The sequence below is a fragment of the Mercenaria mercenaria genome, chromosome 7 (assembly GCF_021730395.1).
Source record: "Mercenaria mercenaria strain notata chromosome 7, MADL_Memer_1, whole genome shotgun sequence".
NCBI classification, from domain to species: Eukaryota; Metazoa; Mollusca; class Bivalvia; order Venerida; family Veneridae; genus Mercenaria; species Mercenaria mercenaria.
Genome location: NC_069367.1, coordinates 17714591 through 18219926, shown reverse-complemented (window position 1 = coordinate 18219926; position 505336 = coordinate 17714591). Strand labels below are relative to the sequence as shown.

At 37.1% G+C, this 505336-nt stretch overlaps 1 protein-coding gene across 1 annotated transcript; it reads left to right on the top strand.

The window, feature by feature from the left end:
• The first annotated feature begins 25851 nt into the window (after positions 1–25851).
• LOC123554817 (histone demethylase UTY-like) lies at positions 25852–499138 on the top strand. Its single transcript, XM_045345168.2, has 28 exons — positions 25852–26026; positions 74031–74097; positions 83459–83600; positions 87324–87373; positions 130832–130890; positions 192098–192218; positions 198245–198299; positions 224521–224555; positions 240222–240318; positions 254794–254920; positions 257849–257947; positions 290835–291010; positions 295717–295804; positions 296061–296274; positions 307016–307120; positions 325651–325749; positions 329034–329775; positions 332503–332618; positions 357915–358014; positions 369416–369618; positions 388173–388246; positions 416567–416775; positions 423289–423403; positions 426072–426216; positions 449219–449403; positions 452738–452864; positions 475815–475985; positions 485500–499138. The coding sequence occupies exons 1-28, from the start codon at positions 25959–25961 to the stop codon at positions 485515–485517; spliced, it is 3807 nt and encodes a 1268-aa protein (XP_045201103.2). The 5' UTR covers positions 25852–25958; the 3' UTR covers positions 485518–499138.
• The last annotated feature ends 6198 nt before the right edge of the window (positions 499139–505336 follow it).

The following is a 505336-nucleotide window of genomic DNA, read 5'->3' as shown; positions in this document are numbered from 1 at the left end:
ATTGACCGGTTTTAAAAACATGGAATCCGTAATTCACGCTATGCTACGGGAGGGTGTAAGCGTAGATGAATTTTACAGTTTCGTCACAGAGTACGGAATCCAAGAAGACCCCTTTATTCAGGAGATACTCCATCAGTTGTTGATTGAACAAGTAACCTTAAATCCCGGATCTCCTAGACAACGGACTACGGACGACGCCGATAATTTATTGGAATTATCAGAATTCTCGGAAAAGTCTTCCAATCGTCCAAATGAACGCGCTTTGTAAGTTCATTCATTCATTCATTCATTCATTTTTTCAGCATAAATCTGAATTGTTTTCCCTCAAGTTTACAACACAATTTAAATCAGCACATGAAAGGCGAGCATGATAAAAAGTTACTTTCGTGACGCAAATGCGGAAAAACCTGTACCAGAAACGCCAAGCGTCTAGAGCACGAGTCGAAATGTCGAGGGTCTGTGGCCTTCCCTCGCGACAAGTGTCCATTTAAACAAGTACGAAGGGACCCATATCCTCCACCAAAGGAATCACGGCAAGGAGGTCCGCTTCGGAAAATACCCCGTAGATGGTTATGACTCTCAGACTAAGACCATCTACGAATTTCAGGTAAATATCCTTTATTATTATCGAGATCTCTATTATAATAATTATTTATATTACCATGCATAGTATTATCACTTTTCATTAACATAATTATCTCCCCTCTTATCTCCCCTTAGGGTTGTTATCACCACGGACACCAATGTGTCCTCACCAAAAACGTCACCAACGAAAGGTGGCATCAAATAAAAGACGCCTTGATGGAGAGGACGGAAAAAAAGGTTTCTCAACTGCGCAGTATGGACTTCAAAGTCGTGGAGATGTGGGAGTGCGAGTTCCGGGACTATTGTAAAACCCATCCTAAAATCTACTGGATTCTGGATCAGTGTCGCCCTATATTTTGTCAAAAATACCGCGGCAAAGCTGGGGAGATAAAGATATGTGAGACTTTTCGTAACCCCATTCTTCCGGGACCTCGATGTCGCACTCTACCATGCCAAAAAGCTCACCAGTTCGAGTCTTCAGGAGGTCGTAAAGTCCGAAAAAATGGCGGAATACCGGCATGGACTCACGGGACTGTGTGACGATAAGTACAATCCCATTGGAGACCGCTGGTTTCCCCGCGAATGCTGCGACAAGCACGCCAAATATGACAAAAGAGTGCCCGGACTCTTCAAAACGGAATATGAAGGCGAGGAGATGATAGGTCTCTGCTCTAAGTCCTACATCGTAAAAAGCACAGAAAAGGATTATAAATTCAGTTCTAAGGGTGTGTCTAAGCGCCTGGTTGAAGAACCTCTAAATATCTTTAAAGAGGTGCTGCGTACCGCAAAGCCCGCATCCGGTAAAAACAAGGGGTTCCGCGTAAGGAATAACGGGGTGTATTCTTATCAACAGACCAGGTGCGGATTCTCGTACTTTTATTGTAAGCGGAGAGTCCTGGACGATGGTATTCCCACAGTACCTTTAGACATTGTTCTGTGCCCTAGAAAAGAGAAAAAAGTCTAACGGTCCAGAACCCATGGAGGTAGAGGATTTGATAGACGAACTTTCGGAACAGGATTAAGGGGACATGTTATCATAAAATGTATAGTGAAATTTTTATTTCAGTTTTGATATGAGTATTTCATTCAAAATGTTGTATAAAGTTTAAAACTTATTTTGGAAAGGTTTTGAATTCATTTTGAAAATTTATAGTGATATGACTTTGTAAATTTGACAATTATCTGATTCGAACCACAGTTTTGAAAAAAATGTTTATTTTGAACTTTGTGCTTTTACGTAATTTAAGTCTGTTTAACTTTCAGAAAGCTTCTGAGATTCAACTTTATCAAAAAATGCACTGCTTAAGTACAAATTTGCCGTAATCTATATTTTATAACAAAAACAACGCGTATGAAAATGAGCATGCTTGCTTTGATCACATGACCAAAACAATTCTTCATCACGTGACCAAAATAAACTATAAATAACCTACGAAAATATAGTATAGTAGGCTACTTCAGCACCATCCGCGTACATCTATAATCGGTATTAAAACCAAGTTGCGTCTTTAGTGACCGTTTTAAATTAAAACTTAGTTCCTGCTAGAAAAGTTAATCGAAATTTTATTATCAAAACAACACCAAAGAGCTTGTTTTGGTCACATGATCAGAAAACATCTAACTAGCACGGCGTGCGTTCTATTTTCGGATAAAATTGCACCCAAGCATCCGTTGAACTTTGTAGCATAGAAATGAATTTATGGAAAGATATATTGCATGAAATCAACAGAAGAGGTGTTAGCCTAATTATTACGTAGATAATTTTTATTTGCACGACTTAGGAAAATAATTGCAGTCGTAACGGAGGAGTGGTATATTGTAAATATTAATGTTTGATGATGGATGTTGGTCGGTCTGTAGACAAATCAGTTTCCGGGTGATAACTGGAGAACTCTTCGGCCTAGGATCATGAAATCGGGAGATTTGGCATGACCAGCAAATGACCCCTATTGGTTTTGTTTGTTTTGTTTTTTTGGGTTTAACGCCGTTTTTCAACAGTATTTCAGTCATGTAACGGCGGGCAGTTAACCTAACCAGTGTTCCTGGATTCTGTACCAGTACAAACCTGTTCTCCGCAAGTAACTGCCAACTTCCCCACATGAATCAGAGGTGGAGGACTAATGATTTCAGACACAATGTCGTTTATCAAATAGTCACGGAAAACATACGCCCCGCCCGAGGATCGAACTCACGACCCCGCGATCCGTAGACCAACGCTCTTACCTACTGAGCTAAGCGGGCGGGGTCCTATTGGTTTTGAGTTCAGTAGGTCAAAGGTCAATATCACATAGACAATAGAACTTTTTTGCCAGAAAACTAGATTATGCTTTGGTCTAAGATTACATTTGATACGGAGGTCATTTAAGACTGGTAAATGACCCATGATTATTGATTTAAGATCAATACGTTAATTGTCCAGTACGCAGTGACCAAATAATTTCTGTTCCTTGTCAGTTAAGTCATGAAAGTGCTCTACAAGCTCATGTTATAACTAAAATCTCCAAATAACACATAATTAGTCGATGACCTTTGCTCACATTTACTGTTATTCCCCTTGTTCCGGTAAAAGCAGGGTGTTTCCCATTCATTTGTTTAACAAGAGCTGTCTCCATAGGATGACACATGCCCCCGATGGCACTTTGAATGAATATATAGTTATGGCCGATGTTAGAGTTTAGGACCTTTGACCTACGGAACTGGGTCTTGCGCGCGACACGTCGTCTTACTGTGTCACACATTCATGCGTAGTTATTTTAAAATCCATGCATGAATGACAAAGATATGGACCGGACACGCCTATCAATGCACTATCCTTTAACGTCTAAGTGTGACCTTGACCTTTGAGCTACGGACCTGGGTCTTGCGTGCGACACGTCGTCTTACTGTGGTACACATTCATGCCAAGTTATTTGAAAATCCATCCATCGATGACAAAGATATGGACCGGACACGAAAATTGCGGACAGACTGACAGACTGACAGGCATCAAGACGGAAAGGGACGCTTGCAATGTACGGGGGATGCTTACCCGTCAGACGGGAATCGGCGCCGGTAAAATACAAGCGTTGCTTATACGGTTTCTGGCGGCTGTCGGTAGCGAAAGTTATTGATTATTTTAAACATTTATGCATGACAGTAATTGTATAGAACCACAACTAACACTTTATAAACAACTTTTGATAAATTATTTAAACATTTTAGCCGACATTATCTTAAATACTAAATTCCTCTTGTCAGACAATATATTTAGCTTTCAAATCTCGAGCCAGAACCGTGTCTCTTTTATTTCCGTAAAAATCTATGAAACTGACTGTCAACAACTTTATTTATGCATCACAGTAATTGCATATAACAACAAATAACACAAAGTTTAAATCTTTTGGAATATTTGAGAAAGATATCTTAAAAATACCACATTCCTCCTGACGGACAGAATAGACATTCAACCCTCGTGCCTGGTCCACGAGTCTTTAATTTCCGATGATTATCTATGAAAATTAACTGCCAACAATTTTAGTGAAAATAAAATTGGTTCTAAATAAAATATCAAATACTTGTTCGATAATGATGCCATGTTCGAAATTCAAAAAAAAAAAAAAAAAAAAAAAAAAATTAATAGATAAAATAAAATAAAAAAAAAATAAACATGAACAAAAAATCATCGTACCGTAGTATTTTTAAAGTGCATTCACGGCTCAGTGTTCGAAATCGAATTATAAAATCTTTGAACACTTTGCCGATTATTTCATTTACCTTATTTGGACGTAAAAAGTAAGAAAATTACTGCTATTCCACTCCTAACGACTGTTCTATAAAGATCCATATTCGCTCTCACATGCACCTATCTCCACAAATAATGGCGGGTGCGTAAATGAATTTGAGATATAAATTTGCACACTATGATAAAAAAATCTGTCATGTGTATTATGCATTATTATCCATGTTTCACGCGTAGGTGGCGTGGTGTTTTACTGCACCTCTACTGAAGACCGGAAACGCGGTAAAGATCATAAAGCACCGCCTGCTTGATAGTGGTCTTCAAAGAGGTCGTATGTTGTTCAACTTGCCCTCCGGGTCAGTTAAAAGGGGACATAGAATAGCGCTTTGGAAGGTTCTAGAGGGGAAGTCAACACAAGGCTTTGCTTTTTGTCAGTCCTGAAATTAAATTTATATTTTTCCACACATTTAAGTTATAGTGATAGCTTCAGTGTAAGATCGAAATATATTTCACCGAGTGAACACTATACTGATGCAATATTTTCACGAGTGTCGCAGCCACGAGTGAAAATGTAAATCAGAGTGTTCACGAGTGAAATATATTTCGATCTTACACTGAAACAAACCAATTTTCTATTTATTTTATGCATTTTAAATGGTTTTTTTATCAAATTATATCCAGTTTGTCCGTGCATCGACACGTGCATCGCGTCATAATGTCGTGACGTTAGGATGTCTTTGCAGAAAAACTATAAATAGTTCTATTACGTTTCCTAATTTCTTTTATATTTTATTATGATACAGTATAAATATTTATGATCCTTTTATAATTCCTATACATCATTACCTTTACTGAAGAATATTTTGCAAGAAATTTCCTATCATTATATTTCATATCATTTCGCATTCAAATGAAGTTCCGTACTAGCGAAAAATAAAAATGATATTTTCACTGTTTCAAACAGTGAAAATATCTATTTTATTTCACTGCTAAATTTCAGTATTTCACAGAGGAGCATAAAAAAAGCTTATATTTAGACACATTTATCCGAGCTCGTTACTTACCGTTTTTCATATTCTTTATTTTAACGATATCACTTGATGATTACGTTTGAAATTTATTTAGATATTGTTTTTAATTTTTGTGAGACTATTTTTGTTTCTGTTGCATTGTCGTCTTTTCATCAGATTTTCTTTCTTTATTATCTCGTACTATCGTAGCCGCGCCTTGACCAATCCAAAAAATGCTGAATGCGGATTAATTCCCGCCTATCCAAAAAAAAAAAAAAAAATATTTTCGCGGGTAACTCCGCCTTCTAAGCCATATGCAGCCAATCCAAGACGTTCATTTCGTGCCTACTGTTAATTTCAAGTGAGACATATTGACAGAGATGTACGGCTCTCGTTTTGATAATAATAAATAAATACCTTAAAAACAGCAACAAAATAATAAGAATATATCACACGTAACATATGCTACAACACTAAAGGCTGGTTTCCTCCTGGTGCGGCTCAATTATTTCAGTCATAAGTTACGGACTAACTGGGTCCGGGCAAAGTGCTATAAAAATAAATTTTTGGTCCGGCATGGCAGAATTACAATCAAATGCCTTACTTCAGAATTATTAGGCAGCATATATACCTATACCATGATCGCAATATAAAAAGTAAACTTCTTACACGAGTCATAAAGTAACTGTAAGTCTGTCACCATATATATCATGCATGGAACTGAACATTAATTACCGACATAACTTTGGTAACGTCTAAAATAGCAAAATTCTCATATATCATTCGTGTTTAATAGTTTGTCAATTTTTCTTAGAATACGAATATAAAGTTATACACTCTTTTAGTGTGTTCAACTTAATAATAAATTTTAAGTGTCTATTACAGGTCGATTTAGCAAAGCTGTTTCTCGCTAAGAATAAATTAAAGACCTGCCAGTTGTTAATGACTATTTCAATGCATCACGCTATGACATATTCACATATGAGAAAACCAACGTAGTGGGTTCGCGACCAGCATGGATCCAAACCAGCCTGCGCATCCGCTAACAGTTTCTATAACTGCAACAGACCGACAGACTGACAGACGGTTCAAAAACTATATGCCTCCCTTCGGGGGCATAAAAAATCGAGTTTTTGTTGCATTCTGGTAAGTTTTTGTCAATGTCAATCGATTTTTTGTATTAATCGAGTCAGTTTTTGTAAACTCTCAGGAAGTTTTTGTTAAAGGTAATGGCATATTTTGATGCATCCGGGTAAGTTTTTGTAAACGCTAATCAACTTTTTGTATAACCTAAGTAAGTTTTTGTAAAGACTAATGATATTAATGATACTAATGATATAGCCACAAAAAGAAGTTTTTTGTTAAAGGTAATGGCATATTTTGTTGCACTCAGCTAAGTTTTTTTTTCTTTTTTGCTAAACGCCTTCCAGATTTTGAAAGATAGCCACGGCGCCAATAATAATCTATTCAAGCGAAAACGAAAGTGGTAGAGGGTTTTCAGCTATAGCAATACTAATATCCAAATAAAAATGTATAAAGACATGGGGATAGAAAATGAAGTGTTGGCTTATTTAAGGCATTTAAATATTTCTTTTAGCGTCGAATGTTTCTCAACAGCTCATTGTTTTATACACTCATGTTTTTGTTTCATGAAAAGACGAGACAAACTTAAATCAAACATCGTACAACTTGTCATAGAATTCGGGGACCAGACTAGCAAGTACGGATTCTCATGAAAATACGCACGAAAAAACTAGGGATCACCAGTGAATGTTTTATTGTTTGTCTTTCTACTTATTTTTCTATCTCGTATGCGGTAATGCTATGCCATACGTGATCACCCGTTTGTTTAATTCGCGGAAATCGGAAATTGTAAAGAACTATTTATCTCTGACATGTTAAATGTAACTATGAAAAACACTGATATATTCAAATATTCATGTATTTTTTAAAGATGATTACGCTCATCTGGATTCGTGTTTCAAGCTGGAACAACTGATACGTATTAGACCTTCCTGTTTCAAGTGACCACACAGTCATTGCACAGCAATCCTCAGACTGGAAAGGACCAGATTAACCGCGTTTTGATAATAGAAATAAGCTAACAATAAGATATCTAACATTATTAAAGTTATAAATTTGAATTTTGTACTTAACTTACTTCTTAGAAATATTGGAAAACATGTCCACGTTGCCCGTTAAGCTAACAATACAGTCCTTCCGATGCTATGTACGATTTTATTAATGTATTTATTAACTGATTATTCGAAGCGCACTGTGCAATGTAAATGCATTGAGCCATTCACTACCTACTATCGTGTTATTCTAGTTTTCGTTTAAAGGAAGTATCTTAATTTCATTTAAACAAAATAGCTTTTTGCTGATTTGTGTTCATCAAATACACGCAATTTGTATGAAAACAGGCCGAAGAGGCAGTTTTAAATAATATAAATGATGGATGTGTTAGCATTGGATCTATGTGGAAAAATATTTTCTGACTGTGTTGAAAGACCATACATACCGTTATATTACGGGTTGGACTATGAGCCGTATAAACTGGCTCTTGTCAAAATAACGCCACAAACATTTTCCCACGGAAGCATAAAACAGTGGCTTAAGAAAAAGAGCACTTTTATATCTTTTAAAGACACTTTGATCGATATGATTCGTTTTCATAACATGAATTTGAATATTGAGGCAATCAGTGAAAGTGACTGGATGACTTATATTCCTGAGAATGAGGAAATAGAGCTTTATGTCAAAGATACGAGGTGGTGGCCAAGAACTTCAATATAATTGGTTTCCGGTCTTAGAGATTGATAATAAACAAAATCTTATTCTGCTTACGAAAACCGTAGATATCGTTGATGCAATTCTTCATTTAGAACTGTTAGAGACGCTTATTGAAGAGCATGATATCAATTTGTAAAACGATGTTGAAGAAATAAAATACGATAAAGGAATACGATTATTTTATTTGTGTACACCAATACGTCAACCAAAGATTCATCGTTTCTGTCAAAACAAATTCAAATTTATGGGTTTTATAACACAAAGGTATATAAATGTTCCTCACATAGCAAGAAAGATCTTCTCCGACTGAAATAAATAAAAAATAATTTCAACGCTTTGGTTAAAACCACTTAAACGTACTTTTTACGATTACCCGTTTTGTCAACCATGAATGTCCAGTTAAAGAACTACGGTCCATTGAAATATTACAGAAAGCTGTTTAGCGATCCTAAATTCAAACAATTTACATGTTTCTAATATAAATTTTGCACGAAAAGAAAATTAGTTGAAAATACTTTTAACATTCGCGTCCCAAAATATATCGCTACATTAGAATTAACAGGTTCTATATATCTGATATTTAGAACCACAGTGAGACTTTTCTTCCGCCCTTGAACTCTGGTGGTAGAGATGTTAGATCAGGTTATCAAACGTGCATTGCATGTTTGATTTTGACATGTCCAGTAAGTTTTACCACTTTTTGGATCACTTTTGTCCTTCCCACAAAATATCTTATAACACTGATGTCCATTAATATCCAATACTAGCCAGAAAGAGATCTGAATCCTCACGAATATCCTCTTCAATTAAATCCAACAAATTATCCTTCAAATAACAACGTATAGGTAAGTTAAACTTCTGCATAAGCCAACAACACTCATCCTGAATATATTTCCACTGTTTTAAGTACACTCTAGTCCAAATTCTTTGCTCAATATCTACAATTGGTATCAATCTGATAAATTTGACATTGCAAACAACGTGGCCGACACAATTCCCGCGCAAAACTGTTACAATCTTGTCAGGGATTTATTCTAGTCATTAATCCTTTATAACGTATTGCATAAAATGCGTTCAAATCCTACTTTGATTATGATACTTTAATACTGTCTTCTGAGTTATTTTCTTTGGTATCGGTTATAGGTCCTGAAATGTAAAGTCAAATGTTGAAAAGTTATATTGACCACGGTAATATTGTTACGGATGCGTAGCACGTCTTGTTTTCATTATTTCAAATTCAACAGTCATTATCTTTCAAACGGAATAACAATATCTGAGCTGAGATCCTTTTGTATTTACTTAAAATAATGGATAGAACCAAAACTAAGAAATAATACACTTACCCGACTTCCTTACACTATTCGTTTTATTATACTAAATTATACCGTTTTTGAATGACTAGTTAAATTAATCCGTTTCATCTTTAAATTGGTTCAGTATGTTTAGCGTTTTTTATTTTTTAACGTGTAACATTTTCCGTCTTTTAGTGACTATCTCAAACCACGCTTTTACCGTATTCTTTACCTACATTATTAAATTTGAATAGATAGACAGCGGAGTATTTTACATACCCTTTTTACAGCCTATATTTGACTAGTCTTTCTTCAGACCCAATGTTTTTGTTCCTTTTTTATAGATCACTCCTGTGGCTATTTATATTTTTGTATACTTATGACCCTTTTCAAAACATAATAAAACCTGTAAGAAAACAATTGAAATACGTACATATATGTAAATAATTTTCAATATCGTTGTAATTACTTGTGATGAATATTAACTAATCGGATAATAACTGCTCCCCTGACTCATCCAAAAATACCGGATTAACACTATTAAAATTAGTACTTCAGTGTTAGAAAACAATTGAAAGATATTGGTCTCGATATGTATTCTGATAATGGCAGGTCTATGTCTAAAGTGTTACTTGTTAAGTCAGTTGAACAGTGTTTGTTAGACCAATTTAAAAATGAATGGTTGTTGAAAATCATTTCTGTTACTGGTCTCTCGCGTAGGGGAGGTAATAAGCTTAGAACATATTGTACCTTTAAAGAAGAGTATGGTGTAGAGAAATATTGTACTATGCTTTTGCCATAAAAACATCGTTCAGCCTTTTGTAAATTTAGATGTGGTGCGGCATCAATCAGACTTGAGACCGGAAGATATGAAGGTCTACCTGTAGATAAGCGCTTGTGTCCATTTTGTCAGATTTTAGATGATGAAAGACATATTATTCTAGAATGTTCACTATATGAAGACTTAAGATTGATTATGTTTGAAAAAGCAAATGAAGTAGTCCCAGGTTTTCAAGCTATGCAGTTTGAAGAAAAACTAGTTGCTTTCAACGCTTTGATTACAACCAGTCAACGTTTTAGTTTTACAATTTTAAGAACATTAATTTTAACGTACCTTTAAATTAGTTCAGTACGTTTAGCGCTTTGATTTTTAACGTATAACACTTTCAGTTAATTTAGTACCCTTCAACGCTTTTATTATTAAAACTTTTCGTTTTGTTTTATTATAATACTAATACATAATTTCGTTCTACAGTAACAACTTTATAATGTTTTTTACTTATCTTTACACCTTTCTCCCATATATATCGGTTTAACGTTACAATAGAGGTAGTGTATTATCCTATATATATATATATATATAGAATGCCACTTACTGTTTTTCTACAATAGAGATTAGTTTTACGTTACTCCGGTGGCACTTTTTACTTTAAACCCGATTGACAACGATTGCGCATTGAAGTGGATTAAGTATCTTAGAATAAAAGCAAATAAAAAAAAAATCCGTGTATAAGTTAACAAAACATTAATTGTTTGACCCTCTTGATGTTTCCGTATTATTGTACGAATCTGAATCCGGAATCGGGTTTCAAGGGACCAAACAGTCATTTCACTGTAATCCCCGGACTGGAATGGAACAGCTTAACCACGTTTGAATGCTGTTATTCATGAGTATAATTTTCTTAATACATATGCAAAAGTGATCAATTTAAGGTTCTGTTCATAAATGCTTATTTGATAAGGTTAAACGTTCTACCAGAGGGTTTTATAGCCCATGCTTTAACATGAATCGGTACATAAGTTGTTAATTATTAGTATCCCAGATAGCAGACATGCGTTGGCCCAACGTTGGGCCAACTGCAGACTCTTCGTTGGCCCAACGAAGATTTCCAACGTTGGCCCAACGCCATTTTGCTACTTGGCGCAACGTTGGTCCAACGGTTGGTATATCGTTGGCCTAACGACTGGTATCCTACACTTATCGTTGGCCCTCCATTGGGCCAACTACTGGTATCCTACACTTATCGTTGGCCCTCAATTGGGCCAACAACATTTTTTCGTCTATCATGGTTGGTCCTACGTTGGGCCAACTCTATTTCTTTGTTGGCCGAAAGAAGGATGCCAACGCTATCCCAACGATTACGAAGTTGAAAAAATAGACCAAAACTAAAATTATTTAGTACATATTTTATTTTCAAATAATTGTGATTTCACAAGAAGAAATCTAACATTTATTTAAAGTTTGTTTGCAAGTTTCCTGAAGAAATATATAACCGAATATTTCATCACTACAACATGTCAAATATTGATTCCAGCCATTTATAAATCTATTTTTCTTTTTTTCAGTCACTGATTAAATCCTATTAAAATGAATTAATGTCTGTATTTTAACTCATTATATATCCAAGTTTTGTCTGATTGTTTTCTTTTCTTACTGAAGTTGCAGCTTTCTATCTTTTCTTTTTTCCCCTGTGCCCCACAGTGTTAGGCGCTCAATTATTACTTTCTTGAACAGCATCCTGTAAAAAACGAAAGTCATAATGTTGATTAAACCGTCTACGTCATATTGATAACAATAACTACACAGATGCACATAAACCTCTGGACATAAAGAGTATGAAATTTATTTTTGTCTGTATTTACCCGAGAAAAGTATGTTAAAATTAACGAGAATATGAGTTATTTTATTTACAGAATTAAATACTCAACACTAGGGCCATCCGCCAGTTTTAGATAAAAGTATTCAACATATGTTCAAGTCACATAGATACTACATGCATACAGGCTATAAAAAGAACATCTCTATGAGATTCAACAACTTTATCAAAAAATATTCAAAAACTTCTACTTACAGTTTATAGCTAGTAGACCGGGATTTTGTTAACATGTATAATAGTTTCCTTTACTTCACATGCCTATGCAGCTAGAAATCTCGCCTAGAGAGTAAAATAAACCACATTTTCTGGGATTTCTTACATAACGCGGGTTAACGAGAGTTCATGTTCTGGAATATTCAACAGATTTATTATAAACATTTTATGATTGTATAAAATTAGATATTTTTATAGCAGTTTTTTTCTTCAATACTTTTTTCACAAATTAGATTCTTCTGGTAGAAGATTTGAAATAGTTCAAAATATCATTACGGCTGCAGATAAGTATTAAGTTTAATTAGTCCAAACTATCAGATTACGAATTGGTGCAGAAAAGTATTTACTTATTAATTAAATACTGCATGTTACACCTACACAACGTGTTTACTTGTAGGGGCTTGTGATAAAACAGTGACCTGTAAAATATATAATTATTATATTATTACTAGTACTTCTAATGGGCCAACGTTGGGCCAACGATGTTTTCTCTGTGTAAGTCTATCCCTGAAAATCAGTATTGGGCCAATGCAGAGATATCTTTGACTGAAATTTAAAGTTGGTTCAATGTTGGCCCAACCGCTGTATTTACAATAATTATTAATCATTGTTGGGCCAACAGTGGCCCAACAACGATTATCCTTTGACGGTTTTCTGTCGTTGGCCCGATGACTTCATGTTTACAGAGATGTGAATAAAACTTCTGTTAGGTGGCTTAATGTCCGTCCTCCAGAACCTCCGACTAATTGTTTCAATAAGTGTACAAAAAGTGGATAAGGCGATACCTTCAATTTGTTTGATTTAACTTTCAATATATTATGAAATATAAAACATCAAGTGATTATACACGCCATTTTGTTTCTGCCTAGTAATGCGAATGTAAGAAACTATATCCTGAAATGACTTAAACAGTATAATGGTAGGTCATTGTAACTTGCTATTCTGATAAGCGATACGTAATTTAATTTGTGATTTTTTTGTGCCTTGTCAAAAAGTGGATAATGCAATACCTTCAATTTGTTTGATTTAACTTTCAATATATTATTAAATATAAAAACATCAAGTGATTATACACGCCATTTTGTTTCTGCCTAGTAATTCGAATGTAAGAAACTATATCCTGAAATGACTTAAACAGTATAATGGTAGGTCATTGTAACTTGCTATTCTGATAAGCGGTACGTCATTTAATTTGTGAAATTTTTGCGCCTTGTCATGAAAAAACTTTAATAAAACAGCTCTTGCAATTAATTGGAAAGCAATAGAGGCAGATCAATTAGGAACCTTTGCTTACAGATGGGTACACACTTAAGACATTTGACCATTCCTGTGGGAAAATTATGAAATTTTGATAAAGGATCATGCGATGATTTTAAAAATATTTTTGTTGTATATAGACAGAGAATATTGAGAAGATAGTGAATATGAGGATCTTAAATATCAGCCTGTGTAACACAAGTTGTTTGGGCTTTTTTTCCTATCCGACGGACAGTGTGGAATGAAAAAACCAAGGATTCCAACAATATTCGTTCCATCATTATAACCCTGTAAATCTTTTATACTTATATTGCACTTATTCGCCCATATATGTCGGTGTTATTCTTTACGATTAATGTTACAATAGAGGTAGTGTATCATCCTATAATAGAATGCCACTTATTGTTTTTCTACAATAGAAATTAGTTTTCGGTACTAATTCGGTGGCGTTTTTTACTTTAATTCCGATTGTCAACGATTGCGCATTGAAGGGGATTAAGTATCTTGAAATAAATGCAAATAAAACAAAAAACCCTTGTATTTATAAAACTGAATATGAAAACAAAACTTTTATCGTTTGTCTATCTGGATGTTTCCTTATTATTGTACGGATCTGAGATATTGGGTATCCATAGTCATAAAGATTCTGTTAAATTAAATCAACACAATTCAAAGCCCGCCCGCTTAGCTCAGTAGGGAGAGCGTTGGTCTACGGATCGCAGGGTCGCTGGTTCGATCCCCGGGCGGGGCGTATGTTCTCCGTGACGATTTGATAAAAGACATTGTGTCTGACATCATTCGTCCTCCACCTCTGATAATTCATGTGGGGAAGTTGGCAGTTACTTGCGGAGAACAGGTTTGTACTGGTACAGAATCCAGGAACACTGGTTAGGTTAACTGCCCGCCGTTACATGACTGAAATACTGTTGAAAAACGGCGTTAAACCCAAAACAAACAAAAACACAATTCAGCAACAAGCTATTTCTGTTTAAATAAAATTAAGATATTAAAAAATGTGATATTTTATTAACCTGTCAAATGTGCATATATTATACGTTCTGTGCGTTCGATATTATAATATTCGGCCAAAGTTCGGTGTTATTCCTTTGTTTTCCTGAGATAAATTTAGGTCGAGTGTCTAAATATCATTATAAGTATTGGAAGAGAAATGAAAAATATGTACATGGAAAGTCAAACGTTTACTTTTCTGATGAAGCAGCCAAAGATTTGAATGTTGTTTACATAGTGGAAAATATTAGTGAATTTATTGTTTGTGATTACCTCCCTTTATCGCTATAACTAAAACGTTCATGTGTGATATTGAAGGTAGAGATTTTCTGTTCGTGTAATTATGTATTTCATCTAAAAAGACATTTGCTTTATCTGATTTTTTAACATTTAACTTTCAAAATATATTTTTGAATATGCTCCGGTTGATGGGATATTGTTGAAGAATAAGCGCATATGTTAGTGCTCTGTATCATAGTCGTAAAATGAAAAGAAAAAGATATGAATATCATCTTGCATTTGTAAAAAAGGCTGAATTTGTTATGTTCTAGATAACCTTTCTAAACGCTAAAAATATCGTACATTATTACCTTGAACAACGCGATATAAAATGTTTCGTCCTCTAAGGTTACAGATTGTTATTTATTATTTCATTACATAAATTTATGGGGAATAAATAAGATAATGATAAACTTGTAAATAATAATAAGTAAAATGCGCTTACTTCTATATCGCGTTTTTATAATACATCTAATATTCCGTTTTGTATTTTTTCAAGACCGCGTTGTCTTCACTGTTTAAGTCCTCAATAAATCACGACATAAACTAATAAGAAAAAGGTTTGCCTTTTCGTCTCGGAAACGTTTTGCAGAATGCTCCTTGCTGTCAATGCGGTTTGCTAAAAAATACAGACATAGATAGGGTCGCCGGCTTAGGGATTAAGTCGGATTAGAGCCAAAACGCAATTCCTGAATCACTCTTATGTCCTACTTACGTAAATCCCGCTGCACCACAGCCGCTGCTGTCCCATTGCACCGATTACGAGGGGATTAAGCTGGATAAGGGATTATGTAGGCTTAGGGATTAAGTCGGATTAAAATGCTCCGCAATGCCCCAATGCCCAAATGCCCCATCTCTGCCCAACCGTCCGATATCTACTACTATTGACACAAAGAAAAAGTCTAAACAATCTACTTTTTGTGCTTTCATAGATTTTAAAAAGGCTTACGATTTTATTGATAGAGGTATTCTGTCGTCAAAATTATCCGACCCAGATATAGGTATAAGTGGAAAGATTCTAACTGCTCTGAAATCTTTATATAGCAATGTTACCTCATGTGTGAGAATTAATGGTCTTTGTACCGACTGGTTTAATGTTCAATGTGGTCTTAGGCAAGGGTGCTCATTGTCACCTATGTTGTTTAATTTATATGTTAATGACCTTGCTGTAAGACTTAAGCAAGCAGATAGAGGTATAAGTATAGATAATAGTAAACTCTGTATTCTTTTATATGCGGATGATATAGTCCTTCTAACAGAAAATGAAGAAGATTTGCAATATACATGTATGTTAAACATTTTAAATGAATGGTGTAACCAAAATAATATGGTTGTTAACCCATTAAAAAGTAATACAGTGAAACACCGCTCGCTCGAGCATCGATGACTCGAGCACCCGGGCTCGCTCGAGCAATTCATGTGGTCCCGGCCGATTTCCTTCTATTTTCTATGTGAAATTACCATGGCTGGGTCGAGCATCGATAGCTCGATCGCTCGAGTATGACACCTGGTCCCTGTGTATTAACTTACTCTTTGTTGCTTATGGCAAACTCGAGCAGAGGTGTCAAAATTTTTCACACCATCGGCGGTCAGAATGTATCGGTTAATTTAAAATTTTCTCACATCGTAAAAATTGCATGGTCTATTCCCCGACTATCTTAAATGTTTGTTTGTCGGTATATTTGATCTGATAATGAGATTAATTATTGATGAAAGGTGGAAGAATAATTTTATTGATCAAAATTGTTATTAATTATTACTTTTTTTCTGCGGAATCGAGAAGATAACTATGAGATCTTAACATTTTAATCAACAGTTGTTTGCATGCAAATAAAGGAAATAAGATAGCATTTTCATAAAATTGAGACGATAATTATGAGATCTTAATTTGGAGAAGAAAATTGCGAATTCGATTACAGTATTTCAAATAAAAAAATGTCTTAGCTGTTTCTTCACATGTGCCATTTACGATCTCTCATAAATAACGTTTGTAATACGTTTTTTTTTTTGAAAATGTCACGAGTGTGTTATTATAACGCATCATCGTTTCCTCTGCAAATGGTCTCGATGACAGTTGGTAAAACAAACTTCAATTTTCTTCGTATTTTGGTCAATGTTTGGGTCGCTCGAAACCATGGATAACTCGAGCATTTTGCTCATCCCCTTGCGACTTCGAGCGAGCGGTGTTTCACTGTATTGTACACTTTAGGCCACAGTCTGTTCACAGAACTGCATATACTTTCACATGTGGAACCAATGATATAAAGGTGATTGAGAAATACACTTACCTGGGACTGCTGTTGGATGAGTATTTAGATTTTGGAATAACTGCTAAAAGTGTTTCTCAGAGTGCGGGTAGAGCCCTTGCTCTGCTGATTGCGAAATGTAAGTACGTAGGGAGTGTGCCTTATAATGTTTTCAAAAAGCTATATTACAGTACAGTATGGCCAGTAATAGCATACGGGGCTTCAGTCTGGGGTACTAAATCATAGTCTTGTATTAATTCGGTGCAGAGTCGAGCGATGCGGTTCTTTTTGGGTATGGGCAAGTACACACCAAATAGTGCTCTCTATGGTGAGCTTTCATGGAAACCCCCACATGTGAAACAATGGAGATCTGTGGCACAGCAATTTTATAGAATAAAGACTATGGATAATAATAGAATCAGTTATAGAATCTTTGCTCTATGCTGTAATAAGAGTAATAGAAATTGTAAAAATTAGCAATTTCAAGTTGTTACATTTGTCTGATATTGGTTTGCTAGATTACTATGAAAATTGTGATAGGAACTCTTCTAGATATTTTTATGACTTAGTTTAAAATGCATCTATGGATAAATATATTGAAATTTGGAAAGAAAGTTTAGAAAATGAAGTTGGTCCATCTGGTAGAGGTAAAAATAAATTGAGGACCTATCGCTTGTTCAAGCATGACTATGTAACTGAGAACTATGTAAAATCCTTAATACCTTTGAAACATAAGTCAGCATTAGCAAAATTCAGATGTGACGTTGCCCCTATTAGACTTGAGACTGGTAGATATGAAAACTTACCAGAGGAGCAAGTGGCAGTTGGCTAGAGAACCGGAATCGGTTCCCTAGACTGCGAAATTATTCGTCCGGAACGGGTTCTCTAAGCAAAATACCGTGCATAGGCTAGGGAACCGGAATTTTATTTCTATGCATAATGCTGCCGAAATCCACTTTGTTACTTGGTAAGTGTCATGCATATTATTATCTTAATTAATTTTATCATGCCCTTGCATTTATCTGCGTTTACTGTCTCCAAAAGTGTATTCGCCGCATATATACCGTGTCTGCCGTATTGGAATGATATAAACTAGTACGAATGAATGCGTGAAAACTACTTTGCAGTTTTTAAATGTTATTAAATTTTGCTTTAAACTTGTACTATGTTTAAATTATTTAAATATAAAATAATATTGGTTTGTATTTGCGTCATTACATGTTTGTAGATGAACAAATTAATTTAATTGCCCTTAAAACTTCATACAGATTCTTTGATCACTTTAAATACTTGTTTGTAACACATCGGCATTTCACGTTCAAAGATATGTAATCAATACTAATTAACAGAAATTACTTAATTTGTTTAAAGCGTTTCTTTTATTGTCTTATACCTTTTAAGTTTAAATTTCAGGTTTATTTCGGCTCCAGTGCCGCCGATTTCGCATTCATTCGTACTAGTTTATTTTATCATTCCAATATGGCGGACAGTATGCGGCGAGTATACTTCTGAAGACACAGTAAACACAAATAAATAAAAGGGCGTAGCTTGCTGAAATGGTAAAAATAATTAATTTATTAAGATAAGAATATGCACATGATACTTACCAAAAGAAACAAAGTGAATTTCGACAGTTTTATGCATAGAAATAAAATTCCGGTTCCCTAGCCTATGCACGGTACTTTGGCTAGAGAACCGGTTCCGGACGAATAAGTTCGCTGTCTAGGGAACCGATTCCGGTTCTCTAGCCACTGCCATAAAAGTATCCCACAGCTAAAGGAAAGTAATTTTTGCTACTGGTTATCAAACTTGAGCGATATATTATGCCCATAAATAGTCTGACCAAGTTTGGTAAACATTGTTATTCGATGGGGCATAGTTCCAGAGCTACTGATAGTCTGCCAATATCTGAGGAAAATGTGACTTATGATGGCATTTTTTGTTAATGCTCGGATATTATTATAAAAGTGTTACTTAGGATCAAACATTAAATTTAAAAGGGGCTGTCGCCTTATGGGGTTCCTCATTACAGTATAATGGGGTCAAAGGTCAACTGAGTGCATTTACAGATAAACTATACCGCTGTTCACTCGTTTTATGTCCATAAAACATCTAAATTTGTTTAAATATTGTTTTTCAACGCCCTTTAGTATTTTGTAAATAAAACTGATGATAATATTAAAAATATATATATATAATATATAGAATAATATATATCTAGGAAAAGTGGCATACGATGGCAAAGTGTGTTATACTTGACATGTTTGCCAATCTATATATGTAGATCAACTGCAAAAATATTTTTTGTACTGTCTTATCAAAGGGTTATTTTAATGTAATTTCAAGGTCACAGACATGTCAAGGTCAAAAATGAACTTTTGAAAATGACTTCTAAGGTATTAAAGGAAGCAAAATAGTGCATTTATTAATAATAAACTCAACAACTTTTCTAACTCCGCACCTGTTTTTTTTCTTTTGTCGCCAAATTTTGACAGATTTGAATGATGTTCTACACAATGTATAATGATTATTTTATCATTTGTAACTGGCGATGAACATGTATATGTTTTTGCCGAATAAACTTTGACTTGACTTGACTTGACATAATAAAACATAAAAACGATCATAGCCAGAATTATATTCATTTAACCGTAAGGGTAACAATAAGGTAACCCTTAAATTAAAAGTCACATAATTAGTAAATTCGTCACATCAGAAATTCAAATTATCATATTCTGAATGTTCAATAATGTTTAGTTGAAATAGAACATCCGTCAATATTTTCAATATGAACATGTTAATTTTATATCAGGTTTGTGATGTCATTTATGACACCAGTTAATGACAAAATTGTTTAATACTGCAGATGGCAGTATTTTCCACATAAAGACCAGCACCAAGTTGCATCCATTCTGTGACGTTTTATTTTTAGGTTACCTTATTTGAACTGTCATATGGCTCAATGAATGTACGCACAGTTGATATCGCTGTTATGTTTATTTAACTGAACTGGTCATTAAACAATGTGTCCAATTTTCATTCAAATCTGTCATAATTTGGCAAAGATAAAAACAAAAGTCAGGTAGCAATAAAATTTGAATTTAAGCTTTGAACTGACTATCAAAAGATTATTTACATACTGTAAACCTTTTGATAAATGTGTGCGAAAGGAAAAATGTGGTTGGTTTTGAGGAGGAAGACTACAACGAAAATGAATTACATATAAATATATATAAAAAAATTCTCACATAAACAGTTAAAATCACTTTACTGTCATGAATACAACCATTGGCAAGTATTTTAGCTCAATAAGGAGAGCGCAGATCTAAGGATCGCGGGGTCGTAAGTTTGATCCCAAGGAGAGGTGTATGTTCTCCATGATAATTTGATAATAAACATTGTAAGGAGTAATTTCGTTTTCCACTTCTGAATCATATGGAAAAGTTGGCAGATACTTGCGGGGAAAAGGCTAATACTTGTACAGACTCCAGAAACACTATTTAGGTTAATTGACCGCCGTTACATGACTGAGATACTGTTGAAAGTAACATTTACATATATGGAATGCTTCTCCAGCTTCTAAAGTAATCATTTCAATACTGGTGATAATTCATTATATGATATATATTTATGTTAATTTGTCCACGCGGTGATTGTTAAATAGGACCATTTTAGAGGAATAACTGAAATATAGGTCACAATATAGGTGTACACAGGACATGTACGGTAATAAACAAAACAGAACAAATCTGTAGGAATTCAGTTAGTTACTCTATACACCATGTCTTTGATTTGCTGTAATTTGTTTCCTTTTTTACTTAACAGTCAGACGTTTATCATCATATCTTATGTATTTGTAATTTAATAAAGTAGAACATTTCAAGAACTATCAACGAAGCTCTTAATGCGATATTTGCATTTTTCATTCTAAAAATTCAGCACGCTGTTTCTTTTTCGAATCTTATAATGTTTGGCTTTGCTTCCACACTCTCACTTCCTGTTCAAAACAACAGTTGAAAACGAATCAGATCATAACAATTTACACTTCTGACACTTGGTTTCAGACAGGATGTCTTTGATTACATTGTGAAAAGAAAGCTAGTATCTTGACACTGAAACATTAGTCATGCATATGTTTTACAAATTAAAATGTAAAAATAAAGATATAAAAACATTAGAAAGGTTGCTTAAGATTTATTATAATAGTAACATTACGGCAGATTCAGTGAAATATTGAAAATATGCATTTCGATATCTTCATGATTACTGACAGATGATGGTTCAGCTAATCAAAATGATGAATTATGGCGGTTCGATACTAACTTAGAGATATACAACGTGTAAAAATAACTTTCTTCATGATGAGAAGACTGAGCATGAAGAAGAGATTTGAAATTCAAAACGATGGATTTATAATAAACAAATACTGTCGATTGAATATGTCAGGCTAAGACGTCTATAGCTTGTGCTCACATTTGGTTCATTTTATAACAGATTCAGATTCCTTTGTGATACATTGGTAAGTTTGCTCTACCCGGTTCTATCACCAACCAAATACTCGGAAATCTAAAGGCGTTGTAACAGGCAAACAAACATGCTTACCCCTATATTTACAGTCATAAAGATAATACTAATAATATTCGATATACTTTCAAATTCACTGACAATTATTAAGCCTTTTTGAGTGTGACATTGATAGAACCAACATAAACAAACACTGGTAGTTACAAAATTGTAGATATTAAAAACACTCGAAGAGCGGTTACCAGTCCTTATAATAGCCTAATGTTAATGTACAAAGAAATATTTTTTAGCTGATTCAAAAATATGATGAGTACCATTTTCATGCTAATGAAATGAAAATAAAAACAACATAACATTTGCGGTTATCTAATATCTATATTCAAACTTTGATATCGCTTACTTTTTGTACATAGATAGTATTTCTAAACGCCCACGCATTCCTGAAATTACTACAGCACATGCGTAAACCACTGGAATAGATTTTTAATTGACAGCATAGACCATTTTAGGTAATGCTTGAGAGAATTTGCACATTTCATACTATCTCACAAACAGACTTAATCAAACTGAGTTTGCTATTTTACGTCCTTGAGTTCTATGCTTCCGAAAGAATCGTTAGATCTGTCAATAGTTATTACAGTCAAACTATGTTCGTTAGTGCTCAACGGGACAAGCAAAATGTGTTCGAGACATCAGTAGTACAAACCAACGTGAAGTACACATTATATAGACCTGACAATGAGTTCGAGCTAAGAGTAGTACGCGAATAATCCTAATTCGAGCAAACGAAGTTTAACTGTACCAGTCTTATAATACGCGCCATAGAATTTTTCTACCTGTACTGTTCATACAGACAATCATACAGGCAATCAAATAGCCTTTTTAAAAAGCCTGAAAAATGGAAGTTTTAGAATATCAAACATGAAAAAGATAGCTTTTATAAATGAACAAAATATTAGAGCGTACGAAAAATTAAGCTCATTCTATAGAAATAACTCTGGTCGTTTTGAATTTTGCCAGTCTCAAATGCAATAAATCTACACGAAGTAATGTATTTACTTCTAAAATTCATAATTATCACCGAAAAATTACAAGTTTATATTAAAAGGTAGCAAAAAAGGCGAAAATCTGACGTTTATAACAAAAATGCACTTATTGACCTTTGACCTTGTGCTGTGACCTTACTATGACCCTTAGAAGGCGACAGCCCCCTTGAAACTTTTCCAATTTTTATAAAGTTAACAATGAACATGGCTGTCGGGCATTAACAAAAAATGCCATCAAAGGCAATTTCTAGGTCACTTTTCTGGATATATAGGCAGAATATAAGATGATCTGACTGCTTATCGATCTTGGCCGAGATGATACTGACAAAGTTTGGTGGATATTGAATAAAAACTGCTCAAGTTAAAGAGCGGACGCTGTCAAAACATGCAATTTCGAGCAATTAAAGGGGCATAACTCCAGCACTATTGGGACGATCCGGCTGATTATCGTCGTATACAAATGAAGAAAAAAGCCAAAATCTGCGATAAATATTTAGAGAAAATCATTCGCATCTATATATGTAGATGAATAATAAGATACAGTACATTGTATACCTTATTAAGGATGAAGCTTCATTTCTGAGTAAATGATATATTTCTTACTCATCTAAACAAACAGAACCCACCATTTTCATGCGTTGTCCGGGAAGGACCCCAAAATACCACTCGCATGTATACACCAAAGTAAAAATCTAAATCTAACGACGGAGAATTTAGTTTTTGGAACATTATTCGAGTAAGCCCACGCCCACATTTTTACATTCTTTTACGTTGTGTTTCAAAGATATCAGTGGTGGACTCTCGAAACCCCTCACCCTAAAAGAGAGAAAATCTATCTTTTTTGCCGGAAATATTTATTTAAGACCCCTAAAACACTAACATAATTCACCATTTATTTTTGTGTGGGAAGTTTAAAAAATATCTAGGTGGAGGACCCACGTGTCATCCTCACATTTATACTTCGTTTTACAGAAATCAACATGTTCGTGCTTTAAAGATCTCGGTGGACTATCCCTCCGACAACCCGACAACGCTAACCCATTAAAACAACAAAACAATGCAATGTTTTTACATAATAAGCTTCGTTTAAGGCCCCTTTCACACGCTAAGGAATCTACATTTTGGTTGTTTTTATACGAAAGCTATATTTCTGGAGGGGAACTCCGAACCCCCTCCACCACCATTTTTATAGGAGACATTCTCTCCTTTTATCTTTCTATTTTGTGCGTAATGTAGAAATGAGCACATCCCAAGATGTAGAAAAAACTACCAAAATAAGTTCCATTCCATGATCCGAAACACATCATATATACCCTTGCAACGCATTTTGTCGCTACCAAAACTCGGCCGAATGTTGGTAGTGACTACCAAAATGCATTACTATTATTTTGAGGTGTAACAGAGCATCATTTTATTATCAAAAGAAAAACTGTTCATGAGCCAGTCATCCCCATAAGGAAGATGTCTATGTTTCCAATCTTGTTCATTCTAAATGATGTTAAAAACTAGATACTATTTTTTGACCAGTTTTACGAAGATAAGCTACAGTGCACATGACTGAAAAAATATATGTATGCATAACATTTTACTGTTATTTAAAATGCTATACATCAATAGTATAGAGTTAAAGCAACGTTACGAATAAATACCCGGTGCGTTTAATATGCTAATAACGTAATACAGGCCTTAGCTTTTTATGTTCAGGCTCTAATTACTTTTTTAAGACGGATAAGACTTCGCAAGTAAGACACAGAACGGTATCCACTTGATTGCGTTGTGTAGCGCCCCACTCGAAACTGCGTTGCTTTAGGTTTTCGGCCGATTTTTCAGAAACAAACCCGAATAATTCTGTGAAAATATACATGCTTTGTTTTAGGAGGTAGCCCTATACATAAAAAGTATTTTAATAACTACTGGTTCCCGATAAACACTATATTTGATGCGATATTGTCAAAAACTGTCAAAAATCTCCTTCCCCCGCCGAACTGTACAGAAGTGTTTGAATAAACGGCACAAATTTCAGCTAAATGGACATATATGTGCTAAAAAATGGACACATTTGCGCTTCAGGTGCACTCATTGTTTTCATTTGATTCGTTATTTAACGGGTAGAAATTCCTTTAAATCATACTTACAAGACCGGAAATATATAGTATCTGCCATATTTCGTCATCTGATCTGCGTAAAATTCACCGCTCAAACAACGTTGGAACCACTTGATCTGATAAAGCTATGGCCAGTGTGCTTTCTCTAGTTTTCCTCCTGTGACACTTTCTGCGCCAGACGTTGATGTAGTTAGGGCCCTGATACATGCACTATCCATAAGGATCAAAGGTAAAGGTAAGCTTTATTTAACATCACATATGATAAACAGACAACATGGTATCCAGTAAGAGATACTTACCTGGGCTTATTTTGCCATCTGCAACCCTTTAAATACTGAATGGGAAGCAAGGGAGCTGCCAGTACCATTTTTCACGTCTTTGGTATGACGCGGCTAAGAATCGTACCCCGACCTCACACACTCAAAGAGGACACTCTACCATTAAGCTATTGAGGCAGTTCGCACATCATAATAGGAAAATGACACCTGGTACAAGTATATAGTCTTAATATACAGCTGATTAAATTAATGCACCGTTCTGTAAAGTTCAAATTTGATTTAATTAATTTAAGTGTTGCTAAAATTTATTTTGAGTAATTCGTCATCTGAAGGTATTAATTAAAAAGATTTTAAAAATTAGTGGGAATAAAGTAAGTGTATACCTTGGAAGGTAATGTTTGTCCGTTCTGGTTGGTCAGTCATGTAAACAAACCAAAGAAGTATTTTTTTCATTGGAATTTTTCATTGCATTTACAGTATTTAATTACACATTTTGACAAAATTTGCTACATTTTTTGTGTATTGAAATAAGGTTTATCAAACGAATATTTCCCACCATGCCAACTATGAAAATAACAGCTGTCATCTCATTGACAGGATAATTACTTAATGTAAATGAAGTATCACTAATATTCATATTTTTAGTCCGATATTTTGGTGGAACTAAGATTATTCTTGGAAAAAATGTGATTCGATATACATGTTTTGATTTATGGAATGCTGCAAAGGCCATTTTATGACGGAAATCTATGGGTAAAACAATTGGTATTCTCTAACCTGCAGTTAGACGATGACGATATAAAAACCAGTCGTTCGAGGTTTAGTCCAAAGCGGCTTGTATTATCCGAAAGTATATTATTACGATAGGAATTCATTTTACACACACACAATTTTCCTTAAAAATCTCAAAAGTTGCAGATATTTTTTTTAAATCCAGCACGATAAGCATGTCATTAGAGAGTGAAATTGTTGATCTTTCTCCAGCCGAACATCAAGAATTAGTGAAATATGACAGGTAAACTTTAAACGGCCTTTATCCCCGCACAACCAGGTTCCGACCACCACCTATTCTAAACCGCCTAAGACTTTGTATGGGGATAGTAGATATGATCCCCCCATGCTTATTTCTGAAACGGACATTTGCCCAGATTATTTTTAGGAACTTGGTAGTCCAAATAATAGGACGTTTCGCTATAGCGTGGTAAATTTTTGACGCGCTGTCCCCTAGAGTAGAGGGATAATAACTAGAGTCAGTGTACCCGGTTTCGCACTGTACGCGGTTTCGCACTGTACGCGGTTTCGCACTCCCAGTAAATTCATGTACTTTGTGAGAATAAAGCAGAAAATTCAGCAATTCTTTGTTATTATTTCACGAAAGTGGGTTATTCCCTACATAATTTGACACAAAGGGTCCTTCCCCACTGAAGCCTCGTTCTGGCCGTAACGGTAAGTGCAGACCAAAACAATAACAATATCAATGGAGACCAGTAGGTCAGCTGAAAAATATTAAGTTTCATGAAAATAATGACTATGCAAACAATAACAAGGTGCAAAATAAATGGAAAAATCACTATTCCATCATACGGGTAAGTATTTACCTACTACTTTACCTAAATGAAAACTATTTCAACAGTTATTGAAGTTCTCCCAACCTGCAAAATGGCTTCAACTTGATTGTTTGCTTTACGTTTTTATTAAAACAGAGAACTTAATCGAATAATTAGACTTGTGGGGGTCTTTTGTGATTCAACAGCTTTTATTGTTTTATTTTTGTTTCATGTATTCAGTTGTTTTAGCCGTTTCTTCTTTAAGAAGTAAAAACAGTGTTTGGTACCTAGCTTTCACTTTCATAACTGCTTTTAAATGTCACTTTCAGATGTTTTATTGGAAAATACATGTTTAAATTGAATTAGATAAATTGTTAAAAAGTTAATTAATATTTCTCTGTTGGGTAACTGCATTGTTATCACTGAATTCTATAAATAGAAGGGTGTGCGAAACCGGGTACACTAATATATAACAACTGGTCAAAATATGTTATCCGAATCAAGTACACTAAGAGGTATGACGTCATTGTATTGGGAAGTGAAAGTAGCGTGTTTCAAACCGAAATAAGTGTGTTTATTAAAACATATAGAGGTAAATTCAAATTTAATCATTTTTAGCTAAATAGGAAGGTATTCTTAGGAAATGTGTGCGAAACCGGGTACACTGACTCTACTGAATTATACACAAAAATCCCAACACCATCAATTTATCCAATTTGTGTTATCTGTTCACACATAATTTACATGTATATAAACAGGTGATATTATAGGATTATGTATAGGTTTACCTGGCTACCTGTGGTCAGTAATGCATGTACAAACAACATTTTAAATTAAATTTACATGGGGTTGTCTTTTTGTGTCTAATGCAATAACCAGGAACAATTTCGACAAAAATCCGTAGGAGTTTGCAGTATACATATTGTACTATGAAATTAACTAAATTTTGTCTTTGTAATATTTTTTATATTGGAGTTCTACTGCACATAAAATTTCAATATTTTGGGGTAAATTTTCGGTCTAAACGACACTCAAATATTTTACAAGCGGTATATGTACTATAAATCATCATATGCTTCTTATGTTGATGATAATTTGACCAGCTGTTAAGGCTTTAGTGCAATTTTCAAGAGAAAAATACTCGGCCTGAAAATATGAACTGATACTGAGTTGTGACTGTGGCGATGCCTTAATGTAAATAGTTAATGTTCCAATTCCAAAGTTAATAGAAATTAGAATTTACGAAACCCTGGAAATAACTATTGAAATTCTTTTAAATGTCATTTACTGAACTTAAGTTAACAACCTATGGCTTTCTTATGGTTAATCTTTTAGCACTATAGAATAGGGATGGTAGTAAGAACCTTTTTGATGTTTATTGATCATTCATCGCCAATAGTTTTAGTTTTTTTTGATAAACTTTGGTCAGTGATTTTAAAGCTAACGAATGAAATACATGTATATGTGAACGGGAGAAGAGCATTATTTGCTTTTCACAGTTCAATGCCTGTATATTTTGATCCTAAAGTTTTTTTTTTTTAAAGTTATGTCTACTGAATTTTCAGAAACGCTTTTCAGTGTTTCCCACCCAACTAGAGGTGTACTGGTCAGGAACCCAGGCAATCCTTGCGTGTATCAGTGCTATACACTGGGCACGTTAAAGAACCAGGCTGTTTATTCGCAACAAGCTAGGCTAAGTTAGCCGGACAAGCCTGTATCTGATTTCTGATCTCTCTGTCGTGGGGGCTTTGTCTCAGTCTGTCCCTCTGGTCAGATTGCTCTGTGCCTGTACTAGTAGAGGATGAATTATGTGCCCTGTGTGACTGCATTGGAACTATGTAAAGCGCCTTTGAACGTGAAATTGATCATGAAAAGGGCGCTATATAAATCTGGTATAATAATAATAATAATGGTAAAAGAACGACATGTAAAGTATTAACTTCGTAAAACAGACATTGGTGGATGAATTGATTTGAATATGTATTTCGAGGTTTGACACAGTTTACTTTCAGTTTTATTCGAATAAGAGACTACACACAAGTGGTGACTTGGTATTAATAATAAACCCCTTTTCATCCTGCATTCATATATTACACAATATAGCACCAAAAAATTGGCGGGTTAGATACAGCACCGTCTTGAACAGAAAACAACTTTTTTTCAGAATTTTGTAATGAAACAATAATCACTGTATGGGAAACGATGTAACTAAGAAAATGAATGGTCATCGAATCACTTCACAGCGTTGAAGTAGAAATATAAAAAATCAAGGAGTCTTCCCACTTCTCCCTAAAGTCTCCCCACTTCTCCCTAAAGTCTCCCCACTTCTCCCTAAAGTCTTCCCACTTCTCCCTAAAGTCTCCCCACTTCTCCCTAAAGTCTACCCACTTCTCCCTAAAGTCTTCCCACTTCTCCCTAAAGTCTCCCCACTTCTCCCTAAAGTCTTCCCACTTCTCCCTAAAGTCTCCCCACTTCTCCCTAAAGTCTACCCACTTCTCCCTAAAGTCTCCCCACTTCTCCCTAAAGTCTCCCCACTTCTCCCTAAATCAGCTTGAGGGAGAAGTGACTTCTCCCAAAAAATTGGGCCTAGCGAGACCCCAGTTGACAGTCTACTGTATAGAAAAAATCAAAGCCATTATATATTTTTGCCAGGCTATTTCTATTCAATAATTTAGTATAAAGCTGTTTTGATCTCTTTTCATGACTCTATGTCTTTCACTAAATTCTGCACAATTTTGTGAACAGTTTCAGATTTCGAAATCAATTCTGAAAAACTCGAACAATATGCCAAATAATCTGAAATTTATTAATATTGACCAACCTACGACAGTATATTAAAAGAAATTAAATAAAACATTATTCGAATGAAAGTCTTTCATTCTTTTGTGAAAATTTGCGGGGCTATGAAAAATTCTGTCAGGCTACAAAAAATTGGAAGTCCATAGCCCCATTGGCTACGGTGTTAAAAAGTTAATGTTGCACACTGTAAGTACATATCTTTGCAGTCTGATCCTACTTTCATTTCAACTAGAAAATCCACAAATTTTAATAAATTTCGAAAGCAAAAATAAGTTTAGAATATCAGTTCACTATTCTAATTACACCCCATGTCGTAAGCAAATTTTCCATAATTCCTTCAAAAAAGCTGACTGTCCGTGTTATTTTTCATGATAAGTATCATCATAATTTGAGGAACTATCTCTGGTTTACCTTAGTGAGTCAAGTAAACTCAGCAAAACCCACTTTCACGTGACATTCCGAAAGTGTACCAGTATCTGGATAGTACATTTTGATACATTTTTGTACCCCCCGACAACAAAGTTGTAAGGGGTGTATACTGGTTTCAGGTTGTCTGTCTCAGGGCTTTTTTCCACTATAAATCTACCTCCTGTAAAAGGAGGTAATCCCAATGCAAAAAAGTATATTTTTTTCCCAAAGTTGAATTTAAAATTCCCAAATGATTATACCTTTTAAGGTTTTTGCTGTTTTAAGATAGTTTTCTTGATTTGTATGTATATTTAGGTAAATTATAATACTGTTGAACAATTACTGAAATACAATTCATTAATATTTCACACAAAAACACATTTATGTAGATTCTGGTAATTTTCAAATTGTCCCAATTAAGACAATTTCCGAGAGCATTTTCCCAATTCCACCGATTCGGTGGCATTCCCAAATTGATGAAAAAAAGGCCTGTGTCTGTCTGTCCGTAGACACAATTTTGTGCGCACCATCTCTCCTCATCCCCTTGACACAGTTTAATGAAACTTCACACAAGTGATCAGTAACAACAGTAGTTGTGCATGGGGCATGTTAGGTTCTTTCAGAAAAAAAAATTGCAGAGTTATGGGACTTTGTTTTTTGTTACTATACTATATACATAGACACAATCTTGTGCACACCATCTCTCCTGATCCCCTTGACACAGTTTAATGAAACTTCACACAAGTGATCAGTAACAATAGTAGTTGTGCATGGGGCATGTTTGGTTCTTTCAACAACAAAAATTGCAGAGTTTTGGGACTTTGTTTCTTGTTAACATACTATGTACATACAGTCTGCATATGCAATCTTGTGCGCGCCTAATCTTCCAAACTCTTGCACACAACTTAATGAAACTTCACACAAGTGATCAGTACCAACCCTAGTTGTGCATGGTGCATGTTACGTTCTTTTAGATAAATATTCTGCATAGTTATGGGATTTTTTTTTTTTTACTATACTGTATACATAGACACCATGTGCACACCATCTCTCCTCATCCCCTTGACACAATTAAATGAAACTTCTCACAAGTGATCAATAACAATAGTAGTTGTGCATGGGGCATGTTAGGTTCTTTCAGAAAAAAAAAATTGCAGAGTTACGGGACTTTGTTTTTTGTTACTATACTATATACATAGACACAATCTTGTGCGCACCATCTCTCCTGAACCCCCTGACACAATTTAATGAAACTTCACACAAGTGATCAGTAACAACAGTAGTTGTGCATGTGGCATGTTTGGTTCTTTCAGAATTTTTTTTGCAGAGTTACGGGACTTTGTTTTTTTGTTACTATACTATATACATAGACACAATTTTGTGCGCACCATCTCTCCTCATCCCCTTGACACAATTTAATGAAACTTCACACAAGTGATCAGTAACAATAGTAGTTGTGCATGGGGCATGTTAGGTTCTTTCAACAACAAAAATTGCAGAGTTTTGGGACTTTGTTTCTTGTTAACATACTATGTACATACAGTCTGCATATGCAATATTGTGCGCGCCTAATCTTCCAAACCCTTGCACACAACTTAATGAAACTTCACACAAGTGATCAGTACCAACCCTAGTTGTGTATGGTGCATGTTACGTTCTTTTAGATAAATATTCTGCATAGTTATGGGATTTTTTTTTTGTTACTATACTGTATACATACAGTCTATATACATAAAGTCCACATAATTATGCAATCTTGTGTGCGTCAAATTGCAATGTACTGTGTCAGTGCATGCGGGGGATACTTTCATCACCTTTAGTGATAGCTCTAGTTTTACAAACTTTTATAAATAGCACTTTTCTGTTAATGAAATATTGATGAAAGACCTGATTAATATGGCATGAATTTTGATACATATTAGTTTACAATGTGACATGAAACTGACTTCTTTATTATGTTGTAACATGATCTTGGCTCAGGGGTTCCACTAGACCTGAAAACCGAAGAATCCCAGGACCCTTGGGTCCATATTTTGAAGGGTCCTTTTCCAAAATACAGGAGTCCTGTCCCAACACGGCGATACAATTGACTATATTTTCTTATATAGTAATACTACGTAATAAATAGCTAATAAAACAATAAAAGTTCCAAGAACATGTTACAGCATAAAAACAATGTCTGTTTCAGGTCATATAATCTCATATTGTAAATTAATATTTATCAAAATTCATGTTAATTTGATGAGGTTTTTCTTCAGAAGTGCTAAAACATTTTGTAAATATATATCCAAAACGTACTATCCGGATACTGGTACACTTTCCGAATGTTGTCTGAATGTTGTTTTTGTTCACTTAACTTGGTCCACTATGGTAAACCTGAGATAGTTTCTCAAATAATGATGCTACTTTTCATTAAAAATTGCATTGAAAGTCAGTTTTTTCAGTGAATTTTGGAAAAATTGCATATGTCATCCGGCCTTGAACTTGATTTCGAAGCCTTCCGGCCGCAATAACTCATCGTTGTCGTCTCGATCTCCGGTAAATATGTCTTAAAATGTAAATGTCTCTCAGGTAGTGTTTTGAAATTAAACTTTTACATTTAAGCATTTATATGGAGTCCGGTTGTGTTATCGGCCAGAACTGATTTAACAAACCTCTTTGACCTATCAGTATATTGGGTAAGTTCGTCTAATGTAACGGGTCTTATTTCTTTCCATGGGTCGTTTTCTCCTGAACTAAGTAACAATTTGAGATCAAGATTACGTATACCAGTTCTGAAATGCAAATTTGTTTTTTGTGTCTATGCTCTTTTAAATTGCAGTGGCCATTCTGTAGTTGTATAAGAATTCTTTGATTTGTACTTGTGCTGTAATCCATTTGCTTCAGTTTTACTTTTGGCTTCAAGTCATACAATGGCTTTCCCTTTCCTGATGTATCCCATCGTCTTTGCCACAACATTGCAATTGTTTCCTTGGCTGCCTTCTTTACATCCCCTTGAGTGATGGGTTCTTGTGACTCTCCTTTCATTTCTTCAGCCTGTAGTGCAGCTTCCTTAGCTAGTCTGTCTGCTATTTCATTTCCAGCAATTGCGGCATGCCCTGGTGACCAATCAAGTTTTATAGTGGTTCCACCCTTTTCAGCTGCTTTCCAGATACTTTTAACTTCTTGAACAGCCTTAATATGTAACTTGTTTTCCCATCCTAATGTCAAAATCCCAATTACTGTCTGACTGTCTGAAAATATGTGTAATGAAAGTATTCTGTATTTTGTTTGCTCCTTTACAATGAATTCTAATGTGATCTTGATAGCTATAAGCTCACCAAGGAGAATTGAAGCCATTTTAGAAACTGGCTGCTTTAATTCCATCCGTTCACCACTTGGTAAAAAAACACAAGATCCTGCACCACATGGACCAGGATTTCCTCTGCATGATCCGTCAGTAAAAGCTATAACAGCATCTGGGTTTATGTCTTGTAATTGTTGGTTGATAGCTTGTCTAGCTTGTATTTGTTGTTCAGCTGTTCTGTTCTTTGATGAACCTAGGTTGTTCCAGTATGTTGGACGGCGTCTACTTGGTTGGAGGAATTCTAAGTAGGACAGCTCAGGCTCTATGCATCTGGTATTAGTTTCAGTGAGTGTTTCCATTTCAGATACTTGCATTAACATTTTCCCTATGGGTGGTTCCAAAAAAAATGAAGCAAAAGTGTGACATAGGGGGTCAAATTTCAATATAAATTTAGTCAATTTATTTTTTTCAAATATGATAAAAGATAAACTGAAGTTTTCAAAATAACATGTGTCAGTGTTGTCAATGAAAAGGAACATTTTAATATTTCAGTTCATTTGAAATTTATTTTGTTGTTTTTGATAAAATACATAAACAATTCAAAAGTCATTTACAACATTGTTTACATTCAAACCTTAAATTATTTACTCAGAAATTGAAAGTAAACCATTGAAGTTAAGAAATTTTACAAAAAAGATCACATTCAAACCAAAATTTTACCCAAAATTTCATATTTTGTGACTTTTTAAAGCAAAATGTTTTAAGGATACCACTGAGAGTTTCTGTTACAAGAAATTTCTTTAAGTTACTTCTGTATTTCCTTCAAAATCATAAACTTTAGGCCTTTGTAAATGCATTTTTTAAGTATCAAAGATTTGAAACTCTTACTTTGAATTTAAGAAGTGTTTAAAAAACATGTCAAAATTGGCATTGTTGGTTACACTTGGGACAAAATAGAGTCTTCTCTCTATGATGATTTTAAAGTGAAATTGAATTGAAAATTAAGTTCAAAAACAGGTAAATCCAACAAGTATAAAGTCACTGTTCTTTAACAATCAAGTCTAGTTAGAAAATATTAAAATAGAATGAAAACTTCCTTTCGTTTTATAAACGAGCAAATGATAAATGATAATAACTTGTTAAAAAATAAGAAAACACAACAATTAAAGGTTAGAAACTTTGGAGCTATTTTACTCATGTTATCTAACTAGAACACATTTATGGCTATTTAACCCACATGTATGAACGTTTTGATATTTTTGGTAACTAAAAAACAAACATGGTTAAACGTTACACTTGGGACACATTGCATAAACTTTGTATCAGGCTTTAAAATGTCCAGAAATATTTAATAAGGGTGTTTTAAACTTACATTTCAGTATCTAGATAAATATATTATCACTCTAGTATCTGAATTTTACATTGAATAGTTTATATTATAGTACTTATGTCATACTTGTTACTGGTCTGATATTTTCATGATTAAAATCAATCAAAAATGTGATTAAATCAGATGTATGAATTTGAACATAACTGTTTACTCTTAAAAACAGTGATCTTAAACATATTAAATCTATATTTACATATTGAAATGGAAAGCATTAATGAAATCTTTTCTGACAACAGATTGTACAATGTGGTTACACTTGGGACACATATTTAAGTTATATAATTTTGACAGATTTTTTTCCACTCAATAAAAATCTACAAGTCTTAGTCTGTAATCACTAGTTCAAATGTTTTTCCTGACACAATCTGATTTCATTCAAGTTAAATTTCAACTTAAGACCCCTTCCAGGAACTAATTGTGGTGGTTGCAACTTTTGTATGACATCAGTCCAAGGTTGCCATGAAATGTCATCTCTAGCTGGCCATTTGTAAATTCCTTCAGGTCGACTTGACTGTAAATATCTCACTTTAACTTCTTCATTGTCTAACTGAAGAACCTGCAAGTAGCAATATGCATAGTGTACTTATAAGTGGTTTGAACTGAGCAAGAAATTTTGGAATGCAAAATAGAATCTTGCTTCAGTAATCAACAAATATATATCGCTAGAAATCCCTGTATATATGAATACTTATTGATAATAAAATGTTATTCTGAAATAGTATTTCTGTTAATTAAGTGTAGATTTATCCCATATCACATACCTTTCCTATATAAATCTTTTTTTTCTTCCGTTGCTTCAGTAAGACAGCTACAAAGTCATCTACTCCAATTCTGAAAAATACATAAGACATAGAGTTTTAAATGATTAAAATATTGACCAAGATTTAAGAAGTACTGTTTGCACTTTTTTCCGCTCGTTTTCTTGTACTTGCAGATCTGTCATTACTTGGTGTATGCTTCGTTTGGTTTGGTTTTAGGTTGTCAACATTGTCTTTTGTCGATCTTAATTCTTCCCTTTTTTTAGCTTGCATCTTTTGCTTTCTCCTTTCCTTCTTTCTTGTTTCTTCATCATATTTTGGATCTTGTTTTCTTTGTTTTTAGCTCACCTGAGCACAAAGTGCTCAGGGTGAGGTATTGTGATCACTCACCGTCCGGCGTCCGTCCGTCCGTTGTACGTCCGTCCACACTTTCCTTTAAACAACATCTCCTCCTAAACCAACAGGCCAATTTTGATGAAACTTCACAGGGATGTTCCTTGGATGGCCCCCTTTCAAAATTGTTCAAAGAATTGAATTCCATGCAGAACACTGGTTGCCATGGCAACCGAAAGGAAAAACTTTAAAAATCTTCTTCTCAAAAACCAGAAGCCCTAGAGCTTAGATATTTGGTGTGAAGCATTGCCTAGTGGACCTCTACCAAGTTTGTTCAAATCATGACCCCGGGGTCAAAATTGACCCCGCCCCAGGGGTCACTTGATTTTACATAAGAAAATCTTAAAAAATCTTCTTCTCAAAAACCAGAAGCCTTAGAGCTTAGATATTTGACATGTAGCATTGCCTAGTGGACCTCTACTAAAATTGTTCAAATCATGACCCCGGGGTCACTTGATTTTACATATGAAAATCTTCAAAAAATTTCTAAAAATAAACCAGAAGGCCTAGAGCTTAGATATTTCCCATGTAGCATTGCCTAATGGACCTCTACAAAATTTGTTCAAATCATGGCCCCCGGGGTCAAAATTGACCCCGCCGCAGGGGTCACTTGATTTTACATAGGAAAATATTTAAAAAATCTTCTTCTCAAAAACCAGAAGCCCTAGAGCTTAGATATTTGACATGTAGCATTGCCTAGTGGACCTCTACTTAAGTTGTTCAAATTATGACCCGGGGTCAAAATTGACCCCGCCCTAGGGGTCACTTGACTTTACATAGGAAAATCTTCAAAAGTTTTCTAAAAATAAACCGGAAGGCCTAAAGCTTAGATATTTCACATGTAGCATTACCTAGTGGACCTCTACAAAATTTGTTCATATCATGACCCCCTGGGTCAAAATTGACCCCGCCCCAGGGGTCACTTGATTTTACATAGGAAAATCTTCAAAAATTTTCTAAAAATAAACTAGAAGGCCTAGAGACTAGAGACTAGATATTTGACATGTGGCATTGCCTAGTGGACCTCTACAAAATTTGTTCAAACCTTGTCCCCCGGGGTCAAAATTGACTCCGCCCTAGGGGTCACTTGATTTTACATAGGAAAATCTTAGAAAAAAATTCTAAAAATAAACCAGAAGGCCTAGATCTTAGATATTTGACATGTAGCATTGCCTATTAGACTTTTACAAAATTTATTCAAATCATGACCCCTGGGGTCAAATTGACCCTGCCCCATGGGGTTACTTGATTGTACATAGAAAAATCTTCAAAATTTTCTAAAAATAAACAAGAAGAGCTTAGATATTTGACATGTAGCATTGCCTAGTGGACCTCTACAAAAAATTTTCAAATCCTGGTTTTAAAGTTACTTAAAGAAAATTTCAACTATATTTTCTCATAATTATTTTCATTGATTTCTGTTATGATCTTTTGACCTTGAAGACTTGTCCTTAAGTGCAATGATAACAGGTGAGCGATATAGGACCATCATGGCCCTCTTGTTTTACTTTCATCCTGTATGCAGCATTTTCTGATTTTTTCTTGGCTTTGTTTTCCTCTAATTTCTTCTTCAAAGTTGGATCTGTCTTCAGTTTTTGTCTGTACTTTCGGACCTTATCTTTTGAGGATCTTTTTTTCTGTTCATTGCTCTCTGTGGTTGTGTTAGACCTGGATCTTAACAGTCTAGTTTGTATACCTTTTAACTTTACTATTAATCTTTCCATTTTGCTGTATCTCTGTGCAAATATAAATGTTTACCTTGAAAACATATTTTCATAGCAAAGGATTTAGGTTTTTGCTTATAAAAGGGCAAATTACCTAACTAAAGGTAAGTAGTAAAATTCTGTGTCCCAAGTGTAACCTCTGTGGGTACATAAAACAAATGCTAATTTAAGAAGTGCAACTGTTTTAAAAGAGATAAAAACAATGCATTAAACTTCTGGCATGCTTTTAGACACTTTTATGCAGGTTTTGTGTAGTACTTTATACACTTTAGCCACAAACAAACTGATATAATGAAAAATATAATTTAAATTTCTGAAACACTCACCCTCAGTTGCAAGGAAACACCTTACGTGCACTGATTAAACTCAATAAACACTAAGCTATGCAGCAAATCTTAAAGTGTCAAGAATTGAGTATTTCTGGAACTGTTGACACCTGTCAATTAAAAGTGCCAAATTGGGGTTACACTCGGGACATCACTTATGACAAGTTTTAGCTCAAACAAATAACACAAATTCATTTTCTTTTTCAAGGTTAAAAACAATGTGACATAGGTTATTGGAAAATGCACAAAAGTCATTTATTCAGCAAGATTTGTAGGAGTGACACAACATACAACCCATATGGTTACACTCGGGACAACTGTGGGTTAATGTGTGTATGAGGACGTCAAGTTTGGCATGGGGACTAAACTGGCATAATAATACCATTTTTGGAATGCTAAAACAATGTTCTTGAAAAAGACATAGTGCATACCACTTCAAGATAATTAACATACAAATACAAGCTCTTTAATTTCAAAAGGGTGATTTTTTAATGATTTTTTTTCTTGATGGTCTGTTGCCTAAAGGGCGCCCTGTGACTAGAAAAACAGCATGATATTTTATAAAAAAAACTCAAATCGACAGCAGATGAATTGTTTTAAAACATGAAATGTTTATCTTACCTGTAGTATTTCTTGGTGCAGAGTTATTCAAAATGAAAAATTACGATCAACTTGAAATGTCACGCAAAAATGGTTACACTCGGGACATTTTTAGCATCTTTATTTCGGATTATTTCAAAACCTCCGCACAAAAGAAAGTGAAACTTTCTACACATTTAATAGATGTAAGAACACACTTAAAAGAAGCTAAATGACAGCTTAAAATACTATACCTAAAAAATTACAACAAATCTAAGAAATGTCTTCATTTTTTTTGGAACCACCCCTATGGGTGTTGATGAAATGTCATTGACCTTTTCCTCTTCTCTACATTTATCTAGACATTGTTTCAAAGGGTGGTTTAAGCCTTTTGCCATTAATTTTGTGCACTCTCTTATTGCTAATTCTGTCCTTTGCAAATCTAATGGTGGTACTCCGGATTGTATTTCTAAGCTTTCGCAGCTGCTTGTGCCCATTGCTCCCAAACAAATCATCAGACCTTTTCCCTGGACTTTTTCTAATAATTGTACTGAAGTACTTGTTTGCCAAACAGATGACGCGTACTCTAGATAATCGGGTGTAATTAGAATCGTGAACGGACATTTTAAACTTATTTTTGCTTTCCAAATTCATTAAAATTTGTGGATTTTCTTGTTGAAATTAAGGTTTGATCACTAAACAATGGTCTAATTTAATGTTTGCATGAAGAAATCTTGCAGGGCACTTTTCACATGCTCGGTAATCAGCTGGTCGCTTTAATACAGATAATTTAATAACTGGCGCCTTTTTGACAGTACACAATCAATACGCTTTATTAATTAATCTTAACATTTCATTGTTTCTCATTACCTATGTGCACTCGCCATGACGTAACTTGCTGATAAAGAAAAATCGGCCAGGCATGTCCACAGGATAATGGGCGGGATTTAGCAGAAGATAAAAGGCAGGAGGGCATGACCGCGAGTGTTTACTTTGAATACACGTGTTTATCGTGGACATAGTTTTACTGTAGGAAATGAATGGTAAGAGGAAGGATTATCAAAGGAAAATGCCTCCGGGTCCCGAGTTACGCACAGGCAATTATCATGCCGGGTCCTTTGAGCGTCTTTTGAAAATCTCCTGGGTCTGGACCCTGGGTCCCGGGTCAAATGGAACCACTGTTGGCTTCAAGCTTATTATATACATATAACATATAAAAGCCCTCCATTTTTCATATGAATAAGTTGACATCCTTGGCAGCACCCTGCCGTTTTTGAGCTCTAGAAATAACACTATCAATTGACCCATAATAAGACATGTATACATAGGCCTAATGAACCATAAATCATGAGATGGTTTTTTGGTTTTAGAAGAGGACTAACAATCATCGTGTGGATATTCGCATCATGGTATGGACATTTTATGGTTTACTGAAATAGTGATAGATAGTTTGTTTAATTGTCTCGAGAATTTATTTCACAATGGACCGGGAAGTGAACCCATTGTTCGCAGGCTCGAATCTCGAAATTCTGGCCTTTAATAGACATATGTATCTTTTGAAGGGGGCTCATATTTTACTGTATATTTTTAATTTTCGACACATTTAGGATGAAAACAAGGATTTTTATCAATCTGGTCATATTTTTGTCCCAGGTCCGATACTCGTGCCTGTGGTAAGTTCGATGCAAATAACTCCTGCTTTACTGACAGGTCTGTATATGTTCTATATTCTCTATGTTCTGTGGCAAAAATCTGGTCAAGGCTGCTTATATAGCTTGTCTGAGCATGAAGTGCGTGCTCAGAAGTAACACACCAAAACAAGATTGTGAATGTGTTTCTGAGCGCATATTTTTAGAAGTTTTTCACCACAATTTAATATTTATGACAATTATGGTTCATTAGGCCCATGTGTACATGTCTTGTTATGGGTCAATTGGACCAGCCTGGTGCCTTCTCTCTGACCTGTATATTCTGTTACAGATCTCTGAGCTTGATGGATCTTCATCAAACTTGGCATGTAGAATCACTAGAAGGTCTTCTTGCAATTTTATTCATGGGGGCAGTTGGCCCCTTTAAGGGGCCGCTAGGGCTCAGAATAAAAATACCAATTAAGGACTATGCTATTTTGACAATGTAAAATTCCTATGTAAAACTGAGATTGTCGTAACAACACGAGAAATGCACGGGGATCAAAAAGAAACTTATGTTGAAATGATGACTCTCCGAGTAAATTATAAAGTATCAACAGGGGTCTTAGCTAGGTCCAATTTTTTGGGAGAAGTCACTTCTCCCTCAAGCTGATTTAGGGAGAAGTGGGGAGACTTTAGGGAGAAGTGGGAACACTTTTTCTACCGCAATGATGTTGAGTGATTCGAAAGGTGTCTGTAATTTTCTTGTTTCTTGATAAAAAACATTGATGTGACCATTCATTTTCTTAGTTAAATCATTTCCCATACAGTGGTTATTGTTTCGTTACAAAATTCTGAAAAAAGTCGTTTCCAAAATTGAAGCCGATGCTGTAAATGTAACTCGCCGAATTTTGGTTATATCTTGTATGAAGTGTTTATTATTAACACCGAGTCATTCACTGAGGAATGTCAGTATCTCACTCGAATAAAACTGAAAGTAAAATGTGTAAACTAGAAATACATATTCAAATAAATTCATCGATGGAAGTCAATTTAACCTAGTTAATACATTACATGTCGTTCTTTTATCATAGATAACAAATAATAGTGTACCATATTCCAATTAATCGCATGGTTAATCAGCAGTTTCTTTAATAAATCATTGTTTTTTTGCACTCGAACATGTTGACAATTAACGCGAAGTGTCAAAGACGTAAACGCGGCGCTAATTGGCTTAGACACACAATAGACTCTGGTGTATTGGATAATTTGATTTGCTTTCACACTTCTCGGGAAAATCTCGCAAGAACCTGAAGTAGGTGGAGCTTAAATTATGCTAACGGCGTGTGTTTGTGTATTCGACACTCATTATGACACCGTGCAAATTGTCACCAGTGCGGGTAGCAGTAATTAGCGAGTACGGAAATCAAAGAAAATCGGGCGACTTGCATTTCGCTTTGAGGTTAGATTTGAGCAAAGTTTGAAGTTCTGGAACGCCTATTTCGCTCAAGTCGCCCACTCGCTAGAGCCCTGATCAATGACACTCAAAAAGTGTGTCCCAACAGTGTACTAGAAGAAAATAAATAGAAATTTTCGGGACAAATATTTTTGTACCATACGTCGCTCAGATTTATACAAAACACATATTCATTAATGAAGGAGATGTCAGTGTAAATGAGCTGAGCGTTAGATTTCTAAGAAAACGTCGTTAAACTGTGTAACACAAATCACAATTTTTAGCTCGACTATTCATATAATAGTGAGCTATTGCACTCGCCCATGCGTCGGCGTCCGCGTCCCGATTTTGGTTAAGGTTTTGTATGTAAGCTGGTATCTCAGTAACCAGTTGTGGGAATGGATTGAAACTTCACACACTTATTCACTGTGACAAACTGACTTACATTGCACAGGTTCCATAACTCTATTTTGCTTTTTTACAAAATTATGCCCCTCTTTCGACTTAGAAATTCTTGGTTAAGGTTTTGTATGTAAGCTGGTAACTCAGTAACCACTTGTGGGAATGGATTGAAACTTCACACACTTATTCACTGTGATGAACTGATCTACATTGCACAGGTTCCATAACTCTATTTTGCTTTTTTACAAAATTATGCCCCTTTTTCGACTTAGAAATTTTTGGTTAAGGTTTTGTATGTAAGCTGGTATCTCAGTACTTACTAATGGGAATGGATTGAAACTTCACATACTTGTTCACTATCATGATCTAACATGCACTAAGCAAGTCCCATAACTCTACTCTCTTATTTTTCAAAATTATGCCCCTTTTTCGACTTAGCAGTTTTTGGTTAAATTTTTGTATGTAATCTGATATCTCAGTATCCACTAAATGGAATGGACTGAAACTTCACACACTTGTTCACTGTCATGATCTAACATGCACTTTGAAGGTCCCATAACTCTACTTGGCATTTTTACAAAATTATGCCCCTTTGACTTAGCAGTTTTTTGTTAAGTTTTTGTATGTAAGCTGGTATCTCAGTATCCACAGATTGGAAAGGATTGAAACTTCACACACTTGTTCACTGTCATGATATGACATGCAGTACAGAGGTTCAATACCTCTACTTTGCATTTTACAAAATTATGCCCCTTTTTCAACTTTTGTATTCATTCAATTGACAAGGCTGTTGAATAGTCGAGCGTTGCTGTCCTCCGACAGCTATTGTTACAAAAATGTCTGCCATGTTTTCTTCGAACGAAATAGAGTATTTTCCCTAAGATCCTTATTGTATAATACGATTCACTTTCTAATCTAAATAAAGCATTACTTTTTTATACGCCCGAATTATTATGTAGTATTATGTTATACCCCCGGTGTCCGTCTGTATGTCCGTTAGCAATTTCATGCCCGCTCTGTAACTCCTTGAAGGATTTCAAAGAAACTTGATACAAATGTTCACCACACTGAGACAACATGCAGAGTACATGTTTTTGATGTCTCGCTTCAAGGTAAAGGTCACACTTTGGGGTCAAAGGTCATATCAGTTTGTTTCATGTCCGCTCTGTAACTCTCAACTGAAGGATTTCAAAGAAATTTGGCACAAATGTTCACCACACCGAGACACCGTGCAGAGCGCATATTTCGGATGACTCGCTTCAAGGTCAAGGTCACACTTAGGGGTCAAAGGTCATAATCATATATGACTTTGCTTTGTGTATATTGCTCTGCAGTGCAATGCTCTTGTTTTTATTTGGCAGATCCCTTTCTTGTTCATTTACAATAAAACAATTTTTTAAGTACTTCCTTTTATGTTACTATAAATAGCTTATTTTGAAACTTTCTTATTATTGGCCATAGGGAAAAACCGAGACCACTTTTCTGTGGTACAATATGGATGGTACCTCCAATTTTTAGGTGTATTTTGACATACCTGTACCTGGTAAGGATTTTTTTTGTGGACTTAGAATTTTTTTTGGAATTTCTTCCCTTTGTTGACAACTTGTTCCTGTCCTTCGGGCTTCAACGGTCAAGTTCTTTAAATTTTGCTCCCGTCCTCTGATGTAACCCTTTGGGCGTATATTGCCCCGCTTGGCGGAGCTCTTGTTTATAACATCCCACTGCCAATCTTTCTGATCAATTAATGATCTCTCACAATTACAAAATAAACCAAAGTGTCATCAAAATTATCACTTTACACGGCTTCATGGACATCTTGGCCTACTAACATCTGTTTGCGGAGTCGATACGGCTGACATGTATTTCTGTGTAAGTGTCAATGTAAATTTACTATATAAAACATATATAAGCATCTTAGGTGTCAGAAACATAAATTAGCCATACAATATGTTATTTTAAAACAAATTAATTTACGCGAAGGGAGCAACTTGATTATATTTCTTTTGGACAAAGATTAGCAGACTCGTTATATCTATTTAAGAATGCTTGAATTTCCGCAAGAAAAAAAATCACCTTTAAGAACAATAAAGAAACTTGCTTTTCATTCAGTTTATAGATATGATTTTCAACGTTTTCTTTTAAAGTACACCACCGAAGAATGTCAGATGCGGAAGCAGTGCTTTGGTTACTTATAAAATATAACTGATTTGAAAGAACTATTTTCAAGGAAAACTGCTAACAAACTTCAGAGCTTTGAAGTTTTACCATGTAGTGGATAACTTACAGTCTCCTCTTAGTTAAAAAATAACTTTGATACGTTTTGATAGTGTTACGAATTAACAAGCAGACTTTTATGTGTGAAATGTCCAAGTTTACTTGCATTTCGATCTATATTTCTGCAGAAGTGTTGAAATCGTCCACGTTAGCTCTCTTGGTAAAATACAACATTTCAAATTACAGGTCACAGGTTGATTCCCGGATGAGGAACTGTTTTTCCGTGACATCTTACTAAACATGTGATTCATAGTTGGTAGTTGTTGTTTAGTTTTGGAGTAAAGTCAGCTGATAAAAGTTTAAAACAAGGAAAACAAATAGAGCAAGTTTTATCAGTGTTATCACAACCGTCATCATTTCATCCCAGACTCACCGAATAACCATATCACATTTTCCTGCAGATGATCGTGTTTGTTCGATTTGTGTCTGAGGGATTGGAGCATGAGGTGGCAGCGCGGATTTTCTTATCAAGTTTTCTCAGAATTTTCAGCGAGGGTATCAGTCTTCACGAAAAACTTTTCAAAGTACTAGCCAGCCGGACTACCAACATAGCAGAATTTACTAGCCCGAAAGGAATTTTGGTAGTCCGAACAGTAAATTATTAAAGGTGTATTTTTTATTGGTTTGGTGTCATTTTTAAACTCTGTGTGATATTGTTTGATATTGCTTATTGCATTTTTATCATACATATGCAAATATATGAATATAACTGCAAAACAAGGTTCTTTTCTTTTTATTTTGGTTCATTATACATTTTATTCACGAGAGAACATTTCAAGCATCGAGTTGACATAATCCTCATTCATGTCACACTCTGACTCATCTGATGGTAAGTTTTATTATGAAATGTTATTACTTACCCATGATATTTGATTAAACATACATTTGTAAGTTTTTTTTATCTGACCCCTTTTATATATAGTTAGATAGATGTGTATATTTTAGTTGAAACATTTGTTTACTTTACTTTTCTATTTTCGTAAAGGTCACGCTAGGTTAAACAGACTGGTTTTCCTTTTGCTTCTCGCTATGGATAATTCAGCTTAAGGAACGCTTAACCAGTCTATTTCCGCCGGTGCGCGTAATATCTACACTCGTCAAATACGGTGCGCTAGTAGAAAACTCACGCTATGGATTTTTTTGGTAATTTTATACGTATTCTCTCGATTTTTTTTACTAGCCTCTCGGACTAGTCACCTAGAGACAAATACTAGTCCGATCTAGGTTTTTACTAGCCTCGGGCTTCGGACTAGTGGCCAAATTCGAAGACTGGGGTATTGGACTTACGTGAACTCATATGTCAAACCATGATCAAGTTTGAAAAAAAGGGTTAATAACTGTGATTGTGTGATGTTGCAAAATATGAAAAATGATCTTTCTCGTAGCTCAGTATAGTATCATGGGAAAATCCAAACAATAGAATGTTGCATTTTCACATAGAAAAGAAAGTCATAGGGATTTTTTGATCAAGTATGTTCACCTTAGATTCATAAATAATAATTTATATTTTTCATACGTGACCTTACACTACCAGTGTTCATTCCAGAAATTTTTTAAGTGGGGTCAAAGGGCCCCACTGAGGCAAAAAGTTGGGGACATTTGAAAAAAACAGGGGCCATGAAAGAAAAACTTGATTTACTTGAAATGAAAGGCTGTATTTTTAACACTTTTCTTACATCAGTGTTCAAAGTATTACTTTTGCGGTTCTTAAAACATAATTACAAGTCATATTTTTATCTTTATTTAAACCTAACCACAGACGTCCGACACTGGCGACAGCTATTTACTATGGAATGAATGTTTGTCGTCTGATTCTTGCGTAGTGGTTACACTATTGAGCAATCTAACGGTCTGGCTTTGGAAATTTGTTCTCCATCGTCCGCTACATGGACGTTTAGAGAAAATGTAAAATTGTCGTCTAACTTTTCGCAACTCCATATTTCTATAGCATTTTGCATATAAAGATGATGTCTTTTATAAATTTTAGTCTGAACGGTTGACATAAACGGTTTGTTTTCGTTGAAAATGGAATTTTACCGCTACTTGGAACACACGTTCTATTTTCCCGCCAAAATATCACATATCATTAGATAAGCAGCTGATTTATCTCAGATTTTTTTTGTGTTCCTTTAGATGTATATTCATATAAGATTCTAATATTAAAGTTGATAATAAGATAACAATAAAGAAAATAAATTCTGTTCATGTTTCGATGAACGTATATAAAGAATATAAAGATGATGTACAATAATGATGTCCTCCAAACCCCCACCCCCATCCCCAACACATACGGTATACACTTTATTCATGTTGTGCGAAGTTCCATACTTGCGGTAAAAGTTTCTTTTTGCTTACGATGTTTCTCATTACAGAGCTGGTGCAGCCGTTCTGCGCATGCCCGGAATGATTATTAATAGGCGTGCACGGCAAAATTACGCAATTTTTTGCATGTCCGCACGCATTTAGTGTATAATATGCATAATATACTGACTAAAGGTTAGGGTTAGTATCACCATGGTTACAAAGTATATACTTTTAAGATATTTTTCGTTCAAATTTAGTTATTCCGGTATATACCAAAGTCTGTAATATATCACAGACGCATCAGCTCTGTTTTTAGTCATAGCCTTTTGCTTAAGCCAGGAATACTAACTAGGTCAATATACTGACTTCAAGTAATAGATGTTTTACAACAAACAAAATTTTGAGCTGGTACTCCGGCATTGTATTTTCAGCATTGTAAGTAAAATCTTTTTATGGTTTGATGCAGAGTAAAAGAAATAACGAGTTTCGGTTACCTTTTAAGATAAAATCATAGCTTTCAAAAATATTTGCTTTTCCCATCACATAATCTTTAATGTCTAGATTAATTTTAAGTTAGGAATACACTGCATAAATACCTTGTTCCTCTGTATATCATTTATTATTAAGGTATCTGTTTGCCATGCTTAGATAATTAAAGAGTACCGTTACCTAAAGTTATACTATACCATACCTGCGTTTACGTGTCGGCATATTTAATTTAGTGTGCAGACTTGTTTCAGAAAGCGTATTTCAAAATAAAAAAGAGTAACAGTAACATGCAACTAAATGTAAAGTTTTTTTTTTGTTTTTTTGACAATTTTAAAGTTAACAAAACGATTACTCATAGTGTTACATGTGTTTCTCATATTACTTTAAACATTACATTTCGTAAAAATCAAATAGCAAGAACTCAGTTGAATGGTTCTCAACATTATGTACATTTATATGGAAAGAATAAGCAGAATCAAGGAAAGATTGATGAAAAATATCAATATAAAATAATTTAAAGTTGTTGATTCTTTATAAATAGTATACCTAGAATTTTCAAAATTGTGACTTGCGTAGGCATTCTCTGAAGATGGACTACTACCATGTTAAACGTTATCTACTAGGTGCCACAAGAAAGACTTGCCCGGTAGTCACGTTTGAGAGGCCCTTTATAATAAAATAAACGAGGTCAAAGGTCATTCGGTGCATATTTTCATGTGTGTCACATAAAATAGCTTGTATCTTGGTCATTTATTGGTGTAGAATAACAACAATGGTATCAAAATAAAGCTAGGGCTTTGTACATTTATTTACAAACACTTAACTAAAAATTTTCTCATTTACATACTTATGAATATTCATGAAAACTAAAAAAATGGGCAGATAATTCATTAAAAATGTTATTTTCAAATAATACAAAGATCAAATCTTCACTATTTGTGTTTATAAATGGACAAAAATAAGCAATATTACATTTGAAACATTACTTTATATAAATATATATCTGTTTGTAGCATTATTGATTGTTTGCAAGAGTAAATACTGTCAAAAGTGGGTGGGGTATATTAATCATTAAAAAAAAACAAATACTAAAAACTGACAATATTTACATTTCTCAAATATAAATCATATTTGAGATAGTAAGATATTTTGATTTTGGAAAAATGTTCTTCATAAATATTATTTAAGAGTTTTTCTGCTCATTTGCATACTCATGAATATTAATTGAAATGTATCAAATATGCATTTAAAACATTCATTTAGTACACATATATCTGTTCTTAACCATTGATAAGAATCTTATCAATTTTATAAATGTCCAAGAAAAGCTTGTAAATATTCCATGCATTAAGAATATGTATAATTAGTATTTAACACTTGTACAAATACTGCACAACGTAGTTTACACAGTTCAGTCTTGCTCATAGTCTTTTCTCTATATACAATACCATAGGATGTTGTTATAAAAATGTCACAACTTTATTGTACTTGTTGCCTTGTACATCTCTACAGTTGGTATATAAATAGCCTCGCATGCACATTCAAACATGCAAACCTAGTTGGATCGGTAGCATCTGCACATTGAACTGCCACATTTCGTCTCGCAATCGACATTAGTATATGACACGTTACTTCGGGTATTATAGGAATATAGTCATACATGTCACTTGTGGTATCCTTTGTATTCATGCAAACTTAGATCCATTATTTTACACGATCGATGCAAAGTTGTTAAGCGTAATAATTAGTATATGTATAACTGTCATATATGTAAAGCTATGATGGTATGTCTGTATACACAGGATACACATGTTGTCAGTCTGTATAACCCAGATACCCAAAATGTCCTGCATCTATACCTAAGGTACAGATAGTTGCCTCTTTTTATGCCACGGCCACTCAAAGTGTATCTGTATGTATCGCTAACCTGACCTGTATGCATATCTATCCATATTGGCATACATATATAGCCCTGATAGCCTGTATGTATACAGTGGATGCCACGAGAGATCTGTTTGTACACCTAGGATACCCATAGTTTTCTGTATATATAACCAGAAAGACCTATATACCCTGTATACCCAGAGCGGTCTTTATGTATAGCAAGTTTACAAATAGCAGTACCCAGGATCCAATGGTGGCCTGTATTTATAGCCAAGAAGACCTGACAGTATACCAAGGATACCCAGATAGAACTGCCTTTATACCTAGGGTAGATTGGTGACATGTATTTATACCCAGGATATTCATACTTCATAGTGGTGAACGGTCAGGATTTTTGCATACCCAGGATACTCAAGGTGGCCTACCTAGGATGCACTCAGGTGACCTGTCTATATACCAAGCATACTCAACGCATATACTGACCTAGTGTATAGCAACGATGGTCTGCCTGTATACCCAGTTTTTTACCCAGAAAGGCTTATTATGTAAAACGGAGATATCCATATTGGCCAGTATATATGGCCATGATGACATGTTTGTATATCCTGGCTACACAGAGTGGCATGGCTTTATACCGTGGATACATAGGAAACCTGTCTGTATACCAATGCCATCCAAAGTGACCTGAATGTATAGTCTGGCCACCGACTAGATAATCTTTCTTTTTTTTAGAAAAGAAAATAATTCTTTCATATATTCTGACTTCATCAGTCTTGGCTCTGATTATAAAAGGGACATATTTACACAAAATTTGAATAGCCTCAAGAGTTCTCTCCTATGAACAAAATATATGGTCTGAACACAGACTACTGAATGTATAGCCATGATGGCATTTCTATATACCCAAGATACCCAGAATGTAAATCGAAGATACCCTTAGTAGCCTTTATATACAACTGTAAAGCCAGGATGCCATGCCTGTATACCCAGAATATCCAGAGTTGCAAGGAAACTTGGTTGGCCCTTCTGTATGTCCAAAATACCCAGAAGCTGTCTGTGTATTCAGTATACCAGTATTTGTCAGTATGTATACATGTGTAGCCAATATGACCTGTCTATATGCACAGGATACCGAGATAGGCATTTCTGTATACACATGACCTGTATTTGTAGCAAAGGTACCCAAAGTGGACCCTGGTTATACATGTATGCACAAAACACACAGAGTGAATGATTGTATAAATAAGATACCCATAGTGGAATGTACATTTATGTATACCCAGGATAATTTTCCTGTATAACTAGGATACCCATTTTATCTGTCTCTGTATCAAGGCTACCTATTGTTGTCTATATGTATAGCCAGGTTTTCCCTAGATGTCTGTATGTTTGGCAAGTAGGGCCAATCTGTTTACACAGGATACCAAGAGTGGCATGTCTGTATACCCTCGATACCGATAGTGGCATCAATATTAGGCTCGGATGGCGTGTCTGTAAACAAATGATACCAAAAAATGGCCTGACTATATATCACTTATACATAGTTTGCCTGTCTGTATCCTAAGAATATCCATAGTGGCATGTATGAAAAGCCAAGTTTGCCTGCCGATATGCCAAAGATACATATTTGCCTTCTCTATACCACTTGGCACATTTAGTGCCCAGTCGTTATACCAAGTATACTATTGATACCAATTTAGGCTATCCTGTCTGTAAACCCAATGTATGTTTTAAATAGTATATTGTTTAATTATCTGTCAAAATACTGCAAAACTTTACATAAAACCTTCTGTACATTCTCCAGTATATTAGAAAAACTGAACATACTGACTTCTTGACGGCCATTGTGAAAAGTGGCTGTCTTACTGGTTGTCTGAGATGGTGTCAACCTGATTTAATAAAATAGTAATGTTTTTCAATCACATAACTGTGCTAAACTACATAAAACAACTATGTAAACTCTATAATGTATGCAAAGAAACCATAACACATTGACATTTGGCAGCCATTTTGAAACAAAAAATGAGCGCCATTTTGGTTATCTGAGGTTGCCTAAATGGCGTATGGTCTTATTAGCAATTGTTTTTATCAATCTTAATATTGCAATAAATCACATTAAAACTTATGTAAACGCTCATATATATGCATACTTTTGAACATACCTACCTTTGGTAGTTGTTTTTGTCGCCATTTTGGCTGTGTGACATAGGTTTACAGTTTGAAATAGCTGGCAGATATGTACCTAATACAAAAGTATTGCCTTGCTTTTGTGAAAACAATTACACAATTGTTCTAAAGATAACTGTTAGTCAGAAGTCAACACAGCCCACCCCCTTCTAGCAGTATCTACACATAAAACACATAAAATTATGATAGTGATAAAAACAGTTGCGTTTATCAAGAAATGAGTATCCCATATATCATTTGTTACCTTTCTGTTTTTCAAATCATGAAAATTATATATTATAATATAAAACAATAAATATTTTACAGCTGTACATACATGCCAATTTTTATCATAATTTTGTACGATTTTGTCGCTTTCATTAACATTAGTTAATATGCAAATGAGCTAATTTGCATATAGTAACTTTATTTAATAGCTGAATACATTGGCTTCAATCAAATACCATTTTTGCTCACTTATTTCATCAAAGTGGCGAAGATATGATGCCATATAAGTGAAATTAGTAAAAACTGCACTTAATGACCTTTGACCTAATTTCTTGACCTTAATTTGACCTAAGAATTGTGACTACCGGCATCAATGAACTACTTATATCATATACTTCACATATAACACATAAAACTTTCATCTTCACGAAATGCCTATGTGGGTGTTTTCCAGGCACATATATGAAAATAATTGGTAAACTAAAAACTACAAGTTAGCTCTTAGCGGTATATTATTTTAAGAAGTACGTGTTTCAGTACCTTGAAAATATCTGTTTTATGAAATTAATTTGGTACGTTGCTGAAGTTATTTTCTTACCTGCCAGACATGATTTTCCCGTGTTTTTGCCAGTTATGGAATAATTCGTCTTACAGCCCAGAGTGTAAGGTTACTCATTTGCTGTAGTTTATGAATGAATGCGTAATTCATACACTACCATAATAATAAAGTGCTTAAAAGAAAAATATTTGTTTTATCTTATTTTTTTCTATTGATTGAAGAATACGGTATGCAAGAAAACAAATCTATCGTTTTAGCTGAAGATGCAGATGAAAATATCTGGCTCTCGGGGTAACTACTCCGCAGTAACTCGGTCGAGAATCGTTACCACCTAAACAGTTAACCTCAAACCAGGTATTCCGTCAGCACCTTCGACCAGTGAAAGATTCTTACAGTCTACCTATGGGACATCACAAATACATGTATTCAGATCAAGCAACACAAAAAAGTATAGTGCACTAGCTCTAAAAACGTATTTAAATTATGTTTTCCTTGTTGAATTTAATTTTACTCATCGGAAACTAATATGATTCCCGGCACCTAATCGAAGTTTGATAAAAAACAACTGTTTTGTATTATTTGAGAAATGCATTGTCAAGAGTTTGAAATATTTTTTCTATTTAGAGTGTTTTTCTTAAAGAGCAAATGAAAATTTCTTTAACGCCTCAGTCACAATCAAATGCATTTTTTTGTTTCACTTGGGGTCAAAAATAAAAGTTTGTAAAACTCTTTCATTTTGCAACGTTCATTTACCACATACCTTGGTACTACGAAAACGACAGTAGTTGTTGCTATCTGATAGTTCAACTATTTTTTTTTTCGATATTAAGATGAATCTTCCAGGGAAAAAATAAAACAGACATGACCATTTTTAAAGGACTGTTTTATACCAATACCTCTTTTGAGACCAAACAAAATTGTTACCACATGATAAGGTACATAAAAGTAATGTAGAAAACCCAAAAAACTAATAAATTACACAAAGATTTGTAGTTATTATCTTCTTTTGAAGTTCAAAATTCCAGAAATTTTTGTTTTCTACTTGCTTTCAGTTTTTGCATACCTTTTGAAATGCATCAGTTTAACTCAAATATGTTATTTTCTAAAAATTCAGTCATTTCTCTTTAAATAATGGTCTCATTTTTGTGATAACGACTATGTTTGGCAGAGATATCACAATTTAGAAATTGAAACCAAAATTTACCTAAAAAGTCTACGGACAAGACATCATAGCTGACGTGCTTTCTGCATAGGTTTCAGAAGACAAGTTTTTTAGTTCTGTTGAACTTTTTAAGAATTAAAATGATCAAGAACAAGTAAATAACAAACTAATTTAAGAAAAGAAGTATAATTGAAGATCTTTGGATTCTGTGTCATCGAAATATTGAACATTTTAATAACTGTGAAATCAAAATGCCGTTATGTGACTTAAGTTCTGTGGTACTGCTTACATAAATTTGGACTATTTGTTTTCATATTTCACTATAAACTAAAAATAATGATACTTGAAAGTATCGTCATTGAAATAGGCTGTTAAAAATCTCCTTCAGCATGGTGTCTACGGACAAGACATTTGACCATAATTTCTGTCAAAAAGACAAATAGACAGACAATGTTTCTGATCAATGCTCATGCATTTAATGTGCTTAAGAACTGACCTTGCAACCTATAATGTACACCATTTAGACTATGTTTACTTATCTGTAATAAGTTTGAACGTCAAGTGAACAAAACAAACCACAATTTTCCCGAAAGTGGATGGTGGAAGAAACCACCTGACTACAATTTGTTGAGGCAACTAATTTACATGTGGTTATCAACCACATCAGTCACAGAAATAACAAAAAAAGTATAAACTCAAAGTTTAACATGAAGAAGTCTGTTAAAACTCAACATGAGCAAGTGTATAGGGACAAGACAGACACATTGCCCTCGGCCAACATAAGACTGTATGAGTGCATCTTAAAATGTTCATAAAGATAGAAACATTAAAAAAGTACTGTAGAAAGAACTTGTTAAACTTATAGCTGAGAACAATACCTTGAAAAAGATTAAAACTGTGTCTTAACAGGAGAACTAATGAAACAAACTCTCTAGCTAACTGCTTAAATAGCTGCATGTTGGGAAATATTCACATGACTTTTATTCTGTGAGATCCATGACTCATATTAGTCTACCGATCTGAATAAACAGTTTAAAATGAGCAAAAAATATTTTAAGTACTCTTGCGAAATAATACTCCCTTGAATGCTAACCTGTTTACAGAATAATTTGATCATGTCATAAATGCTCACTGTGATGAGCTTTTATCACTTAGTTTTGAGTCAGCTAATGACTTACAAATTATGCTTTTTTCTTCTCAACATACATTCTCTTTTTCTAGCTAGTAGTTGTTGTGTCTGTTGGTAGATCATTTAGTTTCTGGTTAGTGTCTATTGTAGAGAATGCTTTGGCCTTCAAGAGCCAAACTTAAAAAGGTGACTGCATATGGTTAACAGATGTCCATATTTTGGGAGTGGGTTAATAAAAGGTCAAGGTTACAGCAACCTTCAAACATGTAATGGTTTCCATGCAATAACTGGAGAAGGTTTTAGTCTACAGTTGTCAAATATCATATGATGTCTGATTATTCCTATTGTTGTAGGTCAAAGGTGACATTAGGTACCAAAATACCTCTGACATTCATTTATTGTAAGAATTTATCAGTTTTTGTTCAAAGCAGGTTGGTAAGGCCATAGAGACCTGACACTTCATGAAATGGTAAACCGCAAGTGACCTTATGCAGCTTTCGTTATCATTGTTCATTAATAAATTTAGCACTTGAATAAGTAGCTTAATTATGTCTCCAATACCACTGTGGTGGGAGACATATTGATTTACTCCTGTCTTTGTGTCTGTCCATCAGTCTGAATGGATTATATGCCTGACTTCTTTCAGGCTTAAGTTTTTGTGTCTATCTTCTCATTCTTCCTGTTTTACCACTAACTTGTTTTATTTAAGATTGTTTGTTTTGCATTTTAGGGTCTCTTGATCTATTTCAAAGGTCTCTTGATTTATTTCTAAGGTCCAGTGTCAATATTTTACTGAAAACAGAAAATATATTGAATAGTATTTGCGTAATGTCTTGTCCGTAGACACTTTCACTGCATGCTTTGTTTTAGCCATAACAAAGGGAGGGTTAATAAGAAATGTATTATTCCTTTTTGATAGCTTTTAACAATTATGTAAGTGATGTATAAGATTAAAACTTATTCTATACCCATTGTACTTATCAGATTCAGATTGAATATGCAAGATTAAATTGGTAACATTTTGCATTTGGAAGAAGTAAGTTTCATTAGAAATATTTTTATCCTATATATTTTGTATTAACATTAAGTGTGAAGCATCATTGAAACTGGATAAATAGCTCCAGTATGGTTTTATAAATGATATTTGTCAAAAAACCTTCATATCTTTAGTGTCTACGGACAAGACATTTTGCAATTCAACAACTAGTTATATCGCTATAACCCAGCTTAATTCTGTCTAATGTTTATCAACTTAGACATTATCCTAGCAGCTTTCATTACCACAGTGATCAAACTCTAATATTATATCCTTCACAAAGAAAATAGGTGTCTACCGACAGGACAAAAAATTTGGCCCGTTTATCATTGTCCGTTCAGAGTCAAATTTGAGGAGATAAGAAATTTCCACCTGAAAGAATGCTATTATTTTCAGAAGAAGGTAGACTGAAGTTCACAGAGAGACAAATAAGACAGTAAAAAAAGAATTATTTTATAATGAAATCACATTATCTGATATGAGGAAGAGCAAAAAGGCAAAATATATAACAAAATGGTTATGTCAGTCTTCAGTACATAACTTCTGTTGTGGGTGACATAGACAGTTGAAATAACTTGCAGCTGAAAGAAGACAAATTTTCTTGTAAATCAAATAGCACAAAAAGGTCTTGCTGGTTCAGGTTTTAATTCAAACGAAAAGAAAAAATGGACATTTTTTTAGGTGAAACAACATAACACTGAATTTTGACCTTTTTCCGTTACTGGACAGCATGGCGTGCATTTTATATGTACATCAGACACCTGAAAGTAGTTTTACCTGCAACTAAATAGTGATATGTAACTCCTGGAGTGCTGAAGACAGAGTATATAAACATGCACTTATATGGGTGTATAACATGGAGCACATAAAAATATGCATTTGATTGTGACTGAGGCGTAAGATAAATAAAATTTTAAAGCCTGAAGAAAAGATATATAGCTTGTTAAAAAGTTCAGAGAACGCTTATATGAGGTCAGATCTTCGCAAAATACTCGTCATCCGCAAACAGTAAACTTTACAAAATTTGTTACATGATAAAGGATATTCATTGATCTACATGACCATGTAAATTAAAAGTTTATTCTTTGCAGATATCATTTATTTCTTAATTATGTACCAAATATCACTGTTTTTCTTGCGTTATGTAGCTTTTCCTGCACAAATGACGTCATCAGTGATGTAACAACTGGCAATGTTAGTAACGTTCTTTTCACCACGGTGTTCAATATATGACTGTATATGTACTAGCCATACTTGTTTATCAAAATATTGAATTTTATTTTTTCCCATTATTTTAGGCCAACTTGTATAGGGAAGCCTACCAAGCCCTTTTGGACCTATCTTTTTCCAGCCCAACAACATGTGTCACAAACCCGGCTTGTCCTTAAAATCAGTGTCAAAGGTTACTAGAACATTAATACAATAAATAAACAATCGCTCACTATGTTCCTTTAAGTCCCGTAAGAAGAAACGGCTTGTGTTTATACATTTATATATTCCGTACAGGAACATTGACAATCACAGTTTGATCTTTTCCACGAACATGAGAACAGTTACTTTGATTCCTTTGTTTACATTTCGAACATGTGGATTCACATGTGCATACAAGAACGTAAATTCCGTGCTTTCCGACCCTCGTGGTGTGTAAACTTTTGTAATTTAAAGTATGGTGTATTTGACAAACCATTTGTAATTTCTGACAGTAAATATCATTGAGAGTATCATTTATATTAACGAAATTTAATTTAATACTTGCAAAAGAAAAAACGGAAAACAGAATCAATCAATTTACATGATATGAAAATCAGCGTGAGATTTTCACAATGGTAAATATTTCAAACGCTATTTCTATAGATGCCTCCATGACCGGATGGTTAAGGTCGCTGACTTCGAATTTCTTTGTCATCACCGACGTGGGATCAAAACCTCACTTGAGGTGTAAAATTCTTCATGTAAGGAAGCCATCCATCTGATGTATCGAGGGTTAGTGCTTGCCTGAAAAAAATGCCTGGAGGGGCACCTGGAGTGTTGTGTTGTTTCGATGTTACTCTAAGCCCAACAAAATAAAGTAAACACTGTTCCCATTTTTAGCTGAGTTTTTCTGATCATTCGATGTCCGACGCCCATCGTCTGTCTGTCGTCTGTCTGTCTGTCTGTCAACATTTAGCTTGTGTATGCCATAGAGGCTGTATTTTTCAACTAATCTTCATGAAATTTGGTCAGAATGATTGCCTTGATGAAATCTAGGCCAGTTTCAAAAATGGGTCATCTGGGGTCAAAATCTAGGTCACTAGATCAAATCAAAGAAAAACCTTGTGTATGCGATAGAGGCTGTATTTTTCAATTAATCTTCATGACTTTCGGTCAGAATGATTACCTTGATGAAATCTAGATCAATTCAAAAATGGGTTATCTGGGTTCAAAAACTAGGTCACTAGATGAAATCAAAGAAAAACCTTGTGTATGCGATAGAGGCTGTATTTTTCAACTAATCTTCATGAATTTCGGTCAGAATGATTACCTTGATGAAATCTAGGTCGAGTTCGAAAATGGGTTATCTGGGTTCAAAAACTAGATCACTTGGTCAAATCAAAGAAAAACCTTGTGTATGCGATAGAGGCTGTATTTTTAGCTCACCTGAGCAATGCTCAGGTGAGTTTTTCTGATCGCTCGATGTCCGGCGTCCGTCGTCCGTCGTCCGTCGTCTGTCGTCTGTCGTCTGTCAACATTTAGCTTGTGTATGCGATAGAGGCTGTATTTTTCAATTAATCTTCATGAATATTGGTCAGAATGATAACCTTGATGAAATCTAGGCCGAGTTCGAAAATGGGTCATCTCGGGTCAAAAACTAGGTCACTAGGTCAAATCAAAGAAAAACCTTGTGTATGCGATAGAGGCTGTATTTTTCATTTAATCTTCATGAATATTGGTCAGAATGATAACTTTGATGAAATCTAGGCCGAGTTCGAAAATGGGTCATCTCGGGTCAAAAACTAGGTCACTAGGTCAAATCAAAGAAAAACCTTGTGTATGCGATAGAAGTGGTTTTTTTCAATTAATCTTCATGAATATTGGTCAGAATGATAACCTTGATGAAATCTAAGCCGAGTTCGAAAATGGGTCATCTCGGGTCAAAAACTAGGTCACTAGGTCAAATCAAAGAAAAACCTTGTGTATGCGATAGAGGCTGTATTTTTCAATTCTTCTTCATGAATATTGGTCAGAATGATAACCTTGATGAAATCTAGGCCAAGTTCGAAAATGGGTCATCTCGGGTCAAAAACTAGGTCACTAGGTCAAATCAAAGAAAAACCTTGTGTATGCGATAGAGGCTGTATTTTTCAATTGATCAGTTTACAAAACAAGTGTCACCTTCGCACTTCTCCGTAACCTGAAGTAGGCGGAGCTTAAATTATACTATTGTGTATTCCAGTCAAGTGTCAACAGGCTGATAGCGGATAACTGGAGGAGTGTGGATAAAAAATTTCACTTTGATGTTAGGTTAGCCTGTTGACACTTGACTGGAATACACGATAGTATAATTTAAGCTCCGCCTACTTCAGGTTACGGAGAAGTGCGAAGGTGACACTTGTTTTGTAAACTGACTGTTGATAAACAAAGCAGTAGGGATTTATATTACATAAGCTTAGACATTCTTTTTTGACCATTAGAAAGTATCTTACCGTGTTTGGCTCCAGTAATTTCCTTAAATTTCCTTAAATCCACTTAATTTTACTCGTATTTTTCAAAACCCAAACTTTAGAAACATAATATTATCACTGACACTTTCTGTGACTAAAATAACATAACTGAAATTTACACAAATTTTTGACACCTGCCATCAGAAACTGGGTGAAACCTGTTTGACAACTGTTTCTTTTAATGTGTGCCAACACCAGCCTATCAAAGAGACACCAGCAGATCAAAGAAGATGTGTATTCGTGTGATGTCATAGTGATGTCACTGCTATTGACATGTATTTAATTCACATACTTGTTATTTAAAGTGACTGACTGAGTGCATTAGCACCGGGAGCTTGATTTATTTATTTATTTTTATTTTTTTTACTGATATGGAATTAACATTTTTTTAATTGTATTCATATTTAAAGGGTTTTCTTGGTTTGGACAGTCATTGCAAGAGTGAAAAAAGAACAACTTTAATTTGCAGTTTAATCGCATTAGATTCATAAGGTTAAAATGATAAGAAAACAGAATCACTGACATTTTCAGTGAATTTGTTATTTACTTTAAATTAATAGACTTTGTAAACAAAGACAGGGAATAATCAAAATAGTAACGTTATATAAAGCATATTTAGTTCCTTTTTCAGCTTGCATGTCATGGTGCTAAAATCTTTACACGTTTTCCCTAAAATCTCGCCACTTCTCCCTAAAATCTCTCCACTTCTCCCTAATCTTACCTGAGGGAGAAGTGACTTCTACCGAAAATCTAAGCCTAGCTTAAGCCCTGCTCATATCTTTATTGATTATAGGGATAATTTAGTTGTATCCGACCTCGTCGCACATAGTAACGAACGTTCCCGGTTCCATCGGCATGAAACAACATGGCGAAAAGCCTGTTTGTTGATAGACCCGAGGTTCCGGGTTTTCACCCACTAAAATTGAGAAGTTTTCTTTGATGCGTATCGAGTTCAAAAGTTCTGCCCCTTGTCAATCAAAATCTCGGTGAATTTCAATACTGTTCGCCGCCACAAGCGGAAGTATGGCAGAAGGCGGAGCGTCGTATACTAATTAGCTACTGACAGATGTCAATCACGCCACGCGCCAACTGACACGTGGTCATCTCGCGGTTTGTATTTTGTACAATAATGTCCGTCATTATTAAAGGTGTTTTTTGATCAATGTGTAAAAATTAATTGATAAACAATGCGTAGAAGAGCAGCCTACTATCGTGTTTATACCACTTGTTCAGTGGTCACGCTGTCGGTATGAACAACATCAGTTGTTGAAAGGCAGGAGCAAATTTTCAACAGTTTTATTTGATTAGGCAGTTAATTGGCGATAATAAGGTTACTAGATCTAAATAACAAATTTGATAATTATAATCGAACGTTACGATGTATAGCAAATTTTCTAGTATTGTCGAAGCTTAGTTTTGGCAGAAACAAATAAAAAAATATTTTGATTAGCAGAAATTGTAAGAAGGGAATAGCTATGATTCTGGAAAATAAATTAAACAGATGCATTTTTTTTAAATAATTGAACTCTTAACTTTCGTTTTCCATATTTGTCACCGGTTTTCGCGACCGTGATTTTCGGACATTTCTGTCATTTCCAACGAGATTTTCTAGTGCAAATCATAATATTAAGCCAGTAAAAAGTCTGCTTTTAAGAAAAATATGACAACTTTTACTGGTAATTTTGTGCTTTTATGAACTGTTTTTGAGTATTTTATGACACTATGGCTTAAAGGAAACTATTTGATTTAGGATTTATATATAGGTGGTCAGGAACATTCCAATGACAGTGATAATGACAGTGTATGTGGTACGTTAACCAAACATTCTATTAAAGAATGATGATGTTAGTGATGCTGAAACACCAAAGTCTAAAATTAAACAAAAGATCAGAACTGGATGGATTTGTTTTCTTGTAGACTTGCATGGAGACTAATGTATTTGTCTTAGATAACGTTTAAAACAGAATAGCTTCACCCCTGAATAGCTGATCTTCACTCTTGAAAATCTGATTTTGACCACTGAAAATTTAGGCAGAAGAGTTTATATATGACTTGGGTTTCAGAACGTACCAAGCGCCCTGTATAATGATTAAATAGTAGATAAATAATCACCTGTCCATAGATGGACAACAGAGCCCGCCCGCTTAGCTCAATAGGTAAGAGCGTTGGTCTACGGATCTCGGGGTCGCGAGTTCGATCCTCGGGCGGGGCGTATGTTCTCCGTGACTATTTGATAAACGACATTGTGTCTGATATCATTAGTCCTCCACCTCTGATTCATGTGGGGAAGTTGGCAGTTACTTGCGGAGAACAGGTTTGTACTGGTACAGAATCCAGGAACACTGGTTAGGTTAACTACCCGCCGTTACATGACTGAAATACTGTTGAAAAACGGCGTTAAACCCAAAACAAACAAACAAAATAGATGGACAACAAATAAAAGAAGGTGGTTGTGCCAGTCGATCACAATCAAACTGCATGATGTGTTTCAGTTCTAGTCATATGCCATTTTAGATATTTTTTGTGGTTCTGTCACAATTGTTGTCATGTTCAGTAATTAAAAATAAAATGTTATCTGATTCACATTTTCACGCAGTTACCAGTATTTGTTAACTATTGCCAGGACTTCAACCCCTATTACCTTGTATATTAAAAAAGCAGAAAAAAACTGAAATGTTCTGACCCCACCTACCGACCCCACTTTTTTTCAGCGTGTTACAGGAAACAGACATATTTTTTTTTTTAGGCCTTAAAGGTTTTGACTTGAAAGTTAGAACAGTTATTTACTATCAAAGTCTACACCAGGAGAAACAATCAACATAACTCTGAATTTTGACAGAATTGTGCCCCTTTTTACCTTAGAATAGTTTTGTTTAAGTTTTATATAATGTCCAATAGCTCTGTTACTTTCAAAGCGCTTGACTATTATGCCCCTTTTACTGGCAAAGCTCTAATTCAGAGTCAAGCACTTAGAAAAGTTGAGGTGCTGTCTTACGGACAGCTCTTGTTCTAACTTTAAACTTTCTTAACAGATTTATCATTAAATTTGTTGAAACAAAGTCTCAGTTAAAGTCTGAAATGGATATTAACGTGGATTAACATTATTCTACTCGAGGATTGGAAAATTTGAAAATCTAAACTGGTCTGAACACAACTCATAATGTAAATTCCTTACACCACCCACTTTTGTATACAAATTCTGATCATTTGGACAGGAAAAAGCAGAAAACAGAAAAGTGGCATGCAACAATACATATTTACCCTTACCAAAATAATGTAGATTGATTTTTTCAAATAAATTAGTATGTTTTTTTCCGATTTTCAATGAAATAAATACGATTTTTTGTAGCAACACAATTGGGTAAACATTTGAAGAAAATGGCATAACTGAATCAAGGGGAAATAACTTTAATGCAACTAAATATAAACCTTATGATATATTATAGACGATGTGTGCGTAGTATGTATTTATTGTGATTAAAGTCCATTTTAGAACAATCTGGGACTGGAATTATAAGCATTTCTACACTGTTACGTCCGTAAAATGTAGCACACCAAAAAATTTTGGCTTGATTTTTTACAAATAATTATAGTAAATAATTATATTTTTTGTGCGGCAAATCCGATGAACAACTTTTTAATTTGGTGAGGCCTAAATGAATATGCAAAAACAATTTGTTTGTTTCAGTTTAACGTCAAAATATAATATTATTAGTATACATCAACAGTCAGTGAACGCCACATGCATTATATTTTCACGAGGGGGTTAATGCTTTGATCTTACATGTAAAACAAACATATTCCTAGTGTAGTGAGTATGTACTTGTGGAATTAAATGTAAAAAGTATGTATTCACAGTGCAAAATGCTAAACAATACGTACGTTATGTTTGCTTTCTCACTGTCTAACATGTCTGAAACGATCTACTCGGTTTTTAGGTTGAAACCTATTATAACCCATATTCTGGATACTGCAAGAATTCAATAATGACAGTTTTCACTGAAGCAGATTAATCCGCCATTCTATTCCCGCACTAGTTTTATTAGCTCATCTGATTTTTTGAAAAAAAATGATGAGTTATTGTCATCACTTGAGCGGTTGTCGGCGTCGGCGTCGGCGTCGGCGTTGCCTGGTTAAGTTTTATGTTTAGGTCAGCTTTTCTCCTAAACTATCAAAGCTATTGCTTTGAAACTTGGAATACTTGTTCACCATCATAAGCTGACCCTGTATAGCAAGAAACATAACTCCATCTTGCTTTTTGCAAGATTTATGGCCCCTTTTGTACTTAGAAAATATCAGATTTCTTGGTTAAGTTTTATGTTAGGTCAACATTTTCTCCTAAACTAATCAAAGCTATTGCTTTGAAACTTGGAATACTTGTTCACATCATAAGCAGACCTGTACATCAAGAAACATAACTCCATCCTGCTTTTTGCAAGATTTATTGCCCCTTTGGACTTAGAAAACAGTTTTCCTTGGTTAAGTTTTATGTTTAGGTCAGCTTTTATCCTAAACTATCAAAGCTATTGCTTTAAAACTTGCAACACTTGTTCACCATCATAAGTTGACCCTGTATAGCAAGAACATACTCCGTCCTGCTTTTTGCAAGATTTGGCCCCTTTTGACTTAGAAAATATCAGATTTCTTGGTTAAGTTTTATGTTTAGGTCAACTTTTTCTCTTAAACTATCAAAGCTATTGCTTTGAAACTTGCAACACTTGTTCACCATCATAAGCTGACCCTGTACAGCAAGCAACATAACTCCATCCTGTTTTTAGCTCACCTGAGCAATGCTCAGGTGAGTTTTTCTGATCACTCAATGTTCCGGCGTCCGTCGTCTATTCTGTCCTGTGTCTGTGTCTGTCGTCTGTCGTCTGTCAACATTTAGCTTGTGTCTGCGATAGAGGCTGTATTTTTCAATAATCTTCATGAATATTGGTCAGAATGATAACCTTGATGAAATCTAGGCCGAGTTCGAAAATGGGTCATCTCGGGTCAAAAACTAGGTCACTAGGTCAAATCAAAGAAAAGCCTTGTGTATGCGATAGAGGCTGTAATTTTCAATTGATCTTCATGATATTGGTCAGAATGATAACCTTGATGAAATCTAGCCCGAGTTCGAAAATGGGTCATCTGGTCAAAAATAGGTCACTAGGTCAAACAAAGAAAAACCTTGTGTATGCGATAAGGGCTGTATTTTTCAGTTGATCTTCATGAATATTGGTCAGAATGAAAAACCTTGATGAAATCTAGGCTGAGTTTCGAAAATGGGTCATCTCGGGTCAGAAACTAGGTCACTAGGTCAATCAAAGAAAAACCTTGTGTATGCGATAGAGGCTGTATTTTTAATTGATCTTCATGAATATTGGTCAGAATGATTGCCTTGATGAAATCTAGGCCGGGTTCGAAAATGGTCATCTGCAGTCAAAAACTAGGTCACTAGTCAATCAAAGAAAACCTTTGTATGCGATAGAGGCTGTATTTTTCATTGATCTTCATGAAATGTTGGTCAAATGATTGCCTTGATGAAATCTAGGCCGAGTTCGAAAATGGGTCATCTTGGGTCAAAAACTAGGTCACTGGGTCAAATCAAAGAAAACCTGTGTATGCGATAGAGGCGGTATTTTTCAATTGATCTTCATGATTTGGTCAGAATGATGACCTTGATGAAATCTAGGCCGAGTTCGAAAATGGGTCATCTCGGGTCAAAAACTAGGTCACTGGGTCAAATCAAGGAAAAACCTTGTGTATGCGATGAGGCTGTATTTTTCAACTGATCTTCATGAAATTTAGCCAGAATGATTCATTTGATAAAATCTAGTTCGAATTCGAAATGGGTCATCTGGGGTCAGAAACTAGGTCACTAGGTCTATTCGAAAAAAACATTGTGTATGCAATAGAGGATGTAGTTTCATTGATCTTCATGAAATTTGGTCAGAGTGATTGCTTGATGAAATCTAGGTCGAGTTTGAATATGGTTATCTGAGGTCAAAAACTAGGTCACTGGGTTTCAAAATAAAGAAAAATCTTGTTATGCGATAGAGATGTTTTTTTCAATTGTTTTTATGAAATTTGGTCAGGATGATTGCCTTAATGAAATCTAGGTAGAATTTTAATATGGTCATCTTGAGGTCAAAAACTAGGTCATTGGTCAAATCAAAGAAAAAACTTGTGTATGTGATAGAGGCTGTATTTTTCAATTGATCTTCATGAATTTTGGTCAGAATGATTGCCTGATAAAATCTAGGTCGAATTTGAACATAGGTCGTCTAGGTCAAAAACTAGTTTCATATCTAAGAAAATGCTTGTTTTATCGCAAGAGACCAATTTTTTGGTCCAATCTTAATGAAATTGGTCAGACTATTTGTTTCCATGAAATCACTAGGTCAGACATGTTTTACACTGTTATGGTGTGTTTCTTAGGTGAGCGACCTAGGGCCATCTTGGCCCTCTTGTTTGGAATAATTATTGCCCCTTTTGGACTTAGAAAATCATTTTCTTGGTTGAGTACTATGTTTAAGTCAACTTTTCTCATAAACTATCAAAGCTATTGCTTTAAAACTTGCAACAGTTTTTCACCATCATAAGTGGACACTGTACATCAAGAAACATAACTCTATCCTGCTTTTTGCAAGAATGATGGCCCTTTTTAGACTTAGAAAATCATGGGTAAGACAATATTTCTATTACACAAAAAAAATCAGATGAGCGTCAGCACCCGCAAGGCGGTGCTCTTGTTGATTATTGACTCTACATAATTTCTATGTAAAAGTTCCTGGTCATTTCAATGCACATGATAAAAGAAAATATATCAAATTATACATCTTTAAAAAGCTCAGATCGCAAGCTTTCTAAAGGTGTATAACTTTACAAAATCGAAAGAGAAAGAATGACACACTGGCAGTTTAAAAACATCATGTTCTAGATTTTTAGCGTAACGTATATATCTTTCAAACTGTTAACTATTAAATGTTAATTTGAATAAAAAAAGACATGGATCTAATTTTTCTATTATCTATATTCTCTTTGTGAATATTTATGTTTTTCATGAAACGGGTAAATTGGTATCATTATAGTAAATTTTAATTAAGCCGATATAGGGTTGCCTTGCCCAGCTCGTCAGTGTGTTTCAAGACACTTGATGGTTTTAGTAAGAGCAAATTTTCTAGTATATAATGTAACATGGATGCAAATGGTTTGAATGTTATACTGTTTCATGGAAGTGACTTGAACTGTTACAGTGGACATTAAATGCAGGTTTCAACCATTCTGTGCTGTCAGCGCTTTGATTATCATAGGGTTCTAGTTTCTTTTACACTTTAAACACTAAAGTGTTCAATATATTATTAAACGCAAACTTTGAAGTTTAGTAGGTTGTAGCACCCTCTAGGACAAGCATATTTTTAGCCCACCATCATCAGATGGTGGGCTATTCAAATCACTCTGCGTCCGTGGTCCGACGTCCTTCCGTCCGTCCGTCCGTCCTTCCCTTAACAATTTCTCGTTATCGCATCTCCTCAGAAACTACCAGGGGGATTTTGACCAAACTTTGTCAGAATGATGTATTGGTACTCTAGTTGTGTCCCCCTGAAAATCAGACTGGTTCAACAATTTTTTAGTGAGTTATGGCCCTTTGTTTATTTCTATAATTTACATAGATTTATATAGGGAAAAACTTTGAAAATCTTCTTGTCCAAAACCACAGAGCCTAGGGCTTTGATATTTGGTATGAAGCATCATCTAGTGGTCCTCTACCAAGATGATTCAAATTATTTCCCTGGGGTCAAATATGGCCCCACCCCGGGGGTCACATGGTTTATATAGACTTATATAGGGAAAAACTTTGAAAAACCTCTTGTTCAAAACCATAGGGCCTAGGGCTTTGATATTTTGTATGTGACACCATCTAGCGGTCTTCTACTAAGATTTTTCAAATTATCCCCCTAGGGTCAAATATGTCCCTGCCCCGGGGGTCACATGGTTTACATAGACTTATATAGGGAAAAACTTTGAATATCTTCTTGCCCAAACCACAAAGCCTAGGGCTTTGATATTTGTTATGTAGCATTATCTAGTGGTTCTCTACCAAGTTTGTTCAAATTATCCCCCTAGGGTCAAATATGGCCCCGCCCTGGGGGTCACATGATTCATAAAGACTTATATAGGGAAAAGCTTTTAAAATCTTCTTGTCAGTAACCTACAACATTCAAATTTGGACCACATGTATGGTTTTGAGTAGCAAGATTAACCTTGACATGAGTTGACCTTGGTATTGACCTAGTGACCTACTTTCACATTTCTGTAGCTACAGCCTTCAGATTTGGACCACATGCATAGTTTTGAGCACTGAAAAAAACTTTGACCTTGACATTGACCTAGTGACCTACTTTCACATTTTTGAAGGTACAGGCTTCAAATTTGGACCACATGCATAGTTTTGTGTTCCGAAATGAAATTTGACCTTGATTTTGACCTAGTGACCTACTTTCACATTTCTCAAGCTACAGCCTTCAAATTTGGACCACATGCACAGTTTTGTGTACCGAAACAAACTTTGACCTTTACATTGACCTAGTGACCTACTTTCACATGTTTGAAGGTACAGGCTTCAAATTTGGACCATATGCATAGTTCTGTGTTCCGAAAAAAATCTGACCTTGATTTTGACCTAGTGACCTACTTTCACATTTCTCAAGCTACAGCCTTCAAATTTGGACCACTTGCATAGTTTTGTGTACCGAACAAACTTTGACCTTTACATTGACCTAATGACCTACTTTCACATTTTTGAAGGTAGAGGCTTCAAATTTGGACCACATGCGTAGTTCTGTGTTCCAAATAAAATTTGACCTTGATTTTGACCTAGTGACCTACTTTCACATTTCTCGAGCTACAGCCTTCAAATTTGGACCACTTGCATAGTTTTGTGTACCGAATTGAACTTTGACCTTAAGATGGACCTAGTGACCTACTTTCACATTTCTCGAGCTACAGGCTTTAAATTTAGACCACATGCATAGGATTGTGTACCGAAACAAACTTTGACATTGACCTAGTGACCTACTTTCACATTTCTCAAGCTACAGCCTTCAAATTGGGACCACTTGCATAGTTTTTTGTACCAAAATAAACTGTGACCTTAAGATTGACCTAGTGACCTTCTTTCAAATTTCTCAAACTACAGCCTTCAAACTTGATGCACATACATAGTTTTGTGTACAAAGAACTTTGTTCTTGAAATTGATCTAGTGACCTACCTTGACATTTCTCAAGCTACAACTTTCGAATTTGGACCACATGCACAGTGTTGTGTACGGAAATGAAATTTGACCTTGAGCTTGTCAGTAAGTTTTGAAATTTGGAACACTAAAAAATGGCACATTGGTGGGCGCCAAGATCACTCTGTGATCTCTTGTTTATTACTGTGATATTCCTTCGGTAGTCAGTCATTATTTATTGGAAAAAATGCTTTTTAACCAAAGTGGAAAATATCAGGTACTTGAAACTGCAGCTTTCTCAATGGTCAGTTAGAATTCCCGATGTCATTTGTCAGGCATACGTCTGTAAATAAATAATGTTGTTACAAAATTAATACTGCTATTTCCTTTGTTGCACTTCGCGGACTTCTGGTAAAGTTATAATGTATATTTACCTGAGCAGTACAATCCCTGTAAATGCGCTCTATGCAAGCGCTCAGGCCCTTCTCGCACACCATACCTATAGTTTGGACATCTTTATTGTGTAAAGGCATGTGCACAAAAATGACAAATTTTGCCGACACCTGGTTAATTATGTCTCCCACCACACAGTGGTGTTGGAGACATATTGATTTACTCCAGTCTGTGTGTGTGTGTGTGTGTGTGTGTGTGTGTGTGTGTGTCTGTCACAAAGCTTGTCCGAACACTTCTCATCCGATCTTCACCCAACTTAAACAAAATGTGTCTGCCAATAAGTGCTCGGCCAAGTTCGATAACTAGCCAAATCGGCCTAGGCACTTTGGAATTATGGCCCTTGAATTACCGAAAAATGCTCAGATTTTAGGCGCATTCCTGGAGCCAAAAGGACCCCTATACTACTCATGAGTAGTATAGGGGTCCTTTTGGCATGAGTAGTATAGGGGTCCTTTTGGCTCCAGGAATGCGCATGCAGTCTGAGTAGTATAGGAGTCCTTTTGACTTGATGAATGTACATGCGCTCTAGTAGGGCAAGTTCGATAATGAGCCAAATCGGTCCAGGCACTTTGGAGTTATGGCCCTTTAATTACCAAATATCGGCCTTTTTACTCTTGTCCGTGCTCTAAGTCGAATATTTCTCATCCGATCATCACCAAACTTTAACAAAATGTGTTTGACCATAGGTGCTCGGCCAAGTTTGATAACTAGCCAAATCGGCCCAGGCACTTTGGAATTATGGCCCTTGAATTACCGAAAATCGGCCTTCTTATTCTCGTCCGCGCTATAACTCCAACATTTCTCACCCGATCTTCACCAAACTTAAACCAAATGTTTTTTACCATAACTCCTCGACCAGGTTCATTAACTAGCCAAATCGCCTAAGGCACTCCAGAATTATGGCCCTTGAATTACCCAAAATCGGCCTTTTTACTCTTCAAAGGTATATTTGTAGTGAGTAAACAGTATATAAAGACTGACTTGCTATTTAGATGATTAGGCAGTTGTGGGAGACATGCGCTTTTCTCAAAAGCAACTCTAGTTGTAATGTGTTTTTTAGAAAAGTAATAAATGGAAATAGAAAAATAGCGCTCTGCTCATTTACACGGATAGTTCAGCTTTATTAGCTCACTTGAGTCAAAGGCTCAGAGTGAGCTATTGTGATCGCTCAACATCTGGCGTCCGTCGTCCATCCGAGTATACGATTCCGACTCTAGTGGTTAAGTGATGTGTAAGTATTAGGATTAGGTGGTTATGAATTTAATTTTCCTTCGTTCCATATATGAAAAATGGTGGTTACCACTTAATGAAAATACCACTTATGCTGGCTGGGAAATACCACTTAAGAATACAAAATGTGCAGGTGTGTGTCCGGCTGGCGTCCGTCCACACTTTCCTTTCAACAACATCTCCTCCTAAACCACCACGCCAATTTTGATGAAACTTCACAGGGATGATCCTTGGATGGTCTTCTTTAAAAATCATTCAAAGAATTGAATTCCGTGGAGAACTCTGGTTGGAAAAACTTTAAAAATCTTCTTGTGCAAAACCACAAGGCCTAGGGCTTTGATATTTGGTATGTAGCATCATCTAGTGGGCCTCTACCAAGATTATTCAAATTATCCCTCTAGGGTCAAATATGGCCCAGCCCCAGGTGTCAAATGGTTTATATAGACTTATATAGGGAAAAACTTTGAAAATCTTCTTGTCCAAAACCATAAGGCCTAGGGCTTTGATATTTAGTATGTAGCATCATCTAGTGGGCCTCTAAAAGATTGTTCAAATTATCCACCTAGGATATATGGCCCCGCCCCAAGGGGGGAGGGGTGTGTCACATTGTTTCTATAGACTTATATAGGGAAACACTTTGAAAATGTTCTTGTCAAAAACAAAAGGGCCTAGGGCTTTGATATTTTATGTAGCATCATATAGTGGGCCTCTACCAAGATTGTTCAAATGATCCCCCTAGAATGAAATATGGCCCCACCCAGGGGGTCACATGGTTTATATAGACTTGTATAGGAAAAAAAATTAAAAATCTTCTTGTCTGAAACCACAAGACCTAGGCTTTTGATACTTGGTATGTGGCATTACCTTGTGGTCCTCTACTAAGATTGTTCAAATTATTCCCCTGGGGTGAAAAGAGGCCTTGCAATGGGGTTCCCTAGTTTTACATAGACTTATATAGGAAAAAACTTTAAAAATCTTCTTCTCTGAAAGTTCAAGGCCTATGCCTTTGATATTTTGTATGTATCATTGCTTAGTTGATCTCTAACAAGATTGTTCGAATTATGTCCCTGGGGCGAAAAGAGGCCCCACCCCAGGGGTCACTTGATATATGAGTTATATAGGAAAAAATACTTCAGAAATTATCAGATCATATTTCCTAGACTGTTTAATTATATTTACCTGATGACCCCAAGTGATAAGGGTCACCCGACTGTGACCTTGACCTACTTTCTTGTTTTTTTTTAGCTTACCTGTCACGTAGTGATACGTGACAGGGTGAGCTTTTGGGATCACCCGTCTTCTGTCCACAATTTCCTTGTGAACACAATAGAGACCGCATTTTTATTTGATTTTAATCAAACTTGCACTCAACTTGTATGGGCATAATATCTCAGTTCCTTTCGAAAACTGGCCAGATCCCATCATGGGTTCCAGAGTTATGGCTCTTTAAAGGGCCCAAATTTGCTATTTTTGGCTTGTGAACATGATAGAGACAACATTTTGCAATAAACTTTAATCAAACTTGCACTCAACTTGTATGGGCATAAATCTCGGTTCCTTTCGAAAACTGGCCAGATCCTATCATGGGTTCCAGAGTTATTGCCCCTTAAAGGGCCAAAATTTGCTATTTTTGGCTTGTGAACACGATAGAGACCACATTTTGCAATCAACTTTAATCGAACTTGCACACAAGTTGTATTGGCATAATATCTCGACTCCTTTCGAAAACTGGCCGGATCCCATTATGGGTTTCAGAGTTATGACCCCTTAAAGGGCCAAAATTTGCTATTTTATGCTTGTGAACACGATAGAGACAACATTTTGCAATCAACTTTAATCAAACTTGCACACAACTTGTATTAGCATAATATCTCAGTTCCTTTCGAAAACTGGCCAGATCCCATCATGGGTTCCAAAGTTTTGGCCCCTTAAAGTGCCAAAATTTGCTATTTTTGGCTTATGCAGTCATATAGAGACTTCATTTATGATTTGATTTGATACAAACTTGCAAAATATCTTCAACAACAATAAATTGTGGATTCCATGATGAATCTGTCAGATCCAATCATAGGTTCTGGAGTTATTTTATATCTGATTACCTTCCCTGATTTTAACAAAATGAATTTGTATCAGTAAGTACTTATAGGACTCATTTGAAATTTCATTACTGTCATTAGTTGGACTGAGACAATCAGAGTTGATAACTATGGACTGATTTTATGTCAAATTATCTCCCTTTATTTCAAATTAAAATGGGTATATCTCCGTAACTAATGAAGATACTGATCTGAAATTTCATTTACGCCATCAGATGGACAGTCAGTGAAGATACATATTGACTGAATTTATGACAAATTATCTCCCTTTATTTTTATGCCCCCGAAGGGAGGCATATAGTTTTTGAACTGTCTGTCGGTCTGTCAGTCTGTCTGTCGGTCTGTCAGTCTGTCCGCAATTTTCGTGTCCGGTCCATATCTTTGTCATCGATGGATGGATTTTCAAATAACTTGGCATGAATGTGAACCACAGTAAGACGACGTGTCGCGCGCAAGACCCAGGTCCGTAGCTCAAAGGTCAAGGTCACACTTAGACATTAAAGGATAGTGCATTGATGGGCGTGTCCGGTCCATATCTTTGTAATCGATGGATGGATTTTCAAATAACTTGGCATGAATGTGTACCACAGTAAGACGACGTGTCGCGCGCAAGACCCAGGTCCGTAGCTCAAAGGTCAAGGTCACACTTAGACATTAAAGGATAGTGCATTGATGGGCGTGTCCGGTCCATATCTTTGTAATCGATGGATGGATTTTCAAATAACTTGGCATGAATGTGTACCACAGTAAGACGACGTGTCATGCGCAAGACCCAGGTCCGTAGCTCAAAGGTCAAGGTCACACTTAGACGTTAAAGGATAGCGCATTGATGGGCGTGTCCGGTCCATATCTTTGTCATCGATGGATGGATTTTCAAATAACTTGGCATGAATGTGTACCACAGTAAGACGACGTGTCACGCGCAAGACCCAGGTCCGTAGCTCAAAGGTCAAGGTCACACTTAGACGTTAAAGGATAGTGCATTGATGGGCGTGTCTGGTCCATATCTTTGTCATCGATGGATGGATTTTCAAATAACTTGGCATGAATGTGTACCACAGTAAGACGACGTGTCGCGCGCAAGACTCAGGTCCGTAGCTCAAAGGTCAAGGTCACACTTAGACGTTAAAGGTCATTTTTCATGATAGTGCATTGATAGGCGTGTCCGGTCCATATCTTTTTCATTCATGCATGGATTTTAAAATATCTACGCATGAATGTCTGACACATTAAGACGACGTGTCGCGCGCAAGACCCAGTTCCGTAGGTCAAAGGTCCTAAACTCTAACATCGGCCATAACTATATATTCATTCAAAGTGCCATCGGGGGCATGTGTCATCCTATGGAGACAGCTCTTGTTTATGTAAATGAATATACCTAGCAGCTTCTAACGAGATTGGTTTGAAACGTTATTTATGTCTTCCATGGTAAGAAATAGTCATGTTAGATAACTCTGATTAAATGTTTATCGATACGAATACTTTTCTAATATGTTGTTGTAAAGGCCTGTACTCTGTATCTTCTACATGCATATACCAATGCATGATTACCTCCCCTGATTTTATTAAAAATGGACTTATCTCAGTAAATATATATAGGACTCATTTGAAATTTCATTTTTGTCATTAGTTGGACTGAGACAATCAGGATAGATAAATGTGAACTGATTTTATGTCAGATTACCTCCCTTTGTTTCAAATTAAAATGTGTGTATCTCAGTAACCAATGAAGATACTGATTTGAAATGTCATTTATGCCATCAGATGGACTTGGACAATCAGGGTAGATAACTTTTGACTGAATTTATGACAAATTACCTCCCTTTATTTTATGTAAATGAATGTTACTCAGCAGCATCTAATGAGATTGGTTTTAAATGTTATTTAAGTCTTCCAGGGTAAGGAATAGTCATGCTAGTACAAAAATGCAGCATTTGGACCCTCAAACTTGGTATTGAAATTGGCCCTGACTAGTATGTGATCCATAGGTCAAAAGGGACTGTTACAAGAAAATATTTTTCCTGATGATATTTAATGTGCATGCCTATGTGACCTATGTCAAAACTTGATCTTATCATTAACAGTAATGGTACTCAGGTGAGCGATATAGGGCCATCATGGCCCTCATATTTAAAAAAAACTGAAAAGAAAACGAACGACTAAAGCGGTTAACATGAATTATTTCCCTTCAAGACTGAAAATAGCATAATCTTAGACAATACTCAACATGAGGGACGAAGTTATGAGGGAGAAGAAGTAGAGAGGGCGATACCATGTGTTATGCTGTTGCCCTATGGGACGAGTTGAAGTCTGATCGATTCCCAATTGAGGCAGTGCCTTATTTCATATTATACTGAAGCAAACAAATATCGGCTATTTCTTTCCACTTTTCAGTTGCTCTTTTGGATTTCTGAAGTTAGATAAACTAGAGGAGGCTGCCACGAAAAGTCTTTTAGAAAAGGTGAGTAAATTTAATTGATCTTCCCTCTGGTGGAGACATAATTGGTTTTGCCCTGTCCGTCTGTCACACTTTTGTCCGGTATATAACAAGAAAAGTATTAATGAAACTTCACATAATCATAGAGGCCATTGAGACAAAGGGCCAAAATTTGCTATTTTGGCTTGTGAACACGATAGAGACCACATTAATTTTCTTGGAATTGATTATTAGCTCCTCTATCACGTAGCTTTTATGATCACCCTTAGTCCGTCGTCCGTTTACAATTTCTTGTGAACACGATAGAGATCACATTTTGCAACTGATTTTAATCAAACTTGCATACAACTTTTATTGGCATAGTATCTCAGTTCGTTTCGAAAACTGACCAGATCCCATCATGGGTTCCACAGGTATGGCCCATTAAAGGGCCTAAATTTGCTATTTTTGGCTTGTGAATATGATAGAGACCACAGTTTGCAATTGATTCAAATAAAACTTGCTCACAACTTGAATTTGCATAATATCTCGGTTGCCAGATCCCATCATGGGTTCCAGAGTTATGGCCCCTTAAAGGGCCAAAATTTGCTATTTTTGGCTTGTGAACAAGATAGAGACCACATTTTGTAATTGATTTAATAAAACTTGTAGACAACTTGTACTGGCATAATATCTTGGTTCCTTTTGAAATCTGGCCAGATCCAAATTCCAATCATGGGTTTTAGAGTAATGGCCCCTTAAAGGGCCAAAAATTGCTATTTTGGCTTTTGCAACCATATAGAGACTTCATTTATGGTTTGATTTGACACAAACTTGCAAAATATCTTTAACAACAATAGATCTTGGATTCCATGATAGAAGTGGCATTTTACATTCAGTTTTAACTACACTCACACACAACTTAAGTCACAATAATATCTCGGTTCCTTTCGAAAACCAGCTAGATTCCATCATGGGTTCTAGAGTTACTACTAAAATTTTCTATATTGGCACTTTCAGCCATATAGAGGTTTCATTTATGCCTTGATTTGATACAAACTTGCACAGAATGTTTATCTTGATGATTTCTAGTCCAAGTTCCAAACTGGGTTATGTGGGGTCAAAAACTAGGTCAAATCAAAGGAAAAGCTTGTTGACACCTAGAGGCCACATTTATGATCCTATCTTCTTATGAAACTTGGTCAGAATGTTTGTCTTATGATTCCCATGCCAAGTTCAAAACAGGGTCATATGGTGTCAAAAACTAGGTCACCAGCTCAAATTAAAGGAAAAGTTTGTTAACACTCCAGAGACCATATTTATGACCCTACCTTCATGAAACTTGGTAACATGTTTATCTTGATGTTTCCTAGGCGAAATTCCAAACTGGGTCATGTAGGGCCAAAAACTAGGTCACCACTTGAATGAAAGGAAAAGCTTGTTAACACTGTAGAGGCCACATTTACGATCCTGTCCGCATGAAACTGCATGAAACTTTCATCAGAATGTTTATCTTGATGATTCCTATGCAAGGTTTGTGGGGTCAAAAACTAGGTCACGCACTCAAAGGAAAAGTTTGTTATCACTCAAGATGCCATATTTATGACCCTGTCTTCATGAAACTTGGAAAGAATGTTTTTCTTGATGATTCCAAGGCCAAGTTTAACAGGTGAGTGATATAGGCAGAGCTAAAGATAGGCTTTGTATTTGCGTATTTATGCTATTAAATTTGCAGAAAACCCAATTGAATTCATACAGTGTGCATACTGACACAATGAAAATTCCTAATACGCAATTCATTAAAAATCGCTTGCCTATCGCATTTTCCTTAGTACTATTATAGAATGTGTACGACACCTTAATGCTGGACGCATCCCGGTTTCTTTCGTTGATTCCTGCGTACATTTCTTGAATAAGCAAAAAATATCTACTGTTTCGACACGGGGCATCGCTTAATTCGCATACATGTACGGGTCCGATGACCGATGAAGGAAAAGCTTGTTAACACTGTAGAGGCCACATTTACGATCCTGTCCGCATGAAACTGCATGAAACTTTCATCAGAATGTTTATCTTGATGATTCCTATGCAAGGTTTGTGGGGTCAAAAACTAGGTCACGCACTCAAAGGAAAAGTTTGTTATCACTCAAGATGCCATATTTATGACCCTGTCTTCATGAAACTTGGAAAGAATGTTTTTCTTGATGATTCCAAGGCCAAGTTTAACAGGTGAGTGATATAGGCAGAGCTAAAGATAGGCTTTGTATTTGCGTATTTATGCTATTAAATTTGCAGAAAACCCAATTGAATTCATACAGTGTGCATACTGACACAATGAAAATTCCTAATACGCAATTCATTAAAAATCGCTTGCCTATCGCATTTTCCTTAGTACTATTATAGAATGTGTACGACACCTTAATGCTGGATGCATCCCGGTTTCTTTCGTTGATTCCTGCGTACATTTCTTGAATAAGCAAAAAATATCTACTGTTTCGACACGGGGCATCGCTTAATTCGCATACATGTACGGGTCTGATGACAGTTGGCTTGGTGAAAAAAATGTACATAATTATTGTTCGTACATGATAATTGCAGCATTTTAATGAGATCGGGTGTATTATCGTTGTGCAATTTTAACAGTGCAAATAATAAAGGGTGATCTAATTGAATTTCAAAAACTTGTGATTTTATTAGCTCACCTGTCACGTAGTGACAAGGTGAACTTTTGTGAACGCCCTTCGTCCGTCCGTCCGTTGCCCATTCACAATTTCTTGTGAACACGATAGAGCCCACAGTTATCAATTTTAATCAAACTTGCACACAACTTGTATTGGCGTAATATCTCGGTTCCTTTCGAAAACTGGCCAGATCCCATCATGGGTTCCAGAGTTTTGGCCCCTTAAAGGGCCAGAATTTACTATTTTTGGCTTGTGAACACGATAGAGACCACATTTTGTAACCAACTTTAATCAAACTTGCACACAACTTGTATTGGCATAATATTTAGGTTCCTTTTGAAAACTGGCCAGATCCCATCATGGGTTCTAGAGTTATTGCCCCTTAAAGGGCCAAAATTGCTATTTTTGGTTTGTGAACACGATAGAGACCACATTTTGCAATAAACTTTAATCAAACTTGTACACAACTTGTACTAGCATAATATCTCGGTTTCTTTCAAAAACTGGCCAGATCCCATCATGGGTTAGAGAGTTATGGACCCATAAAGGGCCAAAATTTGCTATTTTTTGCTTGTGAACATGATAGAGATCACATTTTGCAATCAACCTTTATCAGACTTGCACACAACCACAACTTGTATTTGCATAATATCTTTGTTCCTTTTGAAAACTGGCCAGATCGCATCATGGGTTCCAGAGTTATAGTCCCTTTAAGGGCCAAATTTGCTATTTTTGGCTTTTGAACACAATGGAGACCACGTCTTGCAATTAGCTTTTATCAAACTTGCACACAGCTTGTATTGGCATAATATCTTGGTTCCTTTTGAAAACTGGCCAGATCCCATTATGGGTTCCAGAGTTATGTCCCCTTAAAGGGTCAGATTTAGCTATTTCGGCTTTTGCAGCCATATAGAGACTTCATTTATGGTTTGACTTGATACAAACTTGCAAATTAACTCTAACTGTAACCCTAACCTGTCAGATCCAATTATAGGTTCTAGTTATGGCCCCGGAATGAACATTGAAAGTGCCAAAATATGTTAATATTTACCTTGTGAACATGATAGATGCTGCATTTTGCATTCAACTTTAGAAAATCATGCACACAACTTTAATCACAATAAGATATCAGTTCCCGTTGCTTAAAGGTCAAGGTCACACATTGAGTTCAAGGTCAGCACTTATCCATAAAATGGTTATATCTCTGCAACTATTAATGGTATTGGTTTTGAAACTTAAAGTATGTCATCAGGTTGACATAGACACTATGCACTTATTTTATATCTGATTACCTCCCCTCATTTTAATCAAAATGGATTTATGTCAGTAAGTGCTTATAGGACTCATTTGAAATTTCATTATTGTTATTAGTTGGACTGAGACAATCAGGATAGATAAATGTGAACTGATTTTATGTCAGATTGCTTCCCTTTATTTCAATTTAAAATGGGTATATCTCCGTAACTAATGAAGATACTGATCTGAAATTTCATTTATGCCATCACATGGACTTGGACAGTCAGTGTAGATACATATTGACTGAATTTATTTTTTATATAAATGAATATACCTTAGCAGCTTCTAATGAGATTGGTTTGAAACGTTATTTATGTCTTCCATGGTAAGAAATAGTCATGTTAGATAACTCTTGATTGAATGTTTATCAATATGAATACTTTTCTAATATATTGTTGTAAAGGCTTGTACTCTTCTACATGCATATACCAATACATGATTACCTCCCCTGATTTTAATAAGTATTTATAGGACTCATTTGAAATTTCATTATTGTCATAAGTTTGACTGAGACAATCAGGGTAGATAACTATGGACCAATTTTATGTCAAATTACCTCCCTTTGTTTCAAATTAAAATGGGTGTATCTTAGTATCCAATGAAGATAGTGATTTGAAATTTCATTTATGCCATCAGATGGACTCGGACAATCAGGGTAGATAACTTTTGACTGAATTTATGACAAATTACCTCCCTTTATTTGATGTAAATGAATATAACTCAGCAATGTCTAATGAGATTGGTTATAAAAATTTTATTTATGTCTTCCAGGGTAAGGAATAGTCATGCTAGTATAAAAATGCAGCATTTGAGCCTAGGACCCTCAAACATGGTTTGGAGATTGGCCCTGACTAGTGACCCATAGGTCAAAAGGGACTGTTACAAGAAAATATTTATCCTGATGATATTTAATGTGTATGCCTATGTGATCTATGTCAAAACTTGATCTTATCATTTAGAGCAATGGTACTCAGGTGAGCGATATAGGGCCATCATGGCCCTCTTGTTGATGTATTTCGATGTAATAACTGATATATAGAAATTTCGGTAAATAAACAAGACGTGCTGTCTGTGGTCAGTTGTTATGAGAGTCCAAATAATATTTAATCATTTAATAATTTATTATGCCCCCCTTCGAAGAAGGAGGGGTATATTGTTTTGCAGATGTCGGTCGGTCGGTCGGTCGGTCGGAATGTAGACCAATCCGTTTCCGGATGATAACTCAAGAACGCTTGGGCCTAGGATCATGAAAGTTGATAGGGAGGTTGGTCATCACCAGCAAATGACCCCTATCGATTTTGAGGTCAGTATGTTAAAGGTCAAGGTCACAGTGACCCTGAACAATTAAACGGTTTCCGGATGATAACTCAAGAACGCTTGGGCCTAGGATCATGAAAGTTGATAGGGAGGTTGGTCATGACCAGCAGATGACCCGTATTGATTTTGAGGTCAGTATGTCAAAGGTCAAGGTCACAGTGAACAGGAACAGTTAAATGGTTTCCGAGCAATAACTCAAGAACGCTTGGGCCTAGTTTCAGGAAAATTGATAGTTAGGTTGGCCATGACCAGCAGATGACCCCTATTGATTTTGAGGTCATTAGGTCAAAGGTCAAGGTCGCATTGGCCAGGAACAGTTAAACAGTTTCTGATCTTCTTGTCCAAAACCATAGGGCCTAGGGCTTTGATATTTTGTATATGACATCATCTAGTGGTCCTCTGCTAAGATTGTTCAAATTTTTCCCCAAGGGTCAAATATGGCCCCGCCCTGGGGGTCACATGGTTTACATAGACTTATATGGGGTCAAAATCTTCTTGCCTGAAACTGCAAGGCCTAGGCTTTTGATATTTGGTGTTTTGCATTGCCTAGTGGTCCTCTACCAAAACTGTTCAAATTACGCCCCTGGGTTAAAAGAGGCCCTGCCCTGGGGGTCCCAAGTTTTACATAGACTTATATAGGAAAAAACTTTAAAAATCTTCTTGTCTGAAAGTTAAAGACCTAGGCCTTTGATATTTGGTATGTTGCATTGCCTAGTGGTTCTCTAACAAGATTGTCCAAATTATGCCTCAGGGGTGAAAAGAGGCCCCGCCACGGGGGTCACTTTTATGTGAGTTATATAGGAAAAGATACTTAAAAAATTATCTGATCATATTTCCTAGACTGTTTAATTATAATTACCTGATGACCCCAAGTAATTAGGGGTCACTTGACTGTGACCTTGACCTGCTGACCTACTTTCTTGTTTTTAGCTCACCTGAGCACTGCTCAGGTGAGTTTTTCTGATCGCTCAATGTCTGGCGTCCGTCGCCTGTCGTCTGTCAACATTTAGCTTGTGTATGCGATAGAGGCTGTATTTTTCAACTGATCTTCATGAAATTTTGTCAGAATAATTACCTTTATATAATCTAGGACTAGTTCGAAAATGGGTCATCTGGGGTCAAAAACTAGGTCACTAGGTCAAATCAAAGAAAAACCTTGTGTATGCGATAGAGGCTGTATTTTTGAATTAATCTTCATGAAGTTTGGTCAGAATGATTACCTCGGTGAAATCTAGGCCGAGTTCGAAAATGGATCATCTGGGTTCAAAAACTAGGTCATAGGTCAAATAAAAGAAAAATCTTGTGTATGTGATAGAGGCTGTATTTTTCAATTAATCTTCATGACTTTTGGTCAGTTTGATAACCTTGTTGAAATCTAGGCCAAGTTCGAAAACGGGTCATATTGGGTCAGAAACTAGTTCACTAGGTCAAATCAAAGAAAAACCTTGCGTATGCGATAGAGGCTGTATTTTTCAATTAATCTTAATGAATTTTGGTCAGAATGATTACCTCGATGAAATCTAGGCCGAGTTTGAAAATGGGTCATCTGGTATCAAAAACTAGGTCACTAGATCAAATAAAAGAAAAACCTTGTGTATGCGATAGAGGCTGTATTTTTTAATTAATTTTCATGATTTTGGTCAGAAAGATTGCAGGTCAGTTTCGAATATGGGTTATCTTGGGTCCAAAACTAGGTCACTAGGTCAAATCAAAGAAAAAGCTTGTATATGCAATAGAGGCTGTATTTTTCATTTGATCTGCCTGAAATTAAGTCAAAATGATAACCTTAATGAAATCTAGGCCGAATTTGAAAATGGGTCATCTTGGGTCAAAAAGTAGGTCACTAGGTCAAATCAAAGAAAAACCTTGTGTATGCGATAGAGGCTGTGTTTTTCAACTGATCTTCATGAAATGTGGTCAGGATGATAACCTCGATGAAATCTAGGATGAGTTTGAAAATGGGTCATCTGGGGTCAAAAACTAGGTCACTAGGTCAAATGAAAGAAAAACCTTGTGTATGCGATAGAGGCTGTATTTTTCAGTTAATCTTCATGAATTTTTGTAAGAATGATTACCTCGATGAAATCTAGGCAGAGTTCGAAAAGGCGTCATCTGGGGTCAAAAACTAGGTCACTAGGTCAAATCAAAGAAAAACCTTGTGCATGCGATAGAGGATGTATTTTTCAACTGATCTTCATGAAATTTTGTCAGAATGATAACCTTAATGAAATCTAAGCCGAATTTGAATGTGGGTCATCTGGGGTCAATATGTAGGTCACTATGTCAAATGAAAGGGAAAGCTTGTATATGCGATAGAGGTTGTATTTTTCAATTGATCTTCCTGAAATTTTGTCAGAATGATAGCCTTAATGAAATCTAGGCTGAGTTTGAAAATGGATCACCTTGGGTCAAAAAGTAGGTCACTAGGTCAAATCAAGGAAAAACCTTGTGTATGCGATAGAGGCTGTATCTTTCAACTGATCTTCATGAAATTTAGTCAGAATGATTGCATTGATGAAATCTAGGTCAAATTTGAATATGGGTCATCTGGGGTCAAAAACTAGGTCACTAGGTCAAATCAAAGAAAAACCTTGTGTATGCGATAGAGGCTGTATTTTTCAATTAATTTTCATGAATTTTGGTCAGAATGATTGCCTTGATGAAATCTAAGTAAAGTTCGAATATGGGTCATCTGGGGTCAATAAGTAGGTCACTAGGTCAAATCAAAGGGAAAGCTTGTATATGCGATAGAGGTTGTATTTTTCAATTGATCTTACTGAAATTTTGTCAGAATGATAACCTTAATGAATTCTAGGCAAAGTTTGAAAATGGGTCACCTGGGGTCAAAAAGTAGGTCACTAGGTCAAATCAAAGAAAAACCTTGTGTATGTGATAGAGGCTATATTTTTCAATTGATATTGCTGAAGTGTAGTCAGAATGATTGCCTTGATGAAATCTAGGTCAAATTTGAATATGTTTCATCTGGGTTTAAAAACTAGGTCACTAGGTCAAATCAAGGAAAAAACCTTCAGTATGCAATAGGGGCTGCATTTTATACTGGATTTTCATAAAATCTGGTCAGAATGGTTGCCTTGATGAAATCTAGGTCAAGTTTGAATATGGGTAGTCTGGGGTCAAAAACTACGTCACTAGGTTAAATCTAAAGAAAAACCTTGTGTTTGCGATAGAGGCTGAATTTTTCAATTGATCTTTATTAAATTTGGCCAGAATGATAACCTTGATGAAATCTAGATCAAATTCGAATATGGGTCATCTTGGTCAAATGAAAGAAAATACTTATTTATACTCAAGATTTTTGCACCAATTTTCATGATAATTGGTCAGAATATTTTCTTCCATGAAATCACTAGGTCAAACATGTTAACACTGTTATGGTGTGTTTCTCAGGTGAGCGACCTAGGGCCATCTTGGCCTTCTTGTTAAAGATACAGCCTTGACATTTGGAAGACATAATTATACAGTTTTGCACACGATCTTAACAGCATAGAAATCTGGACCACGTTTATAACTTTCGATAAAGATTTCAATACTCGTCTTTAATGTTCTTAGCCCTGACCGACCGACCTACTTCCTTGTTTTTGAAGCTAAAGCAAAGGGATTTGAACCACATGTATAATGTTTGATACAGATTTCAATACTCATCTTGAATAGTCTTAATCATGACCTATTGACCTACTTTTTCGTTTTTGAAGTTACAGTATAGAAATTTGGACCACCTGTATAATTTTTGATACAGATTTCAATACTCATCTTGAATAGTCTTAATCTTGACTTACTGACCTACTTTCTTGTTTCTGAAGATACAGAATGGAAATTTGGACCACATGTGTAACTTTTGATACAGATTTCAGTACTCATCTTTAATATTCTTAACCCTGACCTACTTTCTTGTTTTTGAAGCCACAGCAAAGAGATTTGGACCACTTGTATAATTTTTTAACAGATTTCAGTAGTTATCTTGAATAATCTTTACCATGACCTTCTCACCTAGTTGTTTGTTTTTTAAGCTTTAGCAAAGAAATTTGTTCAAGCAAGCAATTAAACTCAGAGGAGCGATATAGGGCCATCATTGCCCTCTTGTTTTTTTCTAGGGTGTGCAGTTTTATGAATCTGTGATCAAAGCTGCTGTAAAAAAATCAAAGAAGGACAACAATATTGAAAAACCAAAAGTTGAAGCGGCCATCTTCTGCAGACTAGGTCATCTTCTTCTCTTGCTGGAGCAATATGAAAAAGGTATGAAAATAATAGAATGTCTTTGCTCTTGCTTTGCTTTGTTTTTAGCTCAGGGTGAGCTATTGCGATTGCTCACCGTCTGGCGTCCGGCCACACTTTAAACAACATCTCCTCCTAAACCACCTGGCCAATTTTGATGAAACTTCACAGGGATGTTCCTTGGATGGTCTTCTTTAAAAAGTGTTCAAAGGATTGAATTCCATACAGAACACTGGTTGCCATGGCAACTGAAAGGAAAAACTTTGAAAATCTTTTTGTCCAAATCACAGGGCTTTGATATTTGGTATGTAGCATCATCTAGTGGTCCTGTACCAAGATTGTTCAGATTATCCCCCTAGGGTCAAATATGACCCGTCCTGGGGGTCACATGGTTTTTAAAGACTTATATAGGGAAAATATTTGAAAATCTTCGAAAATCTTCTTGTCCAAAACCATAGGGCCTAGGGCTTTGATATTTGTTATGTAGCATCATCTAGTGGTTCTCTACCAAGATTGTTCAGATTATCCCCTTAGGGTCAAATATGGTTGGCCAGGGGGGTCACATGGTTTATAAAGACTTATATAGGGAAAATCTTTGAAAATCTTCTTGTCCAAAACCACAGGGCCTAGGGCTTTGATATTTGGTGGTCCTCTAATAATAACACTAGGGTCAAATATGGCCCACCTGGGTGTCACATGGTTTAAATAGACTTGTTTAGGGAAAACTTTGAAAGTCTTCCTATACAAAATCACATGGCTTAGGGCTTTGATATTTGGTATGTAGCATCTTGTAGTAGTCCTTTTCAAAGATTGTTCAAATTATCCCCATACTGCCCTGTGGGCACATGGTTTAGATAGACTTGTACACGGAAAAACCTTTTTAAAAATATTGTCTTAAACCATATGGCCCAGGGCTTATTTAGTATATGGCATGCTTTAGTGGTTCTCTACACAGATTATTCAAATCATGATTCTGGGAGGATAGTTTTACATTGACTTGTATAGGAAAATCTTTAAAAATCTTCTTTGTCCGTAACCATTATGCCCAGACCTTAGATATTTGGTATTTAGTATTGTCTAGTGGTCAGCTATCAAGTTTGTTGAAATCATGGACTCTGGTCAAAATTTACTGCATCCCAGGATTTTTACATTGGCTTATTAGCTCACCTGAGCACAAAGTGCTCGGGGTGAGCAATTGTGATCGCTCACCGTCCGGCGTCCGTCCGTCTGTCCATCCACACTTTCCTTTAAACAATATCTCCTCCTAAACCACCAGGCCAATTTTGATGAAACTTCACAGGGATGTTCCATGGATGGTCCTCTTTAAAAATTGTTCAAAGAATTGAATTCCATACTGAAGTCTGGTTGCCATGGCAACTGAAAGGAAAAACTTAAAAAATCTTCTTGTCCAAAACTGCAAGGCGTAGAGCCTTGATATTTGGCATGTGGCATCATCTAATGGTCCTCTTTGAAGATTATTCAAATTGTGCCCCTGGGGTGAAAAGAGGCCCCGCCCCGTGGGGTCCCAAGTTTTACACAGACTTATATAGGAAAAAACTTTAAAAATCTTCTTGTCTGAAACCACAAGACCTAGGCCTTTGATATTTGGTATGTAGCATTGCCTTGTGGTCCTCTACCAAGATTATTCAAATTATTACCCTGGGGGGGAAAGAGGCCTCGCCCTGGAGGTCCTAAGTTTTACATAGACTTATATAGGAAAAAACGTTAAAAATCTTCTTGCCTGAAACTGCAAGGCCTAGGCTTTTGATATTTGGTAGGTTGCATTGCCTAGTGGTCCTCTACCAAAATTGTTCAAATTATGCCCGTGGGATGAAAACAGGCCCTGCCCTGGTTGTCGCAAGTTTTATATAGACATATACATAGGAAAATCTTCAAAATTTTTCTAAAAATAAACCAGAAGGCCTAGAGCTTAGATATTTCACATGTAGCATTGCCTAGTGGACCTCTATAACATTTGTTTAAATCCTGACCCCCGGGGACAAAATTGACCCCGCCCCAGGGGTCACTTGATTTTACATAGGAAAATCTTCAATTTAAAAAAAAAAAAAAATAAACCAGAAGGCCTAGAGCTTAGATATTTGATATGTAGCATTGCCTAATTGACCTCTACAAAATTTGTTCAAATCATGTCCCCAGGGTCACTTGATTTTACATAGGAAAATCTTCAAAAAATTTCTAAAGAAAAATCAGAAGGCCTAGATCTTAGATATTTGACCTGTAGCATTGCCTAGTAGACTTCTACAAAATTTATTCAGATCATGACCCCCGGGGTCAAATTGACCCCACCCCATGGGGTTACTTGATTGTACATAGAAAAATCTTCAAAATTTTCTAAAAATAAACCAGAAGGCCTAGAGCTTAGATATTTGATATGTAGAATTGCCTAGTGGACCTCTACAAAATTTGTTCAATCTTTACCCCGCAGGGTCAAATTGACCCAGCCCCAGGGGTTACTTGATTGTACATAGGGAAATCTTCATAAATTTGCTAAAAATAAACCAGAAGGCCTAGATCTTAGATATTGATATGTAACATTGCCTAGTAGACTTCTACAAACTTTGTTCAAATCATGACCCCCGGGGTAAAATTGGCCCGCCCCAGGGGTTACTTGATTGTACATCGGAAAATCTTCCAAAAAAATTCTAAAAATCATCAGTTTGACATTTGAAACATGTAGCTCATATTACGCAGGTGAGTGATCCAGGGTCATCATGACCCTCTTATATTGGGAAAAACCTTATAAAAAAAAACCTTTTCTGAAACCATAAGGTCCAGAGCTTAGATATATTTCTAGATCTCTACCACGATTGTTCAGATCATGACCCTAGGGTCAGTATAGATCACACGCAAGTGGTCCTTTGTTTTACAAAGACTTATTTGTTTTTGAAGCAATGGCAAAGAAATGTGGACCACAAGTACAATGTTTGATACAGATTTCAATACTCATCTTGAATAGTCTTAATCATGACCTACTGACCTACTTTCCTGTTTTTGAAGGTCACCTATTGAAATTTGGATGACATGTACAGTTTTACACACCGATCTTAAACTGACATTCAGTGACCATCAAGGCAATCATTCTGACCATTGATATGACCTACTGACCTATTTTCTTAATATTTTAGCATCAGTTTGACATTTGAAACATGTAGCTAATATTACTCAGGTGAGTGATCCAGGGTCATCATGACCCTTGGCCAAGTCTGATATTCTGTCAAATCGCCCAAGGCACTCTTTGATTATGGCCCTTGAATTACTCGAAAAACTGCAAATTTAGCCTTGATTAAGTGAAACAGTTTTTATCTGATCTTCACCAAACTTGCTGATAATGTTTGTGGGCATAATATCTCGGCCAAGTTCGATAAACAGCCAAATCGTCCCAGACACTCTTGGATTATGGCCATTGAATTACTCGAAAATCTGCTAATTTGGCCTTGTCAACTCTCTAAGTCGCATAGTTTTCATACGAACTTCACCAACTTACTGACAATGTTTGTGGGGATAATGTCTTGGCCAAGTTCGATAACCACCCAGGTTGCCCCAAGCACTCTTGGATTATTTAGACAGTCTGGCACTCAAAAATGAAATTTTCTCAAAAACATGTACTGCTTTGAAACCTTGTAGGATGGTGCAAAAAAGTATTCATTTCATTGCAAACACTTTACCACTATTTCATCAGTATGTATAATATTATTAAATATTGTTCACTGTTTCTGTTTACAGCTCTGTCAGCTTACCAGAAGTATTACCAGCTAGAAGAAAATCATTGGAAGGTACACAATTTTTAATCATCCAAAATACTGTAAATCCGGTATTATTTGCGGTGTTTTAATTTTCGTGAATCATGTGCATCGCAAATTCATAACTCCGTGTAAGTTTCCTTCCATAACATACAGACATATCAAAAAAAAATGTCTGAAATACGGTCAAAGTTCAGCAATGAATACTAGCTGCCTGTACATGATGTTTATTAAATGAATTCCAATTTATTTCAGTATATCATGAATAAGTATAATTAAAATCCTCGAAAGTACATTTCATGTTGAATAATTACCAAAATAACATATATGCCACTTATATGCCATTTTTATATGGGACTTATAGTTCACATAGTCAATCTACCTATAAGTCACTAATATGGGACTTATTCATATTTTTACATGCAGCAAATTAGATGGATGTGAAATATATGTAACATATATGTATATGGAAAGTATATAAGTGACTTATATGTCACATATAAGTGACTAATATTTCACATATAAGTGACTTATATGTTGCACTATATATGACATATATAATCATTTACAAGTGAGATATAAGTCCAATATAAGTGACTTATAAGTCCCATATAAGTGGCTTATAAATCACATATAAGTCGCTTTGGATGCCAAAAATACTGAAACTTAAAAAGACAAGGTACAATATGAAGGTTAAATTCACTGTCAGCAAGTACAGTTTTCAGTAAATTTCTGTCATTTGATGATTATGCACAATTATAATCAAGCTAAGTTACAGGTATGGCCAACACAAATCGTACATATTAACCATGTGTCTACAGCAGAATAATGGTATAAAAGCAGCACATATTCTTAATATCACTTTATTAAAGTTGCAAAATCAAGACAAATGAATAGACATAAATCTTAAAAAAAGACTACACATTTTGAAATATAGTACTAAACATTACGATAGCCGTGCAATATTCCCTTGAAATCAACACATGTACAGAGAAACAAATGATTGTTTCTGTATTTTCTTAGACTGACATGGGGGTCATTTTGTCCTACTTTTGTGTTTATCGCTTTTCCGTAATCGGTCGGAAATTATTCGGGATCACGTGATTTTAAAATTGTTTCAAACGAATATCCATTTAAGACGCGCAACAAAATAACTGTATTTCCATGATGGTAATTATGCACGACTTGCATGAAAAATATGAGATGTACAAAATTTAAATTTAAAATTGACAGTGACATATATTAGGCCAAGACAATGTGTTTAATGTCTAAAGTCTTATTAGATTAATGTAGCCATGTGTACTTAAATAAGTGTATTTAGGTAAATTTCAATCATACTTTGTTTCTGCAGTGTAAGACAGTTACTCATTTATATTCTTAAAATTATACTGAAAAGAGATTATTTGAAAAGTTTACAGACGAAGTTGTAAAAACACTTTTTAGCCCACCATCATCAGATGGTGGGCTATTAAAATCACTCTGCGTCCGTGGTCCGTCCGTCCGTCATTCCGTCCGTCCGTCCGTCCGTTAACAATTTCTCGTTATCGCATCTCCTCAGAAACTACTGGGGGGATTTTGACCAAACTTTGTCAGAATGATGTATTGGTACCCTAGTTGTGTCCCCCTGAAAATCAGACTGGTTCAACAATTTAAGAGTGAGTTATGGCCCTTTGTTTATTTCTATAATTTACATAGATTTATATAGGGAAAAAACTTTGAAAACCTTCTTATCCAAAACCACAGAGCCTAGGGCTTTGATATTTGGTTTGAAGCATCATCTAGTGGTCCTCTACCAAGATGATTCAAATTATTTCTCTGGGGTCAAATATGGCCCCGCCCTGGGGGTCACATAGTTTATAATGACTTATATAGGGAAAAACTTTGAATAACCCCTTGTCCAAAACAACAGGGCCTAGGGCTTTGATATTTTGTATGTGACATCATCTAGTGGTCTTCAACTAAGATTGTTCATATTATACTCCTAGGGTCAAATATGGCCCCGCCCTGGGGGTCATATGGTTTACATAGACTTACATAAGGAAAAACTTTGAAAATCTTCTTGTCCAAACCACAAAGCCTAAGGCTTTGATACTTGTAATGTAGCATCATCTAGTGGTTCTCTACCAAGTTTGTTCAAATTATCGCCCTAGGGTCAAAAATGGCCCCGTCCCGGGGGTCACATGGTTCATATAGACTTATATAGGGAAAAGCTTTTAAAATGTTCTTGTCAATAACTACAACATTCAAATTTGGACCACATGTATATTTTTGAGTGGCAAGATGAACCTTGACATGAGTTGACCTTGATTTTGACCTAGTGACCTACTTTCACATTTCTGTAGCTACAGGCTTCAAATTTGGACCACATGTATATTTTTGAGTGGCTAGATGAACCTTGACATGAGTTGACCTTGATTTTGACCTAGTGACCTACTTCCACATTTCTGTAGCTACAGCCTTCAAATTTGGACCACATGCATAGTTTTGTGCACTGGAAAAAACTTTGACCTTGATTTTGACCTAGTGACCTACTTTCACATTTTTGAAGGTACAGGCGTCACATTTGGACCAAATGCATAGTTCCGTGTTTCAAAATGAAATTTGACATTGATTTTGACCTAGTGACCTACTTTCACATTTCTCAAGCTACAGCCTTCAAATTTGGACCACATGCATAGTTTTGTGTACCGAAAAAAACTTTGACCTTCACATTGACCTGGTGACCTACTTTCACATTTTTAAGGTACAGGCTTCAAATTTGGACCACATGCATAGTTTTGTATTCCGAAATAGAATTTGACCTTGATTTTGACCTAGTGACCTACTTTTACCTTTCTCTAGCTACAGCCTTCAAATTTGGACCACTTGCATAGTTTTTTGTACCGAAATGAACTTTGACCTTTACATTGACCTAGTGACCTACTTTCACATTTTTAAGGTACAGGCTTCAAATTTGGACCACATGCATAGTTTTGTATTCCGAAATAGAATTTGACCTTGATTTTGACCTAGTGACCTACTTCTACATTTATCAAGCTACAGCCTTCAAATTTGGACCACTTGCATAGTTTTGTGTACCAAAATGAACTTTGACCTTAAGATTGACCTAGTGACCTACTTTCACATTTCTGTAGCTACAGGCTTAAAATTTAGACCACATGCATAGGATTGTGTAACGAAACAAACTTTGACCTTGACATTGACCTAGTGACCTACTTTCACATTTCTCAAGCTACAGCTTTCGAATTTGGACCACATGCACAGTGTTGTGTAAGGAAATGAAATTTGACCTTGAGGTAGTCAGTAAGTCTTGAAATTTGGAACACTCAAAAATGGCACATTGGTGGGCGCCAAGATCACTCTGTGATCTCTTGTATTCGGGAAGCGCCTGAATTGCCCTTACGAAAACTTGTAGTATAGCTGTATATTACCTGTATTATAAGAATGATTTTCATGAAGTTTTTGTGAGTTACAAAATTGTTGAATTCCATGTGCTGAGTTTGTAAAAGTCACGTTGTCGTTTGGGCATATGATATATTTTGCATCTATTTATAAATTATAGCCTCGTTTCGGAGGATTCTTCCGAAAAAGTCCAAAGATGCTCGACGGGTTCGTAAGCAGTCGGAAAGCATACTTTCGGTTTGACATAGGCAACAGTTTTTGTTTATTTGTTAGTTATTCTTGAACATATTCATGACTGTTTGGTCAGAACCGATGCAGTGGGCCATATTTTCAGTAAGTAGGAAGTCTCAGCTACAAACTATGGTTTTCATATAATACTCTTTCGGGTTTTAGTAATGGACCTTTAATTTGAGTTTTAACTTTATGTACATTGAGCATTTCAGGCAAAAAAACAACAACAAAAAACAAAAAAAAAACAAAGTTAATATTTACAATGTTCAGGGGTTTCTTCTAACTAACTAAATATGTAACAATTTGAGTTTATATACATAAAATAGCATTTTAGAAAGAAAAAATGAAGTTAATTAAATATCAACCATGTCACTCACTAAAAAATTTAACGCTAAGTAAAAACTATATACACAGCCAATTTTCAGTGCATTATCATAAATGTTTGTTTTTTTGCACGATGCTGCCAACGTTGACCTGGTATCAGCACATTTCTTGTTCATCGCCTGAACAACATCTTTCTCTGCAACATACATAATCTGGAAAAGAATTCAAAATAATTCTCAATTACTTTTTTATTAACTGAGAAAAGATCAAAATCTTCTAATAAATTATACCAAAAAATAACATAATTGCAACTCTCATCAGAACATAGCATTCTTGTCAATATCAATTCTATAGTCTTTTTGTTTAAAATGTTCTCACTTCTAAAGGTTCTAGTCATACTGTCAGATGCTTATTGAGCTGGAATGATTAAATAAATTTTGTTTGGTTTCTGTTATATATGGCAGTTAAACCATTGGTCCTTACCAGTATTTACCTGCTCTTTGCAAGTAACTTATGATTTCCCTACATGAATCAAAGGTGGAGGATAACAAACCTCAAGAGGTAATAGTTTTATATGCAATCATAGAGAATACATACCTTGCCGGTGATTCGAATTTATGACTTACTGATTGGAAGTTCTGTTTTGTACCTATTTGACTAACCCACTGGGACCATTCCCTGCCGAAAAGCATGATTTCAAACCAATGATAAATAATAAAAAAAGACACACAAATTTGTTACTTACTGATGATGGCACTGGTGATAGTAGTATCAAGAGCAGGTTTGCTCTTTTTGCCCATCACAGAGCTTTCAGCCAATGTCTGCTCGTCAAAATATACATTGACAAGCAACCTAGCCAAGGCAGCTCCACTCTCCTACAGGCATCTAATTGTGGAACTGTTATTTTCACACCATATCCTGGCAGAATTTCGAAACTCATCCATCTTTCTGAAAAACACGTCTGATTGAAATAGACTTTACCAGAAAAATCATTACAATTTTTAAGCTTTATAATTTATTCATAAAATCCAATGTCTACTGGATGTCTATCTGTTGCTTTTTTATTTGATCCTTTTTTTTGTACAAAGTATTTATACTGTATTCATTCATAAATATTATTATCACCTCACCTAACATTGGGGTGGGGGTTATATAGGAATCATTTAGTTCATCTATCCCATTTATATTGACAAAATTATCCCCCCTTTTTCGACTTAGAAAATGTCCCAAAATTGCGACTGCTTTAATAAATACATAATGCAAGATGTACATGTATCTGTTTGAAACTAAATTCCATAAACATTTCTGCTAGTAAAGCAAGTTGACTGACTATATTGGTATATAACTCTGACAACTATTTTGACAGATTTATCTTTTTGGACTTAGAAAATGTCCTAAAATGTGTTTTCCTTTCATATCACTGTAGCGTTTCCATGTATTGCATTGAAACTTACCACAAACCTTAAAATACCATGTTCCATATATTTCTTGGTGCCATATCTATCTTTGTGTTTGGGGATAAGCTGGTAGTCCTTTAACCTTAACCCCAAAATGGTAAAAACAAATTTAGCAAGGGATAAATTTTTTCTTTACACCTATGAATTTCATACCTTTAACTTTTTTCCAAACTTTCTGTTCATTTTCCTCCAAAACCATTAATAACTATATAACTCCCAGTCTGATCACACATATTTTAGAAGAAATATGTTGCTGGAACACACTCTTCTATCTGAAAAGTAAAATTATAACATTGAAAATGTTATATAAGGCTCTCTTGTAAGTCAGGGGTACAGTGTGATTTTAGTACTAATTACAAGAAATATATAATTGAAAATTGTCACAAAGTATTAAATAACTTGTTGCTACAGAAGCATAATTATCTATCATTAACATACACATCAAGAACGGTGAAAGTTCCAGCCAGGCAGCCACTGAGATGAATAAAGTTCCTGCTTCAGTCTATTCTTTTTAGTCTTATGACATTATTATAGGTTTAATTTTCATTTGAAATAGAAAGTTTCATGTTCTTACCTGATGTCCCTCTGAAAGTATTTTAGAATTTCCAGCTTCACAATTATTTATCTCCACTCCATTAATGCCTCCAACAACATGAACAAAGCACTTCCTGTTTACATTCAAATTTTTGGTATTCATGAGTAATTTTCTTCAGTACAATATAGTTACTGAAGGGAATATCTAGAATGTTGCTAATATATATTTATAGTTAAAGGGGGAATTTGTCAGTTTATTTGCTCAAAGAATTTGCAAAGATCACAGAAAAACAAACAGAAATATTGGGATTATTTTTTCGGTTACAGGTGTAAAACGGCTTCAGAAGCCTCCATTTTCATTGGTTCATATCTTGGTCAGAATGTCCAGCTGATAGCAGCTATCTCTGTGTGTTTATTATTCCCCCCCCCCCCCCCCCTGACGAAAGTCTGAGGGATATAGTTTTGGCGTTGTCCTTCCGTCCATCTTTCCGTCCGTCCGGAGCCATATCTAGGAAATGGTTAGGAATTCACCACTATGAGTTCTTGCGGCCCGTCAAGTTTCAGTCAGATTGCCCTATTAACACCAGAGTTATGGCCCTTAGAAGTTTCTAGTGTTAACTATATAGGGTACTATAAATATGGCAATTTCTGCATAATAACTTTTGATATATTTGACCTTGAACTTTGAAACTTGAACAGAATTTAGAGCACTATAGTGTGGTTTGTAACTTCAGAGTTATTGCCCTTTAATTGTCTAAAAATCCACATATTTGTACATAACAAACTTTTCATTTGGCAGAATTTCATTAAATTTCTTTCATTCTTTTCTATGAACATTTATTATAAACATGTGAAGTTGCGCACCCACACCTGGTCACCCACTTGCCTTGATCACACCCCCTTCCCCTCTTCCCCGCCCCCACCCAAAAAAAAAAGAAAAAATTCATTCCTTATTTTAGATTTTTTTCAAACGTTCCATGAATATTTATGTATATAATTATATAGATATATGTATATATTTACTTTTTAGGGGGTGGGGTGGGGCTGTGGGGGAACGGGTGAGGAAACAAAATTTCACATGTTGATTATAAATATTGATGGAAAATTAAAAATGAAAAAAAAAAAAAAAAATTGGTGAAGTGGGGTGGGGGCAGAGGATGCATGATCAGTGGTGGGCATGACTGGGTGGAGGAGCGAGGTAGGGGAATGGTACAACTTGCATATTATATTTCCATTCCTTTTCTTTTTTTAAAAAATGTTCAATCCTTCAACATGTTAAGTTGTGACTGCACAAACCTTGCCCTCAGCCATGTTCGAGATATCTTACTTGATTGTGTTCTCTTAAGGACATCTGTTCTTTTAAGTTCAAATGTACATGTTAAACAGCAACACCTGGTGCCAAACCTCTAAAGACAATATTTCATTCCAGTTAAACTTCAAGCTCACATTTCAATTAACTGCATTTAATTTTAAAAGCTAAGCCTATTACAGTAAGCATATCCCATTCAAAATAAATTCTTTAGTCAGGATCAAAGTATCATACATTTATTATGTACTCTTAAATTAAACATTTGTTTTCTTTTAAATTGATTTTGACTAAAGAAATTATTTGCTTCTTATTAACATCCTTAACTTTTTGCCGGATGTATTTTATTGCCATTCCTCACCACAAACCCTTTCGGCGGGGGATACCAATTCATCGAATTTGCTTGTTTATTATACATCAGTATACATTGAACAGCAGTGTATTAACTGACTGTAAAAGCTAAATAATTAATCATTGCCAATTATCAAAGGAATAGGCTAATTCAGTTATGATGATGTAACATATATAGCATTATTTAATTGACAATTTGTTGCATTTATATATGACTTTTAATCCTTATAAACTACTACATTTGTTTTGGTACTATTATTTGAGATGTTCAAAAACAAAGAAATGAATAGCTTATATAGTGTGACCACCTCTAAGAAAACCATTCATATTCCGGGTAGTTTTTTGTTTGTTTTTGTTTTTTAGCTCACCTGTCACATAGTGACAAGGTGAGCTTTTGTGATCACCCTTCGTCCGTCGTGTGTCCGTGTGTCCATCCGTCAACAATTTCTTGTCTGCACGATAGTGGTTTCATTTATGATTTTATTTTAACCAAACTTGCACACAACTTGTATCACCATAAGATCTCGGTTCCCTTCTTGAACTGGCCAGATCCCATTATGGGTTCCAGAGTTATGGCCCCTGAAAGGGCCAAAATCAGCTATTTTGACCTTGTTTGCACAATAGCAGCTTATTATCTCAGTGTACGAAATTTCAGATGTTGAATCCATAGCCTGTCTGTTTTTTAACCAGACTTTAAAAAATTACCGGCCGACAACAATTTCACTACCGTAACTTCAACCACTTCAATAACCATAATTTTTGCACCTATACATATATGATTATTACAGAATCCAATTCTTTATCGAAAGTATATAAAAGAACAATAACATGATTCATAAATTGTTTTGCCATGTTTTGTTATAACATTTTAACTTGGAATATCCAGTCCCAGATCGCATCGTCAGAGTCCAAAGCATCGACATGACACTTCTTGCCTAAACGAAACTAACACAGTTATAGCCGTTATTTAGATCCACTCGCCAATTACTGGCAATCGGAGATGTTAACAATTTAGATATTGTAATTCCCGAAGTTATACTAACTGACTTAGCTATTTAAGCTCGACTACTTGCAGTTTGTGTGATTTTCGCGAGAAGTGGAAAGCTAATCAAAATTGATCGTTACTAGTAGTGTACTATTCAGCCAATTTCGCGGGTTACGTCTTTGACTGTGTTTGTTTGTCAACACGTCAAAGTGCAAGAACATTAATTCCATAAGCGTTTCCAGTCTGGAAAATTCTGATGCAGTACTGTTTATTACATGATTTTTTTAACAAATGAGAACAATTGGGTAGCCCAGTCGGCTTCTTGACTGTGCAAATCGGTGCCGAGAGACTAAATTTGTTAGCACGCTGTCGGACTACCGAATACGAACACTGTTATCTACTCTGCTGTTATAGTTTCATAATGATGCACTCTTTAATAATAATTAGAAATATCAAAAAATATATTTGAAAAAAAATGTACTAGAGTATTATAGATCATTAAATTCTTGACATTTTGATACCGATTGTGTTGTGTTAAATAATAACAGAACAATTTACACATATTTTGACAATTTTTTCTCACAATTTGGACTTAGAAATTTTCAGCCAACAAAAGATAACAAACCAGTACGAAAAAGTTCTCACTTCTATGTGGTTGTGAAAGAAAACTGAAGAGATCCATATAACTGACAGATACATACTAAGAAACATATATGTGGCATATAAGTGGCTTATATGTTAAAATTGGGATGACATATAATAAACTTATACATATAACTGACTTAGACTAGATTTTATGTGATTTATATGTGGCTTATATCTAGCATATACTTCACTGGTAAGTCAGGAATAAGTTGCATATAAGTGACATATGTCAGTGTATGTCAGTTTGGTAAGGGATATACTGCTTAAAGAATTAAAGCTAAGGTCTAGAGGTTGGATTTACATGCAGCTGGCAGGGATGTATATAACATGATAACTTTGTTTTTAACAGGTTACGGAGAGCATCCCATTAATGCACTTGGTATGTGTCAAACAAGCCGGAGGGGATGATCTATATCATCATTGTACCCCCCGACAACAAAATTGTAAGGGGGGTATACTGGTTTTAGGTTTTCTGTCTGTCTGTCCGTCCATGCGTCCGTCCGTCCGTCTGTCCGTAGACTCAATTTTGTGCGCACCATCTCTCCTTATCCCCTTGACACAATTGAATGAAACTTCACACAAGTGATCAGTAACAACAGTAGTTGTGCATGGAGCATGTTAGGTTCTTTCAGAAAAAAAATTGCAGAGTTACGTGACTTTGTTTTTTGTTACTATACTATATACATAGACACAATCTTGTGCGCACCATATCTCCTCATCCCCTTGACAGAATTTAATGAACCTTCACACAAGTGATCAGTAACAACAGTAGTTGTGCATGGGGCATGTTAGGTTCTTTCAGAAAAAACATTTGCAGAGTTACTGGACTTTGTTTTTGTTACTATACTATTATACATAGACACAATCTTGTGCGCACCATCTCTCCTCATCCCCTTGACACAATTTAATGAAACTTCACACAAATGATCAGTAACAACAGTAGTTGTGCATGGGGCATGTTAGGTTCTTTCAACAGCAAAAATTCCGAACCCTTGCACACAATTTAATGAAACTTCACACTAGTGATCAGTACCAACCCTAGTTGTGCATGGTGCATGTTACGTTCTTTTAGATGAATATTCTGCATAGTTATGGGACATTGATTTTAGCTCACCTGAGCACAAAGTGCTCAAGGTGCTCAAGGTGAGCTTTTGCGATCACCCTGTGTCCGTCGTCCGTCCGTCGTCAACAGTTTGACTGTTAACACTCTAGAGGTCACAATTTTGGCCCAATCCAAATGAAACTTGGTCAGAATGTTACCCTCAATAAAATCTTGGACGAGTTCGATATTATGTCATCTGGGGTCAAAAACTAGGTCACCAGGTCAAATCAAAGGAAAAGCTTGTTAACACTGTAGAGGCCACATTTATGACTATATCTTCATGAAACTTGGCCAGGATGTTAATCTTGATGATCTTTAGGTCAGTTTGAATCTGGGTCATGTAGGGTCAAAAACTAGGTCACCAGGTCATATCAAAGGAAAAGCTAATTAACACTCTAGAGGTCACATTTATGAAAATATCTTAATGAAACTTAGTCAGAATGTTAATCTTGATGATATTTAGGTCAAGTTCAAATCTTGGTCAAATGGGGTCAAAAACTAGGTCACTTGGTCAAATCAAAGGAAAAGCTTGTTAACACTCTAGGGGCCACATTTATGACTTTATTTTCATGAAACTTGGTCAGAATGTTAATCTTGATGATCTTTAGGTCAAGTTCGAATCTGGGTCATGTGGGGTCAAAAACTAGGTCACCGGGTCAAATCAAAGGAAAAGTTAGTTAGCACTTTAGAGGCCACATTTATGACCATATCTTAATGAAACTTGTTTGGAATGTTAATCTTGATGATCTTTAGGTCAAGTTTAAATCTGGGTCAGATGGGGCCAAAAACTAGGTCATCAGGTCAAATCAAAGGAAAAGCTAGTTAACAATGTATAAGCTACATTTATGACCGTATCTTAATGAATCTTGGTCAGAATGTTAATGTTGATGATCTTTAGGTCAAGTTTAAATCTTGGTCAGGTTGGGTCAAAAACTAGGTCACCAGGTCAAATCAATGTAAAAGCTTGTTAATACTCTAGAGGCCACATGTATGACTGTATCTTCATGAAACTTTGTCAGAATGTTAACCTTGATAATCTTTAGGTCCAGTTTGAATGTGGGTCATGTGGTCAAAAACTAGGTCACTGGGTCAAATCAAAGGAAAAGCTAGTTAACTCTCTAGAGGCTACATTTATGACCATATCTTAATGAAACTTGGTCAGAATGTTAATCTTGATGATCTTTAGGTCAATAGGTCAGGTGAGCGATACAGGGCCTTCATGGCCCTCTTGTTTGTTACTAAACTGTATACATACAGTCTATATACATACAGTCCACATAATTATGCAATCTTGTGTGCGTCAAATTGCAATGTACTGTGTCAGTGCATGCGGGGGGTACATTCATCACCTTTAGCTCTAGTTTATCTTCTGGACAAACCTGATTTCTTTTTACACATTTTGTTTAGATAACAATAGGGATTAGCGGACAATTTATCACACCATTGTATTATTAATCCCCTGCCACGAGTGGTGGTGGGTTATAGGAATGGTCTCAGTCGTCTCGTCGTCCTTCGTCGCGTAACCTTTGTGTCGCTCCATATCTCTAACCCTTGAGGATTTTCATAACTGTACAATACAGCTTAGTCTTGATACATGTACCCAGATTGCTTATGTTTCCTGCGATATGTCATTTCTAACATTTGTTTACAGACCGCTTAACTCTGATAATGGAGTCTTATTCAAGGATTGAATTTAGTAAACGTCTTTAAGACATGATATCTGAAAAATGAATAATAACATCACTATTTCACGCCGTTTGCTAACGTCAACGATATCGGTGAGTTCCACCGAGTCCTCACATCCCCAGATGGGGGGTTGATGTCCGACCGTCAGTCGTCGAGCTCACTTGATACTAGGTGCTTAGGAACATAGGTAACTGTACTTTTCTTATGTCATCTCCTAGCTTATGTGGATTTCTTTACTGCAAAGACATGAGAGAACAAGAGTATCACATAGTTCATATGTGACTCGTCTGTCATCGTAACACTTCATGCCTCAATACCAAACCCCTTGAAGGATTTTCATGAAACTTTGGTCAAATGATCACCTCATCAAGACAATGTGCAGAACTCATGAGTCACCCATGTCGGCTCAAGGTCAAGGTAACAACTCAAGGTCAAAGGTTTGAGCCTTCCATTTTGTGTCCGCTCTGTATCTCCTAAACCCCTTAAAGGAATTTTATAAAACTTTGGTCGAATGATCATCTCATCAAGACGATGAACAGAACTCATGAGCAGCCTGTGACAGCAGGTCCACTTAGGATCGAAGGTTGAGGCCTTCCATTTTGTGTCCGCTCTGTATGCCTTAACCTTGAAGGATTTCATGAAACTTAGTCAATGTCACCTCATCAAGAAGATGTGCAGAATCATGAGTCAGCCATGCCCGATCAAGTCAAGTCACTACTTAGGTCAAATTTGAGCTTTCATTTATGTCCCTTGTATCTCCTAAACCTCTTGAAGGATTTCATGAACTTGGGTCAACCATGCAGGGTTAAGGTCAAGGTCACACCTTAGGGTCTAAGGTTTTAGCCTTCAATTTTGTGTCCACTCTGTATCTCCTAAAACCCTTCAAGGATTTTCATCAAACTTGGGTCTCATGATCACCTCATCAAGAACTCATGAGTCAGCCATGTCAACTCAAGGCCAAGATCACAACTCAAGGTCAAAGGTTTGAGCTCTGTATCTTCTAAACCCCTTGAAGGATTTTCATGAAACTTGTGTCAAATAATCACCTGATCAGGATGATGTGCATATTTCATAAGTCAGCCATGTCAGTTCAAGGTCAAGGTAGCAGCTCAGGGTCAAAGGTTTACCCTTTCACCATCCATGACAGTGGTAGGGGATTTAGCTGTCTTTCAGACTGCCTTGTATACTTTACGTTACAATTATTTATGAAATGACTGTAACAGACTTGGACCATTTTATCAGCTATTAAATGTAATAAGAATAATCGCCCGTAAATTGAAAAAAGGATTCTTTTCATTCAATTTCAATCGAACAAAAACAATTTGTGTGAATAAAGTAAACAATTACTAATACGAAATAACCGTTACGGACCAGGTATAAGTCTTTGGCCGGCATAACTTCTGTACAGTACGGAAGAATAGGCATTAATATAATCACGACTTCCGGAATTGGAATTTTCCCTAAAATAAAATTAGAACCTTAGCGAATTTAAATTTCTGACCCTCCCGTCGCAAATTCATAAATCTGCGAAATAATTCAGGGTGCGGGAATTCGCGAAATAAAGATCACGCGAATATAACGTGATTTACAGTATAGCTTCAGTGTGAATTGTTTGTGTGGGTGAATTGTCTAGCAACAGTTGTCCATCATAAGTGGTCCACAATTTTACTAGAACATTAAAAAAAATAAAGCTGCTAAACAACTTCTTTGTATAAACAGGTCTGTGGATTTTCACCTAACTTGATATTGAGGGCTCATTGCAAAACAATTCTAAATACATAGTTTTCAGAAAATGACATTTAAATGTTGTTTTACGTCCCAGAGGTCCCAAGCTTTACTTAGACTTATATAGGAAAAAAAATTGAAAATATTCTTGCCTGAAACTGCAAGGCCTAGGCTTTTGATATTTGGTATGTTGCATTGCCTAGTGGTTCTCTAACAAGCTTGTTCAAATTATGCCCCTGGGGTGAAAAGAGGCCCTGCCCCGGGGGTCGCTTGTTCTATGAGGTATATAGGAAAAGATACTTAAAAAATTATCTGATCATATTTCTTAGACTGTTTAATTATAATTACCTGATGACCCCAAGTGATTGGGGTCACTTGACTGTGACCTTGACCGACTGACCTACTTTTTAGCTCACCTGTCACGTTGTCTGCACAATAGCAGCTTCATTTATGATTTGAATTTAAACAAACTTGCACAAAAACTTGCGTCACCATAAGATCTTGGTTCCTTTCTTGAACTGGCCAGATCCCTTAATGGGTTGCAGAGTTATGGCCCCTGAAAGAGCCAAAATCAGCTATTTTGACTTTGTCTGCACAATAGCAGACTCATTTTTTATTTGATTTTAACCAAACTTGCACACAACTTGTATCACCATAAGATCTCGATTCCTTTTTATACACCCTAAGAGACGTATTATGTTATCGCCTCGGTGTCCGTCTGTCTGTCTGTTGGTTAGCAATTTCCCTTCTGCTCTGTAACTCTTGAACCCCTTGAAGGATTTCAAAGAAACCTGACACAAATGTTCACCTCATCAAAATGATGTGCAGAGCACATGTTTTGGATGGCTCACTTCAAATTCAAGGTCACACTTAGTGGTCAAAGGTCAAATGACTTTGTTTTGTGTGTATATTGCTCTGCATTTGCATTGCATTGCAGTGCTCTTGTTTTTATTTGGCAGATCCTTTTGTACACTTACAATAATTTTTTTTTATTATTTCTCTTTTATGTTACTATAAATAGCTTATTTAGTAACTTTTTTTGTTATTGGCCGTAGGGAAAAACCGAGACCACTTTCCTGTGGTACAACATGGATGGTACCTCCAATTTATAAGTGTATTTTGACATATCTGTACCTTTAAGAAAATTTCAACTATATTTTCTCATGATTCTTTTGATTGATCTTGATTATGATTTTTTGACCTTCTTGTCCTTAAATGCAATGATGACAGGTGAGCGATATAGGGCCATTATGGCCCTCTTCTTAGCTCACCTGCTCAGGTGAGTTTTTCTGATCGCTCAATGTCCTGCGTCCGTCGTCTGTCGTCTGTCAACATTTAGCTTGTGTATGCGATAGAGGCTGTATTTTTCAACTGATCTTAATGAAATTTGGTCAGAATGATTACCTTGATGAAATCTAGGAAGAGTTCTAAAATGGGTCATCTGGGGTCAAAAACTAGGTCACTATGTCAGATCAAAGAAAAACCTTGTGTATGCGATAGAGGCTGTATTTTTAGCTCACCTGTCACATAGTGACAAGGTGAGCTTTTGTGATCACGCAGCGTCTGTCGTCCGTGCGTCCGTCCGTGCGTTAGTCCGTCCGTAAACTTTTCCTTGTGACCACTCTAGAGGTCACATTTTTCGTGGGATCTTTATGAAAATTGGTCAGAATGTTCATCTTGATGATATCTAGGTCAAGTTCAAAACTGGGTCAAGTGCCCTCAAAAACAAGGTCAGTAGGTCTAAAAATAGAAAAACCTTGTGACCTCTCTATAGGCCATATATTTCAAAAGATCTTCATGAAAATTGGTCAGAATGTTCACCTTGATGATATCTAGGTCGGGTTCGAAACTGGGTCATGTGCCATCAAAAACTAGGTCAGGTCTAAAAAAAGAAAAACCTTGTGACCTCTCTAGAGGCCATATATTTCACAAGATCTTCATGAAAATTAGTCAGAACGTTCATCTTGATGATATCTAGGTCAAGTTCGAAACTGGGTCATGTGCCTTCAAAAACTAGGTCAGTAGGTCAAATAATAGAAAAACCTTGTGACCTCTCTAAAGGCCATATTTTTCATGGGATCTGTATGAAAGTTGGTCTGAATGTTCATCTTGATGATATCTAGGTCAAGTACAAAACTGGGTCACGTGCAGTCAAAAACTAGGTCAGTAGGTCTAAAAATAGAAAAACCTTGTGACCTCTCTAGAGGCCATATATTTCATGAGATCTTCATGAAAATTGGTCAGAATGTTCATCAGGATGATATCTAGGTCAAGTTTGAAAGTGGGTCAGGTGCCATCAAAAACTAGGTCAGTAGGTCAAATAATAGAAAAACCTTGTGACCTCTTTAGAGGCCATATTTTTCATGGGATCTGTATGAAAGTTAATCTGAATGTTCATCTTGATGATATCTAGGTCAAGTTTGAAACTGGGTCAACTGCGATCAAAAACTAGGTCAGTAGGTCTTGAAATAGAAAAACCTTGTGAACTCTCTAGAGGCCACATTTTTCAATGGATCTTCATGAAAATTGGTCAGAATGTTCATCTTGATGATATCTAGGTCAAGTTTGAAACTGGGTCACGTGCCTTAAAAAACTAGGTCAGTAGGTCAAATAATAAAAAAACCTTGTGACCTCTCTAGCGGCCATATTTTTCATGGGATCTGTATGAAAGTTGGTCTGAATATTCATCTTGATGATATCTAGGTCAAGTTTGAAACTGGGTCAACTGCGGTCAAATACTAGGTCAGTTGGGTCTAAAATTAGAAAAATCTTTTGACCTCTCTAGAGGCCATATTTTTCAATGGATCTTCATGAAAATTGATCTGAATGTTCACCTTGATGATATCTAGGTCAATTTTCAAACTGGGTCATGTGCGGTCAAAAACTAGGCCAGTAGGTATAAAAATAGAAAAACCTTGTGACCTCTCTAGAGGCCATATTTTTCATGAGATCTTCATGAAAATTAGTGAGAATGTTCACCTTGATGACATCTAGGTAAAATTAAAAACAGGGTCACGTACCTTCGAAAACTAGGTCAATAGGTCAAATAATAGAAAAACCTTATGACCTCTCTAGAGACCATATTTTTCAATGGATTTTAATGAAAATTGGTCAGAATTTTTATCTCGATAATATCTAGATCAAGTTCAGAACTGGGTCCCATGAGCTCAAAAACTAGGTCACTATGTCAAATAATAGAAAAAACGACGTCATACTCAAAACTGGGTCATGTGGGAAGAGGTGAGCGATTCAGGACCATTATGGTCCTCTTGTTCAATTAGTCTTCATGAATTTTGGTCAGAATGATTACCATGATGAAATCTAGGTCGAGTTTGAAAATGGGTCATCTGGGGTCAAAAACTAGGTCACTAGGTCAAATCAAAGAAAAACATTGTGTATGAGATAGAGGCTGCGTTTTTAGCTCACCTGTCACGAAGTGACAAGGTGAGCTATTGTGACCGCTTGATGTCCGTCGTCTGTCGTGCGTCGTCCGTCGTCCGTCTTGCGTCGTCCGTCAACAATTTGTAAAAAAATCTTCTCCTTGAAAACCACTGGGCAGAATTTCACCAACCTTCACAGGAATGATCCTTGGGTGGCCCCCTTTCAAAATTGTTCAAAGAATTGAATTCCATGCAGAACTCTGGTTGCCATGGCAACCGAAAAGGAAAACTTTAAAAATCTTCTTCTCAAAAACCAGAAGCCCTAGAGCTTAGATATTTGGTGTGAAGCATTGCCTAGTGGACCTCTACCAAATTTGTTCAAATCATGACCCCGGGGTCAAAATTGACCCGTCCCCAGGGGTCACTTGATTTTACATAAAATCTTAAAAAATCTTCTTCTAAAAAACCAGAAGCCCTAGAGCTTAGATATTTGACTTGAGCATTGCCTAGTGGACCTCCACTAAAATTTTTCAAATCATGACCCCAGGGTCAAAATTGACCCCGCCCCAGGGGTCACTTGATTTTACATATGAAAATCTTCAAAAAATTTCTAAAAATAAACCAGAAGGCCTAGAGCTTAGATATTTCACTTTTAGCATTGCCTAGTGGACCTCTACAAAATTTGTTCAAATCATGACCCCCGGGGTCAAAATGACCCCGCCCCAGGGGTCACTTGATTTTACATAGGGAAATATTAAAAAATCTTCTTCTCAAAAACCAGAAGCCCTAGAGCTTAGATATTTGACATGTAGCATTGCCTGGTGGACCTCTACTAAAGTTGTTCAGATTATGACCCGGGGGTCAAAATTGACCCTGTCCTAGGGGTCACTTGATTTTACATAGGAAAATCTTCAAAAAATTTCTAAAAATAAACCAGAAGGCCTAGAGCTTAGATATTTGACATGTAGCATTACGTAGTGGACCTCTACACAATTTTTTCAAATCATGTCCCCTAGGGTCAAAATTGACTCCGCCTTAGGGGTCACTTGATTTTACTTAGGAAATTCTTCAAAAATTTTCTAAAAATAAACCAGAAGGCCTAGAGCTTAGATATTTGACATGTAGCATTACCTAGTGGACCTCTACAAAATTTGTTCAGATCATGTCCCTCGGGGTCAAAATTGACCCTGTCCTAGGGGTCACTTGATTTTACATAGGAAAATCTTCAAAAAATTTCTAAAAATAAACCAGAAGGCCTAGAGCTTAGATATTTGACATGTAGCATTACCTAGTGGACCTCTACAAAATTTGTTCAGATCATGTCCCTCGGGGTCAAAATTGACCCTGTCCTAGGGGTCACTTGATTTTACATAGGAAAATCTTCAAAAAATTTCTAAAAATAAACCAGAAGGCCTAGAGCTTAGATATTTGACATGTAGCATTACGTAGTGGACCTCTACACAGTTTTTTCAAATCATGTCCCCTAGGGTCAAAATTGACTCCGCCCTAGGGGTCACTTGATTTTACCTAGGAAAATCTAAAAAAAAAATTCTAAAAAATAAACTAGAAGGCCTAGATCTTAGATATTTGACATGTAGCATTGCCTAGTAGACTTTTACAAAATTTATTCAAATCATGACCCCCACCCCACGGGGTTACTTGATTGTACATAGAAAAGTCTTCAAAATTTTTTAAAAATAAAACAGAAGGCCTAGAGCTTAGATATTTGACATGTAGTAATGCCTAGTGGACCTCTACAAAATTTGTTCAAATCTTGTTTTTAAAGTTACTTTAAGAGAATTTCAACTATATTTTCTCATAATTCTTTTGATTGATTTTTATTATGATCTTTTGACCTTGAAGACTTGCCCTTAAGTGCAATGATAACAGGTGAGCGATATAGGGCCATCATGGCCCTCTTGTTCAGTTAGTCTTCATGAATTTTGGTCAGAATGATTACCTTCATCACATCTAGGCCGAGTTTGAAAATGGGTCATCTGGGGTCAAAAACTAGGTCACTAGGTCAGATCAAAGAAAAACCTTGTTTATGTGGTAGAGGGTGTATTTTTCAATTAATCTTCATGAATTTTGGTCAGAATGAATGCCTTGATGAAATCTAGGTCAAGTTTGAATATTGGTTATCTTGGGTCAGAAACTAGGTCACTAGATCAAATCAAAGGAAAACCTTGTGTGTGCGATAGAGGCTGTATTTTTCATTTGATCTTCCTGAAATTAAGACAGAATGATTGCCTTGATGAAATCTAGGTAGAATTGGAATACGAGAAATCTAGGGTCAAAAAGTAGGTCCCTAGGTTAAATCAAAGAAAAACCTTGTGTATGCGATAGAGGTTGTATTTTTCAACTGATCTTCATGAAATTTGGTCAGATTGGTTGCCTTGATGAAATCTAGGTCAAGTTTGAATATGTATCATCTGGGGTCAAAAACTAGGTCACTAGGTCAAATCAAAGAAAACACTTGTTTATACTCAAGATTTTTCCTCCAGTTTTAATGATAATTGGTCAGTATATTTTTTTCCATGAAATCACTAGGTCAAACATGTTTACACTGTTATGGTGTGTTATGGTGTGTTTCTCAGGTGAGCGATCTAGGGCCATCTTGGCCCTCTTGTTTGTTTTTAGGTGAGTTATTGTGACTGGTCATTGTCTGGCGGCGGCCGTCAACATTTGCCTTGTTAAGACTCTATAGGTCGCATTTGTGACCCAATCTTTATGAAAGTCTTGATGATCTCTAGGTCCAGTTCGAAATTGGGTCATGTTGGGTCAAAAACTAGGTCACTAGGCCAGATCAAAGGCAAATCTTGTTATCACTGTAGAGTCCACATTTTAAGTTTGAAACTCATGAGAATTGGTCAGAATGTTTGTCTTGAAGACTTCTGGGTCATGTCGGGTCAAAAACTAGGTCCCCTTGTCAAATCAAAGGAAAAGCTTGTTAACCCTCTTGAGGCCACATTTATGACCCTATCTTTATGAAACTTTATCAAAATGTTTGTCTTGATGATCTTTAGGTCATGTTTGAAACTTGGTCATTTGGGGTCAAAAACTAGGTCACTAGGCCAGATCAAAGGAAAATCTTGTTAACTCTCTAGGAACCACATCTTAAGTTTAAAACACATGAAAATTGGTCAGAATATTTGCCTTGATGACCCTTAATCTTTGTCATATGGGGTCAAAAACTAGGTCATTCAATCAAATCAAAGGAAAAGCTTGTTAACACTCTAGAGGTCAACATTTGTAACCCTATCTTCATGAGACTTGGTCAGAATGTTTGTCTTGATGACCTTTATGTCAGGTTCGACTTTGGGTCATATGGGATCAAAAACTAGTTCACCTGATCAGATCAAAGGAAAAGCTTGTTAACACTCTGGAGGCCACATTTATGACCCTATCATCATGAGACTTGGTCAGAATGTTTATCTTGATGATTCCAAGGCCAAGATTGAAACTAGGTCATGTGGGGTCAAGAACTAGGTCACCCTTCTCAAATTAAAGGAAAAGCTTGTTAACATTCTCAGGTCAGAATTATGGCCCTATCTTCATGAAACTTGGTCTGAATGTTTATCTTGATAATCCCTAGGTCATGTTTGAATCTGGGTCATGTGGGATCAAAAACTACGTCACTTGCTCAAATCAAAAGAAAAGTTTGTTAACACACTTGAGGCCAGATTTATGATCCTATCTACATGAAACTTCATCAGAATGTTTGTCTTGATGATCTCTAGGTCAGCTTTGGAACTGTGTCATGTGGGGTCAAAAACTAGGTCAGTAGGTCAGATCAACTCTTGTGAGTGATATAGGGCCATCATGGCCCTCTTGTTTAAGATACAGCCTTGAAATTTGGATGACATATACAGTTTTGCACACGGATCTTAACACTGGCTTTCAGTGACCATGAATATGACCTACTGACCTACTTTCTTAATAATTTAGCATCCTTTGACATTTGAAACATGTAGCTCATATTACACAGGTGAGCGATCCAGGGTCATCATGACCCTCTTGTTTAAGTTACATAATAGAAATTTGGATCATATGTAAAATTTTTATGCCCCTCCTTCGAAGAACGTTGGGTATATTGTTTTGCAATGTTGGTCGGTCGGTATGTTGGTCTATCCTAGACCAATTGGTTTCCGAATGATAATTCAAGAACGCTTGGGGTTAGGATCATGAAAGTTGATAGGGAGGTTGGTGATGACCAGCAGATGACCCCTATTGATTTTGAGGTCAGTTGCTCAAAGGTCAAGGTCACAGTGACCCGGAACAGTTAAACGGTTTCCAGATGATAACTCCGGAACGCTTGGGCTTAGGATCATGGAAGTAGGGAGGTTGATTATGACCAGCAGATGACACCTATTGATTTTGAGGTCAGTTGCTCAAAGGTCAAGGTCACAGTGACCCGGAACAGTTAAACGGTTTCCAGATGATAACTCAAGAACGCTTGGCCCTAGGATCATGAAAGTTGATAGGGAGGTTGATCATGACAAGCAGATGACCGCTATTGATTTTGAGGTCAGTAGGTCAAAGGTCAAGGTCACAGTGACCTGGAACAATTACACAGTTTCCAGACTATAATTTGAGAATGCTTGGGCCTAGGATCACGAAACTTAATAGGGATGTTGATCATGACCAGCAGATGACCCCTGTCGGTTTTGAGGTCAGCAGGTCAAAGTTCAAGATCACCTAGAACTTTTTTTGCCAGATAACTGGAGAATGCTTCGGTCTAAGATCACATTTGATACAGAGTTAACTTATGATTGGTAAATGATCCATAATTATTGATTTAAGGTCAGTACGTCAAACATCCAGTGCAAAGTGACCAAATAATTTCTGTTCTTTGTGCAATTACTGAATGTGGGGGGGGGGGGGGAGCTCATGTTGATAAAGATTTCAAGACTCATCTTGAACAGTCTTAATCATGACTTACTGACCTAATTTCTTGTTTATGAAGGTAAAGCTTAGAAATTTTGACAATGTGTATAACATCTGATACAGATTTCAATACTCATCTTAAATATTCTCCCTGACTTACTGACCTATTTTATTGTTCTTGAAGCTACAGCAAAGAGATTTGGACCACCTGTATAATTTTTATGCCCCCCTTGGAAGAAAGAGGGGTATGTTGTTTTGTAGATGTTGATCGGTCTGTATTTTGTTTGGTATGTAGACCAATCCATTTCTGGATGATAACTCAAGAACGCTTGGGCCTAGGATCATGAAAGTTGATAGGGAGGTTGGTCATGACCAGCAGATTACCCCTATTGATTTTGAGATCAGTAAGTCAAAGGTCGAAGTGACCCAGAACAGTTAAACATTTTTCTGATGATAACTCGAGAATGCTTCGGCCTAGGATCATGAAAATTGGTAGGGAGGTTGGTCGTGACCAGCAGATAATAATGATAATAATAAAAATAATAATAAAGACTTTATTTAACGAGGCTATATATTCGCCAAAACGATCTTCCATATGTGCCTCAACATTTTTACAACATATTTACATCAAATAATAGTAGCAATAATATTAAATACAGAATTAAATAATTACAAAATGAAATAAACACAAAATGTTAATCAGTATTAAGAAAAATCACAGAAACAAAATGACAAACATATATATAAGCATGGAATAATAATTTTGATTGAAGCAAAGCTAGCCAGAGTACTTCCCACTTTAAATAAGCTTTTTTGAAATTTTCAGTATTTTCAGATTGGCGTACAAAGAGACGTATATTATTCCAAATTTTAGTTCCAGTATAAGAAAGTGATTTTTGATAAAACTCAAGATTAGGCTTAGGAATATGTAGATTAAGATTATTTGTTGATCTGAGATTTCGGTTATGTAAAGTTGAAGCAAATTGAAATTTTTGGGGCGGTGCGTAAGCTCCGCCTCCAATGGAATTAAGACTGGAAAACGAAAGCCCGTCACTTCTTAGTGCAAAACGGCAAAGTGCATCCACTTTCTACATCCTCTCATAAAGAAGAGCACCTAAAACAAAGCGAATGAATATGACCTATATTGCGGCTTTTTTAGACTTGTCTGGTTCCCGTTGTACTATGTATTTTAGTATGACAGTGAAGGAAAACCAGACTATTTTTACACTCTGACGTCATGAGGGAAAACCCCACTTGGTTTTAATCTGAATTGTCTAAAAATATATACAAGTCAGTGACTTGTAGCCTGGCGGACTACTTTTTTTTTTCCTTAAAACGACTCCATCTTGTTCTTTCGTTTAACGCAAAAAACATATCTACGCGATTATTTTTATAAACTGGACTTTTATTAGGTTCGTGAGACCATGGTACAAATGTATAGTGTACGCATACCGTATTTTCAATTACTACATAAAAGTTTTTATAACGGAAACGCTTGAGGAAACGGAAAGTGACTCATGTTAGCATTTGTTCAGGATTTTAGCTTTCTGCAATTCAATATAGGAAGATATTGAATAAAATCATCGAGGATACGGGTTGCCTATTTGTTCTGTCAAGCGGCGTTATGGCGTGTGTATAAGTCACGTCATTTGTTTGCTTGGTGAAGATGGGTAATTTGGTAAACAACTGAACTTCGGACAAAATTTTGCATGGCAGCAAATCAAAATTATTCAAGAATGAAGCAGAACAGAGAGGTCTGGCAAAAAGCTAAACAAGGTTAGCGTTTGTTTATCAGCTCATATTTTTAGTCCTATCAATAAGACCTGACATAACATATTTTAACATTTTGACGTCTACTGGTTTCCCAGTAGTTTCCAGACTGAAATCGCTATTTTTTGCCGGTAACTTTCAAACAACTTAACAGAAACATAAAAAATTCACAGAAAAAAGCTAGGTTCTTCGTTACCACCATGCATAATTCGTATTACAGTTGCGTTCATTACACAAATGTAGATGAGGCCTCAAACTGGGCAATTAATTCCATTAATATCTCAGTTAGTATGAGTAGTTTTCTGGACCTTCCATTGTAACAGTTGTAACCTGAATGTTAAAGCAAACATTTCCAATTTCGTTACATATATCAAAAATTAAAATATTATTACAATTCTAAGGTGTGATGATGATTTGAAAAGTATATTTCAAGAATTAAACAAATACTAGATTTATAATACACTCATTTCAGGAACGTCTAATTACGTTTGAATGGCGTTTGCAACGTCCCGCTAAAATGACGGGACGTATTTAGCGGACTGGTAATATTACAAAAAAGAAATTAAGAACTTTTAATATAATTAACAACATTTTTTATATATTAAAAAAGAAAAAGACCGGTCTCAAAATTGCTAGTCTAAAGCCCTGACCACTCGGGCATGGACACTGCTGCTAAACATTTGATTGATTGACGGTATCGTAGGTAAATCCCTATCTATTTTGGTTCTTATTTTCAGTCGAGGATTTAATGCCGTAGTATAGTGAATAGATCGATTTTTTCTGACTTTCGTTGTTTTTTTTTATTACTATCGAAATATTTTTACTGTATCGTCTGTAAATGGGAGCATCAATTGACTGCATGATGTTTACCTTAAAGGGGCCTCAATTTCTGCGCATGCGCACTGTAACTGGAATTCCCCTGCATTTGACAATCTCTTGTGTAAACATTACATCGAAGTAAGTTAAAACAACTGGGATATTCAAATAATAAATAAGTTCGGTAATGTTAGGTTTTTGCTGCTATGTAAAGGTAACAAATGTCTGGATGATATGATATCATTACCCAGATGCTTTACGACGGCGTAAAGTCTATACAGCACAAAATGTAAAAGGTCCGGAAAACTACTTGGTCTGGAAACTACTGGGAAACCAGTATCGGTTATGTCAGGTCGAATACAGGCTGACTCGGACCATGGCTGATTCGGCCCAAATTGTTTAAGTTTTCCTGACACTAAGGTCATGAGTAAAAATAAAATTTATGAATATTAAGCTTAATGTCTGATGCAAAGAATAATTAAAGTCCTTACTTAAATGCATTTATAATTATATAAATGATGCATTTTAATTTGTCAAAACTTCTTACCTGCTTGCACGGTCCTTACTTCAAGTTAAACCTCTATATAAGCTATAATCAACATTATTTTCTGAAAATTGCTGAAATATCCAAAATTTATGGTCATTATTGACTGTTAAATAAAAGTTTGTGGTCTGAATCAACCAAAATATATGGTCATTATCTACTTTTATTAACATGATTAAAAGTATCTGGTCCGAATCAGCCAAAATATTTGGTCCGAATCAGCCACGGTCCGAATCAGCCTGTTTCCTGTCAGGTCTTATCGGATCGCCATTTATAACATGTAGTCAGAACACACATCATGTCGCCTTTATTCTTCAAATTACGAACAACATAACCCAATCCGAAGTGAAAGAACACATCTTACACCGAAAATAATCCTTTTTTCAACTGCATATGTGAATAATTACAAAATAAAAGTTACTTTTCATGTATAAATATCGAGTTGTTTCTTTCCACTGTATGTATATCTGTGTTATGGTGTGCAACATTGCCAGTCTATTCCGAATGTTGTGTAAATACAATTTATTTTGAGAATCAATTTTAGAGGAAATATTTTCGCTCTAAATCACTTGGCAAATAGTTCACGTTGTTTTTCGTCTAAGTCGCATCTAAATATATTATAACCTGCTGCATATGCTTGAAAAATGGCAGAATGTGTATTGAAAACTGTACACAATTGGCATATATTGGATATAAGGGTTTTTAAAGGTAAATTTAAACGATATATTACTAGAATGTGATAAATAACGGTAAGGCCAGAGTTTTTTAATAACTTGGGTTACGGGAGCGCCGGTCCTAATTCTCCAAAAATCCAAATAAAAATAAAATTCAAAATTGCGATTTTATTTTTATTTTCCCCGACGCTTGCATCTATGTTCCGTGGTGGAAAATAAAACAGTGTCTATATTAACCTACAATAAATATCACAGCGCGTACAAAGGACTTCCGATATTCCCAAAGGACTACAAAATCAATACACCGTGACGTAACTTTACTAGAATGACGTGACTAGCTCCGCCCCATAACTAATCAAAGCGGTTTAACACTTGATGATTGACAGCCTCGTAAAAACTGCCGGCAGTGTTTGAAGTGTGTGAAAGTATCGTGTCTGATAGAGAACGTCTGTAAATATAAACCGTTATCCAGATCAGCTGACATGTTTAGAAGGCGTTAATTGCAGACAACAAAAGGCTTGGATTAAATTGGTGAAACAAGCTCCTAAGTTGGAAGACAAAGTAACTTAATTGTGGAAAATATATCGATAATTTCAGCACAAAAACCTCAGCAAGTAACTATATTTTAGCAAATGACATTTCACATCCAGTTTAAATTAATACATTTTTTCCGACCGGTAATAAATTTGCTACTTACTTTGGATTTTCATCAATGATAAATCCTTTTACAGTATTTTTAGAAGAAAAAAAAACATTCAATTTGTCTCCTGACCTCTTAAAAACTGATATCTTTGACACATTTTGACCAGCACATGGCGGCTGACATCAAAAGGAGTGTCAGCAAAATTTTTCTTTATTGATTTTCTTTGATGTGGGATAAAAGTTAACTGGTTGGGTATTGCAAGGTGAATGACGTAATTTGACATAATTCTACTCCAAGTAAAATGTACTTCAGATTTTTTAAAGTGGATTTTCGTTTTGTAGCTGAACAACAGTAAGTCTGGTGATTTTAATAAAATGCTGTCTGTTGCTATAAATTTAAAAAACAATAAAATATTTTTTGTTAAATAAGATGTTTTCTAATCAATCTAGTGGTCCTTTTCTCTAAATGCTATTACTTTATGCACTGTTCTGAACCAATTAGTATGATGATGAAAGTAATGATTCACGCTGTCGATCGCCACTTGAGCCATTTGCGACAAAAAATTAAATGTGGCTCTGAAATTTTCTAAATGGCGAAAATGGCCCGAAGCTATGTCTGTCTGCAAAACTACGAATATTGCCAGTTTTACGAACCAAAAAATCGATAATCTGTGTAGACACAACATCCGTTATTGAAAGGGAGGGAGCCAATTTGCAATTTTTTTATTTGATCAGGCAGTTAATTGGCGATAATTAGATTATTGAATAACAAACTGGATAATTATAATCAACATTTTGTGCACTTGATACGATTTTATGAGCAGTCGGCCGTTAGACAAATTTTCTATGATTGCCGAGGGTTAGTTTGGGCAAAAACAAATATAAATGCTTTACACAAGCAGAAATTGTAAGTATTGAATAGCTATGATGATAGAAAAGCAATAAAACATAGGTATTTTATCAAATATTTAATTCTAACTTACGTTTTCTGAATTTGTCACCCGTTTTCGCGACCATGATTTTCGGATATTTCTGTCATTTCTGACGAGATTTTTTAGTGCAGTCTTAATAAAAAGCCAATAAAAAGTCTACATTTAAGAAAAATATGACAACTGTTGCAAAAGGAGCTCTTATTTTGAAGTATTTTTCGAGAATACAACATGCGAAGGCATCGAACCCCACCCACTTATAGGCAATGTGCAAAATAAATCACTGTTTTCTTTTTTTTAATTTTCTATTTTGACATCTTTATTTTCAATGTGATTTTCAGAATTTTTTTATTAAATGGCAGAATGATGTTTATAAAAATGATAATTTTAGAAATTAACACAAATTTATTTTCTAAATAGCTTTTTAAAGGGTTACTAAGAAATATGTAATAACTACATTAATTTCTTGAGTAGTATGAGTACTTTGGCACATATTATGTAGTCCTACAAGAACGTCAATGCTATGCTTTCGCCGTTGTTGGCCTCATAATTTTATCTTCGGAAAAAGCAGTGGCTCAGAGAAAAAAATTCCCAGTGTGACATCATAATTTATGATGATGATGGTGATGATGATGGTATTGAAAGTAACTGTACAAAGTGAAAATATGTAGGACTCCAAGAAAATTTAAGAGGGACTCCAAAATCTGAATGTTAGGCAGTCCTGACTCCATGAAATTGAATCATAATGGAAGCCCTGCAAGGGTACTGAACTCCATGTATGGACCAATTACTTTTAATATTTTAAAACATTTGAAACTGAGTAATATTACAAAATCTTGAACTATTAAAGAAAACGTATGTGTAAGTTTGAATGTAGTACCTTTGCTGATTGTTTTTAAAATTCGCAATTTAAATTTTAAAGTCTACCTCAAATTACTTTCAAAGTTGTAGCCAGATATGGAGTTCAGTAACTTTTAAGAGACCCCTCACACTTAACAGGCTTGGGACTGTCTGGCATGTATTGTGTAAAACGGCCCATGTCGGAGCATAAATACATCAGTGCAGACTGATGATTGTCTGCACTGTTCGCTATTCAGTCAGTACTTTTTGAGTGAACACCCCTTCGAATGATAAATGGTATTGCCCAAATTGAATGATGAACCTGTCCATTTTAGAAACTTAGAGTGCTAAGGGTTAAAAGGTCAGAAACACAATATGCATAGGATGTGACAACAATACTACACTACACTATATATAATCACACCAACACCAGAAGCAGAATACAATGCCAGGCATGTTTAGTCTCTATTTATTAGCAAGCTATATATATGTTTAAAGCAGGCAAGCAACATGCAAAAAAAATTCAAGTATTTAATAGTTTCTACAACATAATATTATAACATACAACATGGAGGCTTTAATAAAGAAAGTGGGAATAAAATGCTTCAGATTGGGAAAATAACTTGTCTGATTTATCTAGACTGTGTTGTGAATCTACATTTGCCTGAAACAACAGTTTTTTTTTTAACCCAGTGGCACTTTTTACAAAATAAAATTTTTTGTGTTTTTTTTTCATTTTATTTTTTTTTCCGATGCTAACATTTTCCTACTTTATTTTTATTTTTATTCCCTCCTCCTTATGCTCATTTTTGGAAAATCTCCCGTAACCCAAGTTATTAAAAAACTCTGGCCTAGGCTAAACTGCTCAAATCTGCGTACATCTGAGAAAATGCTACATTCTACATATTAGGGCCCTTTTAGACATTACAATGCAGATTAAAAATGAAATATAAAATAATGAATGTTGAAGGTAAAATGAGCATGTACACATCTAATATTTTGGACTATACTCTTATTTTATAATATTTTTGATTTATTTCAAAGGCTCTATTCAATGATTTAGCCGTTTGTGTATTCTAGTATTCTACTGTCAATTCTACTTTTAAATTTCTTGTACAGGCACGCAGCTGCACATAATACTCGTAAAGAGGGGTAATGCAGTATAAATAGAACGATAACGGCAGTGTTCGAAATTCGCGGTAGTCCAACAGCCCATGGCTACCAAATTTCAGCTCGGGCTACCGATTTTCGCAGGTCAAGCGGAAGGTAATTTCTCATTTTTTTCGCTATTACAAATTCCAGCTGAGTAAAGCCGGACCAGCTACTGAATTTTCCTCATTTGTTAAAGAATCATGCAATTAACGAGAACTGCATCCAGGCTGAGAAACCTTAATGGAATTATTGTTTGGTTTTTGCACCCTCACGTGTTACAATCAACACAGTGTCAAAGACGTAACCGAGTGCCTATTATTGGCTGAATACAATCACCTCTAACTAACGATCAATTTATGTTCTCCACCAGGAGACATATTGTTTTTGCCCATGCCGTCCGTCCATCCTTCCGTCCGTCCGTACCGTCCGTAGTCACTTCATTTCCGACAATAACTGAGAACCATTTGACCAGAAATTAGACTTCATAAGGTTGTGGTCTGAGTAGACGACCCCTATTGTTTTTGGGGTCGCTCCATCAAAGGTCAAGGTCACAGGGGCCTGAACATTGAAAACTTTTTCCGATCAATAACTAGAGAACCACTTGACCCAGAATGTTGAAACTTCAAAGGATGATTGGTCATGAAGAGTAGATGACCCCTTTTGATTTTGGGGTCACTCCGTCAAAGGTCAAGGTCACAGGGGCCTGAAAATTGAAAACCATTTCCGATCAATAACTAGAGAACCACTTGACCCAGAATGTTGAAACTTCATAGGATGATTGGTCATGAAGAGTAGATGACCCCTATTGATTTTGGGGTCACTCTGTCAAAGGTCAAGGTCACAGGGGCCTGAAAATTGAAAACCATTTCCGATCAATAACTTGAGAACCACTTGACCCAGAGTGTTGAAAATTCATAGGATGATTGGTCATGAAGAGTAGATGACACCTATTGATTTTGGGGTCACTCCATCAAAGGTCAAGGTCACAGGGACCTGAACATTGAAAACCATTTCTGATCAATAACTAGAGAACCACTTGACCCAGAGTGTTGAAACTTCATAGGATGATTGTACATGCAAAGTAGATGACCCCTATCGATTTTGGGGTCACTCCATTAAAGGTCAAGGTCACAGGGGCCTGAACATTGAAAACCATTTTCCGGTCAGAAACTTGAGAACCACTTGACCCAGAATGTTGAATTTTAATAGGATGATTGGTCATAAAGAGTAGATGACCCCTAACGATTTTGGGGTCACTCTGTGAAAGGTCAAGGTCACAGGGGCCCGAACATTGAAAACCATTTCCGGTCAGTAACTTGAGAACCACTTGACCCAGAATGATGAAACTTCGTAGGATGATTGGTCATGCAGAGTAGATGAACCCTAACGATTTTAGGGTCACTCTGTGAAAGGTCAAGGCCACAAGGGCCTGAACATGGAAAACCATTTCCAATCAATAACTTGAGAACCTCTCGACCCAGAATGTTGAAACTTCATAGGATGATTGTTCATGCAGAGTAAATGACCCTTATTGTTTTTGGGGTCACTCCGTTAAAGGTCAAGGTCACAAGGGCCTGAACATTGATAACCAGTTCCGATCAATAACTTGAGAACCACTTGACCCAGAATGTTGAAACTTCATAGGATGATTGAACATGCAGAGTATATGACCCCTATTGATTTTGGGGTCAGTCTATTAAAGTTCAAGGTCACAGTGGCCTGTTCATGTAAAATCATTTTTTGGAAATAACTTGAGAACCACTTGACCTACAATGTTGAAACTTAATAGGATGATTGAACATGCAGAGTAGATGACCCCTATTTATTTTGAGGTCACTTGATCAAAGGTCAAGGTCACAGGAGCCTGAAGAGCCTTGAGAACCACTAGGCCACGAGTGTTGAAATTTAGCGGGATGACTGGACATGCCAAGTAGATGATCCCTATTGCAGCCAACCATCAGTGTCTCTTTTACTTTTGCTCCTGACCCCTATTGACTTCTTGCCTATAGGACTTTGCATTGGGGGAGACATGCGCTTTTTTACAAAAGCATTTTCTAGTTTGATTAGCTTTCATACTTCTCGCGAAAATCTCACAAGTACCTGCAGTAGGCGGAGCTTAAATTATGCTATCAGCGTGTTTGTAAATGTGTATTCAGCACTTGTTATTACATCTTGCAAATTGTCAGCAGTCCGAGTTGCAGTAATTGGCGAGTGCGGATCCTAAAAAATCGGGCGTAACAGTTCAGATTTTGTTTTGGCAAGGAGTGTCATGTCCGATGCTTTTGGACTCTGACGACGCTAATCTGGACTGGAGTATTTAGAGTTAAATTTTTTCAAAAACATGGCAAACATGTACTGTATGTCTTTTTTAATACTTCAAACATGCATAGTGATGTCTGTAAAACAAAATGTTATATGGTGCAAAAAATATGTATTTTAAGGTATTAAAGATCGGGCTAGTGAAATTGGTGTCGGGCTTGGAAAATTTCCAATCTGGTAGCCCGAACGGGCTAGTGGATTCAAATCTGAATTTCGTACACTGTAACAGTTTGACGTATTAATCTTCAGATTTCTATGCAAGGTAGCAGGGATGGCAAAATCTGATTTTGACTTGTTTGTCCTTTTTGTCAGTTGCTATTTTGTACTTGTCGGTATAGTAGTTATATAGTAAATTCTAGTCAAATTTAGACTCGTCTGTACATGCTTTGGGACAACCTGGGCAATACGGACAATTTAATTTGCCAACCCTGGGTAGTCGAATGTATTTGATGATGATCATGAACGAGCATTAAATTACATCGTCAAAGGTAGTTGTTCTTTGAAAGTCAACAGGTGTACAGCTCCAGTCGCATTCGGTTTAATAATATTACAAAACACACATTTTCAGCTCACCTGTCACAAAGTGACAAGGTGAGCTTTTGTGATCGCGCTGTGTCCGTCGTCCGTCCGTGCGTCCGTAAGCTTTTGCTTGTGACCTCTCTAGAGGTCACATATTTCATGGGATCTTTATGAAAGTTGGTCAGAATGTTCATCTTGATGATATCTAGGTCAAGTTCGAAACTGGGTCACGTGCCTTCAAAAACTAGGTCAGTTGGTCTAAAAATAGAAAAACCTTGTGACCTCTCTAGAGGCCATATATTTCACAAGATCTTCATGAAAATTGGTCAGATTGTTCACCTTGATGATATCTAGGTCAAGTTCGAAACTGGGTCCTTGGCCTTCAAAAACTAGGTCAGTAGGTCTAAAAATAGAAAAACCTTGTGACCTCTCTAGAGGCCATATATTTCACAAGATCTTCATGAAAATTGGTCAGATTGTTCACCTTGATGATATCTAGGTCAAGTTCAAAACTGGGTCCTTGGCCTTCAAAAACTAGGTCAGTAGGTCTAAAAATAGAAAAACCTTGTGACCTCTCTAGAGGCCATATATTTCATGAGATCTTCATGAAAATTGTTCAGAGCGTTTACCTTGATGATATCTAGGTCAAGTTCGAAACTGGGTCACGTGCCCTCAAAAACTAGGTCAGTAGGTCAAATAATAGAAAAACCTTGTGACCTCTCTAAAGGCCATATTTTTGATGGGATCTGTATGAAAGTTGGTCTGAATGTTCGTCTTGATGATATCTAGGTCAAGTTCGAAACTGGGTCAAGTGCGGTCAAAAACTAGGTCAGTAGGTCTAAAAATAGAAAAACCTTGTGACCTCTCTAGAGGCCATATATTTCATGAGATCTTCATGAAAATTGGTCAGAATGTTCACCTTGATGATATCTAGGTCAAGTTCCAAAGTGGGTCACATGCCATCATAAACTAGGTCAGTAGGTCAAATAATTGAAAAACCTTGTGACCTCTCTAGAGGCCATACTTTTTACGGGATCTGTATGAAAGTTGGTCTGAATGTTCATCTTGATGATATCTAGGTCAAGTTCGAAAGTGGGTCACGTGCCTTCAAAAACTAGGTCAGTAGGTCAAATAATAGAGAAACCTTGTGACCTCTCTAAAGGCCATATTTTTCATGGGATCTGTATGAAAATTGGTCTGAATGTTCATCTTGATGATATCTAGGTCAAGTTCGAAACAGGGTCATGTGCGGTCAAAAACTAGGTCAGTAGGTCTAAAAATAGAAAAACCTTGTGACCTCTCTAGAGGCCATACTTGTGAATGGATCTCCATAAAAATTGGTCAGAATGTTCACCTTGATGATATCTAGGTCAAATTTGAAACTGGGTCACGTGCCTTAAAAAACTAGGTCAGTAGGTCAAATAATAAAAAAACCTTGTGACCTCTCTAGAGGCCATACTTTTTATGGGATCTGTATGAAAGTTGGTCTGAATGTTCATCTTGATGATATCTAGGTCAAGTACGAAACTGGGTCAACTGCGGTCAAAAACTAGGTCAGTAGGTCTAAAATTATTAAAATCTTTTGACTTCTCTAGAGACCATATTTTTCAATGGATCTTCATGAAAATTGATCTGAATGTTCACCTTGATGATATCTAGGTCAGTTTTGAAACTGGGTCACTTGCGGTCAAAAACTAGGGCAGTAGGTATAAAAATAGAAAAACCTTGTGACCTCTCTAGAGGCCATATTTTTCATGAGATCTTCATTAAAATTAGTGAGAATGTTCACCTTGATGATATCTAGGTAAAATTCAAAACAGTTTCACGTACCTTCGAAAACTAGGTCAATAGGTCAAATAATAGAAAAACCTTGTGACCTCTCTAGAGACCATATTTTTCAATGGATCTTGATGAAAATTGGTCAGAATTTTTATCTTGATAATATCTAGATCAAGTTCAAAACTGAGTCACATGAGCTCGAAAACAAGGTCACTATGTCAAATAATAGAAAAAACGACGTGTCATACTCAAAACTGGGTCATGTGGGAAGAGGTGAGTGATTCAGGACCATCATGGTCCTCTTGTTACAAATTGGTATCCAATCAATTGGACCTCATTCTATTAGTGTACACTGAAAAAACAAATTGTTGTGCAACAAATACCACTCCAATTAACTGTATCCTGTCGATTTGCCATTTTCGGAATCGATAATAACTTAGGTATTCCGTAAACCACTTGACCGCTTTTTGGTTTCACAACCTTTTCCATGTCGAATTAAATCTTAATTAAGAAAGAAATCAACTGTTGTTTGTAGCCACAGTTTTCCCTTATCAAAAAGGATAGATCACCCTGATGTCACGCATCAACACCAGTTTATCTGGTGGTGGGCAAAAAAATAATTTTACATTGTTTTTGTATTAGATTAGAATTTTTAATTCTTAATAATTTCATTCATTTTTAGATATTAAAAAATCAAAAAAGTTTCGAAATGCTAACGATATTCATGTTTCGTTATTTAAATATCTTTTGAAAATGAATAACCGTTTCTAATGTCATATCATTTAAATCGCACTGTAGATGCCCTCAACTTTTAGGAAAACAGCATAAGTTATTTTACACTAACAACATCTTTCCATAAATGGCATTTTTTCCCAATCTGAACAGTTATCACGCAGAAATTTTCACACTTTTGAGCAAGTCTCAGTGAAACTTAGTCAGAATGTTACCCTTAATAAAACTTTTGATGAGTTCTTGATTGGGTCATCTTAGCTCTAAAACTAGGTCACCAGGTCAGATCAAAGGGAAAGCTTGTAAAGACTCTAGAAGTCAAATGTTTGGCCCAGTCTTAATAAAACTTGGTCAGAATGGAACCCTCAATAATATCTTGGAAGAGTTTGACATCGGGTCATCTGGGGTCAAAATCTAGGTCACCAGTTTAAATTAAAGGAAAAGCTTGTTTACACTCCAGAGGTCACAATTTGGGCCCAATCTTAATGAAACTTGGCCAGTATGTTACCCTCAATAAAGTCTTTGACGAGTTTGATATCAGGTTATCTTGGGTCAAAACTAGGTCACCAGTTCAAATTAAAGGAAAAGCTTGTTAACACTGTAGAGGCCACATCTATGACTATATCTTCAAGAAACTTGGCCAGAATGTTGATCTTTAAGATCGTAAGGTCCAATTTGTATCTAGGTCATCTAGAATAAAAAAAAACTAGATCACCAGGTCAAATCAAAGGAAAAGCAAATTTACACTAAAGAGGCCGAATTTATGAAGGTATCTTAATGAAACTTGGTCAGAATATTAATTTTGATGATTTTTATGTCAAGTGCAAATTTGGGTCAGGTGGGATAAAAAACTCGGTCACTAGGTCAAATCAAAGGAAAAGCTTGTTGAGGCCACATTTATGACTGTATCTTCATGGAACTTGGTCGGAATGTTAATCTTGGTGATCTTTAGGTCAAGCTCGAACTTGGGTCATGTCGGGTCAAAAACTGGGTCACCGGGTCAAATCAAAGGAGAAGCTAGTTTACACTTTAGAGACCACATTTATGACCATATCTTAATGAAACTTGGTCAGAATGTTAATTTTGATAATCTTTAGGCCAATAGCTCAGGTGAGCGATACAGGGCCTTCATGGCCCCCTTGTTTATATTTTCTCTGACTCGCTTAATAAATTTAAATTTATATGACAATTACCTGATATTCTCTATTTATTACATATTTGACGTTGCAGGAGTGTAATACAGCCATTGAATAAAAACGATTCTACACTGTTGTAATAAAGCTTTTGACATTGACGTCATTTATAGTACAGACGACGTCGGTCAAATTGACTTGTTTATATAGCAGAAGAAAGTCGAATATTTGGTGTTTCGACAAGAAAGGCTAACATGTGATAAAAAGAATTCATCTTACATTTGTGACTATCCACGTTGAATTGATTAAACTCTTTGAATATAATTGATAAAATGTGGTGTTTCACATTTTATCATGCAATCTATCTTATATTTGGCATGAGTGTCATCGTCAGTCAGACGAAGTCTCTTGCGCAAACCACATGTTCCTATCTCAATATTTGACTTTCATCTAAGAATGTTACAAAAACAGATGAAATGCACCGCCCCATCAGTACTCTCAGTGCTTTGATTCTTTCATGTAGCATGGCGAGTTTTCTTCATTTAATGATTTGTAAATTAAAATAGCTTTTTTGTACTCAACTCTGTCATTAAATTTTATCCATTTTAATTCTTTGAAAAGAGGGTCAGATGGTGCATCTGCCTCTTTATCAAGAATAATGCAAGCTGCATGTTTTTGAAATTTTATCATTCTCTCAAGAAGTTCTTTTGAGCAATTTCTCCATATTGAACAGCAATAGTCTATATGGGGTAAGATGTAAGCATTGTAAAGTTTCCTGGCATGTATATTAAGAAATTGTTTTATCCGTAAAAGAAGATAGAGATTAATGTTGCATTTCTTTATTGTTTGTTCCACTTGTACTTTCCAATTTAGGCAATTGTCAACTTGAACTCCAAGAATTTTTTAAGATTTAGTGAACTCTATATCAGTGTTAAGTAACCGAAGAGGTGCATTTGTTGGTGCTTGAATGTCATTTTGGGTCTTTTTGAAGGCTGATATGTACATAGCTTTAGTTTTGTCTGTATTAGGTATCATTGCACTATGATTGCACCATTCTTGAATAGAGTCTAGGTCTCTTTGAAGTTTTAAGTTTAATGTATCAGTTGAATGCCCCATAGCACTTACGGTAACATTATCTGCAAACATATCCATTACCGATTGTTCAAGATATAGGGGTAAATCATTTATATAGGTTAGGAATAAGATGGGCCGTAAGACAGATCCTTGAGGGACTCCAGAAGATACATCCAGAGGCTCAGAAAAGGTGCCTGACACAGATACTTTCTGAGATCCAGATGACCCCTATTGATTTTGAGGTCAGTAGGTCAAAGGTCAAGGTCACAGTAACCCGGAACAGTTAAAGGGTTTCCAGATGATAACTCAAGAACGCTTGGGCCAAGGATCATGGAAGTTGATAGGGAGGTTAATCATGACCAGCAGATGACCCCAATTGATTTTGAGGTTAGTAGGTCAAAGGTCAAGGTCGCAGTGATCCAGAAAAGTTAAACCGTTTCCAGAGGATAACTTGAGAACGTTTTAGCCTAGAAGCATGAAACTTGATAGGGAAGTTGATGATGATCAACAGATGACTCCTATTGATTTTGAGGTCAGTAGGTCAAAGATCAAGGTCACAGTGACCCGGAACTGTTGAACAGTTTCAGGAGGATATCTCAAGAACGCTTTGACCTAGGATCATGAAATTTGATAGGGAGGTTGGTCATAACTAGGAAATGTCCCCTATTGATTTTGAGCTCAGTAGGCCTTAGGTCAAGGTCACACTGACCCAGAACAGTTAAACGATTTCCAGATGTTAACTGGAGATTGCTTGGGCCTAGGATCACGAAACTTATTAGGGAGGTTGATCTTGACCAGCAGATGACCTCTATCGATTTTGAGGTAAAAGGTCAAGCTCTCTTTGACCCAGAACAGTAGAACTTTTGTGTACAGTGACCAAATAATTTCTTTTCCTTGTGCAATTACTGAATGCATGTAGGGGGGCATTTCGCGCTCTACGAGCTCTAGTTCATACAGATTTCAGTAGTTATCTTGAATTATCTTTACTTTGACCTAATCCAGTTTTTATACCCCACAAAACGAAGTTTGTGGATGGTGGTGGTATATAGGAATGAGCTTGTCAGTCGGTCGGTCTGTTGGTTTTCTTGGTTTCTGGACAATAATTCATTAAAGCCTCGACAGATTTAAATACTATTTGGTACACAGGTGTAACATCATGAATTATCTTGAAATATCTTTACTTTGACCTACTCGCCTACTTTTTATACCCCTCAAAACGATGTTTGGGGGTGGGGATGGTATATAGGAGTGAGCTTGTCAGTCGGTCTGTTGGTTTTCTTGGTTTCTGGACATTAACTCATTAAAGGCTTGACAGATTTAGATAATATTTGGTACACAAGTGTAACTTCATAAAATACAGGTCAATTTCGACTTTGAGGTTAGCATGTTAAGGGTCAAGGTCACAATGACCCAGAACAGTTAAATGGTTTCTGGATGGTAACTTGAGAACCCCTGGGCCTAGGATCACGAAAGTTGACGGGGGTTGGTCATGACCAGCAGATGAGACCTATTGATTTTGAGGTCAGTAGGTCAAAGGTCATGGTCACAGTAACCTGGAACAGTTAAGCCATTTCTGGATGATAACTGAGAAAGCTTGGACCTAGGATCACGAAACTTAATAGGGAGGTTGATCATGACCAGCAAGTTACCCCTATTGATTTTGAGGTTTGACTTTGACATTGGCTTACTTCTGTGACATTTAGGCTGTATTGTGGGGGTATAACACTCCTGTGACAGCCCTAGTTTGTTTCTGAAGCTTTAGCAAAGAAAATTGTTCAAGCAAGCAACTAAACTCAGCTGAGCGATATAGGGCCATCATGTTTTCATTCTTTAGCTGGCATTAGCACAAAGTGCTCACGGCCAAAACACTATTTGTGCACAAAACTTTTACTCCTGGGTGAAAAAATGCACTTTTGTACAGGGCCTTTAAATTCTGAGCATCAAAAGTGCAATACTTTAGTCATTCAAATGAATACTTGTTTTGCTTGAAAATCTTTTACAGATACATTTTCATGGAGCTTTTAAAGTACAGGTCACCTTATCGTTATTGACACTACAATAGGCATATAACAACTAAAACTTTGTTGGAAAGAAGACTCAAGTACTAATAAACTTTGATAATGTGGCTGTTGAGTCCAATAAGTCCAGGGATGTTCAAAGATAATCCGTCACAGATCTTATGCGAAACAATTATTGGATTTACCTGTATTGGGAAATAAACAGTGTCGATTGTATTGAGGTCAGCTGCCGCATTATCAAAGTTTATTAGTATTCATGTTTACACAGAAATGTCAAAATTGGAATATTAACAAGATAATGAAAATGTACTCTACTTGTGATAAAATTCCAAACAAAATATTTGTTGACTTTCCTAACAGACATAAAACTTTAAACAGAAATGAATACAGAACCTTGAGTATAAAATTTTCCTTCCACATAACTCAATGTTCAAAACACATTTTTGTCTAGTATAAACACTATTCTTAAAATTACAGTCATTTTTAACTGTTCAAAAGTGCTTGTGGTCAGCTATTGTGATCACTCACCGTCTGGCGTCCATCACTTTCCTTTAAACAACATCTCCTCCTAAACCACCAGGCCAATTTTTATGAAACTTCACAGGGATGTCCCTTGGATGGTCATCTTTGAAATTGTTCAAAGAATTGAATTCTATACAGAGATCTGGTTGCTATGGCAACCGAAATGAAAAACTTTAAAAATCTTCTTGTCCAAAACCACAGGTCGTAGGGCTTTGATGTTTGGAGTGTATTAACATCTAGTGGACTCCTTTACCAAGATTGTTCAAATTATTTCCCTAGAGTCAAATATGGCCCCACCCTATGTGTCACATGGTTTACATCTATAGACTTATATAGGGAAAACTTTGAAAATCTTCTTGTCCAAAACCACAGGTCTTAGGGCTTTGATATTTGGTATGTAGCATCATCTATTGGTCCTCTATCAAGATTGTTCAAATTATCCCCCTAGGGTCAAATATGGCCCCGCACTGGGGGTCACATGGTTTATATAGACTTATGTAGGGAAAACTTTGAAAATTGTTTTCTACAAAACCGCATGGCTTAGGGCTTTGATATCTGGTGTGTAGCATCATCGAGTGGCCCTCCACCAAGATAATTCAAATTATCCCCCTTGGATCAAACATGGTTCCACCCTAGAGTGTCACTTGGTTTATATAGACTTTATAGGGAAGAACTTTGAAAATCTTCTTGTCAAAAACAACAGGGCCTAGTGCTCTGATATTTGGTTTTTAGCATCATCTAGTGGTCCTCTACCAAGATTGTTTTAATTATCCCACTAGGGCCAAATATTGCCCTGCCCTGGGGTCACATTTTTAATCCCCCGTAGTGATGGGCCGATTAGCGGATATAATCAATTGACGGCTAGAAAAGTCCAACGAAAAGATAATCGATTATGTTTTCTCAGAGTCGATAGCGGGTACGTATCTACACGGGTATGGACAAAGGTTTCCGAAGAGAAATACGGTGCGTGAGAATTTATGTTTACCTGGAAATATCCGAAATATGGACTACCTGCATACATAACGGATAAAACAGAAGTATGCCGACAATCAAACGTTAGTATTTCGTTTCAGTTATCCAATGAAAATGGATTTAACATCTTACAGTTAGGCACAGCTGTTAACATGGCGGCGTCCATAGCGTCAATAAAAGTGGGGCAAAATAAATTAGAGAAACTTTGATAAATTTTCGTATTTTACAACAGTATGCCTGAGGGAATTTATCTGTTGAAACTGGACACTAATGCCGTTAGATTTCCGTGTCCATAATGTAATTTCAATGGAAAGAACTTGTGTGTTTTTATGCAGTTGCAGTTGTCATCGAGTTGTCATGATTTTTTTCTGCCGAAATTCCGTTTACCCAGTACCGCTGACCAGTGTACATATGGAAACAGATTAAACTCTGATTTTTATCTGATCATTTTTTACCAAGCTTCATGACATTGTTATATGCCATAGCAACAAGCAGTTGGAACATGGTGCTACTCAGTAGTGTCAGGCTGTGGTAACCATTGTATGAAAATATTTATATTACCGAAAAATAACTGAATTCATTTAATGATTTTCTACAATCACTATTTTTGTCAGCCAGAGAAAGACTGAAATATCTGTACTTCCTTTCTGTATGCTAGATATGTTACAGGTACAGGTATACCAGTCAACTGTCACAAATGACAGCTATGAGTCTATGATACATGTACACCAGATTGCAATTTATTGTTGTTTCCCTGTCTGCAACTAATTAGTCATTACTAAACAAGTTTCTGTTTACCAGGAACCAGCTTTAAAACATCTGATTAATGGTAGTTCTTTATTTTTCAAAAGAGCATATGAATTTTAAGTAAAACAGTCATTTTAAAGACATGACTATCTGAATAAACAAGTATGAAAATAAATAACATTCAACCGTTATTTTTCCGATACATCGCATCGGTTTGCTAACCGATTCCAACCGATAATCGGTTGGAGTTTTCCAACCGATGTCCCATCACTAATCCCCCGCCATGAGTGGTGGGGGGTTATAGGAATGGTCTCCGACCGTCAGTCCGTCCGAGCTCACATTTGCATACTTAGGTAGCTATAGGAACAATAGGTAACTGTACTTTTTCTTTGATGTCATTCATTCCATAAGGCTTTTATGTGGCTATTTTTCTCTTACGTGGCTAAAAGAACAATAGAGAGAACAAAAGAGTAGCCACATAAGTATCCATATGTAGGAACTTCCGTCTGTCCATCTGTAACACTTTCATGTCCGCTCCATATCTTCTAAACCCCTTGAAGGATTTTCATGAAACTTTGGTCAAATGATCACCTCATCAAGACGATGTGCAGAACTCATGAGTCGGCCATGTCGGCTCAAGGTCAAGGTCACAACTCGAGGTCAAAGGTTTTAGCCTTCCATTACGTGTCCGCTCTGTATCTCCTAAACCCCTTGAAGGGATTTAATAAAACTTGGGTCAAATGATCACCTCATCAAGAGGATGTGCAGAACTTACGAGTCAACAGTGCAGGTTCAAGGTCAAGGTCACAACTTAGGGTTACAGGTTTGAGCCTTCAATTTTGTGCCCGCTCTGTATCTCCTAAACCCCCTTGAAGGATTTTCATGAAACTTTGGTCAAATGATCACCTCATCAAGACGATGTGCAGAACTCATGAGTCAGCCATGTTGGCTCAAGGTCAAGGTCACAACTCGGGGACAAAGATTTGAGCCTTCCATTTTGTGTCCGCTCTGTATCTCCTAATCCCCTTGAAGGATTCATATGAAACCTGGGTCAAATGATCACCTCATCAAGACGATGTGCAGAACTCATGAGTCAGCCATGCTGGCTCAAGGTCAAGGTCACAAAGATTTGAGCCTTCCATTTTGTGTCCACTCTGTATCTCCAAAATCCCTAGAAGGATTTTCATTAAACTTGGGTCAAATGATTACCACATCATGAACTCATGAGTCAGCCATGTCAACTCAAGGTCAAGGTCACAACTCAAGGTCAAAGGTTTTAGCTGTGTATCTCCTAAACCCCTTGAAGGATTTTCATGAAACTTGTGTCAAATGATCACCTCATCAAGATGATGTGTAGAATTCATGAGTCAGTCATGTCAGTTCAAGGTCAAGGTCACAGCTCAAGGTCAAAGGTTTACCCTTTCACTATCCATAACAGTAGCAGGGGATTTAGACTGCCTTGTTTATATAGACTTGTATAGGGAAAACTTTGAAAATGTTCTTGACAATGGTACAGCATAGAAATTTTGGCAACATTTATAACTTTTGATACAGATTTAAATCCTCATCTTGAATAGTCTTTTTCTTGGCCAACTGGACCCAGTTGTTCGAAACTTTAACAGGGGATTAAGCTAATGGTTGATTAACTTTTAGGGTTAGTTTTGGACATTTTAGAAGACTTAGAAAAACAAATGTATGAGTTAAGAATTATGAAATTTGAAAATTCTTTAATAATAAAATCAAAACATCATACATGTACTAGTGTTTCCCACCAATACTAGTGTTTTGAATAAAAAATTAACCAGCGGTTAGTTTAACAGCCGGTTAAAGTTTTGAACAACTGGCCCCTGACCTACTTTCTTGTTTTTGAATTTACAGCAAAGAGATTTGGATCACATGTATAATTTTTGATACAGATTTCAATACTCATCTTGAATAGTCTTAATCTTGACCTACTGACCTACTTCCTTGTTTTTGAAGGTACAGCATTGAAATTTGGACCACATACAGATTTCTATACTTGTCTTTTATATTCTTAATCCTGACCTACTGACCTACTTGTTTTTGAAGCTACAGCAAAGAGATTTGGACCACATGTATAATTTTTTAAGTGATTTTAATTGTTATTTTGAGCGACTTAAAGACCATCTTGGCCCTCTTGTTCAGTACTTGTTGAAAAATATCTAACAATTAATTGCACTGTGAAATTACAGATATATTTCTCTGGTATATTGTAATAATTTATCAGAATACATGTGATAATAAACGATTACAGGTGTTTTTCTGGTCTTTTTCAGAATGGCCCTTTCCTATATGGTCTTGGATTTGTATACTTTCATTTCAATGCATACCAGCTGTAAGTAACAGTTATTTCTCCATTTTTAGCTTACCTGAGCATGAAGTCCTCAGGGTAGCTATTGTGATCACTTACTGTCTGTTGTCCATTTGTCGGTCAGTCCAGACTTTTCTGCAGACAATATCTCCTCTAAAATGGTGTGGTGGAAGCCGATGAAACTTGGCCTGGGTGTTCCGTAGGGTTGGGTTCTTCTTCCAAAGTTGTTCAAATGGTTCCGCTTCGTAACACATAAGGGCAGCCAGAGCTTAAAACAGTTAAATCTTCAAATGACATCTTCCTCTAAATGGTAATTCACATTTTGAAATAATTTCACACAAATAGGCCTATTGTGTTCTTCTACCAAGATTGTTCAAGTTCTTCAGACTTGTGAAAAAAACATGGCCATCAGGGGGGGTGGTCACTTCCCTGTATTTATTTGTCAAAAAACATGGCAGCCAAAGGACATGGTCACTTTTCCGTATATGTATATAGTGGAAACTTTAAAAATCTTCTCGTGTGAAACTGCTTGCCCGATTTTAAAATAATTTTACACAAATGGTTCTTGTGTGATCTTCTACAAATAGTGTTCAAATTTTTCTGATTTGTCAAAAAAACATGGCTGCCATGGGGGCGTGGTCACTTTTCCCTGTATTATTATTATACCACACTTTTTTAAGCACTCTTTTCAAACAAAATATGTATGTTCAAAAGTGCTTTACAGAAACATAAGAACACACACATACATATACATACATGTAAATATATTGGTAAAAGATCAAAAGGAATAGTAATTAAAACATGATCATCCATAAATTATGTTCAACGTTAAATTACATTACGAGAGCAACCTTTCTCAACACAAAACATGTTTGTTTTGGGTTTAACGCCATTTGTCACCATACTTTACTGTTCGACTCCTCGGCACATCCAAAGACACTGGACCATTTGCTGACCTTAAGTCTCTTCGAGGTTTGTACATGTCCAGCATATCGACAATATACTTCGGAGATTCATTGTGCATGGCTTTGTATGTAAGTGTCAAGATTTTGAACTCAATGCGGTGCTGAACCAGAAGCCAATGCAACTCCTTCAAGACTGGCGTGATGTGATCGTATCATGGAGTCTTGATTATGATTCGGACCGCTGTGTTTTGTACACATTGAAGTTTTTGCAGTTTGTCTTTTGCAGCGAGTTATAGTAGTCTACTTTCGATGTAACCAGAGAGTTCACAAGAGACTTGGTAGCATCAGCTGTGATGTACTGCCTAATGTGGCCTATTTGCCGAAGTTGTGCATAACTAGCTCTACAAAGAGAGTTAACATGCTGTGTCATGACCATGTTTGAATCCATTCTAGCACCGAGATTCTTCACACATATTGATGGTTTAATCTGAGAGGGTCCTACTTTCACACAGATATCTTCGGGTATTTTTGTGTGATTTGTGTGAAACAAAATGACCTCAGTTTTGTCAGTATTGAGCTTCAGCATGTTCTGATGCATCCAAGAGACTATGTCGTTGAGACAGATTTCAATTCGAGATAGGGCTCATCATGTTGGTAGGAAATAGCTTTTGGCTTAAACGACAAGTATAGTGGCGAGTCATCGGCATAAAAGTGATGATTCAGTCCATGGCATCTGCAGATTGAACCAACGGGTTTTGTGTACATGATGTAGTTTTTCGGTCCTAGGACAGATCCTTGTGGTACACTGTATTTCATGTGGACTGGAGTAGACAGTTCGCCATTTACTGAGACTGTTTTGTAGCGGTCATTCAGATAAGAAGTCATCCACTGTAGAGGTTTGCCAATGATCCCGAAGTCATTTTCCAAGCGTTTTAGCAACGTTTCATGATCGATAGTATAGTATCAAACGCAGCTGATAAGTCAAGCATTACCAAAATTGTGATTTCGTTTTGATCCATCCAGGGATTGAAGAATGTCATTTTGAACTTAGAGAAGTGCAGTTTCTGTAGAGTGATGCTTTCTGTATGCAGACTGGTGCTGTTCATGTAGGTTCTTAGAGGTCAAGTGGCACTCAATGCGTTTATCTACTACTTTTTCCAGTGCTTTTGAGACAAAAGGTAGGTTTGAAACAGGCCTGTAGTTCTTTAGTTCATTGAAATCAAGGTCTGTTTTTTTCAAAAGAAGTCTAACATGAGACTTTTTGAATTCTTTTGGAACATACGCGGTTTCCAGTGATGTGTTTATAATTTTTGTCAAAGCTGGAAGAAGCTCATCAAGGCATGTCTTTAAAAGCCAGAATATTACTCTCAATAAAATCTTGGACGAATTTAATATTGGGTCATCTGGGGTCAAAAACTAGGTCACCAGGTCAAATCAAAGGAAAAGCTTGTTAACACTCTAGAGGTCATAATTTCGGCCCAATCTTAATAAATCTTGGTCAGAATGTTACTCTCAATAAAATTTTGGATGAGTTCGATATTGGGTCATCTGGGGTCAAAAACTAGGTCACCAGGTCTGATCAAAGGAAAAGCTTGTTAACACTCTAGAGGTCACAGTTTGGCCCAATCTTAATGAAACTTGGTCAGAATATTACCCTCAATAAAATCTTGGACGAGTTCAATATGGGTCATCTGGGGTCAAAAACTAGGTCACCAGGTCAAATCAAAGGAAAAGCTTGTTAACACTCTAGAGGTCATAATTTCGGCCCAATCTTAATGAAACTTGGTCAGAATATTACTCTCAATAAAATCTTGGACAAGTTCGATATTGGGTCATCTAGGGTCAAAAAGTAGGTCACCAGGTCAAATCAAAGGAAAAGCTTGTTAACACTAGAGGTCATAATTTTGGCCCAATCTTAATGAAACTTGGTCAGAATATTACTCTCAATAAAATCTTGGACGAATTCGATATTGGGTCATCTGGGGTCAAAAACTAGGTCACCTAGTCAAATCAAAGGAAAAGCTTTTTAACACTGTAGAGGCCACATTTATGACTGTATCTTCATGAATTTTGGTCAGAATGTTAATCTTGATGGCCTCAAGGTTCAGGTTGAATATGGGTCAGGTGGGATCAAAAACTAGGTCACCAGGTGAAATCAAAGGAAAAGGCAGTTAACACTGTAGAGGTCACATTTATGACCATATCTTAATGGAACTTAGTCAGAATGTTGATCATGATGATCTATAGGTCAGGTTCAAATCTGGGTCAGGTGGGGTCAAAAACTAGGTTACAGAATGTTAATTTTGATTCTCTTTAGATCAAGTTCGAATCTGGGTCATGTGGGGTCAAAAACTAGGGCACCGGGTCAAATCAAAGGAAAAGCTAGTTAACACTTTAGAGATCACATTTATGACCTTATCTTTATGAAACTTGGTCAGAATGTTAATCTTGATCATCTTTAGGTCAATAGGTCCGGTGATCGATACAGGGCCTTCATGGCCCTCTTGTTTAGTAACCTATTTACTGTTGCACACTGTATGTATATAGTGGGAATTGAAAAAATCTTCTCGTGTAAAACTGCTAGCCCGATTTTAGAATAATTTCACACAAATGGTCCTTGTGTGACTCTCTACCAAGATTATTCAAATTCTTTTGATTTGTCAAAAAACATGGCTGCCAGAGGACATGGTCACTTTTCCCTATATGTGGAAACTTTAAAAATCTTCTTTTGTGAAACTGCTAGCCCTATTTTAAAATAATTTTACACAAATGGTTCTTGTGTGATCTTCTACAAATAGTGTTCAAATTTTTCTGATTCATCAAAAAACATGGCCGCCAGAGGGCTGGTCACTTTTCATCAACAATTTCTTTAAACAATATTTCCTCCAAAACAACGCAATGGATTTTGATGAAACTTTACACAAATGATCTCTGAGTAGCCCTCTTTCAAAGTTGTTCTAATGGTTCCGGTTCATTAAACATATGTGTCTTTCTTGTTAAAAAAAGATTTTTAGCTCACCTGAGCACGAAGTGCTCAAGGTGAGCTTTTGTGATCGCCCTGTGTCCGTCGTCTGTCATCGTCCGTCTGTTCGTCCGTCGTCAACAATTTGACTGTTAACACTCTAGAGGTCACAATTTTTACCTAATCTTAACCCTTTCCCACATCGATATGTATCACTGTATCTAATGATTACCAAACAGAAACGTATTGACCCGTGTCTATCGGTTACCCGAAAGAAACGTATAATACCGATTAACGGCCATTTGAACAGAATCGTTTTATCCCGTGTCTCATAATCAATCGCTTTATTTTCGTTCTTTTCCTAAAGAAACAAATTCCGGATGTTTACTAACTCAAAATATGGGATTTCGTCATCATTATTTATGTACAAGATCATGTGGTTACTATTTAAATTTATCGAGTACTTTGCAAAGAAAGACACCGGGGTTTTTTCCTACATGTGCTTAGTAACGTCATGGAAAATTACTGAGAAAACTGCTTGCAACTGGCCGATTCGTGGGACTTTCCTCGTTCTAAAAATAACAACCATATAACAACATAAATAACCTATAAATCAAACTTTCAAACATCAAAATAAAATTGTATATGAATTTCAATGTGAAAGTAATCCAAAACAGAATTTTATGCCTAAAAATATAATTCCCTTACTTTAACACTTTATATCTTCGAAACTCAAAGAGAAGCTACAATAAATTTTGTATCATCGGAAAGAGAATTTAAATTGCTATAAACTTTATATTGACAACAATAATGTCAAACTTACAGAAAATATGAAAATAATGACATTTTTAACATAAGCGTGTATAATCACAAAATAATGCCAACACCTCTGTTCAGATAAGACAGTCACGCTTATCAGCCATGTACCGATTATTGATTATCACTTATCAGTGTTATGTAAAAGAGGTTACTTTGGCTTCTGTTCTGAGTGGTAAAGGGTTAATGAAACTTGGTCAGAATGCTACCCTCAATAAAATGTTGGACGAATTGTATATTGGGTCATCTGGGGTCAAAAACTAGGTCACCAGGTCAAATCAAAGGAAAGGCTTGTTAACACTCTAGAGGTCACAATTTTGGCCCAATCTTAATGAAACATGGTCAGAATGTTACCCTCAATAAAATCTTGGACAAGTTCGATATTGGGTCATCTGGGGTCAAAAACTAGGTCACCAGGTCAGATCAAAGGAAAAGGTTGTTAACACTCTAGAGGTCACAATTTTGGCCCAATCTTAATGAAACTTGGTCAGAATGTTACCCTCAATAAAATCTTGGAAGAATTTGATATTGGGTCATCTGGGGTCAAAAACTAGGTCACCAGGTCAAATCTAAGGAAAAGCTTGTTAACACTGTAGAGGTCACATTTAAGACTATATCTTCATGAAACTTGGTCAGAATGTTAATCTTGATGATCTCAAGGTCCAGTTTGAATCTGGGTCATGTAGGATCAAAAACTAGGTCACTAGGTCAAATCAAAGGAAAAGCTGGTTAACACTCTAGAGGCCACATTTATGACCATATCTTAATGAAAGTTGGTCAGAATGTTAATCTTGATGATCTATAGGTCAAGATTAAATCTGGGTCAGGCGGGGTCAAAAACTAGGTCATTAGGTCAAATCAAAGGAAAAGCTTGTTAACACTCTAGAGGCCACATTTATGACTGTATCTTCATGAACTTAATCAGAATGTTAATCTTGATAATCTTTAGGTCAGGTTAGAATCTGGTCATCCGGGTCAAAAACTAGGCCACCAGGTCTAATCAAGGAAAAGTAGTTTACACTTAGAGGCTACATTTATGACCATATCTTAATGAAACTTGGTCAGAATGTTGATCTTTATGATCTTTAGATCAATAGGTCAGGTGAGTGATACAGGGCCTTCATGGCCCTCTTGTTATATATCAGACTTCAAAAATCCTTTTTTTGTAGAGCTTTGATTTTGGCATTTGTTATAAGGATTTGACTCTCTGCCATACATGTCCAAATTATTACCTAAGTAAAAAAAATGGCACCGCTCCAGTGTCTGACATGTACTTACTATAGGCTTTTATAGATAAGAAAATCTTCTCTGAATCAATCATGGCTAGTGCCTTGATATTTGGCATGTGATATCAGATATGTAATTTTTCAATTATTGCCCTAGGTTAAAAAGTGTGTGAAATGTATATAATATAAGCTAACATAGAAGAAACCTAACTCTGTACTAATACAACACAAATTGAAGCCTTTGTACACATGTGAGCACTTTAGGGTTGATGACCCTCTTGTTTGGTATTTAGTATGTTGTATTGCCTTGTGGTCCTCTATAAAGATTATTCAATTATGCCCTGAGTGAAAAGAGGCACCACCCAGAGGGTCTCAAGTTTAATAGACTTATATAGGGAAAAACTTGAAAAATCTTCCTGCCTGAAACTGCAAGGCCTAGGCTTTTGATATTTGGTATGTAGCATTGTGTAGTGGTTCTAAGAAGATTGTTCAAATTATGCCCCTGGCCCATCCGGGGGGGTGGGGGGTCACTTGTATATCAGTTATATAGGAAAAAATACTTCAAAAATTGTCTGATCATATTTCTTAGACTGTTTAATTATAATTACCTGATGACCCCAAGTGATAAGGGTCACTTGACTGTAACCTTGACCTACTGACCTGCTTTCTTGTTTTTAGCTCACCTGAGCCAAAGGTTCAGGGTGAGCTATTGTGATTGCTCACTGTCCGGCGTCCAGCATCCGTCCATCTGTCGTCCATGGCAACCGAAAGGAAAAACTTTAAAAATCTTTTTGTGCAAAACCACAGGTCATAGGGCTTTTATATTTGGTATTTAGCATCGTCTAGTGGTCCTCTACCAAGTGTATACAAATTATTCCCCTTGGGTTAAATATGGTCCCGCCCTGGGGGTCACATGGTTTACATAGACTTAAATAAGGAAAATTTTGAAAATCTAAGGGGAATAATTTGTATACACTTGGTAGAGGACCACTAGACGATGCTAAATACCAAATATAAAAGCCCTATGACCTGTGGTTTTGGACACGAAGATTTTTAAAGTTTTTCCTTTCGGTTGCCATGGACGACGGATGGACGGATGCTGGACGCCGGACAGTGAGCAATCACAATAGCTCACCCTGAACCTTTGGCTCAGGTGAGCTAAAAACAAGAAAGCAGGTCAGTAGGTCAAGGTTACAGTCAAGTGACCCTTATCACTTGGGGTCATCAGGTAATTATAATTAAACAGTCTAAGAAATATGATCAGACAATTTTTGAAGTATTTTTTCCTATATAACTGATATACAAGTGACCCCCCCCCCCCCCCCGGATGGGCCAGGGGCATAATTTGAACAATCTTCTTAGAACCACTACGCAATGCTACATACCAAATATCAAAAGCCTAGGCCTTGCAGTTTCAGGCAGGAAGATTTTTCAAGTTTTTCCCTATATAAGTCTATGTAAAACTTGAGACCCTCTGGGTGGTGCCTCTTTTCACCTCAGGGGCATAATTTGAATAATCTTTATAGAGGACCACTAGGCAATACAACATACTAAATACCAAACAAGAGGGTCATCAACCCTAAAGTGCTCACATGTGTACAAGGCTTCAAGTGTGTTTGTATTAGTACAGAGTTAGGTTTCTTCTATGTTAGCTTATATTATATACATTTCACACACATTTTTTAACCTAGGGCAATAATTTGAAAAATTACATATCTGATATCACATGCCAAATATCAAGGCACTAGCCATGATTGATTCAGAGAAGATTTTCTTATCTATAAAAGCCTATAGTAAGTACATGTCAGACACTGGAGCGTGGCCATTTTTTTTACCTTAGGGTAATAATTTGGACATGTATGGCAGAGAGTCAAATCCTTATAACAAATGCCAAATATCAAAGCTCTACAAAAAAAGGATTTTTGAAGTCTGATATATAACAAGAGGGCCATGAAGGCCCTGTATCACTCACCTGACCTATTGACCTAAAGATCATCAAGATCAACATTCTGACCAAGTTTCATTAAGATATGGTCATAAATGTAGCCTCTAAAGTGTAAACTACTTTTCCTTTGATTAGACCTGGTGGCCTAGTTTTTGACCCCGGATGACCCAGATTCTAACCTGACCTAAAGATTATCAAGATTAACATTCTGATTAAGTTTCATGAAGATACAGTCATAAATGTGGCCTCTAGAGTGTTAACAAGCTTTTCCTTTGATTTGACCTAATGACCTAGTTTTTGACCCCGCCTGACCCAGATTTAATCTTGACCTATAGATCATCAAGATTAACATTCTGACCAACTTTCATTAAGATATGGTCATAAATGTGGCCTCTAGAGTGTTAACCAGCTTTTCCTTTGATTTGACCTAGTGACCTAGTTTTTGATCCTACATGACCCAGATTCAAACTGGACCTTGAGATCATCAAGATTAACATTCTGACCAAGTTTCATGAAGATATAGTCTTAAATGTGACCTCTACAGTGTTAACAAGCTTTTCCTTAGATTTGACCTGGTGACCTAGTTTTTGACCCCAGATGACCCAATATCAAATTCTTCCAAGATTTTATTGAGGGTAACATTCTGACCAAGTTTCATTAAGATTGGGCCAAAATTGTGACCTCTAGAGTGTTAACAACCTTTTCCTTTGATCTGACCTGGTGACCTAGTTTTTGACCCCAGATGACCCAATATCGAACTTGTCCAAGATTTTATTGAGGGTTACATTCTGACCATGTTTCATTAAGATTGGGCCAAAATTGTGACCTCTAGAGTGTTAACAAGCCTTTCCTTTGATTTGACCTGGTGACCTAGTTTTTGACCCCAGATGACCCAATATACAATTCGTCCAACATTTTATTGAGGGTAGCATTCTGACCAAGTTTCATTAACCCTTTACCACTCAGAACAGAAGCCAAAGTAACCTCTTTTACATAACACTGATAAGTGATAATCAATAATCGGTACATGGCTGATAAGCGTGACTGTCTTATCTGAACAGAGGTGTTGGCATTATTTTGTGATTATACACGCTTATGTTAAAAATGTCATTATTTTCATATTTTCTGTAAGTTTGACATTATTGTTGTCAATATAAAGTTTATAGCAATTTAAATTCTCTTTCCGATGATACAAAATTTATTGTAGCTTCTCTTTGAGTTTCGAAGATATAAAGTGTTAAAGTAAGGGAATTATATTTTTAGGCATAAAATTCTGTTTTGGATTACTTTCACATTGAAATTCATATACAATTTTATTTTGATGTTTGAAAGTTTGATTTATAGTTAATAGACTCATCTTCCGAATCCGAATCGGTAAGTATTTATATAAAAAAAACCCCATCAAACTGAATAACACTACAAAATTAACGGATCTTAAAATTTCTGAAAGTGCAAAAAGATCGCTGAGATCGAGACTCGTAACCGACTACAGTATTCTTGTGCTAAAAATTTAAATATTTTTAGATAATATTACGTAATATTTTGATGATCAAACGTCGGTACATCACGGGTGACTTCCGCTGCAATTAACTTTTGGGGTGTCATAAAATATTTGGAAGCCACAGTCCATCTGTTTTGATCAACACTTCCCGTTATGTAAGGCCATAAATTCCAAGCCATCGTATACACAAATTGTTGTTTAGGGGAAATCTGCATGTATCACCCGTGACCTTCATGACCTAACACATTTAAAAATACTTAGATGTTAAATGGTTGTTATTTTTAGAACGAGGAAAGTCCCGCGAACCGGCCAGTTGCAAGCAGTTTTCTCAGTAATTTTCCATGACGTTACTAAGCGTCGTGCACATGTAGGAAAAAACCCCGGTGTCTTTCTTTGCAAAGTACTCGATAAATTTAAATAGTAACCACATGATCTTGTACATAAATAATGATGACGAAATCCCATATTTTGAGTTAGTAAACATCCGGAATTTGTTTCTTTAGGAAAAGAAGAAAATAAAGCGATTGATTATGAGACACGGGATAAAACGATTCTGTTCAAATGGCCGTTAATCGGTATTATACGTTTCTTTCGGGTAACCGATAGACATGGGTCAATACGTTTCTGTTTGGTAATCATTAGATACAGTGATACATATCGATGTGGGAAAGGGTTAAGATTAGGTAAAAATTGTGACCTCTAGAGTGTTAACAGTCAAATTGTTGACGACGGACGAACAGACGGACGATGACAGACGACAGACACAGGGCGATCACAAAAGCTCACCTTGAGCACTTCGTGCTCAGGTGAGCTAAAAATCTTTTTTTAACAAAAAAGACACATATGTTTAATGAACCGGATACTTATCTTGATTAGTCTTAATCATGACCTACTGACCTACTTTCTTGTTTTAGCTGAGAGTGAGTGATCACAATAGCCCATCCTGAGCTTGTGCAGTGGACGGACACCGGACATGAGCGATCACAATAGCCCATCCTGAGCACAAGCTCAGGATGGGCTATTGTGATCGCTCATGTCCGGTGTCCGTCCACTGTCTGTCCATCCACACTTTCACCATCCGTCCGGTGTCTGTCCATCCACACTTTCCTTTAAACAACATCTCTTCCTAAACCACTAGGCCAATTTCGATGAAACTTCACAGGAATGTTCTTAAGATGGTCTTTCATAAAAATGGTTCAAAGAATCGAATTCCTTACAAAACTCTGGTTGCCATGGCAACTGAATAGAAACACTTTAAAAATCTTCTTGTCCAAAACCACAGGTCCTAGGTCTTTGATATTTGGTATGTAGCATCATCTAGTGGTCCTCTACCAAGAATATTCAAATTATCCCTCTAGGGTCAGATATGTCCTTGGGGGTCAAATGGTTTATTTAGACTTATATAGGGAAAATCTTCTCGTAAAAAAACACAGGGCTAAGGGCTTTGATATTTGGTATGTAGCATCATCTAATGGTCCTCTACCAAAGATTGTTCAAATTATTCCCCTAGGGTCATATATGGCCCCGCCCGGTGGGGGTTGGGGGGCACATGGTTTAAATAGACTTATACAGGGAGAAATCTTTAAAATTTAGACCACCTGTATAATTTTTGATACAGATTTCAATACTCATCTTGAATTGTCTTAATCTTGGCTTGTTGTTCGAAACTTTGACCAGTTGTTAAACTGACTGCTGGTTAAATTTTGTTTCAAAATTTTAGTCCAAGCGGGAACCACTTGTATGATGTTTTGCTTTTACATGAAAGACATTTTAGTGTTCATAATCGTTAACTCATACATTTGTTTTTTTAGCTCACCTGAGCAATGCTCAGGTGAGTTTTTCTGATCACTCGATGTCCGGCGTCTGTCTGTCCATCAACATTTAGCTCGTGTATGCGATAGAGGCTGTATTTTTCAACTGATCTTCATGAAATTTGGTCAGAATGATTATCTTGATGAAATCTAGGCCGAGTTGGAAAATGGGTCATCTGGGGTCAAAAACTAGGTCACTAGGTCAAATCAAAGAAAAACCTTGTGTATACGATAGAGGCTGTATTTTTAGCCCACCATCATCAGATGGTGGGCTATTCAAATCACTCTGCGTCCGTGGGCCGTCTTCCTTCCGTCCGTCAGTCCATCCGTCCTTCCGTCTGTTAACAATTTCTCGTTATCGCATCTCCTCAGAAACTACCGGGGGGATTTTAACCAAACTTTGTCAGAATGATGTATTGGTACCCTAGTTGTGTCCCCCTGAAAATCAGACTGGTTCAACAATTTTTTAGTGAGTTATGGCCCTTTGTTTATTTCTATAATTTACATAGATTTATATAGGGAAAAACTTTGAAAATCTTCTTGTCCAAAACCACAGAGCCTAGGGCTTTGATATTTGGTATGAAGCATCATCTAGTGGTCCTCTACCAAGATGATTCAAATTATTTCCTTGGGGTCTTATATGGCCCCGCCCCGGGGGTCACATGGTTTATATAGACTTATATAGGGAAAAACTTTGAAAAACCTCTTGTTCAAAACCACAGGGCCTAGGGCTTTGATATTTTGTATATGACATCATCTAGTGGTCTTCTACTAAGATTGTTCAAATTATCCCCCTAGGGTCAAATATGGCCCCGCCCCAGGGGTCACATGGTTTACATAGACTTATATAGGGAAAAACTTTGAAAATCTTCTAGTCCAAACCACAAAGCCTAGGGCTTTGGCATTTGTAATGTAGCATCATCTAGTGGTTCTCTACCAAGTTTGTTCAAATTATCCCCCTAGGGTCAAATATTGCCCCGCCCTGGGGGGTCACATGGTTCATATAGACTTATATAGGGAAAAGATTTTAAAATCTTGTCAATAACCTACAACATTCAAATTTGGACCACATGACTGTATGGTTTTGAGTGGCAAGATGAACCTTGACATGAGTTGACCTTGATTTTGACCTAGTGACCTACTTTCACATTTCTGTAGCTACAGCCTTCAAATTTGGACCAAATGCATAGTTTTGTGCACTGAAACAAACTTTGACCTTGACATTGACCTAGTGACCTACTTTCACATTTTTTAAGGTACAGGCTTCAAATTTGGACCACATGCATAGTTTCGTGTTCTGAAATGGAATTTGACCTTGATTTTGACCTACTGACCTACTTTCACATTTCTCAAGCTACAGCCTTCAAATTTGGACCACATGCATAGTGTTGTGTACTGAAACAAACTTTGACCTTTACATTGACCTAGTGACCTACTTTCACATTTTTGAAGGTACAGGCTTCAAATTTGGAACACATGCATAGTTCTGTGTTCCGAAATAAAATTTGACCTTGATTTTGACCTAGTGACCTACTTTCACATTTCTCAAGCTACAGCCTTCAAATTTGGACCACTTGCATAGTTTTGTGTACCGAAATGAACTTTGACCTTAAGATTGACCTAGTGACCTACTTTCACATTTCTGTAGCTACAGGCTTCAAATTTAGACCACATGCATAGGATTGTGTACCGAAACAAACTTTGACCTTGACATTGACCTAGTGACCTACTTTCACATTTTTGAAGGTACAGGCTTTAAATTTGGACCACATGCATAAATTTGTGTTCTGAAGTGTAATTTGACCTTGATTTTGACCTAGTGACCTACTTTCACATTTCATCCTTGAAATTGATCTAGTGACCTACTTTCACATTTCTCAAACTACAGCTTTCAAATTTGGACCACATGCACACTGTTGTGTACGGAAATGAAATTTGACCTTGAGCTAGTCAGTAAGTCTTGAAATTTGGAACACTCAAAAATGGCACATTTGTGGGCGCCAAGATCACTCTGTGATCTCTTGTTCAATGTATCTTCATGAATTTTGGTCAGAATGATTACCTTGATGAATTCTAGGCCGAGTTCGAAAATGGGTCATCTGGGGTCAAAAACTAGGTCACTAGATCAAATCAAAGAAAACCTTGTGTATGCGATAGAGGCTGTATTTTTCAAGTAATCTTCATTAATTTTGGTCAGAATGATAACCTTGATGAAATCTAGGCCGAGTTCGAAAATGGGTCATCTGGGATCAAAAACCAGGTCACTAGGTCAAATCAAAGAAAAACCTTGTGTACGTAATAGAGGCTATATTTTTCAATTGATCTTCATGAAATTCAGTCAGAATGATTGCCTTGATAAAATCTTGGTAAAGTTTGAATATGGGTCATCTTGGGTGAAAAATTAGGTCACTAGGTCAAATCAAAGAAAAACCTTGTGTATGCGATAGAGGCTGTATTTTTCAATTGATCTTTATGAAATTTGGTCAGAATTATTGCCTTGATAAAATCTAGGTTGAGTTTGGTTATTAGTCATCTGTGGTCAAAAACTAGGTCACTAGGTCAAATCAAAGAAAAACCTTGTGTATGCAATAGAGGTTGTATTTTTCAATTGATGTTCATGAAATTTGGTCAGAATGATTGCCATGATGAAATCTAGGACCAGTTTGAATATGGGTCATCTGGGGTCAAAAACTAGGTCACTAGGTCAAATCAAAGGAAAACCTTGTGTATGTGATAGAGGCTGTATTTTTCAATTGATCTTCATGAAATTTGGTCAGAATGATTGCCTTGATGAAATCTAGGTCAAGTTTGAATATGGGTCATCTGGGGTCAAAAACTAGGTCACTAGGTCAAATCAAAGGAAAACCTTGTGTATGTGATAGAGGCTGTATTTTTCAATTGATCTTCATGAAATTTGGTCAGAATGATTGCCTTGGTAAAATCTAGGCCAAGTTTGAATATGGGTCATCTTGGGTCAAAAACTAGGTCACTAGGTCAAATAAAAAAAATTCTTGTGTTTGCACCAATTTAAATGATACTTGGTCAGAATATTTTTTTCCATGCAATCACTAGGTCTATGTTTACACTGTTATGGTGTATTATGGTGTGTTTCTCAGGTGAGCGGCCTAGGGCCATCTTGGCCCTCTTGTCTAAGTCTTCTAAAATGTTGAAATGTAACAATAAGAGTTAATCGACCATAAGCTTAATCGCCTGTTAGAGTTTCGAACAACTGGGTCCGGACCTACTTTCTTGTTTTTAGTTCACCTGTCACAAAGTGACAAGGTGAGCTTTTGTGATCGCGCGGTGTCCGTCGTCTGTCCGTTCGTGCGTCCGTAAACATTTGCTTGTGACCACTCTAGAGGTCACACTTTTCATGGGATCTTTATCAAAGTTGGTCAGAATGTTCATCTTGATGATATCTAGGTCAAGTTCGAAACTGGGTCACGTGCGGTCAAAAACTAGGTCAGTAGGTCTAAAAATAGAAAAACCTTGTGACCTCTCTAGAGGCCATATATTTCAAAAGATCTTCATGAAAATTGGTTAGAATGTTCATCTTGATGATATCTAGGTTAAGTTCGAAACTGGGTCACGTGCCTTCAAAAACTAGGCCAGTACGTCTAAAAAAAGAAAAACCTTGTGACTTCTCTAGAGGCCATATATTTCACAAGATCTTCATGAAAATTAGTCAGAACGTTCACCTTGATGATATCTAGGTCAAGTTTGAAACTCGGTCACATGCCATCAAAAACTAGGTCAGTAGGTCAAATAATAGAAAAACCTTGTGACCTCTCTAAAGGCCATATTTTTCATGGGATCTGTATGAAAGTTGGTCTGAATGTTCATCTTGACGATATCTAGGTCAAGTTCGAAACTGGGTCACGTGCTGTCAAAATCTAGGTCACTAGGTCTAAAAATAGAAAAACCTTGTGACCTCTCTAGAGGCCATATATTTCATGACATCTTCATGAAAATTGGTCAGAACGTTCACCTTGATGATATCTAGGTCAAGTTTGAAAAAGGGTCACATGCCGTCAAAAACTAGGTCAGTAGGTCAAATAATAGAAAAACCTTGTGAGCTCTCTAGAGGCCATATTTTTCATGGGATCTGTATGAAAGTTAATCTGAATGTTCATCTTGATGATATCTAGGTCAAGTTCAAAAGTTGGTCACGTCCCATCAAAAACTAGGTCAGTAGGTCAAATAATAGAGAAACCTTGTGACCTCTCTAAAGGCCATATTTTTCATTGGATCTGTATGAAAATTGGTCTGAATGTTCATCTTAATGATATCTAGGTCAAGTTCGAAAAAGGGTCATGTGCGGTCAAAAACTAGGTCAGTAGGTGTAAAAATAGAAAAACCTTGTGACCTCTCTAGAGGCCATACTTGTGAATGGATCTCCATAAAAATTGGTCAGAATGTTCATCTTGATGATATCTAGGTCAAGTTTGAAACTGGGTCACGTGCCTTAAAAAACTAGGTCAGAAGGTCAAATAGTAGAAAAACCTTGTGACTTCTCTAGAGTCCATACTTTTCATGGGATCTGTATGAAAGTTGGTCTGAATGTTCATCTTGATGTTATCTAGGTCAAGTTTGAAACTGGGTCAACTGCGGTCAAAAACTAGGTCAGTAGGTCTAAAATTATTTAAATCTTTTGACCTCTTTAGAGGCCATATTTTTCAATGGATTTTCATGAAAATTGATCTGAATGTTCACCTTGATGATATATAGATCAGTTTCGAAACTGGGTCACGTGCAGTCAAAAACTAGGTCAGTAGGTATAAAAATAGAAAAACCTTGTGACCTCTCTAGAGGCCATATTTTTCATGAGATCTCCATGAAAATTAGTGAGAATGTTCACCTTGATGATATCTAGGTAAAGTTCAAAACAGGGTCACGTACCTTCGAAAACTAGGTCCATTGGTCAAATAATAGAAAAACCTTGTGACCTCTCTAGAGACCATATTTTTCAATGGATCTTCATGAAAATTGGTCAGAATTTTTATCTTGATAATATCTAGGTCAAGTTCAAAACTGGGTCACATGAGCTCAAAAACTAGGTCACTATGTCAAATAATAGAAAAAACGACGTCATGCTCAAAACTGGGTCATGTGGGAAGAGGTGAGCGATTCAGGACCATCATGGTCCTCTTGTTGAAGGAGTATTCTTAACCCTGACCTACTTGCTTGTTTTTGAAACTTCAGCAAAGAGATTTTAACCGTCTGTATACGTGTGCCCCCACCACTCAGTGTAAATAGATTTGGTCGTGTCTGTCAGTCCTTTCACAATTTCTTGTGAACACGATAGAGACCACATTTTGCAATTGATTTTAATCAACCTTACACATAACTTGAACTGGTATTATATCTCAGTTGCTTTCGAAAACTGGCCAGATCCCTTCATGGGTTCCAGAGTTATGGCCCCTCAAAGGGCTAAACTTTGCAATTTTGGCTTGTGAATATGATAAAGATGACATTTTGCAATAAATTTTAATAAAACTTGCACACAACTTATATTGGCATAATATCTCGGTTCCTTTTGAAAACTGGCCAGATCCCATCATGGGTTCCAGAGTTTGGCCCTTTAAAGGGCCAAAATTTGCTATTTTGGCTTTTGCAGTCATGTAGAGACTTCATTTATGGTTTGATTTGATACAAACTTGCAAAATATCTTAAACAATAATAGATACTGGATTCCATGATGAATCCGGCAGATTTAGTCATAGGTTCCGGAGTTATGGACCCTGACTGACCCCTGAAAGAGCCAAAATTTGTTAATTTTTACCTTGTGAACACAATAGAAATGACATTTTACATTCGATTTTAACCACACTTACACACAACTTCAATAAGATATTGGCTCTGTTCAAAAACCGGCTAGATTAACTATTTTGGCCCTTTCATTATGTCTCCCACCACACAGTGGTGTGGGGGACATATTGATATTTACTCCAGTCTGTGTGTGTGTTTGTGTGTGTGTCTGTGTGTGTGTGTCTGTCACAAAGCTTGTCCGCACTCTAAGTTGAACATTTCTCATCCGATTTTCACCAAACTTGAACAAAATGTGTTTACCGTAAGACCTCGGCCAAGTTCGATAACTAGCCAAATCGGTCCAGGCGTCTTGGAGTTATGGCCCTTGAATTACCAAAAATCGGTCTTTTTACTCTTGTCTGCACTCTAATTTGAATATTTCTCATCCAATCTTCACCACACTTAAACAAAATGTGTTTGACCATGAGACCTCGGCCAGGTTCGATAACTAGACAAATCGGTCCAGGCATTTTGGAGTTACGGTCCTTGAATTATCGAAAAATTGGCCTTTTTACTCATGTCCGCACTCTTAATCAAACATTTCTCATCCGATCTTCACCAAACTTGAGCAAAATGTGTTTGACCATGAGACCTCGGCCAAGTTCGATAACTAGCCAAATCGTTCCAGGCATTTTGGAGTTACGGCCCTTGAATTATCGAAAAATCGGCCTTTTTACTCTTGTCCGGCACTCTAAGTCTAACATTTCTCATCCGATCTTCACCAAACTTGAACAAAATGTGTTTGACCATGAGACCTCAGCCAAGTTTGATTAATAGCCAAATCGGTGCAGGCATTTTAGAGTTACGGCCCTTGAATTTCCGAAAAAATCCGTCTGTTTACTCTTGTCCGCTCTCTAAGTGTAACATTTCTCATCCGATCTTCACCAAACTTGAACAAAATGTGTTTGGCCATAAGACCTTACCCAAGTTCGATAACTAGCCAAATCTGCCCAGGCACTTTTGATTTATGGCCCTTGAATTACTGATTGGATCCACTCATCAAGACCATCTAATTGGATCCACTTGTCTAAAACATCTAGAGAAACTAACATTTTTCATAGGGGCAGTTGTGGGAGACATGTGCTTTTCTCGAAAGCATCTCTAGTTTATGCTTTGATTTGATTCAAACTTGCACAGAATGTTTATGTAAATGTTCTCTAAGCCAAGTTTGAAACTGGGTCATGTGGGATCAAAAAAAGGTCACCAAGTGAAATTAAAACAAAAGCTTGTTAACACCCTAGAGGCCATATTTATGCCCCTGATTGACCCCTGAAGTAGGCAAAATTTGTTTATTTTTACCTTGTGAACAGGATAGAAGTGACATTTTACATTTGATTTTAACCACACTTACAACTTAAGTCACAATAAGATCTCGGTTCCTTTCGAAAACGGCTTGATTCCATCATGGGTTCAAAAATTTTCCATTTGGTCCATTCAGCCATATTGAGGTTTCATTTATGCTTTGATTTGATAAAACTTGCACAGAATGTTTATCTTGATAATTTCTAGGCCAAGTTTGAAAATGGGTCATGTAGGATGAAAAACTAGGTTACCAGGTCAAATCAAAGGAAAAGCTTGTTAACATCCTAGAGGCCACATTCATGAAACTTGGTCAGAATGTTTATCTTGACGATTCCGATGCCAAGTTCAAAACTGGGTCATATGTGGTCAAAAACTAGGTCAGACAGTCAAATCAAATGAAAAGCTTGTTAACACTTGAGGCCACATTTATGACCCTATCTTCATGAAACTTGGTCAGAATGTTTATCTTGATGATTCCAAGGCCAAGTTCCACAGGTGAGCGATATAGTGTCATCATGACCCTCTTGGTGAATTATCTCCCCTTATGTGAAAAAGGTTTGTACAGGGTATTATTTGAAAACTATAAGAAGCAATGACTTGATACCTCACACAAATATAGAGGTAATTGAAAGGAAGTGCAGTAACCAAGACCTATAATTCTAGCTGACTCCATTTTTGAATTATCTCCCTTTATATAAAAAGCTTGTCCAGAGCCTAAGTCCAAACTCAAGGTCAAATTCAAGAATGACTTTTGTCCGGAGTATTTCTTCTTCATGCATGGAGGGATTTTGATGTAACTTGGCACAAATGTTCACCACCATGAGGCACCCTTGTTTTAAGAATTACTTCCCTTTGTTTTTAGCTCACCTGTCACAAAGTGACAAGGTGAGCTATTGTGACCGCTTGATGTCCGTCGTCCGTCGTCAGTCGTCCGTCGTGCGTCGTCTGTCAACAATTTCTAAAAAAGTCTTCTTCTTGAAAACCACTGGGCAGAATTACACCAAACTTCACAGGAATGATCCTTGGGTGGCCCCCTTTCAAAATTGTTCAAAGAATTGAATTCCATTGAGAACTCTGGTTGCCATGGCAACCGAAAGGAAAAAATTAAAAAATCTTTTTTGAAACCAGATGCCCTAGAGCTTAGATATTTGCTGTGAAGTATTGCCTAGTGGACCTCTACCAATTTTGTTCAAATCATGACCCCGGGGTCACTTGATTTTACATAGGAAAATCTTTAAAAAATCTTCTTCTCAAAAACCAGAATCCCTAGAGCTTAGATATTTGACCACTACTAAAATTGTTCAAATCATGACCCCAGGGGTCACTTGATTTTACATACGAAAATCTTCAAAATTTTTAAAAAAATAAACCAGAAGGCCTAGAGCTTAGATATTTGACATGTAGCATTGCCTAGAGGACCTCTACAAAATTTGTTCAAATCATGACCCCCGGGGTCAAAATTGACCCCGCCCCAGGGGTCACTTGATTTTACATAGGAAAATCTTCAAAAAATTTCTAAAAATAAACCAGAAGGCCTAGAGCTTAGGTATTTGACATGTAGCATTACCTAGTGGACTTTTACAAGATTTGTTCAAATCATGACCCCCGGGGTCAAAATTGACCCCGCCCCAGGGGTCACTTGATTTTACATAGGAAAATCTTCAAAAATTTTCTAAAAATAAACCAGAAGGCCTAGAGCTTAGATATTTGACATGTAGCATTGCCTAGTGGACCTTCACAAGATTTATTCAAATCATGAACCCCGCAGTCAAAATTGACCCCGCCCCAGGGGTCACTTGATTTTACATAGGAAAATATTCAAAATTTTTCTAAAAATAAACCAGAAGGCCTAGAGCTTAGATATTTCACATGTAGCATTGCCTAGTAGACTTCTACAAAAAATTTTCAAATCATGACCCCAGGATCAAATTGACCCCGCCCCATGGGGTTACTTGATTGTAAGTAGAAAATTTTTCAAAATTTTCTAAAAATAAACCAAAAGGCCTAGAGCTTAGATATTTCACATGTAGCATTGCCTAGTAGACTTCTACAAAATGTGTTCAAATCATGACCCCAGGATCAAATTGACCCCGCCCCATGGGGTTACTTGATTGTAAGTAGAAAATGTTTCAAAATTTTCTAAAAATAAACCAGAAGGCCTAGAGCTTAGATATTTGACATGTAGCATTGCTTAGTGAACCTCTACAAAATTTGTTCAAATCTTGACCCCCCATGGTCAAATTGACCCAGCCCCAGGAGTTACTTGATTTTACATAGGGAAAGCTTCATAAATTTGCTAAAAATAAACCAGAAGACCTAGATCTTAGATATTTGATATGTAAACCTTGCCTAGTAGACTTCTACAAACTTGATTAGGCCATCATGTCCAATACCAATGTTAACCATGGTTCAAGAGGTCACAGGTTACACCATGCCTGGCCAATGCCTATGACTTTTAGCATGAAGGCACATTTAACTCTGTGAAGCCTATCTGCCATGCACTAGGACCTTCAAACTTCACATGCTGGTAGTACTTATTGCGTACATGACCCCTACTGACTTTGGGGTCACCAGGTCAAAGGTCAAGGTCACAGGGGCCAATGTTAACTTTTTGCATGAAGGCACTTTACTCGCGAACCATTGCACCCAGGACCTTCAAACTTCACCTGCTGATAGTACTTATTGAGTACACGACCCCTATTGACTTTGGGGTCACCAGGTCAAAGGTCAAGGTCAAAGGTCAAGGCGCTGCTGGGGCATTTGTCACCATTAGTGAAAGCTCTTGTATAAATTTAATACTTTGTCACAAGCAAGATCTGATTAGGTCAAAGTAGGCCTCAGTTGAGCGACTTAGGCCCATTTGGGCCTCTTGTTTGTTTTTGAAGCTTTAGCAAAGAAATTTGTTCAAGCAAGCAACTAAACTCTGTTGAGCGATATAGGGCCATAATGGCCCTCTTGTTGCGAGTATTTTGACCTATATCTACCTGGTAAGGAGTTTTGTGGACTTACGTTAAATAGAATTTTTTTTAGCTCAAGGTTAGGTATTGTGACCAGTCATTGTCCGGTGTCTGTCAGCATCGGTAGTGCGTCGTCCATTGTGCGTCGTCCATCAACATTTGCATTGTGAACACTCTAGAGGCCACAGTTTTGACCCAATCTTTATGAAACTTGGTCAGAATGTTTGTCTTGATGATCTCTAGGTCAGGATCTAAACTGGGTCATGTGAGGTCAAAAACTAGGCCAGTAGGCCAGATCATAGGAAAAATTTGTGAACACTGTAGAGGTCACAATTATGACTCAATCTTTATGAAACTTGGTCAGAATATTTGTCTTGATGACCTCTATATAAAGTTCGAAACTGGGTCATGTGGGTTCAAAAAGTAGGTCACTAGGCCAGGTCAAAGGAAATTTTTTTTAACACTCTAGAGACCACAATTTTAGTTTCAAACTCATGAAAATTGGTCAGAATGTTTGTCTTGATGACCTCTAGGTCAAGTTCAACTCTGGGTCATACTAGTTCACTCGGTCAAATCAAAGGAAAAGCTTGTGAACACTAGAGACTACAGTTGTGACTCAATCTTTATGAAACTTGGTCAGAATGTTTGTCTTGCTGATCTCTAAGTCAAGTTTGAAACTGGGTCATGTGAGGTCTAAAACTAGGTCAGTAGGCCAGATCAAAAGAAAATCTTGTTAACTCTCTAGAGTCCACAGTTTCATGAAAATTGGTCAGAATGTTTGTATTCAAGTTCGAATTTGGGTAATGTGTGGTCAAAAACTAGGTCACCCAGTCTAATCAAAGGAAAAGCTTGATAACCCTCCATAGGCCACGTTTGTGACCCTATCTTCATGAAATTTGGTCAAAATGATGATCTTTAGCCCAAGTTCGAATCTGAATTATCTGGGTTCAAAAACTAGGTCACCTATTAAAATCAAAGAAAAAACCTTTTTCATGCAGTAGGGGCTGCATTTTTAGCTCATCTGATTTTTTTGGGGAAAAAAGATGAGTTATTGTCATCACTTGATCGGCGTCGGTGTCAGCATTGGCGTTGTCTGGTTAAGTTTTATGTTTAGGTCGGCTTTTTTCCTAAACTATCAAAGCTATTGCTTTAAAACTTGCAACACTTGTTTTCCATCATTAGTTGACTCTATAAAGCAAGAAACATAACTCCATCCTGCTTTTTGCAAGAATTATTGCCCCTTTTGGACTTAGAAAATATCAGATTTCTTAGTTAAGTTTTATATTTAGGTAAACTTTTCTCCTAAACTATTAAAACTATTGCTTTGAAACTTGCAACACTTGTTCACCATCAAAAGCTGACTCTGTACAGCAAGGAACATAAGTCCATCCTGCTTTTTGGAAGAATTATGGCCCCTTTTGGACTTAAAATATCAGATTTCTTGGTTAAGTTTTATGTTTAGGTCAGCTTTTCTTCTAAACTATCAAAGCTATTGCTTTAAAACTTGCAACACTTGTTCACCATCAAAAGCTGACTCTGTACAGCTAGAAACATAACCCCATCCTGCTTTTTGCAAGAATTATCACCCCTTTTGGACTTAGAAAATATCAGATTTCTTGGTTAAGTTTTGCATTTAGGTCAACTTTTCTTCTTTATGGTCAAAGCTTTGCTTTAAAACTTGCAACACTTATTTACCATCAAAAGTTGACACCTCACAGCAAGTACCATAACTCTGCATTGCTTTTTGCAAGAATTATGGACCCTTTGGACTTCGAAAATCATGGTTAGGACAATATTTCTTTTCTACAGAGACAGAAAAATCAGATGTGCATCTGCACCCACAAGACGGTGCTCTTGTTCATTTGGTGTGCATGAACTTGGTCAGAATGTTTATCTGCATTGAATCTCAGATGATTTTTTTATCTGGGTCATGTGGGGTCAAATACTAGGTCACCAGGTCAAATCAAAGAATAAGCTTGTATAATAGAGGCCACTTTTTTGTGAAATACAGATTTTAGCATTTGAAAGCATTCACTAATTATAGATTTCCAGACATTTTCAGGCTTCAATGTCTTCATGAATTATATGATATATACTTTTGATTTATATACATTGTTAGTATTTTGCCCTGTTACCTAGTAGATGTTGTATTGGCATGGAGTATGTTTTGTGAAAAATTTCTCTAGGCGTGGGACGTTGGTTACTCTGTTACAATTTCTTGTTTTCAAATGGTTCTGCTTTGCCCCTTTAAGGTGTAGGCAGAGGTAGAAACTGAAAAAAGACTTGAAACTACTTCTTCTCTGGAATTGATGGATCTTCATGAATTGGGTATTAAGCATCCTTATACAGTCCTCTAAAAAAAACTTGGGTGATGTTAAGGGCAGCAAAATCTAAATATAGAAAAACCTTTTTATGTACTCATTTTGGAAAAACTGAAATGTTATATTATATAACATAAGAGCTCGCATTTGTCCATCACATTTCATACTTGGCGTATAGGTAGGTGGCGATGAGACATTGTGGAAAGCTGATGAACCAGGTTGGTAGGTCAAAGGTCAAGGTCACAAATGGAGCTCAAGGGTCAAATTTGTTCTTATAGCATAATTATGTCTCCCACCACACAGTGGTGTGGGAGACATACTGATTTACTCCAGTCTGTCAGTCTGTCTGTCTGTCACAAAGCTTGTCCGCCATCTAAGTCGAACATTTCTCATCCGCTCTTCACCAAACTTGAACAAAATGTGTTTGACCATAAGACCTCGGCCAAGTTCGATAACTAGCCAAATCCGCCCAGGCACTTTTGAATTATGGCCCTTGAATTACTGATTGGATCCACTCGTCTAGCCCATCTAGACAAACAAGGCAGTTGTGGGAGACATGCGCTTTTCTCAAAAGCATCTCTAGTTTTATAACTATTCAAGGTATTGACTTTAAACTTGGCATAAAAGTAGGTGGTGATGAGACAATATGTAGAGCGCATGAATCTGGTCGGTAGGTCAAAGGTCAAGGTCACAAATGGACTTGAAAGACCTAGATCTTGGCAGTGGGCCAAGGGATTTCTGTCTTCACCAGAACAGTTGGGGGCTAATGACTAGCGCAGTATGGTTCCAATAAACAAGGGTCATCGTTTATTGGAAAGTCAGTCACCTTACAAGTGTATCAATTAATTAGTGAGAAGGGGAAACAGTGTATTTTATTTAATAAATATTGATAACTTTTAAAGTTATACTTGTTTTTTTTTGGCATTTCTATGTAAAGAAAAATATTTGTTGATCAAACACAATAATATAATAATAAGAAACTTATTTTCTCAATGATAAAATAAGGAAGGAAAATAAGCAAGTTCTTATTTTTTATACCCCCACCAAACATGTTTGAGGGGGGTATATAGGAGTCAGTTTTGTCGCGTCCTGTCGCGTCCCATCCCGTCCCGTCGCGTCCCGAAATCTATTATCTCAGTTATTACCAAATGGATTTGATTCAAACTTAAAATACATGTTCTACCTTATCACCCACATCATGTGACACAAGGTGCATAACTCTTGACACCAAGTTTTCATGAATTATGTCCCCTTTTACTTAGAATTTAAGGTTAATTTTGTTGTATTTTCACTATATCTCAGTTATTACTAAATGGATTTGATTCAAACTTAAAATAGATGTTCCACCTCATCACCCACATCATGTGACATAAGGTGCATAACTCTGACACCATTTTTTTATGAATTATGCCCCTTTTTACTTAGAATTTAAGGTTGATTTTGATGTATTTTCACTTTATCTCAGTTACTACTGAATGGATTTGATTCAAACTTAAAATAGATGTTCCACCTCATCACCCACATCATGTGCCCACATCATGTGACACAAGGTGCATAACTCTGACACCAAGTTTTCATGAATTATGTCCCCTTTTACTTAGAATTTAAGGTTAATTTTGTTGTATTTTCACTATATCTCAGTTATTACTAAATGGATTTGATTCAAACTTAAAATAGTTGTTCCACCTCATCACCCAGATGATGTGACATAAGGTGCTTAACTCTGACATAAATTTTTTATGAATTATGTCCCCTTTTACTTTAAATTTAAGGTTGATTTTGATGTATTTTCACTATATCTCAATTACTACTGAATGGATTTGATTCAGACTTAAAATAGATGTTCCACCTCATCACCCACATCATGTGACACAAGGTGCATAACTCTGACACTATTTTTCTTGAATTGTGTCCCCTTTTACCTAGAATTTAAGGTTAATTTTGATGTATTTTCACTATATCTCATTCTGATTGGCTTAGAGCCAAAGGGAAGTAACCTTTTTTTAACCTTTGTACTGAGTTTCTTCCCCTTAAATTCCAGGAATTAGTCTATTTTTAGAAATCCTATTTTTAGATTTTCAATATTTTAGGTATTTTTCTAACTTTTTTATTATAAGTCCTATGTGAAAAGTAAAAACATTTTTCCGTGGTAACATGGGTCGGTAAGACACTTTTTTGTATTCACTTTTAGTGTATCTCTAATATTAGAGATTTAATATATTTACTAGTATTACTATACTAGTATTACTTATATGTGGAAGCCCAGGATGAAGTACTCCAAAGTATTTTTAAGATTCCTTATGGTTGCCATTCTTCTGTGACAAGACCGTATGGTGGGGGTATGAGTCACTCCTGTGACAGTTCTAGTTCAAATTCTGTCTGGAGAATTGTGATTGAAAAATGTGACTTTCACTCATCTAAAGCTTGCAGAATACTGTAAATAACATTTGTCTAAAATTGAAAACAGAATGTGCATTTCAGTGTTACAAAGTAAAGCATGAAAAAAGTACACTTTTGGTGTACTTTTGGCAACTTACTGAAATTGAAAATTTAGTAAAGATGGAACACAATAATTTGATTTTACCCAGTGATATTTTATTCAAATAATGGTGATTGCATGAATACGAGAAAATCATTTTCCCATTCTTCTTGCAAATATTCTGTATAAATAAAATGAAAGGATCACCTTCATCAATATGACCTTTTTCATAATAATCATGATATCGGAAAATATAATGTTTGTCAGCACAAAGAACTCATTGAGTTGTCACTTTACCTGTGTTTTATTATCATTATTATTTTCAATGTTATTACTGTATCTTTTATTATTTTATATGTAATATAATTTATAATAATGATAATAATAATAATAATTATTATTATAATTATTATTATTATTATTTTATTAGCTCACCAGAGCCCAAGGCTCAGGGTGAGCTATTCTGATCACTCACCGTTTGGCGTCCGTCGTCAGTAAACTTTTACTTTAAATGACATTTCCTCATAAACTGCTAGGCCAATTTCATCCAAACTTCACAGGAATGTTTCTTGGGTGAAGCTCTACAAATTGTTCAAAGAATTGAATTCCATGCAGAACTCTGGTTGCCATGGCAATCGAAAGGAAAAACATTAAAAATCTTCTTCTCAAAAACCAGAAGCCCTAGAGCTTAGATATTTGGTTTGAGGCATTGCCTAGTGGACCTCTACAAAATTTGTTCAAATCGTGACCCTGGGATCAAAATTAACCCCGCCCCAGGGGTCACTTGATTTTACATGGAAAATCTTAAAAAATCTTCTTCTCAAAAACCAGAAGCCTAAGGCTTAGATATTTGACATGTAGCTGCCTAGTGGACCTCTACTAAAGTTGTTCAAATCATGACTCCGGGGTCAAAATTGACCCCGCCCCAGGGGTCACTTGATTTTACATAGGAAAATCTTCAAAAATTTTCTATAAATAAACCAGAAGGCCTAGAGCTTAGATATTTGACATGTAGCATTATCTAGTGGACCTCTACAAAATTTGTTCAAATCATGACCCCCGGGGTCAAAATTGACCCCGCCCTAAGGGTCACTTGATTTTACATAGGAAAATCTTCAAAATTTTTCTAAAAATAAACCAGAAGGCCTAGAGTTTAGATATTTCACATGTAGCATTGCCTAGTGGACCTCTACAAAATTTGTTCAAATCATGACCCCCCCGGGGTCAAAATTGACCCCGCCCCAGGTTTCCCTTGATTTTACATAGGAAAATCTTCAAAAAATTTCTAAAAAGAAACCAGAAGGCCTAGACCTTAGATATTTCACATGTAGCATTGCCTAGTAGACTTCTACAAAATTTGTTCAAATCATTACCCCCAGGTTCAAATTGACCCCGCCCCATGGGATTACTTGATTGTACATAGAAAAATCTTCAAATTTTCTAAAAATAAACCAGAAGGCCTAGAGCTTAGATATTTGACATGTAGCATTGCCTAGTGGACCTCTACAAAATTTGTTCAAATTATGACCCCTGGGGTCACTTGATTTTACATAGGAAAATCTTCAAAATTTTTCTAAAAATAAACCAGAAGGCCTAGAGCTTAGATATTTGACCTGTAGCATTGCCTAGTAGACTGCTACAAAATTTGTTCAAATCTTGACTCCCCCAGGGTCAAATTGACCCAGCCCCAGGGGTTACTTGATTGTAAGTAGAAAATGTTTCAAAATTTTCTAAAAATAAACCAGAAGGCCTAGTTTTTAGATATTTGATATGTAACATTGCCTAGTAGACTTCTACAAACTTTGTTCAAATCATGACCCCCAGGGTAAAATTGGCCCCGCCCCAGGGGTTACTTGATTGTACATTGGAAAATCTTCCAAAAAATTTCTAAAAATCATCAGTTAGACATTTGAAACATGTAGCTCATATTACTCAGGTGAGCAATCCAGGGTCATCATGACCCTCTTATTATTATTATCCCCCGACGAAAGTCGGAGGGATATAGTTTTGGCGTCGTCCGTCCTTCCGTCCGTCTTTCCGTCCGTCCGTCCGTCCTTCCGTCTTTCCCGTCCGTCCGTCCGGAGCCATATCTAGGAAATGGTTGGGAATATTTATTTAAAACTTGATATACATGTTCACCACTATGAGTTCTTGCGGCCCGTCAAGTTTCAGTCAGATTGCCCGAGTAACACCAGAGTTATGGCCCTTAGAAGTTTTTAGTATTAACTATATAGGGTACTATAAATATGGCAATTTCTGCATCATAACTTTTGATATATTTGACTTAGAACTATGAAACTTAAACAGAATTTAGATCACCATAATGTGGTTGTGTACACACAATTTCATTTGGATTTATTTTGTAAATTAAGAGTTATTGCCCTTTAATTGTATAAAAATCAACATATTTGTACATAACAAACTTACCATTTGGTAGAATTTCATTAAATTTCTTTCATTCTTTTCCATGAACATTTATTGTAAAGATGTGAAGTTGTGTACCCACACCTGGTCACCCCCTTACCTTGATCACACACCTCCCCCTGACCCCCCCCCCCCCCCGCCCAAAAAAAAAAAAAAAAAAAAATTCCTTATTTTAGATTTTTTTCAAACAAACTTCATATACATGTTCACCACTATGAGGTTATGGGGCCCATCAAGTTTCAGACAGATTGCCCAAGTAACACCAGAGTTATGGCCCTTAGAAATTTCTAGTGTTAACTATATAGGGTACTATAGATCTATAGATATGGCAATTTCTGCATCGTAACTTTTGATATATTTTACCTAGAACTATGAAACTTTAACAGAATTTAGAGCACTATAATGTGGTTGTGCACAGACAGTTTTGTATGGATTTCTTTTGTAACTTCAGAGTTATTGCCCTTTAATTGTCTAAAAATCCACATAATTTATTTGTACATAACAAACTTACCATTTGGCAGAATTTCATTAACTTTTATATGAACATTTATTATAAACATGTGAAGTTGCGCACCCACACCTGGTCACCCACTTGCCTTGGTCACACCCCTCCCCCCTCTCAAACCCCCCTCCCCCCCCAAAAAAAAAAAAAAAAAAAAATTTTCATTTCTTATTTTAGATTTTTTTCAAACCTTCCAAGTTGTACCATTCCCCCACCTCACTTCTCCACCCAGTCATGCCCACCACTGATCATGCATCCTCTCCCCCCCCCACCCCCACCAACTTCACCCTTTTACCCTTTCTTTTTTCATGTTTAATTTTCAATCAATATTTATAATCAGCATGTGAAATTTTGTTTCCTCTCCCGTTCCCCTGCACCCCACCCCCTAAAAAAATAAATATATACATATATGTATATATACATATATATATTTCCATTCCTTTTTTTTTTTTTTTAAATGTTCAAACCTTCAACATGTTAAGTTGTGACTGCACAAACCTTGCCCTCAGCCATGTTCAAGATATCTTACCTGTGTTCTCTTAAGGAAACTGTCCTTTTAAGTTCAAATGTACATGTTAAACAGCAACACCTGGTGCCAAACCACTCGAAGACAATATTTCGTTCCAGTTAAACTTCAAGCTCATATTTCAATTAACTGCTTTTAATTTTAAAAGCTAAGCTTATTACAGTAAGCATATCCCATTCAAAATAAATTCTTTAGTCAGGATCAAAGTATCATACATTTATTATATACTCTTTAATTAAACATTTGTTTTCTGTTAAATTGATTTTGACTAATGAAATTATTTGCTTCTTATTAACATCCTTTCACTTTTTGTTGGATATATCTTTTTGCCATTCCTCACCACAAACCCTTTCGGCGGGGGATACCAATTCATCGAATTTGCTTGTTATTATTATTATTATTATAACATTGAAATAATAATTATTATTATCTATATAATATCAAAATAATAATAATAATTATTATAATTCCACATTCACTGAAGGAAAATTAATTTCTTTCAACTCCTCTGTGAATCTAGGCCTTAAGACCATTCAAGGTCTTCACTTCAAACTACCGGTATATAGGTAGGTTGCCATGAGTCAATGAACAGAATGCATGAACTCTGTTTATTGGTCACAGGTCAAGGACTGGGTTGAGTTCAAATGTCAAATCTGTCCTTTGTTTTTTGTGTCTGGCGCACAGCTTCAAACCTTTTATTGACTTTGAATTTGAAATATAGGTGAGTGGTGATTAGACAGTTTGAGAGTGCAATAATCCACTCCCCCATACCACCACACACACATTAACCCCTTTTCATCTACTCATGAGGAAAAAAAATCACTTAGTGCTTAGTCTTCCCTCACCAATGTCATGAGGAAAAAAAATCACTTAGTGCTTAGTCTTCCCTCACCAACGTCATGAGGAAAAAAATCACTTAGTGCTTAGTCTTCCCTCACCACCGCCATACAAAAATTCCCAACCTCCAACCAAAATAGTTTCTCTCCTCCGGTCTAGAACTTGGATGTTTTTTGCCTCACTAATTCATTGTGTTTCTGGATATTGTGTCTGATATCATGTCAGAGCTTCACCCAATCCTACATTACCTTTCTTGATATCATGTCCAATCCATATTAATTTACCCAAAAAAAATAATTCTTCCATGAAAACACTACCCCTGTTTCGATATTTCCCTTGTGTGATCCTCTAACCAAAACTTTGAAACTCATATAGGGTCATCACAGCTCTCTTGTTTTGAAAATTTGTGGCCTCCACAAGCAGGAGGGACCACTAACACAGAATTTACAGACCTTTGGCAGTATAGCCATACCCTTATTTGACCCTTTGAATCCCTCCGATATATATCGGATATCTGGTGGATTATTGTAATCACACATTCATTTTCCCCTTAAGTTGCCTCTAGATACAAAATGTGTAGCCCAGTCAAGGCATGTCCACTTTGTTTAATCTTACATAAAATTCATCTATAATATGCAGATTGATTTCTGTAACATTGACTGAAAACAGCATCTGTCTTTTCAATAAATAGCTTTGTAAACACCACTGCTCTTTGTTTGTTAAGAACAAAGAGAAAATCTTATACAGGAAGTTAACTAGAGCTATTTTTAACATCTGACCTATAACCCACTTGTTATAAGCTGTGACCTGTAGTAGTCAAAAAACCTGTGTAGTGTAGTATAGAGTGATCTGCTCTCTCTCTCTGTGTTGTATATTGAGATAGTGTGGGATTTTATTGAATATTGTACATTTAGTATGTACATGGTTTGTTTTTGTTACAGTTTGTAGAGCAGAATGTTTAATTGTATTGACTCTTAATTGATCATTTTCCTGAAAATTGTATAAAAGTTGCTGTATCTAATCTAAAATATAACACTGTGTAAATTTTAGTTACACTTACCTGGTGGAATTTCGTAGTGATTTCTGTATTGTATTGATCAGTGTAGATAAAAGATAGTGTGGTGTTTTTGTCTATGTCTATATATATATATATCTTAGGCTGATAGTATATCCCTAAAATTTGAAGGATTAACACTTAGTGGCTAACAGAAATCTTTAGTGTAAAAAACACTCATCTTTAAACAACAGGATCTTTATCAATGGTAAGTGTTTGTTTACTATCTTGTTATAAAATGTAGCATAATTATAGTTTTTTAATACATGGGACAGGTCTTTGTTTCCCCTCTAGCGACTCCTCGCAATAATAGCTTGGTTGGTATAGAGAAAAAAAAAGAATTTTGTAAGCTCACCTGGGCACAAAGTGTTCATGGTGAGTTTTTTAGGGTGGTTGGATGTCAGTCTTCCCTCTGTATTCCATTGTTCACAATTGGTTTGTTTTGATGTTCTAGCTCCCACATAGTTAAAACAGGACTGCAGGGACTACCTTAGCCTGGAAAATTAGGGAAGTTCACTTCTCCAGGAGAAATAGAGAGAAGTTTGGCAAACGCGAGACAAGACATTGCTTACATGCATTAAATAACAATGACAATGACAATGTTTATTCAGTTTCATTTGAAGTATTATCTGTTTATGATATATCAGGCCCGTAGGAAGCATTTTCAGATTAGGGGGGCACACATTATAAAAATCAGCTGACCTGTAACAGACCCAGATCCAATGAATACAGTATTCAGGGTTGTCAATAATTTTTTGCTGAACAGGCTGAAATAGAAAAGTAGGGGACTAGCTAGGGGTGTCCGGGGGCATGCTCCCTTGCAAAATTTTGAAATTCAGCGCTTCATTGGCCGTTTCCCGTCATAATACACAATACACACAGGTCACCTTCATCAATGTTCAGTTCGACATCCGGTACTTTAATTGCCGAGCAACAATTGTATCAAAAGTTTTGAACTTAGAACAGTCTAAATGCAAGTTTAGCACTCAATAGAACGTATTCCGGGTATCCAAAATTTTATATCCGGATATAATTACACTTTTTTAAAAGCCCCCCTAATGTCCAGTTTAAACAAAATTTTTAGCTTATCTGTCACGTAGTGACAGGGTGAGCTTTTGTGATTGCCCCTCGTCTGTCGACCGTCATCTGTCCATCGTCCGTCTGTGCACAATTTCCTTGTGAACACGATAGAGACCATATTTTGTATTTGATTTTAATCAAACTTGCACACAACTTGTATGGGGCATAATATCTCGATTCCTTTAGAAAATTGGCCAGATCCCATCATGGGTTCCAGAGTTATGGCTCCTTAAAGGGCCAAAATTTGCCATTTTTGGCTTGTGAAGACGATAGAGACCACATTTTGCAATCAACTTTAATCAAACTTGCACACAACTTGTATTGGCACAATATCTCGGTTCCTTTCGAAAGCCCCATGTGGTTCTGGGATGATCTGTGTATGAAAATAATTGGAACCACTGCCTTACCCTTGCATGATCGTAAGAGGCGACTTATAGGGTCTTAACACTTGGTTTTGCTGTAACTCTCTGATTCCAGCAGGTATGCAAATTTTGATTCCATACCTCATGTTTTTATTTCGATGTAAATGAGATGTGGAACCAAAATTTGTAGTCCTGTTTGGCGCGATATAAACTATACTGTGTTGGTGCCCCGTAAAACCCGAATAAATAAATAAATCCTTTTGAAAACTGGCCAGATCCCGTCATGGGTTCCAGAGTTATGGCCCCTTAAAGGGGCCAAAATTTGCTATTTTGGCTTTTGCGGCCATATAGAGACTTCATTTATGGTTTCATTTGATACAAACTTGCAAAATATCTTCAACAACAATAAATCTTGGATTCCATGATGAATCTGTGAGAACCAATCATAGGTTTTGGACTGATTTTATGTCAAATTATCTCCCTTTACTTCAAATAAAAGTGGGTATATCTGCGTAACTAACGAAGATACTGATCTGAAATTTCATTTATGCCATCAGATTGACTTGGACAATCAGTGAAGAGTCGTATTGACTGAATTTATGACAAATTACCTCCCTTTATTGTTTGATGTAAATGAATATACCTAGCAGCTTCTAATGAGATTGGTTTGAAAGGTTATTTATGTCTTCCATGGTAAGAAATAGTCATGTTAGATAACTCTTGATTGAATGTTTATCGATATGAATACTTTTCTGATATATTGTTGTAAAAGCTTGTACTCTGTACTCTGTATCTTTTACATGCATTAGATATACCAGTGCGTGATTACCTCCCCTGATTTTTATAAAAATGGATTTATCTCAGTAAGTATTTATAGGACTCATTTGAAATTTCATTATTGTCATTAGTTGGACTGAGACAATCCATGTAGATAATATCGACTGATTTTATGTCAAATTACCTCCGTTTGTTTCAAATTAAAATGGGTGTATCTCAGTAACCAATGAAGATACTGATTTGAAATGTCATTTATGCCATCAGATAGACTCGGAATATCAGGGTAGATAACTTTTGACTGAATTTATGACAAATTACCTCCCTTTATTTTATGTAAATGAATATACATCAGCAGCATCTAATGAGATTGGTTTTAAATGTTATTTAAGTCTTCCAGGGTAAGAAATAGTCATGCTAGTACAAAAATGCAGTATTTGAGCCTAGGACCCTCAAACTTGATATGGAGATTGGCCCAGACTAGTATGTGACCCATTTTTCAAAAGAGACAGTTACAAGAAATTTTTTATCCTGATGATATTTAATGTGTATGCCCATGTGATTTATGTTAAAACTTGATCTTATCATTAAGAGCAATGGTACTCAGGTGAGTGATATAGGGCCATGATGGCCCTCTTGTTATGAAACTTGGTCAGAATGTTTGTCTTGATGATCTCAAAGTGAGATTAGAAACTGGGTCATGTGGGATCAAAAACTAAATCACTAGGCCAAATCAAAGGAAAAGCTTGTGAACACTCTAGAGGCCACAGTTGTGAGTCAATCTTTATGAAACTTGGTCAGAATGTATGTCTTGATGATCTCTAGTTCAAGTTTTAATCTGGGTCATGTGGGGTCAAAAACTAGATCACTAGGCCAAATCAAAGGAAAAGCTTGTGAACACTCTAGAGGCCACAGTTGTGAGTCAATCTTTATGAAACTTGGTCAGAATGTTTGTCTTGATGATCTCTAGTTCAGATTCTTATCTGGGTCATGTGGGGTCAAAAACTAGGTCACCTGGTTAAATCACAGGAGAAGCTTGTGAGCACTCTAGAGGCCACAGTTTTGACTCAATCTTTATGAAACTTGGGCAAAATGTTTGTCTTGATGATTTCTAGGTCAAGTTCTTACCTGGGTCAGGTGGGATCAAAAACTAGGTCACCGGGTCAAATCAAAGGAAAAGCTTGATGACACTCCAGAGGCCCCGTTTATGACCCTATCTTCTTAAAACTTGGTCAAAATGATGATCTTGATGATCTTTAGCCCAAGTTTGAATCTGGATCCTCTAGGGTCAAAAACTAGGTCACCTGTTAAAATCAGAGAAAAACCTTGTGCATGCAATAGGGGCTGCATTTTTCATTTGATGTGCATGAAACTTGGTCAGAATGTTTGTCTGCATGAATTTTGGGATGAATTTTTATCTGGGTCATGTAGGGTTAAAAAATAGGTCACCAGGTCAAATTAAAGAATAAGCCTATTTACACATTAGGGGACACATTTTTTAGCTCACCTGTCACAAAGTGACAAGGTGAGCTTTTGTGATCGCGTGGCGTCCGTCGTCCGTCCGTCAGTGCGTGCGTAAACTTTTGCTTGTGACCACTCTAGAGGTCACATTTTTCATGGGATCTTTATGAAAGTTGGTCAGAATGTTCATCTTGATGATATCTAGGTCAAGTTTGAAACTGGGTCACGTGCGGTCAAAAACTAGGTCAGTAGGTCTAAAAATAGAAAAACCTTGTGACCTCTCTAGAGGCCATATTTTTCATGAGATCTTCATGAAGATTGGTCAGAATGTTCACCTTGATGATTTCTAGGTCAAGTTCGAAACTGGGTCACGTGCAGTCAAAAACTAGGTCAGTAGGTCTAAAAATAGAAAATCTTTGTGACCTCTCTAGAGGCCATATTTCTCAATGGATCTTCATGAAATTTGGTCAGAATGTTCAACTTGATGATATCCAGGTCAAGTTCGAAACTGGGTCACGTGCGATCAAAAACTAGGTCAGTAGATCTAAAAATAGAAAAACCTTGTGACCTCTCTAGAGGCCATATTTCTCAAAGGATCTTCATGAAAATTAGTCAGAATGTTCATCTTGATGATATCTAGGTCAAGTTCAAAACTGGGTCAGGTGTGGTCAAAAACTAGGTCAGTAGGTCTGAAAATAGAAAAGCCTTGTGACATCTCTAGAGGCCATATTTCTCAATGGATCTGCATGAAAATTGGTGAGAGTGTTCAGCTTGATGATATCTAGGTCAGTTTTGAAACTGGGTCACGTGCGGTCAAAAACTAGGTCAGTAGGTCTAATAATAGAAAAGCCTTGTGAGCTCTCTAGAGGCCATATTTTTCATGAGATCTTCATGAAAATAAGTCAGAATGTTCACCTTGATAATATCTAGGTCAAGTTGGAAACTGGTTCACGTGGGATCAAAAACTAGGTCAGTAGGTCTAAAAATAGAAAAACCTTGTGACCTCTGTAGAGGCCATATTTCTCAATGGATCTTCATGAAAATTGGTCAGAGTGTTCATCTTGATGATATCTAGGTCAAGTTTGAAAGTGGGTCACGTGGGGTCAAAAACTAGGTCAGTAGGTCTAAAAATAGAAAAACCTTGTGACATCTCTAGAGGCCATATTTCTCAATGGATCTTCATGAAAATTGATGAGAGTGTTCAGCTTGATGATATCTAGGTCAAGTTCATAACTGGGTCATGTGCGGTCAAAAACTAGGTCAGTAGTTCGAAAAATAGAAAAACCTTGTGACCTCTCTAGAGGCCATATTTTTCATGAGATGTTCACGAAAATTGGTGAGAATGTTCACCTTGGTGATATCTAGGTCAAATTCAAAAGTGGGTCACGTGCCTTCAAAAACTAGGTCATTAGGTCAAATAATAGAAAAACCTTGTGACCTCTTTAGAGGTCATTTTTTTCAATGGATCTTCATGAAAATTGGTCAGATTTTTTATCTTGATGATATCTAGGTCACATGCGCTTAAAAACTAGGTCACTATGTCAAATAATAGAAATAACGACATCATACTCATTTCAACACTGGGTCATGTGGGGATAGGTGAGCGATTCAGGACCATCATGGTCCTCTTGTTATTCTATCTTCATAAAACTTGGTTAGAATGTTATCATGAAGAAGTCTTGGATGATTTTAAATCTGGGTCACGTTGGGTCAAAAACTAGGTCACTAGGTCAAATCGAAGGAAAAGCTTGTATACACTCTAGAGGCCACTTTTTTGCTGCAATCTTCCCGAAACTTTGCCAGAATGTTTGTTTTCATGAACTTTTAGACAAGTTTGAATCTGGATCATGTGGGATAAAAACTAGGTCAAATCAAAGAAGATGCTTGTTTACACTCAAGAGGCCACAATTTTTGGTTCAATCTTAATGAAAATTGGTCAGAATATTTGTCTCCATGAAATCACTAGGTAAAGCATGGTTACTATGTTATGGTGTGTTACTCAGGTGAGTGACCTAGGGCAATCTTGGCCCTCTTGTTTAATTACTTCAAGCGTTGAATTATTTGATTATTTGATCAAGAAATCTATAGTCCAAGACAATTTAGTATGTGCACTACATTAGAAAGTCACTTTGTTCTGAAGCAGCCATCTTCTGGTCATCTTGTATAATTCTGATTGGCCACTTACCATAACAGAATGAAATATCATGATCAACTCACCTAGTATTGTTGAATATTGTGTTAAACTAACATTGATTTACCCCCTTGTGAACCTCCTACATGCTTGACCAACTATCAATGGCTGCAGTATCACTGACCCAGAGATATTTCAAATTCTGTCAGTTTGTGCTTTAAATATCGATCTTCATTTCCATTAAGGATAAGTTGATTTGACACTTTGTGTTCAGTTAGCATTAAAATGTAATTGGTCGTATTTTGAAATTGTTTGTGGATTTGACTTTTCTAAGGTAATTTTGTCATTTGAGATAGAAAAGCACAATGTCATAGATCTGTAGGTCTAAGAAGTTTCTGATCTATTGATTCAAGGGATATTCATGTATGTTTTCATTAAATACATACTTGTTTACCTTTACATGTTTCATTGCCTTGATAAACAGACACGGTCAAACCAGTGGTCAGTGGTTAATCAGTGTTTGAATTTAGGCCATGCCAAATTGATTTTTAGTTCTTCAAAAGGACCTCATCAGAAATTCTCCAGGAGTGAAAGTGATACGAAAACCTTGTGGGAAAATGTTGCAGTTCTGTGAGAGGTGTGTTGCTATTGGCCAATCAGAAATCACATTCCAAAATACTGAAGGGCTGTTGTTGAATGGCGGAGAATGCAATCAAAAGACGGAGGGGAAATTAAAAACGTTGATATAGCGTGCAGCAGATGCTGCTGACAGTTCAAAGTGGCCTTAATTTACGTATTTAATTAGGCTAAAAAAAAAAATGTACGTATTTAATTAGGCTAAAAAAAAAAATGTGTGGTTCAGGTATCCCGACCGACCCTATTTTTTACCACCGACCTTAAGACTTTTTAGCTCACCTGTCACATACTGACAGGGTGAGCTTTTGTGATTGCATTTTCTTCGTTGTCCGTCATCCGTCTGCCGTCCGTTCACAATTTCTTGTGAACATGATAGAGACCACATTTTGGATCAGTTTTAATCAAACTTTCACACAACTTGTATTGGCATGACCCACGGGGTCAAAATTGACCCCGCCCCAGGGGTCACTTGATTTTACATAGGAAAATCTTCAAAAAATTTCTAAAAATAAACCAGAAGGCCTAGATCTTAGATATTTGACATGTAGCATTGCCTAGTAGCCTTCTACAAAATTATTTCAAATCATGACCCCCGCCCCATGGGGTTACTTGACTGTACATAGAAAAATCTTCAAAATTTTCTAAAAATAAACCAGAAGGCCTAGAGCTTAGATATTTCACATGTAGCATTGCCTAGAGAACCTCTACAAAATTTGTTCAAATCTTGACCCCCCAGGGTCAAATTGTGCCAGCTGTAGGGGTTACTTGATTGTACAAAGGGAAATATTCATAAATTTTCTAAAAATAAACCAGAAGGCCTAGAGCTTAGATATTTGATATTAACATTGCCTAGTAGACTTCTACAAACTTTGTTCAAATCATGACCCCCGGGGTAAAATTGGCCCCGCCCCAGGGGTTACTTGATTGTACATTGGAAAATCTTCCAAAAAATTTCTAAAAATCATCAGTTAGACATTTGAAACATGTAGCTTATATTACTCAGGTGAGCGATCCAGGGTCATCATGACCCTCTTGTTTTATTTAGTAATACGTAGATCTTTACCTAAGAAAACAATAAACCCAAGATCATGTTACAGCATAATAAAAATGTCAGTTTCAGGTCATATAGTCTCAAATTGTAAACTAATATTTATCAAAATTCATGTTATTTTGATTAGGTTTTTCTTCAATATTTCATTTAATTTTTAATAACAGAATAGTGCTATAACTCTATAAAAATGTATCCAAAATGCACTATCCGGATACTAGTACACTTTCGGAATGTCATCGGAAAGTAGTTTTTGCTCAGTTTACTTGGCCAACTAAGCTAATTAATCAGAGATAGTTCCTTAAATAATGATGCTACTTATCATTAAAAGCTGCATTGAAAATCAGTTTTTTTAAGGAATTTTGGAAATATGCATATGACATCGGGTGTAATTAAGACTCGTGAACGGACATTCTAAACTTACTTTTGCTTTCGAAATTCATAAAAATTTGTGAAGTTTCTTGTTGAAATTATGGTATGATCACTAAACAATGGTCTAATTTAAAGTTGGCATGAAAAAATCTTGCAGGGCACTTTTCACATGCTCGGTAATCAGCTGCTTACGATAATTTAATAATTGGTGCCTTTTTTGACAGTACACAGGATCAATACGTTTTATCAATTAATTTCAACACTTCGGTGATTCTTGTTACCTATGTGCACCCGTCGTGACATAACTTGCTGATAAAAAAAAATCAGCGAGGCATGTCTACAGGAGAAAGGGCGAGATTTAGCAGAAGATCAAAGCAGGAGGGCATTACCGCGAGTGTTTATTTTGAATACACATGTCTGTCGTGGAAATAGTTTTACTGAAGGAAATGAAAGAATTATCAAAGGAAAATGCCCCCGGGTCTGGAAGGACGCACAGGCAAATTTCATGCCGGGACCTTTGAGCGTCTTTTGAAAATCTTCCGGGTCCGGACCCGGGGTACTGGGTCAAATGGAACCCCAGTCTGTATCGCATGTTACCATAGAGAGATTGATTCTATATCATTTAAAAGGTAGATTTTGGAATAAAAACAACACTGCCCATATTTGTACTGATGTGTAAGACGTTGCGGTTCGGACAAGTTACGTGGACGCTTATTAGGCACAAGGAAAAAGCGTATTCTTCCAAAAAATCCGAAGTCAGACGCTCTGTGCACGTGCCAGAAGGACACATTTTTAGCATTCGTCCGCCTGTCAAGTCATCCGTCCGTCGTCAACAATTGTGTTTAAACGAAATCTCCTCTATAACCACTGAATGGATTTTGATGAAACTTGGCATGGATGCTCCTTGGATGGTCCTCTACCAAAGTTCTTCAAACGGTTCCGCTTGGTTGCACATAGGGGCTGCCAGAGCTAAAAATAGAAAAATCTTCAAACGACATCTCCTCCTAAACCAATGGTTCGATTTTGAAATAATTTCACACAAATAGTCCTTGTGTGAAGCTCTACCAAGACAGTTCAAATTATTGTACAAAGTTGTAAGGGGGGGTATACTGGTTTCAGGTTGTCTGTCTGTCTGTCTATCTGTCTGTCCATCGTCCGTCCATTGTGCATGGGGCATGTTTCAGAAAAAAAACTTGCAGAGTTATGGGACTTTGTTTTTTGTTACTATACTATATACATAGACACAATCTTGTGCACACCATCTCTCCGCATCCCCTTGACACAATTTAATGAAACTTCACACAAGTGATCAGTTACAACAGTAGTTTTGCATGGGGCATGTTAGGTTCTTTCAGAAAAAAAAATTGCAGAGTTATGGGACTTTGTTTTTTGTTACTATACTATATACATAGACACAATCTTGTGCGCACCATCTCTCCTCATCCACTTGACACAATTTAATGAAACTTCACACAAGTGATCAATAACAACAGTAGTTGTGCATGGGGCATGTTAAGTTCTTTCAGAAAAAAAATTTGCAGAGTTACGGGACTTTGTTTTTGTTACTAAACTATATACATAGACACAATCTTGTGCGCACCATCTCTCCTCATCCCCTTGACACAATTCAATGAAACTTCACACAAGTGATCAGTAACAACAGTAGTTGTGCATGGGGCATGTTAGGTTCTTTCAACGACAAAAATTGCAGAGTTATGGGACTTTGTTTCTTGTTAACATACAATGTACATACAGTCTGCATATGCAGTCTTGTGCGCGCCTAATCTTCTGAACCCTTGCACACAATTTAATGAAACTTCACACAAATGATCAGTACAAACCCTAGTTGTGCTTGGTGCATGTTACGTTCTTTTAGATAAATATTCTGCATAGTTATGGGACTTTGTTTTTTGTTACTATACTGTATACATACAGTCTATATACATACAGTCCACATAATTGTGCAATCTTGTGTGCGTCCAATTGCAATGTACTGTGTCAGTGCATGTGGGGGGTACATTCATCACCTTTAGTGATAGCTCTAGTTTTGATTTGTCAAAAAACATGGCCGCCAGAGGGCTTGGTCACTTTTCCCTATATGTATAAATAGTGGAAACTTTAAAATCTTCTTGTGTGAAACTACTGGCCTGATTTTAGAATAATATTACACAAATGGTCCTTGTGTGAGCCTCTACCAAGATTTTTCAAATTATTATTCTCCCCCAGGAGACATATTGTTTTTACCCTGTCCGTCTGTCCGTCCTTCCGTCCGTCCGTACGTCTGTCCGTACGTCACACTTCATTTCCGAGCAATAACTGGAGAACCATTTGACCTAGAACCTTCAAACTTCATAGGGTTGTAGGGCTGCTGGAGTAGACAACCCCTAATGTTTTTGGGGTCACTCCATCAAAGGTCAAGGTCACAGGGGCCTGAACATTGAAAACCAGTTCCGATCAATAACTAGAGAACCACCTGACCCAGAATGCTGAAACTTCATAGGATGATTGGTCATGAAGAGTAGATGACCCCTATTGATTTTGGGGTCACTCCGTCAAAGGTCAAGGTCACAGGGGCCTGAACATTGAAAACCATTTCCGATCAATAACTAGAGAACCACTTGACCCAGAATGTTGAAATTTCATAGGATGATTGGTCATGAAGAGTAGATGACCCCTATTGATTTTGGGGTCACTCCGTCAAAGGTCAAGGTCACAGGGGCCTGAACATTGAAAACCATTTCCAATCAATAACTAGAGAACCACCTGACCCAGAATGTTGAAACTTGATAGGATGATTGGTCATAAAGAGTAGATGACCCTTATTGATTATGGGATCACTCCGTCAAAGGTCAAGGTCACAGGGGCCTGAACATTGAAAACCATTTCTGATCAATAACTAGAGAACCACTTGACCCAGAATGTTGAAACTTAATAGGATAATTGTACATGCAAAGTAGATGACCCCTATCGATTTTGGGGTCACTCTGTGAAAGGTCAAGGTCAAAGGGGCCTGAACATTGAAAACCATTTCCAGTCAGAAACTTGAGAACCACTTGACCCAGAATGTTGAAACTTCGTAGGATGATTGGTCATAAAGAGTAGATGACCCCTAACGATTTTAGGGTCACTCTGTTAAAGGTCAAGGCCACAGGGGCCTGAACATGGAAAACCATTTCCAATCAATAACTTGAGAACCTCTCGACCCAGAATGTTGAAACTTCATAGGATGATTGTTCATGCAGAGTAAATGACCCTTATTGTTTTTGGGGTCACTCCATTAAAGGTCAAGGTCACAGGGGCCTGAACATTGATAACCAGTTCCGATCAATAACTTGAGAACCACTTGACCCAGAATGTTGAAACTTCATAGGATGATTGAACATGCAGAGTAGATGACCCCTAACGATTTTAGGGTCACTCTGTTAAAGGTCAAGGCCACAGGGGCCTGAACATGGAAAACCATTTCCAATCAATAACTTGAGAACCTCTCGACCCAGAATGTTGAAACTTCATAGGATGATTGTTCATGCAGAGTAAATGACCCTTATTGTTTTTGGGGTCACTCCATTAAAGGTCAAGGTCACAGGGGCCTGAACATTGATAACCAGTTCCGATCAATAACTTGAGAACCACTTGACCCAGAATGTTGAAACTTCATAGGATGATTGAACATGCAGAGTAGATGACCCCTATTGATTTTGGGGTCAGTCTATTAAAGGTCAAGGTCACAGTGGCCTGTTCATGTAAAATTATTTTTTGGAAATAACTCGAGAACCACTTGACCTACAATGTTGAAACTTAATAGGATGATTGGACATGCAGAGTACATGACCCCTATTTATTTTGAGGTCACTTGATCAAAGGTCAGGGTCACAGGAGCCTGAACAGTGACTTGAGAACCACTAGGCCAAGAGTGTTGAAATTTAGCGGGATGACTGGACATGCCAAGTAGATGATCCCTATTGCAGCCAACCATCAGTGTCTCTTTGACTTTCGCTCCTGACCCCTATTGACTTCTTGCCAATAGGACTTCGCATTTGGGGAGACGTGCGCTTTTTTACAAAAGCATTTTCTAGTTTTGATTTGTCCTAAAACATGGCAACCTGAGGGCGTGGTCACTTTTCCCTATATGTATATAGTGGAAACTTTAAAAATCTTCTTGTGTGAAACAGCGAGCCCAATTTTAAAATATTTTACACAAATGGTTCTTGTGTGACCCTCTACTAAGATTATTCAAATTATTCCGATTCGTCAAAAAACATGGGGCGTGGTCGCTTTTCCCTCTATGTATATAGTGGAGACTTTAAAAATCTTCTTGTGTGAAACTGCTGGCCCGATTTTTAAAATATTTTTACACAAGTAGTCTTTATGTCACTCTCTACCAAGATTGAACGAATTATTTTCAATCGTCAAAAAACATGGCCGCCAGAGGGCGTGGTCACTTTTCCCTATATGTATACCATACTAAGTCTTGTCCAAATCATTGCCCTAAGGTCAAAAGATGGCCACACCCCTGTGTCTGACATGTACTTACTATAGGCTCTTATATTAGAAACTTTGAAAATCTTCTCTGAATCAATAAAAGCTAGAGCCTTGATATTTGGTGTGTGATATCAGATTTGTAATGTCTAACATAATTGTTCAAATTATTGCCCTAAGTTGAAAAGTGTGTGTGACATGTATGTTATATAGGTTAACTTAGAAGAAATCTAACTCTGTACTGCCTTGTACACAGGTGAGCGCTTTAGGGTCAATGACCCTCTTGTTTAATTCGATGAATATATTTCTCTCGGTATATCGCATGTTACCATAGAGGGATTGATCTAGAATTTAGTTGCTTTGCGACAAAAATCAGTAGAATCAATTCCCTATTAAAGGCGTAATTTTATAGATTGAGCAATTACTTTTCCTTTGAAAATGTTCTTGAAAAATGGCTAAAACATTTTAATGAGAAGATTAAAAACTATTTTTTATCCAATGTGATATTAGGATGTGCTGGTTCAAGAACAAATTGCATGGTTAAAGTACCAAATGAAATACAGATCAAAAAAATAAATAATGGCACTTTTGGATATAAAATGGCAGTTTTTTGAACGCCTGAGGGGACGTATTATGTTATACCCACGGTGTCCGTCCGTCATCCGTCCATCCACAATTTCTTGTGAACACCATAGATATACCGTATATTTCGAAAATACGGGAGTATACGGGATGTATATTACAAATATACGGACCTAATATACGATCCCGTATTCGGAACATCTAGTATACGGGAAGTCCGTATATTTGTCATGCATATACGGGATCCCGTATATGCCGAATATACATAAATGTATATTTCCTGTATATATGAAATATACGAACTTTAAAAAAAATCCAAAGAAATGGTGTTTATTGGTGTCCTGCTTTAACATAAGTTTCATTTTCATGTATTCGGAGGGTCTTGAGACATTTTCCCATATACTTTCCGTATTTTAGAATATACGGAACACGTAAACGAGCCTGTATATTTCGGATATACGTAGTATACGGATCCCGTATTCTTGTCATATACGGACTGTGATTGCATCTAATATACGGGGCATATACGGACCTGTATTTTCTAATATACGGGCTTCAGATTTTTTCCTTATACGCATGATATACTTAGTATATGGATCCCGTACTTTTGTCATATACGGGGCATATACGAAACTGTATTTTTTGATATACGGGCTACGCACTAGTCCCATAGTCACATGGTATACGCAATATATGGACCCCGTACTTGTGTCATATACGGAATGTATTTGCATCTGATATACGGGGGTATATGGACCTGTAGTTTTTGATATACTGGCCAGGTTTTTTCCCATTTATGCATGATATGCGTAGTATACAGATCCCATATTTGTGTCACATTCAGACTGAATTTGGTTTTCATATTCGGGGAATTCACGGACCAGTATTTCTAAAAGATACGTTTACCAGACATTTCCAGTATTTGCACTATGTGTAGTATACGAATCCTGTATTTTTCTTTTATGTGAACTGATTTCGTATATGGGCACACACTGAAAGATGACATAAAATGAAGGTCAGTCATACCTACAGCAGAAAACGGTATGCTAGAAAAAAGCAAGACAAAGACAGGGTATGAGAAAAATGTCATATTGTTATTAATTGGAGACATGTCAGATAAAATTAACATTTTATTCAACTTAAATACTTTTTAAAACAGTTTTTCAAACGATTATGAATGATTTTCATTTCTTGTCCAAATGAAATAAACAGAAAATGTGAGTAATCAATAACATCAAGCATTTCTTATGTTCATTTCTAATTGAAAAACTAGCAATTCGCACATTTAATTCTGCAACGTTGACTCAACAAATCAGTTGAGTATCACTTCTTTTACTAGTGTCTGTACATGTTTTTGTTATTCCCATGAATGTTGATTACCGCTATAGGCTTTTCAATTTGCCGTCTGCTAAGAAGAGCAGTACACCCCTTTTAATGTCCGAAGATGTATTCAAAACGAGTGCTTAAAAAAGACGCATGTTGGTTCTGCGCTGGCACTCAATATGTAAGCAGGTTACAAATGATGCACCCCATTGAAATATTCAGTTTCCTGATCTCAATAAGTACAAGTCGAAAGATTTACTGCGGCCAGAAGTTATACAGACCAGAAATTGTTGACAGTAACTTATGGGTGAATAACGTACTTGTTTCTTTTTTATTATTATACCATTATGCTTTAATGTAGGAAATATTACTCCATTCTACATGATTTACAAGTAGATCTATGAAATATATATTTCTTAAATATGAAAGTTACTGTTTTGAGCAAAAATAACTATATTTCCCTTTCATGTATAACATAACTTTTAGCTTAACTGGTCACATTCCTTGACTATTGAAATACTTTACTAGAGCTTTCACAAATGTGATTCATGCCTTCACCTGGACTTATTTGACAAACAGGACCTTAATCCAGGAAATTGAAGAGCAATTAACACAAAAACCCTTATGCACAACAAGGTATCACTATTGATCATTGTTGAAAGTTTGAACAAATTATATGAAATAATGAATGAGGAATTCAGCTAGGTCACAAACATTTCTCTATATATCATATAGAGTGCCAGCTATATTGCAAAAACGGCGTTCCATAAATGCGATAAGCCAATCGCATATCGGTAAAAAGTCACGTGAAATCACCCAGTCCCCATGTGCTACACTACTTGTTGCATTCCAATATACCTGCAGCCTTCAGGCCGCAGGTAATAAACTTTTATCTGTTGTTACGAATGTCACTGAGAAGGAATGGCTCATCTGGGCTGTCTGTCTGCATCTGTTGATCAAACTAGTAGAAACTTCTCACATAACCGTATTCTCTATCGTGAAAATAAATAGTTGTCCCGTTTTCTGATTCCAGTAAACAATTCTTGTGTCAACCTGGAATAAAAGATGCATGCATTAAAAGTTATAAAAATGGACTCTTGTAATTCATAGATACTGATAATTATATCTATTAAATGATGTGAAAATTATGACGAATAAAATGACATGTGGGCAGGGATGACGACATCATTTAAATGTCAGAACGCACCATACTCATTTCGTTGCAAAAAGAAATAGGTATCATTAAATGTGCCTGTTGATATTTAATACAAGTTATCTACAGTGTTTTATTTGCGTTTTATGGAATCTATCTCCTACATTATATTTAATATAAAATGCATGGTGTTCATAGTGCTGTCACACGTTGTCCAGCCAATCCTCACCTCATTTTGAAGGATTGTCTTCAAACTGACATACAGTAATGACATAAGTACGGGAGAGACTTTTTTCAAGGGAGATTTTACCTGTCACAAAACTTCAAAAGCACATAAAGTGGGTAATGGGATCTAAATAACACTTTCCCATTTTATTCCTACCGAAATGTCAAAACTACATCCACAGTATAATATAAACCAAAGCTTGCGTTAACGTAAACTATGCTAAATTAGTGTTCTTTAACCTGTCCGCCATTACGCAATCCTCCGTGTTAGAACTTATTCAAAATGCACAATAATTCTTTTGTACAGTTTTGATAAAATATATGAGAGTGACATAACAGTCGCATTGTTAAGCTTTTTTTAAATTTAATTTCAAACACCTCTTTAAACTTTGTGACTGAACAAGTTCTGAATGATATATTTGCCACTAAACGTTTTAATTTTTTGGTTAAACAATCTGAAGAGTTTCCAGAATTTCCAATCTCGAGGTCAGTATAATATTCTTAGACAAGTAAAATATTCATCATAAACGTCTCATCTCTTCATGCAGGTTTTTTTTTTATTCTGTAGCAGAGGCCGAATATCGGCCTCGTCCCCCAGCCGAGGATTTCCCCCACAGCCAAGGATTTCCCCTACCGCAGTTGAAATTCCCCTACGTCCGAAATTCCCCCCTCCGAAATCGTAAACAAAGCAATGGAGATTACTCCCAGCGATTTTCCCGACCGAAAATTGGACCCGTTCACAATTGCAGATGGTCTTTCACAATTTTCAATGGGTGTGAAAACCTTTAGAAATAGTAGAAAAATGTTAGAAGAGCGTTCAGTGGACCCGAGGTTCCGGTTTTGACCAGCGAAAATCGATAAAAACCCGCACATAATATGTCGTGTGCGTCTGCTTGTCTCACGGTAATACTCTTTGATGCGTAACGAGTTCGAAAGCTCTGCCCCTTGTCAATCAAAATCCCAGTGAACTTCATACTGTTTGTCGACACCAGCGTAAGTATGGCAGTAGGCAGAGCGTCGTATGTTAATTAGCTACTGACAGATGTCAATCACGCCACACGCCGACTGACACGTGGTTATCATCAGTATGTAATATAGATGATTGATAAACAATGCAGCGTCAGATTATGGTGTTTGTACCTCTTGTTAATTATTGGTAACAGCTTATGCTGTATTGTGTAATATGTGTTGTTAATTTAAAGTAATTATTTTGTGTGCTTGATTCGATTAAATAAGCCGGTCAGCCGTTACGCAAATTTATTATCTTTGCCAAGGTATTTTGCTAGAGCAAAATAAAATATAAATGTTTTAAGTAATCAGATATTATAAGTATGGAATAGTTCTGGTGAAAAGATGAAATTTAAAACGGGTATTTTATCAAGAATTTTAAATGTTTACTTTCGTTTTTTCATATTTGTCACACGTTTTCGCGATCATGATTTTCGGACTTTTTTATCCTTTCTTACAAGATTTTCTAGTACATTGAAATAAAAAGCCAACAGAAGTATGCATTTAATGATAATATGATGACTCTTGCAAAAGCAACTCTTATTTTAAAGCATTTTTTGTGAATAAAAGCATGTGACCTTTAAATATTCAATGATTTATTTCTTGTATACGGCTAAATTGAGCATTTCAACTCTCCCCACCCACCTTGTTACAATGATAAGTGAACATTAGTGCAAGTCCATCTATTGCTAAGTGACAGTGTGTATAGTTGCTAAAAGTTGCAGGAATATGTAATAAAAACACAGTTTAAAGTGTTTATTATGCATAATTGTAAATTCCCCACTGAGTGAAAAAAATTCCAGGCTGGGGCCCCTTCCCCCAGTCGTAAAAAAAAACCCTGTCATGTTAAAATAAACATAAAGCATCTCGGCTTTTAATTCAACAGTCCTGATTAAAGTATGAAAATAGAAAATTAACTGTAAATCTGGATTTAAAATTATCCAAATCTCATATATTAACCTAACTGAAATATAATAAATGATATTAGAGTATCAATATAATTTACATTATTTCATATTAGAGTTGCCGAATATTCGATAATAATTATGTAACAGTGTATACATGTCTAATCTGTGGTAAAATGAAAGAAATGGTATTAGTTTGATTGAATGTTTGAAGATCGAATTTACAGACATACTTGATTTCATTCCTAACAAATGACCACTTTGTTTTCAGAATAATTGGTTTTGCACGAGCGCATGTCTATTCGTGCACGTGAAAAGGCCTGGCTAGAGTAACAGAAAAACGGTAGACATGCAAAGATAGACCGTCCCGCGAGATGTTTATTGTTCTCTTTTTTTGTTTTCGAAATATATAGACCCTAGGCAAACCGGCTTTAATATTCCTTAAATACACAGGATATACTTGATGATAAAATTCTACAAATGACATCTGGCTGGTCTGGATCCATGCTGGTTGCAAACCCACTATGTTGGTTTTCTCATGACATGGCTCATATTATATATATATATTTTTTTGTTCTTGTCGGATGATCTGGAGGCCAGTGCCTTTTTTAAGTATTCGTTGCGTTATTTTTAATCCCCCGCCTTGGCGGAGGGATTATAGGAATGGTCTGCGTCCGTCCGTCTGTCCTTCCATCTGTCCGTCCGTCCTTCCGTCCGTAACAAAATCGTGTCCGGTCCATATCTCCTAAACACCTTGAAGGATTTTCATGAAACCTGGATCAAATGATCACCTCATCAAGACGATGTGCAGAACCCATGAGTCAGCCTTGTCGGTTCAAGGTCAAGGCCAAAACTCAAGGTCAAAGGTTTGAGCCTGCCATTTTGTGTCCGCTCTATATCTCATAAACCCCTTGAAGGAATTTTATAAAACTTGGGTCAAATGATCACCTCATCAAGACGATGTGCAGAACCCATGAGTCAGCCATGCAGGCTCAAGGTCACAACTTAGGGTCAAAGGTTTTGAGCCTTCCATTTTGTGTCCGCTCTATATCTTCTAAACTCCTTGAACGATTTTCATAAAACTTGGGTCAAATGATCACCTCATCAAGGCGATGTGCAGAACCCATGGGTTGGCCTTGTCGGCTAAAGGTCAAGGTCACAACTCAAGGTCAAAGGATTGAGCCTTCCATTTAGTGTCCGCTCAATATCTCCTAAACCCCTTGAAGGAATTTTATCAAACTTAGGTCAAATGATCACCTCATCAAGACGATGTGCAGAACTCATGAGTCAGTCATGCCGGCTCAAGGTCAAGGTCACAACTTAGGGTCATAGGTTTGAGCCTTCCATTTTGTGTCCGCTCTCTATCTAGGAACTCCTTGAAGGATTTTCATCAAACTTGGGTCAAACGATCACCTCATCAAGGCGATGTGCAGAACTTATGAGTCAGCCATGTCGGCTCAAGGTCAAGGTCACAAAGGTTTGAGCCTTCCATTTCGTGTCCGCTCTATATCTCCTTAACCTCTTGAAGGAATTTTATAAAACTTGGGTAAAATGATTACCTCATCAAAACGATGTGCAGAAATTATGAGTCAACCATGCCAGCTTAAGGTCAAGGTCACAACTAAGGGTCGAAGGTTTGAGCCTTCCATTTTGTGTCCACTCTGTATCTCCTAAACCCCTTGAAGGATTTTCATCAAACTTGGGTCAAATGATCACCTCATCAAGAACTCATGAGTCAGCCATGTCAACTCAAGGTCAAGGTCACAACTGAAGGTCAAAGGTTTCAGCTCTGTATCTCCTAAACCCCTTGAAGGATTTTCATGAAACTTGGGTCAAATGATCACCTCATCAAGACGTTGTGCAGAATTCATGAGTCAGCCATGTCAGTTCAAGGTCAAGGTCACAGCTAAAATCAAAGGTTTACACTTTCACTATCCATAGCAGTGGCGGGGGATTTAGCTGTCTTTCAGACTGCCTTGTTATCCCTGGACGAAAGTCGGAGGGATATAGTTTTGGCGTTGTCCGTCCGTCCTTCCGTCCGTCTTCCGTCCGTCCGGAGCCATATCTAGGAAATGGTTGGGAATATTTATTTAAAACTTCATATACATGTTCACCACAATGAGTTCTTGCGGCCCGTCAAGTTTCAGTCAGATTGCCCAAGTAACACTAGAGTTATGGCCCTTAGAAGTTTCTAGTGTTAACTATATAGGGTACTATAAATATGGCAATTTCTGCATCATAACTTTTGATATATTTGACCTAGAACTATGAAACTTAAACAGAATTTAGATCACCATAATGTGGTTGTGTACACACAATTTCATTTGGATTTATTTGTAAATTAAGAGTTATTGCCCTTTAATTGTATAAAAATCCACATATTTGTACATAACAAACTTACCATTTGGTAGAATTTCATTAAATTTCTTTCATTCTTTTCCATGAACATTTATTGTAAACATGTGATTAGTTGTACCCCACACCTGGTCACCCCCTTAGCTTGATCACCCTCCCCCACCCCCCCCCCCCCCCCCCCCCCCCCCCCAAAAAAAAAAAATTCATTCCTTATTTTAGATTTTTTCCAAACAAACTTCATATACATGTTCACCACTATGAGGTTATGAGGCCCATCAAGTTTCAGACAGATTGCCCAAGTAACACCAGAGTTATGGCCGTTAGAAGTTTCTAGAGTTAACTATATAGGGTACTATATCTGTTGATATGCCAATTTCTGCATCATAACTTTTGATATATTTGACCTAGAACTATGAAACTTTAACAGAATTTAGAGCACTATTATGTGGTTGTGCACAGACAATTTTGTACGGATTTCTTTTTGTAACTTCAGAGTTATTGCCCTTTAATTGTCTAAAAATCCACATATTTGTACATAACAAACTTACCATTTGGCAGAATTTCATTAAATTTCTTTCATTCTTTTCTTACATTTATTATAAACATGTGAAGATGCGCACCCACACCTGGTCACCCACTTGCCTTGGTCACACCCCCTCCCCCTCCCAACCCCCCTCCCCACCCCCCTCCCCCACCAAAATTTTTTTTTTTCATTTCTTATTTTAGATTTTTTTCAAACCTTCCAAGTTGTACCATTCCCCCACCTCACTTCTCCACCCAGTCATGCCCACCACTGATCATGCATCCTCTGCCTCCCCCCCTACTCCCCCCTCCAACTTCACCCTTTTACCTTTTTTTTTTTTTTTCATTTTTAATTTTCAATCAATATTTATAATCAACATGTAAAATTTTGTTTCCTCTCCCGTTCCCCTGCACCCCCACCACCTAAAAAAATAAATATTTACGTATATCTATATATAGATATATATATTTCCATTCCTTTTTTTTTTTTTTTTTTAAATGTTCAAACCTTCAACATGTTAAGTTGTGACTGCACAAACCTTGCCCTCAGCCATGTTCAAGATATCTTACCTGTGTTCTCTTAAGGACATCTGATCTTTTAAGTTCAAATGTACATGTAAAACAGCAACACCTGGTGCCAAACCACTCAAAGACAATATTTCATTCCAGTTAAACTTCAAGCTCATATTTCAATTAACTGCATTTAATTTTAAAAGCTAAGCTTATTACAGTAAGCATATCCCAATCAAAATAAATTCTTTAGTCAGGATCAAAGTATCATACATTTATTATGTACTCTTTAATTAAACATTTGTTTTCTGTTAAATTGATTTTGACTAAAGAAATTATTTGCTTCTTATTAACATCCTTAACTTTTTGCCGGATATATCTTTTTGCCATTCCTCACCACAAACCCTTTCGGTGGGGGATACCAATTCATTGAATTTGCTTGTTTAAATTTATTTTAGCCCCAAGATTGCATATACTTACATTAAAAATAAAATAATTTAACTGTGTCAAATGTTTAATCGCCCTTTAAATTTCATCGTGTATTACAATATTGCCTGGGGATAAGAAATATCGGTCAGTGTTGTTTCAAGCTGGGTCATAAAGATATGTTACCCCACTTACTACAAGTGATAGGTATTTTTAGCTCACCTGTCACAAAGTGACAAGGTGAGCTTTTGTGATCGCACAAGGTCCGTCGTCCGTGTGTGCTTCCGTGCGTAAACTTTTGCTTGTGACCACTCTAGAGGTCACATTTTTCATGGGATCTTTATGAAAGTTGGTCAGAATGTTCATCTTGATGATATCTAGGTCAAGTTCGAAACTGGGTCACGTGCGGTCAAAAACTAGGTCAGTAGATCTAAAAATATGAAAACCTTGTGACCTCTCTAGAGGCCATATTTTTCATGAGATCTTCATGAAAATTGGTCAGAATGTTCACCTTGATGATATCTAGGTCAAGTTTGAAACTGGGTCACGTACGGTCAAAAACTAGGTCAGTAGGTCTAAAAATAGAAAAACCTTGTGACCTCTCTAGAGGCCATATTTCTGAATGGATCTTCATGAAAATTGGTCAGAATGTTCAGCTTGATGATATCTAGGTCAAGTTCGAAACTGGGTCAATTGGGGTCAAAAACTAGGTCAGTAGATTTAAAAATAGAAAAACCTTATGACATCTCTAGAGGCCATATTTTTCATGAGATCTTCATGAAAATTGGTCAGAATGTTCACCTTGATGATATCTAGGTTAAATTCGAAACTGGGTCATGTGGGGTCAAAAACTAGGTCAGTAGGTCTAAAAATAGAAAAACCTTGTGACCTCTCTAGAGGTCATATTTTTCAATGGATCTTCATGAAAATTGGTCAGAATGTTCTCCTTGATGATATCTAGGTCAAGTTTGAAACTGGGTCACTTGCAGTCAAAACTAGGTCAGTAGGTCTTAAAATAAAAAAACTTTGTGACCTCTCTAGAGGCCATATTTTTCATGGGATCTTTATGAAAATTGGTCAGAATGTTCACCTTGATGATATCTAGGTCAAGTTTGAAACTGGGTCACGTGTGGTCAATAACTAGGTCAGTAGGTCTAAAAATAGAAAAACCTTGTGACCTCTCTAGAGGCCATATTTTTCAAGAGATCTTCATGAAAATTGGTCAGAATGTTCATCTTGATGATATCTAGGTCAAGTTCGAAACTGGGTCATGTGCCCTCAAAAACTAGGTCAGTAGGTCTAAAAATAGAAAAACCTTGTGATGTCTCTAGAGGCCATATTTCTCAATGGATCTTCATGAAAATTGCTGAGAATGTTCAGCATGATGATATCTAGGTCAGGTTTGTAACTGGGTCATGTGCGGTCAAAAACTAGGTCAGTAGGTCAAATAATGAAAAAACCTTGTGATCTCTCTAGAGGCCTTTTTTTTCATGGGATCTGTATGAAAATTGGTCTAAATGTTCATCTTGATGATATCTAGGTCAGGTTTGAAACTGGGTCAACTGCAATCAAAAACTAGGTCAGTAGGTCTAAAAATAGAAAAACTTTGTGACCTCTCTAGAGGCCATACTTTTGAATGGATCTTCATGAAAATTGGTCAGAATTTCCACCTTGATGATATCTAGATCAAGTTTGCAACTGGGTCACGTGCCATCAAAAACTAGGTCAGTAAGTCAAATAATAAAAAAACCTTGTGACCTCTCTGGAGGCCATATTTTTCATGAGATCTTCATGAAATTTAGTGAGAATATTCACTTTTATGATATCTAGGTCACATATCTTCAGAAACTAGGTCAATAGGTCAAATAAAAGAAAAACCTTCTGACCTCTCTAGAGGCCATATTTTTCAATGGATCTTCAAGAAAATTGGTCAGAATTTTTATCTTGATGATATCTAGGTCAAGTTCAAAACTGCGTCACATGAGCTCAAAAACTAGGTCACTATGTCAAATAATAGAAAAAACAACATTGTACTCAAAACTGGGTCATGTGGGAACAGGTGAGCGATTCAGGACCATCATGGTCCTCTTGTTTTATGGTTTTATGGTTTTTGCGTTGTTACATATACATATCACTTTCCTTCTTCTGTCTTTATATCGTCTTTTTTTCTTTCTCTCGGGGATTTAGTTTTTATGATTTTTACACTCATGTCATAAATCTGATGATAGACAGAGGAATCAGTACAAACTATTACCCAGCCTTAGAATTAACAGTAATAAGTTATCGTAATGGAAATCTTAAAGGGTGGCCCCCTCATCCCCCCCCCCCCCCCCCCCCCCCCATTTTATCCTTTTTTTTATTTTTGGAATCGATAGTGAATGAAATTATGTACGCTTTTTCAAAATTGTTCAAAAACTATCGGGCAGTTTTAATAAACACAGGCAGAGATAATTTTAACACAACCAATTTTTGCCGCATTTTTATTGTATATAGAAACGCTACTTAGAAAACCTGTTAAGTACATTATTTTGCGCCCTGCTGAAAAAAAAAGACGTTTGTGTTCATATTTGAGGATTTTACAGCTGCAAAATGGAGAAAAACAGAAAACTGAAAAAATACCAGTCAATCGAAAATATCGCCAACTTTAATTTGTGAAAATGTCATAATGGTCCATTGAAAATCGACCGGTGGCGCTTATTTAAAATAACAGACTAAGCTGAGCAATTACTTATTTTTTTGTACATGTATGGTCCTGAAAGTAAATGTTTGTTTTAGATGTATAGTATGTAACGCTTTTTAAATATGTTAGATACCATATTCATATTACTAAATATTACTTTTATTTGACAATAAATAAAGTATTATATACATAATCGACTTGTTCCGCATTTCACATCATTCAAGTATATCGTTTAGTAAACCGTTCCTCTGTAAATGCAACAGATAAAATTACAATGACCAATGCTATTGGTTATCGATTCACCCCACCCCCACGCCACCCCCGTGTTACTACAACAACAACACTTAGTACGGAAATCGACTAATTGGATTATTTGTTCTATTGACTTTTATGATAGGTAAGGCTGTCCCGCTTTATCGGTTTTAAAGATGTTACTAAAAGTTGGTAATGCACAAGATCTGTAGTATGTACAGGCCCTTCCCCAGAAATTTCTTAAGGCGCTGGGGTAAAGTTTGCGTAGGGGATAAGGGGTGGGTGCGGGAGGGGTTTCGCCTCCCGTGTTTGATTTTTTAAAAAAAAACCCAAATGGTGCTTTTTTAAGTATACTATACGCAAAAAAACACAACATGTATTTCATTACTTCTACATGTTCACATAATCATATAACCATCAATATATCATATACACTACACAGATGTCCACTTCTTTCATAAGTATTTTCAAACAACACACATGTCCTTCCACTTCTTTTGTACTAACACTAACAACACATAGGCATTTTTTTTTTCATAAATGTGTCTGTCTTTGGCACTGTGCCATTACTTTAATGCACCACTGAAATTAAAGTCATTCAATTTTTGTCCCTGCATGGACACCATGAGTAAGGCATTAAGCACTTTCATGCTCACTGGTGAACGGTGTGTTGTCTTTACACATTCAACTGCTGAAACCTCACTCACAATCTGAAAGTATAAAAGAAGTATTTGTTATTTTCCCAGAGCAAGGATAACCAAGCATGGATTATATTGTAAAATTGTAAAAGTTCCTAAGATTTGACATTTATCTTGTATTCTTCTGCACAATGAATTGCAACAGTATTTCTGTTAAATATTTGTGGGTGTTAACAACACCATTGCAGCTTTTTTACACACAGAAGCAGGTTCTGTATTTCAAGTTTAACAATGTATTTTACTGCAAGCAGCAAGTTTCAGAAAGAACATGTATACACACCAGCTGTGGAGGTTGGTAGAAGCAGTCCCACTGTAGCGACTTTGCTCAGGTTTGGGTGAGACTCGGACAGATTACCAACAATCCGCTCCATGGTGCTCAAAGTGTTCATCTGTGGTAAGGGTGGCTTTCGCCTGTGCCCATTCAGTAATCGCCCGGTCTTCTTCAAGTGTGATGAAAGAGCCAGAAATGAAACATTTATAAGTTACGATGACATGTTTCAATGACTTGAGAAAATGAATCATGACTTTTTTGTTGTTGATAAGTTTCTTGTTTTTTTTTTTTCTTCTAAAATTCTTTGGACCATACATGATGCTGTAAATATATTCAGTAAATAAATAAATCAATGTTTATTTAGCATAGAAATATTGACTTCCTTGAAATACAGCAGAAGAGAATTCATTCATCCCTTTTACTGACTAGCCCGGTTCTTTACGTGAGAAAGTAGGCAGTTGCTTATTTGGAACTGGTCTTTCCCAGGAACGATGGTTAGGTAACCTGCACTCAATTTTGTTATTCCACTGAAACTTGTATCATTTGGTCTTTTCATGTTTACTTTGAGAGATAAAAAAGCAAAGTGAAACAAAAAATATCATAGCGATGCGGGAAGCTGTATTTCGTGTTTTAAGTGTCATGGTAGCGCGGCGCCTTATGCGGCTGGGGAAGGGCCTGATGTAACTATGTATTTTTCCGTATTTTTAGGTCAATATAAAATTCTTAACACTTTCAGCAGTCAGGGGTGTAACTGTTTCAAGTTACCGCATTTTGTAACCCATTTGAGTTATTGCTAATTCTCCCATAACTTGTTTCAGTTATCATAAAATATTACAAAGCCCTCCTATGCCAATTCCTTATTTTGAATGAGACTAATGCAATTATTTCCTGAATCCTTGAACTTTTACCTTTCCAGCTATGCAATAAAATCTTTTACCCAAGGCTGATAAAGTTTTATGCAAAAGTTTTAAAGCTATAAATCTCTAAACATCCCATTATGCTTATCAGGTCATGATCAGACTAAAAGAGGATTTGATTAACCACAGTTTGCTAATTTCACCTTAAAGGTCAATTCATGAGAACAGCAAAAAGACTTTTTTTGAATAACTTACTTGAGTTAACTTTATTTTATAACTAATACAGGTTATAAAATGCTTGCAAAAGTAACTGAAATAGGTTACATAACTTAAAACAGTTACACCCCTGACTGTTCAGATTAATAATCAAATTCTACATAATACGAATTTTTATTATTACCAACCTTTTTTGATATAATATACTTTGAAAAAATAATACGCATCACAACCGCTTACATTTTAGTCTAGAAATGTCAGTTCGATTATTGGTACCCATTTTCTAAAGATAAAAGATTGTAATTATTAACTTCATGAATGCTTTTCCGAGATTCCAGTTTTGATCAAATGAATGAATGTGCGTGCCGCCTTATTCATTCTTAGGAGCTACCCTTGGCTACCTAGCTTCTATGAAATAAAACTTCTATCAGGAGTTGTTTTTGTCCTTGCAACTTTAATCTCGTTTAACCCCAATGGTATTCATCAAATGAATTTTGCACGATATTTTTTTTTTTATTTCAAACACTTGCAACATCAACTTTTGGTGACTGATATTCTTGTCGACTATTTGATGAAAGAATGAATGAAATAATAGTTAAATGATGAGTTGTGAAAAAAATGATCAATGGAATAAATGAATGAATGAATGAATGAATGAATGAACTATTTAACGGCTATTCTGAATTTCTTTTTTCATATTAAGATTACAAAATTTATTAAACTGACTTTTTTGACGCTTCTGAATTTGTTAAAGCAATAAAACAGTATTTCTGACCCCCTGAAAATCAGACTGGTTCAACAATTTTTTAGTGAGTTATGGCCCTTTGTTTATTTCTATAATTTACATAGATTTATATAGGGAAAAACTTTGAAAATCTTCTTGTCCAAAACCACAGAGCCTAGGGCTTTGATATTTGGTATGAAGCATCATCTAGAGGTCCTCTACCAAAATGATTCAAATTATTTCCCTGGGGTCTAATATGGCCCCGCCCTGGGGGTCACATGGTTTATATAGACTTATATAGGGAAAAACTTTGAAAAACCTCTTGTTCAAAACCACAGGGCCTAGGGCTTTGATATTTTGTATGTGGCATCATCTAGTGGTCTTCTAGTAAGATTGTTCAAATTATCCCCCTAGGGTCAAATATGGCCCCGCCCCGGGGGTCACATGGTTTACATAGACTTATATAGGGAAAAACTTTGAAAATCTTCTTGTCCAAACCACAAAGCCTAGGGCTTTGGCATTTGTATTGTAGCATCATCTAGTGGTTCTCTACCAAGTTTGTTCAAATTATCCCCCTAGGGTTAAATGTGGCCCTGCCCTGGGAATAATACGGAATTGTATACCAAGCATATACGGGACATATACGTCCCATATTTTCGAAATATACAAATTATTTAAATCCCGTATTTCTGGCATATACGGAGTTGAAAACGAAGAATATACGGGAAATTTAATCCCTGTATTTTCGAAATATACAAACTATACATACCCTGTATATCCAGAATATACGGGGTTATATATTAGACATATACGGGAAATATACGTCCCGTATTTTCGTAATATACGGATTTATGTATTCCCGTACACCAGACATATACGGGAATATATGGTGTTGTATACGACTAGAAAATCCCCCTTTATAGAACTTCCCGTATTTCAGCAATGTACGGGGTATCGTATACTAAGAATTCCGTATTTCATAGTATATGGAAACCCGTATTTTATTAGTATTCGGACTTTTAAATATACAAGCCCCGTACACGCCCGTATTTTAGTTTTCCCGTATTTCTTCCCGTATACGGGTAGTATACGGGATCCCGTACACTCCCGTATATTAACTCTTTTTTCGCAATGTGAGTTCCAGAGTAATGGCCCCTTCAGGGGCCAAAATTTGCTATTTTGGCTTTTGCAGCCTTATAGAGACTTCATTTATGGTTTGATTTGATACAAACTTGCAAAATATCTTCAACAACAATATATCTTGGATTTCATTATGAATCTGTCAGATCCCATTATAGGTTCCTGAGTTACGGACCCTGATTGACCCCTGAAAGAAAGAAAATTTGTTAATTTTTACCTTGTGAAGACGATGGAAGTGACATTTTATATTTGATTTTAACCACACTTACACACAACTTAAGTCACAATAAGATCTCGGTTTCCTTCCAAAACCGGCTTGATTCCATCATGGGTTCTAGAGTTACTGCCCCTGAATCAAAGTAAAAGCTTGTTAACAACCTAGAGGCCACATTTATGACCCTATCTTCATAAAACTTGGTCAGAATGTTTATCTTGATGATTTCTAGGAGGTCGAAATTGGGTCATATGGGGTCAAAATCTAGGTCATTTGGTCAGATCAAAGGTAAAGCTTGTTAACACTCTTGAGGCCACATTTATGACCCTACCTTCATGAAGCTTGGTCAGAAGGTTTATCTTGATGATTCCTAGACCAAGTTTGAAACTGGGTCAATTGAGGTGAAAAACTAGGTCACCCGGTCAAGTCAAAGGAACAGCTTGTTAACACTCTTGTTTATTTGATGTGCATGAAACTTGGTCAGAATGTTTGTCTGCATGAAATATCGCATGAATTTTTATCTGGGTCATGTGAGGTCAAAAACTAGGTCACCAGGTCAAATCAAAGAATTATAAGCTTGTTTACACCCTAGGGGGCACATTTTTGATTCTATCTTCATAAAACTTGTTCACAATGTTTGTTATTATGAAGTCTTGGATGATTTTAGATCTGGATCACGTGTGATCAACATCTAGGTCACTAGGTCAAATCAAAGGAAAAGCTTGTATACACTCTATAGGTCACTTTTTTGCTCCAGTCTTCCCGAAACTTTGTCAGAATGTTTGTTTTCATGAAATTTTGGACAAGTTCGAATCTGGGTCATATGGGTTAAAAAAACTAGGTCACTAGGTCAAATCAAAGAAAATGCTTCTTTACACTAAGAGACCACATTTTTGGTCCAATCTTAATGAAAATTGGTCCGAATATTTATCTCCATGAAATCACTAGGTAAAACATGTTTACACTGTTATGGCATGTTGCTCAGGTGAGAGACCTAGGGCCATCTTGGCCCTCTTGTTTAGCCTTATTACGGTGTCCATGGTATACTTTGCATTTAAGGCAGATATGTGTCTCTTTGACTTTTGCTCATGTCCCCTATTGACTTCTTGCCTATTACAACTTTGCATTGGAGGAGACATGCACTTTCTAGGAAAGCATCTTCTAGTTTTATACAGGGTCAGAAATGAAAATAGTGTACTTAAGGTTGGCCCCATCCCCAACCCAAGGTAATATGAAATTTTATTTTCAAGAAGTAAAATATAGTTAAAGGATTTGGGAGCCAGTGTTCTATGGAATACACATCTAGTTTTGTACTTCTTCAGTTTAGCTATACATCAGTTAACAAATTCTACAATTTGTGCAATCATTGGAAAAATTGAAAATGTCTTGTATGTGGCTAGTTGAAAAAGAATGATAAACACTAAATTTTATTGATTACTGCTTATTTTCAGAGCTACACGAGCATTCCAGCAAGTATTGTATACAGATCCTGGTTTTAGTCGCGCAAATGAGATACATATACGTCTTGGTTTCATCTTTAAAATAGGAAAAGATTTTGATAAAAGCTTGAAGGTAAGCAAAAGTTTATATGTAGTTGGGTTTATAAAATGTTTATCTCAATACTTTCTTTAGCTCTCTTGTGAGCTTTTGGGATCGCCTTTTGTCTGTCTGTCTACAGTCATGTGTTATGCATCAACTGTTAACAGTTTTTAAGTTGCAATCCCGGCTCTGTCACGATGTAACTTGTCATCATGTTTCCTTAAAAATGCCCTACTTTCGATTTCGTTAATGCACTGGATCCCTCTCAGTCGGACAGCAGGGCTCTCACAGACCTGGAAATATCATGGAAAATCACTCTATCATGGAAATATCATGGAATTTTGAAAAGATAGATTTTATCATGGAAATATCATGGAAATCCCAAACAAATCATGGTATATCTAGAAATTGGGCCAGAATTTTTTAATTTTCTGGTTCTCGGGAGCGCCGATCCAATTTTTTTGATTTTGAAATAAGAATAAAAGTGATTTTCGCTAATTTTATTTTTATTTTCCCCCACCGTAGCCCCCGGAGTAAAATACAAGCAAAAAAAAAAATTTTAAAGGGGCCTTTCTTTTCGCCCCCCTCCGTTTTAGGCCCCTTCTGCCGAATTCGAAAAATTTTCTTTCTTCAGGCCATTTTGCCCGTCCACCCCTTTTAATTTTACCCCGCCAAAACATTTGTCAAAAAGGAGACCCCAAAAAAAACTGTCCCGATATGCAGAAACATCGCGACTTCACACAGAGGTTTGGTGACCCTCTACCAAAAGTTAAATTATTTTGATTCGTAAAAAAACATGGCTCCCGGGGGGCGGGGTCACTTCCTTAATAGTAAATATGAAAAACCCGGCCTAAAATAGATATTTTAAACTTATACATAAAAAATGTTGTAAGTAAGGCCTGTTTGGTTAGCAAAGGGGTCGTCAGAACGGGAATCAAGCACGTTTTCAACAATGGCTAGCTTTAAATTTTGGAATGTACTTTAATCAGATGTTTAAAGCCCTAGGTTCAAAAGGGTGTATGACTGAATAATTAGGCTAACATAAAGAATTCAACTTGTATTTATACAAACCACTTTAAGCCTTGTCACGGGAGTGTTTTAGGTCAATGCCCCACTTGTTTTTTTGGGCTCACCTTCAATGCCAGGTGATTTTTGTGATCGCCGATGCCCGGGCTCTGTCGTCTGTAAAACTTTAGTTTGTATATCAATAGAGGCTGTATTTTAGCTCACCTGTCACATAGTGACAAGGTGCAGCTTTTGTGATCACCTCGTCCGTCGCAGTCCAATTTCTTGCTGCACGTTAAGGTTTCATTTATGATTTATTGACCACCCGACAACAAAGTTGTAAGGGGGGTATACTGTTCATTTCATGTTTTCCTTCATGTCCTCTTTCGATTTCGTCATGCACGGACCTCTCAGTCGGACAGCAGGGCTCTCCACCTGAAATATCATGAAAATCACACATATCATGGAAATATCAGAATTTTGAAATGATGATTTTATCTTAGAAATATCATGAAAGTTCCAAACAAATCATGTATATACTAAAATGGGCCAGAATTTTGAATTTCTGTTCTCGGAGCGCCTTGACCAATTTTATTTGATTTTGAAATATAGACAAAGAAGTGAGTTTTCGCTATATTTTATTTTATTTTCTCCACCATCCGATAGTACCAGAGTGAAATCACAAGCAAAAATAAAATTGTTAAAGGCCAATTCATTCGTTCGCGCACCTGCTCAGTTATTAGCGACCGTAACTTCTGCCTGATATCTACTCCATAATTTCTTTCTTCAGCGACCATTTATGGCCCTGTCACGCACCCACCAGTTTTTTGACGCATACATTTCCTGACCAAACATAATGTCAAAATTGAGACGTCCCGAAAAAACTGTCCTTCGATATGCAGTATTATGAACTCGGCGACTTCACACAATGGTTTTGTGTGACTCCCTACTACCAAGATTGTTCAAATTAATTTGATTCGTCAAAAACATGGCCTGCAGGAGGCGGTCACTTTCCTAATTTAAACTATGAAAAACCCAGGCTAATATGATATTTTAACACTTATACATACAAATGTTGCAAGTAAGCTCTGATTGGTTACAGAAGGTCGCGACGAGGCTTTATTATTGACACGTCTTCAGATCTAATGTGCGAGCGTTATTGGAGATTACTTAATCAGATTGATAAAATCCGACTAGTTTTCAAAGGGTCGTTGAAGTATGTCTGAAGGAAAGGCTTTCATTTTAGAAGATCTACTCTGTACTTATACAAACCACTTGAAGCCTTGTACACAGGTGATGCTTTAGGTCAAATGACCCACTTTTGCTTTTAAAGCTCACCATGATCAATGCTCAGGTGAAGATTTTAGTGATCGCTCGATGTCCGGACGTCTGCTCGATCTACAACATTTATTGTATAAATGCGATAGAGGCTGTATTATTAGCTCTACCTAGTCCACATAGTGACATAGTGAGCTTTTTGTGATCACCCATGTTCCGTCCAGTCAGTCCAATTTCTTGTCTGCACGATATGAATCATGTATGATTTTATTGTACCCCCCGACAACCCAAAGTTGTAAGGTGGGGTATACATGGTTTTAGGTTGTCTTTTTCTGTCCGTCTGTCTGTCTGCTCATGTCCGTCTGTCGTCTGTCCGTAACCAATCTTGTGACGCACCATCTCTACCTTAAAATTCCCCTTGACAGAATTTAATGAAACTCACCAAGTGAAACAGTACAACGGTAGTTTGTGTCGCGGGGCATGTCGGTTCTGTTGAAAAACAATTGCAGATTGGGAACTTTTCTTTTTTGTACTATACTATATACATTATCATATCTTGTGCGCACCATTCTCCATCATCCCCTTGACACAATTAATGAAACTTCACTATCTGTCATTTCAAAAAAGAACAATGATCAGTACCTACATCAGAGAGTCACAGGTATTTCTATTTTTAGTCTACGACTAGTTTTGAACACAGTTGACCAGTTTTCGAACTTGACCTGATATCTATCAAGATGAAACTTCAGACCAACTCATAGTCAAAATAGAAAACTGGATCCATGAAAAATATGGCTCTCATGAGTAGGTCACAAGTTTTTGATGATATTAGACCTCAACTGTCACGTATTGGAAAATGGCATTGACTCAGTTTAGAAACTTCACCTAAGATATCTTCCATGAATCATTCTGAATCAATTTTCTTTGAAGAATCCCATTCAATAGGTATGGCGTCTAAGACAGGTCACTAGGTTTTCTATTTTTAGACCTTCTGAGCCTAGTTTTTGAACCGCAGTGACCCAGTTTCGAACTTTGACCTAGATATCTATCAAGTTGAAACTGTCAGACAAACTAGTCATACAGTCCATGAAAAATATGTGCCTTTAGAGGGCACAAGGTTTTTTATTATTTGAACATGTGACCTAGTTTTTGATGTTCACATTGAACCTCAGTTTAAAACTTGCTAGATCTAAAAATCCAGTAAACACCTTTGACCAACATATTCATGAAGATCCTCTGAAAAGAATGGCCTCTGAGAAGGTCACAAGGTTGTTCAAAATGTTTAGATCCTAAATGACCTAGTATTCGGGACGCAGCTGACCCAGGTTTCGAACTTGACCAATATCATCAAGATGAACATTCTGACCAACTTCGATACAGGTCCATGAAAAATATGGCTCTAGAGAGTCACAAGGTTTTATTAATTTGACCTCTCTGACCTAGTTTTGATGGCAATGACCCAGATTTAGAACTTTACCTGATATATCAGTCAAGTTAAACATTCGACTAAAACTATCATGAAGATCCTTGAAAAAGTATGGCCTCTAGAGAGGTCACAAGGTTTTTCTATTTTAGACCTTTGATCAGATGTTTTGATCGCAGCTGACCCAGTTTCGAACTTGACGGCAAACTAGTATATCAAAAATGAACATTCTGACCATACTTTCTAAGATCTCCATGAAAAATGTGACTCAAGTGGTCAAAAGCTAAAATGTTTACGTCACGCGGCAGACGACGGACGCTGCGCGATCACAAAAGCTTCACTGTCACAAAGGTGACATGTGAGAAAATACTAGCCTCTATAGATACACAAATTTTTCTTTGATCTACTTCGTGACTTAGTTGTTGACCGAGACATGTTTCAAATTCGCTAGATTTCATCAAGGTTAATCATTCACTGACCAAAATTCATTGAAGACAATAAAACAGAGGACCATGATTTGATCCCCTGTCCCCACTATGCTCAGTTTTGAACTGTAGATGACATGGTTTTTTTATAATTTGACATTAGTGACCTAGTTTTGTGCTCATGTTAGCCAGTATAGTTCATCATAGATAATAAATTCTGACCATTAACATGAAGATCCATTGGAAAAAATGGCCATCTATAGAGGTCACAAAGTTTTTTTATTATTTGACCACTGACCTATTTATTGAAGGCACGTGACCCAGTTTCGAACTTGACCTAGATATCATCAAGGTGTACATTCTGACCAATTTTCATGAAGATCCATTCAAAAGTATGGCCTCTAGAGAGGTCACAAATGTTTTTCTATTTTTAGACCTACTGACCTAGTTTTTCACTGCACATGACCCAGTTTTGAACTTGACCTAGATATTATCAAGTTGAATATTCAGACCAACTTTCATACATATTGCATGAAAAATATGGCCTCTAGAGAGGTCACAAGGTTTTTTATTATTGGACCTACTGACCTAGTTACTGAAGGCATGTGACCCAGTTTCAAACTTGACCTAGATATTATCAAGGTGAACATTCAGACCAATTTTCATGAAGATCCATTCGAAACTATGGCCTCTAGAGAGGTCACAAGGTTTTTCTATTTTTAGACCTACTGACCTAGTTTTTGACCACAGCTGACCCAGTTTCAGACTTGACCTAGATATCATCAAGATGAATATTCAGACCAATATTCATACAGATTCCATGAAAAATATGGCCTCTAGAGAGGTCACAAGGTTTTTTTTTATTATTTGACCTGCTGATCTAGTTATTGAGGGCACATGACCTAGTTTTAAACTTGATCTAGATATCATCAAGGTGAACATTCTGACCAATTTTCATGAAGATCCATTCAAAAGTATGGCCTCTAGAGAGGTCACAAAGTTTTTCTATTTTTAGACCTACTGACCTAGTTTTTGACCTTAGTTGACCCAGTTTCAAACTTGACCTAGATACCATCAAGATGAACATTAAGACCAACTTTTATACAGTTCCCATGAAAAATATGGCCTCTAGTGAGGTCACAAGGTTTTTTTATTATTTAACCTACTGACCTAGCTATTGATGGCACATGACCCACTTTCGAACTTGATCTAGATATCATCAAGGTGAACATTCTGACCAGTTTTTATGAAGATCCATTCATAAGTATGGCCTCTAGAGAGGTCACAAGGTTTTTCTATTTTTAGACCTACTGACCTAGTTTTTCAAGGCACCTGACCCAGTTTCGAACTCGACCTAGATATCATCAAGATGAACATTCTGACCAATTTTCATCAGATCCCATGAAAAATATGGCATCTAGAGAGGTCACAAGGTTTTTCTATTATTTGACCTACTGACCTAGTTGTTGATGGCGTGACCCAGTTTCGAACTTGACCTAGATATCATCAAGGTGAACATTCTGACCAATTTTCATGAAGATCTTGTGAAAAATATGGCCTCTAGAGAGGTCACAAGGTGCTATTGAATTTAAATGAAGCTGCTATTGTGCAGACAAGCTCAAAATAGCTAATTTTGGGCAATAAGGGGCCATAACTCAGGAACCCAAAATGGGACCTGGCCAGTTCAAGAAAGTAACCGAGATCTTATGGTGATATTTTTCAATTGATCTTCATAAAATTTGGTAAGAATGATTGCCTTGATAAAATATAGGTCAGGTTTGAATACGGGTCATCAGGGATCAAAAACTAGGTCACTAGGTCAAAAATCAAAGAAAATACTTGTTTATACAATTTATACATCTTGACCCTTTTGTCTTTATTTTCTACCTGTGTTTCAGCTGTTTATCATGCTTTCTTTAACTTTTCAGCATTTCAGACATGCTCTCTCTGACTCCAGTGATTGCTCATTGACAAAAGCTCAAAGTAAGTATAATATCTTGAAAGGTGTTTTAAATTCAATTGAACATCAAGTGCTTTGGATGATCAGTCTCGAATCAAGCAGTCATTTTCATTCCCATTTCTCAAAAAAAAGAGTCAGCCAATAAATATCACACTTTCACTTTGATTTTTAGCTCACCAGAAATTGGTTCAGGGTGAGCTATTAGCACAGGTGGATGGTCCGTTATCCTGCATCCATTGTCCTGTGTCAACATTTTTAGCTCACCTCAGCCAAAGGCTCGGGGTGAGCTATCGTGATCGCTCACCGTCCGGCGTTCGTCCGTCCACACTTTTCTTTAAACAACAACTCCTCCTAAACCACTAGTTCAAACTTCACAGGAATGATCCTTGGATAACCCCCTTTCAAAAGTGTCCAAAGAATTGAATTCCACACTGAACTCTGGTTGCCATGATTAAGCTACAGCAAAGAGATTTGGAGCACCTGTATAATTTTCAGCTCACCTGTCACATAGTGACAAGGTGAGCTTTTGTGATCACCCTTCGTCCATCCGTCCGTGTGTCAACAATTTCTTGTCTGCACGATAGTGGTTTCATTTATGATTTTATTTTAACCAAACTTGCTTACAACTTTATCACCATGAGATCCTGGTTCCTTTTTTGAACTGGCCGGATCTATCATGGGTTCAAGAGTTACAACCCCTGAAAGGGCCAAAATTAGCTATTTTGACCTTGTCTGCACAATAGCAGCTTTACTTATGATTTGATTTTTACCAAACTTGCACACAACTTGTATCACCACAAGATCTTGGTTTCTTTCTTGAACTGGCCAGATCCCATCATGGGTTCCAGAGTTATGGCCCCTATTAGGGCCAGAATTAGCTATTTTGACCTTGTCTGCACAATAGCAGCTTCATTTATGATTTGAATTGAATCAAACTTGCACAAACTTGTGTCACCATAAGATCTCGGCTCCTTTTTTGAACTGGTTGGATCCCGTTATGGGTTCCAGAGTTATGGCCCCTGAAAGGGCCAGAATTAGCTATTTTGACCTTGTCTGCACAATAGCAGCTTCATTTATGATTTGATTGTAACCAAACTTGCACACAACTTGTATCACCACAAGATCTTGGTTCTTTTCTTGAACGGGCCAGATGATTTTGACCTTGTCTGCACAATAGCAGCTTCATTTATGATTTTATTTTAACCAAACTTGCACACAACTTGTATTACCATAAAATGTTGATTCCTTTTTGTATGCACAAAAGGTATTATGGCCTCGGTGTCAGTCTGACTGTCTGTCTGTTGGTCAGCAATTTCCCTTCCAGTCTGTAACTCTTGAACCCCTTGAAGGATTTCAAAGAAACCTGACACAAATGTTCATCTCATCGAAAAGACATGCAGAGCGCATGTTTCGGATGGCTCTCTTCAAGGTCAAGGTCACACTTAGGGGTCAAAGGTCATATAACTTTGTTTTGTGTGTATATTGCTCTGCATTTGCGTTGCATTCCAGTGCTCTTGTTTTTATTTGGCAGATCTATCTTTTGTTCACTTGCAATAATTTTTTTGCTTAATTACTTCCCTTATATGTTACTATAAATAGCTTATTTAGTAACTTTTTTATTATTGGCTATAGGGAAAAACCGAGGCCATTTTTCTCTGGTACAACATGGATGGTACCTCCAATTTTTAGGTGTATTTTGACATCTGTACCTTGTAAGACTTTTCTTTTTTTGGTTAAATTTCTTCCCTTTGTGCAATGATAACAGATGAGCGATATAGGGCCAGTTTGGCCCTCTTATTACCATGACCTTCTCACCAAAGGCTCAGGGTGAGCTATTGTGATCGTTCACCGTCAGGCGTCTGTCCGTCCTTCCGGTGTCCGTCCACACTTTCCTTTAAACAACATCTCCTCATAAACGACCAGTTTAATTTTGATGAAACTTCACAGGAAAATCTTCCTGTCTGAAACCACAAGACCTAGGCCTTTGATATTTGGTATGTAGCATTGCCTTGTGGTCCTCTACCAAGATTGTTCAAATTATTACCCTGGGTTAAAAAGAGGCCCTGCCCCGGGGGTCCCAAGTTTTACATAGACTTATATAGGAGTAAACCTTAAAAATCTTCTTCTCTGAAACAGCAAGGCCTAGGCTTTTGATATTTGGTGTGTTGCGTTGCCTAGTGGTCCTCTACCAAGATTGTTAAAATTATGCCTCTGAGTTGAAAAGAGGCCTCACCCAGTGGGTCCCAAGTTTTACATAGACTTATATAGGGAAATATTATGCCCCTGGGGTGAAAAGAGACTCTGTCCTGGGGGTCCCAAGTTTAACATAGACTTATATAAGAATTTAAAAAAAAAATCTTTTGTCTGAAAGTTCAAGGCCTAGGCCTTTGATATTTGGTATGTAGCATTGCCTACTGGATCTCTAACAAGATTGTTCAAATTATGCCCCTGTGGTGAAAAGAGGCCCCACCCCGGGGGTCACTTTTTATATGAGTTATATAGGAAAAAATACTTGAATAAGTTATTATCAGATCATATTTCCTAGACTGTTCAATTATAATTACCTGATGACCCTAAGTGATTAGGGGTCACCTGACTGTTACCTTGACCTACTGACCTACTTTCTAGTTGATGATGGGCTATTTAAATCACTGCGTCCGTGGTCCATCATCCTTCCATCCATCTGACAATCCGTCCGTAAACAATTCCTCATCGCATCTCCTCAGGAACTACTGGAGGGATTTTGACCAAACTTTGTCAGAATTATTTATAGGTACCCTAGTTGTGTCCCCCTGAAAATCAGACTGGTTCAACAATTTTTGTACCCAGACAACAAAGTTGTTAGGGGGAGTATACTGGTTTCAAGTTGTCTGTCTGTCTGTCTGTCCGTCCGTCCATCCATAGACACAGTCTTGTGCGCACCATCTCTCCTCATCCCCTTGACACAATTTAATGAAACTTCACACAAGTGATCAGTAACAACAGTAGTTGTGCATGGGACATGTTAGGTTCTTTCAGAAAAAAAATTGCAGAGTTATGGGACTTTGTTTTTTGTTACTATACTATATACATAGGCACAGTCTTGTGCGCACCATCTCTCCTCATCCCCTTGACACAATTTAATGAAACTTCACACAAGTGATCAGTAACAACAGTAGTTGTGCATGGGACATGTTAGGTTCTTTCAGAAATAAAAAATTGCAGAGTTATGGGACTTTGTTTTTTGTTGCTATACTATATACATAGACACAGTCTTGTGCGCACCATCTCTCCTCATCCCCTTGACACAATTAAATGAAACTTCACACATGTGATCAGTAACAACAGTAGTTGTGCATGGGACATGTAAGGTTCTTTCAGAAATAAAAAATTGCAGAGTTATGGGACTTTGTTTTTTGTTACTATACTATATACATCGACACAGTCTTGTGCGCACCATCTCTCCTCATCCCCTTGACACAGTTTAATGAAACTTCACACAAGTGATCAGTAACAACAGTAGTTGTGCATGGGGCATGTTAGGTTCTTTCAGAAATTTTTTTTGCAGAGTTATGGGACTTTGTTTTTTGTTACTATACTATATACATAGACACCATCTTGTGCGCACCATCTCTCCTCATCCCCTTGACACAATCTAATGAAACTTCACACAAGTGATCAGTGACAACAGTAGTTGTGCATGGGGCGTGTTAGGTTCTTTCAACAACAAAAATTGCAGAGTTATGGTACTTTGTTTCTTGTTAACATACTATGTACATACAGTCTGCATATGCAATCTTGTGCGCGCCTAATCTTCCGAACCCTTGCACACAATTTAATGAAACTTCACACAAGTGATCAGTACCAACCCTAGTTGTGCATGGTGCATGTTACGTTCTTTTAGATAAATATTCTGCATAGTTATGGGACTTTGTTTTTTGTTACTATACTGTATACATACAGTCCACATAATTATGCTATCTTGTGGGTGGGGGGGGGATATTCATCACCTTTAGTGATAGCTCTAGTTGAGTGAGTTATGGGCCTTTGTTTATTTTTAGCTCACCTGTCACATAGTGACAAGGTGAGCTTTTGTGATCACGCAGCGTCCGTCGGTCCGTAAACTTTTGCTTGTGACCACTCTAGAGGTCACATTTTTCGTGGGATCTTTATGAAAGTTGGTCAGAATGTTCATCTTGATGATATCTAGGTCAAGTTTGAAACTGGGTCACGTGCCATCAAAAACCAGGTCAGTAGGTCTAAAAATAGAAAAACCATGTGACCTATCTAGAGGCCATATATTTCAAAAGATCTTCATGAAAATTGGTCAGAATGTTCACCTTGATGATATCTAGGTCAAGTTCGAAACTGGGTCACGTGCTGTCAAAAACTAGGTCAGTAGGTCTAAAAATAGAAAAACCTTGTGACCTCTCTAGAGGCCATATTTTTAGCTCACCTGTCACAAAGTGACAAGGTGAGCTTTTGTGATCGCGTGGCGTCCGTTGTCCGTCCATCAGTCCGTGCGTGCATAAACTTTTGCTTGTGACCACTCTAGAGGTCACATTTTTCATGGGATCTTTATGAAAGTTGGTCTGAATGTTCATCTTGATGATATCTAGGTCAAGTTCGAAAATGGGTCACGTGCGGTAAAAAACTAGGTCAGTAGGTCTAAAAATAGAAAAACCTTGTGACCTCTCTAGAGGCCATATTTCTCAATGGATCTTCATGAAAATTGGTGAGAGTGTTCAGCTTGATGATATCTAGGTCAGTTTTGAAACTGGGTCACGTGCGGTCAAAAACTAGGTCAGTAGGTCTAAAAACAGAAAAGCCTTGTGACATCTCTAGAGGCCATATTTTTCATGAGATCTTCATGAAAATTGGTCAGAATGTTCACCTTGATGATATCTAGGTCAAGTTCGAAACTGGTTCACGTGGGATCAAAAAGTAGGTCAGTAGGTCTAAAAATAGAAAAACCTTGTGACCTCTCTAGAGGCCATATTTCTCAATGGATCTTCATGAAAATTGGTCAGAATGTTCACCTTGATGATATCTAGGTGAAGTTCGAAAATGGGTCACGTGCGGTCAAAAACTAGGTGAGTAGGTCTAAAAATAGAAAAGCCTTGTGACGTCTCTAGAGGCCATATTTCTCAATGGATCTTCCTGAAAATTGGTGAGAGTTTTCAGCTTGACGATATCTAGGTCAAGTTCATAACTAGGTCACTTGGGGTCAAAAACTAGGTCAGTAGGTCGAAAAATAGAAAAACCTTGTTACCTCTCTAGAGGCCATATCCTTTCATGCTTAGAGTTTCTCATCACGAAAATTGGTTGAGACATTGATCACCTTGTTGATATCTAGTCAAATTCAAAAGTGGGTCACGTGCCTTAAAAACTAGGTCATTAGGTCAAATAATAGAAAAACCTTGTGACCTCTCTAGAGGTGCTATTTTTCAATGGATCTTCATGAAGTTGGTCAGAATGTTTTATCTTGATGATATCTAGGTCAGTCAACTTACCGTCAAAAACTAGGTCATATGTACAAATGATAGAATTTACCGTGAGCCATACTCATGGTTTCAACATGGGTCAATGTAGGAATAGTGGTGAAGGTCGATTCTAGGCCATCAAAAGGTCACTCTTGGTTTAATGAGATCTTCATGAATATTGGTCAGAATGTTCATCTTGATGATATCTGGGTTCAAGTGGGGTCAAAACTAGGTCATTAGGTCTGAAAAATAGAAAAACTTGTGACCTCTCTAGAGGCCATACTTATTCATGGATCTTTCATTAAAATTGAGTCAGAATGTTCACCTTGATGATATCTAGGTCAAGTTGAAACTGGGTCACTTGGGTTAATAACTAGGTCAGTAGATTTAAAAAAGAAAAAACCTTCGTGACCTCTCTAGAGGCCATATTTTTACATGAGATCTTCATGAATATTGGTCAGAATGTTCACCTTGATGATATCTAGGTCGTTCGAAACTGGGTCTTATGGTGTCAAAAACTAGGTCAGTAGGTCTAAAAATAGAAAAACCTTGTGACCTCTCTAGAGGCCATTTTCTCAATGGATCTTCATGAAAATTGGTCGAGATGTTCACCTTGATGATATCTAGGTCAAGTTCGAAACTGGGTCACGTGTAGGTCAAAAACTAGGTCAGTAGGTCTAAAAATAGAAAAACCTTGTGACCTCTCTAGAGGCCATATTTTTCATGAGATCTTCATGAATATTGGTCAGAATGTTCACCTTGATGATATCTAGGTCAAGTTCGAAACTGGGTCACGTGGGATCAAAAAAGGTCAGTAGGTCTAAAAAATAGAAAAACCTTGTGACCTCTCTAGAGGCCATATTTCTCAATGGATCTTCGATGAAAATGGTGAGAATGTTCAGTTGATGATATCTAGGTAAGGTTCTAACTGGGTCATGTGCGTCAAAAACTAGGTCAGTAGGTCGAAAAATAGAAAAACCTTGTGACCTCTCTGGAAGGCCATTATTTTTCAAGAGATCTATCATGAAAATGGGGGGGTAGGGTGAGAATGTTCACCGTGATGATATTCTAGCTCAAGTTAAAGTGTGGTCTCACGGGTGCCTTCAAAAACTTGGTCATTAGGTCAAATAATAGAAAAACCTTGTGACCTCTCTAGAGGCCATATTTTTCAATGGATCTTCATGAAAATTGGTCAGAATTTTTTTCTATCTAGATGATATCTAGGTCACATTGCTCAAAAACTATGTCACTATGTCAAATAATAGAAATAACGAGTCATACTCAGTTCAACACTGGGTCATGTAGGAGATAGGTGAGCGATTCAGGACCATCATGGTCCTCTTGTAATAATTTTACATGATTTATATGGGAAAGAACTTTGAAAAACTTCTTGTCCAAAAAATTACTCCAGGGCCAAGGACTTTGATAATTGGTATGTTCCTTAGCATCATTAGTGGTCCTCTATCAAGATTGTTCCTAAGGCTTTTCACATGGGATCAAATATGGCTTCACGGACCCCGGGGTCACATGGTTTTATACTTTATATAGAAAACTTTGAATAAGCCTCTTTCCAACGACTTTGAAATTTGCAAATGTCAGCTATATCTAGTAGTTGAACTTCCAAGTAAATGATTCTAAAATTAAACCCCCTTGATCAAATTGGCCCCGACCAAGGGTCATAATGGTGTCATATAGACTTAATTAGGGGACAAAAAAAGTCTATCTGTGTGACATTAACCAATCAATGATTCTAAAATTTGGACCACATGTATTAGAGTTTTTTCAGTTGGCAAGGAAATGAACCTTGACTTGAGTGTGACTATGATCTTGAATGTCACCTGTGACCTACTATCACATTTATGTAGCCTACAGTCTTCAAATATTGGACCACAAGCATAGGTTTAGTGGTACTGAATGTATAACTCTACTTGATTTTACCTAGTAACCTACCTATTCACATTATCGAGCTACAGCCTTCAAATAGTTATGAAGACACATGCATAGTTTATGTACTGAAAATGAACTTTGTCCATTGAAGTTGATATAGTGACCTATCCTTTCAATCATTTCTCAAGCTATAGCTTTCAAATTTGGGACACACTTGCATTGGACCACATGCCACAGTGTTGTGTACCGAAATGAAATATTGCCAACCATTGATTTATGACCTTGAAGGAATAATCTTGAAATATGGAACATTCAAATAATGGCTCATATGGTGGAGCGACTAAGATCACTATGTGATTTCTTGTTTAAGATATAGCCTTGAAATTTAGGTGGCATGTACTAGTTTTTGACATACATCCGAACCTCTTAAAACATGACTGTTCAGTGACACACGAAGTGACCTACTGGACCTATTATGCTCCACCAAGAATGAGGCAATGATATGTTTTTGAAAACCGTTTGCTGTATCTGATTGTTCAAGGTCTGGGTCAGTCATGTATTCTGTTGTAGCTAATTTTCGTGTCAGTTTCCATATCTTTGTTATACGATGGTATGATATTTCAAAATAAACTGTTGCATGAGTGTGTATGTCCAACTGGATATGTACGATGGTGTTTTCTAAGTGCGCAATGACCACTAAAAGAGTCCAGAGTCGAGCTCAAAGGTCAAGGTCACACTTAGACGTTAAAGGATAGTGCATTGATGGCATGTCCGGTCCATATCTTTGTCATCGATGGATGGATTTTCAAATAACTTGGCTTGAATGTGTACCACAGTAAGACGACGTGCAGTGCGCAAGACCCAGGTCCGTAGCTCAAACGTCAAGGTCACACTTAGACGTTAAAGGATAGTGCATTGATGGGCGTGTCCGGTCCATATCTTTGTCATTGATGGATGGATTTTCAAATAACTTGGCATGAATGTGTACCACAGTAAGACGACGTGCAGTGCGCAAGACCCAGGTCCGTAGCTCAAAGGTCAAGGTCACACTTAGACGTTAAAGGATAGTGCATTGATGGGCGTGTCCGGTCCATATCTTTGTCATCGATGGATGGATTTTCAAATAACTTGGCATGAATGTGTACCACAGTAAAACAATGTGTCCTGCGCAAGACCCAGGTTCGTAGCTCAAAGGTCAAGGTCACACTTAGATGTTAAAGGATAGTGCATTGATGGGCGTGTCCGGTCCATATCTTTGTCATCGATGGATGGATTTTCAAATAACTTGGCATGAATGTGTACCACAGTAAGACGACGTGTCACATGCAAGACCCAGGTCCGTAGCTCAAAGGTCAAGGTCACACTTAGACGTTAAAGATCATTTTTCATGATAGTGCATTGATGGGCATGTCCGGTCCATATCTTTGTCATTCATGCATGGATTTTAAAATAACTATGCATGAATGTGTGACACAGTAAGACGATGTGTCGCGCGCAAGACCCAGCTCTGTAGGTCAAAGGTCCTAAACTCTAACATCGGCCATAACTATTCATTCAAAGTGCCATCGGGGGCATGTGTCATCCTACGGAGACAGCTCTTGTTTTCTTAATATTTTAGCATCAGTTTGTCATTTGAAATATATAGCTCCTATTACTCAGGTGAGCGATCCAGGGTCATCATGACCTTCTTATTTTGTTTTTGAAGCTTTAGCAAAGAAATTTGTTCAAGCAAGGAATTTAACTCAGGTGAGCGATATAGGGGCAGCATGGCCCTTTAGTTACTTATACATCTGCTCTGAAACTACTGGTCAGAATAACACTAAATTTGGTCTGTAGCATCCTGGTGAGGTCCTCAATCAAGTTTGTTCAAATGGGGGCACTTGGCCCTTTTTAGGGGCTGCTAGAGCTAAAAATAGAAAACCTTGAAACAACTTCTTCTCATGAACCGCTTGCTGGATCTTCATTAAACTTGGTCTGTAGCATCATTTTAAGGTCCTCTCCAAATTTTGTTCAAATTGGGGCAGTTGCAGGCCTTGACACTAACTTTTTTCAGTGGTGTCCCAGAGGGACCCCTACCTGTAGAATTTGGTGTCCCTCACAAATACATGGGATCCCTGTAGTTTGAAAAGATGAAAATGTATTCAACCAGAACTGCTAGGTCTTGAACCGTATTTATTATCCCCTGCTGATAAAATCGGGAGGTGGGTATTGAAATGGCATTGTCACGTCAGTGCGTCTGTGTGTCCGTCCGCAGCCATTTCTCAGTAACTAGCCGGTAGAATTTCATGAAACTTGAAATATACATGAACCAACATACTGCGATGATGCCCGTCAAGTTTTTTTTGGATTGGTCAATTTCCCTTTTTGGTTTAATGAAAAATGCCCAAAAATGTCCGTCCGCAGCCATTTCTCAGTAACTAGCATGTAGAATTTCATGAAACTTGAAATAAATATGAACCAACATACTGCGATGATGCCCATCAGGTTTTTTTTTATTGGTCAATTTTCCTTAGAGTTATTGCCCTTGATTTAATGAAATATCCACGTCTGCAGCCATTTCTCAGTAACAAGCTGGTAGAATTTCATGAAACTTGAAATAAATATGAACCAACATACTTCGATGATGTCTTTCATTTCTTAGCTCACCTGTCACTAGGGTTGCATACCGGTTCCCAGTATCGGTACCGTACTGAATAATCACTTCGTAAAGTACCGATATATACCGTTTCGTAAAGAACCGGTTCCGATTCCGGTATTTCCATAAAAGTAAATAAACAAAATAATTACCAAATCGGCGGCAAAAGAAAGCAGAAAATAAGCAAATAGTATTTGAAACACAGTAATAACGTGATCGACATTGTTTACTGTGACACCGCTCCGAGTAACATGGAGAGCTGGCCTTGCAAATAATTTCGTATGCTAGATAAATTATTATCATAAAAAACTTCTTTTCCCGTCGTTTTAAACTATGTAAATCAACTTAATTGCAAAATATACTACACTTTTTTGCTCTTTGTCATATTCTATCAAAACAAATGAAAAAAAAATTATTTTAATAAAAAGTTACGAAACTAAGCTGTAACCTACGTAAACAAGTCATCGGTTTTTGCGAACTAATAGAAATACATTATTGCTTGTTGTTTCAGGCGTTTTGAGGGTTATTTGTCCTGAAAATTGTGTTGAAAAAATTGTTGCAATTTAAATACAGTACTAGTTAACCTGGTTGAAGATTTATCATGAGTGACAACAAGTCTGACTTGTTAAATGGGTTATTTGAAAGCTAGTAAGTGTTGATTTTCACAGTTCTCCTCAGTGCAGAGCAAGCATTAAGTTAACACAGTCAGTGAGTCCTAGATTTAAATTGCACAGTGAGCGACGTATCTACTCCTTTTTTATTTTGGAAAACTCTAGTTTGTAAAATATGTTGTTTTTTTTTACTCTTTCATAGTTTTAATACAACATCAAATTAACAGACTTAAAATGTTTATATATCAAAGCAAATTTTCCTGTATAACTACTTAAAAGGGGGTATTTAATACTAACCAAATCATTGCTTATGTGATATACTTCAAAGCTTGGTATTGGTATCGGTATCGTTAAAAATACCGTATCGTTTCGTTGGTATCGGTATCGGACCGCTTCGTCCTTAAAGATATCCAACCCTACCTGTCACATAGAGACAAGGTGAGCTTTTGTGATCACCCTTCGTCCGTCGTCCGTCCGTCCGTCAACAGTTTCTTGTCTGCACGATAGTGGTTTCATTTATGATTTTATTTTAACCAAACTTGCACAGAACTTGTATCACCATAAGATCTGGATTCCTTTCTTGAACTGGCCAGATCCCATTATGGGTTCCAGAGTTCCGGACCCTGAAAGGCCCAGAATTAGCTATTTTGAGCTTGTCTGCACAATAGCAGCTTCATTTAGGATTTGATTTTTTAACCAAACTTGCACACAACTTGTATCACCATAAGATCTTGGTTCCTTTCTTGAACTGGCCAGATTTCTTTATGGGTTCCAGAGTGATGGCCCCTGAAAGGGCCAGATTAGCTATTTTGACCTTGTCTGCACAATAGCAGCTTCATTTTTCATTTCAATTTTATCAAACTTGCACAAAACTTGTGTCACAATAAGATCTCGGTTCTTTTCTTGAACTGGCCAGATCCCATTATGGGTTCCAGAGTTATAGCCCCTGAAATGGCCAAAATTAGCTATTTTGACTTTGTCTGCACAATAGCAGCTTCATTTATGATTTGATTTTAACCAAACTTGCACACAACTTGTATCACCACATGATCTTGGTTCCTTTCTTGAACTGGCCAGATTCCATTATGAGTTCCAGAGTTATGGCCCCTGATAGGGCCAGAATTAGCTATTTTGACCTTGTCTGCACAATAGCAGCTTCATTTATGATTTGAATTGAATCAAACTTGCAGAAAACTTGTGTCACCATAAGATCTTGGTTCCTTTCTTGAACTGGCCAGGTCCCTTAATGGGTTCCAGAGTTATGGCCCCTGAAAGGACCAAAATTAGCTATTTTGACCTTGTCTGCACAATAGCAGCTTCATTTATGATTTTATTTTAACCAAACTTGAACACAACTTGTATCACCATAAGATCTCAATTTCTTTTTATACACCCGAAGGGATGTATTATGTTACCACCTTGGTGTCTGTCTATCTGTCTATCTGTTGGTTAGCAATTTCCCTTCCACTCTGTAACTCTTGAACCCCTTGAAGGATTTCAAAGAAACCTGACACAAATGTTCACCTCATCGAAACGACATGCAGAGGGCATGTTTCGGATTGCTCACTTCAAGGTCAAGGACACACTTAGGGGTCAAAGGTCATATGTCTTTGTTTTGTGTGTATATTGCTCTGCATTTGTGTTGCATTGCAGTGCTCTTGTTTTTAATTGGCAAATCCTTCTTTTGTTCACTTACAATAATTTTTTTTAATTATTTCCCTTTTATGTTACTATAAATAGCTTATTTAGTAACTTTTATTAGCTCACCTGTCACATAGTGACAAGGTGAGCTTTTGTGATCATCCGTCGTCAGTCCGTGCGAGCGTGCGTCCGTGCTTCAACAATTTCTTGTCTGCACAATAGTGGTTTCATTTAAGACTTTATTTTAACCAAACTTGCACACAACTTGTATCACCATAAGATCTCAGTTCCTTTCTTGAACTGGCCAGATCCCATTATGGGTTCTAGAGTTATGGCCCCTGAAAGGGCCAAAATTAGCTATTTTGACCTTGTCTGCACAATAGCAGATTTATTAGCTCACCTGTCACATAGTGACAAGGTGAGCTTTTGTGATCACCCTTCGTCCGTCGTCAGTCCGTCCGTCCGGCTGTGCGTGCGTGCGTCAACAATTTCTTGTCTGCACGATAGTGGTTTTATTTATGATTTTATTTTAACCAAACTTGCATATAACTTGTATCACCATAAGATCTCGGTTCCTTTCTTGAACTGGCCAAATCCCATTATGGGTTCCAGAGTTATGGCTCCTGAAAGGGCAGAAATTAGCTATTTTGACCTTGTCTGCACAATAGCAGCTTGATTTATAACTTGATTTTTACCAAACCGGCACACAACTTGTATCACCATAAGATCTTGGTTCCTTTTTTGAACTTGCCTGATTCCATTATGGGTTCCAGAGTTATGGCCCCTGAAAGGGCCAGAATTAGCTATTTTGACCTTGTCTGCATAATAGCAGCTTCATTTATGATTTGAATTTAATTAAACTTGCACAAAACTTGTGTCACCATAAGATCTTGGTTCCTTTTTTAAACCGGCCAGATCCCATAATGGGTTTCCTTAGTTATGGCTCCTGAAAGGGCCAAAATTAGCTCTTTTGACCTTGTCTGCACAATAGCAGCTTCATTTATGATTTGATTTTAACCAAACTTGCACACAACTTCTGGCCTGTTTCATCGGGCCCTAAAGGGTGTTTCTCTTGTTGCTCTGTCTTCTGAAAAGGCATTGAGTACATACGTTTTTGGTTCTTAAGGTTTGCTTTTTATATATTTATACACGAGCATTTTTAGCTCACCTATCACAAAGTGACAAGGTGAGCTTTTGTGATCGCGCGGTGTCCGTCGTCCGTGCGTCCGTAAACTTTTGCTTGTGACCACTCTAGAGGTCACATTTTTCATGGGATCTTTATGAAAGTTGGTCAGAATGTTCACCTTGATGATATCTAGGTCAAGTTCGAAACTGGGTCACGTGCCTTCAAAAACTAGGTCAGTAGGTCTAAAAATAAATAAAACCTTGTGACCTCTCTAGAGGCCATATTTTTCACAAAATCTTCTTGAAAATTGGTCAGAATGTTCACCTTGATAATATCTAGGTCAAGTTTGAAAGTGGGTTACGTGCCTTCAAAAACTAGGTCAGCAGGTCTAAAAATAGAAAAACCTTGTGACCTCTCTAGAGGCCATATATTTCACAAGATCTTCATGAAAATTGGTCAGAACGTTCATCTTGATGATATCTAGGTCAAGTTCGAAACTGGGTCACGTGCCATCAAAAACTAGGTCAGTAGGTCAAATAATAGAAAAACCTTGTGACCTCTCTAAAGGCCATATTTTTCAAGGGATTTGTATGAAAGTTGGTCTGAATGTTCATCTTGATGATATCTAGGTCAAGTTCGAAACTGGGTCACATGCGGTCAAAAACTAGGTCAGTAGGTCTAAAAATAGAAAAACCTTGTGACCTCTCTAGAGGCCATATATTTCATGAGATCTTCATGAAAATTGGTCAGAATGTTCACCTTGATGATATCTAGGTCAAGTTCGAAACTGGGTCACGTGCCATCAAAAAGTAGGTCAGTAAGTCAAATAATAGAAAAACCTTGTGACCTCTCTAGAGGCCATATTTTTCATGGGATCTGTATGAAAGTTGGTCTGAATGTTTGTCTTGATGATATCTAGGTCAAGTTCAAAAGTGGGTCACGTGCCTTCAAAAACTAGGTCAGTAGGTCAAATAATAGAGAGACCTTGTGACCTCTCTAAAGGCCATATTTTTCATGGGATCTGTATGAAAATTGGTCTGAATGTTCATCTTGATAATATCTAGTTCAAATTCGAAACAGGGTCATGTGCAGTCAAAAACAAGGTCAGTAGGTCTAAAAATAGAAAAACCATGTGACCTCTCTAGAGGCCATACTTGTGAATGGATCTCCATAAAAATTGGTCAGAATGTTCACCTTGATGATATCTAGGTCAAGTTTGAAACTGGGTCACGTGCCTTAAAAAACTAGGTCAGTAGGTCAAATAATAAAAAACATTGTGACCTCTCTAGAGGCCATACTTTTCATGGGATCTGTATGAAAGTTGGTCTGAATGTTCATCTTGATGATATCTAGGTCAAGTTCGAAACTGGGTCAGCTGCGGTCGAAAACTAGGTCAGTAGGTCTAAAATTATTAAAATCATTTGACCTCTCTAGAGGCCATATTTTTCATGAGATCTTCATGAAAATTAGTGAGAATGTTCACCTTGATGATATCTAGGTAAAGTTCAAAACAGGGTCACGTACCTTCGAAAACTAGGTCAGTAGGTCACATAATAGAAAAACCTTGTGACCTCTCTAGAGACCATATTTTTCAATGGATCTTCATGAAAATTGGTCAGAATTTTTTATCTTGATAATATCTAGGTCAAGTTCAAAACTGGGTCACATGAGCTCAAAAACTAGGTCACTATGTCAAATAATAGAAAAAACGACGTCATACTCTAAACTGGGTCATATGGGAAGAGGTGAGCGATTCAGGACCATCATGGTCCTCTTGTTGTGTTTTACATGCCATGCCTTTTCGTTTCCATTACGTGTGTTAGAGATTCACCTGGAGGGGATTACTTTTATTTACACTGTCTCATGTCTTTGGAACATGGTGGGGGTAAGAGTGAGGTTGGGTGCGCACCATAAACCGGTTTAAGCTCCCCAGTGGTGTTTTTGCCACTGACCGTTCCAAGGCGGTGCCTCACTGTGTTCCTTTGTTCGTTTTGTCCTTGTGTGTTGACTTTGTGTGCACGCGTGTGTGTATGCTTATTGTTCGTCTTGTCCTTATGTGTTGGCTTTGAGTGTGTGTGTGTGTGTGTGTGTGTGTGTGTTGTTCGTTTTGTCCTGATGTGTAAGCTTTGAGTGTGTGTGTCGTGCACACGTTTGCGTGCTGGAGGGTTCGTTTTGAGGAGGCTGCGCTTTTGGTGCGTGGCACTCCCTGTTTGATATTTTTCTTTGTTTGTATTACCACAAGATCTTGGTTCCTTTCTTGAACTGGCCAGATTCCATCATGGGTTCCAGAGTTATGGCCCCTTAAAGGTCCAAAATTTGCTATTTTGGCTTTTGCAGCCATATAGATACTTCATTTATGGTTTTATTTGATACAAACTTCCAAAATATCTTCAGGAACAATAAATCTTGGATTCCATGACAAATCAGATCCAATCTTAGTTTCCAGAGTTATTTTATATCTGATTACCTCCCCTGATTGTAATCAAAATGGATTTATATATCAGTTAGTACTTATAGGAATTATTTGAAATTTTATTATTGTCATTAGTTGGACTGAGCCAATCAGGGTAGATAACTATGGACTGATTTTATGTCAAATTACCTCCCTTTATTTCAAATTAAAATGGGTATATCTCTGTAACTAATGAAGATACTGATCTGAAATTTCATTTATGTCAACAGATTTATTTGGCAGATCCTTCTTTTGTTCACTAACAATAATGTTTTTTTTAATTACTTCCCTTTTACGTTACTATAAATAGCTTATTTTTAGTAACATTTTTATTATTGGCTGTAGGGAAAAACAGAGACCACTTCTCTGTGGTACAACATGGATGGTACCTCCAATTTTAGGTGTATTTTGACATATCTGTACCTTTTAAGAATTTTTTTTCTGTTTGGTTAAATTTCTTCCCTTTGTTGTTCCTGTCCTTTGGACTTACATATTTTTTCTAAGGACCTTCTTGTCCTCAAGTACAATGATAACAGGTGAGCGATGTAGGGCCATTATGTCCCTCTTGTTTATGATTTGATTTTTACCAAACTTGCACACAACTTGTATCGCCACAATATCTCGGTTTCTTTCTTGAACTGGCCAGATCCCATTATGGGTTCCAGAGTTATGCCCCTGAAAGGCCCAAAATTAGCTATTTTGACCTTGTCTGCACAATAGCAGCTTTATTTATCATTTGATTTTTACCAAACTTGCACAAATCTTGTGTCACAATAAGATCTCGGTTCCTTTCTTGAACTGGCCAGCTTTCGTTATGGGTTCCAGAGTTATGGCCCCGGAAAGAGCCAAAATTAGCTATTTTGACGTTGTCTGCACAATAGCAGCTTCATTTATGATTTAAATTTAATCAAACTTGCACGAAACTTGTGTCACAGTAAGATCTCGGTTCTTTGTTGAACCGGCCAGATCCCATAATGGTTTCCAGAGTTATGGCCCCTGAAAGGGCCAAAATTAGCTATTTTGACCTTGTCTGCACAATAGCAGCTTCATTTATGATTTGATTTTAACCAAACTTGCACACAACTTGTATCACCACAATATCTCGATGCCTTTTTTGAACTGGCGAGATTCCTTTATGGGTTCCAGAGTTATGGTCCCTGAAAGGGCCAGAATTAGCTATTTTGACATTGTCTGCACAATAGCAGCTTCATTTAGGATTTGATTTGAACCAAACTTGCACACAACTTGTATCACCATAAGATCTAGATTCCTTTTTATACGCTCAAAGGGACGTATTATGTTATCGCTTTGGTGTCCATCTGTCTGTCTGTCTGTTGGTTAGCAATTTCCCTTCCGCTCTGTAACTCTTGAACCCCTTGAAGGATTTCAAAGAAACCTGACACAAATATTCACCGCATCGAAACGACATGCTGAGCGCATGTTGCGGATAAACTTCAAGGTCAAGGTCACACTTAGGCTCAAAGGTCATATTACTTTGTTCCATGGTTATATTGCTCTGCATTTGTGTTACATTGCAGTGCTCTTGTTTTTATTTGGCAGATCCATCTTTTGTTCACTTACAGTACTTTTTAGCTCACCTGTCATGTAGTGACAGGGTGAGCTTTTGTGATCGCCATTCGTCCGTCGTCTGTCCACAATTTCTTGTCTGCAAGATAGTGGTTTCATTTATGATTTTATTTTAACCAAACTTGCACACAACTTGTATCACCATAAGATTTTGGTTCCTTTCTTGAACTGGCCAGATCCCATTATGGGTTCCAGAGTTATGGCCCCTGTAAGGGCCAGAATTAGCTATTTTGACCTTGTCTGCACAATAGCAACTTTATTTATGATTTGATTTTTACCAAACTTGCACACAACTTGTATCACCATAAGATCTTGGTTCCTTTCTTGAACTGGCCAGATTCCGTAATGGATTCCAGAGTTATGGCCCCTCAAAGGGCCAAAATTAGCTATTTTGACCTTGTCTGCACAATAGCAGCTTCATTTATGATTTGAATGTAATCAAACTTGCACAAAACTTGTGTTACCATAAGATCTCGTTTCCTTTCTTGAACCAGCCAGATCCCTTAATGGGTTTCAGAGTTATGGCCCCTGAAATGGCCAAAATTAGCTATTTTGACCCTGTCTGCAATAGCAGCTTCATTTATGATTTGATTTTAACCAAACTTGCACACAACTTGTATCACCACAAGATCTGGATTCCTTTCTTGAACTTGCCAGATTCCATTATGGGTTCCAGAGTTATGGCCCCTGATAGGGCCAGAATTAGCTATTTTGACCTTGTCTGCACAATAGCAGCTTCATTTATGATTTGAATTTAAACAAACTTGCACAAAAACTTGTGTCACCATAAGATCTTGGTTCCTTTCTTGAACTGGCCAGATCCCTTAATGGGTTCCAGAGTTATGGCCCCTGAAAGAGCCAAAATTAGCTATTTTGACTTTGTCTGCACAATTATGAGCAGACTCATTTTTAGCTCGACTATTCGAAGAATAGTCTAGCTATTCTACTCACCCTGGCGTCGGCGTCGGCGTCACACCTTGGTTAAGTTTTTGCATGCAAGTACATACAGCTATCATTTAAAGGCATATAGCTTTGAAACTTATTTATTCTTTTTCTAGGTCAATTACCAACCTCACTGGGTCAAGTTCCATAACTCTAACATGTATTTTGAGCAAATTATGCCCCCTTTTGGACTTAGAAAATTCTGGTTAAAGTTTTACATGCAAGTTACTATCTCCAAAACTAATGTAGATATTGAATTGAAACTTCACATGTGCCTCCGGGGTTATAAAACTATTTGATAACACCAAGTCCCATAACTGTGACCTTCATTTTGGCCAAATTATGCCCCCTTTTTGTCTTAGAAAATTCTGGTTAAAGTTTTGCGTGCAAGTACATACAGCTATTACTAAAAGGCATATAGATTTGAAACTTATTTTTTCTTTTTCTAGATCAATTACCTACCTCACTGGGTCAAGTCCCATAACTCTGACATGTATTTTGGCCAAATTATATCCCCTTTTGGACTTAGAAAATTCTGGTTAAAGTTTTGCGTGCAAGTACATACAGCTATTACTAAAAGGCATATAGATTTGAAACTTATTTTTTCTTTTTCTAGATCAATTACCTACCTCACTGGGTCAAGTCCCATAACTCTGACATGTATTTTGGGCAAATTATGCCCCCTTTTGGACTTGGTCAAATGACTTTGTTTTGTGTGTATATTGCGCTGCATTTGCATTGCATTGCAGTGCTCTTGTTTTTATTTGGCAGATCCTTTTGTTCACTTACAATAATTTTTTATCCCCCGCTGATGAAATCGGGAGGGGGGTATTGAAATGGCGTTGTCCGTGTGTGTGTGCGTGCGTGCGTCCGTCCGCAGCCATTTCTCAGTAACTAGCTGGTAGAATTTCATGAAACTTGAAATAAACATGAATCAACATACTGCGATGATGCCCGTCAAGTTTTTTTTTGGATTGGTCAATTTTCCTTAGAGTTATTGCCCTTGATTTAATGAAAAATGCCCAAAAATGACCGTCCGCAGCCATTTCTCAGTAACTAGCAGGTAGAATTTTATGAAACTTAAAATAAATATGAACCAACATACTGCAATGATGCCCATCAAGTTATTTTTTGGATTGGTCAATTTCCCTTAGAGTTATTGCCCTTGATTAAATGAAAAATCCACATCTGCAGCCATTTCTCAGTAACAAGCTGGTGGAATTTCATGAAACTTAGAATAAATATGAACCAACATACTTCGATGATGTCTGCCATTTTTTTTTTCAATTGGTCAATTTTCCTTAGAGTTATTGCCCTTTAATTGTTGAAAATCTACAGATTTGTACATAACAAACCAACCAATTGGTAGAATTTCATAAAACTTCTTTCATTCTTTTCCATGAACATTTAGTATAAACATGTGAAGTGTGTACCCACACCTGGTCACCACCTGCCTTCGTCACACCTCTCCCCCTCCCAACCCCACCACCCCCCCAAAAAAATAAAAAATTCTTTCCTTTTTATTATTATTATTTTCAAACCTTCCATGAATATTTATCAACATGCAAAGTTGTACTGTTCCCCCACCTCACTCCTCCACCAAGTCATCCCCACCCCCCACCATTTTTTTTTTTTTTTTTTTTCATTTTTAATTTTCTATCAATATTTCAATATTTATAATCAACATCGATGATCAATGACAATCATAATCGATGTTTTGTACCCTCACAAAGTCACCCCTGCTGCCCCCTCTTCCCCAACCAAAAAATAGCATTCATTTTCTGTTAAATTGATTTTGACAAATGAAATTATTTGCTTCTTAGTAATATCCTTAACTTTTTGCCAGATATTTTTTTTTGCCATTCCTGACCACAAACCCTTTTCGGCGGGGGATACCAATTCATCGAATTTGCTTGTTTTTAATTACTTCTCTTTTATGTTACTATAAATAGCTTATTTAGTAACTTTTTTATTATTGGCCGTAGGGAAAAACCGAGATCACTTTCCTGTGGTACAACATGGATGGTACCTCCAATTTATAAGTGTATTTTGACATATCTGTACCTTTAAGAAAATTTCAACTATATTTATGCCCCCCTTCAAGAAGGAGGGGTATATTGTTTTGCAGATGTCGGTCGGTCGGTCGGTCGGTCGGTCGGTCGGTCTGTCGGTCAGTCGGAATGTAGACCAATCCGTTTCCGGATGATAACTCAAGAACGCTTGGGCCTAGGATCATGAAAATTGAAAGGGAGGTTGGTCATCACCAGCAGATGACCCCTATTGATTTTGAGGTCTGTATGTCAAAGGTCAAGGTCACAGTGACCCTGAATAGTAAAATGGTTTCTGGATGATAACTCAAGAACACTTGGGCCTAGGATCATGAAAGTTGATAGGGAGATTGGTAATGACCAGCAAATGACCCCTATTGATTTTGAGGTCAGTATGTTAAAGGTCAAGGTCACAGTGACCCTGAACAGTAAAACGGTTTCCGGATGATAACTCAAGAACGCTTAGGCCTAGGATCACGAAAGTTGATAGGGAGACTTGTCATGACCAGCAGATGACCCCTATTGATTTTGAGGTCAGTATGTCAAAGGTCAAGGTCACAGTGACCAGGAACAGTAAAATGATTTCCAGGCAATATTCAAGAACGCTTGGGCTAGTGTCAGAAAATTGATAGTTAGGTTGGCCATGACCGGCAGATGACCCCTATTCATTTTGAAGTCATTACGTCAAAGGTCAAGGTCACATTGGCCAGGAACAGTTAACGGTTTCTGTCTCTTGTCCAAAACCATAGGAACCTAGGGCTATGATATTTGGTATGTAGCCAAATCTAGTGGTCCTCTACCAAGATTGTTCAGATTATTTCCCTGGGGTCAAATATGGCCCCACCCTGGGGGTCACATGGTTTATATAGACTTATATAGGAAAAACTTTGAAAAACATTTTGTCCAAAACCACAGGGCCTAGGGCTTTGATATTTTGTATATGACATCATCTAGTGGTCCTCTACTAAGATTTTTCAATTATTCCCCTAGGGTCAAATATGGCTCCGCCCTGGGGGGTCACATGGTTACATAGACTTATATAGGGAAAATCTTTGAAAATCTCTTGTCCAAACCACAAGACTATGGTTTTAATATTTTGTAATGTAGCATCTTTAGTGGTTCTCTACCAGTTTGTTCAAATTATCCCTCTAGGGTCAAATATGGCCCGCCCCAGGGTCATATGGTTTTATTAAACTTATATAGGGAAAAACTTAGAATCTTCATGTCCATAACTTACATCATTCAAATTTGGACCACATGTATAAGTTTTGAGTGGCAAAATGAACCTTGACATGAGTTGACCTTGATCTTGACCTAATGACCTACTTTCACATTTCTGTAGCTACAGCCTTCAAATTTGGACCAATGCATAGGTTTGTGTACCGAAAAAAACTTTGACCTTGTTATTGACCTAGTGAGCTACTTTCACATTTTTGAAGGTACAGGCTTCAAATTTGGACCACATGCATAGTTTTTTGTTCCAGAATAAAATTTGACCTTGATTTTGACCCATTCAAAAATGGCTCAGTGGATGGCACCAAGATCACTCTGTAATCTCTTATTAGGTTAATAGGTTAAAGGTCAAGGTCAGATTAAACCAGAATGGTAGAGACTTTTGTTTACAGTGAGCATATATTTTCTGTTCCTTGTGCAATTACTGAATGCATCAAGGGGGGCATTTCGTGTTCGACGAGCTCTTGTTTCTCATGATTCTTTTGATTGATCTTGATTATGATTTTTTGACCTTCTTGTCCTTAAATGCAATGATGACAGGTGAGTGATATAGGGCCATTATGGCCCTCTTGTTTTTAATTACTTCCCTTTTATGTTACTATAAATAGCTTCTTGTTCTTAAGTGCAATGATAACAGGTGAGCGATATAGGGCCATCATGACCCTCTTGTTAGCTTACCTGTCACAATGTGACAAGGTGAGCTTTTGTGATCGCGCGGTGTCCTTTGTCCGTCGTCCGTGCGTGCGTGCGTGCATCCGTAAACTTTTGCTTGTGACCACTCTAGAGGTCACATTTTTCATGGGATCTTTATCAAAGTTGGTCAGAATGTTCATCTTGATGATATCTAGATCAAGAGGCCATATATTTCACAAGATCTTCATGAAAATTGGTCAGAATGTTCACCTTGATGATATCTAGGCCAAGTTCGAAACTGGGTCGAGTGCCATCAAAAACTAGGTCAGTAGGTCTAAAAATAGAAAAACCTTGTGACCTCTCTAGAGGCCATATATTTCAAAAGATCTTCATGAAAATTGGTCAGAACATTCACCTTGATGATATCTAGGTCAAGTTCGAAATTGGGTCACGTGCCTTCAAAAACTAGGTCAGTATGTCAAATAATAGAAAAACTTTGTGACCTCTCTAAAGGCCATATTATTCATGGGATCTGTATGACAGTTGGTCTTAATGTTCATCTTGATGATATCTAGGTCAAGTTCGAAACTGGGTCGCATGTTGTCAAAAACTAGGTCAGTAGGTCTAAAGAAAAACATTATGACCTCTCTAGAGGCCATATATTTCATGAGATCTTCATGAAAATTGGTCAGAATGTTCATCTTGATGATATCTAGGTCAAGAATGAAACTTGATGATGTGCGGTCAAAAACTAGGTCAGTAGGTCTAAAAATAGAAAAACCTTGTGACCTCTCTAGAGGCCATATATTTCATGAGATCTTCATGAAAATTGGTCAGAACGTTCACCTTTATGATATCTAGGTCAAGTTCGAAAGTGGGTCACGTGCCATCAAAAAGTAGGTCAGTAGGTCAGATAATAGAAAAACCTTGGGACCTCTCTTAAGGCAATATTTTTCATGAGATCTGTATGAAAGGTGGTCTGAATGTTCATCTTGATGATATCTAGGTCAAGTTCGAAACAGGGTCATGTGCCGTCAAAAATTAGGTCAGTAGGTCTAAAAATAGAAAAACCTTGTGACCTCTCTAGAGGCCATACTTGTGAATGGATCTCCATAAGAATTGGTCAGAATGTTCATCTTGATGATATCTAGGTCATGTTTGAAAGTGGGTCACATGCCTTCAAAAAGTAGGTCAAATAATGAAAAAACGTTGTGACCTCTCTAGAGGCCATATTTTTCATGAGATCTGTATGAAAGGTGGTCTGAATGTTCATCTTGATGATATGTAGGTCAAGTTTGAAACAGGGTCATGTGCCGTCAAAAACTAGGTCAGTAGGTCTAAAAATAGAAAAACCTTGTGACCTCTCTAGAGGCCATACTTGTGAATGGATCTCCATAAGAATTGGTCAGAATGTTCATCTTGATGATATCTAGGTCATGTTTGAAAGTGGGTCACATGCCTTCAAAAAGTAGGTCAAATAATGAAAAAACGTTGTGACCTCTCTAGAGGCCATATTTTTCATGAGATCTGTATGAAAGTTGGTCTGAATGTTCTTCTTGATGATATCTAGGTCAAGTTTGAAACTGGGTCACGTGCCTTAAATAACTAGGTCAGTAGGTCAAATAATAAAGAAAACTTGTGACCTCTCTCGAGGCCATACTTTTCTTGGGATCTGTATGAAATTTGGTCTGAATGTTCGTCTTGATGATATCTAGGCCAAGTTTGAAACTGGGTCAGCTCCAGTCAAAAACTAGGTCAGTAGGTCTAAAATTAGACAAATCTTTTTTCCTCTCTAGAGGCCATATTTTTCAATGGATCTTCATGAAAATTGATATGAATGTTCACCTTAATGATATCTAGGTCAGTTTCGAAACTGAGTCATGTGCGGTCAAAAAGTAGACCAGTAGATATAAAAATAGAAAAACCTTGTGACCTCTCTAGAGGCCATATTTTTCACAAGATCTTCATGAAAATTAGTGAGAATGTTCACCTTGATGATATCTAGCTAAAGTTCGAAACTGGGTCACGTACCTTCGAAAACTAGGTTAATAGGTCAAATAACAGAAAAACCTTGTGACCTCTCTAGAGACCATATTTTTCAATGGATCTTCATGAAAATTGGTCAGAATTTTTATCTTGATAATATCCAGGTCAAGTTCAAAACTGGGTCACATGAGCTCAAAAACTAGGACACTATGTCATATAATAGAAAAATGACGTCCTACTCAAAACTGGGTCATGTGGGAAGAGGTGAGCGATTCAGGACCATTATGGTCCTCTTGTTTCCCTTTGTTGTTCCTGTCCTTTGTACTTCATCAGTCAAAATTTTGCTCCTATCCTCCTCTGATGTAATCCTTCGGGCATGAAACTACTGGCCTGATTTGAAAATAAATTTATTTGAGGTAACTTTAAGAAAATTTTAGCTATATTTTGTCATAATTCTTTTGATTGATTTTGATTATGATTTTTAGCTCACATTTCACAAAGTGACAAGGTGAACTTTTGTGATCGCGTGGCGTCCGTCGTCCGTGCATGTGTGTGTCCGTCCGTAAATTTTTGCTTGTGACCACTCTAGAGGTCACATTTTTCATGTGATCTTTATGAAATTTGGTCAGAATGTTCATGTTGATGATATCTAGGTCAAGTTCGAAACTTGGTCACGTGTGGTCTAAAACTAGGTCAGTAGGTCTAAAAATAGAAAACCCTTGTGACCTCTCTAGAGGACATAATTTTCAATTGGTCTTCATGAAAATTGGTCAGGATGTTCATCTTGATGATATCTAGGTCAAGTTTGAAACTGGGTCAGGTGCCGTCAAAAACTAGGTCAGTAGGTCAAATAAAAAAAAAGACCTTGTGACCTTTCTAGAGGCCATATTTTTGATGAGATCTGTATGAAAGTTGGTCTGAATGCTCATCTTGATGATATCTAGGTCAAGTTCGAAACCGGGTCAACTGCAGTCAAAAACTAGGTCAGTAGGTCTAAAAATAGAAAAACCTTTTGACCTCTCTCGAGGCCATACTTTTCAATGGATCTTCATGAAAATTGGTCAGAGTGTTCACCTTGATGATATCTAGTTCAAGTTTGAAACTGGGTCATGTGCGGTCAAAAACTAGGTCAGTAGGTCTAAAAATAGAAAAAACTTTTGACCTCTCTAGAGGCCATATTTTTCATGAGATCTTCATGAAAATTGGTGAGAACGTTCACCTTGATGATATCTAGTTGAAGTTGAAAAGTGGGTCACATGCCTTCAAAAACTAGGTCATTAGGTCAAATAATAGAAAAACCTTGTGACCTCTCTAGAGGCCATATTTTTCAATGGATCTTCATGAAAATTGGTCAGAATTTTTTTCCTGATAATATCTAGGTCAAGTTCAAAACTGGGTCATATGAGCTTGGAAACTAGGTCACTTTGTCAAATAATAGAAAAAAATGACGTCATACTCAGTTCAAAACTGGGTCATGTGGGGACAGGTGAGCGATTCAGGACCATCATGGTCCTGTTGTTTGACCTTTGTCTTTAAGTTCAATGATAACAGGTGAGCGATATAGGGCCATTATGGCCCTCTTATTTAAGATACAGCCTTGAAATTTGGATGACATGTACAGTTTTGCACACCGATCTTAAAACTGACCTTGAATATGACCTACTGACCTACTTTGTAATATTTTAGCATCAGTTTGCCATTTTAAACATGTGGATCATATTACTCAGGTGAGCGATTCAGTGTCATCATGACCATCTTGTCTAAGATACAGCCTTGAAATTTTGATGACATGTACAGTTTTGCACACTGATCTTAAAATTGACTTTCAGTGACCATGAATTTGACTTACTGACCTACTTCCTAATATTTTAGCATCAGTTTGCCTTTTAAACTTGTGGCTCATATTACTCAGGTGAGTAATTCAGGGTCATCATGACCCTCTTGTTATATATCTTTTCATATTGATTTTGTAAATTATTTTAATTCTTCTTCTCTTTTCAGTCAAACTTCACATTGCCCACCTTTATGAAGTGCAGGTAATTTATAAGAATAGTAGCTGCATGAGTGAGTTATAGAATCTGTTTTAAACACAGAAAGTCTAAGCTAAGTGTAAATGTGGAAGTACTGTTTCCACAGGTTCAGGGTGAGCTATTAGTATAGGGTGGATGGTACATCGTCCACATTTCTAGCTCACCTGAGCCAAAGGCTCGGAGTGAGCTATTGTGATCGATCACCGTCCGTCCGTCAGGCGTCCGTCCACAGTTTCCTTTAAACAACATCTCCTCCTAAACCACCAAGCCAATTTTGATGAAACTTCACAGGGATGATCCTTGGATGGTCTTTTTAAAAAAATTTTTCAAAGAATTGAATTCCGTACAGAACCCTGGTTGCCATAGAATCTTCTTGTCCAAAACCACAGGGCCTAGGGCTTTGATATCTGGTTTGTAGCATCATCTAGTGGTCCTCTACCAAGATTGTTCAAATTATTACCCTAGGGTCAAATATGGCCCTGCCCTGGGGGTGACATGGTTTATATAGACTGTTATAGGGAAAACTTTGAAAATCTTCTTGTACAAAACCGCATGGCCTAGGGCTTTGATATATGGTATGTAGCATCATCTAGTGGTCCTCTACCAAGATTGTTCAAATTATCCCCCTAGGGTCAAATATGTCAAGTATGTATTTTTCCCAAGATTAGTGCAAAAGTTCCCAAATTAAATTCTGAAAAAAAAAAAGATTCATCAAAATTGCACAAATATTGACCAAATTATGGACAATTTTGGAATGGAAGTATGTTACAGAGGCTGTACAATGTGAAACAAGTGTATGAGAAAGTACTTAAACACATGCTTACTAAATCCTATGGGACTACATGTTTCCCAATTTGGAACATTTACACGTCAAAATTTCCAATTTTGGGGGTATAGGCTATGTTCCCAAATTAGCTAGAAAAAACCCTGTATGAGCAGCATCTAATGAGATTGGTTTTAAATCTTATTTAAGTCTTAAGTAAGGAATAGTCATTAGTACAAAAATGTAGCATTTGAGCCTAGGACCCTCGAACTTGGTATGGAAATTGGCCCTGACTAGGTCAAAAGGGACTGTTATAAGAAAATGTTTATCCTGATGATATTTAATGTGTATGCCTATGTGCTCTATGTCAAAACTTGATCATATCATTTTGAGCAATGGTACTCAGGAGAGCGATACAGGGCCATCATGGCCCTCTTGTTAACCAGGTTTTCAACGAGTTATTAGATTGGGGTAGATGTCGGTCGGGCGGGCGGGCGGCGGCGGCGGCGTCAAACTGATGTTTCCGGTCAATAACTTTTGTTTCGGTAAAGATATTTGAATAAAACTTGGTATGTATGTAGCTTATATGAAGACAAAGGCTGGGATTGATTTTGGGGTTTCTGGGGTCAAGGTCAAGGTCACTGTTACTTAAAATAGAAAAAGGGTTTCCGGTCAATAACTTAACTTAGGAATGAGCTATCATGATGAAACTTGGTGTATAGAAAACTTATATAAAGTTGTAGCTTGGGATTGATTTTGGGGTTTCTGGGATCAAGGTCAAGGTCATTGTTACTAAAAATAGGGTTAGGGTTAGGTTAGGGTTAGGGTTAGCATATCTTTTACATGCATGGAGGGATTTTGATGAAAGTTGGCACAATTGTTCACCATCATGAGACGGAGTGTCATGTGCAAGAACCAGGTCCCTAGGTCTAAGGTCAAGGTCACACATAGAGGTCAAAGGATACAAGAATGAAAACTGTCCGGAGCATATCTTCTTCATGCATAGAGGGATTTTGATGTAACTTGGCACAATTATACACCATCATGAGACGAAGTGTCTTGCGCAGTTCCCTTCTTTAGAATTACTTCCCTTTGTTGTTACTATAAATAGCTTATATTGTAACTTTTTCATTACTAGACGTAGGGAAAAATCGAGACCACTTTTCTGTAGTACAACATGCATGTTACATCCAATTTTGAGGTGTATTTTGACCAATCTCTACCTGGTAAGGATTTCTGTGTGGACTTTAAAAAAAAAAAAATTGTATTTTTTTTTTTTTTTTTAAGATTTACTTCCCTTAGTTGTTACTATAAATAACTTATATTGTAACTTTTTTTATAATTGACCGTAGGGAAAAACCAAGACCACTTTTCTGTGGTACAACATAGTTGTTACTTTCTAATTTTAGGTGTATTTTAAGGTATCTCTACCTGGTAAGGAGTTTTTTTGTGGACTTAGAAAAACAAAAGAATTACAATGATTACTAAACAACCACAAAATGAAAATTACATCTGCAAATATAGGTGCTAGAGTAAAGAAATTTGCTGTGACGGGCGTATATTGTGACATTCTGGCACTCTTGTTTATTCTTATGAAAAGTGTTGAAAACCTGGTTTCGTGGCATTGCCGCGTTTCTTGTCTAATATATTGTTGAAAAGGCTTGTACTTTGTATCTTCTATTTTCATATACCAATGCATGATTACCTACCCTGATTTTAATAAAAATGGATTTATCTCAGTAAGTATTTATAGGACTCATTTGAAATTTCATTATTGTCTTTAGTTGGACTGAGCCAATCAGGGTAGATAACTATGGACTGATTTATATTAAATTACCTCCCTTCGTTTCAAATTAAAATAGGTGTATCTCAGTAACCAATGAAGATACTGATTTGAAATGTCATTTATGCCATCAGATGGACTTGGACAATCAGGGTAGATAACTTTTGACTGAATTATGACAAATTACCACCATTTATTCTATGTAAATGAATATACCTCAGCGGCATCTAATGAGATTGGTTTTTGTTAGCTCACCTGTCACAAAGTGACAAGGTGAGCTTTTGTGATCGCACAGCGTCCGTCGTCCGTCCATCCGTGCATCTGTCCGTAAACTTTTGCTTGTGACCACTCTAGAGGTCACATTTTTAGCTCACTTGTCACATAGTGACAGGGTGAGCTTTTGTGATCACCCTTCGTCCGTCGTCCGTCCATCCATCCGTCCTTCCGTCCACAGTTTCTTGTGAACAAGATAGAGACCACATTTTGCAAGCAACTTTGATCAAACTTGTACAAAACTTGTACTGGCATGATATCTCAATTCCTTTCAAAAACTGGCCAGATCCCATCATGGGTTCTAGAGTTATTGCCTCTTAAAGGGCCATAATTTGCTATTTTTGTGCGTCAACAATTTCTTGTCTGCAAGATAGTGGTTTCATTTATGATTTTATTAGTCCACCATCATCAGATGGTGGGCTATTCAAATCACTCTGCGTCCGTGGTCCGTCATCCTTCCGTCCGTCCGTCCTTCCGTTAACAATTTCTCTTTATCGCATCTCCTCAGTAACAACCAGGGGGATTTTGACCAAACTTTGTCAGAATGATGTATTGGTACCCTAGTTGAGTCCCCCTGAAAATCAGACTGGTTCAACAATTTTTTAGTAAGTTATGGCCCTTTGTTTATTTCTATAATTTACATAGATTTATATAGTGAAAAACTTTGAAAATCTTCTTGTCCAAAACCATAGAGCCTAGGGCTTTGATATTTGGTATGAAGCATCATCTAGTGGTCCTCTACCAAGATGATTCAAATTATTTCCCTGGGGTCTAATATGGCCCCGCCCTGGGGGCCACATGGTTTATATAGACTTACATAGAGAAAAACTTTGAAAAACCTCTTGTCCAAAACCACAGGGCCTAGGGCTTTGATATTTTGTATGTGACATCATCTAGTGGTCTTCTACTAAGATTGTTCAAATTATCCCCCTAGGGGCAAATATGGCCCTGCCCCGGGGGTCACATGGTTTACATAGACTTATATAGGGAAAAACTTTGAAAATCTTCTTGTCCAAACCACAAAGCCTAGGGCTTTGATATTTGTAATGTAGCATCATCTAGTGATTCTCTACCAAGTTTGTTAAAATTATCCCCCTAGGGTCAAATATGGCCCCGCCCTGGGGGTCACATGGTTCATATAGACTTATAAAGGGAAAAGCTTTTAAAAACTTCTTGTCAATAACCTACAACATTCAAATTTGGACCACATGTATGGTTTTGAGTGGCAAGATGAACCTTGACATGAGTTGACCTTGATTTTGACCTAATGACCTACTTTCACATTTCTGTAGCTACAACCTTTAAATTTGGACCACAATCATAGTTTTGTGCACTGAAAAAAAACTTTGACCTTGACATTGACCTAGTGACCTACTTCCACATTTTTTAAGGTACAGGCTTCAAATTTGGACCACATGCATAGTTTCGTGTTCTGAAATGAAATTTGACCTTGATTTTGACCCAGTGACCTACTTTCACATTTCTCAAGCTACAGCCTTCAAATTTGGACCACATGCATGGTTTTATGTACCGAAACAAACTTTGACCTTTGCATTGACCTAGTGACCTACTTTCACATTTTTGAAGGTACAGGTTTCAAATTTGGACCACATGTAATAAAATTTGACCTTGATTTTGACCTAGTGACCTACTTTCACATTTCTCAAGCTGCAGCCTTCATATTTGAACCACATGCATGGTTTTGTGTACCGAAACAAACTTTGACCTTTACATTGACCTAGTGACCTTTTTTCACATTTTTTAAGGTACAGGCTTCAAATTTGGACCACATGCATAGTTCTTTGTTCTGAAATAAAATTTGACCTTGATTTTGACCTAGTGACCTACTTTCACATTTCTTCAGCTACAGCTTCAAATTTGGACCACTTGCATAGTTTTGTGTACCGAAATGAACTTTGACCTTAAGATTGACCTAGTGACCTACTTTCGCATTTCTGTAGCTACAGGCTTCAAATTTAGACTACATGCATAAGATTGTGTACCAAAACAAACTTTGACCTTGACATTGACCCAGTGACCTACTTTCACATTTCTCAAGCTACAGCCTTCAAATTTGGACCACATGCATGGTTTTATGTACCGAAACAAACTTTGACCTTTGCATTGACCTAGTGACCTACTTTCACATTTTTGAAGGTACAGGCTTTAAATTTGGACCACATGCATAAATTTGTGTTCAGAAGTGTAATTTGACCTTGATTTTGACCTAGTGATCTACTTTCACATTTCTCAAGCTACTGCCTTAAAATTTGGACCACTTGCATAGTTTTGGTTACCGAAATAAACTTTGACCTAAAGATTGACCTAGTGACCTACTTTCAAATTTCTCAAACTACAGCCTTCAAACTTGATGCACATGCATAGTTTTGTGTACAAAGAACTTTGTCCTTGAAATTGGTCTAGTGACCTACTATCACATTTCTCTAGCTACAGCTTTCGAATTTAGACCACATGCACAGTGCTGTGTACGGAAATGAAATTTGACCTTGATCTATTCAATAAGTCTTGAAATTTGGAACACTCAAAAATGGCACATTGGTGGGCGCCAAGATCACTCTGTGATCTCTTGTTTAATATTTATATAGTGTGAACTGTTAATTACAAAATGTACAGATTACATCAGATGAAGGCCAGTGCCTGAAAATTTTATCAGAGTGACCTTTTTCCTGGTCTGTGTTTTGGACTTAGTAATATTCAGAATGCATAAATAAACTAAATATAATATATCTGCATCTTTGACTCCTGTCACGGGTACTTTTCTAACCTGAATCCCCAGGTCCTGTGATGGTTAATATGTTTCACATGCCAAACGTTCACTTTCCAAGTTATGTTACTGCGAACATAAAATTAAAAGAACGAAAGAAATATAAAATATACAGATCAGGAAAAGAAATTAAGCAATATAGTAGCAAGTAAATTTCATGAAAAGATGGTTAACATGCTGCAGGGAGTGATTAATAACCAAAGGGTACATAAAAAGCACCCGTATGTACTGATACACCATTGTTTCAATAAAAAAAAAAAATTAAAAAAATCCCTACGCTATTTTTTTGTAACAGAAACCACACATATTTTTTTTTTTGGGCCTTAGTAGAGCGTTCAGTATACTCTGTTGGCCCAAGGTTCTGTTTTTGACCCGCAAAAATGGAGAAAAACTCATATTTGACCTGCACATAATATGCACTGTGTGTCTGGTTGATTCGCGGTAATTCTCTTTGATGCCTCACGAGTTCGAAAGTTCTGCCCCTTGTCAATCAAAATCCCAGTGAACTTCAATATTGTTTGCCAACACAAGCGGAAGTATGGCAGTAGGCGGAGCATCGTATATTAATTAGCTACTGACAGATGTCAATCATGTCATGCACCGACTAACACTTGGTCATCATCAATCTGTAATAGTTAATTGATAAACAATGCAGAATTAGATTATCGTGTCTTATCTCTTGTTAATTAGTGGTAACAGCTTATGCTGTATTGTTATATTTTTTTGCCAATTTAAAATAATTATTTTGTGTGCTTGATACGATTAAATAAGCCGGTCAGCCGTTCCGCAAATTTATTATCGTTGCCGAGGCATTTTGCTAGGGCAAAATAAAACATAAATGTTTTAAATATTTAAAGCAGACATTATAAGTATTGAATAGGTATGGTGAAAAGATGAAATATTAAAACAGGTATTTTATCTAGAATTTTAAATGTTTCCTTTCGTTTTTCCATATTTGTCACCAGTTTTGTTGACCGTGATTTTCGGACATTTTTATCATTTCTTACAAGATTTTCTAGTACAATCTAAATAAAAACCAATAAAAATCTGCATTAAATGATAATATGATAACTCCTGCGAAAGCAGCTCTTATTGTACCCCCCGACAACAAAGTTGTAAGGGTGGGTATACTGGTTTCAGGTCGTCCATCTGTCTGTCCGTCCGTCCCTCTGTCCGTAGACACAGTTTTGTGCACACCATCTCTCCTCATCCCCTTGACACAATTTAATGAAACTTCACACAAGTGATCAGTAACAACAGTAGTTGTGCATGGGGCATGTTAGGTTCTTTCAGAAAAAAAAATGTCAGAGTTACGGGACTTTGTTTTTTGTTACTATACTATATACATAGACACAATCTTGTGCACACCATCTCTCCTCATCCCCTTGACACAATTTAATGAAACTTAACACAAGTGATCAGTAACAACAGTAGTTGAGCATGGTGCATGTTTGTTTCTTTCAGAATTTTTTTTTGCAGAGTTACGGGACTTTTGTTACTGTACTATATACATAAAACAACCCCTTGTGCGCACCCATCTCTCCTCACCCCCTTCACACAGTTTTATGAAACTTCACACAAGTGATTCAGTAACAATAGTATTGTGCATGGGCATGTTAGGTTCTTTCAGAAAAAAAAAATGCGAGTTACGGGACTTTTTTTTTTTTGTAACTATACATATACATTGACACAATCTTGTGCGCACCCATCTCTCCTGACCCCCTTGACACAATTTAATGAAACTTCACACAAGGGGATCATTAACAACAGTAGTTGTGCATGGTGCATGTTTGGTTCTTTCAGAATTTTTTTGCAGAGTAATGGGGCTTTGTTTTTTTGTTACTAAACTATATACATGGACACAATCTTGTGCGCACCATCTCTCCTCATCCCCTTGACACAATTTAATGAAACTTCACCAAAGTGATCAGTAACAACAGTAGTTGTGCATGGGGCATGTTAGGTTCTTTCAACAACAAAAATTGCAGAGTTTTGGGACTTTGTTTCTTGTTAACATACTATGTACATACAGTCTGCATATGCAATCTTGTGCGCGCCTAATCTTCCAAACCCTTGCACACAATTTAATGAAACTTCACACAAGTGATCCGTACCAACCCTAGTTGTGCATGGTGCATGTTACGTTCTTTTAGATAAATATTCTGCATAGTTATGGGACTTTGTTTTTTGTTACTATACTGTATACATACAGTCTATATAGAGTCCACATAATTATGCAATCTTGTGTGCGTCAAATGTCATTGCATGCGGGGGGTACATTCATCACCTTTAGTGATAGCTCTAGTTTTGAAGCATTTTTCGTGAATAAAAACTTGCAAATGCACCAAACCCCACCCACTTTTAGGCCTAAAAAAAAATCTTTGTTTCCGGTAACATGCTCAAAAAAATTAAGGTAGGTAGGTCAGAAAAACTTTTTTGTTGATTTTTTAGCTCACCTGTCACAAAGTGACAAGGTGAGCTTTTGTGATCGCGCGGTGTCCGTCGTCCGTCTGTGTGTGCGTCCATGCGTCCGTAAACTTTTGCTTGTGACCACTCTAGAGGTCACATTTTTCATGGGATCTTTATGAAAGTTGGTCAGAATGTTCATCTTGATGATATCTAGGTCAAGTTCGAAACTGGGTCACGTCCCTTAAAAAACTAGGTCAGTAGGTCTAAAAATAGAAAAACCTTGTGACCTCTCTAGAGGCCATATATTTCACAAGATCTTCATGAAAATTAGTCAGAACATTCACCTTGATGATATCTAGGTCAAGTTCAAAACTGGGTCACGTGCAGTCAAAAACTAGGTCAGTAGGTCAAATAATAGAGAAACCTTGTGACCTCTCTAGAGGCCATATATTTCACAATATCTTCATGAAAATTGGTCAGAATGTTCACCTTGATGATATCTAGGTCAAGTTCGAAACTGGGTCACGTGCCATCAAAAACTAGGTCAGTAGGTCTAAAAATAGAAAAAGCTTGTGACCTCTCTAGAGGCCATATATTTCACAAGATCTTCATTAAAATTGGTCAGAACGTTCACCTTGATGATATCTAGGTCAAGTTCGAAACTGGGTCATGTGCCATCAAAAACTAGGTCAGTAGGTCAAATAATAGAAAAACCTTGTGACCTCTCTAAAGGCCATATTTTTCATGGGATCTGTATGAAAGTTGGTCTGAATGTTCATCTTGATGATATCTAGGTCAAGTTTGAAACTGGATCAACTGCGGTCAAAAGTAGGTCAGTAGGTCTAAAATTATTAAAATCTTTTGACCTCTCTAGAGGCCATATTTTTCAATGAATCTTCATGAAAATTGATCTGAATTTTCACCTTGATGATATCTAGATAAAGTTCAAAACAGGGTCACGTACCTTCGAAAACTAGGTCAATAGGTCAAATAATAGAAAAACCTTGTGACCTCTCTAGAGACCATATTTTTCAATGGATCTTCATGAAAATTGGTCAGATTTTTTATCTTGATGATATCTAGGTCAAGTTCGAAACTGGGTCACATGAGCTCAAAAACTAGGTCACTATGTCAAATAATAGAAAAAAAACGACGTCCTACTCAAAACTGGGTCATGTGGGAAGAGGTGAGCGATTCAGGACCATGATGGTCCTCTTGTTTATTTGGTCGACTACTCAAAATTGACTACCCCCCCCGACCCAAACTATTTGAAAAATCTCACGTAAACCAGAAAATAAAAAAATGCTGGCCTTATATAGGAAAAAATGCTTAAAAAATTATCAGATCATATTTCCTAGACTGTTTAATTATATTTACCTGATGACCCCAAGTGATAAGTGTCACCTGACTGTGACCTTGACCTACTTTCTTGTTTTTAGCTCACCTGAGCCAAAGGCTTATGGTCAGCTTTTATGACCGCTCAATCCCCGACGTCCATCGTCAGTCGTCCGTCAGTCAACATTTTTAGCCCACCATCTGCTATTCAAATTACTCTGCGTCCATGGTCCGTCGTCCTTCAGTCCCTCCGTTTGTCCTTCTGTTAACAATTTCTCGTTATCGCATCTCCTCAGAAACAACTGGGGGGATTTTGACCAAACTTTGTCAGAATGATGTATTGGTACCCTAGTTGTGTCCCCCTGAAAATCAGACTGGTTCCACAATTTTTTAGTGAGTAATGGCCCTTTGTATGTGGTTCTGGGACGATCTGTGTATGAAAAGAATTGGAACCACTGCCTTACCCTTGCATGATCGTAAGAGGCGACTAATAGGGTCTTAACACTTGGTTTTGCAGTAAATCTGTGATTCCAGCAGGTATGCAAATTTTGATTCCATACCTCTTGTTTTTATTTCGATATAAATGAGATGTGGAACCAAAATTTGTAGTCCTGTTTGGCGCCATATAACCTATACTGTGTTGGTGCGCCGTAAAACCCAAATAAATAAATAAATTATTTTTATAATTTACATAGATTTATATAGGGAAAAACTTTGAAAATCATCTTGTCCAAAACCACAGGGCCTAGGACTTCGATATTTGGTATGTAGCATCATCTAGCGGTCCTCTACCAAGATTGTCCAAATTATTTCCCTAGGGTCAAATATGGCCCCGCCCAGGGGTCACATGGTTTAATTATATAGACTTTTATAGGGAAAAACTTTAAAAATCTTCTTGTCATAACCTACAGCATTCAGATTTGAACCTTATATATAGTTTTGAGTGGCTAGATGAACCTTGATATGAGTTGACCTTGATCTTGACCTAGTGACTTACTTTCACATTTCTGTAGCTACAACCTTCAAATTTGGACCACATGCATAGGTTTGTGTACTGAAGTAAACTTTGACCTTGACATTGACCTAGTGACCTACTTTCACTTTTAATTTTGACCACATGCATAGTTTTGTATTTGGAAATGAAATTTGACCTTGAGTTTGACCTAATGACCTACTATCACATTTCTCAAGCTACAGCCTTCAAATTTGGACCATATGCATAGTTTTGTGTACCGAAATGAACTTTGACCTTGAGATTGACCTAGTGACCTACTTTTACATTTCTGTAGCTACAGCCTTCAAAGGGGCCTCCGTGGCCGAGTGGTTAGAGTCGTTGACTTCAAACCATTTGCCCCTCATCGATGTGGGTTCGAAACCTCATTTGGGGCGTAGAATTCTTCACGTGAGGAAGCCATCCAGCTGGCTTACGGAAGGTCGGTGGTTCTACCCAGGTGCCTGCTCGTGATGAAAGTATGCACGGAGGGGCACCTGGGGTCTTCCTCCACCATTAAAGCTGGAAAGTCGCCATATGACCTAAAATTGTGTCGGTGCGACGTTAAACCCAACAAAATAAATAAAAAAACAGCCTTCAACTTTGGACCACATGCTTAGGTTTGTGTACTGAAATAAACTTTGACATTGACATTGACTTAGTGACCTACTTTCACATTTTTAGCTCACCTGAGCACAAAGTGCTCATGGTGAGCTTTTGTGATCGCCCTGTGTCCGTCGTCAACAATTTGACTGTTAACACTCTAGAGGTCACAATTTTGGTCTAATCTTAATGAAACTTGGTCAGAATGTTACCCTCATAAAAATCTTGGACGAGTTTGATATTGGGTCATCTGAGGTTAAAAACTAGGTCACCATGTCAAATCAAAGGAAAAACTTGTTAACACTGAGGGAGGTCACAATTTTGGCCCAATCTTAATGAAACTTGGTCAGAATATTACCCTTAATAAAATCTTGGATGAGTTCGATATTGGGTCATCTGGGTTCAAAAACTAGGTCACCAGGTCAAATCAAAGGAAAGGCTTGTTATACCCCCACCAAACATGTTTGAGGGGGGTATATAGGAGTCAGTTTTGTTGCGTCCCGTCCCGTCGCGTCCCGAAATCTATTATCTCAGTTATTACCAAATGGATTTGATTCAAACTTAAAATACATGTTCCACCTTATCACCCACTTCATGTGACACAAGGTGTATAACTCTTGACACCAAGTTTTCATGAATTATGTCCCCTTTTACTTCAATTTAAGGTTAATTTTGTTGTATTTTCACTATATCTCAGTTATTACTAAATGGATTTGATTCAAACTTAAAATAGATGTTCCACCTCATCACCCACATCATGTGACATAAGGTGCATAACTCTGACACCATTTTTTTTATGAATTATGCCCCTTTTTATCCCCCGCCGATGAAATCGGGAGGGGGGTATTGAAATGGCGTTGTCCGTCCGTCACGTCCGTGCGTCCATGTGTGCGTGCGTGCGTCCGTCCGTCCGCAGCCATTTCTCAGTAACTAGCTGGTAGAATTTCATGAAACTTGAAATAAACATGAATCAGCATACTGCGATGATGCCCGTCATGTTTTTTTTTGGATTGGTCAATTTCCCTTAGAGTTATTGCCCTTGATTTAATGAAAAATGCCCAAAAATGTCCGTCCGCAGCCATTTCTCAGTAACTAGCAGGTAGAATTTTATGAAACTTAAAATAAATATGAACCAACATACTGCAATGATGCCCATCAAGGTTTTTTTTGGATTGGTCAATTTCCCTTAGAGTTATTGCCCTTGATTAAATGAAAAATCCACATCTGCAGCCATTTCTCAGTAACAAGCTGGTGGAATTTCATGAAACTTAGAATAAATATGAACCAACATACTTCGATGATGTCTGTCATTTTTTTTTTTCAATTGGTCAATTTTCCTTAGAGTTATTGCCCTTTAATTGTTTGAAAATCTACAGATTTGTACATAACAAACCAACCAATTGGTAGAATTTCATAAAACTTCTTTCATTCTTTTCCATGAACATTTAGTATAAACATGTGAAGTTGTGTACCCACACCTGGTCACCACCTTGCCTTCGTCACACCCCCTCCCACCCCCAACCCCCCCCCCCCCCCCCCCCCCCCAAAAAAAAAAATAAAAAATTCTTTCCTTTTTATTATTATTATTTTCAAACCTTCCATGAATATTTATCAACATGCAAAGTTGTACTGTTCCCCCACCTCACTCCTCCACCAAGTCATCCCCACTCCCCACCATTTTTTTTTTTTTTTCATTTTTAATTTTCCATCAATATTTCAATATTTATAATCAACATCGATGATCAATGACAATCATAATCGATGTTTTGTACCCTCACAAAGTCACCCCTGCTGCCCCCTCTTCCCCAACCAAAAAATAGCATTCATTTTCTGTTAAATTGATTTTGACAAATGAAATTATTTGCTTCTTAGTAATATCCTTAACTTTTTGCCAGATATTTTTTTTTGCCATTCCTGACCTTTATCTCAGTTACTACTGAATGGATTTGATTCAAACTTAAAATAGATGTTCCACCTCATCACCCACATCATGTGCCCACATCATGTGACACAAGGTGCATAACTCTGACACCAAGTTTTCATGAATTATGTCCCCTTTTACTTAGAATTTAAGGTTAATTTTGTTGTATTTTCACTATATCTCAGTTATTACTCAATGGATTTGATTCAAACTTAAAATAATTGTTCCACCTCATCACCCACATCATGTGACACAAGGTGCATAACTCTGACACCAATTTTTCATGAATTATGCCCCTTTTTACTTAGAATTTAAGGTTAATTTTGATGTATTTTCACTATATCTCAATTACTACTGAATGGATTTGATTCAGACTTAAAATAGATGTTCCACCTCATCACCCACATCATGTGACACAAGGTGCATAACTCTGACACTATTTTTCTTGAATTGTGTCCCCTTTTACCTAGAATTTAAGGTTAATTTTGTTGTATTTTCACTATATCTCATTCTGATTGGCTTAGAGCCAAAGGGAAGTAACCTTTTTTTAACCTTTGTACTGAGTTTTTTCCCCTTAAATTCCAGGAATTAGTCTATTTTTAGAAATCCTATTTTTAGATTTTCAATATTTTAGGTATTTTTCTAACTTTTTTATTATAAGTCCTATGTGAAAAGTAAAAACATTTTTCCTTGGTAACATGGGTCGGTAAGACACTTTTTTGTATTCACTTTTAGTGTATCTCTGATATTAGAGATTTAATATATTTACTAGTATTACTATACTAGTATTATACTAGTATTACTTATATGTGGAAGCCCAGGATGAAGTACTCCAAAGTATTTTTAAGATTCCTTATGGTTGCCATTCTTCTTTGACAAGACCGTATGGTGGGGGTATGAGTCACTCCTGTGACAGTTCTAGTTAACACTGTAGAGGCAACATTTATGACTGTATCTTCATGAAACTTGGTCAGAATGTTACTCATGATGATCTCAAAGTCCATTTTGAATCTGGGTCATGTAGGGTCAAATCAAAGGAAAAGCTAGTTAACACTCTAGAAGCCACATTTATGATCGTATCTTATTGACACTTGGTCAGAATGTTAATCTTGATGACCTATAGGTCTTGTTCAAATCTGGGTCAGGTGGGGTCAAAAACTAGTTCACCGGGTCAAATCAAAGGAAAAGCTTGTTAACACTCTAGAGGCCACATTTATGACTGTATCTTTATGAAACTTAGTCAAAATGTTAATCTTGATGATCTTTAGGTCAAGTTTGAATCTTGGTCATATGGGGTGAAAAACTAGGTCGCCAGGTCAAATCAAAGGAAAAGTTAGTTAACACTTTAGAGGCCACATTTATGACCAGATCTTGATGAAACTATCTTGATGATCTTAAGGTCAATAGATCAGGTGAGCGATACAGGGCCTTCATGGCCCTCTTGTTGAAAGTACAGACTTCAAATTTGGACCACATGCATAGTTTTGTGTTCCGAAATGAAATTTGACCTTGATTTTGACCTAGTGACCCACTTCCACATTTTTGAAGGTACAGGCTTCAAATTTGGACCACATGCATAGTTTTGTGTTCTGAATTGAAATTTGACCTTGATTTTTACCTATACCTACTTTCACATTTCTCAAGCTACAGCCTGAAATTTGAAGTACATGCATAGTTTTGTGTACAGAAATGAACTTTGACCTTGAAATTGATCACGTGACTTACTTTCACATTCCTCAAGCTACTGCTTCAAATTTTGACAACATGCATGGACCATATGCACAGTTTTTACCAAAATGAACGTTGACCTTGATTTTGACCTTGATCTAGTCTTGAAATTTGGAACATTCAAAAATGGCTCAATGGTGGGCGCCAAGATCACTCTGTGATCTCTTGTCTAAAAAATCTTCTTCTTGAAAACCACTGGGCAGAATTACACCAAACTTCACAGGAATGATCCTTTGGTGGTCTCCTTTCAAAATTGTTCAAACAATTGAATTCCATGCAGAACTCTGGTTGTCATGGCAACCGAAAGGAAAAACTTAAAAAGTCTTCTAGAGCCTTGATATTTGGCATGTGACATCATGTAATGGTCCTCTATGAAAAAAATCTTCTTGTCCTAAAGTTCAAGGCCTAGGCCTTTGATATTTGGTGTGTAGCATTGGCTAGTGGATCTCTAACAAGATTGTTCAAATTATACTCCTGGGGTGAAAAGAGGCCTCCCCTGGGAGTCACTTGTTATATGAGATATATAGGAAAAAGTACTTAAAAATTAATAGAACATAGTTCCTAGACTGTTTAATTATAATTACCTGATGACCCCAAGTGATTAAGGGTTATCTGACTGTGACCTTGACCTACTGACCTACTTTCTTGTTTTTTTAAGATACAACCTTGAAATTTGGATGACATGTACAGTTTAGCACACAGATCTTAAAACTGACTATCAGTGACCATGAATGTGACCTACTGACCTTCTTTCTTTATATTTTAGCATCAGTTTGCCATTTGAAACATTTGGCTCTTATTACTCAAGTGAGCGATCCAGGGTCATCATGACCCTCTTGTATACATTTCTTTCCTTTGTCTGTTAACTGTTGTATCTGATATTTCTCAAAGGCTTAGAGAATACCAGTAATTGTGCAAATTTCAAACAGGTCTTTGACATACCCAAAAACCTGATGAACCGTTTCTAAAGGTGTAATTATAAAATAATGGAGGGAATGAACAGAAATATTTTTATCATGTAGAAGTTAGATTTAAACTTTAAAAAATTCCACTTGCAACAGTATAATGTACTGTATTTCAGGGAAAATATAAACAGGCAGTAGAAGCATATGAACAGTTCATCAGTTGTGAGGACAGCAGTGAGGACACATATAAAGCTACAGCAAACAAACAACTCGGTAATTATCAATTCTTGTGACATTGTGAGGAAGGGGTAGCTACAGCAAACAAACATGTCGGTAATTATCAATTTTTGTAACATAGTACGGAGAGGTTAGCTACAGGAAAGAAATATATCTGTAATTATACCCCCACAAAACCAAGTTTGGGGGGGGGGGGGGTATATAGGAGTGAGCTTGTTGGTCAGTCGGTCGGTCGGTCTGTTTTGCACGGTTTCCGGATGATAACTCAAGAAAGGCTTGACCAATTTAAATAATTTTTTGTACATAGGTGTAACATCGGAAAATACAGGTCATGTTCGAATTTGGGGTAAGTAGGTCAAAGGTCAAGGTCACAGTAACCCTGAACAGTTAAATGATTTCCGGATGATAACTTGAGAATGCTTGGGCCTAGGATCATAAATTTTGGTACACAGGTGTAACATCATAAAATGCAGGTCAAGTTCGACTTTGAGGTCTGTAGGTCAAAGGTCAAGGTCACAGGGACTCGGAACAGTTAAATGGTTTCTGGATGATAACTTGAGAACGCTTGGGCCTAGGATCATAAATTTTGGTACACATGTGTAACATCATGAAATGCAGGTCAAGTTCAACATTGAGGTCTGTAGGTCAAAGGTCAAGGTCACAGGGACTCGGATCAGTTAAACGGTTTCCGAATGATAACTTGAGAACGCTTGGGCCTAGGATCATAAATTTTGGTACACAGGTGTAACATCATGAAATACAGGTCAAGTTCTACTTTGAGGTCAGTAGGTCAAAGGTCAAGGTCACAGGGACTTGGAACAGTTAAACGGTTTACAGATGATAACTTGAGAATGCTTGGGCCTAGGATCATGAAAATCGATATGGAGGTTGGTTATGACTAGCAGATGACCCCTAATGATTTTGAGATCAGTAGGTCAATGTCCGGCGTCCGTTGTGCGTCGTCTGTCCATCAACATTTCCAAAAAAAATCTTCTTGAAAACCACTGGGCAGAATTACACCAAACTTCACAGGAATGATCCTTGGGTGGCCCCCTTTCAAAATTGTTCAAAGAATTGAATTCCATGCAGAACTCTGGTTGCCATGGCAACCAAAAGGAAAAACTTTAAAAATCTTCTTGTCCATAACCACAGGGCCTAGGGCTTTGATATCTGGTGTGTAGCATCATCTAGTGGTCCTCTACCAAAATTAATCAAATTATCCCCCTAGGGTCAAATATGGCCCCGCCCCGGGGGTCACATGGTTTACATAGACTTATATAGGGAAAACTTTGAAAATCTTCTTGTACAAAACCACATGGCCTAGGGCTTTGATATTTGGTATGTAGCATCATCTAGTGGTCCTCTACCAAGATTGTTCAAATTATCCCCCTAGGGTCAAATATGGTCCTGCTCCAGGGGTCACATGGTTTATATAGAGTGATATGGGGAAAACTTTGGAAACCTTCTTGTACAAAACCACATGGCCTAGGGCTTTGATATTTGATATGTAGCATCATCTAGTGGTCCTCTTCCAAGATTGTTCAAATTGTCCCCCTAGGGTCAAATATGGCCCTTCCCCGGGGGTCACATGGTTTATATAGAGTTATATAGGGAAAACTTTGAAAATCTTCTTATACAAAATCACATGGCCTAGGGCTTTGATATTTGGTATGTAGCATCATCTAGTGGTCCTCTACCAAGATTGTTCAAATTATCCCCCTAGGGTCAAATATGGCCCCGCCCCGCGGGTCGCATGATTTATATAGACTTATATAGGGAAAACTTTGGAAACCTTCTTGTACAAAACCACATGGCCTAGGGCTTTGATATTTGGTATGTAGCATCATCTAGTGGTCCTCTACCAAGAATGTTCAAGTTATCCCCCTAGGGTCAAATATGGCCCATCCCCAGGGGTCACATGGTTTATATAGAGTTATATGGGGAAAACTTTGGAAAACTTCTTGTACAAAACCACATGGCCTAGGGCTTTGATATCTGGTGTGTAGCATCATCTAGTGGTCCTCTACCAAGATTGTTCAAATTATCCCCCTTGGGTCAAATATAGCCCGCGCCAGGGGTCACATGGTTTATATAGAGTTATATAGGGAAAACTTTGAAAATCTTCTTGTACAAAATCACATGACCTAGGGCTTTGATATTTGGTATGTAGCATCATCTAGTGGTCCTCTAGCAAGATTGTTCAAGTTATCCCCCTAGGGTCAAATATGGCCCCGCTCCGGGGGTCACATGGTTTATATAGAGTTATATAGGGAAAAGTTTGAAAATCTTCTTGTACATAACCACATGGCCTAGGGCTTTGATATTTGGTATTTAGCATCATCTAGTGGTCCTCTACCAAGATTGTTTCAAATTATCCCCTAGGGTCAAAAATGGCCCCTTTCCCCCGGGGGTCAAAAATGATTTACTAGACTTTATAGGAAAAAAATTTTTAAAATCTTCTTGTCTGAAACCAAACTCTTAGACCTTTGATATTTGGTTTGTTAGCATTGTCTTATTGGTCTCAACCAAAATTGTTCAAATTGTACCCCTGGGGTGAAAGGGCCCTGCCTGGGGTCCCAAGTTTTATATAGATTTATGGAAAAGCTTTAGAAATCTTCTTTTCTGAAACCATACGACCTAGGCTTTTGATATTTGGTGTGATGCATTGTCTAGTAGTCCTGTACCAAAATTGTTCAAATTATGCCCCTGGGGTTAAAAGAGGGGTCAACTTAGTTGTTATGTGATTATATGGGAAAAAATACTTAAAAAATCATTGATCCTTTTTCCAAGACTTTTTAAATTATAATTATTGTTGACCCAAGTAATATGATGTCACTTGATTGGGGCTTTGACCTACGGGCCCTACTTTCTTGTTTTTTAAGATACAGCCTGGAATATAGATGACTTACACAGTTTTGCACACAAATCGTAAAACCGAATTTCATTGGCCATGAATGTGACCTACTGACTTTCTTAATATTTTATCATCAGTTTGACATTTGAAACATGTAGCTCATATTACTCAGGTGAGCAATCCAGGGTCATCATGACCCTCTTGTTTTTTCAGTTGGTCAATTTTCCTTAGAGTTATTGCCCTTTAATTGTTTGAAAATCTACAGATTTGTACATAACAAACCAACCAATTGGTAGAATTTCATAAAACTTCTTTTTATTCTTTTCCATGAACATTTATTATAAACATGTGAAGTTGTGTACCCACACCTGGTCACCACCTTGCCTTCGTCACCCCACCCCCACCCCCTCCCCCCACAAAAGAAATAAAAAAAATTCCTTTTTATTATTTTTTTCAAACCTTCCATGAATATTTATCAACATGCAGAGTTGTACTGTTCCCCCACCTCACTCCTCCACCCAGTCATCCCCTGCACCCCGCATTGTTTTTTTTTTATTTTTTTTTTATTTTTAGCTCACCTGAGCCAAAGGCTTATGGTCAGCTATTGTGACCGCTCAATGTCCGTCCTGCGGTGTGCGTCGTGTGTCCGTCAACATTTTCTAAAAAAATCTTCTTCTTGAAAATCACTGGCAGAATTACACCAAACTTCACAGGAATGATCCTTGGGTGGCCCCCTTTCAAAATTGTTCAAAGAATTGAATTCCTGCAGAACTCTGGTTGCCATGGGCAACCCGAAAGAAAAAACTTTAAAAAAATCTTCTTGTCCAAACCACAGGGCTGGGGCTTTGATATCTGGTATGTAGCATCATCTAGTGGTCCTCTACCAAAATTGTTTAGATTACCCCCTAGGGTCAAATATTGCCCCGCCCCGTGGGTCACATGATTTATATAGACTTATATAGGGAAAACTTTGAAAATCTTCTTGTACAAAACCACATGACTTAGGGCTTTGATATTTGGTATGTAGCATCATCTGGTGGTCCTCTGCCAAAATGGTTCAAATTATCCCCCTAATGTCAAATATGGCCCCGCCCCGGGGGGTACATGGTTTTATACAGACTTATATAGGGAAAACTTTGAAATCTTCTTGTCAAAACCACACAGCCTAGGGCTTTTGTTTTTTGGTTTATGTAGCATCATCTAGTGGTCCTCTACCAAGATTGTTCAAATTATCCCCCTAGGATCAAAAATGGCCCTTCCCCGGGGGTCACATGGTTTACATAGACTTATATAGGAAAAAAAGTTTTAAAATCTTCTTGTCTGAAACCACAACTCTTAGACCTTTGATATTTGGTTTGTAGCATTGTCTTATGGTCCTCAACCAAAATTGTTCAATTGTACCCCTGGGGTGAAAAAGCCCTGCCCGGGGTCCCAGTTTTTATAGCTTATTTAGGAAAAGCTATGGAAATCTTCTTGTCCGAAACCTACAACTAGGCTTTTGATTTGCTGTGATGCTTTGTCTAGTACCTGTACCAAAATTGTTAAAATTATCCCCCCGGGGTTAAAAGAGGCCTGCCTGGGTTCACTTAGTTGTTATGTGAGTTATATAGGAAAATACTTAAAAAATCATCTGATCCTTTTTCCAAGACTATTTAATTATAATTATCTGATGACCCCAAGTAATATGATGTCACTTGATTGTGACTTTGACCTACTGGCCTACTTTCTTGTTTTTTAAGATACAGCCTGGAAATATAGATGACTTACACAGTTTTGCACACAAATCGTAAAACCGAATTTCATTGGCCATGAATGTGACCTACTGACTTTCTTAATATTTTATCATCAGTTTGACATTTGAAACATGTAGCTCATATTACTCAGGTGAGCAATCCAGGGTCATCATGACCCTCTTGTTTTTTCAGTTGGTCAATTTTCCTTAGAGTTATTGCCCTTTAATTGTTTGAAAATCTACAGATTTGTACATAACAAACCAACCAATCTATGCTTTTGATATTTGGTATGATGCATTGTCTAGTAGTCCTCTACCAATATTGTTCAAATTATGCCCCTGGGGTTAAAAGAAGCCCCACCCTGGGGTAACTTAGTTACTGTGTGAGTTATGTAGGGAAAAATACTTAAAAGATCATTTGATCCTATTTCCAAGACTGTTTAGTAATAATTACCATACACAGTTTTGCACACCAATCGTAAAACTGAATATCATTGACCATGAATGTGACCTACCGACTTTCTTAATATTTTATCATCAGTTTGATCTTTGAAACTTGTAGCTCATATTACTCAGGTGAGCGATCCAGGGTCATCATGACCCTCTTGTTAATTTTCCTCCAATATTTCAATATTTATAATCAACATTGATGATCAATGACAATAATTGATGTTTTGTACCCTCACCCAGTCACCACTGCTGCCCCCCTCCCCCAACCAAAAAATAGCATTCATTTTCTGTTAAATTGATTTTGACAAATGAAATTACTTGCTTCTTAGTAAAATCCTTAACTTTTTGCCGGATATATTTTTTTGCCATTCCTGACCACAAACCCTTTCGGCAGGGGATACCAATTCATCGAATTTGCTTGTTAGTTCATGTAACATAGTGTGGAGGGGGTAACTACAGCAAACAAACATGCCGGTAATTATTAGTACTTGTAACATAGTGTGGAGGGGGTAGCTACAGCAAACAAAAATGCCGGTAATTATTAGTACTTGTAACATAGTATGGAGGGGGTAGCTACAGCAAACAAACAACTTGGTAATTATTAGAACTTGTAACATAGTGTGGAGGGGGTAGCTACAGCAAACAAACATGCCGGTAATTATTAGTACTTGTAACATAGTGTGGTGGGGGTAATTACAGCAAACAAACATGCCGGGGTAGCTACAGCAAACAAACATGCCGGTAATTATTAGTACTTGTAACATAGTGTGGAGGGGGTAGCTACAGCAAACAAACATGTCGGTAAGTATTAGTACTTGTAACGTAGTGTGGAGGGGGTAACTACAGCGAACAAACATGCCGGTAAGTATTAGTACTTGCAACGTAGTGTGGAGGGGGTAACTACTGCAAACAAACATGCCGGTAAGTATTAGTACTTGCAACGTAGTGTGGAGGGGGTAACTACTGCAAACAAGCATGCCGGTAATTATTAGTACTTGTAACATAGTGTGGAGGGGGTAGCTACAGCAAACAAACATGTCGGTAAGTATTAGTACTTGTAACGTAGTGTGGAGGGGGTAACTACTGCAAACAAGCATGCCGGTAAGTATTAGTACTTGCAACGTAGTGTGGAGGGGGTAACTTCTGCAAACAAACATGTCGGTAAGTATTAGTACTTGTAACGTAGTGTGGAGGGGGTAACTACAGCAAACAAACATGCCGGTAAGTATTAGTACTTGCAACGTAGTGTGGAGGGGGTAGCTACAGCAAACAAACATGCCGGTAAGTATTAGTACTTGTAACGTAGTGTGGAGGGGGTAGCTACAGCAAACAAACATGCCGGTAAGTATTAGTACTTGTAACGTAGTGTGGAGGGGGTAGCTACAGCAAACAAACATGCCGGTAAAGTATTAGTACTTGTAACGTAGTGTGGAGGGGGTAGCTACAGCCAAACAAACATGCCGGTAATTATTAGTACTTGTAACGTAGTGTGGAGGGGGTAACTACAGCAAACAAACAACTTGGTAATTATTAGTACTTGTAACGTAGTGTGGAGGGGGTAGCTACAGCAAACAAACATGCCGGTAATTATTAGTACTTGTAACGTAGTGTGGAGGGGGTAACTACAGCAAACAAACATGCCGGTAATTATTAGTACTTGTAACGTAGTGTGGAGGGGGTAGCTACAGCAAACAAACATGCCGGTAAGTATTAGTACTTGTAACGTAGTGTGGAGGGGGTAGCTACAGCAAACAAACATGCCAGTAATTATTAGTACTTGTAACGTAGTGTGGAGGGGGTAGCTACAGCAAACGAACATGCCGGTAAGTATTAGTACTTGTAACGTAGTTTGGAGGGGAGAGCTACAGCAAACAAACATGCCGGTAAGTATTAGTACTTGTAACGTAAAGTGGAGGGGGTAGCTACAGCAAACAAACATGCCGGTAAGTATTAGTACTTGTAACATAGTGTGGAGGGGGTAGCTACAGCAAACAAACATGCCGGAAATTATTAGTACTTGTAACATAGTGTGGAGGGGGTAGCTACAGCAAACAAACACCTTGGTAATTATTAGTACTTGTAACATAGTGTGGAGGGGGTAGCTACAGCAAACAAACATGCCGGTAATTATTAGTACTTGTAACATAGTGTGGAGGGGATAGCTACAGCAATCAAACATGCCGGTAATTATTAGTACTTGTAACGTAGTGTGGAGGGGGTAACTACAGCAAACAAACATGCCGGTAATTATTAGTACTTGTAACGTAGTGTGGAGGGGGTAGCTACAGCAAACAAACATGCCAGTAATTATTAGTACTTGTAACGTAGTGTGGAGGGGGTAACTACAGCAAACAAACATGCCGGTAATTATTAGTACTTGTAACGTAGTGTGGAGGGGGTAGCTACAGCAAACAAACATGCCGGTAATTATTAGTACTTGTAACGTAGTGTGGAGGGGGTAGCTACAGCAAACAAACATGCCGGTAATTATTAGTACTTGTAACGTAGTGTGGAGGGGGTAACTACAGCAAACAAACATGCCGGTAATTATTAGTACTTGTAACAAAGTGTGGAGGGGGTAGCTGCAGCAAACAAACATGCCGGGGTAGCTACAGCAAACAAACATGCCGGAAATTATTAGTACTTGCAACATAGTGTGGTGGAGGTAGCTACAGCAAACAAACATGCCGGTAATTATTAGTACTTGTAACATAGTGTGGTGGGGGTAGCTACAGCAAACAAACAACTTGGTAATTATTAGTACTTGTAACATAGTGTGGAGGGGGTAGCTACAGCAAACAAACATGCCGGTAATTATTAGTACTTGTAACATAGTGTGGAGAGGGTAGCTACAGCAAACAAACATGCCGGTAATTATTAGTACTTGTAACGTAGTGTGGTGGGGGTAGCTACAGCAAACAAACATGCCGGGGTAGCTACAGCAAACAAACATGACGGAAATTATTAGTACTTGCAACATAGTGTGGAGGGGGTAGCTACAGCAAACAAACATGCCGGAAATTATTAGTACTTGCAACATAGTGTGGAAGGGGTAGCTACAGCAAACAAACATGCCGGTAATTATTAGTACTTGTAACGTAGTGTGGAGGGGGTAGCTACAGCAAACAAATGTGTCGGTAAGTATTAGTACTTGTAACAAAGTGTGGAGGGGGTAGCTACAGCAAACAAACGTGCCGGTAATTATTAGGACTTGTAACATAGTGTGGAGGGGGTAGCTACAGCAAACAAACATGCCGGGGTAGCTACAGCAAACAAACATGCCGGAAATTATTAGTACTTGCAACATAGTGTGGAGGGGGTAGCTACAGCAAACAAACATGCCGGTATTTATTAGTACTTGTAACATAGTGTGGAGGGGGTAGCTACAGCAAACAAACATGCTGGTAATTATTAGTACTTGTAACATAGTGTGGAGGGGGTAGCTACAGCAAACAAACGTGCCGGTAATTATAAGTACTTGTAACGTAGTGTGGAGGGGGTAGCTACAGCAAACAAACGTGCCGGTAATTATTAGTACTTGTAACATAGTGTGGAGGGGGTAGCTACAGCAAACAAACGTGCCGGTAATTATAAGTACTTGTAACATAGTGTGGAAGGGGTAACTACAGCAAACAAACATGCCGGTAATTATTAGTATTTGAAACATAGTGTGGAGGGGGTAGCAACAGCAAACAAACATGCCGGTAATTATTAGTACTTGTAACATAGTGTGGAGGGGGTAGCTACAGCAAACAAACAACTTGGTAATTATTAGTACTTGTAACATTGTGTGGAGGGGGTAGCTGCAGCAAACAAACATGCCGGGGTAGCTACAGCAAACAAACATGCCGGAAATTATTAGTACTTGCAACATAGTGTGGTGAAGGTAGCTACAGCAAACAAACATGCCAGTATTTATTAGTACTTGTAACATAGTGTGGTGGGGGTAGCTACAGCAAATAAACATGCCGGTAATTATTTTGTACATGCAACTAGTGTGGTGGGGGTAGCTACAGCCCAAACAAACATGCCGGAAATTATTAGTACTTGCAACATGTGTGGTGGGGGTAGTAAAAGCAATTTTAAAAATGCCGGTAATTATTAGTACTTGTAACTAGTGTGGTGGGGGTAGCTACAGCAAATAAACATGCCGGTAATTATTAGTACATGCAACATAGTGTGGTGGGGGTAGCTACAGCAAATAAACATGCCGGTAATTATTAGTACATGCAACATAGTGTGGTGGGGGTAGCTACAGCAAACAAACATGCCGGAAATTATTAGTACTTGTAACATAGTGTGGTGGGGGTAGCTACAGCAAACAAACATGCCGGAAATTATTAGTACTTGTAACATAGTGTGGTGGGGGTAGCTACAGCAAATAAACATGCCGGAAATTATTAGTACATGTAACATAGTGTGGTGGGGGTAGCTACAGCAAACAAACATGCCGGAAATTATTAGTACTTGTAACATAGTGTGGTGGGGGTAGCTACAGCAAACAAAAAATGCCGGAAATTATTAGTACTTGTAACTAGTGTGGTGGGGGTAGTACAGCAAATAACATGCCGGTAATTATTAGTACATGCAACTAGTGTGGTGGGGGAGCTACAGCAAATAAACATGCGGGTAAATTTTTAGTACTTGTAACATAGTGTGGTTGGGGTAAACTACAGCAAATAAACTGCCGGAATTATTAGTACATGCAACATGTGTGGTGGGGGTAGCTACAGCAAATAAACTGCCCGGTAATTATTAGTACATTGCAATAGTGTGGTGGGGGTAGCTACATGCAAATAAACATGCCGGAAATTATTTACTTGTAACATAGTGTGGTGGGGGTAGCTACAGCAAACAAACATGCCCGGAAATTATTAGTACTGCACATAGTGTGGTGGGGTAGCTACAGCAAACAAACATGCCCGGAAATTATTAGTACATGCAACATAGTGTGGTGGGGGTAGCTACAGCAAATAAACATGCCGGTAATTATTAGTACATGCAACATAGTGTGGTGGGGGTAGCTACAGCAAATAAACATGCCGGTAATTATTAGTACTTGTAACATAGTGTGGTGGGGGTAGCTACAGCAAACAAACATGCCGGAAATTATTAGTACTTGTAACATAGTGTGGTGGGGGTAGCTACAGCAAATAAACATGCCGGAAATTATTAGTACTTGTAACATAGTGTGGTGGGGGTAGCTACAGCAAACAACATGCCGGAAATTATTAGTACTTGTAACATATGTGGTGGGGTAGCTACAGCAAATAAACATGGGTTTAAATTTTTAGTACATGCAACATAGTGTGGTGGGGGTAGCTACAGCAAATAAACATGCCGGTAATTATTAGTACATGCAACATAGTGTGGTGGGGGTAGCTACAGCAAACAAACATGCCGGAAATTATTAGTACTTGCAACATAGTGTGGTGGAGGTAGCTACAGCAAACAAACATGCCTGTATTTATTAGTACTTGTAACATAGTGTGGTGGGGGTAGCTACAGCAAACAAACATGCCGGTAAGTATTAGTACATGTAACATAGTGTGGAGTGGGTAGCTACAGCAAACAAACATGCCGGTAAGTATTAGTACAGCAAACAAACATGCCGGTAATTATTAGTTCTTGTAACATAGTGGGTAGGGGGTAGCTACAGCAAACAAACAACTTGATAATTATTAGTTCTTGCAACATAGTATGGAAGGGGTAGCTACAGCAAACAAACGTGTCGGTAATTATTAGTTCTTGTAACATGGTGGGGAAGGGGTAGCTACAGCAAACAGACATGTAGGTTATTATTAGTCCCCTACTGGTTTTCCGTTTCGGGGACATCCGTCGGTCCGTCTGCAATTTTGTGTCCGGTCCATAACTCTGTCATCCATGAAGGGATTTTAATATCACTTGGCACAAATGTTCCCCATTATGAGACGTGTCATGCGCAAAACCCGGACCCCTAGCTTAAAGGTCAAGGTCACAGTTGGAGGTCAAAGGTCAACAGGGCTTTTTTCCTGTTCGGTCCATAACTCTCCCATTTCCCTGAAGGGATTTTAATATTACTTTGGGACAAATGTTTCCATGAGGAGACGACTGTTAGCGCAAACCTGGACCCCTAGCTTAAAGGTCAAGGTCACAATTGGAGGTCAAAGGTCAACAGGCCCTTTTTCCTGTCCAGTCCATAACTCTCCCATCCATGAAGGGATTTTAATATTACTTGGCACAAATGTACCTCATAATAAGACGATTTATCATGCACAACTTTCAGACCCTAGCACAAAGGTCAAGGTGACACTTAGCAGTCAAATGTTAACATAGCATAAACCGGGTCTGTTTCCTGTCCGGTCCATAACTCTGACATTCATTAAGGGATTTTAATATCACTTGGCACAAGTGTTCCCCATGATGAGACGACATGTCATGTGCAAATCCCGGACCCCTAGCTCAAAGGTCAAGATCACAATTGGGGGTCAAAGGTCAACAGAGTTTTTTTTTCCTGTCCTGTCCATAACTCTGCCATCCAAGAAGGGATTTTAATATTACTTGGCACAGATGTTCCCACTGATGAGACAACATGTCATGTGCAAAGCCCAGACCCTTAGCTCAAAGGTCAAGGTCACAATTGGAGGTCAAAGGTCAATAAGGTTTTTTTCCTCTCCGATCTAGAACTCTGTCATCCATCAAGGGATTACAATATTACTTGGCATAAATGTTCCCCATGATGAGACGACGTGTCATGTGCAACACCCAATACCCTAGCTTAAAGGTCAAGGTCACACTTTGAGATCAAAAGTGAAGAGGATTTTTTCCTGTCCGGTCTATAACTTTGTCATGCAAAACAGGATTTAGATATCAGTTGGCACAAATATTCTCCTGGATGAGACAACATGTCATGTGCAAAGCCCATGCCCAAGGTCTAATGTCAAGGTCACACTTAGAGACCAAAGGTCAGACACAAGACTTTGTCTGGAGCATTTCTTCTTCATGCATGGAGGGATTGTGATGTAACTTGGCACAAGTGTTCACCAACATAAGACGGATTGTCATGCGCAAGAACCAGGTCCCTAGGTCTAAGGTCAAGGTCATATTTAGAGGTCAAAGGTCAAATTCAAGAATAACTTTGTACGGAGCATTTCTTCTTCATGCATGGAGGGATTTTGATGTAACTTGGACCAAATGTTCACCACCATGAGGCACCTTTGTTTTTAGAATTAAGTTCCTTTTATTTTACTATAAATAGATTTAATTGTAACTTTTATTACTGGCGGTAGAGAAAAATCGAGACCACTTTTCTGTGGTACAACATGCATGTTACATCCAATTTTTAGGTGTATTTTTTTACCTATCTCTACCTGGTAAAGAGTTTCTTGTGGACTTATATAGATTTTTTTTTTTTTTTTTTTTTTTTTTTTTTTTTTTTTTTTTTTTAAGATTAATTTCCCTTTGTTGTTACTATAAATAACTTATATGATAACTTTTTTATAATCAGCCAAAACAATTCAATATGAAAACAACTGTGGGTTTTTATATATGCACATTTTAATCCAAGTGTGTTGTTATAACATATTGTACATATAGTACAATACAATGCCACGTGTCTACGGCATGATATTCCAGTGTGGCAGCACTATAAAGTTGGGCATTGTGCTCACTGCTACAAGTCGTTTATATGACTGCAAAATTGTTGAAAAAGACGTTAAACTCGAACACACACACACATACTTGCAGTTATATATCACTAGTTATTACTCTTCACATGTTCATGCATTTTTCAAGTCCTGAAATGTTAATCTAACTAGTCAGCACACTTCAAAGTTCTCTTTATTGTAAATTTTGCAATCCTTCTTTGCAAAATTTAATAGTTATTGCACTTTTAGCACTACTGTATGATTGTCTAAATTCAAAACACCGCTGAGTATTAAACCTGCACTCGTATTTCTTTTGTGGGGAACAAGACTCACCAGGTGAATTTTTACATTTTGGCATAACAAACAATGCAACTGTTAGAATGCACAGAGTTAAAAAGAATGCAAGTTTAGGCAAAAGAAAATTAACTGTTTGATTCTCATCCCTGCCCACCCGTATCTAAAACCCCTACTGTAGTCCCAATTTTTAGCTCTGGTGAGCTGTTGTGACCGGTCATGAGAATTAGTCAGAATGTTTGTCTTGATAATCTATAGGTCAAGTTAGAATCATGTGGGGTCAAAAACTAGGTCACCCGGTCAAATCAAAGGAAAAGCTTGTGCACACTCTAGATGCCACAGTTGTGACCCAATCTTTATGAATCTTGGCCAGAATGTTTATCTTGATGATTTCTAGGTCAAATACAAAACTGGGTCATGTGTGGTCAAAAACTAGGTCAGTATGCCAGATCAAAGGAAAAGCTTGTGAACACTCAAGAGGTCACAGTTGTGGCTCAATCTTTATGAAACTTGGTCAGAAGGTTTGTCTTGATGATCTCTATATCAAGTTCGAATCTGGGTCATGTGGGTTCAAAAAACTGTGTCAGTACGCCAGATCAAAGGAAAAGCTTGCGAACTCTCTAGAGGCTACAGTTTTAATCCAATGTTTATGAAACTTGGTCAGAATGTTTTTCTTGATGATGTCTAGGTCAAGTTCGAAACTGGGTCATGTGGGGTCAAAAACTAGGTCAGTAGGCCAGATCAAAGGAAAAGATTGTGAACACTCTAGATGCCACAGTTGTGACTCAATCTTTATGAAACTTAATCAGAATGTTTGTCTTGATGATTTCTAGGTCAAGTTTGAAACTGGGTCATGTAGGGTCAAAAACTAGGTCACCTGTTCAAATCAAAGAAAAAGCTTGTGAACACTCTGGAGGTCGCAGTTGTGACCCAATCTTTATGAAACTTGGTCAGAATGTTTGTCTTGGTGATCTCTAGGTCAAATTCGAAACTGGGTCATGTGGGGTCAAAAACTAGGCCAGTAGGCCAGATCAACTCTGGTGAGCAATATAGGGCTATCATGGCCCTCTTGTTTTATTTGATCAAAATCTGGATATCCAAAATTGTATGTCCAGATACTGTTACGCTTTCGTAAACATTGCCCAAATCTCCAGTTTAAAGGATGTGTTTTACAAATTGTGATGATGCAATGACAGTTTAACGGTATTCAGCAGTATCTGATATTAAAATTTACCATGACATTACCTCGATTTTGGAAAAACATGACCTTCTGAAAAAGATTTTTCCTGTCTTCTCTCCGGATTTTCAGGTAAAAGTTGGCATTTATTTTTTCAAGATATATACTTCAGAAGAGAGCTTAATCAGTTTCAATAGGTGTTTCATTCATCAAAAAGTGTAACTCTTCAGTAAAAATCCGCAAAATGGTTGTAAAGACAAGCACTAAAATGTCGATATTTTGGCTATAGCATGTACCTTAACAACCCCTGTCACCTGCCTCATTGTCCCATGACAACTTCTGTGTAACTAATTATTTTACATACATTTATGTGTTACAGGTTGGTTATATCACACAGTAAATTGTTTAGGAGAAAAATCAGTAAGAGAAGAATCAGCTATAAAATATCTGCAGGAGTCTCTGAAAAACGATAAATCAAACGGACAAACCTGGTACCTTCTTGGCAGGTATGTTATTTGTGATACAGGAAGAACCCTATATATCTAAGGGCAGGCAGTTGAATGTTTAAATTTAGAGGGATTGTGGGTTTATCAAGATTTTATCAGTGTAGTGTAAGCTACATGGATGGCTTGAATAGTTATCTTCTAACCCTGAAAGCTGATACATTTAAAATCCTGATCTTTATGAAGCAACAGCATTTAAATTTTAGCTATGATTTTGTCTCTCCGTATGTGGAGAGGTTTTGTGCTGACTGTCTCTCCATTCTGTCCAAACATCTGTCTGCAGTCACAAAAATTTGTCCGGACTACCATGACACCCAGTGTTGGGTGTTACAGCCTTTTAAAGGTCATTTTTTAGCTCACCTGTAACAAAGTGACAAGGTGAGCTTTTGTGATCGCGCAGCGTCCGTCGTCCGTCCGTCAGTGCGTCCGTGCGTAAACTTTTTCTTGTGACCACTCTAGAGGTCACATTTTTCATGGGATCTTTATGAAAAGTGGTCAGAATGTTCATCTTGATGATATCTAGGTCAAGTTCGAAACTGGGTCACGTGCCGTCAAAAACTAGGTCAGTAGGTCTAAAAATAGAAAAACCTTGTGACCTCTCTAGAGGCCATATATTTCACAAGATCTTCATGAAAATTGGTCAGAATGTTCACCTTGATGATATCTAGGTCAAGTTCGAAACTGGGTCAAGTGGGGTCAAAAACTAGGTCAGTAGGTCTAAAAAATAGAAAAACCTTGTGACCTCTCTAGAGGCCATATATTTAACAAGATCTTCATAAAAATTGGTCAGAACGTTTATCTTGATGATATCTAGGTCAAGTTCGAAACTGGTTCACGTGCCATCAAAAACTAGGTCAGTAGGTCAAATAATAGAAAAACCTTGTGACCTCTGTAAAGGCCATATTTTTCATGGGATCTGTATGAAAGTTGGTCTGAGTGTTCATCTTGATGATATCTAGGCCAAGTTCGAAACTGGGTCACGTGGGGTCAAAAACTAGGTCAGTAGGTCTAAAAATAGAAAAACCTTGTGACCTCTCTAGAGGCCATATATTTCATGAGATCTTCATGAAAATTGGTCAGAATGTTCATCTTGATGATATCTAGGTCAATTTTGAAAGTGGGTCACGTGCCGTCAAAAACTAGGTCAGTAGGTCAAATAATAGAAAAACCTTGTGACCTCTCTAGAGGCCATATTTTTCATGGGATCTGTATGAAAGTTGGTCTGAATGTTCATCTTGATGATATCTAGGTCAAATTCGAAAGTGGGTCACGTGCCTTCAAAAACTAGGTCAGTAGGTCAAATAATAGAAAAACCTTGTGACCTCTCTAGAGGCCATATTTTTCATGGGATCTGTATGAAAATTGGTCTAAATGTTCATCTTGATGATATCTAGGTCACGTTCGAAACTGGGTCAACTGTGGTCAAAAACTAGGTCAGTAGGTCTAAAAATAGAAAAACCTTGTGACCTCTCTAGAGGCCATACTTGTGAATGGATCTTCATGAAAATTGGTCAGAATGTTCACCTTGATGATATCTAGGTCAAGTTCGAAACTGGGTCACGTGCCTTAAAAAACTAGGTCAGTAGGTCAAATAAAAAAAAAAAACCTTGTGACCTCTCTAGAGGCCATACTTTTCATGGGATCTGTATGAAAGTTGGTCTGAATGTTCATCTTGATGATATCTAGGTCAAGTTTGAAACTGGGTCAACTGCGGTAAAAAACTAGGTCAGTAGGTCTAAAATTATTAAAATCTTTTGACCTCTCTAGAGGCCATATTTTTCAATGGATCTTCATGAAAATTGATCTGAATGTTCATCTTGATGATATCTAGGTCAGTTTCGTAACCGTGTCACATGCGGTCAAAACTAGGCCAGTAGGTATAAAAATAGAAAAACCTTGTGACCTCTCTAGAGGCCATATTTTTCATGAGATCTTCATGAAAATTAGTGAGAATGTTCACCTTGATGATATCTAGTTAAAGTTCAAAACAGGGTCACGTACCTTCGAAAACTAGGTCAGTAGGTCAAATAATAGAAAAACCTTGTTACCTCTCTAGAGACCATATTTTTCAATGGATCTTCATGAAAATTGGTCAGAATTTTTATCTTGATAATACCTAGGTCAAGTTCAAAACTAGGTCACTATGTCAAATAAGAGAAAAAACGACGTCATACTCAAAACTGGGTCATGTGGGAAGAGGTGAACGATTCATGACCATCATTGTCCTCTTGTTTAGCTCAGTTTTGCACGGTTTCAATTGTAAGTCATCTTTGTCTCTATCAAATGTAAGCCATGTTCAGAACTGGATTACCTGAGGTCTTAAACTAGGTCACTATGTCAAACCATAGAAAAACCTTGTTAAAACTGGATCACATTTTCTACTTGATCATCATGACTATAAGTATGGAGACCTGTTCTACTCGACCCGGAGTCATAGTCCTTCAGCGTCCACACCTTGGTTAAAGTTTTGATGCACTTTCTCTTTATCTCTGTAGTTACCTGATGGATTTGCTTCAAACTTAAAATAGTTATTCCTCATCATCACTCACATCATATGGCTCAAGGGCCATAACTCTCACTACAATATTTCATGAATTATCCCTCTTAGAATTTTAGATTAAGGTTTTGATGCACTTTCGCTCTATCTCCGTTATTACTAAATGGATTTGATTCAAACTTAAAATAGTTGTTCTACCTCATCACCCACATATGATACTCCAGCAAGCATTGTAGGGCAGTCATGGCCAGGTATGCATTGTAAGGCCATCTTGGCCCACCTATTTATAAATGGCAGTTGATTGTAAACAGTGTGCCTTAAAATATTTCCAGGGGCTCATCTCTAATCTTCACTTTAAGCCACACTGTGATATCCCCACAGAAGCAAAGGACGCAGATGGAATATAGAAGCAAAATGAATATTATATATTTCAGGTGTTTCTCCAGTCTGGGAAAAGTTCATGATGCATTTGTGTCGTATCGTAACTCCATCGATAAATCAGAGGCCAGTGCTGATACCTGGTGCTCTATAGGGTAAATATTTACTTTCGTATTTTCAGCTGCTCTTAGCTAAACGGTATTGGAGAGCTGATAGTATAGATTGGTACGACAGCATCCAGCGTCAACATTGTTGCCTCACCTGAACCAAAGGTTCATGGTGAGCTATTAGTATAGGTGGAAACGTTTAGATAACTTCTTCTTATTAACTGCTTCATGGATAATTACGAAATTTGGCATATAGCATCTTTGCAGGGACATCTCTCAAATTGTTCAAATGGATCTGCTTGGAAAACCTTTAAAACTGTGTCTTGTCATGAGCTGCTGGATGGAACATTACACAACTTGGTCTATAGCAGCAATAAATGGATCTCTACTAGGTTTGTTCCTATAGCAGCAATAAATGGATCTCTACTAGGTTTGTTCCTATAGCAGCAATAAATGGATCTCTACTAGGTTTGTTCCTATAGCAGCAATAAATGGATCTCTACTAGGTTTGTTCCTATAGCAGCAATAAATGGATCTCTACTAGGTTTGTTCCTATAGCAGCAATAAATGGATCTCTACTAGGTTTGTTCCTATAGCAGCAATAAATGGATCTATACTAGGTTTGTTCCTATAGCAGCAATAAATGGATCTCTACTAGGTTTGTTCCAATAGCAGCAATAAATGGATCTTACTAGGTTTGTTCCCTATAGCCACAATAAAATGGATCTCTACTAGGTTTGTTCCCTATAGCAGCAATAAATTGGATCTATTATAGGTTGTTCCTATAGCAGCAATAAATGGATCTCTACTAGGTTTGTTCAAAAGTTCCACAGGTCTGTAGCATCCTTGCATTGACCATTCTCAATTTGTTCACACAATTGGCCCTTTTTATGTCCATCACTGCTAAGAAATAGTAAAGAACTTTTAAATGACTTCTTATGAACTGCTAAAACTTAGTCCTTGCACGGACCTCTCACATTTATTTGAAAGGTTCAGTTTACCCCCTTTTAGAACCACCAATGCTAGAAATAGAAAAAAAAATGAACCACTTGATGAATGTTCACAAAACTTTGCTTGTAGCATCTTTGTGAAGCCACTTCTCAATTTTATGCAAGTGCTTCTGCTTCACCTCTCAAGAAGCAGCCAGAACTAAAAATAAAATGATCTTGAATGACGTCTCATGAACTGCTTGATGGAATGTTGCAAAACTTGGCCTGTAACATCTTTGCGTTGACCTTTCTCAAATTTGTTGTCCCTCCTGTTTCAAGAAGAAAAAAGGGGATATTGAATAGGGCTGTGTCCTGTTTGTCCCTTTATTTGCCTGTTCGTCTGCATGTCTGTCCGTCATAGTGCATGTCTGGTCCATAACGCTGCCAACCATCAAGGTTCATGAAAGTTGATAGAGAGGTTGGTCATGACCAGCAGATGACCCCTTTTGATTTTATAGTCAGTAGGTCAAAGGTCAAGGTCACAGTGATTCGGAACAGTTTATCCATTTCTGGATGATAACTTTAGAACGCTTGGGCCTAGGATCACGAAACTTAATAGGGATGTTGATTATGTTCAGCAGATGACCCTATTGATTTTGAGGTCACATTGACCCAGAACAGTAGGACTGTTTTTGCCAAATAACAAGAGAAAACTTTGGTTTAAGTTTGATAAGGAGATCACTAATGACTGGTAAATGACCCATAATTAATGATTTGAGGTCAGTACGTCAAATGTCCAGTGCACAGTGACCAAATAATTTCTGTTCCTTGTGCAGTTACTGAATGCATTAAGTGGGCATTTCATGTTTTACGAGCTCTTGTATGAGGTATGATTGGGGTTAAAAACTAGGTCACTTGGTCAGTTCAAAGGAAAATCTTGTTAACACTCTTGAGGCCACATTAAAAGTTATCATATAAGTTATTTATAGTAACAACAAAGGGAGGTCAATCCTAACAACAAAGAGAAGTCAATTCTAAAAAAAAAATCTATATAATATAAGTCCACACAAAACTCCTTACCAGATAGAGATAAGTCAAAGTACACCTAACAAGAGGGCCATGATGGCCCTATATCGCTCAACAGAGTTGATCTGGCCTACTGACCTACTTCTGACCCCACATGACCTAGTTTCAAACTTGACCTAGAGATCATCAAGATAAACATTCTGACCAAGTTTCATGAAGATAGGATCACAAATCTGGCCTCAGGAGTGTTAACAAGCTTTTCATGTGAGTTGAGCATAGTTTTTGATACAGTATGACCCAGATTTGAACTACGGATAATCAAGATAAACATTCTGTTCAAGTTCCATAAAGATACTTATTTTGTTGGGTTTAATGTTGCACTGACACAATTATAGGTCATATGGCGACTTTCCAGCTTTGGTGATGGATGAAGACCCCAAGGGCCCCTCTGTGCATTATTTCATCTTGGGCGGGCACCTGGATAGAACCACCAACCTTCTGTAAGCCAGCTGGATGGCTTCCTCACATGAAGAATTCAATGCCCCCGAGTGAGGCTTGAACCCACGTCGATGAGGGGCAAGTGATTTGAAGCCAGCGACTCTAACCACTCGGCCACGGAGACAGGGTCATAAATGTGGCCTCCAGAATGTTAACAAGCTTTTCCTCTGATTTGAGCGGGTGACCTAGTTTTTGAACCCACATGACCCAGTTTCAATCTTGGCCTAGAAATCATCAGGATAAACATTCTGACCAAGTTTCATGAAGATTATGCCATATTAAAATTGCACTGTGTTTGTCCATGCATGCCTCCCATAAATTCTTGTCCGGGCTGTAACTCTTACCTCCATTAAGGGATTTTGAAATAACATGGCATAAATGTTCACCATAATGAGAGGACATGTCATGCGCAAGACCTAGACCCCTAGCTCCAAGGTCAAGGTCACACTTAGAGGTTAAAGGTTAACATGGTCTTTTCTTATCTGGTCCATAACTATGCCATTGATGAAGAGATTTTGAAATTACTTGGCATAAATGTGCCCTATAATGAGTTCAGGTGTCATGCACAACACCCAGACCCCTAGCTCCAAGGTCAAGGTCACACTTAGAAGTCAAAAGTGTTTCTTTTCTGGTCCATAACTCTGCCATTTATCAAGGGATTTGAAAATAATTTGACACAAATATTGATCATATTGAGGTCTATTTCGTGTCCGGTCCATAACTCTGCCATCCATGAAGGGATTTTGAAATAACTTAGCATTAATGTTTACCATAATGAGACGAGGTGTCATGCGCGAGACCAAAACCCCAAGCACCAAGGTCAAGGTGACAGATTTTAACAGGGTCTGTTTCGTGTCCGGTCCATATCTCTGCCATTCATCAAGGGATTTTGAAATTACTTGGCATGTTTGTTCCTCATATTGAGATGACATGTCATGCACAAGATCCAGACCCCTGGCTCTAAGGTCAAGGTCACACTTAGAGGTTAAAGGTTAACATGGTCTTTTCTTATCTGGTCCATAACTATGCCATTGATGAAGAGATTTTGAAATTACTTGGCATAAATGTGCCCTATAATGAGTTCAGGTGTCATGCACAACACCCAGACCCCTAGCTCAGGTCAAGGTCACATAGAAGTCAAAAGTGTTTCTTTCTGTCCATAACTCTGCCATTTATCAAGGGATTTGAAATAATTGACACAAATATTGATCATATGAGGTCTATTTCGTGTCCGTCCATAACTCTGCATCATGAAGGGATTTTGAAATAACTTAGCATTATGTTACATAATGAGACGGGTGTCATGCGCGAGACCAAACCCCAAGCACAAGGTCAAGGTGACAGATTTTAACAGGTTGTTCGTGTCGGTCCATATCTCTGCCATTCTCAGGATTTTGAAATTACTTGGCATGTTTGTTCCTCATATTGAGATGACATGTCATGCACAAGATCCGACCCTGGCTCTAAGGTCAAGGTCACATTAGAGGTTAAAGGTTACATGGTCTTTTCTATCGGGTCCATAACTATGCATTGATGAAGAGATTTTGAAATTACTTGGCATAATGTGCCCATAATGAGTGAGGTGTCATGCACAACACCAGGCCCTAGCTCAGGTCAAGGTCACACTTGAAGTCAAAAGTGTTTCTTTCTGTCCATAACTCTGCCATTTATCAAGGGATTTGAAAATAATTTGACACAAATATTAATCATACTTAGAAGGTATGTCACGATTATGACCCAGACCTCTTAGGTCAAGGTCATGAAATGATGCGTGATTTTTTTAGCATACAACTGTAGCATTGTTGGGCATGCTTTGGGGGCATTTGTCACCAGTAGTGGCAACTCTTGTTTATTGTTGGCCAAAAAAAGTGCTTATGCAAATACAGGTGGGAGTGGAAAGAAATTTGCTATGACGGGCGTATATTGAGACATTCTGGCATTGGAAAGAAATTTGCTATGACATTCTGGCATTCCTGTTTACTTTTCCTTACCAAGTTAAAATAGAACCATATTAAATCTTTAAAATACAGATATTAGCATTTGAAAGCACTTGCCAACTATGGATTTCCAGACATTTTCAAACTTCATAATGCCTTTGTCTTGAAGGATTTTTTTCATGAAACTTGGGTCAAATGATCACCTCATCAAGACGATGAGAACTCCGAACCCCCTCCCCCACCATTTTTACAGAAGACATTCCCTCCTTTTATTCCTCTCTCTCTCTCTCTCTGTCTCTCTCTCTCTTCTCTCTCTCTCTCTCTTCTCTCTCTCTCTCTCTCTCTCTCTCTCTCTCTCTCTCTCTCGTGCGCAATGTAAAAATGAGTACAGCCAGGTCGGCTCAAAGTCAAGATCACAACTTGGGGGTCAAAGGTTTGAGCCTTCCATTTTGTGTCCACTCTGTATCTCCTAAACCCTTTGAAGGATAGTCATCAAATGATCACCTCATCATGACGATGTGCAGAACTCATGAGTCAGCCATGTCGGCTTAAGGTCAAGGTCTCAAATCGAGGTCACAGGTTTAAACCTCTAATTTTATGTCCGCTCTATATCTCCTAAACCCTTAAAGGATTTTGATATGACTTGGCTGTAATATTCCCCTTATCAAGACAATGTGCTGAATTCAAAATTCACCCCTGCCAGCTTAAGGTTAAGGTCATAACTCGAATGTTCCACCCAATACCATCAACCCTTTCACTATCCATAACAGTGGTGGGGGATATAGCTGTCTTTCAGACTGCCTCGTTTTACTTGTATTTTAACAGCAAAATCTACTGATGGGAGTAGAACTTTAAAACTAAAACAGCAGCGCCTGTTTGTTAAGGGGTCCGGAAAATGATTTTTAGCTCACACAGTGAGCTATTATGATCACCCTGTGTGTGTTGTGCGTCCGTCCGTCGTCAGCAATTTTGTTAGCTCACATGTCACAAAGTGACAATGTGAGCTTTTGTGATCACGCAGCGTCCGTCGTCCGTCCGTGCGTGCGTGCGTAAACTTTTCCTTGTGACCACTCTAGAGGTCACATTTTTCATGGGATCTTTATGAAAGTTGGTCAGAATGTTTATCTTGATGATATCTAGGTCAAGTTCGAAACTGGGTCAACTGCGATCAAAACCTAGGTCAGTAGGTCTAAAAATAGAAAAACCTTGTGACCTCTCTAGAGGCCATACTTTTCAATGGATCTTCATGAAAGTTATTCAGAATGTTCACCTTGATGATATCTAGGTCTTGTTGGAAACTGGGTCACGTGCCCTCAAAAACTAGGTCAGTAGGTCAAATAATTAAAAAACCTTGTGACCTCTCTAGAGGCCATATTTTTCATGGGATCTGTATGAAAGTTGGTCGGAATGTTCATCTTGATGATATCTAGGCCAAGTTCGAAACTGGGTCAACTGCGGTCAAAAACTAGGTCAGTAGGTCTAAAAATAGAAAAACCTTGTGACCTCTCTAGAGGCCATACATGTGAATGGATCTTCATGAAAATTGGTCCGAATGTTCACCTTGATGATATCTAGGTCAAGTTCGAAACTGGGTCACATGCCATCAATAACTAGGTCAGTAGGTCAAATAACATAAAAACCTTGTGACCTCTCTAGAGGCCATATTTTTCATGGGATCTGTATGAAAATTGGTCAGAATTTTTATCTTGATGATATCTAGGTCAAGTTCGAAACTGGTTCAACTGTGGTCAAAAACTAGGTCAGTAGGTCTAAAAATAGAAAAACCTTGTGACCTCTCTAGAGGCCATACTTTTCAATGGATCTTCATGAAAGTAAGTCAGAATGTTCACCTTGATGATATCTAGATCTTGTTCGAAACTTGGTCACGTGTTTTTAATAACTAGGTCAGCAGGTCAAATAACAAAAAGCCTTGTGACCTCTCTAGAGGCCATATTTTTCATGGGATCTATATGAAAATTGGTCTGAATGTTCATCTTGATGATATCTAGGTCAGTTTTGAAACTAGGTCAGTAGGTCTAAAAATAGAAAAACCTTGTGACCTCTCTAGAGGCCATACTTTTGATTGGATCTTCATGAAAATTGGTCAGAATGTTCACCTTGATGATATCTAGGTCAATTTCGAAACTGGGTCACGTGCCTTCAATAACTAGGTCAGTAAGTCAAATAATAAAAAATCTTGTGACCTCTCTAGAGGCCATATTTTTCAGTGAATCTTCATGAAAATTGGTTAGAATTTTTATCTTGATGATATCTAGGTTAGATTCAACACTGGGTCACATGAGCTCAAAAACTAGGTCACAATGTCAAATAATAGAAAAAAACGAAATCATACTAGGTTTAAAACTGGGTCATGTGGGGACAGGTGAGCGATTCAGGACCATCAGGGGTCTCTTGTTTAACCCTTTACCACACAGAGCAGAAGCCAAAGTAACCTCCTTTACATAACACTGATAAGTGATAATCAATAACCAATAATCGGTATATGGCTGATAAGCCTGACTGTCTTATCTGAACAGAGATGTTGGCATTACACACACTTATGTTAATTATATCATCATTTTAATATTTTCTGTAAGTTTGACATTATTTTTGTTAATATAAAGATTATAGTAATTTAAATTCTCTTTCCGATGATACAAAATTCATTGTAGTTTCTCTTTGTGCTTTGAAGATACAAAGAGTTTAAGTAAGGGGAAATACATTTTTAGGCATAACTTCCTGTTTTGGATTGGTTTCAAATTGAAATTCATATAATTTAATTTTTTAGAGTTCGATTTATAGTCTATAGACTTGTCTGCCGGATAGGAATCGGTATGTTTTTACATAAAAAACGACTTTCATACTGAATAACACTACTTATCACATGTTTGACGTTGTGGGAGTGTAATAAAGCCATTAAATAAAAATGATAATACACTAGTGTAATAAAGCTTTGACGTCGACGTCATTTATAGTATAGGCGACGTCGGTCAGATTGTCTTGTTTATATAGTAAAAGAAATTTGATTTTTTGATGTTTTGACAAGAAATGCTAACATGTGATAAAAAGAATTTTACATTTGTGACTTTCCGTAGTTGAATTTATTAAACGAGATGAATAAAATTGATAAAATGCTCGGCAGAGCCTTGCATTTTATAATTTTATTCAACTCGTTTAATAAATTCAATATGAAAAGACACTCATGTAATATCCTCTATATAAATAACGGATTGTTACATCATTGAAAGTTAAAAATTTTTGTCAAAAAGATCGCTGATCTTGAGGTTCGTAACCGAAAAATACTTCGGCAAAAGATAGAAATATTTTTAGATAATATTATGTAATTTTTTGATGATCAATCGCCAGTAAAACATGGGTGACTTCTGCTGCAATTAACTCTTGGGGTGTCATAAAATATTTAGAAGTCGCGGGCCTTCTGTTTTGATTAACACTTCCTGTTATGTAGGGCATAAATTCCAAGCCATCGTAAACACAAATTTTTGTTTATGGGAACTCCGCATATATCACGTGTGACCTTCATGACCTTACACATAGGAAAAAAAACCGGCGTCTTTAGTTGCAAAGTACTCGATAAATTTAAATAGAAACCACATGATCTTTTACATAAATAATGATGACGAAATCCCATACATGCATTAGTAAGCATCTGGAATTCATTTATTCAGGAAAAGAATTAAAATAAAGCGATTGATTATGAGATGCGGGGATATACGTTTTTGTTAGCTCACATTTCACAAAGTGACAAGGTGAGCTTTTGTGATCACGCAGCGTCCGTCGTCCGTCCGTGCGTCCATGCGTAAACTTTTGCTTGTGACCATTCTAGAGGTCACATTTTTCATGGGATCTTTATGAAAGTTGGTCAGAATGTTTATCTTGATGATATCTAGGTCAGGTTTGAAACTAGGTCATGTGCCGTCCAAAACTAGGTCAGTAGGTCTAAAAATAGAAAAACCTTGAGACCTCTCTAGAGGCCATACTTTTCAATGGATCTTCATGAAAGTTAATCAGAATATTTACCATGATGATATCTAGGTCAAGTTCGAAACTGGGTCACGTGCCTTCAAAAACTAGGTCAGAGGGTCAAATAATAAAAAAACCTTGTGACCTCTCTAGAGGCCATATTTTTCATGGGATCTGTATGAAAATTGGTCTGAATATTCATCTTGATGATATCTAGCTCAAGTTCGAAACTAGGTCACGTGCCGTCCAAAACTAGGTCAGTAGGTCTAAAAATAGAAAAACCTTGTGACCTCTCTAGAGGCCATACTTTTGAATGGATCTTCATGAAAACTGGTCAGAATGTTATCCTTGATGATATCTAGGTCAAATTTGAAACTGGGTTACGTTCTTTCAAAAACTAGGTCAGTAGGTCAAATGATAAAAAAACCTTGTGACCTATCTAGAGGCCATATTTTTCATGGGATCTGTATGAAAGTTGGTCTGAATGTTCATCTTGATGATATCTAGGTCAAGTTCGAAACTGGGTCAACTGCGATCAAAAACTAGGTCAGTAGGTCTAAAAATAGAAAAACCTTTTGACCTCTCTAGAGGCCATATTTTTCAATGGACCTTCATGAAAATTTGTTTGAATGTTCATCTTGATGATATCTAGTTTAATTTTGAAACTGGGTCAAGTGTGGTCAAAAACTAGGTCAGTAGGTCTAAAAATAGAAAAACCTTGTGACCTCTCTGGAGGCCATATTTTCCCTATATAAATCTATGTAAATTATAAAAATAAACAAAGGGCCATAACTCAATCAAAAATTGTTGAACCAGTCTGATTTTCAGGGGGACACAACTAGGGTACCAATACATCATTCTGACAAAGTTTGGTCAAAATCCCCCCAGTAGTTTCTGAGATGCGATAACGAGAAATTGTTAACGGACGGAAGGACGATGGACCACGGACGCAGAATGATTTGAATAGCCCACCATCTGATGATGGTGGGCTAAAAACATTCATTTTGTGTTAAATTGATTTTTATATGCCCGAAGGGACGTATTATGTTATGGTGTCCGTCCGTTAGCAATTTCGTGTCCACTCTGTAACTCTTGAACCCCTTGAAGGATTTCAAAGAAACTTGACACAAATGTTCACCACACCGAGACGACGTGCAGAGTGCATGTTTTGGATGTCTCAATTCAAGGTCAAGGTCACACTTAGGGGTCAAAGGTCATATGAGTGTGTTTCATGTCCGCTCAACTCCTTGAAGGATTTCAAAGAAAATTGGCACAAATGTTCACTACACTGAGAAGACATGCAGAGCGCATGTTTTGGATGTCTCATTTCAAGGTGAAAGTCACACTTAGGGGTCAAAAACTAATTCAGTGTGTTTCGTGTCCGCTCTGTAACTGCTTGAAGGATTTCAAAGAAGCTTGGCACAAAATTAATGTTCACCACACTGAGACGACGTGCTGAGCGCTTGTATTGGATGACTAACTTCAAGGTCAAGGTCACACTTAGGAGTTTAAGGTCATATATGACTTTGCTGTGTCCACTCTGTAACTCTTGAACTGCTTGAAGGATTTCAAAGAAACTTGGCACAAATGTTCACCACACTGAGGCGACGTGCAGAGCGCAAGTTTTGAATGCCTCGCTTCAAGGTCAAGGTCACACTTAGGGGTCAAAAGTCATATATGACTTTGCTTTGTATATATTGTTATGCATTGCAGTGCTCTTGTTTTTATTTGGCAGATCCCTATTGTTCTCTTACAATAATTTTTTTTTAGATTACTTCCCTTTTTTAGCTCACCTGAGCAATGTGAGTTTTTCTGATCACTCGATGTCTGTCGTCTGTCAACATTTAGCTTGTGTATGCGATAGAGGCTGTTTTTTTCAACTGATCTTCATGAAATTTGGTCAGAATGATAACCTTGATGAAATCTAGGTCGAGTTCGAAAATGGGTCATCTCGGGTCAAAAAATAGGTCACTAGGTCAAATCAAAGGAAAAGCTTGTATTGTATATACGATAGAGGCTGTATTTTTCAATTGATCTTCCTGAAATTAAGTCCAAATGATAATCTTAATGAAATCTAGGCCGAGTTTAAAAATGGGTTATCTGGGGTCAAAAAGTAGGTCACTAGGTCAAATCAAAGAAAAACATTGTATATGCAATAGAGGCTATATTTTCCAATTGATCTTCCTGAAATTAAGTCAGAATGATTGCGTTGATGAAATTTAGATCAGATTTGAATATGGGTCATCTAGGGTCAAAAAGTAGGTCACTTGGTCAAATCAAAGAAAAACCTTGTGTATGCGATAGAGGCTGTATTTTTCAATTGATCTTTATGAAATTTGGTCAGAATGATTGCCTTGATAAAATCTACGTTAAGTTTGATTTTGGGTCATCTTGGATCAAAAAGTAAGTCACTAGGTCAAATCAAAGAAAACGCTTCTGTATGCAATGAGGCTGTATTTTTCAATTGATCTTAATGAAATTTGGTTAGAATGATTGCCTTGATAAAATCTACCTTAAATTTGATTATGGGTCATCTTGGATCAAAAAGTAGGTCACTAGGTCAAATCAAAGAAAACCCTTCTGTATGCAATGAGGCTGTATTTTTCAATTGAACTTCATGAAATTTGGTCAGAATGATTGCCTTGATGAAATCTAGGTCAAGTTTGAATATGGGTCATCTGGATCAAAAAGTAGGTCACTAGGTCAAATCAAAGGAAAACCTTGTGTACGCAATAGAGGCTAAATTTTTTCAACTGATCTTCATGAAATTTTGTCAGACTGGTTGCCTTGATGAAATCTAGGTCAAGTTCGAATATGGGTAGTCTGGGGTCAAAAACTAGGTCACTAGGTCAAATCAAAGAAAAACCTTGTGTATGCGATAGAGGCTGTATTTTTCAATTGATCTTCATGAAATTTGGTCAGAATGATAGCCTTGATGAAATCTAGGTCAAATTCGAATATGGGTCATCTGGGGTCAAAAACTAGGTCAAATCAAAGAAAATACTTATTTATACTCAAGATTTTTGCTCCAATTTTAATGACAATTGGTCAGAATATTTTTTTCCATGAAATCACTAGGTCAAACATGTTTACACTGTTATGGTGTGTTTCTCAGGTGAGCAACCTAGGGCCATCTTGGCCCTCTTGTGTTCATAAACTTGTAAAATGAAGTCGCATTTATCAAGAAATGGTCTTCAACTATCGTAACTATGCAATTTCAGAAGTCTATCCCTATGTCACTTTTTTCTCAATCGGAAAGCCAATCTGAATAGGAAAATGTCCGAGGTCCTTTAATTGTATCGAAAGTGCTGTTTTTAAGCAGGGAATATTTTTTTCTAGGGTGAAACCTTTATCCCCTTCGGAAGGGTATACCATTTCAATGTTCTTGTTTTGTCTTTTTTATTCCACACAGATACAAAATCAGTGTGGGATATTTTGAAGTTGGCATGACTGCTAGTCTATGATTCCTTTTCTGGAGCTTAAATCCAAAACTGTATCAGATTTTTAGCTCCACTATTGGGAGAATAGGGGGGTGGGGTGGGGCTATTCTACTCACCCCAGCGTCAGCGTGACCTTTCTTGGTTAAAGTTTTTCGGCAACCTTTGTTTTCCTGTCATATCTTTGTTACTAATGCCTATATCTTACTGTAACTTCACATAAACATTGTCCAGTATACAAACAAAGTATGTGTAGGGACTGAGCCCATTATACCTAAGGTCAACGTCACCAAGGTGTTTTACTTCGTTTATTTTTAAGGTGAAAGTTTTTCGGCAACCTTTGTTTTTCTGTCATAGCTTTGTTACTATTGCTTATATCTTACTGTAACTTTACATAAACATTGTCCGGCATACAAATAAAATTTGTGCAGGGGCTGGTCTAATTATACCCAACATCAAGGTCACCAAGGTGTTATACTTCGGTTATTTTTAAGGTTAAAGTTTTTCGGCAACCTTTGTTTTTCTGTCAAATCTTTGTTACTATTGCTTATATCTTATTGTAAGTTCACATAAATATTGTTCAGCATAGAAAGTATGTGTAGGGGCTTGGCCCATTATACCCAAGGTCAAGCTCACAAAGTTATTATACTTGGAATTATTTTCATGTCAAATTTTTTCGAAAGCTTCGTTTATAGACATATCTATGGTACTTTAAAAGATAATGACTTGAAATTAAAAATATTTCTTTATAATCATCATTTTTATGTGTGGTTACAAACCCCATAACTCTAATTGTATTTTAGACAGAATTAAGCCTCTATTCACAGGGGTTTTTTTTACGACTGGGGGAAGAGGCCCCAGCCTGTCATTGGGGGAAGAAAATAGCGCGCGACAAGCAGTTTTGGGGGATTTTTTCACTCGGGGGGGAATTTACAATTATGCATAATAAACACTTTAAACTATGTTTTTATTACATATTCTTGCAACTTTTAGCAACTATACACACTGTCACTTAGCAATAGATGGACTTGCACTAATGTTCACTTATCATTGCAACAAGGTGGGTGGGGAGAGTTGAAATGCTCAAATCATTGAATATTTAAAGATCACTTGCTTTTATTCACAAAAAATGCTTTAAAATAAGAGTTGCTTTTGCAAGAGTCATCATATTATTATTAAATGCATACTTTTGTTGGCTTTTTATTTCAGTTGTACTAGAAAATCTTGTAAGAAAGGATAAAAAAGTCCGAAAATCACGATCGCGAAAACGTGTGACAAATATGAAAAAACGAAAGCAAACATTAAAAATTCTTGATAAAATTTCATCTTTTCACCAGAACTATTCCATACTTATAATATCTGATTACTTAAAACATTTGTATTTTATTTTGCACTAGCAAAATACCTCGGCAAAGATAATAAATTTGCGTAACGGCCGACCGGCTAATTTAATCGAATCAAGCACATAAAATAATTACTTTAAATTAACAACACATATTACACAATACAGCATAAGCTGTTACCGCTAATTAACAAGAGGTACAAACACGATAATCTGACGCTGCATTGTTTATCAATCATCTATATTACATACTGATGATAACCACGTGTCAGTCCGCGCGTGGCGTGATTGACATCTGTCAGTAGCTAATTAACATACGACGCTCCGCCTACTTTCATACTTACGCTGGTGTCGACAAACAGTATGAAGTTCACTGGGATTTTGATTGACAAGGGGCAGAGCTTTCGAACTCGTTACGCATCAAAGAGTATTACCGCGAGACGAGCAGACGCCCACGGCATATTATGTGCGGGTCAGATACGAGTTTTTATCGATTTTCGCTGGTCAAAACCGGAACCTCGGGTCCACTGAACGCTCTTCTAACATTTTTCTACTATTTCTAAAGGTTTTCACACCCATTGAAAATTGTGAAAGACCGTCTGCAATTGTGAACGGGTCCGATATTCGGTCGGGAAAATCGCTGGGAGTAATCTCCATTGCTTTGTTTACGATTTTGGAGGGGGGAATTTCGGACGTAGGGGAATTTCGACTGCGGTAGGGGAAATCCTTGGCTGTGGGGGAAATCCTCGGCTGGGGGACGAGGCCGATATTCGGCCTCTGCTTTAGAATAAAAAAAACCCCTGATTCAAATCACTCTGCGTCCGTGGTCCGTCGTTCTTCCGTCCATCCTTCCGTCCGTTAACAATTTCTCGTTATCGCATCTCCTCAGAAACTACCATGGGGATTTTGACCAAACTTTGTCAGAATGATGTATTGATACCCTAGTTGTGCCCCCATGAAAATCAGACTGGTTCACAACAATTTTTTAGTGAGTTATTGCCCTTTGTTTATTTCTTTACATAGATTTATATAGGAAAAATCTTAGAAAATCTTCATGTCCAAAACCACAGAGCCTAGGGTTTTGATATTTGGTTTGAAGCATCATCTAGTGGTCCTCTACCAAGATGATTCAAATTATATCCCTGGGGTCTACTATGGCCCCTCCCCGGGGGTCACATGGTTTATATAGAATTATATAGGGAAAAACTTGAAAAACCTCTTGTTCAAAACCACAGGGCCTAGGGCTTTGATATTTTGTATGTGACATCATCTAGTGGTCTTCTACTAAGATTGTTCAAATTATCCCCCTAGGGTCAAATATGGCCCCGCCCCGGGGGTCACATGGTTTACATAGACTTATATAGGGAAAACTTTGAAAATCTTCTTGTCCAAACCACAAAGCCTAGGGCTTTGGCATTTGTAATGTAGCATCATCTGGTGGTTCTCTACCAAGTTTGTTCAAATTATCCCCTTTAGGGTCAAATATGGCCCCGCCCTGGGGGTCACATGGTTCATATAGACTTATATAGGGAAAAGCTTTTAAAATCTTCTTGTCAGTAACCTACAACATTCAAATTTAGACCACATGTATGGTTTTGAGTGTTAAGATGAACCTTGACCTGAGTTGACCTTGATTTTGACATAGTGACCTACTTTCACATTTTTGAAGGTACAGGCTTCAAATTTGGACCACATGCATAGTTCTGTGTTCCGAAATAAAATTTGACCTTGATTTTGACCTAGTGACCTACTTTCACATTTCTTGAGCTACAGCCTTCAAAATTGGACCACTTGCATAGTTTTGTGTACTGAAATGAACTTTGACCTTAAGATTGACCTAGTGACCTAGTTTCACATTTCTGTAGCTACAGGCTTCAAATTTAGACCACATGCATAGGATTGTGTACCCAAACAAACTTTGACCTTGACATTGACCTAGTGACCTACTTTCACATGTTTGAAGGTTCAGCCTTCAAACTTGATGCACATGCATAGTTTTGTGAACGGAAATGAAATTTGACCTTGAGCTAGTCAATAAGTCTTGAAATTTGGAACAGTCAAAAATGGCACATTGGGGGGCGCCAAGATCACTCTGTGATCTCTTGTTGTTACTATAAATAGCTTATTTTGAAACTTTTTTATTATTGGCTGTAGGGAAAAACCGAACAACATGGATGGTACATCCATTTTTTAGATGTATTTTGACATAACTTTACCTGGTAAGAATTTTTTTGTGGACTAAGGGTCCACACAAAACTTGTATCACCATAAGATCTCGGTTCCTTTCTTCAACTGGCCAGATCCCATTATGGGTTCCAGAGTTATGGCCCCTGAAAGGGCCAAAATTAGCTATTTTGAGCTTATCTGCACAATAGCAGCTTTATTTATGATTTGATTTTTAACAAATTTGCACACAACTTGTATCACCATAAGATCTTGGTTCCTTTCTGGAACTGGCCAGATTCCGTTATGGGTTCCAGAGTTATGGCCCCTGAAAGGGCCAAAATTAGCTATTTTGACATTGTCTGCACAATAGCAGCTTTATTTATGATTTGATTTTTACCAAACTTGCACACAACTTGTATCACCATAAGATCTTGGTTCCTGTCTGGAACTGGCAAGATTCCTTTGTGGGTTCCAGAGTTATGGCACCTGAAGGGGTCAAAATTAGCTATTTTGACCTTGTCTGCACAATAGCAGCTTCATTTATGATTTGATTTTAACCAAACTTGCAAGAAAAACCTGTGTCAACATAAGATCTTGGTTCCTTTCTTGAACCGGCCAGATCCCATAATGGGTTATAGAGTTATGGCCCCTGATAGGGCCGGAATTAGCTATTTTGACCTTGTCTGCACAATAGCAGCTTCATTTATGATTTGAATATTTCATAATTTGAATTTTATCAAACTTGCACAAAACTTGTGTCACCATAAGATCTCAATTCCTTTCTTGAACCGGCCAGATCCCATAATGGGTTCCAGAGTTATGGCCACTGAAAGGGTCAGAATTGGCTATTTTGACCTTGTCTGCACAATAGCAGCTTCATTTATAATTTGATTTTAACCAAACTTGCACACAACTTGTATCACGACAAGATCTTGGTTCCTTGCTTGAACTGGCCAGATTCCATCATGGGTTCCAGAGTTATGGCCCCTTAAAGGTCCAAAATTGGCTATTTTGGCTTTTGCAGCCATATAGAGATTTTATTTATGGTTTTATTTGATACAAACTTCCAAAATATCTTCAACAACAATAAATCTTGGATTGCATGACAAATCAGATCCAATCGTAGGTTCCAGTTATTTTATATCTGATTACATCCCCTGATTGTAATAAATATGGATTTATATCAGTAAATACTTACAGGACTTTGAAATTTCATTATTGTTACTAGTTGGACTGAGACAATCAGGGTAGATAACTATGTACTGATTTTATGTGAAATTACCTCCCTTTATTTCAAATTAAAATGGGTATATCTCCGTAACTAATGAAGATACTGATCTGAAATTTCATTTATGTCAACAGATTTATTTGGCAGATCCTTCTTTTGTTCACTTATAATTTTTATGCCCCCAAAGGGAGGCATATAGTCTTCAACTGTCCGTTCGTTCGTTCGTTAGTCACAATGTTAACTTTTTGCATGAAGGCACATTACTCGCGAACCACTGCACCCAGGACCTTCAAACTTCACATGCTGATAGTACTTATTGAGTATACTACCCCTACTGACTTTGGGGTCACCAGGTCAAATGTCAAGGTCACAGGGGCCAACGTTACCTTTTTGCATGAAGGCACTTTACTTGCAAACCACTGCACCCAGGACCTTCAAACTTCACATGCTGATAGTACTTATTGAGTACACCACCCCGACTGACTTTTGGGTCACCAGGTCAAAGGTCAAGGTCACAGGGCCAACGTTAACTTTTTGCATGAAGGCACTTTACTCGCGAACCACTTCACCAAGGACCTTTAAACTTCACATGCTGATAATACTTATTGAGTACACCACCCCTACTGACTTTGGGGTCACCAGGTCAATGGTCAAGGTCACAGGGGCCAACGTTAACTTTTTGCATGAAGGCACTTTACTCGCGAACCACTGCACCCAGGACCTTCAAGCTTCACATGCTGATAGTACTTATTGAGTACACCACCCCTACTGACTTTGGGGTCACCAGGTCAAAGGTCAAGGTCACAGGGGCCAACGTTAACTTTTTGCATTACTCGCGAACCACTGCACCCAGGACCTTCAAACTTCACATGCTGATAGTACTTATTGAGTACACCACCCCTACTGACTTTGGGGTCACCAGGTCAAAAGTCAAGGTCACAGGGGCCAACGTTAACTTTTTGCATGAAGGCACTTTACATGCAAACCACTTCATACAGGACCTTCAAACTTCACATGCTGATAGTACTTATTGAGTACACCACCCCTACTGACTTTGGGGTCACCAGGTCAAAGGTCAAGGTGCTGCAGGGGCATTTGTCACCATTAGTGACAGCTCTTTTTTTTTTTTTTTAAATTACTTCACATTTACGTTACTATAAATAGCTTATTTTTAGTAACTTTTTTATTATTGGCCATAGGGTAAAACCGAGACCACTTTTCTGTGGTACAACATGGATGGTACCTCCAATTTTTAGGTATATTTTGACATTTCTATACTTTGTAAGAATTTTTTTTTTTTTTTTTTTTAAATTTCTTCCCTTTGTTGTTCCTGTCCTTTGGACTTAGATATTTTTTCTGAGGACCTTCTTGGTCCTCAAGTGCAATGATAACAGGTGAGCGATATAGGGCCATCATGGCCCTCTTGTTAAAGTTATGGCCCTTGAATAAGTCAAAAATGCACATTCTTATCGGTCGGTCGGTATGTCAGTTGGTCCATAGACCAATTGGTTTCCGGATGATAACGCAAGAACGCTTTGGGCCTAGGATCATGAAAGTTGATAGGGAGGTTGGTCATGACCAGCAGATGACCCCAATTGATTTTGAGGTCAGTTGGACAAAGGTCAAGGTCACAGTGACCTTGAACAATTAAACCATTTCTGGATGATAACTCGAGAACACTTGGGCCTAGGATCATGAAAGTTGATAGGGATGTTGGCCATGACCAGCAGATGACTCCTATTGATTTTCAGGTCAGTTGCTAAAAGGTCAAGGTCACAGTGATCTGGAACAGTTAAACGGTTTCCAGATGATAACTCAAGAACGCTTGGGCCTAGGATGATAAAAGTTGATAGGGAGGTTTGTCATGACCAGTAGATGACTCCTATTGATTTTTAGGTCAGTTGGTCAAAGGTCAAGGTCACACTGACCCGGAACAGTTAAATGGTTTCCGGATGATAACTCAAGAATGCTTGGTCCTAGGATCATGAAAGTTGATAGGGAGGTTGGCCATGACCAGCAGATGACACATATTGATTTTGAGGTCAGTAGGTCATAGGTCAAGGTCATAGTGTTAAACGGTTTTCAGATGATAACTGAAGACCCCTTGTACCTAGGATCATGAAAGTTGATAGGGAGGATGGTCATGGCCAGCTGATGACCCCTATTGATTTTGAGGTCAGTCTGCCAAAGGTAAAGGACACAGTGACCCGGAACAGTTACACAGTTTCCGGACTATAACTTGAGAATGCTTAGGCCTAGGATCACGAAACTTAATAAGGAGGATGGTCATGACCGGCAGATGACCCGTATGGATTTTGAGGTCAGTAGGTCAAAGGTCAAGATCACATTGACCCAGAACAGTAGAACTTTTTTTGCCAGATGACTGAAGAATGCTTTGGTCTTAGGTCACATTTGATACAGAGTTTACTTATGATTGGTCAATAATTATGCCCCCCCTTCGAAGAAGGAGGGTTATATTGTTTCGCAGATGTTGGTCAGTCTGTCGGTCGGTATGTAGACCAATCCGTTTCTGGATGATAACTCAGAAACGCTTAGGCGTAGGATCATGAAAGTTGATAGGGAGGTTGGTCATCACCAGCAGATTACTCCTATTGATTTTGAGATTAGTAGGTCAAAGGTCAAGGTCACAGTGACCAGGAACAGTAAAACAGTTTCCGGACGATAACTCAAGAACACTTGGGCTTAGGATCAGGAAAATTGATAGGGAGGTTGGTCATGACCAGCAAATGGCCCTAAAGATTTTGAGGTCAGTAGGTCAAAGTTCAAGGTCACATTGACCAAGAACAGTTGAACGGTTCCCGGACGATAACTCAAGAAAGCTTGGACTAAGGATCATGAAAGTTGATAGACGTTAATCATGACCAGCAGATAACCCCTATTGATTTTGAGGTCAGTAGGCCAAAGGTCAAGGTTACAGTGACCCGGAACAGTTAAACCATATCCCAATGATTTCTTGAGAATACTTGGGCCTAGGATCACGAAACTTGATAGGGAGATTGGCCATGACCAGTAGATGACCCCTATAGATTTTTGAGGTCAGTATGCCAAAGGTCAAGGTCACATTGACCCAGAGCAGTTAACCCTTTTTGGACGATAACTTGAGAATGCTTGGGTATAGGATAACGAAACTTAAGGGAGGTTGATCATGATCGGCAGATGACCCTTGTTGATTTTGATGTCAATAGGTCAAAGGTCAAGGTCACATTGCACCAGAACAGTAGAACTTTTGTTTACAGTGAGCAAATAATTTCTGTTCCTTGTGCAATTACTGAATGCTTCAAGGGGGGCATTTCGTGTTTGACGAGCTCTTTCCACCGAATGATGTGCGTAGCTCAAAAAGTATTTGATGTAAATTTATGAAACCTTGCATGATTCTAATCTTTATCATGATGTGACCTTGCACACTTTTGCATTTTTCTTGGGAATCTTAGCACTTATTACAGAGTTATGGACCTTGAAATAGCCAAAATAGTGGAATTTTTGTTTGTGATGCTCATAGCTCAAAAAGTTTATGGCCTAGAATAATGAATGCTTTATATAAAATGTTTGTTGAGGCTTTACCCCCTTAAGACTGCAAACATTTAAATTATTTCCCCTTATTTGTTAGGGGCCTCTGTGGCCGAGTGGTTGTGGTAGCTGACCTAGAATCACTTGCCCCTCATCACTGTGGGTTCAAGCCTCACTCAGGCGTTGAATTCTTCATGTGAGGAAGCCAAACAGCTGGCTTACGGAAGGTCGGTGGTTCTACCCAGGTGCCCGCTCGTGATGAAATAATGCATGAAGTGGCACCTGGCGTCTTTCTCCATCATCAAAGCTGGAAAGTCGCCATATGACAATGATAATTGTGTCACTCCGACAGTAAACCAAAGAAAATAAATAAACTTATTTGTGACAAATGTGCCAGTGGGTGCACACCCAATGTCCTACAGATAAATTCTAGTTTGATGTTGCAATAATAACTTATTACAGTTTGTGGTCATCAGCTTTTGGTTAATTCAGACCTTTGTATGAACAAGCTGCTCATATCTTATGATTGCGTCATCCTGTGGTTTACTAGGAATATTACAGTAGAATGGTAGTTTAACCTTTAGCCTGCTGGCGGCAAGTGATTTTGCCTATGCGACCAGTGCAGACCTTGCATTGATGTGCAGGCTGATTGCAGGCTGATCATGGTATGCACTGTTCAGTTTTCAGTGCCCCTTCAAATTATAAGTGATACTGTCAAAACTGAATGATGTACCGGTCCATTTAAGAAATTTAGCAAGGTAAAGGTTGATGTATTTGGATAACCTCTATTGATGTGTATTGCGGAAGCATTTATTTGGCCTACTTCCATGATACTGCAAAAGGAAGTTACTGCAGTCAATCAAACTTTAATTCAGAATGTTCTTAGTCTGATCTGTTTTCCATATAAGGAATTATTGATCCACCAATGAAACTACTGGTTTTAATGGCATGCTACTGCTCTTCTGTTAAGTAAGACATTGTCAGATTTCCAATACCGGTTCTTCATAAAGTGAGTTGCTTCTCTACAGCTGGTATATAGTGGTGTGATATTTTGGAATGTGTGTGTTGGATTGTTTGCTTTTAGTATAGAGTTTGATTAAAGACTTTTGTGTTGAAGAAATGGCAATGATGTATTAACATCCTTCATATATTGCTTATACAAGAAAACATGTTCTTCATTGCTTCAGTTTTTATGGTAAAAAGTTTTTACTTCAAGTCTTGTTGCAAATTTAACTGGTATAAGTCATTTTGAAAATTGGGTTTTATCTGAACTTTATGAACAGAAACATACAGCTCTTTGCTAAAATGTGTCAGCAGTTTATATAAGGTTATTTTAAGTACATTATTGTTGGAGACAGTGTGATGTTTGAGGAAGTTTGTCAGGAAATTCTGTATAGAGGAATGGATTACAGATACCACAGGGGGAGATTTGATGGATATTGTAGAAAGTTTGAAAGCTTTTACCATCCAGGCAGGTAAATTCCAAGTCGTTCTCATTTCATGAAATGTGCCTACTATTTTTCTCTCGACCACTTTTAGTGGAAGCGGTGATCTAAATTCCAGCAGCAGTGGAGGCAGCGTTAGCATAAATTTCTTATAAACCTTGTAGGATGATTAAGAAAGTAATTGTACCCCTCCATGGTGAGTGTCGGCTCCCTAGTAACCTTGACCTTGAAGAAATTAGCATTTTTTAACACGACTTTTCGAAGAAAAAATAGAGCTATTGCACTTGCCCTCCCCGTTGCCGTTGGTTAAAAGTTTTTGATAAAGTCAAATATCTCTGTTACTATCAAAGCTATTGACTTGAAACATAAAATAGTTATTTACTATCAAAGTCTACACCAGGAGGAACAATCCCCATAAATCTGATTTGAAGTTTGACAGAGTTATGCCCCTTTTTAACTTAGAATCTTGATGCCCCCCTTCAAAGAAGGGGTATATTGTTTTTCGGATGTCGGTCGGAATGTCGGTATGTCGGTTTCCGGATGATAACTCGAGAACGCTTGGGTCTAGGGTCATGAAAGTTTATAGGGAGGTTGGACATGGCCAGCAGATGACCCCTATTGATTTTGAGGTCAGTAGGTCAAAGGTCAAGGTCACAGTGACCCGGCACAGAAAAACAGGTTCCGGATGATAACTCAAGAAACCTTGGGTCTAGGATCATGAAAGTTGATAGGGAGGTTGGTCCTGACCAGCAGATGACCCCTATAGAGTTTGAGGTGAGTAAGTCGAAGGTCAAGGTCGCTGTGACTCAGAACAGTTAAACCGTTTCCATATGATAACTTGAGAATGCTTGGACCTAGGGTCACAAAACTTAATAGTAAGGCTGGTCATGACCAGCAGATGACCTCTAATGATTTTGAGGTGACTAGGTCAAAGGTCAAGGTCACAGTGACTCAGAACAGTTAAACCATTCCTGTATGATAACTTGAGAATGCATAGACCTAGGATCACAAAAGATAATAGGGAGGTATTTCATGACCAGCAGATGACCTTGGATGATTACTTGAGAACGCTTGGGCCTAGGATCATCAAAGTTGATCATGAGGGTGATCATGACCAGCAGGTTACCCCTATTGATATTGAGATCAGTAGGTCAAAGATCAAGGTTACAGTGACCCTGAACAGTTGAACCATTTCTGGACAATAACTTGGGAACACTTGGGCCTAGGATCACCAAACTTGATAAGGAGATTGATCAAGATGCAGCAGATGACTCCTGCTGATTTTGAGGTCAGTAGGTCAAAGGTCAAGGTCACAGTGACCCAGAACAGTTGAATCGTTTCCTGATGATAACTCGAAAACGCTTGGGCCTAGGATCATAAAAAATTATAAGGAGGATGGTCATGACCAGCAGATGATCCCTATCAATTTTGAGGTCAGTAAGCCAAAGGTCAAGGTCAAAGTGACCCGGAACAGTTAAACCATTTCAGGACAATAACTTGAGAATGCTTGGACTTAGGATCAAGAACTTGATAGGGAGGATTATCATGACGAGCAGATACCTCCTATTGATATAGAGGTCAGTAGGTCAAAGGTCAAGGTTACAGTGACCTGGAACAGTAAAACAGTTTCTGGACAATAACTTGAGAATGCTTGGGCTTACAATCAGGAAACTTGATAGGGAGGTTGATCATTGAGGTCAGTAGGTCAAAGGTCAAGATGACATTGTCCCAGAACAGTAGAACGCTTTTGCCAAATAACTAGAGAATGTTTTGGTCTAAGATCACATTTGATACGAAGGTCACTTATGACCCATAATTATTGATTTGAGATCAGTATGTCAAACATCCAGTACACAGAGACCTAATAATTTCTGTTCCTTGTGCAGTTACTGAATGCATCAAGAGGGACATTTCGTGTTCTATGAGCTCTTCTTTAGTTAAAGTTTTTGATAAAGTTAAATATCTCTGTTACTATCAAAGCTTTTGACTAGAAACTTAGAATAGTTATTATGCCTCAGTTCGAAGTGAGTGAGTGAGTGAGTTAGGTTTTATGGCGAACTGACACAAAATGGTCATATATATCGCCGAGCACTTCGAAGAAGGTGGGATATATTGTTTTGCATATGTCGGCCGGTCTATAATCTAGCTGTCTGTCTGTAGACCAATCCGTTTCCGGATGTTAACTTAAGAACAGTTTCCGGATGATAACCCGAGAACTCTTGGGCCTAGGATCATGAAAGTTGATAGGTTGGTAGTGACCAGCAGATGACCCTTTTGATTTTGAGGTTAAAGGTCAAGGTCACAGTGACACCGTTTCTGGATGATAACTTGAGAATGGTTGAGCCTAAGATAACAAAACTTAATAGGGAGGTTGGTCATGACCAGCAGTTTACCCATATTGATTATGAGGTCAGTAAGTCAAAGATCAAGGTCACATTGACCTAGAACTGTAGAACTTTTTTTGCCAAATAACTATATAATTATAGTTAATAATGCTTTGATCTGAGATCACATTTGATACAGAGTTTACTTAAGACTGGTAAATGACTCATAATTATTGTTTTGAGGTCAGTGTGTCAAATGTCCAGTGCACAGTTACCAAATAATTTCGGTTCCTTGTGCAATTACTGAATGCATTAAAGGGGGAAGGGGCATTTGTTCTACAAGCTCCTGTTTACTATCAAAGTCTACACCAGGAGAAACAGTCTCCATAACTCTGATCTTAATTTTGACAGAGTTATGCCCCTTTTATGCCCCACTTCGAAAAAGGAGGTGTTTATTGTTTTGCAGATGTTGATCGGTCGGTAGACCAGTCTGTTTCTGGATGATAACTCAAGAACGCTTTGGCCTAGGATCATGAAAGTTGATAGGGAGAGAATGCTTTGGTTTAAGATCAAATTTGATATGGAGGTCACTTATGACTGATAAATGACCAATAATCATTACTCAGTGACCACTATAATTTCCCTCCTTATGCAGCTACTGAATGCATCAAGGTAGGGAGGTAGGGGACATTTTGTGTTCAACGAGTTCTTGTTAACTTAGAATTTGTATGCCACCCTTCGAAAAAGAGGGGTATATTGTTTTGCAGATGCCTGTCAGTCGGTCTGTCAGTATTGTAGACCAATCTGTTTCTGGATGATACCTCAGGAACGCTTGGGCCTAGGATCATGAAAGTTAATAGGGAGGTTGGTCATAATCAGCAAATGACCCCTATTGATTTTTAGATCAGTAGGTCAGAGGTCAAGGTCACAGTTACCCAAAACAGTTAATGGTTTCCAGATGATAACTCAAGAATGCTTGGACCTAGGATCATGAAAGTTGGTAGGGAGGTTGGTCATTTCCAGCACATGACTCCTATTGATTTTGAGATCAGTTGGTCAAGGTCATTGTGATGCAGAACAGTTAATGGTTCCAGACGATAACTCATTATGCTTTGGCCTAGGATCATGAAAGTTGATGGGGCGGTTGGTCGTGACCAGCAGATCATCCCTATTGATTTTGAGGTCAGTATGTCAGAGGTCAGAGTCACAGTGACCCGGAACAGTTAAATGGTTTCTGGATGATAACTGAAGAACGCTTTATATATTTCTTAAGAAGGCTTTGAAACATATTTACTGACAGATTACATGTTATTGAAACACAAGAATCACTTGATTTTGGCTTACCTGTCACATAGTGACAGGGTAAGCTTTTGTGATCGCCCTTCGTCCGTCCATCCATCCACAATTTCTTGTGAACAGAATAGAGACCACAATTTGCACTCAATTTTAATCAAACTTACACATAACTTGTATTGGCATAATATCTCTTTACCTTTTGAAAACTGGCCAGATCCCATCATGGGTTCCAGAAATTAGATATTTTTGGCTTGTGAACATGACAGAGACCACATTTTGCAATCAACTTTAATAAAACTTGCACACAACTTGTATTGGCATAATATCTCTGCTCCTTTTGAAAACTGGTCAGATCCCATCAAGTTTTCCAGTGCTATGGCCCCTTAAAGGGCCAAAATTTATTTTTGGCTTGTGAACACGATAAGAGACCACATTTTGCACTCAATTTTAACCAAACTTGCACATAACTTGTATTGGCATAATATCTTGATACCTTTTGAAAACTGGCCAGATCCCATCATGGGTTCAGAGTTATGGCCCCTTATAAGGGCCAAAATTTGATATTTTTGGCTTGTGAACATGACAGAGACCTCATTTTGCAATTAACTTTAAACAAACTTGCACACAACTTGTATTGGCATAATATCTCTGCTCCTTTCGAAAACTGGCCAGATCCAATTATGGGTTCCAGGGTTATGGCCCCTTAAAGGGCCAAAATTTGATATTTTTGGCTTGTGAACAGAATAGAGACCACATTTTGCAATCAGCTTTAATCAGACTTTCACACAACTTGTATTGGCATAATATCTCAGTTCCTTTCGAAAACTGGCCAGATCCCATCATGGGTTCCAGAGTTATGGCCCCTTAATGGGCCAAAATTTAATAATTTGGCCTTTGCAACCATATATATATATTAAGAGACTTCATTTATGGTTTAATTTAATAAAAACTGGCAAAATATCTTCAACAACAATAAATCTTGGATTCCATGATGAATCTTTCAGATCCAATCATAGGTTCTAAGTTACGGCCCCTGATTGACCCCTGAAAGAGCCAAAATTTGTTAATTTTTACCTTGTGAACACGATAGAAGTGACGTTTTATATTTGATTTTAACCACACTTACACACAACTTAAGTCACAATAAGATCTTGGTTTCTTGCTCAGAATGTTTATCTTGATAATTCCTGGGCCAAGTTCAAAACTATGTCATATGGTGTCAAAAACTAGGTCACCCAGTCAAATCAAAGGAAAAGCTTGTTAACACTCCTGTTCATTTGATGTGCATGAAACTTGGTCAGAATGTTTGTCTGCATGAAATATTATATGAATTTTTATCTGCGTCATGTTGGGTCAAAAACTAGGTCTCCTTGTTAAATTAAAGAATAAGCTTGTTTACACCCTAGGGGGCACATTTTTGTGCCCCCCCCCCCCGCCATGTGTGGTGGGGGCATATAGATTTGGTCTTATCCGTGTGTCCGTCCGTTCGTCCATAGTTCGTGAAGCGCCCAGCTTGAAAAGTATTTGATATAAATTTATGAAACCTTGCATGAGTCTTTATCTTGATATGAACTTGCGCACCTCCTATTTTTCGTCTGGCTCTGTCCCCTATTTTCAGAGTTATGGCCCCTGAAATAGTCAAAAATGCACATTTTTTCCTTGTGACACGCCTAGCTCAAAAAATATTTGATATAGATTCATGAAACCTTGCATGAGTTTTAATCATGATATGAACTTGCGCACCTCGTATTTTTCATCTGGGTCCGCCCCCTATTTTCAGAGTTATGGCCCCTGAAATAGTCAAAAATGCTCATTTTCACCTTGTGACATGCCTAGCTCAAAAAGTATTTGATATAGATTCATGAAACCTTGCATGAGTCTTAATCATGATATGAACTTGCTCACCTCCTATTTTTCATTTGGGTCCGCCCCCTATTTTTAGAGTTATGGCCCCTGAAATAGTCAAAAATGTACATTTTCACCTTGTGACGCACCTAGCTCAAAAAGTATTTAATATAAATGGTTGAAAACTTGCATAAGTCTTTATCATGATATAAACTTGCACACCTCTAATTTTTTGGCTGGCTCCACCCCCTATTTTTAATGTTATGGACCCTGAAATAGTAAAAAAATTCACTTTTTCACCTAATTATGTGCCTAGCTCAAAAAGTATTAGATGTATTATCGTAAATTCAGGAAACCTTGCTGGAGTCTTTAACGTGATGTGACCTTGCACACTTGGCATTCTTCTTGAGAATCTTAGCTCTTATTACAGAGTTATGGCTCTTGAAATAGTCAAAATAGTGGATTTTTTGTTTGTGATGCTCATAGCTCAAAAAGTATAGGGCCTAGAATAATGAATCCTTTTCATAAAATGTTTGTTGAGGCTATACCCTATTAAGACTGCAAACATTTGAATTATTGCCCCTTATTTGTGACAAATGTACCATTGGGGGGGGGTGGGGGGGGGGGCACACCCTGTGTCCTACAGACACATTCTAGTTAATTCTATCTTCACAAAACTTGTCCAGCATGTTTGTTATCATGAAGTCTTTGATGATTTTAAAGCCAGGTCATGCAGGGTCAGAAACCAGGTCACTAGGTCAAATCAAAGGAAAAGCTTGTATACACTTTAGAGGCCACTATTTTTGCTACAATCTTCCCGAAACTTTGTCAGAATGTTTGTTTTCATGAAATTTTGGACAAGTTCCAATCTGGGTCATGTGGGGTAAAAAACTAGGTCACTACTTCAAATCAAAGAAAATGCTTGTTTACACTCAAGAGGGCACGTTTTTTGGTCCAATCTTAATGAAAATTGGTCAGAATATTTGTCTCCATGAAATGACTGAGGTAAAACATGTTTACACTGTTATGGTTTGTTACTCAGGTGAGTGACCTAGGGCCATCAAGGCCCACTGTATGGTAAAACCTTTGTCCCACTTGACAGGGAAACGAATTTGCTTGTTGGTTTGGGTGTAGGGCGACATATTATATATTTCACACACAGTATTTCCAATGTAAATATTTAGCAGTCTCTGACTCTATACCTCTACTATACCTGTTCTTTGTATAGAACTTAAAATTTTCTGTCAGTGATGGCCCTAAATTTACTTTGGTATTTTCCCAATTTTTACTTTTTGGACAATTTTTAGATTGATTAGTTTTTTAAAAGGGTTTGTATTTCTGCTTAATAAAACTGGTTATATTTCTTATAATCTAATAGTTACTAAAATTTTATGCAGTTGTGACTCTGTATTTCATTGATTGTTTCTCAGTTTCCATAGTTATTTTTATCTGTGAGATATTTGGAGATCTGCAGCAAGAGAGATTCCAAGATCAATATTGACCTAGTGGACTACATATTGAGTAGAAATAGTTCACATTTCTTTACCCCTAGCTGAATCATCTTTCAAGTGCAAAGGTTCTGTCGACATTGTTAGGTACTTCTTATATATATATGCATTGCAGATTAAATTTGAATTTGCATTTATGTAGTTGTAAAAAGAGGTGCTTTTTCTATTAAGAAAAAATCACTTTGTTAAAATAATGCAGCTGTTTTTGCAGAAGTTTGTTATGGATTGAAATGGTAGAATCTGAACTATTGTAAATATTTGTTTGAAGTGGAAGATGTTGGTCATTATGTTTTTGAGATATGCAATTTTGCCAGTCTTTCTGAAATCCTTTGATAATTATGTCTCCCACCACATAGTGGTGTGGGAGACATATTGATACATAGTGGTGTGGGAGACATATTGATTTACTCCAGTCTGTGTGTCTGTCTGTCTGTCACAAAGCTTGTCCGCACTAAGTTGAACATTTCTCATCTGATTTTCACCAAACTTAAACAAAATGTGTTTGACCATAAGACCTCAGCCAAGTTCGATAACTAGCCAAATCGGTCCAGGCGTATTGGAGTTATGGCCCTTGAATTACCAAAAATCAGCCTTTTTAATCTTGTCTGCACTCTAAGTCGAACATTTCTCATCCGATCTTCACCAAACTTGAACAAAATGTGTTTGACCATGATACCTCAGCCAGGTTCGATAACTAGCCAAATCAGTGTAGGCATTTTGGAGTTATGGCCCTTGAATTACCGAAAAATCGGCCTTTTTACTCTTGTCCGCAGTCTAAGTCGAACATTTGTCATCCGATCTTCACCAAACTTGAACAAAATTTGTTTGACTATGAGACCTCAGCCAAGATCGATAACTAGCTAAATCAGTCTAGGCATTTTGGAGTTACGGCCCTTGAATTATCAAAAAATCGGCCATTTTACTCTTGTCTGCTCTCTCAGTCGAACATTTCTCATCCAATCTTCACCAAACTTGAACAAAATGTATTTGGCCATAAGACCTTAGCCAAGTTCTATAACTAGCCAAATCCGCCCAGGCACTTTTAATTTATGGCCCTTGAATTACTGATTGGATCCACTCGTCCAGTCCATCTAACTGGATCTACTTGTCTAAACCATCAAGAGAAACTAGACATTTTTAGCTCGACTATTCATAGAATAGTAGAGCTATTGGACTCGCCCATGCGTCGGCGTCCGCGTCCGCGTCCGCGTCCCGATTTGGTTAAGTTTTTGTATGTAAGCTGGTATCTCAGCAACCACTTGTGGGAATGGATTGAAACTTCACACACTTATTCACTGTGATAAACTGACTTACATTGCACAGGTTCCATAACTCTGTTTTGCTTTTTTACAAAATTATGCCCCTTTTTTGACTTAGAAATTTTTGGTTAAGGTTTTGTATGTAAGCTTGTATCTCAGTAACCACTTGTGGGAATGGATTGAAACTTCACACACTTATTTACTGTGATAAACTGACTTACATTGCACAGGTTCCATAACTCTATTTTGCTTTTTTACAAAATTATGCCCCTTTTTCGACTTAGAATTTTTTGGTTAAGGTTTTGTATGTAAGCTGGTATCTCAGTACTCACTAATGGGAATGGATTGAAACTTCACACACTTGTTCACTGTCATGATCTGACATGCACAAAGCAGGTCCCATAACTTTATTTTGATTTTTTACAAAATTATGCCCCTTTTTCAACATAGAAATTTTTGGTTAAGTTTTTGTATGTAAGCTGGTATCTCAGTATCCACTAATGGGAAAGGATTGAAACTTCACACACTAGTTCACTTTCATGATATGACGTGCAGTGCAAAGGGTCAATAACTCAACTTTGCATTTTACAAAATTATGCCCCTTTTTCAACTTAGGAGTTTTTGGGTTAAATTCTTATATGTAAGCTGGTATCTCAGTACCCACTAATGGGAATGGATTGAAACTTCATACACTTGTCCACTGTCATGAGCTGATAAGCACTATGCAGGTTCCATAACCCTATTTTACTTTTTTACTAAATTATGCCCCTTTTTCGACTTTCTTATTCATTCAAGCGACAAGGCTGTTAAATAGTCGAGCGTTGCTGTCCTCCGACAGCTCTTGTTGATAGGGGCAGTTGTGGGAGACATGTGCTTTTCTAAAAAGCATCTCTAGTTTTATTTTGATTTTATTTTTCTCTTTCCCCACCCCCACCCACCCAACACCACTGCCACCATGCTGACAGTCTGCCACTCCAGTAAGATCCAAGTACAAGGTATTTGTCCTGAAACATAATACATGGATAGGTGGCATTATGGAGAATATGCATGCCATTTTTGTGCCCCAAAGTAACATATGACTGGAAGTGGGGACACCAGTGTCATATGACACATATCGAGTATTTTGTTGCAGTGGCAACATATTGCCCGAAAAAAATACAGCAAAGATGTGGCAGAATGGGACCTTGCAATAACTTGAAAGTACAAGTAAAGATAATTTTTCATGAGACTTGATACATAGATAGATGTCATTGTATTCTGGTCATATAGCAAGAAATGCAGTTGCACTGGTTTTTAGCTGAGTTTTTCTGATTGCTCGATGTCCGGCATCTGTCTGTCGCCTGTCAACATTTAGCTTGTGTATGCGATAGAGGCTGTATTTTTCAACTGATCTTCATGAAATTTGGTCAGAATGATAACCTTGGTGAAATCTAGGCCGAATTCGAAAATGGGTCATCTTGGGTCAAAAATTAGGTCACTAGGTCAAATCAAAGAAAAACCTTGTGTATGCGATAGAGGCTGTATTTTTCAACTGATCTTCATGAAATTTGGTCAGAATGATAACCTTGATAAAATCTAGGCCAAGTTCGAAAATGGGTCATCTGGGGTCAAAACCTAGGTCACTAGGTCAAATCAAAGAAAAACCTTGTGTATGCAATAGAGGCTGTATTTTTCAGTTGATCTTCATGAATTTTTGTCAGAATGATTACCTTGATGAAATCTAGGGCGAATTCGAAAATGGGTCATCTTGGGTCAAAAACTAGGTCACTAGGTCAAATTAAGGAAAAACCTTGTGTATGCGATAGAGGCTGTATTTTTCAATTGATCTTCATGAATTTTGGTCAGAATGATTACCTTGATGAAATCTAGGCAGAGTTCGAAAATGGGTCATATGGGGTCAAAAAGTAGGTCACTAGGTCAAATCAAGGAAAAACCTTGTGTATGCAATAGAGGCTGTATTTTTCAATTGATCTTCATGAAATTTGGTCAGAATGATTGCCTTGATAAAATCTAGGCCAAGTTCGAAAATGGGTCATCTGGGATCAGAAACTAGGTCACTAGGTCAAATCAAAGAAAAACCTTGTGTATGCGATAGAGGCTGTATTTTTCAGTTGATCTTCATGAATTTTGGTCAGAATGATTGCATTGATGTCCGGCATCCGGCCGACATCCATCTGTCCATCCACACTTTCCTTTAAACAACATTTCCTCCTAAGCCACCAGGCCAGTTATGATGAAATTTTACAGGGATGTTCCTTGGATGATCTTTAAAAAATATTCAAAGAATTGAATTCCATACAGAACTCTGGTTGCCATGGCAAGCAAAAGGAAAAACTTTAAAAATCTTCTTGTCCAAAACCACACGTCCTAGGGCTTTAATATTTGGTATGTAGTATCATCCAGTGGTTCTCTACCATTGGATTTTACAAATTATCCCCCTAGGGTCATTTATGGCACCGCCCTTGGGTGTCACAAGGTTTATATAGACTAACATAGAGAAATACTTTGAAAATCTTCTTGTCCAAAACCACAGGCCTAGGGCTTTGATATTTGGTTTGTAGCATCATCTTTTGGGCCTCTACTAAGATAGTTCAGATTATGCCTATAGGGTCAAATATGGCCCCACCCTGGGGGTTACATGATTTATATAGACTTACATGGGGAAATACTTAGAAAATCTTTTTGTTCAAAACCACAGGGCCTAGGGCTTTGATATTTTGTACGTAGCATCATCTTATGGTCATCTACCAAGATTGTTTAAATGATCCCCTTAGGGTCAGATATGGCCCCTTGAGGGTTACACCGTGGGTCATATGACTGAAAAATTGTTGAGAAAGACACACGCACGCACACACACACACACGCACGCACACACACACACACACACACACACACACACAGAGTTTATACAGTTATATAGGGAAAGCTTTGAAGATTTTAGTTGTATAGGGAAAACTTTGAAGATTTTCTTGTACACAACCACACGGCCTAGAGCTTCGATATTTGTTATGTAGCATTGTGTAGTACTGTTCAAGCAAGCAACTCAGGTGAGCGATATAGGGCTTTCATGACCCTCTTGTTTACATAGTGTTGTAGGGGCTAGATGAAGTAAATGAAAAAAGTGTTGAAAAAAGTGGTTTAAAAGTTGCAGTCCATCTTTTGTATCTGTGGTTATTGTTCTTTCAGGGTTCTCTATCAACAACAGAATCAGCCTATGGATGCATTGCAGGCTTACATCTGTGCTGTGCAACTTGACAAATCACATTCTGCAGCTTGGACAGACCTTGGATTGCTGTATGAAACGTGTAACCAGCCTAAAGATGCTCTGACATGCTACATCAATGCAACTAAGACTTCTAAAGGTAACATACAGATGTGCCCCACTTACTTTTGAACATGAAATAAAACGCAATAATCTTACCTGAAATTTTATTTCCCAATATGAGATCTGCGACAGTTGTATATGAGATGACGCGTTTAGGTCATGATTCCAAAGTCTTATTTATTGTATTTTGGTCAGGTTTTTGCCATTTGTCCTTAAGCGCTCCTTTATTAGGCCTCTCAGGGTGTTAATTCTCTGCTTGTATAGTCTTCGTTTCAGGATCCCCCATATTTCAGAATCCATCGGGCGGCGTCCATTTCTCAGACTTTACAAAGTTCACTTCATTGTCTTTTAGGAACTTCAGGGTATGTCATGAAGTATGGCTTGATGCGCTGTCCTGATGGAAGACCATATTCTTTGATCCCTCTGGAAAAAGTCTTGGTACATCGTCCTTCAAAAATGGCTTCAAAATCTTGTTGATATAATATTTACTATCGACCTTTGTCGATGACTAGAATCTCCGTTTTGCCTCTATACGACACGCCTGCCCATGCCATAAAACCAGTGGCAAAAGAATCTTAACTAACTTCAACTTTTCACCCGGATCTTCACCGTCTCTAATGTAACACACTCTTCTTCGACCACATATAGCTACCCCCTAAATAGAACATGGCCTCATCAGAAGTAACACAATTTTTCCGTCTGCCATTATGTAGCTTGAGATACAGTTGCCAAGTTCAGGCACGTCTCTTCTTAATCTTATTTTATGTTCAACTGATGTACCTTGCATTTTTTTGTCAGTCTAGCCTCCAATGTTTTGGTTATTATTAGCTCACCTGAGCACGAAGTGTTCAAGGGTGAGCTTTTGTGGTCAGTGATCGTCCGGCGTCTGTTATCGTCCGGCATCCGTCAACACCGCCCAGCCTTAACCACCAGTCTGATTTTGATGAAACTTCACAGGAATGTTCCTTGCATGATCCTCCTGAAAATAAGTCAAAGAAATGAATTCCATACAGAACTCTGGTTGCCATGGCAACCAAAAGGAAAAACTTTAAAAATCTTTTTGTCCAAAACCACAGTAGCTAGGGCTTTGATACTTGGTATGTGGCATCATCTAATGGTCCTTTACCACGTTTGTTCAAATTATCCCCCTAGGGTCAAATATGGCCCTGCCCTGGAGGGGGGTCACATGGTTTACATAGATTTATAACTTTGAAAATCTTCTTGTCCAAAACCACTGGGCAAATGGCTTTGATATAAGGTATGTGACATCCTCTAGTGGTCCTCTACCAAGATTGTTTGAATTATGCTTCTGGGGTGAAAAGAGGCCCTGCCCCGGGGATCTCAAGTTATACATAGACTTACCCTGGGGTGAAAAGAGGCCCCTCCCCGGGTGTCCCAATTTTATATTGACTTGTATAGAAAAAAAAAATTCTTCTTGTCTGAAACCACAAAACCTAGGCCTTTGGTATGTAGCATTGCCTTATGATCCTCGACCAAAATTGTTCAAATTTAATTCCTGGGGTGAAAAGAGGGCCCTACCCTGGGGTTCCCAAGTTTTACCTAGACTTATATAGGAAAAAACTTTAAAAATCTTCTTGTCTGAAACCACAAGATCTAGGCCTTCGATATTTGGTATGTAGCATTTCCTTGTGGTCCTCTACTAAGTTTGTTCAAATTATGTCCCTGGGGTGAAAAGAGGCCTCACCCCAGGGGTACGAAGTTTTACATAGTCTTATATAGGAAAAAGCTTTAAAAAATCTTTTGCTCTGAAACTGAAAGACATAGGCTTTTGATATTTGGTGTGTTGCATTACCTAGGTGTCCTTTACCGAGATTATTCAAATTATGCCGATGAGATGAAAAGAGGCCCCACCCAGGGTTTCCCAAGTTTTACATAGACAGGAAAAGAAATCTTGCCTGAAACTACAAGGCCTAGGCTTTTGATATTTGGTATGTTGCATCGCCTAATAATCCTCTACCATAATTATTCAAATTATACCTCTGGAGTGAAAAGAGGCCCTGCCCCGGGGGCCCCAAGTTTTACATAGACTTTTATAGGAAAAAATTAAAAAATCTTCTTGTCTGAAAGTTCAAGACTTAAGCCTTTGATATTTGGTATGAAGCATTGCCTAGTGGTTCTCTAACATTGCTCAATTGCTCAAATTATGCCCCTGGGTTGAAAAGAGGCCCCACCCCAGGGGTCACTTGTATATGAGTTATATAGGAAAAAATACTTCAAAAATTATCTGATCATATTTCCTAGATTGTTTCATTGTAATTACCTGATGACCCAAAGTAATTAGGGGTCACTTGACTGTGACCTTGACCTACTGACCTACTTTCTTGTTTTTAGCTCACCTGAACACGAAGTGCTCATGGTGAGGTATTGTGATCACACTGTGTCCGTTGTCTGCCGTCTGTGTGTGCGTCAAGTTGTCTGTTGTCAACATTAGTGTTTAAACGACATCTCCTCCAAAAGCACTGAATGGATTTTGATGAAACTTGGCCATGATGTTCCTTGGGTGTTCCTCTACCAAAGTTGTTAAAACGGTTCCGCTTGATTGCACATAGGGGCTGCCAGAGCTAAAAATAGAAAAAACTTCAAACAACATCTCCTCTTAAACCGTTGGTCTGATTTTGAAATAATTTCACACAAGTGGTCCTTGTATGACCCTCTACCAAGATTGTTCAGATTATTTTGATTTGTCAGAAAACATGGCCGCCAGAGGGCGTGGTCACTTTTCCCTGTATGTATATAGTGGAAACTTTAAAAATCTTCTTGTGTGAAACTGCTTCGAGTGCGGGAGGTCATGGGTTCGATCCCTGGCTGCGTCATACCAATGACGTAAAAAATGGTACTAGAAGCTTCCTCGCTTGGTGCTCAGCATAAAGGGGATAGTGCTAGGACTAGTCAGCGCGGTGTCAGTATAATGTGACTGGGTGGGGTATCATGCCACGTGTCTACGGCGTGATATTCCAGTGAGGCAGCACTATAAACTTGGGCATTGTGCTCACTGCTACAGGTAGACACCGTCGTTTATATGACTGAAAAATTGTTGAAAAAGACGTTAAACCTGAACACAAACAAACAAAAAAATCAGGTCATATCAAAGGAAAAGCTTGTTAACACCCTAGAGGCCACATTTATGACCATATCTTTATGAAACTTGGTCAGAATGATTATCTTGATGATTCCTATTCCAAATTCAAAACTGGGTCATATGGGGTCAAAAAGTAGGCCATTCAGTCAAATCAAATGAAAAGCGTGTTAACACTATTGTGGCCACATTTTACTCTATCTTCATGGAACTTGGACAGAATGTTTATCTTGATAATTCCCAAACCAAGTTCAAAACTGGGTCATGTGGGGTCAAAAACTAGGCCACCACTCTTAGCAAAGGAAAAGCTTGTTAACACTGTAGAGGCCACATTTATGACCCTATCTTCTTGAAACTAAGTCAGAATGTTTATCTTGATGATTCCTAGGCCAAGTATAACAGGTGAGCGATATAGGGTCTTCATGACCCTCTTGTTAGCTCTCCTGAGCACAAAGTGCTTGAGGGTGGGGGGTGGATGGGGTGAGCTATTGTGATTGCTCACTGTGTTGCATCCATCTGACGTCTGTCCACGCTTCCTTTAAACAACATCTCCTCTGAAACCATTTGGTGGAAGTTGATGAAACTTGGCCTGGATGTCCCTTGGATGGTCCTCTTCCGAATTGATCAAATTATTCACTTGGTTACACAAGGGGCCACTAGAGCTAAAGATAGAAAAAATATTCAAATGACATCTCCTCCTAAACCGCTAGTCATACTTTGAAATAACACCACACAAATGGTCCTTATGTGATTCCCTACCCAGAGTGTTCAAGTTATTCCAATTTGTCAGAGAACATTGCCAGGGAGCTTGGTATGTGTATTGTGGAAACTTTAAAAATCTTCTTGCTTGCCTGATTTTAAAATGATCTCTTACAAATGGTCCATGTGGGACCCTCTACCAAGATTGATCAAATTATTTGGTTTTGTCAAAAAACATTGCCACCAGAGGGTGTGGTCTGTTTTCCTTTTATGTATATAGTGGAAATTTTAAAAGTATTATATGCAACTGCTGGGGTGATTTTTAAAATAATTGGACACAAATGGTCCTTGTGTAAACCTCTACCAAGATTGTTCAAATTATTTCACACACTACCTGTCATGTTGATTTAGTAGATGCATAAAACATGGATACACATACACACAATGCACCCACCCTCACACATTCTAACACTACTCATAAAATAAACAATCATGTTTGTAAACTTGGACGGTTCTAAACTGAAGGGGATCCATGCTCAAAATTAATGACAAAATACAATACATATTGCATATCCGTAGCCCTGACCAACCTATAAACCGGGCCAGTTTATTTTATTTATAAGTACAACAACACTGTTGACCCGTTTAAACGAGGAGTACCTGCCATATTTATTTAGTGGAAACTTTGCAAATGTACTTGTTGGAAAACACTGGCACTATTTTAGAATAATTTCAGATAGTTCCCTTGCATTTGAATCATCTACCAAATCTGTTTAAGCAAGCAGGGTAACTCAGGTGGCCCTCTTGTTACCAGTTGAGCATCCTGTTGCAGCTCTTATTTAGTAATCTCTTTACTAGTTTTTACTCTATATGTTCTTTACTAACTCCTACATAAATTGATGGTTTTCTGTGTAAAGCTAGTCACAAAGATTTACTTTATTTTACAGGAGGTATAGTTAGTCCTAGTCTGAACGGGAAAATCAAGTTTCTACAGCAACATCTCTCAAAGATTCCCATGCAGCATCTGCAAAACAAGTATGTATATCCATTGCGTATTATTATTGATATTGATTGATAAATCCACTTGTCTGCACATAAATATTACTGGTAGTAGTAATTGGCTGCAGTAACTGGAACTGATGTTTGGCTTGTGATATCAGGGTTTGACTCTACTGAAATTTATACAAATTATTGCCCAAGGGTCAGAAATGTTGACACCCCTGAGTGTGAGATATATATATACACTATATGCTTATATATACATATATATATTTATTTCATCCTGTTCCAGACCAAAGACATTGCCTAGCATTGAAGAAGCTTGGGCTCTTCCCATACCTGCTGAGTTAACCTCTAGACAAGGCTCAGGGACCCCACATGCGATTCAGAAATCACCTTTGATGCCGCAGTCCGGAGGGGCAAGTCCATCATCAGGACAACAAAACTTTGGTGGTCAAGGTTCAGTGCTGGAAGACAAAAAAAAGAAAATGCAGCCTAGGAAAAGGGTTTGTAAATGAGGCAGTTTTTAAATGTTTTAGAGAAATCAGTCTCTCCCTGACTGGGTGAGATATAGAGTTTTTGTCACAACAACCCATCTTTTGTCTACTGGTCTGTGAGTCAAAAAATCTATTAAGTCTATATTCTAGTATTTGCCGCAGGTCAGATTAATTGTCTGTTGATTGCATACCATCACAAACTTTGCACTGATTGATTTTTAGCTCACCTGAGCCAAAGGCTCAGGGCGAGCTATTGACATCGCGCACCGTCCGGCGTCCGTCTGTCCACACTTTCCTTTACACAACAAATCCTCCTAAACCATCAGTCCAATTTTGATGAGCCTTCACAGGAATGTTCCTTGGATGGTCTTCTTTAAAATTTTTCAAAGAATTCAATTTCATATAGAACTCTGGTTGCGGAAAAACTTAAAAAATCTTCTTGTCCAAAACCACAGGTCCTAGGGCTTTTATATTTGGTATGTAGCATCATCTAGTGGTCCTCTACCAAAGTCTTTCAAATTATTCCCCTAGGATCAAATACGGCCCCGCCCTGGGGGGGTCACATGGTTTACATAGACTTATATAGAGAAAACTTCAAAAATCTTCTTTTCCGAAACCACAAGGTATAGAGCATCAATATTTGGCATGTGACATCATCTAATGGTCCTCTACCAAGATTATTCAAATTATGCCCCTGGGATGAAAAGAGGCCCCGTCCCAGGGTCCCAAGTTTTACATAGACTTTTATAGCAAAAAACTTATATTATCTTCTTGTCTGAAACCAAAAGACCTTGGCCTTTGATATTTGGTATGTAGCGTTGCCTTTTGGTTCCCTACCAAAATTTTTCAAATTATGCCCCCTGGGGTGAAAAGAGGCCCCGCTCCGGGGGTCACAAGTTTTACTTAAGACTTATATAAGAAAATCTTCTTGTCTGAAACCACAAGACCTAGGCCTTTGATGTTTGATATGTAGCATTGTCTTGTGGTTCTCTAACAAGATTGTTCAAATTATGCCCCTGGGGTGAAAAGAGGCCCTGCCCCAGGGGTCCAAAGTTTTACATAGACTTATATAGGGAAAAAAAATTAAAAATCTTCTTGTCTGAAACTGCATGGGCTAGGCTTTTGATTTTTAGCTCACCAGAGCACAAAGTGCTCAAGGTGAGCTATTGTGACCGGTCATTGTCCGTCGTCATCCGCCCTCCGTCAACATTTGCCATGTGAACACTCTAGAGGCCACAGTTGTGACCCAATATTTATGAAACTTGATCAGAATGTTTGTCTTGATGATTTCTAGGTCAAGTTTGAATCTGGGTCATGTGGGATCAGAAACTAGGTCACCCCGTCAAATCAAAGGAAAATCTTGTGAACACTTTAGAGGTCACAGTTGTTACTCAGTCTTTATGAAACTTGGTCAGAATGTTTGTCTTGATGATCTCTAGGTCAAATTTGAATCTGGGTATTGTAGGGTCAAAAACTAGATCACATGGTCAAATCAAAGGAAAAGTTTGTGAACACTCTAAAGGCAACAGTTGTGACTCAATCTTTATGAAACGTAATCAGAATGTTTCTCTTGATGATTTCTTGGTCAAGTTTGAAACTGGGTCATGTTGGGTCAAAAACTATGTCACCTGGTCAAATCGAGGGAAAAGCTTGTGAACACTCAAGAGGTTGCAGTTGTGACCCAATCTTTATGAAACTTGGTCAGAATGTCTTGATGATCTCTAGGTCCAATTCGAAACTGGGTCATATGGGGTCCAAAACTAGGTCAGAAGGCCAGATCAACTCTGGTGAGCTATATAGGGCCATCATGGCCCTCTTGTTGGTATGTTGCATTGCCTAGTGGTCCTTTGCCAAGATTGTTCAAATTATGCCTCTGGGGTAAAAAGAGGCCCTACCCTTGGGGTCCCAAGTTTTACATAGACTTACATAGGAAAAAATCTTTTAAAGATCTTCTTGACTGAAAGTTCAAGGCATAGGCTTTTGATATTCAGTATGTAGCATTGCCTAGTGGCTCTCTAACAAGATTGTTCAAATTATGCCCCAGGGGTGAAAAGAGGCCCTGCCCCGAGGGTCACATAGTTTTTATATGAGTTATATAGGAAAAAATACCTCAAAAATTATCTGATCATATTTCCTAGACTTTTGAGCTCACCTGAGCCAAAGGCTCATGGTGAGCTTTTGTGACCGCTCAATGTCCAGCTTCAGGCGTCGTCGTCCGTCCGTCAACATTTTCTAAACAAATCTTCATCTTGAAAACCACTGGGCAGAATTACACCAAATTTCACAGGAAGGATCCTTGGGTGGCCCCCTTTCAGAATTGTCAAAATGAATTGAATTCCATGCAACCAAAAGGAAAAATTATAAAGATCTTCTTGTCCAAAACGGCTTGGCGTAGAGCCTTACTATTTGGCATGTGACATCATCTAATGGTCCTCTGTGAAGATTTTTCAAATTCAGTGATCATCATTGTGACCTACTGACCTGTTTTTAGCTCACATGTCACTTAGTGACAAGGTGAGCTTCTGTGATCGTCCGTCGTCCATCCGTCTGTCGTCCATTCACAATTTCTTGTGAACACGATAGAGACCACAGTTTGCAATCAATTTTAATCAAACTTGCACACAACTTGTATTGGCATAATATCTCGGTTCCTTTCGAAAACTGGCCAGATCCCATCATGGATTCCAGAGACCACATTTTGCAATCAACTTTAATAAAACTTGCACACAACATGTATTGGCATAATATCTCAGTTCCTTTCGAAAACTTGCCAGATCCCATCATGGGTTCCAGAGTTATAGCCCCTTAAAGGGCCAAAATTTGCCATTTTTAGCTCGACTATAAGAAGTATAAGGAGAGCTATCCTACTCACCCCGGCGTCGGCATCGGCATCTTTCCGTGTCCCCACCTTGGTTAAAGTTTTGGTGCACTTTCTCTTTTTTCAAGTTATCTCTGTAATTACTTGATGGATTTGATTCAGACTTGAAATACTTATTCCTCATCATCATCCACATCATCTGACATAAGGGCCATAACTCTGGCACCAATATTTCATGAATTATCCCCCCTTTTCACTTAGATTTTCAGGTTAAAGTTTTGATGCTCTTTCACTCTACCTCGGTTATTACTAAATGGATTTGATTCAAACTTAAAATAGTTGTTCAGCATCATCACCCACATCATATGACACAAGATGCATAACTCTGGCACAATTTTTCATGAATTATTCCCCTTTTTACTTAGAATTTCAGGTTAAATTTTTATGCACTTTCACTCTATCTCTGTTATTACTGAATGGATCTAATTCAAACTTAAACAATTGTTCAACATCATTACCCTTATCATATGACACAAGGTGCATAACTCTGGGACCAATTTTTTTCATGAATTATTTCCCTTTTTACTTAGAATTTTAGGTTAAAGTTTTGATGCACTTTCACTCTGTCTCTGTTATTACTGAATTGATTTGATTGAAACTTAAAATAGTTGTTCAACATCATCACCCACACCATATGACGCAAGGTGCATAACTCTGGCACCAATTTTTCATTAATTATTCCCCCTTTTTACTTAGAATTTTAGGTTAAAGTTTTGATGCACTTTCACTCTGTCTCTGTTATTACTGAATGGATTTGATTCAAACTTAAAATAGTTGTTCAACGTCATCGCCCACACTATATGACACAAGCTGCATAACTCTTGCACCAATATTTAATGAATTATGCCCCTTTTTGCTTAGGATATACTTATATAGTGTTTTGATACATTTTATCTTTACCTCTCTTATTACTTAAGTTGATATTTTTGACATAGACTCAGGCTATTGTGCAATATCTTTATCCACAATTGGAGTCATTAAACACTCCAGTGACAGCTCTAGTTTCCTCAGATGTGCCGAGTTTCACTATCCAGCATCGAAATAGTCAAACGCGCTGTCTCCTGTGACAGTTCTTGTTGGCTTGTGAAGACGATAGAGAGCACATTTTGCAATCAACTTTAATAAAATTTGCACACAATTTGTATTGACATAATATCTCGGTTCCTTTCGAAAACTGGCCAGATCCAATCATGGGTTTCAGAGTTATGGCCCCTTAAAGGGCCAAAATTTGCTATTTTTGGCTTGTGCAGTCATATAGAGACTTCATTTATGGTTTGATATGATATGAACTTGCAAAATATCTTTAACAACAATGAATTTTGGATTCCATGATGAATCTGTCAGATCCAATCATAGGTTCTGGAGTTATTTCATATCTGATTACCTCCCCTGATTTTAATCAAAATGAATTTGTATCAGTAAGTACTTATAGGACTCATTTGAAATTTCATTATTGTCATTACGAGGGCTCAGAGCAAAACTAGTCTAAGTGTATATAGAAATAGAAGCAGATAGACTAGTTTCGCTCTTAGCCCTCGAAATTATTAATTTAGATTCAGACAATCAGGGTAGATAACTATGGACTGATTTTATATCAAATTACCTTCCTTTATTTCAAATTAAAATGGGTATATCTCCGTAACTAATGAAGATACTGATCTGAAATTTCATTTATGCCATCAGATGGACTTGGACAATCAGTGAAGATACATATTGACTGAACTTATGACAAATTACCTTCCTTTATCTTTTATGTAAATGAATATACATGTACCTAGCAGCTTGTAATGAGATTGGTTTGAAATATTATGTCTTCCATGGTAAGAAATTTCTACTTTTACTTAAGTTTTCTAATATATTGTTGTAAAGGCTTGTACTCTGTATCTTCTACATGCATATAGCAATGCATGATTACCTCCCCTGATTATAATAAAAATGGATTTATTATCCCCCGACGAAAGTCGGAGGGATATAGTTTTGGCGTTGTCCGTCCGTCCGTCCTTCAGTCCGTCTTTCCGTCCGCCGTCTTTCCGTCCGTCCGTCCGTCCGGGGCCATATCTAGGAAATGGTTGGGAATATTTATTTAAAACTTCATATACGTGTTCACCACAATGAGTTCTTGCGGCCCGTCAAGTTTCAGTCAGATTGCCCAAGTAACACCAGAGTTATGGCCCTTAGAAGTTTCTAGTGTTAACTATATAGGGTACTATAAATATGGCAATTTCTGCATCATAACTTTTGATATATTTGACCTAGAACTATGAAACTTAAACAGAATTTAGATCAACATAATGTGGTTGTGTACACACAATTTCATTTGGATTTATTTGTAAATTAAGAGTTATTGCCCTTTAATTGTATAAAAATCCACATATTTGTACACAACAAACTTACCATTTGGTACAATTTCATTAAATTTCTTCCATTCTTTTCCATGAACATTTATTGTAAACATGTGAAGTTGTGTACCCACACCTGGTCACCCCCATACCTTGATCACACACCTCCCCCCCTTATCCCCTGACACCCCCCCCCCCCCCCCCCCCCCCCCCCCCCCAAAAAAAGAAAAAAAAAATTCATTCCTTATTTTAGATTTTTTTAAACAAACTTCATATACATGTTCACCACTATGAGGTTATGGGGCCCATCAAGTTTCAGACAGATTGCCCAAGTAACACCAGAGTTATGGCCCTTAGAAGTTTCTAGTGTTAACTATATAGGGTACTATAGATCTATAGATATGCCAATTTCTGCATCATAACTTTTGACATATTTGACCTAGAACTATGAAACTTTAACAGAATTTAGAGCACTATAATGTGGTTGTGCACAGACAATTTTGTACGGATTTCTATTTGTAACTTCAGAGTTATTGCCCTTTAATTGTCTAAAAATCCACATATTTGTACATTACAAACTTACCATTTGGCAGAATTTCATTAAATTTCTTTTATTCTTTTCTGTGAACATTTATTATAAACATGTGAAGTTGCGCACCAACACCTGGTCACCCACTTGCCTTGGTCACACCCCCTCCCCCTCCCAACCCCCCTCCCCCCCCCAAAAAAAAATTTTTATTTTTCATTTCTTATTTTAGATTTTTTTCAAACCTTCCAAGTTGTACCATTCCACCACCTCACTTCCCCATCCAGTCATGCCCACCACTGATCATGCATCCTCTGCTCCCCCCCCCCCCCACTCCAACTTCACCCTTTTACCTTTTTTTTTTTCATTTTTAATTTTCAGTCAATATTTATAATCAACATGTGAAATTTTGTTTCCTCTCCTCTGCACCTCTCCCCACCCCCTAAAAAAATAAATATACATATATCTATATATAGATATATATATTTCCATTCCTTTTTTTTCTTTTTTTTAAATGTTCAAACCTTCAACATGTTAAGTTGTGACTGCACAAACCTTGCCCTCAGCCATGTTCAAGATATCTTACCTGTGTTCTCTTAAGGACATCTGATCTTTATGTTTATTACTGTACATGTAAAACAGCAACACCTGGTGCCAAACCACTCAAAGACAATATTTCATTCCAGTTAAACTTCAAGCTCACATTTCAATTAACTGCATTTAATTTTAAAAGCTAAGCTTATTACAGTAAGCATATCCCATTCAAAATAAATTCTTAAGTCAGGATCAAAGTATCATACATTTATTATGTACTCTTTAATTAAACATTTGTTTTCTGTTAAATTGATTTTAACTAATGAAATTATTTGCTTCTTATTAACATCCTTAACTTTTTGCCGGATATATCTTTTTGCCATTCCTCACCACAAACCCTTTCGGCGGGGGATACCAATTCATCGAATTTGCTTGTTTCAGTAAGTATTTATAGGACTCATTTGAAATTTCATTATTGTCATTAGTCGGACTGAGACAATTTGGGTAGATAACTATGGACTGATTTTATGTCAAATTACCTCCCTTTGTTTCAAATAAAATGGGTGTATCTCAGTAACCAATGAACATACTGATCTGAAATGTCATTTATGCCATCAGATGGACTCGTACAATCAGGGTAGATAACTTTTGACTGAATTTATGACAAATTACCTCCCTTTATTTTATGTAAATGAATATACCTCAGCAGCATCAATTGAGATTGGTTTTAAATGTTATTTAAGCATTTGAGCCTAGGACACTCAAACTTGGTAGGAGATTGGCCCTGACTAGTATGTGACCCATAGGTCAAAAGGGACTTACAAGAAAATAAGTATCCTGATGATATTTAAAGTGTATGTTTTTGTGATCTATATCAAAACTTGATCTTATCATTAAGAGCAATGGTACTCAGGTGAGCGATATAGGGCCATCATAGCCCTCTTGTTTGATATTATACTTTTGCCGTTTAGACTATACTACCAGTACATCAATCACTAGACGACTCTCAGGCCCATCAGGCCTTTGATTACCTTTTGAAGATGATAGAAGTGACATTTTGTGTTTGATTTTAACCACACTTACACACAACTTAAGTCACAATAAGATCTTGGTTCCTTTCGAAAACCTGCTAGATTCCATCATGGGTTCTAGAGTTACTGCCCCTCAATGGGGCAAAATTTTCTATTTTGGCCCTTTCAGCCATGTAGAGGTCTCATTTAGGCTTTGATTTGATACAAACTTGCACAAAATGATTATCTTGATGATCTCTAGGCCTTGATAGAAACTGGGAAATGTGGGTCAAAAACTAGGTAATCAGGTCAAGTCAAAGGAAAAGCTTGTTAACAACCAAGAGGCCACATTTATGACCCTATCTTCATGAAACTTGGTCAGAATGTTTATATTGATAATTTCTAGGCTAAGTTGAAATTGGGTCATATGGGGTCAAAAACTAGGTCACCTGGTCAAATCAAAGGAAACTTTGTCAGAATGTTTGTTTTTATGAATTTTTGGACAAGTTCGAATGTGGGTTATGTGGGATAGAAAACTAGGTCACCAGGTCAAATAAAAGAAAATGCTTGTTTTCACTTGAGAGGCTATGTTTTTAGGTCCAATCTTAATGAAAAGAATATTTGTCTCCATGAAATCATTAGGTTAAACATGTTTATGATTACCTTATTATATGCCCGAAGGGACATATTATGTTATGGTCCCGGTGTCCGTCCGTCTGTTAGCAATTTCATGTCCGCTCTGTTAACTCTTGAACCCCTTGAAGGATTTCAAAGAAACTTGACACAAATGTTCACTACACCAAGACCAGGTGCAGAGCGCATGTTTTGGATGTGTCATTTCAAGGTCAAGGTCACACTTAGGGGTCAAAGGTTATAGGACTATTTCGTGTCCGCTCTGTAAATCTTGAACTGCTTGAAGGATTTCAAAGAAACTTGGCACAAATGTTCACCACACTGAGGAGATGTGCAGAGCGCATGTTTTTGATGACTCCCTTCAAGGTCAAGGTCACACTTAGGGGTCAAAGGTCATATATGACTTTGCTTTGTGTATATTGCTCTGCATTGCAGTATTCTAGTTTTTAATTGGCAGATCCCTTTTTGTTCTCTTTACAATAATTTTTTTATGCCCCAACTTTTGGGGGGGGGTGCATATAGATTTGCCCTTGTCCGTCCGTCCTCCGTCCGTCTGTCCTTCAGAGAATGTTGTGTCGCGCGTAGCTCCATAAGTATTTGACGTAGAGTCACAAAACTTTACAGGAATGTTGGTCAGCATGTGTAGTTGTGCACCTTGGGTTTCGCATCCGGATTCATTCAGTTGTATAGGAGTTATGGCCCCTGACTTTGTAAAAATTGGTCATTTTAATGTTGTGTCGCGCCTAGCTCCAAAAGTATTTGACCTAGAGTCACAAAACTTTACAGGATTGTTGGTCAGCATGTGTAGTTGTGCACCTGGGGTTTTGCGTCCGGATTCATTCTGTTGTGTAGTAGTTATGGCCCCTGACTTAGTAAATCAAAGCCTTGAGATGTCTGATGATTGCGGGTTTTGCTAGATTTATTTTCTGTTTTAATTCCAATCTATAAATATACATGTATAAGAATCAAATACAAATATGCCTAATGTCTAAGATTAACTCTGCCTGACCTTACATGACCTTATCTAAATTGACAGCTGGAAGTCAGTGAAGTAACAATGACCTTATCTTTGATAGATCTTGTATAATCTCAATGGTCAGTGTGAATGGATAGAGGTTGGATAAGAACTGCTTGATCATTGATAATTCATCCACATTGTTCATGAATGGGACTACTTTGTGTAGCACATGAACATCCTTTGGATGTAATTTGGAATCAAATAAAGATGCTATATGATTGTCAAAAATACACTTAACTTTGGTAGCGGGATAAACAGTTTATGACTGTATCTTCATGAAACTTAGTCAGAATGTTAATCTTGATGATCTTTAGGTCAAGTTCGAATTTTGGGTCATGTGGGGTCAAAAACTAGGTCACTGGGTCAGATCAAAGAAAAAGCTAGTTAACACTGAAGAGGCCATATTTATGACTGTATCTTAATGAAACTTGGTCAGAATGTTAATCTTGATGATCTATAGGTCAAGTTCATATCTGGGTCAGGTAGGTTCAAAAACTAAGTCACTAGGTCAAATCAAAGGAAAAGCTTGTTAACACTAGAGAGGCCACATTTATGATGGTATCTTCATGAAACTTAGTCAGAATGTTAATCTTGATGATCTTTAGGTCAAGTTCGAATCTGGGTCATGTGAAAAACTAGGTCACCGTGTCAAATCAAAGGAAAAGCTAGATAGCACTTTAGAGACCACATTTATGACCATATCTTAATGAAACTTGGTCAGAATGTTAATCTTGATGATTTTTAGGTCAATAGGTCAGGTGAGCGATACAGGGTCTTTATGGCCTCTTGTTTGTTACTATAAATAGCTTATTTTGAAACATTTTTATCATTGGCCGTAGGTAAAAACTGAGACCAACATGGATGGTACATCCAATTTTTAGATGTATTTTGACATAACTTTAGGAATTTTTTAAGGACTTAGAAATTTTTTTTATGCCCCCAAAGGGAGGCATATTAGTTTTCAACTGTCCATCCATTCGTTCGTTCGTCACAACGTTAACTTTTTGCATGAAGGCACTTTACTCCCGAACCACTGCACCCAGGACCTTCAAACTTCACGTGCTGATAGCACTTATTGAGTACACAGCCCCTACTGACTTTGGGTCACCAGGTCAAAGGTCAAGGTCACAGGGGCCAATGTTAACTTTTTGCATTTGTTCATTCGTCACAACATTAACTTTTTGCATGAAGGCACTTTACTCGTGAACCACTGCACCCAGGACCTTCAAACTTCACATGCTGATAGTACTTATTGAGTAAACAACCCCTATTGACTTTGGGGTCACCAGGTCAAAGGTCAAGGTCTCCAGGTCAAAGGTCAAGGCGCTGTGGGAGCATTTATCACCATTAGTGACAGCTCTTGTTTTTTTTAGAATTTCTTCTTTTTTGTTGTTCCTGTCCTTTGGGCTTCAACAGTCAAGTTCTTTAAATTTTGCTCCCATCTTCTGATATAACCCTTCGGGCGTATATTGCCCTGCTTGGCAGTGCTCTTGTTTATACCAGATTATGGTGGTGCAATTTTCAAAACACTAATAAAAGCTGACAATCAGAAATGCAGTCAAATCTACTCTATAGAAAAAAATACTTCCATGAAAATATTATTTTGGTTTTATGAAAATGGCGAATTTAAAAATCTGTGAACCAGCACATTTTGTAAAAATAGCTGGAAAAAAACCCAGCAAATTCAAAGCCGTATACAATATGCTGCAGATTAGATGATTAGTTCCCAGCTTATGGCAATTATACTTCTATCACTCGTTTATGCATGTTTAGTTATATAGAATCATGAAGATGAAGTTATGATAATTTCAGCCATCATCAGAATTGCTGGACACTTCCCCAACATCCCAACCAGGGCCTCCGCAATTACTTTCACCACACCAGTTACAAATTCTCCATCAGTTACAACAAAATCAGGTAAGCAGTGATTTACACATATTGCTGATCTTTAAGCAAGGTCAAATTTGGTGGTAGTTTTAATAGGAAATGTGTCCATAGTCGGAGAGTTTCCAAATCTAAAATTTTTCTTGCTTTGACACTTTGGATTGTGCGTATTCCCATACCCCTACAGCAGTTATGTACAGCATTCAGTTAATCATGTAACTCAATTCTAAAAATAAACCCAAATGATGTCATGTTCTAGATGTGCTGAAAATATGTCAAACAGTTAATTTATCATTACAGAGAAGTTAGGTATGGTCTGTCATCCACAATTTTTAGCTCACCTGAGCACAAAGTGCTCAGGGTGAGGTATTGTGATCGATCACCATCTGGCCGTCCGTCTGGCATCCGTCCACACTTTCCTTTAAACAACATCTCCTCCTAAACCACTAAGCCAATTTTGATGAAACTTCACAGGGATGTCCCTTGGATATTCTTCTTTAAAAATTATTCAAAGAATTGAATTCCATACAGAACTCTGGTTGCCATCATGGCAACCAAAAGGGAAAACTTTAAAAATCATTTTGTCCAAAACCAAAGGTCGTAGGGCTTATATATTTGGTATGTAACATCATCTAGTGGTCCTCTTCTAAGATTGTTCAAATTATCCCCCTAGGGTCAAATATGGCCCAGCCCAGGGGGTCACATGGTTTACATAGACTTATATGGGGAAAACTTTGAAAATCTTCTTGTCCAAAACCAAAGGTCGTAGGGCTTATATATTTGGTATGTAGCATCATCCAGTGGTCCCCTACCAAGTTTGTTTAAAATATTCTCCTAGGATCAAATATGGCCCCGCCCTGGGGGTCACATGGTTTATATAGACCTATATAGGGAAAAACTTTGAATATCTTTTTGTCCAAAATCACATGGCCTAGGGCTTTGATATTTGGTATGTAGCATCATCTAGAGGTCCTCTACTAAGTTTGTTCCAATTATCCCTCTAGGATCAAATATGGCCCCGCCCTTGGGGTCACATTGTTTATGTAGACTTATAAAGGGAAAAACTTTGAAAATCATCTTGTCCAAAACCACAGGGCCTAAGGCTGTGATATTTGGTATGTAGCATCATCTAGTGGTCGTCTACCAAGTTTGTTCAAATTATCCCCCTGGGGTCAAAAGTGGCCTCGCCCTGGGGACACATGGTTTTAACAGACTTTTACAGGGAAAAAACAGGCCCAGAGCTTAGATATATAGTATGGGTTATGCTCTAGTGGTTCTCTACCAAGATTGTTCAAATCATGACCCTGGGGTCAGTATAGGCCATGCCCAGGTGGTCCCTTGTTTTACATAGACTTATTTGTTTTTGAAGCAGTGGCAAAGAAATTTGGACCACAAGCATAATGTTTGATACAAATTTCAATATTCATCTTGAATTGTCTTAGTCATGACCTACTGACCTACTTTCTTGTTTTTGAAGGTACAGCATAGAAATTCGGACCACATTTATAACTTTATATACTAATTTCAATACTCATCTTTAATATTCATAACCCTGAACTACTGACCTTCTTTCTTGTTTTTGAAGCTACAGCAAAGAAATTTGGACAACCAGTTTAATTATGTCTCCCGCCACACCGTGGTGTGGGAGACATATTGATTTACTTCTGTGAGTGTGTCTGTCACAAAGCTTGTCCACACTCTTAAGTCGAACATTTCTCATCCAATCTTCACCAAACTTGAACAAAATGTGTTTGCCAATAAGTGCTCAACCAAGTTCGATAACTAGCCAAATCGGCCCAGGCACTTCAATTATGACCCTTGAATTACCAAAAAACGCTAAAATTTCTTGCGCATTTTTGACCTCAAATGGACGCCTATACTACTTTTAAAAGTAGTATAGGGGTCCTTTAGGTGTCAGAAAAGCGCATGCGCCTGAGCTCTAAGTAAACAGTATATAAAGACTGACTTACTATTTAGATGATTAGGCAGTTGTGGGAGACATGCGCTTTTCTCAAGAGCATCTCTAGTTTTTAAAGAAATTTCAGTAATTATCTTGAATAATCTTTACCATGAGTTTTTGTTAGTGAAGCTTAAGCAAAGAAATTTGTTGTACCCCCCGACAACAAAGTTGTAAGGGGGGGTATACTGGTTTCAGGTTGTCTGTCTGTCTGTCCGTCTGTCCGTAGACGCAGTCTTGTGCACACCATCTCTCCTTATCCCCTTGACAGAATTTAATGAAACTTCACACAAGTGATCAGTACCAACAGTAGTTGTGCATGGGGCATGTTAGGTTCTTTTAGAAAAAAAATTTGCAGAGTTATGGGACTTTGTTCTTTTGTTACTATACTATATACATAGACACAATCTTGTGCGCACCATCTTTCCTCATCCCCTTGTCACAATTTAATGAAACTTCACACAAGTGATCAGTACCAACAGTAGTTGTGCATGGGGCATGTTAGGTTCTTTTAGAAAAAAAATTTGCAGAGTTATGGGACTTTGTTTTTTTGTTACAATACTATATACATAGACACAATCTTGTGCGCACCATCTCTCCTCATCCCCTTGACACAATTTAATGAAACTTCACACAAGTGATCAGTAACAACAGTAGTTGTGCATGGGGCATGTTAGGTTCTTTCAGAAAAAAAATTTGCAGAGTTATGGGACTTTGTTTTTTTTTGTTACTATACTATATACATAGACACAATCTTGTGCGCACCATCTCTCCTCATCCCCTTGACACAATTTAATGAAACTTCACACAAGTGATCAGTAACAACAGTAGTTGTGCATGGGGCATGTTAGGTTCTGTCAGCGACAAAAATTGCAGAGTTATGGGACTTTGTTTCTTGTTAACATACTATGTACATACAGTCTGCATATGCAATCTTGTGCGTGCCTACCAAACCCTTGCACACAATTTAATGAAACTTCACACAAGTGATCAGTACCAACCCTAGTTGTGCATGGTGCATGTTACATTCTTTTAGATAAATATTCTGCATAGTTATGGGACTTTGTTTTTTGTTACTATACTGTATACATACAGTCTATATACATACAGTCCACATAATTATGCAATCTTGTGTGCGTCAAATTGCAATGTACTGTGTCAGTGCATGCGGGGGGTACATTCATCACCTTTAGTGATAGCTCTAGTTTAATCAAGCAACTAAACTCAGGTGAGCGATTTAGGGCCATCATGGCTCTGTTGTATATAAAAATCTTCTCTGAACAGGGATGTGACTTGTCTGCGCATATGTTGATTTCTGCGTGTACAGGTGGGAAAAAGTCATTTCTGTGATTTGTGCAAATGCTTTGAGATATTGGAGGAGAGGGGTTGGGTTGCGGCCAGGGAGAGGGGTGGGGTTGCGGCCAAGGAGAGGGGTGGGGTTGCGGCCAGAACTGTGCTGTGTGACATAGGCTTTGGATATTTTATTGTCACACTGAGTGATAGTGAACCTGTCATGCGCACCTATTGAACAAATTTTAGTGTGTGTCAATAGCTGAATGCAGATTTGTTAATAGCAGGGAAAATGGCAAACCAAAGTTGTTGTATGAATCGTGCAATGGATGCTGATACAACAAAGTAAATAATAAAGATGAAGCAACTTCTTGATCATACTAACAATTTCCATGTTGTGAAGGAGTTAGACAAGGGATTCACAAATGTATGGAGGTGGAAGTGGCTTGAGGAAACAATAGAGGCAATGATTGATGGTCAAAATAAAATGTTCTATGTTTCCGAGTGGGTATGGAAAATTGATGACAAGGGAATGGCCAAATATTTACTCTAAATATTTGTTGAATTTTGAGAATAGAGGCAAGCCATCAATAATTGGACATCAAAAGGGCACATAGATCGAGTAAAATTGTTGACCAACCAAAAGAAGTAGCCATCTGCATATTCCGGTCCAAATAAAGCGAAGGAGAATACCAGTTATGGAATCTATGCAATGTTTATCAGCAACTAGTTGGCGTAAAGTTCACAGCAACTTGTTTGTTGGTACTTTGCAGCAACTTGTTCCCGGCAAATCTAATTTGCATATGAAAAGTGAACACTAATTATGAACATACCTTGATCACTGTATCAAAAGTGTTCGCTGCATGTTCACCTGATATTCATGGCATATGATGGCAACAAGTGTTCACGGCCAACTATAGTATTTCCGAAAGGGACAAGTCCAGCAAATTTCAGTGTACAAGTTAAAATGTTCTTCGCTGACTCAGTAGTAATGTTTATGCCTATTTTCTGGCAAGATATGTTAGGAACTTTTAGAACAATATTTATTATACCCCCACAAAACGAAGTTTGGTGGGGTTTATAGGAGTGAGCTTGTTGGTTGGTCGGTCGGTTAGTTTGTTGGTTTTTAGCTCACCAGAGCCAAAGGCTCAGGGTGAGCTATTAGGATGGGTCACCGTCCGTCGTCTGTCCGTAAACTTTTTACTTTAAATGACATCTCCTCATAAACCGCTAGGCCAATTTCATCCAAACTTCACAGGAATGTTCCTTGGGTGAAGCTCTACAAAAATTATTCAAAGAATTGAATTCCATGCAGAACTCTGGCTGCCATGGCAACCGAAAGGAAAAACTTTAAAAATCTTCTTCTCAAAAACCAGAAGCCCTAGAGCTTAGATATTTGGTGTGAAGCATTGCCTAGTGGACCTCTACCAAGTTTGTTCAAATCATGACCCCCACCCCCGGGGTTAAAATTGACCCCACCCTAGGGGTCACTTGATTTTACATAGGAAAATCTTAAAAAATCTTCTTCTCAAAAACCAGAAGCCCTAGAGCTTAGATATTTGACATGTAGCATTGCCTAATGGACCTCTACTAAAGTTGTTCAAATCATGACCCCGGGGTCAAAATTGACCCCGCCCCAGGGGTGACTTGATTTTACATAGGAAAATCTTCAAAAATTTTCTTAAAATAAACCAGAAGGCCTAGAGCTTAGATATTTGACATGTAGCATAACCTAGTGGACCTCTACAAAATTTGTTCAAATCATGATCCCCGGGGTCAAAATTGACCCCGCCCCAGGGGTCAATTGATTTTACATAGGAAAATCTTCAAAAATTTTCTAAAAATAAACCAGAAGGCCTAGAGCTTAGATATTTCACATGTAGCATTGCCTAATGGACCTCTACTAAAATTGTTCAAATCATGACCCCGGGGTCAAAATTGACCCCACCCCAGGGGTCACTTGATTTTAAGCTAGGGAAATCTTCAAAAAATTTCTAAAAATAAACCAGAAGGCCTAGAGCTTAGATATTTGACATGTAGCATTGCCTAGTGGACCTCTACAAAATTTGTTCAAATCATGAACCCCAGGGTCAAAATTGACCCCGCCCCAGGGGTGACTTGATTTTACATAGGAAAATCTTCAAAAATTTTCTAGAAATAAACCAGAAGGCGTACATCTGAGATATTTGACATGTGGCATTTCCTAGTAGACTTCTACAAAATTTATTCAAATCATGACCCCCAGGGGGTTACTTGATTGTACATAGAAAAATCTTCAAAATTTTCTTAAAAAAAAAAACAGAAGGCCTAGAGCTTAGATATTTGACATGAAGCATTGCCTAGGGGACCTCTACAAAAGTTGTTCAAATCTTGACCCCTAGGGGCCAAATTGACCCAGCCTCAGGGGTTACTTGATTGTGCATAGGGAAATCTTCATAAATTTGCTAAAAATAAATCAGAAGGCCTAGATCTTTGATATGTAACATTGCCTAGTAGACTGCTACAAACTTTGTTCAAATCATGACCCTCGAGATAAAATTGGCCCCGCCCCAGGGGTTACTTGATTGTACATAGGAAAATCTTCCAAAAAATTTCTAAAAATCATCAGTTTGACATTTGAAACATGTAGCTCATATTACACTGGTGAGCGATCCAGGGTCATCATGACCCTCTTGTCATGGTTTCCAGATGATAACTCATGAAAGGCTTGACCGATTTAAATAATTTTTGGTACACAGGTGTAACATCATAAAATACAGGTCAAGTTCGACTTTGAGGTCTGTAGGTCAAAGGTCAAGGTCACAGTGACTCGGAACAGTTAAATGGTTTCCGGATGATAACTTAAGAACGCTTGGGCCTAGGATCATGAAAATTGATAGGGAGGTTGGTTATGACCAGCAGATGACCCTGAATGAGTTTGAGGTCAGGAGGTCAAAGGTCAAGGTCACAGTGACCCGGAACATTTAAACTGTTTTCGAACAATAACTTCAGAATGCTTGAGACTAGGATCACGAAACTTAATAGGGAGGTTGATCATGACCAGCAGATGACCTGTATTAATTTTGAGTACCAAAGGTCAGAGTGACCCGGAACATTTAAACCTTTTTCAGACAATAACTTGAGAACGCTTGGGCCGAGGATCTTGAAACTTCATAGGGAGGTTGATCGTGACCAGCAGATGACCTCTATTGATTTTGAGGTCAGTAGGTCAAAGGTCAAGTAAGTTCAGCTTAGACATTGGCTTAGGTCTGTGACAAGGCCATATTGTGGGGGTATAATTCGTCACTCCTGTGACAACTCTAGTTATTATTATTTTGGTGTCTAAACTCCGCTCTCAGAATCAGCCAATTTTTTTCATAATCAAGATTTGCCATAAAAAATTAACAAATGAAAAGAAATATTCTATTATCAGTAGCCGTCAAATTTAAGGGCAAAAGGGCCTGGATGACTCTTACATACGCAGCCATCAACAGATGCCACTATTCAGTATGCAAGTTATATCTACATGACAACAAGCTATCTTAGCTCTTGTTTTTAGCTCACTAATGCTCAGGTGAGTTATTGTGATCGCTCGATGTCCCGTCGTCTGTCATCCGTTGTCTGTCAACAATTAGCTTGTGTATGCAATAGAGGCTGTATTTTTCAGCAGATCTTCATGTAATTTGGTCCAAATGATAACCTTGATGAAATCTAGGCCAAGTTCGAAAATGGGTCGTCTGGGGTCAAAAACTAGGTAAAATCAAAGAAAAACCTTTTGTATGCGATAGAGGCTGTATTTTTCAGTTTGGTCAGAAAGATTATCTTGATGAAATCTAGGCCATGTTCGAAAATGGGTCATCTGGGGTCAAAAACTAGGTCACTAGGTCAAATCAAAGAAAAACCTTGTGTATGCGATAGAGGCTGTATTATTCAATTGATCTTCATGAAATTTTGTCAGAATGATAACCTTGATAAAATCTAGGCCAAGTTCGAAAATGGGTCATCTGGGATCAAAAACTAGGTCACTGGGTCAAATCAAAGAAAAACCTTGTGTATGCGATAGAGGCTGGTTTTTTAGCTCACCTGAGCACAAAGTGCTCAGGGAGAGGTATTGTGATCGCTCACCGTCCGGCGTCCAGCCGTCGTACGTCCACACTTTCCTTTAAACAACATCTCCTCCTAAACCAACAGGCCAATTTTGATGAAACTTCACAGGGATGTTCCTTGGATGGTCTTCTTTAAAACTTGTTCAAAGAATTTAATTCCATACAGAATTCTGGTTGCCATGGCAACCAAAAGGAAAAACTTTGAAAATTTTCTTGTCAAAAAAACGCAAGGCGTAGAGCCTCTATATTTGGCATGTTACATCATCTAATGGGTCTCTATGAAGATTGTTCAAATTATGCCCCTGAGGTGAAAAGAGGCCCCTCCCCGGGGGTCCCAAATTTTACAGAGACATATAGAAAAAAATCTTCTTGTCTGAAACCACAAGACCTAGGCCTTTGATATTTGGTATGTAGCATTGCCTTGTGGTCCTCTACCAAGATTGTTCAAATTATTACCCTGGGGTGAAAAGAGGCCCTGCCCCGGGGGTCCCAAGTTTTACATAGTCTTATATAGGAATTTTTTTTAAAAATCTTCTTGTCTGAAACTGCATGGCCTAGGCTTTTGATATTTGGTATGTTGCGTTGCCTAGTGGTCCTCTACCAAGATTATTCAAATAATGCCCCAGAGTTGAAAAGAGGCCCCACCCAGGGTGTCCCAAGTTTTACATAGACTTATATAGGAAAAAAACTTTAAAAATCTTCTTGTCTGAAATCACAAGACCTAGGCCTTTGATATTTGGTACGTAGCATTGCCTTGTGGTCCTCTACCACATAGACTTATATAGGAATTTTTAAAAAAAATCTTGTGAATGTGTTGATAAGTTTAAAATGTTAAATTGTCTATAAATAAAAAAATATAAATTGATAAATGAAGTTTGTCATATTTGAGTCAAAAAGATCTGCAATGTTTAAAATTTTGCTTGCCATAGAAATGATATCCTGTTGGTTATGAACAGTCACCCTCTGGATTATCACTGAGCACAGTTATTATTAGCAATAACACAGATCGGATTAAGTATTACATATGTTCTCTTTCACTCAGGTGAGCGATATAGGGCCATCATGGCCCTCTTGTTTTTAATTGATCTTTATGAATTTTTGTGAGAATGATTGCCATGATCGAATCTAGTCAAGTTCGAATATGGATCATCTGGGGTCATAAACTAGGTCACTAGGTCAAATCCAAGAAAAACGGTGACGCAATTCCACAGTTACATGACTGAAATACTGTTAAAAAACAGCGTTCACCCCAAAAGCAAGATAAAACCTTATGTATGCGATAGAGGCTGTGTTTTTCAATTGGTCTTCATGAAATTTGGTCAGAATGATTGCCTTGATGAAGTCTAGGTTGAGTTCGAATATGGGTTATCTGGGGTCAAAACTAGGTCACTAGGTCGTATCAAAGAAAACCTTGTGTATGCAATAGAGGCTGTATTTTTAGCTCACCTGTCACATAGTGACAGGGTGAGCTTTTGTGATCACCCTTAATCCGTCGTCCGTCTGTCCGTCCACAATTTCTTGTGAACAAGATAGAGACCACATTTTGCAAGCAATTTTGATCAAACTTGTACAAAACTTGTATTGGCATGACATCTCAGTTCCTTTCGAAAACTGGCCAGATCCCATCAAGGGTTCTAGAGTTATTGCCCCTTAAAGGGCCAGAATTTGCTATTTTTGTGCGTCAACAATTTCTTGTCTGTATGATAGTGGTTTCTTTTATGATTTTATTTTAACCAAACTTGCAGACAACTTGTATCACCATAAGATTTTGGTTCCTTTCTTGAACTGGCCAGATCCCATTATGAGTTCCAGAGTTATGGCCCCTAAAGGGCCAAAATTACCTATTTTGATCTTGTCTGCACAATAGCAGCTTCATTTATGATTTGATTTTTACCAAACTTGCACACAACTTGTATTACCACAAGATGTTGGTTCCTTTCTTAAACTGGCCAGATTCCATCATTGGTTCTAGAGTTATGGCACCTTAAAGGTCCAAAATTTGCTCTTTTGGCTTTTGCAGCCATATAGAGACTTCATTTATGGTTTTAACTTGGAATTTTTATGCCCCCGAAGGGAGGCATATAGTTTTTGAACCGTCTGTCAGTCTGTCCGCAATTTTCGTGTCCGGTCCATATCTTTGTCATCGATGGATGGATTTTCAAATAACTTGGCATGAATGTGTACCACAGTAAGATGACATGTCGCGCGCAAGACCCAGGTCCGTAGCTCAAAGGTCAAGGTCACACTTAGATGTTAAAGGTCATTTTTCATGATAGTGCATTCGTGTCCAGTCCATATCTTTGTCATCCTTGGATGGATTTTCAAACAACTTGGCATGAATGTGTACCACAGTAAGACGACATGTCGCGCGCAAGACCCAGGTCCGTAGCTCAAAGGTCAAGGTCACACTTAGATGTTAAAGGTCATATTTCATGATAGTGCATTGATGGGCGTGTCCGGTCCATATCTTTGTCATTCATGCATGGATTTTAAAATTATTGGGCATGAATGTGTACCACAGTAAGACGACATGTCGCGATCAAGACCCAGGTCCGTAGGTCAAAGGTCCTAAACTCTGACATCGGCCATAACTATTCATTCAAAGTGCCATTGGGAGCATGTGTCATCCTATGGAGACAGCTCTTGTTTTACTGGCAAAGCTCTAATTCAGAGTCAAGCACTGAGAAAAGTCGAGTGCGCTGTCTTGCGGACAGCTCTTGTTTAAAATGTTCAAACCTTCAACATGTTAAGTTGTAACTGCCCCAACCTTGCCCCCAGCCATGTTCAAGATATCTTACTTGATTGTGTTCTCTCAAGGACATCTGTTCTTTTAAGTTCAAATGTACATGTTAAACAACAACACTTGGTGCCAAACCACTCAAAGACAATATTTCGTTGCAGTTAAATTTTAAGCTCACATTTCAATTAACTGTATTTAATTTAAAAGCTAAGCTTATTACAGTAAACATATTCCATTCAAAATAAATTCTTTAGTCAGGATCAAAGTATCATACATTTATAATGTACTCTTTAATTAAACATTTGTTTCTGTTAAATTGATTTTGACTAATGAAATTATTTGCTTCTTAGTAACATCCTTAACTTTTTGCCGAATATATTTTTTTGTCATTTCTCACCACAAACCCTTTCGACGGGGGATACCAATTCATCGAATTTGCTTGTTTCAAATTAAAATGGGTGTATCTCAGTAACCAATAAAGATACTGATTTGAAATGTCATTTATGCCATCAGATGGACTCGGACAATCAGGGTAGATAACTTTTGACTGAATTTATGACAAGTTACCTCCCTTTATTTTAGGTAAATGAATATACCTCAGCAGCATCTAATGAGATTGGTTTTAAATGTTATTTAAGTCTTCCAGGGTAAGGAATAGTCATACTAGTACAAAAATGCAGCATTTGAGTGTCCTTGGTATGGAGATTGGCTATGACTAGTATGTGACCCATAGGTCAAAAAGGACTGTTAAAAGAAAATATTTATCCTGATGATATTTAAAGTGTATGCCTATAAGATCTATGTCAAAACTTGATCTTATCATTAAGAGCAATGGTACTCAGTTGAGCGATATAGGGCCATCATGGACCTCTTGTTTCAAATTAAAATGGGTATATTTCCGTAACTAATGAAGATACTGATCTGAAATTTCATTTATGTCAACAAATGGACTTGGACAATCAGTGAAGATACATATTGACTGAATGTATGACAAATTACCTCCCTTTATTTTTTATTTAAATGAATACACTGTAGCAGCTTCTAATGAGATTGGTTTGAAACGTTATTTATGTCTTCCATAGTAAGAAATAGTCATGTTAGATAACTCTTGATTGAACATTTATCAATATGAATACTTTTCTAATATATTGTTGTATAGGCATGTACTCTGTATCTTCTACATGCATGCATGATTACCTCCCCTGATTTTGATAAAAATGGATTTATCTGGGTAAATATTTATAGAACTCATTTGAAATTTTATTATTGTCTTTAGTTGCACTGAGGCAATCAGGGTAGATAGCTATGGACTGATTTTGTGTCAAATTACCTCCCTTTGTTCCAAATTAAAATTGGTGTATCTCAGTGACCAATGAAGATACTGATTTGAAATGTCATTTATGCCAACAGATGGATTCGGACAATCAGGGTAGATAACTTTTGACTGAATTTATGACAAATTACCTCAATTTATTTTATGTAAATGAATATATCTCAGCAGCATCTAATGAGATTGGTTTTAAATGTTATTTAAATCTTTCCGGGTAAGGAATAGTCATGCTAGTATAAAAATACAGCATTTGAGCCTAGGACCCTCAAACTTGGTATGGAAATTGGCCCAGACAAAAGGGACTGTAACAAGAAAATATTTATACTGTTGGTATTTAATGTGTATGCCTATGTGCTCTATGCCAAAACTTGATCATAGCATTTTGAGCAATTTAACTCCAGTGACAATAAAGGGCCATCATGGCCCTCTTGTTCAATTGATTTTCATGCAATTTGGTCAGAATGATTGCCTTGATGAAATCTAGGCCAAATTTGAATATTGGTTATCTGGGGGGTCACTGGGTCAAATCAAAGAAATACCTTGTGCATGCAATAGAAGCTGTATTTTTCAATTGATCTTCATGAAATTTGGTCAGAATGATTGCCTTGATAAAATCTAGGCCAAGTTTGAATATGGGCCATCTGGGATCAAAAACTAGGTCACTAGGTCAAATCAAAGAAAAACCTTGTGTATGCGATAGAGGCTATATTTATGTCTCCCCCAGGAGACATATTGTTTTTGCCCTGTCCGTCCGTCCATCCGTACGTCACACTTCATTTCCGAGCAATAACTGGAGAACCATTTGACCTAGAACCTTCAAACTTCATAGGGTTGTAGGGCTGCTGGAGTAGACGACCCCTATTGTTTTTGGGGTCACTCCGTCAAAGGTCAAGGTCACAGGGGCCTGAACATTGAAAACCATTTCCGATCAATAACTAGAGAACCACTTGACCCAGAATGTTGAAACTTCATAGGATGATTGGTCATGAAGAGTAGACGACCCCTATTGTTTTTGGGGTCACTCCATCAAAGGTCAAGGTCACAGGGGCCTGAACATTGAAAACCATTTCCGATCAATAACTAGAGAACCACTTGACCCAGAATGTTGAAACTTCATAGGATGATTGGTCATGAAGAGTAGACGACCCCTATTGTTTTTGGGGTCACTCCATCAAAGGTCAAGGTCACAGGGGCCTGAACATTGAAAACCATTTCCGATCAATAACTAGAGAACCACTTGACCCAGAATGTTGAAACTTCATAGGATGATTGGTCATGAAGAGTAGACGACCCCTATTGATTTTGGGGTCACTCATTCAAAGGTCAAGGTCAGAGGGGCCTGAACATTGAAAACCATTTCTGATCAATAACTAGAGAATCACTTGACCCAGAATGTTGAAACTTCATAGGATGATTGGTCATAAAGAGTAGATGATCCCTATTGATTTTGGGGTCACTCCATCAAAGGTCAAGGTCACAGGGGCCTAAACATTGAAAACCATTTCCGGTCAGTAACTTGAGAACCACTTGACCCAGAATGATGAAACTTCATAGGATGATTGGTCATGCAGAGTAGATGACCCCTAACGATTTTAGGGTGACTCTGTTAAAGGTCAAGGCCATAGGGGCCTGAACATGGAAAACCATTTCCAATCAATAACTTGAGAACCTCTCGACCCAGAATGTTGAAACTTCATAGGATGATTGTTCATGCCAAGTAAATGACCCTTATTGTTTTTGTGGTCTCTCCGTTAAAGGTCAAGGTCACAGGGGTCTGAACATTGATAACCAGTTCCGATCAATAACTTGAGAACCACTTGACCCAGAATGTTGAAACTTCATAGGATGATTGAACATGCAGAGTAGATGACCCCTATTGATTTTGGGGTCAGTCTATTAAAGGTCAAGGTCACAGTGCCCTGTTCATGTAAAATCATTTTTTGGAAATAACTTGAGAACCACTTGACCTAGAATGTTGAAACTTTATAGGATAATTGGACATGCAGAGTAGATGACCCCTATTTATTTTGAGGTCACTTGATCAAAGGTCAAGGTCACAGGAGCCTGAACAGTGACTTGAGAACCACTAGGCCAAGAGTGTTGAAATTTAGCAGGATGACTGGACATGCCAAGTAGATGATCCCTATTGCAGCTAACCATCAGTGTCTCTTTGACTTTCGCTCCTGACCCCTATTGACTTCTTGCCTATAGGACTTTGCATTGGGGGAGACATGCGCTTTTTTACAAAAGCATTTTCTAGTTTTCAACTGATCTTCATAAAATTATATCAGTATAATTGCCTTAATAAAATCTAGGTTGAGTTTGAATATGGGTTATTTGAGGTCAAAAACTAGTTCACTAGGTCAATCAAAGAAAAACCTTGTGTATGCGATGGAGACTGTATTTTTATGCCCCCAGCATCTACTGATGTGGGAGGCATATAGTGATTGTCTCCATCCGTTCGTTCGTCCGTTCATACGAGGTTAACCAAATGGGACTGTTTCGTCTAGCATCAAAAAATACCCCTTACTAGAATGACTTGATACTAATGCAGATGTAACCTGTGACCATTCCTCAAATTCAGACGTCACCTGACCTCAGTTTGAGCTTGACCTTTACCTCATTTTGGACTTAGGTTGCTTTATATGGGCCATCTCTTGGTTAACCAATTGGGACCGTTTCGTCTAGCATCAATACCCCTTACTAGAATGACTTGATACTAATGCAGATGTTACCTGTGACCATTCCTCATCTTTAGACATCACCCGACCTCAGTTTGACCTTGACCTTGACCTCATTTTGGACTTAGGTTGCTTTATATGGGCCATCTCTTGGTTAACAAAATGGGACCGTTTCGTCTAGCATCAATACCCCTTACTAGAATGACTTGATACTAATGCAGATGTAACCTGTGACCATTCTTCATCTTCAAACATCACCTGACCTCAGTTTGACCTTGACCTTGACCTCGTTTTGGACTTAGGTGCAAAATCTATCGACAAGGATGCCACTGGCGGCATCAAGTGTTTATTGAACGCAGGTCCTTGTTCAGTTGGTCTTCATGAAATTAGGTCAGAATGATTGCATTGATGAAATCTAGGTAGAGTTTCAGTATGGGTCATCTGGGGTCAAAAACTAGGTCACTAGGTCAGATCAAAGAAATACCTTGTGTATGCTATAGAGACTGTATTTTTATGCCCCCCTTCGAAGAAGGAGGGGTATATTGTTTTGCAGATGTCGGTCGGTCGGTATTTGGACCAATCTGTTTCCAGATGATAACTCAAGAACGCTTGGGCCTAGAATCATGAAAGTTGATAGGGAGGTTGGTCATCTCCAGCAGATGACCCCTATTGATTTTAAGATCTGTATGTCAAAGGTCAAGGTCACAGTGACCCTGATTAGTAAAACGGTTTCTGGATGATAACTCAAGAACGCTTGGGCCTAGGATTATGAAAGTTGATAGGGAGGTTGGTCATCACCAGCAGATGACACCTATTGATTTTGAGGTCAGTATGTCAAAGGTCAAGGTCACAGTGACCCTGAACAGTAAAATGGTTTCCGGATGATAACTCGAGAACGCTTGGGCTTAGGATCATGAAAGTTGATTGGGAGGTAGGTCACCACCAGTAGATGACCCCTATTGATTTTGAGGTCAGTATGTCAAAGGTCAAGGTCAAAGTGACCCTGAACATTGAAACGGTTTCCGGATGATAACTTAAGAACTCTTGGGCTTAGGATCATGAGTGTTGATATGGAGGTTGGTCATGACCAGCAGATGACCCCTATTGATTTTGAGGTCAGTATGTCAAAAGTCAAGGTCACAGTAAACAGGAACAGTAAAATGGTTTCCGGGTAATAACTAAAGAATGCTTAGGCCTAGTGTCAAGAAAATTGATAGTGAGGTTGGTCATGACCATTATATGACCCCTATTGATTTTGAGGTCATTAAGTCAAAGGTCAAGGTCACATTTCCCAGGAACAGTTAAATGGTTTCTGATCTTCTTGTCTAAAAGCACAGGGCCTAGGGTTTGATATTTGGTATGAAGCAAAATCCAGTGGTCCTCTACGAAGATTATTCAGATTATTTCCCTGGGTACAAATATGGCCCCTACTCCGGGAGTCACATGGTTTATATAGACTTATATAGGAAAAAAATTCTAAAATCTTCTTGTCCAAACCACAAAGAATAGGGCTTTGATATTTGTAATGTAATCATCTAGTGGTTCTCTACCAAGTTTGTTCAAATTATCCCTCTAGGGTCAAATATGGCCCCACCCCGGGGGCCACATGGTTCATATAGACTTATATTGGGAAAAACTTAGAATCTTCATGTCTATAATCTACATCATTCAAATTTGGACCACATGTATTTTTTTGAGTGACAAGATGAACCTTGACATGAGATGACCTTGATCTTGACCTAGTTACCTACTTTCACATTTCTGTAGCTACAGCCTTCAAATTTGGACCACATGCATAGGTTTGTGTACCGAAACAAACTTTGACCTTGTTATTGACCTAGTGACCTACTTTCACATTTTTGAAGGTACAGGCTTCAAATTAGGACCACATGCATAGTTTTGTGTTCCGAAATAAAATTTGACCTAGTGACCTACTTTCACATTTTTCAAGCTACAGCCTTCAAATTTGGACCACATGCATAGCTTTGTGTACTGAAATCAACTTTGATCTTGAGATTGACCTAGTGACCTACTTTCACATTTCTGAAGCTACAGGCTTCACATTTGGACTGCATGCATATATTTGTGTTCTGAATTGAAATTTGACATTGATTTTTACCTATTACCTACTTTCACATTTCTCAAGCTACAGCCTCCAAATTTGAAGCACATGCATAGTTCTGTCTACTGAAATGAACTTTGACCTTGAAATTGATCAAATGACCTACTTTCACATTTTTCAAGCCACAGCTTTCAAATTTGGACCACATGCACAGTGTTTTATACCGAAATGAAATTTGACCTTGATTTTTAGCTCACCTGAGCACAAAGTGCTCAGGGTGAGGTATTGTGATCGCTCACCGTCCGGCGTCCGTCCGGCGTCCGTCCATCCGGCGTCCGTCCGTCCGTCCACACTTTCCTTTAAACAACATCTCCTCATAAACCACTAAGCCAATTTCATCCAAACTTCACAGGAATGTTCCTTGGGTGAAGCTCTACAAAAATTATTCAAAGAATTGAATTCCATGCAGAACTCTGGTTGCCATGGCAACCGAAAGGAAAAACTTCAAAAATCTTCTTCTCAAAAACCAGAAGCCCTAGAGCTTAGATATTTGGTGTGAAGCATTGCCTAGTGGACCTCTACCAATTTTGTTCAAATCATGACCCCGGGGTCAAAATTGACCCCGCCCCAGGGGTCACTTGATTTTACATAGGAAAATCTTAAAAAATCTTCTTCTCAAAAACCAGAAGCCCTAGAGCTTAGATATTTCACATGTAGCATTGCTTAGTGGACCTCTACTAAAGTTGTTCAAATCATGACCCTGGGGTCAAAATTGACCCCGCCCCAGGGGTCACTTGATTTTACATAGGAAAATCTTCAAAAATTTTCTAAAAATAAACCAGAAGGCCTAGAGCTTCGATATTTCACATGTAGCATTGCCTAGTGGACCTCTACAAAATTTGTTCAGATTATGACCCCCGGGGTCAAAATTGACCCCGCCCCAGGGGTCACTTGATTTTACATAGGAAAATCTTCAAAAAATTTCTAAAAAATAAACCAGAAGGCCTACAGCTTAGATATTTCACATGTAGCATTGCCTAATGGACCTCTACAAAATTTATTCAAATCATGACCCCTGGGGTCAAAATTGACCCCGCCCCAGGGGTCACTTGATTTTACATAGGAAAATCTTCAAAAAATTTCTGAAAATAAACCAGAAGGCCTATATCTTAGATATTTCACATGTAGCATTGCCTAGTAGACTTCTACAAAATTTGTTCAAATCATGACCCCTGGGGTCAAATTGACCCCGCCCCATGGGGTTACTTGATTGTACATAGAAAAATCTTCAAATTTTCCAAAAATAAACCTGAGAAGGCATAGAGCTTAGATATTTCACATGTAACATTGCCTAATGGACCTCTACAAAATTTGTTCGAATCATGACCCCCGGGGTCAAAATTGACCCCGCCCCAGCGGTCACTTGATTTTACATTGGAAAATCTTCAAAAATTTTCTAAAAATAAACCAGAAGGCCTAGAGCTTAGACATTTCACATATAGCATTGCCTAGTGGACCTCTACAAACTTTGTTCAAATCATGACCCCCGGGGTCAAAATTGACCCCGCCCCAGGGGTCACTTGATTTTACATAGGAAAATCTTCAAAAAATTTCTAAAAATAAACCAGAAGGCCTAGATCTTAGATATTTGACATGTAGCATTGCCTAGTAGACTTCTACAAAAAAATTTCAAATCATGACCCCCGGGGTAAAATTGGCCCCGCCCCAGGGGTTACTTGATTGTACATCGGAAAATCTTCCAAAAAAATTCTAAAAATCATCAGTTTGACATTTGAAACATGTAGCTCATATTACTCTGGTGAGCGATCCAGGGTCATCATGACCCTCTTGTTATCTTGAGCTAGTCTTAAAATTTGGAACATTAAAAAATGGCTCAGTGGTGGGTGCCAAGATCACTCTGTGATCTCTTGTTAGGTTAATAGGTTAAAGGTCAAGGTCAAGGTCAGATTGGACCAGAACAGTAGAACTTATGTTGACAGTGAGCATATAATTTCTGTTCCTTGTGCAATTACTGATGCATGTCGTATTCGACAAGCTCTTGTTCAATTGATCTTCATGAAATTTGGTCAGAATGATTGCCTTGATAAAATCTAGGTCAATATTGAATATGGGTCATCTGGGGTCAAAAACTAGGTCATTATGTTGTATCTAAGAAAACACTTGTTTAAACTCATTTTTGATCCAGTCTTAATGAAAATTGGCCAGAATATTTGTTTCCATCTAAGCACTAGGTCAAACATGTTTACAGTTATGAAGTGTTTCTCAGGTGAGCGACCTAGGGCCATCTTGGCCCTCTTGTTCTGATGTCTTTATATTTCATTGTAAGTGATACTAAAATGACCTTGTGTATTATGAAAAAATGTTTTGTAGGCATTAAAAGTTTATCAGTATTTCCAGGCTAACCTTGACCCTGCACGACGACAGTTACTACAGGATTTACAACACCAGGTGTATTTACAACAACAGCATGCAAAAATGCAAATGCTCAATCAACAGGTAAAAGTAACTCTTTCTCATATATCTAAAGGTAAGACATTTCACTGAGCATTTAGTGTACTGCATGTGATTATTATACCTCCACAAATAAAGTTTAAGGGGAGTAGTTAGGAGTTAGCTTGTCAGTGGGTCTGTTGATCTGTTTGTTTTCATAGTGTCTAGACAATAACTCATGAAAGACTTGACAGATTTAAATAATTTTTGGTACATTGAAAAAAATTGTACTTGAAGGGACAGAGATAAACAAACTTGAGGTTGTAGCAGCTAAAACATTAAATTACACGAAATACAATTAATTGCTACGGTTCAAGTAATCTGAATTTACCCTGGTAACTAGGTATACTACCTCCTTAAGGTCCATTTTTGTTTGCTCCCTGTTTCGGAGAATAAAGATGCTATTCTACTGGCGTTGGTGTGAGCTTTCTTGGTTTAAGTTTTTCAGCAACCTTTGTTTTTAGCCCACCTGAGCCAAAGGCGCAGGGTGAGCTGTTGTGTCTGGCGTCCGTACACACTTTCCTTAAACCACATCTCCTCCTAAACCACTAAGCCAATTTTGATGAAACATCACAGGAATGATCCTTGGATTGTCTTCTTTAAAAATTGTTCAAAGAACTGAATTCCATACAAAACTCTGGTTGCCATGGCAACCGAAAGGAAAAACTTCAAAAATCTTCTTGTCCAAAACCACAGGGCCTAGGGCTTTGATATTTGGTATGTAGCATCATCTAGTGGGCCTCTACCAAGATTTTTCAAATTATCCCCCTAGGGTCTGATATGGCCCCACCCCGTGGGTCACATGGTTTATATAGACTTATATAGGGAAAAACTTAAAATCTTCTTGTCCAAAACCATAAGGCCTAGAGCTTTGATATTTTGTATATAGCATCATCAAGTGGGCCTCTACCAAGATTGTTCAAATTATCCCCCTAGGATATAATATGGCCCACCCTGGGGGTCACATTATTTCTATAGACTTATTTAGGGAAAAACTTTGAAAATCTTCTTGTCAAAAACAAAAGGGCCTAGGGCTTTGATACTTAGTATATAGCATCATTTAATGGGCCTTTACCAAGGTTGTTCAAAGGATCCCTCTAGGTTGAAATATGGCCCCGCCCAGGGGGGGGGCTCACATGGTTTATATAGATTTGTATAGGAAAAAACTTCTTGTCTGAAACCACAAGACCTAGGCTTTTGATATTTGTCATGTAGCATTGCCTAGTGGTCCTCTACCAAGATTATTCAAATTATGCCCCCGAGTTGAAAAGAGGCCCTACCCAGGGGGTCCCAAGTTTTACATAGACTTACATAGGAAAAACTAGAAATCTTCTTGCCTGAAACTGCAAGGCCTATTCTTTTTATATTTCCTATGTTGCAGTGCCTAGTGGTCTACTACCAAAATTGTTCAAATTATGCCCCTGGGGTGAAAGAGGCCCTGCCCTGGGTGTTTTACATAGACTTATATAGGAAAAATCTTCTTGTCAAAAACAAAAAGGCCTATGCCTTTGATATTTTGTATGTATCATGGCCTAGTTGATCTCTAACAAGATTGTTAGAATTATGCCCCTGGGGTAAAAAGAGGCCCTGCCCCTGATGTCACTTGATACATGAGTAATATAGGAAAAATACTTATATTTACTGTATGACCCCAATTGATAAGGGGTCACCAGACTGACCTTGACCTATTGACCTACTTTCTTGTTTTTAAGCTCACCTGTCACATAGCTCACCTGTCACCTGTGATCGCCCTTCGTCCGTCCGTCGTCCATCCGTCCACAATTTCCTTGTGAACACAATAGAGATCACATTTTGTATTTGATTTTAATCAAACTTGTACATAACTTGTATGGGCATAATATCACGATTCCTTTCAAAAAATTGCCAGGTCCCATCATGGGTTCCAGAGTTATGGCCCCTTAAATGGCCAAAATTTGCAATTTTTGGCTTGTGAACACGATAGAGATCACATTTTGCAATCAACTTTAATCAAACTTGCACACAACTTGTATTATCATAATATCTTGGTTCCTTTCGAAAACTGGCCAGATCTCATTATGGATTGCAGAGTTATGGCCCCTTAAAAGGCCAAAATTTGCTATTTTTTGGCTTGTGAACACAATAGAGACAACATTTTGCAATCAACTTTAATCAAACTTGCACACAACTTGTATTGTCATAATATCTCGGTTCCTTTTGAAAACTGGCCAGATCCCATCATGGGTTCCAGAGTTATGGCCCTTAAAAGGCCAAAATTTGCTATTTCGGCTTTTGCAGCCATATAGAGACTTCATTTATGGTTTGATTTGATACAAAGTTGCAAAACATTTTTAACAACAATAGATCTTGGATTTTCCATGATGAATCCGGCAGATTGAATTATAGGATTCGGAGTTACGGCCCCTGATTGACCTCTGAAAGAGCCGAAATTTGTTAATTTTACCTTGTGAACACGATAGAAGTGGCATTTTACATTTGAGTTTAACCACACTTAAACACAACCTCTTGAAACTTGGTCAGAATGTTTATCTTGATGATTCCTATGCCAAGTTTAGAACCGAGTCATGTGGGGTCAAAAACTAGGTCACCCTGTCAAATGAAAGGGAAAGCTTGTCAACACTGTTGAGGCCACATTTATGACCCTATCTTCATGAAACTTGGTCGGAATGTTCATCTTGATGATTTCTATGCCAATTTCAACATGTGGTTCTGGCACGATCTGTGTGTGAAAAGAATTGGAACCACTGCCTTACCCTTGCATGATCGTAAGAGGCGACTAATAGGATCTTAACACTTGCCTTGGTTTTGCTGTAACTCTGTGATTCCAGTAGGTATGCATCATGTTTTTATTTCGATGTAAATGAGATGTGAAACCAAAATTTGTAGTCCTGTTTGGCGCCATATAATCTATACTGTGTTGGTGTGCCGTAAAACCCAAATAAAAAAATAAATAAATCAACACTAGAGGCCACATTTATGATTCTGTCTTCATGAAACTTTGTCAGAATGTTTATCTTTGTGATTCTAAGGCCAAGTTTAACAGGTGAGCGATATAGGATCATCATGACCCTCTTGTTTGTTTCATGGTCAAAGTCATTGTTACTAAATATAGAAAAATTGTTTCTGATCAATAATTTAGAATGTGTAGCATTCAGAGACTGAAATTCACAGAATATACATGTTGTAAATGCGAAAAGTTATTAAGTGCATTCATGCACATTTTTAATGCCTATCTGGACATTTATTGCTATAAGTTGTCTTTTGATTCCACATGTCTTGTTTATTTTCAGGGCCAGGGTCAGATATCGGGAAACCCCTCCCAATCTGCAGGGATATTTAGCCCCCGGCCCCAAGTTGGATCTCAGTCCCAGCAGCCTTTTTCTACGCTGGGAACCAGTGCCGAAATAAGGGGAAGCAACCCCGATTCTCAGGGACATTTGCCATCAAACATTGAAAGATTCTCACAGTTTCATCCTAGCACAAGTGGGAATTACACAAGTTCACCATTAAAAGGACCACCATTACCATCTGGGTTGGACCCAGGACGTTCTCAAGGTCAAATCCATGGTAACATTCCATACTCGTCAACATTGTCTCAGGGTACAGAAGGTGACACTAATATATCAAAATCATTAGATAGTGCACATACTGTAAATGAAAAAGATATAACAGATGTTTTGTCACGGCCTGATCTTGCTTCCTCAATTGCAGAGGACTTACTGAAACAGTTTTCTCAGACTGGTGACCAAACTCACGGTCAGCTAGGAGATCGACTCGCACATAGTGATATCCATTCTAGTCAAAATAAAGCTTCGACAGACTTGAGAACAGGTGAAAGTAGTTCTGAAGGTGTAGGGATACATTCCAGTTCATCTCAGGATTTTAATCTAAATGCGCCAAGTATAGAAAAGATGCTGAAATTGGACAGTGAAGTCATAAAATGTGATACAGAATCTGCTAAATATGGTTCTCTTCCAAAGCTAAATATCCATATGTCAGGAGAACAGATTTTACGGGCTTGCAAAGCTCTCGGTATGTTTTATTTTCTTATGAAAATGTAACTTTTATAGATTATCCTTACAAATAGTTAAGTCAAAGGCTAATAAGAATGATATTAAGAGTAGTAACTGTTGTCGTTTAAATTAAGTTACTCAACAGCTGCCCAAATAGTTGATTAGGGCCTGTTACATTGTTGAAGACTAGATGTAGGATATACACTATACATGAGGAAATCAATAATTATCAACTTTTGCTTCCTTTTTCGTGTCCCCCTTTGGGAGAGCATTTAAGAGTTGCCCATGTCGATCCATACATCCATTCATCCTTCCCTCCCTCAGTCCTAATTTGTATGGTTCACATCTCAAAAAGTATTTGACCTAGAGTCATCAAACCTCACAGGATTGTTATTCAGCTTGGGCAGCAGTGCACCAGGGATTTTAATTTGGATCTCACACAGTCAGACCAGAGATATGGCTCTTGACTTAATCTTAAATAGGAATAAAAAGGGCCTAAGTTTGTGTCACATGTATCTCAAAAAGTATTTGACCCAGTATTATGAAACATTACAGGAATATTATGTGGCATGTTAAGTTGTGCATCTGGGGTTTTGTTAGAGATATCACTCAGTTAGACCAGAGTTTTGGCCCTTGACTTAGTAAAAAAATATGCATAAAAAGGCATAAAAGTTGTGTCGCTCATATCTATAGAAGTATATAACTTAGGGTCATGAAACATCATAGGAATATTATTCAGCAAGTGAAGTTGTGCACATGGGATTTTGTTCTGGATTTTTATCAGTCAGACCAGAGTTATGGGCCTTGATTATCAAAAATATGCATAAATGGGATCACTTGTAGCATGTGAAGATGTACACCTGGTGTTCTGTTTGGGATTTCACTCTGCCACATTGGAGTTATGGTCCTTGACTTAATGAAAAATACACACAAAGTGCTTGTGTTGCATGTATCTTTTAAAAAAAATTCTTCTATTGTCATGAAATCATGTAGGAGTGGGGTTCACATTGCTTGACCAGAGTTATGGCCATTAACTAAGTCAAAAAATAGAAGTTTGTGCTGCCTGTACTGTGAAATCATAAATATTCATGGGGGACTAATTTTCGTGGATTTCGTGTTTGAGTCAATCCACGAAATTTAGTCCCAACGAACAAGAAAACTTCCCATTCATTTTATGTTCAAAAATGGAAATCCACGAATTCATATCCCCATGAAATTGTCATTTTGACCAAAACCACGAAATTTCATGCCCACGAAATTAAATGGTTTTACAGTATGTCAAAATGTACCTAACCTATTGACATTAATTATTAGAGGATTGTTTTATGGGCTATGAAGTTTTGCATCAGGTGTTCTCTATGCAATTTTACTTGGGGAGGGAAAAGTTTTGGACCTTCACTAAAGCGAAAAATACACATAAAGTTAGTTTGTGTTGCAAACATCTTAAACAAGAGGGCCAAGATGGCCCTAGGTCGTTCACCTGAGTAACACACCATAACAGTGTAAACATGTTTTACCTGATGCTTTCATGGAGACAAATATTCTGATCAATTTTCATTCAGATTGGACCAAAAAACGTGGCATCTCGAGTCTAATCAAGTATTTTCTTTGATTTGACCTAGTGACCTAGTTTTTTACCCCACCTGACCCAGATTCGAACTTATCCAAAATTTCATGAAAACAAACATTCTGACAGTTTCGGGAAGATTGGAGCAAAAAAGTGGCCTCTAGAGTGTATACAAGCTTTTCCTTTAATTTGACCTAGTGACCTAGTTTTTGATCCCATGTGACCCAGATTTGAAATCGTCCAAGACTTCATGATAACAAACATTCCGACCAAGTTTTATGAAGATAGAATAAAAAATGTGCCCCCTAGGGTGTAAACAAGCTGATTCTTTGATTTGACCTTGTGACCTAGTTTTTGACCCCACATGACCAAGATAAAAATTTATGAGATTTATGAGATGATTTAGAAACTTCATAGGATGATTGGACATGCAGAATAGATGACCCCTATTGATTTTGGGATTACTCTATTAAAGGTCAAGGTTGCAGCGGACATAACATGGAAATCCATTTCCGGTCAATAACTTGAGAACTATTTGACCTAGAACCTTCAAACTTCATAGGATGATAGAACTTACAAAGTAAATATCCCCTGTTGTTTTTGGGATCATCCCATCGAAGGTTAAAGGTCACATGGGGCTGAACATAGAAAACGCTTTCAAATCAATAACTTGAGAACCACTTGAACCAGAATGTTGAAACTTAATAGTATGATTGGACATGCAGGGTAGATGACCCCAACTGATATTGCAGCCAACCATCAGTGTCTCTTTGACTTTCGCTCCTGTCCCGTATTGGCTTCTTGCTTATATGACTATGCAGTGGGGGAGACATGTGCTTTTCTGCAAAAGCATCTTCTAGTATTTATTTAAGTAGAAACTTTCAGAAAACACTGCCACTATTTCAGTATAATTTCACAGACATTTCCTTGCATAACCATCTACCAAAACTGTTCAAGCAAGCAGCGTAACTTAGGTGAATGATTTAGAGCTATTGATTCATGACCTTCTTGTTTAGTTAAAACTTTAAAAGTATTCCTGACAAACACACTGGCCATATTAAAAACAATTTCACTGATACTTCCCTTGTGTGATCATCTTCAAGCAAGCTGTGATACTCAGGTGATTTATCTAGGGCCATTATTGCTTTGTTTGATTATTTTATGATTTTCTTTGTTCAGGTAAATCTGGTATAACAACAAGTGTATTAGGCGACAGACCCCCACCACGGCCACCCAGCCCACCCAGACCACCTCTACCTAAAGATCAACTAAATCCCCCAACACCTAGTGTTTATGTAAGTGTTTTTAAACTATTACTTGTGACTCAGTAAGAAAGAATGGAACAAGAAAATCTTATAAAAAGTAGAAGTGTTAGGGGAAAGACATATTTTAGGTTTCAGTGCTGATATACCACGGTCAAACGAACACACGAAACCGATTTTGATGAGATAAAGTGAAAAGTACCTGGCATTGTAATAGCTACCCTCAGTATAAAGAGATTTTAAAATGTCCCAGTTGTTTTTGTCTTCTAATGATTGAGAATGACAGGCACGGAACACACACGTCGAGCAAAAGTAGGGATTTCTGGTGTATTTCTGTAATTTTCCACTTATCCCTAAACTATCAAAGCTATTGCTTAAAAACTTGGAAAACTTAATCATCGTCAATAGCTGACTTTGTACAGCAAGATACCTAACTCCATCCTGCTTTTTATAAGAATTATGGCCCCTTTTGGACTTAGGAAATCAGATTTCTTGGTAAAGTTTTGTGTTTAGGTCAGCTTCTCTTCTAAACTATCAAAGCTATTGCTTTTGCAACACTTGTTCACCATCAGAAGCTGACTCTGCACAGCAAGAGGCACAACTCCATCCTGCTTTTTGCAAGAATTTTTGGACTTAGAAAACATCGGATTTCTTGGTTAAGTTTTGCATTTAGGTCAACTTTTCTCCTTAATAGTCAAAGCTATTCCTTTAAAACTTGGAGCAGTTATTTGCCATTAAAAGCTGACCCTGCACAGCAAGTACCATAACTCTACATTGCTTTTTGCAAGAATTATGGCCCCTTTTGGACTTAGAATTCATGGGTAGAACAATATTTCTATTATACAGAGACAAAAAAGTCAGATGAGCATCTGCACCTGCAAGGCAGTGCTCAAGATAGATGCAGAACAAAACAAGCTAGAATCAGTAGTATTATACTCCCTGAAAAATGTAAATGCAAATCCTAATATCATTAATGTCTTTGGTAGTCCGCTACAAGTGGACTTAAACAGAAGGGACTGTCTTTCAGTTAGTACGTACTAAGTCCTTCCGGAAAATCCGGATCTTGCGATAACTCAACTAGTATCCAAACTCTGTGTGTTTTGTAATGTAGTTCAGGCAACAGTAAGGAGACATTTTACATAATATTGTTGTGAGTTTAGCTTAACAGTACCAGCTACTTCAGTTTTTAGCTCGACTTTCTGAAGAAAAAGTAGAGCTGTTTCACTCGCTGCAGCGTCGCTGTAGCTGTTGGTTAAAGTTTTTGATAAAATCATATATCTCTGTTACTATCAAAGCCGTCCGTCCGTGAGCTTTTGTGATCACCCTTCGTCCGTCATCAGTCCGTGCGTCAACAATTTCTTTCCTGCACGATAGTGGTTTCATTTATGATTTTATTTTAACCAAACTTGCACACAACTTGTATCACCATAAGATCTCGGTTCCTTTCCTGAACTGGCCAGATCCCATTATGGGTTCCAGAGTGATGGCCCCTGAAAGGGCCAAAATTAGCTATTTTGACCTTGTCTGCACAATAGCAGCTTTATTTATGATTTGATTTTTACCAAACTTGCACACAACTTGTATCACCATAAGATCTTGGTTCCTTTCTTGAACTGGCCAGATTTCTTTATGGGTTCCAGAGTTATGGACCCTGACAGGGCCAGAATTAGCTATTTTGACCTTGTCTGCACAATAGCAGCTTCATTTATGATTTGAATTTAATCAAACTTGCACAAAACTTGTGTCACCATAAGATCTCAATTCCTTTCTTGAACTGGCCAGATCCCATAATGGGTTCCAGAGTTATGGCCCCTGAAATGGCCAAAATTAGCTATATTGACCTTGTCAGCACAATAGCAGCTTCATTTATGATTTGATTTTAACCAAACTTGCACACAATTTGTATCACCACAAGATCTTGGTTCCTTTCTTGAACTGGCCAGATTCCCTCATGGGTTTTAGAGTTATGGCCACTTAAATGCCCAAAATTTGCTATTTTAGCTTTTTCAGCCATATAGAGACTTCATTTATGGTTTGATTTGATACAAACTTCCATAATATCTTCAACAACAATAAATCTTGGATTCCATGATGAATCTCAGATCCAGTTGTCCAGATTCCAGAGTTATTTTGTATCTGATTACCTCCCCTGATTGTAATCAAAATGCATTTATGTCAGTAAGTACGACTTATTTGAAATTTCATTATTGTCATTAGTTGGACTGAGACAATCAGGGTACATACCTCTGGACTGATGTTATGTCAAATTACCTCCCTTTATTAGCCCACCATCATCAGATGATGGTGGGCTATTCAAATCACTCTGCGTCCGTGGCAGAATTACACCAAACTTCACAGGAATGATCCTTGGGTGGCCCCCTTTCAAAATTGTTCAAAGAATTGAATTCCATGCAGAACTCTGGTTGCCATGGCAACCGAAAGGAAAACTTTAAAAATCTTCTTCTCAAAAACCAGAAGTCCTAGAGCTTAGATATTTGGTGTGAAGCATTGCCGAGTGGACCTCTACCAAGTTTGTTCAAATCATGACCCTGGGGTCAAAATTGACCCCGCCCCAGGGGTCACTTGATTTTACATAGGAAAATTTTCAAAAATCTTCTCCTCAAAAACCAGAAGGCCTAGAGCTTAGATATTTGACATGTAGCATTGCCTAATGGACCTCTACTAAAGTGGTTCAAAACATGACCCCAGGGTCAAAATTGACCCCGCCCCAGGGGTCACTTGATTTTACATAGGAAAATCTTCAAAAAATTTCTAAAAATAAACCAAAAGGCCTAAAGCTTAGATATTTGACATGTAGCATTGCCTAAGAGACCTCTACAAAATTTGTTCAAATCATGACCCCTGGGGTCAAAATTGGCTCGTCCCCAGGGGTTACTTGATTTTACATAGGAAAATCTTCAAATTTTTTTTTTAAAATAAACCAGAAGGCCTAGAGCTTAGATGTTTGACATGTAGCGTTGCCTAGTAGACCTCTACAAATTTGATCAAATCAGGACCCCCGAGGTCAAAATTGACCCCGCCCAAGGGGTCACTTGATTTTACATAGGAAAATCTTCAAAAATTTTCTAAAAATAAACCAGAAGGCCTAGATCTTAGATGTATGACGTGTAGCATTGCCTAGTGGACCTCTACAAAATTTGTTCAAATCATGACCCCCTGGGTCAAATTGACCCCGCCCCATGGGGTAATACCCCAGTCACACATACGGTGCGGATAGCTACGTCTAGCTACGGAAAGAAACGTAGTAATAGGTATCGATCCGTACCTGAGCCGTACCTCAGAGTAGTCATTTGTATTAATCCGTACCAGAACGTGGTCAAAACGTATTCAAAACTTATTCCAAACTTGCAAGTTTCTCCAACTTTTGAACATGCACAAAAGTTTGAGCGAACCGTAACCATTTGAGCATGACTTTAGTCCATCTTGGCTGAAACTTATTCATCCGTAGTTAAACGTACGTTAACGTAGTTATCCGTGCTGTTACGTACCTCGCCGTAGCTGAACGTAGTTATCTGAGGCTGCTCGTACTTAAGCATAGTTCAACGTAGTTTACCGCAGACCCGTCCGTGCGCTGGGCAAGTTGCAATGCGCAGTAAAACGTAATTCAACGTAGTACCTCGTACCTATCCGTACCTATTCGCGTCCTGTATTGTTTTGTTTGTTTCCTCTTTCTCACCATTTTTCCCGTACTAAGACGTACTGTTCCATAGTTATACTCCCACAGACTAATCCTATTCGCACCGTACCTCAACGCACGGACATATCCGAATGTGTGACTGTAGCTTTACTTGATTGTTCATAGAAAAATCTTCAAAGTTTTCTAGAAATAAACCAGAAGGCCTAGAGCTGAGAAATTTCACATGTAGCATTGCCTAACGGACCTCTACAAAATTTGTTCAAATCATGACCCCGGGGGTAAAATTGGCCCCGCCCCAGGGGTTACTTGATTGTACATTGAAAAATCTTCCAAAAAAAATTCTAAAAATCCTCAGTTTGACATTTAAAACATGTGGCTCATATTATTTATTTGATATTCATAGAATTTGATCAGAATGATTTTCAAAGTCATGTTCGAATCTGGTTATCTGTAGTAAAAAACTAGGTCACCTGGTTTAATCAAAGAAAATCCTTGTGTAGGCAACAAGGGCTGCATTTTTCATTTGATGTGCATGAAACTTGATCAGTATGTTTGTTATCATGAAGTCTTGAATGGTTTTGAATTTGGGTCATGTGGAGTCAATCAAAGGAAAAGCTTGTTTACTCTCTAGAGGCCACGTTCTTTGCTCCAATCTTCACGAAACTTTGTTTTCATGAAATCTTGGTCGAGTTCTAATCTGGGTTATGTGGGGTTCAAAAACTAGATCACTAGGTCAAATCAAAGAAAATGCTTGTTTACACTCTAGAGGCCACGTTTTTTTCAAATGTTGATGAAAATTGGTCAGAATATTTGTCTCATGAAATGACTAGGTCAAACACGTTTTCACTGTTGCGAGTGTTACTCAGGTGAGCGACCTAGGGCCATCTTGGTCCTCTTGTTATAATTTACATAGATTTATATAGGGAAAAACTTTGAGAATCTTCTTGTCCAAAACCACATGGCCTAGGGCTTTGATATTTGGTATGTAGCATCATCTAGTGGTCCTCTACCAAAATTGTTCAAATTATTTCCCTGGGGTCAAATATGGCCCAGCTCCGGGGGTCACATGGTTTATATAGACTTATATAGGGAAAAACTTTGAAAAACCTCTTGTCCAAAACCACAGGGCCTAGGGCTTTGATATTTTGTGTGTGACATCATCTAGTGGTCCTCTACTAAGATTGTTCAAATTATCCCCCTAGGGTCAAATATGGCCCTGCCCTGGGGGTCGCATGGTTTACATAGACTTATATAGGGAAAAACTTTGAAAATCTTCTTGTCCAAACCACAAAGCCTAGGGCTTTGATATTTGTAATGTAGCATCATCTAGTGGTTCTCTACCAAGTTTGTTCAAATTATCCCCCTAGGGTCAAATATGGCTCTGCCCAAGGGGTTACATGGTTCATAAAGACTTATATAAGGAAAAACTTTTAAAATCTTCTTGTCCATAACCTACAACATTCAAATTTGGACCACATGTATAGTTGTGAGTGGCAAGATGAACCTTGACATGAGTTGACCTTGATCTTGACCTAGTGACCTACTTTCACATTTCTGTAGCTACAGCCTTCAAATTTGGACCACTTGCATAGGTTTGTGTACTGAAACAAACTTTGACCTTGACCTAGTGACCTACTTTCACATTTTTGAAGGTATAGGCTTCAAATTAGGACCACATGCATAGTTTTGTGTTCCGAAATGAAATTTGAACTTTATTTTGACCTGGTGACCTACTTTCACATTTCTCAAGCTACAGCCTTCAAATTTGAACCACTTGCATAGTTTTGTGTACTGAAAAAAAACTGACCTTGACATTGGCCTAGTGACTTACTTTCATATTTTTGAAGGTACAGGCTTCAAATTTGGACCACATGCATAGTTTTGTGTTCCAAAATGAAATTTGAACTTAGTTTTGACCTGGTGACCTACTTTCACATTTCTCAAGCTACAGCCTTCAAATTTGGACCACATGCATAGTTTTGTGTTCCGAAATGAAATTTGAACTTGATTTTGACCTGGTGACCTACTTTCACATTTCTCAAGCTACAGCCTTCAAATTTGAACCCATGCATAGTTTTGTGTACCGAAATGAACTTTGACCTTGAGATTGACCTAGTGACCTACTTTCACATTTCTGAAGCTACATGCTTTCAATTTGGACCACATGCATAGTTTTGTGTTCTGATTTGAAAGTTGACATTGATTTTTACCTAGTACCTACTTTAAAATTTCTCAAGCTGCAGACTTCAAATTTGAAGCACATTCATAGTTTTGTGTACCAAAATGAACTTTGACCTTGAAATTGATCTAGTGACCTACTTTCACATTTCTCAAGTTACAGCTTTAAAATTTGGGCCACATGCATGGACCACTTGCACAGTGTTGTTATCAAAATGAAATTTGACCTTGATTTTGACCTTGAGCCAGTCTTTAAATTTGGAACATTCAAAAATAGCTCATTGGTGGGTGCAAAGATCACTCTTGTTTCAAATTAAAATGGGTATATCTTCCTAACTAATGAAGATACTGATCTGAAATTTCAAAATCGTTTTATGAATTCATGGCAACCCATGAGTGGCACTTATATCTTTCTAAAGTTAAGATGTAATATTCAAACATCTGACACATTAAATAATTCAAAATAATGTCTTAAATTAGCTTGAAATGTGCAGTTCACTTTAATCATGGTCAGATATCTCTAAAATAAGCACATGGACCTTTACATTTTATTTCACCACATTATAGACCATATGTTTATGTACGACTGTGAGAAGTTTCATTAAAATCTACATTCTTGCATAAAACCTTTGTTTTTTGCCGATTTTGGGCATGCATAAACAGGGAAAAAACGTGTACAAACAAGGAGATTCTCGTGAGCACGCGCTGTTGGTGAACATTTTGAATATGCTGTTGTGGGTCCAACGTAAGCAAATTACGGATCCCGAATCAATTTTGGCCGAAGTCGAAAGGTCCGAGATTTATTAAATCTTTTCATCTGCATATTTATTAAAAATATCATTTTTCAACCTAACTTTACTTTAACTTGTAATAATCGCTACCTCTCTTGATACGCGACTGAATTGACGTTCTTTATTATTGTATTATTACGCGTATTAGACTCAAAGTAAGTTTACACGCTGCGATTTAATCCCTGAAAATGATAGGCAAACAACAATTTACAAAAATACAATTTCGTTTTCCAAATTAATTTGAGTCGAGAAAGTTGACATGCTAACTTTAAATCTTACACTAAAACTTTTAAAAAATGTTTGTGTCTACTTTACACATCTATGCAGTCTACTGATACAGTGATGGTGTGTAATGTAAAGCATATAGTGCGATCAATTCGTAACAGAAAATGCCAAAATACTTCAGAAAATGGGAAAAGCACCAAAATTGGCACAGCTTTTTATTGAAGCATTAAAAATATTTTTCTCATGGGACCCATTTGATATCTGCCAAGATGGCCGATACGGCGGCCATTTTCCAAGATGGCCGCCAAAACTCAATATTTACCTTACAAGATTCTAATGAAAGGTCATTATTTTTACATTCATCCCCAAAATGCACTAAATACAAATGTAAATAATAAAATAAATCCTAAATTGCATCAAATGCAAAAATAACAATTCAAATGATGTTAGTTTCTTTCTGTTTGCATGGTAACGGCTAAAATCAACCTTTAAAACTTAGTTTAATATTATCATTGTGTAATTTTCATATTTTAAAGGGTATTTTTTCTTTTACTATATGTAATTTATTTTATTACACTTGCATTCACTCCACAGCAGCATATTGAAACATTGTTGTTATTCCCTTACCAGTGTTTAGCCAGAGGGGGTTTATGGGTTGCCCCTATATGCATGTCAGTACGTCAGCCATGCAGAGTTGGATACTGCAATAACTTTAAAACTACAGCAGAATTGTTCATGATACGTGTACATGGATAGATGGCAATGTAGAGAATGCCAGTGTCATTTAAATTTGTTCCTATGGCAACAAATGTTGTCGCTATGGCAACAAATAGTGCACGAATATGACAAATGTGTCATCCTGCACTTCTTCAAAACAAGGAGAGATCGTTTCTTGAGAAATTTTACATAGACAGAGGGACAAATTGAAAACATGCTTGTTATCTTATTTTCTCCTTTTGTATTTTGTCCGTCTGTATGTCCGGCCACCATTCGAAAATGGCGGATTCTTCAATAACTTCAAAATGCAAATTCTGAAGACTTCTTTATGAAACCTTGTTTATAGATGGTAGGTAATATGGAGAATGTGAGGGTCAATTAACTTAGTTTCTATATAAATTGTAGTTCCTATGACACCAAGTACGACAACTACCCCTTTGAGTATGGGACTTCGAAATGCAAGAATAGATTATAGCGACAAATAGTAGGATCAAATGAAAACAATGTTCCTTATTATGCACCACGATCACAATAATGAATTGCTAACTGTGTAACAAAGAAGAGTAAGACTGAAAATACAAAAATTGCTTTCATGGACAACACTTAGTAACTATTCTGTGAAATATATTAATCTGAACAGTGAGCTGAAATCTGAAATAAGGTACATGTCAGATACTCTTGTCAGTACACACAAGCTCGAGATTGTCGACAACTTTAGTTAACTTGCATAAGGCAGTGCAGAGCATTTCAGCACTTTTGACAAATTAGCCTTTATCGAGGTTGCAAATGCACTTGAGGAGCTATTGGTACGAGGCTCAGGTACTTGAGACAAAAACTATTGGAAAGGTTCCAATATATCAAAGATATCTCTGGTCACCTTATTTACTTGACTTGGAATTTTAGGAAAGTGATAGAACACCTGACCCCCATATGTGCTCGACCTAAAGGGCAACCTTTTTTAGTATGTTCAAGAGGTGTAGCAGACGATGCAGGAATGCACATTATAGTCCTAATCTTTGTGTGAACATATGGTTGATCAGCTACTTGACACGTTTTGCTGTAAAGAAGAGTATCGAAAGCCTCCATTTATACCACAGAAATATTATATGAACAGTTTTGTTTGTAGAAGGTGTAGAAAATGCATTTAAAAGCTTGATTCACCGGTAAGCGCGAGCTGTACTGGTTAGTTTTGTTTGACAAGACAGTGTTATTCTTACATTGGATTGCTTAACTGGAAGTAGAATAGCCTTACAAATGGTAAATTGATAATATTTTTTGTCTTAAAACTAGTAATTTAAATTGGTATTAAAATTGTGTTTCGAATACATGTGCTCATTAGAAAAATCCTCAAGTACTCACATTTAATTTAATTTTAATTTCAGTAAAATGTCCAGAAATAGATATTAGAGCACATTTTTCTGTAGAAATGATAGATTGTGCTCTTAATTTAAACCCCCCCCCCCCCCCCCCCCCCCCCCCCCTCCGTTACACTCAGCCACGTTCCCACTACGTCGTAAAAACTGGCAGGTCGCAGTAAGAACTTGTACAATGTATAAGAAATACAGTAGACACCGATAAGAACATGATGATTATGGTCTCCACGAGGACGCGGTCAAACTTTGGACATGTTCAAAACAAAAGTATTGAAGAGGTGGTCTAATCAGGAAGCAGGAAGAACTAAATAAGGACGTAGTAATGATGTAACTAAAACCTAGTAGGACATAGTACAAACGTGGTGCGGACGGGAAAGACTGTATGGCGTGCTCATTGCGCTGTCATTGGGTTGTCATTGCGTTCTTGCTACGTCAATGGAGTTCTCACTACAACTTATCTACGCTTGTTTGCTATGACCATGCTACGTGCATGCCACGTTGTAGAATACCGCATAAGGTTATCAATACGTTCTTTCGGTGCTTAACACATCTATGTCACGTTGCAGCAGGTTCTCACTATGATTGTTCAGATTCTGAAAATTGAGTATGAATACTGGATCCAATTCCCCATCACTTCGTTTTCAACCAGCAGTGGGTATCGAACATCATCAGGCATTGTCACATAATCATGGACTCAGCAGCACTGGCAGCTTGTAGTGGACTTCTGGACCTTCGTATACCCTTCACGCTGCTTTTGCTTTTTATACGCCACGACCTCTCTATAAGACTGCTCTTATTTCTTCGTTGGGAGAGGGGTGGGGGCGGTGCTCGTCGTTTATTGTAATTTATGGTTGTTGAGTGTAGATGCGTACACAATATAACTGGGAGAAGGAATGAAAAAGAGGCGCGTGGCGTAGTATTTATAAGTAGCCGACGAATGCAGTGAGAAGGTGATAAGCGTATGGTTAAAGCATGGTAAGCGAGAGTGCACAATCTGACCGATCGTACTAAGAATGTAGTAAGAACACACTGGACGTGAAGATGCGCGTGGTAAGAAAATTAGTGTGAACATGTTGGACGCCGTGAGAACCTGGCAAGGATGTTGAAAGCGCGCAGTATGAACTTTAGAACTGCACATTTTTCGAGTTTGACCCCCGTCCCTACCGCGTCAAAATTTCAGGACGCAGTGTGGTCTTAATGGTCTTTGTCTGAGAATGATCAGGGCATAAGTGACTGTACATTATATGCTTATGACATTAAACTATAATACTATTGCTATGGCACAATGTGCTACAATTTGAAAAAAAAAACAACAACAGATTATTACAGGAACATGCAAATGTAAATTTGATTACGCTGATCAAACGGCAAATGACTTTCCCAAAGAAAACATAATGGTCTGACAGGCCAGGGATGTTCACATGGTCTATCGCACTAACATAGTTAATGAATTATATAGTTTATTAAGTGTTATTAGTTCTCTTAGTGTAAAATAAATTGAAATGAATACAGCAACACTAACAAATTCTGAGTCGCGAAAACTAATGACAAAGTGAAACACGTGTCATTATTCACTAATACACATTACAGACAAACTTCGTTTGCTCAAACTCTGATGATTCGAACACCATTCTTCACTTGAACCTATCGTCAGGTCCCAACCAAATTCCTTTATAATATATTCTCCGATCACTCAAACTACCGATAATTTGACTAAATTTTGTCGGTCCTGACGGGTTCCAGTTACCGAAGTTCGAATGTATTTATAATAATTTACAATTGTTGTAAAGTTCTGCACAGGACTGTTGCCATTTTTAAACATTCTTGAAATGCCAGTTACCATTATTATACTTAATTTTGACTCATATAAATGCATTATGGACTTTTCTTCTGCCTAATAGCAAATTTTATCCAAGGGAGACAACTTCTTTCATTTTTGTTGGAAGAGCGGCATTTTGTTAATATGATATGTTTGAATTTATTCAGACAGGTGATTTTAGATTATGATACTGATGACTGTAAGTGTCTATAGAAGTTTTATATATAATATTAAGTATTTTGAAGAAATATACATGCATGGCGGCCATCTTGGATTTTTCGGCCATATTGGATTTTTCTGAGTGGGTCTCATGCTCATTTTTAGTATTTTGCCCTAAAGTAGTTATATACCAAGTTTTGTGCTTTTCCCATTTTCTGAAGTATTTTACACCATTTTACTGGACTAATAAACATGACGAAGCGTAAAGTTTGAAGGATTTTTCCAAAGTTAATGAACATTTGATGAACAGAAGGTATTTATTATATATTTTTTAATTTATTTGTAGATCTCACCAACCATGTTTGAGTTTATAAATCCAATCTAAGTTGATTATATCGATGTTGGAAAAATTCAAATTTTTGTGTTTATCAAACTTTGATCGCGATTAGGTGGGGTGCAAAGCAAAATTTTCTAGTTATAGGCCTAGAGATTTCATTCTTAACGACATGAAGAATATAGGTATTGATACCAGTTTCTATTAAACGATAATATTTACATTTAAAAAGCGTAAGGGGCAGACTATTAATTTAAACCAAGCAGAATTGTGTTCTGTCGGCACCTCACCTGCAAATTGTGTAAAGACAGGATGCGGTGTAGGGTTATGCCCTTTTCTCATAATTCCGAGCCTCTAAAGCTAAAGTTCCTACCGATATATCGGAAAAAGGGGAAGTCATGCTTATTTTACATATATTTAATATTAAAGAAATTACCACAACAAGAATGTCCGTTCGACATGTATAAAATACGCACTGTTTCTGTATGCCCTGGAAATGCATAAATAAAACATGTGTCCATAACAACCTGAAACGGCCGACTTCGATCGGCTAATGTCAGCTGGATAGTCTTGTTTTTTCGATATTTCCAGCACTTAAGTTGTGTTTTATGCAAGAATAGCGATAACGCATGTTTGTTTCATGAAACAACATCTGCAGAATCCCTCGGGCTATGTTGGTGCACTTGCCCTACGGGCTCGTGCACCAACCAATCCCTTGGGATTCTGCAGATGTTGTTACACAAAAAAACGTGCGTTAACCCTACATTGTAGAAAAAATTCTATTTGCGAAAATGTTATGAAAGTTGTGATTTTCCCATTGACTCCCATTATGGAAAATTGTGTGAGGTCAAAAATTTTCATATCAGTTTAGCAAAATGTCAAGCACACGACCCTGTCTTTTTCATTTGCTGAATTTTGTAAGTATATTCTGAAGTTTTGAAAAATCAGGGTTTAATCAAATTCTACATTGTAGAAAAAATTTCAGTGAGAACGTGCAGAACTACCTTAATATCATTTTCATGTAAAATTCTATTTCTTACAAAATCAAAATAGGTATGGAAGTGTCTAGACTTATTGTGCCCCCCCCCCCATGAGTGGTAGGGGCATATAGTTTTGGTCTTGTCTGTGTGTGCGTCCTTCCATCCGTGCGTGAGTCCGTCCGTCCATCCGAAGATCGTGATGCGCCTAGCTCAAAAAGTATATGATATAAATTGATGAAATCTTGCATGAGTCTTTATCATGATATGAACTTGCACACCTCCTATTTTTTGTCTGGCTCCGCCCCCTTATTTCCAGAGTTATGGCCCATGAAATAGTAAAAGATGCACATTTTTACCTTGTGACATGCGTAGCTCAAAAAGTATTTGATACAGATTCATGAAACCTTGCATGAGTCTTAATCATGATATGAACTTGCGCACCTCCTATTTTTCATCTGGGTCCGCCCCCTATTTCCATAGTTATGGCCCCTGAAATAGTCAAAAAAGCACATTTTCACCTTGTGACGCGCTAGCTCAAAAAGTATTTGATATAAATTTATTAAACCTTGCATGAGTCTTTATCATGAAATGAACTTGCGCACCTCCTATTTTTCATCTGGGTCCATCCCATATTTCCAGAGTTATGGCCCCTGAAATAGTCAAAAATGCACATTTTCACGTTGTGACGCGCCTAACTCAAAAAGTATTACATATAAATTGATTAAACCTTGCATTAGTCTTTATCGTGATATGAACTTGCCCACCTCTTATTTTTTGTCTACCTTTGCCCCATATTTTCAGAGTTATGGTCCCTTAAATAGTCAAAAATGCACATTTTCACCTTGTGACACACCTAGCTCAAAAAGTATATGATAAAAATGGATGAAAACTTGTATAAGTCTTTATCATGTTATAAACTTGCACACCTCTTATTTTAGGCTGGCTCCACCCCCTATTTTTAAAGTTATGGCCCCAGAAATAGTAAAAAAAATGCACATTTTCACCTAATTATGTGCCTAGCTCAAAAAGTATTTGATGTAAATACATGAAACCTTGCTTGAGTCTTTATCATTCTTCTTGAGAATCTAAGCACTTATTACAGAGATATGGCCCTTGAAATAGCCAAAATAGTGGATTTTTTGTTTGTGATGCTCATAGCTCAAAATGTATATGGCCTAGAATAATGAATCCTTTTCATAAAATGTTTGTTGAGGCTATACCCCATTAAGACTGCAAACATTTGAATTATTTCCCCTTATTTGTGACAAATGTACCAGTGGGGGCACACCCTGTGTCCTACAAACACATTCTAGTTTTATTATAAGTTAGGACACTTCATGATATACGAAATGAGTATTAGCAATGTTCAGTATGCTATGAGCAAGGAGCCTTTCAGAAGTGTTTGCAAGCATGGAATCAGTTCAATTCATTTCAGACTTCATTATGTTTTCTGCTCTGATGAAGTATCACATCATACAGCATAATTGAGCTTTCACTTTTAATTAATGGTTTAGATATAAAGATGTTCCTCTGATGCCATATTTTGTATTCTTTTCTCAAAAATGATTAACACAGTTGATAAACATTCTTTGGATATAGTAATTAACTACATTTTACTTATTTTAAACAACCCTGTATTTTTGTGTAGAAAGGTTTTTCTGTTCTCAGGAAATCCAAGGATTATCCTGGGATATTCTGAGATTCTTTTAGCGAGGCTGCAAAACAGTCCTGAAGACAGGACTTTTACATTTAAAGACAAGGCTTTTGATACAAAACTTTTCCTGTTTACAGGAAAAAGACAGGACTTATTCTAAAAGATATACCGGTAGGTTGAAAGGTCTGGTAATAAATTCAAAACATGATCTTGTAATGGTCTAGTAAGTTTAATTAATTACATCCTGTATTGAAGACCCATGTTTTGCAACAAACGGTTTCATTAAGCACATGTGATTGTGGTGTTGTCAGTTTAAAAAGAATATATTCTGTATTTCTGGTAAGTTAGCAAACTATTTGATAATACTACATGTATATAAACTCCTTCATTTAATGATTTATAAAACAATAAGCTATTTAGAAAAGTATTTTTCTTTAAAATCAGTCACAGCATTAAAAAGTGAAATGTGTTAGTACAGTTTAGGTTATCTGTACATGTCTGGTCAAAGACAGTTTCACTCTAGTGAACAGATCCTAAAATGAGCTTTTTGCTCAATAAGAAGCTCGTAATTTGATGATTCTAGACTAAATAGTAGTATTTTCACCTAGATGTTTTGCCATGAGTGCACATTAAGACTTTAGAGTTTAGAGTGCACATATTTGAGCTGATTTATGATGTGCCAAGAAAATATTTCTGTTATGACAGATTGTATTGTTTCAATGTACATGATATACTGAAGAATCTGGTAAATAAGCGCATATTCGAATATAAGCGCATATGGCCTTACCGTTATTCCGTATGGGATAATAAGCGCATGTCAAGCACTTACCATAATTTTGTTTCAAAAGTAAGCGCATATCCTGTTACTGGTAAACAAACATCAGATGCAGCAAAAAGACGTAATTAACAGTATTATACCGTGATAATTGTTTATCATGAATAAAAATGACAAGTGATCTTACCTGTTGAATAGCCGATGAATGATATTAACATCTATTGTAAGATAAAACGTTAATCGTTACGGTAATCATGCATGTTGAATAGAAAAATAAATAGATTACCAGAAAAGATATTTGCGTTGTCATTACAGTTGTCATTCTTTTGTAAATCTGTGAAAACAGTCTAAGTGTTGAAAAGGGATTGAATGGCCCGAGAGATTGAACATTATTTGGAAATGATCTGACTAAGAAAATGAGTGCTCACACTTGTATGTTTCATTTAGAAAACAGAAAGTTATCGCCATTTTTCGAATGCTACTGATTTACGCAATGTTTCGGAAATATTAGAATAATTATAGGAGTCAGCGATATGTAAACGTCTCGACCAAATCTATCAAAAAAGTCTTATTACAAAGCAAAGTCGCCACAAATTATGAGTGCTAACAAGTAAAGACTCTTTAATTCTGTCTTCATTATTTGGTTAGTAATTACTTTTCAATAATAATTACATTATTATGTTGATTTCCGGTAAATGCTTTGACCCTTATACGTTTTCAGTATAATAAAATAAATATTGCATTCCTGAGAGGGTGATATGAAAAATGTTCACCCCTCAGAATATGAATATAGACCTCGGCTGGCGCCTCAGTCAATATTCATATATCTCGCGGTGAACATTTTTCATATCACCCTCTCAGGAATGCAATATTTATATAATACATGTATTTGGAAATGATAATCCTTATATTCTTACCGTATATAACTATTGAAATTTAACATTCATTCGTTAACTGTATTTCCCACAAAAGAATTTCAATGTTTACAACGGTATTCATTACATTCCTGGGTTTCCTGAAGAAGGACAAGTTCCTGAGATTCCTGACACTCAGGAATCTGGATTTCTGAGACAGACATTCTCCTTGGATCCTGAAAAGGTATTAATCACTATAAGTACCTCCGTTTTGAGGAGTATTCAATTCCTACCATAACCTTCTTTTACTGCAATTCTAGGGCAGTAGGTTCAAGCCCTACTGGGACCAATTTTTTTCCTCCTTTCTTAGCTCACCTAGCACAAAAGTGCCTCCTTTATGAGGTAAATATTCCCAAACCTACTTTTACTGCATTCTTAGAGGGGCGTAGGTTCAAGCCCTACTGGGACCAATTTTTTTCCCCCTTTCTTAGCTCACCTGAGCACAAAGTGCTCAAGGTGAGCTTTTGTGATCGCCCTGTGTCTGTCATCCGTCGGTGGCAGCATCAACAATTTGACTGTTAACACTCTAGAGGTCACAGTTTTGGCCCAATCTTAATGAAACTTAGTCAGAATGTTACCCTCAATAAAATCTTGGACGAGTTCGATATTGGGTCATCTGGGGTCAAAAACTAGGTCACCAGGTCAAATCAAAGGAAAAGCTTGTTAACACTCTAGAGGTCACAATTTTGGCCCAATCTTAATGAAACATGGTCAGAATGTTACCCTCAAAAATCTTGGACACTGGATATTGGGGCATCCCTGTAGGTCAAAACTGGTCACCGGTGCAAATCACAAGGAAACTTGTTAACACTCTAGAGGTCACATTTTGGCCCAATCTTAATGAAATTTGGTCAGAATGTTACCCTCAATAAAATCTTGCATGAGTTCGATATTGGGTCATCTGGGGTCAAAATCTAGGTCACCAGGTCAAATCAAAGGAAAGGCTTGTTAACACTCTAGAGGTCACAATTTGGGCCCAATCTTAATAAATCTTGGTCAGAATGGTACCATCAATAAAGTCTTGGACGAGTTTTATATTGGGTCATCCGGGGTCAAAAACTAGGTCACCAGGTCAAATCAAAGGAAAAGCTTGTTAACACTCTAGAGGCCACATTTATGATGTATCTTCATGAAACTTAGTCAGAATGTTAATCTTGATGATCTTTAGGTCAAGTTCGAATCTTGGTCATGTTGGGTCAAAAACTAGGTCACAGGGTCAAATCAAAGGAAAAGCTAGTTTGCACTGTAGAGGCCACATTTATGACCATATCTTAATGAAACTTGGTCAGAACGTTAAGCTTGATTATCTATAGGTCAAGTTTAAATCTGGGTCATGTGGGGTCAAAATCTAGGTCACTAGGTCATTCAAAGGAAAAGCTTGTTAACACTCTAGAGGCCACATTTATGACTGTATCTTCATGAAACTTAGTCAGAATGTTAATCTTGGTAATCTTTAGGTCAAGTTCGAATCTTGGTCATGTGGGATCAAAAACTAGGTCACAGGGTCAAATCAAAGGAATAGCTATTTAACACTTTAGAGGCCACATTTATGACCATATCTTAATGAAACTTTGTCAGGATGTTAATCTTGATGATCTTTAGGTCAGTAGGTCAGGTGAGGGATACAGGGCCTTCATGGCCCTCTTGTTTCTAGAAAGTTTTTACTTCTTTCAAGACTTATTATTGATTTCTTGTACAAAATTGGAAAACGATGAATCTTATAAGCAATTTCTTGGTGTTCAAAGTGAATTTACTGCTTATACAGAAGGGGTAGAGTTACACATCTTTAAAAATATTGAGTTACACACGGTGAAAGTTCTCTATTTTGCTTTCACTCTTAAGTTATATATTGTGGAAGAAAATTAGGTAGGTTTATTGTGGAAGAAAATTAGGTAGGTTTTACATCTGCCGTAACGTTATTTTTAAATGGAGCAAAATTCAAAGTAGAAACACAGCATTCGACTTTATTTTTTCAATGTTGAAATATGAATTCTGTCTCATTAAATCCGTTTACTTGAGGCACCATAGAAAAAATGATATTGACATTTTTATGCCCCCGAAGGGAGGCATATAGTTTTTGAACCGTCTATCGGTCTGACAGTCTGTCGGTCTGTCAGTCTGTCCACAATTTTCGTGTCCGGTCCATATCTTTGTCATCGATGGATGGATTTTCAAATAACTTGGCATGAATGTGTACCACAGTAAGATGACGTGTCGCGCGCAAGACCCAGGTCCGTAGCTCAAAGGTCAAGGTCACACTTAGACATTAAAGGTCATTTTTCATGATAGTGCATTCGTGTCCGGTCCATATCTTTGTCATCCATGGACGGATTTTCAAATAACTTGGCATGAATGTGTACCACAGTAAGACGACGTGTCGCGCGCAAGACCAAGGTCCGTAGCTCAAAGGTCAAGGTCACACTTAGACGTTAAAGGTAATTTTTCATGATATTGCATTCGTGTCCGGTCCATATCTTTGTCATCCATGGATGGATTTTCAAATAACTTGGCATGAATGTGTACCACAGTAAGACGACATGTCGGGCGCAAGACCCAGGTCCATAGCTCAAAGGTCAAGGTCACACTTAGACGTTAAAGGTCATTTTTCATGATAGTGCATTCGTGTCCGGTCCATATCTTTGTCATCCATGAATGGATTTTCAAAAAACTTAGCATGAATGTGTACCACAGTAAGACGACGTGTCGCGCGCAAGACCAAGGTCTGTAGCTCAAAGGTCAAGGTCACACTTAGACGTTAAAGGTCATATTTCATGATAGTGCATTGATGGGCGTGTCCGGTCCATATCTTTGTCATTCATGCATGAATTTTAAAATTATTGAGCATGAATGTGTACCACAGTAAGACGACGTGTCGCGCGCAAGACCCAGGTCCGTAGGTCAAAGGTCCTAAACTCTAACATCGGCCATAACTATTCATTCAAAGTGCCATCGGGGGCATGTGTCATCCTATGGAGACAGCTCTTGTTATTTTGTGTTTTATAATTGTTTACCAATAGTTTGATGTTTCTTTTATTACAATTAATGGTAAAATGAGTTCTCTGCAAACGTTTTGGATAGTGGCTATCACTTTGAAATTTGTCTCTACTTGAGCTTGAGGAGATACCATAAGTTATACAAAATTAATAAAAATCGGTACGGTAAAAGTTGTTTAAAAATTGCAAAATTGTGCAAAACACCGGTTACCTTTCAGAAGTGATCTAATACCTTAAAGAATTCTCAAGACATTCCTGGGATTTCCTGAGAACAGGACAATATGTACTTTTATTTCCTGCCATCAGGAAATCCGAGGACATTCCTGGGATTTTCAGGATAGCAGGACAGCACAGGTTTCTTTGAATTCTGGTTTCCTGTTTTTTTCCTGTTCATAGGAAAATCCTGGGACTGTCCCATTCTCATTTACCGGCGTGAAAAGTCACAGGACTATCCCAGGAATTCTTGAGGTATTTTCAGGACATTTTCCCAGGATAGTCCTTGGACTTCCTGGGATAATCCCAGGATTTCCTGTTCCATTTTCGCATGGGATTAATGTGCTTTCGCACAAACTGAACTGGACCATAGACAACAATGTGTAATATTCATGTATGAGTGATATAACCAGAGGTTTTTTAAAGTAACATGCATCTTTTTGAGGACAATGAAAGGAGCAAACTGATGTTTCATTAAAAGTATATGATTTAGCACACTATTTGTATTCTTAGCTCACCTGAGCACAAGTGCTCATGGTGAGGTATTGTAATCACACTGTGTACGTCCTCCATGCATGCGTGCGTCATGTCGTCTGTTGTCAACATTTGTGTTTAAACGACATCTCCTCCGAAACCACTGAATGGATTTGGATGAAACTTGGCCATGATGTTCCTTGGGTGGTCCTCTACCAAAATTGTTCAAACAGTTCTGCTTGGTTGCACATAGGGGCTGCCAGAGTTAAAAATAGAAAAAACTTCAAATGACATCTCCTCCTAAACCAATGGTCCGATTTTGAAATAATTTCACACAAATGGTCCTTATGTCACCCTCTAATAAGATTGTTCAAATTATACCAATTTGTCAAAAAACATGGCCGCTAGAGGGCATGGTCACTTTTCCCTATATGTATATACAGGAAACTTTAAAAATCTTCTTGTATGAAACTACTGGCCAGATTTTAGAATAATTTTACACAAATGGTCCTTATGTGACCCTCTACCAAGATTATTTTGATTCGCCAAAAAGCATGGCCGTTAGAGGGCGTGGTCACTTTTCCCTATATGTATATAGTGGAAACTTCAAAAATCTTCTTGTGTGAAACTGCCGGCCCGATTTTAAAATAATTTTACACAAGTGGTCCTTGTGTGACCTACAAGATTGTTCAAATTATTTTGATTCGTCAAAAAACATGGCCGCCAGAGGGCGTGGTCACTCTTCCCTTTATGTATATAGTGGAAACTTTAAAAATCTTTTTTGTATGAAACTGCTTGCCCGATTTTAAAATAATTTTACACAAATGGTTCTTGTGAGACCCTGTATCAAGATTGTTCAAACTATTCTGATTCGTCAAAAAACATGGCTACCAGGGGACATGGGCACTTTTCTTCTCGGAATCAATAATAGCCTGACCCTTGATATTTGGTGTGTGATATCAGATTTGTAATGTCTACCATAACTGTTCAAATTATTGCCCTAGGTTCAAAAGTGTGTGTGACATGTATATAATATAGGCTAATATAGAAGAAACCTAACTCTGTACCTATACAAACACATTTGAAGCCTTGTACACAGGTGAGCGCTTTAGGGTCAATGACCCTCTTGTTAATATTATCAAAATAAAATAAAATATCGATTCTAGCTTGTTTTGAAAAGAAACACGTGTTCCATATCTATCTTAAAATCCATGTGTTCCATACCATTTTCGCATAAGTTTAAAAAGCGAGTCAAATCAGTGAAAGTACTAGCTGATCTTTTCTGCTAGAGTAACAAAAATTGAAAAATACTTATTAGCTCACCTGAGCAATGCTCAGGTGAGTTTTTCTGATCGCTGGATGTCCGGCGTCCGTCGTTCGTCGTCTGTCAACATTTAGCTTGTGTATGCGATAGAGGCTGTATTTTTCAATTAATCTTCATGAATATTGGTCAGAATGATAACCCTGATGAAATCTAGGCCGAGTTCGAAAATGGGTCATCTCGGGTCAAAAACTAGATCACTAGGTCAAATCAAAGAAAAACCTTGTGTATGCGATAGAGGCTGTATTTTTCATTTAATCTTCATGAATATTGGTCAGAATGATAACTGATGAAATCTAGGCGGAGTTCGAAAATGGGTCATCTGGGGTCAAAAACTAGGTCACTAGGTCAAATCAAAGGAAAACCTTGTGTATGCGATAGAGGCTGTATTTTTCAATTAATCTTCATGAATATTGGTCAGAATGATAACCTTGATGAATTCTAAGCCGAGTTCGAAAATGGGTCATCTCGGATCAAAAACTAGGTCACTAGGTCAAATCAAAGTAAAACCTTGTGTATGTGATAGAGGCTGTATTTTTCAATTGATCTTCATGAATTTTGGTCAGAATGATTGCCTTGATGATATCTAGGCAGAGTTCGAAAATGGGTCATCTCGGGTCAAAAACTAGGTCACTAGGTCAAATCAAAGAAAAACCTTGTGTATGCAATAGAGGCGGTATTTTTCAATTGATCTTCATGAATTTTGGTCAGAATGATTACCTTGATGAAATCTAGGCCGAGTTCGAAAATGGGTCATCTGGGGTCAAAAACTAGGTCACTAGGTCATTTCACGTAAAAACCTTGTGTATGCGATAGAGGCTGTATTTTTCAATTGATCTTCATGAATTTTGGTCAGAATGATTACCTTAATGAAATTAAGACCAAGTTCAAAAATGGGTCATCTGGGGTCAAAAACTAGGACACTAGGTCAAATCAAAGAAAAACCTTGTGTATGCAATAGAGGCGGTATTTTTCAACTGATCTTCATGAAATTTGGCCAGAATGATTACCTTGATAAAATCTAGGCCGAGTTCGAAAATGGGTCATCTGGGGTCAAAAACTAGGTCACTAGGTCAAATCGAAGAAAAACATTGTGTATGCAATAGAGGATGTATTTTTCAATTGATCTTCATGGAATTTGGTCAGAGTGATTGCCTTGATGAAATCTAGGTCGATTTTGAATATGGGTTATCTGAGGTCAAAAACTAGGTCACTAGGTCAAGTTAAAGAAAAATCTTGTGTATGCGATAGAGAGTGTTTTTTTCAATTGATTTTTATGAAATTTGGTCAGGTTGATTGCCTTAATGAAATCTAGGTCGAATTTGAATATGGGTCATCTGAGGTCAAAAACTAGGTCACTTGGTCAAATCAAAGAAAAAACTTCTGTATGTGATAGAGGCTGTATTTTTCAGTTGATCTTCAGGAATTTTGGTCAGAATGATTGCCTTGATAAAATCTAGGTCGAGTTTGAACATGGGTCATCTAGGGTCAAAAACTAGGTCATATCTAAGAAAATGCTTGTTTTATAGCAAGAGACCAATTTTTTGGTCCAATCTTAATGAAAATTGGTCAGAATATTTGTTTCCATGAAATCACTAGGTCAAACATGTTTTACACTGTTATGGAGTGTTTCTTAGGTGAGCGACCTAGGGCCATCTTGGCCCTCTTGTTTTTGTTGTGGCAGTAAAGTGGAAAACTAGAAAAATAGAACAGAAACCACTACTTTTACTCAATGTGTGTGTTCCTTGCCTGTCATTCTGAATCCTTAGAAGAACTGGTCACAAATAATCTCAAAAACAAGAGTGATGTTTTTAGCTCACCTGAGCAATGCTCAGGTGAGTTTTTCTGATTGCTCAATGTCCGGCATCCGGCGTCCGTCGTCTGTCGTCTGTCAACATTTAGCTTGTGTATGCGATAGAGGCTGTATTTTTAATCCCCCCCTGTGGCGGAGGGATTATAGGAATGGTCTGATCCGTCCTTCCGTCCGTCTTTCCGTCCGTCCTTCTGTCCGTAACAAAATCGTGTCCGGTCCATATCTCCTAAACCCCTTGAAGGATTTTCATGAAACTTGGGTCAAATGATCACCTCATCAAGACGATGTGCAGAACCCAAGAGTCAGCCTTGTCGGTTCAAGGTCAAGGTCACAACTCAAGGTCAAAGGTTTGAGCCTGCCATTTTGTGTCCGCTCTATATCTCCTAAACCTCTTGAAGGAATTTTATAAAACTTTGGTCAAATGATCACCTCATCAAGACGATGTGCAGAACCCATGAGTCAGCCATGCCAACTAAAGGTCAAGGTCACAACTCAAGGTCAGAGGTTTGAGCCTTCCATTTTGTGTCCGCTCTATATCTCTTAAATCCCTTGAAGGAATTTTATAAAACTTGGCTCAAATGATCACCTCATCAAGACGATGTGCAGAACCCATGAGTCAGTCATGCCGGCTCAAGGTCAAGGTCACAACTTAGGGTCAAAGGTTTGAACCTTCCATTTTGTGTCCGCTCTATATCTCCTAAACCCCTTGAAGGATTTTCATCAAACTTGGGTCAAACGATCACCTCATCAAGGCGATGTGCAGAACTTATGAGTCAGCCATGTCAGCTCAAGGTCAAGGTCACAACTGAAGGTCAAAGGTTTGAGCCTTCCATTTCGTGTCCGCTCTATATCTCCTAAACCCCTTGAAGGAATTTTATAAAACTTGGGTCAAATGATTACCTCATCAGAACGATGTGCAGAAATTATGAGTCAACCATGCCAGCTCAAGGTCAAGGTCACAAGTAAGGGTTGAAGGTTTGAGCCTTCCATTTGGTGTCCACTCTGTATCTCCTTAACCCCTTGAAGGATTTTCATCAAACTTGGGTCAAATGATCACCTCATCAAGAACTCATGAGTCAGCCATGTCAACTCAAGATCAAGGTCACAACTGAAGGTCAAAGGTTTCAGCTCTGTATCTCCTAAACCCCTTTTAGGATTTTCATGAAACTTTGGTCAAATGATCACCTCATCAAGACGTTGTGCAGAATTCATGAGTCAGCCATGTCAGTTCAAGGTCAAGGTCACAGCTAAAATCAAAGGTTTTACCCTTTCACTATCCATAACAGTGGCGGGGGATTTAGCTGTCTTTCAGACTGCCTTGTTCAATTAATCTTCATGAATGTTGGTCAGAATGATAACCTTGATGAAATCTAGGCCTAGTTCGAAAATGGGTCATCTCTGGTCAAAAACTAGGTCACTAGGTCAAATCAAAGAAAAACCTTGCGTATGCGATAGAGGCTGTATTTTTCAATTAATCTTCATGAATATTGGTCAGAATGATAACCTTGATGAAATCTAGGCCGAGTTCGAAAATGGGTCATCTGGGGTCAAAAACTAGGGTTACTAGGTCAAATGAAAGAAAAACCTTGTGTATGCGATAGAGGCTGTATTTTTCAATTGATCTTCATGAATATTGGTCAGAATGATTGCCTTGATGAAATCTAGGCCGAGTTCGAAAATGGGTCATCTGGGGTCAAAAACTAGGTCAATAGGTCAAATCAAAGAAAAACCTTGTGTATGCGATAGAGGCGGTATTTTTCAATTGATCTTCATGAATTTTGGTCAGAATGATTACCTTGATGAAATCTAGGCCAAGTTCGAAAATGGGTCATCTTGGGTCAAAAACTATGTCACTAGGTCAAATCAAGGAAAAACCTTGTGTATGCGATAGAGGCTGTATTTTTCAATTGATCTTCATGAAATTTAGCCAGAATGATTACCTTGATAAAATCTAGGCCGAGTTCGAAAATGGGTCATCTGGGGTCAAAAACTAGGTCACTAGGTCAAATCGAAGAAAAACATTGTGTATGCAATAGAGGATGTATTTTTCAATTGATCTTCATGAAATTTGATCAGAGTGATTGCCTTGATGAAATCTAGGTCGAGTTTGAATATGGGTTATCAGAGGTCAAAAACTAGGTCACTTGGTCAAATCAAAGAAAAATCTTGTGTATGCGATAGAGACTGTTTTTTTTTTCAATTGATTTTTATGAAATTTGGTCAGGATGATTGCCTTAATGAAATCTAGGTCGAATTTGAATATGGGTCATCTGAGGTCAAAAACTAGGTCACTTGGTCAAATCAAAGAAAAAACTTGTGTATGTGATAGAGGCTGTATTTTTCAATTGATCTTCATGAATTTTGGTCAGAATGATTGCCTTGATTAAATCTAGGTCGAGTTTGAACATGGGTCGTCTAGGGTCAAAAACTAGGTCATATCACATATCACTGTTATGGTGTGTTTCTTAGGTGAGAGACCTAGGGTCATCTTGGCCCTCTTGTTAAAATCTCTATATACCGTGGGTAGCTATTACAATGCCGGGTATTTTGAATTTTATCTCATCAAAATCTGTTTGGTATAAGCTGAGAAAACCTAAATCGAAGACAATTTTTGTGTGTTCTGTGCCTGTTCGATCACGTGGTATGGCCACACTGGGTTACATCATTTCATTATGGATATCTATGTAGCAAAAAACATTTGTTCTGATGTTTTGTCTGATTTCAAAATGGAACAGCTTTTAAACTTTTACAGGTGATGTAAGAAATCCTTTAGTCTTATTTAAAGTTTGTTAAACCTGATAACTTTTATGTAACATCTGTGTCCAGTGAATATTTTTGTTCTAATGCAGCAAATTAATTAGAATTTGGGAAAATGAAATGGGAAATAAACAAAGCCCTTAAATGTTAACAATGATAGTGATAAATTGTCTAATTTCAGCTTGAGTTTAAGAAAGATGCATTCTCACCAGAACTGCAGCAGTATTGTCAGTCACAACCTGTTGTTGTCATCAGGGGCATGGCAGGTGCTCTCAAACTTGGTATGTTAATTCTCTATCTAAATAAGACTGAAGAAAAGTATAATTCAACTTTAACACTAAGACTAGGATACTTGTAATTTGAATACATTTAGGTAAGGGTTCTTGTAATTTGAATACATTTAGGCAAGGGTTCTTGTTATTTGAAAGTAAACACTTAAAGAGATACTCTGATATTTTTATCTCACATATCACATAGTGACAAGGTGAGTTTTGGTGATTGTCCATTGTCTGTCCATCTGTCCACAATTTCTTGTAAATGCAATAGAGACCACATTTTGCTATCAACTTTATTCAAACTTGCACACAACTTGTATTGGCATGATCTCAATTCCTTTCGAAAACTTTTGTGATCACCCTTTGTCCGTCCATCTGTCCGTCTGTCGTCCATCCGTTCACAATTTCCTTGTGAACATGATAGAGACCACATTTTGTATTTGATTTTAATCAAACTTGCACACAACTTGTATGGGCAAAATATCTCGGTTCCTTTCGAAAACTGGCCAGATCCTATCATGGGTTCCAGGGTTATGGCCCCTTCAAGGGCCAAAATTTGCCATATTTGGCTTGTGAACATGAAGAGACCACATTTTGCAATAAACTTTAATTTAACTTGCGCACCTCCTATTTTTCATCTGGGTCTGCCCCCTATTTCCAGAGTTTTGGCCCCTGAAATAGTCAAAAATGCACATTTTCAACTTGTGACACACCTAGCTAAAAAAGTATATGATATAAATGGATGAAAACTTACATGATTCTTTATCATGATATTAACTTGCACACCTCTTATTTATCTGCTGGCTCCTCCCCCTATGTTTAAAGTTATGGCCCCTGAAATAGTAAAAAAATGCACAATTTCACCTAATTATGTGCCTAACTCAAAAGTATTTAATGTAAATTCATAAAACCTTGCTTGAGTCTTTATCATAATGTGACCTTGCACACTTGGCATTCTTGTTGAGAATCTTAGCATTCATTACAGAAATAGCAAAAATAGTGGATTTTTTGTTTGTGATGCTCATAGCTCAAAAAGTATGTGGTATAGAATAATGAATCCTTTTCATAAATTTTTTTTGAGGTTATACCCCATTAAGACTGCAAACATTTGAGTTATTTCCCCTTATTTGTGACAAATGTATCAGTGGGGACACACCCTGTGTCCTACAGACACATTCTAGTTATATTTGATTTTAATCATACTTACACACAACTTAAGTCACAATAAGATCTCTGTTCCTTTCGCTACCTGGCTAGATTCCATCGTGGGCTCTAGAGTTACTGCCCCTGAAAGCGGAAATTTTTTCTATTTTGGCACTTTCAGCCATATAGAGGTTTCATTTATGCTTTGATTTGATACAAACTTATACAGAATGATTATCTTGATGATCTCTAGGCCTGGATCGAAACCAGGTTATGTCGGGTCAAAAACTAGGTCATCAGTCAGATGGAAAAAAAAAACTTGTTAACAACCTAGAGGCCACATTTATGACCCTATCTTCATGAAACTTGGTCAGAATGTTTATCTTGATGATTTCTAGGCCATGTTTGAAACTGGGTCATATGGGGTCAGAAACTAGGTCACCCAGTCAAATCAAAGGAAAAGCTTGTTAACTCTTCAGGCGAGATTTATGACCCTATCTTCATGAAACTTGGTCAGAATGTTTATTTTGATGATTCCTAGACCAAGTTTGAAACTGGGTCATATGGGGTCAAAAACTAGGTCACCCAGTCAAATTAAAAGGAAAAGCTTGTTAACACTCTTTTTCATTTGATGTGCATGAAACTCGGTCAGAATGTTTGTCTGCATGAAATATCAGATTAAATTTTATCTGGGTGATGTGGGGTCAAAAACTAAGTCACCAGGTCAAATCAAAGAATAAGCTTGTTTACACCCTAGGGGGTACATTATTATGCCCCACTTCGAAGAAGGAGGGGTATATTGTTAGATCACCTGAGCACAAAGTGCTCATGGTGAGGTATTGTGATCACTCAGTGTCCGGCGTCCGTTGTGCGTCCGTCAAGTCGTCCGTCATCAACATTTGTGTTTAAACAATATCAATGAATGGATTTTGATGAAACTTGGCCATGATGTTCCTTGTGTGGTCCTCTACCAAAGTTGTTCAAACGGTTCCGCTTGGTTGCACATAGGGGTTGCCAGAGCTATAAATAGAAAAAACTTCAAATGACATCTCCTCCTAAACAGATGGTACTATTTTGAAATAATTTCACACAAATGGTCCCTATGTCACCTGCTACCAAGATTGTATAAATTATACGATTCGTCAAAAAACAGGGCTTGGTCACTTTTCCCTATAATTTATGTATATAGTGAAAAATTTAAAAATCTTCTTTTATGAAACTGCTTGCCTGATTTTAGAATAATTTTACACAGTTGTTCAAATTATTTTGGTTCGTCACAAAACATGGCCGCCAGAGGGTGTGGTCACTTTTCCCTATATGTATTAAGTGGAAACCTTAAAAATCTTCATGTGTGAAACTGCTGGCCTGATTTTAGAATAATTTTACACAAATGGTCCTTGTGTGACCTTGTACCAAGATTGTTCAAATTATTCTATTTCATCAAAAAACATGGCCGCCAGAGGGCGTGGTCACTTTTCCCTATATGTATATAGTGGAAACTTTAAAAATCTTCTTGTGTGAAACTGCTAGCCCGATATTAAAATAATTTTACACAAATGGTCCTTTTGTGACTTTCTACCAAGACTGTTCAAATTATTCCGATTCGTCAAAAAACATGGCTGCCAGGGGGCGTGGTCACTTTTCTTCTCTGAATCAATAATAGCTAGACCCTTGATATTTTGTGTGTGATATCAGATTTGTAATGTCTACCATAATTGTTCAAATTATTGCCCTAGGTTCAAAAGTGTGTGTGACATGTATATAATATAGGCTAACATAGAAGAAACCTAGCTCTCTACTTATACAAACACACTTGAAACCTTGTACACAGGTGAGCGTTTTAGGGTCAATGACCCTCTTGTTTTGCAGATGTCGGTCGGTATGTAGACCAATCCATTTCAGGATGATAACTCAAGAACGCTTGGGCCTAGGAACATGAAGGTTGATAGGGAGGTTGGTCATCACCAGCAGATGACCCCTATTGATTTTGAGATCAGTATGTCAATCGTGAAGGTCACAGTGACCCACAACAGTTAAACGGTTTCCGGATGATAACTCAACAACGCTTGGGCCTAGGATCATGAAAGTTGATAGGGAGGTTGGTCATGACCAGCAGGTGACCCCTATTGATTTTGAGGTCATTAGGTCAAAGTTCAAGATCACGTTGGCCAGGAACATTTAAACGGTTTCCGGATGATAACTCAAGAATGCTTGGGCCAAGGATGATGAAAGTTGACAGAGAGTTTAATCATGGCCAGCAGATGACCCCTTTTGATTTTGAGGTCAGGAGGTCAAAGGTCAAGGTTACAGTGACCCGAAACAGTTAAACCGTTTCCAGACGTTTACTTAAAAATGCTTGGGCCTAGGCTCACGAAACTTGATAAGGAGATAGGTCAGTAGGCCAAAGGTCAAGATCACATTGACCCGGAACAGTTAAACCCTTTCCAGACGATAACTTGAGAACGCTTGGGCCTATGATGACGAAACTTAATAGGGAGGTTGATCATGACCAGCAGATGACCCCTGTTGATTTTGACATCAATAGGTCAAAGGTCAAGGTCACGTTGAACCAGTACAGTAGAACTTTTGTTTACAGTAAGCAAATAATTTCTGTTCCTTGTGCAATTACTGAATGCATCAATGGGGGCATTTTGTGTTCTATGAGCTCTTGTTGATTGTATCTTGATAAAATTTGGTCAGAATGTTTATCATGAAGTCTTTGACGATTTCAAATCTGGGTTATATGGGGTCAAAAACTAGTTCACTAGGTCAAATCATAGGAAAAGCTTGTATACACTCTAGAGGCCACTTTTTTGCTCCAATCTTTGTGAGAATGTTTGTTTTTATGAAATTTTAGACAAGTTCATTCTCGGTCATGTGAGTAAAAAACTAGGTAACTAGGTCAAATCAAAGAAAATGCTTGTTTACACTCAAGAGGCCACTTATTTTGCTCCAATCTTAATGAAAATTGGTCAGAATATTTGTCTGCATGAAATCACTAGGTAATACATGTTTACACTGTTACGGTTTGTTATACATGTGAGCGACTTAGGGCTATTTTGGCCCTCTTGCTTGTAAAACAAAATGGATACAGCTTTGACATAGTAGCATTAAAATACAGCTTTCCAGGCCAGTAGTTAAAGGTCCTGCTTAACATCTGAACCCATTTCTTTTTGTCTATATTTCGTTGTGCATAGACAATCCTAAAAGACAAGGGTACCTTGCAAGAATTTAAAGACACAAATGTTGATAGATCAGGGTTAGAGATTATTAATTTTAGGGGGAATTTTTAAAACCTTCTAACTTAAAGATAATTGTTTTCATCAGAATTGCTTCATTACATTTTTCTTACTAATCTTTAATTAAAATCAAGAATATGTTTTATTTCATATAACGGGCCATGAAGAGGTTAAAACCCTGTATATTAATTTCACAGAGGCATAACCAAGGTGAATTATTCTCTGCAGTATTTAACTGATTCAGTGTGTTTAAATATATTAAAACATTGTTCTTCGTTGAAAAATTGTAAATGTCTTTTGTGCGAGAACAAAAGTGGACGAGATAGGGAAGCAATATATAACTGTTACGTTATATAATTTCGATTCTGGCGTCTTTTGTATGAAATAGTAGGTAAGATATGGTAGCACTCTGTTTTCGTGCCTCTATGACACCAGAAAATATGTAAACGTGTATTACAATTTTCTTTGTTAGCTCACCAGTCACATAGTGACAAGGTGAGCTTTTGTGACCCTTGATGTCTGTCATGCGTCGTGTGTCAACAAAATGGTCCTCTAACAAGCAATGCTCACCCTGTGATCACGCTGTGTCCATTGTCAGCAATTGTGTTTAAAAGACATCTCCTTCATAACCACAGAATTGATTTTGATAAAACTTGGCATGGATGTTCCTTGGATGGTCCTCTACCAAAGTTGTTCAAACGGTTCCGCTTGATTGCACACAGGGGCCGCCAGAGCTAAAAATAGAAAAATCTTCAAACGACATCTCCTCCTAAACCGATGGTCCGATTTTGAAATAATTTCACACAAGTAATCCTTATTTCACCCACTACCAAGATTTTTCAAATTAAATTAATTCATCAAAAAACATCGCCGCCAGAGCTAAAAATAGGAAAATCTTCAAGTAACATCTCCTAAACCAATGGTCCGATTTTAAAATAATTTCACACAAATGGTCCTTATGTCACCCTCTACTAAGATTGTTCAAATTATATTGATTTGTAAAAAAAACATGGCTGCCAGAGGGAGTGGTCACTTTCCCTATATATATATATATATATATATATATATATATATATATATATAATGGAAACTTTAAAAATCTTCTTGTGTGAAAACTACTGGCCAGATTTTAGAATAATTTTACACAAATGGTCCTTGTTTGACCTTCTACCAAGATTGTTCAAATTATTTTGCTTTGTCAAAAAACATGGCAGCCAGAGGGTGTGGTCACTTTTCCCTATATGTATAAGGGAAAAAAAAATAAATGGCCGCCAGAGAGCGTGTCACTTTTCCCTATATGTATATTGTCAAAACTTTAAAAATCTTCTTGTGTGATACTAAGATTTTCAAATTATTTTGATTTTGTCAAAAAACATGGCAACCAGAGGGTGTGGTCACTTTTCCCTATATGTATATAATAGAAACTTTAAAAATCTTCTTGTGTGCAACTTCTGGCCCGATTTTAGAATAATTTTACACAAATAGTCCTTATGTCACCCTCTACCAAGATTGTTCAAATTATTTTTAATCGTCAAAAAATAAATGGCCGCCAGAGAGCGTGTCACTTTTCCCTATATGTATATTGTCAAAACTTTAAAAATCTTCTTGTGTGATACTAAGATTTTCAAATTATTTTGATTTTGTCAAAAAACATGGCTGCCAGAGGGCATGGTCACTTTTCCCTATTTGTATATAGTGGAAACTTTAAAAATCTTCTTGTGTGACCCTCTACCAAGATTATTCAAATTATTCCGATTTGTCAAAACACATGGTTGGAGGGGGTGGGTGGGGGGGTGGGGTTCACTTTCCCTTTATGTATACACTGGGACCCCTTTATAACGCTGTCGTTGGGGTCCAACATTCGAGACCTGCGGATCTAGCGGGGTTAAATTTATAACGCGGGTTGGACGTAAACCTCACCCACCTGTAATGCATTAGACGTATTTTGAAGCTGCTTCTTGTTGTATGAGAAATTCTATGCGTATAAACGGGATATTTATTTACCATATATGCTACTGGAGAATATAAAAAAAAAAAGATTATAACGCTGTGTCAGCTTCCCATTTCGTTGTGATTCTTAAAGAAAGTTGAAATTCTGAATCCCGGAAATAAACATGTACGTTGTGTGAGAAGCGTGCAGTTGTGAAAATTACAATAGCGCGAGATTTTTAAACACGTGGAAAATAAATAAAAATAGATCTATAAGAAAGAGAAAAAACGTGGACAGTTTAAAAATTGTTAAAATTTTAAATCGATAAAATAAAAAATTTCAACATGGCTTTTCTGTGCATCAAATCTTCGTTAGTTCCAATGTATGAATGGGATGATTACGAAAAACGTCTGCATTTTATTGCAAAAATGGGCATGCTTTTTACTTTTTAGTCACTCAATTTTTCATGTCGTCCGCTTTATTGGTGCAAACTTAAACGGTTTGATAGTTGACTGACCAATTTTACACAAGTGTTATACCAACAATGTAATTTTGACACGGTCTTGATTGCCTAATTGTCACATGCCTACATGTATTCAAAGTTTAACAAAGGGCGTTATGCAAACAAGGAAGCTAGCGGACAATTATTTATTTTTGTCACAATTGTCATGGAAAAGGTGTTAAGATACACAGATAGTTATATAACTGGTTATGATCAAAATAAGTTACTTCCGCAAGCTGATTTTTAGCTCACCTGAGGTCAAATCAAAGAAAAACCTTGTGTATGCGATAGAAACTGTATTTTTCAATTGATCTTCATGAAATTTGGTCGGAATGATTGCCTTGATAAATTCTAGGTCAGGGTCAAATATGGGCCATCTGGAGTAAAAAAGTCTAGGTAACTAGGTCAAATGAAAGAAAAACCTTGTGTATGCGATAGAGGCTGTATTTTCAATTGATCTTCATAAAATTATGTCAGAATGATTGACATGATGAAATCTAGGTCGAATTTGAATATGGGTCATCTGAGGTCAAAAACTAGGCCACTAGGTCAAATCAATGAAAAACCTTGTGTATGCGATAGAGACTGTATTTTTCAATTGGTCTTCATGAAATTTGGTCAGAATGATTGCCTTGATCAAATCTAGGTCGAGTTAAAATATGGGTCATCTGGGGTCAAAAACTAGGTCAGTAGGTCAAATCTTCCATACCTCATGTTTTTATTTCAATGTAAATGAGATGTGAAACCAAAATTTGTAGTCCTGTATGGCGCCATATAACCTATACTGTGTTGGTGCGCCGTAAAACCCAAATGAATAAATAAATCAATCAAAGAAAAACCTTGTGTATGCGATAGAGACTGTATTTTTCAATTGATCTTCATGACATTTGGTCAGAATGATTGCCTTGATAAATCTAGGTCAAGTTTGAATATGGGTCATCTGGGGTCAAAAACTAGGTCACTAGGTCATATCTAAGAAAATACTTGTTTAAACTCAAGAGACCGCATTTTTGTTTCAATCTTAATGATTGGCCAGAATATTTGTTTCCATGAAATCACTAGGTCAAACGTGTTTACACTGTTACGGTGTGTTTCTCAGGTGAGCGACCTAGGACCATCTTGGCCCTCTTGTTTTATTTTTTTGTGTGGAAAATTTTGGAGCCAAGAGCGTACCGTGTTATACCGAATACCGCAGTATATGGAATAGCGTTATAAAGGGTTTCGAGTGTACCATACTTGTCCAAATTATTGCTCTAAGGTCAAAAGATGGCCACACCCCTGTGTCTGACATGTACTTACTATAGGCTTTTATATTAGAAACTTTGAAAATCTTCTTCTCTGAATCAACATTAGCTAGAGCCTTTATATTTGGCATGTGATATCAGATTTGTAATGTCTACCTTAATTTTTCAAACTAGGTTCAAAAGTATGTGTTACATGTAATATAGGTTAACATAATAGTGACCTAACTCTGTACTTATACAAACACACTTGAAGACTTGTACACAGGTGAGCGCTTTAGGGTCAATGACCCTCTTGTTTATGTAACATCATCTAGTGGTCCTCTACTGAGACTGTTCAAATTATCCTTCTAGGGTTAAATATGGGGTGACCGCGGGGTCAGATTAATGGTTTATATAGAGAATAATAGGTTAGTGCCGTAGATGAGAAAGTTTATCTGGCGAGGTGGAGGAGGTTATCGGGTGAGCCGAAGGCGAACCTGATAACGTCCGGAGCCGAGTCAGATAAACTTTCTCCATCTTAGGCACTAACCTATTATTCTATTTATCTTGTCATTACTTCATTTTCCGATATTTGGCAATTTATTTTACAAAAATAAGTGTGCGACAACCGCTTTATTGACATCATATTCGTAATGACGTCACTTATATAATGACGTGATTACCGGCAAAATCGCAATAACTTCTTCGTTTTTGAATAAAAACTCATTATTTGACCACTCATTTTCTTAGTTCGGACATTTCCAACACAATGATGATGGTTTCGTTGCAAAATTTCTTATGACAACAATATCGATCATAAGGTCACATGATCAACTGACCGTATATCACTGGTCACATGATCAACTGACGGTATATCAAGAAAGATATACGGCACCCTGATATCGGGTCGAAAATACTGCAAGTGACAGGATAAATAGATTTATATAGGGGAAAACTTTGAAAATATTCTTGCCCAAAACCATAGGGCCTAGGGCTTTGATATTTAGTATGTAGCATCATCTACAGTAAACCTCGCTTATAAGAATTCATGTTCATGAAAGCGGGTGAGAAGTGCCGACGTTACTCAGACGTCATCATGCCTCGATTCTCCTGTTTATTTCCGGTTTTCAATAACTTTTATTCTTTATGTTTGTTCGCTATAACCGAGGGGTTTTCCATTGAATTTCATACTTCGGGACTGGAAAAAAGTGTCCCTTATAACCGAGTTCCCTATAACCGAGGATTTTTACATTGAATAAAGAAAGAATTAGATCGGGGAATTGAAAACTGTTCCTTATAACCGGGTGTTCCTTATATCTGAGTTCCTTATAAGTGAGGTTTACTGTATTGGCCCTTTAGGCAATAGAAAGTTAGTTTTTAGATTCTCATCCCCGCCCGCCCCTATCTGAAATGCCCCGCCCCGAAATTTTTTATTGGTCAAAATTCGGATATCCAGGATTTTTGTCCAGATATTGATACACTTTCGTAAACAATGCCCAATTCTCCAGTTTAAAGAATATGTTTGATATAATGTGAGAGTGCAAAGACAGTTTAACAGCATTTGACAGTATCCGATATTAAAGTTTACCACGACATTACCTCTTATTAAAATAAATTAAGAGAAAAGTTCATGAAAACTTGGCATTAAGACACCACGAGCAGACGTTCTGACAATCTACTTTCGATTTCAAAAACTGTAAGAAAAATGTTAAGCCAATGTGTTTTCTATCCTTATTTGAATGTTAGTTAAATCATTTAAATAGTTGAGAAATGCAAACCCATTAATATACACCCGAAGGGACGTATTAGGTTATGGTCCTGGTGTCCGTCTGTCTGTCCGTCCGTCCGTTAGCAATTTTGTGTCCGCTCTGAAACTCTTGAACCCCTTGAAGGATTTCAAAGAAACTTGACACAAATGTTCACCACACCGAGACGACGTGCAGAGCGCATGTTTTGGATATCTCATTTCAAGGTCAAGGTCACACTTAGGGGTCAAAGGTCATATGAGTGTGTTTCGTGTCCGCTCTGTAACTCTTGAACTGCTTGAAGGATTTCAAAGAAACTTGGCACAAATGTTCAAAAACTAGGTCACTGGGCCAGATGAAAAGAAAAGCTTTTGAACACTGCAGAGGCCACAGTTTAAGATTGAAACACATGAGAATTAGTCAGAATGTTTGTCTTGATGATCTCTAGATCAAATTGGAAACTGGGTCATGTGGGGTCAAAAACTAGGTCTTTGGTCAAATCAGAGGAAAAGCTTGGTAACACTCAAGAAGCCATGTTTATGACCCTATTTTCATGAATCTTGCTCAAAATGATGATCTTGATAATCTTTAGCCGAGGTTTGAATCTGGTTCATCTGGGGTAAAAAAATAAGTCACCTGTTAAAATCGAAGAAAAGCCTTGTGCATGCAATAGGGACTGCATTTTTATTGGATGTGCATGAAACTTGGTCAGAATGTTTGTTTGCATGAAGTCTCGGTTGAACTTTTATCTGGGTCATTTGGGGTCAAAAACTAAGTCACTAGGTTAAATCAAAGAATAAGCTTGTTTACACCCTAGGGGCACATTTTTGATTCTATCTTCATAAAACTTGGTCAGAATGTTTGTTATCATGAAGTTTTGGGTTATTTTAAATCTGGATCATGTGGGGTCAAAAACTTGGTCACTGTGTCAAATCATAGGAAAAGCTTGTATACATTCTAGAGGCCTCTTTTTTGCTCTAATCTCCAAGAAACTTTGTCAGAATGTAAGTTTTCATAAAAGTTTGGACAAGTTCGAATCTGGGTCATGTGGGATAAAAATCTAGGTAAAACATGTTTACACTGTTATGGTGTGTTACTCAGGGGAGCGACCTAGGGCCATCTTGGCTCTCTTATCTTGCAAATGGGGGCCCTTGGCATCTTTATGAGGCTGAAAGAGGTAAAAACAGAACCATTATAATGAGACCTTCCAAATTACTTTCAGCCTGCTCCAGTTGTCTGTGTGCATTTTTTTCACCCAATTTTAAAGATCTAAAAACTATGTTGTGTTTGAACAGTTTGTAATCTGTCAATCAACTTCTACTGCCTTCTAATGGCTCCTTTCAAAGTTGCACACATTCTAGGATGTTTATGCTCTGCGATTCAGGTGAGCAATCTAAAGCCATCATCGCCTTCTTGTTTACCTTATCTTCATAAAACTTTGTCAGGATAATTGTCGCTATGAAATCTAGGTCAGGCTTGAAATTGGGTTATGTGAGGTCTTAATATAGGTGACTTATTGAAAGTAATTGGCAATTTAAGTGTATTCATTAACATTATAATGTTAAATCATTGAATGAAGAACTTGACATATATTTCAGTAACACAAAATTTTATATTCATTACAGACTTAGGTTTATTTTCCACAAAGAGTCTTGTAGAAGCGAATGCTGAGCATGCAGTGGAGGTTCGGACCCAGAAGATGCAGGCCCCAGATGAAAATAGGGACCAGTTTGGCAATAAAGTGTGGTACTGTAACAGTACTAGGAACCACACAACTATAGCTAAATACGCTCAGTACCAGGCAGCAAGTTTCCAAGAATCACTAAGGGTCTGTAACCAGTTAAATCATTTAAATGGTTGAGAAATGCAAACCCATTATTATACGCCCGAAGGGACGTATTATGTTATACCCTCGGTGTCTGTCCGTCAGTCCGAAGCAATTTCGTGTCCGCTCTGTAACTCTTGAACCCCATAAAGGATTTCAGAGAAACTTGACACAAATGTTCACCACACCGAGATGATGTGCAGAGCGCATGTTTTGGATGTCTCACTTCAATGTCAAGGTCACACTTAGGGGTCAAAGGTCATATCAGTTTGTTTAGTGTCCGCTCTGTAGCTCTTGAACTGCTTGAAGGATTTCAAAGAAACTTGGCATAAATGTTCACCACACCGAGACAACGTGCAGAGTGCATGTTTCGGATGACTCGCTTCAAGGTCAAGGTCACACTTAGGGGTCAAAGATCATATATGATGTGTATATTGCTCTGCATTGCAGTGCTCCTGTTTTTATTTGGCAGATCCCTTTTTAAGCTCACCCGAGTACTTTAGCTCACCTGAATACAAAGTATTCCTGGTGAGCTATTGTGATCGCTCACCGTACAGCGTCCGTCCACACTGTCCTTTAAACAACATCTCGCCCGTGTGGTTCTGGGACGATCTATGTATGAAAAGAATTGGAACCACTGCCTTACCCTTGCATGATCGTAAGAGGCGACTAATAGGGTCTTAACACTTGGTTTTGCTGTATCTCTGTGATTCCAGCAGGTATGCAAATTTTGATTCCATACCTCATGTTTTTATTAATCCCCCGCTTCCGTCCTTCCATCTTCCGTCCTTCCGTAACATTTTGTGTCCGTTCTAAACCCCTTTAAGGATTTTCATGAAACTTGGGTCAAATGATCACCTCATCAAGACGATTTGCAGAACCAATGAGTCAGCCATGTCGGCTCAAGGTCAAGGTCACAACTCAAGGTCAGAGGTTTGAGGCTACCATTTCATGTCTGCTCTGTATCTCTTAAACCTCTTGAAGGATAATTATGAAACTTGGATTAAATGATAACTCATCAAGACGATGTGCAGAACTCATGAGTGAGCCATGTCCGCTCAAGGTCAAGGTCACAACTCAAGGTCAAAGGTTTGAGCCTTTCATTTTGTGTCTGCTCTGTATCTCCTAAACCCCTTGAAGGATTTTCATCAGACTTGGGTCAGATGATCACCTCATCAAGACGATGTGCAGAATTGATGAGTCAGCACAAGGTCAAGGTGACAACTTAGAGTCAAAGGTTTAAGCCTTCCATTTTGTGTTCATTCTGTATCTCCTAAACCCCTTGAAGGATTTACATTAAACTTGGGTCTAATGATCACCTCATCAAGAACTCATGAGTCAGCCATGTCAACTCATGGTCAAGGTCACAACTCAAGGTCAAAGGTTTCAGCTCTGTATCTCCTAAACCCCTTTTAGGACTTTCATGAAACTTGGGTCAAATGATCACTTCATCTAGATGATGTGCAGAATTCATGGGTCAGCCATGTCAGTTCAAAGTCAAGGTCACAGCGCAAGGTCAAAGGTTTACCCTTTCACTATCCATACCAGTGGCGGGGGATTTAGCTGTCTTTCAGACTGCCTTGTTTTGATGTAAATGAGATGTGGAACCAAAATTTGTAGTCCTGTTTGGCGCCATATAACCTATACTGTGTTGGTGTGCCGTAAAACCCAAATAGATAAATAAATCAATTAAACAACATCTCCTAACCAACCAGGCCAATTTTGCCATGGCAACTGAAAGGAAAAACTTTAAAAATCTTCTTGTCCATAACCACAGGTCATAGGGCTTTTATATTTGGCATGTGGCATCATCTAGTGGTCCTTTACCAAGATTATTCAAATTATCCCCTTAGGGTCAAATATGGCCCCACCCTGGGGGTCACATGGTTTACATAGACTTATATAGGGAAAAACTTTAAAAATCTTCTTGTCCAAAACCAAAGGTCCTTAGGCTTTGATATTTGTTATGTGGCATCATCTAGTGGTCCTCTACCAAGATTGTTCAAATTATTTCCTTGGGGTCACATGGTTCATATAGACTTACCGTATTTTACCTAATCTTGGTGACATCTAAACATATTTTTTTTTTTTTCAACTTTCCAGATAATTTCGCATGAAATAAGTATGTTGAAATGTATGTCGCTAATATAGGTGACATAATAATTGCAATTGGGTACATTAACCATTTTGTAAATCATAAAGAAAAAACAACACAAAATTTTTATCATTAAGATTATTTTTATATACAAAGGCTTGTAATCATTCATCAAGTTAAACCCCTGAAAAGGGCCTTAAATAAAGTGTGTCGGTAACATGACATAGAAAAAACATTAAATCCGTGGAGCAGTTCCAAGAATCTAAGGTCTGTAACCAGAACATTATAATGGTTTGCGCCATTTTTACGCCAGACGTTTGATGTTAACCCTCGGTTCTGTGTGTGAAGCAATTGTCGCTCTGTATTTGAACCAAAATTCAGCTTATAAATTGTTCAAACCGATATGTGCAATATGTATTAAATGACAGGTAACTGGGTCAAATAATCAGTTATTTATGTCGCTCTGTGACCTAATTGCTTAAGGATTCGAAATTGGCATAAATGTTCGAGAACGCAATGCATTTTGATATTAAGGTCGGTCCTGGGGTCAAAAATATACATGTACATATGTTCATTGCAATCTTTTTTAAAATCCTTTAAAGCTCATCCGAGTATTTAGCTCACTATCAAAGTATTCTGGAGCTATTTACCTCACCTCGTCGGCGTCCGTCCACGTCAACACACTGTGGTTTAAGATCTTGCATGAAGAATTACCATGCCTATTCATTTAAGAGGCATATAGGTCTTAACACTTTTTCTTATCTCTTTTCCAGGTAGCAAATATTTGATTCCATACCTCATGTTTTTAATTAATGCCCCGCTTCCGTCTTCACTCGCCGAACATTTTGGTCGTTCTAAAGCCTCTTTAATCATGAATACTATTCAAATACCCCTATCAAGACTGAATTGAAACCAATGTGTCTTCGTAAGGTAGTCACAACAATCAGTTGAAGCACCTTTCAGTCTGCTCTGTACTTCTTAAATTTGGCATAATTATGACCCTTGGATTAAGAAATCTCAAGCGTTCAAACTTATGTGTGAGACATCCGCTCTAAAAGGTCATATAAGTTAAACTTATCTTTTCTTTTTCTAGCTCATGTACCTAACCCCTGGGTTCAAATGTCACATAACCTCACATGACTTTGCAAATTGATGCCCACAGTAAGGTGCAACTTAGATAAATGGTTAAAGCTTACCATGCAGTTACTATCTCCAAAACTATGAGATTTAATTAAACTTCAGGTCTTATGTTATAAAACTCATAGTAGATGCACCACAAGTCAAACTCAGTATTCAGCTTTTCCTAATACCCCTTTTGGACTTATGAAACTTTGGTTAAAGATTTTTGTGTGCAGAATCATGTCGATGTACTAAAAGTCATACAGTGCAAGAAAGTTTACCTTTTCTTTTCCAGTCATTTACTCTTTCACTGCTGTTATAAGCATAACCAAAAATTTTATTTTGGGCCATAAATTATGTGTTGTGGCCCTTAAAAATAGTAAATTTCATTACAAACATCACTAACCAACCAAAATGGCCATGGATGAAAGGAAAAACTTATCTTCTTGTCCATATCCAGGTCAATAGCTTTACTATGGGCATGTCCATTAATTCTTCCCAAGTATTTTCAAATTATACCCCTTAGGATAAAAATCCCCCTGGTCCAGGTTTAAAGTTTATAGGAAGTAACTATTCAAAATATTCGTTGTCATAAACCAAATGGTCCTTAGGCTTTGAAATATTTGTATTAGCATCACAGTCCTTAACTCAGTTTGTTAAAATTATTTTTGGGCAAGTATATGCCTTTTGTATTAGAAATCCAGTAATAATTTTTTTTGCATGTACCAACCTTTTTCCAAAAGCATATAGCTTTGAAAAGTGTAATTTATGACATATTGTCATGGGATTACCATCCCCCACGGCAATGTTCCATAAAACAAAAATGTAAGTATTTGTGATACAAAGTAATTGCCCCCATTATCCTGAGCTAAAAAATGTCTACTGGTTAAAGTTGAACAAGCGTTACTATCCCCGAAAATTAGCAGATTTGGAATTGCACTATCATGTTTATCGGTGGTTTAAATGCTGGGGTAGATCAGTTTAGTACAAATTTCTTTTATTTTGGTGTAAAATATCCCTTTCGACGTAAAAAACTTTTGTATACTTGTACCTATTTGGTAATGAATTTCATGCTTTGGGATACATATATTCGGAAAAAAAGTCGAAGCTTCGAACTGTTTACGCAACACTCTTAGTTGTTTTTTAACCGCATTTTCTATTTACTTTCACGAGGTCACGTAACAGAAATCTGTTTGCCAAAAATCGTTTTACTTCATATTTTTAAATTGCTGCCGCCTTTTCATTATTTAAGATTTTTACTATTCTGTTTTTTGTACTTTCTGGTCAAAAGTCTGAATTTTATGCCCGTAGTTTGTATCATTTATTTACTTTTAGAAAGAAATAAGTATTTAGGATCGCGCTGTTTGAAATTTTGCAAGTAATTTTACGTAAATTTGACCGTTTTTATAGAATTTTGCCAACATTTCTGTCGATACCTTTTTAAAATCGTTATAGAATTCAAACTATATTACTTCTCAATCGGTGTTGAAAATCTGAAGCGATAAAATCAAAAAATGAATGCGTGACACGCGTTTTTTGTATACGTGTCGATGAACAAAAGTAACGGCGTTGTAAGTTAGACATTACGATAGGTCGCACGTGCTCGTGGAATGGAAAATTACCGGCATGGTGTTTTGATATCTGTACAATTCGTGGGTAAATTCCAGTCAGTGGTAAATAAAAATAAATAAATAACGGAAAATGAACTTCCTGGCTGCAGCAAAAAAAAAAGAAAAAAAAATACAACACTTAACTGGTATGGTAAAAAAAACACTTTACTAGTAAAAACACGACACGAAAATGTTAAAAGAAATAGTCTTTGGTTCTTATAATTATTTGATATTTTGATTGATACAACACCATACAATGTATAATAACAGTATTTGGATTACATCTTGAATCAGTACACAACCTTAGTCCCAACACTTAGGGACGAAAAATACGCTGAGAAAATACATGTCCAAAAACTTAGGGTCAAGAAAAATAATTATCTTTCCACATTTTAGGGGTGTCCCAAGACTTAGGTAAAATATGGTATATAGGGAAAAACTTTGAAAATCTTCTTGTCGAAAACCACAGGGCCTAGGGCTTTGATATTTGGTATGTAACATCATGTAATGGTCCTCTACCAAGTATGATCAAATTATTACCCTAGGGTTAAATATGGCCCCGCCCCAGGAGCCACATGGTTTATATAGACTTATATAGGAAAAAACTCCAAAAATATTCTTGTCCAAAAACCACAGGGCCTAGGGCTTTGATATTTTGTATATAGCATCATCTAGTGGTCCTCTACCAAGATCGTTCAAGATTATTCCCCTGTGGTCAAATGGCCCCACCCTGGGGGGCACATGGTTTAAATAGACTTGTACAGGGAAAAACCTTAAAAAAAATTCTTGTCTTAAACCATAAGGCGTGTTATGCTCAAGTGGTTCTCTACCAAGATTGTTCAAATCAAGACCCAGGGGTCAGAATAGGCCACGCCCGGATGGTCCCTTGTTAGCTCACCTGAGCACGAAGTGCTCAAAGATGAGCTTTTGTGATCACCCTGTGTCCGTCATCCGTCATCGGTGGCAGCGGCGGCATCAACAATTTGACTGTTAACACTCTAGATGTCACAAATTTTAGCCAGTCTTAATGAAACTTGGTCAGAATGTTACCCTCAATTAAATCTTGGATGAGTTCGATATTGGTCATCTTGGGTCAAAAACTAGGTCACCAGGTCAAATCAAAGGAAAAGCTTGTTAACACTCTAGAGGTCACAGTTTTGGCCCAATCTTTATGAAACTTGGTCAGAATGTTACTCTCAATAAAATCTTGGACAATTTCAATATTGGGTCATCTGGGGTTAAAAACTAGGTCACCAGGTCAAATCAAAGAAAAAGCTTGTTAACACTCTAGAGGCCACATTTATGACTGTATCTTCATGAAAGTTGGACATAATGTTAATCTTGATGATCTCAAGGTCCAATTTGAATCTGGGTCATGTGGGATCAAAAACTAGGTCACCAGGTTAGATCAAAGGAAAAGCTAGTTTACACTGTAGAGGCCACATTTATGACCATATCTTAATGAAACTTGGTCAGAATGTTAGTCTTGAGGCTATATAGGTCAAGTTTGAATCTGGGTCAGGTGGGGTCAAAAACTAGGTCACTAGGTCAAATCAAAGGAAAAGTTTGTTAACACTCTAGAGGCCACATTTATTACTGTATCTTTATGGAACTTTGTCAGAATGTTAATCTTGATAATTTTTAGGTCAAGTTCGAACCTGGGTTATGTCAGGTCAAAAAATAGGTCACCGAGTCGGATCAAAGGTAAAGCTTGTTAAAGGCCACATTTATGACTGTATCTTTATGGAACTTGGTCAAAATGGTAATCTTGATATTCTCAAGGTCCAGTTTGAATCTGGGTCATGTAGGATCAAAAACTAGGTCACCAGGTCAAATCAAAGGAAAAGCTAGTTTACACTGTAGAGGCCACATTTATGACCATATCTTAATGAAACTAGGTCAGACTGTTAATCTTGATGATCTATAGGTCAGATTCAAATCTGGTTCAGGTGGGGTCAAAAACTAGGGCACTAGGTCAAATCAAAGGAAAAGCTTGTTAACACTCTAGAGGCCACATTTATGACAGTATCTTCATAAAACTTGGTCAGAATGATAATATTAATGATTTCAAGGTCCAGTCTGAATCTGGTAACTAGGTCAAATTAAAAGAAATTAAAAGAGAAGCTAGTTTACACTTTATTTATACCATGTCTTAATGAAACTTGGTCAGAATGTTAATCTTCATGGTCTTTAGGTCAATAGGTCAGGTGAGCGATACAGGGCCTTCATGGCCCTCTTGTTTTACATAGACTTTTTTGTTTTTGAAGCAGTGGCAAACGAAATTTGGACCACAAGCATAATGTTTGATACAGATTTCAATATTCATCTTGAATTGTCCTAGTCATTACCTACTGACCTACTTTCTTGTTTTTGAAGGTACAGCATAGAAATTTGGACCATGTTTATAACTTTTGATACTGATTTCAATACTCATCTTTAATATTCTTAACCCTGAACTACTGACCTACTTTCATGTTTTTAGCTCACCTGAGCTTTTGTGACTGCTCAATGTCCGTCGTGTGACGTGTGTCGTGTGTCGTCCGTCCGTCAACATTTTCTAAAAAAATCTTCTTCTTGAAAACCACTGGACAGAATTACATCAAACTTCACAGGAATGATCCTTGGGTGGTCCCCTTTCAAAATTGTTCAGGCGAAGGGGTTATTAGAAATGCTCTCCGTCTGTCCGTCCGTGCGTCCGCAACGATCTTTGTCCGGAGCATAACTCCAAAAGTACTGGAGGGATTTTCTTCAAACTTCATACACTGATAGAACACATTGGGAGGAAGTGCAGTGTGCAAGAACAATAACTTTACCTTGCCTATTTTGGAGTTATTCCCCTTTATCATATTTTCTTAAAAAATTTGTCGGAGCATAACTGCCTCAAATTCTACATATAACATGGGGAGGTTGCACATACTTCCTTCCATTTAGTTACCTTATATATTTTCTTAAAAAATTTGTCGGCTCTTATGCGAAGGGATTTGATATATCGTACAAACCACGAGGCGGAGTGTCATGCGCAAAAACCAGTCCTAGGTCTAGGTCAAGGTCATACTTAGAGGCAAAGGATACAGAATGAACCTTATCGGAGCATTACTTCTTCATGCATAGAGGGATTTTGATATAATGTGGCACAAATGTTCACCACCACGAGACGGAGTGTCATGCGCAAGATCCAGGTCACTAGGTCTAAGGTCAAGGTCACACTTAGAGGCCAAAGGTCAGATTCAAGAATGACATTGTCCGAAGCATTTCTTCTTCATGCATGGAGGGATTTTGATGTAACTTTGCACAATTATACACCATCATGAGACAAAGTGTCATGCGCAGTTCCCTTCTTTAGAATTACTTCCCTTTGTTGTTACTTTAAATAGCTTTTATTTAACTTTTTCATTACTAGTCGTAGGGAAAAATCGAGACCACTTTTCTGTAGTACAACATGCATGCTATATCCAATTTTGAGGTGTTTTTTGACCAATCTCTACCTGATAAAGATTTTTGTGTGGACTTTTGTGAATTTTTTTTTTTTTTTTATTTTTTTTTATTTTAGAATAACTTCCCTTAGTTGTTACTATAAATAACTTATATTGTAACATTTTTATAATTGACCATAGGGAAAAAACAAGACCACTTTTCTGTGGTACAACATAGATGTTACTCTCCAATTTTAGGTGTATTTTATTATATATAAGGTATATCTACCTGGTAAGGAGTTTTTTTTGTGGACTTAAAAAAAAAAAAAGACTTACAGTGATTACTAAACAACCACAAAAAAATACAGCTGCTAGAGTAAAGAAATTTGCTGTGACAGGCATATACTGTGACATTCTGGCACTCTTTTTCCCTGTTAGCTTTCCATTCCTTCTTTTTACAGTAGCCATATAGAAAAACATCATAGCTATACTGTTCATGAAAATTAATAAAATTTAGCAGTAAACCATCTCACTACTGACTTATTCTTTCTTCCACATCTTTAAAACCCCTTATGCAAACCACAACTAAACGGTTCTTCAAAGCTTTCCCCAAAATTAATACTTTCAGACACTAACTTGCCAGGAACTTTAGCCTTCAATTATAATATGCCCGGCGGGGGGATTAGCCATGTCTAACATGGCTCTTGTTTTAACCAAACTTGCACACAACTTGTATCACCATAAGATCACGGTTCCTTTCTTGAACTGGCCAGATCCCATTATGGGTTCCAGAGTTATGGCCCCTGAAAGGGCCAAAATTAGCTATTTTGACCTTGTCTGCACAATAGCAGCTTTATTTATGATTTGATTTTTACCAGACTTGCACACAACTTGTATCACCGTAAGATCTTGGTTCCTTTCTTGAACTGGCCAGATCCCATTATGGGTTCCAGAGTTATGGCCCCTGATAGTGCCAAAATTAGCTATTTTGACCTTGTCTGCACAATAGCAGCTTCCAGGGTTTGCACAGGCCTTGAAAAGTCCTTAAATTCGATGGTAGTCCTTGAAAACTCCTTGAAAATGACAAAAACCCTAAAAAACCTGGAAAAGTACTTGAATTTTGAAAAAAAACTCCTTGAATTTGACCTTTCACTCCTTGAAAATATTCTTTCCGTAACTTTGCTTCGAAAAAAGAATTTAAGGCTTAAAATAAATCGAAGAAAATGAAATTAGATTCGTGAACTTGCAGGATCGGGTCACTCAATGCTATTATAGTGGTCTACGGCCACACTTTATTGATATTTACAGAGTGCTATTTCTACTATATCACCGTTTTGCGTGTTTCCGTTTCCGTTAAAGTACGGGGAATAATAACTCGCAATTTTTAGCTATTTGCGATCGTTTCCAGTGAATTAAAATGAGTAAGAAAAATAAACATGTTTACTCAAGTAAGCGGGAGACAAAAGACGAATATAAACAGTGGCTGAAGCCTTATAGAGCAGACAGAACGATTTGTATTTGTACGTCGTGTGACAAAATTTTGAGGTATCATTAGTAGGAGTGTGCTAAAAAATCACAAGAAAAGAGATAAACCTCAGCAAAATAATGAATCACATCAATCTAATAATCGAATTACGTCATTTTCAAAGGTGTGACAAGTGATGGTTGTTTTATTTTTGCATTACATAATAAAAGTTGTTCAGATTAGGTCGTGGTTTTGAAAAAAATAGTGCTTGAAAAATTGTAAAAAGTCCTTGAAAAGTACTTGAATTTTGTCTCTGATATTCTGTATGAACCATGGCTTCATTTATGATTTGAATTTAATCAAACTTGCACAAAACTTGTGTCACCATAAGATCTCGGTTCCTTTCTTGAACCGGCCAGATCCCTTAATGAGTTCCAGAGTTATGGCCCCTGAAAGGGCCAAAATTAGCTATTTTGACCTTGTCTGCACAATAGCAGCTTCATTCATGATTTGATTTTAACCAAACTTGCACACAACTTGTATCACTACAAGATCTTGCTTCCTTTCTTCAACTGGCCAGATTCCATCATGGGTTCCAGAGTTATGGCCCCTTAAAGGTCCAAAATTGGCTATTTTGGCTTTTGCAGCCATATAGAGACTTCATTTATGGTTTTATTTGATACAAACTTCCAAAATATCTTCAACAACAATAAATTTTGGAATCCATGACAAATCAGATCCAATCATAGGTTCCAGTTATTTTATATCTGATTACCTCCCCTGATTGTAATCAAAGTGGATTTATATCAGTAAGTACTTACAGGACTTATTTGAAATTTCATTATTGTTATTAGTTGGACTGAGACAATCAGGGTAAATAACTATGGACTGATTTTATGTCAAATTACCTCCCTTTATTTCAAATATAAATTGTTATATCTCCATAACTAATGAAGATACTGATCTGAAATTTCATTTATGTCAACAGATTTATTTGGTAGATCCTTCTTTTGTCCACTTACAATATTTTTATGCCCCCGAAGGGAGACATATAGTTTCTGAACCGTCTGTCTGTCGGTCTGTCACTCTGTCGGTCTGTCACTCTGTCCGCAATTTTCGTGTCCGGTCCGTATCTTTGTCATCGATGGATGGATTTTCAAATAACTTGGCATAAATGTGTACCACAGTAAGAGGACGTGTCACGCGCAAGACCCAGGTCCGTAGCTCAAAGGTCAAGGTCACACTTAGACGTTAAAGGTCATTTTTCATGATAGTTGGGCATGTCCAGTCCATATCTTTGTCATTGATGGATGGATTTTCAAATAACTTGGCATGAATGTGTACCACAGTAAGACGACATGTCGCGCGCAAGACCCAGGTCCGTAGCTCAAAGGTCAAGGTCACACTTAGACGTAAAAGGTCATTTTTCATGATAGTTGGGCGTGTCCGGTCCATATCTTTGTCATCCATGGATGGATTTTCAAATAGCTTAGCATGAATGTGTACCACAGTAAGACGATGTGTCGCGCGCAAGACCCAGGTACGTAGCTTAATGGTCAAGGTCACACTTAGACGTTAAAGGTCATTTTTCATGATAGTTGGGCGTGTCCGGTCCATATCTTTGTCATCCATGGATGGATTTTCAAGTAACTATGCATGAATGTGTGGCACAGTAAGACCACGTGTCGCGTGCAAGACACAGGTCTGTAGCTCAAAGGTCAAGGTCACACTCAGACGTTAAAGGTCATATTTCATGATATTGCATTGATGGGCGTGTCCGGTCCATATCTTTGTCATTCATGCATGGATTTTAAAATAATTACGCATGAATGTGTGACACAGTAAGACGACGTGTCGCGCGCAAGACCCAGCTCCGTAGGTCAAAGGTCCTAAACTCTAACATCAGCCATAACTATTCATTCAAAGAGCCATCGGGGGCATGTGTCATCCTATGGAGACAGCTCTTGTTTTTAGCTCACCTGAGCAATGCTCAGGTGAGTTTTTCTGATCGCTCAATGTCCGGCGTCCGGCGTCCGTCGTCTGTCAACATTTAGCTTGTGTATGCGATAGAGGCTGTATTTTTCAATTAATCTTCATGAATATTGGTCAGAATGATAACCTTGATGAAATCTAGGCCGAGTTCGAAAATGGGTCATCTCGGGTCAAAAACTAGGTCAATAGGTCAAATCAAAGAAAAACCTTGTGTATGCGATAGAGGCTGTATTTTTCATTTAATCTTCATGAATATTGGTCAGAATGATAACTTTGATGAAATCTAGGCCGAGTTCGAAAATGGGTCATCTCGGGTCAAAAACTAGGTCACTAGGTCAAATCAAAGAAAAACCTTGTGTATGCGATAGAGGTGGTATTTTTCAATTAATCTTCATGAATATTGGTCAGAATGATAACCTAGATGAAATCTAAGCCGAGTTCGAAAATGGGTCATCTCGGGTCAAAAACTAGGTCACTCGGTCAAATCAAAGCAAAACCTTGTGTATGCGATAGAGGCTGTATTTTTCAAATCTTCTTCATGAATATTGGTCAGAATGATAACCTTGATGAAATCTAGGCCGAATTCAAAAATGGGTCATCTCGGGTCAAAAACTAGGTCACTAGGTCAAATCAAAGAAAAACCTTGTGTATGCGATAGAGGCTGTATTTTTCAATTGATCTTCATGAATTTTGGTCAGAATGACTGCCTTGATGAAATCTAGGCCGAGTTCGAAAATGGGTCATCTCGGGTCAAAAACTAGGTCACTAGGTCAAATCAAAGAAAAACCTTGTGTATGCAATAGAGGCGGTATTTTTCAATTGATCTTCATGAATTTTAGTCAGAATGATTACCTTGATGAAATCTAGGCCGAGTTTGAAAATGGGTCATCTGGGGTCAAAAACTAGGTCACTAGATCATATCACGTAAAAACCTTGTGTATGCGATAGAGGCTGTATTTTTCAATTGATCTTTATGAATTTTGGTCAGAATGATTGCCTTGATGAAATTTAGACCAAGTTCGAAAATGGGTCATCTGGGGTCAAAAACTAGGTCACTAGGTCAAATCAAAGAAAAACCTTGTGTATGCAATAGAGGCTGTATTTTTCAACTGATCTTCATGAAATTTAGCCAGAATGATTACCTTGATAAAATCTAGGCTGATTTCGAAAATGGGTCATCTGGGGTCAAAAACTAGGTCACTAGGTCAAATCGAAGAAAAACATTGTGTATGCAATAGAGGATGTATTTTTCAATTGATCTTCATGAAATTTGGGCAGAGTGATTGCCTTGATGAAAACTAGGTCGGTTTTGAATATGGGTTATCTGAGGTCAAAAACTAGGTCACTAGGTCAAATTAAAGAAAAATCTTGTGTATGCGATAGAGACTGTTTTTTTCAGTTGATATTTATGAAATTTAGTCAGGTTGATTGCCTTAATGAAATCTAGGATGAATTTGAATATGGGTCATCTGAGGTCAAAAACTAGGTCACTTGGTCAAATCAAAGAAAAAACTTCTGTATGTGATAGAGGCTGTATTTTTCAGTTGATCTTCATGAATTTTGGTCAGAATGATTGCCTTGATAAAATCTAGGTCGAGTTTGAACATGGGTCATCTAGGGTCAAAAACTAGGTGATATCTAAGAAAATGCTTGTTTTACCGCAAGAGACCAATTTTTTGGTCCAATCTTAATGAAAATTGGTCAGAATATTTGTTTCCATGAAATCACTAGGTCAAACATGTTTTACACTGTTATGGAGTGTTTCTTAGGTGAGCGACCTAGGGCCATCTTGGCCTTCTTGTTTTTTAATTACTTCCCTTTTTCGTTACTATAAATAGCTTATTTTTAGTAACTTTTTTATTATTGGCCATAGGGAAAAACCGAGACCACTTTTCTGTGGTACAACATGGATGGTACCTCCAATTTTTAGGTGTATTTTGACACATCTATACCTTGTAAGAATTTTTTTTTTCTTTTTGTTTAAATTCTTCCCTTTGTTGTTCCTGTCCTTTGGATTTAGATATTTTTTCTGAGGACCTTCTTGTCCTCAAGTGCAATGATAGCAGGTGAGCGATATAGGGCCATCATGGCCCTCTTGTTAAAGTTATGGCCCCTGAAATCGTCAAAAAATGCACAATTTCACCTAATTATGTGCCTAACTCAAAAAGTATTTAATGTAAATTCATGAAACCTTGCTTGAATCTTTATCATAATGTGACCTTGCACACTTGGCATTCTTCTTGAAAATCTTAGCATTTATTACACAGTTATGGCCCTTGAAATAGCCAAAATAGTGGATTTTTTGTTTGTGATGCTCATAGCTCAAAAAGTATATGGTATAGAATAATGAATCCTTTTCATAAATTTTTTTTTGAGGCTATACCCCATTAAGACTGCAAACATTTTAATTATTTCCCCTTATTTGTGACAAATGTACCAGTGGGGGGCACACCCTGTGTCCTACAGACACATTCTTGTTTATTCTATCTTCATAAATTTTGGTCAGAATGTTTGTTTTCATCAAGTTTTGGACAAGTTCGTATCTTGGTCATGTGGGGTCAAAAACTAGGTCACTAGGTCAAATCAAAGGAAATGTTTGTTTACACTCAAGATGCCATGTTTTTTGGTCCAATCTTACTGAAAATTGGTCAGAATATAAATTTTGTTTCCATGTAATCACTAGGTAAAACATGTTTACACTGTTATCGTGTGTTACACAGGTAAGCGACCTAGGGCCATCTTGGCCCTCTTGTTTAATTGATCTTCATGAAATTTGATCAGAATGTTTGTCTGGATGAAATCTAGGTCAAGTTCCAATATGGGCCATCTAGGGTCAAAAACTAGGTCACCCGGTCAAATTAAAGAAAAACCTTGTGTACGCAATAGGGGCTGCATTTTACACTGGATACTCATAAAATTAAGTCAGAATGATTGCCTTGATAAAATCTAGGTCAAGTTTGAATATGGGTTATCTAGGGTCAGAAACTAGGTCACTAGTTCAAATCAAAGAAAAACCTTGTGTATGCGATAGATGCTGGTTTTTTTTTTTCAATTGATCTTCATGGAATTGGTCAGAATGATTGCCTTGATCAAATCTAGGTCAAGTTTGAATATAGGTCATCTGGGGTCAAGAAATAGGTCACTAGGTCAAATCAAAGAAAAACCTTGTGTATGCAATAGGGACTGCATTTTACACCAGATCTTCATGAAATTTGATCAGAAGGTTTGGATGAAATCTAGGTCAAATTCGAATATGGGTCATATAGGGTCAAAAACTAGGTCACCAGGTCAAATTAAAGAAAAGCCTTGTGTACACAATAGGGCTGCATTTTACACTGAATATTAATAGAATGCCTTGATAAAGTCTAAAGTTTGAATATGGGTCATCTGGGGTCAAAAACTAGGTCAATAGGGGCTGCATTTTACACTGGATATTTATAAAATTTAGTCAGAATGACTGCCTTGATGAAACCTAGGTCAGGATTGAATATGGGTAATCTGTCTTTGATATTTGATATGTAGCATTGCCTAGTGGATTTGTAACAAGATTGTTCAAATTATGCCCTTGGGGTGAAAAGAGGTCCCACCTTGGGGGTCACTTGTTATATGAGTTATATAGGAATAAATACTTAAAAAATTATCAGATCATATTGCCTAGACTGTTTAATTATAATTACCTGATGACCACAAGCGATTAGGGTTCACTCGACTGTGACCTTGACCTACTGACCTACTTTCTTGTTTGTCAGGGATTAAAAGAGGCCCCACCCTGGGATCACTTAGTTATTATGAAAAAATACTTAAAAATCATTTGATCCTATTTCCAAGACTGTTTAATTATAATTACCTGATGACCTCAAGTAATATGATGTCACTTGACTGTGACCTTGACCTACTGACCTACTTTCTTGTTTTTTAAGATTCAACCTTGAAATTTTGATGATATACACAGTTTTGCACACCAATTGTAAAACTGAAATTCATTGACCATGAATGTGACCTGCTAACTTTCTTAATATTTTATCATCAGTTTGACATTTGAAATATGTAGCTCATATTCTTGAGGTGAACGATCCAGGGTCATCATGACCCTCTTGTTTAAGTTACAGCCTTGAAATATGTATGACACGTACAGTTTTGCACATCGATCGTTAAAGTGACTTTGAATGACCATGAATGTGACCTACTTTCTAATATTTTAGCATCAGTGTGCCATTTTAAACATATGTCTAATATTACTCAGGTGAGCAATTCAGGGTCATCGTGACCCTCTTGTTCATTATAAGTGCATGAAACTTTGTCAGAATGTTTGACTGCATGAAATCTTGTATCAGTTTTTATCAGGGTCACATAGGCATAAAAAGTAGTTCACCAGGCAAATCATAGAATAAGCTTGTTGACACTCTAGGGGCCACATTTTTAGCCCACCATCATGATGATGGTGGGCTATTAAAATCACTCTGCGTCCGTGGTCCGTCCGTCCGTCATTCCGTCCGTCCGTTCCGTCCGTCCGTCCGTCCGTTAACAATTTCTCGTTATCGCATCTCCTCAGAAACTACTGGGGGGATTTTGACCAAACTTTGTCAGAATGATGTATTGGTACCCTAGTTGTGTCCCCCTGAAAAACAGACTGGTTCAACAATTTATGAGTGAGTTATGGCCCTTTGTTTATTTCTATAATTTATATAGATTTATATAGGGAAAAACTTTGAAAACCTTCTTGTCCAAAACCACAGAGCCTAGGGCTTTGATATTTAGTATGAAGCATCATCTAGTGGTCCTCTACCAAGATGATTCAAATTATTTCTCTGGGGTCAAATATGGCCCCGCCCTGGGGGTCACATGGTTTATATAAACTTATATAGGGAAAAACTTTGAATAACCTCTAGTCCAAAACCACAGGGCCTAGGGCTTTGATATTTTGTATGTGACATCATCTAGTGGTCTTCAACTAAGATTGTTCAAATTATACCCCTAGGGTCAAATATGGCCCCGCCCTGGGGGTCATATGGTTTACATAGACTTATATAGGGAAAAACTTTGAAAATCTTCTTGTCCAAACCACAAAGCCTAGGGCTTTGATACTTGTAATGTAGCATCATCTAGTGGTTCTCTACCAAGTTTGTTCAAATTATCCTCCTAGGGTTAAATATGGCCCCGCCCCGGGGGTCACATGGTTCATATAGACTTATATAGGGAAAAGCTTTTAAAATGTTCTTGTCAGTAACTACAACATTCAAACTTGGACCACATGTATATTTTTGAGGGGCAAGATGAACCTTGACATGAGTTGACCTTGATTTTGACCTAGTGACCTACTTTCACATTTCTGTAGCTACAGCCTTCAAATTTGGACCACATGCATAATTTTGTGCACTGGAAAAAACTTTGACCTTTATTTTGACCTAGTGACCTACTTTCACATTTTTGAAGGTACAGGCATCAAATTTGGACCATATGCATAGTTTCCTGTTTCAAAATGAAATTTGACATTGATTTTGACCTAGTGACCTACTTTCACATTTCTCAAGCTACAGCCTTCAAATTTGGACTACATGCATAGTTTTGTGTACCGAAAAAAACTTTGACCTTGACATTGACCTAGTGACCTACTTTCACATTTTTGAAGGTGCAGGCTTCAAATTTGGACCACATGCATAGTTCTGTATTCTGAAATAAAATTTGACCTTGATTTTGACCTAGTGACCTACTTTTACATTTCTCAAGCTACAGCCTTCAAATTTGGACCACTTGCATAGTTTTGTGTACTGAAATGACCTTTGACCTTTACATTGACCTAGTGACCTACTTTCACATTTTTAAGGTACAGGCTTCAAATTTGGACCACATGCATAGTTTTGTATTCCGAAATAAAATTTGACCTTGATTTTGACCTAGTGACCTACTTTTACATTTCTCAAGCTACAGCCTTCAGATTTGGACCACATGCATAGTTTTGTGTACCGAAACAAACTTTGACCTTTTCATTGACCTAGTAACCTACTTTCACATTTTTGAAGGTACAGGCTTCAAATTTGGACCACATGCATAGTTTTGTATTCCGAAGTAAAATTTGACTTTGATTTTGACCTAGTGACCTACTTTTACATTTCTCGAGCTACAGCCTTCAAATTTGGACCACTTGCATAGATTTGTGTTGTGTACGGAAATGAAATTTGACCTTGAGCTAGTCAGTAAGTCTTGAAATTTGGAACACTCAAAAATGGCACATTGGTGGGCGCCAAGATCACTCTGTGATCTCTTGTTATTCTGTCTTCATAAAACTTGGTCAGAATGTTTTTTATCATAAGGTCTTGTATGATTTCAAATCTGGTGCAAGTGGGGCCAAAAACTAGGTCACTAGGTCAAATGAAAGGAAGAACTTGTATACACTCTAGAGGCCACTTTTTGCTCCAATCTTTCCAAAACTTTATCAGAATGTTTGTTTTTATAGAATCTTGGTCTAGGACGAATCTTGGTCATGTTGGGTCAAAAACTAGGTCACTAGGTCAAATCAAAGAAAATATTTGTTTACACTTAAAGAGACCACATTTTTGGTCCAATATTAATGAAAATTTGTCAGAATATCAATTTTGTTTTCATGAAATCACTAGGTCAAACATGTTTACACTGTTATGGTGTGTTTCTCAGATGTGCGACCTAGGGCCATCTTGGCCCTCTTGTTTTGTAAACATTGATGAAGTACCTTCATTCCTCATCGGCACAGGCAGTACTGCAGGCACCGTTTAGTACCTGTGATTTTACTGTTGTAAACGTTGCCCCTTGTAAAGATGGAGAAATTGTTCTTCACTGGGATTTACAATGGAGCAGATGTATAAAGCCTGTAAATTCTGCTGTTACAGGAAGAGCAAGAGAAAGCGAAGGGGATCTTCAAGGAATCAGACAGTGATTCAAACTCTTCTATTTCATCTAAACAGTAAGTATATACTTTGTTATCATTTGTCAGCAGGTTTCTCAGAAACTACTTAACCGAATGCTTGTTAACTACACACAAGTCTTCTATATTATAACAGAACTCATTTAGCAACTTCTGGGTTCAAAAAATTATGCCTCTTGAAGTGATCTTGTAATTGCCCATCTTTATCCAATTCTAACAGTTAATACATTGTAGACCTTATTTCTTCTGCAGTCTTTTTAAAAATGTACGAAACTTCCATGGAATTTATGTGGTCAGAAAATTTACAGTTTAATTCACTTAATCTGTTTTCACATAATTATATTTTGTCTAATATGTAAATTATACATTATTCTAAAAGTCTTTGAAGGTGGTAATAGAATTTTCTTGATTTTTTAAATGTTTTTACGTATGTCAGTTGAATGGCCAAAAAGTATATTTCTAATTGTAAAAGTTAAGCAAAATCACAATTTCGAAAAATATTGTTTGTAGAAATTTTACAAAGTTTTTACATGAAGATGAGACATTATGAAAGTCTTGTATTATATCGTGAGCAAATAAAGCCAGAATTTATATTTTTGAGCCCACCAAATTTTTTAGCTTTAGCTTGTTTACACTAGCATCCACAATTTTGAAGCAGTCTTCATCAAACTTGTCACAATTTTTTTGGGGCACAAGAACTCGGATGAGTTTGATTATGGGCTGGATCAGTATGTCCAGAGTTGTGCCCTTGATTGACAAAATTTGCTATATTTTCCCTTGTTTACACTCTATCATCGTCATTTCTTCACCAATCCATATCATATTTACATATAATGTGTATGACCTTAATATCTTGGATGGGTTCGATTATGAGCAAACTCAGCTGTTAAGACCAGAGTTATGTGCCTTTGATTTACAAAAATTACTATATTTTGTTGTTTACACTCTAGCACCTTATTTCTTCACCAATCCAAAACATGTTTACATAGTATATGTATTGCCATAAGATCTTGGAAAATTTTAATTTTGAACAAAATCAGACAAGTAGGACCAGAGTTATGGGCCCTTGATTTTGCAAAAATCCCTATATTTTTCCATTATCCCTATATTTTATTCATTCCTTCAACAATGCAAATCATATTTATACAGAGTGTGTATGAGCATAAGACCTCAAATGAGTTTGATCATGAGTGAAATCTGACCATTATAACTAGAGTTACTCACCCGTGATTTTACAGAAATTGCTGTATTTTCCCTTGTTTACACTCGAGCAACTTCATTTCTTCACCAGTCAAAATAATATTTACACAGAATAGGTATGATTAAAAGACCATGGACGAGTTCCAAGAGCTAATTCAGTTTAGTAGAATCTGTGTTATGTTCCCTTGATTTACGAAAATTGCTATATATATTTCAAGTTGTTTTGCATTTTTAGCTCACCTGTCACATAGTGACAAGGTGAGCTTTTGTGATCACCCTTTGTACGTCGTCAATCCGTCCGTGCATCAACAATTTCATGTCTGCACGATAGAGGTTTCATTTATGATTCTATTTTTTACCAAACTGGTACACAACTTCTATCACCATAAGATCTCGGTTCCTTTCTTGAACTGGCCAGATCCCGTTATGGGTTCCAGAGTTATGGCCCCAGATAGGGCCAAAATTAGGTATTTTGACCTTGTCTGCACAATAGCAGCTTTATTTATGATTTGATTTTAACCAAACTTGCACACAACTTGTATCACCATAAGATCTTGGATCCTTTCTTGAACTGACCAGATTCCATTATGGGTTCCAGAGTTATGGACCCTGAAAGGGCCAGAATTAGCTGTTTTGACCATGTCTGCACAATAGCAGCTTCATTTATGATTTGATTTTAACCAAACTCGCACACAACTTGTATCACAATAAGATCTTGGTTCCTTTCTTGAACTGGCCAGATTCCTTTATGGGTTCCAGAGTGATGGCCCCTGAAAGGGCCAGAATTAGCTATTTTGACCTTGTCTGCACAATAGCAGCTTCATTTATGATTTGAATTTAATCAAACTTGCACAAAACTTGTGTCACCATAAGATCTTGGTTCCTTTCTTGAACCGGCCAGTTCCCATAATGGGTTCCAGAGTTATGGCCCCTGAAAGGGCCAAAATTGGCTATTTTGACCTTGTCTGCACAATAGCAGCTTCATTTATAATTTGATTTTATCCAAACTTGCACACAACTTGTATCACCACAAGATCTTGGTTCGTTTTTTGATCTGGCCAGATTCCATCATGGGTTCTAGAGTTATGGCCCCTTAAAGGTCCAAAATTGGCTATTTTGACTTTTGTAGCCATATCGAGACATCATTTATGGTTTTATTTGATACAAACTTCCAAAATATCTTCAACAACAGAAATCTTGGATTCCATGATGAATCTGTCTGATCCAGTTGTAGGTTCCAGAGTTATTTATATCCAATTACCTCCCCTGATTGTAATCAAAATGGATTTATATCAGTAAGTACTTATAGGACTTACTTGAAATTTCATAATTGTCATTAGTTGGACTGAGACAATCAGGGTAAATAACTATGGACTGATTTTATGTCAAATTACCTCCCTTTATTTCAAATTAGAATGGGTATAACTCCGTAACTAATGAAGATACAGATCTGAAATTTCATTTATGTCAACAGATGGACTTTGACAATCAATAAAGATACATATTGACTGAATTTATGACAAATTATCTCCCTTTATTTTTTATCTAAATAAATACACCTTAGCAGCTCCTAATGAGATTGGTTTGAAACGTTATTTATTTCTTCCATGGTAAGAAATAGTCATATTAGATAACTCTTGATTGAACATTTATCGATATGAATACTTTACTAATATATTGTTGTATAGGCTTGTACTCTGTATCTTCTACATGCATATACCAATGCATAATGACCTCCCCTCATTTTAATAAAAATGGATTTATCTCGGTAAATATTTATATAACTTGTTTGAAATTTCATTATTGTCTTTAGTTGGACTGAGGTAATCAGGGTAGATAGCTATGGACTGATTTTATAGCAAATTACCTCCCTTTGTTGTGCCCCCACCCCCCAACCTCCCCCCCCATGAGTGGTGGGGCCATATAGATTTGGTCTTATCCGTGTGTCCGTCCGTCTCCATGAGTGGTGGGGGCATATAGATTTGGTTTTATCCGTGTGTCCGTCCGTCTGTCCGAAGTTCGTGACGCGTCTAGCTCGAAAAGTATTTGATTTAAATTGATGAAACCTTGCATGAGTCTTTATCATGATATGAACTTGCACACCTCCTATTTTTCGTCAGGCTCTGCCCCCTATTTTCAGAGTTATGGCCCCTGAAATAGTCAAAAATGCACATTTTTAACTTTATGACACGCCTAGCTCAAAAAGTATTTGATATAGATTCATGAAACCTTGCATGAGTCTTAATCATGATATGAACTTGTGCACCTCCTATTTTTATGCCCCCGAAGGGAGGCATATAGTTTTTGAACCGTCTGTCGGTCTATCCGCAATTTTCGTGTCCGGTCCATATCTTTGTCATCGATGGATGGATTTTCAAATAACTTGGCATGAATGTGAACCACAGTAAGACGATGTGCAGTGCGCAAGACCCAGGTCCGTAGCTCAAAGGTCAAGGTCACACTTAGATGTAAAGGATAGTGCATTGATGGGCGTGTCCGGTCCATATCCTTGTCATCGATGGATGGATTTTCAAATAACTTGGCATGAATGTGTACCACAGTAAGACGACGTGCAGTGTGCAAGACCCAGGTTCGTAGCTCAAAGGTCAAGGTCACACTTAGATGTTAAAGGATAGTGCATTGATGGGCGTGTCCAGTCCATATCTTTGTCATCGATGGATGGATTTTCAAATAACTTGGCATGAATGTGTACCACAGTAAGATGACATGTCACGCGCAAGACCCAGGTCCGTAGCTCAAAGGTCAAGGTCACACTTAGACGTTAAAGATCATTTTTCATGATAGTGCATTGATGGGCATGTCCGGTCCATATCTTTGTCATTCATGCATGGATTTTAAAATAACTATGCATGAATGTGTGACACAGTAAGACGATGTGTCGCGCGCAAGACCCAGCTCCGTAGGTCAAAGTTCCTAAACTCTTAACATCGGCCATAACTATTCATTCAAAGTGCCATCGGGGGCATGTGTCATCCTACGGAGACAGCCTCTTGTTTATCTAGCGCTGCCCCCTATTTTCAGAGTTATGGCCCCTGAAATAGTCAAAAATGCACATTTTCACCTTGTGACACGCCTAGCTCAAAAAGTATTTGATATAGATTCAGGAAACCTTGCAAGAGTCTTAATCATGATATTAACTTGGCACCTCCTATTTTTCATTTGGGTCCGCCCCCTATTTTCAGAGTAATGGCCTCTGAAATAGTCAAGAATGCACATTTTCACCTTGTGACATGCCTAGCTCAAAAAGTATTTGATATAGATTCATGAAATCTTGCTTGAGTCTTAATCATGATATGAACTTGCGCACCTCCTATTTTTCATTTGGGTCTGCCCCCTATTTTTAGCTCACCTGTCACATAGTGACAAGGTGAGCTTTTGTGATCACCCTTCGTCCGTCGTCAGTGCGTGCGTCCGTCCGTCAACAATTTCTTGTCTGCGCGATAGTGGTTTCATTTATGATTTTATTTTAACTAAACTTGCACACAACTTGTGTCACCATAAGATCTCGGTTCCTTTCTTGAACTGGCCAGATCCCATTATGGGTTCCAGAGTTATGGCTCCTGAAAGGGCCAAAATTAGCTATTTTGACCTTGTCTGCACAATAGCAGCTTTATTTATGATTTTTTGTTTGTTTTTTTTAGCTCACCTGTCACAAAGTGACAAGTTGAGCTTTTGTGATCGCGCGGTGTCCGTCGTCCGTCGTCCGTCCGTAAACTTTTGCTTGTGACCACTCTACAGGTCACATTTTTCATGGGATCTTAATGAAAGTTGGTCAGAATGTTCATCTTGATGATATCTAGGTCAAGTTCGAAACTGGGTCACGTGCCGTCAAAAACTAGGTCAGTAGGTCTAAAAATAGAAAAACCTTGTGACCTCTCTAGAGGCCATATATTTCACAAGATCTTCATGAAAATTGGTCAGAATGTTCACCTTGATGATATCTAGGTCAAGTTCGAAACTGGGTCACGTGCCATCAAAAACTAGGTCAGTAGGTCTAAAAATAGAAAAACCTTGTGACCTCTCTAGAGGCCATTTATTACAAAAGATCTTCATGAAAATTGGTCAGAACGTTCATCTTGATGATATCTAGGTCAAGTTCGAAACTAGGTCAAGTGCCTTCAAAAACTAGGTCAGTAGGTCAAATAATAGAAAAACCTTGTGACCTCTCTAAAGGCCATATTTTTCATTGTATCTGTATGAAAGTTGGTCTGAACGTTCATCTTGATGATATCTAGGTCAGGTTCGAAACTGGGTCACGTGCGATCAAAAACTAGGTCAGTAGGTCTAAAAATAGAAAAACCTTGTGACCTCTCTAGAGGCCATATATTTAATGAGATCTTCATGAAAATTGGTCAGAATGTTCATCTTGATGATATCTAGGTCAAGTTCAAAATTGGGTAACGTGCCAGCAAAAACTAGGTCTGTAGGTCAAATAATAGAAAAACCTTGTGACCTCTCTAGAGGCCATATTTTTCATGGGATCTGTATGAAAATTGGTCAGAATGTTCATCTTGATGATATCTAGATCAAGTTCGAAACTGGGTCACGTGCCCTCAAAAACTAGGTCAGTAGGTCAAATAATAGAAAAACCTTGTGACCTCTCTAAAGACCATATTTTTCATGGGATCTGTATGAATATTTGTCTGAATGTTCATCTCGATGATATCTAGGTCAAGTTTGAAACAGGGTCATGTGCGGTCAAAAACTAGGTCAGTAGGTCTAAAAATAGAAAAACCTTATGACCTCTCTAGAGGCCATACTTGTGAATGGATCTCCATAAAAATTGGTCAGAATGTTCACCTTGATGATATCTAAGTCAAGTTCGAAACTGGGTCACGTGCCTTCAAAAACTAGGTCATTAGGTCAAATAATAGAAAAACCTTGTGACCTCTCTAAAGGCCATATTTTTCATGGGATCTGTATGAAAGTTGGTCTGAATGTTCATCTTGATGATATCTAAGTCAAGTTCGAAACTGTTTCACGTTCAGTCAAAAACTAGGTCAGTAGGTCTAAAAATAGAAAAACCTTGTGACCTCTCTAGAGGCCATACTTGTGAATGGATCTCCATAAAAATTGGTCAGAATGTTCACCTTGATGATATCTAGGTCAAGTTTGAAACTGGGTCATGTGCCTTAAAAAACTAGGTCAGTAGGTCAAATAATAAAAAAACTTTGTGACCTCTCTAGAGGCCATACTTTTCATGGGATCTGTATGAAAGTTGGTCTGAATGTTCATCTTGATGATATCTAGGTCAAGTTTGAAACTGGGTCAACTGCGGTCAAAAACTAGGTCAGTAGGTCTAAAATCATTTGACCTCTCTAGAGGCCATATTTTTCAATGGATCTTCATGAAAATTGATCTGAATGTTCACCTTGATGATATCTAGGTCAGTTTTGAAACTGGGTCACGTGCAGTCAAAAACTAGGCTGGTAGGTATAAAAATAGAAAAACCTTGTGACCTCTCTTGAGGCCATATTTTTCATGAGATCTTCATGAAAATTAGTGAGAATGTTTACCTTGATGATATCTAGGTAAGTTCAAAACAGTTTCACGTACCTTCGAAAACTAGGTCAAATAATAGAAAAAACCTTGTGACCTCTCTAGAGACCATATTTTTCAATGGATCATCATGAAAATTGGTCAGAATTTTATCTTGATAATATCTAGGTCAAGTTCAAAACTGGGTCACATGAGCTCAAAAACTAGGTCACTATGTCAAATAATAGAAAAACGACGTCATGCTCAAAACTGGGTCATGTGGGAAGAGGTGAGCGATTCAGGACCATCATGGTCCTCTTGTTTGTTTTTTTTTGTTTGTTTTTTGAGGCCCCAAATGGGAAGCCCCGTTTATTTTCCCCGTCATAGGTATAACTAGGGTCGGAAAACCATCCCTAATTAACCTAACACACAACACATTACAACATATTATAATATTGTACTTATTCAATCAATATTTTCATATTACAATACTATAACATATGTATATCAAGTATGATATAAAAAGTCATAAACGGGTACCCAAGGAACATTCTTTTTAACAAAACCATATCAAAAAGGTGAAAAAGAAAAAGTTGTTATACATGTATGATATATAATGATGCTGAGTGAGCTTGCACAGACTGAGGATTTTTAGTATTACGAAGTATAATATTGTAATAATGTCTAATTACAAACATTTATCTGATAAATAATCTTACAATTGACCAGTTTTGTTTTTAGCTCACCTGTCACAAAGTGACAAGGTGAGCTTTTGTGATCGCGCGGTGTCCGTCGTCCGTCGTCTGTGCGTGCGTGCGTCCGTGCGTGCGTCCGTGCGTGCGTAAACTTTTCCTTGTGACATCTCTAGAGGTCACATTTTTCATGGGATCTTTATGAAAATGGGTCAGACTGTTCATCTTGGTAAATTCTAGGTCAAGTTCGAAACTGGGTCACGTGCCTTCAAAAACTAGGTCAGTAGGTCTAAAAATAGAAAAACCTTGTGACCTCTCTAGAGGCCATAATTTTCAATGGATCTTCATGAAAATTGGTCAGAATGTTCATCTTGATGATATCTAGGTCAAGTTCGAAACTGGGTCACGTGCGGTCAAAAACTAGGTCAGTAGGTCTAAAAATAGAAAAACCTTGTGACCTCTCTAGAGGCCATATATTTCACAAATCTTCATGAAAATTGGTCAGAATGTTCATCTTGATGATATCTAGGTCAAGTTCGAAACTGGGTCTGTGCCTTCAAAAACTAGGTCAGGAGGTCTAAAAATAGAAAAACCTTGTGACCTCTCTATAGGCCATATATTTCACAAGATCTTCATGAAAATTGGTCAGAATGTTCACCTTGATGATATCTAGGTCAAGTTCGAAAGTGGGTCACGTGCGGTCAAAAACTAGGTCAGTAGGTCTAAAAATAGAAAAACCTTGTGACCTTTCTAGAGGCCATATATTTCATGAGATCTTCATGAAAATTGGCCAGAACGTTCACCTTGATGATATCTAGGTCAAGTTTGAAACTGGGTCACGTGCGGTCAAAAACTAGGTCAGTAGGTCAAATAATAGAAAAACCTTGTGACCTCTCTAGAGGCCATATATTTCATGAAATCTTCATGAAAATTGGTCAGAATGTTCACCTTGATGATATCTAGGTCAAGTTTGAAACTGGGTCACGTGCGGTCAAAAACTAGATCAGTAGGTCTAAAAATAGAAAAACCTTGTGAGCTCTCTAGAGGCCATATATTTCACAAAATCTTCATGAAAACTGGTCAGAATGTTCATCTTGATGATATCTAGGTCAAGTTCGAAACTGGTTCATGTGCCTTCAAAAACTAGGTCAGGAGGTCTAAAAATAGAAAAACCTTGTGACCTCTCTAGAGGCCATATATTTCACAAAATCTTCATGAAAATTGGTCAGAATGTTCATCTTGATGATATCTAGGACAATTTCGAAACTGGGTCATGTGCCATCAAAAAATAGGTCAGGAGGTCTAAAAATAGAAAAACCTTGTGACCTCTCTAGAGGCCATATATTTCACAAGATCTTCGTGAAAATTGGTCAGAATGTTCACTTGATGATATCTAGGTCAAGTTCGAAACTGGGTCACGTGCGGTCAAAAACTAGGTCAGTAGGTCTAAAAATAGAAAAACCTTGTGACCTTTCTAGAGGCCATATATTTTACAAGATCTTCGTGAAAATTGGTCAGAACGTTCACCTTGATGATATCTAGGTCAAGTTCGAAACTGGGTCACGTGCGGTCAAAAACTAGGTCAGTAGGTCAAATAATAGAAAAACCTTGTGACCTCTCTAAAGGCCATATTTTTTAAGGGATCTGTATGAAAGTTGGTCTGAATGTTCATCTTGATGATATCTAGGTCAAGTTCGAAACTGGGTCACGTGCGGTCAAAAACTAGGTCAGTAGGTCTAAAAATAGAAAAACCTTGTGACCTCTCTAGAGGCCATATATTTCATGAAATCTTCATGAAAATTGGTCAGAATGTTCACCTTGATGATATCTAGGTCAAGTTCGAAAGTGGGTCACGTGCCATCAAAAACTAGGTCAGTAGGTCAAATAATACAAAAACCTTGTGACCTCTCTAGAGGCCATATTTTCCATGGGATCTGTATGAAAGTTGGTCTGAATGTTCATCTTGATGATATCTAGGTCAAGTTCGAAAGTGGGTCACGTGCCGTCAAAAACTAGGTCAGTAGGTCAAATAATAGAAAAACCTTGTGACCTCTCTAAAGGCCATATTTTTCAATGAATCTTCATGAAAGTTGGTCTGAATGTTCATCTTGATGATATCTAGGTCAAGTTTGAAACAGGGTTATGTGCGATCAAAAACTAGGTCAGTAGGTCTAAAAATAGAAAAACCTTGTGACCTCTCTAGAGGCCATACTTGTGAATGGATCTCCATAAAAATTGGTCAGAATGTTCATCTTGATGATATCTAGGTCAAGTTCGAAAGTGGGTCACGTGCCGTCAAAAAGTAGGTCAGTAGGTCAAATAATGAAAAAACGTTGTGACCTCTCTAGAGGCCATATTTTTCATGGGATCTGTATGAAAGTTGGTCTGAATGTTTATCTTGATGATATCTAGGTCAAATTTGAAACTGGGTCAACTGCGATCAAAAACTAGGTCAGTAGGTTTTGAAATAGAAAAACCTTGTGACCTCTCTAGAGGCCATACCCTTGAATGGATCTTCATGAAAATTGGTCAGAATGTTCACCTTGATGATATCTAGGTCAAGTTTGAAACTGGGTCACGTGCCTTAAAAAACTAGGTCAATAGGTCAAATAATAGAAAAACCTTGTGACCTCTCTAGAGACCATATTTTTCAATGGATCTTCATGAAAATTGGTCAGAATTTTTATCTTGATAATATCTAGGTCAAGTTCAAAACTAGGTCACATGAGCTCAAAATCTAGGTCACTATGTCAAATAATAGAAAAAACGACGTCATACTAAAAACTGGATCATGTGGGATGAGGTGAGCGATTCAGGACCATCATGGTCCTCTTGTTCTAAATCTGTAATGTTCAAATTCTTATAAATTTCCCATGCTAATGAAAGGCTCTTCTTAACTCCAGTAACAGTTGGGATAATTCCTTTTCTTTTGCACAAATATATATATCTTTTTATCTCCAAAAACAAAATATCATATTCAAAATTTCTGGGTTTACAACTGAATGATCCAAGTAAAAAACATTCTTTTTTTATACATTCCATATTTAGGCCAGCATTTTTTTAATTTTCTGGTTTACGGGAGCGCCGACCCTATTTTTTGACAAATCAAAATAAAAATAAAAGTGGTTTTCAGTACTTTTATTTTCATTTTATCCGCCGACCGTCCATAATTGCTGCTGCCAAAAATAAAAGTTTAACTGTAAGGTAGAGGTTTTTAATCAAGATCAGCAGACGCATGAAAAATGGCAGCCTCCATGAATGTAAACTGTGTGAAATTAAACAGGAAATATATACAAGTTAACAGACAATAATCTTTGGAATAAGCAGGGGTCACGCTGTCGATCGCCACTTGAGCCATTTGCGACAAAAAATTAAATGTGGCTCCGAAATTTTCTAATTGGCGAAAATGGCCCGAAGCTATGTCTGTCTGCAAAACCACAAATACTACCAGTTTTACGAACCAAAAGGTGTGAAAAATCGATAATCTGTGTAGACACAACATCCGTTATTGAAAGGGAGGGAGCCAATTTGCAAATTTTTTATTTGATCAGGCAGTTAATTGGCGATAATTAGATTATTGAATAACAAACTAGATAATTATAATCATCATTTTGTGCACTTGATACGATTTTATGAGCAGTCGGTCGTTAGACAAATTTTCTATGATTGCCGAGGGTTAGTTTGGGCAAAAACAAATAAAAATGCTTTAGACAAGCAGAAATTGTAAGTATTGAATATCTATGATGATAGAAAAGCAATAAAACATAAGTATTTTAGCAAATATTTAATTCTAACTTACGTTTTCCGAATTTGTCACCCGTTTTCGCGACCGTGATTTTCGGATATTTCTGTCATTTCTGACGAGATTTTTTTTGTGCAATCTTAATAAAAAGCCAATAAAAAGTCTACATTTAAGAAAAATATGACAACTGTTGCAAAAGGAGCTCTTATTTTGAAGTATTTTTCGAGAATAAAACATGCGAAGGCATCGAACCCCACCCACTTATAGGCAATGTGCAAAATAATTAAGACACTGTTTTTTTTTAAACATTTTTTTTTCTTTTTTTGACATCTTTATTTTAAATGTGATTTTCAGAAATTTTTTATTACATGTAAATGGCAGATGTTTATAAAAATGATAATTTTAGAAAGAAACAAATTGATTTTTAGCTCACCTGAGCAATGCTCAGGTGAGTTTTTCTGATCGCTCGATGTCCGGCGTCCGTCGTCCGTCGTCTGTCGTCTGGCGTCTGTCGTCTGTCGTCCGTCGTCTGTCAACATTTAGCTTGTGTATGCGATAGAGGCTGTATTTTTCAATTAATCTTCATGAATATTGGTCAGAATGATAACCTTGATGAAATCTAGGCCGAGTTCGAAAATGGGTCATCTCGGGTCAAAAACTAGGTCACTAGGTCAAATCAAAGAAAAACTTTGTGTATGCGATAGAGGCTGTATTTTTCATTTAATCTTCATGAATATTGGTCAGAATGATAACTTTGATGAAATCTAGGCCGAGTTCGAAAATGGGTCATCTCGGATCAAAAACTAGGTCACTAGGTCAAATCAAAGAAAAACCTTGTGTATGCGATAGAGGTGGTATTTTTCAATTAATCTTCATGAATATTGGTCAGAATGATAACCTTGATGAAATCTAAGCCGAGTTCGAAAATGGGTCATCTCGGGTCAAAAACTAGGTCACTAGGTCAAATCAAAGAAAAACCTTGTGTATGCGATAGAGGCTGTATTTTTCAATTCTTCTTCATGAATAATGGTCAGAATGATAACCTTGATGAAATCTAGGCCGAGTTCGAAAATAGGTCATCTCGGGTCAAAAACTAGGTCACTAGGTCAAATCAAAGAAAAACCTTGTGTATGCGATAGAGGCTGTATTTTTCAATTGATCTTCATGAATTTTGGTCAGAATGATTGCCTTGATGAAATCTAGGCCGAGTTCGAAAATGGGTCATCTCGGGTCAAAAACTAGGTCACTAGGTCAAATCAAAGAAAAACCTTGTGTATGCGATAGAGGCGGTATTTTTCAATTGATCTTCATGAATTTTGGTCAGAATGATTACCTTGATGAAATCTAGGCCGAGTTCGAAAATGGGTCATCTGGGGTCAAAAACTAGGTCACTAGGTCATATCACGTAAAAACCTTGTGTATGCGATAGAGGCTGTATTTTTCAAATGATCTTCATGAATTTTGGTCAGAATGATTGCCTTGATGAAATTTAGACCAAGTTCGAAAATGGGTCATCTGGGGTCAAAAACTAGGTCAATAGGTCAAATCAAAGAAAAACCTTGTGTATGCAATAGAGGCTGTATTTTTCAACTGATCTTCATGAAATTTAGCCAGAATGATTACCTTGATAAAATCTAGGCTGATTTCGAAAATGGGTCATCTGGGGTCAAAAACTAGGTCACTAGGTCAAATTGAAGAAAAACATTGTGTATGCAATAGAGGATGTATTTTTCAATTGATCTTCATGAAATTTGGTCAGAGTGATTGCCTTGATGAAAACTAGGTCGGTTTTGAATATGGGTTATCTGAGGTCAAAAACTAGGTCACTAGGTCAAATTAAAGAAAAATCTTGTGTATGCGATAGAGACTGTTTTTTTTCAGTTGATATTTATGAAATTTGGTCAGGTTGATTGCCTTAATGAAATCTAGGTCGAATTTGAATATGGGTCGTCTGAGGTCAAAAACTAGGTCACTTGGTCAAATCAAAGAAAAAACTTCTGTATGTGATAGAGGCTGTATTTTTCAGTTGATCTTCATGAATTTTGGTCAGAATGATTGCCTTGATAAAATCTAGGTCGAGTTTGAACATGGGTCATCTAGGGTCAAAAACTAGGTCATATCTAAGAAAATGCTTGTTTTATCGCAAGAGACCAATTTTTTGGTCCAATCTTAATGAAAATTGGTCAGAATATTTGTTTCCATGAAATCACTAGGTCAAACATGTTTTACACTGTTATGGAGTGTTTCTTAGGTGAGCGACCTAGGGCCATCTTGGCCCTCTTGTTTAAATAGCTTTTTAAAGGGTTACTAAGAAATATGTAATAACTACATTAATTTCTTGAGTAGTACGAGTACTTTGGAACATATAATGTAGTCCTACAAGAACGTCAATGCTATGCGCTTCGCAGTTTTTGCCCTCATAATTTTATCTTCGGAAAAAGCAGTGGCTCAGAGAAAAAAATTCCCAGTGTGACCCCTGAATAAGTTTGCAGAGATAACAAGTATTGTAAGCAAATTGGATCTGAATAGAAATTACAGAACCTAAAGCTCAACATTAGGAATAACCACATACGAAAAATGACCTTCACTATCAACGCTGTCCAGATGTTGAAAAATCGAATACAGGCTGACTCGGACCATGGCTGATTCGGACCAAATTTACTTGGCTTATTTGGCCCAAATTGTTTAAGTTTTCCTGACACTGATGTCATGAGTAAAAATAAAATTTATGAGTGTTAAGTTTAATGTCTGATGCAAAGAATAATTAAAGTCCTTATTTAAATGCATAAATGATGCATTTTAGATTGTCAAAACTTCTTACCTGCTTGTACGGTGTATATTTTATGTCCTTTCTTCAAGTTAAACCTCATTATAAGCTATAATCAACATTATTTTCTGAAAATTGCTGAACCATCCTAAATTCATGGTCATTATTGACTGTTAATTAAAAGTTTGAGGTCTGAATCAGCCAAAATATATGGTCATTAACTACTTTTATTCAAAGTATGTGGTCCGAATCAGCCAAAATATTTGGTCCGAGTCAGCCATGGTCCGAATCAGCCACGGTCCGAATCAGCCTGTTTCCTGAAAAATCTGGCGTATCACATGTACGAGATTTGTTGTCTGTATATTATAATTGGACAACATCAAATTCATGTGGAACTGTCAGAAAAATACCACATTTGATAAAAAGGAAAGAAGGAAAGAAACCAAAGAAATGGCAAATTGGAAGAACAAAAGTGAGTATCAACTTGCTAAACACTTTTTTTTTTTACTTTGAAGTCTTGGGGTTGGAGTGACAAAGATACAAATGTACATGTGATAAAAAATTCAAAACTTCATGTAATCGAAATAATTGGACAGTCAGATTAATGGTTGTTTAATATTTTTTACAGGCAATCTAATCCGAGTGGAGATATTTCTCATATGAAAAGATTATCTCAATATTTCCTAGGATCGTGTCAAATTAGTTTGACTAAAGTTCTAGCCAGGTACTGTAACTCGAAAGATAATTATCAAACATGAAACTCTCAGCAATATTCTCATGAGTCCTGTTCACTTGAAGTATACCGATAAAATCTGTAAGAAGACCCTTTGAAAGTATGTTTTGTCATATAGTTTATATAGACTTATATACGGAAACTTTGAAAATCTTCTTGTACAAAACCACAAGGCCTAGGGCTTTGATATTTGATATGTAGCATCATCTAGTGGTCCTCTAATAAGTTTGTTCAAATTTTCCCCCTAGGGTCAAATATGGCCCCACTCCGGGGGTCCCAGGTTTTACATAGACTTATAAAGGGAAAACTTTAAAAATCTTCTTGTACAAAACCACAAGGCCTAGGGCTTTGATATTTGGTATGTTGCATCATCTAGTGGTCCTCTACCAAGATTTTTCAAATTATCCCCCTAGGGTCAAATATGGCCACACCCGGGGAGTCCCAAGTTTTACATAGACTTATATAGGAAAAAAAGTTTAAAAATCTTCTTGTCTGAAACCACATGACTTAAACCTTTGATATTTGGTTTGTAGCATTGTCTTATGGTCCTCAACCAGAATTGTTCAAATTGTACCCCTGGGGTGAAAAGAGGCCCTGCCATGGAGGTCCCATGTTTTATGTAGACTTATATAGGAAAAAACTTTAAAAATTTTCTTGTCTCAAACCACAGGACTTAGGCTTTTGATATTTGGTATGGTGCATTGTCTAGTAGTACTCTACCAATATTGTTTAAATTATCCCCCTGGGGTTAAAAGAGGCCCTGCCCCGGGGTCACCTATTTATTATATGAGTTATATAGGAAAAAATACTTGAAAAATTATCTGATCCTATTTCCAAGACTGTTTAATAATAATTACCTGATGACTCTTAAGTATTATGATGTCACTTGACTGTGGCCTTGACCTGCTGACCTACTTCCTTGTTTTTAGCTCGACTATTCATAGAATAGTAGAGCTATTGGACTCGCCCATGCGTCGGCGTCCGCGTCCACGTCCGCGTCCCGATTTGGTTAAGTTTTTGTATGTAAGCTGGTATCTCAGTAACCACTTGTGGGAATGGATTGAAACTTCACACACTTATTTACTGTGATAAACTGACTTACATTGCACAGGTTCCATAACTCTATTTTGCTTTTTTACAAAATTATGCCCCTTTTTCGACTTAGAATTTTTTGGTTAAGGTTTTGTATGTAAGCTGGTATCTCAGTACTCACTAATGGGAATGGATTGAAACTTCACACACTTGTTCACTGTCATGATCTGACATGCACAAAGCAGGTCCCATAACTTTATTTTGCTTTTTTACAAAATTATGCCCCTTTTTCAACATAGAAATTTTTGGGTTAAATTCTTATATGTAAGCTGGTATCTCAGTACCCACTAATGGGAATGGATTGAAACTTCATACACTTGTGCACTGTCATGAGCTGATAAGCACTTTGCAGGTTCCATAACCCTATTTTACTTTTTTACTAAATTATGCCCCTTTTTCGACTTTCTTATTCATTCAAGTGACAAGGCTGTTAAATAGTCGAGCGTTGCTGTCCTCCGACAGCTCTTGTTTAAGATACAGCCTTGAAATTTGGATGACATGTACAGTTTTGCACACTGATCATAAAACTGAATTGCATTGACTATGAATATGACCTACTGACTTTCTTAATATTTTAGCATCAGTTTGACATTTGAAACGTGTTGCTCATATTACTCAGGTGAGCGATTCAGGGTCATCATGACCCTCTTGTTGTTTTTTTCTAGGTCGGTTTCCAACCTCACTGGGTAAAGTTCCATAACTCTGACATTTACGGTTTGACTTGATACAAACTTGCAAAATATCTTCAGCAACAATAAATCTAGGATGCCATGATGAATCTGTCAGATCCAATTATATAGGTTCCAGAATTATGGCCCCTGATTGACCCCTGAAAGAGCCAAAATTTGGTAATTTTTGAGTCGGCTAAAGGCTGAGAGCCTTTTGACGAGTCCTTGCTGTCAGTGATTCTCTAAATGGACCAAAAACGTGAAGGGATGTAGTTCCATTAGACTTCTCAAAGTTCAAACAGTTCACTGCAAATGAAGTTAAGTTGTGTCATTCCTTCTATGACCAATATACGATTTAATCTGTCATATTATGACTTGTAATTGTGCAATATCATTATTGTAATCATTAAGCATAATGTGCATTTTAAGATGCGCAGCTTACAAAGCTGCGTAACATCCAGCGAAAGACTAAAAAATAGTTCCACAGGCTCCAATAAGATGCGATAGGTAAATTACGTAAGAAATAATGCAAATACGCATTCTAATAATTTCTAGCGTATAAAAACGTATATAAATTACAGAAACGCACACAATGCTTTTTTAAAAACAAAATCTGAATCGTCTGGATGCGTTAGGTAACATAGCTGATCAGCCTTAATTCTCCCACATTGAACGTATACACGCATCGTATGATTTCTATAAACTTTGCGTGGGTTGAATTTTGCAGTCAGTAAACGGATAAATTATCGGAAGAAGAAGCTCTTACTGGTTTGTTTAGTTACTACTGATATTAAAAATGATTTTAATTCTTATTTTTCGAGAAATAAACAAATCGGCGAAACATTAAATTGTATTTTCTTGTAGTTTTTGAAATCGAAAGTAGATCGTCTATGTTTGGCTGCTTTCACGAAACGAAACAACTTTTTTATGAAAAGATTTAAATAAGAGGTAATTTAACCATAAACTTCAATGTCAGATACTGCCAATTGCTGCTAAATGTCTCCGTATCATCACAATTTGTAAAATATACGGTTGAAACTGGAGAAAAGTGTAATCGTATCCGGATATAATATTTTGGGTAAATATCGAGCTGTGTTATGAAATTTTAAGAAAAAAACTAAAAACAAACTGAAACTGGTAGACTATACCGAGGGGTGAATGCGACACAGTGCTAAGTGACATTTTTTGAAAAAATCACTTTTTTTCATATATCAAGTGTTTATGACCTTGCCCATGTCCTGTAAAAATATCAAGATTATAGCAAGTCATTAAATGAATTTATAACAAAATGGTCAAAAAGTGCTAAGTGAAAATGATATACCATTTGAATGCGACACAGTGCTAAGTGCCTTACGTCACTTGGCGCTTTTTCGCACCGAACTATATCAAGTTTGCACTCAGTATATGTACCAAGTGACAAATATTTTTCAATAATTGTGCCATTTAGTTGGTTTCTTTTAAGTATGATATCTTTATCAGTACCTGGTATAAAGGATTATTATTTTTTTTTAACAAACAGTTGATTTTTCTTCTTTTTTTTCACTTGGCACTTTTCACAGTAAACATGTGGCTGTAAACTAAGTATTGTTTACTGCGAAAAAGTGCTAAGTGACAGAATGCATTTAAAGTTCTTCAGATGAAATTGTCTGATTTTTTTTTTATTTCAAACATTTGTCTCAAGATTTTTTTATCTAAATGAGGACAGGGAAAAATATACATTAGTGAAATATAATTATTTGAACTTAAAAAGTATTTCTATATGTACAGCTGCACTAGTTCTGACTAACGTGTTGTAAATCTTGCCTCTTGGGTCAGGTGTACAAATGAAACACCCCCTGATCCAAGCAGTATACTCGGTTGCAACAGCTTAGGGAGAATCTGATCCCACGATGCCTGCCAAATACAATGACCTTATTCTTATTTCAGCAGCATGTCATGTGTTTTATGTGCTGCTACCACACAAAACGAAAATTAAGTACTTTTTTAAACTACATTGTAATATATGAATACTAAGAACAGTTGTGTAATTTAGCACACAGCTAATATGCAGAAACTGACAAATCATCATATTTTATTTTCCTTTTGTAAATTAATTATTTATATTATATACAAATGAGTTCTGCAATAAACCCTACGAAAGTACCATTTATTCATAAAATACGGGTGTATTTCGGTTATGATAATTTCCCGCATGGTTATCGTTTTGAGTGAACGTATTTTATTTTACTTTCGTATGCTAATTATTTATGATATATATGATTGAATTATATCAAAAAAAACTTTAAAAATACCTCTAATTAAAAAGATACAGGTGTATTCCAGTTATGGAAAGTGTATTCCGGTTTTTAGGTGGATTCCGGTTTAATGTGTGACCGATCGGCAAGTTATGACTGTTTGTACAGTTGTACAGTTATTGTTTAATGTGAATCACAGTATACAATTTCATAGTATATGACTGAATCACAAGAATATACGAATAAGTTCATCTTGGCCTGGAATTTAAATTGATTGTTCATCATTTTGTCATTTCACAGTTAACTTAAACCTTGTCAGGTGTCTTTTGAAATTTCTTAACCACATTTTCTGTATGTCTCCAGTAACAGTGAATGAATGCAAATATCTGAGCTTCTGGTGATTACTGCTCTGGATAACAAAAACATAGCTTTTTTAGGAAAATCTGTGTACTTTTTAAGTATTCATAAATTTACTCATATATTGTTATGAGTTTTTAGATTACAAACAGTACAGTATAATACAACTTTTAACACAGCCATTACAGTAACTGCTATAGTGATGAAACTGAAATGACTGCATGACCATGGCTTTCAGCAAATTATTGGGAACACATGTATCTTATCTTATTGGTGGTTAACTGCCGTGTATATTTATAGTGATATCTGGAGAATTTCATAGAACATGTAATGAAATCTTTGGAATCAAAGTTTAATGATCTTGAAAAGGTTCAGTGTCACCTAAAGTGACTGTTGATTAAATTGCCAGCATGTCACAGAGAATATGATTGACAATTCCACACTGAAAATAAAGCCATATCTCTGGAAACTGTTTCATATTTGTAACCAAATAAAAACTCAAAATCATTAATATATCTTGAAGAAACATTTAAACCTAATATTAAAGTGGAATCTATGTTATACAATGACAGTCTGATTTGTAGTGTATGTTATTATTATGCATGACCTGCACTGCAAAAAAATGGCAGTGTGGCATAGATTGACATTAACTCTTTATGTGTAAGTCACGCTACACCATATAGTGTTAACGGACGCCAAATGTATATAAAAACTGTGACAGAAAAATATCCGGTGACGAAAGGCATTCCCCGCTGCTGCTCGATGCTCTCGCAATCGGTGTATTGGGCGCATAAAACACACAATGACCGCAAGATTTACGCATATATACAGGACGAACAACGTTCAATTAACGGATATCACCGTACTAGTAACAGACTTCTACTGTGTAAAACAAAAGCGCAATGCATGAGAAACTGACAAAACGTTCTAGTCAGTTATCATCCGTTGAACATACGTTACATCCGTTGCATCATCCGGTAGTGGTCCGGCTAAGTTCAGAATAAGAAACGCTCGAGTAACGAAAAAAACGCATATCAGCGCATTGCTACTGTACATCTAACGGACAACTTTGTCCGGTAGTGTACATTCTAAATTTTGAACATGCTCAAAACCTTTGACTGGATGGAACGAATTTCGCAGAACAAGGAGTGCAGGTGCCGCATGAGAAATGGAAAAGAAATGCATGCGAATGGACACAAACGGATTGAAAATTTTGTTATACGTTAAACGTCCGTTAACGCTATACGGTGTAGTGTAACTGAGACTTAAATTCTTATAATAGATTATTTAGTCAGGTTAAGTTATTTAATTATACTGTTTTGAGAGGCTAGATCATGAAACAAGCTTTCCAACTTATATGTATATTTCTATTAATTAAAGTATTGAAGCTTCATTGGGCAAAAATAAATTGAAACACTGTTTTCTGTACTCAACATTAATCTAAGTACAGAATAGGAAAATGCATGATAATTTAAACTATTTATTGTAAACAGTTTTTTTACAGGAAAAAAACATTTTGCTATTGAAAGAGAACTGTTTTACTGAATCAAAGCATTATACTGAACAATACCAGCTGTCCAACATTTGTAAATATTTCTAGAAATATTTAATTCTAGTGATACAGTAATTAAGAAATAATTTACACCGAAGCAGTGTCTTAACATTATTTATGCATGATAGGTGGTTATACATCAGGTGTAATAATTTCACGAGGGCGCAGCTCGAGTGATATTATTTCGAACGATTATTACTGCCAGATTGTATAAATAATTTTGCTATAGAAAATTTCCTTTCTAATATGTCTTTGTCGTAAAATTTAGATCAATATTATGGAACTGTTTCCTCATGTATGCATGGCATGTCATCACGCTTCTTTGTTTATACACACCAGACTGGAAATGGTAATACGTCTTGCGGAAGAGTTCACTTTGGGCGAAAATGATGGCAAATTATTCTGTAAAGCGAATATACCAGATTATAGTATGTGCGTAAATTAATCTAGACAGTTGTGCAGTGTTACATTTCGTTTTAAAAAATACTGAATCAAATTTGAAAGTACTAAATGGTGCTAAATATCATGTTGACATGATGTTTACATAATAATGTTGTGATGAATAATGCATTGCTAGTCATATTAGAATGCATGAATTTTTAACTCTGAGGAAAATATCATGTCTGAAATACAGTTTTTATAATTCTCTTAAAACTGATACACTAACTAAGTCAAAGAATATAATTTATAAAGATACATTGTGATTGGCTAGCCATTTTTGTTCAGTGTAATTGTGAGTCTGAGAAATTACTGAAGTTTAAAAGCTTTAAATAAATAAAATGGAAAACAATTATGTGTTGTTTCTTAGTGTGATAAATATTTTCATGTATTACTGAAAAGATAATCTGCAGATAAAGCAGTTTCATTCGTTATGCTATGCTCTGTACAGTGAACATTACTTTTGATTAAAGGGCCCACTTCTTTTGTCCAGCCATTAAACACCATGTTGTTTTACTAGATACATGAAAAATATTTCCTTCTAAAGAAAAATAAGCTCAAAAGCAAAAACTTTGGATGACCTATACATTGTAAGGGCTTACTTATAATGTCACTTAGACTCTTTTCGAAGTCACAAAGTTTTAGAATAGTAAACAAAAATGACTGCGAAAAAGTTTTAAGTGACATGGTTTTAGTAAGGTTCATTTTATTCAATGATTTCAAACACTACAAAAAACTGGGTACAAAAAGATGAATTTTATGTCCCTTTTATAATAAAATATAAAATCACTTAGAATTTTGTCGCGCTTAACTTTTTGCAAATTTGTGTCTATTTGGAGTGCGAAAAAGTTCTAAGTGACATTTTGATTAAAATTTCTTTTCTGTCAGATATTTCTTTAAAAATTCCACTAAATGTAAAAAAATAAAGTTGATTTTAATCAGATTTAAAAATATTACAACAGCTGCCAGAATTATAAAGCAACAGGAATGTTTTTTCCTTCTCCTGTAAAATTTCATGAAATGCACTTAGCACTTTGTCGCATTCACCCCTCGATACTGTCAGTACATCAATCATTAGCCGACTCAGGCCCTTCAGGCCTTTGATTTACCTTGTGAATAATATTATGATAGAAGTGACATTTTATATTTGATTTTAACCACACTTACACACAGCTTAAGCCACAATAAGATCTTGTTTCTTTTTGAAAACTGGCTAAATTCTGTCATGGGTTCTAGAGTTACTGCCCCTGAAAGTGGCAAAATTTTCTATTTTGGCCCTTCCGGCCATATAGAGGTTTCATTTATGCTTTGATTTGATACAAACTTGCACAGAATGATTATCTTGATGATCTCTAGGCCTTGATCGAAACTGGGTCATGTGGGGTCAAAAACTAGGTCATCAGGTCAAATCAAAGGAAAAGGATGTTAACAAGCTAGAGACCACATTTATGACCCTATCTTCATGAAACTTGGTCAGAATGTTTATCTTGATGATTTCTAGGCCAAGTTTGTAACTGGATCATATGGGTTCAGAAACTAGGTCATAAGATCAAATCAAAGGAAAAGCTTGTTAACATTCTTCGGGCCACATTTATGACCCTATCTTCATGAAACCTGGTCAGAATGTTTATCTTGATGAATCCTAGGCCAAGTTTGAAACTGGGTGATATGGGATCAAAAATTAGGTCACCCAGTCGAATCAAAGGAAAAGCTTGTTAACACTCTTGTTCATTTGATGTGCATGAAACTTGGTCAGAATGTTTGTCTGCATGAAATATCGCAGGAATTTTTATCTAGGTCAGGTGGGGTCAGAAGCTAGATCACCTGGTCAAATCATAGAATAAGCTTGTTTACACCCCAGGGAGCACATTTTTAGCCCACCATCATCAGATGGTGGGCTATTAAAATCACTCTGTGTCCGTGGTCCGTCGTCCTTCCGTCCGTTAACAATTTCTCGTTATCGCATCTCCTCAGAAACTACTGGGGGGATTTTGACCAAACTTTGTATTTGTACCCTAGTTGTGTCCCCCTGAAAATCAGACTAGTTCAACAATTTTTGAGTGAGTTATGGCCCTTTATTTATCTTTATAATTTACACAGATTTATATAGGGAAAAACTTTGAAAATCTTCTTGTTCAAAACCACAGGGCCTAGGGCTTTGATGTTTGGTATGAAGCATCATCTAGTGGTCCTCTACCTAGATTGTTCAAATTATTTCCCTGGGGTCAAATATGGCACCACCCTGAGGGTCACACGGTTTACATAGACTTATATAGGGAAAAACTTTGAAAATCTTCTTGTCCAAACTACAAAGCCTAAGGCTTTGATATTTGTAATGTAGCATCATCCAGTGGTTTTCTACTGAGTTTGTTAAAATTATTCCCCTAGGGTCAAATATGGCCCCACCCCAGGGGTCACATTGTTTATATAGACTTACATAGGGAAAAACTTTGAAAAACCTCTTGTCCAAAACCACAGGGCCTAGGGCTTTGATATTTTGTATGTGACATCATCTAGTGATCCTCCACTAAGATTATTTAAATTATCCCCCTAGGTTCAAATATGGCCCCGCCCTGGGGGTCACATGGTTTACATAGACTTATGTAGGGAAAAACTTTGAAAATCTTCTTGTTCAAACCACAAAGCCTAGGGCTTTGATATTTGTAATGTAGCATCATCAAGTGGTTCTCAACCAAGTTTGTGAAAATTATTCCCCTGGGGTCAAATATGGCTATGCCCCGGGGGTCACATGGTTCATATAGACTTATATAGGGAAAAACTTCTTTTTGTCGATAACCTACAACATTCAAATTTGGACCACATGTATAGTTTTGAGAAGCAAGATGAACCTTGATATGAGTTGACCTTGATCTTGACCTAGTGACCTACTTCCACATTTCTGTAGCTACAGCCTTCAAATTTGGACTGCATGCATAGGTTTGTGTCCCGAAACAAACTTTGACCTTGACATTGACCTAGTGACCTACTTTCACACTTTTGAAGGTACAGGCTTCAGATTTGGACCACATGCGTAGTTTTGTGTTCCGAAATGAAATCTGACCTTGATTTTGGCCTAGTGACCTACTTTCACATTTTTCAAGCTACAGCCTTCAAATTTGGACCACATGCATAGTTTTGTGTACCGAAATGAACTTTGATCTTGAGATTGACCTAGTGACCTACTTTCACATTTCTGAAGCTACAGTCTTCAATTTTGGACCACATGCATATTTTTGTGTTCTAAATTGAAATTTGACATTGATTTTTACCTATTACCTACTTTCACATTTCTCAAGCTACAGCCTCCAAATTTGAAGCACATGCATAGTTTTTTTGTACCAAAATGAACTTTGACCTTGAAATTGATCTAGTGACCTACTTTAACATTTCTCAAGCTACAGCTTTCAAATTTGAAACACATGCATGGACCACATGCACAGTTTTCTGTACCGAAATGAAATTTGACCCTGATTTTGACCTTGAGCTAGTCTTGAAATTTGGAACATTCTAAAATGGCTCAGTGGTGGGCGCCAAGATCACTCTGTGATCTCTTGTTGATTCTATCTTCATAACATTTGGTCAGAATGTTTATTATCATGAAGTCTTAGATGATTTCAAATCTGGGTCACATTGGGTCAAATACTAGGTCACTTGGTCACTAGGTCAAATCATAGAAAAACCTTGTATACACTCTAGAAGCCACTTTTTTGCTCCAGTTCTCCCAAAACTTTTTCAGAATTTGTTTTTATGAAATTTTGGACAAGTTCAAATCTGGGTCTTGTGGGGTAAAAAACTAGGTAACTACGTCAGATCAAAGAAAGTGCTTGTTTACACTCAAGAGGCGACGTTTTTTGGTTCAATCTTAATGAAAATTGGTCAAAATATTTGTCTCCATGAAATCACTAGGTAAAACATGTTTACACTGTTATGGTGTGTTACACAGGTGAGCGACCTAGGGCCATCTTGGCCCTCTTGTTTTTTTCCTTATCTCTGTAATTACTTGAGGATTTGCTTTAAACTCAAAATAGTTATTCCTCGTCATCACTCACATCATCTGGCACAAGGGCCATAACTCTCACACCAATATTTCATGAATTATCCCCCTTTTTACTTAGAATTTCAGGTTAAAGTTTTGATGCACTTTCACTCTATCTCAATTATTATGCCCCCCTTCGAAGAAGGAGGGGTATATTGTTTTGCAGATGTCGGTCGGTCGGTCTGTCTGTCGGTCCGTCGGTCTGTATGTAGACCAATCCGTTTCAGGATGATAACTCAAGAACGCTTGGGCCTAGGATCATGAAAGTTGATAGGAAGGTTGGTCATCACCTGCAGATGACCCCTATTGATTTTGAGATCTGTATGTCAAAGGTCAAGGTCACAGTGACCCTGAACAGTTAAACGGTTTCCGGATGATAACTCAAGAAGCTTAGGCCTAGGATCATGAAAGTTGATAGGAAGGTTGGTCATAACCAGCAGATGACCTCTATTGATTTTGAGGTCAGTATGTCAAAGTTCAAGGTCACAGTGACCCGAAACAGTTAAATGGTTTCCGGATGATAACTCAAGATTGCTTGGGCCTAGGATCGTGAATGTTGAAAGGGAGGTTGGTCATGACCAGCAGATGACCCCTATTGATTTTGAGATCAGTAGGTCAAAGTTCAAGGTCACAGTGACCAGGAACAGTAAAACGGTTTCCAGGCGATAACTTTAGAATGCTTGAGCCTAGGATCAGGAAAATTGTTAGGGAGATTGATCATGACCAGCAGATGACCCCTATTGATTTTGAGGTCATTTGGTCAAAGTTCCAGGTCAGATAGGCCAGGAACAGTTAAAACGGTTTCTGGACGATAACTTGAGAACGCTTGGGCCAAGGGTCATGAAAGGTGATAATGAGGTTCATCATGACCAGCAGATGACCCCTATTGTTTTTAAGGTCTGTAGGTCAAAGGTCAAGGTTACAGTGGCCCGGAACATTTGAACTGTTTCCAGACAATAACTTGAGAATGCTTGGGCCTAGGATCATGAAACTTGATAGGGAGGTTGGTCATTACCTGTAAATAACCCCTATAGATTTTGAGGTCTGTAGGCTAAAGGTCAAGGTCACATTGACCCGGATCATGACCAGGAGATGACCCCTGTTGATTTTGAGGTCAGTAGGTCAAAGGTCAATGTCACATTTAACCAGAACAGTTGAACTTTTGTTTACAGTGAGCAAATAATTTTGCACTTACTGAATGCATCAAGAGGGGCATTTCGTGTTCGATGAGCTCTTGTTACTAAATGGATTTAATTCAAACTGAATGTAGTTGTTCGAAATCATTTCCCACATCATATGACACAAGGTCCATAACTCTGGTACCAATATTTAATGAATTATCCCCCACTTTTACTTAGAATTTCAGTTTAGATGCACTTTCACTCTACCTCAGTTATTACTAAACAGATTTGATACAAACTTAAAATAGTTATTCCTCATCATCACCCACATCATCTGGCACAAGGGCCATAACTCTCACTCCAATATTTCATGAATTATCCCCCTTTTTACTTAGAATTTCAGGTTAAAGCTTTGATGCACTTTCACTCTATCTCAATTATTACTAAATGGATTTAATTCAAACTGAATGTAGTTGTTCGAAATCATCTCCCACATCATATGACACAAGGTCCATAACTCTGGTACCAATATTTAATGAATTATCCCCCACTTTACTTAGAGGTAAGAGCATCGGTCTACGGATCGCGGGGCCGCGAGTTCGATCCTCGGGCGGGGCGCATGTTCTCCGTGACTATTTGATGAACGACACTGTGTCTGAAATCATTAGTCCTCCACCTCTGATTTATGTGGGGAAGTTGGCAGTTACTTGCGGAGAACAGGTTTGTACTGGTACAGAATCCAGGAAAACTGGTTAGGTTAACTGCCCGCCGTTACATGACTGAAATACTGTTGAGAAACGGCGTTAAACCCAAAACAAACAAACAAAAAATCAGTTTAGATGCACTTTCACTCTACCTCAGTTATTACTAAATGGATTTGATTCAAACTTAAAATAATTGTTCAACATCATCACTCACATCATATGACACAAGAGCCATAACTCTTGCACCAATATTTCATGAATTATCTCCCCTTTTCACTTAGAATTTCAGGTTAAAGTTTTGATGCACTTTCACTCTATCTCAGTTATTCCTAAATGGATTTGATTCAAACTTAAAATAGTTATTCCACCTTATGACCCCCATCATATGACACAAGGTGCATAACTCTGGTACCAATATTTTATGAATTATGCCCGCTTTACTTAGAATTTAAAGTTAATTTTGATGCATTTTCACTAGATCTTAGTTATTACTAAATGGATTTGATTCAGACTTAAAATAGTTGTTCCACATCATCACCCACATCATATGACACAAGGTGCATAACTCTTGCACTAATATTTTATGAATTATGCCCCCTTTTTTGCTTAGAATTATACTTATTTAGTGTTTTGATACACTTTATCTTTATCTCTACTTAATATTTTTGACACAGACTCAAGCTATTATGCAATATCTTCATCCACCATTGGAGTCATTAAAACACTTCAGTGACAGCTCCAGCTTCCTCATATGTGCCCAGTTTCACTATCCAGCATCGAAATAGTCAAGTGCGCCATCTCCTGTGACAGCTCTTGTTATTATACTTATTCATAATATACTGAAATAAAGTGAAATTAATTCAATAAATAATGTACAGGCGATTAGTATTCATAGCTGAACTTGACTGTATTAGCACTTTTTTTTTTGGATATGTATGTATGTTATGGAAGGAAATATACGTGGATTCATGGATTCGTGATGCACCCGATTCGTGAAAAACAGGGAAAATTAAAACACTGCGAATAATACCGGATTTACAGTAGTCAAAACTATGCATAAGAAGTGCCTGCATGTACCATAAAAAGTATTTGACCTAGAGTCATGAAACATAATGAGAATATTATTCAGCATGTGAAGTTATGCTTTTGTTTGTTTTGTTTTGGATTTCTTCTCTGTTTTTGCTCTGAATATACAGTAATCATATTTTGAAGGGAGCATCCATTGGTTTTACTGATATTTCCTTGCTGGTCAAAGCTCTGCCTGAAGTATAGATTTATTCGGATATGTTGGAGTTAACTTATAGAGTTAAAAAGTTTTAAGCAGACATATCATTAAAAACAGAGTGATTCATCAATACTATCGAATTGAATTTTATGTATGTATGTTGTTATTGGTAAGTCTCAAAACCCAGACAATTTGTTTCTGTATGCAGTTTTGAAATACAAGTTGCAATGTTGCGTTTTGAGACTTGTTTGTGTGTAGTCATTAGTAATACCCTTGAATCTTATATTAATCTTTTACAGCAGAAAGAAACCGAAAATGATTAAATTTGGAACCAATGTTGACCTATCTGACCATAAGAAATGGGAAACACAGCTGAAAGAGTTGGCTAAGTTGCCTGCATTTTGCAGACTGGTTTCAGGAAGTAATCTTCTCAGCCATGTTGGCCACACAATTCTGGGAATGAACACTGTGCAGCTATATATGAAAGTGCCGGGATCTAGAACTCCGGGTATGGGTGAACAATGTTCTGTTTTTTAGCTCACATGAGCCAAAAGCTCATGGTGAGCTTTTTTGACCGCTCAATGTCTGTCGTAAGTCGTCCTTCCATCAACATTTTCTAAAAAAAATTTCTTCTTGAAAACCATTGGGCAGAATTACACAGACACATAAATAGAAATAATTATGACAAAATTAACAAACACTAAAAATCTCCCGAGTTAAGATCTTCCACCCCTGAAAAAAAAAAAAAAACAGAAAAAAAACATTGCACTGTACAGTGAAGTACATGTAATTTTGACATACTAAAAACATAAACATGTTAACATTTATTTTATATGATTGATAATTAACTCGGGAGATTTTTAGTGTTTGTTGATTTTATCATTATTATTTCTATTGCTGAGTGTTTCACGAAGCATACTTCTGACAAAGCTTAAACTAAGAAGAAAGATGTTTCTCGAAAAATAAGGTCCCTTTTAATATTCAGATAAATCACAGGAACTGTGTAAAATTAAATGTTAGAATTTTACCACAAGGTCGGTTTTAGGACAGTTTTTAAGATATTTTTATATAAAACTGATCCAGAATCTATATTTATAACAGGTCAAACTTATGAACCGATAGACTTATTAATCTTTTACAATGCACGTACTCGTGTTTCGTTAAACTACTTCACATTTGGCTGCATGGCATCAAATTTTGATGTGCCGCTCCAAATCACAGAGCACGATTTCAAAATGCATTAGACGGCGCCAAGCTTTAATGAATCGTTTCATTTTACACTGCACGAACTCATTTGCGTTTAACTTCTTCACACTGGACTGCATGGCATCAAGTTTTTATACACCGCTCTTAATTACACAAAGCGGTTTCAATATGCATTAGACGGCATCAGGTTGTAATAAATCATTTCATTTTACACTGCACATACTCATGTTGTGTTAAACGGCTTCACATTGAGCTGCATGGTATCATGTTTTATTGGATGATTTTATAGTACGGTGCATCGCAACAAGTTTTTCAATGCATAGTTCCATGTTTAAATAGATGAAATGAAGTTTTGTATTAAATGGTTTCAAAATACAGTGCGTTGAATGCAAATTTATTGGACGGGATGGAGTTTTAAACTAGACGGCATTGAAATGCTCTGCACTGCACTGACTTGTTTATGAATGGATTGTATATTTACTAATTTTGGCGGTAACCACTGCCCATAAAATAGGGGCTGCATTTTTAGCTCATCTGATTTTTTGAAAAAAAATGATGAGTTATTGTCATCACTTGAGCGGTTGTCGGCGTCGGCGTCTGCGTCGGCGTTGCCTGGTTAAGTTTTATGTTTAGGTCAGCTTTTCTCCTAAACTATCAAAGCTATTGCTTTGAAACTTGGAATACTTGTTCACCATCATAAGCTGACCCTGTATAGCAAGAAACATAACTCCATCTTCCTTTTTGCAAGATTTATGGCCCTTTTGTACTTTGAAAATATCAGATTTCTTGGTTAAGTTTTATGTTTAGGTCAACTTTTCTCCTAAACTATCAAAGCTTTTGCTTTGAAACTTGGAATACTTGTTCACCATCATAAGCAGACCCTGTACATCAAGAAACATAACTCCATTTTGCTTTTTGCAAGAATTATTGCCCCTTTTGGACTTAGAAAATCAGTTTTCTTGGTTAAGTTTTATGTTTAGGTCAGCTTTTATCCTAAACTATCAAAGCTATTCCTTTAAAACTTGCAACACTTGTTCACCATCATAAGCTGACCCTGTACAGCAAGAAACATAACTCCATCCTGCTTTTTGCAAGATTTATGGCCCCTTTTGGACTTAGAAAATATCAGATTTCTTGGTTAAGTTTTATGTTTAAGTCAACTTTTCTCATAAACTATCAAAGCTATTGCTTTAAAACTTGCAACAGTTTTTCACCATCTTAAGTGGACACTGTACATCAAGAAACATAACTCTATCCTGCTTTTTGCAAGAGTGATGGCCCTTTTTAGACTTAGAAAATCATGGGTAGGACAATATTTCTATTATACAAAAAAAATCAGATGAGCGTCAGCACCCACAAGGCGGTGCTCTTGTTAGCTCACCTGTGGTGAGCTTTTGTGATCGCCCTTCGTCCGTCCGTCTGTTGTCCATCCGTCGTCCGTTCACAATTTCTTGTGAACACGATAGAGACCACAGTTTGCAATCAATTTTAACCAAACTTGCACACAACTTGTACTGGCATAATATCCCGGTTCCTTTCGAAAACTGGCCAGATCCCATCATGGGTTCCAGAGTTATGGCCCCTGAAAGGGCCAAAATTTACTATTTTTGGCTTGTAAACACGATAGAGACCACATTTTGCAATCAACCTTAATCAAACTTGCACACAAGTTGTACTGGCATAATATCTCAGTTCCTTTCGAAAACTGGCCAGATCCCATCATGGGTTGCAGAGTTATGGCCCCTTAAAGGGCCAGAATTTGCCATTTATGGCTTGTGAACATGATAGAGACCACATTTTGCAATCAACTTTAACAAAACTTGCACACAACTTGTATTGGCGTAATATCTTGGTTCCTTTTGAAAACTGGCCAGATCCCATCATGGGTTCAAGAGTTGGCCAAAATTTGCTATTTTTGGCTTGTGAACACGATAGAGACAGCATTTGCAATCAACTTTAATCAAACTTGCACACAACTTGTATTGGCATAATATCTCAGTTCTTTTCGAAAACTGGCCGGATCCCATCATTGGTTCCAGAGTTATGGCCCCTTAAAGGTCCAAAATTAGCTATTTTGGCTTTTGCAGCCGTATAGGGTCTTCATTTATGGTTTGATTAGATACAAACTTGCAAAATATCTTCAACAACAATAAATCTTGGGTTCTGTGATGAATCTGTCAGATTCAGTCATAGGTTCTAGAGTTATTTTATATCTGATTACTTCCCCTGATTTTAATCAAAATGGATTTATATCAGTAAGTATTTATAGGACTCGTTTGAAATTTCATTATTATCATTAGTTGGACTGAGACAATCAGGGTAGATAACTATGGACTGATTTTATGGTAAATTACCTCCCTTTATTTCAAATTAAAATGGGTATATCTCCGTAACTAATGAAGATACTGATCTGAAATTTCATTTATGCCATCAGAATGATGGACTTTACCTCCCATAGGTCAAAAGGGACTGTTACAATAAAATATTTATCCTGATGATATTTAGTGTGTATGCCTATGTGATCTATGTCAAAACTTGATCTTATCATTAAGAGCAATGGTACTCAGGTGAGCGATATAGGGCCATGATGGCCCTCTTGTTCATTTGAAGTGCATGAAACTTTGTCAGAATGTTTGTCTGCATGAAATCTCGGACAAATTTTTATCTTGGTCACGTGGGGTCAAAAACTAGGCCACCAGGTCAAATCAAAGAATAAACTTGTTTACACCCTACGGGTCCCAGTTTTTTAGCTCACCTGTCACATAGTGACAGGGTGAGCTTTTGTGATCGCCCTTTGTCCGTCGTCCGTCCGTCCGTCTACAATTTCTTGTGAACAAGATAGAGACAACATTTTGCAAGCAATTTTGATCAAACTTGTACAAAACTTGTGTTGTTATGATATCTCAGTTCCTCTCAAAAACTGGCCAGATCCCATCATGGGTTCTAGAGTTATTGCCCCTTAAAGGGCCAGAATTTGCTATTTTTGTGCGTCAACAATTTCTTGTCTGCACGATAGTGGTTTCATTTATGATTTTATTTTAACCAAACTTGCACACAACTTGTATCACCATAAGATTTTGGTTCCTTTTTTAAACTGGCCAGATCCCATTATGGGTTCCAGAGTTATGGCCCCTGAAGAGCCAAAATGAGCTATTTCGACCTTGTCTGCACAATAGCAGTTTTATTTATGATTTGATTTTTACCAAACTTGCATACAACTTGTATCACCATAAGACCTTAGTTCCTTTCTTGAACTGGCCAGATTCCATTGCGGGGTCCAGAGTTATGGCCCCTGAAAGGGCCAGAATTAGCTATTTTGACCTTGTCTGCACAATAGCAGCTTCATTTATGATTTGTATTTAACCAAACTTGCACAAAACTTGTGTCACCATAAGATTTTGGTTCCTTTGTTGAACCAACCAGATCCCTTAATGGGTTCTAGAGTTATGGCCCCTGAAAGGGCCAAAATTAGCTATTTTGACCTTGTCTGCACAATAGCAGCTTCATTTATGATTTGATTTTAACCAAACTTGCACACAACTTGTATCACCATAAGATCTCGATTCCTTTTTATTCGCCCGAAGGGACATATTATGTTATCGCCTCGGTGTCCGTCTGTCTGTATGTCTGTTGGTTAGCAATTTCTCTTCCGCTCTGTAACTCTTGAACCCCTTGAAGGATTGCAAAGAAACTTGACACAAATGTTCACCTCATCGAAACAATGTGCAGAGCGCATGTTTCGGATGGCTCACTTCAAGGTCAAGGTCACACTTAGGGGTCAAAGGTCATATGACTTTGTTTTGTGTGTATATTGCTCTGCATTTGCGTCGATTGCAGTGCTTTTGTTTTTATTTGGCAGATCCTTTTGTTCACTTACAATAATTTTTTTAATTACTTCCCTTTTATGTTGCTATAAATAGCTTATTTAAGAAACTTTTTTATTATTGGCCGTAGGGAAAAACCAAGATCACTTTTCTGCGGTACAACATGGATGGTACCTCCAATTTTTAGATGTATTTTGACATATCTGTACCTTGTAAGAATTTTTTTTAATTTTGGTTAAATTCTTCCCTTTGTTGTTCCTGCCCTTTGGACTTAGATTTTTTTCTGAGGACTTAGATTTATTTTTAATTTCTTCCCTTTGTTGTTCCTGTCCTTTGGGCTTCATCATTCAAAATTTTGCTCCTAACCTCCTCTGATGTAATCCTTCAGGCATGAAACTACTGGCCTGATTTGAAAATAATTTTATTTGAAGTAACTTTAAGAAAATTTCAACTATATTTTCTCATAATTCTTTTGATTGATCTTGATTATGATTTTTTGACCTTCTTGTCCTTAAGTGCAATGATAAGAGGTGAGCGATATAGGGCCATTTTGGCCCTCTTGTCTTAAAACTTGGTCAGAATGTTTTTTATCATAAAGTCTTGGCTCAGTAGGTAAGAGCGTTGGTCTACGGACCTCTGGGTCGCGAGTTCGATCCTCGGGCGGGGCGTATGTTCTCCGTGACTATTTGATAAACGACATTGTGTCTGAAATCATTAGTCCTCCACCTCTGATAATTCATGTGGGGAAGTTAGCAGTTACTTGCGGAGAACAGGTTTGTACTGGTACAGAATCCAGGAACACTGGTTAGGTTAACTGCCCGCCGTTACATGACTGAAATACTGTTGAAAAACGGCGTTAAACCCAAAACAAACATAAAGTCTTGGATGATTTCGAATCTGGGCCACGTAGGGTAAAAACCTAGGTCACTAGGTCAGATCATATGAAAAGCTTGTATACACTCTAGAGGCCACTTTTTTGCTCCAATCTTCCTGAAACTTTGTCAGAATATTTGTTTTTATAGAATCTTGGTCAAGCACAAATGTGGGTCATTTGGGGTCAAAAACTAGGCCACTAGGTCAAATCAAAGAAAATGCTTGTTTACACTCAAGAGGAAATTGGTCAGTATATTTGTCTCCATGAAATCACTAGGTCAAACATGTTTACACTGTTTTGGTGTGTTTCTCAGGTTGAGCCACCTAGGGCCGTCTTGGCCCTGTTGTTTTCTAATGGTACTTAAAAATAGAAAAACTTGTGAACAACTCATGAACCACTCAAAGGATAATTGTCAAACTTGGTGTGAAGCATCCTTGTAAGGTCAAGTCTCCGATGTGTTCAAATGGTTTTGACTTATTTTAGGGGTCTCCAGAGCAAGAAATAGAAAGACTCTAAAACAACTTCTGCTCATGAACTGTTTAATAGATAATTACCAAACTTGGTTTTTAGCATCCTTGTATGGAACTTTCTCACATTGTTCAAAATGGTTCTGCTTGGCTGAAAAGGGGCTGCTACAGTATAAAAATAGAGAACTCTTTAAATACCTTTTAATGAACTGCTTAATAGATGTTCATCATACTTGATCAGAAGCAAGGTCTAAGGATGCAGTCCTCCTCAGGTAAGCAAATTAGGCCCATTTGGGCCTCTTGTTCTGAATACTCTGTCCTAATGGAGGGAAAGTTGTATCATTATACATAGATATAAAATGGTTTATAAGGCGTAAAAAAAAATTGTTTGTTTCCGGTATCCCGACCTACCCTAAATTTTTGGCCCGACCCTAAATGTTTTTTATGGCCTTATATGAATATTTTTTTCAACTTTTTAACAAAAAATTGCAAAACTGCACCTTTTATGCTTTAAACATGCTCAGTGGTGTTAAAAATCAACTTACTGATGCTCTAATTTTTTTGAGCATGTTACTGGGAACAAAGAATTTTTTTTTTAGGCCTAAGCTGTGTTTACCAATGGTAATGTTTTGAATTGTGGTCAATTTCAGGTCACCAAGAAAACAACAGTTTTTGTTCAGTGAACATTAACATTGGACCTGGAGATACAGAGTGGTTTGGTGTACCTGAACAGTATTGGGGAGTAATTCATAACATGTGTGAAAGGTTGGTATACATGTTTGTGACAATATTTGAGAGTAATTTATAACATGTCTGAAAGGTTGGTATACATGTTTGTGACAATATTTGAGAGTAATTCATAACATGTGTGAAAGGTTGGTATACATGTTTGTGACTGCACTAGAGGTATTCATTACATGTCTGAAAGGATAGTATACCTGTTTGTGACTGCATTACATGTCTGAAAGATTGGTATACATGTTTGTGACTGCACTAGAGGTATTCATTACATGAGTGAAAGGTTAGTATACCTGTTTGTGACTGCACTGGAGGTATTCATTACATGTCTGAAAGGTTGGTATACCTGTTTGTGACTGCACTGGAGGTATTCATTACATGAGTGAAAGGTTGGTATACATGTTTGTGACTGCACTGGAGATATTCATTACATGAGTGGAAGGTTGGTATACCTGTTTGTGACTGCACTGGAGGTATTCATTACATGAGTGAAAGGTTGGTATACCTGTTTGTGACTGCACTGGAGGTATTCATTACATGAGTGAAAGGTTGGTATACATGTTTGTGACTGCACTGGAGATATTCATTACATGAGTGAAAGGTTGGTATACATGTTTGTGACTGCACTGGAGGTATTCATTACATGTCTGAAAGGTTGGTATACATGTTTGTGACTGTACTGGAGGTATTCATTACATGAGTGAAAGGTTGGTTGACTGCACTGGAGGTATTCATTACATGAGTGAAAGGTTGGTATACCTGTTTGTGACTGCACTGGAGGTATTCATTACCTGAGTGAAAGGTTAGTATGTATATGTGACCCTGTGCTTACAATTGGTATCTTTTTGTTCAAGGTAGCAGTATTTCTATATTCTTTAAAAGTTGGACACAGCTACTTGAATTCAATCATATTTTACCTAATAGAAATGTCAGCTAAGAGGCCATTTACATTAGCTTATAGCTGCAGGATAAATAGAAACAAGGCTACTTTTCTTGAGACTTGAGGGATGTTGTACATTGCATTTACCTGGTATGAATACTGTAAACCTGTCAATAGTGCCAGCTTCGATACTCTGACCGCCTTTGTAGCCTAGTCAATTTGTACTAGTCAATATTTCTATGAATAAAGAGAATGAAATACTGACCTTTTTTTCTGTTTTCCATCATTCTTAACAAAAGGGGTCTGTAACAGTATTTGGACAATATATATCGAAATAAACATTTATGGTCATTCAACTATATATATATAGACTAATACGATATGAATGTGTCTGCAGAACAGAAACAAACACACAGGTTTATTTTGATGTTTTTAAATTTATTTACCAAACATTGTTATAGACCTCTTTGATTCTCACATCTCAGTAAGTCAAGTTCGGATAGAGCAAGTTCATACTTTCAGAATTAAAATTGCTAGGCAACTACAAAAAAATGCTGGGCTACTAGTAAAAAATTCTGGTAGCCCAGTGGGCTACCAGCAAGATTATAAGTTTGTCGGACACTGAATGAGTAACAAGCTTGATATCACTATTTAGACCATTCATTTAAGTAAAATAAAAAAGACACAGGACTGCTCTTGCTCGCCACACAAATAACTTTGAGCTGTGCAATGCCGCCACACTTTTTTTCGACCATGTAAATTGTTTGAATGTCTATAACTCGTTGAATATTGCGTTTTGTCGCTTAAAAGTTGAACAATATTCAGGGCAAACATTATTTTAAAGGTTGACATTAATACAATAGACCTAAGTTGAAAAGTGAATTAAATATACCGCGATAAACTTTCGTTTTTGCATTTTTTCAACAAAATCACACTTTTGACTCGTCCTAACTTACTAAATATAGGTTACTTTTAAACGGGAAGCTAGGGCTGTCATCGATAGAAACGATATCGATGTATCAACGATTTTTTTTTGTCGATCGATTATCGATTCCCATTTTCAAAAATCGATATTTTACAGGGAGAAAAAACTACCCAAATTAACACTCAGACCCTAAAAAACAACTTAAGTTCACAGAGTTGTAAATTTGGATGAATGCAAAAAAGGAGTGAAGGCAAAATAAAAATGAAAGATGTTATTAATTTTTATGTATTTCTTTTATTTCATAAATACAAATACAACACTATCAGACAGAAATATGGAAAGTAGGCAATAAAACTTAAAATAGCATTTACAGGAAGGTATATAGTATGCATATGAACAAATATGCCGTTAATCTAACTTAATAATCAATATATCGATGTATCGTCGATATTTGTCTTCTGATATATCGGTATCGTCGATACGCCTAAGACCCAATCAATGACAGCCCTACGGAAAGCACATGACATGTTCTTCTTTCATGCTACTTTTTACAGAAATAAAAATCTTTAACATATTTTGCACCAACCGATCCTTGGATGGAGAATATTTACCCCAATGCAGATACCGGCAACAATATCGGTGAACTGTTTTGTCCGCCACGAACTGTTTTGCTCGGAACCGGTTAAAGTGTGTGATCTATTAAAGGCCAAAGTGGCAGTTTTAGGTGAGAGACTTGGGGCTACATTGGTGCTCCCTTTAAATATGTTTGCATAAATCTGCTTAATATTTACACCTGATTTGAAATCTGAATCACACCATAAATCCATAAGCCCAGTTTACATTATAAAATAGAATATCACATTGTTATCGTTTGTTTGCTTATTGTATAGGAATGGAGTAGACTATTTATCTGGATCTTGGTGGCCGGTTCTTGAAGATTTGTATGAGGAAGATGTTCCAGTTTACCGCTTCATACAGAAACCAGGTGATCTTGTCTGGGTTGGAACTGGATGTGTACACTGGGTACAAGCTATTGTAAGTAATGTAAGGCTAGCTCTTTATTATGTCTCCCACCACACTCTTTATTATGTCTCCCACCACAAGGTTAAAACATTCTCAGATATGATAGAATTCTTACTTGTATTTAATCCCATTACCTCTTAAAAATTAGAAATATTTTCTTGCAATAAATCATTTAGATTTATCATGTGTTCATGGGTGCCGCCATTGTTGTTGTTCTCATCCGGGACATCGCGTTCTCGGTTATTATCGTTAACTCTATGCAAACCAACAACAGATTGTAAAGGGGCCCTCCGCGGGGGATTTCTAGAAATCTCACCTTGTTCTTTCGAATTATGGTCTGAATTATGTTCAGAAATGGGAGAGAACCCTGAAAAATCGTCATCACTTTGATGGCTGGAGACTTACAAGACATCGTCTATGTGTTCGTCCTTGCACGAGACTTCTTCTCGCCTCTCTCTTCTCTTATTTCACCTTGACATCGTCAAAGACTAGTAAAAAAAACCACAAGAGTAGACAGAGTGGCTCTCCGAAAGTAAAAGTAAGGCTCTAGAGCAAAAGAGAAAAAATAACACGAATAAACTGCTTGCAAAGCTCTAGATAAAACCAAAATGTGTAAAACAGTTCAGCAACGCCACAGCAAAAAACTGACCACAGTCAGCGAGCCGAGCCACATGTAAACTTGCCTGCAGCAAGTGTATTCAAGCTGAATACATGTATCTGCGACAGGGTTACTAAAATAACTATGAAAAGTGCACACGGTCAGTGGTTTTTAGCTCACCTGTCACATAGTGACAGGCTGAGCTTTTGTGATCACCCTTGGTCCATCCGTCTGTCGTCCATCCGTCAACAATTTCCTTGTGGACACGATAGAGACCACATTTTGTATTTGATTTTAATCAAACTTGCACACAACTTGTATGGGCATAATATCTCGGTTCCTTTCAAAAACTGGCCAGATCCCATCATGGGTTGCAGAGTTATGGCCCCTTAAAGGGCCAAAATTTGCTATTTTTGGCTTGTGAACATGATAGAGACCACATTTTGCAATCAACTTTAATCAGACTTGCACACAATTTGTATTGGCATTATATCTCAGTTCCTTTCGAAAACTGGCCAGATCTCATCATGGGTTGCAGAGTTGTGGTTCCTTAAAGGCCCAAAATTTGCTATTTTGGCTTTTGCAGCAATATAGAGACTTCATTTATGGTTTGATTTGATACAAACTTGCAAAATATCTTCAACAACAATAAATCTTGGATTCCATGATGATTCTGTCAGATCCAGTTATAGATTCCAGAGTTACGGCCCCTGATTGACCCCGAAAAGAGCCAAAGTTTGGTAATTTTTACCTTGTGAATACGATAGAAGTGACATTTTATATTTGATTTTAACCACACTTACACACAACTTAAGTCACAATAAGATCTTGGTTCCTTTTGAAAACCGGTTAGACTTCATCATGGGTTCTAGCAGAATTTTCTATTTTGGCACTCAGTCATGTAGAGGTTACATTTATGCTTTGATTTGATGCAAACTTGCACAGAATGATTATCTTGATGATCTCTAGGCCTCTAGGCCTGGATCCAAACTGGGTCATGTCTGGTCAAAAACTAGGTCACCAGGCCAAATCAAAGGAAAAGCTTGTTAACAACCTAGAGGCCACATTTATGACCCTGTCTTCATGAAACTTGGTCAGAATTTCTTGATGATTTCTAGGCCAGATTTGAAACTGGGTCATATGGGGTCAAAAACTAGGTCACCCAGTCAAATCAAAGGAAAACCTAAATCAAAGGAAAACCTTGTACACTCTTGTTCACTTTGTCAGAATGTTTGTCTGCATGAAATATGAATGAATTTTTGTCTGGGTCATGTGGGTCAAAAACTAGGTCACCAGGTCAAATCATAGAAAAAGCTTGTTTACACCCTAGGGGGCACATTTTTGATTCTGTCTTCATATATTTAGGTCAGAATGTTTGTTATCATGAAGTCTCGGACAATTTCAAGTCTGTGTCACGTGAGGTCAAAAATTAGGTCAAATCAAAGAAAATGCTTGTTCACACTCAAGAGGCCACGTTTTTTGGTCCAATCTTAATGAAAATAGGTCAGAATATTTGTCTTCATGAAATCACTAGGTAAAACATGTTTACGGTGTTATGGTGTGTTACACTGGTGAGCGACTTTATATGACCTTTAAAGTGCGACAATTTCATGGGTCACTGATTTGATATGCTTGTACAGTGAAACACCGCTCGCTCGAGGTCGCAAGGGGATGAGCAAAATGCTCGAGTTATCCATGGTTTCGAGCGACCCAAACATTGACCAACATAAGAAAATTGAAGTTTTATTTTACCAATTGTCAGCGGCACCATTTGCAGAGGAACCGGTGATGCGTTATAATAAACTCGTGACAAAAAAATGTATTACAAACGTTATCTATGATGTAATAAGTAATAACTTACTTGCTTTAATCTAAAACAAACAGTAATTGATAAATATTTGATCAATAAAACTTTTCTTCAACCTTTCATCAATAACTAATTTCATTATCATATCAAATATACCGACAAACAAACATTTAGGATAGTCGGGGAATAGACCATGCAATTCTCACAGCGTGCGAAAATTTTAAATTAACCAATAACATTCTGATTGTCAAAGCTGTAAAACACCTCTGCTCGAGTTAGCCAGAAGCAACAAAGAGTAAATTAATACACAGGGACCAGGTGACATGCTTGAGCGATCGACTTATCGATGCTCGACTCAGCCATGATAATTTCACATAGAAAATAGAAGGAAATCGGCCGGGACCACATGAATTGCTCGAGCGAGCCCGGGTGATCGAGTCATCGATGCTCGAGGGAGCGGTGTTTCACTGTTTATGAAGTGCCGTAGGCCATTGAAAATAATATAAGTTTGAATACCAGAAAAGTTGTTTGTGTTGTCATTCTTGTATAAATCTGTGAAAACAATATGCAGGTGCAGAATAGATGTATATACTTGTACTAGTATGTGAATATGGTAGTTGAACGCTACAATCTTAGTGTTGAACAGTGATTGAATGGTCCGAGAGATTGAACATTATTTGCAGTATGATCATTATGCTTTCGTTATGTATAAATATTGTATGCAATAAAAGGAAGTAGTTCACTGAGCATGTCCATGTCCATGTTTATGCCCCCCTTCGAAGAAGGAGGGGTATATTGTTTTGCAGATGTTGGTCGGTCTGTATGTAGACCAATCCGTTTCCAGATGATAACTCAAGAACGCTTGAGCCTAGGATCATGAAAGTTAATAGGGAGGTTGGTCATCACCAGCAGATGACCCCTATTGATTTTGAGATCAGTATTTCAAAGGTCAAGGTCACAGTGACCTGGAACAGTTAAATGGTTTCTGTATGATAACTCAAGAACCCTTGGGCCTAGGATCATGAAAATTGATAGGAAGGTTGGTCATGACCAGCAGATGACCCCTGTTGATTTTGAGGTCAGTAGGACAAAGATCAAGGTCACAGTGACCCGGAACAGTAAAACGGTTTCCGGATGATAACTCAAGAATGCCTGGGCATAGGATCTTGAAAATTGATAGGGAGGTTGGCCATTACCAGCAGATGACCCCTATTGATTTTGAGGTCAATAGGTCAAAGGTCAAGGTCACAGTGACCAGGAACAGTAAAACAGTTTCTGGACGATATTTCAAGAATGCTTGGGCCTAGGATCAGGAAAATTGATAGGGAGGTTGTTCGTGACTAGCAGATGACCCCTATTGATTTTGAGGTCATTAAGTCTAAGTTCAAGGTCACATTGGCCAGGAACAGTTGAACGGTTTCCGGACAATAACTCAAGAACGCTTGGGCCAAGGATCAAGAAAGTTGATAGAGAGGTTAATCATGACCAGCAGGTGATCCCTATTGATTTTGAGGTCAGTAGGTCAAAAGTCAAGAGTACACTGACCCGGAACAGTTAAACCATTTCCAGATGATTACTTGAGAACGCTTGGGCCTAGGATCACGGAACTTGATAGGGAGATTGGTCATGACCAGTAGATGACTCCTATAGATTTTGAGGTCAGTAGGGCAAAGGCCAAGGTCACATTGACCCGGAACAGTTAAACCCCTTCCGGACAATAACTTGAGAACACTTGGGCCTAGGATCACCGAACTTAATAGGGAGGTTGATCATGACCAGCAGATGACCCCTTATGATTTTTAGGTCAAAGGTCAAGGTCACATTGAACCAGAACAGTAGAACTTTTGTTTACAGTGAGCAAATAATTTTTGTTTCCTGTTTACTTTCGTTTTCTCAACCGAGGTTAGCACTGTCAATTTTCCAAATATATCAAAAGTAGGCACACACGGGTTGTCTATAAGCTCATATCAAATATAAGCGCATAGTTTTGGCTTAAGTATAAGCACATATCAAAAATAGGCACATAAAAGTGCCACTAAAATTATTATAAGCATATACGTTTATTTACCAGGTTTTACAGTAATGAATTTCTATCTGTTGGTTTCTTTATGTAGGTACTTATTCATTTTAGAACAATTCAAAGACAGTAACCCCCCATGAGTGGTGGGGGCATATAGATTTGGTCTTGTCCGTCCGAAGTTTGTGACGCGTCTAGCTCGAAAAGTATTTGATACAAATTGATGAAACCTTGCATGGGTCTTTATCATGATATGAACTTGCGCACCTCCTATTTTTCGTCTGGCTCCGCCCCCTATTTTCAGAGTTATGGTCCCTGAAATAGTCAAAAATGCACATTTTTACCTTGTGACATGCCTAGCTCAAAAAGTATTTGATATAGATTCATGAAACCTTGCATGAGTCTTAATCATGATATGAACTTGCGCACCTTTTATTTTTCATCTGGCTCCGCCCCCTATTTTCAGAGTTATGGCCCCTGAAATAGTCAAAAATGCACATTTTCCCCTTGTGACACGCCTAGCTCAAAAAGTATTTGATATAGATTCATGAAACCTTGCATGAGTCTTAATCATGATATGAACTTGGGCACCTCCTATTTTTCATTTGGGTCCCACCCCTATTTTCAGAGTTATGGCCCCTGAAATAGTCAAAAATGCACATTTTCACCTTGTTACATGCCTAGTTCAGAAAGTATTTGATATAGATTCATGAAACCTTGCATGAGTCTTAATCATGATATGAACTGGCGCACCTCCTATTTTTCATTTGGGTCCGCCTCCTATTTTTAGAGTTATGGTCCCTGAAATAGTCAAAAATGTACATTTTCACCTTGTGACGCACCTAGCTCAAATAGAATTTAATATAAATGGTTGAAAACTTGCGTAAGTCTTTATCATGACATAAATTTGCACACCTCTAATTTTTTGGCTGGCTCCACCCCGTATTTTTAAAGTTATGAAATAGTAAAAAAATGCACTTTTTCACCTAATTATGTGCTTAGCTCAAAAAGTATTAGATGTAAATTCAGGAAACCTTGCTGGAGTCTTTAACATGATGTGACCTTGCACACATGGCATTCTTTTTGAGAATCTTAGCTCTTATTACAGAGTTATGGCCCTTAGAATAGCCAAAATAGTGGATTTTTTGTTTGTGATGCTCATAGCTCAAAAAGTATAGGACCTAGAATAATGAATCCTATTCATAAAATGTTTGTTGAGGCTACACCCCATTAAGACTGCAAACATTTGAATTATTGCCCCTTATTTGTGACAAACGTACCAGTCGGGGGCACACCCTGTGTCCTACAGACACATTCTAGTTAAACCTATGTCTCATATTGTAAGCCTTCTGTCACTCTGCAACAACTTCATCTGCTTTTCCTGACATCGTACATGGATGTCCAGATCTTGAGATCTTGCAAAGGATCGTTCTTGAAGACGTTGAACCACTCATATATGCTGGTTTTCTTCATTGAATTTTTGCCGTAAGTGTCCATGATCATGGAGAGCGTCTCTGATTTTGTTTTTCTCATTAATACACAAAACTTTATGGAACATCACTGTTCAAGTGCCATATTGACGGCTTCTGCAGGACGAATGTTCTCTATTTCCGTTGTTTACGGAAATGATGTCAGATTTCAGCCCATGACGTTACGCAGGAATTGACCAAAGAGTGCGAAAGATGCACGTATATTTTGGGCAGTTTTTGACATCGAGAATATGTCTTTATGTTCTTTTTAAAGACACATAAACACTTGACATGTTTTGCAATTTGCCCCACTCAAAGTCCCCAGATATTGCTATAGTGACAGTGGATTTTGCATTAGTGCAGTTTGTATCATGTTTTCTTTCGGATTATGTACTAAATACATCAAAGTATCACTTTTGAAATTTTTATTCTAATAACCATATACAGTCAAACTTGTCATAGTGACTCACTGAATTAAACGACTTCCTGTCGTATATGACCCTGTTCCAGACCGCCAATGTAAATCACTATTTAATGTCACTAAATTAAACAACTCCCTGTCTGACGCGACTAATGACTGTAATTTTTGCGTCCCATGACGATTATATGGCTGATTTTAATGACCCTAAGCATTTTTTACAGCCTAGAAATTTGCAAAATGTTTTTTGCACCTCGTCGTGAGCCTGTCAATTAGCGATAATTGTTCATTTTTCAAAGGGTTTGCTAAACATATCATAATTATATTTAATTGACCCATGTCTATTGATTATCGGCCATTTGAACAAAAGTGTATATCCACGTGTCTCATAACCAATCTCTTTACTTTTATTCTTTTCGTAAAGAAACAAATTCTGGATGTTTACTAATGCAAAGTTTGGGATTTCATACTCAATATTGGCGTAAAACATGTGGTTACTAACTTACTATAAAAATTTATCGAGAGTATTTTGTAGCCAAAATTATCCAGGATTTTTCCTATCAATGCACAATGCTACGTCATGGAAAATTACAAGGAAAACTATTTGCAGGTGGCTAGTGTGCGGGACTTTCTTCATTCTAAAAATAACAACCATTAAACACCTTCATATTTTTAGATCTGTACGGTCATGAAGGCCATACGTGATTTATGCGGATTTCCTCTAAACAACAATTTGTGTATACGATGGCCTTATATAATGGAAAGTGTTAATCAAAACAGAAGGAACGCTGTTTCCAAACATTTTATGACACCACATTAGATAATTCCAGTGGAAATCACCCTTCATGTACTGTCGATTGATCATCATAAAAATTACATTATATTGTACTGCCAAAAAAAAACAACACATATTTGATTTCTTCTGTAGACAATGAAATGAATGAAAGTAATTACTGTTGGACTTGATATGACAGTCTTTTTGAACTGATGATATGGATGTTGCCAGCTTAGTTACTAGACTGTACAATGTATTCAGAGTTTTAATCATGATTTTTTTATACATTACTTGCACATAATCTATTAATAAAAACACAACATATTTTATTGTGTTTATTTTGTAAAAATAATATTTTAAAGGACGGGATATGATAAGAACCAAAAATGGTCCCCACTAAATATGCATGTAAAACAACACCATTCCGTTGGTAATTAACTATATTTTTCAAAATCCACCAAGATATAATGACCAGAAGTCGCTAATGAACCAAAAATAATTGAATATTACATCTATCTAAGACTTACGCTGAAAAGGTATTTGATCATTTAGAATGGGGGTATAGAAAACTATTTTGCAATACATTTTATTTAATATTGCTGAACCCTATAAATTGTATGTCGTCACAATACACAGTGATTCAACTTCTTGAAACAAATTTTTATTTTGTGTTCTAAGATCGTACAAAAACAAGGGGGATAACTCTTTCATGTAATGACAACCGAAAACTCTTTTAAGAAATAAGATTTTTTTTTTTAATTTTTATACATCTACATAGGCTTATTCTCTAACTGTTATGTCTGTTTCGTTTTATTTCATATCAAGAAAATTTCTAAAACTAAAATCCAAAACTTTCATTTCATATGCGTTACCATAGCAACATAGAAACAGTTTTGCTTTTTTTGGATTTATAGTAATTTAGCGAGTTATTTCACAAACTTGATGAAATCATGATCAACAATTAGGTAAAATTTGTCGTCTTATCGGTAAAATTATCCCCCTTGAAATCACCTGGCAGTGCGATATCGATTTTTATCTGGCTGATATTTTCCAATAGAAACAAAGAAGGAAAAAAAGTTTGAACAAATATTGTTTTAATTAGAATGAACACACAATATTTATCATCCTATTGAAGTGTTCGTCATTCTTTTCTCTTTACAAAGATATAAAAATTATTTATCTAAAATGAAGAATTAATGCTTCCCTTGGCGATTAAAAAACATCACTATCAGTCTCTGTTTACGGCATATAGTTACTGAATAAAATAAGCAAAAACCTGTGATACGTATCTTATTCTTTTCCCTGTAGCCACTTTATTCATATATTGAAAATATTTATTATCCTATTGAAGTATTCTACAGACAATAAACTTTTTATATATGTTTTTATTTTGAAATTATTTTAATGTCTTCTTGCTTCCCTAGACGTTTAAAAGTTGGTGATTTTTATGCCCCCCTTCAAAGAAGGAGGGGTATATTGTTTTGCAGATGTCGGTCGGTAGGTCGGTCGGTCGGTCGGAATGTAGACCAGTCCGTTTCCGGATGATAACTCAAGAACGCTTGAGCCTAGGATCATGAAAGTTGATAGGGAGGTTGGTCATCGCCAGCAGATGACCCCTATTGATTTTGAGGTCTGTATGTCAAAGGTCAAGGTCACAGTGACCCTGAATAGTAAAACGGTTTCCGGATGATAACTCAAGAACACTTGGGCCTAGGATCATAAAAGTTGTTAGGGAGGTTGGTAATGACCAGCAGATGACCCCTATTGATTTTGAGGTCAGTATGTTAAAGGTCAAGGTCACAGTGACCCTGAACAGTAAAACGGTTTCCGGATGATAACTCAAGAACGCTTAGGCCTAGGGTCACGAAAGTTGATAGGGAGGTTGGTCATGACCAGCAGATGACCCCTATTGTTTTTGAGGTCAGTATGTCAAAGGTCAAGGTCACAGTGACCAGGAACAGTAATATGGTTTCCAGGCAATAACTCTAGAATGCTTTGGCCTAGTGTCAGGAAAATTGATAGTTAGGTTGGCCATGACCAGCAGATGACCCCTATTGATTTAGAGGTCATTAGGTCAAAGGTCAAGGTCACATTGGCCAGGAACAGTTAAAACGGTTTCTGATCTTCTTGTCCAAAACCATAGGGCCTAGGGCTTTGATATTTGGTATGTAGCAAAATCTAGTGGTCCTCTACCAAGATTATTCAGATTATTTCCCTGGGGTCAAATATGGCACCACCCCGGGGGTCACATGGTTTATATAAACTTATATAGGAAAAAATTTAAAAAACCTCACGTCCAAAACCACAGGGCCTAGGGCTTTGATATTTTGTATATGACATAATCTAGTGGTCCTCTACTAAGATTGTTCAAATTATTCCCCTAGGGTCAAATATGGCTCTGCCCTGGGGGTCACATGGTTTACATAGACTTATATAGGGAAAATCTTTGAAAATCTTCTTGTCCAAACCACAAAGACTGTGGCTTTGATATTTTGTAATGTAGCATCATTTAGTGGTTCTCTACCAAGTTTGTTCAAATTATCCCTCTAGGGTCAAATATGGCCCCGCCCCAGGGGTCATATGGTTCATATAGACTTATATAGGGAAAAACTTAGAACCTTCATGTCCATAACTTACATCATTCAAATTTGGACCACATGTATAGTTTCGAGTGGCAAGATGAACCTTGACATGAGTTGACCTTGATCTTGACCTAGTGACCTACATTCACATTTCTGTAGCTACAGCCTTCAGATTTGGACCACATGCATAGGTTTGTGTACTGAAAAAAACTTTGACATTGTTATTGACCTAGTGACCTACTTTCACATTTTTGAAGGTACAGGCTTCAAATTTGGACCACAATCATAGTTTTTTGTTCCAAAATAAAATTTGACCTTGATTTTGACCTAGTGACCTACTTTCACATTTCTTTAGCTACAGCTTTCAAATTTGGACCACATGCATAGGTTTGTGTACCGAAAGAGACTTTGACCTTGTTATTGACCTAGTGACCTACTTTCACATTTTTGAAGGTACAGGCTTCAAATTTGGGCCACTTGCATAGTTTTGTGTTCCGAAATAAAATTTGACCTTGATTTTGACCTAGTGACCTACTTTCACATTTCTCAAGCTACAGCCTTCAAATTTGAACCACATGCATAGTTTTGTGTACCGAAATGAACTTTGATCTTGAGATTGACATATTGACCTACTTTCACATTTCTCAAGCTACAGGCTTCAAATTTGGACCGCTTGCATTTTTTTGTGTTCTGAATTGAAATTTGACATTGATTTTTACCTATTACCTACTTTCACATTTCTCAAGATACAGCCTTCAGATTTGAAGCACATGCATAGTTCTGTCTACTGAAATGAACTTTGACCTTGAAATTGATCTAGTGACCTGCTTTCACATTTCTCAAGCCACAGCTTTCAAATTTGGACCACATACACATTGTTTTGTACCGAAATGAAATTTGACATTGATTTTGACCTTGAGCTGGTCTTGAAATTTGAAACATTCAGAAATGGCTCAGTGGATGGCGCCAAGATCACTCTGTAATCTCTTGTTAGGTTAATAGGTTAAAGGTCAAGTTCAGATTAAACCAGAATGGTAGAACTTTTGTTTACAGTGAGCATATAATTTCTGTTCCTTGTGCAATTACTGAATGCATCAAGGGGGGCATTTCGTGTTCGACGAGCTCTTGTTGTATTATTTCTTTATTTGCCGTGTCCGTGGTATTTCCGGACGCATGCGTAAACGCACGAACCCGCCCGAAGTTTAGCTGCCAATGATACAGAAAATATTATTGTTACAACATAGTATTAAGTGATAATAATAGTGCGGGAATAATTTCAGTTATATTAAGGCGAACCATAGCTTTTGGGAATTACAAGCTTACCGCAAAAGAAATGTTACAGGGAAACATGCTGACATATCATGTTACTAAATGAAAAAAATATAACACATGATGCACGTTGCAACTATATGTATTTCTTTCTAAACCACCGTCTCGTATTTTAAAGATTTGTTTAATTATGCTTATACCCCTTAGTTTATGTTATAAAGAATTTATATAATGCAACATTTGAGTAAATTGTTTTCGGAGCCTCTGAAACAGCCATATTAAAGCGCTTTTCGATAGTTGTTTATTATTACACTGATAATAATCTTCTTGGTGACTGCGTAAGAGCATTTTGAAAATTGTAACATGTTTAATGAACGAGACTTAAATACACATAAATTTTTTGTTTCATTTTCAAGTACATAAGATAATGGGACAGTGATTGAGTATTTACTTGTATTTGATTAACAGTATTTTTTCCTGAATACAGGTTAATTGTTCGATATTAAAGTATAGATATATAGAACGCGTGTTAAAAGTTCGCCTAAGAGTGAAAATAATATAATATAGAAGTTTTGTGACAACATTGTGAAAAATTGTCGTTTATTAATTTATAAGTTTATTCAAAGAAGTATAAAATACATTTTTAATTTTTTATAGCTCTTTGGTTTATTGTCTCTCCTGAAAATTATTATGTACTTCCTCTGCTCCATATTATATAATGCTTTCACTTGCTGAAGGCATTGTATTTATGCAATAAATCGAAATTGCATTGAACTGAATGTACGCACAGCTAATCTCAAGAAGGTATAGCACGCGCTAAAAGATATGAAAAATCTGTAATCCCCTGTTCATATAGTAAAAATATTCGTGATAGTTATTATGAATAACCTTTACACTACATTAGTGTCACTTTATCCTAAATCTTTTCTAAAAGACTTTTTTCTATGGTGTGCTTGTTTTATTCTTAGGTTTTCCACTTTTTATTTAAAAAATCTGACATTTATTAAATCAGTCAGTCAGTCCCTTTTGAGAAACCTTGAGAAATCATAATTCGCACATACTTTATTACACAATGACTGGCTCGGGAGCAAATAGGTCACACTTCCAATTAACAGGCTCTGGTGTCATAAAAAGATACCTTTTACATTGTCAAGTATGTTTGCTAGTTTGTTTTTCTGTTCATTTTTCATCAGTGTTTGACAATATGTTTTTCAAATGTTCATTACATAGCAAAATTAATTTTAACAAGTTAAATATGATTAATAATTTCAATTTTCAAGTTTGATTAATAATAATAATAATAATAAACGCATTTCACATCCATTTATAATAACTGAAAATGAAATTGTCAAGTTTGTAAGCACTCTTAAAAAATATATTTTTTTCTCCTGCTTTCTATTTTTTAAGCTAATAGTAGTTTCATGTACATGTATGTTATGCTCGCCTAATATACATGATTTTGTGTATTTATATTTGTTTTTTTGTCTCAGTTTCTTTAATGTAAAATATAAAGAAGATAATATAGTGTTGATCATATTTTGATATACTATGCCCAAGAAGTATAAAACACTTTTTTATAGCTCTTTGGCTATGCAAAATAAAAGAATAAATAACGTAGTGTCTTCTTTTTTCCGTTCCGTATTTTACATTATTTTAGGACTTCTCAAGGAAATAACGAGCAACATTATATAAGCGATAATACTTTATTCCAGGTCAACACTTCAACATACAAGCAAGTTACACCAAAGGGTATTGAACAAAATTGTATATCAATCATATTAATAAGTGGCAGAAAAGGCCGCATGATATCAGGCCCACTGACTGACGAGCAAGCAAGCGCATGTTTTTAATAAATTGATTAAAATAGCAACTGCAGACTGCGGACTTGTGAAACTAGGAATTACGCTACGTAGTAATGGGCAAAACCTAGTTCACACTGTAAACTGACCTATCCGTTAACCAACATAGTGGTAACACACTTTAAATTGACACATCTGTTAACACTCTATAACCGACCCAGCGGTTAACACACTTTAACCGGCCTAGCGGTTAACACACTTAAAACGGACCTAGCGGTTAACACACTTTAAACCGACCTAGCGGTTAACACACTTTAAACCGACCTAGTGGTTAACACACTTTAACCGACCTAGCGGTTAACACAATTTAACTGACCTAGTGGTTAACACACTAAAGTGTTAACAGAGCTAGCTGTTAGTATCACTTTAACAACAGACAAGCAACCAATGGTTCGATATACTGTCAACCGACCTAGCAGAATACATCACAACAACAACAACAACATACAACCGTAGAAAAAGTTGTCACACTTAAAACTGCCATAGTAGCATACATCTCTCCAGCTATGAAACTAACCCGTGTGTTGTAACATTATCCCCGTTTAGTTGTATTATGACAATAACATACACATTATTGACAAAAATGTTAATCAGATTTAGGCAAAAGCAGTTAGGATAATTTAAGGGTGTAGACGACAACCCAAAATACCGAAGGAGCATTGTGACCATAGTCACCCATAGTACAGCAAGTTGAAATCTACAAGATCTCAATTATCACTGCAAAAACTGCCTTATCCACTCAAATGTTTGATTTAGGAAAATTAACTCCTGGCAAATTTAGCATGTAGACGCCAAAACTTAAACTACTTACGGAGCATTGTGACCACAGCCACCCAAGTTACTAAGGACAAGGAGCATTGCGACCGTAGTCACCCGTAGTATACTAAAGTTAAAATCTATAAGATTCAACGTATCAATGAGATGAATTTAGGCTTGAATTGGGTAAGTGATGGTAAATACACATGCTTACTCGATGTCAGTTGGAGATCCTTATCAGTGCGACAGAATCCTAAATTAATGTATATAATAGTTTACTTAATCTTAAAAGTTAAATCATTGCATTTATCTTTTCATTTTCTACTCAATACATTCAGAGGTAACAACAGAATCATAAGAAATAATGTTTCCAATTATATATAGAACTGAAACTTCGTAAAACATTTTTCCCCGAAAAGGATAAATATCAGAATGATTACATATTCAAATCAGTAACTTTTTTTTTAAAGTAGAATAGCATATTTGGCTACAGCCAGTCTAACATGGTCCTCAAACATAATAATGTAAAAGTCCATCCAAAATATGTAACATAGACGGTAATGTGAATGACATGATTCAGAATAACTTATTATGAACTAGTTCTTCGTGGCATAAACAGTAAATAGAGCAATGAACAGAGATTAAGCAAAATAAAATCATGTACAAGTTTTATTTGTAATCCGCGCACCAAAACCCTAAAAACTCTTTGAGAGAAAAGTACGGGAAAGCGTTGGATTACATGACCTGGCTGACTATGCAATTTATATAACATATAAAAGTACATCAGTTGAATTTAGGAAACATTGATTGCTCAAAGTTCATACTGCCCAAAGTTCATTGCACTATTTATGCAACTTTCAACATGTAAAAACAAAATATGGCTAATTCACACAATATAGTCAGTATCATTGCAACTGAACATCCCCGAAATGAAGCATGGAAAAATATTGTCACTGCTGAAAAAGCATTTTATGTTTATGTGAAGACCATTACTGAGACATCCTTTGATTAATTGTTCTTCGATATTAAGGAGCTAACCGCTTCTTGGTTTCCATTTGCGTAAGTCTATTGATAAAACTACATTTGAACAAACATCTTTCCAGTCTCGGCTTAATTACTTATATTACATATATTAGAGTTTTCTACTGTTAGTGTTACAAGTTTTTAAAACACTTTTGCAAACAATAAGTAATACATATTACTATAAGAGAGTATATTTATATTTCTCCTCTTGCTATTGTAATATTGTCATCTTACTCACTGTCCGGTCATGACATACTAAGCTAATGTCCTGGTAAGTGCCACTGCAGCTGATATTTTTCGAACGATTCCTTTTGTATGTCTCCTAGTTTTGTTACAGGCAATTACTGTTTGTTTGTGACAAGGCCTGTCCCAATAGACAAGGTGTGTCTAATTTGTATGTAAGTTTTAGGATTCCAGCGTTTGTGAATTTTTCTGCTTTGTGATGGATCAAATGGAAAGTTCATGTTAAAACAATTATTGTGACATTTGTAGCTGTTGTTAATTAAAGTCATTCTAGTTTCTAAACTTGTTGCTTTCAAGTTTCTATTCCACATTCCCAGAGGCTTTGGATAAATTTGATTTATACAATCCACTTGACTAGCTTAGTTAATTTAGCTTGTATGTATATCCGTGTTAAACAGGCATCACATAATGGTTTTAAATATTGTTTGTTCTCCTTCCATTTGTGCTTGGTATACCATTTGTGCTTGGTATATTGTCCATTTTTATTTACTGACTGTTCACAACTTTCCTTCCTTACTGCATAAACAGCCTGAAAATATATAAAATTCCACCGGCAGTATACTGCAAAATACATGGATATTAAACATTGTAAACAAAATATGTCACCATACATGTACCAGCTACTCTACTAAAAACAAACTTGTTAAACTGATCTCGAATAATTTAAACTAGTATGCTCCATACTATACAGAGACATGTAACTGCCAAACACCTGCAATCCTGAACCATTTAAAACAGATCAATTTTGCATCTTTTTTTTTTTTTTATATAATATTATAGGTTGCAAATGGTGACCTACTAGATATTCACTGACATGTACCACTAACAATATGGCAAGTAAACGGCATGGCACCTAAATGGGAGTGGTGGGTGGGATTTTGAAACCATTTCATTTTCTATTGGTTGTACACATGCCGACTATTGACTGACCAGTGGTCACACGCTAATGATTACTGGATACAGAAAATGCTGAGTGTATCCAAATACCAAATTTAATTTGGTAACCTTGGATACACACCAAGCTTGATGCGCCAAAATAAATGTTATTATTTATTAATAAAATAATAAGTCTTATTTTAGGACTTCTCAAGGAAATAACTAGCAACATTATATAAGCGATAATACTTTATTCCAGGTCAACACTTCAACATACAAGCAAGTTACACCAAAGGGTATTGAACAAAATTGTATATCAATCATATTAATAAGTGGCAGAAAAGGCCGCATGATATCAGGCCCACTGACTGACGAGCAAGCAAGCGCATGTTTTCAATAAAGTGATTAAAATAGCAGCTGCAGACTGCGGACTTGTGAAACTAGGAATTACGCTACGTAGTAATGGGCAAAACCTAGTTCACACTGTAAACTGACCTATCCGTTAACCAACATAGCGGTAACACACTTTAAATTGACACATCTGTTAACACACTATAACCGACCTAGCGGTTACCAACACACTTTAACCGACCTAGCGGTTAACACACTTTAACCGACCTAGTGGTTAACACACTTAAAACGGAATTAGCGGTTAACACACTTTAAACCGACCTAGCGGTTAACACACTTTAAACCGACCTAGCGGTTAACACACTTTAACTGACCTAGCGGTTAACACAATTTAACTGACCGAGCGGTTAACACACTTAAGTGTTAACAGAGCTAGCTGTTAGTATCACTTTCACAACAGACAAGCAACCAATGGTTCGATATATTGTCAACCGACCTAGCAGAATACATCACAACAACAACATACAACCACTGAAAGATTGTAACATTAAATCTGACATATATTCTACAAGAGCATGCGCCTGCCTGCTCGCCCAGTCATAGAATTTTCGGCCACAATAAATTTGAAAAATTTATTCCCCCAAAATTCTAATGACTTACTACAAACCTAATCAAAGTTGTCTTAGAAACTTGCAGCCTTTGAAAACTTCTGTTTATTTCAAAATTAATGATGATGACCATGACATCTTTTATCCTGCCTTATCAGGTTCTTGCCTTCAGGACAAAGTCAGCTATGTTGCCCAATTACTTAATCCTGTACTAACTGTATTCATACTGCTACCCATTTTTTTATTATTATTATTATTATTATTATTATTAATGATACTTATGGATGTTCTAACCGACATAATGACAAAATATAAATTGTCTAATGCACAAATTAGGCCTTGAATGATATTTCGTGCACTCTATTTCTGATGTAAATTTTGTGTTATTGTTTCTTTTTCATACAGTTAAATTTTCATACAAACAGTTAAAATTAAAGTAAAGCAATGATTCAATAATTTCTTTTAATTAAAGCCCTTTAATCACATCCAATTTATATATTTACCATTAATGGTGAAACAGTTTCTGTTTCAATTGTAACATGATAATGTGGAATTCAAGCTCCGACCTGTCACTACTACATAATTTATATTACAATCATCGCCCTATTTATTTTTATTTTTTAATTTATTTTTTAACCCAACTGAATCATGGAAGTTTTTTGTTGCTGTTGTTGCTGTTTTTGTTTTCTTTTTGTTGTTTATAAATTATAGACTCATCGCATAAACGACAAATTGAAAATATCAAAAACAGACAGACTGTTTGTCATGCAAATTCGCAAGATTGTCACACTTAAAACATTCACATAACGAACCTTACTCTTAGAATAATACTTTTGTTTAGTTACTAACATTTCTTATTATTGTATTCTAGATTATTTGTGACCGCCAACCTAAATATGTATGTATATTAAATGCTAAAATTGTTTTTAATTGCTTAACTATAATCTGTTTTGGGATTTTATATGTTTGCAACATTGGACTAATGAATTTACGGTTTCCTCCATATCCCTTAAATTTACCTGTTTCAAAACATTATATATTATTTAAGCTGCGATCATGCGACCACAGGCACAGGGACCAGTTCTTTGCCCAATCATCCCCATTAAATGTGAATCAGGCTTAAAAGTTTGCACATGGAACACATTGATTTTGCCTGTAATAGTACCATTGTCTTGCAATATAAAACTTGGTGTTGGTACCATATTAAATACTGATTATACAGAACTTTGTAATACAAAAGTTAGAAGTTGAGCATTTTCGCACTGTAATAAAAACTGAACAGACTTTTTTTACAATATGTGGTTATGCAGAGTGTATTTCCTTAATAAGCAAATTTGTTATTATTCAGTTATCCTGCTTATATAGAGTGTAGACGTGCAGTTATACTAAAGCTAATTTGTAACATGACAAAGTAAAAAGCAAGCTTTTTCAAACTCCACTGTGCAATATTTTCAGCTTCTTTCTGCTTTATCTACATGATCTATAGATATAGAAACTGTACTGGGTGACTGCATGATTAAACCATGCCATCCAATTTAGCAGACATAATATTATATGCTAGATGTAAAAAATATCTGCAAAAAAAAAACAACATTAGAACCAAGTGATCATGCTAAATATTTATTAATTAAGAGAATTAGCTTAATGACTGCCGACAAAATTACTGCCTGTACGAAATTACAATCCCTTCCTCCTATGAAGACCGATTGAAACGACTGAAGTGTACAAATACTGACCTAAAATAAAATTTATCTATATATTCAATTAACATACACAAAATTAAATTATTCAGCCATAAATTACATGGATTACTTTCAAGGCAAGTACTTATCTGCCAGATTATTGTAGTGGATAATCGTGTCGGAATGCTATGCTCATTTATAAATTAACAAAATTGTGTAATTGATAATAATGTTGTTATATACGATATAGTCTTTGTAACTTTCCCCATGTGAAATTATATTTGTATAAGCAGCTAAATTCTCCCCCAAAATTCTCTATCACTGATTTTACTAAAGGCCTAGGACATGCTAGTCCCAGTAATTGTACTCAGGCCTTGAATATTGTTATATATACAGTAAACCTCGGTTATAAGGAACAGCTTGGAACCTCTTAAAATTGTTCCTTATAACCGAGGTTCCTTATATCCGTATAGCGAACTAATTCCTTGTAACCGAGGTTTGTATAACGAACACAATTTGTATAGCGAACACCTTTTGACTGACGTTTGAAAATGGCTCCGGGTCGACCATGAATCTTTATGTGAGAAAGTTGTGAGTCTAGTACCGGTCCATTCCTAGAGAGATGGTAAGGTAAACTGACTGCGTGCATATGACTGAAATAGTGTTGAAACACGGCGTTTAAACCTAAACTAAGCCAAACTGTACGTCGGTAAGAATGACGTGATTTGTGTTTATTTTTGTCGGCTATTTCTATCTTCTTTTTAGAGAGCACTACATTGTGATTATAAGATATGTTGCAGCCCTTACCTTGCTCGACAGTACGTGAATAAGCATCACTACTAATGTAAAAATAAATGTTCAAATAATTAATACAAACATGTTAAATTAGATTACCAATTAAAATTTAAAAGTAGGGTGTTTATGACATACAGTGAATTACGACTAGACAACGGCGCCATACATACGGACTAAAGTGTAAATTATACCTATAGTTTTGCTATTGTCCATTTTAGCACCTGCTATAATTTCTGCAATTGTAAATTTGGTAAACAGGACTGTTTGCCATTGTTAATCACGCGTAATTAACACATTTATTTCGGACAGTATGAAATGACCCTGCTCGTGACTGATTTTCGTTCACTATTGTTATCATGAAATATCTATTACATGTAGCTCTCAAACATAATCTCGAGTCAATATAAGTTAATGATGATATTATTTATTTTCTTTTTATCAGATCCGTGAAATAACAAACTAAAGATCATAGAAATGAAATAATATTTGTTTATTCATGTGCATAAAAGCGCATGAAAGTGCCGACATTACTCTGACATCATCAGCGATTCTCCTGTTTATTTTTCCAGTTTTCAATAATTTTTATTCTTTATGTGTGTTCGCTATAACCGAGGGGTTTTCCATTTAATTTTCATACTTTTGGACTAGAAAAAGTGTTCCTTATAACCGAGTGTTCCTTATAACCGCGTTCCCTATAACCGAGGATTTTTACATTGAATAAAGAAGGAATTAGATCGGGGAATTGAAAACTGTTCCTTATAACCGAGTGTTCCTTATATCCGAGTTCCTTATAAGTGAGGTTTACTGTATATATATTATTTATTTTTATTTTTTTTGACTGGTAAATATTCCTCTAGGCAGACAACGTAAAATATCAGAATGTAAAATCGATCTACCCGAGGTCTCATTATTTAGACTAATAAGGACATGCAGGATGTCCAAGGCAGTAAACAAATGGTAAATTAAAAACTTCAATAATGACATTTACATCAGATCGTTGTGCCTTAATTCTGACCATAGACAGAATACTGTGATAGGCGGCATTAATATCAATGATCATAAGTGTTTTGTTTCTTTAAACAATGTACAGTATTTCCATACAAACATTCTTTCAGACTCTACAGTATAAAAATAACAATTACTTAAATGAAATTAAATCCATATATTTTCCTGGCAATTACCCTATTACGTAAGTGTATTAAACCAAATATTTTAATACTTCTATCCTGGCCTAAACATGAGTATTGAAACCGTACGTGTGCGAGAGTTATCTTTCCTATGTAGTAAACAACAACAATTGCCGAGTACAAACAACTTGTAATTCATACAACATTTAATTTAGATAGACAATAGCCCGACCCAATAGGAAAACGTGCCTATCTAATGATATAATCCATACCTATCCCACATAATAACAATAATCTATATTTTTCTGACAGGCATTTACCAACGAGACTTCGCGTGTTTATCTGACTAGCAAAGTTTCGGATAGACATAAGCGGACAGCACGACTAAAACAACTTAGCGCATTTCCTCGGACATTTACATTTAAGAGAATACATTTTGTCTAAGTAGTTGGTTGCACGTAGAATGATTCCAATGAATGACGTGTGTCACCAATGTAATTAATTTTATTACGAGTATACGACCACCGAGAAATTATTGGTTCCCGAGAAAATACGAAACAACATTCATTATTTCTACTAGGTTACGAGTGGCACTAAACTTTTACTTCAAATGTATGTTTAATACAGCTGCAATATTCTTAACAATGTTAATGCTAGATGCCATGCCATTTTCATAAACTCAATTGTGATTTCACGAGTGCAAACAAACAAAAATTTCGAGGATGAAAATTACCTTTGAAATCCTGTTTTTCGCCGCCAATATCCATTTTTACGATAATTGACAGCATTTTGTACCAATGCCAGACCAAGCTAAGCATTCTACTTGAAGCAAAATAACGATGTTGACAGATATATTTTGAAACCATTTCATTTTCTGTTGGTTGTACACATACCGACTATTTACTGACCAGTGGTCACACGCTAATGATTACTGGATACGGAAAATGCGTGAGTGTATCCAAATACCAAATTTAATTTGGTAACCTTGGATACACACCAAGCTTGATGCGCCAAAATAAATGTTATTATTTATTAATAAAATAATAAGTCTTATTGAAAAACAGAATTAAACCAAGTTGATGACTATATTTGCTGTTGTTGTTTTACCGGTACTTAAAATTGGTGTAAAATAAATCACCCTTCCCACTTCGTTTTTACAGGGGATCTCTAATCTATAATCCTTGTTTTTTTTTTATGATCGGCACCTCCCATGATACAATAAGCGGAGGTAGCCGAACCATAACGATCTAAAAAATATCCGATAGTGATCGATATTTAGCTAGACGGTCGAAGGGAGACAACAAGGTATAGCTTTGATCTCAATAAACAAGGAAAGATAATAGAATCGATTTTTGCCCAATTCTTCAGTATGATTAACTTTTAAAAACATTTTCGCTTCTATATCTCCGTACATATTAGTGGGGTTTTTTTGGGGGGGGGGGGGGGTTTCGTATACGGAATATTCTTTTTGTGTGACATTCGTATAAAACAAAACCTTCGTCAAATAAATCAGGAGGCAGGACTTTGTCTTACAAGTTTCCATTTTTCATATTTTCGGTGATTTTGTTATTTAAATATGTAATGAAGTATTTTCATCAAATAAGTTGAAAAAACGACAGTGTTCATTTTACTTGAATAAATAATATACGAGTTGAATATTATTCAATCCTTTCCACATAATTAAAACACGTACCCACAGAAACGTTGCCGGAACCTTGAATTACCGAAAAAATCCGTCTGTTTACTCTTGTCCGCTCTCTAGGTCGAACATTTCTCATCCGATCTTCACCAAACTTGAACAAAATGTGTTTGGCAATAAGACCTTACCCAAGTTCGATAACTAGCCAAATCCGCCCAGGCACTTTTGATTTATGGCCCTTGAATTGGATCCACTCATCCAGACCATCTAATTGGATCCACTCGTCTAAAACATCTAGAGAAACTAACATTTTTTATAGGGGCAGTGTGGGAGACATGCGCTTTTCTCAAAAGCATCTCTAGTTGTAAACCAGTTCTAGGGGGCACATTTCACTACCTCTCATTGTAAGCCAGTTCTAGGGGGCACATTTCTCTACCTCTCATTGTAAGCCAGTTCTAGGGGGCACATTTCACTACCTCTCATTGTAAACCAGTTCTAGGGGGCACATTTCACTACCTCTCATTGTAAACCAGTTCTAGGGGGCACATTTCACTACCTCTCATTGTAAACCAGTTCTAGGGGGCACATTTCACTACCTCTCATTGTAAACCAGTTCTAGGGGGCACATTTCACTACCTCTTATTGTAAACCAGTTCTAGGGGGCACATTTCACTACCTCTCATTGTAAACCAGTTCTAGGGGGCACATTTCACTACCTCTCATTGTAACCCAGTTCTAGGGGGCACATTTCACTACCTCTCATTGTAACCCAGTTCTAAGGGGCACATTTCACTACCTCTCATTGTAAGTCAGTTCTAGGGGGCACATTTCACTACCTCTCATTGTAAGTCAGTTCTAGCACATTTCAGGGGCACATTTCACTACCTCTTATTGTAAACCAGTTCTAGGGGGCACATTTCACATGAACAGACTCAATCAATCTGAGTCTGCTGTTTGCTTCATTGTATTCTATGTTTCTGAGGACAGATTTTTTTTTTTAAATCTGAAAGAAAAATGTAAAGTTAGTATTTGTTATCATGTGGTGTTAGTCATCAGTATTTATGTCTAACTTATTAATGTCTGTCTGAAATATAACCTTTTAAACTGTGATGTGTTACAGGGATGGTGCAACAATATTGCCTGGAATGTTGGACCAATGACAGCTCGCCAGGTTCAGTCAGGTCTTGAGAGATACGAATTCAACAAACTGCAAAACTACAAATCCATTGTCCCCATGCTCCACCTGGTCTGGAGTATAGCTAAAAATATCAAAGCTTCCGATCAAAAAATGTTTGAGATCATTAAGTATGTATTCCCTTTATTCTCTAAAAAATACAAGTACTCGATAATTTAACATTCTTGTGACCTTAGTGTACTTTTTAGCTCACCTGTCACGTAGTGACAAGGTGAGCTTTTGTGACCCCTTGATGTCAGTCGTGTGTCAACAATTTGTGAAAAAATCTTCTACAGAACCACTGGGCAGATTTACACCAAACTTCACAGAAATGATCCTTGGGTGGCCCCCTTTCAAAATTGCTCAAAGAATTTAATTCCATGCAGAACTCTGGTTGCCATGGCAACCAAAAGGAAACACTTTGAAAATCTTCTTGTCAGAAACTGTTGGCCAGATTTCTAAAATATTTTGTAGAAATGATCTCTAAGTGACCTTCTACCAAAAGTGCCTAAGCCATTTTGTTTCGGTAAATAACATGGCCGCCAGAGGGCGGGTTTATTTTCCCTATATGGCTATATTGTAAATTTCAAAAAACTTCTTCTACAAAACCACTGGGCAGATTTACACTAAACTTCACAGAAATGATCCTTGGGTGCCCCCTATCAAATTTGCCCAAAGAATTGAAATCCATGCAGAACTCTGGTTGCAATGGCAACTGGAAGGAAAAACTTCAAAAATCTTCTTGTACAAAACCAAAGTAGCTAGGGCTTTGATATTTGGTATGTGGTTACATCTAATGGTCCTCTGCCAAGTTAGTTCAAATTATCCCTCTAGGGTCAAATATGGCCCCACCCTGGGGGTCATATTGTTTACATAGACTTATATAGAGAAAACTTTGAATATCTTCTTGACCAAAACCACTGGGCTTAGGGCTTTGATATTTTTTATGTAACATCATCTAGTGGCCCTGCCCTGACCTACTTTCTTGTTTCTAGCTCGACTATTCAAAGAATAAGTAGAGCTATCCTACTCACCACGGCGTCGGTGTCGCCGTCGGCATCACACCTTGGTTAAGTTTTTCGTACCAGTCCACTTTTTGACAAAGTCTTTTGAGATAATGCTATAATACTTTCAACACTTGTTTACCATCACCATGTCCAGTTGTAGGCAAGAGTACATAACTCTATCAAAGATTTTGGCTGAATTATGGCCCCTTTTAACTTAGAAATCATGGTTAAGTTTTTCGTACCAGTTCACATTTTGTGTAAAGTGTTTGACATATGGCTTTGAAACTTTTATCACTTGTTTATTATAACAGTCTCTATCTGTAGGCAAGAGGACATAACTCTGTCAACTATTTTGACTGAATTATGGCTCTTTTTGGACTTGAAAATTGGTACAATTTGTGTACAAGTCTATGTTTTGTCAAAACTATTTGACATGTGGCTTTGAAAAATTGCACAATTGTTCATCATCATGATTTATATCCTGTAGGCAAGAGTACATAACTCTGTCAACTATTTTGGCTGAATTATGGCCCTTTTTTGTCTTTGAAATCAGTTCAGTTTTCGTACACATCCATGTTCTGTCAAAACTATTTGACATGTGGCTTTGGAACTTTGAACACTTGTCTATCATCTTGATTTCCGTCTGTAGGCAAGAGTACATAACTCTGTCAACTATTTTGGCAGAATTATGGCCCTTTTAGGACTTGAAAATTGGTTTAGTTTTCATACAAGTCAACGTTTTGTCAAAGCTATTTGGCATGTGGCTTTGAAACTTTGAACACTTGTTTATCATCATGTTTTAAATTTGTAGGCAAGAGTACATAACTCTGTCAACTATTTTGGCTAAATTATGGCCCTTTTTTGACTTTGAAATCAGTGAAGTTTTTCGTACAAGTCTATATTATGCCTAACCCGTTTGTCATATGGCTTTGAAACTTTGACCTCTTGTTTACCTTCATAGTCTACTTACCTAGGACAAGGACTTGAGCTCAGTTATGGCCTTTTTCTGGACAAAAAAAATTAGTTAGGTTTCGCATACCATTCGATATTTTGTCTATCAACTGTTTGATATATGGCTTTGACACTTTGAATACTTGCTTACCAACATGGTCACACATTGCATTATAGTGCAAAACTTATCCAAATCTACAAATGCAGGTACATTGTTTGTCTTATCTGTTCCTTTTCTTTTGTCTGAAAATCTCGGGTAATATTTTGACCCTATACTTCTATCAATGCTTCGAAAAGTGGAGCGCGCTGTCAACAGACAGCTCTTGTTTAGCTCACCTGTCACATAGTGACAAGGTGAACTTTTGTGATCGCCCGTTGTCGTCCGTTCACAATTTCTTGTGAACACTATAGAGACCACAGTTTGCAGTCAATTTTAATCAAACTTGCACACAACTTGTATTGGCATAATATCTCGGTTCGTTGCAAAAACTGGCAAGATCCCATCATGTGTTCGAGAGTAATGGCCCCTTAAAGTGCCAAAATTTACTATTTTTGGCTTGTGAACACGATAGAGAGCACATTTTGCAATCAACTTTAATCAAACTTGCACACAATTTGTATTGGCATAATATTTCAGTTCCTTTGGAAAACTGGCCAGATCCCATCGGCCCCTTAAAGGGCCAAAATTTGCTGTTTTTAGCTTGTGAACAAGATAGAGACCACATTTTGCAATCAACTTTAATCAGACTTGCACACAACTTGTATTGGCATAATATCTTGGTTCCTTTCAAAAACTGGCCGGATCCCATCATGGGTTCGAGAGTTATGGCCCATTAAAGGGCCAGAATTTGCTATTTTTGGCTTGTGAACATATAAGAGACCACATTTTGCAATCAACTTTACTCAGACTTGCACACAACTTGTATTGGCATAATGTCTTGGTTTTTTTCGAAAACTGGCCAGATCCCATCATGGGTTTCAGAGTTATGGCCCCTTTAAGGGCCAAATTTGCTATTTTTGGCTTTTGAACACAATAGAGACCAAATCTTTTGCAGTCAGCTTTTATCAAACTTGCACATAACTTGTATTGGCATAATATCTCGGTTCCTTTTGAAAACTGGCCAGATCCCATCATGGGTTCCAGAGTTATGGCCCCTTAAAGGACCAATTTTTGCTATTTCGGCTTTTGCAGCCATATAGAGACGTCATTTATGATTTGATACAAACTTGCAAAATAACTCTAGCCCTAAACCTTATTTTAAGGTATCTCTACCTTGTAAGGAGTTTTTTTGTGGACTAGAAAAACAAAAGAATTACAATAATTACTAAACAACCACAAAATTAAAATTCCATTTGCAAATACAGGTGCTAGTGTAAAGAAATTTGCTGTTACGGATGTATATTATGACATTCTGGCACTCTTTTTGCCAGATAAATTTCTTTGCCGTTCCTCACCACAAACCCATTTGGCGGGGGATACCAATTAATCAAATTTGCTTGTTTACAGAACAACGCTGTTGAATTCTTTGCGCCAAGTGCAGCTTACCATGGATTTTGTGGAGGCTATGGGACATGAGATCAAGTGGCATGGTCGAGTTGAAGGTGAAGCTGCTCACTACTGTAACGTGTGTGAGGTAAGTCTTTCTTGATGTTTTATACAGACTATAAAGATTGATACATACTTTGTTTTATCCTGGTAAGTGACTAATTTAGATCATCACTGTAATGTCTGTGAGATAAATCTGGTATGTCTCCCAATTTCATACCGTTTTCAGCTCATCTGATTTTTGTGCCCCCCATGCGTGGTGGGGGCATACAGATTTTGTCTTATCCATGCATCTGTCGGTGCGTCTGTCCGAAGTTCGTGACGCACCTAGCTCAAAAAAGTATTTGATATAAATTGTTGAAACCTTGCATGAGTTTTTATCGTGATATGCACTTGCACACCTCCTATTTTTCATCTGGCTCCGCCCCCTATTTCCAGACTTATGGCCCCTGAAATAGTCCATGCACATTTTCACCTTGTGACACGCCTAGCTCAAAAAGTATTTAATGTAAATTTATTAAACCTTGTGAGTCTTTATTATGATATGAACTTGCGCACCTCCTATTTTTAGCTTGACTATTTGAAGAATAGTCTAGCTATTCTACTCACCCTGGCGTCGGCGTCGGCGTCAGCGTCACACCTTGGTTAAGTTTTTGCATGCAAGTACATACAGCTATTATGTAAAGGTATATAGCTTTGAAACTTATTTATTCTTTTTCTAGGTCAATTACCAACCTCCCTGGGTAAAGTTCCATAACTCTAACATGTAATTTGAGCAAATTATGCCCCCTTTTGGACTTAGAAAATTCTGGTTAAAGTTTTACATGCAAGTTACTATCTCCAAAACTAATGCAGATATTGAATTGAAACTTCGTGTCTTCGAGGTTATAAAACTAGTTGATAGCACCAAGTCCCATAACTCTGACCTTCATTTTGGCCAAATTATGCCCCCTTTTTTACTTAGAAAATTCTGGTTAAAGTTTTGCGTGCAAGTACATACAGCTATTACTTAAAGGCATGTAGATTTGAAACTTATTTTTTCTTTTTCTAGATCAATTACCTACCTCACTGGGTCAAGTCCCATAACTCTGACATGTATTTTGGCCGAGTTATGCCCCCTTTTGGACTTAGAAAATCCTGGTTGAAGTTTTACATGCAAGTTACTATCTCCAAAACTAATGCAGATGTTAAATTGAAACTTCACATGTGCCTTCGAGGTTTTAAAACTAGTTGATAGCAGCAAGTCCCATAACTCTGACATGTATTTTGGGCAAATTATGCCCCCTTTTGGACTTAGAAAATCCTGGTTAAAGTTTTGCGTGCAAGTACATACAGCTATTACTAAAAGGCATATAGATTTAAAACTTATTTTTTCTTTTTCTAGATCAATTACCTACCTCACTGGGTCAAGTCCCATAACTCTGACATGTATTTTGGCCAAATTATGCCCCCTTTTGGACTTAGTAACTTGCATGTAAAACTTTCCAAAACTAATGCAGATATTAAATTGAAACTTCAGATGTTTCTTCGGGGTTATAAAACTAGTTGATAGAATCAAGTCCCATAACTCTGACATGTATTTTGGGCAAATTATGCCCCCTTTTGGACTTAGAAAATCCTGGTTAAAGTTTTACATGCAAGTTACTATCTCCAAAACTAATGCAGATATTGAATTGAAACTTAACACGTTTCTTCGGGGTTATGAAACTAGTTGATAGCATCAAGTCCCATAACTCTGCTATGCATTTTGGTCAAATTATGTCCCCTTTCAAACTTAAAACTCTTTTGAGTAATAATTTCCTGCTTCTGTGACATATTTCGAATAGTCTAGCTTGGCTGTCTTACGGACAGCTCTTGTTTGTCTGCCTCTGCCCCCTATTTTCAGAGTAATGGCTCCTGAAATAGTCAAAATTGCACATTTTCACCTTGTGATGCACCTAGCTTAAAAAGTACATGATATAAATGGATGAAAACTTGCATAAAAAAAGTATTTGATGTAAATTCATGAAACCTTGCTTGAGTCTTTATCATGATGTGATCTTGCACACTTGGTTGGCATTTTTCTTGAGAATCTTAGCGCTTATTACAGAGTTATGACCCTTGAAATAGCCAAAATAGTGGATTTTTTGTTTTTGATGCTCATAGCTCAAAAAGTATATGGCCTAGAATCATGAATCCTTTTCATTAAATGTTTGTTGAGGCTATAACTCCTCAAACATTTGAATTATTGCCCCTTATTGGTGACAACACTTACCAGTGAGGGGCACACCCAGTGTCCTAAAGACACATTCTAGTTTTGGAAAAAAATGATGAATTATTGTCATCACTTGATTGGCCTCTACTTCAGTGTTGCCTGGTTAAGTTTTATGTTTAGGTCAGCTTTTCTCCTAAACTATCAATCCTATTGCTTTACAACTTGTAACATTTGTTCACCATCAATAGCTGACTCTGTACAGCAAGAAACATAACTCCATCTTACTTTTTGCAAGAATTATGGCCCCTTTTGGACTTAGAAAATATCAGATTACTTGGTTAAGTTTTATATTTAGGTTAACTTTTCTCCTAAACTATCAAAGCTATTGCTTCATAATTCACCATCAATAGCTGATTCTGTACAGCAAGAAACATAACCCCAACCTGTTTTTAGCTCACCTGTCACATAGTGACAAGGTGAGCTTTTGTGATCACCCTTCGTCCGGCGTCCGTCATCCGTCGTCCGTCGTCAGTCCGTGCGTCAACAATTTCTTGTCTGCACGATAGTGGTTTCATTTATGATTTTATTTTAACCAAACTTACACACAACTTGTATCACCATAAGATCACGGTTCCTTTCTTGAACTGGCCAGATTCCATTATGGGTTCCAGAGTTATGGCCCCTGAAAGGGCCAAAATTAGCTATTTTGACCTTGTCTGCACAATAGCAGCTTTATTTATGATTTGATTTTTACCAAACTTGCACACAACTTGTATCACCATAAGATCTTGGTTCCTTTCTTGAACTGGCCAGATTCCATTATGGGTTCCAGAGTTGTGGCCCCTGAAAGGGCCAAAATTAGCTATTTTGACCTTGTCTGCACAATAGCAGCTTCATTTATGATTTGAATTTAACCAAACTTGCACACAACTTGTATCACCATAAGATCTTGGTTCCTTTCTTGAACTGGCCAGATTCCATTATGGGTTCCAGAGTTATGGCCCCTGAAAGGGCCAGAATTAGCTATTTTGACATTGTCTGCACAATAGCAGCTTCATTAGCTCATCTGATTTTTTGAAAAAAAATGATGAGTTATTGTCATCACTTGAGCGGTTGTCGGCGTCGGCGTCTGCGTCGGCGTTGCCTGGTTAAGTTTTATGTTTAGGTCAGCTTTTCTCCTAAACTATCAAAGCTATTGCTTTGAAACTTGGAATACTTGTTCACCATCATAAGCTGACCCTGTACAGCAAGAAACATAACTCCATCTTGCTTTTTGCAAGATTTATGGCCCCTTTTGTACTTAGAAAATATCAGATTTCTTGGTTAAGTTTTATGTTTAGGTCAACTTTTCTCCTAAACTATCAAAGCTATTGCTTTGAAACTTAAAATACTTGTTCACCATCATAAGCAGACCCTGTACATCAAGAAACATAACTCCATCTTGCTTTTTGCAAGATTTATTGCCCCTTTTGGACTTGGAAAATCAGTTTTCTTGGTTAAGTTTTATGTTTAGGTCAGCTTTTATCCTAAACTATCAAAGCTATTGCTTTAAAACTTGCAACACTTGTTCACCATCATAAGTTGACCCTGTACAGCAAGAAACATAACTCCATCCTGCTTTTTGCAAGATTTATGGCCCCTTTTGGACTTAGAAAATATCAGATTTCTTGGTTAAGTTTTATGTTTAGGTCAACTTTTTCTCTTAAACTATCAAAGCTATTGCTTTGAAACTTGCAACACTTGTTGACCATCATAAGCTGACCCTGTACAGCAAGCAACATAACTCCATCCTGCTTTTTGCAATAATTATTGCCCCTTTTGGACTTAGAAAATCATTTTCTTGGTTGAGTATTATGTTTAAGTCAACTTTTCTCATAAACTATCAAAGCTATTGCTTTAAAACTTGCAACAGTTTTTCACCATCATAAGTGGACACTGAACATCAAGAAACATAACTCTATCCTGCTTTTTGCAAGAATGATGGCCCTTTTTAGACTTAGAAAATCATGGGTAGGACAATATTTCTATTACACAAAAAAAATCAGATGAGCGTCAGCACCCACAAGGCGGTGCTCTTGTTTATGATTTGAATTTAATCAAACTTGCACAAAATTTGTGTCACCATAAGATCTCGGTTCTTTTCTTGAACCGGCCAGATCCCTTAATGGGTTTCAGAGTTATGGCGCCTGAAAGGGCCAAAATTAGCTTTTTTGACCTTGTCTGCACAATAGCAGCTTCATTTATGATTTGATTTTAACCAAACTTGCACACAACTTGTATCACCACAAGATCTTGCTTCCTTTCTTGAACTGGCCAGATACCGTCATGGGTTCCACAGTTATGGCCCCTTAAAGGTCCAAAATTGGCTATTTTGGCTTTTGCAGCCATATAGAGACTTCATTTATGGTTTTATCTGATACAAACTTCCAAAATATCTTCAACAACAATAAATCTTGGATTGCATGACAAATCAGATCCAATCGTAGGTTCCAGAGTTATTTTATATCTGATTACCTCCCCTGATTGTAATCAAAATGGATTTATATCAGTAAGTACTTATAGGACTTATTTGAAATTTCATTATTGTTATGAGTTGGACTGAGACAATCAGGGTAGATAACTATGGACTGATTTTATGTCAAATTACCTCCCTTTATTTCAAATTAAAATGGGTATATCTCCGTAACTAATGAAGATACTGATCTGAAATTTCATTTATGTCAGCAGATTTATTTGGCAGATCCTTCTTTTGTTCACTTACAATATATTTTTTTTATTACTTCCCTTTTACGTTACTATAAATAGCTTATTTTAGTAACTTTTTAGCTCACCTGTCACAAAGTGACAAGGTGAGCTTTTGTGATCGCGCGGTGTCCGTCGTCCGTCCGTAAACTTTTGCTTGTGACCACTCTAGAGGTCACATTTTTCATGGGATCTTTATGAAAGTTGGTCAGAATGTTCATCTTGATGATATCTAGGTCAAGTTTGAAACTGGGTCACATGCCATCAAAAACTAGGTCAGTAGGTCTAAAAATAGAAAAACCTTGTGACCTCTCTAGAGGCCATATATTTCATAAGATCTTCATGAAAATTGGTCAGAATGTTCATCTTGATGATATCTAGGTCAAGTTCGAAACTGGGTCACGTGGGTTCAAAAACTAGGTCAGTAGGTCTAAAAATAGAAAAACCTTGTGACCTCTCTAGAGGCCATATTTTTCATGAGATCTTCATGAATATTGGTCAGAATGTTTACCTTGATGATATCTAGGTCAAGTTTGAAACTGGGTCATGTAGGGTCGAAAACTAGGTCATTAGGTCTAAAAATAGAAAAACCTTGTGACCTCTTTAGAGGCCATATTTCTCAATGGATCTTCATGAAAATTGGTCAGAATGTTCACCTTGATGATATCTAGGTCAGGTTTGAAACTGGGTCACATGGGGTTAAAAACTAGGTCAGAAGATCTAAAAATAGAAAAACCTTGTGACCTCCCTAGAGGCCATAGTTTTCATCAGATCTTCATGAATATTGGTCAGAATGTTCATCTTGATGATATCTAGGTCAAGTTCAAAACTGGGTCATGTAGGGTCAAAAACTAGGTCAGTAGATCTAAAAATAGAAAAACCTTGTGACCTCTCTAGAGGCCATATTTCTCAATGGATCTTCATGAAAATTGGTCAGACTGTTTATCTTGATGTTATCTAGGTCAAGTTCGAAACTGGGTCACGTGCGGTCAAAAACTAGGTCAGTACGTCTAAAAATAGGAAAACCTTGTGACCTCTCTAGAGGCGATATTTTTCAATGGATCTTCATGAAAATTGGTCAGAATGTTTACCTTGAAGATATCTAGGTCAGGTTCGAAACTGGGTCACGTGGGGTTAAAAACTAGGTCAAGAGATCTAAAAATAGAAAAACCTTGTGACCTCTCTAGAGGCCATATTTTTCATGAGATCTTCATGATTATTAGTCAGAATGTTCACCTTGATGATATCTAGGTCAGGTTCGTAACTGGGTCATGTGCGGTCAAAAACTAGGTCAGTAGGTTGAAAAATAGAAAAACCTTGTGACCTCTCTAGAGGCCATATTTTTCATGAGATCTTCATGAAAATTGGTGAGAATGTTCACCTTGATGATATCTAGGTCAAGTTTAAAAGTGGGTCACGTGCCTTCAAAAACTAGGCCATTAGGTCAAATAATAGAAAAACCTTGTGACCTTTCTAGAGGCCATATTTTTCAATGGATCTTCATGAAAATTGGTCTGAATTTTTTATCTTGATGATATCTAGGTCACATGTGCTCAAAAACTAGGTCACTATGTCAAATAATAGAAATAATGACGTCATATTCAGTTCAACACTGGGTCATGTGGGGATAGGTGAGCGATTCAGGACCATCATGGTCCTCTTGTTTATTATTGGCCGTAGGGAAAAACCGAGACCACTTTTTTGTGGTACAACATGGATGCTACCTCCAATTTTTAGGTGTATTTTGACATATCTATACCTTGTAAGAATTTTTGTTTTCTTTTTGGTTAAATTTCTTCCTTTTGTTGTTCCTGTCCTTTGGACTGAGATATCTTTTCTGAGGACCTTCTTGTCCTCAAGTGCAATGATAACAGGTGAGCGATATAGGGCCATCATGGCCCTCTTGTTACCAAACTGGCACACAACTTGTATCACCGTAAGATCTTGGTTCCTTTCTTGAACTGGCCAGATTCCGTTATGGGTTCCAGAGTTATGGCCCCTGAAAGGACCAGAATTAGCTATTTTGCCCTTGTCTGCACAAAAGCAGCTTCATTTATGATTTAAATTTATTCAAACTTGCACAAAACTTGTGTTGCCATAAGATCTCAGTTCCTTTGTTGAACCGGCTAGATCCCCTAATTGGTTCCAGAGTTATGGCCCCTGAAAGGGCCAAAATTAGCTATTTTGACCTTGTCTGCACAATAGCAACTTCATTTATGATTTGATTTGAACCAAACTTGCACACAACTTGTATCACCACAAGATCTTGGTTCCTTTCTTAAACTGGACAGATCCATCATGGGTTCCAGAGTTATGGCCCCTTAAATGTCCAAAATCGGCTATTTTGGCTTTTGCAGCCATATAGAGACTTCATTTATGGTTTTATTTGATACAAACTTCCAAAATATCTTCAACAACAATAAATCTTGGATTGCATGACAAATCAGATCCATTCGTAGTTTCAAGAGTTATTTTATATCTGATTACCTCCCCTGATTGTAGTCAAAATGGACTTATATCAGTAAGTACTTACAGGACTTATTTGAAATTTCATTATTGTCATTAGTTGGAACGAGCCAATCAGGGTAGATAACTATGGACTGATTTTATGTCAAATTACCTCCCTTTATTAGCCCACCATCATCAGATGGTGGGCTATTAAAATCACTCTGCGTCCGTGGTCCGTCCGTCCGTCATTCCGTCCGTCCGTCCGTCCGTTAACAATTTCTCGTTATCGCATCTCCTCAGAAACTACTGGGGGGATTTTGACCAAACTTTGTCAGAATGATGTATTGGTACCCTAGTTGTGTCCCCCTGAAAATCAGACTGGTTCAACAATTTATGAGTGAGTTATGGCCCTTTGTTTATTTCTATAATTTATATAGATTTACATGTATATAGGGAAAAACTTTGAAAACCTTCTTGTCCATAACCACAGAGCCTAGGGCTTTGATATTTGGTATGAAGCATCATCTAGTGGTCCTCTACCAAGATGATTCAAATTATTTCTCTGGGGTCAAATATGGCCCCGCCCTGGGGGTCACATGGTTTATATAGACTTATATAGGGAAAAACTTTGAATAACCTCTTGTCCAAACCACAGGGCCAGGGCTTTGAATTTTGTATGTGACATCATCTAGTGGTCTTCAACTAAGATTGTTCAAATTATACCCTAGGGTCAAATATGGCCCCGCCCTGGGAGTCATATGGTTTACATAGACTTATATAGGGAAAAACTTTGAAAATCTTCTTGTCCAAAACCACAAAGCCTAGGGCTTTGATACTTGTAATGTAGCATCATCTAGTGTTTCTCTACCAAGTTTGTCAAATTACCTCCTAGGGTTAAATATGGCCCCGCCCCGGGGTCAAATGGTTCATATAGACTTATATAGGGAAAAGCTTTTAAAAAGTTTCTTGTCAGTAACTACAACATTCAAACTTGGACCACATGTATATTTTTTGAGTGGCAAGATGAACCTTGACATGAGTTGACCTTGATTTTGACCTAGTGACCTACTTTCACATTTCTGTAGCTACAGCCTTCAAATTTGGACCACATGCATAATTTTGTGCACTGGAAAAACTTTGACCTTTATTTTGACCTAGTGACCTACTTTCACATTTTTTAAGGTACAGGCATCAAATTTGGACCATATGCATAGTTTTGTGTTTCCAATGAAATTTGACCTTGATTTTGACCTAGTGACCTACTTTCACATTTCTCAAGCTACAGCCTTCAAATTTGGACTACGTGCATAGTTTTGTGTACCGAAAAAACTTTGACCTTGACATTGACCTAGTGACCTACTTTCACATTTTTGAAGGTACAGGCTTCAAAATTTGGACCACATGCATAGTTTTGTATTCTGAAATAAAATTTGACCTTGATTTTGACCTAGTGACCTACTTTTACATTCTCAAGCTGCAGCCTTCAAATTTGGACCACTTGCATAGTTTTTTGTACTGAAATGACTTTGACCTTTACATTGACCTAGTGACCTACTTTCACATTTTTGAAGGTACAGGCTTCAAATTTGGACCACATGCATAGTTTTGTATTCGAAATAAAATTTGACCTTGATTTGACCTAGTGACCTACTTTTACATTTCTCAAGCTACAGGCTTCAAATTTGGACCACATGCATAGTTTTGTATTCCGAAATAAAATTTGCCCTTGATTTTGACCTAGTGACCTACTTTTACATTTCTCAAGCTACAGCCTTCAAATTTGGATCACATGCATAGTTTGTGTACCGAAACAAACTTTGACCTTTACATGACCTAGTGACCTACTTTCACAATTTTTTAAGGTAACAGGCTTCAAATTTGGACCACATGCATAGTTTTGTATTCTGAAGTAAAATTTGACCATAATTTTGACCTAGTGACCTACTTTACATTTCTCAAGCTACAGCCTTCAAATTTGGACCACTTGCATAGTTTTGTGTACCGAAATGAACTTTGACCTTAAGATTGACCTAGTGACCTACTTTCACATTTCTGTAGCTGCAGGCTTCAAATTTAGGACCACATGCATAGTTTTGTGTACCGAAACAAACTTTGACCTTGACATTGACCTAGTGACCTACTTTCACATTTTTGAAGGTACAGGCTTCAAATTTGGACCACATGCATAGATTTGTGTTGTGTACGGAAATGAAATTTGACCTTGAGCTAGTCAATAAGTCTTGAAATTTGGAACACTCAAAAATGGCACATTGGTGGGCGCCAAGATCACTCTGTGATCTCTTGTTTTTGAAATTAAAATGGGTATATCTCCGTAACTAATGAAAATACTGATCTGAAATTTCATTTATGTTAACAGATTTATTTGGCAGATCCTTCTTTTGTTAACTTACAATAATTTTCTTTTGAATTACTTCCCTTTTACGTTACTATAAATAACCTGTTTTTAGTAACTTTTTTATTATTGGCCGTAGGGAAAAACCGAGACCACTTTTCTGTGGTACAACATGGATGCTACCTCCAATTTTTAGTTGTATTTTGACATATCTGTACCTTGTAAGAATTTTGTTTTTCTTTTTGGTTAAATTTCTTTCCTTTGTTGTTCCCGTCCTTTGGACTTAGATATTTTTTCTGAGGACCTTCTTGTCCTCAAGTGCAGTGATAACAGGTGAGTGATATAGGGCCATCATGGCCCTCTTGTTATAAGAATTATGGCCCCTTTTGGATTTCTTGGTTAAGTTTTGTGTTTAGGTCATCTTTTATCCTAAACTGTCAAAGCTATTGCTTTAAAACTTACAATACATGTGCACCATCAAAAGCTGACTCAGTAAAGCAAGAAACATAACTTCATCCTGCTTTTTGCAAGAATTATGGCCCCTTTTGGACTTGGAAAATATCAGATTTCTTGGTTAAGTTTTGGTTTAGGTCAACTTTTCTCCAATTATAGGACAAAGGTCAAGGTCACATTGACCCAGAATAGTAGAACTTTTGTGTTCAGTGACCAAATAATTTCTGTTCCTTGCACAATTACTGAATGCATCAAGGAGGGCATTTCTTGTTCTACGAGCTCTTGTTCTATTATACAGAGATAAAAGATCAGTTGAGCGACTGCACCTGCAAGGCGGTGCTCTTGTTTGCCATAGTCCTCTGTCCATCCACATTCTAGTTTATCTACATTCTATTTATTCTACTTGGAATATAAATTGTAAATGGCAAAATCCCTGTATTTTGTTAGGACTCCTTTACTGTTGGTGGGACTTTATTAAAATGTTATAGGAATAGTACCAAGTCCTATGGCACAGTATAGTATTATGGCTGAATAACGTTTTACTGAGTTATGGCTCTTCGAGCTCAGCAGTGCTAAAATCAAAGATACCTTTAAACAAGTTCTCATATATTTCCAAATAGGTCGTTACAATCTTGTATCTGTAGCATCCTTATATGGACCTATCTTAAGTTCATTCAAATTGTTGATTGAAATACCTCTAAACAACTCTGCATGGATTGCTTCATGAATAAACACCAAGTTTAATCTATGGCATACATGGAAGGACCTGAATTATTCAAATGATTCCCTGAACCCGTTTAGAGGCTGTCAGAACTAAAATTAGGATAACCTAACCTTTAAAGATATAATAAAACCAAAGTCACATTTGAAATTGTGAACAATTATTTCTTAGCAACTATTTAAACATAAAATTTACATGTTTCTTTGTATAAACATCATGTTATTAGCTCATCTGATTTTTCGGCGTCGGCGTCGGTGTCGGCGTCGGCGTTGCCTGGTTAAGTTTTATGTTTAGGTCAGCTTTTCTCCTAAACTATCAAAGCTATTGCTTTGAAACTTGGAATACTTGTTCACCATCATAAGCTGACCCTGTATAGCAAGAAACATAACTCCATCTTGCTTTTTGCAAGATTTATGGCCCCTTTTGTACTTAGAAAATATCAGATTTCTTGGTTAAGTTTTATGTTTAGGTCAACTTTTCTCCTAAACTATCAAAGCTTTTGCTTTGAAACTTGGAATACTTGTTCACCATCATAAGCAGACCCTGTACATCAAGAAACATAACTCCATCTTGCTTTTTGCAAGAATTATTGCCCCTTTTGGACTTGAAAATCAGTTTTTCTTGGTTAAGTTTTATGTTTAGGTTAGCTTTTATCCTAAACTGTCAAAGCTATTCCTTTAAAACTTGCAACACTTGTTCACCATCATAAGCTGACCCTGTACAGCAAGAAACATAACTCCATCCTGCTTTTTGCAAGATTTATGGCCCCTTTTGGACTTAGAAATATCAGATTTCTTGGTTAAGTTTTATGTTTAGGTCAACTTTTTCTCTTAAACTATCAAAGCTATTGCTTTAAAACTTGCAACTCTTGTTCACCATCATACGCTGACCCTGTACAGCAAGCAACATAACTCCATCCTGCTTTTTGCAATAATTATTGCCCCTTTTGGACTTAGAAAAATCATTTTCTTGGTTGAATATTATGTTTAAGTAAACTTTTCTCATAAACTATCAAAGCTATTGCTTTAAAACTTGCAACAGTTTTTCACCATCATAAGTGGACACTGTACATCAAGAAACATAACTCTATCCTGCTTTTTGCAAGAGTGATGGCCCTTTTTAGACTTAGAAAATTGTGGGTAGGACAATATTTCTATTATACAAAAAAAATCAGATGAGCGTCAGCACCCGCAAGGCGGTGCTCTTGTTACCTGCGGCCTCCAGGCTGCTGGTATATTGGAATGCAACAAGTAGTGTAGCACATGGAGCATTACTCATATATGCAGTATCGAATATGACTTCGGGTAGTAAACTCAAGCGTACGAGGGGCGTTCAATAAATACCCAGAAAAGTGCTCTCAATTCCTCATGTATCATCAAAAATAAATGAAAATGCTACAAAATGTAGACTAGGGAATACTGAGTTGATATGTCAAAATTAGATTGTCTTTGGATAAATAATAAGTAAATGCAAGTCCCCATGGCAACGTCATGTGACGTCATCCGGCCCAATTTTGTTTTTTAGCTCATCTGATTTTTTGAAAAAAAATGATGAGTTATTGTCGTCACTTGAGCGGTTGTCGGGGTCTGCGTCGGCGTTGCCTGGTTAAGTTTTATGTTTAGGTCAGTTTTTCTCCTAAACTATCAAAGCTATTGCTTTGAAACTTGTAATACTTGTTCACCATCATAAGCTGACCCTGTATAGCAAGAAACATAACTCCATCTTGCTTTTTGCAAGATTTATGGCCCCTTTTGTACTTAGAAAATATCAGATTTCTTGGTTAAGTTTTATGTTTAGGTCAACTTTTCTCCTAAACTATCAAAGCTTTTGCTTTGAAACTTGAAATACTTGTTCACCATCATAAGCAGACCCTGTACATCAAGAAACATAACTCCATCTTGCTTTTTGCAAGAATTATTGCCCCTTTTGGACTTAGAAAATCAGTTTTCTTGGTTAAGTTTTATGTTTAGGTCAGCTTTTATCCTAAACTATCAAAGCTATTCCTTTAAAACTTGCAACACTTGTTCACTATCATAAGCTGACCCTGTACAGCAAGAAACATAACTCCATCCTGCTTTTTGCAAGATTTATGGCCCCTTTTGGACTTAGAAAATATCAGATTTCTTGTTAGCTCGACTATTCGAAGAATAGTCTAGCTATTCTACTCACCCTGGCGTCGGTGTCACACCTTGGTTAAGTTTTTGCATGCAAGTACAACCATCAATTAAAGGCATATAGCTTTGCAGTGCTCCAGCTAGCAATTTTTAGCAGGGTGCATCGCCCGTTCCAAAATTCTTTCCACCCTGTTGCCCCGCCTGGCACCCTGCCCGTTTTACAACCATTCATTTCCTTTTTAGCCAACCTTCCCTTTTTTGCCTCAGTGGTTATAATAAACTGCTTTATTACACCTTTTTATCGAGTGATACACGCCGGGGGGCATTGACATAATTGGCAAACAATTACCTGCTGTGATCGGCCCGATTTAGTCTGCTACACCAGCATTAAAATCACTGAAGCTTAGTGTTAAAACAATATCTAACCAGTCTGATCTAGTGGTTCTCTACCAAGTTTGTTCAAATTATCGCCCTAGGGTCAAAAATGGCCCCGCCCCGGGGGTCACATGGTTCATATAGACTTATATAGGGAAAAGCTTTTAAAATGTTCTTGTCAATAACTGCAACATTCAAATTTGGACCACATGTATATTTTTGAGTGGCAAGATGAACCTTGACATGAGTTGACCTTGATTTTGACCTAGTGACCTACTTTCACATTTCTGTAGCTACAGCCTTCAAATTTGGACCACATGTATATTTTTGAGTGGCAAGATGAACCTTGACATGAGTTGACCTTGATTTTGACCTAGTGACCTACTTTCACATTTCTGTAGCTACAGCCTTCAAATTTGGACCACATGCATAGTTTTGTGCACTGGAAAACCTTTGACCTTGATTTTGACCTAGTGACCTACTTTCACATTTTTGAAGGTACAGGCGTCAAATTTGGACCATATGCATAGTTCTGTGTTTCAAAATGAAATTTGACATTGATTTTGACCTAGTGACCTACTTTTACATTGACCTTGACTTTGACCTAGTGACCTACTTTCACATTTTTAAGGTACAGGCTTCAACTTTGGACCACATGCATAGATTTGTATTCCGAAATAAAATTTGACCATGATTTTGACCTAGTGACCTACTTTTACATTTCTCAAGCTACAGCCTTCAAATTTGGACCACTTGCATAGTTTTGTGTACCGAAATGAACTTTGACCTTTACATTGACCTAGTGACCTACTTTCACATTTTTAAGGTACAGGCATCAAATTTGGACCACATGCATAGTTTTGTATTCCGAAATAGAATTTGACCTTGATTTTGACCAAGTGACCTACTTTTACATTTCTCAAGCTACAGCCTTCAAATTTGGACCACTTGCATAGTTTTGTGTACCGAAATGAACCTAGACCTTAAGATTGACCTAGTGACCTACTTTCACATTTCTGTAGCTACAGGCTTCAAATTTAGACCACATGCAGAGGATTGTGTACCGAAACAAACTTTGACCTTCACATTGACCTAGTGACCTACTTTCACATTTCTCAAGCTACAGCTTTCGAATTTGGACCACATGCACAGTGTACGGAAATGAAATTTGACCTTGAGGTAGTCAGTAAGTCTTGAAATTTGGAACACTCAAAAATGGCACATTGGTGGGCGCCAAGATCACTCTGTGATCTCTTGTTTCTTTTTCTAGATCAATTACTAACCTCACTGGATCAAGTCCCATAACTCTGGCATGTATTTTGGGCAAATTATGCCCCCTTTTGGACTTTGAAAATTCTGGTTAAAGTTTTACATGCAAGTTTCTATCTCCAAAACTAATGCAGATATTGAATTGATATGTCACATGTGCCTTCGAGGTTATAAAACTAGTTAAGAGCAGCAAGTCCCATAACTGATATGCATTTTGGTCAAATTATTCCCCCTTTTGAACTTAAAACTCTTTCGATATTTAACCTTTTTGGGTAATATTTTCCTGCTTCTGAGACAATATTTCGAATAGTCGAGCTTGGCTGTCTTACGGACAGCTCTTGTTTAAGTTTTATGTTTAGGTCAACTTTTTCTCTTAAACTATCAAAGCTATTGCTTTAAAACATGCAACTCTTGTTCACCATCATAAGCTGACCCTGTACAGCAAGCAACATAACTCCATCCTGCTTTTTGCAATAATTATTGCCCCTTTTGGACTTAGAAAAATCATTTTCTTGGTTGAATATTATGTTTAAGTCAACTTTTCTCATAAACTATCAAAGCTATTGCTTTAAAAGTTGCAACAGTTTTTCACCATCATAAGTGGACACTGTACATCAAGAAACATAACTCTATCCTGCTTTTTGCAAGAGTGATGGCCCTTTTTAGACTTAGAAAATCATGGGTAGGACAATATTTCTATTATACAAAAAAAATCAGATGAGCGTCAGCACCCGCAAGGCGGTGCTCTTGTTTTAGCTCACCTGTCACAAAGTGACAAGGTGAGCTTTTGTGATCGCGTGGCGTCCGTCGACTGTGCGTGCGTGCGTAAACTTTTGCTTGTGACCAGTTGGTCAGAATGTTCATCTTGATGATATCTAGGTCAAGTTTGAAACTGGGTCACGTGCGGTCAAAAATTAGGTCAGTAGATCTAAAAATAGAAAAACCTTGTGACCTCTCTAGAGGCCATATTTCTCAATGGATCTTCATGAAAATTGGTCAGAATGTTCTCCTTGATGATATCTAGGTCAAGTTCGAAACTGGGTCACGTGGGGTCAAAAACTAGGTCAGTAGGTCTAAAAATAGAAAAACTTTGTGACCTCTCTAGAGGCCATATTTTTTATGAGATCTTCATGAAAATTGGTCAGAATGTTCACCTTGATGATATCTAGGTCAGTTTCGAAACTGGGTCACGTGGGGTCAATAACTAGGTCAGTAGGTCTAAAAATAGAAAAACCTTGTGATGTCTCTAGAGGCCATATTTCTCAATGGATCCTTATGAAAATTGGTGAGAATGTTCAGCTTGATGATATCTAGGTCAGGTTCGTAACTGGGTCATGTGCGGTCAAAAACTAGGTCAGTAGGTCGAAAAATAGAAAAACCTTGTGACCTCTCTAGAGGCCATATTTTTCACGAGATCTTCATGAAAATTGGTGAGAATGTTCACCTTGATGATATCTAGGTCAAATTTAAAAGTGGGTCACGTGCCTTCAAAAACTAGATCATTAGGTCAAATAATAGAAAAACCTTGTGTCCTCTCTAGAGGTCATATTTTTCAATGGATCTTCATGAAAATTGGTCAGAATTTTTTATCTTGATGATATCTAGGTCACATGTGCTCAAAAACTAGGTCACTTAGAAATAAAGACGTCATACTCAGTTCAACACTGGGTCATGTGGGGATAGGTGAGCGATTCAGGACCATCATGGTCCTCTTGTTCTATTTTACATGTGCTAAAACATTACCTGCCACTTACCTATTTTTCAAGCTACCTTTTCTTAAATTGGGTGAATATTGGTATGGAAAGTAAGCGTTACGCCAATAGCGTCAAACTATAAATGTGACATCATTAAAATATTTGGCAGGCATATTGAGTTGGTCGTCGCTTGAAAATCAGTCTTGAACGGAGATGTGAGATAACATTTTGTGTTCTGAATCGAAAATCAAGGAAAGAGACAAATGCTATGCTGAAAAATGTTTAAGGGACAATGCCCTGAAGAAAACAAAATTTTATTAGTGGGACGTGACGTTTACAAGTGGTCAGGAGAATATTGCTGACGACTTGTGTTACAGACATGAAAAATAACGCTCAGTCACATTTAATAAATTAAAGAGCTCCTTGATAGGGCATCAGTTCAGTGTCCAATTTCTTCAATACGACAGGAACATCATATGAACAGTATTTATTTATTCTTAGGAAGGTGTAAAAATGCATTTAATGGTGATAAACATTGAATCAATGGTAATCACGAGTTGTATTGATTAACTGAGTGTGAAATGACAGCATCATAATGACTGGGCCGCTTTTGAGGTGATGGCGTTGCCTAGGAGACGACAAATAAATATTGTGCATGTTCTGAAATCTGTAATTTAGGTATTTGCATCCAGTATGTTCATATCCTTCATATCTTCAAAGTTTACCAAAATGAGACCAGAAATAAAGAAATGAGAGCACTTTTCCAGGTATTTATTGAACACCCCTCGTATAATACACCGACTGGTAATACATCAGTCCTGCATCTAGAGCTAACCTGGGGCGTACTGCATCTAGAGCTCTGGGCAATTTCACGTGATTTTTTACAGACATGATTTGCTCATTGCATTTATGAAACACCGTTTATGCAATATAAACTGGTATAGATATTTTTTACCATAAAACTTAATAATAGTAAAAAAATCAGGTTTAGATACTATTTTATTTTATGCTAACTAATGAAATACTGTATTCTATCAGTTAAATATTTTCATATTTCATCACTCACACTGTGAAAATATGAAATCTATATTTTCACACTGTGAGAGATATAGCTCCGCCCCCTCATTACATTATGTATGAATTTTAAATTATTTGCTTAAAACAGATGAAAATTGTAGCCGCACTTTGTTCTTTATAGTATATTTCTCGATTCAAATGATTTTACTTAAAGAGAATTCCATACTGTTATGCAGCAAAAAATGGAACTTTATGTTGCATGCGTCTTTATAACGTCACAGCACGTCTGACGTCATGTCTGTTTACACGCGTCTGTTTCCCGGGCTGAGATTAAAATAGTTGCAAAATGCACATCTCAACGTAATTGAGCATAAAATAAAAAGAAAATTTGTTTGGGTTTCGTGAATATAGAATATATCTCACCTCGAAGTGAGAAAATTTTCACATTTTCACTCGCGCTACGTGCTCGTGAAAATATTTGGAATTTTCTCACTTCGAAGTAAGATATATTCCATATTAACTCAAAACAAACAAATATTTTATTTAGTATATTTTGTCTATGAACAGCAATAAACTATGTATTTTATTTTTTTCATGAAATTAATTTTGATTTCATCAATCTCCGTAATTTTCCGGAAAGGAAACCTGCAGACTGGATGATTTCACGTATGTGATTGGCTAATCGCATTTATGGAACACTGTTTTTGCAATATAGCTGGCACTCTATATGATATACAGAGAAATGTTTGTGACCTGAATTCCTCATTTATTATTTCATATAATTTATTCAAACTTTCAACAATGATAAATATTGATACCTAGTTGTGCATAAGGGTTTTTGTATTAATTGTTCTACAGTTTCCTGGATTATGGTCCTGTGTTGTCAACAAAGTCCAGGTGATGGCACGAATCACTTTTGTGAAATTCCAGTATATTCAAGGAATGTGACCAGTTGAACTAAAAGTTATGTTATACATGAGAGGGAAATATAGTTATTTTTGCTCAAAACAATAAATTTCAGAATTATGAAATACATATTACATAGATGGTCGCAATTACATCCATAACAATTTCTGGTCTGTATAACTTCTGGACGCAGGAAATCTTTCGACTTGTATTATGTTTGAAATAGCACACACCAGACTAACATTTTTAGCTCACCTGAACCAAAGCTCCGTGCTAACCTATTAGTATAGTGGGATGGTCAGAGGTCCTTCGTCTGGCATCCTCAATTTACATAAACATCTTATTCCCTGAAAGTACTGGTCAGAATTACTCTAAAGTTGGTCTGTATCATCCTGACAAAGTCTTCTCTCAAGTCGGTTCAAATGAAGGTGCTTAGCCCTTTTAGGGGCCACTAAAGCTAAAAATAGAAAAACCTTTAAACACTACAGTATGGGAAACTTGTATTTTTTAGTCAGTCAACCTGTGTTTTTTTCTTCTTCCTGTTTGATATTAAATATAGTAACTTGCTTCCTGGAAAGTTAAATCATCCTTTGTAGCTCACCTAAACTTTGTTCAGGCTGAGCTGTTAGTATAGGTGGATTGTCCAGTGTCCATCGTCTTAATTCAACATTTTTGTACGCTTGTTTTGAGAAAACTATACGTATTATGTGATTGCATGTGCATCTGTCTGTCCATCCATCATTATTTGTGTCTAGAGCATAACTTTTTAACTATTTAAACTTTGCATATAGGTAAATGGCGATGAGATGATGTGCAGATTGCTTGAACCAGCCCTATAGGCTAAAGGTCAAGTCACAAAGTGAGCTAAAAGGTTAAAACTGTCAATCATATTTTGTGTCTATAGCATTAATAAATAACCATGCAAGATATTGACTTAAGACTTGGCATGTAGGTAGGTGGCGATGAGACGATGTGCAGAGCACATGAACTGGGTCTGCAAGTCAATGGTCAAGGTCACAAATAGAGCTAAAAGGTCAAATCTGTTAGTCATATTTTGTGTCCTGACACCACCACCACCACACACATACACTCACTCACTGCTTCCACCCCCACCTCCCAGAAATGTGTTGTTGTTTTTTGTGCTCGCCCCCCCCCCCCCCATGAGTGGTGGGGGCATATAGATTTGCTCGTGTCCGTGCGTCCGTCCGAAGTTCGTGACACGCCTAGCTCAAAAAGTATTTTATATAAATTGATGAAACCTTGCATGAATCTTTATCATGATATGAACTTGCGCACCTTCTATTTTTTGTCTGGCTCCGCTCCCTAATTTTAGAGTTATGACCCCTGAAATAGTCAAAAATGCACATTTTCACCTCGTGACACGCCTAGCTCAAAAACTATCTGATGTAAATTGATGAAACCTTGCATGAGTCTTTATCATGGTATGAACTTGCGCACCTCCTATTTTTCGTCTGGCTCCGCCCCCTATTTCTAGAGTTATGGCCCCTGAAATAGTCAAAAATGCACATTTTCACCTTGTGACACGCCTAGCTCAAGAAGTATTTGATATAGGAGGGCACACCCTGTGTCCTACAGACACATTCTAGTTTTTGGTTTTTTTTCCCATTAAATTGAGCTTTAGTTTCTTACCTTTCACTGCATCAATCTACATAATTCCTCGATCCTCCCCCCACCACTTACCCCCAAGAAAAAAAAATATATATCTTTAAATTTTGCTTCTGTCCTCCTCTGATATAACCCTTTGGGTGTATATTGCCCTATTAGCGGAGCTCAACACTGTGGTGGGAGACATATTGATTTACTCCTGTCTGTGTGTGTGTCTGTCTGTCTGTCACAAATCTTATCCGCACTCTAAGTTGATCATCTGATCTTCACCAAACTTGAACAAAATGTGTATGCCAATAAGTTTGCCAGGTTAAATAACTAGCCAAATCAGTCAAGGCACTTCGGAATTATGTCCTTGAATTACCGAAAATCGTTCAGGTCTTGGGGCATAATTGACTCATATACTACTAATCATGTGAATAGTAGTATATGAATCATTTATGCCCCAAGACCTAATCATGTCAGGATTAGGCAGTTGAGGTCTTGGTGCATGATTGACTCATATACTACTATTCAGATGATTAGGCAGTTGTGGGAGACATGATCTTTTTTTCGAAAGCAGCTTTAGTTATGAGGTCCTCTATTATTTTTATTCAAATGGGGCACTTGGCCCCTTTTTAGTGCTGCTAGAGCTAAAAATAAAAATACTTTTAACGACTACTTCTCAAGAACTGCTCAATGGATCTTCATCAAACTTGGTCTGTTGCATCAATATAATGTCCTCTCCAAAATTTGTTTAATTTGGGGGCATCTGGTCCCTTTTAGGGGCCACTAGATTTAAAACTAAAAATATTTTAAATGACTTCTTCTCTCGTGATGGATTTTTTTAGCCTGTGGCTCAGGTGAGCTTTTGTGACCACTCAGTGTCCATCGTCGGTCGTGCATCGTCCGTCCATCAACATTTTCTAAAAAAGTCTTCTTGAAAACCAATGGGCAGAATTACACCAAACTCTGGTGGCCTCCTTTCAAAATTGTTCAAAAAATTGAATTCCATGCAGAACTCTGGTTGCCATGGCAACCAAAAAGGAAAAACTTTAAAAATCTTATTGTCCAAAACCGCAAGGCGTAGAGCCTTGATATTTGATATAAATATCATCTGATGGTCCTCTATGAAGATTTTCAAATTATGCCCCTAGGGTGAAAAGAGGCCCCACCCTGGGGTCACAAGTTTTACATAGACTTATATAGGAAAAAACTTAAAAATCTTCTTGTCTAAAACCACAAGACCTAGGCCTTTGATATTTGGTATCTAGCTTTGCCTTGTGGTCCTCTACCAAAATTGTTCAAATTATAACCCTGGGGTGAAAAGAGGCCCTGCCCTGGGGGGTCTTAAGTTTTACATAGACTTATACAGGAAAAAACTTTAAAAATCTTCTTGCCTGAAACTGCAAGGCTTAGGCTTTTGATATTTGGTATGTTGCATTGCCTTGTGGTCCTCTACCAAAATTTTTCAAGTTATGCCCCTGGGGTGAAAAGAGGCCCTGCCCTGGGGGTCCAAAATTTAACATAGACTTATATAGGGAAAAAAGAAAAATCTTCTTGTCTGAAAGTTCAAGGCCTAAGCCATTGATATTTGGTATGTAGCATTGCCTAGTGGATCTCTAATAAGATTATGCCCCTTTAGTGAAAAAGGGCCCTGCCCTGAGGGTCACTTGTTATTTAAGTTATATAGAAATAAATACTTCAAAAATTATCAGATCATATTTCCTAGACTGTTTAATTATAATTACCTGATGATCCCAATCAATTAGGGCCACTTGACCTACTGACCTACTTTCTTGTTTTTAAGATACAGCTTTGAAATTTGGATGACTTGTACAGTTTTGCACACTGATCTTAAGACTGACTTTCAATGACCACGAATGTGACCTACTGACCTACTCTCTAATAATTTAGCATCAGTTTGCCATTTTAAACATGTGGCTCATATTACTCAGGTGAGCGATTCAGGGTCACTATGATCCTCTTGTCATCAAATTTGATTTGTAGCATCATTATAAGGTCCTTTAATAAATTTGTTCAGTTGGAAACACTTGGCCTCTTTTAGGGGCTGCTCGAGTTAGAAATAGAAATACCTTTACCTTACTTCTTCTCATGAACTGCTTGATTTGTCTTCTTAAAACCTTGTCAGGGGCATCATTATAAGGTCCTTTACCATGTTTGTTCAATTGGTGGCACTTGGCACCTTTTAGGGGCCACTGGAGCTTAAAAGAGAAATACCTTTAAAGTTCTTCTTCTCGTGAACTGCTTGATGTATCTTCATCAAATTTGGTCTGTAATATCATTATAAGGTCTTATGTCAATTTTGTTCAAATGGGGGCATTTTGGCCCTTTTAGGGTCTCTAGAGTTAAAATAGAAATACCTTTAAATGATTTCTTCTGATGGTTGTGCCTTTATGGTTCATGATAGCAAAATACAGATTTTTAGCTCATCTGATTTTTGGAGAGAAAAAATGATTAGTTATTGTCATCACTTGATTGGTGTCGGCGTCAGCATTGGTGCTGGCGGTGGCTGGTTAAGTTTTATGTTTTGGTGAGCTTTTCTCCTAAACAATTAAAGCTTTTGCTTTAAAACTTGCAACACTTGTTTACCCTCATAAGCTGACTCTGTACAGCAAGAAACATAACTCCATTTTTGTAAGAATTATGGCCCCTTTTGGACTTAGAAAATATCAGATTTCTTGGTTAAGTTTTGCATTTAGGTCAACTTTTCTCCTTAACAGTCAAAGCTATTGCTTTAAAACTTGGAGCAGTTATTCACCATTAAAAGCTGACTCTGCACAGCAAGTTCCATAACTCTATATTGCTTTTTGTAAGAATTATGGCCCCTTTTGGACTTAGAAAATCATGGGTAGGACAATATTTCTATTATACAGAGACAAAAACATCAGATGAGCATCTGCACCTGCAAGGTGGTTCTCTTGTTTTAAAAACAACTTTTGTTTTAATGAACAGCTTTAAGGATTTTCACCAAACCTAGGTAGAAGCAAAGTGATATGTTAAGGTTTTCTTCAGGTGGACGACTAAACGGGCCTCTTGTTATCCTGTTTGTATTGAATTTTCTCCATTAGTTGAAATATTTTATATCTATTTTTGTGAAGGAAAAACTTACTTTTTCTTCTGCAGGTTGAAGTTTTTAATATCCTGTTTGTAAAAGAACAAGATAGCAAGTTTGTTGTGCACTGTCAGGACTGCGCGAAGAAAATCCACCATAGGCTCGAAGGCTTTGTTGTACTGAATCAGTATCGTCTGGAAGATCTCATAAATATATATGACAATTACACTTTCAGGACAGCTGTAAGTATACCTAGTATGCTTTTAATCTCAGGCTTGGGTTCAAGATAGAGAAAACACTCTCTTATGCCATGCTGAAGGGGTGGCATATAGTACCTGGTATGTAGGTCTGTCCATCCTGTCTGTTTCCCATCAATGCAGGAACCTCAAACTTGGTACGCAGGTTGATTGTGATAAGCAGATGACAACTATAAGTTTTGAGGCTGGATGCTCAAATGACAAGATTGCATTGACCATAAGATGAAAATCAATTTCAGTTGCTTGCATAAGAATGCTTTGGCCTACTGTCGTCAAACTTCATAGGATAATTTTACTGTACGGTCAGTGGATGGCCTCCATTTTGTATGGGAGTTAAGTAGGTCAGTCACTGTGACATTGAGCTGAAGATCAGTGTCCGATTGGTAACTGACGAATACTTCATCATAAGATAATTGCCTGTGATCACTGTATGAGCCCTATTGTTGGTGGAGTCAGCAGGTCAAAGGTCACAGTCACCTTGATACTGAAAACCGTTTCTGCTCGATAACTTGAGAAGGCCTTGACCAACCGTTGTCAAACTTCATACGTTGATAACCTGTGGTTAGAAGATGATCCAAATTTGTTTGGACATCAATAAGTCAACTGAAAACACTTTCTGCTATTGTTTTAGGGGTGATTAAGTCAATGGTCAAGGTCACAATGATTTTGAGACAGAAAATGGTTTCTTCTCAATAAAAGTACACCTTGGCCTACAGTGATCAAACTGTCTGTAGTTGACCCTGATTGTTTTTATACCCCCACCAAACACGGGGGATGGGGGGGGGGGGGGCTATATAGGAGTCAGTTTTGTCATGTCGCATCCTGTTGCGTCTCGAAATCTATATCTCAGCTATTACTAAATGGATTTGATTTAAACTTAAAATAGATGTTCCACCTTATCACCCACATCATGTGACACAAGGTGCATAACTCTTGACACCAATTTTTCATGAATAATGCCCCCTAAGGTTAATTTTGATGCATTTTCACTATATCTCAGTTATAACAAAATGGATTTGATTCAAACTTAAAACAGATGTTTCACCTTATCACCCGCATCATGTGACACAAGGTGCATAACTCTGACACTAATTTTTCCTGAATTATGCCCCCTTTTACTTAGAATTTAAGGTCAACTTTGATGCATTTTCACTATATCTCAGTTATTACGAAATGCATTTGTTTCAGACTTGAAGTAGTTGTTCCACATCATCACCCCCATCATATGACACAAGGTGCATAACTCTTGCACCAGTATTTCTTGTATTATGCCCCCTTTTGCTTAGAATTATACTTATTTAGTGTTTTGATACACTTTATCTGTATTCCATACCTCATATTTGTACCCCCCGACAACAAACTTGTAAGGGGGGTATACTGGTTTCAGGTTGTCTGTCTGTCTGTCCTTCCGTCTGTCTGTCTGTCCGTCTGTCCGTAGACGCAATCTTGTGCGCTCCATCTCTCCTTATCCCCTTGACAGAATTTAATGAAACTTCACACAAGTGATCAGTACCAACAGTAGTTGTGCATGGGGCATGTTAGGTTCTTTTAGAAAAAAAATTTGCAGAGTTACGGGACTTTGTTTTTTTGTTACTATACTATATACATAGACACAATCTTGTGCGCACCATCTCTCCTCATCCCCTTGACACAATTTAATGAAACTTCACACAAGTGATCAGTAACAACAGTAGTTGTGCATGGGGCATGTTAGGTTCTTTCAGAAAAAAAATTTGCAGAGTTATGGGACTTTGTTTTTTTGTTACTATACTATATACATAGACACAATCTTGTGCGCACCATCTCTCCTCATCCCCTTGACACAATTTAATGAAACTTCACACAAGTGATCAGTATCAACAGTAGTTGTGCATGGGCATGTTAGGTTCTTTCAGCAACAAAAATTGCAGAGTTATGGGACTTTGTTTCTTGTTAACATACTATGTACATACAGTCTGCATATGCAATCTTGTGCATGCCTAATCTACCAAACCCTTACACACAATTTAATGAAACTTCACACAAGTGATCAGTACCAACCCTAGTTGTGCATGGTGCATGTTACATTCTTTTAGATAAATATTCTGCAAAGTTATGGGACTTTGTTTTTTTAGCTCACCTGTCACAAAGTGACAAGGTGAGCTTTTGTGATTGCGCAGTGTCCGTCGTCCGTCGTCCGTCCGTCCGTCCGTAAACTTTTTGCTTGTGACCACTCTAGAGGTCACATTTTTCATGGGATCTTTATGAAAATTGGTCAGAATGTTCATCTTGATGATATCTAGGTCAAGTTCGAAACTGGGTCATGTGCGGTCAAAAACTAGGTCAGTAGGTCTAAAAATAGAAAAACCTTGTGACCACTCTAGAGGTCACATTTTTCATGGGATCTTCATGAAAGTTGGTCAGAATGTTCATCTTGATGATATCTAGGTCAAGTTCGAAACTGGGTCACGTGCGGTCAAAAACTAGGTCAGTAGGTCTAAAAATAGAAAAACCTTGTGACCACTCTAGAGGTCACATTTTTCATGGGATCTTCATGAAAATTGGTCAGAATGTTCATCTTGATGATATCGAGGTCAAGTTCGAAACTGGGTCACGTGCCTTCAAAAACTAGGTCAGTAGGTCTAAAAATAGAAAAACCTTGTGACCACTCTAGAGGTCACATTTTTCATGGGATCTTCATGAAAGTTGGTCAGAATGTTCATCTTGATAATATCTAGGTCAAGTTCGAAACTGGGTCACGTGCGGTCAAAAACTAGGTCAGTAGGTCTAAAAATAGAAAAACCTTGTGACCACTCTAGAGGTCACATTTTTCATGGGATCTTCATGAAAGTTGGTCAGAATGTTCATCTTGATGATATCTAGGTCAAGTTCGAAACTGGGTCATGTGCGATCAAAAACTAGGTCAGTAGGTCTAAAAATAGAAAAACCTTGTGACCACTCTAGAGGTCACATTTTTCATGGGATCTTCATGAAAGTTGGTCAGAATGTTCATCTTGATGATATCTAGGTCAAGTTCGAAACTGGGTCACGTGCGGTCAAAAACTAGGTCAGTAGGTCTAAAAATAGAAAAACCTTGTGACCACTTTAGAGGTCACATTTTTCATGGGATCTTTATGAAAGTTGGTCAGAATGTTCATCTTGATGATATCTAGGTCAGGTTCGAAACTGGGTCACGTGCGGTCAAAAACTAGGTCAGTAGGTCTAAAAATAGAAAAACCTTGTGACCGCTCTAGAGGTCACATTTTTCATGGGATCTTCATGAAAGTTGGTCAGAATGTTCATCTTGATGATATCTAGGTCAAGTTTGAAACTGGGTCACGTGCAGTCAAAAACTAGGTCAGTAGGTCTAAAAATAGAAAAACCTTGTGACCGCTCTAGAGGTCACATTTTTCATGGGATCTTTATGAAAGTTGGTCAGAATGTTCATCTTGATGATATCTAGGTCAAGTTCGAAACTGGGTCACGTGCCTTCAAAAACTAGGTCAGTAGGTCTAAAAATAGAAAAACCTTGTGACCACTCTAGAGGTCACATTTTTCATGGGATCTTCATGAAAGTTGGCCAGAATGTTCATCTTGATGATATCTAGGTCAAGTTCGAAACTGGGTCACGTGCCTTCAAAAACTAGGTCAGTAGGTCTAAAAATAGAAAAACCTTGTGACCACTCTAGAGGTCACATTTTTCATGGGATCTTCATGAAAGTTGGTCAGAATGTTCATCTTGATGATTTCTAGGTCAAGTTCGAAACTGGTTTACGTGCAGTCAAAAACTAGGTCAGTAGGTCTAAAAATAGAAAAACCTTGTGACCACTCTAGAGGTCACATTTTTCATGGGATCTTTATGAAAGTTGGTCAGAATGTTCATCTTGATGATATCTAGGTCAAGTTCGAAACTGGGTCACGTGCCTTCAAAAACTAGGTCAGTAGGTCTAAAAATAGAAAAACCTTGTGACCTCTCTAGAGGCCATATATTTCAAAAGATCTTCATGAAAATTGGTCAGAACATTCACCTTGATGATATCTAGGTCAAGTTCGAAACTCGGTCACGTGCCATCAAAAACTAGGTCAGTAGGTCAAATAATAGAAAAACCTTGTGACCTCTCTAAAGGCCATATTTTTCATGGGATCTGTATGAAAGTTGGTCTGAATGTTCATCTTGATGATATCTAGGTCAAGTTCGAAACTGGGTCACGTGCTGTCAAAAACTAGGTCAGTAGGTCTAAAAATAGAAAAAAAAACGATGTCATACTTAAAACTGGGTCATGTGGGAAGAGGTGAGCGATTCAGGACCATCATGGTCCTCTTGTTTATTAAGGGAGATTTTTCGGAAATTAATTTTTTTTTGTCAAAAAATGAATACAAATAATGGGGATATGCCGCTAGAGTATCAGCATCAGTAAATTGATTTCTAACATCACTGACCATGTTTAAAGCATAAAAAGTGCATTCTCCAAGGCCATAAAAACATTTAGGGTCGAACCAAAAATTTAGGGTAGGTTGGGATACAGGAAACAATTTTTAGCTCATCTGAGCCAAAGGCTCATGGTGAGCTATTGTGACCGCTCAATGTCCGGCGTGCGGCGTCCGTCGGTTGATCAACATTTCCTAAAAAAATCTTCTTCTTGAAAACCACTGGGCAGAATTACACCGAACTTCACAGGAATGATCCTTGGGTTGACCCCTTTCAAAATTGATAAAAGAATTGAATTCCATGCAGATCTCTGGTTGCCATGGTAACCATAAGGAAAAACTTTAAAAATCTTCTTGTCCAAAACCACAGGGCCTAGGGCTTTGATATCTGGTGTGTAGCATCATCTAGTGGTCCTCTACCAAAATTGTTCAAATTATCCCCCTAGGGTCAAATATGGTCCTGCCCCGGGGGTCACATGGTTTATATAGAGTTATATAGGGAAAACTTTGAAAATCTTCTTGTACAAAACCACATAGCCTAGGGCTTTGATATTTGGTATGTAGCATCGTCTAGTGGTCCTCTACCAAGATTGTTCAAATTATCCCCCTCGTTCAAATATGGCCCCGCCCCGGGGGTCACATGGTTTATATAGTGTTATATAGGGAAAACTTTGAAAATCTTCTTGTACAAAACCACATGGCCTAGGGCTTTGATATTTGGTATGTAGCATCATCTAGTGGTTCTTTACCAAGATTGTTCAAATTATCCCCCTAGGGTCAAATATGGCCCGGCCCCGGGGTCGCAAGTTTTACATAGACTTATATAGGAAAAAAAGTTTAAAAATCTTCTTATCTGAAACCGCAACTCTTAGACCTTTGATATTTGGTTTGTAGCATTGTCTTATGGTCCTCAACTAAAATTATTCAAATTGTACCCCTGGGGTGAAAAGAGGCCCTGCCCTGGGTGTCCCAAGTTTTATACAGACTTGTATAGGAAAAAGCTTTAAAAATCTTCTTGTCAGAAACCATACGACCTAGGCTTTTGATATTTAGTGTGATGCATTGTCTAGTAGTCCTCTACCAAAACTGTTCAAATTATGCCCCTGGGATTAAAAGAGGCCCCGCCCTGGGGTCACTTAGTTATTATGTGAGTTATATAGGAAAAATACTTAAAAATCATCTGATTCTATTTCTAAGACTATTTAATTATAATTACCTGATGACTCCAAGTAATATGGTGTCACTTGATTGTGACCTTGACCTACTGACCTACTTTCTTGTTTTTTAAGATACAGCCTTGAAATATTGATGACTTAAACAGTTTTGCATACAAATCGTAAAACTGAATTTCATTGACCATGAATGTGACGTACTGACTTTCTTAATATTTTATCATCAGTTTGACATTTGAAACATGTAGCTCATATTACTCAGGTGAGCGATTCAGGGTCATCATGACCCTCTTGTGTTACTTTACTGTATACATACAGTCTATATACATACAGTCCACGTAATTATGCAATCTTGTGTGTGTCAAATTGCAATGTACTGTGTCAGTGCATGCGGGGGGTACATTCATCACCTTTAGTGATAGCTCTAGTTTAATTTCGATGTAAATGAGATGTGAAAGCAAAATTTGTAGTCCTGTTTGGCGCCATATAACCTATACTGTGTTGGTGCGCCGTAAAACCCAAATAAATAAATAAATAAACCTCTCTTATTATTTGATATTTTTTAACACAGACTCAAGCTCCCAAGCTATTGTGCAATATTCATCCACCATTGGAGTCACTTAACACTCCAGTGACAGTTCTTGACAGATTTAAATGTTTTTGGTACACTGGTTAACATAATAAAATACAGGTAAAGTTTGACTTTGTCTACAAACCACCAATTTATATGTAGTTATGGCCCCTTTCCAACTTAAAATTTGTCAAACTCATGGTTGCCGGACAATAACTCACAAAAGGCTTGACAAGACTTAGATAAATTTTGGTACACATGTGTAACATCATAAAATACAGGTCAAGTTCTATTTAAATTGCACCTTCTTGTGGCCATGTCTTTCTTATGGTTGCCATTCTTCTGTGACGAGACCATATTGTGGGGGTCACTCCTGTGACAGTTCTAGTTGGTCCAGTTGGTCAAAGTTCAAGGTGACAATGACCTTGAATTGAAACTGAAAACATTTTTTGCTCAATTACTGAAGAAGGCCTTGACCAACAGTCTTCAAACTTCATGGGATGATTGCCTGTGATAACTAGATAACCCTTGTTGTTTTAGGGTATTAGGTCAAAGACCAATGTTGACATTGACTTTGAGACTGAAACTGGTTTCCAGACGATACCTGAAGACTACTTCAAGCTTCATAGACTGGTTACCTGCGGTCAATAGATGATCCCTTTTGTTTTGCATATTTTGTGGGGCAGTTAGAGTTGCCCTTGTCCATCCTTTTGTCCATCCATCCAAATTTGTATCAGTCATATCTCAAAAAGTATTTGACCCAGAGTCATCAAACCTCACAGGATTGTTATTGTACCCCCCCGACAACAAAGTTGTAAGTGGGGGTATACTGGTTTCATGTTGTCTGTCTGTCCGTAGACGCAATCTTGTGCGCACCATCTCTCCTCATCCCCTTGACACAATTTAATGAAACTTCACACAAGTGATCAGTAACAACAGTAGTTGTGCATGGGGCATGTTAGGTTCTTTCAGAAAAAAACTTTGCAGAGTTACGGGACTTTGTTTTATTGTTACTATAGTATATACATAGACACAATCTTGTGCGCACCATCTCTCCTCATCCCCTTGACACAATTTAATGAAACTTCACACAAGTGATCAGTAACAACAGTTGTTGTGCATGGGGCATGTTAGGTTCTTTCAACAACAAAAATTGCAGAGTTATGGGACTTTGTTTCTTGGACAGTTTTCCTCCGACCTTCACCAAACTTGCTGACAATGTTTGTGGCTGTGATATCTCAGTCAAGTTCGATAACCAGCCAAATCGTCTCAGGCACTCTTGGATTATGGCCCTTGAAGTAGGCCAAGTTTAATGACGAGCGTATTTTGTGAAGTCTGGCACTCTTGTTTCAAATATTTGCACCCATCCCCTTTTAATGGGCCACTAGAACTAAAAGAACCCATGGATGCAGATTACTATTTTAAAGGGACCTTCTAAAACACACTGAGTCACCAATGGTCTTTGTGTATTTTGTCATCTGAATTTAAAGACCTAAGAAGCATATAGTGTTTGAACTGTTTGTCATCTGTCACACTAATTTTTGTCATCAATTTTCACTGCCTATGGCACTCTCAGCACCTTGAAATAAGATCATTCATATAACGCTCTGAAACTAAGGTGAGCAATTTAGGGCCCATCATGGTCCTTTTGGATTTTTTTTAAAGACATTAAATCGCCAAGCAAATTTCAATCAAACTTCACAGGAACAATCCATCATAAGTTTGTACCATTAGTCACTTTAAAAGTACTCACTTTTAATGGATTTTTGATAGAAATTGTTTTTTATGCCCCCCTTCGAAGAAGGAGGGGTATATTGATTTGCAGATGTCGGTCGGTAGGTCGGTCGGTCTGTCGGTCGGTCGGTCGGAATGTAGACCAATCCGTTTCCGGATGATAACTCAAGAACGCTTGAGCCTAGGATCATGAAAGTTGATAGGGAGGTTGGTCATCACCAGCAGATGACCCCTATTGATTTTGAGGTCAGTATGTCAAAGGTCAAGGTCACAGTGACCCTGAATAGTAAAACGGTTTCCGGATGATAACTCAAGAACGCTTGGGCCTAGGATCATGAAAGTTGATAGGGAGGTTGGTCATCACCAGCAGATGACCCCTATTGATTTTGAGGTCAGTATGTTAAAGGTCAAGGTCACAGTGACCCTGAACAATTAAACGGTTTCCGGATGATAACTGAAGAACGCTTCAGCCTAGGGTCACGAAAGTTGATAGGCAGGTTGGTCATGACCAGCAGATGACCCCTATTGATTTTGAGGTCAGTATGTCAAAGGTCAAGGTCACAGTGAACAGGAACAGTTCAATGTTTTCCGACCAATAACTCTAGAACGCTTGGGCCTAGTTTCAGGAAAATTGATAGTTAGGTTGGCCATGACCAGCAGATGACCCCTATTGATTTTGAGGTCATTAGGTCAAAGGTCAAGGTCGCATTGGCCAGGAACAGTTAAACAGTTTCTGATCTTCTTGTCCAAAACCATAGGGCCTAGGGCTTTGATATTGGGTATGTAGCAAAATCTAGTGGTCCTCTACCAAGATTGTTCAGATTATTTCCCTGGGGTCAAATATGGCCCCGCCCTGGGGGTCACATGGTTTACATAGACTTATATAGGGGAAAACTTTGAAAATCTTCTTGTCCAAACCACAAAGACTATGGCTTTGATATTTTGTAATGTAGCATCATCTAGTGGTTCTCTACCAAGGTTGTTCAAATTATCCCTCTAGGGTCAAATAGGCCCCGCCTCAGGGGTCCCATGGTTCATATAGACTTATTTAGGGAAAAACTTAGAATATTCATGTCCATAACTTACATCATTCAAATTTGGACCACATGTATAGTTTTGAGTGGCAAGATGAACCTTGACATGAGTTGACCTTGATTTTGACCTAGTGACCTACTTTCACATTTCTCAAGCTACAGCCTTCAAATTTGAACCACAAGCATAGTTTTGTGTACTGAAATTAACTTTGATCTTGAGATTGACCTAGTGACCTACTTTCACATTTCTGAAGGTACAGGCTTCAAATTTGGATCACTTGCATAGTTTTGTGTTCCGAAATAAAATTTGACCTTGATTTTGACCTAGTGACCTACTTTCACATTTTTCAAGCTGCAGCCTTCAAATTTGAACCACATGCATAAGTGAGCATATAATTTGTTCCTTGTGCAATTACTAAATGCATCAAGGGGGGCATTTCGTGTTCGACGAGCTCTTGTTCACCTAAAATGTGTGGGTAAGTCCCTTAAAGAGCAATGGTTTTCAGGTAAGCAATATAGGGTCATCATAGACTATAGTGTTCATTCTTCTGCTTGAGTTGCTAAACTTTCATGTTTTTCAGCCACTATCCCTGACCTGATGTGACAGCACCTGAAACAAATGTTACTGTGTAATACTGGAGACATGCCACATCATCTAAACAGTTTACCATCAAGAGATTATAAGATCATATACAGGAATTATATATTTACATCACTGGGTAGTCAGATATGAAATATATATACATCAGCATTTTATACTCATCGAATTCATGAAATAAGCGCCTGTGATTGACAATTTTTAATTTTTGTTCAGGTTTTAAAAGATGTTTAGGACACATTTAAATTACTTCATATTTTAACAGTATTTAATCTGCAGTATGTGATGTATTATTCATTGATCAATCTGTAGTGCATGTATGATGTATCATTCATTGATCAAGCTGCAGTACATGATGTATCATTCATTGATCAAGCTGCAGTACATGATGTATCATTCATTGATCAAGCTGCAGTACATGATGTATCATTCATTGATCAAGCTGCAGTACATGATGTATCATTCATTGATCAAGCTGCAGTACATGATGTATCATTCATTGATCAAGCTGCAGTACATGATGTTTCATTCATTGATCAAGCTGCTTGACAGGAAACACTGCCACATGGTATTTTGTTATTTAATGAGAAAATTCTATCTAAGATCCTTCTAATGTAATATGTACATTGCATAAACAGGTTAGTTATTAAGGATATATAGCAGTAATTCGGTCAAAAATGTGTTTCCATGGTGTAATCTAAAAAAGTCCCTAATGAATAGGTCCTAATTTTTCCATTTTTAGCACATTTGCACGTAAACCGGGGGCCACATGGGCATTTTTTTCATTCATGGAATGTATTTTATATAATACACTTTTTACATGCTTATATTTGCATGTTTTCAAGTTGTTTACTCGAAAACAAAAGTAGGGTGTTTATTCTGCAGACCTCTTTCTGAAATGTAGCAACTACGTTGATCTGAAGTAGCTGAATTTTATATGAAACAAAGAACAATTTCTTTTATTGGTATATAACTTGATACTGAACTATACATGCATTACGTCTGGAAGTGACACTGGTTGACATTATATTGCTAGATTATTAGCTAACCTGGGTCCAAAGGACCTTGGTGAAGTATTGGGAGCATGTAGTTTTTTGCTTGTCAATACATACATCAATATTTTCTTCAAACAACTTGTACTTTTGATTTCGACAACAATTCTAAGGAATTAGATCAGATTTGGCTGGAAACATGCTCAAGTAATAAGGATTCTGAGTTCTACAAATGGTGGCACTGACAGCCCCTTATGGCCAAAAGTGGTGCACGTAAGAGGTAATAAAGATTCTCTTACAACAGCTTGTTCTTATTCAAGAACTATTTGATCATTTCATACAAAATTGCTTGAAGCATCTTGTAGATGTAGGATGTTGGATAGTAAAATTGGAAAGTGGAACTTTGCACATTTACATTTGATAAATATATTTTTCTTGTTAAAAGGCTAATGACAAATCAGGATCTTACGGAATTTCCATTGATATCTTTCTAAGGATAAATCAATCATGAGACGTAAAAAAAATATTTCAAACAGTGTCAAATTAAATTGAAAAATGAACAGGTAATCAGTACTTGCCCTCGTGGCATCTTGTTTTAGATGTAAACACACTTGTATTCATTGATATAACAAACTAAAGCTTTATCATCTTAAATGTGTTTGTAGATTTAATATATGACCTTGGTGTGAAAGACCCGGCTGTTTGAATTGTCTGTTTTTTCAACTGTCGCATTTTTCTTGTGCATCAACTCCTCCTGCAGTAAATGTGTGCATATTCTTGGGAATTTCAGGACCATATATATTCTTGAGTTATTCCTTCTTTTTTGGAATTCACAATATTACAACTACATTTGTGCCTTGTGTACTCGTCATCTACAGTTTTCATCCAGTTAAATTGAAACTTGGTATAAATTATCAGCTTAAAGCAAATGTGTGCATATTTTTAGTACTTTCATGTCTATTTTTTCTTGAGCCCCTTTTAGCACTTGACAATATTACACTACATTTGTACCTTGTGTTTTCAACTCCTACAGTTTATATCCAATTCAAATGAAAGTTCGTATAGGTCATGAACATGAAGTAGGTGTGCCAGCAGCATCGGGCAGATGGCATCCGCAAGTTGCCTCCTCTCTAATTTAAACAGTTCATACCCAATATTCACCAATTTCGAAAACAATGTATATTTGTGTAATACCTCAGTTCTTATCAATAACCAACTAGATACTCCAAGTCCTTGTAGAGTAAAGGCAGAATCATGAAAATTGACAGTGTTTGGCTTTCTGACTTGAGCAGATCTTTTCTATTGTTTACTAAACCTGGTCACAATATTTCTAGTCATAATATGTCAGCCAGCTTCAATAACCGTTGAGATTGTACCAGTGACCATGGAGTTATGGGCCTTGAATTACTAAATTATGGACACCTTACCATAACCAGCCAGATAGTCTTTGGTACTCTGGAGTTATGGTCCTTGAAATAGTCAGAATTGAGAAAAAGAATAATAATTAGAGTATTTTAACAGTCGAAAGTGATTTGCTGTAATGAACATATATAATATAACTACATGTATACCTTATTTACTCAACTCCTACAGTTTACATGAAATTCAAATAAAACAGTATTCATCATCAAACATCAAGTGGACATGTGTATGTTGTTTTATTTGCAGTTACTGTTTAAGAGTAAGCCTATTTTTTAGACTTAATATTTTATCAAGTGTTTTCAGAGGTCAATTATCAAACAGTGTGTTATTCTTTTTTCATAGATTTAATCTTGCTAACACAAGCCAGCTAACACAAGCCATTTTCTGAGCATGCTAGAAAATAATATGTTCTCTACTGTTTTAATGACCTTTTGTTCTAACATTGTTTTGTTAGCTCACCTGTCACATAGTGACAAGGTGAGCTTTTGTGATCACCCTTCGTCCGTCGTCCGTCGTGTGTCCGTGCGTCCGTCCGTCCATCCGTGCGTCCGTCCGTCAACAATTTCTTGTCTGCACGATAGTGGTTTCATTTATGATTTTATTTTAACCAAACTTGCACACAACTTGTATCACCATAAGATCTCGGTTCCTTTCTTGAACTGGCCAGATCCCATTATGGGTTTCAGAGTTATGGCCCCTGAAAGGGCCAAAATCAGCTATTTTGACCTTGTCTGCACAATAGCAGCTTTATTTATGATTTGATTTTTACCAAACTGGCACACAACTTGTATCACAATAAGATCTTGGTTCCTTTCTTGAACTGGCCAGATCCCATTATGGGTTCCAGAGTTATGGCCCCTGAAAGGGCCAGAATTAGCTATTTTGACCTTGTCTGCACAATAGCAGCTTCATTTATGATTTGATTTTTACCAAACTGGCACACAACTTCTATCACTATAAGATCTTGGTTCCTTTCTTGAACTGGCTAGATTCCATTATGGGTTCCAGAGTTATGGCCCCTGAAAGGGCCAGAAATAGCTATTTTGACCTTGTCTGCACAATAGCAGCTTCATTTATGATTTGAATTTAATCAAACTTGCACAAAACTTGTGTTGCCATAAGATCTCAGTTCCTTTGTTGAACCGGCCAGATCCCATAATGGGTTCCAGAGTTATGGCCCCTGAAAGGGCCAAAATTAGCTATTTTGACCTTGTCTGCACAATAGCAACTTCATTTATGATTTGATTTTAACCAAACTTGCACACAACTTGTATCACCACAAGATCTTGGTTCCTTACTTGAACTGGCCAGATTCCATCATGGGTTCCAGAGTTATGGCCCCTTGAAGGTCCAAAATTGGCTACTTTGGCTTTTGCAGCCATATAGAGACTTCATTTATGGTTTTATTTGATACAAACTTCCAAAATATCTTCAACAACAATAAATCTTGGATTCCATGACAAATCAGATCCAATCGTAGGTTCCAGAGTTATTTTATATCTGATTACCTCCCCTGATTGTAGTCAAAATGGATTTATATCAGTAAGTACTTATAGGACTTATTTGAAATTTTATTATTATCATTAGCTGGACTGAGTCAATCAGGGTAGATAATTATGGACTGATTTTATGTCAAATTACCTCCCTTTATTTCAAATTAAAATGGGTATATCTCCGTAACTAATGAAGATACTGATCTGAAATTTCATTTATGTCAACAGATTTATTTGGCAGTTTCTTCTTTTGTTCACTTACAATAATTTTCTTTTTAATTACTTCCCTTTTACGTTAATATAAATAGCTTATTTTGAGTAACTTTTTTATTATTGGCCGTAGGGAAAAACCGAGACCACTTTTCTGTGGTACAACATGGATGGTACCTCCAATTTTTAGGTGTATTTTGACATATCTATACCTTGTAAGAATTTTTTTTTCTTTTTGGTTAAATTTCTTTCCTTTGTTGTTCCTGTCCTTTGGACTTAGATATTTTTTCTGAGGACCTTCTTGGTCCTCAAGTGCAATGATAACAGGTGAGCGATATAGGGCCATCATGGCCCTCTTGTCTTCTGTTTACCTTAAATGTAAGGCAATACCATTGTTGTTACACATCAGTTTAAACAACTCCAAAGGTGATAATAGCAGCTTTTTTATTTTTAGCTCGACTATACGAAGTATAAGGAGAGCTATCCTACTCGCCCCGGCGTCGGCGTCTTTCCGTGTCCCCACCTTGGTTAAAGTTTTGGTGCACTTTCTCTTTTTTCAACTTATCTCTGTAATTACTTGATGAAATTGATTCAAACTTGAAATACTTATTCCTCATCATCATCCACATCATCTGACATAAGGGCCATAACTCTGGCACCAATATTTCATGAATTATCCCCCCTTTTCATTTAGATTTTCAGGTCAAAGTTTTGATGCACTTTCACTCTATCTCTGTTATTACTGAATGGATTTGATTCAAACTTAAAATAGTTGTTCAACATCGTCACCCACATCATATGACACAAGGTGCATAACTCTGGCACCATTTTTTAGCTCACCTGAGCAATGCTCAGGTGAGTTTTTCTGATCGCTCGATGTCCAGCGTCTGTCGTCCGTCGTCCGTCGTCTGTCAACATTTAGCTTGTGTATGCGATAGAGGCTGTATTTTTCAATTAATCTTCATTATTATTGGTCAGAATGATAACCTTGATGAAATCTAGGCCGAGTTCGAAAATGGGTCATCTCGGGTCAAAAACTAGGTCACTAGGTCAAATCAAAGAAAAACCTTGTGTATGCGATAGAGGCTGTATTTTTCATTTAATCTTCATGAATATTGGTCAGAATGATAACTTTGATGAAATCTAGGCCGAGTTCGAAAATGGGTCATCTCGGGTCAAAAACTAGGTCACTAGGTCAAATCAAAGAAAAACCTTGTGTATGTGATAGAGGCGGTATTTTTCAATCAATCTTCATGAATATTGGTCAGAATGATTACCTTGATGAAATCTAAGCCGAGTTCGAAAATGGGTCATCTCGGGTCAAAAACTAGGTCACTAGGTCAAATCAAAGAAAAACCTTGTGTATGCGATAGAGGCTGTATTTTTCAATTCTTCTTCATTAATATTGGTCAGAATGATAACCTTGATGAAATCTAGGCCGAGTTCGAAAATGGGTCATCTTGGGTCAAAAACTAGGTCACCAGGTCAAATCAAAGAAAAACCTTGTGTATGCGATAGAGGCTGTATTTTTCAATTGATCTTCATGAATTTTGGTCAGAATGATTGCCTTGATGAAATCTAGGCCGAGTTCGAAAATGGGTCATCTGGGGTCAAAAACTAGGTCACTAGGTCAAATCAAAGAAAAACCTTGTGTATGCGATAGAGGCGGTATTTTTCAATTGATCTTCATGAATTTTGGTCAGAATGATTACCTTGATGAAATCTAGACAGAGTTCGAAAATGGGTCATCTGGGGTCAAAAACTAGGTCACTAGGTCATATCACGTAAAAACCTTGTGTATGCGATAGAGGCTGTATTTTTCAATTGATCTTCATGAATTTTGGTCAGAATGATTACCTTGATGAAAGTTAGACCAAGTTCGAAAATTGGTCATCTGGGGTCAAAACTAGCTCACTAGGTCAAATCAAAGAAAAACCTTGTGTATGCAATAGAGGCTGTATTTTTCAATTGATCTTCATGAATATTGGTCAGAATGATTGCCTGGATGAAATCTAGGCCGAGTTCGAAAATGGGTCATCTGGGGTAAAAAACTAGGTCACTAGGTCAAATCGAAGAAAAACATTGTGTATGCAATAGAGGATGTATTTTTCAATTGATCTTCATGAAAATTGGTCAGAATGATTGCCTTGATGAAATCTAGGTAGATTTTGAATATGGGTTATCTGAGGTCAAAAACTAGGTCACTAGGTCAAATTAAAGAAAAATCTTGTGTATGCGATAGAGACTGTTTTTTTCAATTGATTTTTATGAAATTTGGTCAGGTTGATTGCCTTAATGAAATCTAGGTCGAATTTGAATATGGGTCATCTGAGGTCAAAAACTAGGTCACTTGGTCAAATCAAAGAAAAAACTTCTGTATGTGATAGAGGCTGTATTTTTCAGTTGATCTTCATGAATTTTGGTCAGAATGATTGCCTTGATAAAATCTAGGTCGAGTTTGAACATGGGTCATCTAGGGTCAAAAACTAGGTCATGTCTAAGAAAATGCTTGTTTTATCGCAAGAGACCAATTTTTTGGTCCAGTCTTAATGAAAATTGGTCAGAATATTTGTTTCCATGAAATCACTAGGTCAAACATGTTTTACACTGTTATGGAGTGTTTCTTAGGTGAGCGACCTAGGGCCATCTTGGCCCTCTTGTTCATGAATTATTCCCCCTTTTTACTTAGAATTTCAGGTTAAAGTTTTGGTGCACTTTCACTCTGCCTCTGTTATTACTGAATGGATTTGATATATACTTAAAATAGTTGTTCAGCATCATCACCCACATCATATGACACAAGATGCATAACTCTGGTACAATTTTTCATGAATTATTCCCCTTTTTACTTAGAATTTCAGGTTAAAGTTTTATGCACTTTCACTCTATCTCTGTTATTACTGAATGGATCTGATTCAAACTTAAACAATTGTTCAACATCATTACCCTTATCATATGACACAAGGTGCATAACTCTGGGACCAATTTTTCATGAATTATTTCCCCTTTTTACTTAGAATTTTAGGTTAAAGTTTTGATGCACTTTCACTCCGTCTCTGTTATTACTGAATGGATTTGATTCAAACTTAAAATAGTTGTTTAACATCATCACCCACACCATATGATGCAAGGTGCATAACTTTGGCACCAATTTTTCATTAATTATTCCCCTTTTTACTTAGAATTTTAGGTAAAAGTTTTGATGCACTTTCACTCTGTCTCTGTAATTACTGAATGGATTTGATTCAAACTTAAAATAGTTGTTCAACATCATCACCCACACTATATGACACAAGCTGCATAACTCTGGCACCAATATTTAATGAATTATGCCCCTTTTTGCTTAGGATATACTTATATAGTGTTTTGATACATTTTATCTTTACCTCTCTTATTACTTTAAGTTGATATTTTTAAGCTATTGTGCAATATTTTCATCCACAATTGTAGTCATTAAACACTCCAGTGACAGCTCTAGTTTCCTCAGATGTGCCCAGTTTCACAATCCAGCATCAAAATAGTCGAGCGCGCTGTCTCCTGTGACAGCTCTTGTTTAAATAATATCTTGATTAGTTTTGAATATATCATAGAAAAATATTTTGATTGGGTAATTTCAAACATTTTTGACCTCGCATGTTTCGGAAAATTCAATTTTGACTTTATTTGTAAAGCTTACATGATACTTTGGTTTGAATTCTGATTTTACCAGATTTGTATGCAGGGAAAAATACATTTTGTGCTCCGTTTGGGGAAGCATGCAGTAATTGCAGCAGTCGTCCATTTGTCTTCTGTTAGATTTCAGAAAATAGAAATAGAAATATCTTTAAATGATTTTTTTCTCTTGAACTGCTTTGCAGATTTCCATTTAATTTGGTTTATAGCATCCTTGTAAGATCCTCCCATGGGGGCATTTGATCTGATTTATGTTTGTTTGCTAAACACTGATGTTACCATTGATGATTCAGTGAGTAATGTACATATATTCAAGGTCAAATAGTCAAGGTCACTTAAGCAACTTAAGGCCACAATGGCCCTCTTGTATTGGTTTCTGTACAGGACATAGCTCTGAAAGTACTAAGTATAAATCCATATATCTCCCTTTATTGACTTCATGGCAGGGTGAGCTTTTGTGATTGCCCTTCGTCCGTCTGTTTGTCCACAATTTCTTGTGAACATGATAGAGACCACATTTTGTAAAAATTTTAATCAAACTTACACACAACTTGTATTAGCATAATACAGTCAAACTTGTGCTAGCAACCACCCGTGAATAGCAACCACCTGTCAACAACGACCGGTCTCTGGTCCCCCCATAGAAAAAAGCTCATAAAAATGCCGTGAATAGCGACCACCTGGCGACCGCGACCAGCGACCGGCCTAATTCATTCTCAAGGGCCATATTTCCCCCCTAATAACGACCAAGCTAGACCGTTCCCGCATGAAAATATCTGAAATCCGCCGAAATTTCACGACTCGCATTATAGCTAACATAATAATTACTGCTTGATTGAAAATTTGCAAGTTTGCACCCGCCGAATTACGACATAAAACATAAAGAAAGCAAGAAGCTGTAAAAATAATTTTTATCAGCATGATAATGGCTAACTGAGAATTGACCCTTCCTCCCAAATAAAGACCACCTGTGAACAAAGACCACTTTTGCTTGTTCCAAAGAGTGGTCTTTGTTCACAGGTTTGACTGTATCTTTTTTTCCTTTCGAAAACTTGCCAGATCCCATCATGGGTTCCAGAGTTATGACCCCTTAAAGGGCCAAAATTTACTATTTTTGGCTTGTGAACACAATAGAGACCACAATTGCAATCAACTTTAATCAGACTTGCTCACAACTTGTATTAGCATAATATCTCAGTTCCTTTTGAAAACTGGCCAGATCCCATCATGGATTCCAGAGTTATGGCCTCTTAAAGGGCCAACATTTGCTATTTTGGCTTTTGCAGCCATATAGAGACTTCATTTATGGTTTGATTCGATACAAACTTGCAAAATATCTTTAACAACAATAGATCTTGGATTTCATGATGAATCCATCAGATCCAATCATAGGTTCCAGAGTTACAGCCCGTGATTGACCCCTTAAAGAGCCAAAATTTGTTAATTTTCACCTTGTGAACACGATAGAAGTGACATTTTACATTTGATTTATACCACACTTACAACTTAAGTCACAATAAGATCTTGGTTCATTTCGAAAACTGTCTAGATTGCTTCATAGGTTCTAGAGTTACTGCTTTTTTCTATTTTGGTCTTTCATCCATCTTGAGGTTTCATTTATGCTTTGATTTGATACAAACTTGCACAGAATGTTTATCTTGATGACTTCTAGGCCAAGTTCGAAACCAGGTCATGTGGGGTCAAAAACTAAGTCACCAGGTCAAATCAAAAGAAAAGCTTGTTAACACCCTAGAGGCAAAATTTTATGATCCTATCTTCAAGAAACTTGATCAGAATGTTTATCTTGATGATTCCTAGGCCAAGTTTGAAACTGGGTCTTGTGGGGTCAAAAACTAGGTCACCTGCGCAAATCAAAGGAAAAGCTTGCTAACACTCTAGAGGCCATATTTATGACTCTATCTTCATGAAATTTGGTAAGAATGGTTATCTTGATGATTCCTAGGCAAGTTTGAAACTGGGTCATATTGGGTCAAAAACTAGGTCACCACTCAAATCAAAGGAAGAGCTTGGCCACATTTATGACCCTATCTTCATGAAACTTGGTCGGAATATTTGTCTTAATGATTCCAAGGTCAAGTTTAACAGGTGAGCAATATAGGGTCATCATGACCCTCTTGTTATGTAAAGTATTACATGATGAAAAAAATAATCAAAATTCTAGCCCAATCTTAATGAAATTTTGTCAGAATAATATAGTATTCGCAACTTGACCGCGATGGTTGACCTTAGGCTGATTGTTCATATCAATTATTTCATTGTAGAAATAAGGGGTGCTTAGGGTAGCCGTGTATATTTACATGGAATTAGTTTGTATACAGCGCAGTATCAAAGTATGTATACTTACATTTGATCAGTTAAAACTTTCCAATACACTAATTTATATTTCCATTTTCTCGTGCAGCTCGTGTTTTATGTACACTCCTTTTCAATAATAGATTGTGCCTCATTATGTGTTATAATACAAAGGTCAACCATCGGGGTCAAGTTGCATCCACTATACCCTCAAAATAAAACCTCACACAAGTTAGTTATTGGGTCATCTGGGGTCAAAATTGAGGTCAATAGGTCAATTAATAGAAAAACCTTGAAAACTCTAGAGGTCATATTTTCTGCCTCATCTTTATGGAACTTTTTCAGATTGTCTATATGTAATCGAGGTCACATTTAAAATTGGGTTACCAGAGGTTGAAAACTAGGTCATAAGGATTAATGATAGAAAACCTTGTTAACACTGTAGAGGCCGCAGTTCCTACTTGATTTTCATAAAACTTTATCAGATTGTCTTTATGAAATCTAGGTCAAGTACAAAACTGGATTATCTAGGTCAAAAACAAAGTCACTAGGTCAATTCATAGAAAGACATTGTTAACACTCGAAGGGCAACATTTTCTACTTGATCTTCATGAGACTTGATCAGAAAGTTTGTGTGTTTAAAAGATAGGATAACTTTGTAGCTGGGTCACTTGGGAAAAATTTAGGTCTTAGGGTCAAATCATAGAAAAACTTTGTTAACATTTTAGATCCCTTTTTTGTCTACTTGATCATCATAAATATTTGAAAGATTTGTTTAAATGAGGGCAAATGTCCTGATGCAAAATACAGATATTACTATTCATGGTTCAGTGTGTCATGTTTATTCAAGGTCAAATAATAAAGTTAAGATGAGCGACTTTGGGACACTATGGCTCTCTTGTATCTTTTTTTTACTAATTTGAAAATGAAATTACATTAAATCTTTAAAGTACAGATATTAGTATTTGAAAGCATTTAACGTTTATAGGTTTCCAGACTTTTTCAAACTACATACCTCATCATGGATTATATGATATATAGTTATGATTTAAAACATTTTTATGTTGGTCCGCTCACTTTTGAATATGTTGTATAGACATGCAGTATGTTTTGTGAAAATGTCCCTAGGTGTGGGACATTAGTAACTTACAATTTCTTGTTAATACAGTGGTTTTGTGATGGAAGTAATAAGATTTGAAGTTTTAAAGCAGTTATGAAGTGATTGTGAAAGAATGTGAAAATTATGAAAATAATATTGTAGACTTTAGGTGCTTTATCATGTTATACACTTCAGGCCAAAAAACATTATCAGGAGATACAGTATTGATGGCAGGGAGGTTTTGTACAATACCACCATATCATATATAGCTGTTAGAACAGAATAAATCAGTGATAGAAATGCCTATAGACATATAGAAAATTTATGTACTGAAATCAACAATTGTGTGTTTTAAAGCTTTGTGTCAGTGTTGGACTCTCATTTGAACACATTTTTTATTAAAATCTTTGTGCCAAAGATGACTTTGTTGAACACATTTTAGATAAAAAGCTTTTTGCCTAAGTTGGATTTTAGTGTCATTTAAACACATCTTAAAAAATGAAAGGGGATGGTCATTATTTTTCAATCTTGTTTCAAAAAGCATATGTTTAATACTTCCAGAGAACCGTAGGGGTTCATGAAGAGCGATACAGGGAAGTGAAATTTAGCAGTTGTTGTAGCGCTCTTTAGATTTAACCTTTGCAGGGAAGTGTTCTGATCTACTGACTGAGAGTGCAGTGCTTGATCTCCTGGTGGAGAGTACAATTTAACATAAAGTGTCCCCATCTCCTGACAGAGCATGCAGTTAAACTGGAAACTGTCCCAATCCCCTGACTGAGTGTGCAGTTTAACAGGAATATGTTCACATCCCATGACTGAGCGTGCAGTTCAACAGAAAAATGTCCCCATCCCCTGACAGAGTGTGCAGTTTAACAGCAAAATGTTCCCATCCCCTGACAGAGTGTGCAGTTTAACAGAAATATGTTACCATCCCCGGACTGAGTGTGCAGTTTAACAGAAAATGTTCCCATCCCTTGACTGATTTGCAGTTAAACAGGAAAATGTTCCCATCCCGTGACTGAATGTGCAGTTTAATACAAAAATGTTCCCATCTCGTGACTGAATGTGCAGTTTAACACAGAAATGTTCTCATCTCATGACTGAATGTGCAGTTTAATACAAAAATGTTCCCATCTCATGACTAAGTGAGCAGTTTTAACACAAAAATGTTCATATCTCGTGACTGAATGTGCAGTTTAACACAAAAATGTTCCCATCTCATGACTGAATTTGCAGTTTAACACAAAAATGTTCCCATCCCATGACTGAATGTGCAGTTTAATACAAAAATGTTCCCATCCCATGACTGAATGTGCAGTTAAACAGAAAATGTTCCCATCCCGTGACTGATGTGCAGTTAAGAGTGTGCAGTTTAACACAAAAATGTTCCCATCCCCTGACTGAGTATGCACTTTAACAGGAAAATGTTCCCATCTCCTGATAGAGTGTGCAGTTTAACACAAAAATGTTCCCATCCCCTGACTGAGTGTGCAGTTTAAAACAAAAATGTTCCTATCCCCTGACTGAGTGTGCACTTGAACAGGAAAATGTTCCAATCTCCTAACTTAATGTACATTTTAACAGAGAAAAATTTCCCATCCTGTGACTGAATTTTTTGCAGTTTAACACAAAAATGTTCCCATCCTGTGACTGAATTTGCAGTTTAACACAAAAATGTTCCCATCTCATGACTGAATTTGCAGTTTAACACAAAAATGTTCCCATCTCATGACTGAGTGTGCAGTTTAACACAAAAATGTTCCCATCTCATGACTGAATTTGCAGTTTAACACAAAAATGTTCCCATCCCATGACTGAATGTTCAGTTTAATACAAAAATGTTCCCATCCCATGACTGAATGTTCCCATCCACTGACTGAGTGTGCAGTTTAACACAGAAATGATCCCATCCCATGACAGAGTGTGCTGTTTAAAAGAAAAATGTTCCCATCCCCAGTTTAAAAGTGTAGGACAGTAAGCATTTGTTTGTTGCTTGTCTTTATATGACCTTGCTCAAGTGAAAATCAGATGGATGTGAAAAAATTGCAAAATCATGTATGAAATAGGCACCTTGCTGTTTGCAGTTGTCATGAAGTAACGCAGAAACATGCTAAAGGCATAGGAATATCAAATATTAAGTTTACATAGATGTAGTAATCAACATTACAATAAACATATTATGTATAGTATTGTATAGATTTGTTCACATTCAAAGTATATGCCAACAATGTTTCATTGTCATATATCAGTTTTTGCTTATCATTATCTTAAATTGACAACAAAGTCGTCTTAATACTGTTGCAAGTAAGATCTCAATTTTGTAAATTACATGTATCATATTTATTTGAATTTGTCCTTGTTTTAAGAAACAGTTATGTAAAGTAGCCTTGTACATTTTGTTTAAAAGAAAGAATGAATGTTTTTTTTGTTGTTTTTTTTTCAGAATTTGTTAGTCATCCCCCACCCCACTCCTCTTCAAAGGAGAAGGGGTACGTTGTTTTGCTGATGTATGTTGGCCTGTTTGAATTACTGAAGGAATAACACATGCTTTTTCAAGTTATAACATCTGCAGAATCCCAAGGGATTGGTTGGTGCCCGAGCCTGTTAGGGTGAGGGTACCAACATATCCTGAGAGTCTTTTCTGATGTTGTAACATGAAACAAACATGTGTTAAAGCTATTCTAGCATACAAGGTGTAAAAGGTGATTAAGTGACTATATTGTTTATCAACATCATTAAATGTTCATGAAATGTGTCGGAATGTCAGCGTTGTTTGATCATGTTGACGTCATTTCCTTTTGAATTATCTGTTATAGGGCTGTTATATGTTTACTCTTGGCCAGGGAACTTACATTTATATAAAAAGTGTGCTACCAGTGTGTAAGTATGAGAATCTGTTTCTTAACACATGTTTACTCTTCTGTTGTAACCCCTTGAAAACAACAAAAACAGCAGTTTTATGCTAGAATATCTGTTTGCTTTTCAATCAATTCCTGAAGAAGGCTTTGAACTGGCATAGGGCAGTACTGGAGTTGGGTACAGGTGTTTTTGCAAAAAAAACAGTTTTGATTCCAAATTGTATTTCACTGTAATTGAGATGTGAAAGAGAAATGTTTAGTACTGTTTGGCACCTATTCTGTGTTGATGGCGAAACCAAAAGCAACAGATACAACTGTTATGGGGTGCATATGTGTTTTTCAAACAGCTGTTGCTTAGTGTAGCCTCACAAACCATTCATTAATGTACATGAACTTGCATATTTTACATTTTTAGCTTGACTATTCGAAGAATAGGGGAGCTATCCTACTCGCCCTGGGGTTGGCGTGAGCGTTAGCCTGAGCGTGAGCGTCACACAAATGTTAAAGTTTGCGTACCACCCCAAATATTTTCTCATTGATGTATTGCTTGCATATTTTTACTTTTTATCTTTACCATTCGTAAAAAGGGGAGCTATCCTATCGCATTTGGCTGAGTTATGGCCTACTTTGAGGCACACAAATGTTAAAGTTTGCGTACCACCCCAAATATTTTCAAAGTCCATTGAGATATTGCTTTCATATTTTGCATACTTGTTTACCATCATGATCCAGTCTGTAAAAAGGAGGAGGCAACTCTATCAAGTATTTTGACTGAATTATGGCCCCTTTTCAACTTAGAATAAATGTTAAAGTTTGCGTACCACCCCAAATATTTTCAAAGTCCATTGAGATATTGCTTTCATATTTTGCATACTTGTTTACCATCATGACCCCAGTCTGTAAAAAGGAGGAGGCAACTCTATCAGGCATTTTGACTGAATTATGGCCCCTTTTCGACTTAGATTAAGCTTATTGTAATGTTAAAAGTTTTACTCATAGCTTATATTATACTATCAAGCACTGAGAATAGTCGAGTGCGCTGTCAACTGACAGCTCTTGTTAGTTTACTTGTGATGTCATGACATGATTGCCTGTGACGTTGCATTGGTAAAATTAGTAAAATGATTCAAATAAAAAGACTTTCTTGTTTCATGTGTAGGATCTTTCACAAACACCTGAATTTACATTGTCACTGGTGGTTATACTATTCATGAAAATATTGCAGATCTGGTGTTCACTAGATGAAAGATACACTGAAACAAATAACATGTATGTACTTTAAAATAGGATTAGTTTTAGCCTGCCTTTGAATGAGCACAAAGTGCTCAAAGGAGAGCTGTTGTGGTCTCATATTGCCTGTCTTTGTGTATCAACAATTTTACTGTTAAATGTAATAGACCTTGATTCTGGCACAGTCTTCATAAAATTAATACTTTTGGTTACAAGATCTAGCACAGATAACATGCAAGATTGCTTCAAAAACACCAAAAGCGTGGTCCTTGAATAAGTCAAAATTGCCTTACTTTATATCATTAACCAATTATCAGCACATTCCCCTAACTTCCTCAGAACCAGGACACAAGTGACCACAACCTGGGTCAGTATATATCTGTACTGACTCTGACCAAGACCATAACCTGTCTATAAACATAAAAACCATATATAGTTTCTGTAAATAGGTTTAATATGTTGAAGCGCTTGGGTAGACTTTACAGCACATCTTTTAACAATATTATGCACAATATTAACCTTTACCCTGCTAAATTTCTAAAATGGACTGGTCCATCATTCAATTTGGGCAGTACCATTTATCATTCGAAGGGGTTTTCATTGAAAATTTACTGACTGAATAGTGAACAGTGCAGACCAAGATCAGCCTGCACGGATGTGCAGGCTGATCTTGGTCTGCGCTGGTCGCAAAGGCAGAATCACTTGCTCCCAGAGGCTAAAGGTTAATATCACCATTCTTATAATGATAATCCAGTCCTTCATTTGATTGTCAATAAATGTTAACATTATTTTAAATTCAGTAAATGTGTATGTAGTCATTTATCCCAGATAATCATGAACTGTTCATCATTCTCAAAAAGTCACATTTCTATAGTCTCTTATTAATAACAATGCAAAATTTACTATAGGCCACACCAAATTGATTACTTGGTCAACGGATTTCCCGCTCCATTTTTTTTTTTTTTTTTTTTTTTTTTTTTTTGAAAATCAGCTTCTGCTCGCTTCAGTTTTTGCAGACTGATTTCAGAGCGGGCCTTTTTTCACTGTGTAGCAACAGGGATTCATAAAATTGAATACTTTTAATCATAATTGTCCATTAAAACACCAAGAAAACATGTTTCAGCCTCTGTATTTTGTATCAACAATTGCAGCAGTATGCAAAATTGACAGCCAATATGACAGTTAAATTGTGTAGATAAATCTGGGAAAGGTCGTTAGGAAGAGTTTTCGCGAGTCATTTTCTTCTCAAGATGAACATCAACATCTCATTATTTTAAACAGTGTCATCAAATAATAATTGGTGATAAGAACAAAAGTTTTGGTGCAATCCTTAAAATGCATATATATACATGATGTAACACTGGATATGTAGTACAAATTGAATTATACCAACTGTTCATAATTTAATTGCTACCCAATTATTATGTCTCCCACCACATAGTTTGTGGGAGATATATTGATTTACTGCTGTCTGTGTGTCTGCCTGTCACAAATCTTGTCCGCGCTCTAAGTTGAACAGTTCTCATCTGATCTTCCCCAAACTTTAACAAAATGTGTTTACTAATAAGTCCTCAGCCAAGTTTGATAACAAGCAAAATCGCCTCATGCACTTCAGAATTATGGCCCTTGAATTACCGAAAATTGGCCTTTTTACTATTGTTCGCTCCCTAAGTTGAACAGTTCTCATCTGGTCTTCACCAAACTTTAATAAAATGTATTTACCAATAAGTCCTCGGCCAAGTTCGATAACAAGCCAAATCGCCCCAGGCAGTTCAGAATTATGGCCCTTGAATTACCGAAAATCGCTCTGTACACACTTGTCTGCACTCTAAGTCAAACATTTCTCATCTGATCTACACCAAACTTGAACATAATGTGTTTGCCAGTAAGTCCTCAGCCAGGTTTGATAACTAGCCAAATCGGCCCAGGCACTTTAGAATTATGGCCCTTGAATTACCGAAAATCACTCTGTACACAGATGCCAGTGATACATGTATTGATGCATGGTTGACTCAGATACATAACTATTCAAACATTTCTCATCCGATCTTCACCAAACTTGAACAAAACGTCTCTGCCAATAAGTCCTTAGCCAAGTTCGATAACTAGCCAAAACGGCCTAGGCATGGGTTCCATGGGGCCTCAAATGGGGTCACAAAAAGAAGTTATTTTCCCCATGAGGTAAACCAGTAGCTGGACAAAATATTTTGACAATGTTTGCTGTTATTTTGATATCAAAATAAGTAATTAAACTATTTTTACACATTTCCTTATCATTAATCTCTCAAAAAATGCACATGAAACATAACCCGACGTTCAGTAGCAGCTACGAAAGCAAACAGAGGCTGTATATAAAAACTCGAATTTCATCTAACACGAATTCTTGATAAGTCCAATAGATATAGAATAAAATTAGTGCAAAAATCGACAGCCCTGCATTTTATATAACTATTACCGTGAAATTAAAAGTAGCACATGTTATCAGCAGACAATCAGTTTAATTATTTCTTTCCCACTTGATACCTCGACAAGTGTAAACTACTGCACATGCGCAATGCTATCTTCATGCCCCATTAAGACACAAAGTTGTTTTGTAAACACAGGTGATGTATCATCACAAAACCAAACATTATACAGCCTTGGAATATAGTGGTTTGTTGTAGACATGAAGAACAAACATCTTAATGATCTAGATGAAACAATTACATGAATAACAACGAAATAAAGTGGTTATTACATGTGTCCGGAAACTGGTCATGTCCGGATACCAGTTCCCAACCAGTACATGTAATTTTTGTAAAGCCACATAATAGTGGTGTTGTCTCTGAAATTCTTTTTAAATTAAATAACAAAGTATATTCTGCCACTGAATTATTATTTAAAGAGCTGGGGCCAGTATTTTTTTTCCTTAAAGAATTCCTAAGTCTAAATACTTCCATTGCACATCTGACTCAAATGCATAAGCTATTACTTTTAATCACATGAACACAATTTAGGCCATATGATGATTTTTCCAGCGTTTCATGCGGAAGACTTCAGGTGCCTCTCCAGTCATTGTTTCAGGCAAGGGAGGCACACAGGTAGAACCGCCATCTTCAATTAGCTAGCATGATGGAGCTCACAGGTAAATTTTTTCAGGAACAATGGCATGTAGCATATTCAGATAACACAGACATTCACCAAAACAAGACCATGTATCTCTGCAAAACTGAGATGTTCAGCTTAGTGTATAGAAGGATTTTCAAATAATTATAACAAGATGACTTGTCTTGTACATGTCTAATTCAAAAAGAAAGGTCATGTTTTGATTTCAGTTGATTTTCGTGTATGGATATAATTCAGTCACATGGCACAAACACAATAAGGCGACAACTTGTCTTACAATTTTCTAGCTCAAAGTCAAGGTCCCACTTTTTTGTAGCACAAACTTCCACTTTTGTTTTTTGCTGTTCAAACATTTTTTATTCACTAATAGTTAATAGGATAATAGTTAACCTTTCGTAACATTTTGTGTCATTGCCCTGTATCCAGTATGGGACTGTTAACCCCTTCACTTGTTTCAAAACTATTGAAAAGTCACATTGTCTAATATTAATATTGAATATATTTTTTATGCCCCCGAAGTTGGGCATATTGAAATCGCACTGTCTGTTTAAATTCTTGTCAGGGCTGTAACTCTGCCGTCCATAAAGGGATTTTGAAATTACTTAACATAAATGTTCAACATAATGAGATGATGTGTCTTGTGCAAGACCCAGACCCCTAGCTCCAAGGTCACAGTCACACTTAGAGGTTAAAGGTTAACAGGGTCTGTTTTTTGTCAGGTCCATAACTCTGCCATCCATGAAGGGATTTTGAAATAACTTTGCATTAATATTAACCATAATAAGACGACGTGTCATGCTCAAGACCCAGACCGCTAGCTCCATTGGTCAAGGTCACACTTAGAAGTCAAAGGTTAACGGGTCTGTTTTGTGTCCGGTCCATAACTCTGCTATTGTTGAAGGGATTTTGAAATTACTTGGCATAAATGTTCCTCACAATGAGAGGATGTGTCATGCACAAGATCCAGACCCCTAGCTCTAAGGTCAAGGTCACACTTAGAGATTAAAGGTTAACATGGTCTGTTTCTTGTCCAGTCCATAACTCTGCCATTGATGAAGGGATTTTAAAAGTACTTGGCATAAATGTTCCCCATATTGAGATGATGTGTCATGTGTGAGACATAGACCCCCTAGTTCCAAGATCAAGGTCACAAGTCAAAGGTGTTTCTTGTCTGGTCAATAACTCTGCCATTTATCGAGGGATTTGAAAATAATTTGACACAAATGTTAACCATATTGTGTGTTGTTGTTTTTTTGCCCAGACAACTGTTACATTCTTGGGCATGCTTCGGGGGCATTTGTCACCAGTCGTGACAGCTCTTGTCTAATACTGGCTTTTTCAAAGGTTAAAAAGCTGACTTGTAAATATATGTTTTGTGGTTTCTATTTCTTATAGTTTTTAGCACATTTGTTAACAAAATGAAGTC

Bases quoted from the DNA above. Each gene is read 5' to 3' on its own strand.
- LOC123554817 (XM_045345168.2), top strand. From the start codon at position 25,959: ATGTCATTAGAGAGTGAAATTGTTGATCTTTCTCCAGCCGAACATCAA. The intron at 192,219-198,244 runs GTAAGCAAAAGT...TTAACTTTTCAG, and splicing joins ATTTTGATAAAAGCTTGAAG to CATTTCAGACATGCTCTCTC. The intron at 198,300-224,520 runs GTAAGTATAATA...TTCTCTTTTCAG, and splicing joins CTCATTGACAAAAGCTCAAA to TCAAACTTCACATTGCCCAC.